Source organism: Dromaius novaehollandiae, chromosome 9, assembly GCF_036370855.1.
Source record: "Dromaius novaehollandiae isolate bDroNov1 chromosome 9, bDroNov1.hap1, whole genome shotgun sequence".
Classification (NCBI taxonomy): Eukaryota; Metazoa; Chordata; class Aves; order Casuariiformes; family Dromaiidae; genus Dromaius; species Dromaius novaehollandiae.
The window spans coordinates 21,294,476-21,861,261 of NC_088106.1; the positions used below are offsets into that span (position 1 = coordinate 21,294,476).

At 42.9% G+C, this 566,786-nt stretch overlaps 9 protein-coding genes across 32 annotated transcripts; 8 read left to right on the plus strand and 1 right to left on the minus strand.

Moving 5' to 3' along the window:
• Window positions 1-600: 600 nt before the first annotated feature.
• Window positions 601-169,516, plus strand: DOCK10 (dedicator of cytokinesis 10). 10 transcript variants are annotated; one of them, XM_026109667.2, is made up of 56 exons: window positions 601-787; window positions 65,606-65,725; window positions 73,314-73,403; window positions 82,895-82,977; window positions 87,230-87,302; window positions 87,656-87,793; window positions 88,061-88,195; window positions 93,168-93,351; window positions 94,995-95,080; window positions 97,186-97,269; window positions 98,383-98,538; window positions 100,105-100,326; window positions 101,049-101,171; window positions 101,849-101,931; window positions 109,122-109,244; window positions 110,483-110,562; window positions 113,107-113,294; window positions 113,939-114,004; window positions 114,865-114,957; window positions 116,840-116,963; window positions 117,115-117,236; window positions 117,866-117,952; window positions 118,548-118,640; window positions 120,579-120,697; window positions 123,216-123,285; window positions 126,531-126,644; window positions 127,896-127,967; window positions 128,487-128,633; window positions 130,574-130,657; window positions 133,897-133,993; window positions 134,800-134,844; window positions 135,350-135,525; window positions 135,645-135,761; window positions 136,594-136,705; window positions 137,428-137,549; window positions 137,630-137,744; window positions 137,896-137,962; window positions 138,795-138,842; window positions 139,486-139,587; window positions 141,896-142,017; window positions 143,017-143,129; window positions 143,870-144,007; window positions 145,629-145,811; window positions 146,404-146,514; window positions 147,914-148,129; window positions 148,867-148,924; window positions 149,255-149,353; window positions 150,547-150,653; window positions 151,132-151,254; window positions 152,293-152,406; window positions 159,061-159,207; window positions 160,262-160,472; window positions 162,750-162,940; window positions 163,539-163,639; window positions 163,969-164,107; window positions 168,863-169,516. In XM_026109667.2, the coding sequence occupies exons 1-56, from the start codon at window positions 677-679 to the stop codon at window positions 168,980-168,982; spliced, it is 6,564 nt and encodes a 2,187-aa protein (XP_025965452.2). In that variant the 5' UTR covers window positions 601-676; the 3' UTR covers window positions 168,983-169,516. The 10 variants fall into 10 exon arrangements, with proteins under 10 accessions (XP_025965452.2, XP_064372977.1, XP_025965445.2 ...); XM_064516907.1 differs by having other exon boundaries at window positions 65,609-65,725; XM_026109660.2 differs by lacking the exon at window positions 601-787 and adding an exon at window positions 30,693-31,053.
• A 20,596-nt stretch (window positions 169,517-190,112) lies between these two features.
• CCDC195 (coiled-coil domain containing 195) lies at window positions 190,113-195,754 on the plus strand. Its single transcript, XM_026109707.2, has 3 exons — window positions 190,113-190,380; window positions 191,966-192,227; window positions 195,622-195,754. Exons 1-3 carry the CDS (start codon window positions 190,113-190,115, stop codon window positions 195,752-195,754), a joined length of 663 nt encoding a protein of 220 aa, XP_025965492.2.
• Window positions 195,755-197,498: 1,744 nt separating this feature from the next.
• Window positions 197,499-216,507, minus strand: LOC112988883 (guanylate cyclase soluble subunit beta-2-like). The gene is made up of 16 exons (XM_064516909.1): window positions 216,452-216,507; window positions 215,859-215,932; window positions 215,007-215,101; window positions 214,660-214,820; window positions 214,168-214,267; window positions 212,687-212,907; window positions 212,499-212,601; window positions 210,678-210,781; window positions 209,664-209,880; window positions 206,359-206,679; window positions 205,443-205,591; window positions 202,978-203,124; window positions 202,537-202,691; window positions 201,755-201,969; window positions 201,544-201,666; window positions 197,499-200,783 (listed from the first exon to the last, which is right to left on the minus strand). The coding sequence occupies exons 1-16, from the start codon at window positions 216,452-216,454 to the stop codon at window positions 200,632-200,634; spliced, it is 2,340 nt and encodes a 779-aa protein (XP_064372979.1). The 5' UTR covers window positions 216,455-216,507; the 3' UTR covers window positions 197,499-200,631.
• A 23,338-nt stretch (window positions 216,508-239,845) lies between these two features.
• Window positions 239,846-302,196, plus strand: CUL3 (cullin 3). The gene is made up of 16 exons (XM_064516910.1): window positions 239,846-240,059; window positions 258,595-258,792; window positions 269,303-269,416; window positions 277,567-277,727; window positions 278,978-279,092; window positions 280,344-280,572; window positions 282,157-282,302; window positions 285,254-285,430; window positions 286,578-286,748; window positions 288,188-288,295; window positions 291,571-291,695; window positions 292,028-292,124; window positions 293,171-293,305; window positions 298,416-298,602; window positions 300,493-300,638; window positions 301,381-302,196. Exons 1-16 carry the CDS (start codon window positions 239,994-239,996, stop codon window positions 301,510-301,512), a joined length of 2,307 nt encoding a protein of 768 aa, XP_064372980.1. The 5' UTR covers window positions 239,846-239,993; the 3' UTR covers window positions 301,513-302,196.
• A 4,971-nt stretch (window positions 302,197-307,167) lies between these two features.
• On the plus strand, window positions 307,168-327,502 carry FAM124B (family with sequence similarity 124 member B). 7 transcript variants are annotated; one of them, XM_064516914.1, is made up of 10 exons: window positions 307,169-307,890; window positions 308,411-308,493; window positions 308,736-308,918; window positions 309,569-309,869; window positions 310,738-310,911; window positions 311,370-311,542; window positions 313,346-313,511; window positions 318,536-318,749; window positions 319,178-319,914; window positions 324,534-327,502. In XM_064516914.1, the coding sequence occupies exons 9-10, from the start codon at window positions 319,189-319,191 to the stop codon at window positions 325,176-325,178; spliced, it is 1,371 nt and encodes a 456-aa protein (XP_064372984.1). In that variant the 5' UTR covers window positions 307,169-307,890; window positions 308,411-308,493; window positions 308,736-308,918; window positions 309,569-309,869; window positions 310,738-310,911; window positions 311,370-311,542; window positions 313,346-313,511; window positions 318,536-318,749; window positions 319,178-319,188; the 3' UTR covers window positions 325,179-327,502. The 7 variants fall into 7 exon arrangements, with proteins under 7 accessions (XP_064372986.1, XP_064372984.1, XP_064372983.1 ...); XM_064516916.1 differs by lacking the exons at window positions 311,370-311,542; window positions 324,534-327,502 and adding an exon at window positions 324,211-324,511 and having other exon boundaries at window positions 307,168-307,890; XM_064516913.1 differs by lacking the exon at window positions 311,370-311,542 and having other exon boundaries at window positions 308,733-308,918.
• A 14,676-nt stretch (window positions 327,503-342,178) lies between these two features.
• On the plus strand, window positions 342,179-432,740 carry SERPINE2 (serpin family E member 2). 7 transcript variants are annotated; one of them, XM_064516918.1, is made up of 11 exons: window positions 342,179-342,207; window positions 361,795-361,868; window positions 421,559-421,834; window positions 423,022-423,141; window positions 424,319-424,546; window positions 425,503-425,700; window positions 429,030-429,228; window positions 429,373-429,473; window positions 430,493-430,579; window positions 431,119-431,202; window positions 432,068-432,740. In XM_064516918.1, exons 1-11 carry the CDS (start codon window positions 342,194-342,196, stop codon window positions 432,103-432,105), a joined length of 1,419 nt encoding a protein of 472 aa, XP_064372988.1. In that variant the 5' UTR covers window positions 342,179-342,193; the 3' UTR covers window positions 432,106-432,740. The 7 variants fall into 7 exon arrangements, with proteins under 7 accessions (XP_064372988.1, XP_064372987.1, XP_025965437.2 ...); XM_064516917.1 differs by lacking the exon at window positions 342,179-342,207 and adding an exon at window positions 347,801-347,862; XM_026109652.2 differs by lacking the exon at window positions 342,179-342,207 and adding an exon at window positions 347,801-347,862 and having other exon boundaries at window positions 423,025-423,141.
• Window positions 432,741-441,608: 8,868 nt separating this feature from the next.
• WDFY1 (WD repeat and FYVE domain containing 1) lies at window positions 441,609-469,798 on the plus strand. Its single transcript, XM_026109590.2, has 12 exons — window positions 441,609-441,941; window positions 449,458-449,525; window positions 451,000-451,073; window positions 452,308-452,362; window positions 453,769-453,919; window positions 457,410-457,522; window positions 460,139-460,265; window positions 461,878-461,983; window positions 464,389-464,490; window positions 465,154-465,284; window positions 466,121-466,229; window positions 466,838-469,798. The coding sequence occupies exons 1-12, from the start codon at window positions 441,805-441,807 to the stop codon at window positions 466,895-466,897; spliced, it is 1,233 nt and encodes a 410-aa protein (XP_025965375.1). The 5' UTR covers window positions 441,609-441,804; the 3' UTR covers window positions 466,898-469,798.
• A 2,462-nt stretch (window positions 469,799-472,260) lies between these two features.
• On the plus strand, window positions 472,261-496,173 carry AP1S3 (adaptor related protein complex 1 subunit sigma 3). Of its 2 annotated transcripts, none has more exons than XM_026109591.2 (5): window positions 472,261-472,379; window positions 492,144-492,322; window positions 493,510-493,618; window positions 494,608-494,745; window positions 495,689-496,173. In XM_026109591.2, exons 1-5 carry the CDS (start codon window positions 472,290-472,292, stop codon window positions 495,722-495,724), a joined length of 552 nt encoding a protein of 183 aa, XP_025965376.2. In that variant the 5' UTR covers window positions 472,261-472,289; the 3' UTR covers window positions 495,725-496,173. The 2 variants fall into 2 exon arrangements, with proteins under 2 accessions (XP_025965376.2, XP_064372992.1); XM_064516922.1 differs by lacking the exon at window positions 472,261-472,379 and adding an exon at window positions 477,574-477,685.
• Window positions 496,174-529,988: 33,815 nt separating this feature from the next.
• Window positions 529,989-543,241, plus strand: SCG2 (secretogranin II). Of its 2 annotated transcripts, XM_026109763.2 has the most exons (3): window positions 529,989-530,122; window positions 532,751-533,017; window positions 540,882-543,241. In XM_026109763.2, the coding sequence occupies exons 2-3, from the start codon at window positions 533,011-533,013 to the stop codon at window positions 542,774-542,776; spliced, it is 1,902 nt and encodes a 633-aa protein (XP_025965548.2). In that variant the 5' UTR covers window positions 529,989-530,122; window positions 532,751-533,010; the 3' UTR covers window positions 542,777-543,241. The 2 variants fall into 2 exon arrangements, with proteins under 2 accessions (XP_025965548.2, XP_025965550.2); XM_026109765.2 differs by lacking the exons at window positions 529,989-530,122; window positions 532,751-533,017 and adding an exon at window positions 537,369-537,410.
• Window positions 543,242-566,786: the final 23,545 nt, after the last annotated feature.

Sequence of the window (566,786 nt, forward strand, 5' to 3'; positions counted from 1 at the left end):
AGGTGGCAACCTGAGTGTTCTCGAGTGAGGAAACTCAGACGCGGTCCTCAGAGCAACCCTCGGTTCTCCACATTGCAGCTTCGTGTCGAGACACAAAGCAGTATTTCCGATAACAGAAGATACAACGACGATGGTGGGGGGAAGAGCCGTGGCTGTTGTGTAACTTCTGCGGGCCCAAACGGCCGGGCTCAATCTTGCGTCAGCACGGCTTCCCACAACGAAGGCGCGACGATGCCAAGCAAGTTGGGGGCAGGACTGGGAACATGTCAAGCCTCAGCGCGGAGGCCATCGCAGCCGTTGCTGCTTGGCAAACGCTTCCCATCAACTCCGGCTCCGGCGACGCTCACCGGGGCACTGATGCCCCACGAAGCCGGGAGGCCGCCTGCCCCTTGGCCCGGCCGTGCGCCCCAGCTCCCGCCCTGGCGGTGCTTCGCCCCAGGGCCAGCTCTTCCCTCTGCCCTCACCCGGGACGGCTTGAGGCGAGGGGCATCGCTCAACGCTCCTGCCCCGCCGGGCCGGGCCGGGGGCGCGGGCGGCTCGTCCGAGCCGCCCGCGCCCCCGGCCCGGCCCGGCGGGGCGCGGCGAGTGCGGGGCGGGAGCGAGGGGAAGCCCCAGTTCCGCTTCCTGACGCGGCTCAGCTCGGCTCGGCTCAGCTCGGCGCGGGCGGCCGGAGCCCATGGCCGGCGAGCGGACGCGGCGCTTCACGCGGAGCCTGCTGCGGCCGGGGCAGGCGGCCGAGCTGCGGCACAGCGCGGCGGCTGCTGCCAGCGGCCGCTTCCAGCTGCGGGTGAGTGGCGGAGCGGAGCGGAGCGGAGCGGAGCCGGGGGGGCTGCGGGGCAGCGCGGCGCCGGCAGAGCCGCGGTTCAAACCTCCCGGCTGCCGCTCGGCCCCGGCGGTCCGGGGTCTGCTCGGGAGCGAGCTGCGCGCCTTTTGCACCCGAATTCGGCTTTTTTTTTTTCTTCCTGAGTGAGCTTTGCGCAGGCAGATTAAGTGAAATGTGAAGACCCAAAATCGGTGCCAAAATAAGCCTGATATGCTGGGGGGGGGGGGGCGGGACCCAAACGCTTGGAGTGAGTCGTTGTCAGTCGTGTGATTTTTAGGTACTTCACAGCCCGGGTGCTTGTATGTAATTATAACTGCTGAAACGTGTGTACATTTGTGGTGATTTCCCCTGGAAACCCCTTGGAAGGGGGCCCGAAGTGCTGCCCAGAGCCCCTAGTCTTTGGGTGGCTTTTTCTTCTAAATCACAACCAATGAGGCCAGAACATCCATCTCTCCCGGCCATCAGAACAGCATAAAAGGGATGTAAACTGTTATCCTACTTTAGTATAATTTTCTGTTCCCTTACATGATTCCTTAGCCGGTAGGCATGGATAACAAATTGTTAGGGTTCACAGAGAAATGCCCATCTACCTTTGAGACTCGTTAGCATCATTTATTAGCCATTTTTATTTTAAGATCCCAGTGGACTTTTTTAAAGCCATGTGTTACGAGGGATAGATGACTGCTTCTTAGAGGATTAAGTATATCATGATTTCTGTGATTCATGTAATTCAAATACATATTTTCCTTTCTAGTTTTTCAGGCAAGATAGTTCATTAAGTAAAGTAAAAGCTGAAAGAAGAAAGTAAGTTGTCAGTGAAATGTCATCGCTGATCAGAGTTTATTCCACGCCAGGGAAGTTACTAAATGCAGTGCTCGCTGGCTCTCTCTCGCTCCTTAAAACAGGAAACAACTTCTGCAACTGTTCCCACAAATTTAGTGGGCATTTTCTTCCTACGAGGGGCCGTGTCCACCGAGAGCGGAGAGCAGCGCTGGAGTGGCCTGCAGCCCGTTCACGCTTCCTGGCCATCTGTGCACCAAACACAGGTGGCTTTCTTCATGTCACCAGATCTGCAGGGCTTCTGAAGTCAACTCTAAAAGTCTTTATAAAACACTTCCAGGTTTCCCACCTGCCAAAGCTTGGTAGAAGCTTGTTTCTCCTGTCTTCCTGGAAAAGGTCTATGTGCCGTTTGCCCTTGACAAAATCCTAAAGTGTCTGCACAACTATATGGCTGGCAGATTTGCCCGGTCCTGCCCTCTGGGCGTGTAGAGATGAGAATTTGGGCCCTTGTCAGATAGGATACGTTAACTTGATACAGTTTTTGTGGAAACAGTCTAGGAGCCATCAAGCTTGGCTAGGGCTCTGCTCAAACACTGTGCTGGGTAGTCTTGCACTAAGGAGTCTATTTAAATCAATATACTGCCTAAACAACTGAGTTTTCTAATTGCATCTTAAAGTATTATAAATGAGATCATATCATAAGCACTTTTTTTTTTTTTTGGCTGTGCTCTGTCTCCACTGCAGTAACACAAGAAAACAAGGGATCAAGACTGATAAAGCAAATCTGAATTTGATGGTCTAGTTCCATTGAGTAAAGTTTTTTTTTTAAGAAGTTGCTAACAGATCTTGCACTGCTAACTTAAGAATATTATATTTAATTACTACTTATGCATTTGAGTTACATTTTATTCAGTCTCTCTTTAAAACATCAAAACTTTCGTTGTGGGGCAAAAAATGTGTATCATTTCTATGAGTCTGACTTCCTGTCGAGTGAAGAAATGTACTGTTGCTGGATTTCATCAGGCCCTTTGATTTGGTTTCTAAAGCAAATGCCGTCAGAGCTGCAAAGATGGTCTTTTAAAGATATGAAAGTTAAGATTTAAAGAAGCCAGGCCCAATTCTGGTTTCAGTTATACTACTCAGTGGGGGCACTTAGGGACTTCCAGATGTTAGGTTTTATTCACCAGCAGGCGTAATGGTTCTGAAGTCTTGGTTGCTTGCTGTGTTGAATATATATGTCTCGGGGAATCTTAATGAAGTCACCATCTTTTCAAGATATTTTTTTGGGTTGCCGGTAATGTTACTTGTGAAGGGCACATTTTAAAATAATTCCTTTTGCTGAGAACCTCATGCCAGGGTACAAAACTGTTATCTTTACGATTAAATCTCTTCTAGCTCCACAAACCATGAGAAACTGGGCTCTAGCATGAAGATAGTGAGAAGCAGTGGGGTACCCCCTGCAAGGTGCAGCATATTTGCCTAAGGAGGAGCACAAGTAACTATGGCACCTTGGCTAACAGGCAGGAGATCCCTGGGCTGCAGTAGCTGGGGCTGTGGGCTGTCCACAGCCGGGCTGAGGGCTGCAGCGTAGGGCCGTGCCGCTGGGACAGCAGGCGCCATCTCCGTGTTGGTAGTGCAGGGTGCCGGCGCCAGAAGGACCTCAATGTTCTGGCTGAACTTGTGCTGTTTTTTTGGTACCAGAAACAAATATTCCCCTGGAAGAGAACAGTGTAGTGTATGCAGTGAGAAATACTGGGAGCTGTTGTGTTCCCCTTCATCATCTGTCTCACCTGCTTTGTAGGGGAAGTGTGTGTTAGGAGGTGGATGTGGTGTACCTCTTTTGAAGAGAGGAGAAGGTATGCTTTTGCACTATATATATGCAAATGCATACATATATATATATATATATATAAAATGGACAATTCATCTCAGCTTCTGATCTTTAATGCAGATTTTTTAAGTCCATGTTTGTCCAAAGATCGTATCGATTCTTTGGGCTTATCATGGGATGCATTGGTTCTCCTTGCACCTTGTCCAGGATGTACCTGCATGTTAGGTTCCAGTTATGCTGAACTTGGCTTGTGTGAGAGCGTCCTGAAAGTTATCACAGCTGCTGTCAAGAGTCTGCAAAAAACTGGCTGCTACCAAGCAGGGAGAGTGTAAAGGTGGGTGAATTAAGCTTTCTGGTGCTGCTTTTGCATGTGTCCTGTGTTAACTTGCCGTTGGGCCTCTGTCAGCAGTTCACGTAACAGCCACTACCGTGGGGTCTTTTGTATCTCAGTGATTTAGTAAGAGCCTTGGGATCGAATGCCTGTTTGACATTAACTGTATTACAGAAAAGTAAAGTATTGAATTATGTTTTAGTTCTTTACTGTCTTCAGGTGTGTTGTTTTCCTTCTGCATACTGTACCTGTTCTTTTCATTTGTTAATACTTAGCCCCTTAATGGGGAAAAGACAGCCGCTAGTATGCAGCACAAAACACTGTTTGTAGGCAGCAAAAAGCATCCGAGTAATCAGAGGATGGCAGCAGTAGGGATGTGTTTCTCACTTGGAGTTGTGCTCTGCAAGAGGGAAACTTCTTTAGTGCCCTAAAAGAGAGAATGTGGGAATGGAGACTGGAGGTGTCGCATGTGCGTTGATCTTGTTTCGTAGGCCTTAGTAGCTGCGGTGCTTCCACAGAAGTAACATATTCTGCATCAGTTGCCCAGCTCTGCAGCAGGCGGGGGCGGGGGGGGGGGGGGGGGGGGGGACACTGCAGGTGGTTTCCATGATTACCTGGCTGTTTCCTGTGAGCAATTCCCTCTCCCCGCTAGTTAGCGAAGGCAATCTGTGAGACCGGCCAGTGAAATGGATAGGTTTGTTTTCTGCATCATCTAGCAGAAGGTAAACAGTTTATTGTATTTTGAGACTTTGTTGCAGAATTGTTTGTATCTTCTAGTAGAAAAGGCTTGTTTGGTGACTGCCCTTTGAACACTGCCTGCAGCTGCCTGCTCAGGCTGAGTGGTTGTGTGTGCAAATGGCAAATTCATGTGTCTGTTCATTTGGTCTGCAACTGCAGTTGTATTTTACTGGGACTTTTTAAAGTAGGAGGGGCTGGTCATTGCTTCTAGAAATCAGGTTGTTAGCGGCTTAGTTAGCACTCAACTTTACGTTATGCCACGATTTTCAGTTCTCGATTAAATTGTCTAGGTACTGCTGGCAGCAGTATGCATCCTTTACGTGAAGTTTCTTTAAAAAATATATAAATGAGTTGTGAGGGGGTCTTGCTCCTCATCTCTCTTGTATAGTTAAACAAGTTAATTGTAGTCTGAAACTGGGCTATTGCTCCACGTCTCTTTTGGCAGAGGTTTCTTTCCCTCGTGCAGCAGCTGAGTGCGGAAGGCTGTGGTGCCCGGTGGCCTCTCCGGGGCCGTGTTTCCGTGGCACGGTGCGGGACTGCACGGCCGTCTCTTGGCAAAAACGGCCTTTCTCTCCTTTGCTGTTTTGCCTTGGGCCTGTATAATTCCTTCTTGAAAGAGCAGATTACACATTTGAAATGTGTATTTGATGTGGTATGTTCCTTATAAGTAATTAAAAAATTGATTTGTGTTATAGTTGCATATTTTGTTTTAGAGCTATTTTTTAATTCTGAAGGTAGATATTGAACATTGGTGGCTTCTTTATGACTACAGTGGCATACCCTCTGCTTTCTTTTCACTATCTTCTAAAAAGTGATACTAAAGCTGTTTGTGTCATAGTTTCTAAAGATGAATAATCTATATTTAGCGTGTGGCATCAAAAAGAAGACCCCTTCCTTTAGTACCTCCGATAATGATAACGGAGCTCGGACAGTGCTTATAGTGTTGGGTCACATTGTGGTCCTTTTTTATTATATGGCTATGTTTGAATTTGACTTCTGTGTACAAAATAAGGCCAATGAATGAAATAGAATTTACCCTAAAAACTTAGTTTGTCTGGAAGGTACAGTGCTAACTGAGCTAGTCCACAGACGGAGGTACTTCTAAAACTGAACTCTGAATGGAACCTTTTTTCTGATGATATTCTGATCTCTACTGTTTGTCCAGGGTGAACCGAAGTAAGGCATTTATACAGACAGTGAATGTACTGTGCTGTTATAGATAAAGTAGACTATATGTGATTGTACATATGTGTACATGTGCAGTCTTTACAGGCCATCTACTAAATTTTTGTCTCTTTCTCTGTAGACTCTTTAATCTATTTGCTCTTTCTTATCTTCTTTTTTTCCTTGGATTGAAGCTGAAGTGACAGCCTAGCAAAACCTTAAAAGCAAGCAAAGATGAAAGCATATGCATAGAGTGAAAGCCTCGTCCTTGTTCTGGCAGTTTTGGGGAGCAGTGAGAGTTTCTTTAGTATTTGGGAATGACAGAGTAATATTTGTAGCCTAGATGCTGCAGAAGAGTTTGCTTTCCTGAGCCTTCGCACTGGAGATCAGTTAGGGTCTGTTCAGGGCAGGTAGCTCGTCAGGTAGATTTAGGAAGTTAGGAACCTTCTGTAAATGCAGTGTAATGTTGTGGCGTTAAACATGTTTGTATTTGTATTTTATCTGTGAACCTTGTTTGTGAGTCTGTGTTCCAAAGTTTCACTAATAACCTGGGTAACATCCCTTGCTTCTTCAAAGAAGAGGTGAGATCTGCATTGTTCTTAACCAGTTTCTTTTCTCAGCAGTTTCCTCAATGTCAGAGGTGTCTGATGAGTAATTTCATAGCTGTTCTTCAGCTGGGGTATCCCAAGGACATTGCTGTGGTGTGGACCTGACGAGGATCTGATGGTTTTCAGCTGGCTGCTGGAGCCCAGATGTAAGAGCAACCCAAGCAGAGGGCACGGACAGGAATGCACGGCTTGCGAATTCCCCAGCTGCGAGGCTGCCTCCTCTGCAGGCGGCAGAAGGGCCACATTCCTCTCGTGAGCGGTTCTAGGAACTCCATCCGAGGCCTGCGCCGGGGAAAACCGATGCGGAGGGCAGGGAAAGGAGATAAGGGAAGAAAGCATCAGAGAGGGTGGGGAGAGAGACAGACAGACAGAAAGGAAGAAAATGGTCTAGAAAGGTTTAAAACATTTGAGGAAAATGGGGAAGAGAAAAGACTTTGCAGGGAAAGAGAGACTGAAGAAGATGACAAAGCGAAGGAAAGAAATGAAGAGAGCTACAAGGAAGATTGGTCAGGTTGGTAAAACTCATTCAAATAAGCCCTTAATATGAAATCCCCAGGCAGCCATTTAGTAGATGGTGAGACCTATTCACTCTGATTTAAATGTAGAGTTTTTAATAATGTAATGAATCTGACGCTTGACTAACACTTTGTTTTAAATTCATGGGAAGCGAGTCAGCTCGAGTAACTCGAAATGATCTCGGTTTATAGAAGCTGCATTAACTTCTTTTCCCTTGCCTACAACGCAAGGTTACATAAGGGGTCTGGCGAGGGAGCGGATGAATAGCAGGAGGAAAGAGCGGGAGAACTGGGGCTGTTGAGCCTTGCGTGAGCTTTGGCAGCTGCAGGCTGGGCAGGGAGAAGGCTTGATACTGTTGTGGTTTTTAACAGGCAGTTCTGCAGCGTGTATGTCACTGCCAGAAGTCAAAACATGTTTGTAACGTTTCTAGTACAAGGTCAAAAGGCTATGAAATAGGGATACAGATGTGATTATTACACAAATAACAGACTTATTTAATGGATGAGTAGTGCTTTCCAATTTGGGGCTGTCTGCGTTGCACAGATCTCAGCAGTAGCTCTCTGAAGTTAGAGGAACGTTTGTCTGGCTCGTGCCAACTGTGTGTTCTTGTACTGGCAAATGCTGGCTTTATCGCTGTTTTGTCAATAAGGACTGCCCAAGATCATGCTGTAAATCTCTAATAAGGCCTTGGAAGTATTATTTTTGAGCTCACTTCCATCACGTGCAATCCTGCCACATGTAGCCAAATAATTTGCCTGTCTGAGACTGCTCCACAGTCTGTCTCACTAATCTTCTTGTTGATATGGGCAGTTTTTCCCCTCTCCTCTACAATCTAAGAAAAAAGACCTGCCTGCCTAACCCACTGTGTGCCTGCTTATTGCAGATGGGTTCTCCCCAAACTGTCCCGTTCTGCGCAGACCGCGACAGGCTCTGCACAGCGCCGGGCTGCAGTAGTCGCACACGGTAACGCGCCTCAGCGAAGCCTCCCAGAGCCTTTCTCTCGCCGGAGAAACTCGGGAAGTTTTTTCTGCTTGAAACCCCAATACTGTGTGTTTTGGAGCACAGTGTAATGCTTTGAGATGCCACAAAGTAGATGTGCCATCAGCTTGTAGAAAGATACACCTGGTGAAGAAGTTTAGGCCGTTTTTGACACGTGCAGTGTAGCCACTGTCACGGGGATCCCAGGCGAATATGGTGAAATGGAGATGGGCGCTTCTCTCCCACTGTCTCTGCCAAACTATTTATTTCTGCAGGCTTGAAACAAGAGGACTCAAAAACTGAAAACAACTATAGCAATTTACCAATTCATTTTAAATTATCACGTAACTAGCTAATAGATTTTCTTCCACTGTTGCTGCTGTGCTGTTGATACGTACGTTGTATAGATAGATAGCCAGCTGTCAACGTCAGTTGTTTTCTTAGTTGTGACCATAGTTCTCTACTTTTTAATTCATGTTGGGTGGATGAAGTACAAGGCAATTCTATTGCTGAGTCTGAAATTGGCTTGTTTGCATTTCATCTTTGAGAGTAATGTTCACTGACTTAAAGCAAATGTGATTCTAGGTTACTGTGACATGTTGACCTAAATTAAATGATGTAGATGTAATGAAATTTAATGAATGCAATGAAGTTAGATACAACAGAGGAAAAAAGCTTCCTTTCAAAGTGTTACTGTTTATCAACAAGAGTAGTACAGAAATGTTTCTCTGAAACTGGGATGACTAAATGTGTTTAGCACAACAAAAAAGAAAATCTTGATCTATTATCTTTGGTTTTGGTTGACATAGTAGATGTTGATTTTTTTTCTTTTTTTTTTTTGAAACTCATTATTTGGATGTGTTGTTTGCTCACATACTTTCTGCTTCATGAACCTGCTTTTGAGTCTGTGACTAAACTGATGCATGTCACCTGATCTTGATGAATGTACTTCAAATTTGTAAGAAAGAATGAAATTTATGGCTCTTGAATGTTTCATAATATGTGCCTATGCTTTTCCTAAGCCTCAGTTAAAGCCATGTGGTGAGCCCAGTGGCTCAGCAGAAATGAGATCTAGAAAAATTTTTCTCTAAAAGCTAGCTGGAGCACTTTAAGTATGGGTTAAATGTGTCTGTATTTAATGCAAGCTCCCCAGTGACCTTTTGTTCTAGTTTGGGGGGGGGGGAGTCTTGTATTTTGGGGGGCTGGGGGAACAGGGGTTGACAGAGACTGGAGAGAATACACTTCTGTAGTGGAGAGAATCCTCTTTGATTTGAGGTTTTGGCAGACTCTGGGACAACTTGGGAAGGTTTGTGAACATCGCTGGATTTCCAGTCCTACCCTCCCCACTGGGGTTCCTCTGACTCCCAGAGAATGATTTGATTAAAATCCAACCCATGGATTTTGTATTTTGCATTAGTTGAAGAAGAATCCTTTAAGGAGCAGGTGGTAGTTACCAGCAGTTGTTCGGCAACACCTGGGTTGATTTCTTCATATTTCTTTCGATATTAGGATTAATTCGCATTACCTTCTTTTTCCTGGTGTGTTTTCTGCATGCAGTCCATGACGAGAATTCATTCAATATAGGACCAGTAGAAAAACTATTGCTTAAATCCTCAGGTGTATGGCCTAACTGGGATTAAGTGGGCCACTGTTCTCATATGCCTGTGCATACTGGGTACAAGTCAGGCCATACTCACGCCTCTCCATTCGTTTGCATGCTCCCTCCCTCTCTGCTCCGTGGCTTTTTTTGCCCCAGAATCTGGTGTGTAGCTGAGTGTGTCTAGCTGCTGTTGGATTTTGTTGTTGGATCTACTGTGTGGATGGTGTGAAACTTTTTTTTTTTTTAAGTAAAAAGTTTCATATCTCTATTTTCAGTGCAGCCTCCCTTGCTCCTCTCAGCCTTGTTATGGGCATGGTGCATAGCTGTTTTGGAGGGAGTGAAGTTGGCATCCATGGAAAATATCTGCCTTCTTTTGTAATTGGCATCTCTGACGGCATTGTCTGGTGTTGAATGTGTTGTTAGAGTGTTTACACCACTTTGATACAGACGGTATAAAGGGGCACCTACTTGAATCAGTCTGGGCCTCATGAGAGACTATTTTGTTCAGTTGCCTGCGTGATGCGTGGTGAGGTCGTGGGCTCTAAAGGGAGCAGAGAGCGATCTCGGAAGAAGAGACTCATTGGCTTGTTGACTATGCACCTTCAGTGTTTTATTGCATATTTATGGTAAGTTAAGTGGATATGACTTAGGATATTTTCACATGCTTGTATGTTCTGAAATGACATAAAAAATGACACTTTCTGGTTTTGATGACAGCCCAGGAAGCATTTTCCAGGAAAACTTCTTGCAAAATGTCTTTAGGTTTTAGGTGGGAGGTGCCTTCCCTGCTTTACCTGGTATTCAGATGTTCCCCTGCCCCTTCTCCCTCTCAGCCACCATCCCTTCAACACTTCTGTCTTGTGCCTGTGTTTGCCTGGAGAAGGGTGGGGAAGGAACCGAGGCCACCGTGCTCCCTGCTGAGGGTCTGAGCGGGCGCAGCGCTGAGCACGTTCACCCCGGCCCTCGCGGGCTCCCGACTCGTCGCCGTTGCACTTAGTGCTGCTGCGTGTGGGAGCTGGGCAGAAGGGGCCCAGCGGTGGTGCCCCCTGCGCGGGGGATGTGTCCCCAGTGTGCGGGATGGCACAAGTGTATTTGGGGGAAGGGGCCCGGGGAGAGGACCACCGTAATGTCCTCTGGCCTCTGCGGCATGTAATGGTGGCTCAGTGGCTTCTAACTCAAAAACTACTTTTTGCTTCTCTATCTTTCGTGAGACCCCTGCTGCTACCTCCTCCTCCTTGTCCTCTCTCCAGCCCTGACTACAGTTTCTGCCCGCTGGCCCTCTTAGCCCTGTGCCAGCCATGGCAGCCTCGGTGGAGAGCCCAAGCCAAAAGCCAACACTACAGAGAAAGGGAAAGAGATTTATACCTGGTGTTGTGCAAAAGGGTGGGTGCAGGTTGTGGGAGGGGAAGGTGGACAGTCCTCCCCTCCACGTTCTCCTTCTGCCCCTCTGGGAGCCAGGGCAGCACTGTTCACCTTGGGCGGGCTGTGAGCAGGCACAGGAGAAAGTACTGGGAGCTTGTTGTGTCTTTCAGGGTAAAAGTGATGGGCTGGAATCAGTCTGGGGGCTACTGGTGGGACTGTGCTGATCTAGCTAATAAACCATCGTTGGAGTCTGTCCTGTGAAGGAGCTTTCTCCATTGCCGTGTGAGCACCATGGCACATGCCGGGCGTGCTGTCTTTGGTTAGGAATGCCTCTGCTGCATTGCACAGGCTATACGTTAGCTTGTGGTATGTATAGCAATCTTTTGAAGATTGAAACTTGCATCCCTTTTCCTGGCTCTCTTTTTAAGCTAGAAGAGCCTTTGTGTACCCTGGTTTGTTGCGTGAAAGTGCCCAGGCCACCTATAAGGCAAAGGGATTGTAGATGCAGAAGCTTTTCAGGTGACTAATTTTAACAGTTGCAGAAGAAATAGTGTGCTTGCTAACAAAGACCATTTTCCTGGCGTGTTGCATTCACTTCCAGGCTTTCTTCTCTCTTTAGAGAACCTTGATTCACAAGAGGAAGTACAGATGGGGTGGCAACTATCCATGGAGCAGCTGAGACAGTGGGCCAAATTGTTGCTGCCTTGTTGCTGCCTCCTCATGTGAGGAGTTTGTGAAAGTGGTGGTTTGAGTCTGTGGGGAGATGTGATGAAATGTCAGTCAGTGTATGTTCATCTGAAAGACAGGGATGCTGAAGGAGGGAGTGCACAAAATGAAGGGCTGAAAATAATGAGCACCAGCAGGTTAGGTGACATGGAGAACAGTAACTGGAGAAGTGACAGCGTAGGCTTCCAGGTGTGTTTGCAGTCAGTGCGTGTGTACATGTATCGTATGGGGTCCTGGGAGGGTTGTATGTGCGCAGGCCCCTGTATCACTCTCAGCTGCATGACAGTCCCGGCACTGAAGCTGCTCTTACATGTCCAGAGTCCCAGAAGTGGTTCGGGGCCACTTGAGTTCAGGGACAGCTCGGCTGCCCTTGCAGTGGAACTGTTTTGTGGCTTTGAACTTACAAACTAGGCTGAACAAACCACAGGGAAGTGCATGGTACAGAACAGCTGTGCGTTGACAAGGGGAAGACTTGTGAAAGCAAGTTCTGGATCATGCCTTGGACTTTGGGATTTGGTGTGCAGGGACAGGGGAGGGATGAGTTAGTGCTAAATGCAGCAGTGAGTAGACTTTGCTACTTAGTCCAGAATATCAGGTGACCTGTATCTTTCGTATCCATGCACTTGCAGTGCATGCTAAAACAGGTGCTGAGCTATCATGTCCTGGTTGTCAGCAGGTAGGCACACTTTGTCTCTTCTGTTTGTGTGTAGCAGGTGGACTTCCACCAGCACGTGTAGAGCAACCGCAGTAAAAATGCAGAAGTAAAACACCATGCAAAGTTATCATTTGGAAGTGCCTGTTCCAAAGCTGACAGCTCACTGTAAGCAGTGGTACTTCTACATGTGCGAGGGTTGTCTTTTCTCTTCGAGCAGTGTAATTGTAGGATGCATCTGTTCTGCTAAAACCATTTAATTAAACAGCTACAATTGCAAACCCTGATTGAAACCAAGTCATGGAACATTAAGCAGGACTGGATAATACAGGTCTCTCCAGTGCTGCCTGAGTGTATCTCATTGCTTTAGTTATCATTAGATCTGGGGGAGCTATGGCTGTCTTTGAGCTTAGGAGACCATGCCAAACTGAAACTCAGCATAAACTTAGTTTATCCTCTTTTCTAGTCAAGTAACCTGTGGCTTAACAACAATGTTGGGAAGTTTCTAATGTACGCAGAAAGCTGCAGTCTAGTTAGGTGATAACTTCAGGCATTTCTCTCAAACTTCCTGCTACTTGTTTTTGCTTGTTTTCCCTTCAGATATGTACCCAAGCATTCAGGTGTTCCTGCAGAGTTTGAGAAAGAATTGGAGGTCATGAAACACAGCAGACTGGAGTGTTTTAAATCTGCTTGTTTTGGAAATGGAAAAAGTTGGGATGATTTTTATGTAGTAACACTCCCTCCAGCCTTCAGTGGATGTTGGCAAAAAAACCCACCCCTTTTTGCCTCATTTGTATAAAAATGAGCCAAAAAGGATAACTGTTTGCAGATCACTTTCAGATGGAAGTTGCATGTTATTGGCAGTGCTACATGCAGGCTAAGCAGTAGTGTAGAAGGATGCAGTAATTGATGTACCATGGTATGAAGTTTATCTGCTTTTTTTTTTTTTTTTTTTTTTTTTTTTTTTTTTAAATGTTGCCCTTAATCAACCACTACACAAGCTACATCTTACTTTCAGTTCTTCATTTTCGTCTCTTCCCACTCGCTGCAGGCTGCCCTCGCCCTGTCCGGTCCCCAGCCCTGACTGCTCTCTGTGTCTGTCTCCCACTCTGCCCTGAGCTTCCCTTAATGCCTCTCTGTATGCAGGGAACAGACGCTGCTTGTCTGTCCGGCAACCTATCTTTGCTTGCCAACCACACCATCTTCAAACCCACTTTTTTCTGGAAATTCTTCTTGCCAGTTCTTCAAACTAGTAATCTCGCTACTCCATCTCTTAACTGAACAGCTATCCTGCGTTACGCTGTTTGGCCACGCTTCCCACTCCCTGCCCAGTATTGTCCATGTGAAGCTCTTGCATTGCGTAGTAAGTCTCTCTCCCAGCTTTAGTATAAAGTTTTCCATTTAAAAAAATGTTGATAAAGGTAATAGATATTAGAATGATTATTTGAATTATATTTTAATTACTATAATAGGTTGTGACGCTTCTTGAAGGAGGAGCTTCCTTGCTGTGTTTGTTTCCCTAAGGAGTTCTTATTTCAGTGACTCCAGGTTAATTACACTATTGTGGGATGTCTTGATACCGATATATCAATAGATCGAGTTTTTTTTTTTTTTTTTTTAATAGACTTAAGTAAACAGTAGCAGCCAGAACTAACATCTGTTTCCTTGGAGTAATGTGGCACACATGGGGTTTTTGTTTTTTAAGCGGAGACGCTTGGCATTTAGCCTGCGCACTGGCAGCCCTTGGGCTGTGCCTCTGGAGCAAGCTGCCGTAGGGCCCCTGCGTCCTGGCCCAGAAGAACCCAATTCCTCATCCCGAAGAATCAGGCAGGGGTTCAGATTTAAAACTGTGAACCCCTTTATTCTGGGAAGCCTGCAGGGAAGGAGGAAGGGGAGCTAGCGGGGGCCGGGGTGGCGCAGGCTGGCGCTTGAGGAGCGGAGCCGAGGCCTGCCCGCCGCAGCAGCGGCCCCTCGCCCTTCAGCACAGTGCCTTCCCCGGCTCCGGGGCCGCAGCGAGTGCGAAGGGGAGAGCTCGGCGCCGGGAGTCCCTTCCCGGGCAGCCCCTGCGGACGAGGGCCCCCGTGACACCCGCGTGGCGGCGGAGGCGGGCACGTGAGGCAGAGACGGCGGACGGGGGCTCGCCGCTGCTGTGCCCCGCTGCAGCTGGGGGATTAGGGAGGCCATGTGCTGCCTGGCCTTGATGGTTAGAGGGGTGAAACGTTTTTTAAAAGTCTGTCTGTATGTTGTTATTAATAGATTAGTCTATAAGAATTATGGGAATTAAAACTGAATAAAAGAAATCCAAACCTTCCTCCTCATGTGCTTCCTTCCCCTTTTCTTCTCCCCCCCCTTCTTAGCTTGCAGTCTTGAAACAGAGGAGCTAGATAGGTTTTTGTGTAATGCTATAGTATGTAGGTAGATACCAGCAAATGGGAATATTTAGGTACAGGAATCCTTGTCTTCTAAGTGTGGCTCTTGGGGGTGAGGCTTCTGATCGCTACCAACTGGAGCTGCCTGAAAATTGCCTATTTTTGTGGTGGTTTTGTTGTTGTTTGGGTACGGGCGTGCGAGGGTGTGTTTGTCGTGTTTGGGAGTGTGCATCTCTTGCTGAGGTGAGGAAAACATCCTTGACGTTGTCAGGGAAACACACAAAAAATCTGTTTTGTTTTGTGTTGTCCTGTTAAATGCTAGCCTTTGATTTAACATTTTGGTGGCCCAACTGTGCCGAATGGGGGACGATGCTGAGATCAGCACTTTTAATACTGAAAGACGAACACCTTAGCACGCTGTTCTCCTCTAGTTTTGTCTATGAAATTTTTTTCCTTTTTTGAAGAAAAAGACCTGGATTCATGATAAGCTTATGGTTTTATTCACTTAATTGTTGTTAGCATGTATACGGCAATAAGGATAAGGCAAAAAGGCGCTGAGGTGATTCTCCTTGCTGTGCGCGCGCTCCAGGTGTTTCCCCATCGCCAGCACGCCCAGCACGTCCTGCCCTCGTTGGCACGCGCTCCTTAGAAGTACCTTTCTCTGTCTCCAGGGTGCAGAAAATAAATAAGAAATGAACCACAGCAAAGGAATAATACTTTCCTGTTGCTACTGTTGTGGGCTTGGCTTAGCAGTGGGTGGGGGGGTTGGTTTTTTTTGTTTGAACTGTAAGATAACGGTGCAAACTAGTGAAGCCTAAGTGCTGACCGTATGGCTGTTTTTAGACAGTTTGACAGGAAACATTTACTATTTCCTGTTCTGTTTTTTTCTGTTGACTTTCTCATAAATCTTAACCCATCTGGGGCATCAACTTTTGTAGCTACACTGGAGTGGACAGTGTCAATAATAGCCAAACTTAAATATTTTTGTTGCTTTAGAGAGATTGAGTGGATTCTGGTTAAACATACAGAATTTCCCATTAATTCTTTCGGATGCACTGGAGCTTCTTCAGATTTATATCTACGTAGTTGGGTTGGAAAGCTGGGGTTAAATTTAGCTCTGAAGTATGGGCTCATACTGGTGTTTAGCTCTTCTGTATCAGGTTGGAGCTTCCAGAACTTGTGTGTCTTAAGAAGATGTTGGGTGTCTCAGCGCTCGGCAGTCCAACAAGGATGGTAGTGCCGTTTGAGGAGGTGCTTCCCAGCTCACCAGATGAATTCACATGTGGAGCAGGATGACAGATCCATCTTCTCCATTACTTCCTTGAGATGGATTCATACGCATCTCTTGAAAGCCTGGGCAAGTGCTATCCACAGGCCGGGGTGGAAGCAATAGCAGGATGGAGCTGAACCTGCAGAAGGTGCTTTTGGGTAGCCTTTACCTTTCACCATATTGGTCCTGGTGGCTCACAGTAGCCCATGCTCGCGTGACCGGTGGCTCTGCAGGATGCCTTCACTTAGGGTAGCACCTTCTGTCAGGGTGTAGCGGTCTTGCGTGGATGGCATTCACGCTTGTGGAGGTTTTCCCCCAAATTGGTTAAGGATGCTGGTGGGCAAGGTTTGAATGCTAGAAGGTGCTGCTTCACGCAGCGAGATCTGGGGGATTGGCTGTGCTGGGTGGGGGCTGCAGCGCGCCTCGGTGTCCCACGTGAAGTGCTGTGGCTTCCTTTTCCTCTGCTTCTGCATGCTGCTGCGACAAAGAGCAGCTCTGCTTAATTTAGCATTACTACATCAGGGGTAAGACCCTGGTGTTAAGAGTAGGGCGTTGCAACTGAGTCTGACCTTAAGCCTGAGAGAGTGTATTTATTTGGGTGCATATTCCCTTTTTCTTTTTTTTGTAGTTAAACTCTTCCTAATTTGCTCAACTTAACAAAAGCATAAATGGCAGCAAGGTGAGAGCTCTTGTGTTGGCTGCAACTCTGTTTTACCATGAAATCCCTGTAAGATTACATGTAAAGTGATAGATGATCGTTAACTTCTGACTTGGATCCCTTCTACTTAGACCGCTAATTACATGTTGGACTTAAATGTCGAACTGAACAGTTGCTATCTCTGCATCTTAATTTCTGTCGAAATATTAAGAGATGAAATCTTTTCCTTAGTCTGAAGGAAAGGGGTCTGCTTAAAGGAAATCTGGCATTGTCATATACACTGGGATACCACATTGTAGTGAAAAATCTTTGGTAGGGTATATCACAAAAAACCCACCGGCCTTTAGGGTGGAAGTTCTGTCATGTAGTCTGTAACATTTAAGTTGTTTGCTTGTGCATTTGCGCTTTTCTTGTTTGAGCTGGAGTTAGTGAGGGACAGAAGGCTGGTGAATGCCCAGCTGTTAGTGGAAGAGCAAGGGGGTGGTCCAGGAGGTTAATCATCTCTTTAAAAATGCAATTGCACGTTCAGCACAGTTAGAGAACAGATTGCTTCCTTAAAATACATCAATACATTTGTAGGCATAAATAATTAAAATTTCTCAAAAAATGCTATCTGGCTGCTTTGTTTTCTATTTCCTACTCGGGTGGAGAAGTCCTGGAAAACTAAATAGAGAAGGGGTCGATGTTTGGGTACTACCTAAAATTATTAGGATCCCTTAGAAGTACATCTGAGATGTGTCATAATAGAGAATGATACTGTTTCTGTCACATACTGGGTCAAATCTTTTCAGTAACTTTCTGAAATATTTCTACAAGGACATGGTTTTTTTGTTTTGTTTTTTTTTTTTTTTGTAAATACCAGTTAATAAGAAATACCAACAGCAGATATGATTTAGACTTTAGTAATAAAAACAAATGACTTGCAACCAGATATTTTTTCAGTGAAAATGAAAACTCTTTGCGCATATGTGTACTTAGCTCACAGTTTCTACTCGTATTTTAATCTCCTCTTGAGTTCAGTATTAATCTTTCAAAACACACATGTTACTAATCAAAATATTATTCTTCTAGTTGGTATTTCAGGCAAAAATCTTTAGAAGATGTATGTTTTTAGAGGCTGTGCTACAGCTTAACAAATATAGACCAAACAACTTATAGTTGGGTTGTTTTTGCTAATGTTTTATTTAGTTGAATAACTAGAGCCCTGTGAATGTTAATTGGTGCCAGCAGTGTAGGTTCATTAGTTTTATTTAAATACAGTTTTATTCTCTTCTGGGGTTTAAGTAAAAGAAAAGAGTGAAACCCTGACAGGAGACATGAAATTAAAAACACATGTTAAACAGAAAAGCGCCACGGTATAGCTCGCTGGCTTCCAGGAGAGCTGCTCCTTGGTCTGCTATTGCAGCATGTTCTTGTGTTTGGGGGGGGGGGAAGCAAAGCAAGACTGTTTCTAAACGGGGTGGTATGGAGTCTTTCATTGTTATGTTTTGCACTTTCCAGTGGTTTTTCCTTTCCATAGTGATAAGGGCAGAACTGTGGCTTTGGGGCGCCCGCTTAGGCAGGGCGAGAGATTTGGCCGCAGAGCTGTGCAGGAGCTGCTCCAGGTGCAGCCTCTGGCGGAGGGACGCGGGATCCTGCTGAGAACTAGTGACCTGAGCCACCTCGCAGTTTGTGCGCTGTTGCTAGATGCAGTCTGCTGCTCCCTTGTGCAGCTTGGGCTCTGGCTGGTGAGAGAGGAGTGGGGACAGGAGCCTCCCCGAGGCTCCAGAGCGGCTGAGCAAGGCCGCGGGGCCACTCAAACCCCACCAAAATCGAGAGGAGGATGCGTGGGTACGTTTCTGTAAAATGAACTGTCTTGTGGAAGCTAATGCTTACGTTAGGAGCATCCTACGTATGGGGATTTCTGTGCAGAAATTCAGGATTTACTCCATGCCCTTTAGTCTTAGAAGTATCATGGCTGGGACATACATGGCATCATGAAAAGAGCAAAGGCTGCTTAATCTGATCCCCCTGGACCCAGATAACAGCAGCTTAACCCACCAAGTCTGTTTGTGTTTTTTTTCTTTTTAAGCAGTGTTTAAATTTTTCTTTTTTTCTCCAAGATCCTTCCGCTAAAGCCTGCCAAAATTCCAAAGTCCTGATTCTGAACCTCTTTACTTGGGGAAAAACTACGATGAGATTCTTGGCACTGGTAAGAAAAAAGGATCAGAAGACACATTATTATACTGATAGTGGAGGTAATCCATATTCTTCTTGTGGGATCTTTCCTGTCAGATAGAAGGACACACCTGCAGCTGCTAAGCTGGGGAAAGTGGAAGGATGGGACATCAGCCCCAGATACAACAATTTTGCTGGCCCCTGTATGTGGAAATACAAAGTAAAATTTCTCTTCTCCCTTTATCCACACTTTGTGCTTCATTTTCCATTTTCCAGCTGGAGAAGCTCATGCTCGGAAATTGAGCGAGACTGTTCCTTTTGGTTCCTTGCTCCTGGCTGAACTCTTTGCATATGGAGCCTGCCTCAAAGTGAAATTGCCTTGAAATAATAAGCAGGGATTAGACAGCTGACTTTGGAGTTGAAAGAAGCCCAATTGGGAGCCTCTTCTGCTCCTTTCTGTGTTAGGTTAGAAACATGGCCTTCTGCAAAGTGAAATCATGTGGTCTAAGTGGTGAGTTTGTAGCCACTTGTTCTTGTTAGCCTTTGGCTTAGGTAGCTCTTCTGCTTCTGCTGTGTTTCCTGCTCTCCCTTACAGGGCACAAAGTTGGGGTCTGTTTTGTTAGGCTGGATAAACTGTGCTCCTACGGTCACAGAATAATTTACGTAGGAAGGAACCTCTGGAGGTTGTCCAGTCCAGCTCCCCACTCAAAGCAAGTCCAACTAAATCGGGTTGTTCGGGCCTTGTCCAGTCAAGTGTTGAATATCTCCAAGGATGGAGATCCCACAGTCTGTGGTGGCCTGTTCTAGTGTTCACCCTCATAGTGGAAAAAAATGTTCATTAAATAGATATAATTGGAATTTCCCTTGTTGCAACTTCTTTCCATTGCATTTCATTGTCTCCCTATGCATCTCCAGGAGTAGTCTACGTCTGTCTTCTCTATACCCTCACATCAGGTAGTTGAAGACAGTGGTAAGATTTCCTGACAGCCTTCTCTTAAGGGTGAACAAACTTATTTTTTCTCTCAGCCTTTCCTCATGTCATGTCTTCCTGCCCCTGCCCATCTTGGTGACACTCCACTGGACTCAATCCAGCATGTCAGTGTCTGGTTTTTATGGGGTGCTTGAAAAGTGGACACTACCAGGTACTCTTCAACACATCGTTCCCTGAGCATGTTAGCTGGTGTTTTCTGCAACTGTTTCCTATTACAAGGTGACCAGAACTGTATATGTATTCTAGATGATGCCTCACCAAGGGTGTTCTTGTCATTAATTTTACATGTAATGGTATTAATACTTCCTTTGCTAGAGATACCTTGCGTTACATGTAGGGCTGTGCTGAACTCTGCGCATGCCTGTGTCAGACTAGTAGTTAACTGCAATTCTGTCACTGGCCACCGTATCCAGCGCTCTGCCCTTTCCTGTCACTTGCAGCCGATGACCTCCTAGCTTGCAGCAGAAATCCTCATCTCCAAGGCGTTTGATGTTTTGAATTAAAAATGTATTAATTTAACCTGGAATGCTTTAGACAGCTTAACCCTTGGCTCCCTGGGACAGTCCAAGAGAGTATGAAAAGGGGTGGGTTTTGGTTGGTTGTTTCTTGGCTTGAAAATCCAAAAGCTGCCTGTGAATGGCCTGTGTAGAAGCCGGTGGGAATTGGTGCTGGTCGCTGCCTTCCTTTCACGTGTGTAGCCTGACTTGGAGGAGGCAGAAGACGCGCTGTCTGCTACTCTGGCTTCTGAAAGAGGGAGAGGGAGGATGTGTGCTGAAACTGGGAGGCAGCAAGTGAACCAGTGCCCCTCTGGCCTGATCTCATGATGAAAACACAGAGAAAATATTGCCTTTCTAATGCAGCTTAAATAAAAAATACTCTTTGCTCCTGAGTGGATATAATAAAGATTGAGATACAAAAGAATGGGAGACTGTGCTGGAAAGCTGTGACCTACATGGAGATGCCATCAAAGTCAACTGTCTCAACATGGGCCACCAGTGATGTGCTAGAGCAAAAGAGGTATTGGTGTTCCTCTCGGAGAATGAGACTGCAGGTCAGCAGAGTTGATGAAACTCAGTGTATGTGGACTTCAGCATCCCAATGAGGGGGAGACAGAGTAGGGCAAAGTCATGTGTCCCCTCCATCTTGTTTATGGCCGTTCTTCAACACGTGCCACCATGCTGCCATTGACTGCCACGCTCCCTTTCCCTAAATGTTTTTGCCATGTGCTCATCTGTATTTCGTAGAGCCCTGCTTTGCTGGTTTACCTAGTTGGCTTGTGTTTGCACCTGGTCTTGTGCAAGCAATTTGGATTTGTGTATAAAGCCTGCCCCCTTGACTTAGTGTCTGATTCCACTCTCTTTTGATGTTAAACTGCTAATGTTTTCCTTTGTTAAACAACATGAAAAAACATGAAAAGTGAGATTTTCTCTCTCACTTAAATCTCCACCCCAAATTTTGAGACATGTACACTTTTACTACTTGAATGAATTGTTTGGGAAGTTAAAGGAGTGTAAGAGTAGATAGGAGCAGGCCAAGGGATGCTTTCCATTGCAAGCTCTCTCATGACTTGAAAAAGAGATCATATTTTCAAATAATTTGAGATCGAATGTGTTTTGAGTGTGGAGCAGGTTTATTTTTTATTAGGCTTTCTTAGCTGGGTCATAGGTGGAAAGATGTCATTGGCTTGGACTGAAATTGGAATAAGAAATGTTTTTTCTAACAAGACATCACTGTGCTAAAATTCTGCTGCTTTACTCCAGATTTGGCTTCTTTTTGAAACTAATTCTAGTCTCTCTGTGTTCTTGCTTTGTTCCTGGCCTATGTTTGAACAGAAATACTAACTTCAGATTGAGAGAAGCTGCGGCTGTTACGTGAAGTATAGAAATAGACATTCGGTTGCACTCCCTGAAAACCAGTTGAGTTGTCAGGAATACTGGTTTTTATGGGCCTTGTTCAAAGCCTGTTGAAGTCAGTGAGAGTTTTCAGACTGTTTTGTTAGGCTGCTGATCGTATTTTCAAGGAGAAAGGGTAGCTTGTTAAACCACCATGCTATTCAACCCATATTCCGGGCCGTATAATGCTGAGAATTTTGCTGTACAAATGGCACCGGCTCCAAACCCATATGCTATACTTAAAACTTCATCAGCTACTGCTGATTTATTTTAGAGCCACATACTACGCCATTAGAAGAATAGCCTGCTACACATTTGTGGCTTGTCTAGCATTGCTAATTTTCCTTCCCAGTAGTTCCCAAAGCAGCAGGTTTAGTTCCAGGGCAGTAAATGGAGGATGTGTGTGTGTTCTTGTGTGGAAGCAGTGGCTTTTAATGTAGCTGTATAGGTTTTATTCTTTGAAATTCATTTGAGACACATCTCCTAGACAAAAATCTTTAAAAGTGTGTCGTACGTCATGGAAATCTCAAACTATAACAAAGGTAAAAGACCAGTTGTGCTCTGTTAGGACTGCAAGATCTGCAGCTAAAACTAACAGAGTGAAAACAGGCTATTGTGGTATTTGTTTTTCTCTATCCTAATTCCCCCCTGCTTTTTTTTAAGCTTTTTTTGCTTTTTTCTTTTTTGCTCCTCCATTTCATTAACCCAATGGAATAGAAATCTTCTAGGAAGCAGGACCAGCTGCTGTTGATACTGGATGAGGGGTTGCATCTAAGTTAAATATGAACCTTACCCTGAAAAGGGGTAAAGATTTCCTGACTTTATTTCTGTATAGTGATTTCCTGTACAGTCTTAGAGCTACCATTTTTTTCAGGGGACCATCAGGATAGTGTCTGTTTTTTCTGCTATGGCTTATTTGAGCAATACTCATTTTGTAAGTGTAAGCCTGGCCTTAATTGTAACTTCTGGTAAATGCTTTTTCCAAAGTTTATCTTAATATGTGTTTTCACTTAACATTGTGCCACAGAAAGGATAAACCTTTGTAGCTCCAAATAATACTCTAGTTTTGTGGGATAATAAAAGTTCTTATTTTTTTGTTGTTGTTGTTTTATAGGTTAAATACTTATTTTTCCTGGTATATACTTAAGGAAACAACAATAATGCTCTTACCCACTCTTTCAAGCATTTAGTGTTAGATCCAGAGGCCACTAAAGTGCCTAGAGTTAAAGAAATGTTAGTCACTTTCTAAGGAATGCATTTTACTTAGTCTAAGAGTAGTGCCCGAGAACAGGCCCGTTGATCTCACCAAGACTATAATTATAGAAAACTGCCTTTCAAAGCAAGAAATGCCTTGAGAATCAGCGGGATGCTTCAAATGAGTTGAAAATAAGAATGTGGCAATTATTCTGTATAGAAGCTATAATTCTTATAGAAAATGTAAGTGCATGTGTATTCTGAGAGCCCCCCTTATAGCCTGGAGCTCTGGCGGTCTGGGTTGCAGCCCAGCTTCTGTCGTTAGCCTGCTGGAAACCACCTACTTCAGTCGGGGGGGGGGGGGTTGTTTGTGTGTGGGGGTTTTTGTTGTTGGTTTTGTTTTTTTTAATCATGCTGTCTCTGTTTTCTTATCTGTCAAATTGTTGCAATGTGTTGATCTCATTAATAAACTGCTGTGGGATCGGCCAGTGGAAAGCCTGTATTAGTGGTCAGTTTGGGCAGTGTGCAGCATGGTAGACACGGAGTACCCGCTGCACCTCTCTGTAATCCCTTTCAGCAAACACCAATACGAAAAAGGTAAGGGAACACTGCTGAGAAGCGGCTTTAACACCTGCAGTCGCGTGCTCCCCGTTTCTGCAGTACGAGCCTTCCCCGCCGCCGCGCGCGATGGCTTCCGCTTTAGCAGGAAAAGCCACCGTGCCATGGGGCCCCTCGTCGCAGCGCTGCGCCATCGCCCTCGCGGAGCAGGCCGCGGGCCGGGCACGGGTGCTCGCGGGAAGGTGCCGAGGCCTCCTGTACCATGTGCAGCCGCGCGCTGTGTAGGCAGCCCTCGGGCCATCACCGCTTCGTTTTTAGCAGCAAGAATGCAGCAATTATTCTGCATGCAAGTTACTCTCTTTGTGCAAAGCATAAAAGACACTTATAGTCCAAGAGCCCCCTTTGTAGGCTGGAGCTCAGGAGCTCTGGGTTCTAGCCCAGCTTCTGTCTTTGGCCTGCTGGAAACCACTTAGAGGTAAATATTTATTATTTATTAAAAGTAGTACAGTCACGGTTTTTTAGATGTAAAGAGAAAGTTTTCTAAAGACAGGCATTTGTTTAACCTACGTCGCCTGTGATCTCCAGCCAGGCGAGCGGCGGTGACGGCTTTGCCGTGCACGTACTACTCCCTAGAGGGTGCCAGACGCTCGCTTTCTGCAGCCCTGCCGGCGCGGCAGCCAGGTGCCGGGGGGGGTTTAGGGCAGGGCTCAGCAGGCACCCTCCCGAATAAGGCACGCCTTGCTTGGTGCCGCAGGATAAGATGATGAGAAATGAGCTGGGTGGATGAATTCAGCCTCTCGGTACTTTTAACTGTAATCTGCTATGTGAGGAGTTTCCACTGACTGTAACTTAGTACAGTTAATTAAGAATTGTTCATGTCAGCCAAGGGTAGTTGCAAGAAAGAAACACAGCTTTAAGAAGAAAAAGTTACATGCCATTCAGAAGCTGTACTGACCACTTCATTAAGCAAATGCCTGCTTTTCCGGCTTGCTAAGGAATAGCCCATGGAGGCTGGAGAAGTGCAAAGCCAGCACACTTGTGCCTCACCTTTGGCAAGTCCCCGGGCCTGCTCTGCCATGCTGGAGACTCCGGTGTTTCTGATGTTTAACTGTTTTGAAGCAGCATTTTGAAACACAGTGGATGAATGATCGTAAGTGGCTCAGTTAAAAGGTGTGCTAGGAGTGGAGGGTACTGAGGCGATTGGTGGCCTTCAGCACCTGTGAGTGTCAGCTTTCGTTGAAATAAGTGTGTGATTGCATTATGCACTTCAAAGCTTTTCCTCAAATGCTGCGATTGCAGTGGTTCAGCCTAGCAGTGCATCATCTCCAGTAGGTCCCTGTGCCGGATGTGAAAGCTTTGGGGCATAATTGTGTTAGAAAAGAGGACAGGGCAGTTCCCAAAGACTCTCATAGCCGCACTGTCCTCTGCTAGTGACCTGGCGGCGGGGGAAGGTGCTGGAAACGCTGCCTTTGTGGCAGTGTGGAATTGCACCATAACATGGTATCCACCATGTCCAGCTTCTTTGCTTTAGATACTCATTAAAAGAAGCTCGCTGAAGGGTTTGAGTTTTTACCATTCCTTCCTCGGGCATAAAGCATACAATGGCACACTAATGACTAGCATCTTTTGTTGAGCAGGCTTCCATAAAGACTGCCTTTTAGAGTATTTCATCTGTCTGACCTCAATCTTAACGCTGGTTGTTCAGAAACTGATTAGGAGTCTGCTATTTATTTTCAAGTAACTGAGCATGAAGAGAGACTCAAACCTGCATAAACTTCCCCCTTTTTTCCTTGGAAATCCTGTCAAGCCTTTAGGAAAAAAAGCTTTGGAGGCAAGGACCTGTGATGTCTCTGAGGGAAATTCCCTTTACCAAGCAGATAACATGTCAGCTCTGGTGGTGTTAGAAGGGTGATGTGGGTGCTAAACTAGAAGGTGCTGAGAGAAGACAAAGTGGTTCACCAGAAGTGGAGTGATCTTCATCTGCATCAGGGTAGAAACTGCAATTTTGCTTTTGTAACGTGCTTCACATGCTTGCCAGCTATGTGTATAGGTTAGAGCTTTACAGGCACTTTGCTGTAGTGTGGCTCTGTGTGGAGCTGTGGGTGCTAGCCCCTGGCCACGTGGCCTGGGCGTTGTGGGGAGCTGCTCACCACGTGTACCAGGGTGGTGTATGTGAAACAGTTACTCATGTAAGCTAGATTTGGAAAAATGCAAGACTGACACTACTCTTCCCAAAAGAATGATTTGTGCTGTAAAATGGTAGGGCTTCGCAGGAGGTGAAATGGTAGGGCTGATTCCAGAAGTGCTCGGAGGTGCTCCGAGCTGAACCGTGCCAGCATATCGCCTTCACTAGAGCCGTCTCAGTATCGCTGGCTGAACTGTTGCGGGTAGACAGCTCACCTGGCAAGTATCTGCCCTTTCTCTGATGAGGGATTTTCTGTGAATGGACTTTGTTTTGCAGATTTATGTAATCACTTTGAATTTTGGGCAGATGATCTCTGTGAATCAGCTTTGGCCTGCCCACGAGTTGCTCTCCGTGACAGGAGCTTTGTGTAAGGCCCTTGCCCCAAGCGTGTGCCGGCCTTGCTTGGCTGGGTACCGCGCCGTCCTTCGATGACTCAGAACCGCAGCGTGAGCATTAGCAGCTGCTGTTCTGTTACTTGTGCTGTTGTGGTGTCTCTAAGTCCTGTGTGTGGATCTCCTCTGAGAAACTACCTTTATGTCTTCCTGCTTAAAGCCCTCGGCTCGGGACTGGGCGGTGGGGTACGGCAGTCCTTCCACCATGGGCTCTGTGGGGCACCAGACCCTAGGCAAGTTGCTTGGACTTCCTTGGGATAAGTTCTTCATTTGCAAAACACACAAAAAAAATACTGCTAACCTCGCAGAGATTTTGTAGAGAGAAATACTGAAGAGGTTACCCCATGATATGGTAATTGGGCAGGGAGGTTTTTAGGTGTTGCAGCATCTGTGGCTGCGTTTGCAGCCTGGATTATGTGCAGCTTCTGCGTCTGTACGAGATGTTCGAGGCCAATGGGGCATCGGCTAACTGCAGAGCTAGATATAATGCTTGGTCCAAATAGTGTCATGCCTATGCCTGATAGTCCTGTTCATAACAGTTATAATTATTGGAATCACACTTATCCTGGAAAAGTGATTAAATGAGTGATGTTTGAGGTGCTTTAAGGAGAAGTTCCATGTAAAAATTATGCATTTATTTTTAGCTGAGAAATGCTTGTGAGTGTCATGGAAAGGAAATCAAGGCATTGTTTTGTTTTTCTTGAATATGCATAGCTAAAAATATTAGGCTTATAGATACATAGCAGTACTGATCTTGGGTGTTTTCTGTTGGTCTCTGCTTCCTCTGTCTGGGAGAGTCCCTGAATACAGTAAGTACCTTTTGACATTTAAAACTTCTTGCTTCTAATTCTCATGGCAACACACTATAAACCATGCTTGATGGTGAAGCACCTTGTGTGATGATACTTTTTTCTTTTTTTTTTTCTCTCCCTCCTCTCTCGTTCTGTTGTGGAAGTTGATACGCACTGATATTCTCAGGTAGGTCGCTCAGTGACGTGCTGTTAGATGTCCTAGCAGGCAATCGCCTCCCCCAGAGAGGAAGCTGAGCTTGGTTTGCAGGTTGCATGAATACCTGCATACGCCAAATACCATTTCCCCCCGGCCTCCCCCAAAGGCTGCACTTACAAATCCACATCCTGTGCCTCTGAGTTGTAAACTGCCTCATACGCAAAGGCTTTTTTGGTCTCACTTTACCTCTATATGTTTCCCTGTGCTGTAAACCTCAGCTCTTTGCCATTTCTATCATAGCGTTTCAACTGTATTGCCTCTCCGTTACCTCCCCATTGAGTCGTGGGGCTTAGGCACTACAGGTGAACCAAAAGCTGTGACTTTTATTCTTCTGAAGCACCTTTTGAGGGCAGTAGTCATTTATAGTTGGAGTGGAGTTATTACAGCACCAAAGTGGTAAATTTTGCTGAGCTGCCACAGTACAGATGCCAGATGCCCTGGCTTTAGATGATACTGTGGTATTTGCACAAAGAAGAAATGAAGGAGAAGAAATAGGTATGAAAGTGTGTCAAAGAGGGCTTGGCAGAACTGCATGATTTTGGTGCAATAGAAAAGGATGAACCCTGAACGTTTGTCCAAAACAGAAGTAAAGCAGTATACTTATAATTTGTATCCTGTTCATTCAGATGACGCAAATTCAGATGACACGAAGAGAAAGAAAAGTAATGAAACAAAGCTTGTAGGAAGGAATCAAACTATTAATGTGATGTGTTAAAGACCTATGACATATGAATTTTGGAAAGTGTTTGGTAGCATCTCAAGAAGTCTTTGGGCCTGCAGAAGCAGAAGTGCATGAATATTACAGAAGAGAAATAACTCAGTACTTGGAAGGGGAGGGGTTTTCCCTTTGCTGCAAAGGCAGTTTACCTCTTCAGGCCCTGGCTGCCTGTTTGTAGAGCTACAGTCTTGCAGGTGGAAGCTGATGGAGGATGATGGATAGTTGCTAGCTCAAAAATCCAGATGCCTTTTAACTCTGCTTTCTTATCCCGGACTTCACAGACATGGCAAGTGTGACCCATTTCTGCGATTGTGCTGCACAGCTTTGCTGCTGCACTGACCTGGCCTGTGGAGGTGCCGTGGACAGGGTCGTGGAGGTCATCTGGGTTAAAGCAACTGTCCTGCATCTCCCCCCAGCCCCCCACTTTTTTAATTGGGATCCGATTCAGTGATCTGGTTCAGAGCTGCCCCTTGTACAATACTCATGCTGGTGTTACACAGCTGCTGTAGCACAGCCAATATGAGCGGTGGTTAAAGAACGGAGTGGGAATTGGTAGCTAACGGCTGTGAGCGCGGGTATTGCTCAGCCCAGTGCTGCTCTCCTTGCTGTGGAGTTAAGGCATCGCTTGCACAAAGGAGAGTTTTGCTTCCCAAGGGCTGCCACTGATTTCAGCTTCTGGAGCAAAGTGCACCAAACAGTGCCTGATGCCTCACTGCAAGAGAGCAGCTAATGATCTTGATAGCTGATGCATGAGCAAAACGTATGCTAATGAGATCCCTACATTTTAAAAAAGAAAATTGGTTTGATATTGTGTGTCCAGGCATTTTTAATGGGCTGCGAGACTTTCTTTCCAAAGATAAGCTGTGCTTCTGTGAGATTCACTTACAACAAAGTTCTCCAGCTCTTCAGAGAGCTTTTTTTTATTTCCAATGCATTAGCTCTGTTTTTCATGAACTTAGTGTTTTTCTTGAATTTTGAGCATGGCCTGGAGGCTAGTTTTATCTGGACTTGGCTTGTTAGGTTACTTGATTTGGAACTAAGTCTCATTCTTCTTTCATAAGAGTAAAGGATAAAATGCCAAGATTATGTCAAGATTATGTCATTCCTACTTGCATCTAATAATATCTTAATCTGCAAATAATTGTAATGAAGTCGCTTGGACCCCTGGCAGAGAACAGTTTGATGCAGAGACCACGGAGATGAAGGGGAGTCTTCACAGAGCAAAGCGTTGGACCGGGCTCCAGGGTGCCGCTCGACGTGCGCACGCACACGCGTGCGTGCCCCTGTCCCCATGCTGGGCTGTGTTATGGAAACCAGATTTCATTAAGAAAAACCCTTGCCAGTTCTCCTGAGCCGACAGCGGTGATGAGCAGCGGAGGCAGCTGGGCGGGCGCGCAGGAGACGCGTGAGCGGCCCCCGAGGCGGCAGAGCCGCTGCCGGGCAGGGGCGTCCGGGCTGCTCCCGAGGCCGCGGCAGCAAGGGCGGGCGCCGAAGTCTGCCGCTGCCGAGTGGGTCCCGCGTGCGGCCGAGGTGCCGGCTGCAGTCCCGGAGGAGGCAGGGGGCTGCCGGCAGGAGCGGCGGTGGCAGCAGGCAGCATTACTGATTTGCTGCGGAAATTACTCAGCTGCACCGCTGCGCTCTTGTAATCGCATTAGGAAAGTCAAACTAATAAGCGTGATCGGAGGCCTCCCCCGCGGGGTATGGGCGGGTGGGCAGCGCGTGCGGCCGGTGCCCGGCGAGCCCCAAGGGGGACGAGCGGGTATGGGCGCTAGCGGGGCCGTGGGCGAGTGTGTGCCATGCCTGCGGGTGCTGCGACCCGTTTTCCTTGCACGCTCAAAGCCGTTTACTCTGAAGAAACAAAGGCAAGAAAATACTGGCAATGAGTGTATTGCTTTTAAAGGGCATGCTTAGCTTTTCTGGCAAATGCTTTAATTAAAATGACGCTGTCTCTGCCAGATTGCTAGGCAATTAAACCCTAATCAAAGCCAGAACAAAATATTTCCGTGGCACACTTTCAGCGCGGTTCCTGGTTCAGAATGCGAGGAGGAGTATTATTTACAGCGACCCCATTAATGGACATTAGAGGGTTGCTTATGCCCCGCGGGGATGGACGACTAAACTCTCATGGCCTTCGTTAGGAAGCAGAGTGTTTTTATGCAAGGTAAATATGTTTTTGGATGTGTGTATAATAAAGTTATACGTATTAGTTTAAGAGCAGCTTCTCTGGAAGCCCTATTGGAAATTCTTAGTTTTCCTGATGTGTAAGAGAGATCCATTTTCTGCAGATATTTTTAGTGTGAACTTCCTCTCGAGTGCTGTTATCCAAGGCTGTGCAGCATTAGCCCTTGCCGTGGTTCCAGGTTCATCACGTGACTCTGAAGCACCTCCGACTGCTTCTTGAATGACCGGTGGGACAGGAGCCAGGACGCGGAGCTGCTGCTGCGACCGCCCGCGGCTTCCTTTGTCCGCCTGGATCCCGGTTGAAGGAGCACTGAAAAGCTTTGCTGTTGCTGTGCTTAGAAGGTCACCAATGTTTTGTTTCAGTGTGAGACCCTGTTAGCAGAGACCCTTCTCATCACAAGCCTCCTATGTAGCTGTAAAAATGCATTACTCTGCAGAAGAAATGCATGTGTGGGAACATGCAACAACTGTGCTATTGAAAGGCATTTCAGAGCTGAACACTGCTGTTTCTCATTGAACCACAGCTATTTTAACATGAGCTGGATGAAGCAGTCCAGATTTTTTTTCTAAACTTGTTACATTTACAACTCAAATGAGATTGCTGTGTTTCAGAAACCTGCAAGAAGTGGAAAAAGTTGCAGCCCAAATGCCCCAGTGAGCTTAACCATCTTTTTCTGTGGCAAAGCACCCTAAGCAAAGCATTTTAAAAACAGCAGTGCTGATAATGAGAGCTAATAACTTTCCAGATGTTTGTTGTTATTTTGCTGCATATGACTTTTTTTTTTAAAAAGGCTCTTAAGCTGATCCTGCCAGTTGCTGCTGCTGCCTGTGTGTGTGTTTAATGAACAGCTGGTTCCCTGGAGCCGGGAACATTAATGCTTTCGCTCCCATGAAACCGGGATCAGGGGAGGAGGCTTATTGTAGCAGATAGGGAGAACATTTTCTCATGTGAATTCAGAAGCAGACAGAGAGGGGGAAAAAAAACCCTTAATACTGTGTGAGTGCGTTTCAGTTTCAGCGGATCAAGTCTTTGCTCTATCTGCATCCCAGCTATTTGGTTGTGATCAGATGATCAGGGCTCGAGGAAGCGATTGGAGAGCGAGCTGGCTGCAGCTGCACTGTAGGCTGTTTTCAGGGACAAGGAGCCACTGTTTTTCAAACATAGCATAAACATAGAAGTTATTTTGTAGGCTTCAGGATGCAGATATGGGCTGTGCTGCCAGCATTGTTCTGCTTCAAGCCTTTCGTTCTGTGGTACAGAGGAACTGTCCACATATTTGTAGACGGCGACGGCGAGAGGAGTTGTCACATGAAATTCTGCCGCTGGATAGCGATGATGAAATGAGCAGACCCCGAACGCTCATCATTATGGTACAGTATCCTTTAATCAGCAGAGAGAGTTGACAGAATTATTATTACAGATGTTGTATGATTTATTTTCTGTAGCTATGTAGTCGGAGAGAAGGAGCGTTTGATAGACTATTTGCAACTGTAGATTAGTCTCCTGGTAGATTTGCTGTCTTTGTTGTCAAACGGAGCTGAAATATTACTTTAATCTATGGCTGAAGCTGTGAGCTACACATAAGCTGTATAAAGTAGATGTTCTGTTGTTTAATTTGCTCATGGGTTTTGTTGCTATTTGTAAGATATGGGGCAAGCATTAGAACTCGTAACGCAGTTATGTTTTATTTCTGACTGGGAATTTGGAACAGCACACAGCTTAGAAATTGTTTACTAAGTCTGTTCGTCTTGGAGGAGAAAAAACAACCCCAAACAAAAAACCCCAAAGCCCTTTTGTTTCACACAGGATGCAGTTGGAATTTGTATCAAGTTGTATGCAAATAATCTTCCCATATATCTTTGCAACAAACTGTTTACAGCACTACAGTGTTTGCTGGGTCACCACTTTCCAGTTTCATGAGTTTCCTCCCCTCTTTAATGAGGGGGGACTCAGAAGACTCTCAGTCTGAGTGTCATTGTCTTTCTGAATTCAGCTGGTTTATTTTTATTTTGTGGTTGAAATAAAATGAGTACTACAGGTTTATTAAGAAAGAGTGACAAGGCTGTTCTTCATTATAAATCACTGCTTCAGAATGAAGAAGATACTTACCGCTTAGTTACTGCCCTTCCTTGCCAAATATATGTATAGTTAGCATTTCCAGAACCTTAAAGCGGTTTCGGTCTGAGTGATGTATTATAACAACCTTTGTACTTTGTAGATGGTAATGCTTTGGTACTGTGTCACTCTTGATAAAATATTATCAAGATGCTACAAACAGTATTTCTGCTGGTTTACATTGGAGCAATCACATACATGATTTGAGTGGTAGAAAGAGCTTTTTTCATTTAAGTTATAATTATGTCCTAAGTGCGTTCCCTGACACCTCACTGTGTCACACAGTGCAGTAACTTGGATATAATCAGGAGTTGGTAATGGTAGGCAATTTAGTAGCTGTCATGAGATCTGGCAGTGGCCTGAGCAGAGCATTGCTGCCCGTAGAGGTGTGCATTGCAGTCATGGCAACTCTGGTAGCTAGGCTCCTGTCCTAGCCGTGCTTTTTGTGATCAGCCGAGGGTCTCATCCAGCGCGTGGGGCATGGCTGCTGGTCACAGGGAGGAAGGGCATGAATTTCATCATTGTGAAGCTGGTGATTAAACCTCTTTTGTTTGTATCCATAAAACTTTTTTTTCATTTAATGGCTAAATAAGCTACCTCAGAGGCATTTAAAAAAATAATAGTCTTCCTGCTGCTGGTACTTTTGAGCATAATGAGGTGAGGAGGGTCTGGAAGAAACTGCAGTGTGTCGGAGTATGGATAGTCTGTGAAACTTGTTATGCTCCTTGGAAGAAAAGTACAGTCCTTACAGTATAATGATGTACCATTGCCCCATACCCAGATGTTACTAGCAGCTTGAGCTGTGGTTTTCATGCAGTAAAACCTATGTGAGGGGTCTTGGAGCTGCAGCAGAGGTCCCTGTGACCTGCAGCATGGGAGGAACCAGGGGAGCTGCCCACGGACGTGGAGAACTGGGGATGCCCAAGGGGATAAGCACCCCCGAGATGGCAGCCTGCTGCCTCCTTCTGGGGCTGGGCTCTCGGGGATTTCCTCCTGGCCGCAAATCAGTCTACCCGTTGTAGTAGGGGTACTAAGAAACAGCAGCTTTATATATTCTCTAAGGCAAATGTTAAAGCCATGGTGTTTATCTTGTCAAAAGGCTTTGCTCTTCCAGGAGATCGGTGGGACCATCTTCCCCCTGCTGTTTCCCTTGGAGAAGAGGAGGATGAACAGTTCAGCCCCATCATGAGGTTGCTTTAGGCACAGGCAGATGCTTCAGAGGAATTAGCTAGGCAAGCTGCTGTGCAGTAGAAGACTCAGGAAAAATGATTTTTTTCCCCCTCTTTTTTGGTTTTTTGCTCTTCCGGATGTGCATCATTACTGTGCTTTTTCATTTATAAGCAGACTCACTTATAAGCAGACTAGACGCAGTTAATTATAACTGTACCTAGAACAAATTGCTATCAAGCTTTGCAGTTAAGCTTAGTAATGATGTGGAGCACTGGCAAGTTCAAAAGAAAGCAGCTCTTCAGAGCACTTCGGTGGCAGAAATAGATGATACTGTTCTTGGTAGACTTCCATATTTTACTTGAAAGAGCAGTGTGATAAGATGGGAGGCTGCTGAACCTTATTAAAACACCTACTATGATCCTAAAAATATACATACATTTTTCTCCTTGGTCTGTTGTAGACCAGGTTTTTGTCTGGATAATACAGTGGAGACAGTTACGTAGATGAGCAAAAGAATTTTTATTTCAAAATGTCACTATTCACACTGCACTGCTTTCAGGAGTTGAACTGATCCCAACTAGACTACTAAGTTTTTGTGCCTGACAGTAGTGGGTGATTGGGGTACCCAAGGAAGAAAGGCAGAGACAGTCCCAAAATGAGGTATATGTGACATACGCTGACAGGCTGGGGTCAGGTTGCCAAGGGCTGTGCTAGCATGCAGATTACTGTCAGATCTGGCATTTTGTCTCTTGATGCTTTCAGGTGAGATGGTTCAGCTCTCTGTAGCTTGTGGGGCATTGGGTGTGTACAGAAAGTAAGTTATACCTTCTTTCCGAATGGCTTTTGTAAATCCTCAGGTGCTGCTGTGTTGTCTCGACTCCGCTTGCTCAGTGACACAGAAGTAAAATCTCAATGTTGCCTTAACTAACATGGAAAGCAATCCTAGCCATAGGGGAGAGCAGCCTGCCCTAGAATACTTCTAGTTAAGTATATAGTACTACTGATACACAGTTCTGTAATTCTAGCTCATGTTTGCCCCCTTTTCTCTCTTAATCCGGCGAGAGGAGCATCCTTGGAGTTCTTCCAGGAATTGTGCCTTTGCCAGTCATGTTCACTGATATCAAAAATTGAGAAAGGTTTTAGAAGAACTCAGTTTGCTCTTTTAACATGACCAAATCTGGTTTGGAGGGGGCCAACATCCCTCTATAGTTTTAATTGCCTATCCCATGCCGCATGAACCACGGCTGTCTTTCGCTATCGAGCATCACGTGCTCATCTTCGACCCTGGTAGCTGTCTGTTTTTGCCTGGCGGTGACAGCAGAAGCAGTAAGCATCTCGTTGCAGCGGGCACACAGCTTATGGTGCACCGCTAGGGCCTGGCTCCAGGTGGTGGCACTCTCAGGCAGGAACGACATGGGAACCCCTTGGGGAAATGCAGGGAGAAAACCCAAGCATAAAGTTTGCAACTGTTGCCTAACAACCACCTAATAATCACCATCATGAAGCTTCAAATCCTGCTTTTTATCCTTGGGCAAGACAGACCGATAATTGTTTTTAGATCTTGAGTGGTTCCATAGGGTAGGGAAGAGATGTAAAAAAGACAAAACTGGAAGTGGGTCGCCTTTTCTTTAGGCTTGGACGGAATCCTGGGAATTGCCGGACATGCGAAATGAGTATCCTCGTGTCCACTGGCCAGGTGTACAAGTTGAATCGTCATCAAATTCAGTGGCTCTGCATCTGCTAGACCATCTTATTCTTTTCTGTACCTCTAGGAGTATGTCTTCAAGAGCTAGTTCTCAAAATATGAGGAGGTCAGATTTAAAAACCAATGTAGAGTGAATGCAAATGACTGTACCTGCTTTTTCTGCAAGAAAAAGGAGATGATGCCTGAGGAAAGAAAGGTGGTACAAACTGTGTAACTTGGGTTTACATAGTTTGGTGTTTGGAGGGGGAGGGCTAACATTTAGGATGGTGCTTTGCATTTGGAACATGTGACTTGAAAAGAAGTTGAGCTTTATCTAGTAGGTCATTGTATGTCTCTTCATGTGTTTAATGATGACCTTTGGCAACAGAGATTTGTGTGCAAGATGAGTGAGGCATGATATTTGTTGAGGATATAATTCTTTTTTTTCTTTGTATCCTACTATGCGACACATGGCAAAATGTTTTAAATGTTGAACAAAATGCCATAACTTGAACCGAAATGTTACTGTCAAACTTGAACGTAGCAACAGCAACATGACAGTCCTACTGTGTGTTGCATTTTCATCTCTGGAAACAGACAGTTTGCAAAGAGATTTTTCTCTATGCTTTCCAGTTACAGAAGGAGAAGTGGAATAACCTCCCCTGTTGCACGGATATAGGACAGATTCCCTGGTATACAGGCAGAGCTGGGACACTGTCAGAGTGCTTCTCCTGACACTTTGTGAATAGGATTTTAGCTTTATAGGAGCAGTAGAAGTGAGAGAAGTATGGACTGAGAATCTTCTCTGGCAAGTGTCTCATCCGTAGTGCTGAGACTGACATCCGGAAGGGCGTTCCTCACAATTTGTTGCCCTATGTGTATTAGTTTTATGTTTCTAGTTTAATTTTCAGTGCACTCATTTCCTCATCTCTATACATTTACCTAATTAAAATTTGCACAATATGCATCCTAAGTGTCACCAACAGGTCGCAATTCTGAAAATCACTTTAAGATCTCCCACTCAGGACTTAATGATAAAAAGAAAATATATATACGTGGCCATTTAGGGAGGACTAATGGTGGCTTTTGGAGATTAGTATTAGATAAACTCTATGAAGAGAAAAGGCCTTCCGTCAGTCTGATGTCTTGGAAGAGGAGAAAGCCAAATTACTAAGGGCTGTAAAGATGAAAAGAAGTATTCAAAATATTATTCTTTTCACTCAAGTCATAAGCTTCAGTCTCAAGTATATTTGAAAACAACAATAAACATGTTTGACTTTACGCTTCACACTTAGGACCTTAATTAACTTTTGCTTTAGCTCTTGACTTCAGTAGGAACAGAAATGAGCCTAGATTCAAATAGATGGGTAACATCAGAGTGTGATGAGACAAAAAGAAGAAAACAAAGCACAAAATACCATTTTGCTTCAGAAAGCAGTTCTCACAATGATTCTCCGGGGTTCCTGTCTTTGACTTTTCTTGTGTGTGAAGTTCAGCAGGGCTGCTGATAGTTTCATGATTCTTGTCAGCCTCGGCCCCTCAGCAGACGTGCTCAGCTGCAGCTCTTTGGGTCTCAGAGCTTTATCAGCACGATGGTATAGGAGGGACAGAGTCCACCTCACCGCTTCAGAGCAGCATTTGTCCTGCTGTACTGAAATATGCTTGGGGTTGGCTTTTACTGGTTTTGGTGGCAGAGATGGCTCTTGTTATTGTTTGATAAAATACAGAGAAGAATGAGCACAAGATGGGGATCGGTTTTCATACTTGTGTTAAAGTATAAGCATGGTCCAAAAGGAGATGTCATAAAACCGGCCTTTTGCTCAGTGGAAAAAAAAAAAAAAAAATCTTCTCCCTGCGACCCTAGTACCGTTCATATCTCTGATCTGAGCAACAACGTTTTCTATTGCTTTCTCTTCTTGCTTATATTGCAGCAACATGTATAGCATGTGTGAAATGTGGAATGAAATAATTATGAATCTGTCAAATGAATTCCTATGAGAGATTATAAAGAGTGTGGACTCAAAACAGTAAAAGGGGATGAAAACATCCTCCTACAGAAGAGGATTGTTTTTTAGAAGAAGCAAGCTATTTATTTGTAAGCAATGCAAACCTGGAGAAGTAGGGTATAGATTAAAGGAACGGGGAAAAGTCTTTGGGAATAGCAGCCGTTGGCAGCACTTCATGAAGACTAATGTGGTTTTCTGTACTTGACAATAATCCTACCTAGGATGCATGTTCAAAGTGCTTCTTCGGAGAGGAGAAAATGGACTTACTCAAGTTACTTTAGCTTTCTATAAGGTCAAGAGGGAAAGGAAAGGAAAAAACCTTCAGGATTTCCAGGCTTTGGCCATCTGCAGCCACACAGCTTTGCATAACAAGCTCACTTATAGACAAATCTACGTGTACACCTGCTCGCTCTGTCGCAGTATTGTCTGCGATGCCCTGTTTTGATGGGCTGTAGCAAAGGCTGGGTTTCCATGTTGCCCTTGATCGTTTTTCTCTTTGCATCTGCCTCCAGGCTTCCCCCCCTCCCACTCCCCTCCCCCCCCCCTCCCCCCCCAAGTATTGCCATCTTACAAAGGAAGGAAGAAGAGCTGAGAACAGAAGCTCAGTGAAGTGTCTTCTCTGGGATTCTGGACTTGGGGGAGCTATGGTTGCAGGACCTTAATCTATTTACATCATGTAGGACCCTTGGATGTGGAATCAGCCGTGAGTGCAAATCATTCACTTATATCTGTCTGCTTTCTTGTGTTTTACAGCTTTACTTGAATGAATGCTAAGGAAAAGATAAACTATGGGTGGTAGTAGCAAAGAGGTAGACATAGATATAATGGTGCAGCTAAGCACAGGATGAACCATCAAAAGTGATCACAAGAATAGCTTTAAATACTGGAGACTCCAGGAAATGCCTTGAAAAGTATTCCACACTCAGAAACGGAGAACTCAGTGGAGGTGTTTTGTTTCGTACTTCAGCAGCCAGCGTGGTGCTGGGCAGAAATATAAAACGCTAAAATAGATATTTATCTGATTCTGAGATTTCCAAAGCAGTATGAAGTGGCCCATAGCCTGTATACCTTGTAAGTAGGCAAAACTAGCTGAAACTTTGCTAGTGAAATGTCTCTGATTCTGTAAAAGTGAACTCTTTGAAGCTCCAGTCTTCTGTCATGGTTCACTTTGGTTTTTTAAGAAGTATTAAATTATTTCACTTCAGCTTTCCTTCTGAAATGACCCTTTATGTGTATTTAAATTATTATATAAAAAAAGTTCAGAAATAGAAACTGATTTTTTTAACTGATGTCAGGCTTTATAAACACATAAGTAAGTATCCTCTTTGGTTTTGAAATAATGCATAGCATAAAAATGGAGTTAACTTCTTGATAGCTTCACATTCCAATTGTTCATATTTTGTGACTGGTACCCCCAGGACTATTTTCAGAGAAGTCCTCTTTTATGTGCAGCTTTGGCTGGCACAAGTAGTTGCCAGCTCCTGACTGGGTTAGAGAGTTGGATGCCGCATCTGCAGGACGAGGTCTCGGCATGCAGACGTGTCTCCTGCGCCGCCCAGGCTGCACGGGGGCTCGGGCGGCCGCGTTACCTGTGCCGACGTGGGCCGGGAGTGCAGGAGCAGTGTCTCCCACGCTGCCCAGCTCTGCCGTGGAAGCGCGACTTGGTTTAGCAGCAGTGCTGGCCGCGGTTTAGGGGAGCCCCATAGGGGTGCCTGGGCGGGGGGTACTCAAGGCACTTGGGAACAGCTTCTTGGCTCTGCCTTCCCAAAGGAGTCGTGAAGTAAAGCTGCGCTTCAGAAAACGGCTTTGATGCCAGTGCCGAGCCCTTGCTCCAGCTGGCGTTAACTCTCTGCTGGCTTTGGCACCCTGAGCCAGCTCCAGAGCTGGTTTTGCTCCGTTGGCGCCTTCAGACTGTGGAGTGGAGGCACTCAGGGTTTGGTGTGGGTGGCCAGGCCTTTGGCCACGAGCACAGGGGTGTTGATTTGGCTAGGACATGGTGATGCCCCGTAAGAGGTACCGGGGTGAGAAGGGGAGCTGTGAAGGGACCTGGGCCCTCCAAGAGCCCCCCACCTGGCCAGCCAGAAGTGCTGCCAGAATAGAGGCTGCTGGGGGAGAGGGAGCTGCCACGGCAAAGACGGTGGGTGAGGAAGGAAGAGTTCAGTGACGAGAAAGAGAGAAGCCAAGTGGAAAATGCAGTTTCTTCTCCTCTCAAAAGGAATTGGCACACCGCTGTTACGCTTTTGTAAGATTTGCGTTTTGAAGGCTGGCCACTGCTGCTCTGTGTTGGCACATCAAGATACTGCCATTGATACTGGTTTTTCCCCTCCTCCTTGCTCTTATCGAGAGCTTTTTATTTTTGTTTTACAGCAAGTATTAGTCCTCCCTCCCCATGTTAATGCCTCCTCCCCTGCCCCCTCATCCCTGCTTCTTGAGGGGGGCCCTGCTGCTCCGGCGTCTGGCTGCCCTCTCCCTGGGGCATGGGCTGGAAATCTGCATGGAGTGCAACAACGTACAGCCTCTCTGCTCACAACCATAATCTAAACAGCCTTTACCTCCGCATTTCCTACTCCACTCTGCTCCAGAGTGATGTGACTGTAACGACGTGGAAGGCCATCGTTGCTGCCCAGCCTTCCCGGCAGCGTTGGGCCAGTGCAGCGGGTGGCAGGGCACGGCGCCACGGGAGTCGTTCGGCTCCCCTGCCCTGATAACGGCTGCCGAGCCCTCTCGCTTCCCCAGACGGGGCGCCCGCCTTGCTGCCAGCAGGCTCGGGGCTGGGGCCGAAAGGGGAACGGAGGAGAAGGTGCCGTGAGCGCGTCCGCCGTGTAGAACGAAGCGTGGGTGCTGCAGGCGCCGTAACGCTCGGCGCGGCTAGCACTGGTGACCATAGCTTTTGCCTTGGATCCCCGGAGAGCTGCCACCTGATTTCTAACAACTCTCAAGAGATTCTGACTTCTAGGTCGTGTTTCCTGTAGTGCATGAACTCGCGCTGGAAGACGTTACCGTTCTGCGGCGGTCCGTGGCCGCTGCCAGCGCAGGCTGGACCGGGGCTGGTCCGGGCCACGGGGCCTCCTGCAGCCGCGGAGTACCGGCGCCAGCACGGGCAAACGCTTCCGATGCGCAAACAGTTAGTGAAGGCAGAACCGAGCATCTCATTTCTAAGGCTAAGCAGCTTATTTGAGCTCGTCAGCTAGCGGTAACTGGCAGCTCTGTTCTTGTGACTACACGAAACGTAGAAGCTGAGAAACGAACTCCCTACCAAGTCTGCAGGTAGCTGAGCGCTGGTTGTTGCGGTACGGCCGTTCCCGGAGTGCGGAAACGGGCGCAGCATTGTCACAGCGTGTGCTGCTGAGGAAGGCCCTGTCTGGGAAAGGCCGGAGCTCCTTCCTGCTGTTCTGGCTTTTGGATCGCTTCCTTGGTTAACGGAGTCTTCCAGCCTCAGTTAGCGGCTGGAGCGAGGAATACTGCGGGGGGGAGAGGGTTACCGTTCAGCATCAAAAAGCACGTCCCTGTTCAATCCCTCAGGGGAGCTGGGGTGACAGGGGTCTGCCATCGTCTCGGGGCGCTATTCCGAGTGCAGGCCAGCCTCAGGTAGCTTGGAGCGCGGACCGTGGTCTCCCGCGCTGGGATGCGGTGGCTGTGCGTACGTACGCGCATCTCCAAGCAGAGAGGAACTCGCTGCGCTGGTTCCCTCGCTGGCCTGGGGCGTCACTCGTTTCAGCTCTGCTGGGACTCTTAGCTTAGACTCGGTAACCTGCATAAGTAAATTATAAATATAAATAAATTATAACAAGTGAACAGTTTGTACATGTACAAAAATACACCTTATTTAGAAGTGGAAAAATGTTCTTTCCCTGTTAACTGTGTGCCTCTTTGGGACAAAATGTGATGTTCTGTCTAAACAGAAAGAATTTGTGTGCAATATGTTACTCTTACAATTGCAGTCTGTTAATAATTATTGCCAATTTGTGGTTAGCTTAGAACATAATAGATTCTGTGTGCATGGTTTTCAGTGGAAAAATAGCTATTGTAATGTTTTTGTCAGACTCTTTTTTTGTGCCTCAGGGATCACTCTGAATACAGTTTATGGAACCAACTGAACCAAATACTTCATGCCTTTAGTGTTTGCTTTTCCTCACTTCTCATCTGTCAACTGCTGTGCTCGTTTTCTTTTCCTTAGTACTGATACTTGCCTGAAGATGAGACAGACAGATTAATACACGTGTAAATTCAGAAGAAGAAATGTTTGACTTAATGCAGTAAAACAGCTCAGAAATATAATTCTGTGCTGCTTACATGTTTCTCTCTTAAAAGAAAAAAGAAAATAAATGAGAGAGAGGAACCCTAAAGTTAGGGAGAGTGGAAAACGTGTGTGGCCTTGCTGAATCAGCCAGTGGTGAGCTATGGAACTAGTATGTTGGGAGTTGAACATAATGTCATCGATCACTCATAATTTTCTTTGGCTTTTCAGTAACAGTTTGGTGTTACCTTGATGTTATCAACAGGTTGTGACTTAAGTGCTAAAATTAGGTCTTTCGGAGGATAAATATAACAGTAAAGTGATTAATTACTGAAATGTAAATTCCTGGAACCAGATGTTCCACTCTCCTTTTGAGATGTCTCTTCCATTAGTAAATTATGTGCAAACATATATTACAGCTTTCTCTGTAGCAGGTCTGATCTTAGTGGGATTGCAGAGGAGGACACTTTCTTGGGAGAAACTGAGCCTGGAATTGGGCCTGTTTGTTCTTGCTATTGGATACTTGAGGCTTGAGAGTAAAGAATAAGCTTGGTGTTCACAGATCCCATCTTCACTTCTTTCCTTTCAGGGTCTTAGCTCTTTCCCTGCCTTTGCCCCAGTCCCGAACGCGCTTAAGGAGCCTTTTCTCATCTCCCTTGAGCTCCCCAGAAAAAGCAGCTGGCCGAGAGCGCCTGCCGCTTGCTCAGTCCATCCACCTGCCGGCAGGCGCTCGAGCCTGGGCTCGCGCTTTGGGCCTGCGACTTGGCTCCTGTGTTCGGCTCCTGCCGTGCTCTTGAGCACCCGTAGCTTGTTGGCTTTGGCGAGGGATTAAGGCACAGTCTGGGAGGTGGAGTTACGTGAAAGACTGTGTATGGCCAGTTTTCTTAGCCTTACAACCTTGCCGTTGGGTTTTCTTTTCTCCTTTAACTGACCTATAACAGAAGAAGTCAAGTCCATCACTAGGTGCCTCCGCTCGTGAGTGTTAGACGTGTGCTTCGTAACACGGTCTCGTGGAGCGCTCATTCCTCAAATGGTTGTGCAAGCGCTGAACAGTGTCCCAGAACATAGGGAAGCATCAAGAAAACCCATGAGTACAGTTTGAACTGAAGAACTCTTTGGAAATAATAAATGATTAATAGCTTTTGCTTAATTCAAATTTTTATATAAAAGATGAATCAGATCTTATATGAGCTTGGTATTGTACCAGTATGTTTTAGCCTTGCCTTTCTGAATCTGAATGAAACTCTTAATATTGCTTAATAAAATGTAATTGTGAAATGTTTTCATTATATAAAAAGGCAGTTCTTGAAGTGCACCAAAAAGCACCCGTCCAAATGAAATGTTTGAGATGAGTTGACATAAGTTTGTACCACCTTACGCAGAGAATTCTCTTTACACAATTTTTTTAAGCTGCCAAAAGCTTTTGCACATACCAAGTGCTTGCCAACTTTCCTTTTTAAAACAAAATCAATACAATTTTGAGTTACATGAGCCTGCAGAAAGCATCCAAAATTGGTGATTGAGCACTTCTTTTTGTAAAGTGCATTCAAAAGGCAACTGGATTTCTTGGAAATATTGTCACAAAGGATTTGCTCCTAGAGTCAGCCCATGTCTGCAGTCTTTCAAGCAGAACAAGGAACTGAGTGGGGAAGAACTGCAGCAGACTCTGCTTTACTTCCCATCCACATCTCTTTCTGGCACTTGTTTATGCCTGGCTGTAGGGTGTATTTGTAGAAAATCAGAAGTTAACTGCTTAGCTACTGATTTTCTGACCAATTCTTTTGTATCCAGCTCAAGTGATGCTAGACAGAAATAAGGGTCAGGATGTTCCAGATATTTTTATAGTGTAAAAGAGTGCATTTTCTGGACCCTCTAAAACTTCCAAAATAAAATCCAGCTAACTTGGGGCGAGCTCAGGTTGTCAACGACCACTTCAGGACCCTGGTGGTAAGGCTTGTAACTGAATGTCCAGGGGCTTGTCTCACTGTGTTGCCTGCAAGGAGCAAGGGGTGGGAGTGGGGAGAGACGTGGGAGAAGGAATACCGGCTCGCCTTCATCCCGTTAGAGAAAATCAGCTTGAGAAAGTGAGGAAGAGGAACTGCTGACTTGGTGTCTTGGGGCCAGGGTGCACAGGGCAGCTATACCCTGTTAAGAATGGTACAGTTCTGCTCCTGTTCTTAGCCCGCTCAGAAGTCGGAAATTTGCTTTTTGCTCTTTCCTTGGGTAGCAGACTTCCATAGCAGCCTCTTGAGAGGGCTTTAATACCATGCACAATTCAAAATGGGCATACTGGATTTGGCAAAATTACAGAGAAGGGTGAGGAGGATGAGCAAAGCGTGGAAGTTACTCTGTGAGTGTGTAGACAAAGATCAGGCCTTTAGCCTGGAGCAACTGCTGTGGGGGATATGGTGGAAGGCAGAGAAATCAAGCATGGTCACAGGCAGAGCTTTGCTTGCCTTCCCTTCTGAGAGGAGAAATAGGGATCATCACATGGAACTAGTGGATGGCAGGTTCAAAAAAAGAACTTTACTTCACAGGATGAATAGTTAAACTGGATTTCCTTGCCACTTTTTTCCCCCCCGCCATCTGTAGTGTCTGCAGAGGTTTAAAGGATGACTTGGATAATTCATGGAAGAAAAATCTTTGAGAGCTATTAAATAAAAAGATACCTTTTTTGGCTGAGAACTTCTGTAATTGTGTTTGGAAATGTATTCAGGAGAAATACTGTGTTTGATGTCTTGTGTACTTGTGTTTCCTTAGGCACCTATAAATTCTTGCAGGTGCAGAAGCCTGGATTAAATGAACTTTCCTCTTACCCAGTATGACCATTCCTATATGAACTGGAATTTAGCCTGTGGTATCTTGGTGAATGTTCAGTACTCTGCTTGCTACTGAAACGATAGCATTGTACTTTGTATCCTCTTGCCTCTTACATATGCAAGTTTGTGAAATTCATTGCCTCTGCTAACATGAATTATTTTGCATTTGTTGCAGTTTATTGTCCATGTGCACGGGTCTCAATATTGAGAGTCAGCTGATGCGTCGTAGCTTGTTTGTGTAGGAGGACCCGCAGCAAGCGGTTGGATATTCCTTGCTGCGAGGCTGGGATAATTGAGGGAATGAGTGTAGAACTTGATATATTTTGCTAAATTTCTTTTTGCCAAGATTGGGGCTATATTTAGGTTTGAATACTGTACACAGGCTCCCACAAAATGTTGGACCCATTCTGGGATCCTAACCACTGCTCATTCTGTTTTTCCCAAACTTTTATCTTCTTATTTTGGTAATACTGAAGATTGCACAGTTGTTACAAGTATCAATTAGGATTAGCAGTTTTTAGTTAACAATTTTTTTCCCCCAGACAAATCTTCAGTTCCCTAGCTAAATCTTAAGAGGCATTTGCTAATCTAGGTGATTACAAATGTATTAAGAATAATGCTGTAATGAGCTGTAGCCCCGAGTGTTTGGGCTTTTAATCAATAGCAGAATGAGATGGTCCTTGCTTTTCTAGTCTTATTTTATGAGCAAAGGGAAATTAGAAACAGAGAGTGGAAATGTGAAACAACTCTTTTGATGTACAGGAAGTTATGTTGGAGTGAGAAATACCATATCAGGTCTTGGCACTATCCATTAGACTGTTCTGCTTTTCTTTCTGTATCCCAAGAGGTCAGGTAAGAGAAAAGGAAGGTCAAAAGGATGCAGGTCGTCTTTTTCTCTTTTCCACATACCAAGCTAGATTAATGTAAATCTGATTAGCAGGATTTTATATTTCATTTCTTCTTTGATAAAATAAGATGATACTCTTTCCCATCTGTTTTTGAAATTCCTAGGCTTTCTCTGTCATCCACAATCCCATTATTTAGCTTTCCATTATAGGATCCAAATGATGAATTACTGTATGCAGTCACTTTCTTAATTGCTTAAGATATTCATGGACACTAGAAGAGAGTTTAAAGGAATTTGTAGCACTGATAATTTGTTACAAGTATGTGACAATAATGGCAATACAATCAGCTGGCATACATACAGAGGGAGTGTATTTTAGTAGTTAAAAAAAAAAAATGAAGAGGTTCCCAGGATATTATGTATATCAATATTATGGCATTGCAGATACTCTTTTTGGCACTGAGTGAGTGAGTTGCCTGACCTCCTTTTGCTTCAGTCATTCCAGCTGGAAAATTAGAGGAAAATGTGGATTCTCTTTGTAAACCAGATGTTGTGTGTAAGCTGAGTTTTTCTTGGTAATAAATGAAAAAGAAAAATCCTTTCTGCAACTTAGCATAGACATCAATAGCACATATTAGAATTACAATCAGAAAAGCATGTAGTAAAAGCCAAAAAACCCAGCAGCAGCAGCATGTCTAGAGATGGTAAATTTAGATGATTAAATTATTTAATGGCCTTTTATGGCCCTTCATCACTATATATGTTTTGTTATCAAGAGCTGACTCCAGTCCAAGTAGATGAAAACAAAAGGGTAATGTTTGTTTGAAATTTCCCAATGGATCAGACTAAAGAAGAAATTGAAGTAATAGCATATTTTGCTTTTGTATGCATCAGCAGGACTACATTGCAAATGGAAAGGTTAGTCTTCCAGCCTGATGTAAGAAGCAACATTTTGTTTGCAGGAGAGGAGCCGTGTAGCCCAATTTCCATCCAACCTGTGCAAAGGTACCCGGAACAAAAGCCCGTGACTGCTGTGCTCAGCTGGGCTGTGTACGAGTCCGCAGCGCTCTCCTTGCGTCCCTGCACGGCTGCTCTCTGCAGAGGGCTGAGCGGGTGGGCAGGGAATGGCGGGAGGCACCAGATCCACGGCACTAGTTTTGTGTTGGTGATGCTGTGCAGGCTCAGCTGGAGCCCTTTAGGGTTTCCATCAACATGTTCTCCCAGGCCTTTCCCCTTTCGGTGGCAAGCAAACACATTATGTTCTTGCTGGGTGCAGGTGAATTTCCAACTGGGAAAGCTACTGAAGTGCTGCAGTAGTTGAGTGTTTATTGAGGGATTGATGGTGTAAATGTACTTGAGGCAAGGACGAAGTGGAAACGTGTATGTACTTAGTAGCATTCCCAGATTTTTGGAGAGGGAGAGACTGCTTTTTTCAGCTGAGCCTGCTTCCCACATGGGAGAATAAGAAGACATTTCTCATGAGTTGTAAAATCAGCAAAGGGGTAGCCAGTGGTTTTTGGAGCGTAGGTGTTACCAGCAAGCTCTTGTGAGTGCTTGTGAGGCCATTTTGAGGTGGTGAAATACGTGCTGTGAGAGCCCTTGAGCACTCTACGCGAGATCAGACTCGAGCTGCCAGATGCCCTCCCCAGGGCCTTTCTCCTGCAGGCCCCTCCGGGGGCATTTCCAACCACAAATGAATTGTTTTCACCGGCAGTGCACAAAGGCCCTGGCAAGTGCAACCTGCTGAAAGCTTGCGACACCACCACTTCAACGAGAGGGTGTATTTTACCCTTTCACACCCAGCAAAGAGAGAGAGAAACCTCTCACGTATTTGTTCCGCGTGAGATGCACTAATATCTGGGGCTCGATGTGAAGGTAAAGGCACGGAGGGGAGAATAGCTGAGATCACTGCGCTGTCAGCAGGAGGAGGAAAATGGATGGACGTAGCTGGAGCCACTGGCATCAGGGGCTGTTGTCTGGAAAGGTCGGTTAGCAGAGCTCTGGCAAGTCTGAGACACCCCTTTTCGTGGGTATTTATGCAGGGACATTGCCCCCTGCCTCGGAGAGCTCACCTTGTGTGCCGAAGTCGTTCGTTACTGTGATGAATTCTCGGCCCTTTGTCTGGGCAGGGCTGGTTTTATGGGTTTGTAGGCAGAATGCAATTATCAGCCGTTTTATGACTTTGCAGAGTCTGTTTATATACTGGAGCTGATGTTTCAGCTTAAGTTGTGTTAGGCCACAAGTGGAGTCGTATTTCTCAAAAAAGTGATGTTACTCGCTTCCAGGTGATTCAATACTAGACTGACTTTGAAAAAGGTTGCTTCGTACGTATTTTTTCCTAACTAAATTGCTTTATTTCTCTTGTTGAATTGTTTTGCTTTTATGTTTTCCCCTTAAAAGGGGACACTTTCAAAGCATGGACCAATGTTGAACACTTCATTCCAAAAGATGGTCTCTCTTTGAATTTTTGAATCACTGGTGACGAAGGAATTGGGTTGAGGTAACTAGAGCTTTCTGTGTTCTCTGGTAGGTGCTAGCAAAAAATCCTGGCTGCTTCTGATCCCACTGTAGTAATCTGCTTTACCTGTCCAACGTGAAGCTTTTAACAAGGGCAGTTTTCATATGCCTTCATAAAGCACTAAAGAGAAAATACTATTTTTGGCTTCTGAAAGATGCAGGTAAGAGTGATATGTGGTGCACAGTCACTGGCACTTCAGTTCTGGTGTCTTGATCCCATTGGTAGGTTTTGGGCATTCATGTCTGATAATATGTGGAGTGTGTTCCCCTGATTACAATCAATTTCCCAGCGAGCGCTCTGACAAGCCACTGAAGGGACGACAAATTACATCTGCTGCTGCTCGCTTTGTCCAGCTGCATCACCTACTTGTAGCAGCGCTGCCCTCCTGCACCACGCAGGGCATGGGAGACAGCGACAGCGTGCTTACGGGGGAATTGAATGTGAAGCCTGGGTGATGGATATGAAAAGCAGTAGCAGTGCGTATTAATTTAACTTACCTGCTGGCACGGCTCTCATGTTGCGGGGTGTAACTGCATTAATCCCCTCGTTATCGTCCTCTGTAGCTGAAATACTGCCGCCAGGCCTCCAGGCTTTGTGACTCCGGCACCCCACATTCGTACGGGATAGAGAAGCTGGAAGGCAACGTGGAGCATGTAGGAAAGGATAAGGACAGGGAGCCCTTTGTGACCCCCTCTGGGGCACTGTGGTTTTTATTTCTTCTCGCTGGTACCCGAACTGACAGTCGCCTGCTGGACCTGTGCTAGCAGCAGGGTCAGTCCGTGCGGGGCTGCTCCTGTTTCCGCTCCGGGGGGTTGAATGTTTGGTGTGACTGTCGCCCTTTGGTTTTTCTTTCACAACGTTGCTGCCATGTTTCTGCCAGCAGCTCTGACGTACCGGCCGTGCTGCAGGCCGTGCAGAGGAGGTGGGCAGGAGTCTCATGCGTGCTTTGAAGGGTGAAGCAGTAGGTTGTCAGCCGGGTTTCTTGGTACTGGTCTGCACTACAGAGGCCACTTGCATGATAGCATCACTGTTGTTGCAGTGGTCTAAGTTTATAAATGAGGCAAGTTTTGTTATGAGAATCGTATCTTTTGCTAATTAACTAATGCATTGGGGGGGGGCCAAGCTTTTGTATGCACAAAATCCTTCCTCATATTTTCAAGATAATAAAGTCTCGTATGTCCAAAACCTAGGTCCACCTCTCAACTTTGGCAGAATAGGCATAATATGCAGCACAGTTGAAATCTTTCATGCAGCTTGCTCCAGCAAAAGGAGTTTTCTTATTTATTGGTTAAACTATCCTTTTCAAATCTGTTAAACAAAAAGCCTTTGGACCTGCTGCTTTAGAAATGTTAGCCGTAGGGAAAATAATGTTCTGGGAAGATGGATGTCTTGTTTTTAACAATAAAAGAATAGAAAATGAGCAAGACAGTCCTTTAGCTTGTAGTAGCAGATTTAAGAGCTGATGTGTTGTTAATTGTTTGAGTAATTATTGCTAACATTTCAATAGACTGTTTTATGTATATATTCCAGTGTTAAGGTTGGCACAGACTTTTCTTTGCTTTTGAAATGGATACCAAAATGCTTATAGTCCTTAGCCATGGAGTGGCTGTGGATAGCTGCTATGGTGGCGACGAGCCTCAGTCTCGATGCATGCTTGTGGGAGCCTGAGCCCGCTCCGGTGCGACTGCTTTGTCGGTAGTACCTACTCTTGTAGTATTTTTCTTCCTTTCTGACTCAGAGCTCCCCTATCTTCTTTCATTTAGGTTGTCCTTTCTCATTTGACTTTTCTGTGTATACCTGTTTCAGAGATGTAATATTGACAAAACTCTGAGCCAGGAATTTGTGAGCAATGTCCATGGATGTGCACTTACTTATATATGCACAGGCATAAATCAAGACTGTCTTTTGACTCGCGCCATGTTCGTATGTGGTGGTGTTTTTCCTGGGCAAAAGTACCAAGCTGAAGAGAAGCATTCATACTCCTGTTACTTGGTATGAGTTTGACTTTGCCTGTGATTTTTCTGCTATAAACTTGAAAAAAATGCCAGCGTGGCTAATTGAAGCTTCATTTTGATCCTTATTGGTGGGGGAGTAGAGCTCCTGATTTTTAGGAGGGCAGTATGGTTAATTCAGTATTTGTTATGTAGCAACTCAAGTATTTAGGCTGTTTTGAAGTATCCTTTACATTAGCTGGAGATACGTACTTTGGAGATCGAATTTTTGTGTTTTTATAGGGCTGCTGGAACAACACTAGTGGAATTCATTTCCCATTGATTGAAAAACTTACCATAGCTGTGTACTAGTTTTGTCCAGCAGTACATTTGTGCATGTCGCTGTGTGTCATAGATTCAAACTAAAGTCAATGAAACATGTCACAATGCATAGATAGTTATGAGAAAGAAACAAATTAAGTTGGACAGAAGCTCTAGAAGAAAAGGGAGGAAGAGAAAAGAATTATTAAAGAATTCCTGACCTCTGTAGAAGAGTGAATGCTAGTGGCTATAAAACAAAGCGAAAATATAGCTACTTCTGGAGGGGGGAAGAAAAGCAGAGATATCAAATATTACTACTACTTCTATCTAGTTATTAATAAATTTCTTCAAAATTCTGTGAAAAAAGAAAATGTTCATCAAAGACAGCAGAGTAGAGAGTAATTTAATTAAATTACATATTTTATCAGTTTAACTGTTTCAACATCCTTATTTCGACCATATGAGCCAGAGGCAGCAGTTCACAAATATCAGCCAGGGCCGGGTGGGTTTCCTGTGGCTGAATACCTCTTCCCCATTGCAAGTGTAGAAGACGCACATTCAAAACAGATGGAAGAAAGTGGAGTCTGTATTTGCAGTTGCTTCAGTGTTAGTTCTGTTTATGTCTGTGTTAATGCTATAGCTTATTTGTTATTTTGTTGCTTCAACCTTTTAATGCCTCAGAGTTCAAAAGATACAATGCTCAGTGCCTTTAGCACTGAATCAGTGAGAAACTGGCTGTCAGAGATATGAATATAAATGAGGTTTTAATAATATTGGAAATGAAAATCCTTTGGAAAAAAGATCTTGGTGGAACAAATTGGATAAGGACCAACTGGAAACTTGAACCTGAGGTCACCTTTTGTATTATTTGGAAGCTCACAAAAGTTCCTCTACATTTCAGGAAGTAGCGGTGGCCCCCCCCTCCATGGCCAGGGTGCCCTGGAAGGACTCGGCAGCGATGCTGGGAGCAGGAAGCGTAGGAGAGCCTTCCTGTGGAAGAGCTGGGGAGGCTGAGGTTTCTCCTGGAGCTGGAACATGCAGCTGGACTTCCAAACTGTTGCCAAAGTCAAACTGAGGAATAGTTTTTGCAGGTTCTCTACAGGATGGAGGAGTTGAGTATGCAAGAAATTCATGCCTTGCAGTTCATATTCCCTTGGGGGGAAGTGTGGCATCATGCCACATTTTTTGGCCTAAGGAACAGCCTTTTCCAGGTTCACCCGCTAGAGTGGTGCCCGTTGTCCAGTGCTCAGGCAATATTGCATGAGGCTGAGAAAAGCTGAGGATTGCTCTGTCCAGTAGAGTTGCAGAAGGGAACTGATACTCCAGGGAGCCTCTCGGCATTGAAAGTTAAGTCAGCAGGACTGATGAATCCAGCATTAAATTTAACTTCTGGCAAGGACCTTTTGTGTTGGCAGCCACATTCGCTATGTTATGAGAGAGGTGCTTGGGACTCGGCAAAGATAGTGTGGTGGTTTGAGAGAAAACGAGGATGATTCCAACTTGGTTAATGTTGTGGTTCTGTATTGGTAGCCACTTGAAATGTCTGCATATCTTGGCAAAGGGTTTCTGTTGTCTTTTCTGTCTTCTAGTGCCAGACACAGATCCTTTCCACTGCGAAGTAGGAGTACAGTGAAAACTGTCTCAAGCAATCACACAGCAGGCTGGTAAAATTCAGTTTAATATGAGTGATGTTCTCAAAGATAAAACTAAATTATGAAGATACCAATGGGCCATTTCTTCTAATTCATGAAGCTGACAACTAAATACTGCCTGCTTTTCAGTTTTGCTCTGTCGTATTTTAACTGTGGAAGACAGAAGCAAACTAATCAGACTGATGCATTATTTTGTAGTGCTCAGGTCACATACACTGTGCTCAGTGTGACTGGTTTCCTGGCATGGAAATCCTGCACATGGAACAATCATGTGGAAATTCTGCAGAGGTTTGTTGCTTTGGATCAAATGTTACTAATGCTGAAAAATGCCTGAAAGTGTGTGTGGAATTCAGAATTACTTGCTGGAAAGAAGGAAGAAGGGGGGAAGAAAAAAGAAAAGGAACTTGGAGTAAAGTTGCAGATCTCATACAGAAGACTTAACTGGAACAAGTTATGAAAAATTGCTTTTATTTCAGCTTGCAAAAAGTTGAGAATCATAAAACAGAAAAGCAATTGATTGTCCTAGTCATGCACAGTGATTTAAAAAATAAAAAAACTAATGCATGCCACACAAAGACCCCACACAGGGCAGCGCAGCTTTGCTGCTATAGCAAGAGGAACCCTCCGCAGCAGCAGAGGCCGACGGCAGGGGCTGCGCGTGGCCCTGGGGGGTCCTGTTCTGCTCTGAAAGACCTTGGTGCCCTGTCAGTCTTCAGACAGCTATGTATTGGAGGAGTTTCCTACCTTAACTTAGAACAGCTTGATTGCCCATTTGACGACTCCTGTTGCCGTTGTGGCTGTAAGGCAGTTGCGTGGAAAGAGCACGAGTGTGGGGCTGCCGTGCCGGCCGGGAGGCGGCAGCGCTGGCCCCTGGGCTGGCACTTGCCCCCGAAGGATCCCCTAGGCAGCTCTGGCGATTTGGAGCTGGTGGTGGAGACTGCCAGCCTGCATCAAGATGGAGGTTGGGGAGCTGACTGTGTAAGCTGGCTGGCAGCTTTGTTCTAACTTGAGCAGAGAGCAGAGCTGAAAAATGTGATTTTTCGAAGTTGGCAGGTTACAGGTGCCTTTTGGCTGATGTTATTTACGGAGGCCGGCAGCGTGCACAATAGGAAAATAGTCTCTTAGCTTTTTTGTTGGTGACGCTGTTGAGCTAGATTGAGAAAATGGATCCAATTCTACCTGGTGAATTCTCCATGCTGTCAGAGTTGCAAGAGCCCTCCCAGTCCTTCTCGAACGTAAGTTGCTCTGGATTTACACTGCTGTGAAAGAGGGGGAACATCTGAACACCCGAAAGCCGGAATGGAGGCTCCGGATGTTGCTGTGAGAAGTGTAGCGAATGTGTGTGTGTGTGTGTGTGTGTGTGTGTGTGTGTGTGTGTGTGTGAGAGAAAATCACTTTCAGAATTCATTACTTTTTTTTTTAACAGTTTATTTAGACGAAGTTGTTTGATACAAAGTCTTGCGGAAAGAAGTTTTATCATATCAGCAGGAAGTACTAAATCAGAGGATGCTTGTAATAGGCTTTTATAGGTCAGAACTGGACTTCGAACAGCAGCCTATATGCTACTATTTTTTTTTTCCTGCCTCCCTTTCCGTGTGTGTCTGCAGACTGAGAGCTTTGCAGGGCGCTTCCCCTTGCCGACGTCCCCTGCCGCGCCGAAAGGGGAACTGCCGCCTGGGTGTCGCAGCAGAGGGGTCTCCGGGCCGCGGCAGCCTGGAGCTCTTGCTGCGCCGTCCGCTGTGACGCGCTGCTCGCCCGGGTGCACGGTGTTCATAGGTGTGTGAACGCCTTTCTTCAGCTTGCAGGCACAGGTGCCCGTGGAATAAGGATACAGCCATTTTGGCTTTCAAATCAAAAAGGGTGCTGAGAAGAAAGGATGTTGTGGGTTTTGAGACAGAGAGAAATGTTCAGTTGTAGGCTTTTTTCTACAACTTCCTATTTTGATTTGCATTCGAGACAAGGGGGCGGGTATATCTGTGGTTTAATGAGACACTGCCACCTTAATAGCAAAATATTATTCACAGGCAGAAATGAGTTATTGCTACTTTTCTTTTCCTTTCTGTTCAGTTAGTGTGGCTGCAGCGTGCAAGCTTAGCCCTACTTCCCCTTGAAGGGTATACGTAGCTTTCATTTCTTTTGCTGAAGCTGCTGAAGCAAAGCAGTTATGGGAGCAGAGTTTTTGAAGTGATTTGTTTGCTGCTTGCATTCCTACTGATACGATGAGCTTTCGAGGGAAGGTTTTCAAAAGGGAGCCCAGTGAGCTGTGGAAGAAGAGAAGAACCATTAGGCGAGTGAATCGAGGAGAAATTCACAGGTTGAGCTGTGTGAGTATGCTCCCCCCCTTCTCCCATCTCTTTGACAAAGTTGTTAGGAAATTACAGGCTGGATACTCTTCAGGCTACATATGTTGGAGAGCAGGATTTATTTCTTCATGTGTATGTATGAATGACTGAAAGCTATCAAGCTGTGTGATGAGTTGTTGCACATCAGGAATGATTAAAAGCAAGCTTAAGGCTAAGCGTGGAGAGTTCAGGAGCTTGCAGAAATCTAGTGCGTTGAGGAAACTTCCACAGTGTCGCACTGTAGATCAGACATGGACCAAGGGCTGTGTTATGTGGTGGTCCTTCTCGTGCCCAGTAACACAGGCCTGCTCCTCCGTGGGAGTCAGTAACGCTGCTTCTGGAGTAGAAAGCTTTTCTGTGTGAATTCAGCTCTTGTGTCTTGCTGTAGCAGTTTGCGCCTTTGGCGGTCGGGAGGAGGAGAGAACCACTCTTCCGCAGTGTGAAAACCAAATGGAGAAAGCGCAGGGCCTTTGGTGGAAAACTGGCCATGTAATTCCCCTCCACTGCTGTACATGGCAGCTTGGCCACTGATGGCGACGGGACAGGGTCGCACCCCTCGAAACTCGGTTGTGTGACACGAGGCAGTTTGCGTAACTACTTTGTGCCTAAGCTTTCTTGACTCTAAGATTGAAACCCTAGAAAATTTTTAGGTAAAGCGCTTAGAGCTTTCTGTTGAGAAGACCTAAGCAAGTACTGATTTTCGATTCTCAGTGTACTCTCTTGAGAGTGACGTTACTCTAGATATCAAACACTTCATGGCTTCCCTGAGAGTGACTTTGAGACAGTGGATCCTCTTCTTCATGAAAAGAGATGTTCGGTTTTCTTCAGTAATTTTGTGTTTGTGGGTGGGGGTTTTTTCCGTTGCTCTGTGCTAGCGTAACAAAGAACCAGTGGCAATACAGTGAATGACTTTATTCTCATTAGCCCTCTTAAATATGAAGAATATCTTTGCAGTTGTAACGTTTGGTCACAGATTTATTAAGGTGATTCATGGTTCCTCTGGTAAAGAATTATGGCTGTGTATTTTATATGGAAATGAATCTTTTTGTCAAGGCTACTTTACAGCGTCGTTCCTGTTGCTGTGAGCAATTGGCAGACAGTTGCCGATGCTGTGGGCTAGAGTGGGTTTGAAGTTAGCTTGGAGGCATTGCTAGATCTTCAGAAGTTCAGCTCCCACTGAGTCCCTGAACAACTGGCAGGATTTTCCAGAGAGCGCAGCATTTCAGGATGCTGAGCTGAACACACTGCACATAGAGCTAGTGAGCACCCCTGAGAATTCGTGTGGTGTTAGGTACTTTAAAAACTGAAGGTATATGAGCCTGCTTTTGTTTAATTGAAGCCGTTTCCAAAATTCAGTTGGCTCGCATTTATGTGCCTGAAAAACATGACAAATTCATGCAAGTTCCAGAAAAAGATAATACCATCTTTTCGTGCATTGAAGAAACCTGAACTTTAGTGAAGTTCCATGACGAAGCAATTAAGAAGCTAGTTTACCAGTTAACCTTTCATAATAGTAATTATTTCATTTCATCCTGACAGCTTGAAGTGAGTCATGAGCTTGGTAGCTTGTCTTAGCCTTTTATAATCTAACTGTGTTTCTAATGTTTTAAGCTTCAGAGTTTTGAGTCCCAAGAGTGAATGTCGTATGCACTGTTGAAAGCACCTAACCCTGGCAGTTCACGAGACTTAGGCGGATGCTACTGCACCACTTCCCCTCTCAAATCCTAGCTAGGAGGGATTTTAGCCATAACTGTACAAATCCTTGCTATATGTGAATAGTGCTTATTACAGCTGATTTTTGCCTTTTAGGGAAGTACGATGAAGAATAAAACAAAGCCTGAGAAATAACAATAAATGAGTAGCCTGCCTGTAAAGGAAAAGTGTGTGTGTTCGTTCCTCTCTGTATCTGCAGATAACACCAGCTCTCCTACTGCATTCAATGGTGCCAAAGAACCCGAAGCTTTAATGTCTCTTAAAAATCTCAGTGATTTAGGTTCATCATAGTCTGACTTAAACCTTAGAGTGCTTACAATTGCTTGTGTATGTTCTTTATTTAGAAGTAGGTCGTGTGCCTTGTGATCCGACGCTGGTGGGTTGTAGGGCGCTTCCTGTGATGTGGCTGGCTGTTGCAGCGCGTGGGGCTGTGCCGAGGGTCCGGGGAAGCCTGCCCGCTCCCGTTTCTGTTCTTTCAGCAGCGGGATAGACTACGATGGGATCACTGTGTCGTGTTATTCTGCAAGTGCATTTCTCAATGGCTTGTTTAGCCCCCGGGAAACATGAGCCCACTTGGCTTTGCTTTTATGGCTTGCATCCTGGCTCTTTCTACCCAACACTTCGTAATTGGAGCATATTAAATTTTTGACCTAAAGGCACTTTTTGCTCTCAGTCAGAAGCTGGGTGTCTCCTTTGTGCCTCAGTTCTCTGTACCTCTACTCTTTCAGGTTTCAAAATAGTTTAGCTTCCACAGAAGGAAGTAGTCTGTAAAGGCCTTAAAAGATGACGATCTTATTCAAAGAGAGCATTTCTTAATATACAGCATCTAGACCTGTATTTTCTGTAGAGCGACTTGTATTATTTGCTAGAAACTTTTTAAATAAAATTAATTATAATCTGATTAACTTGAATTGGTTGTAAATTGTTGATTGAGCTCTGTGTGGTTGACCAGATTTTGCTCTTGCTTACTGTGTGTGTGTGTGTGTGTGTGTGTGTGTGTGTGTGTGTAAATGTCCGATAGATGATCGGGGCCTAGTTGGGGCATGGCTGGTGTCAAGGAAACTATTACAAATTTCATACTGTTTTGAGAGCTGTGCCTATGCTGAGCTTGCATGTCTGATGCTTGCTTTTATGGATAAATCCTTGGTGGAAATACTTACAGACACACAATTATTAATAGTTAGCATGAAAAAATCTAACTAACGAAGAGGTAATTAACCATAGCATAAGTAGAAAAAAGGAGGTGTTCAGTGAGTAAAATGAAACAGAACAGCATATATAAGGTCTGCCATGTGGGGCAGTGACTTATTAGGAAGTGCTCTCTAGAAATCAGGTAGTATTTGTGAAAAGTTTATATAGAGCTAATGCAAATGTGGTGTTGGTTGTTTTTGCTCCAGGGACTTCTAAAGTGATGTAGCCCTCTTTCAAAAACCTGCTTGCTGAATCTGCAGGTCTAGGACTTAATGCCTTAATTTTGGCCTTTAAGCGAAAATGGACAATGTAGTTTTTCTGCTTGTGCACCATGTTGCAATTTTGTCATGAGTTTTATGTCAGTGATCAGAGCCCTTAGTGTCGGGGCATGATCTGATGAACAGAAATTTCAGTTTTCACTTCAGTCTTCTCATTCACTGCAAAATGCCAAAAGCCAAAAAAAAATCCCATCTGAGGTACTCCAAAAACAAAAAGGCAAGTAAAAAGCGCCCTTTATTTTAAATGCAAATCACAAATAATATATTTTTTAATACAGTTCTGTGCTCAACCCTGTGTTGTCACGTATACTCCTGTTTTAGCCAAAGGGTTGTGCTAGATCAGATGGGCAGAGGAGCGGGTGGGCTGGGATCCCCTCGCAGCATCACCGCACGCCTGCTCCTGTATGCCCTTCCCACCGGTACCGGGGTGAGTCGCTCCATTGCCTTTAATCCTGCCGTTTGGACAAAAGCAAGAAACTGTCTGGGTCTGATCTCGCTGCCCTAAACGGGTCTGCTGGGGCTTTATAGATACCGTAGGTGTCAGAGCCAGCTTTCCACGGGTGCTGTGAGGGTTAGCCAAATTGGGCGTTCAAGAATGGCTTTTCCCCTCTGGCTTGTGGGCTGTATCCAAGGAGGGCTGGTGCTTCAGGAGATCCCAGCTTCAGGAGTCAGGCTTCCTTAAGGACTCAGGTGGGAGAAGGTTGCCCAGTCTGAGGGAATCTTAATTCCTGGGGAGACTGAGCACTCCCACCCCATCTATTCATCTGTTATGTCAGGAAAAGGTTGGCGGGAATAAACATTGGATTGAATTGCAAATTGGGGTAAGGAAATTATTCCTTGGCTGGCTAAAAGGAAATTATTCAGACCCAGATTGCTCCCAGTCAGTATCCTTCTCTGTCATTAGCATGTGAACTTATGCTTTTAATGTAGGGTCTGAAACTTTAGGTCGATTCACATGTCTACATGGTAATTTTCTTTGTGTATTCTGCTTAAATGCAAATAACGGGAGTATGTGTTTCAGACGTCTTAAATACTTGCGGCGGTTTTGATTTGGTTAACTGTTAATTCAACAAAAGCTTTGTTTTGAACCAGTTTTTCATAAGCTTTCTGCTGAGATTCTTGATGCCAGATTTTCCATGGACTACAGTGAAAAAAAAATATCTGAAGTAGACTTGCACTCGGTCAGAAGTGTCCTTTACGTTAGCTCAGGCTGGGCAGCTGGTGCGATCGGCTGCCTGCTGGTGCAGGAGGTTGTGAGACGGTTTTGTTTCCTCCTGGGACCGCGCATCTGCCCAGCCGAGACCGTGCGAGGAAAAGCTTCCATGACTTGCAGGCGATGTTACATCGTGCTTTATTGGGACTAATCTGAGCGTCCCCGTCCTGGCGCGCGGGGAAGGATGGTTCCCTTTCCCTTCCGCAGGATGAGCAACCGCGGCCGCCGGGGCGGGCACCGCTCTCCTTGCGCCGGCCCTCGCCTCCCCCGCGCCCCTCGCAGCGCCCCGGCAGCTCAGGTGCTCGGGTGGAGATGAGCGATTGCACCTTTGGCTTTTGCTCACTTTAGGGATAGATTCAGTGCAGTTGCTGTAGAGAAAATCCTTTGCTGGTGTAACTGCCTTCTTTTGCCAGCTAAGGTCAGGTAAGGGGCATAAAGTGCCTGAATGGTGCCAGGTTCAAGGTCTGCATAAATTAAACTAAAAAACCCTTAAGGTATTTTACAAGACTCTCTGTTTTGCCCCCTGAAGTGACCTATGGGCAAATATTTAGTCTAGGCTTCAGAAGTAATTGTTACTTAGAAACTGTCGTTTTGACATTTTAAAAAGCCAATTAGTTTCTTTGGAGGTCATGTTGTCAGTGGCATGATGGTACTAATTCTAGTAATTTTACAATTACATGAGACTTATTAATCTGCTTTCTAAAAAGGGTTTCCAGCTATCCATATATGGGGGGGAGGGCAAGTAACTTATTTTCTTGTTACCTTGAATATTGTGCAGACTAGACTGTGTGGGTAGTTCTATCTAATATCTAAAACGGCAAATGCTAGACACTGCAGATGGTCATGCTGCTATATGGCCTGGATTCAGAAAGCAATGCAGCAGGCACACAATGTCAGGCATGTATTTGTGGTCCAGGGTGAGAATTCAGGAAACACTTAAGTGTAGCATTCAGCATCCCCCCTTACTCCCCAACATGGATGCTTTGCTGAACTGACATTTCTATGTGGGTTTCATGTTTTAACTATGAATAAGAAAGTTTTAGTAGACTAAGTGCTTCCAGAATTCCCAATGAAAACAATGACTAATTATAACTTGTAGAAATTAATGGAGAAATAAGAAGTAATACAAAGAGTAGGCTGCTCGCAGTTACCTGAGAATGGGTCGCCACTGGTTTGAGTAGTGTTAACCCTGGTGGCTTGTTGAAGTGCTTCTCTGCGTGCTGCTGAAGCCTCGGGAAGCTGCAGCTGACAGTGGAAGTTAAATGAAAATGGCCTTAATTTAGCTCTTCAAAATGAAAGGTATTTATCTTTTCCAGATATTTATTGCTCTGAATTCTCGTATGGTAGCTTTTAAAGCTGGAAAGTATGCACAGTAGACCTTTATGGTCCACAAAACAATGGTGATTGATCCACAAAACAATGATGATTTCCAGTGTAAGCAATTAGGATTCATCCTATTCAAAGCTGAATTCATACAGGATAAGTCTCATTTAGTCAAGCAAATCCCTCATTGGCGTCAATCGGAATTTTCTTTGAATAAAGAGGCTCTAATGAAAGGAAATGTCTTCTTACTTGCTTTAGTCCCAGCAGGATCTTCCATAGGTTTGCCTGGCTTTGTGCTAGTTAGGCTGATAGTTACTATAGCATGTTGGAAACTGATTTCTGCATCTCTATAAATTTTTGGGTTGAATCACCAGGAATTTGGGCATTTGAATCTTTGTAATTCTTTGGCATTTTCTCTGCACCAGAATCTTGTGGGAACCAGCAATCCCCTTAATGAAATTTATTGGCATGTTGGCTTCACCATTAGCACTGAAGAGAATATCACTTATGCTGTGCAGCTCTGAAAGACTCGCTGGATTCCTTCCAAGTGCAGTTCCCTGAGATTTAGTGACAGACATTACAAATTAAACGTTTTGGACCTGACAAGTGAACATTTCTAGGAGTGGGGAGAAGGGATGTCACTGACTATTTTCTTTGTACCTCTAATTTTAATAAAGCTGTTGACTGCGGATCAAATATTGAGCCAAATGTAGCTTTGGTAATGTGACCAGAGATGTTTGTTAACTGGAAATAGCTGCATACCAGGCCAAGCAATCATAAAAACGATGAGATCTAAAATAAAAGAAGGGAACATCTGACTTTTCTGTCTGTGCTTCCCCATCCTTTCCCTTAGTGGCTTTGGCAGACACTGAATTTCTTCCCCTGTGCTTGAAATGCGAAAAGTGCTTTTCTTAAAGGCTTAATAAGCCCACAACAAGGAGCGGAGTGTGTTGGGAGTGGAAGGAGGGTGGCAGGAACTCGGGGCGAGGGAGCATTTTGAGCGGATGGGACCCTATCTGTTACTCCCAACCCAATTGCTTGCTGTGGGCGCGTTGGGGAAACGTCGTCCCTGCTGGACAGCGCTGTCCGCTTTCTGCACGCGAGCTGTGCCCTGGGGCCCGTGGCCAGCAGCCCTTTGGCCATCCCACCATGCGCTGCCGGTAGTCACCTGGCTGACGGGGATGAACGTGCACCCCAGGCACCCTTTCCATGGAAATCACCCTGTGGATCGAGCTGCTGTACTGTACAATGGTAACTAGATATGGTCATTACCCCTACAGAGTACAAAAGTTCAGGTGACTCCATAAAAAGTATACGGTCTTCTAGCCTCATGAAGATGGTCAAAATTTGGTCTAGTGCTACGCTTTCTCCAAAAGATGTGGAGTTTCGGCTGTTTTTTAGCTTCAGCTCTGACAGACTTGGCAAAGAAATACTTAATATAAACTGGCCCACCCTGATGGAATAAAACTAACTGCATATATTAACAATATAAAAATGTAAAATCACATACTATGCCAGATGCAGTACTTAACTGGGGCAAGGAAAGTAAAAACAAGAAGCCGAGAAGCACTTTACGTTGATGTCACCCCAGAAAGTAATTTAATTTGCTCTTGCAAGTTTTAGCAGGATTGGGCTTGGTTAATAGTATCATTGGGAGGTCCATAAAAATGAAGAACTTGTAAAGGTGGTACTGTTGGTTCAGTGAGTAGCCCTGTGTCTTGTAAGAGTGTCCAGTTTTGAACTGTGATTTTTAGACAAGCTATAGGTGGAAGAAATACGAAATCAGAGTCCTGCCTGGTCTTGACCAATCTGCCTGTCACCATTCTCTTGTCTTTTTCATGACCATGCAGTGGATCTTCATGTCCTGAAGGGATTTTACTTCAGGTAACCAGAGTCCAGCTGCTTAAATTCTTTACTACTTCTTCGGGTGTGTCATTTAACTTTCTTCTTTCTTACATGAGGGCTTTAAAAGAAGACAGATATCTTAAACATCTTCAATAAACTTAGTAAATTCTTAATACTCAAATTTGGTGCTTCAGAAAATACTGATCTGTCATTAAAGCATTAGAAAATAATAGCAGTTGGTCTAGTTTATTTTTAGAATGGGGAAGTGCTTGTAATGACTGTCCAGAGACTATTGGCCTCAGTTGCATCATTTCCTCCTTTAGCCTCTTTAGTTCACAGAAATATGACTTTAGGTGGATAATATACAAGTAACTTTATCCTGTATTTAAGAAGAGAAGATGGGTACTAGCATCAACCTGTAATGTTTTTGCAGCTGGAGGCAAGCCATGTACCATATCTGGTTCTGGAAAAATCACTAATGTGGATATTTCTGGTCATTACTGCTGGGAAAGTAATGCTTATTTTATCTGGACTAGAAGATTATGGTTTAGGTCTTCTTCAAAGAGGTGGGATTTTTCTCAGTGCTGATCGAACACTGTATCCCTGATGGAGTTCTGGGCTGTTTGACCAATGTGACCTTAAGTAGCAATTATCCCTTGGTGGTATTGGCTTAGGTGCTCGTTAGAGATCTCTGGATTATTCAAAAAGTGTTTGGAAAAGTTGCCCGTATGCTCAACAACACTGTTGGATTATAAAGCAAATGGTACTGTTGTGATTGTTATAACAGGTGTGGAGTTGGAAAGGGCCTTTTTACTGTATGAATTCACAAACCCAGTCAGTACAGCTAAATGTAATTCACTACTCACTTGGGATAGAGACTGTAAAAAGCATTATAAAAGTCCAAGCCAGCATAATTCAATCTTGGCACAGTGATCGCTTGGTTGGTCCATTTCCAAAAAGAACAGACAAGTTAAATTGAGGAGAAGCAGCCCTATGGTTATTAAAGCTTTAAATCAGCCCTACTAATTTACAAATCTCTGCTAGCATTCTCAGGGAGAAATATCCTGATCCCACCATCGCTGCTTCTGCCTGCCTATGGCAGGAAAACTGAACAGTCATTCTCTGTCGTTTGAGATAAACTACTAACTAGAACGGCTGCCAAATAGAAAATTTGTTGGTGCTAAGCTTTGCCAAATCAAAGTACTGGGTCTACAAAGGATAGTCACTGTCCGTATTGCATAGTCTTAAGGTTTGTAAGAACATGCTGAGGTTTTTTTTTAATGTTTTAAGGTGCAATTAAGGGGTAAAGACAGGTTCCCTGTTTATTATATTCTGATTGATGTCACCAGTGAATGGACTTGATTATCTCTGCAGTCGGGATATAGAAGACCACGGATTATTGTTTGAATCTCCGATATGAGGCTTATCATAATACAGTACGGCATTGTTTGCGGGCTTCTCCTGTAATATCATAGAAGAAAGAATGGCATTTGTCGCTGCATCAGTGGAAAAACATCAATGTAGATATCGAAGTGCTTCAGTGTTTCACCGAAAGGTTTTATGGTAATTTTGCTAATGTCACATCTACCTATATTAGGTTACATTTTATATTTGCAAAACTTTTTCAGAAGACTTCTCTGTTAACTTCTGTTAAAGATGTTTCCACAGGATCACACTCTTTGCTTTGCAGCATGGAGGGCCAGAGAGCCAATGTGGTGGGAACAGTGATGTTCTTACGCTCACTGTGTTCCTCCTCTTCAGGGTTTTCTTGAGTTTCATTTTTGTCTCACAGAAATGATCTTGTGACTGTCAGGAGAAGTGTGGCCCAGCCAAGTTTCAGGCATCTCTCAGGAGTGGCTCTTGGTGCTGCCTCTTGCTGAAGGGAAGGAGGCCAATATGACAGAGCCCTCCCTGCCTCCACCTGCACATGAGTCTGCTTGCTGTTCCTGTTGAAGGAGACGTAGCTACGCTCACTCCATCCGTGCAGGGATTTCCAGGGGGAAGCAGAAAAACCTCTTTGTTCTGTCAGCCCCGGCAAATTGGGTAGTGTCTATGTGGAGAGAGAAACTGCAAAAGCCAGAGGTTTTGGGGGGGGAATCCCCCATATTTCAAGGGAAGATTTGTGGGATTCCCCAGCTGCTTTTTTTTTTTTTTTTTCCAGTCTACAAGTTGGATAGGCAGGCCACTACCCCTGTCGCTTGCTTGGGTTATGTTTTGTAAGATTTTTTTGAAAGGTGATGTCTCTATAGTTTCCCAGGAGCATGTGACATAGATTAATACTGTAGTGACACATTTCTGTGTTTGGAGAGTGGCATTTATGGTTACAATAGCATGCTTGACTTATTAAAACTGAAGATTGTTGCAGACTCATTAGTACTGTAGTTATCTGTTCTGGAAAGGGATGGTTTGCATATGTTAATATCATGAACTGTCTGCAGAAAACGTGTGTTTTAGTGAAACTGCTGCTCAGGAAGAATGCCTGAGTGAAACACTTGGGCCTCGTAATTACCAGTGCGTGTACTTCACTTTTACTTGGGGTTTTTGTAAGTGGCTCCTCTAAGGCTGCCTACTCAAGATAACAATAACACTAGTACAGTTTTCCTTTGTGCTAAACTTGGCCTAAGCCCACTCAACTGTTCAGACCTGGTCATCATTCCCTAAATTACTGGTACAGTGGAGATGATGTGGTCAGTGTGCAACTCGAGCTTTTTTTCTTCAAGTCTTAACTTCCTGAAACTTGCACCTATAATGGAATAATTAATAGATTTAATGTTAAATTTAATGAAGGAAAACCTAGAACTTGTGGCTAAAGGGTACTGCAGTGACTCAACGTAACCCAGGAGGAAGTGAGAGAGCTCTCAGTGGCGAAATGGCAGGATGAGCCTACCACGATGAGTTGTTCCTGTGGGGGAAAAACTGTAGGTGAATAGCAGACAAGAAGCTGCAAATGTCAATAGACTGCGCAAAAGCTATATTAGGGCCAAGATTTGGGGCTGGAGTTATCACTACCTGGTATCATCAGAGACCTTCCTATTGACCTCACAAAGAGGTGTTTTTGCGATTATAGAGGAAGGAAGTGAAACATTAGAAAAAAAAATAACTAAGATCACTGAAAAAGAAAATGAAAACCAGTAAAAGTAGAGAGAGAAGCCTTCTGAAAGCTATACAGAGATGTAGCTCTCAAGTTTATAACGTAGCTTGAGAGTTAATGGATCAAACTGTTGAAGGAACAGCTCCAGCTTTTAAATTGGACCTCCATTCTTGGAGATGTTGAAGACGTGACTGAACAAGTCCCTGAGCAGCCTGGTGTAATTTTGCCTGCTTTGAGCAGGGGTTAAACTAGGTGACCCTTCCAACTTGAGGTATTACATGATTCTACTATAAGCTGTTCAGCAATTGAATACCTTCCTAAGAGCATGTGTATCCCTGTGGTTTAATCTATTTTATGTGGCTGTGTTACTGATATTTAATTAAACTTTTCTTGGATGCATTTAATATCAAAGGAAGACTTCAGCTTAACCTAGTAGGGAAAGACTGTAGATAAGGGCTGGGAGAAGCCTGGAGGGAAAAAATGGAACTTGAGAACACAGAAGAGGGAGAGACATATGTTTGGAGCATCAGGCGGACCATTGGAGACATTTGTTCTATGGAGATATGCAACTTTCTTTTCTGATACGCCATGGTTTTTGTACTGGTCTAGGTGAGAGGGAGGGGAAGCTTTCTATTACTCTGGATAGCACAGTGCAAGAACAGTGGGTAACAAACGATCCATTTAATGTCCACCATTGCATTAGACTAAAAAAGTGTTCCAGAAGTGTTTCTGTACTTGTCTTCCTCTAGGATTCTCCTTTTTCTCTCTGCTTACCTGCTTTCCAATCCCTTCTGCCAGTTCTCCTGCCATTTCTCACTTAGTTTCTCTGATACTTGCAAGTCTTTGAATTAGACAGATGTTGTCACTCTAATACGTGAGCTCTTCATTTGTTTAATGTGTTCTAGCATTTGGGGTAGGCTCCTCTTTTTTTATTTTTGGGTTGTATTTTGGGAATTTACTTTTGGCTGTTCTTATGGCGTCGTCTTGTATTACCACCATCTGAGACAGCAATAGTACTGTTGTGATGGGACTAGTCCAGTTTCTGACAAGAGAAGCCTTGGGACTGAATGCCAAATAGTTTATTCCAGGAGAACTGGAATTATTACCAAGGAAAACAACGCACTGGCACTCGCAGGCTACCAACAGTTCAAGAAGTGGAACTGTGCAAGAGAGTGAAGAAATTAGTCAGCTCACAGTAATGGAAACAAGTGGTAGTGAAGTAGGTCATTCATTCTACAACATATTAGCTGAAAATCGTATTGTCTGTATTCAGTTCAGATTGTGTCCGTCTGTCCATTTGTCTGTTTCCATTCAGAGAGAAAGGGAGAGCAAGTTCCTGAGAATGACCGATAAGGTAATGTGGTGGTTTTGGCATCTGCAGCGAGCTGATGGATTGCCCATGAGCTATCGGAGTCAAACTGGCTGCTTACGGCTGGCCCCGCGTCCTCGCTGCCACCATTGCCATCCGAGCCAGCTCAGCTGCAGCAGGCTGGGGAGAGTGGGGGGAAAGGAAGAAGCCTTTCATACCTTGATGTAATAATTGACAAATGCAGCAGATGTTAGTTTATGAATAAAAGGAAGGTTTGAGAATAGAGAGATTACTGATCTTGTATTTTTTTTCCATAGCAGGAAAAACCCAAACTCTTGGAGCCTTTGGATTATGAAGCTGTTATCACAGAGATTGAAAAAAATATTGGGGATAGTCTGTTTAAGGATCTGATACTGTTCCCCGACGATGACTTTTCAGTAAGTACAAGGCAAACGTGTGTTGTTCTTTTTCTTAGGTTTGTCTATCTGTTTCTTTAGCTTATCTTCACTGTTAAAGTTGTCCTGGGCCTCTCTAAGATTTTCTTAATTTCTGTGTAACTCCTTACTCCCTTCCCACCAAATTTGTTCTTTTTTTCTGACATTCATCTTTGAGTGAATTTACTGTTCAGGATTAGATACAGTGCAAAGCCGTGGTTGTTTTCAGATGTTTTTCAGGAACTCGCAAGACATGTTGTTCCATAATACATACTTGTCTGTTTGCTCAGCACAATGGTAGTTTAGCCTGTGCTGGAATCTCTCCTTGCCATTTAATCTAATTTAATTACATGTCTATAATTTACTTGCAGTTTCTCTGATCCTGTTCTATTTAATGTATTTGGCAACTAGAATCTAGCAGCCCATGGTGACTGGCCTTCTGCTCCAAGTCAGGCTTGGACAGCAGCTGTGATGTACTTCCAGGCTGTGCTGTTAGTGACACTAGGTTGCACAAAAAATGGCGAATCTGAATGGATTTGGGTTTGTTTGGTTTGGGGACTTCTTCAAATTCTTCTCCAGTGGGGATGGAGATCCAGGACATTGTCCCTGATGATGCAGGATGCAGAGTCCCCGGGCCCCAAGCAGCGCGCGTGGGGGTGCTGATGTGCTGCGGGTACTGGGAGCACCGGAGCTGGTGCTGCTGGAGAGGCAGGAGCCCGCAGTGGTGGGGCTGCGTGGCTTCCGTCCCCGCTGCTGGGCCCGGTGAGCTGCAGAGATGTTGAGGCCCTGGCGTGCGGGCACCCTCTCGGCAGCCGCTGCCCAGCGAGCACGGGAGGGCAGCAGCCCCGGCGAGGCGGGTGGCCAGGTACATTGTGCTGGAACCCTGCCCGCATCTTAGAGCAGCTTCTTCAAAATCGGCCAATCTCTCTAAAAGACTTAGATTTTGATGCATAGGCGTTCTCTAATGGAAGTACACTGCAATTGGTGACCAGCTGTAACTGCTGCGTGAGGGCCCTTCCCCTCAGCTCGCGGCACAGCCGCTGTCCCGTGGGGCCCGCTTAATCTAATAGACGGCTTTGTTTCACTAAATGGCTCCATCTCCTTGGCGATATTAACCTAGTTAACGTGCTCGTGGGATTGAGGGAGAACTGAACAGAATACATTTCCCCATCATCATTAATTCCTTCATCCGTTTTGCACGTTTGTGAATTTACGAAATTGAAATTTAGCATTACAAAGCTGACCGGACTTGCTCTGTGTTGTCACTAGGCCCTTGAGCTCCTTGATTTAGAGTAACTGAGCTGAGGTTGATGGAGCAAAGCCTCTCAATGAAAGAAGAATCATGCCCTGCTGTTCAAGGCCTCTGACTGCATATCAAATCATATTTTCATATCCTTATTTTAACTTCATTTTTAGCAGTTGCAGCCTGGCTTTTAGGAACTACTTCTATTTTGTTTTCACTGTATTATGTTTTGCAATTTTGCATAATTTATTTAAAAATAAAAAAACACACAAGGGTAGACCAGAGAGGTACTTGGATGGTAGAGGTGGCCCTTACTCGCAAAAGAGCAGACACAGTGGTAGTTAGGGGCCACAGTCTTGCAACAAAACATTTTTTCTTTGATATCTTCCATTGTAATCAGCTGCAGTAACAAGAGCTTATGTTACCAGACAGGACTGCAGAGCTTTCATAGTAGGCAGGTTTTCCAGCTGCAGAGTGTCTATTTATAGCCCTACTCCTTCCTGCTCAAATATCACCTGTGCACAGAAGTCTGGGTCAGCCATTTGAGTAGAAAGAGATCCAGGTTTGACTGAATTAGGAGGTGCTCAGGCTGGCTCTGAGTGTTATTTAATGTGATAATGCCTCAGGAAATGTTGGATGTTACTGTTTAACTGTAATGATTAGAATTGCTCCAGACTTCCTGGCTCAATGTTGATGCAGCCCTGGTTGGGGCCTGTATGCTCGCACATCCTATGGGCTATGGGGTATGAAAATACCTCTATTTTCAGAGTGAAACTCAACCAAAATAATTAACTGAGGTAGTGAATGTCAGAGAAAATTCTGCTTTTAAGAATTTGCTGTTTTTGGATCTGCAGTATTCGCTGTGTGCATCACATACAGGCTGATTGCCATAGCTGCCGTACTATCTGATCCTTTGTTTCATCCCAGGATTGCTTTCTGTCTTTGGACGCAATTCAGAGAGAATTGCAGTTACACTCGCAAGACCTTTGTAGGTCATTTCCAGTGCCTTAGGAGAAGTCTGTGGGACAGCAAGAAATTCTTAGTCTATCAGGTCTGATACCCCGTTCCTCCATTCCCCACGTTCAACAGAAGAACACAAGACGTATGCATTACCAAGATGCAGTCTCTGATTTAACTTCAACTGGGGAAAAGATGCTTCACTTATGCCACTGTGCTTAATAATCCTTTAAAAAAAAAAAAATCATTGAGTTGCATCAGTCCCACTTTTAGTTTTCCTGGCAGTGCTTTGCTTGCTAACTCTCCTGTTTCCTTTGAAGAAAATGTGTCAGATCTGCTTCACTTTTCAGCTGCTCCTGGGTCCCTTGACCAAATTGCCATTCCAGTGCTGTTCTGTGAAGCAATGGCCGGTGGAAATTTTTACTTCAAAAACGTACATGTGCAGCGATGCAGCAGCCGTGCGGAGGAAGGCTCTGCACCACTCCCTGTCACACGAGTATGAGCTCGCACAGTGCTCCTTGGTAGGAGGTGGGAGGTCATGGCCTCCTTGGTGCCCTCATGTAAGTGTGCTTGGTGGTGACATTGGTAGGCTTGCATTTAGCCTCACAACTGGGTTACTGTGCTCCGTTCACCTCCTGTTTTCCCCCAAACTTGGCCACATCCTCCCTCAATAACTGGGACTGCTGCTGTCTGGCATCCCTATATCTCATTTGTCCCTCACGTGTTTATCAGAAGGAGGCCAAGGAAGAAGCCTAACAGCTTCATTGAGATCTGCCTGTCTCGCACCTTTGTGCTTGCACACCTCAGTCTTGCAGGGCTTTGTTATGATACACGTATAGTTGCACCTTCATTTACTCAAGGAAAATGCTTGCTATATCCTTTCCTAGGTACTTTTTCGTCCTTTCTTCATGTCACAGTCCTTACCAAATTCACCTGAATCCCAGCAATCTCTTTCTAAATCTCTCCACTTCAAGTTTTACATAGACTCATTGGGCCCATCCCTTAAAGTGACAACAGGCTCAGCATCCCTCTGCTAATGTTTTTGCTTGTTTGGAGGTTTAATCCTGGATAAATATGTGTTAAGTATCATAAAAGGGTAGCTGGAAGTATTTAATAGGTACTTCAATTTTATATAGTGTCAAAGCGTGTGAAACGCTGGGTCGTGAAAATGTGTTCCTCTTTCTTCCCCACCACCTTTTCGTTTTAAAAATCTCTGTTTAAAAATGCAAATCAGACTTTCTGAAACTAATTGTGTAAGTATGACTGCAGGTTCAAATCAGACAGGCAATAGAAAGAAAAATTCATTTCTGAGATTGAGGACAGGTGTGAGGTGGTGAAACTTCTCTGTGTAAGCTGGGAGTGCAGCTCCCGTTAGAGTTCAGTCGGACTTGTGCTTCTGTCTCTCCTGGGCTTTTGAAAGCCCACGTGGATGCCCTACGCGTGCTGGAGGGGCCTTAGGGGAGTGGCTAAATCATGCGGTGCCGGTATGCTCCTTCAGAGGATGTGTGAACGTCTCCAGACTTTTAGCTCAGAATGGGGAAGAGTTGCAACCTCCCCGTTTTTAGCATTGTGAAACCTCTAGGATCTAAATATGCAGGGACAAGAGTTGTTTCTGTGGATGCAGATGTTCACAACAGAACCAGGTGCATCTTTAAGGTGAGAGTGGGCAGGGACGGCACGTCCCTGCGTAGAAGGGCACGCGTGCCCTCGGGACAGCCCCGAATGAGGGGCTTGCAGCCCGCTTGGCCTAGCCCCGAAACCTGACTGCTATTTCTTAGGTCGGGAATGTTGTAGTGGGGTTGTGAGCTATTCAACAGCAGATTACTCATCTCCCACTTCCACATACAGCAGGCAGCATCTGCCCACCCCTAAAAGAGCGGAGATGAGCCTGTTGTTCTCACGATCAGTATGATATGGACAACCCGCACGTGCCCAGCTGTCGCAGCAGCTGGGGTAGCAGGAGCGTGGACGGCAGGGAGACGTGGAGGAAGCTACTACAACCATCTAAAAAGAGAGCTGCAGCAGCCAGCAAAGCAAACCCTACCTGAGCAATGTGTAGCCTCTCACTAACCGTGCTCCCGGGAGTGATGGGCCATGTATTAGGGCTGTCCTTAAACATGCACTGTGCTTGCTTTCCCCTCGCCTTGCACCCTGCGTCTTGCCTCTCCGGGAGATCGGTACTGGGACAGCTGAAACTGGCAGTGGGGACCCCCATATAGCGGCAGCATTCGTGCTTTGGTATTTGTACAGCAAAGATCCGTAATATCCTTCCTTTTTAATTTAATGGACTAACTCATTACAGTTCTCACTAATGTTAAGTAAATCTGTTTACTTAGATGAAAGTGGGGCTGAGCAGCTTTTCGTTAAGAGAGATTGAATCTAAGCATTAACATATATGACCATTTTTGCCTGTGTGTGGTTAGCTATCTTAGAAGGACGGCCTCTTCAGGAAGTAAATATAATCATTTTTGATGCATCTGTCTGAAGATTTAACCACTGGTAACATGTTTTCAGACTGAAAGCTATTAGGATAGATTCAGAGTGAAAATGTTTGAACTGGCTAACGGAGTTTGGACTCCGTTTTCAAATACTAAACTCACTGTGTCGGCAGGAAGCGTGCACTGTCTGAAAACATTATTCCTAATCAATTGTTAATAAGGAGCAATATCAGCATCTGGCTTTCTCTGTAGAAATACTCTTCAGTGAATGTAGCAAGAGAGGGTGCTTAATTAAGTTGCCCCTTAAAACTGATCAAACACCTGGGGCCAGCTTATGCAAATAAAACAGTCTGGCTGAATGCTAGAAACTGTTAGATATAGGAGATTTATCCAGAATAGATTTTTTTTTCCGGAACTCAGTATGGATTATCACAGTCTTGGCATGTACAAACTAAAGATAGCCTTTTGACTTCTCACTCGAACATACAATTGCTACGATTGCTTGAGCACTAATAAAATTGGACTGCATTTAAAACACATTAACAAATGCTGAATTCTGTAAATAAAATTCTTTATTTTTTTATGACCCTTTTAGCATTTAGTCCATTCTTGATATTTAGTTGTTTTCTAAAGTAAAAATATTTTGGTGAGCAAATGCTATGACTTGTCAGCCTTTAAGAGCATTTAACTTTGGAAATAATCAGCTTTGAACAGGAAGTGTTTTTGTGGCAAGACCTTTTGCAGCTAGTGGTCTGAACATAACTAATTCTCAGAAGGGAAGTACTTTGTAATTTTTAAAACAAGTTTAAATATAACAATACACTTTTTTTTTTTGTCCCAAGTCTATTCTTTCAGTAGATCAAGTTTTTAATAGGGTATTTGGCAGTCTGCAAATCAGACATGCCCACTGTTACCTGATTTTTCTATTTTGTATGGCTATATTTCATTCATTCAAGTACAATCTTTTTAAGAAAAGTGAGGGAGATGACTGCATGTGAAACAGTTGTCTTAGGTTATGTTTCTCCTTCAGCCACAGTTTTGTTTGGAGGCAGGATGACACCATTAAGGAGCAGACTTAGCTGTCAGTGATACCAGTTGCTGAGAAGCGGTGTGTTAGGTAAAAATACAGCTTACTATAGATGTTAACGGGAAGAAATACTAAAACCTATCTTCTGCCTGGTATGTGGGGGAGATGTGTTTTGTTGTGGTCAAGCAGAAGAGGCCGTTGGTCTCTGCAGCTTAGTCACCACCCCGGCAGCTCACCATTAGGTCTGGAGCCCGTCGTAGATCTCTTCCTGTGTGTCCTCCTGCCCTGCATTAGCTCTGGAAATAGCAGCTGAGCTTTAGCAGTGGTGATATCATGGGATGGCGGCGTGCGTGTTTGGTGGCTGCTGGTAGCTGGGCCCCAGCGCTGCGAAGAGCTGCATCTGATGGCCCGTGACGTTGGGGGGTTTCAGCTGTGCCCCAGGACGTAGCCTTCTCGGGACCGCTTACGGAAAAGGGAGGCACCATGGTTATTTGTAGGACCAGAAGTGTTGTAACCGCATTGTATCCTGAGCTATCCAGATGAAACAGAAAAAGTTTGGGGAATCCCGTGATGTTTGCATCTGTCGATGTGATAGGTGCTTTTCTTTCAGAATTACTCATATGGAAAGCGATGGGGGGAACTAGCATGTTGTGTTTAAGCTGTAAGGAAAAACTGGGTCAATAATAGCCAGGTAACTGTCATGCAGAGTCCGTGCGCTTGGATTTATGCAGTGGTATGTACAGAAAAACAATCACTTTCTAGTCGGAGACTGGGTTGTGAAGCAGATCCTCTGTGGGCTTTCAGCAGTGGATACTACAAGCTGCTTGGTGGTATTACTGAGCAGCAGTTCTTCCTCCTGGACCAGCCGTATGCCCTAGGCCTTCCCCAGAAATCACGTGCTAATCCATAACTGGGGAGAAAAGGAGCTGCAAGAGCAGATTCCTTCTGGTTTCATTCCTCCTTCACCTCGAGCAGAGTCGCTCCATCGTAACCAAGAGCAAAATCCCGTCTCCTGGGTTGTGTGTCTGTTTCCCCCTCTCCCAGCCTAGAAAACAAGTGGGCCGTATCTGGATTAACTTCAAGTACCTAAAGCCTCCCCTCATGTGACTTTTTTGCGGGGCAGCTGCCTGTGCTGCTGTCAGCGCAGAGGAGCCCAGCTGGTGGCCTGGTGGGATCCAAGGGGAGTTTGGCCCGTTGTGGAGACCTCTTGGAGATCCAGCTCTGTGGTTTCTCGCCAGGGTCCTGACAAACCAGCTTAGTCGAGAGCTGCTTTTCAAGAGGTTCCTTAGCTTGTGCAGGGCCCGTTGTTGCTGAAAGGGGGTCGTACGTCCATCCCGAGTCCCACGTAGATCCCCCGCTGGTGTGCTGGGCCTGCTGCTGGAAAAGCTGGCCTGGGAAGCTGCTCCCTGCTCCGCTAGCTCCCTTGCTGTCAAGCTGGCCTGCGGCAGTCATTTTGCATCTTATCAGGGCTGACTTTATTCTCTACTTTTCTCTTTCCAAAAACGTCAAAACTTTTAGTTCTGTTCCCACATTCCTTTGCTGAAAAGGGAAGAGGGGCAGAAGGGAAGCATGTAAGGCAGTGGGATTTGGAGTATATCCGTTCGGAGAGGATACTACTAAGAATTAGGATGTTATCCATTAATGACCTTTTTTTTTTTTTTAATCAGAGACTGAAGCAAGTTTGCTTGGCACAAGCTTATTCCCAGAAATCCATTTGACCAGTGCTCTTCCTTGTAATTAATGCTTTAGCTGATAGTATTGGAAAGTCTGTGTGGGAGGGAGTTGGGCTGCAGTTGACGTGCATGTGTATTGGCTGCATGACAACCTGAAAATGCAAGCCATAATAATACTGGTTCTTAACCTCTTTGTGAGACAAAACCATTCTTCTCTCACTCTGGCTAACTTTTTTTTATTATTTGTTGTCAGACAGACACAATTTCGTTGGAAATCAGGACGCTCTATCCTTCTGTACCTGAAGATGCAGAACAAAAAGCAGAAAATTTATTTGTTAAAGAGGTAAATACCTACTCTGTGTGTCCTTTAAATAAAACCAAGGTTTTGGGGGAGGCTTGCTATTTTAATGATGAATATCTTTTTCTTTTAATATTGCTCAGGTGTTTAACAGCATGTTGTGTGCAGATGCTTGTTCTGGGATATTTGTATCTAGAAAAAATTGTAAATATATCTGCCCCTCAGGCTGCTGTCTTCCAGTTGCATTCCCTGTCACTGCTAGTCCGCAGGAATTGGTAACTTTACATGAGTGCTAACTGCTGGTGTCCTGAATGCTTTGCACTTTGAAAATATTGATACTTTTCCAAAAAAAAGATAGCTATTTGACACTATTTTGCAACTGTTAAGAGTTATTACAATGTTGTTTGCCTGTGTATCTTCTCCTGAAATGTATGTTATCGCTATCTGAGGAACAGTTGAAAGGGGTTTATATTCTACTGTCAGTATCTGAAGCCTATTCACCATTGTAATAGAAAGTGCAAGCAAAATTCTTCTATGGCAACTAGAGCCCAACTAGGAGTGATTAACTGCTCTAGCTTTACCAAGAGTTTAGTCTGTCCCACTTCCGTGCCTGATTTTGAGCTGCAGGGGGAGGTTCTGCTTTGCTCTTCCTGCTACCTCAGGGCTACTTCTCATTGTCGGTGGTTTTATCGCCTTGAAGGCCTTTGCATTGGAGATGTTGGCTGCACTGTTCATAGGAATTTACTTTGGACAGCTCTCTGAACCTTCTCTTTTACTGTAAGTGTAAAATATATCCAGTTATTTGCACTAACAAAACAGATATATGGAACCAAATTTTCATCCAGCTTCTACAAGGGATTTAATTGCATGCACTTAATTATCCCATAATGCATGTGTTCTGTCTTTTTTCATAGATTGCACACCTGGCTTTCTGGTTTGAATGAGTATAGCCTATTTCATATGCACTTTAACTGCAAGATAACTTGTTGAGGAAAATGCAGTTGCAGACAAACCTAGAGGTTAGAAAAAATAAAATCCAAGATTAGGCAGAAATGTAGCTGTTGAATTCTATGCAACATGACATTTTACAGGCTCGCTCTATTTCTCTCTCCAGCAGTAAGTCTAGAAAGAGCAGTAACAACTTACTGCCAGCTCAAATCGTCTGAACCTTGCCATCTTTCTTAATCTGACAGTCGGGTTAAAAGATAAGAAAGCTTGGGGAGTTATATATCTTCCCAGAAATCTCCCTGTCCTTTCAACACTTTGGGGTCTGCTTTTTATTTTAAGGTCCCACAGGCTGCAAGGCCAGCATGTCCTCACTGCTTTGCAGGGAAGGTGGTGGATCTAAAACTGGAACACAGTGCGTGGTATCTGGGAACCATTACAGCTGAATACTCCAAGGGGATACTAATGACAACCTGGTAAAATGCATATTGAACAGAACTATTAGCTTTCTCTGCAGTACCACTGAGCCAAGGGGGGGGCAGAAGAGCAAAGCAATGGAAAAAACAGCGCTACAGAACTAGAACTATACATAGAATAATGGTAGGATAAGACTCACTTTTATAGTAGTAATACATATGTTCCACTTTGCCTCATAGCCAAAGCTATATATAAAGGAAATTAAGCTCCAGGAAGAAAGTGGTTTCTAGTCCAAAATGAAGCAAAACAGCCTCGTGTGCTGTGAAGGTCTGTCATTAGTCCACTGCAGCAAATGCACAAACCTATATTAGGTCAGTGTAGATTTGACCCACTAACAGTCTGCTTGTGTTCCAGACTGGTGTTCAGTGGTTGTTAAACAGTTCTGGACAACTGTGCAAGACTTGAGTCTGTGACCTTCACTTCTTTTTTTAGAGCTGTGAAAAAGTCAACATCTTGTTCATGTCTTTCTTCAGGTACACAGTGGTCTCATGATCAGTGAGAGCATCCATCTTGTATGTAGTTAACTAACTGTAGCCAGTTGCAACCCAGAACCAAATGTCTGATTTCTGATCAGGCTGTTACAGAAGCTATACAAAGACAATGTACGGCTTCATCTAACTGATGTTAGATGGTGTTCTCTGTTGGTGTTCTCTGTAGGTGGTGACAGCTATCTCTGACTGTTAATGGATGCTATGCCCTCTTACTAGTTTAGCAAGCTGCCACACAAAGAAAGGGAGCGAGTCAGTTAACTGCAAGTGAAGGGTCTGCTGCTGAAGGTGAAACTAAATATCCTCATCCTGTGTCATATGAAGAAATGGTTTTGAAACTGCTTCAACAGCCCAGATCAGTGATCTCCTTCCATCTCATCCCTCTGGGCATTTGGTGTCGGTCAGGTGGTCTTATCCATAAAGTACCCTTAGGTCATTTAAGAGGGTTGCCTCTGTTTAAGAGGATAGTACTTGATGTTGTCCATCTGTAGTTGAAGGTTTGTGCCTTAACTTGGCCAAATGAGCACTCTAATGCTGCTTTTAGATTTCTCAGTAACCAAAAACTATCACATAATAGGTCACATGAACAATATCTTTGTCATCTATGAGCAGGGTAATTCTGTTCCTTTTTGAGTGATAATGGCATGGTCTCGGTTATCTACCATTGCATCACTTCTTGGATACTCTGCAGCAATTCAGTTTACTTGGGCCTTAGGTGCTTTTTAAATTCCTGTTAGCTCACACCACCACTGGTACATGTTATCAGATGCAGCAGTGAGTATGTTGAACCTATTTCTTGCTTTGTCAGATAGCCTCTCCTAGGGTTTCAGATGAGGGTGGTAGATAACTGGACTTCCTCTGGCACCGTGGAAATCCCACAGATTCCAGGTGACTGCAGGAGAGAGAACTTCCTTGAGAGCTGATCCCAGGCTATGCCTTTCCCTCCTGGAACTGAGCAGACCATAATGCACCATCTGCCATATACAAACGCTGTATTGATGATGTTGCATTGTATCATACACAATTCTTACCAGGCAGAGAAGATTTGTAACAGATTTCAGTCGAAGTCCTGTTGGTTAATGTTCAGATATTATGATAATGACTGTGATAGAAGAATTTACTTTAAACAAGACCTCTAACCTTCTCTTTTCTACTGAAACTGGTATTTCTTATACTCCAAAGATAATACTTTGTGAATCTAGCATTCCTATAGCTGTAATGCTCTTAGGAGATTTTTCCTTTGGATTTTTCCACCTTTTCTTTTCTTAGGCTGGAGGAGTTTGAGTAACTAAATCAGGTTCCAAGAATAGTGAAGATTCCAGATGTTTTTAAAGCCAGAAAAAAAATAAGTTTTCAACATTTATTTTTCCTAAGCGTTCCTAATGGTCTTGAATGCAGTACTGTACCATTCAGTTTTCTCTCAAGTTCTGAATTGTTTTCTCTTCCTTACAGAGTCTGGTATGTGTATTTATAGCAATCAGCATTGTCTTTGTGGTCCATTGTTTTGGCGAATAGAAACATTCACTCCGTAAGAAACAAAATAAGATTCTTCCTTTTAGATCATGAAAATGTTCCTAATGTAGCCTTTCCCAACTCTGTATTCCTGAATATGCAGATCAAATGGCAATCCTAAATTTTTTTTCCCCCACATTTCATTTGGAAGTGTTAGAGGACAGGGTATTTTGCAATTCAAAGTTATACTTTGTTTGAGGAACTTAAGCTAATAATTGCAAGATATTTAATCCCATAATGTTTTGCAGCAAATCAGTGTACATTTGTATTTGTATATACATACACATGTGTGCACACACCGTTTTATATATATAAACTTGTATATCTTATTCTTATGTATATATGAAATTTTAGATATATATGAAAGAAAATCTGTAAGGTAAATATTAGTTTCTCCTTATCCTTTCATAAATCATTTCAAGCTTGATGCTCTCACCAGAGATGATAGGTGCTATCTGGACATGTTTTTAGGAAGAACATTTGTATAGGGGCTGGCCATGTGGATGATGGGGGTATGCTGGGAGTTGTGCAAAAGTAGGAGGAAGACAGTGCAGCTTGCTGAAGAAGCTTCCCTGCTTTGTGTAGTGTAATGGTGGATAGCTTTGAGCAGCTGTCTCCTCCCTCCTGCCTGAGCAGCCTGGGTACCTCCTGACCTACCCTTTTGCTTCACGAGTCAGATGCAGTGGCTGTGGCTGCTTGGGGAAGGGCTCTTTTGGTGATTTGATGTGCTTTGGATCAGCTCATGGTATATAAAAAGCTCTCATCGCTGGTGGTCCCATCCATATTTTAGCAAAGGTGGTGGAGTTCACTTTGCATTCCTAAAATCCTGGTGCTAGAGTCTACTGTGCACTCCTCCACTGTTCGCTGAGGTATGTAGCCTACTGTAGTGCAAAAGGGCTGATTCGGGGCTCATAAATGTCATCAAACAGCTGACTGATGCAAGTTTCAAGTTAGGTCTGTCTCCATCAGAAATCTGCTAGTACTCTTAAGCTGTGTTTGAGCACACTTGCAGCTTTACAAGCTACTGTAGAGCCCACGACTTCCTTCAGACCTTGGACGTCTAGGCAGTTGTCATCTTAGCAACCTGTTAGAAAAGGCCTAGGAGGACAAACTAGTTACTAAAGGCATGTGTGATCTGATAGTGTCTCGTACGGGACACCTGGCTATCTGTTCATGGGACTGAACAAGGGAATTTGAGGTAGATAAACAATGGAGTATAATAATAGCTGTCTGCTTCTCCGCCTGAAACTGTCCTCTTCCTTGCACAGCCTGCAGGGTGACTTATGCCTGTCTAATGACCCTGACGTCATGTTGTGGTGTTTTAACTTATGGAGATGACTTGGATGACAATGAAGAAAGCAGCTTGCTGGGGGAAGCTGTTGGGACTCCAGAGAGCTTTTCTGCATCCCAGTACTGGCATCTCTGCATCTGAGGGTGTAATTGTAATCCTCACACTTCATCTTTAGAGCAATAGGGATCCTGCTGGCTGAAAAGCACTACATCAGGATGGAAAGTGTAACAGCACTGAAATTTCATTTAATGGATGGTGTCCATTTCATTCTGTCTGCTGTAGGCACAGTGTTCGTACGTATTCCTTTTAACTGTCCTGTGCAGACTTTCCAGATGCAGGAGTTGTGGCTGTTAGTTGTAATAAATTTTTAGAGCCCTTGTCGTGCATCTGGAGGATTTCTCCGTTTGATATGTCGCACTTTTTCTTTATGGGACCTATAAATAGTTATTAAGCAAGAGTTTTATTAGTCATAACATTAAAAGAGTCACAGCTTTAAACTTTCTGTATCGTAACTGAAAGTGGTTCTGTGCCAATCCCGTTGATTCCTCGAGCGTTTTTGTCCACAGGCTGATCTTGATTGTTCTCACATAGTTCAAAGTCACGTTAAAGCAGGAGCTCCAGCTGGCGAGCGTCAGAACCGAAGCTTTGCTGCTGTTCATCACAGGGTGGATTTCCCCAACTTTAGAATCTAGGTGTCTTCAATATTTTAAAGAAGTGCTGTAGCAGGACAGTGAAGTATATTATTAAAGGACTGTGGGTTTTTTGATAGTTGAAGGGGTAAATATTTTTAAAATGTCTACTGTTTTAAAATAGCGTATCTTAATACTTCAGCTTGTTGAACTTCGGTCTCACTGTACTTTACTGTGGATGTGAACTGTGCTAATTTGGAGGTAGTTTTTGAGAGCCGTGGCTGAAGGTGCAGGTTGCTTGCAGCTGGTAGCGAGGCCGCCGTGCTGGTCGCAGGCGTGCGGGCGCAGGAGTTAACCTGCGACAGGTGGCTGAATTTTGGGCTGGGTAGTTGCAGCGCGTCCCACCTTCCCGCGTGCCCGCGCAGTGTCCTTCGGCTGCCCCAAGGGAGGGGGGATGCCTGGGGAGGCTGTTGTACCGGTGCCATGCGTGTCCCCAGTCACGAGACCGAGCACTGAGTGTGCTCCGTGCAGCTTGCCCTTCGGTGCTGTGGCCGCATGCAGCGCACCACCATCCTGCCTTATCTTTCCAAACTCTTGCGTTGCCTTGCCCTTCCCTATTTAACGTCTTCTGCTTTCCGCCTCAGCAATAGCCGCTTTTAAGTGGCCAGCAGAGCGGCAGGACTCCTCTGTGCACGCTGTCTTGCTGCAAGAGGCCTGGCTCTTTCAGGAATGACTCTTACATGTGTGCTTATAATCCTCGAGACTGCCCATCTAGGGGGTATCAGAGAGAATATAAGCAAGGAAAAAAGGAGCTCTACTTGCTTTCAAGTATGAGTTAGGCGTTTGCTTCAGTTGTTTCTCTTGCTTCCTATTTTTTCTCTTTTTCTCCAAAAGGTTGATTTGCATTGTAGGGCACAGCTTTATGAAGTGCCCCTTTCCCTGAGGTAGCCATCGCACTGTCATTGCCAGAACAAGAGCTGAGGACTTGCAGGTGGAAAATGTTTGCAGGGTAATCTGTCTCTCTAAGGAAAAATTAGGCCAGCTGGGCAAGGAAAAAGGAAAGAAAAAAAAAAAAAAGACAAAAAAGAGAAGGAAATGAATTGAAATTGATAGGCCCCTTGGGAACGGGCTGCACAGCCGCCTGGCCAGCAGTGGAATAAGAAAGTTCATGCAAATGTGTTCCAGCCCTCCCACGTCCCGCTGCTTCCATTGCTCCATCTATATCTTTCCTCCCCCACACTCCACTCGAGCTAAACAGTGCTCTGGAGTGGTGCCTCCTTATTTGCCAAGAGTAAGGTCTGATTCCGGCCTCTTGATGAAATCTCTGCCTCTAGAAAGGTTTTCTTTGCTCCTGAAATCAGGTTCGCGGGTATTTTCTTCATTACTCAGATCTTCAGCATTTTCCTCATTATCAAATTCAGTAATTTGCAATAAAAAATATTTAAAAGTTAATACAATCAGCAGAAGTATAAGATTTTTAGTTGGGATATTCCGAAGAGAAAATGCTGGGGTTTTTATTATTATTTTAACCATATCTGGTTTACAATAGTCATCGCTTCCAACCACAACAAGCTAGTTGGAGGGCAGCATTAGCTGTTGCACTGAATTGGCTTGCCTCTTGTGGATTCACTGAATGATACTTGAATGTGCTGCTTGTCCTCTTTGATTTTTATTTTGATTGGCTTTTTCTTGGAGGAGCACAATAAACCTTTATAGTTATAAGCTAAAATACTGAGGCTTATTCTATATGTTGTTCACAATAATTTTTTGACCATATCAGTAAAAAGCCTATAGTGTTTGCATAAGTCTGTGTTGAATTATCTGCAAGCATTAATTGTATCTTTTAAATAGGATAGTAATGAAAGTGCCACAGGGAAAAATTGATCCTTTCTATAAAATGTTCAATTGTTCTACATTTGCCAAGCAGAAAGCAAGGGAAGTGTGAATTAGAGGGTCTGTGCTCATCCTCGTACAGAATGAGCTTTTTTACTGGCACATGCAGTGCAGAATACATGGTGCTCCTGTGGAGCATGCTTATAATCCAGGTGAGTATCAAACACTTTTAACTAAGTCTCATCTCACACAAATACAAGAATGATCGAGTCCTTTGAAGATTCATGAAACAAAGTCTTGCTCTATTTGAAGGTCCAAGTGCCCCCTTCCCAATGGGAGTGGTGTAGGAACATGGGTGCCGTGCATAGGCTTTTCACCTGACCCTACGAGGTACAGTCTGGCATTAGTCAGAGTTCAAGCCAGTTGTAGTATGTTCATTTGCAATAATCTGTAATTATTGTGTTCTTTTGTATTGTCTAATGGTCACATTTTATCCTGTATCTGAAAGATGATCAGGCTTTATATCAGACCACAAAGTAGACTCTAGATTCATTCTGAGTATAACTGCTGCAGTTTGGTTGTGTTGAACTATTCAGTTCATCTTAATATGGGAGAGAACTGCTTATATACCTGCATCTCCTTCCTTGCTTTTTTTTTCTTCCATATGCTAAAACAAGTAAAGCTGTCTCAAAAGATTGTGATCACACCCTGGACGACTTTCCTAAATTAATTTGTGGCCGCATGTGCTGCGTGTTTTACGCAAGACTTTAAAAGGAGTTTTGCTAAGCCAGTTCTGCATGGTTAGGAAAATGCCACCTTCAAGTTTTCAGCCCATTTCAGTTTTTGCTCCAGTGGGCTCATAAGTCCCCTCTGAGGCAAAGCCTGCTCTGCAAGCCGTGACTCCCGGGAACATGAGAAGGGGCTGGTGAATCTTCCCAGCCGGAGCACCACTAACTTATGTCCCTTTGTCTGTTGCCTTTTCTGCCATGTTTTCTGCTTAGCTTTTTGTATTTTAATCTTTTTGATCTATCTTTCACTCCACTTTCCTTGTCTGCTGGACTCTCATCCTCGCTGTGCCTTTCTGCAAGATCGTCTTTCCTGTTCCCACTTTGAATTCTCCCTAATGCTGCTGCTGCTTTCTCTACCATAGCTCTCCACCGTTTTCCTTCATGATGTGCCTCCTTTTTCCGTATCATCTTGGGAAGCAGCTTCTGCTCTTAGGTTTTGAGCATCTTTCCCTCTTTTCTCCTGTCCTTGCATGGACTGGTGCAACTGTTGAAGTGGGATGTGGGGAGAAAAAAAAAAATACAATATTGGTGTAAATCCTTCAGCATGCCATACAGTTATTAGTTTGTGTTTTACACTCTGTAGCTAGAATTATTGGAAATTCTGACAATATTTGTGTCTTTTTCTTGTTGTAGATGTGTACTTTACCAATAAATGTGCATGCTTCATGCTCTTATTCACCATTATGTCTGCCGTATTTGTCAAACTGAACAATTTAACAAGTGATGAATTAAGCTAAAATCAATAATGTGATCTTATTGCATCTAAAAATGTAGTACCATGTTTAATTATGTTGCTAAAAGTTCCACATAAAATAAATCACACAGTTATTCTGATCTCCTCAACAGCATAGCAATACCCTTCAGTGTAATCTGCGTTCAGGTCTGGGCTCCTTATTTAAGAGAGATGGGTGTATTAAGGACAATTTCAGAAGAGAGGTGCAAAATGGGCTAAAAGCTCTTGGAAAATAAGAACTACCAGGAGACAGTGAGAGTACAGAGCAAATTCTGTGTGGAGGGGAAAATGAGACTCAGGTGAGAAATGGTAGTCCCGTTAATGTACTTCCGAGTGGTGTTAAGAGGATGAAGGTTGGTCCTTAAGGGCAGAGGGGAAGTAGAGGGCTCGTGCTGCAACAAGGGGGAGTAAGAAGAGTAGGGTGAGTGTATTTACAGTACAACTCTTCGGTAATGAAATGGGTTGCAAAGAGAAAATGTATAATTAATGTGCATGGAGAAAGTCATGCCTGAACTAGGTAGTATCTTTTGAGGCATTAGCAACATGATTTAATGATACTTTCTACGAAGTGGGAGCTGAGAATCAGTAAAGCATGTTATGTTGCTTTCAAACCACCCCCTTCCCTCCTATATGATTCAGTGCATTTGATTTAAAAGGGAAATTGTGTTTCAAAATGTGGGAACGTGTGAAATTCTTTCCTTCAAGAACTATGCACTTGGTTGTAAAAGGGAAGAATTTGTGCTTATCCAGCTGAAAGGCCCCTCCGATGTTTCTCTGCGCTGTAGCCTTTTCCGAGTCCAAACAGTTGTAGTAATTCTGTTGTTGTTCTTTTCTCTGCAGGCTTGTAAATATTATAGTTCCCAGTGGCACATCGTGAACTACAAATATGAACAGTATTCAGGAGATTTTCGACATTTACCACAGTAAGACCTAGCTTAAGTTCTTTTTTTTTTTATTTTTCCTCTTAGGTTTGTGTCATTTTGCTGAGCTGTGTCCATATTTGCACTTTCTTGTGTCTTGTATGCTCTGCTTGTTTTACCGTATTTATAGTGGCTTGCATTTTTAAAAAGGGGAAGAAAAGGTCCTTCAGCAAAAGTTCAAGACTCTGCAGAATTCACTAGTATCAACAAACTCGTTTAGTGCTGATTCAAATTTTAACAGTGTATTTGCGTATTCAAAGCACAGTTGATACAGGAAAGCTGGTTTTCTGTTTTCCTTAATAATGCATAAATGTCACCTTTATCTGGGATTAATTCTCCTTTTAGTTGCCTTGTATAACAGAGGAGTGAGATTTCACTTAAGGATTTATTAGCTGTGCAGTACAGAAGAATCGGGGCCCATGTGTGCAGCATGCACTGGTACAGCACTAGTGATGCAAGGATGCAGCAAGGTGCCGGTGCCTGTGCAGGCATTCGTCCTGTCTGTGCTTGGAGGCCATGTAAAGGCGCTGAGGGGAGAGGACTCTCCTCGACTTGAGCGGGAGGAAATGAGGAATTTGGTGTTCTTTCCTTCATGCAGGGGTTTCTACCCATACTCCCTTTTCTGGGTGGGAACGTGTACTCTGAGGACTGTTTTGCAGAGCAGTTAGTGAAATCACAGGATGCCAAAATGAGCAGTGTTACCACCTCCTTTCTTGGAATTCAAGTCATTAAAATCATGATACTAAATGCAAAAGATTGCTATGTGTCTATAACACCAACTACAGGAATGAGTGCTCCAGACCTAAGTTGGAGTAAGAATGGAAACTGGTACTAAGCCATTGTTGCAGGAATTGATAAACTGATTCTTATGGTCCCTTTAGATGCTGTGTTCAGTGGGTTTTGTCTGTAAGCCTTCTCTCAGATCTGCCGCTCCTCTCATTTGTCAGTGTTTTCATGAACAGTGGATATGGTAATACAAAAAGCCATTAAAAGCAGTTTTGCTAATTGTTTTAGAAAATAATGCATTAGTGCTCAAGAACATTTGCAGCACAGCATTTTTTTCCATTTAACCTAAAGCATCTTCGTTCTTATGAAATATGCATTTGATAGACATGGTTGCATTACTCTGCGCAAAAGTATGTTTCAGACAGCTATGTACATCCTCTTCTGTGAAGGTTATTTTAATATGATGACTTTGCTTTCATGAGTTCATGCTCCACAGATATTATGGTGTCTCGGATGTTCCTTCCCTAGCCCCGCACGTAAGGGATCATAACTGAACATCTTATTTACATTATCAGAGCACAGCACTCAGGGATGTTTTGAATGCAGCATTATTTGCTGCTCCAGAAGTAAACTTACAGCAAGAGTGTCTGTTTTGCTTGCTGAAAGTTGCTATGGCTTTTGCGCTTAACATGCCTTAAACAAAGCTGGTTTAGAGTCTGCCTAACTTCATGAAGTTTTTGGATGAGCATTAAGCATGTAGTTTTGCATCATGAAAAAGGTGCAGCGTTTAAAATGCCCCATCCTACTGCAGCCAAAGTGCTCTTCTTGCCCAATGCTGTGCTGATCTTTCTCGGGGGGGGGCTTCACATGTGGAAATGCGTGAACTGGAGCTCGGCAGCCTTCAGCAGCCTTGAAAGGACTTCATCCTCGCTCATACGTGAGGACAGGCAGTGTTTCACGCTGTCATACACCATGCTGATTAATAGCAATTAATTCAGATGTCTGAATTTGCTTTCTGAATACTGATCCTTTTGATGGGGAAGTGGTTGCAATTTGGCACAAAAACACATGGAGCGGGCGTTGGGAACTGAACCTGTCCACAGTGTAATCCCCCTGAATTCGGGTCCCTAACACCAGGAAGGGCTCAGTGTGCAGCAGCACAGCCAGAATGTTTAGCAGTTGCTTTAGTTTATTTCTAAGTGTGTTCCTCCTCAGAAATTTTTCTTCAGATCTTTCTACCCCTTAAATTCCCCTCTCTGAGCTCTCACTACCTCTTTTTCGCTGTTTTTCGTGCTCTGCTCTGGTGTGCTCTTGCTTTTTGAGCAAGACAAGGAGTGGAGGAAGCACAGCGCTCGCTTAGTGTGTGTGCTGTGGTGGCAGTGTGTGTGGGAACAGAAAGAGTCACTAGCAAAGTTTTTGCTGTCATTTATAGAGTGACAATCTGCAACATTTGGTAAATATTTCAGGGCTGCTCTCTTGGAATTCTCCATTTCTCTGTGGGTCGGCAGAGGCAGCAGGCAGCGAAAAAGAGTACACCAAATAAACGTGATTGATTTTATTGCGTTTTATCTGCCTGCCTGAAAGGATTTCCACCCAAGAGGAGGACAGGAGAAACTTCCTCTAAGGAGAATGGCACGGAGGGTTTGAGTGGGTGAGCGTTTCGCGGGCGGTCAGCGAGGCAGCACTTCTGCAGGGGGTCCGCCTGGCTCCCTGGAGATAGTGCTGGTGGTGCTGCGGACTTGCACCTTGGATCGGCAGGCTTTTTTAAAATGTGCAAATAGGGGTATTTTGCTGGTGGCTGCAGATGTAGAACATGATAACTTACTGGAGCTTTGACGTGAGGCAGCCTGAATTCATTCAGGGGACTGGTTTGTAGAGAGAGAATTCATAATACCTGTAAAATGCTGAAGAAACTCCTTTACAAAACCCGTTTCTCATGACGTAGACTTTTGCTCTCCTGTCCCAAGCTACTCACAGTGCGTCTCCTCCTTAGCTTGCCTGCTCTGCCACCCGCAGTGTCAGTGGCCCAGTCTGTGCCATCTCGGAGCTGCTCCGAGAGGCCAGGAGGATTTCCTGCCTTCTAGGAAACGCAGTGTGCAGGGGGGATTCTTAGGAATTTTGCTTGGTTATATTGGAAAACCTCTAATGGGTTTCCATGACAAAAATTAACTTTTACGGATGCCATATATGTCAGTTGATTGCAAAGGTTCCTCTTAGCCAAACTAACTAGTTGATTATGTTAAATAAACACTGAAAACGGAACAAACTAAAGCAGAATAAAAGATTCTTGTCTTCTCTTGCCTGCACACATTTCGCTCTCCTGGCTTTCCTGGAGTGCTGGCTTCAGTTATGGTAGGGCACCAAAGTCACAATAAAACTGATTTTAAAACAGAGAAGGCAAAGGGGAAGTCGGCACTGCAAAAAAGCAAGAGAGACCATTTTTCATTTTCTATTCATTCATACGCAAGGCATAGATTAGGAAGATTAAAGGAAAAAGTAATTAGAGGCGTTTCATGTCATGTGCTAGTGTGGGCTGAAGTTAGCTAACTTTAGAGAAGAGCCTTGCTTATGGGGTATGGTTTCTAAACTCCTGCTTGCGTCGGCTTCCTTCTACAGGACAGAGTGCTGCTGCGTTCCTTCCTTTGAAGTCTGGCTAAAGGAAAACTAGATTCTCTCAATATCTGTCTTCCTAATAAATAATGCAGTTTAACATAACTTTTGTAGGCTTTCACTTGATAGTTAAAAGTTTTCAAGATGAGATTTATAATCTCCAAGAATCTGAAAACAATTTTAATGCTTTTCAGGCCACAGAAAAAATCTGGGATTTGTCCATTTTAAAATATCTTTTAAATTCTATTTTCTGTATTTGGCTGTTAAAGTTTAATTCTGCAACTTGGTACTTCAGACCTCAGTGCAATTACTTACGTGCTTAAAGTTAGGCAAATGCTTAAGTGCTTTGCTTTTTTGTATTCAGTGCTGGGTAGCAGTCTACAATATGAAGCTGTTATGTGGCACTGCATCAAAAAGACATCTGTGTATTTTTATAATTCACTTTAAGACTTTTTTTGTATATAAAAAAAATCTTGAAATATTGAAGAACTGTAGAAGCCTTTAGCAAAAAGTTCTAATTTTTTTCTTGGTTAGAAGAAGCTTACAGTTTGCCCTCACTCATTTGACAGCCTTAAATGAGATATCTCTTTGGGAACTGTTTGGTTTTGTTGCCTCTCTGTGTCATGGAAGAGTAGAGAAAAGAACAAGCAACGATCTTATCTTGGGTTTAGGACTGTTACAGCTTCATATTATTGGCAAACAAGGTATGTGCGTTTGAGATAAAAGCTGTCTTTGGAAGCTGTAATGATTTTTTTTAAAGGACCTAATAGAATCACAGCAGTAGGGATGGGATATTGAAGATGTCTTGGGAAGTCGGGATGGTTGTATCCCAGGTGCATTAAATGAATAGTCTATTGCCAATTATATAAAAAAACAAAAACCAAACAAACAAAAAAGCATGTTTTTCCTCTCCTGGCAGGAATGAATGTAGACCAGAGAAACTGCCTTCACATTCCTTTGAAGTTGATCATGAAGATGTGGATAAAGATGAGGTGTGTATTCTGTTGGGGGGGGGGTTTGGTTGGTTGTTTTGTTTTGTCATCCTCTCCCCTCCCCTCCCCCCCCCCGAGAAGGGTTATTTATTGCTTTTACATCAAATGAAGAGTAATAATGGAAGCTTGTTATCGCCTCTAAAATATGTCACATTTTAAATAACTGAATTTAATGGAACAGCTTTGTCTCTTATGTCATCACGTGCACAGCAGGAATGTTAATAAAGCCTTATTTCAAAAGGAATGCAAGGATGATTATTTGTTGTCAAGCAGATATTCACATGTTATGGTTTTCTTTCACCTTAGAATTCAAAAAGCAAGTCAATGCAATATTAATCATATCTTTTGTACAGGATACAACATCCCACTCATCTTCAAAAGGTGGCGGCGGTGGTGGTGGAGGAGGAGGATTAGCAGCAGGAGTTTTCAAGTCTGGTTGGCTTTATAAAGGGAACTTTAACAGCACTGTAAACAATAGCATTACTGTTCGGGTAAGGGGATAGCGTTATTCTGTCTTCAATTTAGATTGTGCCCCACCAAGGCATACTTGTTTGCCATTGTCATTTAGCTTTTTAAATCTCAAATTATGCTTGATAATATTACCTTAAATGTTCGTAAAATAATGTTACAATTGTCTGCAAAATAGTGCGGTTGCATTGCACTTTGCAGTGGCTTATTATTTAAACCCTGTCTGTGAATAAAGTGTCTGAAAAAAATTTTCAGTGCAACAATTGTGGTTCGTTCTTTCCTCACTTCAGTCGTTCAAAAAGCGCTACTTCCAGCTGACACAGTTGTCGGATAACTCATACATTATGAATTTTTATAAAGATGAAAAAATATCAAAGGAGCCCAAGGGATGTATTTTCTTGGATTCCTGTACAGGAGTTGTACAGGTAAGTTTCATTTTATTTCATTCTGTTGTTTTGATGTCAGATAAACTTAAATGAGAATTCCTGAAGACACACATAAGAACATGTACGTGGATCAGAGAGTGGTCTTCTCCGTTGCATGAGATGAGAGCACCGTTGCTTTTGCTCTTTAAGTTAGTGAGATCTCAGACTGGCAGGTTACAATACCTCAGCTGAATTATGATAGCAGATCACGTGTACACTCTTTGCCCATGGCAAACATGAGGAAAAAATATCATAGAAAGTTTCTTTTCATTGGAATTATTTTTTTTAGTTTTTACCTTATGCATATTAAGGATTAATAGCGTGATTGCTGTGGGTTAGAGAGATGCAGGTTACAAAGCATCAGCTATTGAGCAGTGGTAAGTCAATGTAGTATTGAAGTCCTGAGTTTAGATCGTTTAGATTATTCAATAGACTCCTTGAAGGCTATCACATCCAGAGGTGATAGTCTTAAAAGCAGCAGGTATGACAGAGCCTTATTGTTTATGCAGTTTAGAAAAATAAATAGCCAGATACATCCAACTTTGCTTCCTAAGGTTGGATTCTTAACTTTTTTTCCCTTCTTGCTGCTTTTCCTCTGTTCTTACTATTTTTTTTTTTAAAGCAATATGTTATCTTAAATAATATGCTGCTTTGGTTGATCTAGCACAATGTTTCAGTTCGCTTTTATTTCCTCCTATATTTTGTTCTTTACTTCTCAGCTAGTTAAGATTGATAACATCCCACAGACTAGCTCAGACTGATTTGGAAGTTGCTTTGAAAGAATCGTTTCAGCTAATGCAAGGCAAGACCCTTGATAAACACTAGCCTTTCTTGATCAGAAAGTCTCCCTTTCCCCTGAAACAAGGCCTTTGAAGCAACAATAATCAGTAAGAGGAATTCACTTTGCAAACAAATGTTTGCTGAAAGCCCCTGCAGAACCTGATTCCCGTGATTGCACCCTGGGAAGTACCCAGCTGTAGGGGATGTCCATTTCCCCTGTGTAGTTTAAAGGATGTTTCTCGTTTCAAACAGATGTGAGAGAAGGTAGAGGCAAATGCAGAGGACAGTGGTGTTTGCCTGTGTCGGTCCGTTGGCTTGAAAGTACCTAACGGCTAGCCTGGGAGTGTGGGAGAAGGCCCAGAGGAGATTCTGGTACAGAAGTCCTCTTTAGGAGTGTCTGAAGTCTGCAGTCAGTCTTGCACAGAGGTTTGGGCTTTGTGTCTGCAATGATTGTCAGTATAGCAGAGGCAGTATGTTCCGGGCAGCTGGAGAGATCCTGGCCCTCCTGCTAAAGGATTGCTATTGCTACTGCTACCTGACTCTGTGCGGTTAGTCCTGCTTGCCGGTAGTGTGTGCTTTCTTTTAAGATAGGCCTTAGCCAAATCCCAGTTAAGCTCTGAATGTCCCTGTAATGTGGTTTTAGATACAGATTGAATAGTAGCCCAGAGGGTGTCTGTTCTTCAGTGATGTTTCTGATGCAAATCTATAGTAGCAAAAACGTCTTAATTTCAAGATTTCTGGGTTTTTTGGCTGTCCTCTGACAAAAATGGCTCAAGAAACCTTTGAAATCATCCTCCTGAACTTTGACAGCTGCCTTCTAAATCTCCAGCATCCCTGCAAACTGTCCAGAACTGTTGGAACTGTAACTTCACCTCTCATCTGCCACCAGATCCTAGTTTTCTTGATTGCCCTTTTGATTGGCATTCAAAAGGTTATAAATGTATTTTATATATACGTATTGTATAAATGTCTTCACTAGCAAGAAATGAGAGTCTTAAAGGGGTAATAGTCCCAGGAGCGTCAGCTATTAGTCTCTATTACTTACAAAATGTGATGAGTTTAGAATCATAGGGCTGAAAGACAAAACACTGCTTAGAGTTGTTGCCATAAATAGGGAGGATTGGAGCCATAAAATCTGCAGAAAGAGTCTGATAAAACTGAAAGCTTGAAGGAAGACTGTGATGTGAAATGTTCTGCTTTCACTAGTTTTGTACTACTATAAACCATTTGACTCTGGATGAATGACTTCTGAGCTCCTGTCTGATAGAGGTTGAGTGTCTAAATTGCGATAAACATCCTGGAGAAAACAACTCCAGATGAAATAAAAAAATACCTCCAAAACAATTCTGTTATTTTGGAAGAATGACCCTGCAGGCATTAGACTTAGCCTGATGTTTCATTTATAGCTTATCCACAGTTGTTTGTTTTGTTTGGTTTTTTTTTTCTGAATCTGGTATTATTTCCTTCTGGAAGAAATCTTAAATTCGAAATTAAGTGTTGAAGATTACAAGAGCCAACCTCAAGGTCCGCATACCATATGGAAAGGGTTATAGAGAAGCAAATTGAGAAAGGGCACATTTTTTTCCTATTAACTGATCAGGAGGAAAATAGTTGGCTTTAGATTTGAAACAAAGACTTTGCTGTAGATCTCGTCTTCTTGCCAAAAGTCTGAAGTGCAGATGGAAAAGTGGATATTGAAGTTTTCCTGCCCTAATGTTCTTAAGATTCAGCACGTGAGATGCATTGCTCTTAGATAATGTCTAATAGTATTACATTACCTGATATAAAGATCTTGGCCATGTCTATAAATGGAAGTACATAATATAGACAAGACATGCATTCATTTTAATGCTCTTTGTACTCTTTCAGAAGAGAAATTGAAAAGGTAGCATTTTTCTTTATAGATTATGCATAAATTGATATATATAACCCATTTATACAAAGAATCTACCTTCAGGAGTTTTGAACAAGCAGTGGCCTAAGGTTCGTAGCATATTTCTCTTCAATATTTAACCCTTGGTCAAGCCATTGTGGTTCACCAGTACAAACAGGTTTCACTGGAATTTTAGTCACTGTTTTACATTAATTTGAATGTATACAGTGATTAGAGGACCTGTAAATTTCGCTGTGATCAAGCATATTTTCAGACACCCAAGAATGAATTGCTGCAAAACCCAGCCATATTCTTACACTAGTCTAGTAACTTATAGTAGCTTGGGTGAACTAAAATTTATGTATGCAATAGAATATTCACTTCAATGAAATACTTTATGGAAATGCAGACTTAAACAACAACAACAACAAAAACAGTCCTAAATCAGTTTGGAAAGTTGAAATTCACTGATTCAGTTGACCAGAATAGCTCCAAAACCAGATGTGTTCAGCACTACTGATTTCTAGGCTGGATCGTGGAAGCGTAATATAAAGACTGGAGCAAGCAACTAATAACAGATTTGGGTAGGAATCTTTTTAAATTATCTGTATTTTTGGGAAAAAATGTACATGGAACTTTATTCTCAGTGTCTTGTTCTGTCTCTTCACTGCTAATCCAACTTGATTTTTACCTCTCTTTCTTGTACACAAAAGATGATACTGCTATGATCTGACTATGTAAATTATTGATATAGGGCTATATTTCTCTGTATTGGGATACAATTATGGTATGTAGATGTAGAGGATACCGTTGCCATATTATTTAAGTCTGCTAATTAAGAAGAATGACTTAGTGAAATGGCCACTTATAGGAGGGGTGAACTCTTGGGTTCATCAGCGTCCCTTCAAGGTTAGATGTGTCAACAATGTCTTAATTTTACTTGATTACAATTTTCTGGAATATTGAAAATAAAATTGTGGCACCAATGTCCGTAATCAATGGTTGTATAATTTCGATTAAGTAAAAGGGGGTAAGACGCATGAGTGTTCTTTGAAATCTAAGCAGGGAGGACAGACAATTGATGTAACTGCTTCTGTAAGACTACCACAGAAAAAACTTTGATAAATTTGAGGAATGAAGCATATGATATTAGAAAATCGCATCACTTCATCTAATTTTATTGAGCCCTTTCCCTAAGGATCTGCTGATTTTCATGACAGAATTTGATGGATTAACGATCTACTGCAGGTAAAACATAGTGTTATAGAACAGAACTGAATCTATTGCCAGTATACTGGGAATTGATTCTAATTCTATACTTTCGAAGGATAGAATTGCAATGACTGAGTAGTAGTATATCTCACCTTTTCTATGCTACAAAGAATTATTGAAATTGCTGTAGTCATTTTTAAATCATTCTAACAATTCAAGGTGACAATACCTATCAGAATTGTCCACTCTAATCCTTTCATGCAGAGGAATTTGTACCCTTCCAGTCTTTTGGAGAGACTTGCTGGTTAACTTCTATTTCAAGTTTAGGCTTAAATTATCTGGAAGCTATTTCAGAAAAGTAAACACATAGTATATGTATGTTCCTCTCTCATTTTCCTGCCTCCATTCTTCAGAATAAAGTTGTATTGACATTTTCACATCCTAATCACAATATTTCTAACTTCGTTAGTTGCTCTGGAATTAAGTTAGCTTCAGGTAGCTTGTTAGTAGCATCTATAAATATCTTGAAATAGAAGACTGTATAAATTGTTCATATTTAGTTCCTTTGACCTATTTGCACCCAAGCTCAGCAGTCAGGAGTGGGACACTCTAACCTCGTGTTGACTTGTTTGCTTGCCTTCTAGATTGAATCTGGTGAAGTTCGTCCTGTTCCAAATGAGCAAATATGCATATTACTTAGCACTGCCTTGTATCTTTTCTTATGTCTGGCACGCTGATTAGACTTGAGCTTTAAGGGTGTTCTCTCCAGACAACCATAAACCATGTAGCAATACTCATTTCATATATAGTACTTTCACCTTCAGAGGTCTTTCATGATTCCACCTGGGAGGTATTCCCTACCATAGTTTCAAGTGTTACTGTCCACAGCCTTAGGTGTTCCGTGGTTAGAAGTTTTCAGATGCACAAAGACTCAGGTTGACATAAATTTGCATTAATATCCCACTATTTGGATTTTCTTTAAAGCCAGTGAATTTTGCTTGAATTTTAGTTTTAAGGATCAACCATATAAAAGCCCATCTTATGGATGCCTTTTTCAGTACGTTCTTATGATAAGTTCTGGTGTTTATTTTTCTTTTGTTACAACAGAATAACAGGCTTAGGAAACATGCCTTTGAGCTGAAAATGAATGACCTCACATACTTTGTGCTGGCAGCTGAAAATGAGCAGGATATGGATGACTGGATTTTCACTCTCAACAAAATCCTGCAAATAAATCCAGAGGGGACCATTCAGGAGAGGAAAAGTGCAGATCTCACTGATCTGAAACTTGGTAAGAGTTAATAACCTTGCATGGCTTTTCAAATCAAATGCAAAAAATTGAACCTTCAGATTTCACTATTGAATCATTTTAACTGCCTGAGTCTCTAATGGATTCTGCGCCTATTGATTTCTGACGAAGCAGCACCAGTCTTTTGGCAGTCCCTTCACAATGTTGGTTAACTCCCCACAGATCATTTTCAAAAGACTGTGGGGGAGGTTAAACTGCTCCCAGTAAAGTTAGTGGGAATGATGTGGCTGTGCTTTGCATATGTAACTCTTTTCCAAATACAATTCTCTCTGTTGGAGATCTTGCTGGTACTTCGTGTATTACTGTCTTGAGAGTCTGAAGGCTTTAAAGAGTTTTCTCCTGGAGAGGTCAGATCAGTTCTTTTTTCCAGCATTTTGTTTTCTTTAAGCATCTGGAGCTAATTAAAAAAAAAAAAAAATAGCAGCTGTGGCATATTGCTCTTTTAGTGGAAGCTTACTGACTTTTCATTTCTTGCTTTTGTCAGTTTGTGTATTAATGTGCTTTTGTTTTGGAAGGAAGATTTGGGTGCTCTGTTGCACTGTATTCTTCATGTGGCAGTAACTCATCCCTTCACAGAATAAATCTGTGTTTAGTTGGGATGAGCCCCAGCTAAAATCCCAGGACTGAATATACTTGAAACTGTAATATGGATTTGAACTGCTTCTACTCTGAACTGAATCGAAGCTTTGCATCCACATACACCTGAACCTTGGGGAAATTTTAGAGGCAATTCGAGGCTTTAGTCTGTTTACTATAAAGTCTGATTTTGAAAGGGTAGGATGCTCTTTCATATAGCCAAAGATGTTTGTATGATTTGGAGGCACAAGAGACTTGTACTTCAGAATCAGAGAAGTACTTTTTAAATTCCCACCCATAAGGGATATTAACAAAGAAGAATGTGCATAAAAGGTCAAAGACACAAGGCTAACAGAAAACAGAAGTCTTTACTGGTGAATACCCTGATAACTAGCAACAGGAACGTGCTATGGAGTTAACATATCAAAAGGCACGATGCTTCCTTGGCAGAAGAGCCCTAAATGGATGTAATTACTTATTTCACATTGGGCTGAACTACCTCGTGGAAACAGAGTGGTCCCTGGTGAGAGAGTGTAAGAGCCAAATAAAGGGGTTGCTCTGTAGTCCTGTTGTCTCGATCCATAGATTTGCAGCCCTCAGAGCTGAGGCTAGATGTCTTCCCTTCCCAAAGACTGGGTAAGCCCCCGTTGGCCTCCTTGACTTTGCTGAAGGGTGAACCCTTTGCTGGGAGTCTGGAGTCTGTGGGTTGGAATAAATTCTCGGTGTTGCCTCAGGAGAGACTGGGAGAGCAAAGAAAGGCGTCTTTGTTGTGGGCATGGATATTTGTCATGAATGTGCCAGGCATTTCACTGAATAGACAGAGACGGGCCCCTTGTTGGGAAAGCTTAAATGGAGACAGAGTAGAGTTATAGTGAGCACCGGTGGGAGATGAGCCTGAGGAGGACAGAGGGTTACATTAGTATTTCTTACATTTTATAGCTTGATGATGATAAAAGAGATTAAAAAAAATAGAATGAGGATTGATATTTAAGACTGTATGGTAACAGCAAGTATAATAAAAACATTTGAGTCGTTGTTTTCTTTTCAAGACCCTGCAGAAGTTTCAGTGAATTATGATGGCCCTCAAGAAGAGACTGATTCTTCAGAGAACGCCTTGCACCCGGACTTCGCAAAAGTAATGGATGTTATGTTTTTTTCTTTACAAGCTTAGTGTGAAGTGCTGCCTACGACTGGATTATTATTAATAGCACAGCCCATGTTAGACATATGACAAATGATAGGAATCATTCTCTTTTTGAACAGCTGATGACTTTGTTTAAAGAAGAAAAGCTTCACCAGAAATAACTCTAAGGTGTAAAGGAAGTAGGTGCTCCCTACAGCAATTTGATTTAGACCAGTGAAGTCAGCAAGTTGAAGCCCTGTAGTTTTCTGTGAAATATTTACTCTTTTTAACTGTACTTAGCAGCCTTTGGCCCTTAGAGAGCCAAGATTTCCTGTGTGGCGTGCAGTATTTCAAGGAAACGAGCTGTGAACTGGTCACCACCCTCTCTAGTTTCATTGAAAGATGCATGTTGTATCAGAGGGAAGTGTGTTGTCTTCTGGATCTCAAACTTCTTCATGTAGATGAGATAATTGTAGAAGATGTTAAGAAACTTTTTGATGAAAAGCTGGGTTGGAAATGTTTCAATGCTCTTTCTTAAATGAATGTATGATCTGCTTGTAATCCTGTCACTGAGCTACTTTCTATATATAGAGCCAGATGTTGTCTGAGGATGTTACTCCCAGTGACTTGAGGCAAATGAGGGCAGAATTTGGTCTGTGTTATATTGGAGATTGTATTCATGTTTATGAAACAGTTATTCAGAATTAAAAAAAAAAAAAAAAAAAACACACCAGGTAAAATGTAACTGAGTTCATGTGTTAAGAACAGCAGTAATATCCGATTATCTCATCTATGGATTGAGTCATTGCTGGAAATGGTTTAGTTAATGAAGATATCTCAAAAGGGTAATTGGCAGATCAGACTAGTAGTAGTCTGACAGTAGTCTGATCTACTGGTGGCCTGAAAGGCTAAAATAGGTGTTCTGCAAATTTTGTTATGCCTGTACAGCGCTTTAATTCTCCTTCTTCCTCTTTGCTGCCTAACCCTGGCTGCAGCAGGGATCTGCGGCCTGTCCCTAACCCGTGACATCCTGTCTGCCTAAACCCTATGCCAGGGACGTGTCAGGACCTGCTTGTGCATGCCGGCCCATGGGTGGGGGTGGTTGGGACGTGAATATAGAGCTCTGGGTCTTGCTGTGCTGCTACTCCTGTTACTTACTGTGTGTCAGCAATGTCATGCCACTGTGAAAAGCCCGAAGCGTGAACGTGACAGGTGAGCAAGAGCCGAGCCTGAACATCTCTGCTGAAGTTTGTGCTCAGTCTGGGATGACCAGGGAAGCTGTGGGCACCTTGAATAGTTCAAACATTGAAAATAGTGAAAGATTAGGAAAAATGACCCGCAAAGGAATTGGAGCCATTTAGATTAGGAACAAGAGTTTTAGAGAGAGCATGAGGGGTTTGTAAAGGGAAAGGAATGTGTAGGGTGTACTTTATGTGGAAAAAAATATATTCAAGTTAGACATAAAAACAAACTTTTAAATGACAGGGTAGGGAAGCACTGGATTGCCTGGGAAAGTTGTTAAGTTGGTTTTATCAGGGGACTTATTATCAACTTAGGCACATGACTGGCAGAAATAAAATTATTGTGGCTGGTCCTCCATTGTGGGAAAGGGATGAATGAGGAGATGACTCCCAGCTTTATGTTTATGTGCAGTTCTGTAACCTGCATGATTCTGCCCATCTCTAAGACTGAGCTACACATTTCTGCCCCCCACTTTTTGCCTTCCCCCAACAAAAGTGTTTTTGGGGGTTGGGGGGGAAGCTTCCCCACTTGTGAATCCCCAAAATATTTTGGGTGCAGTGATCCACCATTTTGACATCTTACGCAGTGGATTCTTTAATAACATATGTGAACTTGAATTAATCAATCACCTTTTTTATTTTATTTATTTATTCATTCTACAGTATAACACAGTAACAGAAAGTATAACACAGGCTGAAAATCCCTGGCTCCCAAGCATATACCCTTCAGAAAATATTCGAAGGCACTATAGGATAACTTGCAGAAACAAGAAGTGTTGTTACAAGTGAAACATTGATCATTCATTTAAAGGTTTAACAACTGTGTCTGCATTTCTTTCCATATGCTGAAAACTAATTTGTTATCTGTCACCACAGTATATCACAGAAACAGAAGAAACAGTGAAAGCCTCTCGAAATGCAGAGCGACTAAATCTGTTCTCCTTGGATCCTGATATAGCTGTAAGTGGAAAATTCTGTTTTCAATTTCTTGGAAGTTTTAAAACACAGGTGGCCCAAGCGCAGTAGGCTAGCTAGAGCCCAGCGTGGTTCGGAGCCCAGCAAGCAGCTGGGTATGCCCAAGACTTCCACTCGATGCCGATTTCACTTGTGCCCACAGGACTGTAATAGTCAAGTGAAAGGTAGACTCTTTCAGCTTGGAAGTGGAAACACGAATCTGTCTCTGATCTGTAGAGGTTTATGTATAGACTTGACCCATAGCTGATCCATAGCTAAACTTTGAGTCCTTAAAACAGACTGAAAATCTCACAGGAACAGTACTGCCCCTTGGTTTGAAAACATTTTTAGAACAGTGTTTTAATTGGATTTAAGAACAGAAATGGGAATGAATGTGAAAACAGTGGGAGGAATAATTTGAAAAGGCTATCTATGTGAAAAAGCTTAGCTGAAAGTTTAGGAATTGCAGGTTGCTTTTTATTTTATCTTCAGCTTGCTTGTCGTGTAGTCGTAGAATTCAGGAGTCGAAGATTGTTACTGCTTGCAGTGAATGTATATTTATCAGTGATCTAATTAGAAAACTGTATTTACTTGAAAAGGAGATTACGAGAAAAGTTGGGATCAGTATATTCAAACTTGAACCTGTGGTCAGATCTGCTGTAGCAGTGCTATCAAAAAACATTAATTAAGCTGAAGTACTGGCACATTGTATAAGTATGTGGGAAGGAGGGCAAAGGTGTGAATTGTATTCCAAAGATGTGATGGTATAGTCCATAAACTTGAGGCTATTGCATCTAGATCAGGAAATTATAGCTAAAATTTCAAATACAGTAAGTAAGGGAAAAAAGTCAAGGTTCTGCACTGAAATTGTAGGAAACCTAACTTGGACTCCTCGTTCTGCCTCTGACACTGTGTGTCCTCAGGCAATCTTTTTGCTTCACTTCCGAATGTGTAAATTAGGAATGACACTCATTTACTCTGGTAATGTGAACGTATCAGTAGTGGTTTTACGAGTTTTTTCAAGGAATGATAGTAAACATCCCTTAAAAGTTTACTTAGTTTTGGATTACCTTGCTTTTTCCATGTACAGCTAGCTAATCACCAACTTATTTGTTTCAGTCTTTGAATCCTCAGAAGAAGGAGTTTCCAGGGACGTGTCCGGTGATCAAGCCATTTGAGGAAAAGGCTGCAAAGAGGATCCTGATAACTTGCAAATCCCTCAGTTTGAATCTCCAGGCCTGTGTTACTGAAAATGAAAATGATCCTCCGACCAATGTAAGCTTTGTCCATTTTCCTGTGTGTTTTTTCTTCCTTTCCCTCTAGAAGGGACTTCTGAGCACATGCTGCTCTCTGTTTGGTAGAGCAAGGTAAAATGAAAGCTGCATCATGCACATGTACTGCGTTGCCTCCTCATCCTCTGCCCAGCCACTTGGAATGAATAATGAAACTGAGGAACCTTTCAACAAACATTTTCAAGCTCATTTAGATTGCAGACTTTTAGCTACAGTTGAATGAGGAATTAAAGATATTAAGATCCTTGAGGATGTAATTGCTGTAAGAAGAACAAGTTTAAACTGCTAAGACTTATGTAGGGACACCACTGAATATCAGCTGCTGGTGCTGCTTTTTATTTTTTTGGTTACTGGAAAGACCAAGGGTCAGGAAGATTAAATTATAGAAGAGAAGGCAAAATAGAAAGGATTGGCTGCTTCCTCTGGTAGGAAAACCCAAATAAAAATAGGACAAGGCAGAAAGTTTTGCTTATTCTTACTTTTAAAAAGGTGGGGGTGGGGGAGCAGGGAAAAGCAAATTGTTCCCCTCTGTGCACAACTTTTAGTTTCCCTCTGAAGCAGGGGAGTTTAGAGTATTTTGACTAAGTTAGTGTCCTGACAATTCAACTTTAATGCATTACATATAAGGCATTGATCTCTCTCTCTCTCTCTCTCTCTTTTTTTTTTTTTTTTTTTTTCTCATTTAAAGATGACCTCTATAGTGACTGCATATTCAGCATGATGCGCTCAATACTTTTTTGGCAGACTGGAATAACTCTTTAATGAAGTCATGATAACTGTACCAAGGGCATACAGCAGTTCATTACAGAGGCTGAAAAAGCATAGACTACTGTACCTGCTTTGCATTGTTCCTTATCTACATAATTTTAGGATTCTGATTTCCAGATAGCTCAGAAGTTGTCATCACTAGTTGGTTATTATTTTGTGACTGATTTGTCTCATCAGAACTGTGGAGGCCATCTGGAGTTTACTTACAGTCATAGGACTTTAATTTGCTGGTAATATGAGATAGGATAAGTGGGTAATGTCAGAGCTGTTCGAATGTCCTTGGTTTCCTGGGACAATGGAACATGCGTTTCCCGCAGAATAATGCACCCACACGCGTTCATTCGTACCAGTAAGCGTTTTTCACCTCCTTACCTTTGTCATCTTTGTCAGATTTCTGATGATCCCTGGAAAGCCCTTCTTCACCATTAAAAAATCTTAAAAATTTTTCTGTGACGTATTTCTCTGTGGCTACATTCAGTTACATTTGTCACAAACAAGCATTAGAGTATCTGCATATTTCTTCTTCGAGTGAGTTAGCTGTCAATTACTGCTCTGGCTCAGTGTTGAACTATTTGTAAAAGCCCCTAAAATCACATGGTTAAAAACTTACTTCAGGGGGTGGGTGAGTTTTGGGGGGGGATTGTTTGTTTTCGGAATCTTAGAATTTGTAAACAATCCTTGTTTGCTCTTTTTTTCTAGTTGCTCAGATGTAATAAAAGCTAGGGTTTAAACCTTTTGCTCTCGGTTATGGCTATGGTTTGTTTCTGGTGTTTTCTTCCAGGTAGAGCCTTTCTTTGTGAGCGTGGCGTTGTATGATGTCAGGGATGGCAGGAAGATCTCTGCTGATTTTCATGTGGATTTGAACCACACGCTTGTTAGACAGATGATTTCAGGTTCCTCGTTTTCATTAGAAAATGGCACTGTTGAAAATACAGACTCAAATGAAACGGAAGAACCACAGGTCAAAGGGTTCCCAGAAGAGTGGTTGAAGTATCCAAAGCAGGTATTCCGTATGTGACTTGTAAGACTTATTTTTGTTCAGTAGTTGTTATATTCAAGAACGTTCTTTCTTTTTAATGTATCAGTGGTACTTGCTTACACATACTTGATTTTGAATTCCCTGGGTGCATTTTAAATTGGTTTGCAGTCACAACTTTTAGAGTTGGTGTCTCTTATTTGGAGAAACCCACTCATGGCTCTTGTGCTCTTTGGGTTCGCTCACCGACAACTCCCAAACCAGCCAAACAAAATTCTAACTTAAAACCTCATGTAGATGCTGCATTAATCTCAAAGCACCTCCACATTCTTGCAGTTATTGTAACCCTTGCCCTTCGTTCTCCTTACGTTACCTTCTCCTCCATGTTATTCCCCCGAGTTGTAGCTGATTTAGGCCAGTGTTTAAGGATTCTTCAAGAGAAAAGGTGTATTAGCTTAGGTGTTGCTAACAGGGTCATACTGCTTCTTGACTTGAGCTAATATTTTTGCAAGGTACTGTGTGTGGACAAGCTTACTTCACTAGTGCAAAGATTGGGGGGGGGGTTGTTTTTTGTTTGGTTTGTTTGTTTTTTCTTCCCCTAGCGCTCTCGAATACGTAGATATGTGCCAAGTGCTCTTCTGAATTTGGTTTGTTAGATTTTTCATCAACAAAGAACATTGGCAGTATTTAATTTCTCCAGTATTCCTATATGCTTTTTAACTGTCTCTTACTTTCTCTCTTATTCACAGGCTCTTTTCTCCATAAGTAATCCCCATTCTGACATTGTATTAGTGGCAAAAATAGAAAAGGTGCTTACAGGAAACATTGCCAGCAGTGCTGAACCTTACATTAAAAATCCTGATTCTTTTAAGGTAAGGTAACAGGAACATCAATTCCTTCTTTTTTATTTTCACCTCACTGGAAGTTGAATGCATGGCAAACTGTGCTCGCACATCTTACCAATTTGTAGTTAACACTGCAAGCTCACCTGACCACCTCTAAGATGACAAATGTTCAAACGCCATTAACTTCAGTAAAATAAAATCCTTGCATGCAGTGATCAACTACAAAATGGTAGTTGATGTTTTCATTCAGTTTGACTGAATGCGATAGCACTTTGATTGCAGTGTATGAATCCATCTGTGGTGCGTCCCTAATGCTAATTATACCTTAGGAAAGTGAAATTCTCTTTCAGCAATCCTTTAGAAGCTACGAGTTCGTGCACTTTGTATAGGAGCAAAGCTGGGGTAGGCACCTACCTGTTCCTGTCTCAAAGCAAGCAGTGTATTTACATTAGGTTACAACAAGCTGGAATAATAATTGTAACTAATGTAGTTCTGACTGGCAGGATGCTGGAGGGGTTTCATTCATCAGCAGGTCTGTGATGCCTTTGCCCATCCCAGAACCTGTTCTGTCAAGGGTAGTACAAGGCTAAATTATTTTAGAGATATTATAGCCTCTTCAGCAGAGGGGTGCTTGGATGTATTCTATGCTGCACTGCAGATATTTTTATGATGTTGATGAAACAACTCATATTCTTTTCTTGTAGTGTGCACAGAAAGTGTTAAAATCCAATAAACAGTTCTGCAGCAAGCTGGGGAAATACCGTATGCCATTTGCTTGGTCAGTGAGGTATGTATTAATTCTTTTTATAATTTGTAGCTGTATCTTATAGCTTATTCCACTCATGAAATTGTATCCTTTTACTCTTTTGCACTTTTTATGCTTGAAGCTAAGCAAAGTTTTCTGTGTGGTCCAGGCCCTAAGCATATTTCTAGCTTATAGATTCACTGCCCTATTTCTTTTACACAAATGAATGTTGGTTACTTTTTTATTGAATATTAGTATGCTGTAATCTTTTTTAAAGTATGTAGTGAAGTTGCCAGGGAGTAGCAAGGGTGACTGACGGCATATCAATTTGTGATGAGCTCCACCAGTGATTTGGTGCTAAAAATTGCCAAAGAGATTTCAAAATCCTAGTTCTCACAAGAATCTCCTGTGAGGATGATGATCTGGAACAGAGTTGTAATGGCCACCTAAAACATAGGTGCACAAGTCTGAAGCTCTGTTCTTGTAACGATGCCTGTCAGATTTTAAGAAAGTCAAATCAAGGATCTGGAGATCGTGCCTGCAAAAACAGTGCCTTGGTGGTGGTATTGAGGAGAATGGAGAGCTTTAGGTCCTCTTGTGCTTTTAGTGGTGGCTAGGTGATAGACAGTTATTTTCATCTTTGGTCAGCTGCGTTTTCTTGCAGATAAATTTAGTAGCAATAATTTATTTTTGTTCTTTCAATTTCTTCTCTCAGTTGGTTTCTTTGTGTTTCCTTTCCCAGAACTTGCTGTGTTCTCTCCTGTGCTGCTCTGTGGTCTCTCCCTCCAAACTTCATCCTGTGCCACTTGATTCCCTACTACCACCTCAACTTCCAAAACCAGATATAGCTTTCTTCTTCCTTTTGTTCCCCTCCCTTCAGCTTTTCATATAACTCCTTTCTCTGTCGTCGTCTTTGATGTTTCTTTCTCAGTTTTCTTTGCTTTCCTTAGCCTGCTGCTGCCCCATGGTGAAAGCCCTCTCCTGACGGAGACCCTCCTGCGTGCCCCTGTGACCACGCTCTGTTCTTTCTCCCGCGCGTGGGGTAGGGAAAAGCTCCCCATAACCGGGAAAGCTGCGCGTTGCCAGGTGAAAGCATTGCTCCTCTCCTATGGCCTCTGCCGCAGCAGGGCTCAGGCCTGGTGACGTGCTAACTGAGGCTCTAGCAGGGAAAGAGGAAAGAGCATGAGATCCACACTCCCGCCATGGCGTTGCCCGTGGCCGTGGAGGGTAGCTGCGTGCTGGCTGGTTGCCTCTGCTCTGGGGGAATGGAGCACCGGACAGGCCTGGTTCGCCACCTCACGTGCAGGTGAAAGCTTATGGTTCTTAAATGGCTAGGGTGCTTGGACAGCAGCGTGGTAAGGGAGAAAACACACGGTAAAGTACAGCCATTTGAAGAGTTCATTTATTTTTTTATTGCCATATGTTTTTGTCAATATCCAATAGGAACAGGAAAAGTAGGCGCGTGTTCAAGCGAAAGGTGGATAATGTGTTCTGTTTTATTGTATCTAGCTCAAGGATGCTCATTAATATTTACTGGCTCTGTGTAGCTGGAGGACTGTTCATCAAAATGATATTGGTGGGTGTCTCTTGGTTTGACAGAGCTACTTTTAGCATATAAATAATGGAGGGTTTGATGGTAATAGATGTGCAGGCGGGGCATCAAACTGAGTTGAGGCTTTTTACAAACTCTGCTGCCTGACTCTTGTCTGTGGCTATCCCGTTAGTGGGACGTGCTGGAACTTGGTCCTTGTTATAGCCCTCTTCAGGTGGCATGGCGACTTTGACCGCCAGGTCAGGGCCAGGTTCTGGGTAGTTACTCATGCATGTGGAGAAGGCTAAAACATTCTTCCACATCTTCAGCAAATCTTATCTCAGTGTTTCTTGCCATAAAAAACACAGAAAGGCATCCTTGCTTTGAAGGAAACGCCCTCCCCTTTCATAGGATTCTCCGTGTGGCAGCAGCGAGTTGCCCTCGGTGGGAGGGAGCAGGCAGAAGCGGAGTTCAAGGTGTGCGATCGCGGGCCCCTACACGTGTGCTGTGTCCCTGCCGTAGCTGTGCTGCTCGAGGGCGTCGTGTAGCAGTGTGCCTCAGCCCAGGGTTGTAGCTGCAGGTCTGCCCTTGCTCTACCAAAGTCACATGTAACAGACGTGAATTAAGTTTTATTTCTACCTCGTAAGGTGGTTGGTGCCTTACAAGCCTGTCAAGTTATACTTAGAAGTATAGTGCTTTTCAGAAGATTCCCCACCTCCTTTCAGTTCTGTTTTATGTTTCTGGTTTTATCTTTAAAATATCAGTTGGCTGCTCCTTGGTCATGCCAGGCATAGTATTACAACTGCATAAATTTATTTTCTAGTAGTGGAGCATGTAGATGTAGGCTAAGGAATAAAATCCTGCTTGGTTAAGGCTGATTAATACGCTCAACTCAACCTGCGTGTGAGTTTTTTGACTTCTGGTGTAACACAGGATATGCAGCTATATAGGCAGCGGCCTGTGTGCCGAAGGTCTATGGAAAGATCGCGCTACTGACTGGTGCCTGTTGACAGGGAACACAGCAGCCGCTGCTGCTGCCGCTGCTCCCGCACACGGCAGGATTTAGTGGGGTGACCGAACGGCCGTTTTCTTCTGGAGCTCCGTGCAGAACGCTTGACTCGAACAGGCTGGAAACTGGCTAAGAAGAGAAGGCAGGAGGAGAGCAGTAGAAACTCGTTTGAGAGGAACTTGCATGTTGCTTATTCAGTATGCGAGGTCCTGGGGTGCCTGAGTCTCAGCCTTCCCCCGTCTGCTTCTTTGAGAGTTTTTATCAGTGAAAAGCCTGGGCTCCAGTCCCATACTCTTCCACTTTCAGAAGCAGCCATGACTTGTTTCACTGGGTATTTTCTCTGAAATTAGACTCCCACCCCACGATGCAGTCCACAATCTTAGAAAATAAGATTGAAAAGTTCTCCAAATTGTATTGTATTTTTGCCTTTCCTAGAATCAAATCCTTTCTAAATGTGTTTGTCTAAACAATATGTCTGGCTGTGATTCTTCCCAATATAAATGGAAATACATGCTTGGGCTGTTAGCAAAGGCACAGCGAGTTCAGCGTTTCACAGGCTTGCTGTGCACGCGTTACACAGGTGGCTGACACGTGGGCAGGGGACATAGCTGGGTTTGTGGATGTCCCTCGGTTCCAAGAGGCAATATTTCCGCACGGACAAAGACCATCTGGGGAAATTGGGGTATTTGGTAGCTTTAGCCTGACCTCTTCCTGAAAACGTCCATAAATCCTAAATCAGTGCTTCACTACCCATACCATTAAAAAGCTTTTCTCCCATCTGTAGAAATACAGAAAATATGCTTGGGTGTATTTATCAGCTCCTCTTAAATTTTCTTCATTATTGATCACATTGTGGTGATGAGATAACATAGTTTAAAAAAATAAAAAAGGGGAAAGAAGAAAAAAGAAACCCACTGTCCAAATATACAACACACACAAATTTGTTGGTATCAGTGAAGTTGTATGAGGAATATGTTTAGTTCATTAGGTCAAATTCTGCAGTCATTTACATCTGTTTAAGTATTAGCGTTATGCAGGACTCTCATTGGTATAAGCCAAGTATACTTTGGCCCTATAAATTCTATTTCTAGTTTCCCAGCTTGAAAATAGGTGTTTCCACAGGAGGCTATCTCACTACAGGGGAAAAAATTGGTTTGGCTGTGATAAATGGTAAAAACCTGGGACTGGAAATGTGTTTTCCAGTTATTTAAATCTGGCAATAGCCACACTCCTGTTCTTCTGTGGAAAATTTCCCCCTTAAAGTAGTTGCAGATGGTCACAGTGTGATTTTTAGGTATACATTTAGTGAGCCAAAATCTGACTGTTGTATGTGTTGTGCCTGAGATTAAAACTTTAATTATCTTACGTGGCATCCAAGTTGTGAGCATCGTTCGGAAGGGCGACTCAGGGTTCCTCCCCAGTTTCTGCTGGAGTCGGTGTGCTTTGGGGCTCTGTGTGCTCTCACGGGTGTAATTGCAGCACGTGGTAGAGCTAGTGTGTCAAATCAATCTTCCGTTCTCATATTCCTGACAGAACTGCCAAGGTTTGCAAATATGTGCCTCATCTACATGTTGTAGACATGGGGAAACTTCACTCATGGAGATGAGCTTTTGCACGCTGCTTTTTCTCCTAACCTTCTCCACCTGCACAGACTTTGTATTTCAGAGCCTGGTATTTAAACCTGTTGACTGCTTACCCAGCTGCTGCTTAGGTTCTCAGCTGGTGTAAGTTGACATGGCTGAAGTTAGTGAAGCTGCACTGACTTTCAGTAGCTACAAATCTTTCACTGTCTCTCTTACCCTGAAGGTGAGCAATTTTTCCACAGGTGGTTAGCCAGCACTTTCAAAAGTGTCTGTTTCAGTGTTAAATTGTGAACGCTGTGTAGGTTTTCTGCACTTAAAGGTTTTGTGTAATTGTGGTACATCAGCTAACAATATCAGCCCGACAGAATCATGGGAACATTTTTTAAATATTGAGAAAATGTCTCATTTTCCTAGGGAAATCTAGGGGGGATCCTGCCCCCCCTCCCCCAAATAATTTCTTTAGAATCTCTTCAGGATTTTCTTGTTCTGGGAGATTTTTCTCATCAAAATCTCTCTGGTAAGTAAGTGGCAGGCAATAAGGAGTCATTACTATATTAGACAAATACTGGACATCTGGATTGTTGAAGGGTTTTATCATCTTTCTTTTTCTTTGACTAGCAGTCATCATTCTAAATGCCGTGAGTATATTTTCTGTAGGAAGGAGCACTGTTAGTTGATCTCTGCCCAGCAGCCTGGAGGGGCATGGTAAACCTTAGCAGTGCAGCTGCTTAACTGCAGATGTCACATGCATAACACTTGCTCCTCTAGCAGTGCTTCAGTTTTTGTGAGGCCTGAGAAGGGAGATACAAGTATGGTGTGACTAATGGAAAGCTATCTAATTCTTCTCTGAATGCGTAAAATATACCTATTTCTAGGAAGGGTAAGGTGGTTTTGAATGGACATCTAAATTGCTGTCATTTAATGGCAAGAGCTTTGTGTAAATGGAGTATGAAAACACTTGCATATTTTGTAGCGAGGATACTTGATTTTGTGCCTTTAATTCAAACTCTTTAGGCTGGGCCACATCGCTCAGCTGACGACCCGCAGTGCTAGGGAAGGGCACGCGGAGGCCAGGGAGCGCTGAGGCTGGGGAAGAGCAGCCGTAGGCGTGGGGAGACCGTAAAGCCCTCCTTGCCTGAAACTGGAGTGGCCTGAGGGGTGGCAGTGGCAAAACCGTGTACCCGAGCAGGGCCAGCAAAGCCCCCGGGGAAGCGCCCGGCCTCGGCTCGGTGCCCGGCACCACTCACCGGGGTGAGCTGCTCCCGGCCCCGGGCAGTCAGTGGGCACTCTCCAGCAGAGCCTGGCGGCCTCGGCAGTCCCTTGCAAAAGCCTGGGGGCACAACGTAAATCCCATACTGAATGTTTTAGTCCTCTCCATTAGTCTGGAGAAGATGGAAGCCATGCTGAGCCCGAGAAGAATCATAATATCACCAGCACTGTAATAATTTTTTTTCTTTTTCTTTGGACAGCTCTTTAATAGGATTTGGAAGTGAGTGGTGGCTGCCAGAAATGAGTCTTTCTCCCCAATAACTCAGGATTTTTGGCATTGTGTATGTTTAGTCCATGGTGTAGACTGTATTCCCTGCAACTTCTGGAGGCAAAAATCTAATAGAAGAGAGTTGGTTACTTTTCTACAGAGAAATGAGACAGTGGTGATTCTCTCAGTTAATTAAGTTAAGACATGGTGCATTTGTACTTATCCTAAGGATCCTCTTCCAAAGGTTTACTCCATTATTTTGCATCTGGCAACAATTTGTGCTGGCATTGATTTTTCTTTTTGCTGGCAGTGGGACAGAGAAGTAAATTAAGGAAGAAAGACTGTCCAAATGATTCACAGAACAGCACTTAGTGTCAAGAACATTTTACTTTTGTTAGGCAATGTTTTTGCATACAACAGTTGCATCCAGGGTTCGTTGATGTGGATAGCTGTTACGTTAGCCAGTCCAGCCAGCATGTGTGATCCTCGGGGCTAGGCAAGGGGCACGGCAATGTCTGAGTTAAACCCTGCAAGTGTCCATGAGCAGGAGCGCAAATGCCTGAGAATGTTTTCCGAGGTGAGCAACAGCCGATATTTATTGTCCTCAGTTACAAACGGATATCCTACCCCGCACCGCCACCCCTTTGGTTTTGTATTTTATAGCTGGTTCACCAAAAATTGAGTTGACGCTCTGCAAATGTGTTTTATGAACAAAAGTTAAGCCTGCGTGAATTTGTGCCATGCTTCTGGTGGACTTGGAACAGATTTAACGCACAGGAAAATTCAGTGAAGGTCTCTGTCAGCCTGGTCCTGCAGAAGCATACACATCTTTTACATGATGAGATCTAGAGGTCGGAAGTTGACATTGTGCTATAATTTCTGTATAATTCTATAACTGCTTAAAATTATTGTGATTTTCATTGGATGATAAGCTGTTGGACCAAACTACCTATTCATGTGGCGAATTCTTCAAAATGCTTCCCCTAAATAAGGAGTTGGTGTCTTTGAAGCGAGAAGTCCTGTGCCTGGCGTACGAGCACGTGGCAACGTCTCACGTGGTGCAGGAGATCCAGCTCTGAAACGGTGGTTCCCGGCCAGGGCAGCAAGCGGACGCGCAGGGCAGGGCACGTGCTCGTGCCGGCTCCGCTGGGAGCTGCGGTGAGGCAGGGAGCAGCCAGGGCAAAGGAGCGAGTGGGAAGCTGCTTCATGCAGCACTGGGCACTTCCAGCTCCTCCGAGGGAAGCTTAGCTACAGAAAAGAGGAGGAAAAATGGGCAGATGCTGAGCTAGCCATTGACGATCTGTGCTAGCATTAAAAATCAGGAACTTCAAACTGCAATGGTTACGCTGTGGCCAGAGTAAGTGGGAACTTTTGTGTAGTGTAAGGGTAAACAGCGTCCTGAGTCTTTGCACGACTGCGACTGCACCTGCAGGTGAATGGAAACTGTCTGTGCTCCTGCGGATGTGCAGCTGAGGAGAGCTTTCTTGCTTGAAAGCTCTGCAGGGAGCTCTTTAATTTTGAGTAAGAATTTGTATTGTATCATATCCTTGTTAAAAGCTCATATGACAATTTAAAAAGTTTAAATACATATGGGTGAGTGTTTATAACCATGTTGTTTTTCTGTCTTTATAGACCAGTGTTTAAAGATAATCAGGGGAATGTTGACAGGGACTCACGATTCTCACCTTTATTCAGGCAAGAAAGTAATAAGATTTCAATGGAAGATTTGATCAAACTAATAGCAGAATACAGAAGGTAAGAAACAGTTTTGAAATTGTTTTGAGAAGGACCTGTGATTATAAAACTGTACAGAATATTTTTCACAGCTTTTCTTTTTTTCTTCATTTAATGCAGCGTGCCAAAGTAACCATATTAAATTAGTGTTTTTCACATTAGCCTATTATCTGCCAAAGACTGCTTCAGGTTGAGCTTTCCAGGAAAACTGAAATGTCATTTGGCACATAAGTAAGTGTTGTTATAGCCTGAAGATAATGATGTATTAAATTAGCTTCCATCAGGGGAGATGCAGGTGAAGTAACCAAAAAGCATAATTTAAAGGGGGGGAAAAAAGGAGGGGAGGGATGAAAATACATTCTTGAATGGTTTCCCCCCTCTGTACTCTTGTTTGTTTGAGTTTCCATGACAAACTGCAGAGTGGACATTGGAAGAAAACAACTTTTCTAAATGTTTTACAGTATGTAAATTAGTGAATAGTTAGTTGGCTGGATAGTCTTTCACACAGGTGTAAATCAGGTTTAGTTCTAAAGCAGAGACATTGTTTATACCACATAAGTGACATGAGAATTAAACCCAGAATTTCTTCCTGTCTCCTCTATAAGCACCTAGTAATGAATTAATCTAATGAGCTTTTCCTATTCCATTTGTATGAGATCAGATCATAAAGATCAAATGTCCACTACAGAGATTGGATCAGGCCCTTAATCTCTTGTCCTGTCTTGCTGTTACGGGAGTCTAAACTTAACTGACGCTCCCCGTGCTCGACGAGGAGTTGCTGATGCTGTGTTTGCTTGTCTGAAGCATCTCCTAGTTTAGCGTCCCTGTGCTGGCACTTCTCAAGTTGCTTGGGCACAAGGAATATATGTCTTGGTGCCTGTTCAGCATGGCCCTTGCAGAAGCCATGATGCTGTAAGCTCTCACAGAATCCCTTGGTAAAGGACGTTTTGTTTCAGGCTGCAAAAAGGAAAAGTAGGTAAGTCCATTCTGTTAAGGTTCATTGTTAGTTCATCCCTTTCTCCCTCTTCTACAAGATACCCTATGACATTGCTTCCAATTCCTGCAGGAATGCAGCCAAAAAACATTTATTTCCTGCCATTGCACGTGATTTGAATCTGACTGCCAATGGGTGTATATTAAATGTTAAATATAGGTTTATTTCTGAAGTCAGGGTCTGTTTTCCATTTTAGATGAATTCATGTGTTGTCTTACCTCCCTTGTTCCAATTTCCGAAAACGCTTTCGTTTCTGTCTTTGCAGAGCAGAGAAGATTAGCAAAATACAGACCATACCTGGCTGTCTGGAGATTGCGGTTGATTGTGTGCCCTTGGAACATCCAAGTATGATTCCACCTTATAATTAGCGAGGACGTTGTCGTAGACTTTTCCACTTGAATTGTTGCCTTGGGACAGTAGTCATTGCATAGTAAACTGTATGCAGTTGTTTGGGAAGTTGTTTGTGTGTCTCCCCCCCACCCCCCCAAACCATTTTTATTAAGCCAGTTTTCATTTATTCGTGTACCTGGCCAAATACACCCACGTGAGTGATGTACCACTCCATACAGACCACACGTGCTGTCTCCATGTGAGATGAAAATCTAGGGACTTTTCTGCTCTGCAAGGGATTAGACCAAAGAGCTAAATGACAGAGCCTCTATAGCTTGCTGTTAAGAGCCCGTCTCTGTAAGTGGGGGCTGTGATGCTCGTGTCCTCTGCGAATTAGCACACAGGAGTCATGACTGCCAGCATGAATGAGTGCAGCAACTGCTAATACGGATCCTTCTAACTGGATCCTTCTCTCTCTCCCTCCCTCCCTCCCCCCCCCCCCCCCCCGCTTTCTTCCTCTTTCAAGGACCACATTTCTGTGTCCCAGTGTTGTAAAAAGCTCAGGACTGTTTGAATTTCTCTGAAGTCTGTTAGAATTCAGAGCACTTGATTATTTGCAGTAGGGGATCCCTGGAGAAATAAAAGATATCCATCAGGGCCTTTGCTTGTTAAGACTGTGTATTGTGTAAGGGGGCAAAAGCTGTTGTGCTTGGGACTTTTCCACAGGAAAAAAAGGAATTAAATTAACAGTTACTTTTATTTTGATGTCGGTACAATCATAGGCACGTTTGTCTGGCTCAAGCACACTTATCTGCTCAAGCAGAGCAGCTGGTCAGTGTCAGGATGGAGTTAGATTCTGTTGGGATGTAGATAAAGTGTATTCCGTGTAGAAATAATGTGTCGTGTATATGTTAAAATGAGTGCTTATCGGTTTTGAGACATTTTTACATAGTATTAGATAAAAATAGTTTCACTAACATTTCAAAAGCCATTTGTATTTTCAGTATTAAAAGAAACTGGTAGCTTATAGAAGGCAAAATGGGCCAAACAGGATTGAGCTCATCTTGTTACCTGGCTTAGTATTCACTGTGATAGTATGAAGGTTTAGTTTTAAATATACATCGTAGCGAGGTGCCCAGTTCCTGTGGAAAGTCAATCAAAGTTCGTTCAGTCTAAATTGTAACAGCTTAAACAGTCCTTTGGTATCAGGAAAATTTGCCTTACTCTAAGGCTGTAAAATCATTACAAAACTGTAACAGAAAACTTACTTGCTATAAAATTCATTGACATCTCTGTGAAAAGTGACTTCAGTCAGCTTCGAGTGAAGCCCTTGTAACAGCAATAATTGTTCTTACAACATCTCCTTCCCACTGGAAATGTTAATCATGCTTAGCTAGTGCTAAAATGCTTTATTGCCAAAAAAAAAAAGCCAATGGAAAGGAAGTTGGCCACGGATCTCGTCAAGAAGTTGCCAGTGCGATTGTGCTCCTGAGAACTGACGCTACTCCACATTAGCATCAATTTGCATTAGACAACAGAAGTAGATCTTTGTTTTAATAAGGCTTTATTTACTGTAGCTACACTAAGAGCTGGAGCCAGCGATCTATCAGGAGATGTTGTCTGAGTGTGTTTAACATGATACAAAACTTCTGCCTTTTCTGCTGCGTAAGCGGAAAAAGCTTTAGCATGGGGAAGGGGAAAACAGCTTTATGAAGCTTCTGCCTGTGCCATGTGGTCCCCGACTGTCCTTTGCACTGAGCAGTTGTGGTCCTGAAGGCAGGGAAGAGGATGGCAGCTACTATTACTGGTGTGTCCCTGCTACTTCAGAACAAAATACGTATTAAAACCCAGACCCGAGACTCGGGTCATGCGGAGCGAGGTCCTGGGGAATAGCTTGTGGCCTCGCAGTCAGGGGCAGCTCGCCTGGGAGCAAGCTGTTCAAATTGCTTTTCCTAGAAAAAGCTCAGGACAGCCCTGAGTCCGTGTCCCAAACCCTCTCAGCTGCCTTTGTGCAGCCAGTCTTGGAGGCTTCCGTGCCGAGATTAAATGCCTCGCTGGTTTAGTGGCGCAGATAAGCGTATTGGTTGTGATCTGTACCAGTGGCTCTGCTGTCTGGGAGACAGTGTGCTTTTTTTCATCACTTGTTCTTGAACTGATTTCAGGTATCCCAGTTGCATCATATACTTAATATAGATCTGAGCTACTTGTTTTTCGTTTCATTTACTGTATTATTAGATAGTAGAGAAACTTAAATGAGGTGCTAGGCTGTAAAGTCAGTCAGAAAGAGTATCACTTCAGCTGCACTGAAAGTGTCAGTGTATCAGTGGTGCTGTTAAACCACATCTCAAATACTGTATGTGTCAAAGGGATCTTGTCAGCACTGTGTTGTTTAACTTAAGTGAAATAAACCATTTGAGGATGATATATTGCAGTTCTGGATTTACATGGATGCAAGTGAAGGCATGGTTTGACCCTTTGCATGTCAGTATTACTTATTCTTAGTAGTATGACTGTAAAAACAAACATAACACGATGATTTTCTTTTCTCTTCTTTTGAAGACTGTGTAACTTCGTCTTTTATTCCAATCAAGCCATTTAATGACACAAAGGAGCATCAACCTACAGTGGAAGTAGAGGAGTTTGTACAGGAATCAACAAAATACTCTCGACCTTACAGAGTATACAAGAACCAAATATACATCTATCCAAAACATCTCAAGTATGATAGCCAAAAATACTTTAATAAGGTACAGTATGTGACCGATTCAGGCTGACATTGAGTAGGTGTTTATTCTATGAGCACTCACTGACATCAATGACTACTCATCAGAAAGGACGGGAAAATGGTGATGTGAGTCCCTGACCTGGCTTTTGATCTTTTTCAATTTTTTGCAATCATAAAACTTAGGTACAACTGTAATGAAATAAACTTAGGGATTAAGAAAGCCTTTAAGTTGTATCAGTGATTCAAAGAGACATAATATGTTAATAGCTTTTTTGCACTTTTCAAAAGGGCTATATTTAATGAAGTAATATATGCAGATTAAATAAATCTAGAGAATATTTGTATTTCTTAAATGAACCTTGAATACTACTTTCATTTTCATGCTGATTGAAAATGAATTAAGGACAAGACACAGGTAAATGCTGGTCACTTTATAATTTGCTTCTACACAGTTTATTTGAGGGCTAGTTTGCATTTTGTGAGTTTACCTTTGAAACATTATTTCTGATAAAAATTTTTGTGACTTGAAGGTATTTTAAGTTTTGATCCACTACCTGTGTGTTCTCCTAGATTTTGAAAAGAATTTATTTCACTCCTTATAGTTTGCCTGTGTTCTTACAGGTATTCAGTGTCTGGTCTAAATTACAACACATTTCTGTTTTTCAGGCACGGAATATAACAGTGTGCATTGAATTTAAAAGCTCTGATGAAGAAGGAGCAAAGCCACTGAAGGTGAGCCATGACTGAAGTCTATTTGGAGAGCAGTGTTTCTAGGGGCATCACATAAAACCCAGCAGCTGAGACTGTACCAACTTGGAAAGTTTAGAGAGTAAATGTCGTCATGCATTCCTCTGAATTTGCACTATGGTTTACTTGCCTTTTGTTCACACATCCCTCCAGCCCTGAATGCCGTTGGGCAGTGCTGGCTTTCCAACTGGTGGAGGGGAAGGAAGGAGAAAGTTAGGAAACAAGATTTTCCAGTGCAACTTGCTTAAGCTAAAATTCACCTTTAGCCAAAAATTCCTATAGAGGTTAGGTTTCTAAGCCTACTACCTGATTAAAAAGGGATGCAAAATTAGAACTTTAGTCTTAATTCTTAACTTTGCTGTTGACCAAGGGCTGTTGCACAGTGTTGTTGTACTGTGGTTTCCCCGTCAATGAATGACGTTAACATTGCTCAGTAATCAAGGACCCCTGGACTGTACTGTGCCAGCAGCAGAATTGTTAATTGTCGTAGCTTTGGTAACGTTGAGAGGTCAGTAAAGGTACTGTGCTGGATAAAAATGAAAGAGTTTTTGTAATGCCTTTTGCAGAAAAGTGTGAAATTGATAACAGCAAGGAAGTAGTCTAAGGACTACTATGTTGCTTAGTAAAATACGAGATAAATTCCATGGAATCAATAGACTTTGCTGGAAATGTGTATAAAAGAGATCTCAGGTGTGAACACTTAAAAATGCTTCTTTTCTTATTTGATCAAAGTATTTATCAGTCTTTCATGATATTGAATTCAGTATACATGTATAGTAGATGTATCAAAACTAGTGTCATCAGCAGAATTTGACAATGTAATTAAAGCATGTTACTTTTATCAGTGTATTTATGGGAAGCCAGGTGGACCATTATTTACAACAGCAGCCTACACAGCTGTGCTACATCATTCCCAGAATCCGGATTTCTATGATGAGGTCAGTCTGTTTTTTCACTGATTAAATGTCTGTTAGTCCCATATGTTTGCCATAACACACAAATATATGTAAAGAAAGTGTGTGTTACAATTGCTTGTGTATCTGGATGGAACTATGTTATGTTGATTTACATACAGTCTCACCTTTTTTCCTTAAATCAACTCGGTGAGTCTTTCCTTTTATACAGTGTTCTGAATACAGGTAAGATGCTATAAAATTAATTAGGAACAGTCTAGCTGTCTAAAATGCATGTCTGGATTAATGCAAGAGTCCAGCTGTATCTCTGAACTTAAGGGAAACAGTAAACATTATGATGAAGGGTGGAGCTGTATGTCAGAACAAATCCCTCTCTGAGATACAAGATCTGCTTTGGGGCATTTTTTTGTTGGTCCAGTGGCCTGAGCAGAACATACAATGGTGTGTAGTGGCTGCTGCTCGTAGCTTAGCTGTTGCTTTGGGGGATGCAGCTCCAGAGTAGGGTTCATACATTGGTCTTTGCCAAGTGTTAGTCGCACTTCATCTCACCAGGCGTTTTTGCACTTCACCAACACAAAGTATGATATCTCAGGCTTTCTGCAGGTGAACTTACTTTCACTTTTCAGTGACTAACATCCCAAACATGCTAATGTGCTGTTGGCTGTGTTCGAGGTTTTCCACCACTGCTTTATGGGTGGTGATAATGCTGGCAAACAATGCTAGTAGTTAGCCAGTGTTTTCCAAACTTTTGGCATGATTTTGGAAGACCTTTCTCTTTCACTTAAAATTTGCTCTGATAAAGTTGCATGAGCAAGACCAACGGATGAAATACAACTACATGCAAAGTATCCATTTAAGATTCATGTTTAAGAATTGAGGTGGAACTTAAAGCATTACATTTTCAGGGGTCTTGAACCCCCTGCTCATTTCAATTAGTGATTTGGACATCACCACATCTGAAAATGTGCATGTGCAGATTACTTCCAACTTGAATGAAGAACTGGATTCAGGTCTCACCAGCTGATCTGGATGGAAGAGGTGTGCACCTGTCCTAAATGTGCACAGTACTAATAAGAAAAACAGCAAGTGCAGTCTTGGAAAGAATGTAATACATCATCAAAAAGGTTTTCTCAATCTTCATGTCTGAATGCCCATTAAATATCTCTGCTTGTAGTGCTAGATTTTCACCCACAAGGTGATTTAACATGGGAATCATTTACCAATGATTTCTAAACCTTACTTTAATTATAGGACTAGCTTGGATAAGTGTTTACATCTCCAAGGGGTTTTTATGGTAACACGTTTTGATTACTTTGTATTTTTATTCTGATAGGTTAACAATACCTCAACTCAACTCTGTAGGGATTAGTGGATGACATGATACACATTTTCCTGGATGGGATTTTTGGGATTTAAGGCTGACCTGGAATCTTAAATAAAAGCTGATTTTCATGTCAGCCTTAATTTCTGTTTCGTTTTTGCCATGAAATGAAAATGAAACATAGCAGAGATTTGGTTTTGGTTTTGAAAGTCTTGAAAATATGAGAATGGTGACAGCTAGTTACAGCTGCTGGTGCTTACTTCAAAGTAGGGTCTTTCACTCTGCAGTTCTGTGCCCTTTCATTTTATGCTCTGTCATCATAAATGCAAATATTCATCTGTAAGACAGAAAGGGGAAAAAAAACCTGTTTGAGTAGAAGTAATAGCTGATCATCCTAAGCAATTTCCTTAAGAGAACATCTGTTACCCAGGTAGCAATCATGCAGACAAGCAATTGCCAGCAAAGGCAGGCTGTAGCTAGATCTCTGTGTGAAAAGAGATGTCACTCATTTAGGCCATCTCTGATGCCTGGTTTAATTGATATTTTTTTTTAAACTAAAGTGAGGTGTAACATTTTACATTTCAGGTGAAAATTGAACTTCCCACTCAACTCCATAAGAAACACCACATTCTGTTTTCATTTTATCATGTCACCTGTGACATAAATGCAAAAGCTAATGCCAAAAAGAAAGAGGCTCTGGAGACACCAGGTACCTGTAGTAGAATTACTTTCAATTCTAAATGTAAATGGATGTACGTTCAAATAAGGATTTTGGAATTTCTGGCTGGATGTTATTGTCTTCCTTTGAGCTTGAGGAGCCTGTTTTTCAAAGCGTCATACTGACTTGTTCTTGTACGCAGTGGGATACGCGTGGCTTCCTTTGCTGAAAGATGCCCAGTTAGCTTCCCAAGAGCATAATGTGCCAGTAGCAAGCAGCCTGCCTCCCAGTTACTTAAGCCTGCAAGAACCTACAAGTGGAAAGGTATTAATTCATACTTCTCTATTATTCAAGTTGCATAGAGCATTTGTTTCCACATGGTTTGTCTGAGGTCGGGTGTGCATTTTCACTTATCTGGAAGTATAAATGATAAATAGGGTGCCTGTTTTAGACTGTGTGCGCATCATTGAGCTAGTGGATGTAATGGTCTGTGAACCATACATGGCTGATTCAGGGGTGTATATGTGAAAAGCGTATTTTACAACTGTGTATTCTTTAATATTATGACCTAATTTCTCCAAAACTTGGAGAAGTGGTCAAAAAGAACTTCCTTCACAAATTCAGGCTGCATTACATTCATTTCCTGGTTGACATGGTCACCAGCCTCTGTGGAGTGAGATTGTATTTTCCCACTGATATTGTCCAGTTTGGGTTATTTCTGCCTCCTTGTGTTTGTTTTACTTTGTCATGAGGACATAGATCTGGGCCCTTGCATGGTAACGTTGATGAGCTTGTGCTGAAACGCTGGTTTGTACTGCACCAGTTCTCTAGGTATATGTGAAAGCGCGATAGCCAGCACAGTTCAGGTGTGCGCATGTGCAAAGCTATGCAATAAAAAGTGGTGCAGACTTGAATAAGGAAGAAGTAAATGGAATTTTTTTGTCTTCTAATAGCAGATCGGCAGTGATGTAAAATGGGTAGATAGTGGGAAACCACTTTTCAAGGTGTCCACATTTGTTGTATCGACAGTAAATACTCAGGTAAGCTGAATTTCCTCTTAGCCCCATTACCTACTTACCAGCCAAAAGTGTCAAGGAATTGCTAAATAATGTTTTATAAATGTAAATAATGTCGCAAATCTTGTATGAGTCTATTTGCCTAACATTTAAAGGTTATTTGAATGTAAGAGGGCAAGAAGACAATGATAGAGAACATCCTTTAAGGAAAAAGATAAATAATTTAAGAGGATAATAACAGAAAAATTGTGGAGTATCAGTTTAAACATCGAGAAAATAAATTGTGAGCACCACAAACAAAGCCTGGGCATTGAAGGCCCCTAGACTGTGAGGAGAAAAAGCTCATTGCTCAGAACACTAGAAAAGGACTGGACAAAGCACCTAGAAATATGTTGTAAGAAGCAAGCTGCTCTGGCTGATTGGTTGGGCTAAATAAGCTGATCTGTCTTTCCACACCGTATTTCTAAGGCTAGAAGTACCAAGTGTGTTCTCTGGTATCACATAGTTGCTGTACCACACAGTTACTTTGGTATCACAAGTTGTTGTAACCAATTTATGGAATTGAATTCTAATCCTTTCTATAATATGCATTCATGTGAATATTTGTTTATCATTTTAGGATCCATACCTAAATAACTTTTTCCATCAGTGCCAAGAAAGGGAAAAGGATTTCTCCCAGCCTCCTACCTCAACCTTTATCAATTCTTGTAAGGTAAAGTAGCCTGCAGTAGAGAACTGTGCTGTAAAATTGTAGTTAGGGCTGTCGTTGCAAGTGATCCATTCTGCACAATTCTAAACAAGGCCCAGATTTACCAGGAGGCAACGAGTTTGTGACAACTCCCTTCAGACTGGCTTGGTGTGACGGATATGTTATTGGTCGCAGAGCTGTCTCCCATACCCTCTCTCACTTAAAGCATGGCTGCATTCTCAACTTTGATAAGCTACCCTATGCCAAATCTCAAATCCCTTTAAAGGATGATGTGATGTTGCTCTGGGAATGTCCAGAAAAGGAACTGTGGCCTGTAGAGCTGCAGTATTCCTGTTGTCCTCTCTTGCCTCAGATATATTGCAGCTTACTTCATACTTGCCTCTTCACGTTTTCACTCTAAAAACCTGGATGTCACTCAAAGGGCTGTTTAGGCTATTCTGCATGTCAAGGATCAAAGGTCCTGGTTGCCTGTCAAGTTCTGAGGTCAGAAATATACCCTTTCTGCAGAGATGAAATGAATGAGCAAGAACTGCATTAAATGCAGCTGTATTCAGCAGAGGTCAGAAGCCAGGAGAAAGGGGCATAGCAGTAGCGAACAGATTAGAAAAGCAGCAAGAAAACACAGTGCCAAGATGCTTGACCTATTCTTGAATGGCTGAATTGAGAGTTAGCGCTTTGCAGTCTGCTTACTGAACTTTAACAGGAAGAGAAGCGAGATGACTGGAGGTAGCTGTGACATTTATTATATCACAGTAGTAGCCCTGACACATAATACACATGATTTGTATTTTTCTTTGTAGCAGTCTGTGAAGTCTAATAACTGCTTTAGGTTTGGATATTACCATCATGTAGGTGTTTTGCCTTTTCCTTTGTTACGTTTTTCTATTTCAGCATACCTCATCTTATAAAGCTGCTTGAAAAAATAATTCTGCCTTCATGTTTCAATAAATCATTACATTTTCTGGGCCTTTTTCTAAAGGTGGTGACTGATTTTATTGATAGATGCAGGTAGACCTGAAAGGGATTGCTTTGTTTTTAAATAATGTCAGTTAGTGCTAGCTGATTTAAAGAAATGATTAATGGATATTTTCAAAAGTCAATGCATCAGGGTTATATTTAGATGTTATAGCTCTATCAAATAAAGTCACTAACTGTGAGTTTTCGGAAAGCGATAGAGCATATGGGACAAAGTTTAGGAATCCATGAAAGCTATATCTAAGCCAGTTATTTAAACTGTTAAAATTTCACTGTTTTTTATTTGCTATTTTTAGTTTACCTTTTTAAAAATTCAGTATTTTTAATAAGACGTAGAGATAATGGTTATGGGACGAGGGATCAGCTGTGCAATATAACCGAAGAATAAGAAGTTTTCACCGAAGTATTTTGGCTTTTATTTATAAAGCACTAATAATCTTTGAAAAAACTCTGGAATGGTTTGGAAATAACTGAAAAATAAAACTGGGAGGGAGGAATTAAAAAGATTATTTTTTAATTAAGATCTTAATGCTCTCCTTGATCAGAGAAGATGGTGTAATGGCAGTCCAGTCAGGTTAGACTGTAATGCTACTTTCTATCAGTGTGCTTTTGGCATAAATATTTTATCCACAACAAGTTCACTTCATCAGCTCTCTGCATAGAAAGAAAGATTTTTTGTTTGTTTGTTTAAATGTTAGGAAATGAATGTCTCTCTTTAATCCCAGGTAGGACAAAATGTTGGAATTCTGAGATCTGGACAATGCAATGCATACAGTCGTGTGGATGGTTGTGTTTAAAACAAGCTCCATGGGGAATTGGTCCTCCAGCATGTTGCCCTGTTTTCCTACTGCTACAGCTGCAGCAGCTACAGTGCATCTTACCTTCTGATGAAGCAGAGAATCAGCTTTTATTGCTTGGTGGTTTGTGTAGGAAATATTTCATTTTTCTTCCCTATGTCCATTACAGAATTTGCTGAGGATCGAGAAGATCCATGTAATCATGAATTTTCTTCCTGTAGTCCTGAATCAGCTCTTCTGGGTTTTGGTGCAAAACAGTGATGATGAAGTTACAACAGCTGTGACCAGGTATCTGAATATTTTCTATATGAGGAACAGAATTCATCTCGAGCACAAATGTGTTAGTCCACCTAGAGCTGCTTTTATTAATGCTGACTATGCATTTAGGTTTTAGTAGAGGAATTCAGCTTCCTAAGAATGCTTGCCTCCTAGCCTAACACAAATCTCTGCAAATAATTCAGATGACGTAGAAGAGCATGATATCACATGGTCGACTGGTATCAACCAGGAAACTATTGACCATGCTGGTAATCACAGCTAAAGAAAAGGACTCCTTCTGCAGGAGCTAAGTGGTTCCTGATGAAGCTGAATATCAATTTTGGTTTTGTTTGGGTTTGAAGATGTGGAGTTCCTCATAAAAAGAGCTCAGCATCTTGCAAGGTCTAGTGCAGAGTTAAACAATCAGGTCATACTCTTCTGGGGCATTTTCTAATTAGAGTATTTGAGCAATAACTGAAAAGCAATGGAAGCGTTATCCAAAGAGGCGGAGTGATTTGGTGAGTCTCACCCCTCACATAATGAAACTGTCTTTATTAATGCTGTTAATCAGGGCAGCAGAAAAAAAGTACTGGAGAGATTATTATTATCCTCTACAGGAGAGCAGAAAGTTGCACTGCATTTTTCCTTGGCCGCAGTGGTTTTGGTTGTACATCTGCCAGTAGCTGAATGTTGGGACTGTAGCTAGAAGGAAAAAATAACAACTCTCAGCTCTCAGCAACCCTATTAGACTCACCTGCTTTCAGTGTTTTCTTGCTTTCCTCAGATCGTTCTTCAGAATTAATTCCCGAAAAAGGATTAATTAGGAAAACTTAAAGGAGCGAGGAGGCTGAATTCCTCATCTTAGCCTTGGGAAGCTAGAGTTTCAGTACTTTATCAAAGGATCTTGGCACCTTGCAGGGCAAAGCCCAGTTTTACCACACCTAGACACTGGGGTTAGAAGAACCTTAGCCCTGTCATCCTGCTTGTGACCAGATGTGTTTCATAGCTGCGTATTGTTTTCGGAGGAGGAGAGGCAATCAGAGCTTTGCTTGGGACCCCGTTATGCCCAGCAAATTAAGTGGCATTACGACCAGGCAGAGAGAATGCAGGACAGTCCCAGGCTAGAATTTAAGTATCAGTTAACTGACTGGAGAAGAGATACTATAGAAAATGCTATTTAAAAAATAAGTTTAATGATTAGATTGAAAAAAGAAAGGATGCCATTTCTTTCATGCTCTAAATTTTGACTGTACACCCATCTGGCAAAAAATGGACTCTTAGTGCTTTCCTTGTCTGTGTGGTAGCTTTTGTGCTAGCTTTGTTGATGTCAACAGCAATACGCGCATCTTCTGTGTGCGCCATTCATTGATGTGTCCTATATATGCACACATTGTATTTTGTTCTGAATAGCTTGAACCAGCTTGTGTTGAATGTATTAAAAGCAACAACAGCAGAATGAGAGCACAGAATTGTTTGTATGCTGGGGGGAAAAAACATTATCTTTTTTTTTAATTCTCTCATGGTTATTTACTTGTCTTAGTGCCCAGTCATGCCATCATCTCTCTCTCTTATCTTTGCCAGAACTTGTATCAATTTCAAATCGGAGCAAAAGCTGAAGGGTCAGAATGGAAATAACTGATTTTGTCAAGGCTTTTGTGTTTTGCTAAAAGTCTTAGTTCTCTTAGCAACAAGAAATGAAATATGTGAAAAATACCGACTTTAAGAATTACAAAGCTTTCGAATCCAACAATAAGAATTAGTAGAAAGCACTCAAATCACCAAGCTAGTAGAAATGACTACCTGTATGCAGACCACACTGGCAGTATTTCTGTTGGTGTATTACATGTTAGTGATCTATTTTAGTTGTGCTATTATTAACAAGTGCCCTTGAATTTGAGGTCTAGCTCAGCAATTTTTGGCACTTAAGAGCCACTGAACTGTGCCAGCCCCACGGGGTCTGTCCTCACTGCCCTGCGCAGCACCGAGGCGGGTGCCTTGCGCACCTTGTGCTCCTGGGCTGTGCGCAAACAGGTCGTGTGGGAGAGAGGCGAGCTTGGGATCGAGCCGAGGCGTGTGTTTATGTTCGATTAACACTGTAGATATCAGAGATTTACAGAATTACCAAGATCTGAGAGAACCTGGCAAGCAGCATTCCCAGAGAACAGAGATCTTGCTTCCTGTTTTATTAACATACTCTAATTTTCCTTCTATTTAATCATTCAGGGTTTATATAAGATTAGTTGACAGATGTATTCTGTTGTAATGACATCAATGTCAGTACAGGTATAATGATTAAACTGGTGTGTTTTGGCAGTTTTAAAGCAGACGAAGGCGTACGTAGCGCCATGACCCATGCAAGTGAAGCGCCCCAGGAGTGACTGTGTTGCCCAGGGGGTTGGTTTCTGCACACGGTATTCATCATTTGGATCATATCCTTCACGGGCTGTTTTAAATCAGATTATGCTAATGCAACAACGTGATGCGTCAGATGGGCTTTCTCTGTTGTATGACACAAAACAGCTCAAACTTTTCTTTTTTTCTCTTCCAGGGTTCTCACTAATATTGTCGCGAAGTGCCATGAAGAACAATTAGACAACTGCATCAATTCTTACGTGACGGTATGATTAGTCAGTTGCTTTTATACTGTTACTGTTTTACGTGTTTTTTGTCTGTTTTCTTAGTTGTATTAGCTTGTAGCTTTCTCTACATTTGCATTGTAGTTTCCTGTGGCTTTTAGGCTGGGTGACTCAGTGGTAAGGAAACGAACAGGAGGCTTGCAAGAGGCTGGGTGAATTTCCCCACTCTGCCACGAGCTTCTTGTGCCACCTCGGGTGGGTTAGGGTGCCTCTTCGGGCTCCAGGCACATGCTATACAGCAGGGACGTCTGTGGCGTGTCCTTCTCCTCCCGTCTCAGCTGCAGCCTGGCTCACATCCTTCCTCCACGTAGGAGAGAGGGCTGCTCGCCTTCTGTCTGCGCGGTGCAGCTTGCTCTCAAACAACACCGAGGTGTGCAAGCGCGGGCGGGAGCTGCAGGGCCCTCCCGCAGGGCCCGGCGCTGCGGTGCCCAGCTCCCTCTAGTCAGGAGACAGCACGGCTTGCCTCTCAGAAGCAGGACTGAGAGCAAATGCACTGCGCAGAGCTGCTCGGAAGGTAGGCTTAGCAGCAGTCTCTGTAAAATGGGGTGAAACTGAGAATTTTCCAACTTGCGGGGCTTTGCGGGAGGATAAATATGTGAGAGAACACAGAACTTCAACAGATACCTGTGAGCGGTGAATTTAATGCAGTTTGACGATTTGCAGCATTCCTCTTGACTGTGATGAGATTTATCACTTTAAAATATCTGGCCAACTGTATTATATAAGTACAGGGTTACCCTTGTAGTTAACACAGGTCTGTAAGTGGTAATTTTTATGAAAGAAGTGCTTCTGGGTGCTCTTCAAGGTTGCAAAATTGCTGCATGTTTTTAGGAAGCTGCATTTTCAACCAAGCTTTCTTTTGGTTTCTGAAGTCATAATTGTAGTTTCAAGTTCCTGTGTCTGCATGTGCACTATAGTGCAAGAGTCGCTTTCTCGTCTGTTGGGTCCAAAATTTTTGTAGCTGTGCCCAGTTTGCTCAGCTTTTTCCACTGCAGTTCTTATTTTTGAAGAGGATATGTGTTTTCAGTAGAATATAGGTGGGTATATTCTGTTTGGAGTTTGGTTGCAGGGAAGTTGTAGTATTAAAAAGCCAAATGAGTGACCTCTCTAAAGGTGATCTCCTTGTTACCTGTATTAACTGAATATCCACTAAATTAGCATGAATAATGCTATCGACCAGCAAGCACCTAATCCATAGTATATTAGGGTAACAGAGAGCTGAGAGTTTTATAAAGAAGCATGTTTTTAGCAGAAGGATAGTTTAACCACCGATACTGTGGTACTGACAGAAGGATTAATCAACAAGTGAACCTTACTTAAGAGTGTTATTTTTCTTGCTTTTTTGGAGGGAGAGGAGGGGAGGAGGTGGTGAGGCTGGCAACTTGGTTCCAGCATTACTAGATGAATCAGCAGTGAGTAAGTTATATCTCTGAGTGTTGTAGTTTATTACCTTACTTGTTTATTTCAAATGGCAGCAGAGAGGAGAACTGCAGGTTGTTGGAAGAGCTAAGGGCAATGCTGCTGTCGCTTTGCCTCTTGGCCTGCTCTGGTTCAGTCGTGGCAGCACTAACATTGGTCACGACAGAAATGTGAGCTTCCCCGTGATTACGGGGAAGCAAGTTTTGAGTGACAAATGTCTGTGTGGACTTCTAATTGTAATGATATGCTGATTCACTGTGAAATAAGTTGCTTTCAGAACATATGTTTCAGTTGTGAATTATCACTAGTGTATGTGATGTAACGGTTTTTTAAGTTAACTTTAAAAACAGAAGTGAAAGCAAATACATTCCTTATGGACTCTGAAACTTCAGCATGTTCATGAGGAGGATAATGAAAATACGATAGGAGTTAGGTTACTAAATGGGAAAACTGTTAATTTCAGTGTTGATGGCCGTTGGTTGATAGTTCCACAATATGGACTTACTTTCGTACTTTCAGAAAGCATATGTTTACAGGTGTTGCATTTCAGCACTGGAGTAATCAAATTCTGGTTTCAAATGTCCTGAATTAAACCCAGAGGAATTCTCCTGAGAAATTCAGGCTGCAAAATAATATCCTATGTAACATTTAAGTGTAGTTAATTCAATGAGTATTAAGTACCTCTTCTACTCAGTAACTTTGGAAATTGCAGTAGACACCTGCTAAATATCTTTGCAATAATAGGCCACTATCAGGCCTGTTGCAGCTAAATATCTTTGCAATAATAGGCCTTTATCAGGCCACACCAAAAATCTGTTTAGCCCATTATTCCATTGCCAGCAGTGGCCAAAAGCAAGTGACCATTAATCTCCTTTATCCATCTGTAAGGAAATGAAGTCAGTAATGCCTGCTTTAGAGATGTTGTTTTGGGAGTAAGTAAATTCAGAATTATCACTCAGATATAGTATTAATATGAAGTTTAGGCTTAGTTAAATGCACCCAGAAGAGCCAAATTGCATAGGGAACGGCTTATGAGATCTGCTTTGGAAACAAGGCTGAATAATAATAAGTATTTTGAAGTGATGTTCCTTTCTTTTGCCTACCTGTTTGTACTGAAAAGGTATTTGCTCATAACTGATGCAGTGGCAGTGCTCTTGTTTGAGGGAAGCAATAATGAATTCCAGCAGCAAATTATTAGCTTAATAAAATGTTGAATAAAACTCGTACTAGATCTATGACTTCAGAGCAATTTGGTAGAGGAGTTCTTTTCTTTAGGGGTTGATTTCTAGAAGAGGATATAGTTTTCCCCTTCTGTCAGTTCTAGTGGGTGCTCTTCGCCTTTCAGGATGAAGAGTTGCTACCAGCTCTGACTAGCTGTTGCCACTGGAAGAAAGGAGCAAGTGAAAAAGTGGCCCTGACTAGGTGGGTGAAAAACCCTCCTTACTTCCTCTGCTTGCTTATTCTTTCTTTCCTCATCGTGAAAGGCAGTTTAGAAGAATCCCAGGATCTTATGCCCTATTGGAAAAAATACTTCATAGCAATGGTTTTAAGCAGAAATTCCTCTTGGTTCACATTAAGTTGAAATCAGTAGGAAGTTCTGCTTGAAATTCAGGTTCTGTAGGGGAGTAGTGTAGCCATTATTGTTAGGTGAATTAAACTTTGTGTGATTTATTTTTCATTCAAGTTATTCTGGCAAGCAAGGATTGTTGGTTGTTTTTAGTGGTGTATAAATAATTTTATCTTCTCCTACTGAGACTGTGTATGTACTTTTGTATACATTTTAATGATTTTTTTTTTTCCCCCTTCAGTATGTGTTCAGGACCAAATCATTTGAAGAACGGACTGTTCATGAAGAGCTGGCCAAGAATATGACTGGTCTTCTGAAGTTAAATGACCAAGTAACAGTGAAACAAGTTTTAAAGGTAAATGACACTTTGAATTAGCACAGTTGTACCATTAACACTAGCTTCTGCCTGAACCTCACTTGTTCTCTCTCTTCCTCCCATGCCCCTTTGCCGTTTGAGCTTTGCACATATCAAATCCCATGACAATTCAACAACTTTGTCAGACTTGCTACAGCTTCTGAATGTAACATTTTTCGAATTACCTTGTTTTGCATAATACCATTCTTCCTTTCTATTAATGCTCAGCTAGTGTGAGAAACCTAATTCTTACATAATATGATGCGAGGAATTACTCTTGGGATACTTCGTTTTAATTTTTATTTTAGAAGTTGTGGTAGGGAGAATATTCATGTGTAAGGGGGAATGTTTATACCTGATTTCAGCTGCTGCCTTTGGCAGTGAGAAAAATGAGAATGACAGAGTCTTTGTGATGCACTTAGTGTGTTGATCAACGTGCATTTCATCACATCAAACCAGCTGGAGGTCATACACATGCAATCCCCATCACTGAGTCTACAGAATACGGCTTAAGAGCTAGGTAGTCCAGCTCAGAAGTTCCCAATAACAAAGACATGCTTAGCTGTTTAGAACCAACCAGTTTTTCTGTGCTGAGCAACCAGAGTGGCAAAAATACTGAAAAAAAGTAGAGAAGCTAGTCTGTAAGAAACCTGGACCATTAGAAAGAACTTGTGGAGGTTATTCTGCTGTGTGTGAGGTTTTTGAGTATATTTTTGTATCACATATCTCCTAAGATATTAATCTGTATGCCACTCATTCAGTAATACAAATAGTATTTGAAGAAATGCCATCTTATTCTGGACCAAATTATCACCCTGTTGAAGCTAATACAGCAATTTGTTCTCCACTTCTCTTCTCTGCATCATGCGTTTCTGCCAGAGTTATCTACAGACACAGAATGAAGATGGACCTCAGTGGGAATGGAAGGATTGTAAGAATAGTATTTGTGGACTCCTTATTCCTTAAAAACCGAAGAGCCACAAGTATAAAGTACCTCATCAGCGTAAAGTGCCCAATCAGTGAAGGCCTCTGATTATTGTAACCCTTGAGTTGGCTTCAGCTCTCTAAAGGACAGGATCCAAAGTTACTCAAATACACAGCACTCAGGCTCTTAATTTATTTGTCATGTAGAGTCTACCCATGTGCATTATTGAGAAATGCAGGCCATCTCTGCGGAATGGAATTTGGGTTGTAAATATCTATCAGGTAACTGTTTTTCCCTAATCTTTTTTTTCTTCTTCTTTTGAACAGCATTCCTGGTTCTTCTTTGCAGTTATTTTAAAATCAATGGCACAGCACTTGGTTGATACAAACAAAACAAAGGTAAGTGTATATATTGCTTTCAATTAAAAAGTGAACAGAACTGATGGGCCTAAAGCTCATTTGCATCAGCTTTGTAATGGATGGGTTAGAGTGGAATGAGAAGTCTCTAGTGTTGGTGGGGTAACCAGCAGATGGGTGTGTCAGATGTTAAATGAGTGATCTAGAGACTCTACTCTCTTTTGGGCAAAACTGACATAGCTGGAGGTCAGTGTTGGTGTGGTTTTTATTTTTATTTATTTATTTCCTATTTTGGCCTCTCTTCTGCCTGGATTTCAAAGCTGCCCTTCCTATACTTGTGCTGCAATCTGAGAATTACATTTCCCAGTTTCCCATGTACAAGAGTTTCTTTTGGGGTTTATACTTGGAATGTGTCCATGGAAATCTAGACACATTTTTATCTTTTGTATTGAAGGATTGTATTGACCTGTGTCGTGTTGTCTTTACTCTTGGCCTGAATGTATTTTCAGGTTTAATGCGCAACATTGTACGCTCTCGAGTGATGATGTGTTCCCTGCCTAGGTTTCACGGACTCAGAGGTTTCCAGAATCATTTCAAACTGAGCTAGATACGCTTGTGATGGTTGTGGCAGACCATGTTGTTTGGAAGTACAAAGATGCTCTTGAAGAAACTAGAAATGCAAACCACAGCAGTGCCAGGTTTCTTAAGGTGAGATGTTCTATCATTACAGCATGTGCACTTATTTGCCTGTACTTAATGCAAAGCTGAGGATATTCCACTCTAGTTGAAGGGAATAAGGACAATTCTGCATGAACCATGACTGAATTTCCAAGTTTATTATTGACCTATAGTTCAGTTTTTCTATGCCCTTGGGACTTGGAGAATGCAAAAGCTATAGATAAATCTGCTTTATATATCTCTCTTCTTTAAAGAAGCCTGAGTTTGCAAATTCTACAAATTCTTACATTACATTCAATTATTATTTAAAAAAAAAAAAAAAGCTTGGTAAGAAATGGAACTGTGGTTGCAATTGAGCTAGTATATTTTCTTTAAACACTGAAGCTCTGAATGACTGCTCATGGGTGGCTTAATGTTTCCTAATAACAACTGGAGTAGGAAGCTTTTACATACCAGTATAAGCAAATTGCAAGTGTTGTGTGAAATACTGTGACCTACCCTTTTTATTCTGTAGTGCCTTTTCATTTACCAAATGTAAGAAAATGCATATGTGCTTTAGAGAAGTCACTAACAACAGTTGCATTTTTTTTTCTTGTCCTAATATTTCTCCATCATGTTGACTTTCCCAACATTGAATTAACTGTGGGGCATGGGAAGGAAAACTGCCATTCAATAGGTAGGATGGCCAGCCACTTATCTAGAAATAAAATTTGGGGGGAGGAAACAATGTACAGAACTGTCAACAAAGTACAGAACATTGTGCATCATATACACTGAAACACAGACTCAAAGGTTTTTGTGACGGGTTGAAGCACAGCGTTAGGCGAGAGCTGTACACCAGCAATAAAATGTTCCTGTGAGGTTATCAGGAGGACACAAGCCAAAGGTGTGTTTTCCTCCTGTCATACATAAGTAAAACGAAAGATAGATCTAGTGTCCACTGTGTTGTGTCCTCTGACAGTTTGATATGGAAGCTGTTGCTAATATATTGGCGTTAAGCTGTATCTCTCTATAGTATTATATCATTTACAAGGTGATGTTGATTTGAGGCAGGAGCATGGGTGGAGGGGCTTAGTCAGCAACTGTGTGGTGTTGCAGCTGTGGTGCTGTTGCAGTTTTGCATGCTATTTTTGTCTTACTCGTGTAAGCAGGGGAGATGGTAATGCTCTGCTACGTGATAGGCAGATGGTTCTGTTTTACTTTCTTTTCAAATCCAGTCTGCCAGAAAGAATTACATAGGTTAGAGATGATCTGACTTTCTCCAGACTGGAGTTTGCAGCAGCCTAATTTGAATGCTGTGTTGCAAAATGCACAGGGGGGTGTTGCTCTCGCAGAGTTCAAGAGCACCAAAGAAGCGTGAGATCCGAGATTACATTCCCTATCTGGTCGGCTAACTCTGCAAAGAAAAAATGTCAGTTACCATAGTACCAAGGCCCTCAAAAACCTTTATACCTTCTAGCTATTTAGCTTCATCAGTCAGCAAGAGCAGTGTTCTCATCATAATGTAATGTAGCAGCTTGAGTATTTGCTCCCAGAGAGATTATGTAGTTTGCAGACAGTGAGTATTTTGGCTGGACTGATTCCTCAAGAATCATTGCTCTGTCACTGAAGGAGATATTCAAGTCAGCTCCCATCACACACCACCTCTGATTATTGAGTGTTACAGTACACGAATGACTTTTTCATTAGATAAGCTTTCTCCTAGTGCACTGTATGCTGTGATAGTTATTTTAGGCTGTAGACACAATGAAAATGAAGAGTTTGATCAATTTATTACTACCTTAAAAAAAAAAAAAGGACAAAGAATTGGGCAGATTCACCAGTTCCCCATTTTCTTTGCCCTGCTGTAAGGCTGGCTTCACCAACCCACGTGATGCAAATGTTAGGTGAGGCACGGCAGACAACCAGGTAAGTCAGACCGTGCACTGTGCTTTTGGCTATGAAATCATAATTCTTTCTTCCTTTCTTAGCGCTGCTTCACGTTTATGGATCGTGGATTTGTATTCAAGATGGTCAACAATTATATAAGTATGTTTGGAACAGGAGATAGCAAGGTATCTTTTTTTTCTTCTTCTTCTTCCCCGCTCCTTCCAAGGCTGAAGCTATTCATGATCTGTTCCATAGCTTCACCATGCTCAGAGCTTGAGTTGGTAGAAAAATTTGTGTGTTATGGTTGAAGCCTTAATGCTGTGAAAGAGTCCCTGCAGATGGACTCTTTGTCCAATGTGAAACTAACTTGTATGACTGTTTCCAGAAGATGCATAGAAATCAGCTTACGTGGGAGCACTGTGGGATTAGAACATTTTCCCCTTACAGCTGAATGAAGCATTAACAAGTGCTGCATGTGTAAACCTTGGCTAGGTGGTAAATATTGTTAGTAATTATCAGTCTGGGCCAAAGCTATCAACCAAAACTACATTTCTAATGTTTTTTTGTTTTCAAGGCATCTATTCCCCTCTCTGTCAGGTAACAGCTGTGTCCAAGCTGCTGTTCGTTCAGTTCTGTAAGAGTAGGCTCTGCAAGGACAGATCAGACCTAAAGCAGGCAAAAGCCTGACCAGTCAGGAGTGCTTTGCATTTAAGCTTTGGTGGGTTTTTTTGTTTTTTTGTTTTTTTTATTTTTTTTGGGGGGGGGGGGGTACGCTAGTGTTATGGTCTATAAAGATCACCAACAGTTGGTAATCATTTTTTGGGGGGGGGCTTAAAGTAAGGGCATATGAGCCCTCACCATGTACCACTGCATAAAATTAAGTGAGAATTTACCATTGATTCGAAGTAACCGAGATGTTATGTTCTTACCTCACTGATGATGCAAGGAGCAAACCTGCTCCAAATCAGCTTGGATTTGCCACAGGGAAAAACTTCCTGCAGGCTGATGTTCTTTACTGAATATAGTTTCTTCTATAGTGGTGCAGTTTGGCCAATATATTTCAAACTGCAGGGGGTTCCCAAATTATTCAGCTTAATTCCTTCACTCTGTGTCCATCAGATGAGTCACAGGCTTTTTCTCCTACATAGCTGAGTTTCCTAACTATTATACAGGAGTGTATAAGATAATAGATAACAGAATATAGTCAAGCTACGCATTTTGGGTGACTCATCTTCCCCAAAAAGCCTTAAAAAACTTTTTCCATTAACTTTTTATAGTTCTTCAGTGCTGATGTGGGTATTTGTAGGTAACAAATGAGATTATCACCTGAGATTATCACTTTTTACTGAAACCATACATCACACTCTGCTCGGATCTTTCCTGTACTCGAACAGATTTAGATTGAAGCCTTTCAGCATTAATGTCATAACCTGAAGTCTGTAATTCTGCAAATAGTATTTGGTGATCTGAAAATCATTCCACGTTTTTCAAACTTCACTAAATGCATGTAGCCACACGGACAGATGCTTAATTTTATAAGTCAATTAATGGCCAGTAGAAAAGTCTGCGATTACTCCGTGTGCAGAGCAGAGTTTAGCACCTGCTTTTTGCAGTGAGTGCATATGCGCTGCCTCCCACATGGCTTCAGCTCGGAGCGATCTGCCAGGACGTTTGAAAGCAGAATCGTTGTGGGGTCGAGACAGATGCGCCAGTGAAAGGGGCTTTACAGCACTTAAAAACAATGTGCATAAAATCACATCTGAAATTTCTGACCTCATGGAAAGGCCAACATCTTGGATTGTTTTCATGTTCAATCAGATACCTAAGCAAGAGTTGGTCATTAAAGTTTGCTGCAGGGTTGTCTTCATTTCTTTGTGTCCTTTGCTTCTTTAAGTGGTTGTTTACGTATCAAAAAGATTTTGCTATAACCTGATCTTCATAAAATTTAAAAGCATTTGTTGCTGCTTGAATAAATAGTTTGTGGGTTTATCAGTGTAATATTGCAGCCTGGATTTATTTTAATTATGAATGAAACATTGTAATTTCTGTTCCACAGAAATTTCATTCATGACATTCCATATTTCAACATTTAAACATCATTCTGAAAGTCAGATTATCAACACAGAGTTTTGAGAAATACCCAGATATTGAAACACTTCATTACAGTTCAGTTCAATGTTAGTTTATGTTCCCTGGAAATGCCACAGTTCCTCTTGGAAAGCATATTCCAGGTGGCTCATACTTTTGCTCATCATCAGACCCTGAATTCCATATCCAACTGTATTTTTATGAGGTACTATGGTGTAATTTCTGGGAAAAATTCTCCATCATCCTCTACTCAATCGATTGTGTTTAAAAAAAAAATAAAAAAAAAAAAAGTGTATGTCACAGGTGTCCTAGCCTGATTGTGGCAGCAGAATGATACAAGTCAGCAAAGATTTACAAAGACTTAAAAACACAGCCAGTTTGAGACCTTTGTGAGTGCTTTCTAATGCTAGGGCAGATGTTTGGCCTGGACTGATATGCTGTTGTACTGGTGATCCTGAATGCCTATTTTATGCCATTAGAGGAATGGAGTGAGAAGATGGAAGTGAAAGCTTATTACTGGGCATCATTCAGTATCTTTATTTTTCAGAGTCTTATTGGTACAGTGGGAATGATTAGTTCTCAAGTGAGTTGCAAGGCTCAACAAAAGATTTTTGGATGGTTTCTTGGGAGGGCGATATTAAGGAAATAATTTGATTAATCACTTTTAACAAAATATGCTAAGAAACATAACAGTGTGGGCATTATCTTTTTTTCTGTTTGCAGCGTTTGTTAAAACGTAAGTACAGCCTAATGAATATATCATCCCAGTACTGATTTTACAGAATGTGACTCCAGTTGGTGACACACAATGCCCAAATCCCTAGAAATTTGGAGCTTACTGACATTAATAGAAGAAGTTTCCACCAATTTCAATAAGCTTTGGATGAGGCCTGTGTGTGGCTGAAACCTTGTATTTGGTTGACAAAAACAAAACAAAAAAAGAGAGAAAGAAAACACACATAATGATGGTGTGAACCAGAGAAGATACTTCCCTAATATTGTGCTGTAGTATACACCATGAAAGGAGTCAGTGTTAGTTTAAATATGCCTTAAATATGTAGCTTAAATCAAACTTAGATTTATTAATACAGTTTCAATGAAAAATCATGTTCAAGGAATTCATAATAAAGCTTGTGTGACTGTGACAAGTTCCTTTGATAACAGAGAAGAAAACCAAATGTTTATTCTAAATTGTAGTGTGGCATAATAAGCTCAAAGGTTTCGCTGTGGGATGTGAGTATGGGTTTTGAGGTAGAGAGAAACATTTCTGCAACTCCGTCTTACCATTTTCACGATTTTAATGTAAACTGAGCCATTGACTGTTGTGATTTTTCAGACTTTACATCAGTTCAAGTTTGACTTTCTCCAAGAAGTTTGTCACCACGAGCACTTTATCCCTCTGTGCCTGCCCATACGGTCTGCAAACATCCCAGGTAACGATCCCCCCTGTAGTGGTTTCTGTAGGGTAGAATTAATTATCAGGTCAAAGAGCAGAGAACAGTTAACTCAGGGAAACATCATCTGCACGTTAGGTATGAAAGCCCCAAATGGCTTTTCAGGTGTGATACTCAAGTGTGTGACAAAAATAATGTAGTTTCAGTATACCTGTAGATATATGCAACCGCTGCCAGTCCGGTGAGGAGGCAGGAAGTAACTCCTTTGGAGTGAATGACTTAAACACGGATGAGATCTGGCACTCCTGCCTGCCATGAACCTCTAGGAAATGTGTGTTCTCCAAGCAGCAGACTTCGGAGAAGTGCAGAGCATTGGTTAACAGTTCATTTTTAGCAGTTAGAGCACTGGCTGGGGACAGTAAGGGAGAGCCATGCTTGCGTGGCATAGCCTGCCCAGGCAGAAGCTGTGCCTCCATCATCTGTTGAGCACCATGAAGCTTCTGATTCTTTGCTGCTGTTTTGAAGAAATTTGTTTCCAGCAGTGTTTGGTGAGGAAAGTGATCTAGTCATTCCATGCTGTTCTCACAGAGTTAAAAACTTGAAGCTTATCGTAGTTATTTCTTGTGCATAATGAATTACAGCTGTTCGCTTATCAGCTATTTTATATGAAACAGTTGTTCAAAATTTTATTTAAAGCACAGAGCAGAAGTGTTTCACTGAAATTTCTGGGTTTTCAGTTAAGTACCAAAAAAAAAAAGATATATTTACACTGAAGTATCAAAGTAAGTTTCATTAAAAATGCATGATTTTTGCTTATTACTGTTTTGTATTTATGACAAATCAAGACCCTGTGACGCCTTCAGAATCAGGACAGGAGTACCGAACATCAGGTATGAACAAAATGACAGCATAAGGAGTAAGTAGAATTGTGCATCAAGAGCTTAAATATGTAATTCCACAATTGCCACTGAATTGTAGCAAATTTGGCACAAATCATCCACTTCTTGTAAAAGCAGAATTTGTCTGGATCTCTGCATTTCAGAAGTCTTCTAGCTAGAATATGGGAATAGCAGTTTGGACCCTGTGCCTCAAAGAAATGAACAGTCTTATTCAATGTGTGTAAACCATTTGAATTTCTCATGTTGTAATGTATACATGCATATAAATTGTCTTTCATTTTTAAATTACAAAAACTGCAAGATTTCTAGAAATACTAATATTAGATCAATTCATTCTCACAAGCTTGAGGGATTTGGATGGGGCAGTCAGGTCAGGAAATCGGCGTTTATCAGTGGTTTAAAGCAACAGAAGTTACTGAAAATTTGGAAAATGGGCGAGGATCTTTGTATGCAACCTGTATATTAACACAGATGTTCCTGCCTGTTCTGTTCAAAGATATTCCAGAGTACACTTTGACCAATGAATTTTGCCGTAAACATTTCTTAATTGGAGTACTGCTGCGGGAGGTTGGTTTTGCCTTGCAAGAAGACCAGGATATTAGGCACTTAGCTTTGGCTGTGCTTAAAAATTTAATGGCAAAACACTCATTTGATGATCGATATGCAGAGCCGGTAAAGAAACTTTTTTTTCTTTTTTCCGTTTTCACGTAGTACTATACGTATATGAAACTTCCTCAGCTATCAGTATATGTGAATTTGTTTCTTCAGATTTGTTTTTCTTTTATTTTTAGGCAAAACAGGCACAAATAGCAAACCTGTACATGCCGCTCTATGGTATGCTTTTGGACAACATGCCAAGGATTTACATGAAGGACATGTTCCTCTTCAATATCAATACTTCCAATCAGGTACTTCAGCATGATTGTTCAGAAGGGTGGAAGGGTCGGGCTGAGGTCTAAGAAATGCGCTCGCGTGGGAATACGTCTGATTCCTGCCGGGCAGAAACACCCTAGCACAGTGCTGTTCTGGAAACTCTGGAAACGTTATTGGCGCCTCTGCTGAGAGTCCTGCGTCGCTGGTGCGACTCCTCTCGCTCTGCTTTGGTTCCAAGTACAATGACTCGTTTTAGTCACCCCTCCTGGTTCATCTGTGTCACATGGCCCTGCAAACAGTTTCACTGGTACCGCACAGGGACGGTGAACTGAAGTGGGAGGTAGAGAGAATAGATACAAGGAGCTGGAGGAGAGAAGGGATGCATCAAAATCTTAAAACAGGTTTTCTACCATAGAAAAAGTCTGTTTAAACTGGGCACTTGGAGGAGTATGCGGGCTTATTCCTTAAAAAGTTAGATATATTGTAATTATAGCCTGACTCTAAAAACTAGGGACAGATTTCTGCAGGGGCACTGTGTCCTTTAGTCCTTCCAGCAAACCAACCTGTTCGTCTGATAATCGCTGGCAGCGTATAATGTTCCTTTCCTAAGCTATGCAAATGTTTCAGGAGCAAACACAGTTAGACTTGATCTGTCATTTTGAACTCCAGTTGTGGGGTGGTTTCACATTGCAGGTGACTCTTCAGTGTGTTATAGTAAGCTTTGATCTCCTAAGACTGTCATGCCCCATCGGCTGAAAGTGGGTTTTCAAGCTCGGTGTCTAAAAAAAGCACATTGGGTGTGCTGTAATTATAAGACTTAGTAGTGATGTCATATTGCTGAGTTCTTCTGTTTACTTCAAAATACAGGGGTCTAGGGACGACTTGAGCACAGCTGGAGGGTTTCAGAGCCAGCCAGCGATGAAACATGCAAACTCGGTGGATACTTCCTTTTCCAAAGATGTTCTGAACTCTATTGCAGGTATAAATGAAAGACTGATCGTGCACACAGGTGGATTTCTGTGTATTTCAATCCATTGTGCTTTCTGCTTAGTATTCATGAAGGACATCATTAACCCATTTTATACCTATGCAGGGAAACATGGCATAAAATGTTTCTCTTCTCTGGGAGTGTTTTTTGGATTGACTTTTTTTCTCTTGTGAAGCGGCTCTTTCTCCACTGCTTCACTTACTCTCCTGCCTTGGAGTGCTGCCAGTATTCAGGCTCTCATACAATCCCATGCGCGAGTTCCTTCTTGCAGTCTCCGCATGATGTAAGAATAGTGCCAAGGTTTCCCCTGAAAACTCCTCACATCTCTTGGAGGCAAGTAATCTTAGTTTTTCTAGGCTTAATGGAAAGGTAGAAACACAGCTTACTTTGTTCACTTCAACCAAAGCCCATTTCAAAATTCAAGGAAGTCTATGGAAATATTTCCACTGATTTTGGGGGCTTTGGATGTTAGGCCTTTATGGAATGCAAATGGCCATTTTAATGCCATGAATAGTGGCAAATTGGATCATTTTACTTCAACTCGTTGCATGTTTTCGGTACCAAACATACCCATCAATGGCTTTGCTATTGAAAGTTCGAAGCACTGGTGTCAATCTAGCATGTGATACATTTTAATTTTTCCATTTTCCCTATTAGTTTTTGTCTCCATAAAAGTTTTGTTTTAGCATGTTTGCTGTGACTTTCATTTACAGCCTTTTCATCAATAGCTATCTCTGCAGCAAACCATGCTGACTCCAGAGCTTCCTTAGCGAGCCTTGACTCTAACCCAAGTACCAATGAAAAAAACAGTGAGAGAACTGACACGTGTGAAAAGGTACATGTGCAAAAGTCGAAAGCGATTGCTAGAACTGGAAACCTGTCACTGTTCTCAACATGGCCCTTTGAATTCAACAGATCACGAGACCGTTGTCTTTGATTGGCTCCACCCTTCGCTTTGACAAGTTGGATCAAGCTGAAACTAGAAGCCTCCTTATGTGTTTCCTTCACATTATGAAAACCATTTCAGAAGGTGAACAAATGTACTTTGCTTTATTTGGGTTGTTGTAAACTGTTGCTGAAGACTGTTAAAATAGACAGAATTATCAATGTATTTTGCAGGCTTTGGGACAAGTTTAATTCTCTGTAATAGATACATAATGTATTTTAATATCTCCTTTCAGATGCACTGATTTCCTACTGGTTGCGGGCGCCATTCTCGGAAATAACAGACTTTTTCAGCATTTTAGAGTAAGTTCATTTTGTGGTTAGTTGTGTGTGTGTGGATTTTTTTTTTTTTGTTTTTTTAATGTTAAATGATGATCTGGAGTTACTGCTGAAAAGAATTTCTCTTTGGACTTGTCAGTGTAATGGTATAGGCTGAGATAGATGTTGTATTTTACATTATTTTGCCGTTATCTTCCCAAGTTTTAATGGGATATTACTGATGAAATCCATGTCTTCCAATATTTTGGCCATTTCCATGAAGGAGGGGGCTTAATGCTTTGGGTTTTCCTTTCAGATGAGATTTTCAGAGTAGCTTCTCCATTCGGGATTGAGATTCTTCCCTCAAGAAAAGAAAAGTATTTAGCGCTCAAACTTTCAAACCCTACGAAAAGACCATGTAGCATTAGCTACTAGCAAATGTAGCATTAGCTACTTTTCCCGTCTCCAAGCTGGTCTGCTCATTTCAGTGTATGCAAGTGTGCAGAACCCATGCAGGTAGCTGTTTTCCGAAATTCTTCACTGTCCTGTAAGTGAAATGTGGATTGGTTATTTAACTCCCACTGATGAAGTCTGCAGCCAAGTCTGTAATTTTGCCCCCTCACCAAGCAGGAATCCTCAACCATGGAGAAAGAACAAGGGTGTGGAAAGTGGTAGCTGCACTGTGTGTGTGTGTGTGTGTGTGTGTGTGTGTGTGTGTGTGTGTGTGTGTGTGTGTGTGTGTGTGTCCCTAGTCTGGGCATTGCTGCATCCTTTTCCATTTGTGTTTACCACAGGTCTCCAAAAGCACTAAGATTCAGCATTTTTTCATAATTAGGAAGCCATTGCTAAACAGAAAACGTGCTATTTTATCTTTCAGGGTTTGTCTGCAGAATTTCAGATATCTAGGAAAACGCAATATTGTAAGGTAATTGTTTTATCTGTAGACTGCATGTTAGAGTGTTTAAATATTAGTGCATGACATTAGGTGTAAATGAAGTTATCGGTGTATCAACTTCCTCCTGGAAGTATCAGTCTAATGTACTGAAGCTGACGTTTTTTCTTTTACAAAAACAATGTTATCGTAATGTTCTGGGTGTCTGAGTGCATACCTGGTGTAAAAGATGAATTGCTTGTGGTGATAATCACTATCACATTTATAACCCATCATACTGGGCCATTCCCAACCATATTTCTGTGCAAATGCCAAATAAAGGAACTGGAATGCTCTGTTTTTCACTCACATAATGGAAAAAAGGGTTTTAATGTGCATAAATAAGTGTTCCGCAGCAATCAAAAAATATACTGTCTCTACCCACCCTCTGAAAAAGCATGAGATTATTTTCCAGCTGCATAATGTGAAATGCGCACTTCGCAGATGATGTTTCATTTTTAATTTCATGCTACGACTGTGAACTTGTCTATATGTCATTGTAAGAAAATGAAAGGTCACCACATGAACCAAGTCATGCTCTGTGGCAGGTTTAGTCAGGCCTGTATTTATTCTTCAGAGGCACGGTGAAATCAGTGTCGCGTTACATGACAGATTAACGGCTATTTTCTCTTAACAGGAAAATTGCTGCTGCATTTAAATTTGTTCAGGCCACTCAGAATAATGGCACTCTTAAAGGCTCGAACTCCTCTGGCCAGGCGTCGGGTCTGCTCTCGCAATGGTAATGCCGCGTTGCGCTGTTGCGCCGGTGTACTCACAGGCTTTATTCGTCTTGCAGCTCTCCCACGTCATCAGTGTTGATTGTAAAGGAGTTGACACAATATGTAACACATTTCAGAGCCCCCAAAACCATAAACCATAAAAGAATTGAGTCCCATTAACTTCACTTATAATCTGAGTTACTGTTTAAAATGATATGTTTACAAGAATTGTTAGTTACTGTCAATAGTTAAATATTGCAGAAATAGTAGCTATTGTTTTCAGGTAAGATCCCCATCTGAAGAATAATCCACAGTTTTCCCCAACCTGAATGAATTCCTGTGTCTGCAACCTTATGCTTTCATGGAATCTTACTATTTTAGGGGTAAATTTGTATGGATGCAGTTACAGCATCAGGGGTTTAGTTTCCTTCCTGATATCCCAGCGTTGGGACAGGGTAGGTATATAGCAATACAAAATCCTATTTAAGAGTAGGTCGTCTTGACCTGCATCTTTTCCCTTCCACACTGCTGTAGTAGCGTAGTCCTGTACTTTTATGTCCGTGCTGCCAGTTAGAGAATCTTTCTTCCACGGTCTTTTCTTCTCCCCTCTTGCTAGTCTAGACGTTGCAACATTTAATCATTCTAACCCAAGGCATGGTAATAAACTGCAGGTGCAAAATGGGTTTAATAGTCTTTCTGACCCTTTTAGGGGAAAGTGTGAAATTTTTCTTGGTTAATAATGTAAAACAATGTAAAAAAATGTAAAACTAGAAAGGAAGTGACCTTTTGACTCTGTGTGGTTGGTGGTTGTACCTGAGCAGGCTGGAGAGGTCCCCATTCCTCATATATTGGATTCTTGACATTTTTCATTTATGTGTAGCTATAATATGTGCACCATTATAAGCATGTATTTTGGGACAGGACGACTAATACAGAGGAGGATGTGTAAAGCAAAAAAGATGCTTTCCTTGCCGTACCTCTTTCTTTCTTCCTCTACTGTGCAGTCTTCAAGCAGCAGCATTGTTTTCATTTTTCCCAGCTGGACTGGCAAGCAGCTTTCAGGAGGCTGTCATTTTGCTGCACGTTTGCAAATGAACCAACATAGTGGCAATCCAGAAAATAAAGTCACACTGCAGCTGTTTCCAGGGCCTTTGCACCTTACGTCATCACAGATCATCATTCGTTGTCCAAATAGCCATTTGTTTGGCGAGTTGTAATACAGAGCATTTTTTAGTGAGTTGAGATGAAATATTGCTTGTGATCATCTCTGACATGTGCTTATATTTATGTATTTGAATTTGCTGAATATCAGAGCAGTGTCATGTTCATATGGAACCAGACTTTCATAAAAATAAAAATCTCAAGATGAAGTTTCCAGATGTCCCAAATCCACTAGTTTGCCTAGATGTCCACCCAAATCCTTCCACTTTGAGCCATTACAAGAGGATTTTTATCGCATGATTAGCAAAAGTCTGGCCACCAATTTTGTACCTGAGCTGGGAACTTTTTTTTAATCTGAAATGTTAATTTTCTAAATTATTTTTGGAAAAATAACCAACAAATAAGAGAGGCTTTGGTTAGGGGCAGGAAACAATTCTGCCTGTAGAACATTTTCAAATTACTCAAATTTATAGAGCTTTTTTTTTTTTCCCAAAAACTTAAATACAAGTGTATTTAAATTAGTGATCTGAATTTCGAGAGATGCTACTAAATCTTGCTGAATTCTATAGTGCTATAGTGGTTACAGATTCCAAATCCTTTCAAAAATTAGGATAAGCATTGGTATTTTAGTTCTAAGCTTCTCATGATAAATGAAATATTTTATACTGTTTGTCAACATCAAAGGAATTTAAAATACATACATGCACGTGCAAACGTGCACGCACACATGCAGGCATATATATTTACTAGCATTGTCAGTCTTGTTATTTTAGACCCTTCATGGCAGCTAGTAGCTGTATTACTCCTTTAATGAGCAGGACAAATTTCTCGTACATTCTGCATTAACAGAAGTAATCTCAGTTTCCTCTTCCCCCAAAGGCTGCTGTCCATATATCAGCCAGCTGTTTAAGCTGATGCCTTTTTTCAGTGTTGAGTGTTTTGTCTCCTGTGATCTCAAAAAATCGCAGCACATTTGTTTGAGTTTCGTCCACCGCACTGACTTCATTCTTCATCTTTGTCACTCTGAAAACTTTTGCTTGAATTTGTTTTATTTAGCCTCTGAGAAGTAGCGCAGAAAATTCTAAGTGACAAGGAAAAATTCTGTAGAGGTATGATAGGTTTTTTTTTTCTTTTTTTCCTGTCCTTAACGATACCTTTCCATTTCAGGATGCATTCTGCTAGTCACGATGGCCACAAACATCACAGATCTCAAACGTTACCAATAATCCGTGGCAAAAATGCACTTTCTAACCCAAAACTCTTGCAGATGATAGACAGCAGCACTGCAAGTAAGTACAAAAAATGTGCTGACTTTGCTCTAGATAGCTGTGGGTTTTAGGATCAGGTTCTGTACAATTAAATGGGTTTCCATGAATATCAGTGAAAGCCTGAAGAGAAGTGCCTAAACCTAGAGCTGCTAATTTTCCTTTTGTTTCAGAAGATCAGGAAAACTGAGCTTTAAAAGTTATTAAAAATTCATTTAAAAACAAAATCAGTTTTAAAGTCTGACATATTTAAATTATTTTAATGATGAGTTATTTCCTCCTGTCGCCCACTGCTGGTGTCTCTTTCATCTGTGGATACATGCCTTGCTGTACAATCGGATATAAACTGGCTGAAATGTTGTAATTATTAGTCCTAGTAATAACATTGGTTTGCAAAGTTAACAGCTGGAAGTTGCAAAAAGATAGAGGCTTTCTTATAAATCTAAGAATGGGTGTGCCAAAGTTTATTCCCCATGTTCTCCAGAGGTGCTCTGCATGCTCTTGTCTTTGCCTTCTGAGGAAGGGTTACACCCAGAAGCTGCTTTTCCCAGAACGCCTTCTACAAACACAACCCGATTCATATACAGCATGGCCCTGACCAGGCCTGGACAATGGGATATATCTCTAGAGGTATCATCCTAAATAAGACACGCAAGCACTGGTATTCTGGCTGGCAGAATGTAACAGGTATCTGTTTGTTGAACATGGAAGTTTTGAAAAGGGCCTGAAATGATGGGATCAAACTCATATACCGACTTTGCAGCTAGGCTGCTCTCCTCCAGTGAGGACAAACAGAAACAAGAACAGAATACACTCAAATCATGGGTGCAACTGAACAAATCTGAGTCAAGTACTCTCCCGCTTTCCTTTCTATGAGCGGTTTTCTTCACACTACCATTGCAGTTAAATGTGCAGGTGGGACCCTATCTCTATCGCACAGAGACTGGATTACCAGATTGCATAATTACATCACCTTTAACTATGCTTAGAAGGTTGCTTGTTTTCTTGGTTCACATGTTGTAGGCAGCTCCAATGAAACGGACATTGTGCAGTATGTAGACACAGAGGCAAATACTGCTACAGAAGTGTCCCTCACAATTCTCGACCTGCTATGTCTGTACACTCTGAACCACCAGGTATGTTTCATTAGTTCAATTTCTGCTTGAAATGGTGCCACGCGGGATATGTGGTGGAGGGAAGGCTAAAAGAGTGGGGCGTGGCACAGAAAACTCAAAATGCCTGAGAGAAATAAGATGTGATGGTCCTTTATGAAGGTATTTTGTGAAAGAATTGGCTTATAGTACCCAAACTGAGTGGAAGGAATGTGGAAGAAGTGTTTGGAACAACGTCCTACATATTCAGGGTTAGATACAGCCCTGCTCTGCATGGTAGAGTCACACACATGCTAATATGTCACTTCATCTGAATCATGCTTGTCCCACTGGATTTCAGAGATTTTAGACAAAAGATTTCAGAACTGCCTCCCATCTGCACCACCTCAAGTTAGCAGGTGGATCTTCTGCATCCTCAAAAAATGTTGTATGAGTTTTGGTCCAGATGACTTACTAAAAGTCTCACAGTTACAAATGAGCAGGCAGTACCAGAAACTGGATTTTAGTGTCTCCCTTCTCCTTCCCTAGATATACCAAGTACCATCCACAGGTAGGAGTACAGGCATGGAAAAGTGTTGTTCTTGAAAAACTGCATGTCCAAAGTCTGCAGCATGCTGGGCCCGCCTCATCTGCAGAGATTTTAGGGAAGACATTGTAAAAAGCGCCTCCCTAGGAACACTATGACAAGATGCAAAATCTAGGAGATCCTTTTTCTGTTTATTCACTTTAACGTGAGTGTCCTGTTTTGTGTCTAAACTTTTCAGAGGCAGCTCCAGCAATCGGATTGCCAGAATGCATTGATGAAAAAAGTCTTTGACACATACATGCTCTTTTTGCAAATCAACCAGTCTGCAGCAGCTCTCAAGCATGTCTTTGCTGCCCTACGGCTTTTTGTAGGCAAGGTAACTATGGTTTTATTCTGCTGGTCTGACCTGTAAATACGTTAAAGCAAACGCAACTTGAGGACAACTGGGTACTTTCAGAGAGTTCCCAGCCTTTCCCTTCACTGTGTTAATGCTTATGACTGACAAAGAGCTTCTGATTTATTGCTGATTGAAAGTGGGAAATTCAGAATTTCTGAAAAATGATTTCTGTTTTGGAAAATGAAAACACTGAAATTTACTATGAAAGGAAAACATGCTTAAAAAAAGAAAAAAAAGGTCCAGCTCTGTGGTGTCTGCCTACGTCACAGTTTTCAGGGCTGACATGTTCTTACCACCTATGGAAGTAAGCCTGAAGCCTTAGAGGTCCACCATCCTTGTGGCAGATAGCTGAGTTGCAGAATCAACAGCATGTGGTTGCAGCTATCCCCAGAGGAGGTGGCAGGAGAGTATTCCATACATTTCACCAAAAGGTCATCCGAACTAGAGCATTTTTGCAAATGTCTTGTTCTTGATGTACAAGAGTTTTGGGACAGAAACATTCCTATCTAGAAAAGTAACTGGCAAGCTCTGCTTGCTGTCTTGCATTGCACATACATAAATGATCATGGGCAATGAGGCACTTTGTGCCAACTACAAATGCTGCACAATTTCCTAGTTGTCCACTGAGTTGAGATCCCCTTAAAAAATAACCAGAATGTCACATACAGATAACAATTGCTGATGGGAAGTGAGGATAAGCATATATGGTCTGATGTCCCAGTAGTTTGTGTGTGACACAACCGTGTAGATAAGTTTAAACCACGTGGCCTCCTTCTCTGATGGTTATTATCTTGGGAGGAAAGAGAAGGAAATCATGTGTCTCCCAGTGCCGTAGCTTGAGGACATAGGGGAAATACAAAGTAAACCAGCTGCAGACAGCTTTAAATAATGTACCAGGCAGTCAGGAATGGAACACGTACATGCAATGGGGAAGGCAATGAATATCCAGGACTGCCCTTTTTGTTTGTCTTGTAGCTTTCACCATTAAATTGTCCCTTCAGAACTCTGTGGGAACAGTGGTCAGTTGTGGCTCATACAGTAGTTGAGGTCTGCGGCCAATATACCCTTCATCCACCTCTCGTCGCTCTCTGCCTTTCCTTGTGCTCGCCCTGTTGAGGAGGAGTGCATACAGTTGGCAGAGCCATCCTTTACTCTCCCTTGTCCCCTCCTGTTCAAACCGTTGACCACTGGAAGTTTGCTGACTTCAAAGTATTTTCTTCTTCCTGAATGGCTTTCGTGATAGCACAGAACCTTCCCTCCCCTTCACTTCTCCTGTTTAGCTGAGCCGCTTTCTTTGCGGATGGGCTGCTCTGCTTTTGCGTGTGCTGTGTACCAGCTGCTGTCTGGCCATCGTGGAGGTCAATTTGACAGATGTATTCAATACTGTGTTTGTATGAAAACCTGCAGTTTTTACTCAATCAGTTTGCATAGGGGATTATGTTTAGCCAGTGGGTAATGTTTTTGCTAAACCTTGATATGAAAGAGTATGCCAGGGAGATTTGTTTTTAGTGAAAGCTGGACCAAAAAAGAATGTATTGATGCAGAATAAATGTGTATGTTTAATACTGCTCTCAGGCCTCATTACATTTTTTTCCAATAGTTCCCATCAGCGTTCTTCCAAGGACAAGCAGATCTCTGCGGTTCACTGTGCTATGAAATCCTGAAGTGCTGTAACCATAGGTCACGTTCAACTCAGACAGAGGCATCTGCTCTTCTTTATTTTTTCATGAGAAAGAACTTTGAATTTAATAAGCAGAAATCAATAGTCAGATCCCATCTACAGGTAAGTGAAGTGTAAGATCATCAGTTTTTAGTTGATATGGATTGATTTTCATCATTATTATTTTAATATGCATTGTAGCAAAACAAATCTTTTGAACTCCTCAGACAGCCAATTGTCTGTGGCAGTTTAATGTTTCTGCCAAGTCTGGAGACATTGGGCTGGATCCTCTACTGTTCTGGGGCTGCTCAGCTGTGTTCCAGGGAGACGCAGCAGCTGTAAATCTAGCCACCTAGCCAAATAAATCAGATATATGGCTGTTCTTGATTCATGTGCGTTGCTCACAGTGTTGAGAACATAGCTGAAGTAGCAGCTAAACAAAATGTTATAATATCGTAACAGAAAGGTAAAGTGCAATATTAATGCCCTTCCTCCTTACATTGCAAAATGTGGTTGCATTTACAAACATTGGAAAGATTATTTACAATCCTTGTGTTTGTATATACTATCTTGTTAAGGTATGTGCAAAGTGTAGTTTGGCCAGCTGGAGTCATCAGCTTACACTAAAATATTGATAAAAACTATATGTAAACTTTATTTCTTCTTTAACTACACCTCATTCTTGCTTTTTATTTTTTCCCCTCTACATGTACAGCTCATCAAAGCAGTGAGCCAGCTGATAGCAGATGCAGGGATTGGCGGGTCCCGCTTTCAACATTCACTTGCAATTATAAATAATTTTGCTAATGGAGACAAGCAGATGAAAGTAAGAAACGTTTTTTTGTCAATCACTACCACTTTCAAAAGGTCAACAATGTCAGAGGAGCAAGTATGTCTGTGAATAAAATTGCTGACGTTATTAGACCATGACATGCATTCATAGTGTGCCTTTCTCAGGCAACCAGAAATTCATGAAAGTGTCTGTGACTCCCAAAAGCTTCATAATTTTACATGAGACGTTTTATATGAAAAATGTGGTGTTTGTTATTCACTGCTTATTTTGCTCTCCAGAAAATGTCTTATTTGCCTGATCACAGAGACGATACCATGCGTTCTGACTAACAAAGCACTATTGCAGTTGACAGACAACACTTAGTCTACAAACTGTCCCTTCAGTCTGTTCAGTAAATGTGTAACAAAAACATATGCAACAGTTGGGTTTCTTAATTTGCTTCCCCTCCTGCCCTCCTCCCCCCAAAGGGCAGTTAGCTCTTAGGTTAGTTATCATTACTGTTATATTAATTGTCCATGCTGTGAAGGCGTTAGAAAAGGATTTTTTTTTTTCATTTTTCTAATCCTTGGCCAAATGTTTGTCAATATGCATTTTGAATTTTATACTTTGGAGCTAGTTCCTTTTGAGGGTGACTCAAGGGTATCTCAACTGAGGCTAATACTAAAATCAGTGCAAGTAAATTGGTAGATAATTAGCATAAGTAATATGGTGTATAATTACATAAGATGTAGTTACAACTGTATTTGTTTCTGAAGTTCAGCTTTGATTTCCCAGCCCGATAGTCACGCTGCTTTTCATCTCTGCCTGACACAGAGGAGGGAGTATTTCACTTTATTTTTTCAGGCTGTTTTTGCTTTTAATCAAAAGGAACAAATGAGAAAAAAAAATCTGAAAATAGAAATAAATGTTGTTGTTGTTGTCCATTTGAAAAAGAGAAACTGCAGAGATGAGTTAAATATGTTGAGAAACGCTGGTCTGGATAATGTGAGGATAGTGTCTTAATCTTGTGCAGTGTGAAAAGGCCAGGAGCCAGACTTAGGCAGCCTTGTTCACTGTGGGGGAAGGTGCTGAGCGCGGTTAGGCAGGCCTGTCTGTGGCACACGAGGCTGCTCGTCCTCTGTAGGTGTGTGAGAATCCAGCTGGAGCCGTTAAGCAACCAAGGATCAAATGCTTCATTTTGCTGCCTTCAGCGGAGCTACTCCATACAACGGCGTAGCTGACTGTCTGGAGTCTCTAACTGGTGCTGTGACACATCAGTAAACAAATGTCAGGGAACTGTGTAAAACATGCAAATACTTTTGAATTGTGACTCAAAGCCTCCTGAATTGGGGAGGGGGAGAAGGTCTTCCATAAGCAGAACGTGAACACATTTGGGGTGCTGCATGTGGTTCTTTGGATGCTTTTAGTGATATATTGCTTATCTTTCCCAAAGAACGTTAATTTCCCAGCAGAGGTAAAGGATCTGACCAAGCGCATCAGAACGGTTTTGATGGCCACAGCTCAGATGAAGGAGCATGAGAAAGACCCTGAGATGCTTGTGGACCTGCAGTACAGCCTAGCAAATTCTTATGCCAGCACACCTGAACTACGTAGGACGTGGCTTGAAAGCATGGCCAAGATTCATGCAAGAAATGGAGATTTATCAGAGGTAATTTATATAAATGAATAGGAAATCCATTTGTCTGTAGGTGAAGACATTCTGCTGAAAAGGGCTGTAGAAGACATGACAACAGTAATGATTTGAGACTCACAGTGTCTCTCATATACCTGAAGCTAGAGAAAGATAGGTCTGAAGAATGGCTGGAGATGTGATGTGCTTGTTATTCCTGTCCGCTTAGTTGTGACTGGCTGATGTGTGGTTGAGCAAGACCTGGATGTGTGTGACTGGGAAGCTGTGGTGTAAGCATCACCTTAGACATCTCAGCTGCTTGGTCGTAACAGGCATAGTAGCTGTAGTGTAGGTGAGGTTACGGGCAGTGCTTTGCTTAGGTAATGGGTTGTCTTCCCTCGTACAGCATAGGAGAGGAGCTTGGTTTGTAGCACACTGTCCTTTTGATGAAAAATCAGAGGGGTGATGTGAACCTCCGGTGCATGGCCCAGCTATGTCTTGTTTATCAAGTAATCTTGCGCTATTCCCTTGAGCACGTTTGACTTCCTCATTTAGGTATTAGTCTGTGCTCTTACCTAAGATGTTCAGTGAAACTAACACTGAATAAGGGTTGCACCATTTAATCCATTATTTTTTCAAATTCTTGTATTAATTTTGTCTTCCCTTTTCTGCACTATAACTCAACAATGATGAAGGTATGCACTCCTTATCACGTGTATGCCATAAGCTATACAGTGTACTTTAACACATACATGTATATTGGTCTCTTGTTACAGGCTGCTATGTGCTATATTCATATAGCTGCTCTCATTGCGGAGTACCTGAAAAGAAAGGGTAAGATCTGCATATTCAAAACCAACCATGTACCTATAAATGATATTGTTGAAAATGACTTTTGTTTGTCCTACTTTCCTTACGTGTATGTAAATTATTCTTAAAGCTGCTTGAATTCTTCACAAATATTTAATTTTTAAAATACATAATAAACTCTAGTCTTAGCACTAGAACAGTAAAAGTGTATGCTTTGTGTAAACAGGGTTAAGGAAATGTTCAGTGAGCTAGCGCTAAAAGAGAATGCCTCACTTGTTAGTGTGTTGTTATTAAATATGCATGTATTAACACATACCAGTAGCAGTATACTAATACCATCTTACGCTATCATAGGTTACTGGAAAATGGAAAAGATTTGTACCTCACGTATGCTCCTGGAAGATGGTCAAGTCTCTGATAGTAATGTGTTACTAACAACTCACAGTGGAGGAAGTGAGTGCTCTAACCGTGCCTGTTTCTCGGTCAAATAACATGATTAGGGAATCCAATTACTGTTCTTCAACTGATATGGAAAAATATCTGCCAAAGGGCAGAGATGTATAGTGCATGTTTATGGCTGTAATAGTAAGCAAGAAATGCTAGAAATGTTCTGTGTTCCTTTCCTGATGCTCTTTGGCTGGTTTGATGAGTTGTATAGAAAGTCTCTGGCTAAGGGCTTCTCCAGCAGTAGAGCAGTCTGCTCCTCACCGTGAATACAAATCCCTCTCAGGTCAATTGGCATTTGGCACGCAAATCCATGTCCGATTCCCTTGACTATCCAATGCTGGGGGGGGATATCTAGTTGTTCATATGTAAATTAAATTAAAAAACCTTTATCTATTCTGTGATGCTTGTTAGAGAAATAAAATGCAGGCTGATATTTCTGCTTCCATGCCAATGGTTATTTAGTTTATGAAATATGTATTTCAAAATAATGAGATATTTTAGCATGAGATACTTTAGGAGTTTTAATAAAGAGCAGTCCCTGTGAAAGAGGGTAAATATCTGGGGAAGAGGAAGCTGCGAGCTTTTGGGAAGACTGAGGTTCTTCGATAGCTCAGAAGTGTCAGTGGGTGAAATTTTTTAAAAAAAAACAAAACAAAAACAAACAAACAAAAAAGCGCACAAGGCCCCAGCTTAGTAACTGTTATGTGTGCACTTGGGTTTGTGCCTTGTGAGCACCCCCTGGCACCTTCTGCCCTGGCCCACGACCCTCGCTCAGGTGGGATGGGTGCCACCCCCAGCGCGTAGCGTGCTGTGCTGTGGGCAGCATCCAGAGCCGCAGCAGTCGCTTCGTGAGGATAAATGCTGTCAGCTCAGCTTGTGACTGCAGTTCATCCTGCAGGCTGGGGCTGCCAGCACTGCACGGCTCAAGAACTGAAATGCCGAAGGGAAAAATAAGGTTGCAGCAGGAAAATGTTATAGTTGCCCTTTGCCTAGACAAGTGGATTCATGTCATAGAGAAAACTCACAACAGTGTCATAAATTCAGTCAGTTCCATTTGTGTTTCTCATTACTTGGGCTGTGAAAAAAAATAACTAATCCAATCAAATGAAATTAGCTTTGCTTTAATGGTATCCAGTAATTTTTTTAACGTGTGTCGTTATTTGGTCATTCAACAACGTTGTTATGGCTTGCACTTCAAGGCTTATTTTCCATGGGATGGCCTGCTTTTCTGAGCATTACCCCCAACATTAAGGAAGAAGGTGCTATGAAGGAGGACTCTGGGATGCAAGATACTCCCTATAATGAGGTCAGCAGCATTAACATTTATATAGTCATTCTGTAAATATAGAGTGCGTTATTTCCAAAGGATGCCTGTGGTGGACCCATAAACTATAGTAAGTGTGTGCTTCACCCAACGTTAAGAGTCGCACATATCTGACTGAGTGAAATATTACTGCCGTTTTTACCAAATGGTAGGGATAGGATTTTGGCAAACCAGAACATTGAGTATCAGAGTTGGAAGTTTGGGGTGTGGACTGCACAAAGTAAACCTCTTCTTCTGAACAGGTTGTCAAGTATTTTCTTGTTACTGTTCGTTTAGTTATTTATCTTAAGAAGGGCTAGGTCACTAATGCCTGACTAAACACTGTGTGGTTGAACTGAACTTTAGTATAGAAGATGGAGAATAAAAATAAAACAGTGGGTATGTACTTTTGCTGTACTGTTATCAATAAAAGTGCCATCAACTGTCAAGTTACTATGGCATTCGTATTTGTGAATTGCAGAATATTCTCGTGGAGCAGCTGGAGCTGTGTGTTGAATACCTGTGGAAGTCGGAACGATATGAGCTTATTGCTGAGGTTAACAAGCCTATCATTGCTGTTTTTGAGAAGCAGAGGGACTTTAAAGTAGGTTGCTTTATTTTTTTTAAAGTTAAAATTTGTCTTATGACAACAGTAAAGATCAGACTTTTTAGGAAAAAAAAAAAGTACTTCCTTCAAAAGAAATGCTTTTTTTTCTTCCTCTCTGTAATTTCTTTTTTTAATGCTTTGCATTATGAGTAAATGGAAGAACTTTGATATCATACCTTCCTCTTTTCACCATCATTGCAGCCATAAATATAGAAAAACATTTCAAAAAACCCCAACCTGTAAAGTTCATCAAAACCACAACAACAGAGTTCTAGCCATGCTTTGCTAAGGGACTTTTAGTTATGTCCCATGTCACATGCCTGTTAGAGAAAGCTAATCTCTGTTAGACCAATGAATATGAATTTTTGTGTGTCTCTTCAGATCAAGAGCATGTTTGCATTGTATTTAAGCTTAGAAACTGCTGATAAATTATGTTATCTTGTAACAATTCTAGGGTCTAAAATTTCTTTATTTCTTATTTACTTTTCAAATTCAATACATAACCTGGTGATAATTTAAGTTTTTATTTTTCTGGTTTTAAATTAGAAAAAAAACAAAAGGAGCAGGTATGAGTTACACTTTGAGGAAGCAGCTCCGTAGGTGAACTTTCAGTTTGCTATCACAAGAAAGTGGTTTTTAGTGGTAGCTGTGGATAGTGTATCTCTGAATCAGCCTGGAGACTGTTGGAGTTGTTGTTGCTGTGTTCTAGGCTGCTTGTGGGACACTTGCATTTTCGGACCCCTTAATAGGTGCCTATCACTGCTGTATTAGTGGGGGTGCAAAGAGGGAGGGCATCTGGTGCTTGTCTTGTCTGCCTGGGTGACCCCTGTGCAAGGCAGCTGCTGCTGTAAAACTGCACGCTCAGAAGAAACCTTGCCATGAGTCTTTAGTGACTGCTGGCAAGGTTAAAGAATTCCCTTAGCATAAAAGCCATCTTTACAAATGTTTAGGAACCCGGTTAAGGCAAGCCCTTCTTGTGTAGAGCCTTGGTGTCGTTTTTTGGAATAAACACTCTCTTGCTCTCACTTCGTGCAGAGACTGTCTGATTTGTACTATGACATCCACCGCTCCTACCTGAAGGTTGCAGAAGTAGTGAATTCTGAGAAACGTCTGTTTGGGCGATACTACCGGGTTGCATTTTATGGGCAGGTAAGTCAACTTACGTTCTTTTGTCTCAACGGATTCTCAGGTTTCAGCCGTGTTCTTCTAATCATAATGTATTTCAAGGAAGCTAAAACAGGGAAACATTTTGCAATGAATGGTTGGACAAAAAGTGCATCATGGGTCAAACTAAGGAGGATTTTACTCAGAAGAGCACTCAGCTGCGTCTGTGTAAACTGCTGCTGTGGATTTACAGTGGTGTAATGGAGGACAGACATGTACGTCAGCTTTAGTTCACAACTTTCTCAAGTGAAGCTGAGACTGAGGCCAGGGCAGTTTTAAGAGTAAAACTTAAATAAAACCGGAGTAACATCTTTGGTATCTGGTCCTCATTTCTAGAAGACCTTAAAGCAGAGCTGTATGCAGTAGATCTTTTGTTGTTCCTTGCTAACTCTCACTTCTGCTTTCAGGCCCCCTCTGATTCTATGCAATATACTATAGAGTAGTTTTATTCCCTCTGCTGTGCTTCAGCATCCTCAAAGCACTTCCTCGGCATTATTTTGTGCTTTCTCCCATTACAACCCAGTGTAGGAGTCCAGCGTTCTTTTAAGACCTGTTTGGCAAATGTACAATTTTCTTTACTCTAAAATAGTCAGGTGTGTAAACAACAGATTGATGTGAATCATTCTGTTTGCTAATTAGATTTTAATGCAGAAATTTGCTCTTTTCTCCTTTTGATCTTATTCAAGGCTGTGGTAAGTCTAGTTCTTTTGCATGCTTTGTTTAATTCTCCTCACACATCCTTCATCCTCCCCTGTACTGTTACTTAACATTAACGTTCCTGTGCTCTTGATTCTTCAGTTTGTGCCAGATGAAATAACGTTGTTTCATTCATTGTTGCATCTTAAAAACTAATTTTTGCTTGTTCGGTTACCTGAATTACAAAGCTGAATCTGTCACCATGTTGCGTGTGCACTGTGGGGCCCAATGCTGTGTCACCTCATCTCAGTGAAAGTTTTTCTCTCAACTTCACTGGGAGCAGGATTGGACCTCTTCTTTCTCTGTTGGAAAATTCAGTGTAGCATTAATGCTGTTTGAATGCAAGACTGCTTTCCTGGCCTGTGCAGCAGCTGCAAAGAGTAAGGCTGGTGTGTCAGACCAAGATCTATTGCCATTGTGCTTGGAGCCCACGGGGCAGAGTGGAAGCGCATGCCTGACGCTGCCTCCTGGGAGCGACCGAATTGGGAGTCAGAGGACAGTGACAAAGTCCTGGCTCTTCACACAGGCTATCAAAACTGAGCTTGCCAAATGCAAGGAGAAAGCAAGCAGCACCTGAGGAAGGGTAGAGCTTTCCTTCTGCCCAATCTTCCTCAAAATGGGAGCAGCGGAGGAGAAACTGGGGTCTCCTACCTACAGCTTTGTGCCAGGGCTCTCACTCCCCACGGCAGCGCAGGTGTGTGCCATCCATCCCAGAAGTCCGAGCCCAGGACTCAAAGCTAGCTGTAAGTGGGTAATCTAGCTGCAGCAGTGCTGTCAAACTGTATTAAAATCTCCATTACAGTGCAATGACTTTTCAGCTGCCAGTGCCATAAGGGCAACTTCATTTAAACAGCTTTAATGCTCTAAAGCCTATGACTCTCTCAGCTGCATATTGCTTGGTTTGTTTACTGGTGCACATGGATACTGAGCTCTAAATGCAAACAAGCACAGCTTATTTCTTTCCTTTTCCAGAGGAGATTTTATGGGGTAGACAGTGGGACTGCTCTGTTTTGCTTCTTGCAGAGGCATAGTAACAAAAGTGTATGGCACAGTGCAAATACTTAAAGGCAGATAATTCCCATCAGTGTTTCTTGTGCCTCATGTATCAAGGAAAATATGACTGAATGCACAGAACTGATTAAGGAATATCCTCAAATGCAGAAGGTTTTCCAATGCACCAAGCACCGTGTCAGGTATAACAATTATAGGTAAGGCTTGACCAGGAAGGAAAGATAGAGAATTGTCCATTCCTATATATTGGTTGTCCCTGCATACTTTTCCCTCTGGAAGGCATCCTTTCTGTAGTTCTGTCAGTCCCTTTTTCCCGTGTGCCACTTGCTTCCATTTTCACTGTGTAGGTGGAAGGAATGTGGCCTTCTGTCCCTTTTATTGCCAAGAGTTCTTGCAGGCCTGCAGCCGGTTTCAGTAGCCAACTCGTTTAACATGCTGTAAGCAATTCCTTTTTTCTGTTTCTGGCAGATTTTGCACACTTCTTCCCAAAAGCTAACAGCTGCAGGTTTTACTCATGTTAGACAATTAAATTGTTGTAAATATGAATTGCTCTGCTCAGGCCACTACAAAGGATCCCACAGCAGGATGCTCAGTATGTAGGTATGGGACGCTCAGTATGTAGGTATGGGACTCCTTTTCAGTGTTGCAGATGCATTACACTGTAAATACCCATGGATAAATACATATGTAAGCACACACATATAAACAGTATACTATTGCACATATGTATTCTTTAAATATTTTAGTCATATATAAAATAAATAAATATGTTCTATTGTATAAAAAAAACATACTGGTTGTACTTAACTGAAATAAAATACCAAGAAAACAAATAGTGGACAAAAAATAGTACAAATGCTGTATTTATTTTGCAGCGTCAGCAGGGAGAATTTTAGGGATTCTTGGTGGAAAAAGAAAATCTGCAGCTGCAAGTGAAAACTGGTTATCTTCATGCAAAGGCCAAGGCGGTATTTGGTCGCTGCAGTGCTGCGGGGACCATCTGAAAGGATGGGTTGAGCAAATAGTGCTGTAGTCCTTAGGGAGGATGTAGTGGGTCCTCTTTACCAGAGCACTTTACGTGCCAGTTCAGAGAGCGTGAGATCATGGCTGCTGCGATGTTTCAGACTGCAAGCTCTGGTAAGGGCCTGTGATGGCATCTCATTGCACCACCGAGTGGCCACACTAGTGATGTTCCGATGACTTAATTCACAGATGAGTGTTTTGAGAGGTCAGGATCCTTCTTGTATAAAAAAAAGTGCAGCTTTTAAATATGCTGAATAGCTGAAAACTCATGTTTTGCTGATATACTTAAGGAGTCTTACTCCTTTTAAAGACTTTTCAGAGCAGTGCTACCTAAGGGTACAGGGGAGGTTTTGTTCTCTCTCCCATCTGTGCAAGAAACTGTAAAAGTTGGAAAGGTTTTCACTGTGGTAAGCGGACAGCAGGGTTTCTTATGTCTGAAGATCAGAGGATGTTTCGCCTCTTTCAAATGTGATTCAGACTTTCTTACATGATAAAATGGCCATAGTAGTTTCCTTACTGGAGAATGCAAGAAGCCCACTTACTATAGGAGGTGATGTGGACACTGGCTCACTGGTATAGATGGGAAGGATCCTTTCAAAAACTTTAATTCCCGGCCCTTATCAGCTATAGTTGTGTGTTCGGTGTAAAGACATCTGTGCAATTCTTGCTTTTCCTGTTAAATTGGCAAAAGCACCTCTTTCATTTCCATAAACACTCACAGAATGGCTACTTCCATGCAGGTGAGTTTTGGTGTTTCAGCAAGGCTTTCAACACAGCCTCTCTAGACCCACAGCAACCATGTATTGAGTAATCTGAAACATTGCTTTCATGCTCTTTAAGATGGGGAAAAATTACAACTTTGAGATCTTACTGTGCAACCGGATTATGTACCCTTGAAGAACAGTACAGGCTAGGTTGTCTGTGGCTCTGAGGAAAATCAGCTGCTGGGATGCCCTTTTCCTCTTCTTTTTCCCCCCTCTCCTCAATCCTAGCGGGATATGTTCCAGTAGGGGTTTGGCCCCGTTGGCCCATTTTAGCCTGGGCGAGGCAGCGCTGCCGTTCCCTGCCAGGATGCACCTGGCTGCGTGAAGAGCAGCTGAACACAAGCAGCAGCTCTGCCTCCCCGCGCCGGCTGCGGGCCAGGGCGGCTCTTCCAGGAGAGCGCTGCCGAGAGGCTTGGCTTCTGGTGAGCCCGGTGGGCCGGGGCGGCGGGTGCACATGAGGGCCGGCCCTCGCAGCGCTCCCGGGCTGCCTTTCCCAGGTCACAGCTTGACTCTCGGCAAATCCAAGTTCAGCAGAAACCAAAAACCTCTTCCCCGGGAGGTCGCTTCCCGTCCATTACGTTCGGCTGATCCATGTAGCAGTTTTCATCTGTGAAGCTGCACTGTTCTTGCAAGGCAATAACCGTCAGGATGAAAACAACCCAGGGGTGTGCGTTGATAACGTGACCTCGGCTGCTTCGTGTTTTAGAATTCTTGAACTGGAGGATATTTGGCTCCTAAAAAGCACTTAATCTCACTTTCAGTGGTCTTTGCCAGACATGTAGCATATGGCAGGCAGGATTATTTATAGCTCCCAATTAACTTATGCTTGTCACTTGTCAGTTGAAATACTCTAGGGAGTATGTACTTAAAAGATATCTCTTGCATTAGAGGCAAGACGAAATCCATTACTCGTTTGGGGGGGCCGGGGGGAGGGAAAGGGCGAGCAAAAGCATTAACGCAGATATCATCTGTGTGCCACGCAGCGTCAGCACGCAGGTTTGGCACTTCTCTGCAAACAGTGTGTGCAGCTACCAGACGCTTGTAGTGCTGTCCAAGGGAGTAAGCTGTAGTCTAGCTTGCTGCGTGATTAATTTGGAAAGCGCATTTTGGGGGTGGGTTTTTTTTTCCCCAATACATTTTAATTGAATGATAACAACATCAGATGGCTTTTGACAGCAGCAGTCCTCAGCAGCCTGTTTGAATAAGATTGCGTGGAACTAATGAAGCTTTGAGCTGTTTTCACCTAAAGCAGTTTTGCTTCAGTGGAAACAAGATCAGAAACCAGGTTATGATCCTGCAGATCCTTTCTCTGGGAAATCAATAGCAAGTCGATTGCCTGCCCAGCTCAGTAAATGTTTATGGGGAGAGTGTTAGCTTCTGAGCTCTAGATTTGTCTTCTAATGACCTGTGAAGTTCTTCACATGCCTGTGGGGTTTAATTGATAATACTGTTAGAAACTGCGCTGCGTTAGAAGGTCATGGTGAAGCCGTGTGAGGATAATGTCCGAGGAGCCGCTGGTGGTGGTGGTGGCCATTTGTTTCTGGTCATGCCCACGGCGCGCTTCGCGCTTGCCCGATTAGCAAAGACAAATTTCCCTGCCCTGACCGAAGGGAAGATGCATGTATACTTTAATCCCTGTTGAAATAAAGCTTAGGGCTTTATTCCTAAACACACATGGACATTTACAGCTAATTTATTTTAGTTCTTCTATGTACTTTTTGTAAATATTTGCCTAGACTACAATTTCAGTAACCAAATCTCTTCTGCCTTTTTTTTCTTTCTTTTTTTTTTTCCCCCCCCCGTGACCAAAGTTGCACTATACTTCAACATGAGAAGGCCGCTTTTTGCCCGAGTACCTTCCACTGAGATTTTGGGGACAGCTCGTGGCCTCGTTTGTTGGTGGTGCTCTGTCCCTGGGCAGAGCTCAGTTGGCCAAGGCGCGCTGCAGCTGGGCGCGCGAGCCGCCTCGCGGTTAGGTTTGAAGGGCCTTGGGTCTGACAGCGTGAACGCCGTCTGCGCTTCCCCTTGGTCCCTGCAGCTGCGGTGCGCTCCCCTGGGCTGCTCCCCGCTCAGGCAAAAGAGGGGGCGTTTGGGCCCCGCTGCGGTGTTTAACCCTGCCGAAGTCCCAGGAGGAAGCAGGCCCTGGCAGGGCACCGGCTCGCGGCAGCCGATGCCACCTGCTCCCGGGGCTGCCGCGGGCGCTGCCTGTGTGCGTCGCGGCGGCGCATGTCTCGCCTGCGCGGAGGCTGCGTTGGGTTGCTTTGCTGAGGTCGGCGTTCCTTCTGCAGCCTGCCGGGCTCCCGCGCAGCTCTTCAGCAGAGCTTTTTGTTAGAGCTCTGCTGGTTGCATCCAGTGGAATAAGTAAATGACCTTAACAAGATTGGCCTTTTTTGCAGAGGAGCACAGTCGCCGTGATTTTTTTTTTTTTTAACATGAATAATTTATTAATCGTCTGTGAAAACACTGCAATTCCCTGTTGCCTCTGAAGGTGCCATCAGAGTTCCTCTTCACCGGCGCCGGCGCAGACTCGGATCAGCTCAGCTGAGCTTCCCGTGCGACAGCCGTGCTTGTCGTCCCGGGATGTGGTTTGGCAGCCCAGGGCCAGGCGCTGCAGCGGCTCGGCTTGTGCGTGTGGCGCCCAGGCAGGACGTGCCGGGAGGTGGCACGCTGCTCAGAGCCCAGGCGCAGCCGCGCATCCCCGGCAGCAAGCGCTAAACCCATGTCCGATAGCCAAAAGGGTTTGCAGAGTGTTGCAGAAGTAGTTTAGCTAGATGATTTTAACCAGATGATAAAATATTTTTTAACGTCCAATTTTGAATTCATTAGGGTTTCTTCATCATTCACACGGTGCAGCATTCTAGAGAAAGCACTGTCACTGTTTAAACCACTAGATATCTTACATTAATAAATGTGTGTGCGTTATTTCCTGGGTAGCTTAGGAGATACTGAACCAGTATAAATGCAGACATCTGGGTATGTGTATGCTAGGAGTGGAGGAAGGTAAGCTTTTAACTTAGGTGCTGGAAATGGCATTGTGGAGGCTCCAGAGGATATATAGATGTGCTTGCATTAGGAATCAAGGCTTTCATTCACATTTTTCCCTGCCTGCTGTGTTCATTGTATCCTTTCATTTCTTTCCATACAGGGTTTTTTTGAAGAGGAGGAAGGAAAAGAGTATATCTATAAAGAACCCAAATTAACTGGCTTGTCTGAGATCTCTCAGAGGCTGCTGAAACTGTACGCAGACAAGTTTGGAATAGAAAATGTGAAGATAATCCAGGATTCCAACAAGGTACGAAAGATGGGATATCTCTGTGCAAGAGGGAGACATGAGAGCATAGCCAGTCCGTAGCGTTTATTCTGGAGGGATCAGTGGGTGTTACAAGAGGGCCACAGTAAAAGAAATAATGACTGCAGGGAGGTGCAAATGGAGCAGAGATCAGACAGGAGCTTGAGCACAAACTGAAGCAAGAGGGAAACAAGACAAGGGACACTTAAACATCTGTTAGCTTTACATCCGGCACACCGTGCTCTGTCTGTCCTCTGCCTTGGTTCAGCTGTAACGGTCGACACACAAGGCTCCCACCTTCTCTGGCCTGCCCATATATGTGAGAATGAGCATACAGGCCCTGCGACAGACTCTGTCCCATGGTTTGTGATTCGTAATGCAGGTAATGCATCTGGGTAGTACTGCAATGCGTCACGCACCCTTACGCTCTGCCACTGAGCAGGGTTTAGCCCTAAGTCAACAGTTGGTGCCTGTGAAATAAGAAGTGGGGTTACCCACTGAAACACGGGATCATGTCATCGTCCTTCGCTCCGCAGCTTAGCATCACTCTTTCTGTCAAACAGCTTCTGAGAGACAAACATTTAACATCACATGATGGTGCATCTACATGTTATCAGGGCTGTCTTTTGAATGAATGTGAACTGAGTGTATATGTGAACTCCTATGGCCTTAGTTTTATAACAGAAAAAATGATCCTGACGTTATAGCTTGGCAGGTGCTGTATGGAAATGACAGTGCTGTAGCAGGGCATCGCTGTCTCCTGTCAGTGGGAAGAGTGCAAATGCAGGTGTTTATCATAGCAGAGACCTGCAGAGCCTGGTTGTCTTCTCTGTCATTTAGCCTTCATCTGCTTTTGCCATTAGCTGTATTCAAAAATCTCACTGTTTTTAGGGGCCTCTTAGTTAATACCTTTGTATTAATTTGTGGTCTGAATGTTGCCTTTGGAGGTCTCGCTCTTTGTCTATAATGCTGCAATAGACAAAAGCATCAGACTTGTAACATACTGCCAAGGCATCTGTTACACTTAACAGTTTCATTGTCTGCCTCTGTTAAACAGGTCAACCCCAAAGACTTGGATCCAAAATATGCCTATATCCAGGTCACGTATGTCACACCTTTCTTTGAAGAGAAAGAAGCTGAAGATCGAAAGACCGACTTCGAAATGCATCACAACATCAACCGCTTTGTGTTTGAAACACCTTTCACGCTCTCAGGAAAAAAGCACGGAGGAGTAGAAGAGCAGTGCAAGAGGCGCACGATCCTCACAAGTACGTTTGCTGTTGCTGTCCCCTGCTCCCAGCTCACCTTTGACGGTCAGCCACAGCAGTGGATAGTGCAGGTTTTTGTGCTGCTTTTTCCGCAGTTAGCAGGCAGAGTATGTTATGCAGAATGATAAGTAATCTTTTCACTGTGTCCTTTTGCAAAGTACGCTTTCTTACAGTCCTGCTGACCATCTTAGGTAAAGTTATTTTCAGTTGTGGAATTACCAGTTCTTATTTTTCCTTATTATAGACATCTTACTGTTTTTATGGTGATGTAATTTGGGAGTGGTTCTGCTGGAGGCAGCCTAGCACTCGGAGCCCTTGCTGTTTTCGTTGCTAACAGGTCAAAGAGCAAGGCAGGGTACCTATTCTTTTAAGAAGAATAAATCTTAGCAGATATGAATATTTGTTCAAAATGGAAATAGGATGCGTTATACAGTGTTTTTAAAAGTGAGAGGTGAGTCTTCAGCTCAGTAGGTGCAGTCACTGCTTTAAGACAGGAACGGATGGAGCACTTTGTTCTTACTGAGTCATGTTAAACAGAAAATAGTTCCTCATCATGACTGAAATTTCTTTTTAAAGAGGCATCCTTGAAACTACTACTGAAACTTGACCTGTCTGAATTTTGGCTGGGAGCATGAGAGCCGTCTGAGATGCAAGCGTCGTTCTTGTGAGCAGCAGTGAGCAGAGAGGCCGATGTTCACAGCAAAAGCTTCTGAATGACAGAAAGTCCAGTTTTCTACTGACTGCAGTGCATATGCTTCCCCCAAAGGGCAAAGTGAGGAAAGCTGCTTACAGTCTAGGCTTAGCCACCTGAAAGTTTTGTTTTGACAAGTCAGAGAAGACACACTCATGTCTGGGGGCATCTTGTTATGTGACACAGCTTTGCTAGTAAGAAGAGAAAAGGAAGAGCAGCTTGTGTGTGGTTTTGCACGTTGGGGCTTTTTTAGTTTAGTTTGGTTCCATTTTGTTTCAGTACTTGAGCAGTGCTAGGTGGTTTTGGAGATCTGTATTGAAGGAGGTAGCCTCACTGACTTGAAAGCGCACCTGTTATGGTATGTGTGGCCAAAATGGAGAAGGTTGTTCTTCCAGCAGAACATTTTCCCTAGATTGTTGCATGTTGTTTTCCTCTCCCAGCGGTCTCAGCCAAGCTCCATCTTCAGTGTTAGGTGGGAATTTAACCTTTCTCTTCTCCAGTGTTTTCCCCCTGGCATTTGCTTCACCTCAATGCTTTTCTGTAAAGGAAACTTCCCCCCCCCCCCCCCCCCTTGGAGGAAATCAAATACGTTCATTTGTTGCCTTTGTAAAAAAGAATGCCCTTAGTTTGAGAAGAAAATGAGGTTGGCCAGTATGCCTGGAGGAGCAGTGGAAGTTTCTTGTGCTTCAGCAGAGGTACAGGTTAGCTGGAGCAGTAACTGCTCAGGGCCCTGCAGCCCACGTTGTGCAGAGAAACCATCTGGCTGCAGTCTGTGGGTTGCTGGTGCTTCACTGTGCCTGGTTGTAGCTTGTGCTTCCAGCACGGGAAGTCCTTGGTCCCCTGCTGCCCAGGGAAGCAGCCGCCCTGTAAACTGGAACTCATTTTGGTCTGAGCTGACTTGCAGCATATGGTCACTGGAGGAGGGAAGACATAAGAGTTTGGGAGACCTTCCAAAGTGTGTAGGGAAATCAGGGAGAGGTTGTTAGACAGCACAGCTTAAGTCAGATGTAATGTGCAATACTGCGTCTCTGCCAGACCCCTTGAGATATGTGAAAATGGCTCAGCTCCCATTAGAGAATACAACAGTATTTAGGTTGAATGAGAAAAGTACCTGCTTGCTTTTTTTAAGACTGATGTTTTAATAATTTGTTTAGGGGTGAATGACTCCAATTCAGCTAAGCCCTGGAGTTGCTGCCTCTAGCTTGAAACATACTTGGTGGGACTTTTGAGGTGTTTGAGGTTCAGCACAGGGTTATGATTTCGACCTTTAATTCAGAGGAAGAAATCTGTAGATTTTAAAATCCGAGTGGTGATAGCTTTCTGCCATGTGGATTTGACAGAGCTCAGTAGCACCGTGGTGAATTCAAAAGGAAGTACTTTCTCAGTTACAGGTGCCTCAAAAATTCAGGTTGGACCTGCTGAGTCACTACTGCATATTTGGTGATTAGAACTGTTAATTTTTATTGATAGAGATCAACAGAGTCAAAAGTTAATACAGTCTAAACCTTTGATTTAATTGTTTTGCTTTTATAATTACTATCTTGTTTTGGGTGAATTTCTCTGATAAATTTCTTGCTTTTGAGTAGCCAGTCACTTGTTCCCCTATGTGAAGAAGCGTATTCAAGTTGTAAGCCAGACAAGCACAGAGCTGAACCCTATCGAAGTAGCAATTGATGAGATGTCCAAAAAGGTCTCTGAACTCAATCAGCTCTGCACGATGGAGGAGGTGGACATGATTAGGCTGCAGCTCAAACTCCAAGGGAGCGTCAGTGTCAAGGTAATGACAATTTGTCTTTGTTTTTATGCATCTGCCTAAATTCCTATTCTGGGATTTCCATCGTTCCAGCCATGTTTTGTCTATTTTATGCTTCTGGACATATCTTGTATTCCGGTGCTGTTGGATTCTGCTCTAAAAACTTAAGATGGTGAAAATCTTTCCATTGGTGTTTAAGCATGTTGAATTTTATGTGCAACTATAATTCTGTCAGATCTTCTCTAAATAAATGTTAAGACCTTTCTAATCAGTCCATCTTGTGCCATTTTAAGATACTGCCTGTCACACAGCCAAGCATGCAGCTATATCAAAGGGAGCTTTGTTCGGATTACTTTGGTCATTTTCTTCAAATATGTAGCTTTCTAGATGTTGCCTGGCTGAGCACCTTCAAAGGCAAGCACAGATCTTCAGTTTATGTAAGCTCCCTTTTTCTTAGTAAACTCTTGGAGTTTCATCCAGGCAACAACAGGACTGATCAGATGTTTTTCACACCCACTCGACTGCCTGAGGCCAGCCAGCCCCACGGCCTTAGGATATATGAGAGTTACAGGCTGTAATCTTGGCTGTCCTCTGCACCCTAATCTATGTGTCTTTTCCCCAGGTCAATGCAGGACCAATGGCCTATGCTCGAGCTTTTCTTGAAGAAACAAATGCTAAAAGATACCCTGATAATCAAGTTAAGCTTCTGAAGGAAATCTTCAGGTAAATGTGAGGTCTAGACTTGCCACCCGCTGCCTAGTATGAATAAATGACCAAGCAGAGTGACATTAAAGCAGAATGAATCACTGAATTGAACCAGACTGATTTACATCTGCGTTTACCCAATCTTACCAATCATTCTCAGGAAAGCATTTACTGAAGTTTTGGTCTATCACATTAGCCTATGCTCCTCTTGATCTGAGAATGAGTTCTGAAATTCTCTTCTAACAAGGTATAATTTGCCAGGGGAGGAAGAGAAGTAGTTGCATGTATATTTCTTTTTCATTACTAGAATATTTATATGGTGGTTCTTTGTGTGTTTGTGCTTGTAGGCAGTTTGCAGAAGCATGTGGGCATGCTCTTGATGTCAACGAACGCCTTATTAAGGAGGACCAGTTTGAATATCAGGGAGAAATGAAGTCTCATTATAAGGATATGCTCAGTGAGCTCTCTGCAGTTATGAATGAACAGGTTAGACCTTCTATTTTGATGCTGGCTGGGGGTGAATGAGGGTGGCTGATTGTTTCTTCTACTGACAAATGAAGTTGTAGAGCAAAATGCTGGCAGTAAAAATTGGCAGTGCAACAGTCATTGAGCAAACTTGCTTCCACTCTTTTTTTTTTTTTAATCCACCTGTATTATATATAATGAATCTGATGAACAAAGATTTGTCATTTTTGCCTGTCTGGCTACATATTGAAAAGTTGAATATGTTTGAGACTAAATGAGGATTGAGGTCTAGAGGCATGAGAAGATAATCAATTAAGCTAGTATTTTATGATTTGCTTGCTTTATCCTGAAGCTGCGATGCAAGTACTTAATTAAAATAGAAAATTGCTTTTAGGACCAAGCTTATAACTGGAGGAGATCTCTTTATAGTTTCTATTTGTATTCAGCTTTCAGAGCAAGAATGATTTTTTTTTTTTTTAATGCAGTGTCAAAATATATGCCATGTTGAAACTCCATTTCAAATGTTAGCAATTTCAGAAAGATTAGCGTGCCTGGCTGTGTTATATAATATGCGTCCCAAAATGCTGAACTGGACTTCAGTTCACACTTTCAACTATTCCATTACTGTGTCTGTGCAGATACTTATTTATGTTTTCTCATTTAATTTAAATCATAGAGTGATTCTGCCCACTAAAGTGGAAATTAAAGCCTGCTTCATTTTTTCTCTGCGTGGTTGTGTGCAGACCACCTGTGATTGCACCTGAGAAATGTTTATTCTCTAATGACTGCACTGCACTTCCAGGTGCCTATAGCACACACAAGCACTGTATACACTTTCTTTGTTTAACTGTTGGTATCCATGACGGTGTCTCACAGAAGTGTGTCTAATTCACCTCTCATTGGACCATACCATGTTATTCATCTTCACATATGAGGAGAATAACAATTTCCATTGATTTTTTTGCTCCATTATTGTTATTACTGTGGTATCAAGCTAAATTTTCATAGGGTATGAACGTGTAATTGCGTTGACGGCCTGGTACGTGCCAGGTAAGAGTGCGGCCCAGTGGCGGTGGCTGCTGTTTTGCAAACTGTGCTTTCTTCCTGGTTAGGAGTGTAAGGCTTTGTGAATCTCACACATTCCATTAATGTTATCATAATTAATATTTATTAGATTGTTTGTTACATTAAACGAGTAAGTGTTAAAAGCATCATGTGTTATTGAGTGTTGATGCTTCTCCTGTGGCAGTTATTTTTGCAGTACTGTCAATGTGCAGAGACAGTACCGTATGACTTACATGAACTACTGTTCCCCACAAAAATGAAAAATGAATAGTTAAATTAATTACAAGCAGCTCATGAGTTTCAGTGTTCACAAAATACATTCAGTGAATGCTATTAAATACTTACACCTCTATTCATTTTTATATCAATGAGCTCTGAGGTTTCTTCATGTAGTTGGAGACTGAATATTACAAAATTATTTGTACATAACTATATTAATATGTCGATATGTAACATTAATACATTACATTTAATAACATCAGAGTTCATCCAGCAAAAGTCAAAATTGTCATCTGTTTAATCAAAATCAACATACTCTGAAAGTCCCTACTGAAAACTAGCCTTCCCCTTGCCTTCCCTGTGGGGCAACTTTTTAAATGAAAGCCCAGCTTGCCGAGCAGGATGGCTTTTTGGCACAGCTCGAGCCTTCTTGCAATGCACGGACTCCCTACTTCTCAGCAGAGCATCGGCCCCAGACAAATGACACGCTGTAGATTGTAGCAGAAATATTTATCTCGCAGTGGGAAAGCTCACGGCTCTGCCCTCGCTGCACTGTTCCTTGCCACGACAGTGAGATTTGCCGTCTTTCCCACTGTCGCGTTCAAGAGGGTTGTGTTTGCTCACCCGCCGGTAGTGACTCTTTCATCACCATATGTTTTTTCTCTTCTCTGTTTTGTTGTGTTTTCTTTTCTGACAGCTCTGTCACGGTCCTTGCTTATACAGCTTCTCTTCTTCCCTGTCTAACATTTCCCTCAATACTATAACCAAAAGTGGTATGTTCATTTTTCTTACATCTACTTTTTCATTTAATGTCATGTACTTTCTCACTTGCTGGTTTTCCTACATGCTATGTTCATTAAGTTCCATGTCTAATGACTCCCTTGCTCAGGGAGTTCAAGCAAAAAAGCCAGGGTGTACGTGAACTCCTCTTCGTGGACGTGTTTGAGGTGTGTTCCTTCAACTCTTAGGATCCTAGTCGTGACCTCGGGGAGGTCGGTGGGGCAGGTCCACAGCAGCCTCCTAATGCCAAAGCACCCGCCAGATGCCACACGGTGCAGCGGGATGGGGGCCAGGAGCCAACAGAGCAGAAAGTGCCCTGGGGACTGAGGTTTGATCGAGTAAGCCAAGCTCGCCCACCACCCTGCGTGTAGGTGCAACTAACATGCAGATTTAGCCGTGCTCTGGGGGCCGTGGAGGCTGCCGGCTTGGTGCCTTTGCGCAAGCCTGGACTTTTGCAGCCCGGAAAGACTGGGTACAGCCCTGCACAGCAGCAGCTGTCCCAAGCTTTATTCTTCTTATGCCCTTGGGAAGAAGTGCTTCAGATCTGAATTACAGGTGGGTTAAGCTGGCAGTGTGGACAGAAAGCGTGCGTGCCACAGAGTCTCCTTGTGCTCAGCTGTGCTCTCCGGCTGTCATTGCAGCTTTTGCTGATTTTGCTGGAAGCTGCCAGGGAGTATCCGAGGCACAAATGACTGCTATTTATCTAGATTTGCACAAACAGATACTACCACCTACTTTTTAAACACGATATAATCAGATTTCAGAAAAGGTGGAAAGGAGAAGAGGCAGTACACAGAACCTCTCAGTTTAAATGTTCTGCTGACATTTTCATGAAGTCAAACTCAGTCTTTATGCTAGTGCCTGAGACACCGGGAGCTAAGAGTGCCTAAGAAGCCAAGCAGAATGAAGAAAGTAAAGTATAAATGGTAAAAAGCTAAATGGGTTTTTAGGGCCAAATTTTAAATTCTCAAAAAGGGGGGAACAGAAATAGGCAAAATTTGAGGCACTTGTACTGTACATACAAAGTTCTCTCGTGCGTGTGCATTGTACGTATGCCCAAGCATGCTCAGTTGCAAAATTCACTGCATTTCAAACAGCCTTTTCCATGCAAGATTTCATTTGTATAATTGTTGCTAGTTAAGAGCCAAGTTCTGCCTTAAAGAGATCTGAGGATTGGGGAGTACCTGCAAAAAGGGCAGTGTGAAACTTTGGGTCTGGCCCAGTTTTTGCAGTGTTCTCCTTTAATGCCTGTATGTGTGATTTGGGGAAAAGCAGTGGAGATGGTGCTTTAAAACCTTTTGTCTTAGTCATCTTCATTCTTAGAGGGCTGAGGATGGTGGGGGAGATTTTTGTTTGTTTTAAGTAAATGGAGATGTTGCACCCAGAATTGCTCTCAACATTTCTAACCAGAAGATGTTTATTGCATGAGTCCTGGGAAAAATGAAAAATGCTTCAGTCATTCCTCTGCCAGAAGATCCCGCTTTTGGGGGCATGTGGTGGCAGCTGATGCATGAATCAAACCCAGAACATCTCCCAGCTCGTGCTGTGATCTGGCTGGCTTAGCGCACGAGCAGCTCTGCGGTTAGCACATTAGGCACAGGCGTTAAATCAAGCAGCAGCACAACTGACAGGCAGCAAAACCTCGTGAGCAAAGGTGGGGGGTGTGGAGACCTGCCGATGGGGTCCTAGGCACCCCTGGCCTGGCAGGTCTGTACTTTAGTTCCCCTGCATGCAAAATGGGGTATTGCTAGTGCCTGCCTTTGCAGAGCGCTGACCATGTTGAGCTGGGGTATCCCGAATAACGGCAAACGCCTGAGCAATGTGGGCAGCGGGAGCCCGGCGTGGAGCCGCACTCCTGGACGTGGGCAGTGCTGCCGTAGGCCTCTGCTCTGGTCCCCCCTGCAGCGCAGGGGCATCGAGAGCTGACGCCGCTGCTGTCCCTGTTGCTGGAGGGGAGGGCGGTGTTGGCCATGTTTCTTCTGTGAGTGCTCCAGCGTAGTGCTCCTGGGACGAAGGCAGGTTGTCAGTCTGCGTTTATTGAAGCAGGAAAAATAGCTATGAGTACGGCTTGATGGAACTTATTTAGAGTAAAAACTTCCTCAAGCAAGACTGCAAATAGGACAGGGCGAAGCAGGTTTTGCTGCTGTTTCTCTCTGAGCATGCAGCTCTGTCTGCAGCTCAGCTTGGCCTGCCTGTTCTCATTCCAATAAATTGGCCCAAATTTGGCTATCAGACATGTTTTTGCAGCTCCCCTATGTTCTAAGCTCAGCAGGATTCCTGCGTGCCCAGAACAACTGCATGGACAGAGCTGGGGCCCGCCTGCACCGCAGGCAGTAGGTGCTGGTGAAGACGACATGCCTGTACCGCAGTCAGTAGGTGTCAAGTGTATAAAATGTAGGTGACTTCGTTGCATTTGCATGAGAGGTGTCAGAGGAACATGCCTAGGCAGCAGCGTGAAGCACCACTGCTTGGCAGGAGCCGGTGGGCCCCCGGGGCCCCTCTGAGCCCTGTGCTCGGGGGACGTCCGCCCTCTCGCTGCAGCCTCTGGGCAGCTCGGGGTCCCCAAGCAGAGATGGTCTCCCTGTCGGGTCATTAGCAGTACCATGTAATAAACCAAATACGAAATCACTGATTAGAGAATAAGCACTGAAGAAACCCAGATACTTGGATCACTCTCACTGTTGCATCTTTTTTTCTTTTCTTTATGGCAAGATTGCGTACAAGGAGGACTCAGCAAAGCCGCAAGGAATGGAGCGCACGTACTCGCGGGTCATCCATAGAGGCAGCTCGGCAGCGCCGGGCGCGACCAGCCCCTCAAACCCGGACGCGTGACGGAGGCCTGGGATGCGCGGGCCTCAGCAGGACCTTCGGTTTTCCTTTTAGATTAGTGATACTGAAAATTAATTTGATCACGGACAATGCCAAGCAAAGGATTTGTGGGTTATAATTTTAATTTATTGGAAGTCTTCACAGTGATATTTTTTAAAACTGCAAGCTTTTTTTTGTCTGCCCCAATATTTGCACATTTCCTATCTTTTTTCAGTTGTTGATTTTTGTTTTTGAGCAGTCTTTGTTAAGCCAGGCTGATCATGAAATTTCCATTGAACAGATAGCTACACAGCAAACCCTAAGTTTGCTATAAATTATAATATATCTAATACTAAGTCCTAGTATACATATATTTTAAAGGTCAGAGTGGATGTTTTATAACATTTAAGTATATTGCAATTGTAAATAGAAGATGTGTAAAATATGTCATTTTTACAAAATTTAAAAAATATCTTTTTAGTTAATTATGACAGTACTAAGAATATGGATAACATTTCAGTTACCATTATATTAAAATATTTGTGTATGTGTATAAAAGCCTCCACAAAACTGTCTCTTCGGAGACCTGCGCGGGGGGTCGTGTCCGTGCCGGCACTTCCCGGAGCGGCGGCCGTGGGGAAGTCTGGCAGCTGCCAGGGCAGTGTGTCGCCGCTGCCGGATCGGGGTGATCCCCGCTCCCTTGTGGTTGGAGCCGCTGGGTTTGTCGCCGGTGGTGCTGGGTCCGTGCATCCCCTCGGCCCCCGCGCCGCTGCGCTCCTCGGGCTGCTCTGCCCGCAGAGGAAGGTGCCTGGTGTCGGGGTCTCTGCCCTTGGCGCGCTGGTGGCCAGGCGGCCTCGAGGGAGGCTGCGGCCCGGCTCTGCGGGGAAGGGCTGAGGGTGGCCTCCAGCTTTGCGCTGCTCGTGGCCCCCTCTTGCCCCCGCAGCAGTGCCTAGCTGCCCAGAAAGGGCTTGTTTCTGGCGCAGTCACTGCGCTGTCGCAGCAGGACTTGGCAGCACGGGGCAGGTAGGTCCCAGACCGCTGAATCGTCTGGCCGCCGTCTCCCTTCTGCAAGGGTGGCTTCGTTTTTCAGGTAAGTTGGTCTCACTGGATTCATCCCAAGGATTCATTTTGCATTTACTGTGATTAATGTTTATGGATGGGTACTTCAAAAGCCATCCAGGTGATTTGGATACAGACCGTTCCTCACGACTATTCACAAGAATTGAGCAACTAAATTTGTTGGAATTTGTTGGATATCTTTGGAAATAGCCTGTATTGCGAAAGCATGGTTTGTGTAGAGGGGATGTTGCAAACTGACGTTAGGCTGATCTTGAGCCAAGTTGCAGCCTGGAAAACGGAGGTAAGGAGATCCCTGGATTGTTTGCTCAATAGCTCACAAACAAAATGGGTTTATTTATAAGTCTAAGGGTTGTAGGGTTTGGGTTTTTTTTAAGCTGCCAGCTTTGCATCCTCCACTGCAGGCTTGAAAATCCAGTGCACGTTCTCGCAGTTACCTTATTGCTGTTATGAAAGATGCTCAGGCTTGAATTTAGCTGGGTCGCTATTCCAGATCGCTTGTTCTCTCCTGCTGTGTTCAAGCACTTTCAACATAGTTGCAGGAAAGCAATTAGAAAACGTCAGCTTTGAACTGGGGTGGCAAGAGGGAGAGAAAGCAAAGTATTAAACAGCGGTTTGTCCCAGCCTTTGAGGATAGTGGTAGAAATGTGTAAGGCAGCTCCTACCTTTTGAATGAAAGATGTGAGGTTGGAAAATTATTAGAGACATGGCTTGGCCCTTTGCTGGCATAAAATTTAACTACCAAAACTGCAGAAGGGAGATGTGTCGGAGCTGAATTCAGCATCCGCTCTGACCCGTGGGCTATAAAAACCTAACACAACTGAAAGGTGTTCAAAGCATTAATGTCTGTTGTGAGTTGCATACAACAGAGTATACGGTGTAAGAAAGGGCTGCTTTCATACAATCACTGCTTTTCAAGCTTTTAGGATTTCATGAGGTCTACACCAATTTTTTTCTGCCAAAAACGTATATAAAGCTGCTTTCTGAAACTCATTTTGTTTAAGGGCAACCACTAGAGCATGTTCGGCCGTTCTCTGGGAGGAGGTTTTATGCAGTGAAAGGTAATAATTTCATAGTATATTCTTACAGCTGGGTTTATTTCTCAGTCACTTCTGAAAGTGATTGTCTGGACTTCTCTTTTTTTTTCAATATTAGGATGGAATTTCCCCCCCAAAAAAGCCAACTTTTTTTGTCATTTTTCTTTCACACTTTAATAATCAGCTGAAGGCAGGTAAAATGCACAGAACAGCAGTTTAGGGAAGGAGTTGGACAAGGCAGAGCGTGTACAACAGGAGATGTGTTTTCCAAGCGCTAAAGCTTGTCGTTTTGCTTTCACTGCAGGATGGAGAGCACTGCAGTGGCATGAGCAGTAATGTCACGGGGCACCAGACAAAGGCGATGGTGAGAAATACTGGAGTCAAAATCTCTTTAATTATGCTGCTTGGAGGGGAGAAAAAAAAAAAAGGAATAACTTAAAGATGGACAGTGAATACAGCTGCCTGTACTACTTTAAGTCCTCATCTACATTCTTGATGATGTGCAGAATTACATAGGTGTTTAACTTTGCAGATGAAACTTTGACAGCAAGACAGCATACATAAGTATGTATTACACAAATGACCGATTTTTAGGCTACAAGCCAGATTATTAACAGGCAAAAAATTATGCACATGTGCTAGTAGCTGATTTAGGACTAGCTGTTGATATCCTTGTTGATACTCAGCGTGTTCAACTCTTTCACATACAAATTACTTGTTGAAGAGTGAAAATTCCCATTTTTCCCTGTTACACCTTCATGGCCATCAATTCTGCATATGAAGAGTTTTAAATGCAGACTGAGAACTTGTCAAACAGAAGAGCCACCATTACAGGAGAGGAATATTGCATCTTCATGTAGCTGCTGGAACGAGTCCCGGTTTGATCCTTTGCATCAGTGACAAGAGGCTGGGAATGATCAGGATGGCTGAGTGTGGTGGGCTCCTCTCCAAGAGAGCTGCAGCCAGGCAGGTTGTCTTGGCCTCTTTGGGTCTGTCATGCTGGCAAGTGATAAATGGCTTCATTTAGGAAAATAAAAAAATATTTCAGGGCACAGTATCTGTTTGCAACAGACTTGTAAAGGGTTGATATCGTAAGATGAGCAATCTAGCCAGGAGCCAAATATCCATTAATTATGACTAGATTTTTTTCACTACGTTCTTTATTCCTTTTGTGCCCTGCGGTATGACTCTGATATTGCTGAAGAGATGAAATATTCTGCTACTTGATTTGCAACAAGGTTATTTTCAAATTCTATTTGTATAAGAAATCATGTCCCTCTTTGTATTTGTGACTAGGAGAATGCTCTCGGTGTCCTGCTGCGTTTCTGTGTTGAGATTTGAGGAAGGTGTGTGGATTTTTAAGGTGATGTGCTATCTTGACACTGTGTGCGAAAGCAGTCTGACAGCATAGACAGGTGGTGGCTTCTCCCAGGGTGCTGTTAAGATTTTCGGGAAATGCTAACATCTACCTTCAGCCATGGCATTTCAGTTAAACACAAGAAAAAAGAACAACTTACTGTGTATTTGGGGTCTATTTGCACTTCTGTAGATACCATTTTAAAATACCATTTTATGTTAAGGTTTGATTCACAGATAAATTTCATGAAGAGTTAATAAATAGCAGATACTTTAATAAGGATTGATAGAGAGGTACAGTAAATAGTAGTTATTAACTGTGTCAAAAGCTCTGCAACACCTTTGATTGAGTGGTGTTACCTGCAAGAGTGGTTTTTAGCTGGTGTCCCTGGGCTCCCATCCCTGTATGTGATCTTCAGAAGAGATCTAAGCAAAACAGGTCTGTTGGCCATAGTTTAATTTACAGGAATCCACGCTGCAAGGTTTTTATGGGTCTGGGAGAGTCTGCAAATCAAAATGGTTTGGAAATCTGTAATTTACAGTGTGTAATACTCGTGCGCAGTTTAAATGATCAACAGGTAACAAGTAGTCATTTTTTTAATAAAAAGAAGCTTTTTAAAAAAAGGAAGTGTAATGGTCTGAGGAGGGGCTGGCCAGCTGAGCTGAGTCGGACAGGTGCCTTGGTTTGCAGCACTTTCCTATTTTTGCCTTAACTTTTATTAAATGGTTTAGTGATGGCCAAGGGGATGTCACAGGAAAGTTTTTGCTGTGGACCTGCTCCAGCCTGGTGTCCAACTGCTGGTGCTTCCAGCACAGTCTGTGCCAACTCTGCGTCCTGCTGAGGGGCAAGGCAAGGGACACTCTTATGCCAGTGCAAGTGAGTCAAAGCAAGAGGCCCCTTTATCAGAGAGGCCAGTCCCCAGGGGACGTAACCCCTTCCCGGCACTCCCGTGGATCAGACGAGCGGCCAGGAGCACAGTCCCAGACAGTCTGACACTGGGATGTGCAAGTTGCTGCAAGTGGCCTCAGAAGATGTGAGACACTTAGTGGTCCCCAAACTTTTTCTTAAGTTTACAGCAATAATTCTGCATATTCAGTGATAAAGACATCTCTCCTTTTATGGTTCCCACTAGCCCAGTGAATTGTCTGAGCTAGCTGAAGAACTGGGTAATTTGAGCACGTTTCTTGTAAATGACAGGATCTCTAAGGTTGGAGATCACTCAGAGCTGAGGCATCAGAGGGGCAGAGAGCACTGAGCTCCTTGGGACAGGGGTTGGCTCTCTGTTTTTTCCTTGCAGTACATCACATGCTGTTTCTTTTCCACAGTACAAATAATCTAGCTCTTATGGTTCGTGAGAAGTTTTGTGTGTCCTTTTTTTAGGATGGATTCATGAACACTTGGTTGTGTCATGCAGTTTAACTCATCTGAGCAGGACTCATCTCTGACTCTTAAGACACCCTCCTTCCCAGGCCAGATGTGCTCTTTACATCTTAAAAGAACATCTCCCTAACAAGTCTTCTTACCAGCTCTGTTGTGATATCTTTGCACCATAGATTGTTGCTTGAGTCATGAATAAATATCACAGTATGGTAATTAGAGGTAGAATGTGTAGCTTAATTCCTAGGCAGACCAAGGGCCTCCCCCAGAGGATCTGGTGGGAGAAAGCTGTGAAGCTTCGCTTTAACGTTTTCAACGCGCTGTTGTGCTCGTTTGTGACGCCTGGCTGGTGTTGCTGACCTGAGGAGGTGCCTTGCTCCTCTGACACTTGCTTTTCTGTTGTGTTTTGTAATAGAAAATTCCCCCTTAGAAACCAGAAGGACAAAACATGGTCTTTCAACACCAGACGCAGCCCCCCGGGTGCAGATAAGGCGTGCAAGTAGCATCCGGGGCTCAGGGACTTTTGCCCCTGCTTCAATTTATTACGTGGGTAACATGAAGCTTTTGGTCGTTGGACATGGCACCTTCCAGAAGGCCTATGCTCAGCCCAAGGAGCACAGTCACTAGAAGAAGCATCTCCTAAAGCCAAGTATGTAAACCACTCTGAGAGAATGAGAACTCGGCCAGCAGCGGCCTCAGTAAGTTTCATCTTCTGACTGTCTCCAGCACGGGCTGCCCGGTGGTGGCCTGGAAACCCAGACCGTCCCCTGCTCAGGCTCGGGGTCTGGACACTTTGGGAAGTGTCTCAGGCTGCTCCAGAGCCTGGTGCTGCAGGTGCTCTGCCTGCACAGCCTGGGCTTGGCCTTGAGGAAAGTGCTGAGCAGTAGATGTATCCTGTAAAGGTCTGGCTGGTTTCCTAGGTGAGTTCTCATTTGTTCCTTTACTGGTGGGATCTGGTGTGGGAATGCGAGGGGCACGAATGGAGGCCTGGCATGGCTGAGCTGGCAGGACAGCACTGGCACCAGGACCCTCCTTATCCTTCCCACACCAACCGTCAGCAGTGAAAATGCAAAAGGAGCATGGGAGAAGGTAGGAGGTGTCAGAGCACCGGGGCTGCAGCGTGCTGGTTTCTTTCCACATCCTCTGTGCGCTGATCTCTAGCCCCTCGGAGTGCCATGAGGGACACGGCATGATAAGGGTATTTTATTTCTTCTATCTTGCTAAATGAGTTCTGAGCCAGACCTGATGGGGCTTGAGGAGTGTAACGTTATTAATGATCTGGCGTCAAGTGCTCCTCTCAGAGGGCTGCATGGGAAGCAGATGCCTTTCACCATGGTGTGCTGCTGGGAAGCTGCCATTGTACCTTTGCAGATTAAATATTTTAACCCCTTACTGACGTCTCTGCCAACACTGTTGCTACGCTGCTGAAATTAGTGAAAGTTTCACTTAAATTAATGGTAGGTTAAGAATATTGATCAATTGTACAGATAGAGAGGGAGATTTAGCTGTTGTCTACAGGATAAAACAGTAATCAAGATGGCAGGGGTGTCACTCTGCTCTCGTTACAGTAATGTCACTCCATGGACTTCAGCAGAGCTCCTTTGACCTCTCCCCCTCCATCATACACAAGTTGCTTCCCATCCTGAATGTCTGTGGATCTGGGAGAGCTGCTAAGGAAGGGAGTTTCTCCCAAAAGTTTGGGAAAATGAAGGTGAAAAGCCAAAAAACCCAACTGGCTCCACCTGCTCCCGGCACTGCCGGGGCAGCTCTGCCCTGTATGGGACCTGATGTGGCCATGACCCCTCCGAGCCAGTGCAGGACAGGAGCTGCCACTGACACCTGCAGTCACTTCTGAGCCCAAAATTTCACCCTCATGCTGTGGCCTCTGAGCTGGGTAGGGGTTGCCCACCGCACTCAGGGAGGGACTTGCTTCTTTGCAACCTGTGTGTGTCTTTTAATCAATTGCTGGTGAGAAAACTGGAATTTCTCCTTGCTCACCTACCTCTGCTTTATAGCAGGGAGCGATTTTAATAGCAGGGAGAAAGCAAGCACAGCAGTGTGTAGGCAGGCGTGCCATCTAATTTAGCTTCCACCGGGGCTCGCTGTTCCTCTCCCCTTGAACGCCTTTGATCAATGCGAGAGACAGATGGGTTCATTTTGATCCCCAAATCAATGATCGTACAAAACTCATCAGTTTTGCTTTCTTCCTTTCATCCTGTAGATGTTTTACACCGAAGGGAGTTATGTGACTCCCAAAAGGAGGGAGAAACTTGCTTCCCTCTGAGCCTTGCTCACGGCCCCTTCTCTGCCCACCTTCGTGCTGGACCCAGTCAAACACCCTCAGCAATGAGTCTTCTGTAACAAGTCCTCTGCAACACTGGCGATGGCTCTAAGGAGGTTCAAAAATCCACCCATTTTGTGTTTCTGGTGAAGGAAAGACAATGCTTCTCCTGCCCCAAAAGTGCTGGCAGAGGTGACTTGAGGAGAAGGTGAGACAGGTGGAGCTTTTGGGGCTGCACAAAGTCTTTCAAAGGGGCAAGAACTGAAAGGCGGAGGGCGAAGTCGGCCCTGCTTCATTTGAAGGGCTCTCCAATTCCTTCCCTGGCTGTGGAAAGGGATTTGGTGAGAGATGTCCTTTCCTCCGAGGAAGGAGATCTTCCTGCACCAGCCTAAAATCGAGAAACTTGAAAGAAACTTTGTAGCGTGCAAGAAATTATTTATGTTTGTTACTTAGTTGAAGCTATCCCAACACTCCTAAAGGAGTTAAGCGTTATATATATTTTATGTTTAATCACATCTTTAGTGACACCCAACCACAACCAAAAGCTTAAATTTCAATTAGAGGGAGATGTGTTAAATGTTTAATAGGAATCATTCCTTACAGGGTAATTATATCTTAACATTCACTAGAGAGATGTTACTTTGGCAACGCAATGTTGATCTGAACAAGGATTTTTTTTTTTCTGGATAATATCCAAATGAGAAACAGGATGAAGATCTGTACCAGTTGTGATTGTCACATGTGCAATTCGTAGCTCTGTTTTCCATTGGATTTTTGGTGTGTTTGTGGCTGTTTTCCTAATTCTCATGCAAAAAGGCCCTGTGCTAGAGTGCATATTCCAAATATGCAGCTGCCCTCTGTGCTGCCTATGCACAGGCTCAGGTTTGAAAGAAGTGAAATTAGATTGGTGTGACTTTGAGGGTGTGTATTTGCAGCTCAGTGTGAGAAATGTTGTCCCACGTGTGCTAACAACTGTCAGGCTTCATGTATGTTTTATTTCAGTTTTGAGCATTTTTGAAATTGGTATCTGCTCACACAAAAGAATATTTCAGCTGTAACTAACATGAGAAGATGAATTCTGGAGACAGATGACCTATCCAGGATGTTTAAAAAGTATTTGCCATGGATTTGACTCCAGTTCCCAATTTTTAACAAGTTTAGTATGCATGCAAAGGACTTTTGTGGTAATATTTATGTTATCACATAAATGCTCAGTTTTTCCCACTCACAACAAGCAAATTAAAGCCATAAAGTGAAGTCTGAACCAAGGGAGTTAAAAGCAAAGAATGTGCATAATATTGAATGAGAACAGAGGCATCTGATTTTGACAGAAGCATCTGAGCAATAGGCAGAATGAACCATTAACTAGAATGTATTTCTCATTCAATAGAATCACACTGTGACAACTCAAATGAATCCAAAAGACGAAGACTAGACAGGCCCATGTGTAATTATTGTTACGACAACAAGAGGGACCTTCAGCTCCACCATCCCTGTATCATCTCTGTTTTAGCGTGAGTTATTCATTCAGGAGAAAACTCAGCACAGATGCGCCTGGCTCCATACACGTTTCCCTGCTCCTCCCATCTTAACCTTAGCTTTCCGGTGGCTCCAGCCCTGAGAAAGTGGAATATCTTCTCCAGCTCCCCTTTTTGCAGTAACAAGTTGCCAAAGTACGTGACAGAGATGCGCGTTGGGCATAAGAGAAGGCAGATTAGCTGGCTCCTCGGGTGGGTTTCGTACAGATGGGAGAATTAACTAGTTACTGGGCTGTTGTTTAATAGATCCCAGTGGCATTCAGGGTGTCATTGTGAAAGCACAAAAGGGCTTCAGGGCCACATACCACTCAGACAGCTGTAGTAACTTGCAGTCTGTTTACTTGTGCTGTCTGTTTTTATACGTTATTTCCTCCAACCCATTTTGACCCAGAAGCTGGAAATGCTGGCAGCAAAACAAAACACTTGTCATTGCAGCAGAAACCAGTGAACAAAGAGGAGGCATGAAGCATCAAGGGCTATCGAAACCCCAGGCTCCTGGGACCGATAACGGAGGCAAAGGGCTGAACGTGATGAGCCTGGAAATGCATCCTTCCAGGTAAACGCACCAGTGCCATTGCATGGATTTGCTGATGAAATGCCAGTGCTACGAGATAGAAAGAAGGTGAATAATAGCAGTGAACGTACCCTGCTGACAACTAAACGTGAACTGAGACAACTGGGCAATCAGAAACCTGATGATTTTAATTATTATTCTCTTGTTTGGGTTATTTGCTTTTGTGGTAGCCCCAGGTATGTGCAACCTGACAAAAAAGGACACAGTGCCCGTGCCAGTGAACGTACACTCTACAGCAACAGAATAAAAATCTGCTTGTAAGTCTTTTATGCTCCCAAATTACGGTGAGTCAGCACTGCTACATAAAACTGCAGACTTTTCTTTTGCTTCCAGGTGAGCTATTTAAGGGGAACAATCAGGTGTGCATGCACAAGACAAAAAACAGCTCTCGAGAGAGATCAAAGTTTGAGTGCAGATTTCAATATGCCCAAAGTTAAGGACTGTTTGGTTTGCTACTTCACAAGATCGAAAGTGCTGGAAAAACCCAGACTCCCAGCTTGGTGTGTGCAGAGGTTGTAGCATTCAGATTGCAAGGTTAAAGGGACATTAGTCCATGCCCCGCTACAAACTGTGTAGTTGTAGAACACAATTGTACCCGTGCAGCCTCCATCGGGCTGCATGAACTTTCAGATATTTCAAATATGTATGTCTCTAGCATGTGCTGAGTTACGTGTGTGATCAGAGCAGGTACCAAATGCAGACTCAAAACTGTTATTGGAGTTATAGAGTCTGCAACTTGCCTACTCTTTGACGGAACAGCTTTACAAAGCGGTTTCCTCCCCGAATACAATGATCAGGAGTCATGGGTAGCTTCGTTAGCTCAGGAGTAACAACTGGCCTGAGACTGTCCAGCAGTAATCAAAATATTTGCTGTCAGAGGAGGGGGTTGCAATGACATTTGTCTCAAAGGACAAATTTGAAAGCTGCTGTAGCCTGCTTGAATACACAGAACAAGATTTTGGAGATGTCCACTTCATCTGGAAAAATATATGGCCAGCACAAACTGCACTTTGGATCACATTGTTAAAGGACGCTGGTGTTCACAGCACGTGCTCCAAAGGGTGGACAGATTTCTCTGTGCTGAACAGCTAGCTACCATCTCCCAGGACTGCTGGCTGCTGTTGGAGGCTCCCATTTCTCACAGGCTTCCTAAAGAAGTCAAAGGGAAGAGCTTCTGACATGTCTTATAGAGGGCACCATTTGGATGGGACCAAATCACAGGAAAGTAAAGATTTATTGAGTTTGATTGTCACATGCGGAGAGTGTGACTTCTAGAGCTGTAGACCCTCCAAATGCTTTATGAATGAGGGAGGTACTTGGGAGTGGGTGACTCTGAGTGTGGGATGTGAGTAGGGTATGAACGAAAATGCAAGAGGAGTCAGGGGAGCAACCTCTTCCCACGGGAGCTCTTCTCTGTTCTCCTCGCCGCAGATGAGGAAACAGGGGTGCGGATGGGGCTGTGCTCCCCGGTGGCCTTCCTGAGTTCGGACTGACTAGGCACAGCATCTGGCAGAGCAATCAGCCCCTGACCTGTGCGACTCGTAGCTCTCCCTCTGAGAGAGTCAGTCAAACACTTTTAACCCAACAGATTTTGGCCCACAAACAATAATTCTAGCCAGCCTACAGGTCTGAAGAGAAGCTTGAAGAGGAAATGAGAACATTATTTTTCTTTTCAGAAGTCCAAGCACAGTTCCTTGGTGGAATATTAGCTAGGGAAAATATCAAGTAACTTTCTTACCTTCCAGGCTCATGTTGGAACAGTTGGAGATGGGGAAAAAACAAACAGCAGCAAAACTAACAGGGTTAGATAAAGATTGTCACGTGGTCTAGACTATCAGACCAAAAAAATTAGTGATTTTCAGTAAGAAAGGTAAAAGGCTCATTTAGGAGCATCCTTATTAGCAGGCTGTGTGTCTCTTCAACATACATAGTGTGAAGACTCAAAACCAGGGCATAGCATTGCCCTAACAGTCCTTGCCCATGGCACTGCAGGAAGCAAGCGTGCGAGCAGCAGGATGCTGTGCAGCCCTGTGCACTGGTGGGTTGTGGTCCTCTCTCCTTCACCTGAGAACGAGGAGCTCAGCAAATCCAGGCAGCTCATCCCCATCCCATCTCAGGCTGAAAGACCCTGGGCTTGGCAGGGAATTAGCCCTGCTGTCACGTGGATGCAATCAACTCTTTTACGCATTGACAAGATGCTTGTCACAGTAGCATATGTTCAAGGCAATGAGCTGTGACTGCTCTGAAAGGCAAAAGTAGCCCCTGGGTTACCCATTTTGACTGTAATAAAACAGTTCCTGTGATTTGCCCAAGGACTTGGTTAGTCATGCAGCATCCACAGCCAATCTTCAGGATCTCCAGCTCCGTTTGGGAAGCAGTGGCCAGACTCAGCACGTGGGGCTGCTGCCATTGTGGGGAAGCAGGTCCAAAGGTGGTGCCCGGGGGGGCTTGGATCCAGCTGTGCGCATGATCACCTATGTCCTGTGCGACCCTGGGGGTCTTTTGGGCCCAGCGAAAGGAGAGTGAGAGTTAACGAGCTTTTTTCAGGACATACGTCTTAGTCTGGGATAGACACATGGTTGGTTGCCTGTAATGCTTCCTTAAGCTGATGTATCTGTATTTTGAAAATTTTTTTCAATAATGCAAACTGTGATCGCAATTACTTATCTTTCTAAGTACTTGTGGTTTTTAACAATGAGAAGCAACACTAGCTAAGTTCTTGGCATGAACATCTTCCCCTGAATTTTACAGAGCTGGTAGTAAAGAGATGCACATTTTTCTTTTGTCCTGTGAATTACCTATCAGATTTATAGAAGATGCAGTTTCTGTTTGTTTCTTGAGTTGTGTTTCCCAACTGTTTTAGTTAACTATAATCATTCTTTCTTAGATGGAGAACAGTTGTGAATACACAGGACCTAATAATGTGTATTACTCACCAGACCAAAGAGAAGTCTGGGGCAGGAACCTGACCCACAGCAATGTGGCAGCTTCTTTTATAAACAGGCTTGCGATGGTCTCTGCTCATAACCTCGCACTCTGCTCGTAGTATTAGCAACTGTTCCTCTTTACTGCAACCCAATGGGATAATTAATAGTACTGCTTGGTACATGTAGTCTGTAAATACGTGTTCATAACCTGCAAATGTCATGTGGTGTTTCCTAAAGTTCTGGAGTCACATGAACTTTTCTAGACATATTTATGCAGATTGTATATGGTATGATATTTTATACCTAGATAGATATAGATATACTTGCATGCATTTTACATGGTATACCTTGTTTGAGAAAATGAGAAAAACGATTTTAAAATGATTATTATTACAAATTTTAGGATGGATTTTCTGCTTTGAGCTGCTCAGTAATTGTGAGACTATCTCCTGTGAGTGATTACTTGTTTTAATTCTGAAGCTATCAAAAACTCTGTGCAGGTAACTGAAGGCCCAGTTCCCTGTTCCTATTTTACAAAAATCTCCTACTGAGTGCATCAATTTTCTTGCATAAGGAACGCAGTTTTGTACTCCATAACATATGTTCTGCTTGCAGGGAGCTGGCATAAAAAAAGATTAATTCTGATTATTCCAGGCTAATTTGAGGACCCACTTAAAGGGAGAGAGACCCAAAATCTTGGAAACGCAGCATGCAGGCGCTGAAGGGCTCCCCGAAAAGCTTGAACTGTCCGTTCTGCACCGCTCAGCTGCCAGCCCAGGCCAAAACTGCTGACCAGGTTTTCAGATGTGGCTCACGTATCTGAGTGTTTCTAGTTCCCGTGTTCAGGTTAAGCCTGGGTTTTAGAAAGCATTGAGCCTCCCCTGCTGGAAATCAGGCCCCTTTCAGAAGCCTTCAGTGTTTGAAGCTGAAGCAACATATGTCGCTAATCTTTCTCTGTGATTCCTGGCCAAATGTAGTGAAAGACTTGAATTTTCAGGTACAAACAGTTCAGAGCTCATCAGCCTCGCACACCGTGCAGCCAACCCAGGCTGCCTGAGCTGTGCTAGAGCAGGATCCAACAGCGGAGGGAGGAGCTCCCTCGGATCCCGGAGCCTGGGCTCGGCTCGGCACTGCACCTGGACGCTGCCAGGTTGCCAATGGAGGGCTGGTTTTAGGGACCAAAATACGTTGTGAGGAGCGATGCTGGCTGTGCCATGCTTTAAAGCACCATGTTTTAATAGTGTGGGTTTGATCAGATGTGGAAGAAATGACTGGATGTGGGAAGGGATCAGCTGGCTGTAAACATAGGCAGCCTAACACTGGCAAGCGGAGTCCAGCAGCACTGCAGAACTTGAGAAAAATATGGAATAACAAGCTTATGGATTGTGATTGAAATATATATGTGTGTGTATATGTATTATATACATATGTCAAGCTAGATTTCCAGCATGCTGCACAGGTCCTTGGCTCCTTGCCTCCACTGACATGAGTGACGTGGGACTAGAGGGTTTCTTTTAACAAGACTTCTGTGGTATTTTCTGTGTATGTGTAGGTAGGTTAAGGCACACATGCAGGCAAGACAGCAATGTTCCTCACGCGAGGAGGAGGATGTTAAACGGACATTAGCAGGTTAGACAATGCCTTGTTAAACACACAAATCAAATAACTCTTTGTGCTGCAGTTATCCAATTAGATTATGAGAAGTGAGAATGTTTTAAATTGATTTTTGCCATTTTGCTGTGTTTTCATTGCGCTTGCCACGCGGCTCGCTCCCCAGCGCTGCCCTGCTGCAGCTCGCTGCTCCGCAGAGAGCAGCGGCCGTGAGCAAGAGCCGCTTCTCAGAACTGGTTAAAAGGAGCGTTTAATTAGTCATGAGTGTAACGCAAGCTTTCATTCAAGCATGAAACGCAGCCAGTTTTATATTCTCTCACGCCTGGCTACACGTGAGGCTGCTGAACTTTTCCCCGTGGTCTGTCCTTGCAGCTCTTTCCGTTTCCCTCCGCCGCTGCCCATCGCGTCGGTCCCTGCTGGCACCTGCTGTCACGAGCAGCCGCCGTCCCCTCTCCTCTCCCTTTTGCTGTCGTGCTCCTTCTCCCTGCCTAAACGCCATCGAGCGAGGGCTGATGCAGACTTTCAATTACGTTCCCAGACTGATCTTGCCAGCTCGCTGGGTAATTTTCATTCTGCTGGGAACTCGCTGCCCAAGTGCACTCAGAAAAATAGCTTTCTGCAAAAGTGACAGATTTTGGTTTCTTTTCACGGTCTAGTGAGACACGGGCTCACTGGGAAATCAGCTCGTAGGCGCGACGGCGTTGCCTGAAGCAGCCCCGGTGCGGTGCCCTGCCCAGGCCGGGGAAGTGAGCGGCAGCCCGAAAGTAGCAGATGTGAGCTGGGGAGTCGGCTCCCGCCCCGGTCCCTGCCTCCAGCCGCGCCGTGGCTGTGCCGCGCGGTCGCCTCGCGTGTACACGCTCATTCGGGCTGCCTCCCTCTCCAGCTAGCTGTGGCCTTGTCTCACGTAGCTTTACCAAATATCGCTCTTCTCGAGGGTGGCCTGGATACGCACACTTGTGCCAAGACACAGCAGCACAGGCCGGGACGGGAGCACCAGCCCCTTCGCTGCCACAGCCACCGTCGTCTTCCTCTTCTTCCAGGACTGGCTGGAGCAGCAGAGCCCGGCTCCCTTGGCACAACGGCCTGGAGAAATGCGGAGTGACTTTTGGGGACAGATGGCAGAAAAGGGCTTTCTTGCAGCTCCAGTGCCTAGTGGTGGCAGCTGATGGCAAATCAGAAAGGACCTGGCCATAAACCCAGGGCAGCTGTCTAGACTCACTGGGACGCTGCCAAGCGCACGAGCTATTCGTACTGGGCTTGTGCCAATGTCCGCTGAAATCAGAGTTTCCCTCCTCTTTGGACCAGGCTCTCATTCATCGAGGCACTACTAAAAGCAAATTTTCCTCGTAGAGCTGGGAACTGGTGCAAGGCCAAGGAAAGGGGCAAAGGGCCCTTCCTCCCTCTTCTCTTGGCAGTAAGATACATCCTGCAAGGCAAATTTCTGTTAGCCCCATCCCAGTTACCTGGGAGGAGACGGCAGTGTGAGAGCAGCTCTGAAGGTGGCGTGCGGTCAGTGGGAGAAGTGTGTCTACATCTGATTCCCCGAGCAGATGGACCACGTGTCCTAACCACACGTGCACAGAGCCAAAACACTATCAGAAAGATTTAAGGGTGATGTAACTTAGCTACCATCTTGTCTTACCTTTGTCTAGTGCTATTTATCTTTACAATTGCTCATGCTTTGCTCCAGTAGAACAGTGCGTGCAAAGACAGTCTTAGTCCTTTTACAGTAATAAAAAAGGGATTTCGTCCACAAGTTCAAGTGGACTCTGAGGAACTCAGGCTTCCAGGTTAACATCCCAAAGAAGGGAGGGCAGTCATTTTGCTCAGGGGGTGATAGGAAAGAGAAAACATCATCTGCTGTACTAATGCGATGGAGCTGTAGGAGAGCAATGCTTACACTATGTCCTCCCCACCCCGAAGGTGCCCCGGTGCTGCAGTGCCTTGCCATGGTCTTCAGAAGGAGCTTGGGGCCCGTAGGTTTTGACTGTACAATACCTTTGAGACAACATTCACATGTTTCAGGATTTGCACTGAAACTTTTCAATATTTGTAGTTGTGGCTGTCTACCAAAATGAGTCTCGGGCTTGCTCTGTTGTGCTCCAGAGCAACGCTGGGCGTAGGAAAGGGAGGTATTTCCATGACTAGACCTGGGAACCCATTCTAAACAAAACAGCCACTCGGTGCTTTTGGCCAGTAAATAAAGTGCAGAATGCCAAGATATAGGCCCGAGGTGTTGTTTAGAAACTCGCACTAGATCCTGCCGCTGCCTTTGCGGGGCCAGGACCAGAGGTGGGGGCGAGGAGCTGTGGGAGCGCCAGGCTGAGACCTGCCCCGTGGGGACACCCTGCCCGGGAGGATGGGGACGACACCAGCATGCTCTCCAGCAAGCACGTGGCAAAAGTCCCTTAAGAAATTGTATTCCAACACAGGTGGGATAAACAAATATTAGAGGCCTGGCTGTTTTGTCCAATTATTAGAACATTTTCAATTTGTGCTGTAAAATCTCGTCTGTCAAATCCTTCCATTACAGGAAAGAGGTGTTTCTCTGCATGGCTGAGCACCTGCAGATGAAATTTCTTCCAAGGCAGATGCAATCTGGAATGGCAGATTAGCACCTGCAGGACGCTGCTGCCAGCCGGGGTTGCGGCTGCTGTCACGCCGGGCTCGGGCACGCAGGACCCTGGTAAGCACCGCGACGCGTTCCACCGCGTTCGAGTCACCAACAAAGTGACTGAAGGAAAATGCATGAGAGTACAGCAGCAATCTCAAGCCTTCTGCTGAGCTACAGGCAGTGGGACTCACTAAGTAAGGAGTGTATATATACGCTTAAATGTCTGTGTGTATAAATATATATGTATATGAATAATTTTACTACTAGTATTTTCAATGTCTAAAGGCCAGGAACTTTGAGAAGAGTGCAAGTGGAGAAATTAAAATGGAATGTAACGAGAAAACATACATGTACGTTTTGATTGAAATGGGATGGCCACAGAGATTTAAATTAGGAGAAGGCTAATAAGGAATCAAATTCTGGCAATATATCTATTCAATCCCTTCAGATGCTCAGGAGCAAGAGGATCAAAAGTGCATGTCAGCAAGAGAAAGCACCAACCTACCAGAAGACACTTTCTTTTTTATGCTTTTAAATCAAATTAAATATTCTTTTACACTTCTTTGTTACACAGACATATTCAGACTAGAATTAGGCTCCTTCACGCAGTAATGAAATATAAAATATAAGTTAAAGGAGGAGCTCAAGCAAGAACTCAGGACATGGCAGTATTCTCGCGTAGTAAAAGACAGCAACAATAGGAAGAACTTGAGCTCACCCTGACTAGGGACCCTGTTATGCTTTTGCTTAGTCGCTTTTTGCAGGATGAATAAATTCTAAGAGCTACTCACAGCTCTGTTTTCTATGTTCGTGGCTGTTAAGGCACCCTTGTCTTAGGAGGGAACCTATGGGGGTTCCTCAACACGAGGCAGCGATCCCAGCTACGCCAGTGCGTTGGGTGTAGACCTTACAGTCCTGCTTTTGGGCACACGTTTGTAGAAGGCTGGAGCCTGATGTTTGTTTTCTGCCAATAGGATTTATTTCAAGAGAGGGGGAGACCTGGTGTTTTTGTCTGGGAATCTGAGTTTCCCCGGGAGGCATGGCAAATGTGTGTCTGCAGTCGGTCACAGAAAACGTCCAGACACTTACTGTTAATGTATTTCAAGGACAAACTGTTGAATTTGCGTAAATATTTGGTTTTAATAGAGTAGTAATGAATCCTCTCTACTTTTTATCTTTATAACCTTCAGGAAAGCAAGAGAGTGCATTTGGCAAGCAGTTTAACAACGCCAGGAGCTGCGCGGCTGCCACTTTCCACTGACAGCAGGTTTCACTGCGTACGCGCTTTACTCGCAGTGTATTTGTCCCCTTCCCCAGCGATCCCACGCAGCAGCTACGTACACACACAAATATCTTGTGTCACTGTGCCACGCATATGCAGGAAGCTCTAGAATTTCAAGTAGGTGCAGAATAAAGGTCCAAGCTCCTCCTGTGGGTTTTTTGTTGTTGTTGTTCTGATGGAGCTGCTTTGCAAGGCTTTTGCATTTTGCTCACATGTTTTCTGTTGCAATGCTACTTGGTATGCAATCCATGCAGCCCGCCGGCACATAGAGAACACACTGGCAGTTAAATCGGGGTATTGTGAGACTGCTCGGTGGTGTCAGCTGCCAAAAATGCCACATTTGTGTTCAGTTATTTTTCCTAGTGAAGTGGCTTGGGTGTGACTGAAGGTGAATAAAACTATGAACTACAACTTGCAAAAGTAGCTCAAATGTGAAACTGTTCTTTGTATCAAATGACTTCAAGTTCAAGTGTTTTACAGAGAAAAAAACACACAACCACAAGCTTTTGTAGTAGGAGCACAGGATACATTGAACATCTGGTCAGTGGAAATCTGCAGCCTAGGAGTGTCTCACCGCGGCGAGGCAGCTTTGCTGACCAGTGGCAAATCCCCCAGGACTGGTGTATCCCTGTCCAAGGCTGGCAGGCTGACAGATCCTGTAGGAGAAGGAGCACGTCTCAAAGCGGTGCCCCACAGACCCCACTGAGGTTTGCGTGCAGGGCGTTGTGTTTAGTTACAGGAGAAGATGCTGGCCAGCCAGCAAATGGTTCCTTGCTAGTTTTTCATGGTACAGAACTCCTGACTCCTACCCTTCTCCTCCATTAATTTCCAGGAGGAAAAGGCACCAGCAACATCAAGCATGTGATTCTAAGAAAAACTCTCTTTTCTCAAAAGTCTTCTGGTACAACAAAAGGTTTCTACCTGCTCCTGGTCTGGTTCCAGCGGACTGGAGAATGTGAGATCAAAAGAGCAGATGTCTTCAGTTGCAGCCTGTGTAAGCTAATTGCTGAGTTGGCAAGCTTCCCCTGCCCATTTGAACCTGCCAATTGCAAGATCAGCAGTGATATTATAATTACATGCAAGTCCTGTCACTTATCCGGTACCTGATCCACTTGCTGGAAAAATAGAAACATAAATTGGAAACTTAACATTGGAAGGTTGCTGCTATGAGACTTGTTTTGAGTCCTTGGATGACTCTAAAGCTGGGTAGATTTTTAATTCCAGTTCCAGCATTTGCTGACCACACTTTGTCCCCAGCATGGGTATGCCTGCACTGTTATTTAAGCTTAGGTCCGGGGCCATTTCTGAGGCCAACTTTGCCCTCTCCCTCCCATACGTATGTTAGCATGCCCTCAGTGATGTGGATCTGTCTGAAATGGAGGAAGCGATGTAGCATAAGCCAATGCTCCTACTGATGCAATCTGGATGGACTGGGGCGAGGACAGATGTAATCCTCTGGTAGGTTTTGCTAAGATTAATGCAGATGCTTCAAACCCAGACTGCAGCCAGACCAACAGCTGGCAGCGAGGACAGGCAATACAGCAGGACTTTCCATGCTCTGCCCTCGCGTTACAGATGTACACCATATGGTTGCTTGTTCATCTCCAGAGATCTGGTTGCCATCGTTTCCGTTTGGGTGAGCAAACTACTGTGATCATGCACCATCATATTCTGCACCGATTGGCTCAGTCATCAGGACAGGAATAACTTTCTTGATCAAGGTTATGGTGAATACACAGCCCATGATTTTGTGAAGGTCATGGACACTGCACACATTGTTTGTAGTCTGAAAACTCTGACTAATTTGTTTGGGTTTGGGTGTGGGTTTTTTTGTTGTTTTGGTGAGGAGGCAGTACTAACCTGAGGTGAGCACTGGAAACTTTCTTGCTGTATCCAGCCAAGATGCCCCAATCGCATGGAGCCCTCTGGAGAGGTTCCCTAGGCAGTGACGGTCCCAGGGTCACCAGGTAGCGGGGCTGAGCATTACTCTCGGGCCTCCCGACTCCCAGCCTGCTTTGTGTTGCTGGAAGAAACAGAATGGTTGCATATTCAGACAGGTCTTATAACAAGTCCTGTCTACCCTAGCTATGTATTGTGTGTTGCTGCTGGACAGAGAGGCAAAGGAATAGAGAGTAAAATATTGGCATTGCTCCTTCCTTACAAAGCGGGTTCTGAGGAGACTGTTCCTGAGAAGACAGCAAAACCTGCACGGGAATATGCTGCTGCTTCAAGGCCCAAGCTCCCTGGCTGCATCTCAGCTCCAGCAGTTTCTACCTAACCTCCAGACAGCTGCTGCATGACTCTGCCTTCCCACAGACCCCATCACTTCCTCGAGCTGAACTTCCTCTGACACCTTACGGAAAAAATAAAAATGAGTCATCTCTTCTCTTCAGAACCTCTCACCAACTTTCCTTTCTGTTTCACAAGTCTCTGGCAGTAAAGTGAAGTGGCTAAGTGATCTTATTTTCTCAAATATTCCTGAGTAATTTTTAAGCTAGTAGAAATGGTTTGAAATTTCTCAAAGTAAAAGTTGTTTTAAATTATTTTCATGCCGGTTTTCTGGCATTCTCAGATTTAAATTTTGAAGTAAATTAGGGGGGAAATGGATGTTCTACAACTTGGTTTATGAGGCTTTTACATTTTATTTCCAGTGGGAAGATAGCTTTAGGCACTAGGTAATGAGAGCAGCACAAAGGGATCGTGTTTCCCTTTCTAATGCAAGATTCATGTCTGATCTGTCTTTCCTTACATTCCCAGGACATTGTTGCACAAGCTTCATTCAAGCAGACTTCCCAAAGCGCGAAGCAAAGGGCAGCCTGGGCGAGGGAGTGGTGTCTGCTGGGTCCTTTCGGGAGAGCTTGAGGTTACCTGCTGTTCCACCGCAACTGCTGGCCCATCTAGTTAATAGCAGCGATCTGGTAATATTTTAGCTTTAATTTGGAAATACATTTTTTCCTTTTAGAAATAGCTAATTCTTTTCCAAATGCGAAGAGCAGAAATAAATAATTCATCCAGTGGTAACAGAGAGATAGGTAAATTGTTGCAAAGCGAAGGCAGCCCCCTCCTTTGCGCCACTGAGACATATGGAGCCCTTAAGTTGAAGAAAATGGGCTCCAGGTGGGTTCTTCCTCCTTGATCTTTTTGGAGAAAACCAAAGCCTTGAGGTAAGTGAAGGGGCAGGGAAGGATTTTTTGATGATGTGACAATATTGGATTGACAGTGATTTGTGTAAATGCGTAAAAGAAAAGCTCTCATCTGAAAAATGAAACCCTGAATGAATAAATCATGGGCCTTCTCTTAATAACTTGACGGCCTAATCCAGCTCTCCTGGTGGTGAAAGATGGCCCAGCTCTGAGCGCAGGGAGGGACTCCTATTGTCTGCATGCTTTCAAGATCAGGGCCAGCCCACCACCAGTTCAGGAGCTTCTCTTTAGGGCAAGTACATTTGATGCAGGAGCCTGGCGACTGCTCACGGTGGGATGATGGAGGGAAATACCCACCTCCTCCAGGTCATCCGCAAGATGCGTCTGGAAATCAATAAACTGGAGAGAGAAAACCGGGCCCTGAGAGGAGAGCTCTACTTCTGTGGGCAGAGAGCTCTGCAGAAGGAGCAAGAAGCAGGAGGAGAAGGTGGAGATGGAGAATTCAGGAGTCTCGCTAATAGTGAGGAAGAGTCTGTTGGCTCGCCAGTGCCCCTCTGCAGAAACATCTTAACTGGTCCCACGCTGGAACCAAAGGAGCAGAAAGGTTTGCAGAAGCTATAGTTATCAATAACAATAATATTTGCTTTTCATTCAGGATCTCCTAGTTCTGTCGTTACGTATTGCAGAGAATGTGAAATGACCCAACAGCTGTCTCTCTAGTTAACTTGACTGAAGTACTTTGCCTCACTTCAATGCCCACATCCAAAAAAATATTGACTATGTGCTTAATGCTAAGATCTCATATGGGAGGTACCCATATACTCCAAGCTGAGCTTACTGGAGTGTTTTGCTGCTCCAAGGTTCAAGCCGAGTTCAACTCAGCTTTCTTTAAGTAGAATTTGGCTTACTCTTTTGAATTTGCATGGGCATGGACTATTTTGATGGGGTTTTTTTGTCAATGACTGACCCCTCAGTTTTCCAGACATAAAAGAACTAACAGTTGTAATCATGTTCTAACCTCTCTCACATTAGTCAAAGGTGAGAGAAAAAAAAACTACAAATTGTAACAAGTGGTGATAGATTGCATATATCACACCAGATGTACAGTTTCTATTTATTTTTGTCAAAATTCTATGAAGACTCTAGACAAGTCTATGAAAATGACCAGGTTAAGGGGTCGAATAGTATTAATGGATTTAAGTGAACCTGGATGAGTGCTGGAATTGAATAAAGTCCACTGCACTCAACGGCCATGTTACTGAGCGAAGTGCCTTTTAAATTGGGGCTTTCAGTGGCTTCGTTATTATCGTGGGAGAAGCTCACTAGCCTTTCAGTGAGCATGAAAGATGTGCAAACCGATTTCTAACTTCATGGCTTTTCCCCTCCAGCTATGTTCTACAGAAAAAAAGGATGGGATTAAAAGGGGATGTTTAGCCTCTTCTGCCTTTCACCCTCCCCACATTCAAAAATTTTTGAGTCAGAAAACCCTAAAATAATTAAAAACACATCAGGGAATATCTGAATTCCAAGTATAAACTGCTCTCAAAGTCCATAAGGCTGCAGAGGTGCCAGAAGAGCTCAGAGCAGATTGAGAACTAACTTGTCCAACTTGCCCTGTGAGTCAGAGAGCAGTCCCTGGCCCCGTTTTATTTAATGATAGTACTGGTGTAGCCAAAGCGTTAGAGCATGGAGCATGCTGAGGGGTGTCTTCCACCTAACGGCGCCAAGCACTGTGGGCACAGCCAGGTGCCAGGGCAGGACGTCAGGGCTGCCCAGAGACCTCTATTTGCACAAGAGGTGAGTGGATGAGTGGTAACTCCAAGACTTCTCCTTCGCAGTGGTGTAGACCTGGCCTATGAGCTGCTGTGTGATGACCAGCTCAGCACTACGAATGAGAATTTCGTAGTTATGTCTGCATAAACATGACTGAATGGACTTTCACTGCCCATTGTCTTCATGTTTGAAATACAAAAGGGAACAAATTTCACAAATGACATCTAAAATCCTCTGGACAGCCCCATATGCCCTACTGCTTGTACATGCAGCCTTTCTCTTGAATATACATTTTTTTAAATTGGATTTAAGATTTCACTTTTTTAAAGATTTAAAGATTGCTAGCTACCTAAATCAGTGTGACTGGTAGATTCACTGAATTTATTCTCAGCTCTACTTTTGTATTTGCTGCTCAGACAACGCCATGACTGTACGGCGCTACTCCGTCGCTTCGTCAGCGCAGGCTGCTTCTGGCGTCAGGCCCCACAGAGGTGACAAAAGACCTCCAAGCGACGGGCTCCTGGAAGTGCGGGGGAGCGCTCAGCCCCCGACCGGTCCTGCTACGGCACAACTAACCAATGAAGAGGAAAAAGGGGTTGAAAAAATTCCAGCCAATTGTTTCTCCAAGAGTAACTCCAGCAAAATGAAGCTGTTCCAAGAGCGTGTTTACAAGTGCAGGTAGGCTGACTTTACCTTCACGGCATAGATTACCTGGGCTGGTATGCTGGTTTCACTCGATAAAACATACGGACGTGCTTTTGGATTTTAGTTCGTTATCAGCAAAGCCTTTGGTTGTTCAAACGTACACGTACCATTAGGCAGAGGGGAGATCTGTTTAGGTTAGGATGGGCTGCTCCTTCCTGCAAGGTGTGTAGAATTGTCAACATTAGTAGTTTAAATTTGCTATGAGGAGAGTATGAGGGAAGAGGGCTGAAATCGCCTCCCTGTTAAAGCCCAGTGGAGTTTTGCAGATTGACGTGTTGTGTGAACAAGCTAAGCGTGAAAGGGATTTTTAAAGTTTGAATGAAGATATTAAGGAACTCTGAACTATGCTTTCGAAAGTGTGATTAATATGATTCATGGATTTAGATTTACTGTATCATTTTTTCCCCTGTAATTGAAGCATTATAAGTTAATGCTTTCAGCCTTGAGAAATCTTCTGAATTAAGTGAAATGGCTCCTGAATAAGTCCTGAGTGTCTCTGCTCATTGATGGAAAGCTCTCCAATATAGGCCAACAATCAAAGGTGGAAGCACTGATAATGAGACCGTGATATATGGCAACGCTGGTCGTCCAGTGTGGGTACACAGACTACTCTGAATCTATTTAGATCACTGTTTTTAGTGCTGGTCATGCCATGCTCGCAGTGGTAAGAACCCAAGCAGCCTCGCAGCGTGTGCATTTGGACGGGAGAAACGCGGGGGGTTGCCCAGCTCTGCAGCCGGGGCAGGACCGGGGCTGCTCCGCGCCCTGCACGGCGGCGCTGGGCCATGCCGCCTGCGTGATGTGCCTGTCTGCAAGGAGGTCGCGCGGGCGCGTAGCCCCCACCACCCTCGCACAGCAGCGCGTCTCCTGAGCAGACCTGGCGCGCGGCCCTCCGCCTCCTCGCTGAAAGGCTGGAGGGAAGAAGGAGGCTGAGCCTTCAGAAGTGCCTGTGCTTGGTTTTAAAGGACATGCGAGGGTCAGATGTTTCACAGCATTTAAGCACCTAAATTTAGTCCCTGGCAGGGAACGACTATCATTTTCAACAGCGCTGTGACCTTGAAACCGCATGGGTTTCAACACACGCTTCCCCGAGCTCCGGGAGACGCCGACCCCGGGGCCCCGCGCGCTTTGCCTGGAGCCGTCTCCCCGGGAGGGCAGGAGCCGAGGAAGGTGCTGCCAACCTGCAGGACGATGAACGGCCAAGGCAAACAACACGGTGCTCGCGCACGGGGAGAGAGTCTTCCGAGTAATTGAAACAGCAGCACACATCTTCTATAACTGACGTTTGGGGACCTATAGAGGAAAAGCACCAGGTGCTTGGCAGTCAAAGGAACGTTACTGATTATTTTATCGCTATCTTTGGAGCTGCCTTGTCAGCTCTGAACAGCGGTGAATTTGGCACAGTGACTCATGTCTGATCATTGTTGGCTGCTTTAGGAGAAGCAAGAAATTATTATAGAAAGAGCTTTTTAACCTAACCCCATCAATAGACTGGCTGGGTTATACCCTGAAGCATGAGGCCACGTTCTCTTATTGGGAAAAAAAGCTTAATGTATTTTCTGATTGTAACAGTGGACATTTCCATTATATGCACAGAAATCTAACACAGACATCTTAGTAAACTTTTAACTAGTAGGATAATTTGTGTCAAAGAGTTCAGAAAGCTAATTAAGCATAACTTTTTATAGTCATGCCGTTTTTGCTTCCCAGCATGCTGTTCTGTGACAGGTTATTCTAGTCTTTGTTTATTGTAGTTTTCTCATGTTTGCTTTAAAACTATCATCATATATGAGGTGCTGGATATTTTTACCTTCAAAAATTGACTCTTTGGAAGTATCATCTCAGATTTATTTAAAGCACAGTTGCATCAAAGTAATAAAATAATAGTGCTACCAGATCGTTACTAATTTGTATGTCAATGACACTTTCTTTGATTTATGTTAAAGCACTGCTTATACCACATTATTCCCACTTTTGGGGAAAATGAAAAAGGGGGAAATATTTTAACATGCTAGGCAGGATAAGAAAGGCTGAGTATTGTTTTCAGGGCCATTAGAGTAAAATTACAAGGTTTGTAATTTGTTTGCCTGTTTGGTACAACTGTCACTAAGTCATACTCTAAGCCCATGACATGCATTGGCCTTTTGGTGGTTTGACAGGGGATGACATGGGAAGGAGAAACAAACTCCCCCCGCGTAGCACTGCTCTGAGTATCCTCCCCGCGTGCGGCTCCACTGCGACAGGCAGGGCAGGCTGGGCGCGCAGGCAGGCGCGGGAGGGAGATGACAGCACTGCCATCCCCGCAGAAGAAGCAAGCAGCAAGTGTCCGAGCGGGCAGCACACCTACCCGGCAAAACTGAGCTGCTGGCGTTTATCTTGACCACGTTATGGCTGTTCCTTTCAGGGATGAGACACAGGAGCAGTTGTGCAGGCTGGAAAATCAGGCCAGCCTACAAGGAAACTGTTTTGTACATACCACAATGGGACTGTGTATATGACCCAGAAGAGACTGAGAGGTCAGCTTCTTCCAGCACCACCCCAGTGCAGAGCTCCACACGAGGTCTTCTGCTGGACCACAGGTCAATTCCAGCCTCGCAGGTGATGCTCTGCCCCCTGTATCAAGCTCACACAGTGCCTATGCATGACTCGTGTCTCATTTTAAAATGAGTGAGATAGGACGGATGTGGTGCACAGATCTGATGGCTTGATATTCTAGTGGGATAGGTCTGATGGGCAGATGAGAAGGTTGGAGGACACTGCGGAGGCCCTCCCTGCTGCAGGGCCCCCTCGCTAGCTGCAAGGAGGCACTTCTGCAGAAAGCTCATAGTGACAGCAGAGGAGGATCAGAACAAAAACAAATGAACAAAAAACCTGCAAAGCCTGATCCATTTATTTGCCGAACAACCAGTTTCAGAACATACAAAAGAGCATGCTTCTACCTCTGCTTTCACAGTGGGGCAAATTTACCATGCACACTTCCCAAACAACTGCTCACACTCGCACATCAGCAGCCACCTATGCATACAAGTATGAACCTACCGGAAGACCCCCCAGGTTAGGAGTACCCAGATGCTGCATAGACTCTAAGGTTACCTGTGCGCTTAAACTTATATCCAACACTTGGGTGCTGACAGAGGACCAGAAGGCCCACTGGAAAAGGTAGCTGCTTCCAGCAGACAGACAGACAGCACCTAGGCTTGGCCCCAAGGACAGACTGTGTGTCTGCCGTCTCGCTGGTGCATGAGAGGCCCCTGTGCAGCATGTGAGCGCTGGAAGCATTTACCTGTTGCTTGCTGGGTTTTTTTGGAGTTTCTTTGCACGTTCTGTATGTTTGTAATCCTCATAATCCTTTCTCATTTTTCTTCAGGAGTAAAATGAAGGCCGTTAGTTTCCTGTTACCAATGGATGTGTCATCATATGCTGAAAATCCAGGTTCTCTCAAATGCCCACAAAATCAGAACACAAAACAGTTAACCACCATCATTGAAAAGGATATGTGAGCTGGTGAATTTTTAAAGGCCCATTGATTCTCGAGATAAATTGGCCTTAAATGATAGCTGTGTGTCAGGTTCCTTTTCTGCAAAACGCTTTGGCAGGATGCCTTCGGAGAGTCACCTAGACTGTGTTTCGGGTCACTGGCCTGTTGTTTAGCACGGAAATGGAAGCCATGACAAAAGCTGTTGAGAGCCTGCACGCCACGATGAAATCACACGATAGCAGAGGCACCGCCACAGAGCAGCTTCTGTGCACAGCATCTCCAGGATCCCTCACCTCGAGGGTGCTTTAAAGCTGTTTTTGCTGTGTTTATGTCACAAAAAGGGGAAACCAAGTCACCTCTTGCACCTGCTAATCCTCTTCTCAGGCACTTGTTGCAAATGATAAAATAAGAGCTGTTGAAGAACCTGTGAGGCTTTTCTGTATGTAAAACCCTAAAATTTCACTATACCAATGCAGTTAAGTTCGTAGGGCATTACAGAGTCGTTTCATATTACTCTGAATATCTAGAAAGTTGACAGTGACTGTTAATGTCCGTTTTGTGTTCCCTGTCTGTGAATGCTGTTGCAAATGCCTTTCAAGGTGATCATGTTCACTCAGAAAAGTGAATCTCTGAGGAAGTGCTGGGGAGAATAAGTTCTAGCTGGTATGCCGCTGGGACTACAAACCTGACTTAGTATGTTCAGCAGGACTGCAGGCCACACAGCAAGTCAAAATAGATAAAATTTTGAATATAAGAATTTTTCATGAATGGCTTTGGAGCGAGGCTATTTCTCTATATACAGGTATTATTGATGAGTGAATATTGCACAGCGAATGCATGAACAGCAGGTGTTTGTATCAATAATTTTCAGGAAGAATTTCATCTCATTGCCTGCTCTTAGACAACATACTTTTCTGGAGCCTTCCAAAGCAAAAACAGAGACCTGCTGGAAAGAAACTTCCTTACTGATTTTCAGTGATCTTGTGCACGCTTATAAAAATGTGCTCTGTTTTTGATTTTGAAATTCAAGATGTTTTGTACATTTAAGTGTATTTTTAATATATTCTCACTAATGAAGTGAAATTTCAATTTCACTACTATTTATTTGCAGATCTTATTTTCAGCTTGGGTTTGCACAGAGTTGCTTTGTAATGTTAGAAGTAGTGGTAACGAATAACTCAAAGAATAAGTCCACAGATACTTGCCCAGCAGAGAGAACTGAATTTCATTTGTTTGCAGTGGATGGCTATTCCAGCAAATAAGGTTACAGCTTGGAAAGTTTACTGAGCAGCTCATTTTAGAAGGTATTTACAGGGAACTTATTTTTAAAATGTTTTAATGAAAGCTTCGTTGTCAAAAACTAGACACTACATATATGTTCAGTTAATTACCTAAATCCAGTTAATTTCCCTTAACACAGTAACACCAAATGTCTTTGAAAAATCTGGCTCCTAGGTCTTTAAGGCATTCAAGCACTTTTCAAAAGTTGCACTTGAAAACCAGCTTTAATGGGATTTGAGTATCCATATGCTCTAGACAGCTTTGAAAAAAAAAATCTCCACTTCTATGTTCTCTAAGCCTCCACTTCCACTGAGCAACAGTGAGAATTATATTCTCCCACCCATGTCAATTCAGTGTAGATAGTACGGTCTCTGAGACGAGGACTGTGTCTTACTAAGCACATGACAATGTTAAGTGCAGTGGGCTCTTGATCCCAATAGCACAAAAATACAAACAACTTTGTGTAAGGCCAAGAAATAAAACTCACTTGACGTTTATTAGAGGTAAAACATTCTTAAGGAATTCCTGAATAGGCATAAGGAAGAAGAACAAAAAATGTGGAAGGGAAAAGACTCAAAGTAGTCATTGAAAATGGGAGTCAGTATATTAATGGAAGGATTTATTTCTGAATGATATTTTTGCATCATTTCTGTCTTTAGCAGTGCCTAGTTTTAAGAACACATGATGATACTCAGGCACATTTATTTTTTAAACAGTTGTGCAGGTGTGACCTAGCTCTGCATCTCCAGGACAGAAGCAGGAAAATGGGACGTAGCAGAGGCCACAGAGAAACCACTGATCACATCAATTTCACCAAAGTACAGCATAAAACAGGTTACCATGGAGCATTTGCTGGCAATTAAAACATTCCAGTACCAAACATTCATAGACTGTTCAGTGCAAAATGGGCAGGTATAAGCAAAGCAAGTGTTAAAATTTGGGAGGAGAGATTCAGGTGGCAATTAAGCCATGGTCCTTTTTTTTCTTCCTCCCAAAGAGATCTACACAGGCTCACAGGGGAGCCCTGGGCTTCCACCTAAAACCACACTGGAATACATACTTGATCCTAAACGCTGATGGCCAGGCGAGGAACCTGTTGGAGCTGCACAGTGTTTCCAACTGGAAATCCTTCCTGTGGGAGAGCTGGTCAGTGATGATCAACCACGCAGGTAAGAGCCTGTGAGAGGAGGTGAGGCAGCGAGAGGCTCCCTCCCGCATTAGCACTGGCCACCGGAGATAGTCCTCTGTCTCACCGCGCGTGGGCACAGGGGGCTGCCTGTCTCCACAGCAAAGGCAGACAAAGAGCGAGTCTATCACTGACATTTGCTAAGACATGTTCTACTAGCATGACTAGTCACGAGTAGTGAAATGAGCCTCTGGGCTGCAGACAAAATTGTCTTGTCAGAGTTAATTCTCAGCTTAAATCAGTAGAATAGCACTGATTTAACTGCTACTTTAGATTTATGCCACTGTGAGTGAGAGAGAAATCGGGCACTCTCTCTCTTTAGGAAAGTTTTTATAAAGCTGCGGCCACAATATGCAAGTGCAGAGCCGTGAGCTCTGGAAGGAGGAGGGAGGACTCCTCTGGGAGGAATTACTAGGGCCGAATGTGAAGTTTAGATGTGCGTCTAAGGGTGGCACACAATCAAACATCTAAAACCTTAACGCTCAGCTTAAAAATAGTTAGGCTTAGACACATCTTTGCCCTACAGCAGATATCAGAGATACGTCTCCAAAATAATGAATATTTCCCAGATAACAATATCCTGAACTTTAAAAAAATAAAATAAAAAATAAAAATCTTGACAGTCATAAAGCTTCACTCTTCCAGAATGGTATTGCTCAGTTGCATTGTGGAAAGTGCTGACATTAAACCATTAAATGGTACGTCTACATTAGCATTTTAGTCAGGATCAGGAGTACACTTCTGAAGTGAATTTCCTAATCGCCCCCACTTACCATGCTTTGGTTCACATTGCGGAGTCATCTCAAAGCACATGAACCAACCTCTTCTGGATGAGACTAAGTCAGAAAATGTACTCCTAATGTGCTACAAAACCTAACAGATACTCAGTGTATGGGACCACTCTAGAAAACACTCCGAAATTCTTGTAGGGTGGAAATCAACACTCTGCATATCCTTCTCCTTTGGTCTGCACTACTTGCTGACATGGACAGCGTCAAAGAGCACCCAGCCAAAGGAGCTACTGTCTCAGAGCTTTAAAAAGGACTTTCAACCAGGTGAAATTTCATCTTGTTCTACTACAGAGAGGATGAGATGCCTTTCATCAGTCTTACCTCTCTGCCTGGTGTTTAAAGACGAGCTTCACTCTTCCTGCAGATACTGAGGTGGAAATGTGATGCTCCAGACTGTAACAGAGGAGTGACAATATCATCTCCAGTGAGTTCTTGCTCCAAGTTCAATTGAGTCTTCTGTTCACATCCTTAGATGATGAATCCATACCCAAAGATCATCAGTGTAGGGTGCACTTAATGTCAAACTCCTCCAGCATACAGTACAATCCATCGACTCCAAGCTGGATTCATAGGAATGAGAGGACAATTTATGATGTGCCACGCTGTCCACAATCTTTATATCCATTGTATTCTTGCTCCTAAATCTTAAATCCCTGCAGCTGAACTCCAGTTTTGCTCTGCCATTACTGATTAATAATATATCAGAATGGAAGTCATTCATTCATCTAAGGAGCCTCTGATACCAGGTAAGTGATGTTGATCTTTAACACTTATTTTAAACGATGTTAACGGCATTAATTTCAGCAGTGACATGCTCCTTCTGTAGTTCTGAAATCTTACTTTTGTTTAGCTGGGGAAGGAATATGAGAAATAAACTGAAACCTACATTGAAGGTCTGAAGTGGTTCATAGGCAGCTTGAACTGGCCTTCAGTACTATGATGAATTTGATGCTAAATATGCATTTCCTTCTAAAATCTTCTAAGTACAGCATGGATAGCTGGCTCAAAGAGTGCACATTGTTTTCTAACAGTTATGTGCTATGAAGTACACAATATTCTCTATTCGTGATGGAAAATAGAGGTTGTATTAGATCTAAATCTAGCCTGCAGTTCTACTACACAATGCCTTTACCCAACAAAAGACTTGTTAAGAGATTCAATGGTCATCATAGTTGTAATGTAGATCAAATTCTGCTGACCTTACTTAGGGAAGCTGTTGGTTGTGATGAAGACAAGATAGATGGTTGCTTCAGGGAAAGTTTCTTTTATTGCAAATGCGCATTTGAGTAGGAATATTTCTAGTTGTATGAGTCACCTCTTTCTCAATTGCTGCATGAGATACTAAGAAGTGATTTTTACATCAGGTGTTTCAAAGACAAGGCAGAGGCTGAAAAATACATCTCCAACCATCTTGTAGTGTTTTCATTCTCCAGTAGGAGCGTTATATGGCACATGTAGCATGATTAAAAAAAGAATTATGCTCCATTGTTTTCTTTTTCTTGAAAACTGTGATGAAATGCATTTTTTCCCTTTTTTTTTTTTTTACAATAGCATGTGCTGCTTGATATACAAAATCAGTCCCACAACAGCAAAATGTAGTAAATCATAATAAAATGGCTCTGTTTAACATAAGTCAGAAACTTAGAGTAAATTGCAAAAATTAGAGCGGACATCTCTAATCTGTGGCTCTTCAGTAGCTGGTTTGACTCGTTCCCGGTTTAGAGGACAAGGATCGTCATCTGAATGCTGGTTGCCATGGAGACTCCCATAGCTTTTGGAATCATAAGTTTTGCCTGAAAGGAAACACTCCTTCAGTGTGAGTTTTTAATGACCATAGAGGTTTCTGTTTGTCAGCACACAGTATAGCAGATTAGCTATGTCTGAGCAGGTAGGAGGGAAGGGAGTAAAATATTTTCTTGTAATCAGTGAGAACATTTTAAATCTGTATAAAATGCTAAAATATGTATGCAAATAGCATTGTAAGGCTTGTTGGAATAGATTAGACTGTTACGGCATCAAATTCGTTATCTTTCAGTATCAGCTAACTCAAAGGAGAGTGAACTTTGATTACAGAGCATGGGCAGGGCAATAAATCGTCCTAATCCTGCAGGAGATCAGCCTGAGGACTGACAGGCTGCATAACCAAGGAGGTCCCTCTCCCTCAGGCTTGAGTCTACAAGGCCTTCCCCACATCTACAAATAATAAGGGCAGATTTTCTAGGAAAAGATGTGAACATGAACAATTGGGCCTGCCCACGTGAAAACTGCCTGTTTATCAGTTCTGTTTGCATTACCAGAACTCTGGAGTTGTACAGCTGTGCCAGCTTGCTTCCTTTTAATGCAAGTGCGAGACCAGGGACTGGTCTGAAGGTGAATGTGTTTGGCTCTAAACAATGCACAGGATGGTTAATTTAACCAATGTGGATACATTGGTGTGAATTGCTGGCTTGAGTAAAACAGTGGTTATTCAGAAGAGGAATATAGTGAAGCTTCAAGATCTTCAAGTTACTTCCTAGTTATGTTATCTTTTCTAGGCGATAACTAAGTAACTACCTGTTAAATCTGCAATTTTTGCTTGATTTCTTCCTTTGCGGCTGTTTTGTGCATCTGTGGGACCATCAGTATACTTCATTGCAATGGCTGTTGGCTGGTTCTTCCCTGGCTGAGCCTGCATAACTGAAAGAACAACAGAAAAGGATATTTAATTGAATTGTATTAACATTCATTTGTTCAAGGAGGAAAAGATATGCCAGGTTGACTCTACCTGACTGATGAGAACTTGGTATTGTTTCAGTCCTGCCCTCTTCAAAGGACTGAACAGATTCATGACCAGAATCTGACTCTTTCACTGGCCTTCCCATAATCTCATTCTCAGTCGCAGTTTTATTCCTAACCAGGAAGTAGGTGTGCATTTTCCCTTTGCCTTTCACTTCTATTTCTCCTCTTTCAGTCATCTCAAAATTCTTGTATTTTAGGCATCTAAAATATCAGAAGCAAAAATGATACTAGTACTTTAGAAGAGCTATTATCTAAGCATTAAAATCAGAAGAGGTAGGGAGAAACGACAGTATTGACCATGAAAAACCAAGAGGATTTGTTCTGATTGTTTATTCAAGCCTGCTTTACTTTTATAAAGTTTTACCCATACAGCCTGATCCAAAACCAGTGGATAAAATACCATCAAATAGTTCAGTATGGTAGAAGCTTCTTATTGACCAGTAAATAAACAATTGAGGCAGGCAATATCAGTTAGACAAAATTACTTCTCATTTCATCTTAGAAGGCAATCAGGTTGTCAGGCATGATTTACCCTTAGTAAACCCATGTTGGCTATTGCTCATCGCCACCTTCTTTGTGTGCCCCAAAACAGCTGATACTGAAATAATCGGAACAAATAAAATTCTTTGCCAGCACAGATTTTCTTTATAAGTAGCTGCACAAATCAGCGACAAAAGACAGCATCATCTATATCTGAAAGCTGCAGCTGTCCAAGGCAGTGTTTTTTAGCACAGCTTTTAACAAGAAGATTTCATCACAGCTACTCACTGATAGGCACTGGAGCTTAGATGAATTTTACTGGGGACACCATGACTCTCCATCCGGGAGGCTATATTCACTGTGTCTCCAAATAAGCAATAACGAGGCATCTTTTCTCCAACAACTCCAGCCAAGACAGGACCTGTATGGATCCCAACTCTAATCTTTACAGAGACATAAAACACCCCCCAAAAACATCACTTGTTATTTAACATCATTCTTAATACTCCCTGGCCACCTAAAAGTTCATCCTAACACAACACTGGGCACCCATAAAATACCAAATACCCACAGAGAGAGGCTCTTTGTGAAAAGTGCACCCATGTGGGCCTTGCCCAAGGTCATAGACGAGTCAAAAGGAGCTCTTTAAAGTCCTACTGCAATGCGTTAACCAGAAGCCCAACCCACAGAGCAAACAATCATACGTACATCTTTGTGTTAACAACTTACTTGAATAGGATTCCCAGAAACTGGGTTCTTTACTCCTTTTGCGGCTATTATCATACCCAAGCCAAAGTTAGCAACCCGCTCTGCATGAGAGGATACGGGCACAGGGACCCCACCGACTACCATATAGGCATCTCCAATCGTCTCCACCTTTAATTGAGAGGGAAACACGTATGAGTATGTCATCTGTATGCCGTTCAGGTTAGTGCTTTGCTGCCTGTGGCTCTCCTTACCTGTAGCTACTCTCTCTTCTTTCTAAAAGATGTTCACAATCACCGAGAAGCTCTGGTGTGTGTGATTTTCCTTGAGGCAGGAGCTGTTCCTCAACTCCACACAAGAAATGTCAATGAGTTCTGTCCCTGCTTACTTGACCCACTTGAGTTATCAGTGTGAGAGGCCCTAAGGAGTCGGGGATGCTGAGCAAGTGTCAAGGTTCTTGCCTGCCACTTAACCAGGGCAGACGTCTGTGCAAAGGACCATCCCCAAGCACAGACTCCTGAGCCAGGAGGTAACTGCAGAGCTCAATGCTATTAATGAGTTCTCTCCAATTCACAGGTGATGTTAAAAGCATATTTCTTTAAAAAAAAAATCCTAATAAATCAAGGGCATCTATTCACTGGTGATGATTATTAAGTGGTTCACATAAAGGTTAAGAATCTCTAAGGTTAGGATGTCAGCGAATGCAAAGTGTGAGCTAAACTATTTATGAACATCCTTCCTTAAAATCAGCTGTTTTCCCACAACATGCTGCAGCATGTTTAAGTCAAATTCTGAAGGGTTAGTGCTCCTTGAGGCAGCCAGGCTCCTTAGGATGAATGGCACGGCACCTGAGAAATGCTTGGGGATTTGGCCCAATAACTAGGGATTATACTGGGAATAGAATAGGCCTGCTTGAAACAGGGAACTCTTGAATGTTTAAAATTCACTGTACAAGACTGTTATATAGCACGGAAATTTTCTAAACTGCTCTTATGAGGCTTCGTTGTTCCATTCACCATCAGTAAATGAGAGATCAGTTTAAACTGGATTTACTGGATTTCTTAAAAAAAATGAACATCAGTAAGAGAGTGGGAACAACGTTCAGTCTTTGAATTGTTCATTAATATAGAGACTTTAAACAGTTCAGCATGTTAGTCTTGCAAAATGTGTTCCTGCACACATCTTCTAGCGAAATAACCTAGTGCATAGTAATGCCAGTAATCTTCCATAACAACTTAAAAATAACTGTAAAAAGGTACTCATGCAAATAGATACTCTAATTATTTTTAGGCTGTGGTGGGAGATATAATTTAATGAGATTTATTCATAACTTCAGACATTTATGAGCTTGGACCAAGTTTCTTTGATCAGTTTCAATATTTCATTTCCTTCTAGAATCCCTGGAAAAGTAATCTTGTCCTCCCGCCCTCGACCCTAATAACCACCTTCATATTAATGGGAGTTATATACGGGCGTCAAAAGGAGATTATTGTAGTGACAGATAATTTACTCATGATGTATGATTTAGATAGAATGGGATGCTAATTTACCCTAAAATCTCGGTGCCAAATCCTGGATCCTTTAATTATTGAATAGTTTCCTTGCCAAGGCAGAAATTCTTCTGATTTCCCAGTACAAATTGTTGCAGCCTGAACTGCAAGTCTTGCCCGAGCAAGGAATGAACGAGATTTGGATTTCAACCTTCACTATTTCTGCCTACCTAAATATTTAATATGTTGGGGACAGATACAAATTTAGGACCTGCTCTTCAGCTGCTCAAATCCGGGTAGCTCTGGAGATGTTAATGACGTCTTTTTTTTTTTTTTTTTTTTTTTTTTTTTTTTTAATGTCAGCCAGGGCTCTGATCCTTCTAGCAAAGGATCACACATCACAGTGTAGATATAATCAATCCTCTCTGGAGCCAGGAGGCAGATCTATGTGATCGTCTAAATCTCCATGAATCAAAACAAAGTTTGTCTGCTAACCAGATGTTTTTTATAAGGCTATTTTCCACCAAAGGAGATACTTAATGATACAGTGACCTATTTTACAACAGGTTGGACTAAAGGAGCAAAGAAAATTAGTCAAACTGGTTCATAAACTAGCATATCTTGTTGTGTTGCGTGGGCTTTGAGAGCAGAGAAAGAGAGATGTATCAAAGAACAGCCATCCTGATATCAGTGTTGTGAAAAGAGACGCTAGCCCATGCTAGAAGTTACATTCCTGCTCCAGTCTTTTAAACATTTAATCACACCTCTGCATGTTTGTTAGTCTCCATAGCAAAACCACATGTCATCCCTTTAACTAAACACAAAATAAAAAGAAAAGCAAGTATGTAGTTTCTCTGTGTGGCTACTACAAACAGCCAACACTTTACAGTTTCTCCAGAAGCTGCGGAAGGGGGATGGAGAGTAAGTGCAGTAAAACAAAACAAAACAAAACACCCTGTTTCCAAACTATTTCTACAGCCTTTATCAATCAGTACATACCTTGTACACGTCATGCACCGTAGTCAGTCTGTCAAATAGTAGGTACATCGAATTCAACATGAGGACTATCTGAATAGGCTCACATTGGGCACAAATGTTGGTGAAGGTCACAACATCGCTGAACAGTATGGTGCACTCTCTGAACTCCCCTGTAAGCAGAATGGGTCAGTAGTAAGTAACTGTAACAGCTGGGCATTCACAACATCTCTTTGAAATTTGTTTCTAAAGACTTCTTTCTTGTCATTCTTTTAGGACACATGACTATTCAGTTGTAATATTCACATAGGGATGTGGATGGAGAGATGTTGGTATAAGAGTGTACTAAATATGAGGATCATAGCACATCTTGAACAATTTAGACATCTGATGCATGCATATGTCTGTCCACACTCAGGACATCCTTAGCTGTTTATCTGCAACTTCATAGGGACTTAGTGAAGGGGGGTAAAGCATATTCTTAGGTGCTGTCCTTAAGGTAGATGTTTTCTGGAATCACAATGCTAGGTTTATAGATAGCAAGAAGAACTTAGAATTTTCTAGGAAAGACCAATTTCTTTAGTTCTTTTATTTTTCAGCCCTCATTTCCCTGTTTACCCAGGTCAAAAACAAAAGCTTGGTTTGCTGTTAAAACACTGAGTTTTGTCCCTGGATGGGCAGCTGCTACCACCTTTAAGCTCCTGGGAATCAATAGTGGCAAAGAGCTTCCAAAGCTTCGATTGACAGAATAGCCTAAGTCTTGTCATCAACAACATGAAGGGACTGCGGTCCTGCTCTCTACTACCTGTGACTGTCATCAAGCAGCAAATCTACTCCAGGGCAGGTGACGATGGCCAGGCTGTACCACTGCCCCCATCTCCCCAACACCACTACACCTGGTGCATGAATCGTGCATCACGAGCGAAACCTGTCCATTCACCTGCCTCAACTCGCTTCCCCTCCTTTAGCTGGTTGGCCACGTGCTGAGGAAGCATGGCATAGAGCAGAGCTTCAGTCTTTTTCTTTTCTTCTTCCAGGTGCTTCGAGAGTATCCGCAGCTCCTCCTTCTTCCTCTCCAGCTGGTTAGAGAGCTCCATCTCCGCCAGTCGCTGCTGATTGAGCAGAATCAAATCCCTGGTCACGTCATGGGGGGCAATGTCTGCAATGTGCATCTGTCGCTCTTCCAGCTCATGCAAAGTGCGAAGCAAAGGGGAGCAGAGGTAGAGCATGCACTGCAGGGGCTCCATCCAGATCATCTGGCCTGTTTAAAACAGTTATTGGTGAGCACGTTCAGCAGCCTGGACTTTCACATGACGCTCAATATTGCTGCTGTTCATATTAACAGATCAGTTCTAAGAACAGTGGCTCTTCCTAGGGTCATGGTTATCAGAGGAATTTTTCCTGTAAGTAAAGGTGGACTTGCTTGGATGAGGTGTACTGGGCAAATAAAAAGATTTCAGAATGATTAAGTGAAACATTTAAAGTTAAATTTTACAGCGGGTGAAATGTGGCCCCAGTGAAGCCAACGGCAAAACCTCCCTTCTGTGGCATCTGGAGCTTCCAATCACTGTGATCATACAAGTAAGCAGGTAAAAAATGCCTGAAAGGCATAGGGAATTTTTGGCATGGGGTTGGGTTTTGTTTGTTCTTTGGGGGTGGTGGTGGTCTTTTTGGATTTCATTTTTCTTTCCTTTATTTGCTTCGTAAGTATCCTTGGTTTCTGAACAGCAGTCTAGGAATTCCTACCTCTTTCTTCCTCCCCCCCCATCTCACTCCTGGGGAAACTGGATGAATAGCTTGAAAATTAACAGGCTTGTGACATAATAGACACCATGGGAATTAAACCTGAGTGAATAAGAGGAGGTAGAATTTTACCTCCGACTGTTTGAAGTTCCTTGTTTTATTAAGATCAATTTTATTCAAAGTCCCCTAAACTCTTAATTTTTTCTGAATCTAGGGAATACCAGATTTGACAATCATCATGTAAAGGAGAGAAGGGGAAAATTAGGTCATATTATATAGTTCAGAGATATAAAATTGAAGTTAAAAAAAACCCTTTTCAGACAAATGTCATTACAGTTAATTACATGAAGCAGAGAATCATTCCATACTCATTCCTCTCAATAAAAATTAAGCAAATAAAATCTCTTTATAGTTGCAATAATTTTAACTGGTAAACTCCTCTGTAGCATTAGAGAGGGAAAAGAAGATGGAAACCAGAATCTGAAAATGTGACTACAAAAAATAAAAAACTGGTTAACTATTGTATTTTCTTACCCACATTTGAAAACCAGCCAGTAGCAAGTTACTCCCCTCAAAGGTGTAAATTAAGGTTTGAATAATGTATTCACATTTTTGAAATCAAAATGCATGGACTCATAGGGGAAGACAATGCTTTTCTCCAGCTGTAGAAATTTCATCAGGAATTTGTGTTTAATACTTCCCCCTTCCCACCCCTTTGCCCAGCGGAACTGGAACTGCCTGCTGGCAGGAGTGATGTGTTCTGTTGTGCATTGCTGGATTGCTCACCCAGTGCTTTAATTATTTTCTTTATGTGCCAAAGATGTTATCCAAGGTCTGCGAACTGGTGTTGCCTGTGCTAGCTGGCTGCTTTTAAAATGTTGCACACGCACAAAGACGTGACTTCTTTATCAAAGATAACCCCTAGCAATGCAGAGAAGTGATTCTGTTTCAGGTGCAGGTGCTGATTTCTAGAGTTACGCGGAGGTAAGACCCAGACAGCTACTTTTACACAGCCCAGGGCACCTCCATGCTTACCCTGGTGGTTCCAAGAGCAAACACTAACTCTGTGGGTAACCTGGTCTTCCTTCACCTTCCACCGATTCCCAGTGAAGGAGAAGGCCTTGGCTGGGTGCGGGGGATCCATCGGACAACTGTCTGTGAGACTCCCACCCAAAATCAGTGGCAATGCAGCAGCCATGCTGTAGAGATTGTCCCAGCCTAGTGGCTTAGGTTATTTCTTTGGTTCTAACCTCTGCAAATACTAATACACAGGGCAGGATGGGAGGGGACACTCTCACGGGTTTTCTGGGAGATCAGCAGGACAGAGTGCCTCCCTGAAGCACCTGCATACAAGTGCGTGCAGCACGGGACACAAGCAGGAGCAGCAGAGTCTGTGTGCAGCTGCAGGACTGTGATCTCTTTTGGATCAGAGAAACATGGTAGGTAACTCACGTGACTGGAGCACCGCAACGGACGGATACAAGCGCTTTAGGAAGGACAGGCTGGGAGGGTGAGGAGGAGATGGAGTTGTCTTTTGTGTGAGACAGCAGCGGGAATGCATGGAGCTCTGCCCAGGGAGAGATGATGAAGCAGCTGAGAGTTGATGAGTTAGGATTAGAGCGCAGGCCAATGTGGGTAATGCTGTGGTGGGTGTCTACTACGGACCACCCGATCAGGAAGAAAAAGTAGATGTGGCCTTTTTAAGAATACTGGAAGAAGCCTCACATTCATGGGGGACTTGAACCAGCCCCATATCTGCTGAAAGGACAACACAGCACAAGCAAGCTGGGATATTTCTGGAGCGCACTGATACACGGATGCAGTTGATTTTCCTGATATAGGTAGGTGATCAAGGAGCTGATGATGGGAGCGCTCTGCTGGACCAGGTATGTACCAACAAGGAAGAACTGGCTGGGGATGTGAAGGCTGGGGGTAGCCTTGGCTGCAGGGACCATGAGATGGTAGAGTTCAGGATCCTGAGAAGGGAACAAGGTAAAATGGATCACAGCCCTGGACTTCAGGAGAGCAAACTTTGGCCTGTTTGAGGATTTGTCTGGAAGATTCCTATAAGATAGGCTCCTAGAAAGAAAAGGAGTCCAGGAGAGCTGGTTAATTATTCTGTGAGTTGCCAAGGCTAGACGTGGCTCAGAAAATGATCTTACCCTCCCTTGGCCTTGCCCCCATTACTCGGGAAACCTGCAAAGATGTGGGTTTTGCAGCATTAGAAAAACACTGTATTTCTAAGCCTTTCAAATGGGAATGTTGTTGTTATTACTGACTGAAAGCCTTCAATATCTGGCAAGTAATATCAGAATTTGTCTATGACCACCTTAAGGTAATGTTTCTATAAACAGAACCATCTAATCTTCTCTTCACTGCATGAAGAAAAGGCCACTTATAGGACTTATGTGAAGCTAGGAGTCCATAGAAATGCATTACTTCAAATCCAGCATCACTCTTGATTTAATATGAACACTTATGTTACTGAAAACAGTGAAGTACCTCTCAGCTCTAGCATTGGCCGTTGCTGCCATGACTTTGGCATCATCTCCCTCCTAGTCTGGAAAACAAATTGGCTGTTGATAAATTTCTGAATGCTAGAGATGGTGAAGGGTACTTCTGGGTGAATGATACTGAAATAGTGATCCAGGCAGATGCCCACGGTCTGAAGGCCAGGAACAATCTTCTGAATGCTCACCCCAGCTTGTTTCACTCTGAGCTTAAAAAGAAAATGTGGACAATGTGTTATAATTCATAGCTTGTTTGGGTTCAGGCCAAGTTATAGCTGACCACTGTTTATACAAGTACTAAAGGCTGAAGCAGCTACCAGCCTTGCTGCGCTACATGGCTTATTTCTGAGCAATGTTTCTGTCTTATATTACCTCAAAGCTCTGAATGAGGGTCCTTCATAGCAAGACACAGCCTGCAGGAAGGAATCTTATTATCTAAATGCTGTTCACTATCAATTGTTAAAAAAAAAACCCAAATCTGCTCCTTATTCTTGGTTATGTTTGTGTAGGTCTAATATAACACTGCTGATCCCAGCACAGTTCAATATAGTACTGAAGGAAGAAGACGCAAGTACGCTGTCTTCTGGCAATACACTGTAGGCTGATAATGCAGGGGGTAATTTTCAACATGCTTGCTAATGGTCTAGCAAAAAATGATTGAGGCTCACCAAGCTTTTTCACTCTTTTCCATCATCTCACTCCTCCCTATGGAGTATCAATGTCACAGCAACTCTGGAGAAAAGTACAGAGAATCTGTATCGTGTTTCAGGGTTGCTGTGCTATCTCCCCTCTTCCTCATTTGGCAACAGTGTCAGATCATGCAGGATTGAGTACGAAAAAATCAGTAGTTTACTATTTATGCTATAACTGCAGATTACCTAGGGGAAAGAAAGTGGAGGAAGGAGACAGCAACACACACAACAGAGAATTGTCGGACAGTCAACACAGAGGAAAATAACTATATGGTTTATGCAAATTAAAAGCCCTTACCATGCGCTTCCCCTACCTCTTTGTCAAAAACCATATGAAAAGGAAGTCCATTGCAAAATGTTTTTGGGTCAATCCAGAGACTCTTGGGATAAACAGGATCAAATCCTCTCAGGAGTTTGCCTGTAGCAAGACAAATGTGTGCTTTTTAATCCGGTTGTGCCTCATAAAACTAATCAGAATCACTGTAGCACTCAGTCTGCCAGGACTCTAGATTACAGTGAGGGAAGACTGTAAGTAATGCAGGGATCCAGAGATCTGTGCTAAATGCTCTGGACTTTAACACACAGCTGATCACACAGCCAGTTTGATTTGGTTGAGAATTTAAAATTTCACCACAAAAAAAATAAAAAGCCTTGAATGTGTGACATTATGTGGAAACAATGAGAATATATGAATGACTGCAGATAGCGCTGTTCTGTGCATTTATAGATATCACAGCAATACAGCACAGCCATACCCCATAAAAATGTACACAGAAGTGGCATTTAATATGCCAGCTATTTAAGAACACTTCTGGAGATAAAGCACAGGGGCACAGGTTAACGTCCTCAGAAGTAGGTGTCCACTCTTATTTTTAAGATCTGGGTTTCAGTCTCCTATACAAAGAATTTCAGTCCATAGCACAAAGGGGAAAGCTTTTATTTTACTTACCCTGAGTTTTTTGAAAAGCAGTCACAATGTCTACAGGGAAATTTATGCTTTCTAGTGAATATATATTTTTGTGATACATATCCAGAATAAAATAGGTAAAACAGTCAAAAGCACCTATCTGACCTAGGTACCTCAATCCTTTGATCTCACGGTATAAACTAGCATTTTCTGGTAATCCACAATGATCACATGGCTGATTATTTCAAGGATCTCTTTCCACAAATCTGCCACTAGAAGGTGGCTATTACAGTCACTCGGGTAAATGCTGTTTGGTAACAGCTGCTCAAGTCACCCAGGAGGCCTGGATGAACAGAGAATGGTGATAAAGATTAAGAATTTAGGCCCCAACTCCCAGAGCCTGGCTCCTATGGCTTCAATGGACATCAGCATGGGTTTATCATCTTTGAAATTCAGGCTCTTCATAACTCCTAGCATTTTCTTAGTCTGTGTAGTGCTGTTAGAAGTTTGAGGGATTTTTAATAACAGTCTTATATTTGAAATCAATTTTTTAGGGTATATTTCTTATTCAGTGTATCTGCTCTTACAATGCATTCAGGTTTACACTGGGTGGTGTCAGGCTCAGTTTTTCACCCCTTCCAGAATGCAGACAGCAGTGTCATGTTGAGCTGGACTCTGATTCCTCCAGAGGAATCAAAAGATCCCAGCAAGAACAGCACTGGTAACCATACTTCCCGTGTTCCCAGGAGGTAGAAGCAGAGACTACGAGATTGGCAGTAGATTTTTCGGTAGCAGAGGGTGTAATTTGGCTTTCAGAATTTTACAACAGTTGGCAACTTCGGAAAAGATTAGCAGTTACCAGGTTAAAAAACACTCTCCTAATTCATCAGCTTAGGCCACCTAACATGACACAGAAGTAGCAAATGTACTGCACATTGGAAACTTTTACAGAAAACAACTTTTCAGAAAAAAACCTCATATTTAAGAGACAAAAGTGACTAGTCATGTTCCATTTAAGTATCTGTAATTAGTAAGCATACTATTACCGGCAGGTTTTACGATTACCATGTCTAACCAAAAGAAACTTCACCAGAAATATTTTGAAAAGATGCAGAGGAAATATGAATGGTGACTTCAAATGGATGGGGGGGGTGTGAGCGGGGCTTATTGACTTTCTTATTGAAAAGACTCATAAACAATGACAAGCTCCCTCTGAACGATCTCTCACCTTTTCCCAGTGTAATTATTCCTCTGATTGTTTTCCAGTGACTTTTCTTGACAGGACAAACAGGGCTTCCTCTGTCTCTAACTGTATTGGCTTTTTCAAGGTCCTGTGGAATAAATCCAAGGGGAAATTCAAGTGCATTTTATTTTAGAGATATTTTAATGATATAATGACAATGACTATTAAAATACCTCTTTATTCAGTTGGTTCTTGATTTGATTTTCAGAGGCAGCAAAATATTGAGGTGAGGAAGAAATTTTCTTTCTTTCTTTGTATGAAAATACAGGGTTTTGAGTGACAAGGAAAACAATATGTTCTTTTTTCCCAGTTCTTTCTTCCTCTTCGGTCTGATTGACTATTTCCATTGAAATATCAATGTTAAAAAAATCCAGGGCTGCTGCACCAATGATTCCTGAAGGACAAACAAAAGACAAAATATTGCCAAGAACAAAACCGTTCCCTTTTCACGTATTTTTCTGATGCTGTGCACCAGTTCAGACAATTCCTAGCGAGCCCTCAATGGAATTCCACTGCTTCAGAACTCAATATTCCAAGCAGCTCGGGAAGAAAAATGCAACATGCTGGTACCTATGCCATTTCTACTACATTCCCATGAAAAGAATACGTGTGTAGAAGATAGGCTTTAAAGTAACTGTCTCTTTTGATTTGTCTGATGCCAAATGCTTATTTTCACTGGGAAAAGCTCAGCAGGATATTTGAAGGATGTGTCCTAATAGTCATACCTAACACTAATATGAATTTCCATTAATCTAAAAAGTGCAGGGGGTCTAAAAGGAAATACTTTCTTCACATTACAGAGTTCTACCATAACAATCTCCTATTTTAGTAGTTGTGGAAAATTTTCTCTTGAGAGAAAGTATTTCGTGAAGATGCATGAACAGTGCTTTCCTTTCTGCTTAGCTATTAGGCACGCTACTGGACAATGACAGTGACACGAAAATCTCTGTCCGAAAATCCAGATAGTTCTGTGTTTCGACAGGAGTATGAAATGAGCTTTGATAGAAGGTAAAGCTTTGATACACTTTTAATTCAGAAGCATCTGTGAAAGAAATGCATATGAGCATCCCTTACAGACTTGTACCTGTTTGACCCTTGCACAAGTACAATTGTAGGGTTTCCCTCAAACTTAGAATAAAGACTTTTACTCCTACAAATATCAGAGTAAAATTCAGTGTTGTGCAGAGTCCAGTAGTGGTTTTGCAACACTGCATGCGCTACAGGAAATGTCCATAATATATTTGTAGTGTACGTCTTCAAATTAAATACAATTTCTACTTCATTGCAATTTAAGGAATATGAGTTCCTGAGAACTAATCAGCTGTTAGACACAATATACACCATGAACTTTAATTTTCCTTCCATTCCTGTATTAGGAATCCTACAGTAGGAACAGCCACTTACAGCCTGGGCTGTCATATTGCAAACCTTAATGAAGTCAGCGGGAGCTACAAGCGGTTGGGCAGTCAGGGGACTACCAAGCTCTGTTGGTCAGATGATTGAAGACTAAACTCAGCCAGGCTTCACTACCACGGCCAATCCTCACCTGAAAAGATTTTGAAACCAGAGCAAAGTATATCTGCAAATACGTGTTTAGCTTCTCTATTTATACTGCGTTACCAGCTGATCTGTATTGTGTATTCCAGCTGATTACCTGGCACAATATGGCACAGACCTCTTCTGTCTGAATAGTAATGTAAATGCATTGATCCATCTTCATTCTTCTCAACTCTAAAAGATGGTGCGTTCATCTCCTGAGGAAAGAACAAACAAAAACAAAACTTAAATATCTTTTCCTGATGAGGAATACTGGTGAATTCCATTTGTACAAAAGCATCCTGTATCTTAACAAAATAACCAACCGTAAGTAATAGGAGTAAGTGGAAATGAAATATGCTCACCTGGGAGGGAAAATCTACTGGGCATTAGAGCCAAAGTACTGAATACTATCTAGTGCTGAGGATTACTCAGAGAAACTATTGTAATAATTGTCCTAATATATAGCAGTAATTAGTCTCAGAACACAGGAGAGCTTGTTACAGCCTCTTTTTCTGTTGTTATTCACGCCCCTGGGAGGCTGTTCCTTGTGTTACAGACTCTGGCAGAGCCCAGCCACAGCTGCTCAGTGCTCACGACTTGAACTTGCCTGGTAAGAAAGGGACAGGTAGCTGTGCAGCGCATCCAGGTTCTCTATGAACTCATAGAGGTTTCCACCCAGCGTTCTCAGCATGTGGTCATAGCCTGAACGTTTACAAAATTCAAAGAAATACTCGCCAAACTGCCTCAGAACCATGTCAGCGGGAACACCTGCCAAAAAAAAAAGGTATCTTAATGAACATGAAACGCTTGGGAGTGCTTGCAATGCATTAATAATGAACGCGGAAAATTTGCAGCACCGGGAGGACCTGACAAGGAACGCAAGAGGCTAAAATCTGGGGTGCAGCCTCAGGCTTGAGTGAGGATGGTTCCTTTTTGTGGAGTGGGGACACATACCTAGTATTTTGCAGGCTTTATCAATGAGTTGCATGGTAATCTCATCTTTGTACACTTCAAAAGTCAGAAAAGTATCCTGAACTCCAGCCTGGAGTCTGCAACAGAAAATACAGCATTCTTGTCTCAGAGATGCTGTTCATACAACATGCTTGGGTGACCCAACTGGCATTCACTATGTGTTTTTTGCTATTAATCTATGCCTTAAATTCCTTCAAGCATGATATGGGAACTCACTACTTCCACTAATGGTTTAAGAGTGTTACTTTAATATACTATGGCATTATGGTAAATTTTATCAAGGATTAGGGCATCATAATGTGGGGTGCTAGAGGAATTAGAGCATTAGTCAGTGTTCTAGTCTACTGGCTTATTGTGCAATGTGGCTCTTGGGTCTCTATAGTCTTGACCAAAAATTTGCTGAATTTTTACACTGGCTTCAATGTCTGTTATATTTATGTGCCTTGGTCTCATTGTGTATTTCATTTGTATGTCTCTGTCTCCTGGAAAATTCCACAGGCCTCATAAAGGAAAGGTGAAAACTGAGAAGATGATATATTTAGCTGCTTTTCTGAAGGTGCTGGAATGAATTGCCTTCAAATCAAGGGTGACATCTATTCACTGTAATTACTTTCCAATATTGTCACAGCGAGCCAGTGAGTCTGTTGTACAATTGTCCACAAGACAAAAATGTCATCCTTAATTAGCCGGCAAAGCTTTTGCCCCCCTAGCTGCTTTTAGTAACTTCTTGAGATACACATCAGCAGCCATTCACCAGTGAGGAACTGTAATTCCCTGCTTCTAAATTCCTGCATATTTTCTTTCAATATTCTACATTCATTGGGAACACATTACCTTAATTTTTCCCATGTTTCTTCACCATACTTTTCAACCACCAGTGACTTCAGGCACGTATTTATAAATCCATACTGCAAAAGCAAATACGTGAGCATGGAGAAGAGGTACTGATCTTTCAGATGCAATCCCGCCTACCATTTTATTGCACTTAAGATTCCACCGCTCATTTTACACCGCGAAAGACAAAGTACCAGCGGCTGACAATCATTACATCTTTCAGCAAAAAGCGCAACCTTTTGCTCGGCGTTTTAGCCGCGCTGAGGAGCCAACGTTTCCCACCCGCTCTTGCAGGTAAAGGCTGAGCAAGCAGAGGCGAGGCACCCGCTGCCGGCCAGCCCCACCGCGGCGCCCCGCTGCAGGGCCGGGCGGCGAGCAGGGCTCTGCCCGCGGCTCCCGCTCTCCGCCCCGCGACTGGCGCAGCCTCCCCCGGGAGTCACCGCCGCCAGCCGCCCGGGCAGCGCTCCCGCCGCACCGGCAGCCCGGGCGCAGCGGGCCCAGCCGCGGGCGGTGCGGGGCGGTGCGGGGCGGTGCCGCCGGCTCCCCCGGCCCGGCCCCCGCCGCCCGCAGCGCCCCCCGGCCGCGGCACTCACCATCCCGCCGCCGGCTCCGCGCTGCCGCGGCCCCGCCGCGCCCGGGGACGAGCCGCGCTCCCCGCCGCGGCGCTGCGCTGCGCTGCGCGGGGCCGGGCGGCGCGGCCCCCCCCCGCCCTGTCGCCGCCTCGCCCGCCCAGGCCGGGTTTCAGTAACGCGTGTTTTGAGAGCGCCTTTCCCCGGCCCTGCTGCTCGGTTTGTTTTTTAACGGAGGGTTTTTTTTTTTTTTTTTCTGTGGTTGCTGGTGCTGCGGATGTTAGAGGTGATGCCAGCAAGCGTTCCTGGAGATCACAGCAGCTTCCTCATCGCGTTTCCCAGCTGCCGGACACCGCATGGCGCAGTGCGGCTCGACATTTAATAGTGCGCCCAGACTGGACGCCACGCGGTGCGGCCAGGGTGCACATTGCACGGTCCATCCAGACTGGACACCACGCGGTGCGGCCAGGCTCCACATTGCACGGTCCATCCAGACTGGACACCACGCGCTGGGGCCAGGCTGCACATTGCACGGTCCATCCAGACTGGACACCACGCGGTGCGGCCAGGGTGCATATTGCACGGTCCATCCAGACTGGACACCACGCGCTGGGGCCAGGCTGCACATTGCACGGTCCATCCAGACTGGACACCACGCGGTGCGGCCAGGCTGGGCTCCACATGGTGCAGCCGGGCTTGCGCCATCCCAGCCACTAGCCTTGCTAGGGACATGGCTGGGGACAGCAGCTGGGAGAATGACCAGAGGAGAGGGCCTCTTTCTCCAGGACTTTCTCAGAATGGCTCTTAGCGGACCAGGAACAGTAATGGGGTGGTCAACAACCGTGACTGCCTAACGAGGTGTGATTTGTGGGTAAAAGCAGTATCTTCTATTAGGCTGATTGATCCTGCTGAAAGACACTTTGCTGTGCTAGGCCTGCTGAGAGCAGGCGACCCAAGGCGCTCAGGCACAGCTGGTGTGGGATCAGTCTGTGGCCACGGCTGTCCAGCCCATCTAAGAGGAAAGAACAGCGGTGGCGATGTTAGCAGCAATGTGGTAATCGGTTTAGGTGCAATGAATCTATGAATTTTATTAACCAGCACAATTACATTAGCTCCCAGGTTTATTTTTCATAGAATATTTTGCAGTTCACGTTTGAGGACGAACCCTGAGAAGTTAAGGAGAACCTGGCTTGTGAAGAGCGCTCTCCCGCTGACGAAGGCGAGTTTCTGCTCGTCGTCAGGCAGAGGTGCACCCCGCTCCCCCCATGCAGCGCCTCTCACGCGGCGCGCGGGCTGGCGTGCGTTGTGGGGAGCAGGCACTGAACCCAGGCGTTCTGAGGGCTCTAGCTCAGGAGGCTGCAGCCGGTGTCCCAGGGTGCCATCGGCCTCCCCGTTGCGCTCCCGCGCCCTTCGCCCTTCCACGCGCCTTCGTGACTCGCGCGCGAGCTCCCTGGTGGAGAGACCAGCTCCTTGCTCAGAAACAGCCTCTTTGGTCAAACGCTGTTCAGGGTCTGGCTTAGGAAAAGGGAAGTAGGTGAAGCGCATACACCGAGCGTAAACCGCGTAGAAAGGTTTGGTTTAGCATTCACGTGGTGGAAACACACACGTAAAATCCTCTGTATTTCCTGGACCAAATCAAATATTTATTTCACTGTAATCCTGTAGCGGCTAACGTGACCCAGTGCAGCAGATGAAGTTGCTATTAATTTGCTGTCCGCAGTGCCATCATCGCAGCCACCGTGACCCGTGTCCGTGGCTCTGGCACCGCCGCAGCCCCACGGGATGCCCCGGGCAGCTTTGGGCTCGCGTGACAACCGCCGTGCCTCCCCGGCCAGGCGCCGCAGCTCCTCGGCATGTAAAACAGCCGCTGTCTCCCCACGGGCGCTGGGAGCTTTGGAAGGGACCAGCTGAGTTTCTGGTACCGTCGCTGAAGGGTGTCGAGCTGACAAACGCGGTGTAGCCCTTCTCCCATCTTCTTCTTTGCTCCACGCATCAGCTCAGCTTTGCGATGGAGCCCAGGCGGTTTCCGAGGCAGGATCAGCGCAGTGCCAGCTGCGGGGCCCAGGCAGCACGGCTCGCGGCACGGGCTGCCCCAGCTTCCCGGGCCTGCCTTAGGAGAGCTGCTGTCGGTACCGTGCGCACGGACCCCTCCAAAGGGTGACGATGGTGCTGTTTTAGTTACCTTAAAAATGAGCATATAAATTACACAGCCAGACAGAGCATTTAGTAACACCTACGAAGTAACTGAAAGTAATGGGATTTTGAGTTCACGACTGTCATAGCCATCAATACAAATGTCACTTACTATGCGGTGCCACTCTGATTTTTGTGCAGATTTTGCCCATGTAAGCCTGCTGTTGATATGAATGCAAATAATTTGGCATTAGAAATGATGAATTAGGAAGCTAAAATTAAAGCAAATGGAATAAGGAATAAATATGACATCATCTAAAAATTGTATATTTTTGCTTTCCACTATGTATATATATAAATACTGATTTTAGGTGTAGAAATCATGAATTACCGGATAGATTCGCAAATAAAGTGCTTTAGTATCTTTTATTTTTCTTATTGATTACATGACACAAATAATCTAATGATTTTTAGTAGCAAAGATAAGCAACTGTCAAAAAAGTTTGGAGATGCAATTCAGATAAGCTATCCAAAATTCAAATTAATATCTGCAGACTAAAAACCGTGGTCCACAAGGACATTTAGACTGGAGTTTAATTTATCATTATCAGTCTAGGCCTTCGTTTGGTTAGTGAATTGATTCTACTGTTTTTCAGGGCTATTTGTCATGATTAGATTAGATTAGATAAAGAATTTTCAAATCAGGATAGTTTGCAAGCAGGTTATTGGACTGCTTGCCCTTCGCAATCCGTTGTCCACGATGTGTCCTCGGTGACCTTCGTCATCGCTAGCTGGATAACGGAAGCCTTCTAAGAAAGAGTGCAGAAAGCAAGACAGAAAATTTAGAATATGCTTATATCATGCTTCTGGTGTGATTCTTTTTCTTTCCTTTGGCATAATGTGTTCGTAAAATTTTGGAGAGCAGCAGTTATTTCCATGCGTAACCATCAGTTTAATAACAGGCAGAACACCCTCCATGTTTCTGTATCTCAGGGCGCTATGTGTAAAATGAAGATAACGCTACTCCCCTTCTCAGTCTGCCTGCCTGCTTCGGTGCCCGTGATTCTAGTCTCTCCTGGCACAGCGCAGCCAGTTCTCTCCACGCTGAGCACCCGCTGGCCCACCCAAGCAAGAGGCCACCTTCCATGGGGGCTGCAGAGCTGGTCTAGTTTTGGTATGTGAATGTGGTTGGAGCAAGGTTTCTTTGGTTTCAGAGAGCTTTTTTGTGTTGCAGAAGGATAGAGTGAATGGGGAGAGATAAGTTCGGACAGAATTGGACTGCTGTTTTCCTGGTCTCTAGCCTGTGAGACTGGGCCTTGTTGTGAAAGCAGGAGATACCTTCAGCTGAAGCATGTTTGGAAAGTCCTCATGGTCCTCACCTGCGAATAGCTTTTCCTTCTTCCCAAAACCAGCTCAGTGCCCAGGCCTGATGCTGGGCTGAGGACTGGGTCAGCTACTGATCGTGTGTATCTGTCCTGCAGGAACTGCTAAAAGTGATGCCCCTGAGAGCAGACTAGCAGCCAAGTATTGTACTGCTCATCCTGAAAGTGTCTACAACCTTCCCAGAAATTTGTGAGCAAATTATCTCTCTCTCTCTGTATCTCATATTTCTTCTGCCTTTGTGTTGAAGGATCCATTAATTTGGAAAGGGGGTGTTGTGGCCTTGCCAAAAAGGTATTCATTCATATCCGTCAAAAACAACTGTGTTGAGCCAATTTCCCCTGGCCTTTTGTTGTACTTGTACCTTGCTGGTAGTAAACAGCATCCTTGAGCTCTAGGTGGTTCAGCAAAATAGATGGGCTATCTGCAAGAATTTATTCACATGTTTTCAATTAGAGGAGAGGTGAAAATAGGCAATACAACAACTCATAACTTCTGGTTACAGCCTTGGAGAATGCAGTTGTAGATTTGCAGTCTGTGCATGTAAGGACATACTCCTTTTTACATCTTTTTCTTTCTGTTGTGTGATTATTAGCAGCAATGAAAAGCCATATGTTAGTTGCCATGGCGTAGGGACTGCTCCCCATAACACTTAGCTGTCTGAGCAGATCACATTCTGAACATTTCAGTCTGCAGCCCAAAATACCATAGCAGTAACAGAATACTTTCTCCAAGTGGTTGCCAGCAATCTCTCCTACCAAAGCCCCCTAGTATACAGTCCTTTTTAGTACACTTGCTTTAACCGTAGCCTCACATCCCTTGTTCAGATATCATGTGTTCACATTTGTCTTGAATTAGCATGCACTGTGACTTTTTAGTGACTTGAAGAGAAAAAAAAAAATCTGTCCCTCTACTGAAGGAAACCAAAAAGGAAGTTTTATATATGTGTGTTGGTAGGCTTCCAGGCCTTCATGCTACCAAACCATGAAGACAGCTGATGGAGAGCCTAGATTATGAATAAAAATAAACACAGAAGATGCACTGCCGTACATAGTTTGGATGGCTAAAATTTTTGAAATATATATTTAAAAACCCCAACAGTTACATTTGAATTCTTATTAAAGACCCTGGGCAAAATTTAGCTGTCATGAATGTAGACTTACTCAACTTCAACAAAATTGTACTAGTTCAGGCTTTATACTCAAGAAGGCTCTCAAAAACTGAACTTCCTCTGGTTAACTGTTAGACTGCGGAAGAGCATCAATAGTATTTAAATCAGCTTTGCAAAACTGTCAGGCAAAGTTACGGGCTCAGGTCCAAAAATCTATTCACAAGTGCCCTTTACCACACTGAAGGGGAGAGAATTTAAGAAGTGAATGATTTTTTTCACAGAGCCGGATAGCCTTTGGCATCGTTCCCTTTCCCTCGTCTTTCCATGTACGCTGCCCGTGTAGCTAATCTCTTCCTGTGCATGATTGCTCTGGGCTCCCTTGGCATTTCCCTTCCTCGGCATTATTCCCTTCCGAGCTGGGGAAATGAGAACTGCATCAGCGACAGTATGTGTAATGCAAAGGAGACACAAACCTTGCGTGCATGTTTGCTGCATGAAACATCCAATTCGAAGCCCTCATGCTTGTTCCTCTGGAGATTTTCTTTAGAGCTTGTCTCTTGTATCACTACTTGCAATCAAACAGGTAATACCCGAAATCCGTATTTTCTAGCTAAGAAATAACTCATTGCTTGTATTTTGGTGTCTGATTGCTGGTTAATGAAATTTATTCCAGCTTCAGCATCACTGCAACAAGCTACAAAGACTCATTTGTCTTGACCGCCTGAGCCAGATTCATTTCTGGTGTAATCACAGACAGCACAGTTATCCAGGAGCCTGGAAGAATGAGCTAAAGAATAACACAAAAATGTGTAAAAAAATCTAAGCCTCATCAAACTATCTTTGGTGCTGTGGCATTGTATTTGTGTTGTTCTCAAAGCCATGTAGTTTGAACACATTAGCACATGAAGATGTTTAATTGCTTTCCGAGTTGTTCTTCTGGAACAGTAACTATGACCTTTAAGGAACTTGTGTGAACCGATGAAATATTTAATATGAGCCCACGCAGGCTGTGCTGATAAAAAAGCTTGTATTGGAGGGACCTGCACTATATTTCTCTTCTGTCCCGCTAGCTAACCTTCCGTGGGTTTTGAAAAGAGGGCCTTGATGTCACCCCTAACCTGGTATGTAATTCAAGAAATCTCAAGGTCACAGTTCAAGACCGCAGAGTAATTTTACAGCACATCCCCAATAATGTTAAAGCAACAATAACTAGTAAATACTGATACTAGCTTTATTTGGCCTCAATATTGTTAGAAATTGCTGCTTTGCTTCTGGAAATAGTAATCCAGCTATCCTCCTTTGTGGCATATTTGTTTGTACAAGATGGACTCAAGTTTCCTTTGGCTTGGGTCTTAATTACACCTGTAACAGCTAAATTGCAAATCTTTAATGAGTCACATTCATATAATAAGTTGATGTTTTTACTTTCCTCTCGGCCGAGTTCTCCCGTGTGCTGTGTTGCACCCAGCCATGTTTCAAATCAGGTGCCTCCTTCTCCCAGCGAGCACTCGCCTTGGCTGCCTTTCCCCTCTGCACCCGCTTTCACCACCCTCCCTGGGCACCATCAACCCAACATGCAGCTTCCTCGCTGTTTTGTCTCCTTCAGTAATATTTGGCAGTAATATTAATTATACAATGTAGCTAGGTTTCTTGTACCACTACCAAAGATATATGTTTACTCTGACTTTCCGTGTTTGAATTGAATCTGTAAGCTATATCTTGTGCAGTATATTTGACTGAAAAAATACTTGCATCCATTCTGATGGGTCCAAGGTGAAGTCGGACATCCCTTTCTGTAGACTGGAACGAGCTGTTTTACAGCTTTAGGAGGGGGACAAGTGCAGCACAGTTTGTCTTCAGAGGACTACAGCTCCCATGATCCCCAAGAAGGACTGGACCTAACTGTGGCAGTGATGCACTTTGGGAAAAGGGGAGGTATATGAAGGGTTTGCATTGCTTAAGTAAGGGAGAGTTTAAAGTAAGTAGGGAGTGGTAAACTCTCCTGGAAAATCTGGGTGGAAATCTGTGATGATAATATGAGAGAGGCTGCAGAGCGTAAAGGCTGAGGAGCCGTAAGGAAACTATGTAGATTTGTAAAGCCTTGAAGTAGAAAAGCTATCAAGTTTTTAAATGTTGAAGCAAGGATGGCTAAAGAGTTAGAAGGCGGCTCTGGAGAGGAAAATTAGATACTACTGAAGTGAAAGGAAATGGAAGATAGAAAAAAAATGAAGTGTGTGCCTCCTTGTCCAGTGCATGCCAGTGGGTCTTCAGATGCATGATGGGTTGGAGACTCCAGTTCCTCCTGTAAAGGAAAAAATGCCATGACCAAGAGTGAGGGAGGCGAGGGGTGCTGGTCCGTTGTTAGAGCAGATCTGGTTGTTGTACTAGGCTGTGCGAGGGTAGAGGCTTACCTGGAAAATTAAAGTGCCTTTCCTGTCTCTGATGGGGTGAGGTGGTGGGATCAGAAACTCAGCACAGCCCAGCCTGACAGCAAGGGGTATGAGGCACTGTAACTTAGTCTCGTGTTGCCTGTGTCTCCGCCTGCAACTGTAATCTCCTTTCTGATCTCTCCCTTTCGAAACTGGAGGTGGTGGCGATGATCTAACCAGCACCTGACTCGCCACCCGCTTGTCCGTGCTGGGCAGGGAAGGCGGCAGCTCTCCTGGGTAACGTGAGAGTGGTGTTGCCTTGGTTGGTCCAGGTGGAGGATAACCCAAAAACCTGTGTAGTTTTCCTTTCACCCCTAAAACAGATCTGTATACAGTCGATGAACAGATACGAAAAGTGCAGCCTGGATGATATGTGGAGAAGAGGAGCTAAACTCTACACTACCAGGAAAACAAGGGGAACGTAATTCCTCTGATTCACCTTCTGTAGTTTATTGTTTTCCTTGTGTATCTTTATACAATGAACTTGTATTGCAATGCAGGAAGGTCCTTCCTCTGACAAATCAGAACAGTGCAGCCAAAATAGCTATCATTAGATGCTTAAAAAGATTCACCTAGAAGTTCAGATGTTGATATGACTTCTGCTGTGGCTGATTATAGTAATCCTCAGGAACAGAAGGCACCTTTTCATAAGGGAAAAAATGTTAGTAGTCTAGGCTGCCTACTGAAAATGCTCTGCTGCGTTTTGTTCTGTTTAGGATGTATTGCATCTGTCCAATAACCCTTGCAAGGTAATTCAGTGACCAGAACAGTCTTTGTTCTGGTTTAGAATTTGTGCATGGTTTTGCATTATTTGGATGGTAGATGTAATCTATAACAACTGAGACTGAGGTTTTTAATAGTGAAGGTAGAACCAGCAGTACTATATATTTTTAAGATTTCCAGCAATTCCCCTTGAGACTGATTTTTCCTCAGATGATTAGTTTTGCCAAATCCAGTATCTTCCGTACATGACTTGGACCATCCTGATGTGAGCAAAAATGGCTCTATAAAGTCTCTCTTTGAACAAAGCTAGGGAATGAACAACTTTCTTTTATTTTAAGATGAATTATTTTAAGCTGAATAATTAATTATTAATTAAGAAGAATTATAAATTATTTCATTTAATTGAAAGGCTCGAGTTCCCCCAGTTTGGAATAAGAACTTGAATCTGTGCCCCTTTCTACTATGCCTGAGCTAGTTCCACCCCAGCTGGATGTAGCAGCTTAGTTGTAGCAACCAAGAACTTGACAAAGACTGTAAAACTTGTCCAAGAAGCAGGATAAATGTGTTGTGCTGAGCTCTAGGCTGCTCGTAGGATCAGAACTAAGCTGTTAAGAGTGTCCCATGCTTTGGTGTAGATTTGTCATACACTCGGAAACTGGTGTTGTCCTAACATTGGACATACTAGAAATTTGCCCAAATCTGGGAGGTCATCAGCCTTTACAAAATTTGTTTGCAATTACAGCTAACCTTACTGCTGTGTGCATGCCAGCTTTGCTTCTCGTTCCTGACCACAAGTGCGCAGGCGCCTTTTGTGTCGAAAGTGAGGAAAATATAAGTCCTGTTTTTTCAGGAAGGAAGGGAAAGGAGCTAGCATGAGACGTGGCCATGGAATTAGTGAGGTGGGATGAGGTGGAGAGGAGAATGTGTAGAACAGGAAATATACTGTAATACAAATTGCACTTCAGAGGTACAACGCTGACTTTGGCTGTTTGGAATAACACAGAGACAGCAAACTCCCTGTAGTTTGTTTGTGTGCATGTAACTGTTTCAGAGTGCGCAGGCTCTTGCTTCTGCTTGAGTAATTTGTCCCTTTTGCTGCAGCCAAAGCAGTGCCTGTAGCCCCCCAAGGAGGCCATGGTGCCACAGCTGCGCTCCCTCGCTTGTTCTTTGTTTGCCTGGTTTTCTCTTTTCTTCTCTCCCTTCTTTTTTCTGCTCTGCAAGAATAGCCTTCTGGGAAAGGGGATGCCTAGTATCTATGAAGCGCAGCAATGCAAACAAACCGCCTCCAAAGGAACCTTGACTGGGAAAATCTGTGCGACATAGCATGGCACGTCACGGTGTGCGTTATGTGCAAACCGTGGGAAAACACTGCCAGGCCTGGTGAGGAGACCGAAGGACCAGGCATCCTTGCAGTGCTTTACCAGTAGCAGCGTTCGTGAGAAATACATTAAAACTAACTTGTTAATTAGCTTTAAAGTCCTCATTTATTTCTACCTGATGGGTATGTTGTATAGACAACAGTTATTACAGTATACTGTACCACCTCTTCAAAGCATTGTACAAATGATATTTGTAATGCAGGTGAGTGATGTTATTCACATTTTCCAAAAGGAAAATGGAAATGCAATGGGATATAGGGAAGATGATCCAGCATATGACTCCAGAGTTCCTAGTCATCAGACCTATATTCTGGACTTCGTTTTTTAGCTGAAATAAACAAATACAGGTTTAAAACTGGAGAGATGGGAGTTTATAACTGGGAAACAGAGCCATTAAGCAGCTAACTGAAAGGAGACTAGCTCCAACTTGTGCAGCTGTTCTGTCCCAACAGCTTGTCTGATGGTGTAATGCCTTAAAAACAATAGTAATCTTGCTGTCCGGTAACATGTATAGACTAGCTATTGTAATCTTAACTACAGCTGAAAACAAAAAGGCAGTAAGGAGTAGCACAGGTAGTGCCAACTCCAATCTATAGCAACAACTCTTTCAAAGTTGCGCTTTTAAAGGGTCGCCTGTTCAGATGACAAATTCTGAAGTTATATTGGCTTCCACTGGATACAGACTTTCTTTTGCTGCCCCCAAGCCAGCAGGTTCTTTGCTGGTTTTGGCCATGTGGCAGCATGCGTTCACCAACAGTTATAATGCCCTTTCAGGCAAGGAGCATGGTGGGGCTCCTGGGCTTCTCACCTTCTCTAACCTCACCTTCAAGTATAGCCTCTTCATTTAAGAAAAGATGTCAATGTCCGCTTCCAAAGCTTAAGGTGAGAGAATTGTTAACCAAATAATAAATCTTAGGCTACTTTTTGAGACCATTTTTTCTTTTAATATAGGCTTATATGGGCTGATATCCTCAGTTCCATAGCTCAGGTCCTGCACTTTGGCGATAAGAGGTGGGAACAGCGATGGAATATTCTGATGCCAGAACATCTCCTGTTCCTGCATAGCCAGATGGCTCCTGGAATTGTGCAGGGTGCCCTAGTGTTGTGCTGTTCTGACAAGGACTTTTTTTTAATAGGTAACTATCTGGAGAAATAGTCCCACATGCAGAGGGTTGTTGATAGGACCACTCCATCTTGTTGTGCATTGCACTTATTTCCTTGCACAATGCTTTAACAAAGGGAAAATGATGTAGAGCTGTTTGAGCAGCTATTCAGCAGCAGCAAACTTTGCTGTCAAAGTAATAGTGAAGAATCTTTCAAAGCCGTATGTGTCACCAAAATATAATTAAGGTGCAGGATTACCCAACGGAGTTCTTGATTCATAGAACTAGTACTGATGAGCACCAGAAAAATAATAGATTTTATTGGGTAATCTGTGTCTGTGAATGCACAATCCCTCAAGCCAAGGCATTCTTGTAGGCCTGAAAAATCCTTGAATAACAATTTCTGCCCTTGCCACAAGTCTTCATTAAAACACAGAGCAAAATCCTCTGCATTTCACCCATAACGTAATACCAAGGAGAAATGACTGTGAGTAAAATCCTGCCCTAATGGTCAAATTCCTATCAACTTAAACTAAACACCCTTTTTCCTTCTGCCTGCAGGAATGAGACCATGGATGAAGCTCCTGTCAGCAATGACTATAATCGAGCAATATATACATCTGCCGGCTCAGCACAGGCTCTCCACCTGCAGCACCTGGGCTCCAGTGGATTTTGTCTAAGACCTGAAAGGCATATTAAGTTTTAATTGCATGTTTAAGTTTCAAGTTTATAAGGCCTAGATGTGTGTCCTTAATATGCTGAATGTGTGTCCTTAATATGTATGCCATTATGAATGATGAGGTAGGACTTAAGCTGCGTGTTGTTGTTAAGCAAAGTAAAACCCTCTACTGATACATATATATTATATATACATATATATTTAAGAAAAATATCTGTCGCAAATGATGACCTTACTGCAGTGAGAGCATGCCGCCTTGCTTAGGCAGTATTTAGTACTTTGACAGTTTCAAAGAATTTGATCTTTGGGACGGCTGCATGCAGGAGGAGCAAATAACAGAAGTTGGTGAGAAGAGTTTTGAATATCCTAAAAATCACTCTGTAAGCTAATGCTGACACGTGTAAAGAGTTTGGTAGTTATGTAAAGGTCTGATTAGTATGGTGTGGATTTCTATGCAGGGGAGTTTGGCTTGGATTTTTTTTTTTTTTTTTTTTTGGTGATGACTATCTAGGAAAGAAAGGAAAAGTAGAATGAGAGATGAAGAGAGAGAGAGAGAGTTTTGATGGTTCAGGCTCTAGTGAGTTATGACTAGAAAATCTTGGATGCTGTGACGGTAAATAACATGTCTTTATTGTCTTCATTAGCTTTTCTAAGACAGGAGCTGAAAATTCTGTCTGAGGAGAATCTTACCAACTAAGTTTGATTTATGTGTCTTAAAAATGGGTTGGGTAGACTCTGCCGGTGGTCAGAGTTTTTCATAATGTTCTGAAGAAGCTGTTGGAAAGGGCTCAGAAGATGGTGTTTATGGTTTGTTGAGATCTTGTTCTCCCTGTTGTTGAGATCTTGTTCTGTTGTTGACATATGAAAGATATCTATCTCGTTTTGCATGTAGCCACCCACAGTAATAAAAGTATTGACAACAGCCCTTGTACCAGGAGAAAGGAGGCAAGTTTCCTCTCCACCACCTTCCTTACACTGACTTTGTCATAGGAATCAAGCAACTACAGGAGCAGATTGATTGCAAGGTCTGAGCAGCCCCTCGCCATTGGCAGCGGGCACAGGGCATAAACAGTGTGTCAGACGCGTACAGCACGCTCCTTCGCCCAGTGTAACAGGACTGAATGCTGAAGCGTAAAAATGCGCGAGGATGACGATTTAGAGAGCCAGTGAATCAGCATGTCCTGCCAAATTTGGAAACAAATCGTTTTCTAGTATAAGCTTATGAACCATCCTGTAATGTTTAACAGGAGAATCACAGAATCATAGGACGTGGTTCATTTTCCAAATGGGAAGAATAGCATCCATTTCACTATATGGGTTTTCAGCTATTCAGCCCTTTTCAAAACATACTGGCTTCCTAGTGAGTTTTCTAGGAGTTTGGCAGAAGGTATGCAGAGCCTGATGTTGACATTCATCTCTCTGGATGCTTTCCTACCAATACTAAAAAGTGACTTTGAAATATTATAGCATTTCTTCTCATAGGCAGCTACATGTTTTCTTGTGTGTAGCTACCACATGTCAGTCTTCATGTAGCCCAGTATTGTATTTTACTGGGGCCCTAGTGTACATGTTAAGTAACAGTACGCTTCCTGTACTTGATGTATCAGCTGTATGTTATACAAAGCTTCAATAAATGTCTTGCTTTTAATCATTTCTCTCCCATTCAGAAGTGGGTTGGTTTATTTTGTTTATATATTTGTCCACAGTGAATAACTGCTTGTTATATGTTATTAAGGGCAATAAAAATATTTGAATAAGGGCGTTTTCTGATGTCAGACTGTACAAATCCAAAGATTAAAAAAAAAGAAAAAAAATCCAAGCCACTCTCCCTGCATAAAAATCTACAGTAAAATAATCAGCCTTTTAACTGAGTGTGAAATTCTTTATCCAAGGCAACTAGGCCAGCATTAGCCTGATTGATGGAGCTTGTGAAGTGGTCTTTAGGACTTTCCACTCTGATCAAAAATCTTCCCAACTTGTAATATTCCAGCTGGCCCAGAGATGGAGAGAGGGGTGTCTTCATAGTCTTTGGGAAGTGTTCAAAAATGCAGTCTTTCTTGTAGTAATATAAGTGTATATAAATCCTTGGTACCTTTCCAGCCACTCACTTAAACTTGACTATACATTGAGCACTAGGTGTGAAAGAAATATACATCTCTCTTTAAAGCCAACTAGAAAAGGATTTTTGTTTGTTTAATTTAGAAGTTGGCACTCTGCCCCATACTTTTCTAGTTGTTAATAGCAGGCAATTTCAAACTGTCAGGTCCTGAGAACTGCTACAGGCAATGAATACACAAGAGGGAAGGATTTACACCTTTCTATTCAGCTGACACGGCCCAATTTGGCAGAAGAAGTTGCTGGCATTTCTGGCTTTCAGAAATTTGCAAAGCAAGCGAGGTTTGCTGGGCTATTGTCTGGTGGCCAGGAGTAGCTACACTTTGATAGCATTTCAACAGCAAAATGGCTTAAACAGAGCAAGAATTGCTCCTATTATTTCTAAAAAACCTTGGGACCAACTTAGAATTTATTTGCTTTTATTTTCCTGAGCAGCCTGGTACTAGAGACAGCGTTTCCGCCTAACATTTAACCTACATGCTTTTCATTAATGCAAATTTATTAAGTTCTTGTTCTGCTAAGATGCCCGTTTGATTTAAAATAAAATTGGAAATTCTGAGGAGGAGACTTCTTGAATGTCTTTAGCTAAGGTGAATTCAAACTCTGGTAAGTTAATTAAGAGTCTTCTTAATGGCAGTTGGCTTGAAGGCAAGTTCACGAAAGGACGCTGATCTTTTTTTCAGGGAACTCTTGGCACCTTGGCCAAAAATGATGTCCTAAAAGACATCATTTGTGTGCTCCTGGGAGGTGCTGAGCCACTCGCTCTGCTTCTGGACGTGCTCAGGAATACATCGGCTGGAGACCTGGCGAAGAGCCGCATACGCGAGCCCGGTCTGGGTGGCGCAGGCTAGAGACCAGCCATGGGGCTCGCCGGTTCTGAGATGCTCTGGCAGGACTTGGCCTCTCCTCGGGGGCAGCCGCTGCTGTTTTGTGCTGAAATGTGGCTCTGCAGAAGAGCACGCAGCCCTTCCTGCCCATCGCGTGCCAACCTGTGCACTGGGAAGCGGCGACCTTGCTCGGGCGAAGGGAGCTCAGCGCCGGGGTGCCCTCGCCGGCGGGCGCGGGCGGCACCAGGGCTGCTCTCCCGCGCTCCCTCCTGCTGACGGGCTGGGCGCCACGTGGGGTTGAGTCTCGCCCAGGTATTAGATATCCTGGGTGCAAATGAAAAATGCAAAAAATGAAATTGTTAACATTTTTAAAATGCCAAAATATTATGATTGTTTTGTAATTTTTTACTACTTCTTTGTTTTTTATACTAAGGCCCTGAAACCAGCAGAAAGCAATGAAGTAATCTATATAACTGATTCTGCATTGTTGGTCAAAAATGGTTTCTGGAGATAGTATGTGCCTCTCTGTAACTGTTGTAATGTCTGAATTAGACAAACCAGAGAAGCAGGAAAAGGAGATTATAAGTAAGTAAATTGCAGGACTGTTTATTCCTCAGCTCCCAGCTAGACATGGCAGGTTCATATTGAACTGAAAAGAAGAAAATCATATTCCAGAAATAATTATTTTTGTCTGTATTAAATTACTACTAGTATTCTCTCTCCATACTAAAATAGTAGTACAGATTCACATTTTCTTTATACTAATGTCAAATATGTTGCTTGTTCACTAAGGAATATCATGGACACACACAATAAAAATAAATTTGGAGAGTGCTAAGGGCAATATAACTCATTTGGGGATGTTTTTTGGCTTATGTGATATAGGTAGAATCTGCAGACTCTCTGAAAACATTTCAAATTGAAGCAGTGATTTTAATAATCACATGAATAAAACATCCCCTAGACAGGTAACTGGAGCCAAATAAGCCTTGAGATCTGGCCACTACAGATTTTAATCCCTAGAAAGAATTTGGGTCAGAAAGAAACACTAAGAAATGTGATTGTATCACCTGGAAAAGCTGTTGTTATTTGTTCAAATACTTTCTTTCATCAGCACAGTTGGCATGTATAAATTATACTACTAACAGTGAACTTTAGTTAATATACACCGCATCTGTATTAGGAAGATTTAGCCCTACAACTGATACTCCCATGAGGGTAAAATGGTCTAGTGTAGATACAGATTTTTGTTCTAGTGTATGTAACTCTTCATCCTTTTATGATCTTGTTTTTTCTGCCCTTTGCCTTTTAATGTCTTGAGAAACCTTAGCAATTTCAGCCTTTAAATAGCTGTCAACTCATAAGGTTGAGTCCAATGCAAAAAGTGATTTTTAACAGATTTTGTACTATGATAACAAATTTATATGAGATTCTGTTTTAAAACAAAGGGCCGAAGGATAGCTGTGATTTTCGTGGACCTTTTTCACATCTGTATGCAGAACTAAAAAAAAAAAAAAGGGACAGTTGTACTATGCAATACCCTTAAATACTTAGTGGTCATGCACAATTATCCACTTTGCAAACACCTCAGACTGTTGAAAATCTTGCTCCCTCTATCTCCAGTTTTGCATTTTCACCATGGCCAAGAGTCGCCTCCTGCACAACTCTGCCAAAGAAAGTGTATCAGGAGAATAGACGCACACTATTCAGCTTCAGGCACACTCAGCTGGGATAGTTCAGCTAGCTCACAAAGGTGAGCTTGCGCTAACCAGCACACTTTGTCCGTGGTAGCACCATCCCGACCCTTGGAGCTGCAGGAAGAGTCATGAGCGTCTGGGAATAGCCATGCCGGATGCCTGGCATCCTTCGCCTGCAGGGCCAGAGCTGGAAGAGGACGTCTACTGCCAGCCTCTGAAACAGTGAGTATATTCTGAGCTACGGTCACGTGGGCATTGTAGAGATGGCTTTGTGGCATTTGAAAATGTCCATGCCCATGCGCAAACTGGAAACTACCCGCTTCCTCGTACAGCTCCGACGTCAGGGTAAATCATCTGGGCGCTCCTCATCTGCTCCAGTGCTCGGGCAGCAGGGGTAGTAAGCAGAAGTTATCTGAGTTTACCCAGCTAACTTTGCACTGCAAAGAATGAGGAATGTTTTTATACAGTCTTGTCTATTATGCAACAGGGCTGACTGTACAGCCACTGGGGAGTGATGTCAAACATCTGGATGTCAGTCACCTCTTAAACTGGCACAGCTGTTTCTCCAGTAAATACCTGACCCCTGCCTAAAGATTAGCCACTTTGCTGCTCAAGGCTTTTGTTGTATTTATCTTTCTTTCTATGGCAGTAAAAAGGATCTGGAAAGTATGCAAACTACATCTGACTAGAGGCTTCTCCTGTGTAGAAGTAACTTTGTAAACAATGCATATATTTTAGGAGGAGGCAGTTCCCATGAGGAAAAGCTAGACCCTTTGCCTGAATGTGAAATGGCCACAAACGTGCAGGCATTTGAGTATGCGTGCCGACTAATTCTCTGTCACTTAACTAATGTGAAATGTCAAAATAGCTGGGGCATGAAAGCCAAAAACAGCCATAAATGAAGTAACTTCTGATGAGTGTAACTGTGAAAACTGTGAAGCATGTTTTTTCTCTCAACTTTCAAAGCAAATTCCCTCAGGTCCAAAGAAACTGAATCGGCACTGAGAAATTAGCTCTTGTAAGACCAAAAATGTACTGACCATCCCAGGGCACATATTCCCGGCCTGTATCACGTGTAGCACAGCAAAGTGGTAGGTGAATGCTACCTAACAGGCATGTTTCCTCCATCTGTCCGTGGTGCCAAGAGCTCCTGTTGGCATTTCTGCTGCTGAGTAGCTCAGTAGATGGGGGGCTTCCATTTCGGAAGAAAGTGGCATTAGCTACTCCTGACAAAACTCAGCCTCTTTGGACTGTGACTTGCTGTTTAGAAAGCTATTAGGCTTCGCCTGACAGGATAAATAATGAAGGATCTGTCACCTCTTTAGGTAGTTTTAAATAATCACCTCGTGTTACTTGTTTCTAATTTTGCTTCACCTTCCAAACTTTTTGTCTAGCTGTGTCTTTTTCTACTTAAGTTGTTAATTTTTTTTTGAACTTACACTGCTTTCCAATGTAGGTACTTTATACACCAAGATTAAGTCACCCCTGACCTTTTGATGTGTTTCCATAGTATGATTTTAAAAACTGATTGAGTTTTTTGAGTCTTTAAAACTTAAAAATGATGTATGTAGTACTGCTGCAAACTTCTGACTTTCACTTGGGTTTGTGCAAAGTGTTTTCTTCCTCAGTTTGTAATAGAAACTTTTTTTTCTGAAAATTTCCCGTGTTTTGAAGCATCTGCCCCTTTCAGGCTATCTTGTGACACACTGCATACACAGTTGTTCACCTCTAAGAGCAGATTTTCATTTTGTGGTAGGAAAAATTTCTGAACCTGAACCATTCGTCATACCGCACCGTTGCAGCTTTTGTTGTTGTTTGCAACTGATGTAACGTGGCTTTTTTTTTTTTTTCCTGTAATGTGAATCTTTCACAGACTTGCTCTGAGCAACCTTGCAGTACACTACTGAAAGCCTGTAGAAACTCTCTGCTTGACACTGAGGCATTGGTATCAGCTAGAAAATGGGGCTGTAACATAAGAGTCTGTCGTTTCTCAGTGTGATAGCTTCCTCTGTTACGGTGGTAGTAGCGTAGTGAGGACACAGGCATTTATACAGTTACATGATACTATTGTGGTCCTTCTTTGACAGAGATGAAGGTACGGTATAAAAGCAAGTGCCTGTATAGTAATTACTGCAATTGCTACCATAAAGGAAGCTGCAGTGCTGGTGAATTACAATCCACCAATTTGCTTGTGTATTTTGCAGGCATATTGTGCAAAATGACAGTCACAGCCAGGCACTGCAGACATGAGTTTGCACTTGGAGGGAGACTAGACTTAATCTGTTAAGGGCTTCATATATTATTCCAGCAATCTTGAAGTGGGTCAGGTACTGAAAGGGAAGCCAGTGCTGGTTGGACAGCATTAATTTTTGTTATTATGTGCATTGGCTGGTTAGACCTGTTTTTAAAATGTGCCACTACATGATGTGCTCATTACAGCAACCTCATGATCTCTGCTGCCAGTCCTAGGTGCACTGAGCGTAAACAGTCCACTTGGAGTCAGCCAGAGCTGGCGGCAGATCTTGTTTCACAAGGTGGTGGTGAAGTCTGGTGCGGGGTTGGCTGATGGGTCTGGAAGCAATACATAATTTGCTAAGGTTCTGGGTTAAGCTACACACATCAGCACAGGCTTTGCCTGTGAAGTTAGGTCACTGATAGATAAAATAGAGTTGAGATAAAACCTGAACATCTCTTTTTCTTCCTCCTTGCAAGAGTACTTGAAAGTATTTTTGTCTGTTTTAATTTTCAAACTGTTAAACTGTTTAGACTGTCATATTTTAGCATTTACACTATTTGTGGTGACATTTAAATGTGAAAGAATTTAAATTTAGACACAGCCCAACCAAATGTTCTAAGTAAAGAGTTGCTGTGAGGGAACAAGCAAATAACTTTATCCTGCCTGCTTTCCTTCTGTGCACCTCAGGCTCAGTGCTCTGCAAGTAAAAACCGTGCCTGGCCCTAAACCGGGGACTAGACGGGCTCTGCGGGTGGTACTGCTGGCAGCGTGGGCACCAGGAGCAGCCTGCCTTGCCCCTCCGCACGCCCGCAGCCCGGCGCATGCAGCCTTCCCCAGCACCCCCAGGCCTCTCAGCCACCCCATGGGATAAAAAAAAAAAAAACAACCCAACCACATTGCTTTTCTACAACAAATAATATTTACATTATTTCTGTTCATGGAGGAAAAGAAAGCAAGTTAAATGAAAAAATTACACAGCTACCTGATATGCTGGTGGCTTTATTGTGCCTAATTATGCCCCTCCCTAAAGTCCTCTGAAGCAGTGATGAAGGGAGATTAAAAAAAAATCCTTTCTTCATTCGCAACATGCAGAAAAGAAAAGAAAAAGGCTCAAAGTGGATAGAAACTATGTGAAAGGGTGCACCTTGATACTATCCTGCTTCTTTGAAGAGAAATATAGTAGCGTGCTAATAAATCATGCTTCTGAATATTTCTTATATTTTTACAAGACCCCATCCATCTTGTACCTATTATAATCTATGCACCTTATACATGGAATCAGTCAATGAGATATCGTTTTGATTTCTCGGGGAGGGACAAAGACAAGGCACTAAATGTATATTTACCTGGTTGTGCTGAGCTTTGTTGTTCTTTCAGTAGTTTGGAATAAAATTCCGCTTTTGGCAGAACTACTTTTGTCAGAATCCTCAGCGCAATGTATTCAAAATCAACCTGTGTTTCTTTACGGGATATTTATTTTGCTGGTGCATAGCTCTGTGTTGTTACAAAAAATACACATTTTTCCCTAGGTTGTAGAAGTTGTGATGGAAAGAATGATTTGTTTATTGTATCTCCCAAAATAGTAACATAGGAAAGTGAAGGGACTATCTTACAGATATGGTTACTCTGTCACATATAATTCATGCAAATTTGAAAGCAACCATCACATGCAGCGTGATGCAGGCATACAGCTAAAAAAAAAATGCCTGCTCCTTTATTCTGCACTTCAAAAGGGAGAGAACTTGCTCTTCTTCCCATCGCTGTATGCAAACGCTATTTTGTTTCTTTTTCTGTAGTAGGACCTTATGGAGTGAGGTCAAGCCCTGAAATGCTTATCTAGTGTTTACATTCAAGCGTTTATGTATTCCTGGGATCAGGATTGGGTCATTCTGTTTCCTGCTGTGAAAGAATCCTTTTTGTCTTTTTATACCTGTATTTTTCAGTAGTCATATATCACTGAAGGTGGTGGGGGTGAGGGAATATGTAAGGAAGACCTGAAAATATATGTGTATGTGATTCCTTAGAAGCGATGCTTATCTTCAAAATATTATTGGTTCCTGGCTTCAGTGGAGCATGATCAAGCCTTAACAAGGAAAAAGTCACTACGTAAGATAAGTTTATAAGAACATTTTTCTATAAGTTAAACAATAACCATGGTCAGCTTTTAAAAGTCTGATTATAAAAAAGCTAATTAAGATTGATTCTAATGTAGCATATTCTTCACATTTGTCTAATGTGTCTGCTGCACTTCACATGACTAAGGTAAGTACTAACTCAGATTGCAAAGACAGTGTTTAAACAACTAAAGTTTGTTGCCACCTTCAAGATAAACATATCAAGGAAAAGGGTCATCCTTCTCGTGCGGACAGAAAGGTGATGATATGTCTTTCAGGAGAAAAGGTTCTGTATGGATTACCAGGCACCTGAGCATCTTTGGTATTGCATTTAGTGATACGTTCAGTAAAAAAGGCCTGATGACCTCAGGAGAAAAAAAAAAAACCACATGAATGGCCACTTTGGATATGCTGCATGTGTTGAGTTTTTCTCTACACAGTATAAATTGCTCTGGGGGCCTTCGTACCTCAGATCTACATGTTGTTGTGACTGGTGGAAAACATGACTCAGGTTGTTGCAACACGCACGATCCTGAACGTGCAAGAAGGGTGACCATGCTTTTTCATAAGAACCGTTACCTCATTGCAGGACTAACCGAAGATAGCAAGATACGCATGTAAAATAGCTGCCACAACCCAGTTAAGCAGTAGGGTGGCTAACTCTTCCTATGTTAATCTGTCCTCCTCTGCTCATCTTTCTGGTTTTGACCAGTCTATAATTAACACTGTAAGAACCTAAAGAACCTCTAAAATAGTTCTTTGTGTGAGCTCAAACCTGATTTTGAGCAAAACTTCATTTTGTGGATTATATATGGAAAGAAAAAACTTGCACTGAAAAAATTGTAGTTGTCTCCACATAGGGCTGTCACAGAACAGACCCCAGGAATGCAAGGAGGTGCTCATGGTGCATTTCTACCCAGCACATATCCCCACCAGAGCACACATCTGCATAAGGACATGCCTCAGACAGCAATTTCAGCTTATAGTAATAATAATATAAAAACTATCAATATGCTCATCCTTGTGTGTTAGGTCTACAGGCTCACAGAGTAAAATTAAGCTAGCTGGCATGAGTATTGAGGGAACTTGGTGTGAGAGTAATTTTATTTTTAATTCAGCGTGCCATGCTGGGCTGAGCAGCGACTAAGGGTGACTCAGCACTTTCCAGACCCTTAGATAAAAATGTGTGTTAGTAGCAACCGGGCTGAGCAGAAGGCAAGAGAACAATCTTCCAGGGCTGCCATACGCATAAGGCCAGTATGAGAGGAAGCACAAAAGCAGTAATTAGAAAACTTTATCTAGAGCAATCTGCAGTCATGGATACAGTGAAACAGGATTGTTTTCAGCAATTTTCCCCCTTCTTTTCTCAATGAAGAAATGCCAGTTCCTCAAAAACAAACTGTTTCTGGGAAAGTTTTGCTTTTTCAAAACAATATTGAATTTGTTGCAAAGCACGCTTGCAACATTCTCACAGTGAAAACTCTGTTAGGACATTTATTTTTTATCTTAGTTTTGCGATCTGTTTTCACAAGAGTCAAAAGTAAAACTTTTCAAATGACTTTATCTTCACTGTTACAGAAAAAATATTTGGAATTTAATTTCATTGAAATAAAATATTGTCCTCATTTGGCAAAGGAAATAATTAGGAGGAGAAATAATATGCAAATTATATTGAAACAATATGGAAGCCATGTTCTTCATATTAATAAATTGCAATCTTTTTGTTCTCATCACATCCTTTGTTTCACTTACATTCACTATACTTTTATTTTATGCAGGGCTTATTGGTATTGCAAAGTCATGTTGCAACCATTGTTTATTGTGCTGCTGTTATATAACATCATCTCTAGGCGTATACTTAGTTCTGATCAGGAGATTAAGAAGAAATCCTGTATACAAACATGCATAGTCTCAAGGGGAAGTGGTTGTAACGAACTGAGAGACAAAAATTAAGTTACTTTTACAGAAGGTAGATCAGCTATGAGAGGCAGGTTATCTCTGAGGGCACGTGCTGCAAAGTGTAGATGCACCTGCAGGAAAACAGCGGTAGAGAAGCAAGTGGGGCTGGATGAAGAATGGACATCGCAAGATGCCCAAGATTCAGAGACCAGTTTAAGAGTCACCTGAAAGAAATTCTCTTCCTGGTTATGCTACATAGCTCCTCTGGGGGAACTTGAGCAAGTCATGTTTTGTCCCAGATTTCAATTTCATCCGCTAACTTTTCAGTTAGTCCCCTGGTGAGTGGGACCTAGATTTTCTTTTGGTTGACCAACCTAACTTCCAGAGGTACTAAGCTGCCGCTGAGTTACCAAATCTGACATTTTCAAAACACTCTTCCCTTTTGCAGCAACTGCCCTTTCTTGAATGACCTATATTTAGCACAGTGCTCATGCAAGCGTTGCCTCAGGTGGCAGTCTCATTTCTCAGGCATGTATTGTGATGAAAAAAACAAAACATAAATAAATAGGAGAGAAAACAAATGTCTTGCATCACTGTATGAGTTTCCACGGAGGGATACGCCTATGGCTGGCATGATTCAGAGGGGCAGAATGGACATCTGGGAAACCTCAAAAGTGCTAAGAAGCAGGAAATGGCATATAATATCTTCTTTTTCTAGCAGCGCCAAGTGAGGCTAATAGCAAGCAGCCCAAACAGGAGCCAGGCACTGGCTGGTGCAGGCCGCAGGCAGGAGGATGGCCCGGGCAGGCCCCCGTGCCCCGTTTTCTGGGACTGGCATTAGGGCGGCCTGACACCGCGTCCCCACTCGAGCTCCTTGGGGAGGGCTGCTAAAACCTGTATGCTACCCCGAAAACAAAAACGCCTCACATCCGTTGACCCCAAGAGGTGGGATATTAACGGAGGAGGGAGGTATGTGAAAAAATGGCAGGTTGTGCGAGGCACCGAGCGGCGCATGAGGCGGCCGAGGCCCCGCCGCGCTGAGGGCACCCGCGGCGCGACCGGCGCGCGCTGCCGCCCGCGTGGAGCCTCGCCCCTCCCCCGCCGCGCCGCTCTCCGCCAATCAGCGGCCGCCCCTCGCTCCCGCGCGCCTTCCCCTCTCTCCCTCCCTCCCCGCCGCCGCCGCCGCCGCCTCTGACAGTGACAGCTCGCAGCGGCTCTGCCCCGCCCGCGGCCGAGAGCCCCGCCGGAAGTCTCGCGAGATCGGCGAGGCAGCCCCTCCCCTCCCCCCCCTCCCCTCCCCTCCCCCGGCGGCGCCCCGCCCCGCCCGCGGCCTCCCGCCGCCCCCGCCCCCGCCCCGCCGCCGCGGCCGGATCTGTCTCCTCGCCGCCTCGCTGGGTGGTGGTGGCGGTGGGAAGGGAAGCGGAGGAGGGGAGGGGAGGGGGGGCGCCCGGCCCTGCGCACTGAGCGATGTTTGTCCGCCATCGCGGCGGAGGAGGAGGCTGAAGGAAGCGCCGCCGCCGGAGCCCGGGGCCTGCGCCGCCGCCCCCCCCCCGCCGCCGCCGCCGCCCCCCCCCCTCCCGGGCCGGCCCCGCCGCCCGGCGCGGCGCCCCGCGGCCGCGGCCCGCAGTGAAGGTCGGCAGCGGCCTGCCCCGGCGCCGCTCCCGGGGCCCGCCGCCCCGCTCCGCCTGCCCCCGGCGCCGCCGCCGCCTCGCGGGAGGCGCCGCTGCGGCCGGGCCCGAAGATGTCGAACCTGAGCAAGGGGACGGGCAGCCGGAAGGACACCAAGATGCGGATCCGCGCGTTCCCCGTGAGTACCGGCCGCCCGGGCCTGGCCCGCCGCGCCAGGCCCCGCTGCAGGCCGCGCCGCGCTGCCGGCACCGCCGGGCGCCCGGCCCGGCCCAGCGCGGGCGGCGGCGGGCGCGGGCGAGCTGTCAGCGGGCCGGGCGGCCCCGGCCCCGGCCTCGGCCGCGGCGGGAGCGGGAGCGGGCGGGAGCGGGGGAGCGGGGCCGGCGGCCGCGCGGCGAGCGGAGGCGGGGAGCCGCTCGCCAGCCGAGCGAATCAATTATGAAAATGCGGCTGGGCTGGCGGGGGGGCGGCCTCTTTGTTTTGGACGGAAGGGCCTCGGAGAGGCAGCCGGAGGTGGCATACCTGCGCCGGGGCAGGCGCCAGCCCGGGAAGCGGCGGGTGCGGGTGTGTGTGCTTGTTTACATCTTGGGGAGAGTTTTCTCTCGGTGAATTATTTCCCTCTCCACGCTGTAGAAGCGCCTATAAGTCGTATGATTATAGGATTTAGGTGGCAAAATGCCAGGTGTGTGGAGCGTGTTACTATAAACATCTGGGCATAGGTAACTTTCACGCATGTTCGGCAGAGCCACCAGCATGCCATCTCTTTGAGCTACTGAGGGGAATGAGCCAGTTTATTAATTTATACTGCCATAAACCTTGCTGTGTTTTGACAGTTGGTTCAATTAAAGCTTACAACAGAATAACAGCTACAGTACTATTAATGGTGTTGAAGGAATGAGAGAAGTAGGAAGGCTTCAGCCTGCCTAAGGATTGCCAGGGAGCATGTGCGTGTTCATCTATCTGTGTGTTAAAAAGAAGATTCTTAGTTGAGTTATTGGCTTTTAAGGTTTAGCGTAACTTTTTGATGTTACGTCTTATCCTAGTAGGCAGTGGTATAGAACTAATGTGCCTTGCCTCTGTAAAGAAACTGGACATACCTGTTTATATTGCTTGCCAGGGAAATAAGATATCAATATGTTTGCTTCATCGAAACTTTTGCTAATGAAATTAAAGAATCCTTTATGTTCTCCATAGCCGGTTCAGTCGCAGTAGTCTGAATTGTACTGCTTTCCTCTTACTCCTTCCCCTACTTTTAAAAGTAATCATTGACTGTTACATTTATTGATAAAAGTCAAAAGAAAGAAGTGGCCTAAGAAATGTATGCGTTTTAGCTGATGAAAGGTTTTTGATCTCCAAATTATATTTTTAAACAGTCTTTTTCAAGAATGTTATTGCTGTTAGATATTTTGGCTTATGGGAATGCAGGAAAAGGCTTTCTGCAATGTGGCCAGGGCTTTACAAATAAATAATAGGAAACCTTGTGCAAAAATTAACCATGAGAAAAGTTATGTCCATGTTTTATAACAAACTACACCAAAAAAATAGCAATTTTTAGATTATCAGATCCATGTATTACAACTCTGTACATATGTAGATATGGGTCAGTCAACAAAGGCAGGCTTAACAAGGGGATGAACTTTGGTTTGCATTTTATTTTTTGACCGTTCTTGTAAACGAGTGTATGAAATTAGGTGGGTGGGTGAAGAATGCTTATAGAGAGGCCTGTTCTTACAGAAAGTCAAGCATTGTCATCATTTTTTTTTCTTCTCAAACTGTTTGTGTTAACATTGTTTCTTTTTCCTTTTCAGTTGTTTAAAGAATATCTAGGTTAAAAATTTTCAAAAAAAAAAAAAAATCTTCTCCCCCAAATAATGCAATAAGCATATATAGGCATCAAGGCCTACGGATCTTAAGTGTTTGCTGATGTCTGTTCACAGCAATTTTTCAGGTGTTCCCTTCAAAAGATTTTTCTTTCCTGAGACGTTTTGTTGACAATCCTGTTGATAAAGCACTTACAGAAAAGGAGCATGTACTAGGGTGAAAGACTTGGGGGTTTTATCTTTTATAATTGCAGAATTCTATAGGAATAGTTCATGTAAAGTTCTAACACCAATTTTTTAGTGATCTAAGTGCTTGTATAGCTTTGGTCCTGTGAATAGGGCTGGTGACTGCAGTGGGATTATTCATGTCAATGAGGTTACATTTGTTTGCAGGATAGAATCTATATTTAGAATGCGAACTATTCATACTTCAGTTACTGATCCTCACTCTTTTATCTCAAATTTGGTGGTTCTGCTTTTCAGTTTTGAATTGAGAGTACTACCAGAGACTCTTCATATGTTACTGCAATTTGTCATCTTATTGATCATCTCTCTACCTGTTTTTGTTTAGTTAGCTTCTTGCATGGCAGCAGCTTTTGATTAGTATGTTACATTAGAGGTAGCCAAATTGGACAGGTAAGGCTCGTGGAACATAGCAATTTTATGTTACTTACTTCTGCATAGGTTCTTAGGTCTTCATAGGTCTCACACTTTCTGTTTTTATAATCTTTTTGATTTTTTTTGATATTGTTCTATTTTTACGGTAGCAAAAGGAAGGGAGAAATAATATTTTCCAAAATATTACTACTTTAAAGTTTTTTTTTTTGCATTATTAGAAATCGGGTAAGTAGAAATTGACCAAAACTTTTGACCACAGATGTTGTATCTAGAGATTTTTATGCTTTAGAATTAGTTTTGTTCTAGATTCAGTGTTACATAATTTCTTGTCATTGGTGGCAGAATATCCCTCATCGGAAGTGTCCTTTAGCATTTATTAGCTCCCAGTATGTGCTCCGAGAAGTTGCTTTTTCTTTCCTCAAAGCGCAGCAACTTTGAGTTCTAGGGATTCTATGTTGAAGTGGATTGTAGAGTAATCAAAAGTAACTGAGGGAAATGATTTTCTATAACCTTAACCAGTTTTTCTCTTCACAACAGAAAAATATATTTCTTTGCCTAATTTAAAATCCTAGTTTGTTAGAAAGAACTGTTTTGTATTCTGTTGTTCAGCTTGAATTAAAGGCAGTTATACTCTTTGCTCCAGAAATAGTCCAGATGAAAGTGCATTCTTTTGAGACCTTGGGCATTTTTAAAATCTAGAAATAATGATGGGAATAAAGCTTACTAAGCTTGTGAAAGTTTAGTGTATATCTAGTAAAGCAAACTGATCATGTTAAGATTACACAGTTTAATAATGTTATCTACCACTGTAGAAGACTCACGTTGCGCTACTTTCAATAACTGCTTGTAGTACTCTTAGCACCTTCGTAATATATAGTTATTCTATATTTGTATGTAGTCTACCATGTATCATTCAGCGTAGCAATGGATGGAACTTAGCATAGGAGGGCTTTCAAGTGAGTACAGTTCTCTTGTCTTAAGCAGTCTTTAAACTTTCTTGTCTCAAATTCATAAATATTGGAAAAAATAAAAATACACTGTGTTTGGACACTAAAAATATTGACATGATTTGTGTCATGTAGAGTAATTGTCAATGATATATGTTGGGCATAGTTTGTCGGTATTGTTTATCATTTGAAGGAGTGCAGTGGTACTATGCAAAAATGCAGGTTTGATACTCCTACAAAACATGGATTAATGGCACATGTTTTGAAGAAGTGTTTGGGGTTGTTGTCTTCCCACCCCCAGTTTAGTTTAAAGTACTCTAAGTCTTGAATTGGCTTTTGCCGTTTAGTTCTCAGTGAGCCATTCTTGCTGGTCAAAAGAATACTTTAAAAGCTCTCAATCAATCATACAGCACATCTGACTTTAATGTGATTTAGTTCACCAGTGAAAAGTGGTGCCAAAGCATGCTAGTTTTGCACTTAAAAACTATTGGAGAGATGTCTGCACCAGCAAGCAAGTGTATTTGAGCTATTTCATTGTGATTGCTTAGCTAGTGAAAATAGTAGCCTTAGATGTTTTTTGAATGAAAAGTTGTACAAGGTTTAAAAAAGGGGGGGGGGGGATTTCTCACAGAAATAAACAGTATATGAGAATTCAGTAAGCATTTGGGAATTGATTTTCAACATTTATACAAGTAGCTTTGAACTATGTTGAGTGAACACTTTTGCAAGAATTAATCTCTCTTAATACGGTATGTCCATTGTCACCACACAAAATTGGTTGGATAGATGTTTCTGAAAACCAGCATGACCTGAAATAGGTTATTGGGTTTGAACGTGTTATAATTGTATTTTTTTTTCCACTGCTTTTAATCATTTTCATTTCCTGCAGAGCTATCTTTCCTCTTGAATAACACTGTGAAATAGTTCTGAGAGCTGGCAAAATACTATCTGTTCTGGTGGATCACTTTTATATAGTTGGAATAGGAATTTTGGAAAGCATTTAGAGAGATCCTACGCATGCATTTGAGATAGAATGAGTCTTTTAAGTAGCTATAAACTTCACTGTTTAATTTTATCTGAAATACTTGTGACCAAGAAAGTTCTCGCTTCACCCAGTCTTGTGAAAAAGGCAGCCAGCCTTTTGTTCCTTCTAGACCCATTTATCAATTGATGTTCTAAGTTTTCAGAACTTTCTTTGAGGAAGAAATAAATGGATTTAACTCTCATATGAGAAAGTGCCAAGGTTCATATTTTCATTGACACTGTTCCTTTCTCTTTAAGTCTAACAATCATTTGTTTTAGGCTTTGTATAGGCAGAAGGAGTATTCTTTTTCTTCCCTTTTCTCCTTTTATCTTTTTTCATAGATTTCTTCTGTGATTTGTTTTGAACCTTAGGGAATTTATGATGCAAGTTGAGATGAGGTATGTTAAGTTTATGCTACTATTTATATTATGTAGGTCTATCAACTCAAGAAGTTGATGTGAATTTTGTATCTTCCTTGAGCATCTTTGTAGCAGATGGACCCTAGAAAGTACGCTGAACTGCAATTAAATTTTTAAGCATTTAGATCACATAAGAAATATATGCATTGCTGCTTTGGCTTATGATCTTTACAAATACATGCTGTGTTTGTTGAATATATTAGGCATGTAGAGGGACATGGGGGACAGGAAGATAATAGAATTGGAGGATGGTTTACTGCAGGCTTGTTCAGCTCTAATTAAAATAATGTAAACACACTGAGTGCTGCAATTCACTGCCGACCAGCTAGTTGACTTAATGTTCTCACATGGGTGGCATAGTGAATCTTAATTTTTTTATGTTCACAAGCATGTTTTTAAAGAGCATCTTAGCTACTGACCCACATAGCATACACAGTATTAATGAGTTAATGTTCACAACTAAAATTACAGTAAGTTTAAAACAGTGAAATGAAGAAGACCAAAAAACCTAAAACACTATCTATCATATTCAAAGTAAAAAGGTATTGTTGTGGTATAAACTACCACTACAGAATTAAGGAAATACTTGCTGTTGACTGGACAGTTAACTTTATGAACAGCTTCCCATTTTCACTGACCTTTGGGGGGGGGATAAATGAGCAGATTGAATGCCTTAATATTACATTTTAGTTTTTTTTTTTTTTAAGAGCTGTTAATACTAATTTCAGCATAGACTTTGAGTACTTAAAAAAAAAATGAAAATACTTCCTTTTAGTTGTGGTTTTACCTAATCTCACAAGTAGGCCAGAACTGCATAGTCATCAGTTCTGTATATCTGTTAGAATTTCAGAGTTCTGTAGGCGTTTGGGGTTCAGCTGTGAGTTTGTTTTCCTTGTTAGTTTGTTCTTAAATACTGAGCAACTGTCATTCTAATTGGTCTGATTTTGAATAAATACCCTTGCATGGTGTTGGAGAGAATATTGCTGTCTGTGGATCTTGTCAGTATTTGGTGAAATTTGCTTTTTTTTTTTTTTTCTTTTTTTGTGAGAGTATAAATAAACCCCATTAGCATTCTGTGAAGATTTTTAATTAGATGGTTCTACCTAAGTCTTTCAAGTGGATAGGTAGGATTTTTTCCCCCTCTGTTGTTGTGTTATGTAGCAATGTGTTATTAAACAGGAATTAACATTTTTTCCTGCTAGACAGTGGTGGATAAAGGAGATATGAGAGAGACGCTTCAGAACTGATTAATAGTTTTGGTATTCCACATAAAAAATTGTTATTCTAGTATATAACTTAGAAGCTTTTTCTAGAAAATTTCTTAGTATTAGAATTTTTCAAAAAGTTGCTTTCTTTTAATCTGTTCTGGGCAGGTGTACTTCGCGTAGCATGGCAATGTTTCTCAGAACTTCAGATAGGTGTTCTGAAGGCTCTGCCTTTGATCTGTAGGACAGGTAGTCTCAATGCACAAACTTCTAAATTTTCATGACCACGAATGATCTGCGGTGTCTGGCATGTCTCTGTATGTGGTAAAAACATTTTATGATAGATTGGGATGGATACTCTTAAGATAGATAGATTGAGTCCATTCACAAAACATAATAATTCTGTTACAGTTCAGCATAAGTTCCTGACCCATGGATTACACATACGATCACTGGATATGAAATTTGATTACTAGTAGCTATATGTGTAGAAAACCAACTCTTGGAGGAGTGAGCTCCTGTTCTTGTTCTGAGTCAGTTTTTGAGGAAACGAGGAATAAAATTAGGCATTATAGAAGCAAATTAGCAAGACCAAGCATATTTCTTATTGTATGACTTTTATTTTTCTGAAGTACAATTAAAACCAGTAGGAGTTGTTGGTTTTTTTTTTGTAAAGGTGCAAATATTAGAGTACCAACAGCAGTAAATACTGTTAGATGATTTAACAGAGGAACTCCTGTGTAGACATCTTATACAGCTTAGGGAAGGGAAAAAAATCTGCATTTAATATCTGAATGTAGTAACGAGGAGAAAACTATTTACGTATTTACATTTGGACAATGCTTGCTCTGGAGTTGACTAGATTTTTTTAATTAGTTACTCATAAAACTAGTGTTTGAAGAGCTGAAACTGTCTTGCTTTTAGGTTAGCGTAGAATAGTATGTAACCTGTGCATGGAAAACTTGCTTTATTTTTTTATAGTTATGGATGAGATGTATTCTTCTGTGGAAATGCCATTTTTTGTTTAATACTAATAAAAATAAACTCATAAATGCAGACTACAATAACTGAAGTTATGCATGTGAAAGATATAAAACCAAAAACTGGAACTTACATCATCAAAAATTCATGGAGTTCACTTCTTGTACTACATGTAGTCTGAATACAGGACATGCACGCATTTCTTACATTTTGTACCTGAATAATCTTTATTGAAATTAATAGTTTGTCTTCTTCCTTTCTTGTTATTCCCTTTGCTTTTAACATGTTGGTAGAATCTGGATGGACCAAATTTTTAGTAGTATCATATACATGGATGTAATGTCTGTGTGTAACTCTGGCTTTTTATTTTATTTTTTTGTTGCACTTGTTTCAGTGTTAGTTTTGCTTTTCCCCACACTGCTGCTATGTGTATCTGCTGATGGTATATACATTCTGTGGTGCAAAAAAGAAAGGTTATTGTCAGAATGCAACAATATTGATTATCTGTAAATCTCTAAATGATCTATTAAGTGCATCTTCTTCTTCCTATCCCTCCACTGGTAAACTGAAAAAATTTACCTTCCTGTTGGTCTCTTTATCTACCATAAAATTTTATCTTTTATCTACCATAAAAGTTCTTGAATTATTATGCCGTTATTACTATGGAAAAGAAGTTATCATCAACCCCAGAAAACCTCTGACGGTCCTTATTTTCCCCCTTTCTTTCCCATTCATCTCCCAAAATAGTTTTTTTGTGTTTCTTGTTTTGAAATGTCTTAAGGAAATGTGTCTGTTATCTGAATGTGGTCTGTATGTGTGTCTGTATCTGGTATGTATTTCATAGGTTTCCTCTTTGAACAATTGAACATTGATATTGAACAACTCTATAATGCTGAACCACTTGTAGGTTAATTAAAAACACCCACACGCACCTCTCTAATTCTTGTGGGATTTACACTGAAGGTGAATGGGCCAGGAATGGGCCATTCAGGGAAGCTTTTTTGAATCCAGGTCATCGAGGCTGGAAAGTTAATGAACTAATGGATTTTTTTCAGTTGAAGATGATACCCCTGAGACTTGGTGTCTTCCACGGAAGTTATGGGTGTGTAGAATAGCACTATTCTTTCCCCGACAGTGTTTCTCAGTCCCAGTTAAGAACTATCTCCATTATGCTTTAAAGTTGTTATAATTTTAGTATTATGCAAGTAACTAATATGAAAGATTTACTGAAAAAATACATTGCCCAAATTTGCCACTTATTGAATAAAAGTTATTATTTCCACTTTTTAGTGTTGGGATGTTGATCTTAAACTAACAGAAGTATGATCATACTAAACCAAATTTTAATACATTTTGACTTGAGTAAAAAAAAAAAATCTGTATTTGTATACAGTTATGAATGATATGAGAAGAAGGCTGATGTGTAACAGAGTTGCTTCTTTGGACAGTGACCCTTCATCTGTTATGGCAATTACCAAACAACCTATTTTAGATGCTATCTGGAACATTGCAGTCCTCCACCTGGATTTTTAAAAGGAGATGAGGGGAGTTAGGGACCTGAATTCCTTTGAAATTTAAGAATTTCAGCAATTTGTTATTTCTGCTCATCAACTTTGTTAGGTTATAGACAAACAAACACCTTTGCTTTCTGCTCTTAAGTCTTTGATAATTAGGAAGTAATGTCAGTGGAAGAAGACTGAGCCACCTTCCCTCCACTGCAGCATAAGAGCCTGCATGTGGCCACCTAATCCAAGCAAGCTGCTTTGTGAGAATTTGAGACAGAACTAACTTTGTGGCAGTTTGCTCATATTTACATAGTCCTCAGACTCTGAAAAGTGTGCCCTTAGCTGTTCTACCAGTTCTATTGCTGAGTGAAATACTACGACGTGGATGAAGTTATTGGAGTCTGGCCCTTATTTGGAAATGGTGAAAGGAATGCCTGGTAACTGATAAAATTTTGTGCTGCTCTTTCACTGTTTGTCATTTCCTACTTGATGAGCTTTTGTTTGACACCTAGGGGCACGCACCTGAACTCTTGACATGCAAAACTGCCTGCCTCTCTCCGTGTGCTCTAGACCTCCAGAGTCCAGCTGGAAAGAGACGAGGGATGTTTTGCTTCTGAAAATTCAGCTCTTGTTCATTCCGGTTTTGGTGTTCTGAATAGATTCAAAATATTTCCTTTTGACGCCACCTTTGTTTAGGATGGAAAATTTAAAGCTCTTTTATTTCTTTCAGGATTATATTTTCTGCTGTTATGCAAACCTTTCAGGGTTTTTTTTCCCCCTATAACTTGAATTTGAGGAAACTAGTTTTAGGATCGCTACTTTTCAAGTCAGTCAGGAGGACTCTGACCTTCTCTTTGTTCTGCAAAATACTGATATTCTTTTGGGCAGGAGAGAGGAAGTAGGCAGATTTTTGGTGTCAGATATAGTATTTATATTTATTCCTCCGATTCATTCAGAATGGAATTTTTTTTTTTTTTTGAGTCATATAATCCTGACCTGCTGGTAAGCTGTACTCTTTTTTCCACAGGTGTTATTTGCACCTTAAGTAATCTATACAAAATCACAGTCAGAAATAGGACTATTGAAATAAGCCAAAAACATATTTCATATCTGACAATTCTTCTGTTATCCTGCAAAGTTAAACGTGAAAGAAAAGATTTATTTGAAATGTAAACCTAAATCTAAACTTCAGCTCTAACAGAGTTTCCAAAGTAGTGAGAGAAGTCCCAGAAGTAGAGACAGTTCTTCCTTACCGTTCTTAGGTTGAAGTGTTCTTGGAAATTAAGAAGTTTCATTATAGGTGTCTTGTAATCATTCTCCATTTTCGGGCATTGTAATAGTAATGAGCATTGTAGAAATGTCATGGAGTGTTTCTTTTTAAAGAACCTCAATTAATAATATAGACAGTGTTGCTATTTTGGCTGTGTAAGAGCTTCCGTTCCATAGCAATGTCAACTGTCTTTTGAACTATAATTTTTCTATATCTAGTCTCTTATCAATTCAGTTGATAGAAGCTTGAGCAAAAACAATTAATTTATATTTAAAAATAAAACATTATTATTATTTTTAACCAAGTTTCATATCTTAGTGGGAGGTGGGTAGAGGCTTGCAGCTTGGCAGGGGAAGATTACCTCATTTACAGATATGCCTTCTGGTATTTGAAAAAACACTTATTTATCTGCAGATGCTGAAAAAAGTAGTAAGTTGAGAACTCTAGATATTTGTATTTTGAATTTAATAACATTCTGCTATCTTCTTTGGGTAAAACATAATACTAGGGTAGAGTTCCTAATGTAATTAGTATTATTTTTAAAAGTTTACATGGGAGAGACAAGTTAATTTTGGTCTGTTTTCTTTCTTTCTTTTTTTTTCCTTCCCCCCCCCCCCCCCCCCCTTTCACTAAGCAGTATCCAACCTCTGCTGGGAGACCAACATCCTTCTCACTAAAGCCAAACTGACTAAAGTATTTGTGTATTTCAAGGGGTTCAACTTGTGTGGAAAATAAATAGTAGGATAGAAGAGTGTAGAAGAGGCAGAGTTACGCTTTGTTACCTTACCTGCTGACATAGGTCTGTACTGAGTGTTGGAGGCTGCTCTGTGTCAGTCACAGGTGTCAATAAGTGAATAAAAAGAGACTAGTGAATTGTCTTTCACTTTTTCATTGACCCACTCAGACAAGGAATACTCTGCTTTAATCTGTATCAAAGAGCATGAATATTTGAAGGTGTGTCATGTAAGTTTAGCATTATAAATTGCTAATCAAACTCGTCAGTTACTTTTAAGATAGTGTAATGTAGTTTGTAGACTACCTCTAGTGAATCTGTAGGAGAGAAAGAAAGATAGGTAGATCTTGTCCATGGACTTAAATTTGCTGTGAAAGAGTCTGTGTCTCTAATGGAAAAATGGAAAGGACTGGCAAATCAAAGAGTTTGAAACAGTGTTAAAGAGTAGTAACTACACAATATGGCGCTAAAATTCTGAATGAAATAGATGCTATTATGTGCTGTGCTTCTGCTATTTACAGCTGTCATAAGGTAATGATTTAATCTCTAGTAATATTTACAGACTAAATATGTGCACTAAACTGTGAAATAGTTCTATGAAAGGCTGCTGACCATGGTTTTTCTGTATGTGAAGGTTTCTTATAGTTTATTAGTAGCCACAAATTGTTAACATGAGTTTAGTTTTGGGAAAGGGAGGTAAGTTCTGTAAATGGAAAGATGTTTCTATTTACAGAATCAGGACTCTCAAATTTTGCATTTACTTTATACTTAAGGCTGTCAGCATTTCCAGATTGTCTTCATTGTTTCTGGGTGGTGTGTGCTTATTTTATTTTATTTTTTTAGAAATAAAAGGCTTTGGATTATCTTTTGACCCGTGTTTATTCAAGTAACTGATAGCTATTTAAAATTACATACATAGTTACACTTCAGAATAAAATAGATATGTGGCAGGAGTCATTTTAATTTTTTTCCTCTTTTCCAGGATATGTTGTTCCACAGGTCTGTAAGATTAAAATTGGGGAGGGGCATTTAGGGAAAATGAAGAAGTTGCATTAGACAGAAATTGAAATCTAGAATAACTACAGTATGTTATGAGTTCAGGATTAATCTCATTTTTCTAAATCATTTCCTAAAATAGGAAAGCAAAATTAGTATGTGAACTTTGTTTAAATTTCGCCAGTCTTCTAAACCTGTCAAAACCATTGCTTCAGTATGACAGTTTGTTTGTTAAGGACTTGTCTTAAACTTTTCATATAGAGTGGTGAACGGCTATCGTGCGGTTTGCCTATAAAGCAGACAAATGTTACCATTTGCTGGGAGGAGCAAATCTCCCCCACCCTTTACTTTTATTAGAAAAGGAAGTTCTTAGAGAATATTATAATTTGCTGTAGAACTTATTTTGAAAAAACAACAGATCCCTTCCTCCTGAGGCCCCAACTCCAAAACAGCACTTGTTTTGTAATGAGACCAGCAGTGCCCTGAGACAGTGCCTTGGAGGTAGACCAAATCTATCAATCACTAGGAAGGAGGTGTGACTTCATCTTTTAAGAAATCGATTTTTATTCTATTTACCTCTTCATCTGCATGCTGGCAGAATAACATTTTATTGCTGCTGAAGGCACTTAAAAAAATGAAGTGGAAAAGAGTTTTGCCTAAAATCCTGCAGTTTTGGGATTCTGTTTTAATTGACAAAAAGATGTCTCCTTCCCTTTTTTTTGGAGGGGTGGTGGTCTTAATTGGGAATTCTGCTTACTTACAGTTCTGCTTTTGCTGAGCAAAGCCTGATAGAGCTGGGAAGGAGAGATGGATATTGTGATTCCTGCATTTCTGCTACTGAGTTCTTTCATGGAGTCCTGCCTGTTTTGCAGAGGCTAGAGCCCTTTTGGCTCTTTTTGGTTGATTTTTCTCCCAGCCTTTATAGGGAGATTCTTAACACTGGTTACTCTGCTTATTTTTTGAGCCTAGAATGGCAACCCAGTGCAGGCCATTAATACTCCTTGCCGCTGGAAACTGGAGAAGCCTAGTGGAAGGGTAGCCCACCAAAACAGGAGCAAGACTTGAACATCAAGGAATGAGTGAAGAACAAACCACAGATGGTAAAAGTGGTGCCAGTATTGAGTATCATAAAGGATAACTGCCAGATGCCATAAACTATCTATAGGTATAGATTTTTCCCCACACCCTCTGAGGGTGTATAATAGTGTAGTAGGCATTTCCTGACACTCCTACAAGATGTGGAAAATACTGTATCACCATCTCCAATTGTTGTTACAGGTCACCTAAGAGCAAAAATCTGGTTATTAAGACCAGTTTTGGTGACACAGTGCTATGGCTTTCTTACAACTCCTGCAGCAAATGGCTAAAATGGAGTAGCCCAGATGCAGAAGAACAGTGGGAAGGTCAAGGTGCTCCTTACTTCCTTTCTTTATCCCTTCTCTTAGCTTCTATTCATGTTTTTCAGTGCATAACAGCCAAAACCTATTCAGATAACCCTGTGAAGGAGTATTATGCCTGATGTATCTGGTTATCAGAGATTAGTTGTTTTTATTTGCGAGTGTGTTATGGAATTGTTGACTTCTTGACTAAAAATATTTCTTGGGCAATGAAGTGCAGCCTGTGCATCCTCTTGGTGATATGCTGATGAAGATATTCAAATATTGATGACGATTTCAAACTTCAGAGGAGTGTGAATATTGAGCTTTCCATGTCATTAATAGGAATGCATTGTGTCTGCTCTATAGTTGAAGAATTTCTATTTCCATATCCTAATATGCCTTTTTTTTTTTTTTTTTTTTTTTTTTTTTTTTTTTTTTTTTTTTTTTTTTTTTTTTTAGATTTTCATGGATCAAACACTGGAAGGTATCTCTCTGTCATTGTAAATTCTTGTCTTCTAAGTTAATGACAATATTGGAAGGGTTTGTAAAAATTCAAATAGTGTTAAGGTTCTGAAACAGGAAAGGTGTCACTCCTGCTTTTTCTCTGGATTACCTCAGCCAAGCTCCTTCTAGGATGAAGGATCGAGGCAAACAATCTGTTACAAAATAGTTAGCATCCTTTAATACCATCCTGATGAATTCCCTGTCTTGGAATGGAAATGAAGGTTTTGTGTCTTCTGGGCTGTAGGTCTGGACTCCTGTGACAGTACAGATCTAGGTGGCAACAGTCAGCTGCTGCCCTGTTTGTCCCCTGACCTGTAGGGAAGGGGGAGACAGAGTAGTCTGCAATTACTAGTTGCAAATGTTTACTCAGAGCTGCTAACTAACTTTAATTGTTGGTATCCACTTGCTTCCTTCAAGGTAGAGAGAGCATAAACACTTGCAGTCTGTAATTACAGGCAGTTGTCACTCCAGTGCTCTGGAGTATTAGACCTAAAGGATGTCATGGAAAAAAAACGAGCCAGGTGTTGGTTGTGTTTTGCAAAATTTTGAGGAAAAATTGCTCTGCAGTAATCATTCCTAAATTAATCCATTTTGCTTGGTGGTGTGTAGAGTGGTGGTAAACACCGTGCAGCTAGTCTGTAGAAACATGTTGAGTAGTAATATTTATAACTCCTTACTTTAAGTAAAAACTCTGAGAGTGTTTTTACAGTCTATTAAAACTTCTGAGAATTAACAGTGGCCTGTTTGGTCTGAGATGTTTGAGAGAACTTTACAGAATTTGTCTAGAAACTTTTGTTACAGGAAGGATAAGAGGCTGTGACACTAGTTTTATGAGTACCTGTCCATACGCCTCCTGTTTCTGCTGGTCGGTAGACCTCTGTGGATACTCCTGCAGAGATTCTGTAGGTCACTTACTACCTCTTCCTCCCTTCTGTCTTGCCTATCTCTTCTTTAAGAAGGCTGAGTAGCTACTCCTGATAAGAATAAGCTGACAAGAGCGCAGTAGTTCCTAACAGCTTGCTCCTTAACTGCCTTTCCCTCCAACTCGCAGCACTTCAAACGTTGTACTCGAAGAAAGAACAAGTTTTACAGTGTAAAGGCAAAATGACCAAAGGACAACTTACATTGAGAAGAATATGAAATGAACTTGATTTCAAGGGAAACATTGTTGGAAAAGTTGAATAGAATGGAAATTAAACCCCAAAGTATTTATTCCTATACAAAGGTGTCTGGATTTCCAGTAGTAGGTGTATTTCATGTTCTGTCTGAATCTGGGAGTTTCAGTGTTGTTTTTTGACTGCAGGTGTAAAAGCTAGGGAAAAAAGCGCCTTGTTGCAGCAATGGCCACAAGTTCATAGTCTTGTTCCCCAGTGCATTTCAGTTGGAAGACCAGTACTGGCAGTTTTAATAGCTCACCCTTACTCAGGAAGCCCTGATCTTGCTTTCTTGGTGTACAGCTGTAACCTGTGCGACTAGAAGGGAGCTAATACTTTTCTATATGAATGGATATATGTTAATATCCAGACTGTTGGAATCCAGCTGTTTGCCCCTTTAGATTTAAGGAGTGCTAATGAAGTTACTCAAAAGAGATAATATCAATAGTGTTAGCTTGTAGGAAGGAGTTGCTAAGAAGCATATTTAGGACTCTTCCTAGCTTTATCTATTGGTGTCTCGCTCTTTAGATAATTGCAATAGATTGACAGTGTTGGTTGGTTCTGTCTCAGTTTTTAAAAGGATAGACAAACATCTTCTAAGACAGGGCTTAGATACAGCTGATCCTGTATTGAGGCAACACTGTGGAATAGAGGACCTTTTCAATTCTTTGCAGACTTTGTTTTTCTATGAAACTCTAGTACTTCACGTACAATGATGTTGTAGTGTAATTTCCTCACTTGGCTACATTTTGTGTTCAGACCTTTCTGTTTGAGTTACATTTTTGCATCATTAGCATTAGGGCAGTGGTGTTTGGAAGTTTTCCAACTAGTGGTTTCTTACAAAGCTGAACAGCCTGCCTCCTGCTAGTACCACACTTGACCTTTTTTGCATTTCCAAAGAAAGGTAATCTTCAGGTAAACTGAAGTAAATGAACACTTTTCTTATATTTAGACATTGGCTTCTTCAGGTCTATGTGAATCTGGGTTCACAAGCATGGCAGCTGTATTACAACTGTGCAATTCAGTTTTACAATGTAACCATAAAGAGTTTACAATAAATCTGGGAGTGGGCATGGAATAGCATGTAGGCTCTGATCTTGTAATCAGATTTGTGGAAGTGGGCAACTTAGATTCCTTGTTTGTAGGGATCTAGAGTTGCATAAATCTTCACTGTTGGATCAACTGCAGGATTAGGTTCATAGTTTTTTAACAGCGGTGTTAGAGAAGCTGTTCTCCAGAGTTCTGAAGATGTAAAAAATGTTGTAGTAGCATCACAAACTAGTTTTATTTCTACATTATTCTTTTGGAAATGTCCGTGCAAGTCTGATATAGGAAGGGGAACAGAAAGACATGAACTTGCAAGTTAAATAATCCAGGAGTAGAATTAGTCATTGACTTTTTTCTATAGGTTTAAAGATGATAACATAGGAGCAGCTTTTCTGCTCCAAAGCTGGACAACTTTTCAAAGTGAATAGAAAATGATAACATATTTTTGCTAAAGCTTTACTTACTGTTTGATACAGTGCAGTTATTTAAAATGTTAGGAATCTTTGATTTGCTAGAAGACACTGTTGAAAAAACAAGCCAGCTAAGTTTGATGCTTTTTAGAAGACAGAACTCTTCTAACTTGATGTCCTAGTACTTTAGCAAACCTGTTTCTCAGAAAACCACACAGATAAAGCAAGTCAGTAAGTGGCAGAAAGTTCTGTGTTCGTATTTAGTGAGTTTGGAGAAATAGTCTTGCGATCTTTTTTGTTTTGTTAATAATATTTGAATTAAAAGTAGCAGTAATGAACAGTTTGCTTTTAACTTTTTCCTGAACAGATTGGAATTATTAGGTGTACTGCTCACATGCAACAGATAAAAATGTTTACTGACTGACTACAGAAGAAACAGCAATGCTGTAATACCTCCTCAAACTAGTAGTCTGTGATTTGCCTGATTTGTATTGATCATGTTCTTGTTTTTTTTAAGTGTGGTGAGGCAATTAAATTGCAATTCAGATCAAAAGGTTGTCATGTTGGCGGAGAGATTTTTGTGATTAGCTAGGGGAGAAATGATACAGGTAAATGTTGCTCGGAGTCTGTGCTTTCTGTGAAAAATCAAACTTTTTTTAAAATAAAAAACTAAGAAGCTTTCACTTTAATTGCTCTCTGCAATATTAAATGGTTGCCTTCATTATCAGTACTTGTAAAATCGCTTGTTCAGGAAGGCTTTAGAAAATCATTTCCCTGAAGAGGCACTAATGTACCAAATGCAAATTAAAAAGAAAAATCTTTAAATATTATAGATAGCAGGGGGAAAAAAAAACTTGACGATTCAACCATTTTTCTTTGCTATTTTGGAGTATTGATTTTTGGGAGAATGGAGGCTAAGAATTTCTAAGTGTGTTTGCAGGTTGCTTGTTTTTAGATACGCATTGACATAACTCTTAGGTTTCAGAGACATACAGATTAGTAGGTTAATAGCTCTGGTATCAGGAGAGTGGAAAAAGTAGTAAATTGTAGGGTTTTTTTTTTTTTTAATCATGAAAACCTTTATTCTTAACTGAAACTCCCAAAGACTAGAAGAATGGAGGAGTGTGTCTCTTGTTTTGATTTTCATCACCACATTCTCCCTCCAAGGGAGTAAATGACCTCACCTTATTATGAGCTTTAATTTTATTTTTAATGCCCGGAAAACTTGATATTCTGAAATTGAATCTAAAAGTGTCTTTTTAATTGAAGTTCTATTTATTGTTGCATTTGATTACAAATGAAGGCAAATCTAGTCTTCCTTATCCTTGCTTCCACTCTTCCCTTAGTGTTTTTCAGGTGGAAGGAGAGGGAGAAGAGAGGTAGAATAGTGTTGGTCGTGCTTTTCCTTTATAATGTCATACCGTTATTCTTTACTCTGTTATTACTTTCTGTTTTCATATTCAAGGCTGCTTTGAAAATATGGGTTGACTCAAGGGTATTTTCTTTCTCTACAGCGATGCTGGGAATAGTAGCTTTTTTTGTTCTTCAGCCATTTTCTTCAGATACAAAATGTTAGATGGATTCATTTTTGTATAAACTAAACCAAACTTAACTTTAAACATTGCATTTTAAATTGTTTCAGCTAAAATGTGTTTTTCTCAGTTGAGTGATGACACTTGAGTATATTGTAAACTGTATGTAGTGGCAACAACACACATCTTGTTGCTACCCTTATTGAGCCTGTGCAATCCCAGGTACAGCTTTATCCGTAAAGCATCGTATTTTGAAGCATCTTGTTTTGACAAATAATTTGGATTGATAAAACACAATTGTAAAGTGATTTACTCTATTTGGTACATAGTTGAAGACAGAAAAAATTGGGTTGCTATTATATTGAGACTTTTTAAAGAGCTTCTCTTGTTCACTGAACTTCTCTTTATTTGGTGTATTTACTAAAGTATATATTTTGTGAATAACAGATCAAGCTGGTGCACATTCTGCTTACAGTTTGCTGTCTATCTTTTAGGAAGTCATTTAATCTTTGTGCAATAGAAGTATGTTATATACAGCTGGTAATTTTAGAGATCTTTTTTTTCAGGAACACCTCTAAGTGTTTAAATACACTGAAATATCTCTGTAGTAGGCACATAATACTTTGGCCATTAACACATTACTGTAAATAAAGAAAAACATAGTTAGCTGAAGCAGATGGCTAAATAAGGTTGCTGACTGTGTCAGACATTATTGTCTTTTATTGCACAAGTTAATTTGGAGCCCAATTAAGCAGATCAGTGTTGCAGTATGGTTTATAAGGTGCCAAGTAGCACGCTAGCATGGGAGGAAAATGAACTGACCATCAGCTGTTGCATTGTGGAGGCAAAGTAGGGAAGAGGCTAATGATGTCCATGGTCACCCACCTCTCCCTGCTGCCCGTGCTCTGCTGTTGTGTTCTGTGGACTCACAGATCTAAAGGAGAAAACATTCGGATGATGCTTTTCATAACTATTTCTTGAAACTCTTGCTGGTTTTGTCAACACCGGTTTTCTTTTGCTAATGTTTGAGAAACCTGGTGATGTTGAAATTCACAAAACGTGGCAGAAGCCATTACTGCTGGCAGCAGGAAACTGTCACAACTTCAGCAGAAAACTTCCCACAGGGGTCTGTCTTGATTCTAAGCAATAATGTAATTTTTTTAATGTTACAGATGACCATGGACGAGAAATATGTGAACAGCATTTGGGATCTCCTGAAAAATGCAATCCAAGAGATCCAGCGTAAGAACAATAGTGGCCTCAGTTTTGAGGAGCTGTATAGGAACGCATATACTATGGTGTTACATAAACACGGAGAAAAACTCTACACTGGACTAAGAGAAGTGGTCACTGAGCATCTCATAAACAAGGTATGTAATTTTAGGAATTAAAATTGAAGACTTTTGTACAGAATAATTCTGTATAGTTTTTTATTTGACAAAAAATCTAACTTTGTTATATTACGTTGTGTTGAAATCATATTGCTATGCTCAAAAATGCTTAGTTTAGAGCTAACTTCCAGCTTAAATGATTTCATATTCCAGATATTGTTTGCTGTAAATTGCTAATGGAGAGTGGACCATAGAAAGTATTTGAAAGTAAAATAGGAAACCACTTTAGCTGAAGCATCACTGCTGAGATCTGGGATTTTTCAAAAAGACTTGTGGCCTTCTGGTGGCATTTTGTGACTTTCTCAGATAAAGTTTTGATTTGCTTTCCAGTCAGTTTTTTCATCTATGGAACAAAATAAATACCAACGTAAAAACTTGTTTGTTATGGGCTAATGAACTAATTCACAATTTAATGAAAGAGTTGTGCTGGGATTACACTATTTAAAGAGGCTCTAGGCAGTGTGCAAAAGCATCAGCTCAGCAACAACAAAAGTCCTGAGTAGTCTGCATTCTATCATTTCAGCCTTTTCGAAACTGTAATTCAGTCCAAATTACATGCAGAAACATCTTGTTCCTGAAGATGTGTCGTCTGAGAAAAGGGCTCTGCATACATCATGTTAAATGATGGACCCGCACCTCTTTTGTCTTTGTGAGGAAAGTTTAGAGTTGATTAATAGCTATATTGCTGAAATGAATTTAAACCTCACTTTTTCTGAGTCCACATAATATTTAGAGATAACAGGATTGTAGATCTAGGGAAAATGCCTGTACTTACTCCTTGCAATAAAACCCATACTTACTGTCTTTGAGAAAAGAGGCATGTCTGCTTTGACCCCATACACCGGCTGTGGGTCCAGATAGACTATCACATTTTTGTCCTGTTATTGCAAGGTTTGATTAGGAAAGTCATACACCACTATGTATCTTGAATGGTTACTTCTGGCTGGATTACAAAGGATGGATGGGAGGTGTGTGCAGAAATAATACATGATGCTTGGGGAGTTTTTTGCTCCTACTAAATGGAGTTAATGCTGTCACTATGCAGAGAAAAGCATGTTATTGCTGTGGCACAGATGGAAAGATTTTATTTTCTAAAATCCTAGTTTTAAGAGGTGCGGTCCAGGCAAGTGTACTCCAAAAAACTGCTTTGAATATGAGGCTTTTTGCTGTTTGTATGAGAGGAAATATCATGTATGGAGTGGCTAAATAATTTATGGCTCGGTCGTGTAATTGTAGCACATCTGCGCCTCTCAAACACTTGTTTTCATAATACGTGCATTCATAATCCATACTGTTCATATAAAATGTAGCAAATGGCTGAGGCTTTTTGTGCCTTGTATATGCTTGTGTTTACAGTCTATACTTGATAACAATTAGGACACTAAACTTTTAGATTTGAGTTCAAATTCTGGTTTAATTTGAGGAAAGTTTCCTGTTGTTGTTGCTAGCTATTCTGCTTATTTAAATTATCCATATGGAAAATTCATTGTTCTGGAGCACTGATTGTGTCAAATGGACAAAGAGCTGAAGATCCTGTGAGTTTGGGCTATCACTACAGTGGCTGAGAGGCTTTTACAGGTATTGATGTAGAGAAAAATCTTTCTGTAACTTAATGCTGTTTTATCTGATGCCTTAAACTGTTCTCTGATGCTCCAGTACTCTGATCTTTAACCTGATTAATCAAAAGGTATCTGTGCGCAAGGAAAACATAAAAAGGTGACTGAAAGCTTAGAGAAAATGCATAGGGTTGAAGTAGTTTTTTTTTTAAATCAAAAGGCTAAATACTGAGTTTTTGTAGTTAAATGCCATTAATTTAAAATGGCTAAATTGCTCAGATGTCTGGTGATGCCCACCTATAAGATAAATCTTTCCAGGAGGGAGAAAAGAGTGACTTCGTTCAAAAAGTCCTGAAAACTAGAACAAAAGAACCCCAGTTTGTGTAGAATATTCTTAGATTCAAAGCTACTTTTTCTTTGTTGGAGTTTGCTTAAGGATGTTGTGTTTGAGTAGTTATAGCCAAAAGTATGGAAAAAAGTTTATTGTTTATTAAGAATAAGATTAGTTCTGAAATAACACTTCATGATTGTCTGAAGTACTAATTGTAAGATAGGTAAAAACAATGTTAATCTGTTTAACCTCACATATTGTATAACAAAGTTAGAGTAGTCTTGTATTTTCAGTTGTTCTTTCCAAGAGTAGCTCCCCTGTTAAATATTAAGTAGCTTTTTCACAATAAATATTCTAGCTACCAGTCTTTGTAAAGTTATATTCAAAGAACAAAGGGTGGATGCTAGAGTTTGAGAGGAGAGAATTTTTGCCAACTAAAATGTTGTTCACTGAAATCCATTAACTTTTGTCAAAATGAAAGTGGCAGAAATGATTAAGTTTTGGTAAAAGACAGATAGGCAGTGCTTCAGAGGAGCCAAACCCAAATTTTGTATAGCTGGAATCCTTGGAACAGAATTGCCTTTTGCTGCCAACATCTACTGGTTACCCTTCTGCAAGCAAGTTACATTCCTGCAGTAATCCAGTCATGCTGGTTAATTAATAATAGATGGAGAGACTAGGTAGGGGCAGTGTTTTTATTCAGATGTTTTTACAAACAGTTGTCAAGTTTGGAATGCACGAGTTTATTTTTGGTGTTAATTTTGCCGTTTTGGTGGCATAGTCAAGATCTGTATATTTGCCTTTTTAATTGCTAGATGAAAGTTGTTCTCATCTAGCATTTTTATTAGAAAGAAACTAAACACTTTAAAGTAGAAAATTATTTAACTTCTAAACAAGAAAACAATACCACATGTTGTCTTTACAGCCTGTTTATTTGTAAATAAAGTGATAGGTGCAAACATGGCTAGTATGTGTGTACGGGATATAAGCACACAAGCAAAGTACTGTGAAGTATGTGTGGTTTTGAACTTGCAGCCCCTCACCAGCTTGGACTTACAGTTGCCGTGTTCCGGCTGCTTGATGAGGGAAGTAGTAAGCCAGGTAGCTTACTCTGCATCATTGATGGGAATCAGCTGTCTTGAGCTATCTTGCATTTAGCACAGGATAAGGACATGCTACACTTGTCTTTGTCTATTGGGATGATTATTAAAGCATAGTACATGTAAAATTAAATTTAAAAGTGGCATTGAGTAAAAAGTACTAAAGCCTTTTTGCCTTAATTCAAGTATAAAATGGCATGGCTTTAATTCTTTTGCATCTGATACTTCTTTGATTTCTCCTCTTCTTCCCATTTGACAGTCTTGCAGCTTCGTGTGGACACACTTCCTTCACACATCTTGATCCTAATCTGTTCCTCCATCACACGAGACAAATTGGTGAAGCTTAGTTTACAGCTTTCTAAACCACTTGGCAGGCAACAAAGCCTGTATTGGGGAAAAAAAAAGAATTAAAAATCTGGAAGGTAAAAATTTTGCAGGATGATATCTTAAGTTCCCGTTATGAGATTTCACTAGACTTAATAGACTTAAATCTAAACCCATGACACAGGCAGCATCTCATAAATATTCTGTAAATTGTATGTGTGAGAGAGAAATTGGTTGGTCAAGCCCAATACAGTATTTTTTGTGCTGACATTATTGGTTCAAACATTTCAGAAACTGCTATATTAAAAGCATTACTGAAAAGGAAGAGATGCATGGGATCCCAGAAATCTTACAAATGCTTACTTCTGTTGTTATCTGTGTCTGGCGTGCCAGGGTGCCTCCCGCCATAGTAGTTGTCTTTGCCGATCTGACTGATAAAGCTCAATAGAGACAGTGGATGCTATCTCGGAAGAAGAATTGTGAAAGGCATGTGGGAGAGCCTGCGGTGAGGGGGACGCAGTCGCCGGTCACTGCGGGATGTTCTCAGGTGCCGGAGGGCTGTATGGGCCACTGGTGCAGAAGGCATGGGGTTGAAGGAAGTGTCTGCTCTGCTCTGGGCTTGTAAAGGGGTGCCTGGGATCCCTGGTAAGCTGGAAAGTTTGGTATCATGGTGTCGCAGGGAGGATGGGAGAGAGCAGACAGGAACTCCTTACAGGGAGGTCAAGAGAGTTTTCATAGGATCTGTGAATCAGGGAGGTAGGAGTGTGATGTGTGAGTTGCTGCTGGGGACAGAGGCATTCAGTGACCATCAGGCTGTACTGTAAGCCTGGCTGACAACATATGAAGTGGCATCCGTCCTTATCTTCAGCTCCCCTTAATGACTTTTTAAAATAATTTGAGACTTTCACAAGATTATGTGGAGAGTGAAAGGGTATAGGAAACTGCCAGAAAGTAAGTGCAATTCAGAATCGACAATATTTTTGTGGATTTGGCTGGTTTTTGTTTTTTTTCTTCTTTCAGCGAAAGGATGGCAGCTGTGGGAGGTAAAAAATATTTCTGGTGAAGTCTTAATAAATCTGTTATAACAGATTTACTAAGCTTTAAAATTAAGCTTGTGGAGTATTATCTTTTAGACTATTTAAAACTTTTTTTTTTTCTGGCAGAAGATGAGGAAACTCCATAGTAAAAGATTTTGGATCTTTAGGCCTTCGTTCAGAAAGTGCCTGTCTCTTGCCTCTCCCCTCAGAAAGCTTGGGCTGTTTAAGCCAGTTGTTAGTGTTGAGAATTATGTGATTGAATGGTTCCTGCTGCTGCATCAGTGCAGATGCTGTAAGGGAGAAAATGCTGTGCCATAAGTCTGCATTGTATATACTTAATAGAGAATTATTTAAAGGAATTAAACTGTACCAACATACTATTCTTAGAGATAGGGGAGAGGGTTGCTATGTTTCCTTAAAGTCATATTCAGTGTAAAATAAAGTAGAGGGAAAAGTCGTATGCAAGACTTCATCCTTGCAAATATAAGACGACCTTAAGTAAATTATGAATCTACTAGTTTATTTTGTAGACTGTATATGGACAGTCCTAGTTAAGTGGATACGCCTGCAAAAACCCACTGCATAACTTCAAAGACAGTGTTGTAAAGATCACTACAAGCTCAGCTAATATAAAGTAACATTTTGCTGATAAAATTTTCCAGACTGAAATTTTCTTAAGGCTTTGGAAGAGCAGAAGCTGTTTCTGAAAGGCTTCCTTGCCTGTAGAAGAGGTCAAATACTGTTTCCCTGCACCACTGCAAGTCATTATTTCCAACAAAGAGGTTTTAGTCATGCCTTTTTCACGGCTACAGTGTTTTGTGCATTATAGGATTTTTTTTCTGTAATATTTGGTGTGTGATTATGGAGAGTCTTTGTGTTCTACATTTGGAAATTAAGCATTATGTATCTCAAAGGGTACTTAATTTTGCATAAGCAGCACTATTTTCAATCTTCTGGCAGATTTTAATAGATGAAATAGGTCTTGGTGCTGTGATGCTGACGACTGGCCTCATGGCCCATGCAATGGCTATTTAACACGTTGTAACTGGATAGTTATAAGCAGTAATTTGGATGGCTTTTGTAGCACCCAAAAACAGTTTTCCAAACCTATCTGCGGCTTAAAATAAACTGATGAGAATGTTGTTGAGAAGCTGCACAGAGACTTGTCTTGGAGCGGCTTTGCATAGCGCAGCACCCCTGCTGGGTTCGGGACACGCTCGCGGAGGGCTGCCTGGCCTCTCCAGGCAGGGTGGCAGCTCCGAGGCTTCCCCGGCCTGCCCGGGAGCAGCTGACATTGCTGCCGCCAGCCAGCCGCCCCGTGCTGCTACCCCTGCGTGAGCGGTTCAGCCCTGCCTCATCGAGTAGGATGGTAGTGTGTAGTTACAGAGGGACAGTGGCTCGCTGTTGCAAAGCTTTTTCATCCTTGAAGAGTTCTGTGATGGCCTTGCACACTTGGGTAAAATTGATGAATTCCCACCCAGGTGATTCATGCTTGTAAACTAGTCATGTTTTTTAGTTTTGTCTTGGTAAGTCTTACTAGTATGGTTGATCTAGAAAATATTACTGTTCCTGAGTTTTCTTCATATTGATTAAAATACTGAAAGCAACCGTGTCATGTTTCTTTTTCTTGTTCTGGGAGATTCTGCTTACTCTTTACAAGTTTGTTAGATGAAGTTTTTTATGGATGTTTATATTTTAGCTAAAAACTACATAAATTGGATGACAACAGTGCACGCTCTTGGGAGACTGAAGGAGAAATGATGGTCGCTATCAGAAAGTCTGAGGCAGCTGAGTGGTGCTATCTGTGAATTACAGCTGCCAGATGTGATTTCCAAAAGCAGGGAGATTGCTCAGGTCTGGGAAATAGGAGTTTTGAAGATTTTGGAAAGCTTTGAGCAACCCACAAGTACACCTAGATTCAGTCAGTATTAGCAGGGGGGGATACTATGGGGATAAGTTTCTGCACCTTTCTGGAGAACGGCTGTAGCATTTGGATGATATGCCATGCTGTGTTTTTTGCTTTGTGCATATAAATTTATGGAGTGTACATATTGGCTGCTGCACTGTGAAAATTATTTATTTTTATGTTGTTTTTGTCTAATAATCTAATAATACTTAAATAACAGAATGATGTCGGCTGTTTGCAGTTGACGTTGGTGCAGGTTGTTGCTGCTTGTTGCAAGTGTTTTGTTTGCCTGCTTGAATTTTCAATACTGTAATTTACACTAGTATACAACTGATTTTCCGTGCCCAAGTTTACTTTGGGATAACAATGTATGAATACAGGGTTTTTTCTTCCCCTTCTTCCCCCTCGCACCCCCCCACCCCCCAAAGGATAAGGTTTTACTGTATAGGTTTACTGTGAGTGGGGAAAACCCTTCAAAACAGGCAGAATTGTGCTAGCACAAGCTATGAGTTAGAGACATAGTATCATGTCACTCACTGACTATACCGAACTATCTTCCTGACCACCCCCAAGAATTTTGGGGATGTGGGCAGTGTGACACTGATCCCATTTATTGCACTGGAATAGTGGAAAGTAGTAGGTTGGCTTTATTAGAAGGAGAGAGAAAAGAACGAGAGGTGAGGGAGCATGCCAGGAAATGCTATTGACCTGGTTCCTACAAAATGGGTAAGAAGTTGCATTTTCCTCAATTGCATTTTCATTTGACCCTTCAAAGTAAGGAAGAAAAGAACTTGCGAAGGTGACTAGCTCGCATATATCCAGGGTGCTGGCATCTAGTGTTGAGAATAAAATATAGCTCCACATGAATTCCAGATGCTGTATTTCTCCAGGTATACAGAATGATTTTTGTGCAGCAAGATGGTTGTTTGTGGTCAGAGGTTGCCTGGCACCGAAGAATAGAGTCTGTGTATTGGGAGTGTGTCCAGTTTGGTATCTCATTCATTGTATATTGAAGCATGTCTCTTTGTCAAGTAAAGTTTTTGTAGAAGGAGTTGTCTGCTTTGGTTGTCATGTTGAAAACAGTTGACAGCATAGGAAGTTTAGGCTGTGTTTTCTGTCAAAATCCTACTCAGTTCTTCATAATATTGACAGGTGGCTAAGTAACACTAGAAGCTTTATTTTTATTTTTGAAGTTGTCTTGTGAATTCATATTTTGGATTTTTGTACTAGGCTTCATCAAAATTATGGCATCACGTAAGGTAAGCTTGCTCATGTATGGGACGTAAGGAGGCAGGATGTCTGTGTCAGCAGTTAAACAGGAAAGCGACGTCGTCGCAGTGACCTGAGCGTTAGGTATCACAAATTAATGAGGCATGGCAGCTAGTTTATCAAAATACTTTGGATCTCAGATGTGGTGAGGTTACATGGTCACAATGTTTGTGTGATCACAAGAATAAATTACTGCTGATTCTAGTTGACATCTTTGAAACAATTGGCTGATTGCATCAGTGTAATCAGTGTCATGTAGAAAGGGATTTCTATATCAAGCAGTGCAATTGGAGCTGGTATAGGATGTTTAACTGTGGACTTTGTGGATTGTGAAAAGTCTGCAATTAAATACCATGTATCATTCTGCATAAAACGTAGCTCGTGTGGTGCGAAATACTAGCCCAGCTACATATTGACTGTTAATTCTAAAATATGGTTGGTTTAATCTGCACCTTAAGATGATAGTAGTATTTGTATCAAAAAATTGCCAGGAGTTCGAAGCGTGTCTCTTGAAATTTCCAAGTCTGTGTGTGTGTATTCTTACATTTGTTTTAAAATGATGGACTCTAACTTCTCATCACCTTCAGATATGTCTTTGGATGACTTTGATGTAACATGTAAATTAATTCATATTGGTGAATTAATCATATGAATTGATTGTGAATTGTTCTTTATCTATTGATCACAGTAAAAAGATGAAACTCCCTGGAGCTTCAAGTGCTATGTGGTAACTTTCCTTGTAGCTGTTCAGAAAATTGTGTGTGTAAGGACTGCTTTTGGGATGTGGGTTGGTGGACCAGGAACCAGGTGGAGCATTCTTGGACTCTTAACTATGAACTTGGATCAAGACCATTGCTTCTTAGCCTCTGAGCATGCCTCTCCGGTAAGGCATACAGATATCTAAATGTGGTATGAAGCACAGCCGTGGTGGTTGTTCTTCGTATTGCGATGTGGTATGGAAGAAGATCCCCCTTGCAACTACCTTAAGCTACTGGTTGTGTCTTGTCTTCAGTGCTGGCTGTAGCACAGGTGGTAGTGGCTGGGGAGCTCTGTGGACAGCAGCTCCTTCCCATGGCAGCCCTGCCCCTACAGGCAAGGGGGACTAAGGACTACGCAGATGCACCAGCAGGTTTTCCCCTACTGTGGACACAAAGGGAGATGAGGTGTATTTGCAATGGTGTCCCTCCGGTGTGCAGGAAATACTAAAGTAGCAGCATTTGGTTTAGCTTTCTAGCAAGTTACCTGTATTGTGATGTAAGAGAAACAAAGGAAACTTTACTAAAGAATAAAAATGTGTTCCCAATTTTGTTAGTTTAGAAAAAAATCTAACTTTACAGTTACTGATCTTCAAACTGTTTGTCCGTAAGGTAGCAGCCCCCAGTCTTTATAGGAAATTATGTAAAAATCTTTACCTATTGAACCATTTACCTATGTAGTTGCAGATTTTAAGCCATAGAATTCACTCCCCTTCTTACTGTCAGATCACTTTGTGTATAGCTACAAAACCCAGCTGTGTAAGTAGAGTATCGTGGAGCTGTAACAACTTGAAGCTATACCCCACCTAGACGTACCAGCCTTGGGTGTTACTAACAGGGATGTCTGTCAGCACCTTCTCAAACATGCCTAAAGCTGTGGATGCTACTTCTAATATTATCTCCCACTTTGCAGGCCATTGACTTATCTTCATTTGAAAGAGGGACAGAAAGTGTTTCTTCAAACTTGCATTGCAAATATTTATATTTATTATTATTGGAAGAAATACTAGGGTGGTTTTATCATGTATGGAGAATTTGTAATAGATTATGTGTGTGCTTGAAGCCAGCTTTGAGTAAGCAGCTACATTTCTGTTCTTTAACAGGTATCTGTTTTTTCATACTAGGTATCAGATGTTTCATGATGAGTTCATCATTAAAGAGCAAAAAAAGAGCTTTTGCAGTTTGGAGTAGAATATAGACTCTAGGTCCTGAAGGTTTGTTAGCCGATTGATTAGATGCCTAGCCTGTATCTGTATTTTAGTAGCCACGAAAGCCACTTTATTCTAAAGAGGATGATGAATTCAGGTGGCTTTTGGGTTAAGGCAGAGGGCAGAGTGTATACTGTATCTTTTCTCAGGTCAATTCACACGTTTTTTAATCTGGAATAAGTGTGTGTGTTTGTGTGTGTTCTTGTTTGGTTGGTTTTGTTTGTTTAAACTTTCCTTGAGTTTTTCTTCAAAATGAGTTGAAAGCTTGAGTGCTGCAGTACATGACTACTGCATGAAAATGAAAACATGAGACTGGATGTTCTTTTTCATCAAGAAAAAGCAGTAATGTTAAAAAGAAATTGATGGGACAACTGAATCAACTAGCAAATGTGTCCATAAAAACAGTGAAGATTTTCTTTTGTTCTCTGGAGTCTTAGTGATTATGGGCTATTAGTTTAGTAAGAGTGTCTGGTCTTTACTAAGTGAATGTGTCTTTCCAGAACTGTTGTTTGCTGCAACTTTATACTATCTTGGTATGTTTTACTAAATGTCATCGTGACTGATTTTGTACCTGTACGTGTTCCTGTTTGTAGTATTTACTAGTACTACTCAATATTCTGAAATGATTTGTGTTAGTAAAGTTAACATTTATTTGAAACATTACAGCATAGGAAATTAAATCTTTAAGAAGTTGTATAAAAGTATTTGTAACATTTGAGACTTCAGGTATTACTTTGAAGTTTAATATGCTTGGTTATTTTGTTCTTTTAGCCTCTTTTTTATTGGTGTAAAGCTGCACTTCTTTTCTGCCAAAGCCAAATGCAAAGTAGGGTTGGTCAGCACCTAGGAAAAGTGAGAATTTGTGATATTCCGGGTAACAGAGGAGCAATGTCTCGGTTTTGTTTGTTTTTTATTTGTTTGTTTTAAGCAAAGCTTATGAGTATTTAAATAATGTGGAAGAAACTGGTTTGGCTTCATGACAGTATATTCTTTTTTGTGACAGGTGCGAGAAGATGTGCTAAACTCCTTGAATAACAACTTTCTACAAACACTAAACCAAGCATGGAATGATCATCAAACAGCAATGGTGATGATTAGAGACATTCTGATGTATATGGTGGGTATTCTGGGGTTCTGCTTTTTCACATGTTTAAGGTGATGCAGTTGTCTTTTGACATGTGAATAAATGAGGTGGGGGAACGAAAAGCAAGCTGTACGTAACAGTCTGCATTTTGTGAGAAATGGTTGATCTCAGACGTAGACTACTAAAAAGCCTATATGAATGATATGGTGCTAGAGCCAAGTTAATTAAAAAAAAAAAAAAAAAAAAGGGCTTTTCTGCTGTCATTTCTGAGCTTTAGGAATGGAATAGGCTTTCAGCAGCCAAACAGAAATAAACAAATAGTTGCTTCAGCATATGCAGCATATTTTTCTGTGACTGGGTGATCAACCTGAATTATTTCTTTGTGTGCCAAGGAGATCTTCAACTTCCCTTGAGCTATGACTTGTTACGCTGAGATAGTGTCCTAAACTCACTCATTATGTTTACAACCTTCCATTTAAGTTGCTGTTTATCCCTTGTTATGCACTTTGTTACATATACTCTGTCTGTGCACATAAGACCAATTATTACAGGTATGTGACAAATCACATTGTTATTTTAACTTACGTCTTTATTGTCTCTGTTTTTACCTTTAACCTGGAAAGTGCATCTGAAATAAAAATGGATTAATTTTGCAATTCTTGAAAGATAAGCTTGTCAGATTCATTCTGGTGCGTTACTTTCTGGTGGGTTGTATGCCTCAGTTCACCTACTGGAGATGTTTTCTTGCTGTAGAAAGCATGATGGTATAAAGCCTCCCCAAACTTCCTAGTGTAGTCATTTTTCTTTCAATTCCTGTGTTTGAAGAAGCTCACTCTGCTTAAATACAGTTTGTGTCCCTGGATAAATGTTAAATCTGAACTGAATCTTTCGCTGTTCATGAAGATGCTGACAGGATTATTCAGTGTACATAGATGAGCATATGATCTTTGGTTGGATGGTTGTAATTTTAAAAGAAAAAAAATCCTTCCTTACTTGGTAACTAGCAGAAATAGCCTTTTTTGAGGAGAGAAGGCCTTACAGCTTTGCACCTGAATTGTGTTGTGCTTTAAATTAGTAGGTTTATGTTTAAACTTCCAGAACCATGTGTGGAAGAGTGCATTCTTGTATACTTTGTAACCAAAGTCTCAATTCTAGGAACAAAATGTTTTGACTGCAAACAGATGGAAAAGTAATTTAAAAAAAAATGTAATCGCCTATGATGATGATTTGCAGAACTGAGTTGCATCTAGTCTCACCTATCAGTTAACTAGTTAATTTGATTAATTAGAATGTGACTTAGGAGAAGGGACACTAGTTAAAAAACGAACAGCACTCAAAAGCTCTTGTTCTTAATTTTAACAGTCTTATTGGAGAAAATTGGCTGAACGTCTAAAAGTTCTTTTAATACAATTTTATTTTCTGTTAAACCATCTCTAGGAATAATTAAAATGTCAGAATAAAATCCTTGGAGACAACAGGTAATGCCTAATGGCCTTAAAAAAAAAAGTATATTTGACCTAGAAAGGGGGTGAGAATATATTAGACAATACATGCACAGTGAGTGCTTTTTTTGTGTACTAATCTTCTGATTACTTTCTGAGCTAAAACTCATTAGCTTCTGTTTGCATCCAGCCAGAGCTGAAGATTAGTCCATTTCTGGTAACTACCGGTCCTGGTTAGAGACCCCTGTATCTTGAAGAAAAGAAACACGTGTTGAAAGTCTATGGTGTGTGTTTTTATACAAGAATCTTTTATTCCAAAATACCATGTTAAAGATAGTACTTTATGCAGTGTTGGTCAGTGAAGGATAAGATAATGGTAGTGCTTTGCTTTTTTTGGTCAGAAAAGATAAGCTGAGAGTACAATCTACTTAGGAACCAGAATTAACATCTTGCAGTGATTGAAGACCTCATTTCATGCTATAAAATCAAACCTATTTGAATTAGCTTTAAAGAAATCCTACTTGACTAATAAGCTACTAAAAGTTAAAGAATTCTGAGTAATTATTGTAGCTATGTAACTTAAACTTTTTTAAATGGACTTACTGCCTTTCCTTTTTCTTTTTTATTTGGGAATAAACCACATATCTAAAGATAGAGAGCTGAATAAAATGCCTTCAGTGATACTTAAGGATCTGAGTTCCTTATCTTGTCAGGAGATTCTCTAATCTGTTTGTGGAGAACAAATACAAATCAGTTGCTTATAGCTGCATCTGGACAAATTAAATGGGAAAATGAGACAGGAATAGTATCTGCAAGAATGGTTAATCGTTAGAATAATTGAACAAAGCCAGTGGTGAATTTTCAGAGACATCAGAAGATGGAATCCAGAGCTTTCTAGGGGAGTAGCTGTACATTTTAGCCAAATACTATTTAATGTTTCAGTGCAGGAGGTGGTGGATGCTCCAAGATACAGAGATGGTCAGACTGAACAATGCAATATTGTCTGCTGCCTCTTAAACTCAGTAAATGGTTGATCCCTCAGAGAAAGTTGGCTTATAGCCTGTTTCTGATTTAGTGTGTTGAGGACCAAGTAGCAGTCCTATGCTGGATTGGAGGGGTGGCAGGCGACTTGCTATTAAACAAATCATAGTGGTGTTGGTGTAGTACCTTGTCTAGTCCCTCGTTGAGAAAGGGATATGTGCTTCAGTTATCATTTTTGGGGGGAAATAGAACCTGTTAAATATCTATTGTGCTAAGGGTAGTGATGCCTTGACTTTTGAGGCTCATGACAGACTGCCTTCTCTTCTCCACTAAAACTTCAGAAGATGAAGAGCTGCATCATTCTTGCAGGTGCAAATTGGATTTCATTGGGTAATATATTAAACAAAATGAGAAAGGAAAAATAAATAAACTTGAATATCTCTGCTGGAGTATGTAGCTAGCATAGAAGTACCAATGTAGGTTATTTTGGAGAAGTCTTTCATGTGCTAGTTGACAATTTGTAATTATTTTGAGTGGCTGTTCAATTGAGACTTCCACATGACTAATTATTTGTCCCTCCTCCCCCACAGGCTTTTTTCCTTGTACCAAAATGAGACCCAAATAAACACCACACACATCTAGAATAAGATTTTTTAAATAGTACAAGAGTAAATATCACCTAATGAAAGTTATTCTTTCAAAATATTTATATAAACTTGTCAGACTTTAGGAGCACTGATGTGTGTTTATCAAACATTTGTAATTGAAGATTGTTTTCCCATTATGAATTATTTAATCTTTACTAGATAGTTCTGTCTAATGCAGGGAGCTGACACAATGGTCAAGCTCTCTCTTTTTCTTTGAATTTGAAGGGCATAGGGCAGATCGTCAGTAGCAAATTCATGTTTTGGTATGAATTAAAGTGTAAGCTGTGGTTTAAGATTTGACTAGTCTCAAAGCTTTGCAGTTTCATCTTGGTCACTGGAATGTCCTGTTGAGTCGATGTAATTTCGTTGACTGGAACAAGACTAAAGAACAGGAAACTTTTAGTTTTGACTGTACGTTAGTTGAAAAAGCTGCTAGTACCACCAAATTATAAAATGGAGGAACATCTGCCAAAGATGTGGAGACCTTACCGCTCTGCTCTTAAACTATTTAAAGGGCTTCATAAAGTAAAGAATTATTATTTGCTCTTACTTCATGAGATTGAATCTGAATGAAATGTAGTTTTATAGTGATATGCTTATGTCAGGAGTTGTATATATGTTCCTATTCAAACACAACTAATATTATTTAAATTAAAATATTTATCTTAAATAATCTGCATGAACTCAGTCACCAGACACTGTTATGGACATGCTTAGCTCCATCAGGAAGTAAGGGGTAACCCCATCCTTCTTGCCTTATCTAGTAGGCAGTAGCTCCTTACCCATTAGTTTGAGGAAATCTACCTCCTGGTACCAAAGGAGTCATAGTTTGATATCAGTGAATGCATCCTCTTGAATTCTAACATTACTCTCTTGAATTCTTGCCTAAGCCAAGCGATGTACATCCTAAACTAAGCTATACCCATTCTAATGCCCTGTTTGTGTTCCAGCTTGATTTCAGCCATTAGCTCCATTATGATCTGATTCAAGACAAACACTGTCCTTCAAATCCACCTTAATCTTTCTCCTCTGTTTAATTTTGCCACTTCTAAAATAAAATTTAACTCATCAGCATCTTTTCTGAAAAGTACACATGTACAATGTGGCTAATGCATTATTATGATACTTATTTGATGATGAAGATATTTTCTGTTTGAGGTTCATGGTAGGATTTCATTTACATCCTTTGATATTTGGAACTACCTCCATAAAACACTCCTTAAGGTTTGTGTTATAATTGCATTAAACAAAAAAGTATATTTATTACCTTGCCTCTTGTGTTATGTTGCTGTCTAGTTTCTGCTTAATTTCAAGTCTGGTGTATAGTGTAGTTCTAGTGTAAAGTTTTGTGGCTTGTAATTGCCCAGTAAAGCCAGCTCTAACCAGCTTGAGGTATTTCGGTTTCCACAATTGAATTTGAGATGTGTGGCCCCACCCACTGTATTTTGTCATCCATTTGAGCTAGCTCGCCTCCTTTTAGTTTACACATTTAGGCTGCAATCATCAGTATCAGAATACATGTAATACTCTATAAATTCATGGAACTGTCTGCAGCCCTATATTAAGCAGTGAAGTCATTTACTACATTTGGCGGTATCTGAAATCCAGTCTCAGCTATGTTTGCAGCGTGATAGACATACCTATAATAGTTTTTATTCACTACTGTATGCAGTAATAGCAGAGGAGGTGCAGCTTTTTGGTCTTCCGTATAGTTTCTGTGAGTGTGTGTATTCTTTGAATGTCTTCTTTGAATGTCTTACGGAAAGTAGATTATACAGAATTCTGTGGTGTCCTGAGTTCATTGTGTGCATTACTTATATTAGCTAAATTTGAAGCAATTTCTGGTATGCAGGTGCAGTGATTACACTCCTGACCGCATTATAGGTGCAAGCTTAGTGCCAGAAAACACTGTTAGAAATTCACAGTTACTCTTGTGAATGCAGTTGTGCATTTTGAAGAGGGTAGAGCATTCCCTTCTCATTGGGGGGGTGCACAGAGCCGGTGTCTTGATTTAGGCCGGCACTACGTGATTGGCCCTGTGAGTTTAGACCTCATGGCATAGGACTTCTGTTGTTCATGTGCACACACATAGTCATAGGGAGAAGTTGTTTTATTTTTCAGAGCTGGAGTCAAAGCACTTGCTGTATGTAAGAGTGTCCAAAGGCTGGACGTCATCAAAGTAGTGCCTCCACGAAGAGATGGGGCAAAACATGGCTGTTGATGATGTGCAGTAGGTAACTTGCTTTACTTGATCAAGATTATTCTGCAGCGTAAGCAGCATTTTGTAGTTCATGAATAATTGCTGTCTGAAACTCCACCCTTGTCTCCTGTGAGTTACTCTTACCTTTTGAACGCCTGCTGCTTCTCCCCATGGGAAAAGATTGCTGTTCACTAGCACGTAGCCCCGTCTGCCAAACCTGTTCCCAGATGGGGATTCCTCTTGCCAAGATGTTTGGTTGGGAGAGCTTCCAATCAATAATGAAAAGTAGTCCCTTACCAAGGGTAAGTAAATCAGTAATATCAGAAATGTTAATACTGCTGCCTTAATTTGGGTGTCGTAGAGTGGTCTGGCTTATTAAAAAGGCATTGCTGTTACACCAAGAAGAGTTTCTGGTGTAGCTACTATTTCATGTCCTAATGGCAGTGGTTAGCACTGCCACAACAGAAACCACACATGTGACTCATCACCATGGGTTTTAATCTATTTTGATACCCTGCTGCCTCTGTCTCGGAGGCTTAAATATTCTTTAAAGGTGATTTACATAAATTTTTCTCCTTGAGTATTTTAGTATATGAAATACTTCTTTTTTTTTTTTTTAACTTCTTTGATTGCTTTAAAAGTGTATTTTAGTTTATTTTATTTCAGAATCACAGTTACTTCAGTTCTTGATGCAAGTGTGCAAATAAGGGAGTGAAATAAATAACGTTGTTTCTAAATACCAGAAAAAGTGAAAAAGAATAACATATTCCAAAGATTCACTCCATCGTGTGTCATTAAATTGACTTCATGAGACCAACTGGTAAACTTTTTGGTGCGAGTTAGAACTCTTAGCTTGCTCTGTGAGCCATGGGCAAGGTGCATCTCACCTGTTCCCGTCCCGCTGTTTCATTGATGTTAAGTGCTGCCTTCCCAGAGGGAGTGGGTGCAAAATTATTCCTGAATTGTGGAACCCAGTGTTTCATTTTCCTTTGTCCATCAAGAGGCAAATTGGCATGTAATGACTTGTATGAATAAATTTTCCATGGAAAGTATATAATCGTATAATTTTGTGATCTTTTTTTCCATTGTCTGAAGCTTTTTATTTTTTTAATGGTTTAGTTTTCTAGATGCCTGAGGAAAAACTTTACGCTTTAATTCTGGGTATGATAAAGCACATAGAAAGATATTGATGGAATGAGTGGAGAAGTTAATCTTTATATTCTTGTTCAAAGATCTACCCTCATCCTACACAGAATGTGATTTTTTTTTTTTTGCTTTTTATAACTATGTAAATTCTCAGAAAATTTTATTGCAATCAAATTCGAGTAGGAACAGAACATTTTTAACTTTCGCTAATAACAACATCCTGAGGTATAAGTGCTAGTAAAGCAGTATTTTTAATAATTACCTAAACTGTTTCCTTTGAGAAAGGGGTTATGCCCTTAAATGAAGAAGAAGAAAAAGGAAAAAAAACCCCACCAAAGCTCATCTCAGAAATACTTTGTTTAAAAACTCACAATTTTTCTGTTCTTAATGCTGTTTTACATCGTCTTACCTGGTATGGTACAGCACTGCTAGATATTGAGTGACGATACACATTCTGCATCTGGTAGTAACTTTATTGATAGTCTTGCTTTTTTAGACAGTTAATGAGTTGGAGAAATGAATAGAAAAGGGATCAATAATCGAAACTAAACAGGTTAGAAAATTTTTTGCATGCAGCACTACCTGTATGAGGAAAATGGATGGGATACAATTAGGCTGTCTGGACTTTGCGAAGAGTAAACTTGTTCCAACTACTGTATGCTGAGAAGTTAGCTTTGAAAGGAACAAGCGTTTCTCTGAATAGCAGTAGGAAAGAAAGTCTGGGTGTCTGCTCAGTAACGTCTCCATCAAGCTGCATGATAATGGTTGCTCTACGTGGACTTGGAGGAACACTATTCTGCGGATCAGGCTGGTTTTGTAAATGAGTGTAGTACATTGCTCATGGATGGCTGAGGTGCTTGGCCCTTACTGTAAACTGAGGCTACACAGGGAGATGGGGTTTGAACCTGCAGTGAAACAGAAGAATAAATCTTTCTCTTCTCCCCCTTAATTTCTTTTTTTGTGTGTGGGGGGGGATTTAATGCAACTATAACAAGGTTTCAAGATCCTTGTTCAAATTGAATGGAAATACATTTTATAGGTGTTCAACTGAAGTCCTTATTTACAGTTTTGCAGTACCACCCCCCCCCTTTTTTTTTTTTAATGGTTGTAATGATTCTCATTTTGGCTTTGCTTTTATTCTGTTCATCTAATGATGCTATTTCAGGAAATTTCAATAAATTTTGAAGAGGAACTTTCTGCACAACAGGAGTGGTAGGCAGATGTATGGAGTATGGGGGGGAAGGATTTCCCCCCACACTTTAAGGACCGAAGCGGGGTGAATGGAAGGGGACTGGGTAGATAAGAAATACTTCTTTCAGATTATGCAGTGAGTTTTCTCAGTATTTTGGGGTTCCTTCACCACCTGACTAAAAAGCATGAAGGGTGTGGATTTATTCTGGCATAGTTCTAGTCATAAATCCTGTGCTAACATTTACTAATCAATCTAGACTTCCTATGTAAATGAAGGGTTTTTTGGGGGGAGGGGGGGAAGAATTTAATGAAACTATAGCAGTTTCAAGATCCTTGTTCATTTTGAATGGAAATGAATTTTTAAAGGAGTTCAACTGAAGTTCTTATGTACAGTGAAGTTTTGGGAAGTTGGGACTGACCTTGAGAGCATTAATAATGTCTGTTTATGAAGGAAGAGAAGATTAATTTGATTATTTCTATACCTTATAAATATGACCGATCTCCTGCAATTTTGAATTACAGAGGTGCACTGAACTTAAAATTTTATTGCTATCTGTGTGTGTGTCTTCATTGTAGGACCGTGTATATGTGCAACAAAATAATGTGGAGAATGTCTACAATTTGGGTTTGATTATTTTTCGAGATCAAGTTGTGCGCTATGGCTGTATTAGGGATCACCTGCGACAAACTCTGTTGGATATGATTGCAAGAGAAAGGAAAGGAGAAGTTGTAGACAGGTAAGATGTTTGTAAGTGGTTGCCTTTTGTTGTAAGTGATACTTACTGATTTTTAAGAGTGAATCAAGAACATGCACAAACAAATCATCACTTAAGTCTGTTTCTGATCACAAGTAAAGCTTTTCCATGATCTGGGAAAAGTTTTGTGTATGTTTAACTGATTAACAATGATAGAGAAGCTCTCTTTTTTTAAAAAAAATACTTATCTTGTGGTCTTTAAACCTTTTGTTAAATATTTCCATCATTGCCTTGCGTCAGGGCATTTCATTATAAAGCAGAGGTTTTGACAAGTCTGTGCCCTTGTTACCCTTTATTTCCTCTATGCTGTGAGGTTGTTTAATTTTCTTGTACCCCATTTGTTACATTTTGAAGTCTTTCTTTTTTCTACTCTCTTTCCTAGTGGTTTAATCCATCTGTTTATTGGTAGTTCATTTGTATCTCTGAGCCTTGAAATCCTCATATTCTCTTGCCATATTAGTAGATGGAGACTTGTGCCATGCACTTCAGATGCTGCAGCTGAAGTAACTTGAAATTTGCAGGCTTTTTTGTGCTTCTCCAGTTTCAGAGCAGCTGCTGGGTGTGGAGATATGTAAACTTCATGCTACTTTGGCTGCAGTTCTGTGATTGAGATTGCCCAACATGCAGTTTATGAAGAGGAAAAATACTTCCTGGCAACAGCTGCATGTTGTCCCCTACTGCCAGAAAGTGGAATTTTTTCCTGGACATAGTTCTTTTGTTTTTTACATTTTATTGATGTATTTGTATGCCTAACCATATGTCTAATTTGCAGATACATTTTCATTTCTTGTTGGTTTCAAAGAAAAGTACTCTGCACTGCAACTTCATCTGTGCAATTTTTTTTTGGAATTGTTCATTTCCAGCCTACATATGCAGTTTGCAGTTTGCTTTGAGAAACTTTTTCTTTTTTTCCCCTGTTTTTGGTTGTTTTCTTGTATGGTGAAATATATTCATGTTAATCAGTTTCAGAGTTAGTAGAACTTGTGGGACCTTCTTTGCTATTTATTTAATAAACATTGTCAGCTCCTTACTTTAGAACAGAAACAAAAAAAATCTTTTTAATGTAATCCTCTGAAACCCCTGTAATATATCAAACAGATTTAAGATGGAGTTTTTATTACAATACTCTGTTTAAGTTGATACTCTGTTCCAAGTTTTGTTGTTCTGTTTTGTACTCTCTATCTTACAAGCATGTAGATTTCTCAAGTTGTTAACAACTTACTTTTTGGCAGAGGCGCAATAAGAAATGCTTGCCAGATGTTAATGATTCTAGGTCTTGAAGGAAGATCAGTCTATGAAGAAGACTTTGAGGCTCCATTTTTGGAGATGTCTGCAGAATTTTTTCAGGTACAGCAGCGTGATATCAGTATATGGAATGCTTTTATAATTGCTTGGAAAATATGAGAATTGGTGGCATTTTAAGTAACTGCTCCTTATTTGTTGTGTATGTCTGTGTGTATGTACTTAAATGAAATAACAAAAGATTTGACTAACCTTGAGAAAGAGTAACACTAATTTTACAGAATTACTATAGCCTAATAGTTTTGCAATATAAATGCTGATAACGTATAAAGTGATCATCGTGCTAACCTTGTGCCTGCTTTGGGCTATTTCATGCAACTCAGGGGAAGCTTTATTTACTTTGTAGTTTCTGCAATTGTAGGTAATACAGCCTATGTTATAGGCTTTATAAAATGAACCAAGTCAAGGAATTAAGCCTATCCAAGTGCCTATCCAAATGTTGAATGAACACTGAATAATGCTTTCAAAAGTTTCCTGAACTTTTTGGTAAGATAGTTTCAGGGAAAATGCTAGATAAATAGTTTTTGAGCTTAATCTTGCTCTTCTGTTTTTGGACATTTTCTATTAGAAATTGATAGAAATTCTAAAAGCATGTTAAAAACATGTTGCTTAATTTGTCAATCTCCCAGTTATAATACAGGATCAACTATGTTTGTCATGCCTCTGGTCTCTAAATTTGCTTGAAAATCAGAAGCATATGTTGCAGAACTTTTAAAAGTCACTTCATTCTGCTTTTCATTTGGTCCTACACAAAATTAAGAAAAAGAATTACCTTCGTTGGAGCTTCATTTCTTAATTCTGTCTTAAAAAGGGCAAAAAAACAAAAAAGAACTTACCTCTAAAAGATTACACTGACCAGTATGGATAAAAAGTTTGACATGAAATAATATATTCAGCATTGTCACTAGCCAGGATAATAAGAACCATTGATCCTCACAACTCATAAATATGCTATAAACTGCTATTCAGAAGAAATTTTTGCCTCTTCCTTCTCCCAATCCTTCTGTTTTCTTTGGATCCTGTGGCTAAAGCTCCTATTGCTAACTGGAAACTAGGTTGTTAAGTTGTTTCGGTATGAAAAATCCCATGCTCCTGCTGCATGTATCTTCTTACACACGTAACTTAGCAGTTGCATTAAGTGTAATAGAACTGTATTTTGTATTTAAGCTTATATGTAAATCTTTGAAGTATAGTGACATGAATTGTTGGACATACTGGATTTGGTTTGGATTTATAAATGTATTTCCTTTTCCCCTCTTTCAATAAGTCTAAAGTATTAATTTGTGTTAATCATAGATGGAAAGTCAGAAATTTTTAGCTGAAAACAGTGCTTCTGTATATATAAAGAAAGTAGAAGCTAGAATTAATGAAGAAATAGAACGGGTGATGCATTGTCTGGATAAATCAACAGAAGAACCAATTGTGAAAGTTGTTGAGCGGGAGCTTATTTCCAAGCATATGAAAACTATAGTGGAAATGGAGAACTCTGGACTAGTTCATATGCTGAAAAATGGGAAGACAGAAGGTAAGAGGGCATTATATGGGAGACAAAAATGCTTATGATACTGTTTGTTCCTTTTGAATATGGAATAAGTTGAACTTAACATTTATGTTCCTGTGTAATTCTAAAACCACTCTAGTGGCTCTGTTTTGCAATCATCTGAGAATGTTACCTGCGAGACATTTAGAGAGATCTTAAGACAGAGCCCATTTGTGTAATGTGTTTGGGGTTAGTACCATACAGGTACTTTTGGCAAGTCAAGTATCTTTAAGAAAAGTGCTCATCTGTTGTACTCTGTGTTTCCTGTTTCCATGAGCTGTTATATTGCTTTCATTCCTCCAATGTATAGCTGTCAAAATGCATCAGTAAGCTTTGTGGCCCACAGGCTACTATTTGAAAATCGCTACAGTAAATGACTCGCTTAATAGTAGTATCACAGGACCAATTCTTGTAGGGGGGAGGCTTTGTAGCAGCAAAAAATGGGCTGTTCAATTTCTAAAGACAGACATATTCTGAGTGGTTGAAAAAGAGGAGTTTGGCTTGGTTTGATTTTTCCTGATAGCTGGAGATTAGTGCGAGACAGAGGATGACAGAACAAAAGATATTACAGATAATGAAGAGAGTGGTTGTAGTATCTATATTTAGAAAACAGTGTTCATACTAAAGCAGCGAGAATGGGAACACACTTGCTGTTTAAATTGATGGGTTTTTTATTTCTTAAAGCAGCTTCACAATTACTAGGCGCTAGTCAGAGTGACAAAGCGAGCCAATTTTTAGCTGTGAGGAAAGAGAATTTCTGTATTGAAAGGGAAAGTGATGTTACTATACTTAAACTTTTTTCTTTAATACCCAGTTAAGACAGGCTTCAGACTGAAATGACAAAGGTATGACATGGTATTTGTAGAAGATGCAAGAGTTAGTCTAAGTTCCATGGGCATGGCTTTGGTTTAGGTAGAGAGTGATTGTAAAGATAGGATTTTATAGAGGAGAAATGTGCAAGGATAGAGCACTGTTTTGGAAAGCCATACTTAAGCTAAGCCACCCCTCAAGATTTTAGATGGATGACACACAGTAGTGTAAAATTATATGACTGACTCTGTTCCTTCAAAACGATTATGGATTAAACTCAGATTGTACCAAGTTTTGCTTTTAAAACAAGCAAGTATCTTATTAGCATTTTTGTGCTTTTTGTCTTAACTTAGATTTTTCTCATAACTTTCAATAAAGTATTTGATTTTGGAATGGTGCCTTTGAAAACGACACTATTAAATACCACTGAAAACATAGTCTTGCTGACCGTATAAATGCGCCATCCTTCAGGGCAAATGTCAACTTTTGTTGGCCTTTGGACGAGGAGAAGGACAACCACAACTAGAAGAATTGAATACAACCTTGGTTTTTACTTTCCTGTGGTTGCTGCAGTCACCATGTTGTCAGGAATGAAGGAAAGGAAACATCATCGGAAGATGCCAGGGCCAAAGCTGTTAGGGCTGCTTCTGGGGGCCTGAGTGTCTGAACTTACCTTCTGTTGTCTTCTGCTACGAAATTAGAGTTGAAGTACAGCATGCAGATGGTGTCCTGCATATTTCACTCTTTTTTTGTTTGCAGACCTTGCTTGCATGTACAAGTTGTTTAGCCGTGTGCCAAATGGTCTGAAGACAATGTGCGAGTGCATGAGCTCATACCTAAGAGAGCAAGGCAAAGCTCTAGTATCTGAAGAGGGAGAAGGAAAGAATCCAGTTGACTACATACAGGTAGTTAAATATTTTAACTTTCTTTTCTTCCATCTTTCCCATATTCTCCAGAATAGTGGTTACCTACTTGATTGATTGAAGGTGAACCTTAAAATTGATGCAGAAGGGATTATTATTAGTAAGCTACACTTTTAATTTATAGTTTTGCTAAATTCTACATTTCTTGAATTTTCAGAGATGTTTAGAATTATTTATATACAGAAGATGCTTGGAAAGTGCTTGCTTATTTTTGTGCCTTTGGTAGCTGCTGTTATTCAACAAAATATTCAGGGTAACTGTATAAATGCTTGGGAAATTTTTGGTTTATTCTAAATGATATTTGCCTCCAGACTGAGTTGTGTGTCTGCTGGCAAGTACCTTTACAGCATCTGTTTGGTTTAATTTTATGTTATATTAGCTATCAATAACTGAGACAAAAATTGTGTGCCAGTGTTTCATAGCAAGATTAGCTATGAGTGATAGGTAAATGTGTTGTAAATCATGACAAATTTCTCTCTTCATTCTCACTCTCCCCGAGAAACAGAACACTTTGCATGTTAAAAGATGCAAGTGTTCTTTCTTGCTCTTCATCTCTCTCTAAGAAGTGATGTGTAGCATTAATTTATGAAGATCACAAACTATGCTTCAGGAGTCTGTCATCTTTTCTCTCCTCCCATCATCTTTGAGAAGACGGTTTTAAATTTGCACTTAAAATCTTTAGAGCTCATTAAATTTTAAGGAATTTTTTTTATAGCTCGGAAAAATATGGGTTTTGTGTAATGTAAAAATGTTTATGTATTCATTAAGTAACAAGTTTTTTTAATGCATAGATGCAATGCGTATGTCTGGTCTTTATGAGAGTACTTAATGCATTATTACTACTGTCATCACTGTTTGATTTGAAATCAATAATTTTGCTAGAACTGGTTACTATTACAAGAAGCCTTTTGAGTATAAAAATGCTTTTGATTGGATTATTAGTTATCTGGCAATGCTGAAGCAAACTTCTTACCAAGCTTAGACAAGAATCACCTCTCCAAGGATTGTTAAAAAGAAGAAAGAATGCCCGTTGAATTTTTTTGGAGGTTTAATGATTAAGGGCTCTTTACGCTTTTTATGGTATAATTAAAAAAAAAAAAAGAAAAGTCACATGCTGTGGAAAATAAGTGTTTGGATTACTTTGAAGTAATTTTCCTTCCTTTTAAATCCTGCTGAACCTAAAGGGATGTCTTAATCAGCTCAATTGAGAAAGAATTAAAAGCTTAATTATAAAGATACTATTGATGTTTCCTGCCACAAAGACAAAAAGATTAGAGCAATGAAACTGAAGAAGACTTAAAACCAAATTGCATATGCTTTGGCACAGAGATCATCTTCAGCTAATCAGTATGCACCAAGCCATCTCAGGAAGATGCCCTAGAGAAGGGATTGATATTTGGTTACCACTAAACCCTCAGACAGGTTTACCCTCCACTTCCATTGACACGATGGAAGAAGAGAAAAATACCTGTGAATTGAGAAGCCACTTCACTCATCTCAGCCATGTTCATCTGAATTTTTCAAGGACTTAAATAGCAGTAAGAAGACAGACAAGGAAGCTACATTATACCATGAAGAAAAAGCATCCCCATAGTCCAGCACTGCTTCTGCAACATGACATCACCAAACCCTCAGCATCATTGGTGAGATGATTGCAAAAGCATTGCCAGGGGATTAGATTTAAAACTTATAATTATTTGAAGGGATGTTAAAATGCTGTTGTAATTTAAGGTACTAACAGTTCCTCCTGTTTAACACCAGGTTGTTCAGATCGTGTACTCCTGGAGAGGAGACATAAGCTAACCTTGGTAAACAGAGAGAGAGAGTGGCATTTACTTTGACTTTAAAATTTCTAATACACATTATTTAGCCTGTCTAAAGACCATTCCTTTAAGTGAGATGGTGAGTTCTTAAGAAACATTATTACTTCCTTGAGTAACTCTTGAATGGCTTCTTTAAGTAACCACATTTAAATATTTCCTTCAGAAACCTAGGACTTTAAGACTATCGAAGCTAAACAGTTTGTGTGGGCAGTAGCTATGCATGATAAAATAAACAAGCTTAACTCTCAAGTGAAGTTCTTTTGCCCCCTCTAAAATACTGTCTTAGCTATGTCTAAACCCTATGTGTATCTCATACTGGGAAAGGTGCTCAGGTGATTTTAAGATGTTTCCCCCTTCTATACCCGGTCGTTTTAACCTCTGGGTGAAGATGGTGCAAACCCTAAAAATGAATATGATTGTTTCTAATCTGATGATTTGATTCGAAGGATGTGGTTTGGTCCAAGCCTGTGGACTTCGCACTGTGATAAGTGGAGGACTATTGTGTGTGTCTAGCTTCATATGTTCACCGTGGCCCTTAAAGATCAGCAAGAAACATGTGACTATGTAACGCAAAACATGTCCCTGGATTGAAACTACAGGGAGGAAAAGCTAGTAAGATTTGGCCTGTCGTTGTGGTGTGTTTTCCCTTCAAGTTTTCTTAGTAACTCTAGGGATACAGCTAGTGGGTGCCTGGCCTCATCTTTTTTCCTATCCTGTATTTAAGATGGTGACTTTCTTGAAAAAGGAAAGGCATAAATAAGTGCAACAAATTAAAATACATTAAAGCAGCCTGTTTAACAAAGGTGTGATTAAAAAAAATTCTTAATCTTTATTGAGTAGCCTATTACAGTAAATTGCACTAGTGTTTGACACCAATATTTTAGCCAGTTTACGTGAGTTCGTGAGAAATATTTATGGCAACTACAGACATTTAAAAATGGAAATGAAATTTCTGATGCTTTGTAACAGTGTGGAATGTAGAGATTATTGCAGAAACTCTGACTGTAGATGTGGTCTTCTCTACAAAGACTTCGTCTTTTGTTACTGTTTTACATTTGTCAATCTTAAATCAGTGAAAATGTTTATACTTTTTTTTTTTTTTTTTTAAAGGGTTTACTGGATTTGAAGAGTAGGTTTGACCGCTTTCTTCAAGAATCTTTCAATAACGACCGGCTCTTCAAACAGACTATTGCGGGTGACTTTGAGTATTTCCTCAACCTCAACTCTAGGTCTCCAGAGTACCTCTCATTATTTATTGATGATAAGCTGAAAAAAGGAGTCAAGGGAGTAAGTATAAATTACACTAAGAGATTGTACTCTTTTCTATGTAAACTTGGGTCAGATTAAGCCAAACTGCTTTTCCAAGAATGATTTATAATAAGGTAAAGGCAACACTGCCTTTTAAGAAAAAAAAAAAGTTGTAGAACATAGCTGGGCACATGACATTTTAGATGTAAACTTACAGAAATATGAGGCACAAAAAGATCTCAGGATGTCATGTAGCCTGGCCCCAATCTCTGAAGCAGCATACCTGGATTACGTCTGACAGATAATTGTCTACCCTCTTGAAAAAAAAAAGTGATTGAAGAAGGTTCTGCAGCCACCTTCCTTGGAAACCTATTCTGCTGCTTTAATATCTGTATAGTTTGGCAGTTATTCTGAATAGCTAATCATTTCTTCTGCAAATTAAATAATTAGATAGGGAAAACAGTTTGTTCCTCTTTACTACTTTTACATATTGGAGAACTATTAATCATGTCCCTCTCTTCTAGCTTAAATAATGCTGTTTCCTTCAGTCTTTCCTTATAGCTTCTATAAAATTTTTGATGTATAGAACCCTGACCTAGACACAATATTCAGCTAAGGCTTCAGTGGACCTGAATAAAGCTGAATATTATTGCATGCATCTTATGCTTAGGAAATCAAATAGTAAATTCGACTTTTATATAAAAGAATTATTCCCCTAAATGTTTACATTAAAAGTTGGATGTAGCATGTCAATAATCATTTTATTAGTTGTGGTGCTGAACAGGCTTTGCAAAATGATCTTTGAAATGTAGAAGCTTTCATTTTAAACTAACTTTTCATACACTTAATAACTGGTTTCAGCTGTGCTTTTTTCTTCTTTTTGATACATCAAAATGCATGCTTATCCAGGAACTTCTGTTGCCATTTTTATCCAGGCATTCTATCCATCCATTGTTTCCCATTTGCCCTCCACATTGCTTTTATTCCTCAATTTTAAATCTGTTGTTTTCTCCCCTGTATTGAATTTGTGTGCTTAGGCTTATTTTTTCGCATGTTGGACCAGTTTTGTCAGGATCTCCGTAGGATACTGTTAGACCATATGCTCGCTGTCAATTACTTGAAGTATCTAGGTTGTATAGAACACTTGGGCTGAAAGATTAAAAACAGCAAATTATTTCTTTTACAGCTTACAGAGCAAGAAGTAGAAACTATATTGGATAAGGCAATGGTTTTATTTAGGTTTATGCAAGAGAAAGATGTTTTTGAACGCTATTATAAGCAGCACTTGGCAAGAAGGCTTCTTACAAACAAGAGTGTTTCGGATGACTCTGAGAAAAATATGATATCTAAATTAAAGGTAAGACTATTTGCGTACTTTTAACCTCTTTTTTCGTAAGTATGGCTTCTTCTCTTTTTACTGTAGTGATATATAGATTACATACATCTTGACTGATGCCAAATACAGATTTGATTTTAAAGCCCCAGCAGAAACAGGAAAATATGAATAGCTTTTCCAGAAAAAATTATGTGATGGAAGAGCATTCTGAAAAACAGAACTTACTTTTCAAAATGTGTTAAGAATTTAGCAGTAAGAGGACAACTCCTGCTATCTAGAGACTTGATGTGAGGATAAGACGTGGTCCAGATTTTCTGTTATTCACTGTGGAACTCTTTAGTGCATGCAGGGTTTTTTGTTTTTGTTTTTTGCTTGCCTCCATCTGCAGGCTAATGGTAATGCTTAATTCTTTTTTGGTGATTGTTTTGAGATAGATTGAAAAAAAGATCATGTTGATGTTTAGAAATACTTTTTTCTTAATTTTATTGGTTTGATTTACTGTGGATGAAATTGGAAGAGTGGCCAAAAGATGGAGAAGGTGGTAAAGCTTAAAGGTGTTTTACATGAACAATCCTTGAAGCAAGTTCTAGTGCATCTTCTTCCTATGTGGCATGAGAAGTGGCTAGAGCGCTTTGAAACCTGACTGATTTGGTCCTAAAATCAAACTTTTCTGCTCCTTGATTTTGACCTTCTAATTCTATCTGTGAATGAAGTCTGTTTGCATCAGATTTCTCCAAATCGTCAATGTTCATTCCTTCTCAATTACCTCTCCACCTTTTCCAGTCTGGTACAGGGCATTAACTTGCAAGATGAATCAGTGGACCAGGACTGCCCTCTTTCCTCATGGTTTTGCGCAGTGGTTAGGATGCTGAAGCGAATGTGCCTGCCTTTACCATATATGTCAAAGTATGTTTTGGAAATATATATGCACAAACTCACGTATTTGCAACTTAAATGTGTGTATGTGTGTGCATGTATCTATATGTGTATGTACCTGATTCTCAAAGTTGTGGTAATCTCTAGTAACCCCTGAAAATCATATGTTCTTAGGAAACATTTTTTTCTGGTACAAGTAAAATTTCTATTTTCCCTTTCTGGTATCATGGTAGAATGCTGGTGAAAGTATATGCTTAGGTCTGATAAGCTTTAGCTGATTTTCAGATGAGATAAGAATGCTGAAAACAAAACAAAAAGTTACAGTGATGGGAGAAAACAGAAAGAAACAAAGTTTTAATTCATGTTATGTTAGATCTTTATATGAAAAGTGAAACTTTTCTTTTAAGGTTTAAAAGTCATGCAGATAAGAATCCCAATAATCAAGTGTACACAAATATTGCTTTTTCTGAGACTGATAAACTAACTTGAGTCTTGCAATTCACATATTGGCAAATTTGTTTTCATAACGCTGGCACAACACCTTTGTTTGTTTGTTTAGTTGGGGTTTTTTTTTGATATTTTAGACCGAGTGCGGGTGTCAGTTCACGTCCAAACTGGAAGGAATGTTCAGGGACATGAGCATCTCCAACACGACGATGGATGAGTTCAGGCAGCATCTTCAGGCCACCGGGGTAAGAGTGCGGGGCCCCGTTACTGCAGTGCAAAACTTAAACCGTTACGGGGGCTTTGGGCATTCTCTTTGCTACTTACATACCCCTGCTGGAGGAAGGGCTGGGTTAGCATCCACAGTTTATGTTCCTCTTCCGGTGCTGTCTCGCACCTTGCAGACTTTGCTAGTATTTTGTGAAATAGGGAGTTTGGGTGGGAAGTGCCGTACGGCTCCGTTCCCCTGCCCACGGCGCTGTCCCCGGCAGGGGGCGCGCGCCGGCCGCCTGGCCTCGCCTCACCTCGGCGCACCCGCTGCTGTGATTCTTGCTCCTCATTTGTTTTTGCTACCTCAAAGGAAAAAACTGCATGCTGCAAACGCTTTACAAACGTGCCCTCCCCTACTTAACTTTCCTGACATGGCTACGGCTTGTATTAAAAACATGACTGCCGTTTTATTCGTATTGCCCAATTTTGAGTTAATCGTTCAGTCCGCAAATGTTATCGCTGTCAGCCGAAGCCCCTCGCGCAGGCCTGGTAGCTTGGCGCTTGTGGTGGAAGGGGACCTCTGGAATATGGCGCTCTTCAGTAGGTAGTAGAAAGTTTCAAGGTTCGTACTTTATTTCTATTTTGAGATACCCATTTGCTTGCTTTAAATGCTTTATTCTTTTGCTGATACTCCATAATACTTAATAACACACAATAAACAGCCAAATAGGGACTGTCCACAAATAAGTCAGTCTGCACATCAAGCACAGGTGAATCAGACGTGACAGTGTGGCTGCAAGGCGCACGCTCGTGCAGCGCGGGCGTGCCCGCCATGCCCCCGCGTGTGCGACGCGGCCCGCTGCCTCTGCCGCGCTGGGGCAGTCAGCTGCGGCCTCCTTCAGCTGCGCGCGGCACGTCGGGAGCCGAGGAGGGGGGCGTTACTGAGGGTGGTTTCAGAAAAGGTTGCAGAGGCACGTATGGGTAGGTATAAAATGTAGACATTAGTCTCAGCTGCTTTTTGTATTTTCAGAGGCTAATCAAATTTTCCTGACAGAATTCCTGAACTGTTAGTTTTGAGAAAAAGCTGCTGGAGCATTCCCATTTTTATAGGTAGCATTTGAGACTTGTACATGGGATTTTTTTTTTTTGTATTAAAGATGCATGTATTTTACATGACAATTTTACATTCAGTGAGTTAATAAGCTGTCTGTAGTTTCTTCTCAGCTATGTTACTGCTAACAAGGTGAACTTAAAATGTTAACAGGTTATCCTAAGCCTTGTTTGAAACTGGCTTCTTATTCTCCGCAAGGGACCAATAGTTAGGCTGATGGTTGCCTTTTGGTCAGCCTCACCATGGCCTTTGAAATATCACCATGAAATATATGTAATACTTATATACGATGAGAGTGTGTATATTTCTGTTGGTGTCAGTAATATTTGGGAGGAAATTATTGAGACGTGTTTTTTCCCTGTTAACTTGCCGGTGATATTATGTTCTAAATGAACTAGTCTATTCTACTCCTTTTCAACCATTTTATGTACATTGTATGTGTGTGGTGTGTCCTGGTTGAGACAGGAATCTGTTTTTCTCTAAGTAATCCTACCTTCAAAGTCTCCTACTGGGTCTTGAGATAGTAGGTAGTGCCAAGGACTGCATAGATATGACTGGTTTTGTACCAGCAAGTGGCAAGCTTAGCCCTAGGGAAAAAAGTCCAAGCTGAAAGAATGTGAGTATCTTCTTGAACTGCGATCCTGAAACTTTAAATTTTTGGAATTTGTAAAGATTAGTGCACTATAAGGCAATTTCAAATTGTTCATGCCATTCTTGCGCTGAAGAGATGTCTTGGAAAATAAAGTGCTTCCAAACCTTTCAAGGCAAGTGTCTGCTCGGTGTTCTGTGTAATTAACATTATATGTGATATTCTAAGTTGAGACTGTGTTCTGGTCTGCGAAGACCAAAAAAAAAAAAAAAGAAAAAAGAAAAAAAAGAAAAAAAAAAACCCAAGAAACTCTTGCTGCTTCAAATGAGATGTCCCAGTTCTGCATAAAGATACTTTCTGTATCTTTCTGTCTGTGCTGGTGGGCTTTTCCTAAATTCTGGCTGCACTGAAGAAGCTGTTTGAAGTTTCTTTTTATGTGACTCTCAGATTAACCAGCTTTCTGAGTCTGAATGCTGTTTGAATTCCTGTTGTGAGCCTCAGGACGCTGGTGATACGAAGTTAGAAGCACGACAGCTATGTTGGCTGTAGAACAACCTTTATGTGGCTCATTACGTACTTTTACAAACTGTTCCTCCTAGACCTCAAATCTAAATTCTGTTCAAGGGGATTTCTGTATCAGTAGCTCATCATTGATCCAGATTTTTCAGAATTTTCCTAGGCACAAGCTTGGGTGCACGTGTCAAAGGCAGTTAGTGCATATGATACTAAAACACTTCAATAATGCATTGAGATACTACTGCACTATTTATATGAGAAGATTCTGAATTCGTGTGACATTTTGTGACCCTCTAAAATATAATGTGCCCTATTTTTGTGTTATAATTTGGGTGGGGTTTATAAGAAGTTGGATATATTATGCTTTTGTTTTTCTTGTCCGTAATATATGTTCTTTGAATGTATTAGTTAGACCTGCTGGAGCTGAAAATAATCTTGTAAGTTGATTATTACTAAGTTTAAATGAAGTAGCTAGTGAGGATTAATGCTTCTGTGGTAGCTAGATGTTCATCACCTGCTAATGGCACTACTGTATAGATCAAAACTCCAGCTGTGGAACGTTCACTAACCTGTGCTGAGCACTTACAGTAATGGGAGAGAAAGTGTCTAGGTTGTGTGTATAAAAGTGGATGACTGTTTACTTTAAAGTCCAGGGGAAATTGCAGGAATAGCTGCCTATTGTTTAACACTGAGTTTCTAATGTTTCTTATCTGCTGCTGGAGAGTAAATTTATAAACAGTTATTTTGGAACTCTTATATTTAGCTACCCAGCTTTACTATACGTAGTCAAAGAGTAGAAAATTCCATTATGAATTTTGTTTATGATCACAGATATTTCACTCTTGGCTAGCACTAAATTTTATACACTCTTAAATATCATTGGAAAATGATGTGGAGGATTTTTGCTATATCATCTAATTTTTGGCATCTGCTCTGATAGTGATGACTTCATTTTTTGTCCAGCTTTGGAAAAATAACATTTATAGATTTTTTTTTTTTAGTTTGTGGAAACTCTAAATATTCTATATTAATATAGAAGGGCAGTGAAACATGAACCTGTTCTAAATTTGTGGATGTTTTTTTCCAATTCTCTGTAGGTCTCATTAGGTGGTGTTGATCTCACAGTGCGGGTTCTCACAACAGGTTACTGGCCTACTCAGTCAGCCACACCAAAGTGCAACATCCCTCCAGCTCCTAGACATGCTTTTGAAATATTTAGAAGGTATGTATTAAATAAGGCTTTTAACTAAAGTTTTTTAAGAGAAAACTTTCAAACTTTAAGTGACAGATATGTGTTGCCAAGAGTTAGACATGCTGGAATACTGCTTTATGTTAGTTCTTGTGAAAATGAGAGAATGCGATATTCACATTGTGAGGCTTGGGTTTGGGGAGTTTTTAATTAGAATTCTAATGAGATTTAATTTTTTCTTAAAAGCAACTGTTAGTTTCTTACAGTGTCTTTAAGCTACAAAAAGTCTATGTAGTTATCTAAAGCGCTTTCTTATTAGATACCAAATGTAAAAAATGTATTGAACTGTTTTAATTATATTACAGATTTTACTTAGCCAAACACAGTGGGCGACAACTGACACTCCAGCATCATATGGGTTCTGCAGATCTCAATGCCACTTTCTATGGGCCTGTTAAAAAGGTAAAGTGTCAACATTATGAAAATACTGTACCTTAACCTTTTTTAAAAAGGTAAGCAACTGCCCATTTGTACTAACTTCAGAATTTTGTAAAATATAAACTTAAATTTGTTCCTTGATTATACAGGAAGAAGAAAAAAGTACCTTTCGTCACCTTTATAATCTGATTCTTCCTTTGTATCAGTTTAGTTTTCACACATGTTCTCTAAATCTGATTTGAATACATCACTCAACATCTTCTGAGTTTCTTGCATCATAGAAAAGTAGTAATTTTTATTTCATAAGTAACTTCAGAATCAGTCAAAAGTGAAATGAAATTTGTTTCTCTTCAGAGCTATTTTGGTTTAGTTAAAATGAAAAAATATTCTTAGTCCAAATCTATTCTGCTTTTCATATGCAGAGTGCTAGCAAAGTATACGACATTTTTCCAAACATGAGAATCTTAGTACAGTTTATAAAAATATGACAGTATTAACATATACAAGAAAATGAGTTGCTGGTGATTTAGACCAATTCCAAAATGTTAAGCTAGAGGTAGTAACAGCAGGAGGCTTGGAAACAAAGAAGGCAAGGCAAATGCAAATGCAAAATTAAAACAAAATTATTGTAGCACAAGTATTAATAAGGCGAGTTTGTGAGGGTGTTAAAATTATATTGCTGTAGGACAAATACTTTGTAATTTTAAAGAAGGTAAAGAGTAGAGAAACTTGAGGGTGGTCAAATACTGGAACAGGGTCAAGAGAGGCAGTGGAATCTCCATCCTTGGAGATACTCAAAACTCAGCTGGATGTGGCCCTTCGCAACCTGTTCTAGGTGGCCTGGCTCTGAGCAGTGGTTAGACTGTGACCTTCAGAGGTGTCTCCAACTAAAGTCATTCTGTGATTCTAATAAACCTGTTAGAGATGTTAGCTATGCCACCAGGCATGTGTTATTTTGTCACTTGTGTGGACTGAGATAATATTTCATTATGTAACTTTCCTCTTACTGAGGTAAAATATTAATTTGGGTGTGGAGAATAATCTAACAGTAGTTTATGATTTTAAAATAGGAAGATGGCTCAGAGGTTGGTGTAGGAGGTGCCCAAGTAACTGGCTCAAATACACGGAAGCACATATTGCAAGTCTCCACTTTCCAGATGACAATATTAATGCTCTTTAACAACAGAGAAAAATATACGTTCGAGGTAAGAATTGTGTTTTTCTCACATGATTTTTACATAACTGGTTATTTCATTCTTGCAAATAAGTGTTGACATTGTTTTAGGCTTTCTTTCCCATTTGAATAGCCGTTTGAGGAACACGTGCCTCCAATTCAATTGGATTGTGAACCAGGCCAATAAATAGAGGAAGCAGATCAGCAGTAATGCATCTGGGGGACAATCCCAGAGAAGGCAATTAATTGGGAACAGAAGCTTTTTGGAAAGTTGAAGATTGCAAGTGTGGTTATTCTTAGGCCACGGGGCTATACAAAAGCTGAAGTTAGAATGTAGCAGGTGGGTCCATTTGCTCACTTTATCTTTGAGAAACTGGCCCAGGGATGGAAAAAGGTTTGTATCATGGCCTCTTACAGACTGAAGTACTTCAATTAGCAGGCTAGAGTGAGCGGTAGAAGTGAGCAACCAAAGAACTTTCATTGCTTTTCTAAGCTAGTGAGCCAGAAAGAACAATGAAGACAAGGTTCAGATAGATTCCTGATGGGAAGAGCATAGTAGCCTTTCTGGGAAAGGTTGAAGTTGCCAGCTGATAAAAGATGCTTGAAGAAGGCTTTGGGAGTGGAAGAGGATCCTGTGCTGATGTATTGTATTTGAGATGCTGAAAAGCTTTTTCTGCCGTGTAAGGCTGTTGGTTACACAGATGGTATCAATTAGTAGTTTCGTTTGTGTTCTGTTGGAGAGAATGTTGGAGACCTTGAAAAACTGTATAGGTGCAGCTTGAAAATGAAGAGGATATCCATTTTTTCTTCTATCTACTATTGACTGTGCAGTGCATTATAACCACTTTTTTTGTTTGGATTTTACTCTTCAGATTATTCAGCTTGTTTCTAGCTTGTTAATACAAGAATGTTTCTTTAAATCCATCCTTGTTGGCATTAAGGAAATCAGGGTTTGAAGGGAGCCTCTTCATAAACTACTCATAGCCCCCCAAAAAATAATTTGGGGGAACAAATAGCCCTCTTTGCTGTGAACTCCATTTTAGGAGCAGTACAACTTAAAGTACTTCCTCTGTGAACACTTTAAAAAAAAAAAAAAGAAGGGGGGGGTTGTGGGGAGGAGGGAGGGGGCAGAAAGATAGGGTGGTTTCTTTGGCTTGTAACCAAAGGTTTCTCTTGTTGAAGTTGGTGTTGAAATTGGTCTGGTGGCTACTTTCTTTCACAAAAGTTACAGGCTTTATGAGCAGAACTCATTAGGCATCACCAGATATGAATGAAAAAGTATGATTTTAAAATGTACTCTAAATCAGAGTTTATTTCATTAAGACTGGATGATAGAGAAGGGTGTCCACATTCTTCTGGTTGTATGGGTTTTTTTTTTTGTTTGTTTAGGTGTTTTTGAGCTCTTCATGTCCCACTGTAACTGAAAGTCATACTTAAGAAGGCATACTTGTTTTGTTTAACTTCCTTGAGGGAAAGGGGTGGAAGATGTCTTTAACTGCAACCAGGAGATCTTATGATACATTAGGGCAGAAGTAATTTTATCTTTGTTCATTGATTATTGAATACCATGATTAATTACTGAGTGCTGGACAAATGTTAATGCTCTCCCTATTAAATTAGTGCTTTTACTGCAACATAGCATGAGAGATGGATGGTGGCATGCTTACAGAAGTATAAAAGCATTTCTGATATGTAAGTGCTTCTACAGATTCACAGCTGGATAGACTAATTTGCAGTTGCCTTTGCAGTTGGATAAGAATCATTAAATACGAAAATTCCTTCCCCCAAATTTATTGGAATTATTGGATGTCTGCTTGTCAAGGGTTTTGTTTATATATACAAAAAAACTAGTGGCAATATGGGTCTAGTTTAATGCTACTGACATCTAAGAGGAAAGTTCTTCATGCAGGCCTTCAAAGCGTGCCAATTTTCAAAGAATCCAATTTCTTCTAAGTGAACTTCTAATACTTGGAACATTTTTTTTCTGTTTACTTTAAAATTTGCAGTACATCTCAGTATTTTAAAAGGTGAAATGCACATTTTTAATGGTGAAGTCAATAAGGGGAAATACGGTTAGTTCTTGCTTTATCCCTAGTTATAGCAAGCAGGAAATACAGATGTGACTGCAGGGGAAGTAAAGCTGTTGTATAATTCAACATAGAGGAGACAATAGAACTTAAAACTGGCTTACCCTTTTTCTCTTTTGCTGATCTCTGCTTTGGAAGAATTATAAGTTGAAGTCTATATAAAGAAAAGTCCATTTAGTTTGAAAATGTTTTGTTTTTTCGACAGAACAATATGGCACTACACTACTTTTTTCTTTCTAATAAACTTTTTTTTTCCTTGTATAGAGCTTGACAAAGGCTGTTCCATGCCTAGAAACATCTCCTTTGTAGCCTCCAGATATAGCTCATTTGGAAATGTTTTTAGAACTGAAATTGTGTAATAGGTACTGCTCTTATGCATGATTACAGTATCCTCTTTAAAATAAGGCATTTCTGTATAGAAATATGTTTATAAAAATATGCTGCAGATTGAAGGAAAAAGTGCAGGAGCATCTGTTATCGCCTTTCCATTCATAATCACAGCGCGCGCGCTCTCTTCTCTCTTCTCTCTCTCTCTCTCTCTCTCTCTCTCTTTTTTTTTTTTTTTTTTTTTTTTTTTTTTTTTTTTTAAACCTGACTTGAAGACATATCTGCTTTCTTCTGAGCCACAGTACAATTCTTTTGGTAGTTATTATTTTAAAACTAGCTTATAAATTCTGAAACCCAAATTTTTCACATATATTAATGGCTGAATTGGAAAGCTATGCTGTGAAGTAAAATAAACAGAAATACCTTGTGGTTAGGATAAGGATCTTTAGCAGCAGAGACCTCAAATTTCATTTTAGCTCTTCATTTTGTTTTCACCAGCAGCTGAGTGAATATATTTACTGACAGAAAACAGCAGAGTGAATAAATTTATTTATAGAAATCAAGATAATTTTGAATGGATTAATCTTTTGGCATTAGAAATCAAGGTTTGGGAATCTGCTTCTCACAGGCAGTATGCTAACTGTTAGCTAGATTTGGTTTGTAGCCTCAAGGCTTTACATTTAAATAAGTTCTAAAATGTAAGTGCCACCTTCCTCTAGTTTGTTAAAATTATGCTGATCATGCCATTTCAGTAAAGTTCTTTTTAATGTGACCATCTAAAGGATTATGACTTTATTTATTTATTTTTCCTTAATACTACTTTATGCTGGATCCAGAAAAAATATGTGAAGGAATCAAGGTGGCAATTGTGCAAAACACAGTTAATAAAAGTAATAGCTTTCTATGAGCTGCTTGTGAGTAGACATTTTGATATTAGCAAATAATTAAGATATTTGGATACACATAGCTTATTTCAAAGACTGTGAAAATTTCTGAATGCAGTATTCTAAAAGTACCCATGGCATCAACTGTTGAAATAATATTTCCCAGTCATCCATAAGCAATAGGTATCAACAATTCTGAAACTGTGTAATTCAGACTTACTGAATTTTTATCTCCTGCATTGAAATGAATTTGTAGTAGTGTGTCACAAGCACAACTTATGCACATAATTTCCCATAAAGTGAACATTGCATGCTTAATGTTAGGTGCACAGTTGAAAAGTAAGGCATACTTTCTGTCCGAGCCTTGGCATTGCAGTGATCCAGTACAGAGTTGTTGAGTGTGGGCTGTGTTGTAGTTAATGAGAGAGTCCTGGTAGGGGCTAGTACATCCAAATCAATTTGTGATCTCTGTCTGGAGTAGATGACCACAAAAGAGCAGAATTCCCTTCTTGATTGATATTACAAAAATTCCGTGTGTGAGGTAAATAGTATCATTTAATAAAACCTATTGTGCTATGAAGTTTGACTTTCCAGTCACTGTTTAAAGAGCTTAAGTAATTTCCAAATCTTAGCCTTTTGAACACTGGAAGTTGCTACTGCTTTTAGCCTGAAGGTCATCAGTTTGACTTGCATGACATGAGAACTGGAAATTGTTGGGGGCAACGGGAGGGCTTGACACTGTACTTAGAGCGTAAGATGGGGAAGCCAGTAGTGTGACAGCTCTCGTAGTTGGGTTGATACCTGTGACGTTTGTTTCTCTCTTCAGTAGTTTAAGCTCCAGCTGCTAGAGGTGCCTCAAGAGTATGAATGGGAATGTGGAGTCAGAGATGTTTTCTCCCCTTTCACAGTTGGAATAAACCACAAACACAGATACTGCTGTAATGAACTCCTAATGAATAGGAGCTAAAGAAATTAGTTATGTTTGTGGAAGCAGTAATAGGTGGCCTACTCCTAAAACATTGTAAGTCATCATTCTGCATCCAGGATAATGTGGTGGCTTACCTAACATGGCTCTCAGCTAAACTCTTAAGGATACTGAGAGGTGAAACCAGTTATGTAAGAGGGTTTTTTTTTAATTATTTTTTTTACAGACCTGTATAGGACATCCTTCTATAGATTCTTATATTTGTTGCACTGTAATAGTTTACGTTCTGAATTCCACTTGTAGATGTCCAAACCAAGGGGCAAGGTAGGGTAAGGCTGTAAATAAATCATTTCAGGATATTTGAAGAGGAGGTGTAACTTGATCTAGAGTATTTGTATGTTGTGGTGAAACCAGACCTTGCTTGCTTTCATCTGTAAAGATCTTGTTTTCATTAGTGCTGCTGAATGCAAAAACACTTATCTAAGTCTTCATCAGGAATGCACATGAACATCATGTATGCTTTCCATCACTGACCCAGCTACTTAAAAGCTGTGGTTTCTTTCTCTTCAGCAACTGTTGGAGATAGCGAGCAAATCTTTTCAGCTTTCCCAAAAGCTACAGTGAAATGTAACAGTTAATAATTTGTTTTTTTATTTTCAGCTCATGGTAACTATTTACTTGACAGAATTCACTGTCTATGTGTTGAACCATGTTGATCATAAGTAATTTTGTGTAGTACCTGTTGGGACTTTTTTACTGAATGAATTCTAACCTGTTAAGCTATAGAACAGTAGTAGTATTATTAATCTATTTTGCAAGCTTGAAGACTCACTTTTTTAATCAATCAGTGCTGTTGTTTGCAGAGCATGGTATTTATTTTTGCAATAGCCATAAACTGATGAAGATATGTTTCTTTAGGAAATTCAACAAGAAACTGATATCCCTGAAAGAGAACTGGTTAGAGCCCTACAGTCCCTTGCATGTGGCAAACCAACACAACGTGTTCTCACAAAAGAGCCTAAATCAAAAGAAATAGAAAATGGTCATATATTTACAGTGAATGATCAGTTCACGTCTAAACTACACAGAGTCAAGATTCAGACGGGTGAGTGAGGTTTTTATGTTCTACTGTCTTGCAGCCCCCAAACTGTCTCAGAATGTTAAATTATCTTTTGCAGGATTGATATTTATACAAGTAAAAATAAGAGTAATATTATTTTTTTATGACTGGTTGCATCAATACATTTGCCTCAGTATTTAAATTTTCATAGAAGTCAAGTCAGTTAAGCCTTTTGCTTTTTGAAATCTGTAGTTGTCTCTTAAAAAGGGATGCTAAAAGAGAATAAAGTTCAAATTAAATAGTAAAATTTAAAAAATGTCAAGCTACTGTCTGATTCAGAAAAAGCCAGCCTCATAAATGTGTAAGCTATTGTACTTCTGTAAAATTATGAAGTGATGTTTTTATCACATGACAGCGGTGCTCATTTCCAAGTGTCAGGTAGCTGTAATGTCTGTGGGCGATGATTTGAGTGGAGTTTAACAAATGAGAAAAGCTAATAAGCATGATACCACTTAACTATTTCACAGAAGTGCTGACTGGTGTAATACCTAAGTAGTGTTGATATCCTTTGTCTACAAAGCACTCTGGATGGTTAATTTCTGAATTGTAGCATTGCTGTCGTTACATTTTACAGACAGTGTTCTGGACGATTAGTTCTTAATGCATTTAAAAATATTTTCTCATTCACAAATCTTGGTACATGAAATACAAAGCATTATTAGCAAAAGTTCAGATATGTTTTAAGTGCAGTAGCGATAATTCACATATTTGTTGCATGTAATATAATTTGTTAGACGGCTTCTATGCAGCAGATCTGGGTGGGTCCAGGGGTGGAAGCACGTGAAACAGTAGTATATGCTGGTAATTTCTTACACGTATCCTCCTGCATAAGCAATAGCTAGACTGTCTTCGTATGGCACGTGGAACCCTATGGTGTCCATACATATGCTATGTCTGGAGAATTGTGTGGTGAGCAGGAGCACAGCAGCCCAACGAGGGTACTTGGGACCCTCTGATCAGGGCCCAAGGCATTTCACTGGCATAATTAAACTAAATTGTGGCAACTGTTAAAGTTTTTGAAATTTTGCTTTTCTGCTACACAAATGTATATGAATTATCATTTGAGGTTCAAAATAGTTTTAGAGCAAGAGTGATACTCAGTTTTGCCTGCCTTTCTGCCACAGAAGACATATATATCTCTTTAAAACCTGTAAATACACAGCCTGGGGGAGAGTGGTGGCAGTGTGAGAGAAGGGATTGGTTATAATGATGCTGGGGAGAAAGGGTAAGAAAGGCTAGATACGAGGGCAGAAATAAAGCAGTAATAATAGAGACCAGTACAAAGGAGAATACAATTGAGTTGGAGAAGATAGGAAAAAGTAGACAGTTTCTTCTGGCTAATGAACTTCTGAACTGTTTAACTAATTTGTAAAGTTTAACTTTGAAGTACTGTTTACTGCATTTTGCCCAGTCATGATTGTATTATCTACTGAAAATAGAATCTGAGTACTAGATTTCACTGCAGTGTTAGCAGGAGTTAGGGATTTTTTCCCCCTTATTTTTATGAATTATCCGTAACATTTTTGGGGGGGGAAATGAGTTAACAGATTATTCACTGTATTAAAGAGAAAAATATTTAATGGCAACAGGGGAGATGCTGGGTCGGGGCTGTAAGCAGACTTGAGTACTGTTCAGATTTTAACATAGTAATGTTTAAATAACAGATTGTTACTTTGTCAGTTGCTATCAAAATATGACAGAAAGTGCTAATATGTTCTTGTGGCTGCTTTTCATTAAAAAAACAAGTTTTAAAATGTCAAAACTCAGAAAAAATACAACTTAACTTCTGGATGAAATTAAATAATGAAGCTAACACATGCACAGAAATTGGTTTTAATTTTGCTAAGGTACTTTACTTTCTCTTTTTCTTTTAAGTTGCTGCCAAACAAGGAGAATCTGATCCAGAAAGGAAAGAAACAAGGCAGAAAGTAGACGATGACAGAAAACATGAGATAGAAGCTGCTATAGTTCGGATAATGAAATCTAGAAAGAAGATGCAACACAATGTGCTAGTAGCAGAGGTATACTTGCACACACTTTTGATATGGGCTTGGGAATTCTTTTTGTTCTTCCTATTTTAATTTACATCATTCTGAAAGGCTTTGGGGAGATGTTGTATTTGATCCATTGTTTTTCTCCCCCAGATATCTAAAAATATCTAAATCAGTTAGGATAAATCAGTTGAGGACACGCTCATGGGTATACTTGCTTTCCCTTATTCCCTTTAGTGCCTATTCTGATGTCATCAATTTTCTTAAAATATCATCCCACAATGAAAAACATTACACTTAATATTAATTGTTTTCTGCTTTGAAGTTGTTACTGACTGTTGGATCCCAGTTTGAAAAGTTGAGCTATGAGAGAGGGGGGAGAGAGGGAGAAAGAGATGGAAGGAAAGGGGGGGGGGAGAGGAAGGGACGGAGGGGGAGAGAGAAAGAATCCTACTGCTCTTAACTCTTAAGTTTTGCAGCTTCACAAACAGTAGCCATTTTCCAATCCTGAACTTCCTTACAATTGTGAATTTGAGAGGATTATCAGGTTGTGGCTATGAATCTCTAGAGGCCTGTACTTTGAATCAGACCCAAAAATGAGCAAGCAACTGATGTAAGAAGCTGGCAAGAATGATGCAGACTGCTTTTTATACTTCACGATTGTAGCTAGCCCCAAAATAGGTTTTTTTCTGATTATTTTGGTCAATTATGATACCTTGTGATCTTACTTGACCTGCAGTTTTATATGATTGTTTTTGATCTTATGTTTTAGGTAACTCAGCAGCTGAAGGCCCGATTCTTACCAAGTCCAGTTGTTATTAAAAAACGTATTGAAGGACTTATTGAGAGAGAATATTTGGCACGAACACCTGAGGATCGCAAAGTATACACTTACGTAGCATAAAATGCGTTCAGAAAATTTGATTTATTCTTGGACTATACTCTTCGCATGAACTGGGAAGTTCTTTTAAATCATTAATATTAAGACGACCATCTCTTCTATTAAATTACAATACATGTTCTAGACCATTCAGATCAAGCCTTTTACTCCTTTTGAGAGTTTTCAACATCAATTGATTGAGCTTCAGGCTTTTCAACGTTATCCCTGTAGAGATCATCCTTACAATTCTTCGGGAAAATGTGAATGTGCCGCGTTTGTTTTCAATACTGTATGAAAACAGAAAAATAAAAACAAATTTAGAAAATACAGCTCATTAAAAAATAAAATTGTTGGAATTTCATTTCCCCAGATCTTCAGTGTTGATGTAAATGTGTTTCTGTAGTGTTGCTTAGCACTTCGCGCATTGTATAAGTTGGGTTTAAAAGAAACCACAACTGGTAAGACAAAATTCCCAGTTATATTGCTCTGCTTCAGATGTTTCTTTAACTAGCCATGTTTAATTTAAATACTTGGTAATCTTACAAAGACCCAAGAATACAACTTCAGCATGTTTCACTCTTCCAGCTGCACTCACTGTTGTTCCAACAATATGAATCAGGAACTTTTGGGGGCTCAGAAAAGACCGTAATAATTTTGGCTTTCCCTTCTGTAATTTGAGTTCTTCTAAATTAAACTCTATATTGATTAGGTTTGTTCTGGTTTCTTTATAGGAAAAAGGAAAAGATTTTAGTGTGTATAAACTGTATAATAATTTTTGCTGTTGTACTCACTGCTGATAGTGGATTGTACAGGGCGATGTTTTTATTTCACTAAATGTAGACAAAATAAATTTAAAATAAATGGATTTAGTGTACACAAACAACTAATTCAAGTGTGTTAGAGTACAGGGATGACAGTCTCTGGAACGAAATACCATCCCCTGGGGAAACATCCTGGGATTATATTTTGTCAGTAAACATCATAAATGGGTTTATGGCTAGTGGGTTTCCCATCATAAGTACATGCTTCAGGAGATTAAAGTGAAGCCAGTGTGCACTATTTGTTTTTAAAATGCAATCTAAATATGCAATAAAAATTGTTGCTATAATGAAATTTTCAATTCTTACACCAGAAATTTTTTCCCTCTTGTCAGTATGATACAAAAATAGATGAAAAATTGCAGTTCAATGACATCATTATTCTGATGGTTAGAATTTCAGTTTGATGTGTGCATTGTACTGCAGAGTTTCTATTCAGCTATATTTTGGACATTGCAAGATGCACAGTATACAGTTTTTCTCCTGTAGCTATTTTTCTGTTTTAATTCAATACAGTGTTTTTTTTTTTCTTGGTTTGCACTGTTTTCATCCATAGATACTGGAAAAACATATTTGGGATGAGCTTCCCAAAACGTAGAGGTGGAGTTGAAACAAAAGTTGGTTGTAGAGCATTAAGGTACTGCCAGAGCATTTCTTAATTAACTGTATTAAGTGAATATGTTGTTCTTGTGGTGCACTATAGCATTTGATTTCAGTAAGAGTATTTTTGATAATGTGTCCCCATTTTCCCCTTCCTGCCTGCCTGTTAGGATACAAAGACTAATATTATTGTTCAGTAGTAGCATATTTGTACAAAAAGCAGTGACTTGAATGGCAGTAATATTTTTGCTCAGGTATTCTGAATGTTGTTAATTATCCCTGAATCAAAAAGACATTTTTTTCTTTACAGTTTACTAAATAAAATAAAATAAAAGGAATCCCTTCCCCATCCTCCCTGCTTCCCCTAACACACACAAAGATTGAGTTTTTAAGTAATCGGGGGGGGGGGGGGGGACTTAGCTTCCAAACAGTGTTGGTCAAGAATTTAGTCCAAACGGAAGACAGCTATCCATCAGCTATGCTAAAAATATATTTGCTGACAGTTACTAAAATGCCTGCATGTCTGTTCATGCACATTATATGCAAAACGTCCGTTAATAATGCTCTTCACCATTTTCCAGTAATATTAGAAATGTTGCAATTGTTTAGCCATAGTACAAATACTAAATATAGGATTGTAGCAGAGTCTAGTTTTGGCTTGTGTCTTCAATTATCAGAAAAATCTTCCACCAAATGTCAGTCACTCTTCTGTGTATCAGTTTGAAGGTTTTCTTTTTAGCCTATCTCATTTTTTTAATAGCATTAATGTTATGATAATTGCATGGTAATGCTTTCCAGTGTGCTTTTCAGGTAGGAATGGGTTGATATCCTTTTCTTTTTTTTTTGGTGAAGTTTATAGAGATCTTGCCATTGCCGTCCATGCTGGGAGGATTTTGCCCTGAGCACTGTAATTGTACTTTCGGAGTGCGTCAGCTGAGGCATGGTAAAGCACTCTGGTTGCTTTTAGCAAGCATGGGGTTTGAAGTACTGAGCCTGAACGTTAAAGGAACGGCAGTGTAATTACGTGATCAATGATTTTTTTGCAAGCTATGTGGGCAGAGTGTTGCTAAAAGGATAACAGGTGGTGACAGCTATTTTCAGTAACAAATACCGGCGTATAGTTTCCATTTTGAATTCAGTAGAATTTCGGAGACGCTAATTATTCAGGGAGGGACTTTTGCTGAGTGGCCTTTTGGAAACGTGTCCTTTACCGTTGAACTAACAGATCATGATACTAAGGATTTCAAGATGAAAATGTGAAAACTCCGGTCAGGGAGAACAAGACATCGCTATGACTCTGTTCAAGGTGAGTTTGATGCTTATGCCTTCACATTGTTTGTCTAGAGTAGTGAGATTTCTTTCACTGTCTATAGTAGAGGTCTGCTATTCCTTACCTAATTTCAGTTCTGTTCTTCCCTTCTAAATTTGCCCTTAAAACTTTTAAAATAATTTTGTTAAAATTTCCTCAATAGCATTACCCAGTTGCATGCATTTGTGTAATTGTTAGTTCGGTTTCTTTGCATGAATGTATGGTTAAATGTAGTAACAAGAAATAACAAACATGGAGCTTAATTGTTTAAAAGTTTTAAAATAAAGAGTAGTTTTTGAGTGTCACAGCTATCTGAAGATTTGTAGGCACATACTTTTCTTGTAGACAAGTTTATTTTTAAGGGTCAAGGCCATCATAACAAATAAGAGTATCCTGGTTATCTCTCATTTAATGCTTGCTCTTTTCAGTGTTAGCTACCTTTATAGCTTTGATTCTCATTTGTTCCTTTGTCTCCTAGAATTAATCTGTACAATTCCCCCATTTGCTACAGAATGAATTGATTTTAAGCATAATGTCTGCAAGGCAGATTGAGTCTTGGATGCTAAGAAACTCATGACTGAAATGTTTCTCCTCACCCCTTTTCATGGTGACAAACTTTGCTCTGACAATGCTGAAGGTTGCAGTGCAGATTACTGTCTGTGCTCGTTACCTTTGGTCACAGAGAGGTTGGCATCTTCCATAAAATCACTTTTCTGGACCTATGTTAGCGTATTCTGGTTGACTGAAATATTTTTAATCAAGTATGTTGTAGTCAGTACAATATCTGATAGGTGGCATATACATGAAATAGAGCCTGTCATGATAAATCTTTTGGGGATAAGCTTGTACCGAGAGAAGATCCCATTTTGTCAAAAGCTGCAAAAGCCGGGATAGTTTGTGATCTCTGGTCTGGTATGTCCAAAACTGACCAGACCCCTTATAGCTTGGTCTAAAACTGCTGAACACTGTTTTGTTCCATGGCGGTGGCTGGAGGGCAGGTGGGCCCTGAGGATTAGGTTGCAGTTCTCTGCAGACCTTATGGATTTGGGTGAGGATTTGGCAGTCCAGAACTGGACTCAGAATAGTGTGGGTAGAGCTGGTAAGAGGCATCGTTGTGTTCAAAGTGCTTAATTTCTGTCGGCATTATTCATTTTGGTATTTTGGACAGTAAAATAACCAGTGTGCTTAGTCTGAAGCATGTGTTTAAGAGTGCCTCTATTTTCTGGAATGTGTCATGGGAAAAGTTTGTAAAATGCAGAGCTTTGTACATGAATATTATTTACGCAGAACTTCATATATATATCCAATGTGAAGGCTGGATACAAAAATTGGAGAAAAATTTATCTAAATTTAAGTTCTTTGGTATGATGGGAAGTATTTGTAAATTTTCCCATAAACTGGCCTGAATATTCTGAATCTCTTTAAAATGTTTTTTTGTGTGTTTTAACCTGGTATCTGGCATGGCAAAAGTGCAAGCTAATGTGAAAGCAGAAGGATACTGTTTTAAATGGAAAGCAACAGCATCTGCACCATTGCAACCTATCCTCTTATATTTTGTGGGTTCAGTGATCTCCTTCAGAGTAGCGGCTCTGCCCAGACTAGCTGTACTGTGTGCAGCTCATTGATATGTTTTGGTGTAACCTTGCTGACGTGACTGGACTTCTTTCTGCAGTAAGATGCTGCTGTGTTGGCATTAATACGTGCTGAGTTTATGGAACAGCTTCACTCCTGTCCAGGTCTTGCACTTTTCTTCACTTCTGTAGAAGCTGAACTTTGTTAGTGAGTGCCTGGGAGATGATACATTGAACATTGAGATGAATATGAAGTTTTTGTGTAGGAAAAGAAGCAATACCTGGACTCGTGGAGAGGTGTTTTACTGCTTACGCCTCCTCACCCGTGCTCAGTTCATCCCCAGAGCTCTGCTTTCGTTCCAAGCACAGCAAGCGCTGAGGATCCCTCTGCTCTTAGTAACTTCACTACTGTTTTTGCCCTCTTTGAAACATAAGCTGCTGTAGTTCGCTTAATTTGTATGCGGTATCCTTTCAAAGGTGCCAAAGTATTTGATCTCTGAGCTGTCAGAAGCTGAAGCTGAAATGAAGGTGTGCAGTGTGTTGTGTGTTCTCGGGAAAGGAAGGTTTGAGTAGCGCAGTTCAGCGAGTTTGCGATGAAATGCTTTTCCACTGTCACCGCAGGATGCGTCCTGCCAGGAGCAGCAAGGACGGCACGTCTCCAGAGGGCGAGGGAGGCGTGCGATGCCAGACCTGGTCGGAGACTCGGTGGAGGACAGGCGTTGGTCAGCGCTGCCCAAACCTTGTGCATAATGTGCGTTAATAAATTATATTCATCACATATGAGGATAGTAAACTGTGCTGGTTGTTTTGTGGCATCCTTGATGACTTCCAAGCAGAAATGAGTACTAGAGGTGCTTTTTTTTTTTTTTTTTTTTTTTTTTTTTTTTTTTTTTTTTTTTTTTTTTTTTTTTTTTTTTTTTTTTTTAACCAAGAAGTCGGTTTGGAGCCTGGCAGGACTAAAATTACAAATGTGCCTTGTACATTGAATGTTGTGATACTGATGGAAACCAATGCCAACAGCGTGCTCGACAGCTTAGGTCCTTAGCCCGCTGACACCTGTAGCGGAATGAGTGAGGTCTGCAATGTGCCCTGAAGACGCTGGTGCGAAACCGCGCGGCGGTGAAAGGTTGCCGTGTGCGGGAGGGCAGCGTTAGTGCCAGGTCAGCGTGGAGGTGTGCTTTGGGGTGACGGAGGGCTTGGAAACGATTTCAGAGTGAAATTGTAAGACAGGGTTTTTGGCTTGCGCTGTCAGTGTCTAAACGCCCCCCCGAACAGGCCACTACAGTACATGGCTCAAGCCCGAGTGGCCATCGCGGGAGCGGGGAGGGGGCCGGGCCTGCCTGTGCCTCGCCGGGCCGCGCCGCCGCGAGGCGCCCTGAGCCAGGGGGCGCGGCGGCCGCCGCAGGCCGGGCTGCCCGCCATGGCGGCGGCGCGGGGCGGTGTTTCCCGGGCGGTGGCGGCGGCCGTGCCGGCCTGTCACGTGCGGGCCGGGCCGGTTCGGTCCGGTCGGGTCCCGGGCGCTGCGGGGCGGCTGCCGGGCGCGCCGGAAGCGTGGCGCTGTGTGGCGGAGGCGGTGTTAACTGCTGCTGCGCCGGGTGTCCGCCTGGGCCGGCGGTCTTGCAAAAGCTCGGGGGAGGGTGTCTTTTTCTTTCTCTTCCTCCTCCCTTTTTCTTTCTTTCTCTTCCTCCTCCCTTTTTCTTTCTTTTTCTTTCTCCTCCCTTTTTCTTTCTTTCTCTTCCTCCTCCCTTTTTCTTTCTTTCTCTTTCTCCTCCCTTTTTCTTTCTTTTTCTTTCTCCTCCCTTTTTCTTTCTTTCTCTTTCTCCTCCTCAACTAAAGCTCTTTGAAGTGTCCAATAACATCTTCAGTGCGCTGCTTTTACGGTTTCTGGCTCCAGGCCTTTAAGCACGCACTTCAGAGGCGCGCAGGTGGGCCGGGCGGGCGAGCTCCCCTCCCGCGGGACACGCTGGGCGCGTTTGGGGACGGGCGCGCGGGACCCAGAGCCCTGCGTGAGGTGAGGCTGGAGACCGCACGGCAGCAGGTCTGGGAGCTGGGTCTGGAAGCCTTGATTTTCAGCCTAACCATGGCACACGTTGTCCTTTACGAGGTATGACGCCTGGTTTTATTTCCTGAATGTTTCTTGAAAGTGGAAAAAGTTTCAGTAGATTTCCAAAGGCCACAGAAAGTGTTTGGATTATTTGGCAGCTTATTTCCCCCCATCTCGTGCTTAATGAGCCTGGCATGGGTTTTAAGGGAAGGACGAGTGAGACGCTAAGGGCGCCTGTGTGGGCTGGGCTGTCCCTGCGGTGCCCGTCCCTGCGGTGCCCGTCCCTGCGGTGCCCGTCCCTGCGGTGCCCGTCCCTGCGGTGCCCGTCCCAGCGCCGGCGTGCGCGGCAGCGCCCGGGAGCAGCTTCCTGGGGGAGCGTTGGCTGCAGAAGTCAGCAGGGGGGTTGCCCTCCCAAAAGGAGTATTTCCCTCGCCCTCGGAAATGTGCAGTATCTCATGTGCGTGTTTTACATAGAGTGGTTTGTTCCAGTAATGAACCGTAATTCTGTAGTTTGTGGAGTTGCTTGATGTCAAGCGTAGTACTGGGCAAAGCATGCTGATCTGCCGTTTCTGCTTCGCAGGCCCTGTTGCAGTGCAGCGGCACCAGACAGCAGAAAGTGACCGTTCAGCACCGTTTTGACGTTCTTTAAGTGAAGTCTGAAAGGTACGGGCAGCACTACGAAAACCTAAGCTAGTACTAAACACCAAGGTGCTGAGAACAAAAGTACCCTTTGGTTTCTTTAGCACTCATTTTTGGAAGAACTGTGATATATTCACTAAGGGTTATTTTTTTTTGCCTACTGGCACTATGCAATACCAAGGTTTTAGTATAAACAATACTATAAAAATAGCAAGTTGACCAAAACCATTGCTGTGCATCGATTTATGGGTCATATCCTCAAGCAGGAAAGATGCCTGTTGAAGTCCGCAGGAATTCAGCACAAGTCGAGGCCGCACAATTTGGCTTTAACACTTGGGAAAGAGGTACGTTAGTTCCCTATTCCCTTGAAGGAACTGCTCGTCATTATTCTGCTTGCAGGAAGCTGGTGATTACACTCCTTGGGGAAGCAAGCCAGGTTTCACAAAGAAGTGAGTATAAACCCTAGTCTTAGGAAGTCTTGATGCAGATTAGGCCTACTATTAATCATTTCTTAGCTGAAACCCAGGTGAAGTAATAATGTCTGGGAGCCCATTGCTCTGCACTTCCCCTTCAGTTAGGTCAATGTGTTGTGGTTATAGGATAATACCAAGGTGGAATAGTATTTTATGCTCAGTCTGCTCTGGTAATAATGCCTGAGAAAATGAAAAGCAAAAGAAAAGTGAGGTTTTAGTTAGGAGCTGGCAAATAATATAAAGAGAAGACTAAAACCACTGTTCTTAAAGGTGCACTGTATGCTCTGGGTTGTCAAATCACTGTGCTTTCTGCACTTTAAGTGTTTCCTTTAGGTGGTAGTTGCAATGCGAATTGTGCTCTGAAAGTCCAGTGTAAATTTGATCTTATTAACTAGAAACAATTATGTTTTCTCTGCAGGTGGGCTGTTAGTATTATCTGTATTGGTGTTTTTTATCCGCTTGTTTTTATTCTTAGTTATTTATTATTCTCATTATGTTAGTACTCAGAGACCCCAGCTGTGATCATACTGTATTTATCCTTTACATGGAGAGAGACAGGACTGGTTCTTGCTTGGAGGAGCTTATTGTTGCGTTTGCATCTAACATGAATTTCTTTATTTTTGCAGCTGTTGAAATTAAGCCAAGATTTTAAGGATCAGCAAGCTATTAAGGCTTCAAGGAGAAAGGGACAGAGGGAATAGTTAGGCGACAGCTGTATTACAGATTTATCTGTTGGAAAAGCTTCTAACCCCTGCGTTCTGCTGTGACAAATAGCACGCTTAGTTATGTGTGGTTGCATGCTCAGAGCAGAGCAGTGGCCAAGGCAAGTGACTTACAAGAGAAGCTGATACCCGAACAACACAGACCAGTCTACTAAACACACAAGATGTGACTGGAGGATGTGGAGAAGTGGAGGCCTTTTCCCAGGTGAGGTTTTTGCAATCCTAGAGGAGAGGAATCCCTGCTGGCCACTGGGTACCAACTTACAGTCCCACCTTTCCCACTGTGGAGCACCTAGCGGTACATTTGATTGGGAAAGAGACTTATGATGGGAACCAGCTCATATTTGAGATGTTTCTGGTTGGAAATATTAACTCCCTGGATGGTGGCATAGTTTAGAATAGGCCAGTGACTGTCCTAAAATAGGTGTAAACCCACTTACAATTGTTATCTTCCTAAGGAAAAGATACCCTGGGTACTTGAGGGAAATACATTCACAAACTGTGATTCTGCAGCATAGTACTTCTGTCTCATTACGCATTCAGGCAGGGAGACTACAGGCAGTACTTCTGGTTCTTCAGTCTTCTAATGCCAGTCAAAATCTCACCTTTTTCACCTGCAAAGAAAATCTTGCAAATGCGATGTGAATGTAACTGACACAATAATATCTGCCTGGGTCTGTAGACCCTGAAAAATAGTCTGCCTTCTCTCAGCAGCTGTTATCCTAAAGTGTGAAAACTCACTGCTGTTTAGGAGAGAGAGGCCTGTTTCACCTCCTCTAGTCCCAGAACTGCTAAACTGTGTTAGCCGTGGACAAGATTTGAGGGAATTCCCTGCAGAGATCATAGTCTAGGTACACGTGGTTGTGTTTGCCCTAACAGAAATTGGGAGAGAATCTGCCAGTGGGTATAATTTTCATTTGTTGTTTATGAATGGCCTTCAGTACTCCTTTTCTTCCAATGAACAAGATCATAATGAGAAGGAAAGCCCTAATATGATCAGAGCAAAGCAGTATTAGAACCTAACTTTGCCTTAATATGGCCTTTGATTTTTACATGCTTCTTTTTCTTTCCAGAGTTTCCTAGGGCATATACCAAATCTCCATAACATCTGTGTTTCTCAGACCTTGCAAGCCACTTCTGCAAATATTCATAGTTGTTTGATGCTTGGATATTGCTTCTTACAAAATTCCATTAAAGATGAAGCTAATCATCTCCTGCAACTTGTCTGTCACAGCACTTGTTATCAGGTTAGTTAATTATGCAAATCTGCAATTCACACATAATGTGGGATCTAGGCCAAGACTGGGGTTTTTAAATTAGAATTTGGGTGTATTATTCTGTATCTCAGGACTGTTGTCCTCAGGAAAAGGTGTAGTTAGAAGCCTTCACACCACGAAGGTCTGATTTGTGCCATAAGCTGAGGGCTGGATTCACTGGTGGGCTCACCATCTCCTGGTGACTTGCTGTTATTAACACTCAGTAGGGTGCTGTTTCTCTCAACACCTGCTACTGGCCTTCCAAGTATTTTTCTGAGAGTTGTCTTCATCAGTGCTGAGTGTAAGCTGATTAAATGAATAGTTCACTAGAACTGCCAGTCTGCATTTGATTTAGATGTGCCTGTTTTATTTTTCTGGAAGGTTTTTAATCGAACTGTAAGTCATATAAAGTTTTCTGGTTTAAATATTTCAAAAATTAATCCATAAAGCTAGGCGCTTAGATTCAAACTTAAGCAAGCTGACTCCCAGACGTGGCGCTCCTCCCTCGCTCCACACCAACCTCGTGGGAGTGGAGGTGAAGAGAGCTTGTGAAGATCAATGCATGTATCTACGCTGCTGGTGGTGATACAGATGCTAATACACAACCCAGCTCTGCAAGCGGGTGAGTCTGTTCAGACTATTAGTTATGTGACTTACCACTGCAGTCAGTAGTTCTTCATCCTAATGCCAACATTTGTATGTGGTCGTGCAGTCACACAGCTGGCGATAAGACTTTGTCAGGAGCTCATCTCCCACTTACACGTTTAATAGCAGCTACCAGACTCGCACCCTGCTCTGCAGGCAGATGGGAGCCCCAGCTGGGGGTGTAGGCAGATGGCTCCCACAGATACTGTCTTCGGTCAGTGCTAGCTGCCGAGTCTTGACTTGACTGAATTTCCTAATGTTAATTACTGATATAACCTCATATTGGATTATTATTTTTATTGTGTCTTGGTTTGTGCGTATGGAGTGGTTTGAATTTTCTAAAGTATTTTAACCAAAATGAAAATTGAGGGAGAAAGACGTAAAGACCACTTCTATTGAACTGGAAGCGCCACATAATTTTCTGGTGACACGTAGTCCAGACTTATTTGGAGTTGTATATAAAAGCTGCGTTGATCAGACTGCATAAATCGAAAGCTTTGTAACAAGTTTTGCGCTCACGGCTGCAATGCGAGGTCAGTAGTCAGGCGAGCACTTGCTGCTTTTTATGAGATATTTGTTACTAATAGGAAGCTATAACGGGCAAAACATATTTCACAACTTTTGGAGGCATACAGTGTGTGAATGCTCATTGTTGAGAGCCGAGCCCTAAAAGCCATGGCACAAAGCCATTAGCTGTCAATATGGAAAGCTGACTGCTGGCACTGAGGCCTGAGCTGTGTAGGAGTTTCTGCAAAGAAACTTGTGCATCTTTGGTTACATCCATTTATTTGGAAGGCTTTCTACATTTTCCTGTGTTCAAACTGCTTGGAAAGTGCAGCTCAGGAAAGCAGTTCATTTGAATGACTAGAGACAGCCTTCTGCTCTTAATGCTTTTTTGAAGATTTCCTTTGCACATGGTTATGGTTGCCATCAGCTATGTAACTGGAGAGAGGCCAGCTTATGTCCAAGGCATCTGTATAACCACATGTGTCTCATCCATCTTAGGGCATCGGGAGTGGGAAGGCTGATCCAGTCTTTAGTTACACAAACGTTCATTGTTCCTCTCTCCACTCCTTGTTTTGCTAGTGCCTCTCGTACACTTCATAAAGCATAGAAGGGGGGCTTGGAGGAGAATGGTATTGCAGCAAATTTGCAGGGTCCTGTAATGTCAGTAGGTTAGCTTTCACCATATTGTTATGGACTGCAGCCACATCCTCTTTCTTGATTGCCCTTCCCTTTGTCTAGGCAGAATAGGATCTTGTTTGGGGTTAGCAGTTGTGATAGCAGCCTTGTTTATATCACTGGAACAACTCCAATTTAACAAGGTTTCCAATATCGTGTTTAAGTCAGTGTGTACTCAGTCCTCATTCCAGGCTCTCCCTTCCTTTTCCTGATGGGAAAAGCTACCAAAGGTAAGTTGAAGTCTGTGGAAGTTCAAACACCCACTTAAGCAGGTTCATGATTTGGCCTATTGCTGGGGACCTCAGTTGTCTCCATGTCACCAGTTTCAGTGGTGCTCAGTGGTGTGCTTTCACCAACGTCTGTGTTGTTTGTAAGGAAAAGTTTTATTTATATTAATTTCTTAAGCACAATTATTAAGCTGTCAGGTAAAATCTGTTTTGATGCTAGTTGTCCCTCTGTTTGGCTGTGCACAACACTGCCAAGAGGATGCCTGTTCCCCTGACTGCTGCTGCTAATGTCAGGGAGAAACTCTGTCATTTTAGTTTGCATTTTATCTCCTGTGAGTCTTGAAACCCTATCCTGTCTGTGTATCTCCTAGAATAGTGTTTCTTAAGGAAGGAGTCTCAAGTCCCTGTGTCCCGTCTATGGGAGGAGCTGAAGCCAGCTTTGCCATAGTTACTTTCGGACTCCAGTCCTGCCGAGAGGTTGTACTTGTGACTCGAAGCCAGCAGCCTGAGGATCAGCACTGTTATTAACTCTGTAAGGTAAGGTAATCAGGCTGCAGGAAGCTTCCCCTTCCTTCTCTCCTTTATGGCTGTATTTCTTTTGGGGATTCCTCAGGTATGGTAGAGCTGTCTGTATTTTCTGTACCTCTTTGCTGACAGACCCTCGCTGGATTCCTACTGTTTGTTAGCTGGCTAAAAAAGAAATGAGTACCGTTTGGAAGAGAAAACTGCTTTAATAAATGCAGTAGGTTAGATTATTTTTTCCTCCTTTGATCACTGGGATTTTATTTTCCTCAGAAGTGATGATGAATCAGAGTCACGAGGTTTGCACCAAGAGACAACTCTTTAAAAAACTTACTGTTTTCAAGTAAAACCTTAATTCTGATTTTTGTCTCAGTGCTGTGTATTCTGTACATAATTGTCATCTAGCAAGTATCCTCATTACAGGAAGAGCTTGAAATTGGTGTAAAAGGTGTAAAGTAAATTGTTAATTTTCTTTTAAAAGCTAGCAATCCCACAACACTGCATGGATTTAATGAGGTCTAGCCCTGAAGTGCTTACGTAATTCACACTCTCCCTGAAGTTACTTATCTGCTAGTATATAAAGCTTGAATCGTTATAAGGGTTACTGAAGTTGCTGTGAGCTTGTGATGATGCTCAACATGCCACAGGATTTAATCAGTCTTGTTAGTGTCTGAGTGAAGGGCTCTGAACACCTCAGAGAACTTGGGCACATCTTGAGAATTCATTGTGAAAAGGAATTACTAGATATTTTGTTGTGCCTTTCAACCTTAAGATTTTGAAGCATATAGCAGGTAGTACTCTTTGAGGCCTCATGCAATAAAGTATTTGTTAATTGTTTAGGTTTAGAGTTTTTTTTATTTGGGGCTAACTAGTGTGACTTGCTGTGGATATAAATACTGGTATTTCATCTGCTCTTGTACAAAGCTACACCGCCCCAGCTGTGTGCTGTATGCTGTGCCAGGTTGTCAGACAATCACTATCATGTGCAAACAGTGCTCCAATATATTTTGTGTGCATACTGTATCAACATCCTCCCCTTTCTCCTGCAGGAGACTGATTTTTCACATAAGATTGAACTGCTATTTTTCTAATCTCTTAAAGAAATCCTTCTTGGCATGTTCAGTAGGTCACTATGAATAATGTGCTTTTCCGTTTGGCAGCCAGACTGGAAAACTGGGGGAAGGGGAAGGAGAGAGAAAGGCAAGAACTAATTACATTCAGGGATCAGAGTGAAACTAACACTTTCATTTCTAACCAAATCCAAAAAAAACCCCTAGCACGTTGTTTTGATGACAGTCATCCCTTTTAACCCTCAGAACTTCTCCCTGCATGCTCACAAGAAAAGCAAGGGGTGTGGAGGGCTAGATGAGCAAGACTGAAATGGTAGTAATGGCATCCTGACTTTAGCCCAAGGTTTAGGGTGAAAAATATGTTGGAGGCAAAGTAGGGGCATGACAATACCCTTGTCTGGGCTTGGAGGGCCTGTGTTCAAGTCCTTCCTGGTGGACGTTTAGGTGGCAGAAGAGGAACACAACGCTTCTGTCCTGAATATGGCATAGCCCGGACAGTGGGGCTGCCCTCCAAAGGGCACTCTGTTAATTTTGTGTTTCTCATGGCTACATTTGACCTTGAGCTCCTGGAGAGCTGCTGAACCCAGGAACCAGACCTAGAAATCGTTGAAATCGTTTTCTGAATGCCTCTACTCAGAATGAGCTCACAGGTAACACTGCTTCCCCATCCTGCCCAAGCGTACCCGATCCGCAGCAAGTGTACTGCTCGCTGATAAATGTGGCGCAGCTGTAGGGTTCGGTGCAAAGTCCTTCCTGTGCTTGGGTTCAGGTTCTTAGCTGTTGTAAAATGCTGTGACATTTTAAGTGGATGGCAGCTGCTTCAGATCCCAGCTGTGCAAAGAGGAGAGAAGTTGGTAACCTTCAGCAGCCCCTCTGGGAAGCACCTGCCCATCTGGAAACCAGTCTGGTTCCCACTGGCTACACTGGGAGTTGGAGGGAGACTTGATGTCCATGTTGTTTCCTAACTCTCGCACTCATCCCAACTTGCTAGCCCTTATTCTGTACAGCTGCCTTGTAAGAGTCTGTGTTACCAGTGCTTTATCTTCTCCCTAGTATGCTTCCACACCCATGGGATCTTTTAACAGCCAGGCCGATGGTTTGACCTGAGCGGCAGTGGGAATAGGGAGGGGGCCAGGAGCTGTGCTTGATGTGAGAGCTGGCGGTTGATGCGAGCCTCCAGGGAAAGCAGGGCAAGCCAGCACGCCCTCTTCACACCAGTGGAAACGAACAGTTCGCCAACCAACTGGTGAATCCACTCCTCTGCTCCCACGTGTGCAGGCTGTATGGGAGAAGAGGAGGCAGATGGCAGTCACTGGTACTGCATTGTCCTCACTTGTGTTTGCAGTTGAGGAACTTGCTGGGAAGTAGGAAGGGAATAAGATTCCCCCGCCCCGTCCCCAGCAGCCTGGTCAGAAGAATAGACTGTAGTGACTTCTGCAGTCCTCTGTGGGACTCGAAGGTGTTTCTGTTTGAAACAGGTGAATCTGTTTGCTTCTCTTTGGTTACTTCTGTGGCACTGGTGGGGAAGCAGTACGTGTGAGAGCAGCACGACAGGGGGTCACGTGAGGAGGGAACAAGTGCGTAGGGGGGAGCGCGGGGTGCGGAGGTGCAGTAAGTGATGCTTGTGGAGGGGAGGGCAGTGGCACGCCGGAGTGAGCGCTGCACAGGCGAAGGGCTGGCTGCTTCCCGAGGCGCCTAGGTGGTCTGAAAGAGTGGGTTCATGTTCTTGAACATGTCTTTCTGCACAGTGACCTGCAGGCTGCGTTTCTGAGTTATAAGAGCGTGTGAATGGTTTCACTGGCTCTGGCCAGGGCTCCCTCTAGCACCGTGTCCTGTTTCAGGCAGGGATTAGAAGCAAAGGCCTGTGCAGATTGTACTAGAGTAGGACGGAGGTATTTCAGTGCTTCCCCAAATTAGGCTTCCAGCCCTTACCAGTTTGATAAATTCTACTTCCATGAGTGTGTCCAAGCACTCTGAGTGTCTAAAAACTTCTGCTGTCATGTCATCTTGTGGCAAGCTTAATTGCCGATGACGTGGAGAAGTATTTCCTCACTGGTTCAGAAACAGGCGTTTGCTAGTTGCAATTGCTGTTGCCCGGTGCTCTTGCTGGGAGATACTACACGCTTGTGCGTTCCTCTTTACCTTCCTGGCACTGTTCACAAACCTGCACCATATCCTACCACCACGCTCTTCTCCAGGCTGAAGGTCCTGGTCTGCTTGTTCCTCTTGCAGGAGCCATTTCTTTCCTTTGGTGTTTCTTGTATTCCTCCTTCTGTGTATTTTTTCTAAATCTCCACATCCATTTTAATGTAAGGAAACTGGAACTGTGCATTGTATTCAAGATTCAGGTGCACTGTGGATTTATACATTGTATATACATATACTTTCTGTTTTGTTCACTGTTTCTTTCCTGGTAATACCTTTGTTTTTGGCAGCTTCCAGGCACAAAACTGGCATTTTCACAGAACTGTCTAACAAGCCCCAAATCGTGTTCATCAGGTGTATATCACCCATCATGTGTGCAGAGTTAGGATTGGTTTCCCCCCACCACGTTTGTTTCTTCATGTTTATCCGCTTTGGCTTTCTCTGCTGCCTGCTGCTTTGCCCGGTAGCACCCGCAGCGGTGGCGGTTTGGGCTTGGGCACGCTGCTGCCATGGCTGCGCTGACTCGCTGCCGTGCCCAGCAGCGTTGTCTCCCGGCAGAATGGGTATCGCTTGCACCGAAACTGAGCTCGTATTACCTGCTGCAGGCCAACTCCTGATGAACTTTTAGTTTCAGCGTGTTCCTGTTCAGGCAAAATTCCCATTTTTTCCTGTACATAGGAAGGCAGATGATTCCTCACCCCTTTGTACCCATCCTTGTAGCAAAGAGCTGCTGAATCATTTCCTTTTTTGTGTTTCAGTAAAATTGTGTTGTTCAGAGTTCATTTATAGTGTTTTAACGTTTTGAACTGTTCTCTTCATTCTTTTCCTGCAGTTGTCAAAAGATTGGATTTTTTTTTCTGTCCCAACAGTTGCTATTACTTCATCTGAAGCGTTGCAGTAGCTTTGTCTCTATCAGTGCAATTTTTTTTTCTTTCGTTTGCTAGTCAGTCTTTTGGTCTCTGTGGTTTTTTAACATGACTCTGTATTTCTGTCAGGAAAAATGATCTTTTAAAACAGACACCAAAGGCAAAGCTGCTTGTACCTTTAGACCTTGGAAGGTTTTGTTCAGCTGAGTATAAAGTTGGAGTGGTATTAAAAATTTTGGTTCTAGTTCAGAGTTCTGAATAACAAACTCGTATTAATCCTGGGACTTCTGCACAGTGAACTGCTGCTTTGTGTGCTTAGTTGTTTGAGAAGGAAATTGGTATGTCAGGAGAGAGAAAGAAATGTGTTGCTCTTGATTAGATGGGGCTGGATGCATCCTCAGAAGCCCCAGTTTTCATTTAAATATTAGCTGCAGTGGGAGTAGTTCTGTTTAGAAAGTGGAGGTTGACCTGACTTGTATATGTTGCTTCTGGATTATCCAAAAAAAAAAAAAAAGTCTAGGCATGAGAAGAGGGCTGGGAAGAGATGCATTTTCACTACTCATGTTGTAGTTCACACAATAAGCTAAAAAATGCTGGCATGTAAACCGAAAGAGCAAAGAAAAAAAACCCTGGAGGTTTGCCTATGGGTGCTAATCACATGGGTATGTAACAACTTTTCAAACAAAACAAAACAAAACAAAAAAGCAGGGGGAAAAAAAGGAAAACAGGGCACTGAAAGGGGCACAGATGCCAGTGGGCTGTTTATAATAAACCAGGACAGGTTTCCAGCAGAGCAGTGTTTGCCTGTAGTGTGGAGTGGCATAACTAGGAGTCCAGGCGTTTTCCCAAAGCTGCTTTCTTTCCTGAGATTGATTCATATCTGCCCTTACTGCTATCTATTGTGTTCACATTGGTCTTTTTTCTTTTGTTAATCTGTTTTCCTTCCTTGTTTTTAAAGAATAGCTTATCTGTGTGCCCCAGAAGGGTGTGACTCATGAAGATCACAAGTTTTTAGAACAAGCAAAAGCCCAGCCTGCTGATTAAAAGAAAATATGCTGAGATTTTCCGACAGGAGAGCCACATTGCGTTTGCAAAGGGCAGCAGCTGCGTTCTGAGATGCACACGGTCGGGATTTTGCCGGCTTCCAGAGCTTGCATTTCCACCATTGACTGGCAAGTACATTTACAAAATCATCTCACCTTGGAGAATAATTACTTTTGTATTTCAGTATTCTGTCTCTGCTGTCCTATTCTGTGAAGGGCAAAAACAATCACAAAGGTATTTTTGGACGCATCAGATGTGTGTCATCAGTGACTAGAGCTCGAGTCTCGGAGTCAAAAATGAGTCTTCATCTGAGCTCTACCATGATCTGTGTGACCTTGGTCAACCCACAAGGCCTTTTCCCTCTTCCCTATCTCACTTGCATGAAATGTGCATACATGCTTATTTCATGGGATTATTGGAAAGCTTGTAAAAGAGGGTATTCTTTCTGCTTGTGAGTCTTCGAGTACAACGCTCAGATTACTGAGATAGGAACAGTAGTTAAAGGAGATGGAAAGCACCAGTTTGTCTTTATTTATTCATGTATTTATTTTGCAAGGCAACTTTACGATGGATGACAGAGCGGACTCTTTGCTGATGACCGTTCATCTTCTTGCCAACTCGGGATATTCATCGCTTCTGCAGCAAACTCTGGATCGGCTTTTGGAATGGATTTGCCCGGACATTCGACTTTTCCTTGTGTCTGAGCGTGTTACTCCATTGAAATACTATGAGAGTTATCGTAAGAAAAGCTGTGGATTTCCTGGAATGTCTGTCCTCCTTTTTCTACATGAGGACTTCGGAGAAGAACGGATTTTTCAGGTCCATGATTTCTTCCAGCATCCGCCGTGGCGCTACCAGTGCGCACAAATTGGGCAAAGCCATCCCTATGCACCAGCTAGCCAGGACTTCTATGGCCTAGATGACCAGATGCCTGTGTGGGGCATCAGGCAGGTGCACTGCGGCTCTGAAATTTTGCGTGTGACCCTGTACTGTAGTTTCGATAACTACGATGACGCAGTGAGACTGTATGAGATGATCCTACAGAAAGAAGCAACTATGCAGAAAAGTAACTTCTGTGTCTTTGTGCTGTACGCAACTAAAAACATTGCTGTTCAGCTCTGCTTGAAGCAGCTGCCCATTGGGGTGTCTGTTGAGCCGAAAGAATCATCAGTCCTGCAGTTCAAGGTGCAAGAAATCGGGCAGCTGGTGCCTCTCCTGCCTAATCCTTGTATTCCTATCAGCAGCACCAGATGGCAGACGCAGGATTATGAAGGAAACAAAATTCTGCTTCAGGTATGTGTGTGTGGTGCTTTGTGAGAGGTGAGTCTCCTCTCCCCCCCCCCCCCCCCCAGCAGACACCAGGAGTGGTTCAGAATGGCAATTAAGATTTTTGCTTGTTTGCATTTTCTTTTGAATTTATGACTGAAGCAATCTGGATCCGCTTGTGCTGTGGTGCCATTGATAAATATAAGCAGAAACAGTTGGAATATTTAATGTTGTTAATTTAACACCATGACTGCTTGCCTGAAATTGAAAGTATTGATCCTTTTTTTGAGCAGGCTAGTTTAATGTCTTGCCTTCCCTGCCTGCATCAAACAATCATGGCAGCCTATTCTTTTTTGTGGTAAGTTGTTACCTTAGAAATGGTTTTGAAAGCATATTTTTGCGCACAAAACCAGTTGTCTCGTAGCTACAATGTTAATGCAGGGTTGCCTACATTTGATTTTGCGAGCTCCTGAGTGAATTGCAGTTGGGCAAAAGCACTGAGTAAATGCATCGTAGCAGACCTCTCCCTTTTGGATCAAGTGTGCAGTTCAGAGGTTGTCTGAATACAGATCAAGAAGAACAGACAGAAAACTTGTGCTGAGATGATGCATACTGTGAATTACACGTATGTGCAAGGATAGGGGGAGTTCAGCTCAGTGTGGTGTCTTTCACAGACAGCCCATAACAGTCCATTCCACCTCTTGGCATCTTTTTCTTCCCCTCAGTTTGCTTCGCCTGCCCCAAAAGCACACTCCCGTCTCTGATTTGGTAGGCGTTATCTCTTTGTGTCACTGAGGGCTTATTTTCAAGTCCTTTTCAAAGACATGTGGCTTATTTGAGGTGGGGGCTATACATTTTGAAGTTAGTACTCTTTCAAATGTGCACTTTTCTTTTGAATGACATCTGTAATTTATTTGACTCCCTCACCCTGGACTCACTTAGGTGGCACGCTTTCTATTAGCAAGAAAAAGAGCATAAATTGATGTCACCTGTAAGAGTTGAGTGTGAAGTCTGGGGTTGGTTGGGTCTACCCTGTGCTGACTGAATTTTTATTTGAAATATCAGCTTAAACAAAATTAAATGATAACCACTCAGAGCTATTTAAATGACTTCTGAATGGTATTTTGAAACTTAGAATCCCAGTTAGTATTTTTCTTTTCCTCATACACCTTTTTTGTTGTAATTTGGATATTTAATAATTTTCCCATTCTGTGGTGTGGTTTGGGGGGGGACTTTTTTTTCTCTCCTCTCTTTCCCAGAGTCACTCTATAAACTAGTTTGCCACCTGCTTGGGCTGGACAAGGCCCTGAGCCCCTTCACAGAGCTTTGAGGTTGGCCCTGCTTTGAACAGGGAACTGGACCAGGTGACCTCCAGAGGTCCCCTCCTAAATCACCCTGTGGTTCTCCCAGTTACAGAGGCCACGTCTTTGAGTGACAGATGTACGTGAATTCCCTGGCAGGAAATTCAGAAGCTTTTTTGGGTGTGTGACTGTGCTACATTGCGCTCCCGCCGGGGAAGCTGGAGCTCATTTGAGCTCGAGGATGTCTATGTGGTGGTCGTGCTTCAAGCCGCATGGCAATTCACTGACAGCCTGGCACGCGGGGCTTCACGCTGCGAGTATTCGGTTCATACTGAGTACCAGCCAAAAGATTCGTTTCCCTCAGTTCTGTAAGCTTTCTGACCTAGTCCGAGCTAAATCCAAGGGTCTGTTTGTGGGCTTCCACCCACATGAATTGTCATTTTCCTCAACTTATAAGTTTTTTTTTGTTGTTGTTTTTGTTGTTTTTTTTTTTTTTTACTGGGGGACAGATAACTTGCAAGTCACTCGGTTTGATAGAGAAGTAAATAAGCCATATCCTCTCCTTTTTGCCTAAGTTACTAAGTACTGTTCTAGTTTCTGTCCTTTCACTGAGTGTTTATAGGAGATCCCTGTTGCTTCAGTTTTACAAATTTAATCTGGAGAGTCATGTTAACAACTGACTTACTAGGTACTGGGGATTTCATAGTCATCTGGTTTATTCATTCTCATTGACTTCCCTTTGCCTGTGTGTTAAAACAGGCAAGGATTGTTGTTAATTCTGTGTTACTTGGCAACTTCTTTAAAATGAAGGTCTTAACTAGAAAAAAATGTGATCTGAATGCCAGCATGATGGATCCTTTTGATCTGTTCTATTTTGGAACTTCTGTCTGATTTGCTGTATTGACATTTTTCCTGGAAGAGCAGCAAACTGAAATGCATGAACTGCAGTTACTTGTACAATAAAACTATGGAGGAGGAAACATCAGTGTTGGGATCACCAGGCCATGGGAGCTTTAGGGCTACCTTCCCAATACCGTATTTAAACTGCTTGAAGGGATATCTCAGTGTTGTGACTAATGTCTTTCGCTCTGGGTCTGTTTACTTGTCTACACCGAAGCTTTGTAGGGTGTTTATTTTGTGTTTGAGAGCCCGTTTCCCCTGAGTGTTGAACTCTTTGGAGTAAGACTATCTCCATGTGCTGTTGCATAAACAACAACGCCTGGCTCCAGGGTTGGTGTCCCTTTGGAGCTGGGAAGATCCCCTGGCAGCATAAAGTATCTGCCTACTACTGTGCCGAGCTGGGAGGCTTCAGCAGGTCCGAGTCCTGTTGGACTTGCTGGCCTGATGGGGCCGTCCACCCTGGGTAGCCGCTTGTTCTCAGCCTTCACAAGAATTGTACTTGAGCTGGAGTTTCCTGGACAAGTCTTTTTGCAAAAATAGCAGGTCAGGATTTGCAGACGTGAATGAGCTCTGATAGAGCAGATGCCTCCCATAAGATTTCAGCACAGGATAACTACAGTTGAAGCCACTATTTGTATGTTAGTTGTGTGCAGCACCTCTGTCCTGGGTCATACTTACAGTGTGTGCACTAGTCCTGACAGCACTTGGAAAGCTGCATGCGAGCTCCGCAATGTATGTGTGTCTCTGTCTGGAAACTCCCAGACAGAGGTTTAGGGGCATGATACTATGTGGTGATTCAGATCTTTTGTTTGGATCAGGTTTCAACCACAGCTTTTTTTTTCCATAAAGCTCCCTCCATGCTGTCCTGATAACATTTGGTGTGGAGGAGGGCTGGGGAGGGGGAGCAGGACCAGGAGGACTTTCCACAATTTACCTAGCCTGTTCCTGCTTGAAGGCAGGACCAGTTCTCAAACTACTGCCAAGCTTGACAGATGTTTCTTTAGCTAGTTTTTGCATAGCCTTATTTTTAAATGTGAGGCTCTTGAAGAACAGATGTGATGCAGAAATGTGTGGCTCTGCCTGTGCTGGCAGTAGTCGTATCATTAAATCAGAGTGTGCAAGATCAGCCTCTGGCATAGCATGATCTGTTGTTCTCTAATCTCTGGGAATTCAGAGCGCGCAGAAGGATCACAGCTTGCAGCACGACTCACAAGTCCCCTTTTTGGGCGAAAGACTGATTAGGAAAGCCTACAGGATTCTTGTTTTATGGCAGGGTAGGGAAAAACTTGATTCGAGTGTAACTTTTTTTTTCTTTCTCAGAATACTTAGGCTTATGACCTACGATTTCAGTTTTGTAATTTATTAATTAAAATGGATGAACCTACTGGATTGTTTCACTCAAACACTCTGTAGCTACTTAGCCAGGCACTGTAGTTGACTGCAAAAAAATTGTAAGACTATCTGCACTAGGTCAGACCAAAGTTTCATCTAGCTCAGCTTTTTGTCTCCAATACTTGGCCACCACTGAATGCCTTGGGAAGAATAATAGGACAAATGCATATATTACACCACACTAATATTCTCTTGAACTGCCCATTTTAAGCTCAGAGGATTTCTGAAGCCTGCTGTGGCTTGTTTGTGTAGTAACGTGCAATGAATCTCTCTTCCTAGCATTTATCTAGTCTTCCCTTGAATCCATGTGAGCTGTGTCCACAGCATGCTTCAGCAAGGACTTCCTCAGGTCTACTGCCACCTTTGCTTATTTGAAATCCCCCCACCGTTTCATTTGTTGGCCCCCATTTGCATTGGAAGAGGCAGTGAACAGACAAGACCTATCTGTTTCTCTATGTGGTTCATTTTATAGCCTTTTATCCTCTCCCTCCCAAACAGTTTTCCGGGCTGGAGTCCCAGCATACATGGTTGTTCCTTTATCCTTAGCCTTGCAGTTATTCTTGCTGTTTTTTCTTGAACCTTTCCAGTTCTAAGATGTCCTATCCTGAGCTGAGCGGATGGGAACACATACTGTATTGCAGCTGTGGGGGAACTGTAGAGAATTATGGAGAACATCATTATGCACTGTATTTCTTTTGGAATAACTCTTAAGATTTCATTTGCTTTCCAGACTGCTATCGAGCACTGAACTGATATTACCATGAGGCTGTCTATCAGAGGAGTGAGGCCCTGGGGTTACGGCCTACTCGCAACCTATCATTTCATACATGAAGCCAGAATTATTTTTCTCCATGTGTATAACTTTAAATTTATCTGCATTAAATTTCATCGGTCATCACTCAGTCTTGTTAGACTCCTTATGTTGTCTTCTTCTAGGACTTCTCATGTTACATTGCAAGTGATTTCAACACAATAAAGCTAGGTGAGGATATTGTCACTTGACTAAAGCTAAACCAACATTTTAATGGGATCTTTTCAAAATTTCCTCCTTAGGTTCAAGGCAACTCCAAGCACAGTGAGAAAGATGGTGGGTTTTCCAGTCAGCATAATAATGCAGGCAACGAAAAACTCCTCTGTAACTCTGTCCCCGTCCCTTTCCCCACAAAGCGGGTTAGCCCAGAACAGAGGAGCCAGACAGTCAGAACTGTGAAGGGGAGAACGAAATCTGGACAGAGTGAAGCTCTCGCTCCCGAGCCAACAAGCAGCGTTCTTCACGGTCCCTTCTGCACTTCTCAGAACAGTGCAGCAGCCCCATCCCAGTGGGACGCCGCTCCTTTCCATGTGCACTTGAGCAGTAAGCTGAAAACATCTCACCAGGAAAGCCAGCCTCCTAGACAGGAGGCTGAGACCAACGTTGACACCGGGTTCACTGTGGTAAATGCTGACTGTGGCCGCTGCCCTCTGACCTGCTTTTCCAGGGATTTGCGGACCAGCCTTCTCCAGCCACGAGCACCCAGCTATTCCATGGCCGCGGCTGGCTGCAGCGTCAGCTTGCCCTCCGAGGACAGAACCCATCTGTCCTCTTTTGCAGCCAAAAGGAATAAAGGAGCTGGACAAAGAGCTTCAGGCTTTCACTTGCAAATATCGAGAGCCAGCCCTGGAAACGGAACTGAGGAGGAGGAAGAATTCTTTATATGACTGAAAACAAATGTGCCAGATGGACTGATCACTTCCAAATGATGGCTAAGTGCTTTAATCTGGAAACACACAGAATGCAATCTGCATATCATGCTACTTTGTGCTGTGACCACTGATGCATACCTTACCTTTGTAACTGTGAAAAAACTTCAGTAGAAGGTTTACTGAGGTAGAGGGACACTTACTTTCCATGAAGTGATACTAAGGAGGCTGAAGGCAAAGCAGGAAAAATAACACTATTTACAGAAAGGTTTATTTTTTAATGCAGTGCAGATTGGAGGATTATTGTGCAATGAATAGGAATAAGCCATACAAATCCTACTGCTGTTGTAAAATGTTAAGAAATAACCAGTAATATGTTCAGATAGTGTTAGGGCTTATAGCTCCTTTGAGTTGCAGCCAAAAGACAGCACAGTGACCACCTGCAGGGGCCGGTCCTCAGCTGGCGTGGGAGCACTGGCCCAGGGTAGCGGTGTGGTTGAGACACTTGCACCCATCTGTGTTCCTCCTTACTTCCCCTATGGTTGGTATTTAAAAACTATCAAAGTTGTCAATTTTATGCATGAATCAAAACATAGGAACATTTTCTTGGAATTATTTTTGAAGAAAATATTTCTCCATTGGCCTTTTCCCAAATTAGCATTGTACACACAAAAAGGAAACACTTGCAAAGAATTGTTTGAGCTATGTTTATGCTTCAGTAAGACCTTTCCGTTGCCTGGCCTTATGATAGTTAACAAAATAAAACCATGAACAGGGCTAGCCTTTGTTAGACCAGCGTGCAATTATCAGCAGGATGATGGAAATCCTAATTGGATTTTGTAGAACAGAAGACAAGAGAAGTCAGAGTCTGGGGGAGAACTGCCAGAATACTGAAGGGTAAAAAGGACAGGAGAAATGAAGTAATTGAAAAGCAACGGATGCCTGAATAACTCCAGTCTTGATCAACAGTTTTGTTTTCTCAAGTAGGATTAACTAAATCTTAAAGGGAAAGAGATGGGAAGGGCATGACTGAGGAATGAAATTATGAAAAGAAAAGCAAAATCTGATCATCGTATTTGCCTTCCAAAAAATCAGAAATAAAAAGGTATTTTCTCCTTAAATATATGTGAATTCTGCTCTACATGAAGATGTGAATTTCTTTGGAAAGTGCCTACTCGCTGCCTCTTGTTAGCTCGTAACTCAGGCTTGCTTTGTGATGGTTTCTGCCCGTCCGAGGGCAGGAAGGAGGTGACAAACACCAGCGATGTGTAACCGCAGAGCACTCCTGCAGCACAGTTCTGGATAATTTTAGTAGTGTTCAGCGCCGGCATCTGTGTCAGCTGAACACAACCCATGTTGCACTGGGGGAACTTAATTACCTGGAAAAGTGCACACTGAAATTCTTTACTACTCGTGGACTGTGTGGTCCGGTAGGACTGGAGAGTGGTGCGACTGCTGCGCGTTGCTCTGGGAGGGTCCAGCTTTCCAGGGAGCGTTTAAAGGCACAGCTGAGGATATCTGAAGAGGTGCAGCTAGGGAACAGGGCAGCCCCCACTCCGTGCCTACACGCTCTTGTAGCTGTTTTTGCCCTGGCGGTGGTGCCCATGTACGCTTCAGTCCAGGGATCTAAATCTGCAGAAAACGAAACAATTCAAAAAAAAAATAGCAGAAAGGCGGGGGGGATAGTTTTCTGCTGGGGGAGGCAAGGAGAGGAGATGAGATTGTATCTTGCTGCAGCATTGAGGTGTTGGATTGGTTTTGCTGCACCATCAAAGCTGTGTCACCGCCTAACTTTTGTTCTGTTGCTTTGCTTCAAATAAACCTATCTGGAGCGTGGGGCTGCCCTGGGAGGCAGCTGCGTGGTTGCTCCCAAATCTCTCTGTGAGCGTGCTGTCTCCCCGCTCAGCGACCACATGGGTGCCAGCTCGCACCCGGCCTCCTGGGCTCGAAAGGGAAGCAGGCGCCGTCCATGCCGGCAGGTCTCGGCACTCCCGTTGCCACAGCGCGGGTGGGAGAGCGGGGTGGAAGCTGCCTGGAGAAGGGCGTGCGCAGGAGATGTGGTGTCCGCAGTGCTGAGTGACAAGTGCTCCCGGTGATGGTCCCAAGGCCGGGAACCTTCATGCTGTGCCATGCTCTTCAGAAAGCATCGTACAATGTGCTGGAGTCCTAAAGAGAGGAAGATGCACTATTTCGGTTTTAGCTATCACGGATTTAGCTTTGCAGGGCTGTTGTCAGAGACAGATGACCATTTTCTACTTATTTCATCAGACACTTGACAAAAAGACCTATCTTTTCCTGTGTTCTGTAAAGTTTTGAGTTTTTTAATAAAGCATAGAGCGCTATGTTACCGCTTTGACTGTGATTAATCTTACCTAACACACTAGAAATTTCTCCAGTGCTTTTCAGAGCCAGAGCAAAATGTTGGGTCGGTTTTGGAAAGCAGCAAAGACGAGACCGTGCAGAGAAGGGCCGGCTGTCTGGGTGCACTGCGGCGCGCGTGAGAGCAGCTGGCAGCCCGGGAGGCACAAGGAGAGGGAAAGAGGGATTAGGGAAGGGCAGGAGTTTCTAAATGTGGTGTTACAATCCTGGCAGTGTAAATGGATGTGATAATCTTGAACCTAGGAGCCAAGTCAGAGATGGGATTCCTGGGACAAAAGGCTTTAAAGAGAGAGTTCAGGGTCTCTTTCTCCACTCTCTCATGCCATTTGCTTGAATTTGACTCTATTTACCATATTCCCTTTTATCTAAGAGAAAGAGGGCATTTCACAGGTACCAGATCAGTATCTAGCATGGGGAAAACACTGAATAGAGATGGGAAGAAAAAAAAAAGAAAATGTGAGGTTTACCTGCCCATAAAATATCCTAGAAGACCAAAGAATTAAAGCTAAAGCAAAACTGCATCAAAACTACGCTTGTAACAATGAATATATAATCCATTCATTTTAAGTATGGGATGCACCTAGTAAAAACGCAGTGCTACGCATGCATCTGTAGGGGTGAAAGGGCCCCATTTCTCCCCTTCCACAGGATGGATTCAGTAACAGAAGACAATGTTTCATATTTTTTCTAGACTATCCGCATCTCTGCAACCTTTACTTGACATTTCTTTAATCAGTGTGCAATATCCTTTCGGGTTTTTAAAAGGACTAGTATGAGACAAGCCAGTCTTATATTCATATTTAATGGTATTACACTGAATAATTGAAGCCCCTCTTGTACAAGCTGACAGCTTGCTGCGTTTCGCCATGCTTCAGGCGCCGTTGTGCTTCCCACGAGCGGCTTTGTGCACCTCCCGACGTCGGCAGAGCCTCGTGTTCCCGTTGCAGTTCCCGTGTTCACACCGGAGCCGACCGGAGATGCCAGCCGACAGCTCGGCGCTGCTTGAGCGCAGATGGGAGGCAGCGCTCGCTCCGAGCAGCAGCCGCAGCAGGTACGTTACGGTGCAAGGCCAGCGACCGAAGGTCCGCTCTGGAGAGGGCTTTTGGTACGTCGCACGTGAGTTGCAGATGCCGGCTGGCAGCCAGGCAGCGAGATGGAAGCAAGAGGGTGGTGCAAGGGAGAGCGCTGGGTGCACGGATGGGTGCGAGAGGACCTGCTGCCCTCCTCCCCTCCTCTCCCCGTGCTGGTGCTGGGTACGGCCCCGGTGCGCGCAGGGCCCACGCTGGCTGGTGGCAGGTGGGGATTGGAAGCCGCGGCAGCCCCAGGTGACGTGCTGTGCCTCAACGCTGCGCGAGGAGGAGGGTGAGAGGGGAGGTAACCATGGCAGGCGCGGTGGTCTCCTGGGCGGGACTGGCAAACCCCATGATGGGGGTGAGTGAGGGGGGTAACACTGGTGCAAGGGGCTGGGTGGGGGAAGGCGTCGCTTTCTGAACTAATGCCGCAAAGCAAAGCAAAGCGAGCAGCCGTCGGTAGGAAACCAAAGAGGGGAGTTTTGAAAAGCTGCGCTCAGAGGGACCGTGGCGTTGCAACCTCACTGGACTCGGTAACTAATTTATAATCTGACTGCAGCTGTTAGTTTGGGAGCAGCAGTGCTGCGGACCTTGAGCTGCTACTGCGCCTTTGTGCAAGGGAGCTACCTCGGTGCCTGGCGGCGTGGTGGTGGTCGCGGTTTGGCGTCCCAGCGCGCCCACAAACACCCGTGTGGGCCCTGGCCGGGGGGGTCTGAAGCTCGCTGCGGTCAGCCAAGGAAACCTTCACTGGCGTTTGAGTTTTGGGGTTTTTTGGTCCAAGGTGATGACATGGCCGAGGCGAGGCAGAACAGCCTGATACAAATACGCGGCAGGGAATCAGCAGTGCCCGAGTGAACGGGGACAATTAACAAAACAGTGTGGGTAAAATGGCAGACTGACATTTCCAATATAAACATAGTGAATATTTATTTTTCTCTGTTTAAAAGTAAAAAAAAGATGAAGGCCAAAACCACTACAGAACCAAGGACAGTAGCAGCATTGTCAGTGAGGGGGATATAGCAGGATATATAGCATTCTGTTATATGTATTTTATAAATACGTAATTATTTATAGATTTTTTTAATATATTGTGTATTTCATATATAATACATATTATATACATTATGTATAATCTATCTCCAAGTTTTATATCTATTTATATATATACACTGTATTATATATATAAAAAAGGAATACAGCGTTCCATTATATTCTGCATTATCTGCTCTCCTCCAGGCTACCTACTGAGCAAATTGTCCACCGAACTTTCCAAAATGCTCTTTTAGTTGCGCTGCCTGCTGTAATTTCTGACTCTGTAGCACAGCCCCTGCCGCCCCTCCCTGGAGCTCGCTCGGAGGAGTGCCTTCAGCGGGACCCGCGGGATCAACCGGACCGCTCCCCTGGACAGAAACGAGTGAAGGAGGGAGGCGGTCGTGGCCGTGGCCGTGGCCGTGGCCGGCAGGAGGTTGTGGTGGGCAGTCGCAGCCCGAAGGGAAGGCTGCTCTCAGGGGGGCCAGGCAGTGTGGGGAGCAGGGGGCCGTAGCCTGGCCCGGAGGTGAAAAGCGCGGCAGGATGGAGGAGTGCGCGGCAGGCGGGGGCTGCTGAGCGTGGGAGTCGGGAGAAGCGGGAGAGCTCTCCCTGGGGTCGCCGTAACCCAAGTTACAGGCGCTGCTGCTGTTGCTTCCGCTCCTTTCGCCCCGGTTCTGGCGCTGGCACCTTCTGCCCGGTCGGCCGGCGGGCGGAGGAGGGCAGCGGAGCGCTTTGGGCAGGGGGGGACGCGATGCTGAGGCATGGGCACAGCCTGCTGCCGGCCGGCCCGCGGGGCGCTGGCGGAGGTCACCACCTCCGGCAAGGTCGTCCTTGGCGTATGTCTACTGCAGCCAACAGCAGCACCGTAAATCTGGCCTCGCGCGCTAAAGAGACCTTGGCAAGCTCCGTTCTTCGGGGGAAGCAAACGCTGAATGTATTTTTCTCTTCCCTGAACTTTGGGCCGATTTAGCTTTCTTGAGTAGGTCGGTAAATCTCGAGGCAGTAGGGTGACTGCAGCCAAGCTCTTCCAGCCTCACGGCGGTGCATCTGACATGGGGGTATATTTTCTCTAGCTCAGACAGGATATTTTTCGTGGGTGTTAATGCTGCACCTCTGTGCTGAAGCCCAGGAGACGGACAGCTTCCCTGGCGGTTTGGTGAGGAAGAAACGTTCCCCGTGCAGCAAATCCCAGCACGCGGTGAGCTTCTGACAGGGAGACGGGACAAACCTCGTCCTGCTCGCCCCGCAGGTACGTGGCAGCTCTGCCCTAAAATTCATCCGCAGGTTGCCATCGCGTGTACTCGCTGGCGTACAGGCATACGGCGCGTACCCACGTCGGTGCCTCAGCCGGTCCGTCCTCACCGAGGAGCTCCACCGGGCACGCCGAATCCTGCGGGAAGGGGGCCGCCTTGGGGGGCCGGGACCCCCGCGCCTCCGGCAGGGACCCCGCCGCGCTCGCCGGCAATGCACCAGCTCCGCCTTGTGCCCAGAAACGGCATCTTTCTTCAGGCGTTTCCAGGGCCTTTGGGGACCAGGTTTGCTGGGCACAAGCGGGGCCTTGGTGGCCCTGGCTGCCTCGTGCCGGCGGAGCGCCTGCCCCTCTCCGCCGGGATTCGCCTCCCTCGCGGCGGCTCGGCGAGCTGGGGGAGCTCCGTGCGCGCCTCCTTCGCTCCCTGCCCCCTTCCAGTGACTGAGGCTTTTAATCCCCACTTTCAGTAATGTTACATTAACCTGATGTATAAGAAAACAATGGAGACATTAATAACAAAAGAAAGTCAATTTATTTCTAATCCATTCATTTTCTGTGCCAGCAAACTATCTAGTTAATTAAGGAGATCTGTCATGTAGGTGTCAGGGAAAAATACAGGCTTCTCTCAATATGTTTTATCATTTTGATGGTAGTCTCAGACACCAAGGCGGTGCAGCTTAATGTGCTGTTTTTACAGTTTATCTGCTGAGTGTACAGAATATATAAGATACATAACTGAAATGTTTGGAACAAAGAAGTTTTGCTAAAAAAGCTACAGCAGATCAACTTTCTGCTTTGAGGGGTAGAAAAACGTAAATCATTCTGTTTGACTGGGAGAAATTTCACAGGCTAAAAAATATATAGACTTCTCCCTTTTCATCAACAGCCAAGCACCAAAGAATCTGTCTCGGGTCGTTATGAATCGCTTTCTTTCCCATTTGTGTAAAGGAGGGTTTATGGTTCAAATCCAACGGGTGGGAAATGGGACCTTTGCTTCGCCTGGATAAAGTGAGAGGGAGAAATCGGTGGTGATCTGGCCCGCGGCGGCGGCGGCGTGACTTCAGCTGTTGTGTCCCCACAGCTCACTTGCTGAGTGAATTATGGAGCACAAAGGCCCTTAGGCTTCATTTTTCTCTCCCTGCTCTGTAATAACGAAGAACAGGAAACTTCTGCTGAAACGAGGCTGAAGGCAAGAAAGTCTGGACTGAGAGAGAGGGGCAAAAGGCTCAGCTGGTCTCTGCCACTCTCCTGCTCAAAGGTGGCACCGTGTCCTCCTCCTCTCCACCCCTGCCCCTCCGCTGTGCCCGTCAGGGGCTCACCCCCTTCGGCATCAGCAGAAATTAGAAGGTGTTTTGGGGTCATGAGTTCTTCGCTTGGCCCGTTTTGTCCCACGTGCTGTGGATACCCGATGCCCTTCCCTCTTGCAAATGCTACGTAGCACCAAAGCCTCATGCCTCAGCTGCTGGCGTGCAGTGACACCCGGCATGTCGTATCTGGTATCCTGTGTACCCTGCGTGTGCCGAACGGGACAGCCCGGGAGGCCTTGGGTGGTGCTCCAGGGTGGGCAGGGGATCCCTGGCCCGGTCAGGGTTCAAATCATGGCCCAGCAGGTGAGGTGAGCGGTTCGAGGCCCCCCACCTCCTGGGCAGGCTGTCAGAGACTCCATCCAGCGCCGCCTGCTACTCCTGCTCCTTCCCTCCTGCGAACGACGTGACCTAGCCTGGGAGCCACGAGCGCGCACGAGCTCGTTTGATTACCCAGGTTACTGGCTGTGAGGTGGACACGTGCTTAGTTGTGTCTTCCAGCGCGGACAACAGGCACCGGTGCACTTGCTTGGGCCCCCTTCGCTGTTCAGTCATGCAGGTGATTCACGGCTCCCCTGTGCTCCCCCTTTCCACAGGGGGGACCCACCTGCCTGGGGAGTCAGGAGCCCTGTGCTGCTCCTCTCTGAGGGGGGCTTTCCCTGGGCAGGCTACCTCAGGGTTTTGCTGTGTCTGTGGAAATTTAACAGAGTCCTAAACAACAGGCCACCCTGCCCAGAGCTGCTGCGCCCGTCCAGTTCGGAAGAAAAAAAATCTATGGAAGATGGAAGAGGAGCATAATGGGTTTTTTTTGCATGCCTGGTGCATGCAGTTTAAAAATGATCCTGCAAACATTTTGCATACCTTTTTCCAGTGTCTGTGGATGAAAGTTTCCAATATGCTGAGCTTCTTCATCTCCTATCTTGACCTAATTCCTCTTGATAGATGTTTGTCTAGTCTGTTCCTACTGATCTTCTTGACAGTGATTTCCACAGCTTCCCCAGGCAATCTGTTCCGGTCCCGCATTATCCTGTTTAAAGACAGATAGGTGAGTAGCTCCGCAACTCTTTCATTGTAGCCTTCAGTGCAGCTTAGACCTGCTTTTCTGTGTCCCAGGCGGGGACAGAGCTGTGTGCACCAAGTAGCTCCGCTGGGGCGGGATGGGGAGGCCCACTGCCTGCTACGGTGGCACCCTGCACTCCCCAGCAGAGGGAGGGGGGTCTTGAAGAGTCAGGCACCGCGAGCTCCGCAGGGCTTAGGCCAGCCTGCACAGACACGCCGAGCGAGCAGAGGCAGTCGCCAGGCAGGCATTGCCTTGGAGAGCAGCTAACGTGCAGCACCCGCAGCGGGCTGGGCACTTCTCAGCAGTGCAGCTCCGCACGGTGAGTCTGAGGGCTGAGCAACACCCCTTCCTCCAAACAGTCAAGGCTCAATCCGGCGCCTGCTTACACGACGATGATTATTGCCCTGTTTTCCCATTTTGGGCCTGTCTAACCCTCTGGGTTCTCGTTGGCGCTCTCCGAGCGCGTCCAGGCCAGCTGCGACAGCCCGTGGCGCTGGATCGATGTGGGGGGGCCGCTCGCTCCATGCAAGCTTTTGCAGGTTTGTGTTCATCTCTTCTCCTCCCCCCAGCAACCCGGTCGGCAGGGCTGCAAACGCCACCGGCTGCCCTCTGGCTGATGCCCGGGCGGTCGAACCAGGAATCTTCTGTGCCGCAAGCAGAAGCTGCGGCAGCTCCAGCTGGCGCGTGGCAGCCCTCGCCGGGGGGTCGCGGTGGCTCGCCGCCTCAGCGGGTCCCGATTCACAGCGCGTGGTTTGCCCAAAGGCGCGGGCCAGGGCTGAGCCTCGCGCGGTGCCTTTGCGGCCTGGCGGCGGCTCTCCCGCCTCCGTGCTCGCAGACCGCCGGGGCCCGCGAGGCTTGTCCCGGCGCGGGGAGCTCGGCTGCTCTCCGCCCGTGTCTGCTGCTGGGGCCGGGGACCTCTCTGACGCTGCGGAAGCAAAAACCCAAGCCAGCCGCGGAGCAGGCGGGAGCCGCCTTGCCAGATCCTGCCCTGAACCCCGCGCAGATGGCTCTGCGCGTCGCTTTCCCGGCCCACGAGTGCGGTGACAGGGCCACGGCGTGCGGGACGCCGACGCGAGGGGGCAGCAAGCCCGCGGCGACACGGCCGACGGAGACGGGCTGCACGAAGCGGAGCATCTGCGGCGTGGCCTTTCCAAGGACGCCGTGGGACACACCGACATCACCTGCGTGCCGCAGCCGCCGCTGCGGTGAGAAGGCTGGTGGGAGGAGGAGGAGGAGGAGGAGGAGGAGGAGGATGCGCTCTCGTTCAGCTGAGCGCTGCATTTTCAGTGGATTTTCTCACAGTGCAGTTTGTTTAACCCTGTCTCGGCTCGCTGTTGCCTATCCGGTCTGTTGTTCTAAAGCCCCCTTCAGCCAAATACGACCTTTATTTTTAGGAAGAGCTGCTCATTTTCAGTGCTATATCTGAAGCTGTTCCCAAATCTTTAGTACCTCATTGAAAATAGGTGTCAGAGGCGTCACCCTTCCCCTGAAGTGTAACAGTATTTATATATAACAATAATATATAACAAGTGTAACACTAAGTGGTTTCTTTCCTGTCCCCGTGTAGTGGGTTTCATTAAATGTAGAAGATGCACCTGATCAACCCAGAATTAAAAATTCAGTTATGAGGTATTTTACGTAGTACACAGGAAGCACATCCAGGTGCGGGAGGGTGTCTGGAAGAAAAAGCAGCGAGTCAGGTCGGGTCAGCGCACGGGTCTTCTGGTCGTGGTCACCAACCAGGAGGCAGCGACACCGCTGTTGAATTTCTCAGCCTCTTTCAACAGACTCCTCTGAATGCTGTTCTGTTCCTCTGAACACCAAATCATTACGCTGCTCTTCTAATGTTTAATTCTCGTTATTTGAAAGAGGTTTTGAGAGGTTTCCACCTCCCATGGAGCACTTGCATTAATATTCCCATTCAGGACCTCAGTTTTGCTGTTGATTGCAGGCAAGGACAGATCTGATTTCTGTTACTGTGAATTAATATTCCTTGAGAGAGCTGAACACTTTCTGCTCCCGTATCACCCTCCTTCAGGCACTGGCAGCCTGGCTGTGCTGGGAGGCGATTAGGCTTGTAAATTTGTTCCTGCAGACACTCTGTGACACCATTAGTTTTCTCATCTCGCCTGTGCAGCTGAAATTATGACAACCTCACTTTAATTGGGATCATCTCGAGCTGCATCTCAGCATCAGACAAAGCCTCGGGAGGAGGCGGCGCGGGGAGGCACTGCGTAGGCAGCAGTGGGCAGCGTTTTCAGCTGTCACACTTGATAAAAAATTGATTCCCAGCTTCCCAAACTCGTGCATTGGATTTGAAGTGCTCTGACAACTGACTGGTGGCAGGAAAAGTCCCTTGCTCTAAACGAAGCTCCTGTTTGTACAGCTGGTAGTCAGCACGTCGATATAGGCAAAAAAGAGAAATTCACTCCTTGCGTTGGCTCGGGTTTGGTCCTCGTGGTGTCCTGCCGCCCGGCTGGGAGCGCATCTCATGCAGCCCGGCCCCCTCCTCTGCCCCCAGCCCCTTTTCCAGAGGATTTGGTTAAAATTGAGTGAAATGCGCTGCTTCCAGGCTGCTGAAAGCCTTGCTGCGAATTGCTCGCTTTTACCTTGCTGGCCTGCTCCATCAAGCCCCGGGTTTATTGTTTTTTCCGCCCTCCCCTGCTGTGACCCCCCAGGTGTTGCAGCAGGGCTGCGGCAGCCGCCTGGCCGGGGGCCGCCATGCCGCCTCCTCCCTTCTTCTGCCTTCTGAGGGTGGCAGCTCGCGTCGCGGCGGCAGCGCCCGCGTGGCCCAGGCGACCAAAGGTGTCTGCGCGGCGCCACGCTGGCCAGGGCGGCCCTTGGCCCCGCGTGGGGCAGCCTCCGCCCTCCGCCGCCGGAGTCTCCGAGCCGCAGAGAGCAGGGTTTCCCTGCCCCGCTTACTGCTGCCGACCCCGGAGCCCGGGGAGCATGTGTCACGGCCGACGTGGCCGGGACGCGGTGCCTGCGACTGCCGGTGGGGCGCCGGCAGCGATCGCTGCACCGTGCCGTCCCGGGCACGTGGGGCTCGTGACACTTCCTTCTGCAGCTGGGTGACCCGGGGGCACAAACGCCTCCAGCTCTGCCTCGTTCGGCTGGTTGTTTCCTTCGGCTGTGCGCTGAGATTGGGACTGCAGAAGCAGCTAAGCTGCTGCTGCTCCTGGAGGGCTGCCTGCCGGCCCCACCGCGGTGGCTCCTGCTAGTCTCCTGGCTTTGCAAGCGGAATTGCAGCATGTTGGCTGTTCACTGCCTGGTAACTGCCACGATGTCTCAGCTGTGTTATTCCCACGTTTCTCTCTGAATCTGAAAATTTGTTGGTATGTTGTTGGGGCAGAAGCGTTTCTTGTATTTTTGTTTTTGCTGTACCAGAATTGGCTTGAAATTGCCCAGGGATTCTGAGTTAAAACAAACAAAAGATTATATCCAAGGCAGCTCCCAGGACAACACATAAAATGCAATTGCAGCAGTGAAGTTAGTACAAACAGAACATGATTTGGCCATCCTAGCAGCTGGAAATTTTGTTTTTGGCCTGGCAGTGGATCTAAACAAGCAGATTTTGGTTGTGTTCGTCTCCTGCCCTCATTTGTGGGTCACGTTAGATTGAAACATCTTCAGAGGGTGACCACACGTATTAGGAGCAGCACAAATAGCAACGACCGCTGGGCTGGGGTGAGGGATGAGGTAAATGACAAGTATGAAACGCTGTCCCGCATACCTAACACAGTGTTTCGCAATGCTGATATCAGATGTCCCGGGGACTTCCGTGAGCTTTGGGTGAGATGGTTCTTATGGGGGTTCGTGTACCTTCTTGCCAGACAAACCTGCGTTTAACAACATAGATGAACTTTCTAGAAGTAAGTTAAGCACTCGGGAGATCAGTATCAAGTCATTTCTGGCACTGCCAAAATTGTCTCAGTGGATCAGGCATCTAACGTGCTCTGCTCCTGGCCCCACAGCACGGCCCACGGGAGCCCCCACGCCCAGCTCCCATGGCCACGGGGGTCCTGGTGGATTTGCCACCAGGCTGAGAGATGAGGGGTTCTGCCAAGACACGATGGGATGTGATCAGAGGCTTGCTGTAAATTTTACTGCGTTTTTTCATCTTGATTTAGTTCAGAGCTACTTGATTTCGTGGAGGGAGTATCTGATTTTAGAAATGCCTTGTGCTGATGTTCACCAGATACTCTTTTTAGATGGGAAAATCATCCTGTGTCACGAGAAATTTTGCAAATGTTAGTTTTGCTGCAACTCTGCATGACACTAGATTTCAAGAGGTGGAAACTGTTTTGGCTGCCTTTAATTCTAATTCTTTAACAGCCTGCTTGAATTACTGCATTACCCAGTTCTATAGTACATGGCATAACAATATAAGCAAGGGTTGTGCTACGTGAAGCCTAGGGTTTTACATTAGAGAAAGACAGAACTTTCACTTCTTGTAGCTGTTCTGATTGAGCAATTGTTTTAGACGATCCCTCGTTTAAAAGTTTGGTAGTCTGGTAATGACTGCTGTTGTGTTTGCAAGCTCCAAGTGATGACAGCCCAGATGCCTCCCCAACGTTTCATTTCTTCCTGTGTCAGTGTTGGCTTTGCCTGCATTAATCAACACTGAGCGCTTTCTCTCTCCTGCTCTGCTTGACATGCAACCAAGCTGCGGACAAGTCCTGTCTTGCATAGCGCTGGCATTGATATGCAATCGCTGTGTTTCACAAAAACCATAAATGTCTCAGGGTGCCTCTAACTCAAAGAGATTACGTTCACTCTGCAGTTTGCTAACAGCAGTGAGATGTGTGCTTGATGCAGGGTTCCTTAATGGCCTGACTGTTTCTTTTGTGCCTTGTATCATGTTTTTTGGGAGGGGGAAGCGTTTGACCAGAGCGAATGGGCCTGCTCTGTGCTCAGCCCTCCTGCTAGTCCATCACTTGTGTTACAGATTTAAAGTGCCTTAAGACAGGTACTTGTGCTAAAATTTTGGCCGTGACACCCAGAATCACGATTCCGGCGTTCCTGATTTTAGTTTGCAATAATTAACGTGCTGTCACAGGCTCGGTGTGGGCTGGAGGCACAGGGGCATGTGAAACGCGGTAGCCTGGCAGATAGGCTGGGGCTACTGCTGAGCAGATACTAGGAGATGGCTCCTGAGAGCAAAGATGACCGGAGGACAGGAAAGGTGCTTCTGTGCGAAAGGACCAGAAACCATCTCCGTGCGCCTAGGTACAGATCGCTGCGATTCGTACCAATACAGGCGCTCGCTCCTTTTCTTTGTCCGGACGCGCTGCTAGCACAGCCTGTCTCCGCCGAATCCGGCTGGGGGAGTAAAGCATAAACAGATCCAGTAAAAGTGAACTCGACCCAAGAGGCAGTCGCATATGGTAGCTGTGAACAATTAGCTCCTCGGAGTCAGATTTCTGGGTGGGAGCTGCTTAGTCAGAGGTGACGTCAGCCCGCTCGGATGCAGCGCTGAAGGCTTCCAGACGGCGAGTGTCACGGCACGGCCTCCGCTTCCCAGTGGGCTGCGCGGGGTCGCTTGCACAAGCAGGGTTACTTGAGCTCACAAGCGATGCAGGAAGCAATGTCCCAAAGAAAATCTTATGTGCATTTAGCCAAAGAGAAGAAAAAGAAGGGGGGTGGAGGGGAAGGGAAGAAAGGAAGGGCAGGAGACCTGTAAAATATTTCTCTCTAACGTCTTGCAGATTCATAGCACTTGCACCAGTTATTATTTATTTTAGCTCTTTGATTGCAGAGAAAGTGTCTTGAAGTATTTGAAAGTGTGTGGATGATTTCCATTCCCTTCCACTGACTCGTACGGCCTGTGGTTAGCCAGGTAACGTTTTTGACATCTCATTCCCAAGCTAGGGAAGCAAGGAAGATTTTGAGTGTGGAGGCTGCGGTGCTGTCCTGGCGCCATCCTACTGCAGGTCTGGGCAGGAGTACGCCTCTAAAGCTTGCTGTAGTTGGATATTGTAGAATTTAGCAAAAATGGAAAAAGTGGTCTTTTTCCAGGCTTAATTCAAGCTTTTCTCAATTCTGGTGTAACTCTGAGGTTTGACTGATTGTTCTGTTTTCCAGTTTCTTCTGTGGCTTTAAAAGCAAGAGCACTCACAAGTATCAGACTGTCATCAAAACCTGGTTTTGAGTTTGTTTGTGAAGGGAGCTGTACTGACAATGAAAGTGCTGGTGAAGGCAAAGCCAAGGGTGCAGATTCTGCATCACTTCTCTTCCTTCTACAGCAACCACAGAGATCTCGGACCTTCGAGTGGCAGGTGAAGATGGAAGCTGGGGGCAGGCGTCAGCAGCAGCTTACCCATGACAGCTGTGGTACATGGACGCTGATGGTCCTCCTGGATACTTGTTTATGGCTCTCTCGCTATTTTGAGCAGAATTTGACTGTGAGTAAATCTATCATGGTTTTGATTTAATATGCAGTTCCTGCTTGGAGAGTGATTATTTTGAGAGCATTTTTTCTGTATGTTTTTCCTTTGTTTTTTATCTTCCTTGATCTACACGCAAAAATGCATGTTGGCAGCTTTAGCCTAGCAATCTATTATCATTAATATTCTGGCATGTGTTTTTACTTTATGCAGGATTGCATGGTGTTGCTGATGCTAATGGGAAAGGAGATGTTCTGGGTATATAGCAGTGGCTTTTAACATCTACAGCATCTTGGCCAATTTTTAAAAGTCAAAGCAGTCACACATTGTATGTTCTAAAAGCCACTTGTCTATAATCTTAAATAGGAATAATAATGATAATAATAAATCTGCTAATGCAGGGGATGTGTGGGAGAAACAGGCCTCCTTTAAAAATTCCTCTGAGGCTTTGCATGCCAAGCCTGAAGTGAATTTTTATAATGGAAAGCCATTTCTCACAGTGGTGGGTAGCAGGCCCAGCTGCAACATGTCAGAGCCAAGTACAGACTCATGCTCAAGATGCAGAGCGACTCCATGCTACATCCCTTTGCAAAGCATGTAGGAGGAAGCACAATAATTTAATAAATGGAGCACTAGATGCAATGCCCTCTAGATGCAATCTTCCTCTTTGAGCACATACCGAGCCTACAATCCCACCACAGCTTTAGTGGAGACAGCTGGGTCCCTTTCACTCAAGCTGAAGGACCTTCAAGACCTCAGTCTGGCCCCTGCTGCAAACAACCCCGTCAGAGGCCATGTCGCACCAGCCTCTATCCGTTTACATTTGGCCAGGCTGAAGGATTGTCCTTACAGCCACATCTGAGTTGTATGTGCTGAGTCAAAACTCCTTCTGAAAACCAAGAGAGACTTTAAAATATAGTGCAGACAGAGCATCTTATTCCATGGGAACGCACTGTCTTTAGTCCAGCACTGCCGCTAGAAGCGTAGCAACTGAAAATCTCATTTTGCTGTAAAAGAATGTGACGCGCTAGCTTACTTCAAAGGGACAACAGATTAAAACTTGGTTACCTGTGGGACACGAGGTCTCATTTGTGTAAAAGTAATTAAATACCTTGAAACCATACCTTGCATGCATGGGCTTGTAGTTCAGAGAGGGAGCATCTGAACGGGCGGTGTTGCACAGCCTGCTCCGGGATCACAGTAACTCCTGGGACACTGTGTAGGCTACACAAAATTGATTAGGTTGTCACAGTTGCAGCCGTGTGGTTATGGTTGAGAAGGTGCTCTCATTCCAAGTCTAGCTCTCGGGAGCTTCCAACTTTTCAAGGAAATTACTCTGTAGAGTGTAATTTCTCATGCTTAATCTTAGCCTAATGGTGTGTAGTAGGTTTGGGTTTTGGAAGTTGGATGAAAGTCAATTCATTTGAGTTGAAAAACTCAGTCAATCAGATGAGGCTGGTTGGGCTGTTTTTTCTGTTTCCTCATGCTTTATAGACATTCTGACGGTGGAGATTGCTAGCACTAGGGCTGATGTGAACTAAACCTCTCTGCCAAGTAGAAAAACGGTATTATTCCCATTCTACTCAGAGGGAAATGAAAATGAAGAGATTTCATGCAGCCTGTCCAACATCACAGGGAGAATCTCTTTAACAAAAAAAAAGACCTCTCATCTCTTAATCTTATGCATTAACTATAATAACATCCTTCTTCCCTAATCCTCCATTCATACACCTAATAACTTTGCACTAATAGTTTATGTGTTTATTGGGTGTGGCCTCGATCAATGAGTTCTTTGAACAGTAGCCAATTCACTGGCTGTTGTTCAGTAGTTATGAGCTGGTTTAACATAAAATCGAGAGTATGATGTGATTTTACACCTGAATAGGCATCTGAAGGTCTGAACCCTGTGTCTAACACGTGAAAAAACATCCCTTGTTGTTGTTCTGAAGGAAGCATGGGAACGAGTACGAAGAGGATGAATGCAGATGTATGACACGCAAACTGCAGTGGTCTAAGGTACTCAGTACTGTTTCTCTGTTTTCTTACACCATTAGGGTCACTCCCTGTTTTAGACTTCAAAGTTCCTCTCTTTCTGAGGGATGTTGAGACCATGATGTTGCCTTTAATTAGTAATTTTAATTAGTGGGGGGGGACTGAGCATGAGTAGGTAGTAACTAGAGTTTGGTTAGTAGTGGAGCAGGAAGGAAGGAAGTTTTGGTGTCCGTAGGAAGAGAAGGGGCTTTTGGATTGGAGTGAAGAAGTCTATTTCTCCTTGCTTGGAGGAATGATGAGCTGTTCAGTGCATCTTTCTTCCATCTAAAGTAGGGATTGGAAGCCTGTTAGATTACAGTGAAAGCACCTCTTGGTGATTTTGAGCATTCCCAGACAGCAGTGCATCTGAGAGGGATGTGAGTGGTGGGTCAGAAACAACCCATGAATATTTTTATCTCCATGGTCCTTATGTGTTTATATGCATTAGTGCAACTGTTTCTGTCTTTTTTTCCTTCCCTTGTAGGTGGTGATTATTGCAGGCTGATGGAAGGTTCTCTGGAGTGGATGGTCCTACGTTGGTAGGAGTGTTGATCGTGCTTGAAAATTTAGTCCTAACCACACTCTATATGTGTTTTAGACAAGAGGTGCTTGTTATGGTTGTGCACAGGCCACTGATTTCGATACTAGGGAGGTATACCCTAAAACATCTTCACTATGCTTGTCTTCTGCAGTGTAGGTCAGTAGATAATGTATTGCTGGTTTTAGGTGCTGCCTTTCAGAACTCGTATGGCTGCACTAGACTGTCCTCTTCCTTCGAGCACCTAGTGCTAAGGAAACCCCATGTCTGTCAGCGGGTGCTCTCCTCAGTGTGCAGGCTGGGAGGGCTGATACTCAGGTTCATACTTGCGAGTGGGAAAAAACAAGATGCTGATCTAGCAACACTGAGTATTGTGAATATTGGGGCTGCTCCCAACCACGCGTTGCCCTGGTAGAATTGCATCGCACTGCCGGTTCTGAAAGGTGTTATGCTGAGTGGTTTTACTTGTTGTTTGCAATAATTTTCTCTTGGCGGTTAGATTTCTGCACTTGCTATATTATAGTCATTTTGCTCTGGGCTGCATTCTGAGAAAAACTAGGACATACTTGATGCCTTTGGTAGATGTTATGCCTGGAAGGTGGCCCAGTGCTGTAAGAAATGCTCCTGACTGAGTAATGGAAGCCAGGAATAAAATTTTATGATAGAGTTCCAGTTAAAAATATGGGAGTACCTCATTCAGTTTCAAAGTGGCATAGTCTGTGCCATCATAAAACCAAAAGAAAGGTGGATCTAGAGTACCGCTGCTCTCAGGAGACTGCTGGTTGTATAAATAATCACTTGAATTAGGAGTTTCCAGTGATGGCCTAAAAAGACACCCTTTGTCTTGCCTATTTAGAAAGTAAGCTCTGCAGAGGAGGGGGACTGCCTGACTGCCAGCTAGTATAGCAGAGGACAGCACTGCCGGCTCAGTATTTGTCAAGAGACAAGGTGTTGGAGGACTCTTTCTAATAACTGTAGTTTTAGATCAGATGTTTTGTTCTTGTTTCTTTGTCTATATTTGCCTAAATCTCTTCCATGTGTGTTTCTCAGTGTGATAAGATCGCAATGGCACAACCTCAGCAACAACAATTGAATTTAGCACATCATCTTTAAAAAGCCTCCCCTGTCAGCAGCAGCCAGCAGTTCTTCCTTGCGGGGTTGGAAAGCTCCCTGGGAGATCTGCCCGCAGCACTCTGCTCCACGGGGATCGCTCTCCAGCAGCAAAGCTGTAACGATGCCATCCACGAGAGCAAACAATTGAGAATGTGCAATGGAAAAGTTAAGTGGGATATGGTTGCACCTTTTAAACCCTCGTCTGGGTCATCTAGAAAGTGAAATGTTTGTACAAAGTGAACAAATACCATACCTCTTAGCCTCCATTCTCAGGATGTGATGGTTGTTATCCCCAAAATCACAGTCTGACAGTTATGAAATGCATAGCAACTTACTCCTAAGCTCTTGGTTTGACCTACAAGAGGAACAATTTCCATCCACTTGCATTCCTAATTTGGGAATAGTATGTAGAGGCAGCTTCTGTTGCTGCTCTCAGGCACAAGGATTTTGCAGAGAAGGTGAACTGATGGACAGAGTAGAGCCCTGTGATCACAGATATTTCTGTATAGGATTTCCTATGTGCACAGTTTGAGATGTAATGTTGTGAAGTATGGGTAAACTCAAAGAAGGGTAAATATCCACCAGGAGTTACAGGGATCTAGTTGGGTAAAGGCAATGGCTAGATAACATTTGGAAATTCTTTACAGACTTAGTTTTCTTTCTTTCTTTCTTTCTTTCTTTTTTTTTAATGACTCTGTAGAACCGATACCTAGCTTTTAAAGTTGGACTGTGGAGATGTCAAATTAAATTGGAATTTGCTATAGGGACGTTTAATGCCCAAATCAGCTAGGCCCCAGTGTGGTTTTGTCGGTTTGAATTCTCTGTGGCAAGAACTGCTTCTTCTGTCATAAATTTGTGAGGTCCTTTCTTCAGTAAGGCTCTGACTTGCTGGTGCTATTGCTGTGTGAAGGGTGAATATCACAATTTTACTGTCTGGTTCTGAACAGGTGTAAACTTGCTGTTTTATCACCGCTACCGAAATATTCTTACAATGTCATTAAGTAAAAGACTGGTCTGTCTGCACAATTTTATTTTTATTGTATTTGTTCATTGAGTCTAACCTACAGACAATGGTGAACTTCAAACTATGTTGTGGAAATGATGCTTTTTGTCTTGTGCTTTTTTTAAACTGAGCAATCTGAAGTGGGTATCTAGAGGCATAAGACCCCCTATAAATTGATGTGACTCCCAACTTTATAAGACTTGCAAATTAACTACCTTATTTTCTGTATGAACAAAGGATCTTAGGAACCCACAAACACAATCAGAATCCTCTCGATCCAATTTGCTACACGGTTTTGCTTGACTGCAAAGATGTTCTCTGTGCGTTTGGCAAAAGAGGGTGCAAATCTCTATCTGGGCCCATTATTTCTGGAAAAAACCCCCCGATGTTTTTAATCCTTTTTGACCATGAATATTCTAAGAGCTTGTTTTGATTTGTTAACCTTGAGGGCGTCTGGGGAAGAGCAGCCAGCCTGGGCCAGCGTGGTGTGGGGCACTGTGCTCCGGAGCAGCGCTGCATGGGGGCACGACAGCTGGGGGCTCGACAGGCGCCTGCCTTACAGGTATGGCCATGTCATTGGTGGTGTTGCTGACTGAGCTGGCGTTCAGGGGATGTGACCCCATGTGACTTCATTAAATTATCCTCTCTCTCGTCTCCCAAGAAGTCCTGGAGATCTCCTTTTCCAATGCGCGCTGGGCATGTGTGGTGACTTAGCATCAGTTTAATTACCAGTCACCATTTGTCCCGTGGAGGTGTTCAGGCTGGGCAGACTGAACAGAAAGAGAGACTTTGCCCCCCAAAACCTTACACCGAGAGTATTTCCTCAGAGAACAGCAAGATTTCAGGATGAATAATGCTGTTAACATTTTCTACTGAGAGTCACAGTCTGTGTGGCGAGGCTGTAGTCTGGGTCATTATACCTCCCTTCCTATTACTCACAGAGTTACTGACTAATTCACACATTTTTGGCCAACATTTTTCAAACTTGGCTGCCTAAAAGAAGGCATCTTTAATGAGCATGGCTGGGTTTCAGAAGTTGCTGGGGAATGGCTGTTGCCAAGCAAAGTCAAATTCACAATTGTCAGCCTAAATTTTCTTCACAAATGCAAACTCTATAAGCATTATAATTGTAATCAGGATTTAAAAAGTACTCAATTGCAGTGGAGTTTATCTGAACGTGTTTCAAATAGTATGGATTGACAGTATGAGTTGGAGGGTAGTAAGGCTGTGTGACATGACTGTTTCCTAGCGTGTTATTGAGCTGTTTCGACAGTGCGGACTGTAGAGTTTCATATACCTCTGGCGACTGCTGTTGTCAGTGTAAGGTACGCAGTAAATGTCTGAGAACGCATCTGCTGTATGTTATTAGTGGTTCTTTTGCTAGCTGGGTGTTGGAAAGGGAAACTCATGGAAACAATAAATGAAGCCAATAAACAGCCTTGTATACAACAAACTTTTAAATGCTCCGTTTCATAAGAAATAACAATGGTGCAGGGCCAACGCCATAAACGCCCATCTCGGAGCACTTCTCTTGACGCTGACAATGACCAGATGTTTAGTCAAATCCTATTAACCTCAGTTTCACAAGTTCAGGCTTTTCCTGCATCCTGTGTCCAAACTGAAATGCACTGGAGCGAAGGAGGGCCTCCTTGGGACTTACGGGGCTTTGGATCAGGGCTTTAGACGTTTTCGAACCTCTGAGACTGTTCATACAAATATTTCAAAACAATTCTCCTTCAGCAGTTCTCACTGTGTTTTGAGTACTGTTTACTTCTGGGCTTTGAAAATGCATCAAATTTAGTCACTTGTAAAAATCAGATGTTCAGATTGACACTGAAGAGAAAGCTAGAATTGAAAAAAATTGTGAAAAACTTAGCTCATGAAATTTATTTTGTCTTGAATACATTTTTCTCTCGTCTCAAAAGTAATCTTAATGGGCATCACAAAGGCGGGTTTATTTCAGACATTAGCCAATGATTTTATCTGCTGACTTGAAGAATATTCATTTTGGCTCTTCATGCTCTTTCCCTAAGCACATATTATAACTAAGCTTTTGATTTAGTGATGATTTGCTGTGGCTTTTAATTATCAGTCTTTACACCTCCATTCAGCTGGATGATCCTAGATTTTCGATGGCATCAGAGATATGTGGGAAGGCAGTATGATGTAGAAGGATAGGAGCCTGGATATTTCAAAGCACACTGTTTTTCTTTTTGCATATGTTGCAGTAGCAGCTGTTAAGAAAACCAGCATGCTAGTGGAAGAATCAGCTCCTGGTACAGGGGATAGATTTTTGCTGTTTTACTCCATTATCCTTATGTGACTCTGTTACCTTAAGAAATCCAATTTTATCATGAAAGCTGTCTTCAAGCTGAGCTCTGTGGGACTGCTAGTGAAGTTCAGAGATATAGTAAGTCTCGTGGTCTGTTCTTGTTTCTAGCGGAAAATCATGGAGCCAGCGGGAGGGAGTGCTGCAGAGCAGGTTCAGAGGCGATCGATCTTGGGCTCCGGTGACAACCGGTTTGGAATACAGAGAAGTTTTTCTGAAAATCCCTTTTCACTCCAGCAATTCTTTAGCTGTGGGTGTATAATCTGATGGAAATGGCTCTGAAGGAAGGAGGATCTTTACTGAAACTTGGATTTATTTCTGTTAGGGTCTGATCTGTCTAATGGCAAAGACTGAGAAATCCTCACTTGGATCAAGACCAAAGAGGTCTAGATCTGATACTGGTGCTGAATTTTGTGCCTCGGTTACCTCCTGGTCAGCATGTAGCAGCACAGTACAATTGGCTTGGGGCTCAGAGCCCACCAGGGAAATTTTTCATTTAATCCATAAATGTAGGCCATCTGTCAAATTTATTCTGTTTTCACCTATCCAAAGGTGCATACTGTGTCCCCTTTAAAGTGATAGTATAGTTTTGTGTCTCTTTGACAATTTCCAATATGTAGGTGCCTCCTAGACATGCGCAGTGAAAACCCCGGATATTTTAGTGCAAAACATCAATGCATGAATTTCTCCAGTGATAACTTGCCTAATTTAGGTATTCTTCCATAAAATCTTCAAGTACTTACATGTTATATTCCCCTGTCTCCTACCCACCACACTTGCATCTTCTGCTCCTTATCACAACAATGCTCAGAAAAGTCAGTGGAAGGCTTTTCTCTAGTGTCTGCAAACCTACCTGAATTATCCTGCAATCTTCTTTCCATTTAAGGAGTCCAGCTTTATGAAAATAACTTGACCCCTAAGATATCACATATACACACCAAACAGCACCTTAAATTACTTCCTCTGCCATAAAGCTCTGACAATTTTGGGGTCATGAAGCATGTGCTTTCTTGAACCAGCATGTGTTCTCCAGAATTGGAATCTTTGTGGCTTGAAGTTTGCTTTTGAAGCTGGAGAACAGTATCCAGAAGCTTGAACTGTGAGGTGAATGACTGAGCCCTTGACTGTCCCACGTGTTTCTTTATAGAGAGGAAGATGAGCACAATGAAGCTGGCTGATGTCACGAGAGAGGCTAAGAAAAGGCTGAGCAGGTGAATAAATAGTTGTCTGTTAGAGAAATTTGGGGTGGAGATCTTTGTGGTGGAGAATGAATCATGGATTTGTAGACTACCCCGTGTTCTTGTCTAAGAAAATAAACAGTTTGTTGCCAAGCTGGACAAATGATTACTTTCTGAGCTGGACTTTTTCCAAGCCAATGATGACAACATGTCTCATCCCAGGCCGTTATGAAAAAATCCTACATTCTCCTAGTAGACTGTCTGCTCATCTTCTAAGAAAGAAGTGATAGTAAAAGCTTTGTACCTTTTTTTTTCCCCCAATATTTGACGTAACAGTACCAGCCCTCATGATTTGCACCAGCACATCCTAAATGCAGACTCTAGGAGGAACGCGATGTTGTTGACTGTGATGCTAGCAGGATTTAAAAGGCCTGTTGTTTCGCTGGCAAGCTTTTTCAGGTCCTTTGGACTGAACTGTACCACCGCTGACCCTGGCCCCGAGAGGCCAGATGGTGCCCTTAGACACGCACCATTGTGATGGACTGCGCTGACCTGAGGGGACCGGGCTCCGCATGACTGCGGGGTGGCGCATGGGCGACCTTCCTCCACGTCGCCTCGCCAGTCGCTCCCCGCATGCCTGCTGCTCACGGACCAGCAGGGCGAAGCGGGGCAAAGCCAACCGCAGGTGCAGCTGCACTCTTATTCTCAGGCAGTGATCTGAAGCAGACCGAAACACCCATATTGCACGCTGCTGATGCTTGCAGACAATGCAAACTGCAAAATGCCCACAGTGTACTTGATCTGTTGATCGACCAACACTCATAGGGGCTGGAGAAAGCTGCCCTGTAGGTCTGGCCTGGCCTCTCGGCCATTCCTAGCAGAGGGGGATAGAGCCATCAATATCTCTTTAATCTCCAAGGCCTTTGTAAATTTGCGTTTGGACTTTTGAATTTGCGTGTATCCTGTGGAGAAGGAGCCTTTGCGCACCTCTTACATAGGCCACGTTAGGATGAGACATTAGTTTTGCTCCTGTCTCCTTTCTGGCAATGTTTGTGTGTGAGAGCAGAAGGAAAGTGGGTTTTGGGAGTACTTTCCCTTCTCCAGCCTGGATGCACACGTGCTCCCCCACCTCCATTGTAGGTTGATGTATGAGCTGGTGTCATACCTAGGTCCCCATTTCTGTCAGTGTTTCTTACCTAATACGAAGGATCTCTGTCTTGGCGCTGACTGTAAAATTACGAAACATAGGTGTTTTATAGCTTGGTGTTGTATGGAAGCTCAGGCTTGGCCACTGTGCCATGAGAGGACAGCCCGTCCTTCCTTTCTCTGTTTAAAATCAGTTGATTTGAACAGTGTAACAGATTAAAGCACTGTGGGTGTTTAAAATTTCAGAATGATTGATCACCTCTGGGAGAGAGGCAGATGGTACTGCTACGACTTCCAGATCATTTCAGTCCTGCGTCTCCAGGGAAAACTTTACGGACCAAGCTGAGGGGAGGATGCTCTTCATTTAATTTTTTTCTAAACAATATAAGATTTCAAATTAAACCCTTTTGGCTCATAAACAGTAACTCTATAAATTGACTCAGTTTAAAATAAACTGACTGAGCCTCCTTAGGAAGTGGGCCAGACCGAAGAGCCCTGGTTCAGAGACCCTGGAGGCTTTGGGGAGGCTTGGAGCGGGACCAGGCTGCGCGGTGCGGTTCACCCGCCTGTCCCTCCGCTGGCCCCAGTATGGAGCTGACGTCTCCTCCCAACCATGGCCCCTTGGAGGGAACAGCAAGGCGATGTCAGGGCTGGCCTGCCATTTCGTAGCACAGCTCCTGCCTGGGCTCCACCTGCGTGATCCCACCTGAGGTCTCTCCCGGCTTAGACACGCACGGTGCCCTGCTGCCCAAAGTCACCAAGCGTTTGAGGGGATGCTCAGGGAGCCCTGTCGCTCCATCGAGATGCCTCGCCACCAGGGTAGCATCAGGATTGATGTCCCTGTGGGGATCTACCTGCTTTCGGGCTTTCGAGCCCTAAGATAGGAGCTGGACCATGTCTCCTGACTCACTCCAAATATACCAGCAGTTGTAGTGGACCCCATTAGCCCCGTAACTCTGTAACTGCAGTGCTCATCAGCTTTGCTAACGTGTTCAACTTCTCCATTAGCGTCTGTTGTCTCAGAGGTGTGAGAATTGATTAGAAAAAGTCATTTCCATCTTGTTGCTTTTTGGCGCAATTTTTAATTATTTTCAGCATGTCTGCAGTGCTCAAGTCAACCCTGCCTTAATTTCAGATATGTTCCCATGTGAGTATCAGTTGTGTCGCAGGGCAGTTAGATGCATGTGTTTTCGAAGTCTTATAAAGTTGGGAGTTGCATCAATTTCTAGAGAGTTTTTTGGTGTCTGGTGCAGGGTGTGAAACGGGAAAAGGCTGCAGTTTCACGATCCACGATTCACGTTCTGCTGTTCAGAGGGAAGGCTAGGAAATATCTCCCCCTTTATACTTTGGCTTTAATTCCTGAACTGCTAACTGTATGTACACTGAAGGAGCTTGTTAGCTTTTCAAATGCAGTTTCTAGGCTTTACAGTGATGTAAAGATTTTCCTTAAGCCAGTTGGCATCAATGTCTCTCAGTGAAAGCCCATGCTGTGTCACTCTTCCTTGAAGTGTACTCCCAGCCTGTCAAAACATCAAACAGAAAGCTTTGTGCCTTTTTGTGCTGTCTGGCTTGGCTTCTGCAATTAGTTAAAGGTTATTGTAGGTTTAAAATGTTGCTTGCTTTGGCAGTATCTGCAGTCCCTTAAGGCGAAGATGCCTGTTTATTGTTATAACACCATCTAAGCACAACACAAAAACGTCCCTGTAGAAAAGAGCATTTCAGGGAAGCAGATTTTTTTTTTAAGAAAGTGTTGGCTGTTCCCTAAAACTTTAAATGCTATTGGAAGCTAAGAAGCAAGGTTATTTTTTTTCTTCCTGAATCCTGTTTTAGGATTTTTGTTATTCTGCTCTCATCCATTTGTATCTTGCTAGTGCTGATAAAAAGCTCTTAGATTTTGTCTTCTGGTTCTCTGGAGAGGCAAGCTGAACTCGCAGAAACCAATGGGAAATTTCTCACTGTGTAAGTGAGCCTGTAATCTGACCCTGGAAATTTAGTTAGGAGGGTGGTGGCGTTGGGAATAGGAAGATGAATGCAGTCAGCTCGTGTCTCTGCAGCTACCCAGTTTTGGTGCCATTACTTTTAGTTATTCCTCTTTGGCAACCTATGACTGTCCACTGGGCAATATTGACTGGGGAACAAGGGAGGATGCATGGCTCTGGAGGCAACATCTGTGTGGGTGTATGTGGTTTTGGGTACGGTGCTTTCGCACCCCCTCCTCCTGGCTGGAATCAACCATTTCCCGCGCTGCAGGAGCAGAGCTCGGCCTCGCCGACGTCGAGCGCGGCACTGTGTGCAGGCTAATTAGCCCTCTCGGTGCCGTCCTTCTGCAAGGAGCCAAGTTACGGTCTCCGCATGGCGCTACGTGGCTGTATCTACCCCTCCGTTGCTAGTTTGGGGATATCTGGCAGAGCACAACGATTGCCTGTGAGATTCACTCCAGGCCAGAAAGGAAACCGGTGTCACCGCTAGAAACAGCCCCGCTCCCCTGGGCCGGGGCGCAGGTGCCCGCACGGCCCTGGCTGCTGGCGCTCAGGGAGCAGCCAGCCTGGGCCTCCCTTCACCGCTGCCGCCTCCTGCGTGCCGAGCTTTGGGAAGCTCCCGGTGACCGTGCATTCAGCTCGTATCCCTCCCGAATTCGCTACTCCGTGCAGGAGATGGAGTCACTGCGCAAGCCCACAGCCCTTGCTCTGCTCTCAGCCGGCGCCTCACAGCGGGTCGCTGGCCGTGCACCGGCTCGCAGCACCGGCTTTCGGTTTTCTTTGGAAAGAACAGGTCTGGCTGACAAACCAAAATCCCGCAGCCCCCCATACAGGCGGCTTTTGGGGGTGCAAAACAGCAGCTGCTGCACCCAGTGCATGCCATCTGGGGAGGAAGGAAACTTCCCAAGCATGTTGCATGCTACCTGACCCCGCTGGGGTAGTTTATCGCTACCGATGGCTTGAACTTTGCAAGCGCTTTTGTTCTGACGGAGAGCAGTCGCGGCACTTGGCTGTGCAGGCCTGTTTGCAAATGAACTTTGCCAGTGGCATAATGGGCTTGGAAAAATACTACATAGTTCTGCTTCGTGTTCGTTCAGCTCCGTCTGAGGTAATCTTGGTAGATCCTGTCTTTTGTGTGATGGTGATAGGTGAAGTTAGAGTTGTTTTTTTTCTCGCATCTAAAAAGAGAACTTCAAAGAAGTGAAGAAACCAGAATAATCCATTCACCAAGGTCTCTCTGTCTCTGCTTCTGGAAGCCTCTGTGTCCCGTCCCGTCCCCCCCATCCCAGCCTGACCGTCTGCTAAACATGTACATAAGCTTTGCCTTTATCTCTCGCTCGCTCCCATTTTAATCTGCTAGACAGAAATGAAGTTTCAACAGCAAACGATAGCTCTGGAATGATGGTGACACTGCTCTCCCCAGACCTCGTCCTCTGATCCTGGTAGCACAGCGTTTTTCTTCCCTTTCCATGGGACGTTCCTCAGCACAGTTACTCCCTTACCGCTGCTTTCAGTGTGAGTAGCAAAAAATCAGCTGCCTTGGGGTTCTGGCTGCTTTTTCCAGCACTGAATCCTCTGCTGTATCTTTGCATGTAGGAAGGCAGGGCGCTGTGTAATATTCATTAGCCTTTCCAATTTTTTTTTTTGGTGCAGTTATGCAAGGATGGCACACCTGGCTCCAACTGCTTTCACACCATCTGCCTTCTGTATAGGCAAGTCCTCTCCAGGTGTAGTGCATGCTCTCTCTTGTCATCTCCAGCAAGGATGCGGTCTTTCAGTGACTCAGACCAGGCATGATGAGCAGCCAAAAGGTGCAAAGACATACCCTTTCTTTCTCTGCCTTTAATTTAATCTCTAGGACCGTAGACTCATCATTGCTTGAGCTAGCTTCCTGGCTCCTTTGCTTACCTCACCAGTTTCCAACAGTCTCACGCTGTTTGGACACACGTCCTCCATCCTCACCGTGCCTAGGAGTCTCCTGCCCTTCCAAGAGAGCTTGGGCACTCAAGGTCCCATGCCAGCAGCGGTCCTCTTTCCCCGGTGCCATTTGCTTCTTTGTTTTACCTTATGCTTCACCCGACAGCTTTCGAGGCTTCCTGCCTCCCCTGCCCGCGCCTTGCCTGGCGGAGAGGTGGTGACTAGCCCTACCCTCGGCGAGCTCCCACACCTCCGTAACGGGCGAGTCAGAGGGAGGACGTGGAGGCTGCAGGATGCCACACGTGCACACGCACCAATACTGTGCTCATGACGATTTTTTTTCCCCCATCGCACTAGCAAAACAGGTTGTCTCATTGGGAATAGCTTATCTGCCCTTTTTTCTATTCCCTGTTGTTAGGGATACTTGCAAAACAGGCCTTCGGCAGGTCTGTTTCATGGCTTATATCTCATTTAAGACTTGTCTGTAGTATTTCTGTCACCCGCTATTTCCCGAGCAATCAACTGTGCGACCTGCATGAGCTCCAGGAGAGGAATGAGGTGAGGACTGTGGTATTTGTGATGGCATTACTGATTGCTCCACAAGGGCTGCTGGCAGGAACGGCACGATGGGGCGCTGAGCGGGAGGGAAGCAATAGGGAGAGATGTTTCAGGCATTTGAACGTGGGCTTCCTGGCAGGAACGAACGGAGGCAGAGGTTGAAGGCGCTGGCAAGTAAGAAAATTACTTTCCGTTAGATACTAGCAGGCCTCACTGTGATCAGTTGTGTTTTGTGCTTTATGCAAGGATCAATACAGTTAAAGCAGTCTGCGCGTGCATTCTCATTTCTCCGTGCTGGAAAATGGGGAAAGAAATCTCTCTCTGTCTCTCTAGTGCTGGCTTTGCTTCTCTTTAGCAGCTTTGTGGGGTGGCCAGAAGTGCACGGGACTTGGATAGCTGGTAACATAGCTGGGCTTCTGAAAGGCCGTGAATTACATTACGTGCTAAGTTGCTTATGGCTACGTTAAAAATGCCGGAGAAAGGGTGACACCGTTATTACCTGTGACCTGGGAACTGACCTGCTAGCAAGGCTGTTTGGGGCATGAGGGGTGTAAAATGTCACTGCTGCGCGGCTGTGGACGTCTCCGTGGTGTCTTCTCAGAGCCACCACATCACAAATATTCAGGAATATTTCCGATGAAGCTTAGTCCTTTTAACACTAAATATCCCTCCATCACATAAGCAAACTCCAAAAGCAGGAAATCCCATTCTGGGATGGGCTGCATGTAAATTAAAGTAACCATTGCCATGAAATCTATTTTGGGCTTATCTTCAGGGAAACTGGAGTTTCCAGTTCAGCATGAAAATCCATGTGTCCCTCAGAGTTTAAAGCTAGGAAATGGAAAAGGAGATTCTGTCTGATGGACTGTTTTAAGGGTTGAATGCTTATGCATTTTTGGATTTCAGAGCAAACCCAAGATGTCTGTTTAGAGCAGAGTTATCCGGGAGCAGAACCATCAACCTCCTGGGGACCGTAACCCACGTGCACTGAGCAAGGTCCCCTTCCCAAGCTGACAAACCTTTCTAACACTGTCTCAGCCAAATGGAGGGGTTGCCGGTGAGGGCTGTAGTCTGCCTTTTCTGCCCACTTCCCCACCCGTTTGCAGGGGTAGTGGCAGCAAGCTACAGGAAAACAGTTCTGCAACATCCCTCTCTGAAGTTTTCATCACACTTTATTTAGGCCATGCAGAGAAGAGGACAGCCTGGCATTACAGTGTGTCTTCATTGCACATATATTGACATGAAGATAGTTAAACTACAGGACAGTCCAGTCCTCCCTCTCGTACGTGCTGTATGGGACCTGGTGGCAGTCGTGCTCTTAGAAAGGAAGAATTACGCCTTACCGTGACGCTAAACATTTGCTAGTTTCTTATTTTTCTAGTCCAGGTAGTTCTTGATCATTGGGATAATGTGTAGTAGCAGCTGAAGTCTTTCTACTTCTCCAGGTTACGTCAGAGGACACCCTGGCGTATCGTTCTGAGCCTTCCCCACTGTTGACCAGTCGGGCAAATGCAACTACAAACTGGAGCATCTTCCTTGCGGTACCGCACAGCCCAGGCGCTGTAAAAGTGCGCGCTGGCTGCATGAGGTAGCTGTTGAAGATTCTCCAGTGATCTGGCACATGATAAATGTAATGTTTTCTGATTTTGCTCCTGATCCCCCTCATCACGCATGCATAATTTAGCGAGAATAATGAACGAGACCATCATGTACACTGCCACATACCAGCTGATAAACTGGCAGCTAATAGCGAATCCTGTTGTGAGCAGTGGCTTGAATGTCTTGGGCTGATATAGAAAATGGCTTTTATTGAGAGCACTGAAACTTGTGAATGGATATTTTCTGTTTTCTCCTTGCATTTGATGTGAACTTTATACTAATGTATTTCAAATCTCTTGATGTTTTTGTCAATATTCCAGCTTTTACATCTTTGTGAGTGAGGAGCAAATCAATTAGATTCCTAAAACCTCACAGAAGTGGTGGTTTCAAAGCTTGTAAACACATTACTCAAGGAAAACTATTAGCAGAATATTTGTGATCTAGGTTTACCTTCCAAAAGCAAAAAACTCCGATTAAATATTTCTGATTATATATTTTTCTGACATGCTTTCACTTTTTAGGATCTGTTAAGTTCTGTGTGAGATTCTAATATCATATCAGATTAGTCTTTCTGAAAAGATATACATGAAATATCTGCCTGAATTCTGAATCATACTGTATTTTTCCGCTTTGTTAAATAGCAATTGTGATAACAATCCTTTATGTAGATGATATTTTAATGGCAGTGTATATTATATCAATCATTTCCTAAAAGCATGAAGTAGAATTTACATATAAATAATCATTTGATTAAAAGTGGGGCTATGTGAACTCACTCAAAGGATCTTTCAGAAGTCACTGAGGATAATTTTTATCTCAGTGCTCTGAGAGTAAGCTGGGAGTAACTCTTCTGCAATAAGTAGGGTCACAATGTTATTGTAAAACTCACATCACTTTAAGAACTTGGGATAAAATTTATTGAAAATACAGTACTGATACATTCCTGTAAAGTTATAGTACATCCATCATTCTTCCTCCGGGTGGACTATACAAGTCCTTTCAAACCTCTTTTTGGTAAAAGCAAGTCTTATTGGTTATTGTGATTTCAAGACTCCATCTGTAAGAACATGCGCATAGCCTTCAAATAGCAACAAGTAGCTGAGCTCCACTGCTGTTTGCAACGCGAGAACGTGGTGGCACATGCAAAGTCGGGGTGGTGAATGCTGTCCTCTGGGAGGTGTCACCAGCCGTGCTGGGCCAGGGGAGAGTCTGGAGTGCAAAGGTGGGTCACGAGCGGGGAGGAGGTGGGTTGCAGGTGGGGGGAAGGCAGGTCACAGATGAAGAGCGATGGAGACGCTGAGAAAGTCCCTGCTTGTGATGCTAACAAGACTGATCTTTGGGGCCGTCTTGATGGATGTTGTCTTGGTGGTGCCGCCTCCAGAAAGGTGCTCTTCCTGCACGCCCTACAGGCTGCCAGTTCATGGGCGAGCCTCAGAGGTGCAGAAATAAAACGGGGCACTCCTCTGTACTCCAAGGCTGGATGAGCATAGGGGCAGTCTGCTAACACTGATACAGACTATTCTGGAAAAGTTTCACTCTGTAATTTTTGAGTTCATTTGTCCATTTTCCCTATTAAAAGGAGAGTGGTTTTCTGCAGCAGAAAACAACTGTGCTATCCTCGTGTCCTTGGCAACTGCAGCTTCGCTGCTGCTGCTGCTGAGGACTTTCACTGACTTTCTGGGTTTCAGGAAGACACGGTTGAACACCCACGCGTGCTGCTGTGCCGGGATGCCAGAGCATCGGAAGCCTTTGGGAGCGAGCCGGGAGCTGCGGGGAGGCAGGGGCAGTCCCGGAGGATGGGCTGTGCTGCAGAAAGGCGCCCGGCAGTGCCGGACCTGGTGCGATGTGGGTCACCGTGCTGTGGAGGTACCTCCGCCACTGGGGTGAGCGTGACCGCGGGAGGTGTGTTTGCAGGTCTCCAGACCGCCTGTGGATGTTTTGCCGGCACCGCTCTGAGTTAGCAGGTGACCCGAGTCCCACTCTCTTCCCTGTGTGCGAGGTCTGAATTTCGCAGAGGCCTGCTTGGAAAACAAAAAATAAAGCTTTGTCCACATAAACAGCTGCCTGTTCTCTAGCAGGCCTCTGCCCATCTACCATGGGCATGAACTGCCCCATGTGCCTGCTTCCAGCGTCGCTGCTCTTTTTCTCTCTGTGAGTTACAAACCTTTCCACCAGCCCTCGAGCTGAGGGGAGGGAGAGCATGTGCTCCTCTGCAGCCCTTCTGCTCTCCAACACCCCTCCACTGCACCGCTTCCTCAGTGCCTTTTTGGGAGCCACACACATCTTTTTGCCCTGTTGGGCATTCAGGATACCAGTGCTGTGCTGCAGCCCTGAGCCCCGGGACAGGTTGCTGCTGATCCGGTAAAGCCAGTAGTACAACAAACAGCTATTACTCCCTGTTTGGTCTCTATGGTTTCCAAGATAAAGTTGGTTTTCTCCCGGCTGTGTTTGGATGCTATCTCCAGAGCGTCTTTCCAGCCTGAAAAGACCCTGGAGGTAAGTGCTGGGCTGGCATTTCCCTGTTCTCGCTGATACACGGATGCCTTGGGTGCCCCAGCTTAGCCGAGCAGAGCTTCCCTGGTTGGTACTGGGGACCTGTGCGATCCTTTGCTGTTGTGCTTCACTTGACGTGGGAGTTCGCACGGGGAGCACCATCTGCTGCGGGGCATGTTAGTGAGCGTGGCCACAGCAGGGGCCGGGCCAGTCGCGGCTCGGCTGCCAGGACGGGCCAGAGGGGACATTTACCCTTCTGGCATCAGACCTGGACACAGCAGCTGTGTCCCTGCTCCGTGTTGCCCTGTAGGAGCGAGTCTTTGTGGAGGAAAAGGGTAACGGTTCCTGACGACACTCCTGCCTTTAGCTGGAGCGGTGTCTCCAGAAATCCTGGGCAGCTGGAAGGACATAGCCACGCTGCAAACAAGCTTAACGGAGCACAGCTCTATTCAGTTGTAGTCCTGCAAGGGCGTTTTCCACATCCGAAACTCCACTTGGTATCTCTGCTCAGCACGCTATCAATCTACCACGCCGTCAGCACCAGTAAGCATCTCACAGGCAGTCTGGGGGGCTGAGCACTCGCCGTGGCTTGTTGTTTGTCATCCAGAGCTCGCTCGTGTCCGGGCAACGCTGGTATGTTGCTCCTTGCAAACACTGGAAAGGGTTTGACAGATTGTGTCCTTTGAGAATTACGGTTCTGCTATGGGCTTTGCGGGAAATTAAATTAACTTTGATACAAATGCGGTTTTATTAAGTTTGATGGGAGAACTAAACAAGGTCTTATTTCTGGGTAGTTATATTATTCCTAGGTATATATTACTGCTTTCCCATATTAATATCCAATGAAAAAAACCCCAAACCTAACATCTCCTTTGTTTAGGACCATACAAGGACTGTTGCTCAATATCCTCGATTGCTGTAGATGAGCTAATTTTAAATGATTTTCTTGAATTTGTCACGGCTGGAGCATGAACAGCCAGCGCCTGGATGCAAGCAGAAAACAGCTGGAGGGGGAAAGAGCTCAAGAGGTCCAGCTCTCGGGGCTGGTCCACAGGGCTGATCCTGTGTACATCTAAGCTCAAAAACAGAAGAATTGGGCTGCTGCCAGCATTTACACAGACAAGAGCCCTCTAGTCGTCATGATTCCCGAGCAGCAGCAGTCAGTAAAGGGCTGGAGGGCAGGATGGTCACCACAAGTGTATCTGCTGGAGACTTAACACTGATGTGAACCTCCTTGTTCCGAAAGTACTGGGCCAAGGATTCCAGGTTTACGCTGGGGTACCTCCAGAATTAAATCATGTGCATGGAGCTGCTTTTGCATCCAGGCAGCAAGCTGTGCTCAGAGTAATGCTGTCCGTGTAGTGCTCCTGAAGTCCTTTATTCAAATGATTTCCACACTCAGCATTAAAAAAGCACTGAAGTCATGCAAGAGTGCCCAGCCACCAGAGGTAGCCCTGGGCTCGGGTACAGACTTTGACCTCAGCTGGCACCAGACCAGCTGCTGGTCTCCTTCCCTCAGAGTTTCTAGCTCATTCCTAGTGCTTCAGGCACATGCCAGAGTAGCTTAGGGGCACGGACAAAGCATAGCAGAATGCCAAAACAAGCTGCGGTCATTCATGTGGCCAAGCCCTAGATGGGCAGCAGGGCCTTGCCGTGCTCCTGGGACAGCACGGCTGCTTTCCTCTCCTTTCTCACTGCCGGGCTGCTTGCCTGCAGATTTTGAACGTCCTTCTAGTAAAAACTGAACAAAGCTGCAACTCTCGGTTTCTCTGTCAGTGGCAGGCGGCTGCTAACAGGAACCGGCGACCATGAGCAGCCACGGCTCGCACAGCACGGCAGGAGCAAAGCACGACATGGGAGTCAGCACGTGCTCCTCACCTCGCCTCACCTCCCGGCTCCGAGCCGGAGGCTGATGCTGCCCGGGCAGGGCGGGAGCCAGGGCAGGCAGCGGGTCGGGGACCGCTGAGCCAAATTTCCACAGGAGATGTCCAGCAGGCTCGTCTCCAGCTGCTGGCACCGAGATGCTCACCAGCTCTCGGTTCCCTTCCCGGGATGTTGCTTGTGCACTATCTCAGCCTGACAGCCCAAAATGCAGTCTGATATTTTGCTTCCCCCACCACCCATCAGTGCGGTTGTACTGTACTGCAGCAGCAGCAGGCTCCTCGTGCTTGCTCTGAGGTGGTCAAGAGGGACAGGGATGCACACTTCTCCCTGAGATCTCATGGGTATTTGCGAGACAGCCCATTTCAGAAAGCAGAGCTCAGTCTTTGGAGAGATTTCAGTGGCTACAGCTCCTTCTGACCCCACTCACCCCAGCTGATACCCCTGCCCTGTGCTGCTTTCCTTCCTCACCCCTGCAAATCATCCTCTAGCTGCTGCCCATTATCTACTTTTTTCTAATTTCTCCTAATTGCCTCTCTCTCCACATTTCCCCCTCCCCGCAGCCAGGGCAGGGCCAGCATCGGGAGCACGGGCCATCTCCCTGCCCGGGTCTGTCCCTGTGGCTGAGGGGGACGTGGCAGCAGAGCCCTGAGCTTGGACCTTGGACCCTGCCTGTGTCCCAGGGCCAGATGCCCCCGCGACAGCCCGCCCTGCCGGCCTCACCCCCAAAGCTCCCGTCGTCTTCGCTGGTGTCACCTGGGATTTTTTTTTTTTTCCCCCAGGGATATATAACTTGGACTGATTAAAGCAGGTATTCACAGAAACAGTGAAGGCCGCTGAGGCCACCTCCTTCCAAAACGTCAAACCACTGGTCTGTATCTGGATAAACAGCTGTAAGGTTTTAATAGAATCAAAATGAGGATTTTCTTTGTCCTTTTCACTCCTGACAAAAGTTTCCACTAAAACTTTCTTGTAAGTGCAGCCGCAGGCAAACACCTGGCCTGGAAAAATCTCGGCTTGATTGATTTAAGCTGTGCACTATTATAAGCACCTGAAAACAAGGTCTCCAAACAGAAGGAGTTAGGCTGTTTGTAAGTGCAAATACGGCAGTGCTTAGCAGGTATTTAAGCAGCAAGAAGGGAGTGGCCCAAGGTGGGAGCCCTCCCTTGTGCAGCTGCTTCCCAGGTAAAAGGGTTTTGTACCACCTGAGTGACTGAGTCTGGCTCACTGCTGGTGGAGCTTGGCTCTGACTTTAAAAGGAATTAGATTAAAATAAAATGACATCACTGTTTCCCTATCTAAATCTTGCTTTTGGGGGGGGGGGGGGTGTAAATAAGCATTTAGCATACGGAGCATTTTGTACTTTTTGAAAGATTTCTTTAATACCAAGCTTGGCTGGGAGTAGGTCAACTGAAAAATGAGTAAATTACACTTGCAGGAATGCATCGGGAGCTGCGGTGTGCATAAATCCAACTGCCATTTAGAAGAGGACCTAATAAATTAGAAATTAAAGTTTTAGATAGCAAAGCTTTCTGCGCTGTGGTCTGTGAAAGAGCCTCCCTGCTCCTTGCCTGCTCGGTCGCTGCTCTGCGTGTGACTGGGAGGGCTGCAGGAGCAGCGGGCGGTGGAGCTGCACGTCCTGCTCCCCAAATGGCTCTAAGTTGCCTCTCCGGTGTCTTTTTTTTTTTCCTTCCCTCTTTTAAAATTGGATCATTTTAAACGGGCTTGTCTGTGCCATCTTTTGCTAATGAACTCTTGGAAAAAAGCGTTAACAACGCTAGAATTGGCAAAGCCCCGTTGAGGGGCACCAAGTGCTGGCACCCTTCTGATGATGAGGACCTGCAACTTATGTTGATATGGTATTTGTAAAAGTCATCACCATGGTTTTAAAGCTAGAAGCCTATGAAATCCTCCCAACTCTGGTCACTAAAAAGCCAAACTCTCAAACTTGCAACTCTTGCCCTTTTTCTCTTTCTTAATAATGGGGGGAAAAAAAGGTCTCTGGGGAAATACAGTTTCAGTAATGAAAATTAAATTTTTTTTTCTTTTTAAAGTAAATAGAAAATACCCTGAAAAGCCAACATCTGAGAAATATAGTCCGAGTATGGCCAGCCTGAAATGTTAGCAAATCTCAGCTTCTCAAAGGAAGTTCTTTCGTCTCCGATAAACACGTTAAATACCATGACTCCATGAAGAGGCAAAGCAAAATATATTGGGTGAATTGTGATGACAAGTACTTTGAAAAAAATCATTAAAAAAGAAAAACCCTGTGTTTTCCTGTTCTTAGTCATGCAGCTTCTGGGCCAACCACCTTCAAACTGCAGATAATCAAGAATTTTCCTCCTCTCCTTCTCCCCACACCTAATCTGAATGTTCTTCTCCTTTTTCCCAGTGTCGTTCTTGTCTGCTGCCTGCCAGAAATACCTCCTCTTCCAAACGTGTACGAAATCCGGGATGTATGTAAAGGTAAGTATTTGTTATGCTCTAGCACCCATGCTCACTGAGTTCTGAATTCACTGAATAGCAATAAGTACTTGAAAATTGTTTTTAAAAGGTGACCAAAGTGTTTTATAGTGAATAAAATGGCTTTGTAAAAAGTGCTTCCCTTTAAATAGCTTTCCGGATGCTTATTTTACTGACCGTGTACTCTCTGATACCCAGGCAGGGAAGGTACTTCAGCGTGTGCCACTGAAACCACTTTGATAAGCATGTTTAAAGCACAGCGTGTGTTTTTCAGCATCACAGACATACTGCTAAGCAGTATCACTGTGGACCCATGATTACAGCTAAGTGGAGTTGGGAAGGAAGTTTTTAATTGTTATTTAAGCTCGTGCTCTGTTATCTTCACAAGTGGTAGTGGTATGCAAGCTAGAAAAAAAATCTCTGTTTAATTCTTCATTGCAGCTGGAGTTTCTTTATACTTGCACAGTAAGAAAATTCAACCCAGCCTCACGGAGACAAATGTGAAAATCTCATGCTGCCACGTTCGAGTCCTTTTCTAAAGTAGAACCATGCTTTAAAGTGTGCAGAGGCTTCTTATTTATTGGACTTCATTCCATCCTCCCTTTCCCCAGCTGCCCTGCGGCGGGTTTCCCATCCTCCTCCTCACTGCCTCTTTCTGCCACAGGCTGCGTGGTGAGGCCGGCGCTAAGCCCTCCCTGCCCTTTCCGATCGGGGGAGAAGCGTTTAGCTAAATTTAGCTCATAACATCTTAACAGAGGAGAAGAAAAAATAAAAATCCTACTGTTTAAAAATGCGTTTCTAAGAACGCCCCTAAGACCCTGAGAGCAGGATCTGCTCGCTCCTGTTGCTGAGGCCGGCGTAGCACCCTGCGCGCGGCGAGGCTCGGGGACGGGGTGCTAGGCGTCCCGCAGCCACCACCGGCGCGAGGAGACTCCGTTACAGCTGCAGGGACGAATGTGCCGTCAAATCATAGGATTGCTCTCCTCTGTAGCTGTGACCACACGAGGCAACGCAGGCCTTGTAATGAAGTTCAGCTGGTTATCAACACCCGGCTGCGTTACACGCTTTTATTATGCTAGCTGTATTTCTTGACAGTGATTTTTGCGTCTCCTTTCTTGGGACCTGGAGCTGAACTTTTAAAATACTTGCTTGAGCATGAACTTAGTGTTTGTATTTATCTTTACTGTATAGCTTTTAAGGAGAACATCCTGGTTTTGAGAGGGAGGGAAGGGTCGGGCTGTACTGACTGGCAGTTGTTACCAAGCACGTGTCCTTAATTCTGTGCAGCACCACTGGAAAGAAAGCTGTAAGGGCTGTACTGCAGGGGAAACGCTGCGTTAAGTGTAGGGAGGGAATTACACTTATAGGCAGCTAGCATTTTCACGGCTCTTGAAGCACACTTCTCTCACTTTTAAAACTTTTATTAAATAGTCTGTAGATATTTCAGAGTCTGTTCTTGTTTTCATGCTAAAACCTGTGTTTTGGGGGCGTTATTGTATATACTTCTGAGTTAAAGAGGTAAGAGCAGCGGTGTCATGATGTAGAATGACTTTTGCATCCCCAAAAGCACAAGGAGAAGCTGAGGCCTGAAAGAGGCAAAATATACAGAATATTTGTTATTGTGTTCTTTCAGTTAGCCATTTTGAAGGATGCATTTCAATAGTGCAATTAATCCAGCTTGGTTACTTGATAAAACAGTATTAGAAAATGAAGTGATGATTGCTAATTGATGGGTAAATTAACTTCCAGGCTGATGAATCCCACGCTTTTTTGTTACCTGTTAAAATATGAAGCAATATTCAACTGATACCTAAGTGGGTAATGGTGAACTGGCCATTCAGACCCAGGTAACACTGCTGCATCCATCACTGAAGAGGCTGAGTTCTGCTTAAAATCTAACTTACTCCAAAGGTTGCTTCCAAGTGATCCAAAGAGAAGTGCTTTCAGAGGCCTGAGTGGAGGAGAACAGCAAGAGGGAGGGCATTAAATAAGCCCACTTCATGAAGGAGTCCTGTTGCACTGCCAAAACCCCAAAATGCTGAGTTGCCAGAACCAGTTTCTCACCCTCTAAATCAGTTCAGGACGCGGTGCAGAAAAGCAGCCTGAGGAGCCGTGTCCTTGGAGGAGCTTGTATGCCTCGCTTATTTTAACTGAAAATAACGAGCCAGATGTTGAGCCCGTGCGGGGGAAACTCAAAGTGTGTACGTCCTGCTGGGGACCCAGGCACGCGGGTCTCCCTCCCTCCTTCCCTTCCTCCCTCCGCACCGTCCATCCCGCCGCCCTCCTGCCACTCTCCTGCTTCCCCACGCGCAGGGGTGACCTTGACGCACTCGGATGCGCTTTACAGTTGCATTTTATTTTCTGACTCCAGAAAAGCGTAAGGGGGAAAAATAGCTGCTGCAACAAGCGACCTGACTTGTCCTTTCCGCAGCAGCTTGGCTGCCGGCGGAGCTCGTGGCAGCCGCGCTCGCACCCCGGGGGCCTCGTGCGCTGGCACCGGTGGCTTTCGGCTGGAGCGAGAGCCAGCCACTTCGTGCAAGCAGTGGGTGTTGGGGGGACGTGCTTGCATGTGCTAATGTGCTCAATAGCTCTCTTAGCCCAAGGACTGAAAAATGCAAAACACCCTGGAAAAACTACTGGCCTTCAATACTTAACTCTTTGGTGATCGTTTAACAAGCTGCTAATAACTGTAACTTGGTTTTGTTTAAAAATATGTTTAAGTTTCTTTCCTCTTTTACTTCTGACCTGAGAGATGTGAAATCTGACTTCATGGTCCTGTTCAGAAAATCTTTGTAGACTCTTCTCTTGTCTGCATAAGCTATATTGCTATTTACCTCACTATTTCTGCTCTCTTTTAGATTTAATATCTCAGAATTTATTGGCTTACTATTTGAGTCATTAGAAGATTACTGATTTTCAGGTAGGCCGTGGTCTTGGCAAGAGGTAGTGTACCAGACAGTCTTACTTCCGTTGAGGCTTGAGGAATTAACTTGCTGGATCACGTGTGCGTGTATGAGCATCATTCACAGCAAGATTTAGTTCGGGTGGTGGCATGTGCGTTACGCACTCTGGTGTCGTCAGTGGATGGCTGAAGATGGGGAAGCACCTAGAGTCACCAAGGAGGGGTGACTAAAAAGCTTGGTGGACCTAGTGTCACTACACTGAGGTCTGGCAACAAGCTAGACCATGCCTGGGGCACTGGCGATGTGGATGGGGGGGGGGGGGGAAGAGGGCTGCCCAGACCTGTGGCAGCTTTCCCACCACGCGCCTTGTCGGGGAAGCGGAGTATGGAGGTATGTCCTGTGCCCCTACCTCCTTTCTACGTCAGCTCAAAGATACTTGTGAGCATTTCAAGGCCCAAGCTGCAACATGAATTGTAGTACAGAATTTTAGTGTGTGTATAATAATTTATATGATAAGAATAGTTTATAAATGTTGGTGTTCATACAGTGTGTATGTGCTGCTAAAAGTCTCCCCCGGTCTGCCGGGTGAGAACGCGCAAGCCCCTTGGTGAACTTTACTAGATCTTTGGTCATTCTTCTAGAAATCAAGTGTATTGTTTAATTTTTTTGGACAGTACCCACAGCACTGATAGGCACTTTATACATAAAGCTTAATCCATCCTGGCAGACTTCATCTCTAATTTTACAGTGTGGTTTTCTGTGTCAGACTACAGCGTTTTTTCCTAACTATTTTAACAAAAGCATCCAGTGTGATTCAGGTTTATTCTCTTCATGGCTGGTCAAGTTGTGCATTCAAAATGACCAATTCTTTGTCTTTTGGAGGATTATATGATGCTCTTGAAGCAGTAGGTGAGATGCTTTGCTCCACGAACCCCATCCCAAAGCCAGCGTAATCAGTCCTTCTGACCTCCTGAGATCTATATGTGTTTTTTCCTTTGTGACTGGGGGTCACACACTGACTGCAATTTTTCTGAATTGCTTTGGAGGGGGAAAAAAAAAGAAAGGTTTATCTATAATGTTCCCCCCGCCCCAGCATCTGTTTCTCTCTCTGTGTGACTGATCAGCAAGTACCTGCTCAGCTTCACGCGCGGGCCCCGAGGGCAGGCACACCTCAGGGGCTGCCGTGCTCTTCGTGTGGGATCGCAGCGTGCCATCTGGAGTGCGGAAGAGCTGTTGAAACCAAGTTGCTGAAGAGATACTAGAGTTTTGGTCATTTTTTTTCATTGGCATAGATCCAAAGGGTAGGGTGGCATGACCTGCAGGCCTGAACTAGACCTACGGAAATCAGTGGAAAAGGCACTTCACTGAGTCCACAGGTTTTGGGTCTGTCCTTTACGGGGTTATAAAGACATGCGTTGTCTTAGCTGTGTCTTACTACCCTCGGTGGACATGCTTTCCTTTTGCAAGCTCTGAAAGCAAAAACTTTCAAAGGCAGCTGGAGCTCCTGGCTAAGAAGAAAGCTGTATCAGCATTTGATCTGGAAGGGAATAACAGAGAGCTGTTGCTGGGAGTATGGTCCTAAGGTACTTCATGTTTAGCTTGTCTGTTTACCTTTTATATTTTAGTCAGGATGTTGCTTTGCTTTTTTTGAAAGTGGAAAATCTGGGGGTGGTTCTTTCTTTCCTCCTTGTAATCTCTGGGTTTAGTTAAGCTCACAAAAATGCTGAGAGAAATTGCTTAATCCCACTGAAGTCTGTCATCATCATCTAGCTCAATATAATTTTTTTTTTTTTTTGAGGAAGCTGTCGTTTGACAGAAGATGGATATCTGTAACATGTTACGGGAGACTTTTTATTAAATACAACAAACTTACTGGAAAACCAGTGTTCTGGATGCTCAGTTTTTGAGGGCAGGGCAGGGTAAGCTTCCTAGAGCGCTTGGGCTGAAGAGGCTCAGGGTGCCACACAGGTGAGATCTCACTCTTGCTACAGAGCTGAGCTGCCAGACTCCATGGCACTGCTGCAGCCCCTTCCAAAGAGATGCTTATTATGGTCTCCCTTTTTCCTTTGTCTGAAATCACATTTCATTGAAAATACATGTTGTGTTCTTGGTGGTTATAGGTTTACCTGTCTATGCACGTGGCAGGACAGGGTTTGTACTGGAGCAAAACAGATTATGGATGTCTATAGGCCCTGGCTTCCCAGAGAAGATACCAATAAGAATCTTTTTTGGCCAAAATATCTGTGACTATTCCCCCAGCATCCGTTTCAAGTTGCTGGAAGTCTTCATCATACAGTTCAAACATTGCTGAAGCTTTTTCCAGCTCACAAGTTTCCTAAAACTGCTGATTTAAGCAGTCTTTTAAATGGATCTTTCTTATAGGTATGTTAATGTTATTAAAAGGGCCATCTGTACTATCTGAATAAGCATTGTCTTTCCTTCCCTTTGTCTTGAGTGTTTAAATTGCCACCCAATTCAGAAAAATGAGATCTTCCTTGCACATGCAACCATGTGCATGTCCAGCCATGTCCCTATGGTTATATTTCAGGCTCATGACTGCATTTTCTCTTGCATTCTCCATTTAGCAGCCTGAAAACATCCAGTACCTTATGACTGAACTAAGTTGCAAAACCTGTTATTTTCTTGTTAACAAATTTCAGCATAAATTCTTGGAATCTTCTGTATCTTTCATTTTCTGCATGTGGATATAAAGCTTCCTTGGTTATGGCGAAGCACCCATGTGCTTGTATAACATGTTTCCCAGGCTTTTTTTCCCTTGGTTGAAGCTCTAGTGGTAACAAGGCAAGATGGCCGAGCAAGTTGGGCCGGGAAGATACCTCTTGAATGAGAAGCCTGTGTCTGTTGGTGGCAGATCTGTACAAAAAGTTGCTTAAGTTGAGTTGGTTGGGAGGTTGCCATCAGTATTTTCTGAGAGAAAAATGTGATCTCTGTTTAAAAAAAAAAAAGTGTTTCTTTTTAAGTTTCTCCTACCCTATGTCATCGCCCCCTCCCCCGGATTTGGGGGAGAAGATCAATTTGATTCTCTGAAGGAAATCAGAATGAGACATTTCCTCTGGATGAGGTTGACATGAGGCTGACGTTGGCTTTTACAAGGGTGGCTCTGTGCCAGGGTTGTGGCTAAGCCCGGGTGGCTTAACGCTACCCTGTGATTATAACTCCCTGTGGGAAAGGGGCTATTTAGGAGTTTGCCACACAGGGGCAATAAAGGCATGAGGCCTCCGAACTCAGCATTTCACATCAGCTCATCTGAGCAGGTTAATGCCATTGACCCCCAGGAGAAGTATTTGAGCCCCAAGTGTTCTGAGCTCTCATAGGCCAAGGAAGGCTGCAGTAACTCGACCTCTTGTGTTCCAGTTCAGGGCAAAGCCAAATGGAGCTTCAAGTGAGATAAAACAGTGATTCCTGAACTGCCACCTGTGGCCCACTGTAAAGTCTGGTATCTCCGACTTCATAGCTAAGATGCAAAGTGGCCCATGGACATATTGAAGGTTGACTCAAAATATTTTGGAAGGAATATGATAGGAAGGGCCAAGACAGATTGTTCTTGGTCTATTATCAGCTCTACCTTAAAGAGCGCGCTGTCATTTTAAATGAAACCTGAACAAATGCATTTGAAAGATGCAGCAGTTCAATGTGTTGGCTAAGGAGAACAACAGTAGTTTCAGTTTCGCCTCGTGCAGAGTGTTTCCAGCTTGCAGAGTATTATGTCAATAAGCTGTGTTTAATCAGCGTCTGTGTTTGCCCCTGGAGAAAATGGTCTTGACCGAGACTCCCAGTTGGCTGCGCTCCCCAGCCGAGGCTGAAAGCACGTCGCCTGCATCTGGGGGGGGGGGGGTTGTTCGGGCAAAAGGGGCCCGTGGGAGGCAAGAGGGCTGGTGACGATAAGCTTTGGGCTGGAAAGGCATCGGAAACACAGTATCACTGACTTGCTTGGAAAGGCGTGGGTGGGATAAGGTGCTGGCATCGCACCTTGTTCCCTCCCAAAGGAGGGCTGCCACTGCGTGGTAGGTGGAGTCTGAGCTTTTCTGTCCAGTGCTGTAAGCATGAAATGATTCTTCATAACTTCCTTTTAGTTCTTCCCGGCTGTTTTTCTGTTGGCCGTGGGTGATGTGAGGATTCACTCAATGCTTTGCAGCACTGAGGTATTCCAAAATGACTGTGGAAAGATGTTCCCTGCGGCTCAGAGGATCTGTATAATGGGATAAAGTTGGATTATTTTGACCTAGCAGGAATCATACACCTGGGCCATAACAGATAAAACAGCTTTGATCCCCTGGGTAAGCCGAAGCCCCGAGGCACCGTCCCACTCAAGCCTCACTTTGAGTTTTGAACAGAAGTGAAGTGCTGAAGTCAAATACTCTTTCGCAAGGCAGATGGAATAAGTTTCCATACAGGGGATTAACCCAACGCTGAAGCCCTACTTGCTTCTTCTGAAAATGCCTTTGGAAGACTAGCTGCAGCCAGCTCTTAAAACTCACTTCACTTAGTGCACCTTATAAAATTATGTGCTAGATGAGGAACATATGTTCCTTTTGCCTGTTTTGTGTGGCCTTGCTTCAGCTCGTTCTTTTGCAAAGCCTGTCTTTTGCAGTGTGTCCTCACTTGATGTAAGGGCCGCTCCTCAAATCTATATTGTTTATTTCCACCTTAGCTAAATGTGGAGGAAATATTGCTCAAAGCAGCCTAAAAAAAAATGAATGTAAGAGAACACTTACATGAATCATTTTTAACCATTTGAGTTTTTTGTCTTTTTTAATTAACAGTTGAAGTATTCCCAGCTAGTACGAACTGTGCTGAGAAAATGCAGCTGGCACTAAATGTGCTCGTTGGGAAACACCCGTTGCAAGGCTGACCAGGTGATGAGAGAGGCCTGACGGAGGCCCGCATCAGCTTACTATTGCTGTTCACAACGGGAGGGCAGAAGGCCCCGCCAAGCCCGGGCCCGTTACGGGAGGTACCGTTACAAACGGGGCGTAACGGCAGTCCGGGCTTCAGAGTTCACAGTCCGCAAGGACAGACGGGGAGCTGAGGAGGGGACGCATGTGGCACGGGGAAGAGTGCAAGAGCAGAAATGCTAGGTGAAGTCTGGGATTCATTTCCAGGCTGGAGAAAAGGAGATAAGCTAACGGGAAAGAAAGGGGAGAAGTCTGTGAGTAAGAATTAACTCCTCGCTCTTTCCTAGCTTCGTTTGTCTCGCCTCAACTGGGAATCAAGGATGTTTTGCAGCAAAAGCTAAGGAGAAGGATACTTTGGGAGACTGTGGTGTCCACGGCCAAGAACAAAAAACTCTTACGACATGACTCCGCTGAGCCCCATGCTGGGAACCGGCTGCATCTTCTCAGGCTTCGGGAAACAGTTACAGCTGCTGATTCCCAGCACAGTCTCTCAAAGCAGTTCGTTTGCCCTAATGGGATGTATTTGCTGTAAATTTAAGCAGGAGGTAAATTACTCCTATCTCTAACCAGGGGGTGCAGGCAAGGCCAGGGAGATGGCTTGGGCTGGCCGTGGGTGCCCAGCATGGCCCCAGGGCTGCTGGTGGCACGTGGCCAGGACCTCGGGGACGTTGGTGCTGGCACTGCCGGGCTGTCCTCACACCGAAGCGGTCGGCTTGCAGCTTGTGGGCAGATCCTACAGCCTGGCCAGACCATGTGTACATTGGTCCCCTTGACATCTGTCCTGCTTCCTGGCAAAGGCCTCATCCTCAGCAAACTGGGAATTACTATGTTTCTGATAGCCGACCTGCTACTTGTGCGCAGGGACTGAATCCAGTCCAGTGTTCATTTTGGAAATAGTAAAATACTTAATGTAAGTGCCGTATTTACCGAATGTGAAGAAATGAGCAGTCCTACCACGTGCACTGGCCCTTGTTCTAACAACTGGGTAAATAACTGAAATGTGAAACGGCCAGGCTAAGTTTCAGTGGGCTTCAACTGAATTTGGCTAAACCTGTGCGGGTGAGTGTCCGGCCTTCCAGGCGCGAGGGGCTGACTTCAAACCGAGTTCATCCGAAGCTATGTTCCTGCAAAGAGAACGCTAATAATCTTTAAGACTTTGTGCACCATGGAGATATTCAGCAGGAAGGAGTTGAAGGGAAAAATAACTCCCATTTTTTTCTTTTTTAGAGCAGATGAAAAATCCTACTGTGCTCCAAGAGTGAGGTTAGCTCTACCCACTCACTGAATAGGAGGAAGGAGGAGTCATTTCCTCAGGCTTCCCTTTGTGCCTGGTGAATAACTAGTGTCTTTCTAGATCCGCATGACTAGTTTAAGCTTGAGCCACCTGGAAAGCTCTAGGTTTCACATAGGCCAAAGAAAACATACTTTTGCTATTAAAATAACTCTCGTTTTATCTTATCAGTCTATGTATTTCTTGTAGACCATGCTAACACTTGCAAAAGTAAATTTGGGCTCTCTTCTCTGTTCTTCTCATATGCAACTATTTAGTCGGCCAAAGGTTATGGAAAGCCTTTGGACAACCCTAGACCTCATTAGAGAGAAATGTCCCATTCTGGGGATGGAAGGAAGGTAAAAATTCTTGTTTCGCTTACTGCAGCTTGCATCATCCTCTGGAATGGAAACACCCTTGGGATAGCACCTACACGTGACTCTGGCTGCCTGCAGATTGCACCACCACATTGCATGCCGGGACTGTTAGGAGCTGGTGTTAGGAATCACTAGCGAAGCCTCTGAGCTGACAGTAAAATAGATAGACCCAACGGTGGAGAGAGAACCACTCTTATGAAGTGACTGGAATGAAATCTCAAGCATTTGGCTACTGCCAATAACACAAACGCAGAAATGTACTTTTCCTTGATGAACTAAGGGTGGGACCAAGAATGAGTCTTTTGTGGCTTTTTCCAGAATTACTTCATAGAGCACTTCTTTTAAAAGATGTCCTCTTCAGCAGAGTTTGTTTTTGCTTAACTTGAGGAATTGGTAATTTCTTTGTACAAGACCTCATTGAAAGACGCCTGTGACCCAAAATGCCACTGGCTAATATAAATGCCCTCTCTGTGTTGGTCTCTGTAAACCCATTCTTCCAAGGCACCACGAAATAACCCACATGAAGATTATGGTGCAGAACATGTCTGGCAGTGTGTTCAAATGACTTGTTCTTTATTCATGTCAAGACATGTTTCACCCCTTTAAGCAAAGATTTTGGGGTGTACTTCAGAGCCTTATTCTCAAACAGCTAGAATGACTCCTGCCTCTCTTCCAAGGACAATCCAGCTGCTGCTGAACTGCCACGAATTACCCCCTGGTATATTAAGACAAATCCCAACCAGCCTTGGTTTGCTTCAACATCTTAGGCTCCAAAGCGAGAGCTGAGCTGATGCTCCCCTGCTGAGGGAGGAGCGGAGGAGGCTGCTGAAGGTGGGCAGGAGGGACCGACGGATGGATGCTGGTGGGCGAAGGAGGTTGGACAGCCCGGTGCGGGGGAGATGCCCCCAACATGCTGGAGCAATGGACCCCATGTGGATGCATTATGGGCACTGGTGCTCGCCTCCCTGGTGTTTTCTTCTCTGAGTTTGAGGGGGACAGAGGCAGGGGGAGGAAAAGTGGAGTTTTAAAAGCATAAAGAAAAGATGTTCCCAGCTCCAATTTCACCTGGAATCAATTCTCTAACTGTCCCTTGTCCCCTGTAAAACCCCCTTCTCTCTTCCTCTGCCTGCCTTAGAAGCTGTACTGCTGAAATGAGTGGCTTGGAGTAATTCTAGCACTCTTCGTTCATGGAGATGTTGATAGTATGTTTAAGACTATATTGACGCAGTCCATACCCCAGCCAACTTGTTATTACTATAGGCAGGATGAGGCATTATCTTTGCTTTTGGGATTGTTTCTCTCTCTTTTTTTTTCTTCTAGTTTAAGCATTAATGTGCCATTTAATGAACTGTTGAATTAGCTCTAGAATAAGGGAATAGTAAGTGATAAATTAACCCTTTCCAACTTGGCTGAGACTGGAGAGATCCAGCCTTTGAAAGGCATGTGGTGTGCCCAGGCCCCTTACTCCTGGGCCTGTGACAGGAACCTATTTGCTAGGTTTTTCACGTGGTGGGCTGCGAGGTTTGGTGGGAGCCCTTGTCACCGCAGCGTCACGCTGGCGAGTTGCTCGTGTCCCTCGGAGCCTGCAGCGCCGGCGTGGGGGCTCTCGGTGCCGGCCGGGCTGAGCAGCGGCTCTCTGCTCTTCGTTGTCCTTGCAGCGTCTCAGCTGCGAGCAGACCCGACCTGGTGTCCTGCACAGAGGCTCTGCGGTTTCCCTGCCCGGCTGATGACAAGCAAAACCTGTCCGGCATCGCTGGAGGGGCGGGTGGGGAGCCGCGGCTGTAACCAGGGCCCAGGGGCTCCAGGGGAGGGAAGCCCAGGCAGGAAAACCGAGCTAATTGCAGGAAAGGGCAAGGCACGGGCAGGAGGGGTGCTGGGCCGCCGACCCGACCCGCGGGGTGCCCCGGCTTGCTGGCGCGGGCAAGGCTTGCCGGCGAGCGGCCGAGCGGTGCCCTCCGGTTCGACCCCCGCCTCCGAAGCCACAGCTCCCAAAAACCGGCCGGGAGAGCTGAGCGGATGCGGATCAAGCAGATTTCCTGCGCTGCTCCGCCGGGACCGCCAGCGTATCGTGCGTCTCCCAAACCGCCGTAACGTGGAGTTATTACAGTGCTCGGGAGCGCTCGCGCGGCTCGCGTCCCCTGGGGCGCTCGCTGCTGTCAAGGAGGAACGAAAGGGATGGTTCCTGCCCCAAAACAGTGAACTTTCATAATCGTAGGCTTTTTTCTTTTTAACGTGATTAATGGAGCTGTTCCTGTTTATTGCCCCAGGGTCAAACCATTTGTTTCCATGGGGTATGCTAATAGAGTCTGTTTTTTTCCTTCTTTCTCAGCGAGCTTCTTTTCAAACAATTTCTCAGCGGTTTGTTTGGGAAAGTGTTGCAAACACGCTTCTATGTGATATATTTATGCATACTCTGACTGATTTGAATTCAGCCCTGCACTATACTAATAACTGAGAGGTTGTAATATTTACAAATGTTGCTTTGAGGTTTAAATTTAAGAGACAAGCCTAGGAAATAGATCTTATTACAACCCACTATAACCAAATAGGATCCCAACAAAGAGAAATAAAGAAAACAAATTTTATATCTGGGCATTAACATTCTCCCAGATGTCGCAGACCATATGCCAGGATTTTTTTAGCTCTAAAGTAAGCTGCGTTTATAACACCTATAAAGCCGCTGATTTTCCTCTCCTCTGCCTCCCCTCCCCTCTCTTTCCAAAGACTGGGATATATGCAATGGTGTCTGAGTGAAAAATTTCTGTTGGTGTCAATGGAGAACAGAGCAGTGCATTTAGGACCGTGGGGAACTCAGGTCATTAAGGAGCATTGATGTATGCACTGCGAGGACTCAGAAGTCATAGCCTTCATATCAGTGATGGGGATAACATCAACCCATGCTTTTCATCACCTGTCCCTTGGACAGGTGAAGTATCAGTGGGAAGAAGAAAGATCTGAAGCCAGAGGGGAAGGTGCATCTCCCACCGCCCCCTTGGCATCCCCGCCTCGGGTCACTCCTGCACGTCAGTGCTCCTGGTGAGGGGGGTTTTAGCTGAGAAGGTGTTTCTCTTCTGGACTGTTCGTATTTGGGATGCTGCTAGCTCATTCTGGCAACGAGGTTGCTAACTTTCACTATTTGGAAGATATCTGCATACATATTGCAGGTATTTATGTACAGTTCACATGCACTACTTACTGGTTATCAGTTCCCATCTTATTGCTGTATGATTGTCACATCAACAGTATATTTAGCTTCTCTAGAACTCAGGATCTTATTGAAAAGAAAATGAAATTATTTACTGAAATATTGAAATGTCTTATCTAGTTTTGTTCTAACTCTGAATGCCAGTGATTCCGTGCAGAGATGAGATTTATTAGAGACTTGCATGCTTAGTTTTCTGTATTACTCCCACTGGATTAAGGGCAGATTGAAAACCGGGGAACTGGACATTCAGATGGTCCAGGAAATGAAGGGTAGAACTAGCACTGGGTTAATTTTTTCCCCTCTGAGTTATGCTGACAGCAACCATAACACTAAGGCTGCAAAGTTTATTTACTATATAAAGGCCATATTTTCCCTTCTTATCCCAGCTTTTTTTGGCTTGCGTTGCTTGGCAGTATCTCCCTAACCACTAACACCCAGAGGCGTGGTATTAAACTGGGATGAAAAATGAGCATGCAGAAGAATATTGGGGATTTAAGTGGGTATGGTTCTAGGAAAACCAGTGGAAAATACGTTTACTCCAAGCATCTGTAGCACCTAATTGAAGCAGTGATATTTTCTTTAAGGACAGAGAAAATGCTTTTCTGCTTTCTCTTTGGCTTTGAATTTTACTTTGAATCAATATGACATAATCCACAGAATGATTTTCTTACAGCTGCAAAGGAAACTTTCTGCTGATAGACAAGGATGTGTTAAACGGGGTGAAAAAGATTACGTTCCTGCAAGCTTTGTTGGTTTCCCGAGCCTTGGTTAGGCACTGTTGCTTGTTCCTAATTTTTTGAAATCTAGTACTCAGTAAACACTATTATTTTTGAACTATTAATGTTGCTATAAATTTGAATGGCTAGAAAAAGGTGGCAGTTGTGATTAAAAGGGAGCTGATATATGCCTATGTGCGGAAATCATTGCCTATACTAAATGTGTCAAAGAATGAAACATGTATTTATGTGCTCATAAAGGATGATTTAGTGGTACTAGGCCTACAGTATTGGCATCGCCAAATGAATTTCTGTGAATCTAATTTAGAGGAACATAAAAGTTCCCGCATCACCTCGAGGGCATCTGCAAATGCGGCCGGTTGGTAGGTTGCTGTTCGTTCGTGTTACTTCTCTCGGGCGTCTCACGACGTGCAGGCCAAGCTCTGTGCCGGGCTCGCCCCGGGCTGCGGCGAGGGGCTCCCGCGTGGGAGCTGCCGCTCTCGCGGCCAGTGCAGCCCCGCCGGCAGCGCCGCCGACCTCCGCTCCGTGCCCGCCGGGCTGCAAGCCAAAGCCCGTGCGAGGGCGAAGGCTCGAAGGCTGGCCTCAGCGGCGGGGCGGACTCGCCGGGGGGCACAGGAGGGCTCGGCCCTCGCCGTCACCTCCGTGAGATCCTCGTGCCCGAGCACCCGGGAGCAGAAAAGTGATGGGGAGAAACGCAGCCAGTGGGAAACGGCTCACTGGCAGCTGCTACAGGAAGAAGCGAGGTTGGTGGCTGCCAAAAACGAAGCTCAAGAGAGCTCGAGAGATAACAGAGAAAGCATGGGAGAGTTTTCTCTAGTTTCAGGGCTCTGCTGCCGGGTTATTTGTCTTTATTAAAAGAGCAGCCTGCCAATGCTTGGCTGGCCGCGCGGCTTTCCCACACCCACCAGCCCAGCCGGCCGCGCAGGGACCGGCGGAGCAGCGGTGACCGCAGGCACGGACACTCGCTTCTGCGGCACGAGTGTCCCCCCAGCACGGTGGTACCGCCGGGCCGGGCCGGGGAGGTGGCAGTGGGCTGCCACGCACCGGCAGCGGCTGTGAGCGGGGGGAGCTCACCCACGGGGACGTTCCCACATTAAAGAAGCGGGTGCGGGGCGAGGAAACTGCATGGGAAGGCTTTCCAAGTGTTGGGAACAACTCCTGGAGCTGCGCTTTCGTTGGTGTGATGCATATACTGTAATTTTAATTATACGAAGCTAAGCCCCAGTCAGCAGTTTTAGCCAATTATGGCCCATTATTGGTCTCACGGTTCTTCGGTGCCGTTCCAAAATAAATAAGTAAAGTGCATTGTGTGTATTTCCGATGGGAACGCACCAGCAGGGAACAGCCTTTTATTTCCTGCTTCCCCGTCCCCCCCCTTTTGAAGGGAATAGTGTCCTGCAATGGCTGCCTGCTCTGAAATACACTGATTTAAGTTCCAAATACATACATTTTTAACTGTATTCGTCTGTATTTATACAGTTCGGTTATCTTGACAGGGACACATTATACAATGAAGAAATGTAGAAAACACGCGAGCAAGCAGCGTGCTCGCATCACCCGGCACAGCCTGGCGATCTGAGCGGGGCGGGAAGCTCCTCCAGCCTCCCTGCGGTGGTAGCGCGGCCGTCCGGTCCCACCCCGCCGCTTGGGCACCGCGTCTCACGAGCCCTTCATTCCTCTCTCTCGCTGCCTGAAGAAGCAGCAAAACTCCAAGTCACAGCCCAAATCAGGGCGTTTTGATGTCCGCGCTCGGGGCACCGCTGCAGCTCCGGCAGCTCGTGCTGGGAGGCTCCGAGCGGCTGCTGCCGGCCGCCTGCCGCCGCAGCCTCCCTTCGGCTCGGGCTCCTTCGCTGGGGCCGGCGCGCGCCGCGTGCCGTAATGCGTGGCCACGTCTGTCACGGCAGTGCGGCAGTGCCCCCACGGCGACTGGGAAAAAGCTAGATATTATCACTTAATGAACGGTATTATTTTACAGTTGTATTTTTGGAGCTTAGCACTGAGCAGAAGAGGCTTCTGATGCAAGGGCTTGGGAGATGGGGACCTCCTCCGGCAGCGCGGCCGTGTCTCACAGCCCGACGGAAAGCAGCGGGCCTGGGCTCGGGCTGCACGAGCAGCGCCAGCAGCTGGGTCTGGTTAGAGGCAGTTTCATGACTGTATCTGTGGGGAAAACGGTCAAAGGGGAAACAGCCCCAAACCGCTGGAACCAATATTACAGGCACTGCTGTGCCAAACAGTGCCTGGCTTTCAAAAGCCGTCGCAAAACAGGAGCCGTTTAATACCCATCTCAGTATGGGGACCAGTTCCCAAACTTTGCTCCGAGAACGGTTGAACGGAAAGCTAACGTCCTTTCCTGGGCAAAGCTTTGCGATCCTTTTTTTTGGACAAGGGGAGCTACTAGCTTGCATGCTGCACGTTGTCTCGGGTACGGCGCGCTGTGCCCACAGGGAGGTGGCTTCAGACCACACTTACAGCTTTTAGTGCTGGGAGCACTTGAGGGATTTGCTGAGTCTGCTATAGCCACAGGTTGTCGCTGAAAGGGGCAGCCTGGCTCTCCTCTTGCTCCGCATCCCCTCCGGGGTCATCCCGAAGCGTTTCCTCGGGGATTAGCTTTCTGCCAGATTGGAGCGGGGTCTGACTTGCCAAATGGCCACCCAGCTGCCCGATCCAAGGCACGGGAGCGCTTGGGAAGCGGCAGCCAGGGGCAGGGACGAGAGCGGGACCTCCCCGTGCGACCTGCCGCTGCATGCCGAGGTCTGAATGTTATTTTTCTCACCTCCCAGCACCCAGAGCAGGGCTTCATTTTAGGACTGGCTCCTTGGGCACAGACGTGACTCCGTAAGGCACAGGGTACGGGACAGGCAGAACTGGCCTTTGCAGGGTCTCCGTTGCTTGTGTGCACAGAAGAGCAAACAAGGCAGGTGGTGTCACTTGGCTTTTCTCACTGGTATGTAAAACAAAGCAAAAGCAGAGCTGAAAAGGAAGCTCTTGATTAAAAGAAGGGTGTTCAGAGGTAATCTCTAGCTTTCCATGCACTCGGGGATGAGCTGTGCTCCCTTCCCAGCCCTGAGAGGCACTTCAGCCCCTGCCCCGTGCTCAGGGCATAAATAGCCCAGGTTCTGCGTCTCTTCCTCGTCTCAGCCCTGCTCTTTTCGGAAGGATTAGTCAGAGTGCAAACTGACGGGTGCAGGAGAGCAGAGCTCTTCGCAGGCTCCCATCTAGGCCTGCAGTTAAGAGACCTGTGCCTTTAATCTCCGTAGTCGCGGGGCCTGCTGCTGGGAAGTATCAGTGCGGTGACAGCTCTTCCAGGGGCAGCTGCACTTTCACAGCTCTGTAGATATCCAAATGCTGACAGGTATTTCTAAAAATGGTTCTGAAAATGTACTTTTACCATTGCATGTACCTTTAGCCTTCACTGGAGCCTCTGTGCAGCGCTGCAAAGGATGTCCAAAATGTTATGCGCTAAAATGCAAAATATTTATGTAAAGAAGTAAAACACTGTAATTCCTTCTCTTTTCCTGTAAATGTGAATTAATGGCAGTTAGGAGCTCTGGTGAAATAAGTGGGGTGAGATTGTGGGAGAGCTATTTTTAGGCAAAAATATGCGACACTTCAGTTGTCACCAAATTATTGGCCTTTTTTAATGTGAGGAAGGCTTCAGCAGGCTTTGAAGTGCTGGCCTGCTGTCCGCAAGCTCCCCGCACTGCAGGGCCTCAGCTGGGGCCCTCCAGTTGTGTCCGCAAGCAGGTCCGAAACCACTGCAAGAACAGTGCCCCAGCAGCCAAATGCCACCTGCTGCGTCTGTGGCTGTGTCCTGGAACGAGGGCTCCCCTCTTTCCAACAGTGGTACGCTAGCAGAGAGACCTGGGAACCCCCTGCTCTGCTGGCTTCCCACGAGATATTAATGTCTTAGCAGCTTCTGTGGCAAGCATTTGCAGAGAAACATGAATCACGTGCTGCAATGGAAGGTGGTCAAACTTGGTTTTTTTTCTTTTCTTCACCAAATCCATTATTGTTTTTGGAAGCGGAAGGAGGGCTGTTTTGCATCTGAGGGTTTTTCAGAAATCCTCTGCAGTGGCTTAATCCTGCTGCCATTGATCTCAGCTGGAAAAGCATCTGACTGTCCCTGAGGTCTTCTGCAAGTCCCACCATTACTACTCCTGGGACATCTGGCCCATGTCCTGTGCAGAGTATCATTTGGATATTTGGCTCTAACACGGATTGCAGCAACAGCGTAATACGGCGCTTGGCTAGGTCTAATTAGCTCACCGAGAGCTAGCTCTGGCTCTTCCATATCGATTGCTATCGGTGTGCAGATTTACCCCATATTTTTGCAGTTTGCTATAAGGAAAATGCAGTAATATTCTTCTCCTTCACATTTGTATCCAGAGTTTAAGCACCATCTTTAACCACGTGTAGTGACTTGCATCCTGGAGCTTTAATTGCACCTGGGACCTTTGCACAATCTAATGCAGAAAAATAACCTGACACTAACCGGCTCTGTGTGTTCGTTCAGGATCAGACCTGCTGTACTCCTTCCAAATGAAATTACTGCTGATTTGTTAGTGCTGTTTTTCCAAGTGTATGCTGAGGCTTGTTATCAGTTTGAGTAAGTCTTAATTTTGATAGACATTTTCTTCTGAAATATCCAACAAAGCCAGAGAAAGACAAAACCAGGACAGTAAAGCAGAGATGAATGCACTCAAACTGAAAAAAGGACCCAGGATTCTCTTTAATTTGCAATTTATCTGCAATTAAAAAGAGTAAACACAGCCACCCTGAAGATGCATAAACACAGCTTGGAGAGCCATTGAAATCTAGGTCAGGGTTTTAGCTCTGTCTGGGGACCTCGTTACCTGAACCAGGGAGGATCTGTGCTGCTCTGAGAGCCAGGTGGAAAATATTTCGGTAGCAGAATAATGAAGCCAGGTAGGGTTCGCCACAATCAGCAACGGCTCCTCTACGGGCTGATAACCTGCTCACATAAGCCACAGCCACACTGAAATTGCTAACTAATTACCAAATCATACTGTTCAGGAAGGAAATCTCATTTTTATTGTCTAGCAGCTTAGCTCCACTATTGTGTTCCAGGCAGGACGTAACAACATTTGCCAGCAATAACTAGCTTGCCTTTCAGGCATTTGTGTGAAAGTACTGGACTGTCAATCTGACAGCCATTAACAAAACACACACTTTTTTTTTTTTTTTTTTAAAGACTAGCATTGATCCATGTTCATTTGATTTGGAATCTGAGTATATGACTTTTGCAGAGCATGAATCTATTCTGTATTTGAGACCCAGGCTGTGTTTGTATTTTAAAGCTAGTCTTCCAAGCTAAACATGTGAAAAGAGAACATTTAAACAGGAAGGGTTTGGTATTTTTTTTCCATCATAAATTTCTGTAGGTCTTGTTGTTGCTAATTACTGGAGATCTCGGCACAAGAGCTTTTCTTTCTAGCAAACCAGCTTCTCATGTTTCCTGCCCTTCCGTTAATCAGTTATAATCTCCTGCTCCGTTTGTTTATTTAACTTTTAAACAGTTAATTGAGTGTTTGTGACATGAGCTGGCCTGAGACGACAAAACCCCAGCTTGCGGCGTACCCGCAGACCAGGTCGAGGGTGGGCTTTGGCAATGCAGGCTTTCTGCTGCAGCCCGTACATGCTTCTCTTGACGTCGAGCGACCACCTAGCTGCACTAAGGGCGTATTTAGCCCAGCTTGCTGGCCTCCTGCGTATTTACGTGCTCTGTCCCCCGAGCCTGCCAATGCGCGTTCCAGCACCAGTGTTTTCTTTGCGCCGCGGTGAGGCGAGGTGAGGTGAGGTGGGCTGCGGGGCGGCGGGTCCGCGGTGCCTTGGCCGCCAGCCCGGCACTCGCCCAGGTAGGCTGCCGAGCAGCTGGCAGCGGGTAATTACTTGCAGCCTTGCCCAGCTGAAGCAGAAGGCGAACTGGCAAGGGTGGATGAAGATTAAGTAGGGCATGGGTATGCACATGTGAGCTACTGCAGACCTGAGCCTCTAATTCTTCTGAGAGGTCTAGCAAAGCAGATTAGGAAATCCCCCTGTATCAAAAATTGAAGAGTTTTATTGCAACCTCAGTTGTGTCTTGTCTCTGTTAATGAAGGAAGACATTTATGGCAAGAGTGTGGGGCCCGTGTCCTCACTTACCCCACTCCCCCCACCCTACAGGCAATCTCTTTGGAAAGGCAGAGCATCTCTTCCTTGCTGTAGAGTGGATTCATTGAGCAAAATTAGGAGTGGGCTTCTGTCAGAATTTGTACTTAATTGATTATGAGGGTTTTTTTTTTTTTTTTTTTTTTACTTGCACTTTCTGAGACACTGTTTTTCCTCTCACCATAAAATATATGCTGGATGCATGGGGTTAATACCTCCCCCACCATCTCAGCCAGGCAGCGTTCATTCTGATTTTGTCTGCCATTCTCTCTGATGCCTCTGCTTTCTCTTCCTCCCTGCTTGCCACAGCAGCAGGCTGCATTGCAACATCTGGGTTTTGGTCCTAAGGCAGCGCGGGCTTTTGCCTTGACTGTGCAAGAAGAACTAAGCCACACTGATTTTTCCTTCTTTCTCTTTTCTCCCTGTAAAATGGGTTCCTAGATCACACAAGACTTTGGCCTTTTATAACACTCTGTGGTGTCAGAAGGCTACAAGCTCAAAGGATGTGGCCAGTGGAAGAATCCCACTGCCTGTGGGAATCTTCTGAAAGGATGGGTCTGCTGTAAGGTCAGTCATGCTCCTGCATGTGTGGTGTTGCTACAGAAGAGATTTCTTGGCAACACCAGGCTCCTGGGGTTGTACTTCAGCATGTGTGGAATAGGCTATAATGCAAGACTTTTCAGAACGATCCCATCTGAGTTCCTGGAACGTCAAAACTACCATTTAACTTCAAGCCATCGAGTATGAGCCACGCTCTGTTTCTAAACTGATTTGAGACATCATGAACACTTCTACAGAGATGCAAAATAGGACTGCTATATTAACTCCCTTAGTTCAGGAGGTCTGGAAGAATTTGTCCATCACTCATTACTGAAAAAGTTATTCAAAGTGGTGACTGTGTCTTATCATCCTTCCTTTGCAGTCAGCTCTTTATTTTTGTGCTTATAATACTATGGTTTATTTTTGTGGAAACAACTGTAATGTGATAATTCAAATTCATAATACGGTAAAAGGAAAAACTGTGAAGATCATTTTGAAAAAGCTTGGGTCCAGATCTTTAAAGATATTTAGACAGACACTAAACTGCTTTGAAATCAGTGAATTGAAACGAAAGCCCTCAGCTGAAATAGCAAGCCATAAAAAATTTAAAATGTAAGTGGATTTCTTCAGAAAATAGTGAGCTGAGTGCATGATCTTTTCTCCCCCCATTGCAGAATAGATACCACAGAAAAGTTACTTGCCATACCGGGGGCAAGCCTGTGTAAGCAGGCTTGAGAGAGTTGAGACTGTGAAGGAGGGAGAACACAAGCATTCTTGCTTGTATTTTATTTTAAGCTTTGCCACTGTTCTCTGTTTTCCCTTCCTTGAGGACTCCACTTACTCTTGTACTGTTTTCCTTCACTCCACTAAATGATGCACAATTGTTTTTACATTGTATGCGTTTCTGATGTCTCTGTCCTCTGTCTACATGTGCATGATGAAGATGCTCCCCTGAACGGCAGGAAATGAGTAGCTGTCTGATTTCAGTCTGAGCCGAAAGTGAGGAACTGCATTCAGGTCTGTGGAATCACTATGGCCGCTGGCCCTCAACCAGGATTTGTACCAACATATCCTGTTATTCAGTATTTTGGCCGTGTCCTGTCCTTCATCTGTCCCAATGCTGTCCTTCACTGAGATATTTCGGACATACCACAGGCTCCACCAGGATGAATGTTGAGTGGATTCATCGAGAAACTAAGGGAAAAAAATGTCTTCCCTTGGTTCAGATTCCAAAATAGCCATAGGATGGGGTTTCCTAGTTCTGCCTGCAGCTAAGGCTTTTATTTTCATGTGTACACACATGAAAACACCTGTGTTAAACAAATGAGAAACCTGCTTGTACAATGAGGCTAGCCTACACAGGATGTGTAGGACACCACACTTGCCTGGTCTTCAACGGCGTGGCTTCGTTTGAGTGATGCTTTGGTTTGATGGGTAGATCAAATCTATTTTAACTGAATTCTTAGCGGATATCAGGCTACTACTAATATAAAATGAGCTAAGGAAAATACAGTCTATACTCCTTCCTGAAAAAAATCTATTTTTCCTCTATAAGTAGAGGTAAGAAAGAAAGCATTGAGAGAAAGCAGCAGGTTACCAGAGAGGTCTGCTTGGCTGCTGCAGAAATTGTTCTTCAGATCATATGATCTGTCATTAATTACTGACTGCATGAACAGGTTGAGAAGTTAGATTTCTTTGAGAAAGGTAACAGTCATGCGAGCCAAATGATCCTACATGTGGTCATGAGCACTTCATCCTAGCTTGAAGCAGCTGGGTGAGATAATATCACTTTTCTTTTTTGTGTGTGATGTGGACTTAGAGCTAGAATTATGAAACAAACCTCCCTGCTTGTTACTTTGCCTTGTTACATTTCCATAGGCCAAATTCTGTCAAGCACCAGACCAAAAAACCCTACATCCAACAATGCAAGTATAGGCTTGCTTTGGCCCTGTCTTCTCCTGCCAAAGCCTGGTGAGAGGTGTCTTCTCAGGCCCCACGGTGTAGGGCGCTCCTTGGACATGACCTACAGCTTGGTAGGGCTAGGTCTACCTGCTTGTAGCGTGCACTCCTCTTGTAGGTGGTGCCAACTGCCACTGGCATGTAGATTTGGCAAGTAAAGTTTGTGGTTGTATACAGCCGTTCTGCAATCCGCTGATTAATGCATGGTCTTAATTAGAATGCTGCTATGAAGAATTCGTTCTGGTGTTATTTATGGCAAAGTCAAATAGGTGGAATTCATTTTTTTGCTTTCTTTTAAATTTTCTGCTGGTCCTCTTTTGTGATGCTGCAGTGTTTTAACAGCTATTGGACTCACCACGTGACCTGTACTCCTTGTTGCTGTGTGTGTTTATGTTTTGCTTCACATTCACTGTATTATCAACATTGATTCTCAAGATAGTTCTTGTGCCTTTTCTAGACAGACAAGCAAATCAAGGCACTTTCCATGTAATATTGAGCAAAATTCCCTGGAACATTATCATCTGCATGGCAATCAGTAGTCCATCTGCGACTAATATCAATATTACAAAGTGGAAGAGCCTGCTTTTTACATTATAAATACAGATTGTGAAAATGCTTTTCAGATGTGAACGGGGGCATGGTGGGAAAAGCCGTTCTTCCTCCATTGCTGACAGCAGGTCACATTATATTTCATCTGTGAACAATGGACAGCAGTGATTCACTCTGTAGTTAGTCTCATAAAAGTCCACTCCTTATTCCCTAAGATGAACAGGAGTGATATTTTTATAGTCAAGTGTTGTCTTTATTAAGTCTTTTCTAGGTCAGCTTAAAACAATATATGTAACCCCTACTGGCTTACTCCCAACTTTACGTTAACTGACAGATCCACCAGTCAGTTGGAACATAGGCGCTGGAGTGGTGCTTCAGAGGTGACACGCTGGAAAAGCCAGGTCTTCAGAGTTGGGAACTGGGTACAAAACTGCACATAAGCCAAATATAGACCCTCATGAATGCTGAGCTCTACATTTTAGGGGGAAAGAGGTGTTTTCAAGGGAAGAAAAAGCCTTCTTGTCTAAGTGATAAACAGAAAGAAAGAGGATCTTCACATCTTCTGCTGGTCTTCTACCTAAGAGTAAAATCAGTACAGGTTCCCTGTTTGGTGTTATGCTTTCCCTCAAGTTAATGGTGTTTCTCTACTTACAAGAAATCCACGCAGTATTCATTTGGCTGTCTCTCTTTTTTTTTTTTTTCTTTTTTTTCTTTTTTTTTGGTCTTTTTACATAAATGGCAGCTTCATCTGCTTTTTATGCTTTAATGCAATATTTTTCCATTAGGCAGTCCCATGCAGTAAAACAAAAATAAACAGTCTTATAACAACATGAATAGGATTAAACTATTAAACTTGCTCAAAGTATACAGTTCATAAATTAAAAAGTGCTTATGCTCATACTTTAGTATTGATTGCTGAGTTTGTAAAAATAGAAGAACTCAACCTTAAAAAAAGAAAAAGATTCTTTAAGCTTTTCTTTGTAAGGAAGCCAAAAAAGACAACATTACATGGAAACGTCGCCATTTGTTCATGTCAAATGTAGTTTATTCAATTAGATATTTTATAACTCTACTAAGTTATACGAAGAAGGTTAATATTTTTTATTGTTTTTCTTCATGCTGTGCCTCTAATACACATAAAGATAACTTATCCCAGCAAAATATACAGTGTAATTTGGTAATGTGTTTATTGGATTCCACTAAAAGACTTTGAGAAATTATTCAAGATTTTTGCTACTTCAACCAGAATTACCTTTTTATATATATGTGTGTGTGTGTGTGTGTGTATAAAATCTTGCAAGCTCTTTGTTTTCTGGAAATGCTTTAAAAAAGAAATTGCTAGAAGGAGAGTGACATATTTCTTGCAAGAGTCAGAAAAGAAAGGCTTTCAGGAGACAAAGGTCTTTAGTTACTCATGTTTTCTAAAATTTAATTGTGTCCATGGTTCTGAAACATATTTGACATCTTGTAGAATGATAAATATAAGAGGAGTCTAAGTTTACAGTAACTTGCTTTTTAAAATTGTCTTATATGGGCTTGAGATCAATTATGTTTCTAAGGGTGTGGTTTTATAGTGGTTTAAACCAGCAAAAATTTACTCATTTTTCTTGTGGAGCTGGTTTTCTGCCAGACTGGAGTCTGGAGCTGATTTAGCGATGGGTCAGATAAGTGCCACCGTCGGGCGGGGGAGAGCAGGGGGAACCCGCCGCCAGGGCAGGGGGAGGAGGGGACCACAGCGGCACAGGCGTCGGGTTCGCGGGAGCGGTGATGGGTTGCAGCCCAGCTCACCCAGGGATCGGGATCTGCATTAAGCTAAGGACACACTTAGGAGTGTCGCTAACGTGGGGCGACAGTACTATGCCCTGTGCAACGGCATTGTCACAAAATTACAGAAAAAGGAGAGGCAAGGCCATCGGCTGGCTTTGGTCTGAGAGGCACTCAAGGCTAGTGAGTGGGCTGTGGTCCCTGTGGGATTCGTAGGTTTATTCATACAAGTTCCCGTAAGCACTTCAGGAATCTCTGTGTGCATCTACACGAGGTGACATTTCTCAACGGGGCCCACACCTTCCCTCAAAAACCGCAGAAGTCACACCGGCGTAAGCTGAAAACTCCCAGTCCCTTTCCTCCCAGGTTATTTGGCTGGCTGATTCCTATAACGTAGCAGAAATCGCTGTCCTCAGAGTGTTGTTCCTTGGCCTTTTTCTGAAGTCTTGTGTTATATTAGAAACTGCTATCAAGTTTGAACTCACTTGATGACATGAGACCCACGCTAATTTGGCAAGCCAGGTAGCTGGAGCTAATTTTTGTTAATTTACCTGCCTATGGTTCTTTGTGCTGCCCAGGATTTAATCACAGTTCGCTGATGAGGTGTTACACACGTTTGCCCGAAACTATGCTGGCTGCTAAACTATGGGCAGCGGTGTGTCATCCAGTCTGGTTACTCAGCTCTGTAGTCAGCCACAGCTGCCACGCCGTAACACAGGCAGACCGCGAGCCTGGCTACTTCTGAACTCCCCCGTCCCTGAGGACATGAAGGGAGCCTTAGAAGGGTCTTCCGTGGTGGGCACACATTGTGCTGGCGGGGAGCTGGCGGGGCTCACTCGCAGAAACTCCTCCATCCAGGTCACAGCTGTGCTGCGATAGCAGAAGTGCTGAAGACCACAGCACGCAGCGGTGCACAGCTTGTGCAGTGGCCTCTGGGAGGGACACCGCAAGCTAAGCTAAGAGTGTCCTGGAGGCCAAATCCAGGGTAAGTAAGGGTCCAGTTTCTTGAAATACTTAATCCAGCTTAAATGTGAGCTGCTTCCAAAAGAGGTGGCCTCTCCATATCCTATGTCCAAAATGTATGTTCCTGCCTTCTTTCTCCTGTCGACTCTGGGTGTTGTTGAGTTGGATCACATTGTTGATCCAGTGGAAAGCAGTCTGTTTTTTGCCTGTTGTAAGTTAGTTTTGCATCCTATCATAACTGCTGCCTATGACAATCTGACCTAAGAGGGCCTGTCTGCTAGGAGAGAGGGAGATGTACTACTCCTTTTCTTCATAGCCTTCACTTAGATTGGATTGAGTAAAAGGAAATTGGACTATAGGCAAAGCAAGGCTTTGAATAATGCTAGGGGCTGACCTGACTGCAGCAACTCAGAAGACTGAAAAAACAAAAAAAAAGTGAATTCCTATTAGCTACCTCGCATAGAAACCACACAGAACCTTGAGTCTTGCACTAAACTCTGGTCAGCAGGACTCGATGGAGGGGTTGGAAATGTTACTTGGAATAAATTAGCCAGCCAAAAGTAGCTTGGTGGAGATATCTGATACATTTATAAAGCAATTTAGAGCCCAGGAAGGTTCTCTGGTTTCTAGAGCAATGGTCTCTCTCGCCCTGTCTTTCTCATTCACTTTTATTATTGGTCACAATTGCTGGTTGCTGCTTGTTTCGAGACAGGGACTGTGGTAGGGTTGGAGCAGTGCTGAGCCCAACATGGCCGTAGTGCACAGTGCTAGCACACGCACTGCAAGGGAGTGCAGCCACGACGTCTTCCTTCCCTCCCACCGGCACGCAAAATACAGGTCCTTACATCTCTGCACTTTTCATGCTTTGATTTTAAACACAGCTTGATGTAAATACTTCCCAGAATCATCACCTCTGCAACGGGACATTTGTTTCAGGGAACAAGGTGAACAGCAGCAAAAGGGCTGCTTTTCTGGTTCTGCATGAAGCAATGCAGCAAAGACCACGTGGGCTTATGCAGAGGGTTAGTCTCATCAGCAGGTGCCTGGTGAAGACAGTGAGAAGAGGGCACATGTCCTGATACCCCGCAGCACAACTCCCTGAGCACAAGGTTGCATCTCTGTGTTTAGGAGTCTGTGGTGATTTCTTCTTCCAGTCTTGTCAAGTGTCTGTAGCTGCAGAGATCTAACAAGAAGTGTTACGTGATTGCTGAGAGATGCAGTGGCTCGGGCAGGTTTTTGGAAGGCCTCCGTGGGAGTTAGAAGTGAGGGGTAAGGAGGGAAGTGAAAAGGATACTGCCTGGGAGTGTGAAGAGTATTTGGCAGCTGTGGGAAGCACAGAGCAGACGCCTAGGTTTCATTTGTAATGCAAAAAAAAAAAAAAAAAAAAAAAAAAAAAAAAAGCCTTATGGAAATCAGGGCATAAAAAGTGGCAATAAGAGCAGGAGAAAAATACGGGAGCTCTCCTTCCAGCATCGACTTCTTTAGCCAGTTCTTTCTTTTCACTGACCCCGGCCGCAGTGCATCACTGCTTTATATCCCCAGAGGCAGCAGCGTTGTGAGCCCTGCCGTCCTCATGCCGCTAGGGCGGTGGGGAGGAAGGGCAGAGGATGAAGAGAGGGTTGGGGGCTCATCTGCCAGGCGGACAACGCGCCTTCCCACCCGAGCCTGCGGGCTCCCTGGCCGCTGCTCTGCGCAGCTCCCCCGGGCAGAAGCTGCGGCCCTTGCTGCCAGCATCCGCGCAGGGCAGCGCGAGGGGCCAGCGAAGGGCACCCGGCGCGAGACCAGATAGATCTGAACAGGGGGCTGCACAGCCGCTGACACCTCTAACTGGCGTCCAACCTCACAAACTTTATAGTCAAAGCTATAATCACGTAAACTAAGCACGTAAAAATAAATCATTTTAGCTGCTCTGCTTTATATAATAACATTCTGTGTGTAGCTTTGCTGAAGTCTCTAATAAGTTCCTTCCACTTTAAACTCCAATCCTTTTTATTATTATTTTTAATTCAGCACAGTTCTAGAAATGTCATCCTATTTCCCATTGTCATAAAAAGTACCTGAGGCCATGACTGAAAATCTCATAAAAAAGACATATTTTATTTCTGATCTGATGTGCTTCTGTCTTTTGAGCTTCTGCTAGTCTCTTTTTGCCTGCATGCTCTTTCTATTTTGATCTAACCTCTCCCTCCCTCCACCACCCCCGTTGTAACACATCTCTGTCTGCAGTGCCATTTTCTACTTCACAAGCAGTTAATGCTAAAAAACTACGCTGCCCCGTAGCTGGCTAGGTCAGCTTCAAGCACTCCTAAATCACAGCTTCAGCTGATGTTTATGGTGGCTAACAATGAAAAGGTTTTTTTACATTGAGGATAATGGTGTATTTTGTGCTGTAAGATAAACCTTAGATGTAAAATCATTATTTATTTAATAGCAACATCAAAGAATACCACTAGAGAAGGGAACTTCAAAGTTTCCCAGAATAATCAAGTTTGTGGTATATGAGAGGTTTTTTTCTCCTGACTTGATTAGAACCAGTAATAAAACTGTAGTTATCAGAAATCATTGAAAGTGTTACTAGATTGAGCTAAAAAAAGGAATTAAGTATTTCCTTAGATGCTAAAAATCTAATAAGCAACAAGACTGCAGGACTAAAGGGAGAGGTCTGACTTGGAGCTGACTGCAGCGCTATGCCAGCCCGCCTCTGAAACCCGCTCCCGACCTCAGCAAGGATTTTATTTGGGGGAGAAGGAGAGGGGCCACTGGGAAAGCTCTTTGCTCAATTTCCTACAGGACTTGCCTTAATTAAACGTGTATTTAAATAAGTCGGAGCTCAGTACGAGAGCATCCTACGGCATTATTGTGTGTTGTATTACAGTGCTGTGGATGCAGCAGGGACGGCAGCCCCTGCCCCTTGGTGTCACATATCCTGGGGGGAGAGTGCCACCGAAAACACATCCTTTGTGGCTCTCCCCTTACAGATCTGCCTGAGCTGCTTTCCAAAGCCTCTGATGACTGGCCGTGAAACAAGGCCCCAGTTGATTGAGGAAGCAAGCGGCTTGGCAAAAGAACGGAGTGCTTCAGTTTAAATTCAGGCTAGTTTCCGTTTCCTTCATCCTTTCCATGGCTCGCTGAGAAATCCCTCATGGTTTTTAACCCGTTGCTCTGCCTGGCTGAGCCCCGGGAAGATGTGGGCTGTGCAGATAACGGCAGGGTTTCTCCGCCAGCTGGTGCCTGGCTGCTGCATGGACTCGTTGGCTCTCTGCCGCCCCAGAGCCGAGCGTCTCACGCTGCGTGTGTGACACTGGGCGAGTAGGCATTTCTGTCTGACATTAATATTCTCAGCCATTGCTCCAGCCCAGGTGCAGTTGTGGCCATAGCATTGCCATGGCTTGGACAACAGCTGTTAAAGCTTTTTCTTCCTGAAGGAGTAGGGTTAATTTCCTACTAATACAATGGGTGCATTGTTTGCATGGATACACACTGGGGAGGAAGGACAGAGGTTCCAAGTGGACAGAGCAATGATCAAGGTCTCGTTGGACCTGGATTCTTGTCCTGGAGCTGTTGCTGATCTTCTCAATGGCTTCCAGTAAATCCTTTCACCTCCTCATGGCTCAATTTCACTAGTGGGAAATAGAAATAAAGGAGCTGACCCTCGGTAAAGTTCATGTAGTGACTTCCATTAGCAGAGGGTATGAGAGGTTATAAAAGTATTATTGTTATAGCATGCATAAATAGAACAATAGCAGTATTCTGGAAAAACGGTTAGGTGAGAGCATGTCGGGTTGATTGAGAGCAACCAATGCTGTCTCCATATATTAGGAGACATGAGTGACCTTTTCATGTCCTTGGCCAATATTCTCCCCTGGGCACATTTCTTGACAGCAATGTCCATTTTGCCAAGCTCTTCCCAGCCTTGCTCGTGTTGCTCGGGGCTCTGAGGCATGCTCCCTGGTCCCCGCAGGCAGCACAGCGAGCCCAGGGCTCAGCGTGGTGCCTATGCAGGAACGCAGCCTCTGCCTGGCTCACAGCACAAGCCAGCGCACCCGGGCAGGCCTGCAAAGCACTTAGCTCCTGTAGGCGCCTTCTTTAATCAGGAGGGCAGGTGATGCCTCCAGAAGAGAGTTTCAGCTGAGCAAGGTTAGGCGTCTAGGAGACCCGGCCAGAGCGTCACCATACCAGGGATGACCGGTGTCACTCACCAAGCCACCCGGGAGCCTCCCTGCAGCATGGGAACGCTGTGGGGTGAGCTGTGCCTAGAGATATTGCACTGGTTTGGGCTGTTCAGGATAGTTGTGCCCCATCTGACATGACAAGAGGGACAGAATTTATCCCTGTCTTTAGCTAACCCAGAATTGTCCCCTCTGATGCCACTGATGAACTTGTCACTTTTTGCTGGCAGGACTGAACATTGAATTGCTTTCTTGGCTTGATCAAAATACACTTTTTAATTTTTTTTACAAAAGCAAAACCAGAAATAAATCAGTTGAAATAAAACTTTTCACTTAGCCACTTAGAAGGGAAAAAGGCAATCAAAGCACAGGGGGGCTGTTGCAGTTGCTGCCATCCCCACCAGTGCAGAGGCTGGAGCGTTTGCCTGGGACGTGGGAGACGTGGCCCTGATCCCCTCCTGCACCGCACGCGCTTCCCTGGAAGCGCCGTCACCACCACGGCTCTGCTCCAGGGTCCTCTTGCGCTCGCTCTTGAGCTGCTCCGCTTCAACCTGAACTGAAGCAGAGACGAGCACCCCGGGATACAGCACGAGGCAGAAGGCTAGTGTTTCACGCCACAGCTCCAAGGCCGGTTCAGGATTTCACCCAGGTGATGCCAGGCCGTGAGGGCGGAGTGAGGAAGGCTCTGTAGGGGCAAGCTGAAACTGAAAGACAGTGATGAGCTGAGGCAGGGATTTTAGCTGAGTGGCATTAAGAACTAGGGAAATACTCAGAGGAGAGCTGGATGAGATTATTTCTCATAGGACAAAGAATTTCAAAGCATACAAAACACTTCAGCATTTATGAGCATACCTGGGAGAGAAGGCGAGGGATTGCTCACACGTTTTTGTAATATATGGTGAATTAAGAAAGAAGGTTGCCTAAACTCGTCAAACCAAGGCGATACTCAGTAAGCTGCATATGATTGATCTGAAAATAGTTCTGAAGTCATGTAATTTTTGAGAAGTTGCATAAGCTACTTTCGCAAGGCAAAAGAATATAACAATATAACTGAACTAGAATAATATAGGTGTCCTGAGGTCTTGAATGTTGTCTGTGTTCTTGCAAATTACATGAAAAGCTTAGTGGATAAGAAAGAAAATATGCCTCTTTTCCTAGTAATAAACAAAATAAACCCTTTTTTGCCTATATAAAATCCAACTCCAGAAATACATGCACTAGTAGTAGTACTACTACTAATAGTAATAGTAGTGCTCTAAAGTAATATCAGATACGAAGGTATATTTTCCTTCTTCCTAAATACTATATTTTTAAGAAATAGTCTGTGATCCAATTAGTGAAAAAAATTGTCAGAAGTATATAACCAAAAGCTATTTCGATGAAACTATCTGTAGGAGTGCTCCATTTTTGAACAGTGATGGAATTGTCAAAGAGATTCCTTCCTGCAAGGAAAGGAGCTGCTTCTTGTGGGATGTGCAAAATAGCAGGAAGGCAAAGCTTCAAAATATATTAATCTATGTATAAGTGACAAAGATGCTGTCAGTCTAATTTTAAAATCATACAGGCAATTGTTGTAACTCCTAATTGCATGAAGCGAGACTCTCATGTACTTTGGCATTAGGGCTTGTAATGCAGTTGGGACAGAGCACACAAGTGGGAGATTAATATGGCTTTAATCATACCAAAGGATAGGAGAGAAGGGTCAGTTTCGCAGTGCAGATCTTCATCGGTAGGATTTTTACTGGTTCAGCAGGAATAAAAAAGAGCCTTGTCCTGTGAGATATTTGGGGGAGAATAATGCTGACAATGATAGTACATAGAGATGTCATTTTAAGGACAGAGTTTGTGGCCCAACCATTGGGAAGAGGGGTATGAAATGTCCAGCAATAACATTGGTGATAAATATAATACCTTCTTGCACCTCGAAAGCAAAATGAAAAGTATGCTGTATGATATTTGTGGTATTTTTGTGGAGAACTGACTAACAAGCACATGATGTGCAGCTTGGAAGAGCAGTGGGAAAGTGCTGGGACAGAAACCTGAGCTTTCATAGAAATTAATCTTGTTGACATTAAAAGAACCCCAGTTCAGATTTGCAGGAGAAGGACTCAAATGCCAGATTTATAATGAAAAACTAGCCCTGATTGAGCCATGAATAGCAAAACAGCATGGCAAAGGTTTAAAAAATGGCAACATATTGAGGAAAATCTATATGGAATATGCTGGCTCCAACTGCAATATTGAGACAGCTGTTGAATTGCAGCCTGAAAAAGCGTAAAATACTGAGAGCTGGTAGCGCAAGCTCTCGTTCTGAAATACTCGTGTGACAAGCAGAAGAGAAACTCATTAGGCGGCTGAAAATGCCACAGAACTAATTGCTTCATTTTGTTGGCTCCCTTCTGTTACACACACATCAAAAAAATACTCAGAAAGATGGGGAATATTCAAATATTAAGGAGCAATAATAGGCTCTGTGGTACCTGAGCACCTCCACACTATAAACTTGTGTTGTTTGACACTGCAGTAAAGAAATGCCACTGTTCCCATTTTACAGACAAGGAGGTAGAGCCAAGCAAATGAAGTGATTTCCTAAATGTTGCATTGAGAGCTTGTTGGCAGGTCAGGGACTGATCCTGAGTCCCTTAAGAACCAACCAAATCTTTGGCCACTGGCATGTTTTTCGTTGAATTATGAAACAGGTCTGTGTTAATAACCCAGAAGAATTATTCTTTTCTTCTTTGACAGATTTAAGGACTTTAATGTACCACCTCCTTATTCTGTCATGTGTCTATGTGGAACATGTTAGCTCCAACTGCGCCGCATACTTGGTTGAAAGCCAAGCGTGCCTCAGTTCCTCATCTGCTCTTTTTAACTTCTCTTCCACCCCATCTCTGCCTTGTCTTTTGTAAGAGTATCTCTAATCTCACACAGCATTTAGCACGCTGCCATCTCAGTGTTGCAAGGGTGACTGCAGTAGTAGTACTTCTAGTGGTTTACACTAGTGCCTCTATGGAAAACTTGCACAGCCCTAGGAACAGATCACTAGGTGTTTGAGATTATTCTCAAGAACCTTCACTAAGTATTCTCCAAGAATAGGGAGAGAGCTGTTAACACTCCAGAAATACCAAGTGAAGGTTTGAATGCCAATCCAGAAAAGGAGCTGAAAATATAGTAGATGATTTATCAAGGGCATATTGGAGAAGTGTGAATAGAGATGTTGCTGTCACAGTATATCTTATGGTGTCCAATATTGGGATGACTGCTTACAAATTTCCAGTTAGAAACAGGAAAATTTGCTATAATTGACAATGTTGAGGGAGTCTATATTAAATGGTTAACAAAAAGAAAAATATGATGAGCCTAAGGGCAGTGGAATTTGGGTTTTTTGGAAAAGTACTGACGGAGATTATTATAAAGAGAGAGATAAGAGGAAAATGGCATTTTATCATCATTCCATTTATCATTGGGGAAGTTATCCTGCTCCTTAGCTCCAGAAATCAAGGGATACAGAGAAGACAGATGTCCGGCACAGGCGTGCCGAGTGGTCCATTGCTTGGCTGGTGGGGACTGAAGGAAGAGCATCTATGGCCTTGGTTTCCCCCACTTTGACATTGTTGTCTGCAGAGGCAACTGGGAGGTGGCCAGGCATGCAAAGGAAGCTACTTTTTCCAAGAATAGGTTTTGGTAATAATATATAAAAAGTTACTTGGGAAGATGGTTGCATAAATGAAGAAATGTTTTAACCTCATGTAAGATACAACTTACTGAATGCAGTGTGTTTAAGAAAGATGAATGCAAAACCCCGAAGAACTGCTGGTGCTGCATGAAGCTCTATGTGAGCTCAGTTCTAAGTTACTTGGAAATGACTTTTAGCTTGTGCTGCTCTATTATCTGCACTGTTTTGACAATAACTTACTTAATATAAGTAGGAGGCAACTGTTCTGAGGGATCTGTGTGTGCAAATTGGGTGCTCAGTCCAAGTCCAGTCTGTTGTCTAGCTGGCCATGTGTGTGCACAGATGTCAGTTTTGTGAACACAGTCGCTGTGTTAGTGCCAACAGACATGGCGTGCACAATTTGTGCAGGCACATATGCAAACAGATAACTAGAAAAGCTGGTCCTGAAAGTATGATGATTGTTACTAGAGATGTAATTCACCTTGGATCTGTTTAATACTAGCATTTCAAGATGAGTCAATCCTAATGATCAAAAAAAGACATGCAATAGTTTGTTCTCACGTGTTCTGTTCGTTTTGAATGCAGCAAATGGATAGTAAGCTCTTATTCTCTGCCTTTGATCCTTGGGTAATCGTTTATACCTAGGCAAACTGGATTCCAAATGCTGCGAAATTTAAATTCAGTCCCTCCTGCATTGCTCTGCTGGTGTGAATAAATCATTTCTGAAATGTGAAGATCTGTTGTTGATTTAGGGCTGCCTGACACTAACTTTACACATGCTAAAAGGCTGGGGTCGGACTTCCAGTATTTGACTGAAACACTCAGGTTTGGTAGAAATGTCTTTGTTTCGACTCTGAAAGAAAGCATACGCAGCAGACAACTCTAGGGCTTGATAACAGTAAGCACTCACTATAAATGATGCAATGTTAGATTGCTCAAGACATGACATGAAGAAAGGTTATAGAAATTAGATATGTGAAGATTCGTTGAGAGAAACTGTGGCAAGCTAGCAGGAATTCTGTTTGTAGGAGAAATAACCACCCTCAGAAAGCGGAGCCCAGAGCACCACTGAGCAGTGTGCTGGCCAGAGTGACACTGAAAAACGGGATTGCTGGAACTAAAGGGAATTTAAAGTGCTCTCAGAAGAAATGGATGCATAGGAGAGGCTGGCACTTTGAGCTGTCTCAGAGTTATTTTGAGCCTAATTTCTGGCCTTTCTCTTATAGGTTATCAAAAACAATGTTTTGATATATGTCATTTCTTCAATGCGAGTGATTGTTCAATCTGAACAAATGCCAACCACAGCGAGTAGTCATAAAGGCACTGGGCAGTATCACTACCTTTGAACTGGTGTATGAACGAGTTGGGGAGCTCCTAAGAAAAGCTGAGGTTGCTTTATGCAGCTTACTGCCATCTGGATTACCATCCTGGACCCGCTTGATAACAGGCGCGTTGCCAAAAATAGCTTGCTCTGATACTGCAGGACAGGAGCACTGATAACATAACGATAGTCTTAATACGCGCGCCTCGGGTTGCTTCGCACGCTGCTTGCCCCTTCTATCAAGGGTGCATAATTAGACGAATCCTCAAGGGGGGAACTGAATTGCAGTCATTTTTAAGCTGAGTGGACATTTTAAATGGTGCTCTGTGACTTCTGAGCTGCACAGTACACCACCTGAATTTCAGATATCTGGCTGTTTCAAGGCGCTGTGACTAGTGGGAGATACATTTACATTTTACTACAGAAATGCAGCTCTCGGTGCCAACTGTCCACAAAACCAGAGTGAGCCTGTTGCCTGCATTTCAGCAAAGTTTAACAGAAACCTTAATCCATGTATTTAGATCTTTGAGCAGCGAATTCAGCAGATAAGCGGAAACAAGCCAGCATTTCTGCAGCGACTCCTCCTCAAGCACTGACAGCTTTCCTAAGTGCTGTCGTGCCAAAGGAAAGCACAGGGGCTGCAGCATCAAACACTTTTGAAGTGTTGTCAAGCCCAATCAGGCTGAAGAAGCCCGAGCCAGGGCACACTGCTGCCAGTGCACTAGATTTCTAACTTAAAGCCTTATCCATTGGACCCAGCCTGCATAACTGGAAAGCAAAGCAACAAACCCCAGCTGACAAAAGTAGATTGAGGAAAGCCCAAACCAGAACGAACTAAAAGCTGTAAGTAAAATATATATTCTTTCAGCCCTGTTAAAAAAGAGGACTCTTATGTGGCCAAGGGAAGCCTATGCAGTCCTGGGCACAGGTTAAGCTTGGAAATTGGTTTATGACCCCTCCTGTACAGGGTGTTTGTGACAGACTGACACATGTGATGGAGGGCAGAGCTGTCTGCCCAGCACAAGAAAAAAAAAGGCATGTTATTCTTTTTCCTTCTAGCTGAGGTGACATGATACAAGCTCTGGTTTCTCATGTCCTGTCTTGGTTAAGGGGTAGCTTTGTTTTCCAATCAGCTGGGCTATGTGTTTGAGTTAAAAAGGTGCTGACCCACGGGAAAGGTCTAAGGGAGAGACTTTGGTGCAGTCCTGAGGTTTTCTTAGGCTAGCCCATGAGCCCACCAGCTTACATGTGGTTGGAAAATGCAGACAGTGGACACAGCCTGAAGATGGAAATGTGTCCCAAAAGCACTATTACGACGGCTGTGGGCATGGCGTCACTGTCTGCGCAACCACAGCAATACGGATAGCCACAGTAATGTCCTCTGTTCGGGAAGGGGCACGGATGGTCTTCAGGCACCAGAGAGGGGCCCAGGCTGAGGACTGGCTCCCCGTATAGTCAGCAAAGTGCTCCTCCAGAAAGCTGTTCAGATCCGTAACCTGACTTCAGTGTGCTTGATTGCTCCTGAAGGGAGCCATTGGCTGGTCTAAATATCTGGCCTCCTCACTGCAGGCACCTGCAAAGGCTCCTGGCCTCAGACAGTCTGGACACCTCCCTTAGCTCTCCTCGTGATGCTGGGGCAGGACATGGGCCGTGAAGGCTCTCTTCGCAGGGAAATCACAGGAATGTGAAATGGCTCTGCCTGCATGAGAAGGTGGTGTTTCCTCCTGTTCCTTCGGCAGGACAGCCAAGGACAGGTCCGTCCTACAAATGTTCTTTCTACGCTTCCATGGGGTAAGAGCAAATAATTCAGAGTCCGACATTACACAAGAAAAATGTTCGATGGCATAATTTAGTAAGGAAGCCAAAGGAATCATGTATCCATCTGTCAAAGCCTTGGAAAGAGCGAGGTTGCGCTGGTGCATCAGGGCCGGGGGGCAAACGGACGGCAGCTCCGCCGGCTCCTCCAGCGAGCTCTGCGGATGTGGGCTGCTGCCTGGCCGCACCGCCCGCACGCGGCAGGGCAGCCGTGGCCATCCGGCCGGGGCTCGCCTGGTGGTGCTCCTGAAAGGGCCAGAAATAACCCAAGCGGGTTGTGGCAGAGGGTAACCACAGGGCAAGAGCATGGGCTGCATCTGCCAGCACCACCCACGTCCTGCAGGATTGACACTGCAGACCCCTGCAAAGCTGCTCGGTGTCCTGTTTTCCCCTTTCCCTGTGCATTGACCCCTCCGAGAGCAGTCCTGGGCTGACGTCCTCCAAAGGCAGTTGCAGATTTTTCCTAACCGATATAGAGCACTTAAGCTTCAGTTTGGTCTTATTTAAGTTTGGCTACAATAATCTCCAAAATGCTGCCTCAGGTTTTTGACCTTTCTTTTCACCCATCTCATTAATTTACAAACTTGTATTTTTATTTACTAGTAGCAGCGCAAAGCCAATGGGTCCTGGAGACTTGAAGGCAGAGCCACTATGCGGGGTAATATATACCATGCTTCCCAGAGGAAAAGCTCCAGTGTCTTGCCTCCAGGCTTGCTGTTATCGATGCACAGACCAAGGTTTCAGCCAAAACACCCACTTAAGCAGCAGATGCCAGTTGCGTAAGAACGGATTGGGGACAAACACACTTTTGCTCCTTGGCAGCTGTTGTCTTCTTGCTTGTCACCTTTAGAGCAACATGCCAACCAGTCACGCGATTCTGGGCTTATTTAACCCCAGGCCATCCAGTGTCTATCACCTCGTCACAGACCATTAGGTTCCTCCTGTTGTTGCTGTTTGTTTGCACTGATGAGATTTCTATAGTCTTTTAGATGCCTATAAGTGAATAAGCATGGAGTTGTTTCTGTCCAAAAGAGCTTACACCACCTACTTACGCATACTAAAATGCAATTCTATCCTCTTTCATGATTAAAGGTGTTTATTCTGTTATTGATAGTTGTAAAAATTGTCTCCTGAACCTCACTGTTTCTTCTTTTTCATTTTGAAAGAGCTGCTATCTCCCATAGTGCTATTGATTGTTGCCCTTTAATTGGGAAAAAATAACTTTTTAATTCCAATATACTTTTATACATATACACTGTATATTGAAAAAGTAGGAAAAATATAGACTTATGGTTGGTAGTTGACATTTTAGTCCTAATGCACAGTAGTAACTAAATCTAAAAGAATCAGATTTGTTCTCCTCTTCGGTTGTTACATACCGTCAGTCAGTCCTCCAAAGCAGACTGGCTGTACCTCGGAAAATTAAGACAATAATTTGCAAATTTACCTAAAGTTATTAAAAACAAATCCCACCCCTTTCTGAAAGAATAGATTTGGCATTGTAAATATTCAGTCTGCTTTTGCCTTGTATGACTTCAGAAACTGCAGCCTAAATCCCAACTTTGAGAGGGGGATAGGGGAAAAGACCTTGCCCATCATCTCTCAGACTGTAGTGATATGCCTTGATTATCACTTAATCCTTAAAGCGTGGAACCAGTTACTCCTGTCATTACAGTTGTTGCAGCACAAACCGATACAAGGGGATGCCTGAACTAAACCAGAGGCAAGAGCAGTCACACCAGACTCTCCAGCCACGCAGGGAGAACATCCCAGGCCTGAAAGAAACTCTGCCCTGGAAGACAGAAGAGGATGTAAACCCCTGACACACTGAGGCATCAAATACAGATGGGAAGGGTGGAAAAATAAGTCAGGAAAATAGAAAAAGCTGCTAAACTGTAGAGACCTAGAGAGGTCTTGAAAAGCGTGACAGAAAGCAGAAGTTGAAGGTCATCAGAGTTTAAGTGCAGACAGGAAAATAAAATGACTGTAAGGAAAATATAAAATATCTTGGAAAGAAGTGGCAGAAGCCTGAAACGCTATGCCTTTAAAAATCTATTCTTTTTTATAATGAGTAAATAAGAAAAGAAATAATAGTGTTTTCAAAGTAAGACCTGATTTTTTTTGATTAGTTGAAAAGCAGGAAAACTTTACTTCAAACCACAAATGATCTGATTTGCCATTTTCTATGTCATTTTGGCAAAATAATGGGAAAAAATGGTCTGTTTGATATCATTTAGAAGGCACAAATCCAGCAAAGAAAGATCTCCTACTGATGTTACTCCAGCATGTCAGACTCAGAAGTCAGTCTTTGCCTTGGAAAAGGGCTAGGCCAGGTTTACCTAACTTGCGAAGAGGGAAGTATGTTCTTGTATAAAGCTGTAAGCCTATCTTCTGGGGCTGACTGGTGTGGTTATCCTGATGTACAAAGGAGAAGCTAGGTTAGGTGAAGGGAGGCAGAAGCGTAGTAGACATCATTATACCTTGGCTGCCTGCTGCTGCAATTCCTGCCTGCCTGAATGGCCAGTGATTACAGGCTGCAGCTGCCAGCTACTTCAGGCAGCGGCTCGAGCCTTTGGGGAATCAAAGCCGTCACATTTCTCTTCTGGACTCTTAACATCGTACTTTAAAGATATTTGCTATTTGCTGAGTAGGCCGTGCTATCATGGCAATTGTTAGCAGTAGTCTGATTCATCCAAGTGGGTTGAAATCAAACCCTGAGCCGTGGTGATCTCTGCAGGCCTCTGAAAGAGAACAGTCATTTTAATTAATTTGAAATTCTTGGGCTGAATATAAATTTCTCTTTGGACCTCATCCTCAGAGGATACAAGTTCTTGTATCGACAAGGCCCAAAAGTCACTCGGATGGGAAAACAAAATGTGACAAAAATCTGGAGTCTTAATCCACAAATCTCTGGGAAGAATATTAGCTTTTTATTGTTTCCTTATCAGTAAAACACAGGAACTAGTCCAAACTGCCCCACCTCTACAACTTCCCATTATTTGTCACAAGAAATGTCGCTCTTTGATTTACTCCTGCAAATAGATTATACAAATATATCCCAGAATTCAGTGTACGGAATATATCAAAACTGTTCAACCACCTGCAAGGCAGCTTCGTGTGCAGCTAACTGTGACTAGCCATTCTAGAAGAAAACAATGCAAAGTATCTTATTAAGAGCTAAGCGTATGAAAACATCCACGTAGCCTCAGAAAAATGGCTAATCAGAAAGCAGTCATGACGGCTGGCAGGCAAGTGCATTTTGCAAATACTTGTTTTACAAATATTTATTTTAAAAATTGAAAGTTGTGAATTTTCAGATAAAAGAAACCCTAAAACAGTGAATAGAAACTTAAAATTTGAAATACTTGTGCTTTTTTCCCCTATTATTTCCTACAGCTCCTTTTTTCTTTTTCAATTCAAAAGAAACAAAGAAACTAAAATCTAGAAAACTGGCTTAGGCAGAATGAAAAGCCAACGCCAGGTTACCAGCAGAACGTGTCAGTAAGTAAGAAACCTACAGCTAGTAACCAATATGCCTGGAGCTGTTATCAAGTTATCTTGAGTAAACTATGTATTGTGTATTTGCTGAAGACCAGAACCAGAAGTTCATTGAGACCACAGATCTCTCAGTAGATTATGGCTAAAAGCCCAGCTAATGTTTTATGCCTCTTTTTGGTTCATATTCAAAGGCTTTTGTTTGTTTTTATTCGTTCATTACTCATGCAAAAAACACAGTGAATTTAATAGGTTTTGCATTTATTAGAGAGCACTTCCTCCAAACTGTAGAGAAATCACTTCCCAGCATAGACTAATCTGTACTGATGTGGCTCAGATTTAATATTTAGTAATATTATTTAGTAATATTTTTTCCTCTCTTGGACAATTCTGAATTTCTTCAGGGCAGTGAGTCATGTTGGTGGGGGCACCAAACATGGCTTATTTACGTTATATGGCAAAACAGCAATAACAACAAAACCCTTCTCAAATTTGAAAATATCACTGAAAAGAATAAAAGCGCAGTTGTCTTCAGCCATTATGGATGCCCTAATTTGAATCACATGTGAAAATGCTTTGTTAATGCCTTTGTTCTTTTACTCTCCATTGGCAATAAAACAAAACAAAACAAAAAACCCTTTCTTTGTTCTTTTTCCTTTATTTGTTGTTTTTACATCTGGTTTTGGAAGAAACTGGCCTTGTGGGTTAGCAATTACGCTGAAATACTAGACATTTGGGGTCACTTCCACTGACTTACTGAATAACCATGGACTGACCACCTTGCCTCTACTGCTCTTCTGTAAAATGGGAATAATGCTACTTTTCCTCAGAAGGCGGTTGCTAGAAAACCTGTCTATTGCTGCAAGGCATCCGGCTCCCAATAGAATATGCAAGGCATGTGTATTTTATATTTCTCATTACAAGTATTTACTGTGTAGGGTTTAGGCTAATAAGCCCTGATGATGATTCTTGATGAGATGATGATTCCTAACAGGAGCAAATTTGAATAGATTTAAGTATGTAAATGTAAAAGAAATATGTGTGGCCTCCCAGCACTCTTTGAAATATAAATGTGAGAATTCCTTAGTTATAACCCTGGAAGTCGTCACATCAGATTGTACTGACAGGTGCCAAAGAGAAGGAGCAAACCAAGAAGGATGGGTTTATCTGGTTTTCTGTCGGTCAGCCGCAACGGCTGCAGCCCCGCACTGCGGCGCCAGCGCAGATTTCGGGGTGGCTGGTGAAATGCCTTTCGTTAAAGTGCCCCTCCTCTGTTTTTAAGTCCAAGAAGAAAGCACATCCCTGAATGATTTGTACATGTGGTCTTTTTTGTCTGCTTTTCACACCACCTTTTCTGAGTCCAGTGTTCTTTTTTCACCCATCTTATTCCCCTTCTCAGAGCGTTATTCACAACTGAATAGAAAATGTTATGGGCTGAGGAGACAGGACACTACATATAGCAGAACAGGGCACTTCCCCACTCCAATCGCCTGCTCCTGCTTTTACGTAGATGGTAAATGATGGGCCACATGAACTTCAGTTCCCCTCCGCGACATGCATGCCGAAGCCCCGCGCCCTGCCCACATGGAGGGAGTGATTTTGGCTTGCTGCGGCAGCGCCGAGTCTTCATAGAGCTCCAACGAATTTCAGATGAGATTGTTCGTCCTTCGGCTGGATGCCAAGGGAGCCCGTGTTTTGGAATAGGGTATTTACAATAGCAAATTTTAACATTCCCAGCTTTGAGTAACAGCCGTCTTTCAGCCAAAAAAAGAGCGGTGTTCGTTCACGTCGTCCCCCTGCGCTGACCTCGTCGGTGAGCTCGGCCTCTCCCCACCTGGGCAATGAGGCCGTTCCCTGGCTCGCGGCCCGTCTCCGTCTCCGTCTCCGCCTGGCCGGGGCCGCGGCCAGCCTCTGGGCTGCTGCTGCTTTGTTTGTGCTCGGGGCTGGTCCCACCACGCCGCTCCCCAGCGCCCGCGGGCTTGCCCGTGCTCTTCTCCCTCTGCCAAGTCCACTTTGCTGCCTGCTTTCGGGTCTGGAGCCGCTCGGCCACCTGCTCTTTTTACAGTGGCCCAAGCGAGCAGGAATGGTTGAACCAACAGTGGGACTTCGCCAGCTCTGGTCACTTGTGTCCTACCACCTAAACACAGCGTGCACAAGTGTAACCGGCAGCTTTGCTGGTGGGGCTCGGCCCTTTCGGCCACACAAACTGAAGGTAACGTGGAAGCAGCTCATTGCCCTTTCTTAACGTTACGACAGCGTCAGAAAGAGACAGGGCTGAAGGAGGTGGGAGCTGTGTGCATGCCTGGTCACAGCAAGTTTGTGACGGTTTTGCAATCTGCGTATTTAAAATGCTAAGAAAGTTCAGTGTAGTGGTTCTGCTTTAACCCGTGCAGAGTTAAGGGACACAGGCTAGGGCCCAGATCCAAGAAGTCACCAAGATACTGCAATGCAAAAGAGCAGAGGAGATGCAGAGGGCGAAGCCATCCCCTGCCCAGCCTAAGGATTGTTCCTGCATTTTATCCAGCAGCTGATTAATGTAAAATACAAAAGCAGCCTGCTCTTCCAAGCAGGCAGTACAACTGCAGTCTCCACCCTCCCAAATGAATGACTTGAATATGAAGCTACAGCTTCATGTTCTTCTTTCTGTCTGATCAAATGCATTTTTAATTCTTTAATGCAAAATAGGAAAGCATCAACACGAGAGTTTAAGAGCTCTCCCTTGCTCCAGGAAAAGCCTCAGACATGGTGGCTAGAGAACTCCCTCAGGAACACGAGCAGCTCTCCTGCATTGGGGAAATTAAAATCACATCCCCTATGTTCTGAGTGAAAATCTGACCACTGAGTTACTGGACAAAAAGAGCGTTACTTCCTCCTCGGGCTGTGTTTTGGGTCACAGTGTCAGACACCGCTGCGTTTTGTACCCAAGGCAGTCCTAGCAGCGGCCCGGAGGATGCTTACCCGGCGAGTGGACACTGTGGTACTCTAAGTAAGGGACTTGCGGGCAAGGGCAAAAGCCCAGCTTTAGTCACCCAAGGGATATGAAGGTCTAGTAGTCCACGACATACTGTAGCAAGCCACTGTTTGGTAAGAATTGTCTTATACCTCCTGAACATCTGAAACGTAAAGGAGTCTACTGACCTTCCAAAAATAAAATAAAAATTGGATGTGCTGTTTACTCCAGCCATCTATCGAATATGTGCAGAACATTTCAGAGTCACTCCCACTGGGGTGCTAAGATGACCAGCTTTGGTGTTTTCATTGCAAGCCTGATATGACCCAGGTCACTGATACTGTCTAGTTAAATTGCTTTAGATAAATCCATTGAAAGCCAATAAATAAATAGGAACATTGCTCATCAGAAATGTCATCTTATTCCTGCCACTGAGTAAAAGCAGCCAGCGATCTACAGTGTTTTCAGGGTGATACTGAGCACAAGCTTTTTAATTCTCAATCCAGAGCTCACCTAAAAGATTTAGGGCCAAATATTCCTTTTACTTACATGACTGTAAATTTAGGGAAATTTCATCCAGGTTAACGTACAGCGGGTGGCGTATTTTGCCTCGGATCTTGTTATTTCTTGGGCTTTCATTTATATTCAGCCACTGTGTGCATGCACATATACAAAACAATAATTTTTGCCAGCAATGAGAAGAGAGTGGAGTTTGCTATATAAATCAGTATTTCTCAGTCTTCACGTTGCAACCCCTGAAGGGGTTATAAAAACCATCTGGGGGCTTGTGAAGCACTGAAAATTTTATAACAATCTAAAGCAAAGAAAATGTCATTTCTTCCACTCTCCATATAGCAGCACCGTTCTTTTGGCAACCTGTCAAAACGATACATGAAACAATAAATTCTATGGGCTTATCACGTTTACCATAATGTTTTACTCTTAGCTTTATAAAACAGGTATGGCAACTGTGAAGTTTCTTTCACTTTTAATATAGGATTCCCACCCTGAACTGCTTGAGAAATGGTGCTGTAAAATTTTTAGCCTCAAAAGACGGTAGTTTTCATTAAGGGCCTCTGCCTTAGTCTTCTCCTAAGCTGCTTGTTAAAACTACAGGCTATTTCCTCAAGCTTAGGCTTGTTTGTGTTTGAGTGAGTTTTTCTATTTTACCATTTCTGCCTGTCGACTTCCTCTCTAAGTCTAAACCATACAGGAAAACATCAACCTTTCCCTCTGCGACAAGAGATATTTTGCTTCAAGTGGAAAAAGCGGAGGAGATTTCCTGTATCCTCATTAGCAGCAGCTTGTCGTCTGGTTTGAAACCTGCCCTTTCTAAGGTGAGATCCCATCTGAAGAACCTGCGTGCTTCTAAAAAAAGCCTCGCAGCGCATGCAACTTACCAGGGATTGTTTTTCTTTTATGTATGCATCTTTAATTAATGCACATCTCTGTGCATAGGTACTTACGCACAAAGCGAACTCTAATAGCAACCAAGCGCATCCCACGTACCCACACAAACAACTCCAAGCCAAATCCCGTAACGCCTCCTGTGGCTAGGTTTCTGAGGCAATCTGAGCCAGGCTCGCCCCTGGCCGCCGTGGGCCTGTCCCCTTGGTACCTCCACTGGCTCCAGCACTCAGTAAGCCCCTCAGAAGGCTACTTCAGAGAACAAATTTAGGCTTCTTTCTTTTTCCCTGCCAGATTGAGATGGATCACAAAAGGGTCTGGCAAGCAACAGAGCTGGCAACCCAGGTGAGGCTCAGAGACTCCCAGGAAGCAGGGAAAAAGGGAGAGAACAGCCTTGCTCTCCTTCTGACAACAGCGAGATGCAGTGCATGGGCCGGAACTCTTGAATTCAATTGTTTTTCCCTGCTGCTTGAATTTCCACAAACAAATCCTTTGCTGATGCAAAAAAATAGGTGTGATACCTCAATCTTTCCAAAAAGACTGACTAGTAAACTGTTTAATGGGTACCAATTTGGTCACTTCAGACGATTTGTTAATTGGAAGAAACAGTGATTTCTCACCTGGTGGAGAAGCGGCTGCCCACCGCGACTTCGCGACTTCGGTGTGCAGCCGTGGGATGCTATGGCAACAAGGAAGGGAAGGGATGGTGCTGCCTTCTGGCAGCACTTGCTCAGCTCTGCCACAGCAGGCTTGGCACCATGCTGCCCCGGTCGGCTGCAGACAAAACTGAGCATCTTCTCAGAGTAATTTGTTTGGAAGGCAGCTTCCTTTATCAGGGCCTTTTTTCTCCTGAAGACAGCCTACAAAGTGTGCATCTGCAAAGTCTGATGCAGATCAAGCCGGAGGTTGCTGGGGGCTTGCGTCTTGGCTCAGGTCTTCGGCCTTCGGCTAGGCTTCTGCCCTCAAAATCTGTGGAGAGCTGGCTAGCCGTGGCTTGGCCCTTCTGCCTTCTTTCTAGCAGCCCAGTTGTACCAAAAGGTTACTAAAACCACTCGGTTTCATTTTTTCCATGTAGTTTTCATGATGCTAAGCTGTCGGGCAAGATATCCGACAGGTCTACACAGCCACCCACGCTCGTTCATGAGAGAAAACTGACACTCAGAAGGTGTCCCCACTAAGAAAGAGTGTGATAACCATTACGCAAAAGGCTTTTTTCTTAAAAAAAAGGGAAATGGACCCCTCTTTGCAGAAGTGATGGCATGAAGCACATTGGAAAGGGGGAAACAGGACATTTTTACATGAAACGAACAGAACTGAGCCAGGTCAGCGTTTCAAGCCAGGAGCGGTGGGTCGCTGCGGTGGATGCAGACTCTGGGATGCTCCAGCCTAGCGCCTGGCAGACCCCAGGATGCTCCAGCGTGGCAGATCCCAGGACGCTCCGGCTTGGCAGACCCTGAGATGCTCCAGCCTGGCACCTGGCAGATCCCGGGATGCTCCACCCTGGCAGATCCCGGGATGCTCCAGCCTGGTGCCCGGCCGCAGACCGGCCTTCAGAGGGCTGCCACCTCCGCTGCGCTGCTGCTTGCAGGGAGATGGTTTTTATCCAAAAGAGTCCAAAATCCTGAGGGAAAAAATGTGGTTTATTACATATTTGTCCTGCTTCAAAGCCAGACCGTGCTGTGCATGTGCAATTTGGGGGGAAAACAGATGCAGAAATGATGAGTTAACAAGTGAGTGTCGTGTTCCAGCAGACCAGCGGATCATCCGCCTGTTCGTCTGGTGCTGTCAGGAGCCCAGTTTTTGCCATGAATAGAGGAAAACCCCTCTTATGCCTCGTCCCCGGGGCTGCCGGTCGGCGTTAACCCCCGGATCGTGCTGCGCGGGGTGAGCAGCGGGGGTGGCCGGGGGGCGCCACGTGCCCCGCGGGCCGGGCCGGGCCGGGCCGGGCAGGGCAGCTCTGCCCCGGGGCGGCGCGGCTGCGGAGCGCGGCGGGTCTGCGCGGGGCGGGCGGCGGCGCGGGGCGGGGCGGGGCGGGGCGGGCCGCGGGCCCTATAAACGCCGGGCGCCGCCGCGCCGCGCGGCTAAGTCGCCTTGTGCAGGGCCGCGCCGGAGGCCGCGCTGCGCCGCGCCGCTGAGGGGAGAGGGGTGAGGTGAGCGCGCGCCGGGGGAGGGGGAGCGGCGCGTGAGGCGCGGCGGCCGTTACAGCCCCCGCGTGAGGGCGCGGGGCAGCCGCCTTCCCTCGCTGAGGTGCGGGGGGCGCCCGGCAGCCGCCGGCAGCGGCGCCCGGGTCCGCGAGGGCAGAGGAAACTCCGCGGGCGGCCGGCGAACGCCGCTCGGGCTGGGCGGGAGCTGCCGCGGCGCCCGGCCGAGAGCTCGCACGGTGCCTCCGCCTGCGCGGCTCCGCGGGCAGCCCCGGGTCGGAAGGAGGCCGTTAAAACGGAATTTGGATGGTGCTGGTGGTACCAGGGGTGTGTTGAGGCAGAGAAGAGCTTAACTAAAGCCTTACCGAGCTCTGTGTTTCTTTTTTTAACGATGTGGGAGCGTGCCTCCTGCCCTCGCCCCGGGAGGGTTTGAAGGTGCTAAGCACGCTTCAGCAGGGGGTTTTTGCTGCTTGTTTTAAAATGGTTTCTGATGTCCTGACTCGATGTTGTGCAGTGCGGGGGGAATCCTCACGTTCGAGTAAAACCTTAGGAGATGCCACTGTGCTGGCAAATAGCAATTAAACTGGAAGGTCAGATTTCCCTTAAAACTCAGACTACCTGCTTGTGGGTAGAGGCCTCGAAGTATGAGCTTCCCTTTCTCATACCTTCCTGTCAGTCTGTTACATAGTTGAGTTTCTGTGGCTTTGATTGCATTCTTGAGCAACTTCCTGAAACAGAAACCTGATTGACTGATTCTTTTGACTGCATTGAGAAATGACTTCCTCCTCTCGCCTGACTTTCTCTCGTGTGAGCGTTCAGAAACGCCTTACCCCTGGTCTCCGCCGGAGCTCATTAGAAACCTGTTTTTGTAGTGACTCTTCACAAAATGTACGTAGGTGTAAACAGCTGTACTGCTGGGTCGCTTGGAAAATGGGAGAATCTGCAGAAATGTAGTAGCAATCCAGAAAAGCAGCTGTGTGCTTGCTGAGTGATTAAATGAGCCTTTAAAATGTGTGAGGTGAAGACCAGCACAAGTAAAAAGGCAGGATGATTGCATACATGAATTCAAATGCATACAAGATGTATTAACTTGCAATTTTAGCGTTTTGTAGCACTTGATAAACCTGTGAGAAGAGCAGCTGTCTGGTGCAGAAATTAACTTTGTGTAACGGATGCTAGTTTGCTATTAAAAATTGTGGATGAGTTAGGCGTCAAATATCTGTCAGCTAACTTTGACAGTGCTCTTAAGATGCTGAAAAGCTGCTTATCTAGACTTTACTCTTGCATCTGCTCCCTAGGTATCTGGATGTTATGAAGAAAAAATCTGCTCTTTGCTTAGGTTGGTGATGATATGACCATCACTACAGAGAACTGCCTATATATAGATCAATGTACCTCATGTGGGAGATGAAATAAACTCATGTCAGTACAAAAGGAAAACAGCAGAAATCTGCAGTGAATTTCATCTAAAGGTGTATACAGAAATGTTGAGGCTCCTACTTGGTGTTGTCATTGACAACAGGAGAATAGCATGTCTTAGTGACATGGAGGGACTTTCAGTACAGGTCTATAAATTGCACAGCATAAGTGAATTCCAGTCCTAAAGCTTCCTAACAAGCATGCTGTTAGGCAGAAAAATGTCAAACAGTGAAGGTATTAAGTTGCACTGGGCAATTTTTAGACCAGATTTAAGTGTGTATGTGTGCATGTATAAAAACCACCTCACCCTATTGCTAGGAGTTAGGAGGGAGATGTGTATGAATTGCATCCCTCGACAGTAAGGGAGGAGTTTAGAGGGAGCTGTGGCTAGGTTTGTGTTATGTTGGAGGTGGCAGGGTTGGTATTTGTCTGGCTCAGGCAGCCAGTAGTTTCTGATTCTTGGTAAGAAACTGCAGTTTGTGATTGAAAAAGCTGAGACTTGGTGGAAGATTTTTCTTGGAATCTTAAGTTAGGATTGTCTAGACAGCTTGGATTGCTTAATCACAAGCATGCATGAGAGGCATGCTTTTATAATATTCGTTAGAGGGAAAATCCAGCCTAATCATCAAAACACTTCCAGTTAGTTGGTCTGCTAACTGGATTCTACTGTTCTTTAGGGTCAAAGGTTTTACATACAGGAAGACGGAGAAAAGATGATTAATCATCACTAATCCATAAAGTGTTACTGGATGCTGTCATCTTTGTATGCCTCTGGGCATCTTTCCAATCACCTGTAAAACATGATTTGTCAGTGACTGCTGTGGCATGACTTTTGAAATATCAGCCTGTAAGTAGCATGTAATTCAATGTGCCTGTATTGACCATAAACCAGTTTGAATAAGCAGTTTGAGTCATATACATATGAACTTCAAGATTAACATTACAAATGAGAAAATTATTTTTTAAAAAAAAGCTTTTCTAAAACAACTCAGTCTTCCACCTGTGAAAGTATGAGGGAGCTTAACATGTTCAACCATGTACATGTTCAGGTGTGTCTTCTCTGCTGGGGGTTAAAATGATGGGATGGGAAGAGACTAGAAAGACAGAAGCAAGGGTGACCATGTTCCACAGCTGTAACTGCACAGATACTTAGGCTGGTGTGATGCTGAGAAGCTGTCTTGTGCTCTGCTTTTTCCTGCCTCTTTAGTCCTGATCTAGTTCACTGCTCAACTACACAAATATTTCTGCCAGTGCAAGGAGAAGGTCATTGCTGAAGTAGGAGCCAGTGACCATGGACAGGAGGAGGATGGGACAATTTTAGTGGCAGCGCTAGTTTGGGCCCTAGTTTGTCAAGTTGCTTATGATGGACCTGGAATACACTAAATGCTAACTGAAATGCTTTATTTGGTCTTTAGCACCTCTTCTTAAGGGCAGTGTCTTTGAAACACAATTCCTGGCAATTATTGTATCTTAATTGTCCATGGCTCAATGTCCAGCTTTAATAGCCAGAAAGATGTTTTGCTTGTATTTGCAGCTGAAATCTTGAGGTAACATATGCTTGTGTCTGTTAAATATGCCACCAAGCCATTTTAAAGTATGAAGGTATACTCATCTTGTGAATTGATCTCCCTAAAGTAGAAATCTCAGTCTTGTTGATCATGGTCAGCAATGTGATGCTGCAGGTAGCCTCCTGCTCTCTTCTTCCTGGGCTGCAGGAGCAGCAGCCTGAGGCTTTATTTCTTAATTTCTTGTGATCATAAGAGCAACTACATCACAAGACAGATGGCCTTCAAGTCCTGAACTGAAGACCCCTGCTCAAGGCAGTGTGTATGTAGTGGCCTCAGAGTGCAGGTAAAAGCTGTTGTATTTGTTAGTGAGAAATGTCCATCATCAACACTGTTCATAAGCTAAAGCTGTAGATTATGCTAGCGTCTGTGGAACAATACTGAGAAATGTTTGGCTTATCTTAATCTCTCTTCTGTTACTTCAGTTGATGTGCAGATGATAGAATTGCTCTTCAGCTAGGTAGCTTTGACCAAGGTTTGCTTTCTTCTTAAGTGCTTTTCTTATTACTGAATAATTTGAGCACCTATTGCTGCAGAAGAGCCTGTGGCAGTATTTACTGATGGTCCTCTGCTTCTGTGACAGCTGTGTTGCCTGGTCTGAATTGCAAGTTCCAGTTGGCCCAAGGTTTTGTGTGTATTTTTTTTTTTTTGGGGGGGGGGGAAGGAGGAGGAATAGTTTGGGGTGTTTTTGTGTAGTTTTTTATTTTGTTGTTTTTCCCAACAGGAGAAGGGCAAACTCTTGCATTGACACTGACAAGTTACAGGCAGAAAAATGAGAGGAGAACTGGATGTACCTGTAGTCTGTCGTCTTCCCTTCTGTTTGCCTAAGAATGTGAAGTAAGAAGATAATTGAGAAGTCTTATGTAGAAGTTGGTGGATTTGCCTTTTAGCTATGTGTCTTCATCTTGCTGTATGTCCCAATCTTGCAGAAGGAGTAGTTCATGTTGCTTTCTCAGCAGTGAAGCAGGCTTGAGGTCTCCAGCTGCTCTGGCAGCTCAGCTTAAGAGGCTGCTTGGCCCAGCTAATTGCCTACTTCCTCTGAGGTTCGTCATCTGCATTACAGAAATAGCAATGGACTGTGTGGAGGCTTCTCAGCCAGTGCAGTTCACAGCCCAGCCCACAGTCTCTCAATTTGAACTGAATCAGATGGTTTACTACTCCAGGTGGTCATCTGTTCTCCCAGGACTTTTGTGCATTGCTCATGTTCAGTTCTCCTTGATGTTGCCTCCCCCCCCACCCATGGGAAATTCAGGTCTTGCTTTTCCAGAAACCTGTGGTAAAGCTAGTGGGATTAATTGGCTACAGAACTGAGGTCAGATTAATGAAGAGTATGTTGTCTTAAATACAGTCGTTCTTCTTAATAGCTGTTAATGTCCTTTAACTGGTTAGTGAGAATGCTCTTGCAGATGACTGACGTGTCTATTTGAATATAAGTTAGGGTCCCAGAACAGTACCTCATTCCTGCATCCTCACTGGTCAGCATGTGTGGTTTCTGATGCCTTTGTGGCTGGCTGGTGCTGTTTCTAAAGCTGGGGGAGGGGATAAGGATGAATATAATGAAATGTCTGTATGCTGCAAAGAAAAAAGTAAATATCCATATCCTCTTTGTGGGTAACCTTTAACTCTGGTACCTTTAACTTCTGCTATGTTTGAGAAATGCTTGCTGCATCTAGCTTAGTGTCTGAGGTTTCTGTGAACTCAGGTCAGTGTCAGTGAAGCATCGTGTATTCAGGAAATTGGTCTGTTTTCATCTTGAATTTTAAACATTTTCATCCTTCATTAAGTTAGTCTTGATTTAGAATTTTAGATTGGGACAGGAGGCTCTAAAAATTCACTTGTAAATAGGAAGTTCTTCATGGTAAAAGTACAGTATGACTTAAAAATACAAAGGGAAGTTGCCTATCACTCTGGCAGATCTCCAGCCACAAAGTAGATGGTCAGAATAGCATTCCTGATATCTCTCAATTCTTGCTGTCAGAAGGAAGTCTCATGGTAACATTCCCTAGTTAAAATGTTAAGTTTCAGGCCTTAGATATCAATGAGTTTGTACTTCTGTTAGTCATAAAAACTTTTGTTTTTATACTAGAGTTGTTCCAATTTACTTTTATGGTGAAATAAAAATATAATAGAATACAATACAGTACAGCTGGGTAGCTATATAAAACTACTGACATTGTTATAACCATAGCCTTATGTTTTGTAGGAAAAAGTAGGTAAATGGGTAAAAACTTTTTAACATACTAGCTGAGATGCCCTTACATCTCTTAGTTTCTCAGGAATGTAGAAGTATTATTGTTACATAGAAAACCCAGTCTTCAGTTTATGCTGTAAACCCAGGCTGAACCCTAGGATGTGGAATAATAGGAACTGTTTAATAGCAAAGAAAAGCACTTCTTTTAAAGGGTAAACTGATCCTAAAAGTTGTAGAACCTGAAGACTAACAACTGCCTATTTTCTATGTGACAGCTTGCATGCCTTCTCAAAGCTTCACTGAAACTTTCATCCTCAGTTTGAGGATTTGATTCTGTGCCCTTAACTCTCACTGTTTTTAATAAAGAATTTTTTTCTTTGCCTGACAGTTCTCTGGGTCAAGTATTAATATTTTAAACCTCCTGATGTGGGAAGGGAGAGGAAAAAGGATGTGTACTAGGAAGTGTGCTTAATATTCAGTCATCTCCAAGCATAGATATTCACACAGACCCAAGCTGCTACTTCGTGTGGAGCCGTTCTCCACAAGGGTATTTCTGCTCTCTCAGCCTGGTATGTGTAGGAAATGGGGCACATGTGCTTGGCCACTATATTAAAACTTATCTGGGGACAGAAGGAGCTAATTTGAAGTTTCTATCAGGGATGTAGAAGTCAGAGTCCTGATGTCACAAAAGTTCTGTAACAAGAGAAAATGAAAAAGGCTACTGGGTTCCTACTGTTTTCTTCCAGGAAGAAAGGAAGGTAAATTCCGTAGCAAAGTAGGGGGTAAGGAGAAGGTGGTGGTGAAGTTGGTAAGTAAACAGCCCTCGTTAGTGCTGCAGCTTGCGGAGTGACTTTATAAATCTGTGTTCATGTAGCCCATTAGCAAAGAGTTGAATGCCCTGTACCTTACTAATGGGAGCGTACAATCCTGTAGACTTGCCTTTGGTTCTTAATGAACTTGTACTTGCATAGGGAGCATTATTAATGTATAGTAAATGTGGGAACTCTGGTTCCATTAGGCTTTCTTCCACTAAATGTTATGCAGGAAGCTGGGTTATGAACCTGCTGGTAGGTCTTAGCAAATGCTTTAATCTTTGAACAGTCTTTTATTGTACTGGGGTAAGTCCAGAATACTAGAGTATAGCCTCACTCCCATGTTGTGAAACACTGCTGTGCTGCATCTTTTTTGGAAAACTGGTTCTGCAGCATTAATCATGATGGGCTGACTGTTCCATGCTGTTTCTTCATTATGGTAAAATAACCATGTTGCATAAAGAACTTGGGAACAGCAAAGCCATGCTATTAAAGGGACATCAGTAAATTAAAATCATAATTCTCTTTAATCTACCTGATACTATAAGATTTGACAATAGACCTTAAAGTTTGTGGAAAATTTACTTTAAATATAGAAGTAAATAATGCATAGAAACTTTCTCAATAGTTGCTGAGCCTCCCAAATGAGAGAATATGGATACAATTTGAAAATGGTGATAGAACTGTAAATTCCCAGAATAAGCTTCAGAACCTGCTGCTTTGTATTATCAGCAAACTGTATATTTACTTCATGAAGCAGAACTCAAGTTGGCTGTTTTTAATTAGGAATTTATGTATCATTTGTTTTACTTAGTCCTTCATTTATGTATATCCAATACATTCTTTAAATTCTTAATAGTGCTTATGTAGCTGTAATATGGCTACAGCTCAATTGGTGATATTGAAAGTTGTCTCTATTAATATTATGGAGACCACATTTCATGTAGTGCAGTTAACCACTACAATGTAAACATTGTAAAAGAAATACTTTTGGGGAAAAGTAGTCTGGCTTATAAACTGGAGATACTATGAGGCTATAGAAAGTCTGAAGTGGAGCTTGTGTGTCTGTCCTTCATGCTAAACTGAAACTCCCAAGAAGTGGTCAGGGCTCTTCATAAAGAACTATTAAACTCTAACTTTCTGTTCACGTGGGAATTCTGCTTGGACAAAGAGATGGTTACTATCTGGGGCCAGCCAGTTTTACAAGTCAGAGCTCTACTGGGAAATTCCCCCTTGGCAGGGGAAGTTGGTTGGACAAAGCTGAAAGGGAGGCTTTCCAGATGGAGACAATCCATCTTGAAACAAACACAAATGGAATAATGAACTGAGAGAATTAGAAATAGCAGACAAAGGATTAAGGTGGCTAGAGAAGAGCCTCAGAACCAAGACTGTGCTCTTTGCACTTGTGTGCAAAGTTGACTGTAATGCCTGAAGCTGGACTAATATCTTTAATATACCAAGTGCTTTAAAAGTCTTCCAGCTTAACTCCATGTATAAGACACATTTATCTTGTGTCACTGGCAGTTATTCCTCTTCAATAAGCAATATGAATACTGAACTGTTTAAAAATGTCTGAGAGCGAGCAATCATCCTGTCTTTGTTACATTAAGATGCAAGTACAGATGTACTAAACATTCCAGGTTTAATAAAAAGAATCTCTCGTGTTAGATTTTTGTGACCTGACATGTTCATGTAGCATGTGTATTTTCGTTTGTGCCTGTATGTGGTGGATCTGTTTCCTTTGCTTCTTTAAGGCGACACTGAAAGGAGGAGTTAGACAAAAAGAGCCAACACTGAGGATGTACCAGAAAACCTGGAGGAAGGCTAAACATTTTACCGTTCTGGTTTGTCTTGTCTGGTGCTCACTGGAAGAAGCCCCTTCTGAACACACTTGTACTCAGAACATAGGTCCTGGTGCTTCAAGTTCGAAAGCATTTTTAGAAGTAGCAGAGGCCAAGAAGCATCATAGGAGGGGAGGCTGAGGTCGAAGGCATTGGAATAGAAGAGACTTAGAGTTGTGAACACCTGTGAGGAGAGGAAAAGCTTACTGACAGACTTGAGTTTCTTAATATGCTGTCAAGTGTGCATCATCTGAAAAACAGGACCCAGCATGTGACCTTCCCATTGCAACCAGAGTGGTCTTATTCATTGCTTTGAAGAAACAATTGCTGTGTGCTCAGCCAGCTTCTTAAACAACTGTTAACAAGTCTGGTTGAATATTTATTCAGTCCTGCTGGAAAGAGTTAGTTAAATGCCTGAAGTGAAACAACTTCCTTTGAGCTCACATGTCAGTTGATGTAAGACTTCAGCATTACTAGCACAGATGGCACTGACAAGAAAACAGTATCTCAGACTCTGAGAAGTCCCTGATAATTTGACCCAGGCTGAGTTTCTCTGGACACCCAGGCTGACCAGTGCATGCTAGCTAGGCTCATGAGCTCTAAGCTTTTTGGTGCTCAATACAGCTGAGACTTGCAATGTTGTAAGGTTGCTTTTTGGTTTTACTTGATACTTAGATGTGTTTGCTATTTTGGTTACAACTGTTCAGAGAAATGAAGTCCAGTGTTTAAGCCCACTTATGCCTGATCTGTCTTCAAAGAACTGGCAGAATTTTTCAGTTGCAAGACAGAATGAGCCTTGTGGCTTATGGCTTATTTTGAAGCATCACCTCAACAACAACATTTGGAGACTTCTCATGGGATTCTAAAATACTTTTCTACTTACTGCAGTAGATACGAAGACCTAGAAATGTGTGTACAATTCATGGTTTCTTCTCCATCTACTTTAAAAATGTTCTTTAGTCTGAATTGACTATCCAAGATAGGTTGGTCTTCCGGCTCATGGCCTGTGTTTTAAATGTGGTTGTTTTTTCCAGCTCAGTCTTTTGCCTCTGACCTTGAACCAAACTAATTTCCTTTCTTCCTCTCCTTGTGAAAGAGTGGAACAGCTCTCTGAAGACAGTCCTTCATAAGCTAATTCTTTCCTGTGGGAGAATCTCCATTTTCAAATAGCTTTTCGTGCCTGGGGCTGAAGACACAACTTCTACCAGCTCCACCAAATGTCTTTCTATACCCAGATCAAACAGTCAGTATTAATGTGCCTTTGCTTCTGTACCGAAGTTAGTAAATGCATGCTGAAAGCCTTGTATCCTTTTTGTTGACTTAAATACTTAGGAACTTCAGTCAAAATCAAAAATATGCAATATGTGAGAGATCTAAGTAGTTGAGCCTAGGGAGAGTTGAGTGCTCTGTGTAGTATACATGAGGGTTAGTTGATGGCAATGCCAGCAGAGGCTGGGATCATCTAGAGATTAGTAGCTTGAAGACATTTCATCTCATGAAAGAATACAAAACCTATAGGCTGGTACAGGTATGACACATTGCAATGTTCCTCTCCTTCCTTCCTAAGAAAGCTGTGTACCTGGCTGGACTAATTGCCTAAAAATGCACAACATCTTAAGCTAGGCCTTGGAGTTAGATATGGGCTGTAACTACTAATTTAGAATGGTGTATAGGACTCAGTATGGTGCTGTTCAGTAAGACAGATGGAGTAATGGTGTTCTTGGTACACTTCCTGTGGACGAGGTGCAGCTTGATGCATGACGCTTGCTTATCTTGTTTGGAAACTTTAGCATCAAGGTTAAGGATTGGATTTGCATGAGGAATGAATTTCTCCTTTTTGTAAGTAGACAATGGAAATGCTAATACTGACCCAAAGAAATGTGTGTATACACAGGTCTGAGTTGTGTAGTGTTGTCCTTCTTGTAAGTTCTCAATCTAAAAAGTGGGTCAAATACCTTGTAGAGAAAATTCTTATAGTCCAACATCTTGCAAAAACCTACATCCATGTAGATGGGTGTGTCTGTACACCTTACACCTACTCATTAATATTGTAAAAATACAAGGGTCGTAGACAAAAATACCTAGCTTATATTTTTCTTTTTAGAGCATTAGATTAAAAGTTAACTATCACTGAGGTTTTTAGCTTCAGAGTTATGAAAGCTTGTTGAAAGCTTGTTGGTATTCTGTATAGCAGGTCAACTGTGTTTTCCATCCTACATGTCCTACATCCTTTTAGATTTTTTTCCTTGCACTGTACTTAGGCTGTTTCTTTCTTTCAGAATATGCAAATGCATTTCTTGTTACTGAACTGCGTGAAAGTTGAATATACTGAAATCCATGCCAGAAACATTAATAACATATAACAATAACACATGAATGCCACTTCTGCTCAAAGATAAAATTAGCTCCTCAGTTAGCTGGTTATGCTGCACAATGGGTGTAACAGGGCCAACATTAAAAAAGATTAACTCTTTCCCATGCTCAGAACACTGCAGAATTTTGTTTTACTTATTTAGGAGGTATCTGCTAGAGATTGTGCTCTGAAATAGAGAACAGCGCTTTCTAATGGCATGGCAGGAGTGAGAGGGTAGGCAAGCATGCAGTCTCCTGGGGAAACCAGGTACAGGAGGTCATAGACTTCACTGAAACAAAAGTGCAAAAAAAAGTCCTGTAGCATTGGCTGTGGGAGCAGAGTCAGTGACTGCATTCTGACAAGGTTTCAGTCATCTCACTGGGAAAATGCAAGGCTGTTCATAGCTGGCATCTCTTCGGAGTCTGGAAGGAGCCTGTCACCGCTGAAGTAGGAGACTTGACTTGCAATATATGGTGGTAGTGTAAAGACAAAGAAGAGAAATGTCTGAGTTTGATTAGCGCACCAAGGGTAGATGCACTCAAAATGTCTGAATCCCTTCTGGCTTGCAGGCTGGGTCAGGCAGAACTTCCACAATCAAAAGCAGAATGGTCAAACAGCATCTTGAATGGTGTGGTCTCTGCAGTGGCATGGTCTGGGACTGTTGCTCATCTCATTGGCTATGTGCGATAGGCTGTATGGCACCACTATTAACCATTCACTTGCTTAAGTAGGCTTACCTAGGAGTCTTCAGTTCTTTGCTAACATACTAGGTAATGGTTAAAGTCTTATTACCACTGACATTATTAGTTTTCTTTCCTCTCAGTAGAAAGAAGAGAGGGTCACTGCACTAATACCTTCTTAAAAATGTGTGTGCATACACGCACCCTTGATGCAAACCTAGCTTATCTTTGAGTGGCAAGCCATGTTTGTGTTCTACAAGGAAGCACAGTTGTCTGTGTACAGCTGCTGTTTGGGAGAAGGAGGAAGTCTTCCCTCTTGAGTGCAAACTTGAGATTTCAGGTGGCTTGTGTATACTAGTCTCGGGGTTTTGATAGTATTCCTTACTGAAAAACCACAGGGAATACGAGTTCACTTTCCTAGTGAAGCTGCTGGTCCTTCCTATGCCTGCTTCCTGCTCTAGCCAGTAGTGTGAGATCAAGGACAAATCATAAGACTTTCTAGGAAGTGTGACTCATGTAACCTACTTTAGTGTGGTCAGATTAAACTTGTGTTTTTCCCCTTCACTTCTATCAGCTACAGCTGGTCAGATTCAGCTTGCTTTTCTGAGTAGGCTTGGAGCTGGTGCCTGGGATGGGGCTGCTTTGGAAGGAATTGTACTTGAGTGGTTCTGAAAGGGCTTGGGGGGATAGAAGGAGATTAGTGGGATGATTAATTAATGGAAGAGCTGTAAACCCTCTTTATAGGGTGGCCCTTTTAGCTTTATGGGGGAGCTTTTTGGCTTTTCTTACATAGCTTGAATCAGTCCCACAAGTTCCTCTGGTTGCAGCTATACTAGCACAACTGAGTTGGAGGGAGAATGGCATCTCACATCTTCTTAATTTCTTTATGTTCAGCATTTGGTTTCTTCTGTGCTACAACAGCAAATGGTGTCTCCTGAAGTGTTAGAGCCTCAGAGAAAAATGGAAATACTGAATTTGTTCCTTTCAAGTCTTTTAGCACAGTTAAAGTACATGCTATTAAAAGATGATTAAATGAATTTATAAAAACACCAGCTGGTTTTCTGGTAATCAAGCACTCCAGAATGGTTTGACTTGCAGCGTAGGTAGGCTATGCAATGGCAGAGCTTCTTGGTACATTATACCCTTACTTATGAGTGGGAGGCAGGCTGTTGAAATAAAGCGTAAATTGAAATATTCTCTCTGGTTGAATAATGAGTCTCTACTGGCCTGAGCTCTGGTGTAGTTTGTGAGCCAGAGTGTGAGTCTGCAATTATGATCAGAAGGTTCAAGGGGGGAGGAGGGACCTATTCTTAGTTTGCACATGTAGTATACAAATGGCACTTTAATTAGTTGTATACTTTCTGCAGCCTGTTCAGCCTTCAGTGAACTGGGTAGCCAGTTGACTCATCAGCATATTTGTGAGACTAGGGCTTAAGTGCTCTCTTGGAGTACCTCAGTCGGGGAACAGGTTTGCTTGCAGGCCTGAAGAGAGAAGTCAGTACTCCTGAAATGTACAACTGAAATGTCTCGAAATAAAATGTGATTTAACTTCTCAATAGGATGAGCAAGGAGAGCTTTGGAAATGATACGCTGCAAAGAGAATGTCTGTCTTGCCTAACTTCATGGGATAGATTATTGCATGACTATTCCTTTAAGTATTTGTGCAAGCAGAAAAGGGGATAAATACACTTTCATGGGGAGAATATAGTCTAGCAGATAAATGCTACCTGCTGTTTAGGATTCATGCTCAATTCTCTACTTGATTGCAGAGAGGTCCTGAAAAAATTACCTCTGCTGCTTGTGCTTCAGTTCCTACATATGGAAGGAATAATGATACTGAGTTGTGTTAGGTGTGAAGTTTTGCAGATGAAGACTGGCCATATTTGAATATGAACTTCCTTCTGTATGTTACTTACTAACCAGTGAATTTTCTTGTATGAAAGAGTGCAGGCTGAAATCCAAATTTAACCTCTAAAAATCTTGCTCCTTTATTTTCTGTTGTGAAAAATGCCAGTTACGCAGCTAACTTTTTATTATTCTACGTAAGTGTCAAGTTTCAACAACAGAAGCTCTGTTTGCGTTTGTATACATGCTCCTGTTCATTGCAGAAAATGCCTGTGATACATACCAGTGCGTCACCTCTTCTTAGAGAACCATACCACAACACTTATGTTAGCACTACCTTATCCTAAAGAGTAGCTTAAATAGAAATCTGAGGTCCCATTTCTCTGAAACAAAGCTATCTGAACTTGGTTTAAAAAAAGTCTGCCAACTTTGTGGCTTTTGTCCTTTTATACTTGCCTGTATTTAGCTATTTTGTTGTTGCTTCTGGAAAACCCTCAACCTGAAATACTAGTAAAATGCAGGTATGAATCCTATTATTAGAACTATGTGAATGGTGGCTAGAATGTGTGCTGAGATATGTCTGTTCTTTAGCTAAATAAGAAGTTGAAAAATGCCATACTTGTGAAAGCTGGCTTAACTTTTTCCCTCTTGTTCTCCTACAGGTGACTTTCAACCAGGAATCATGAACTGGCACTTCCCACTTCTCTTTATTCTTGGGACTTTAACATCTGTATGTTCCCAGTTCAGTTTTTATCCTCTGGAGGAACTGAGCTCTGATGTTGGAATCCAGGTCTTCAATCAGATAGTGAAAACTAAACCTCAGGACAATGTTGTGGTTTCCCCACATGGGATTGCATCGGTATTGGGGGTGTTACAGCTGGGTGCTGATGGCAAGACAAAGAAGCAGCTGACAACTATGATGAGATACAGTGTAAATGGTCAGTGATTTCTAGGATTTTTGGGGGATGTGTGGCTTTTTTGTCAGACTTGTCATGTACTTTGAGATGGTTTTCAAGGTGTGGTAGATTGCATCATAAACCAGTTAGCTTTGTTTACCAACGCAAGAAAAGGTCATGTTTCTGGAAGTTAATTGGCAGTTTGCATATGGACATCTAAATATAATTGAATTAGCTTATAAGCAGCTTTCGTTACTGACTTGAGGGCCCTAACTAGAACTGCCCTCTCATCCTTGCAAATTGATTTCCCAGAACAGAGTGGATGGAGGTCCAGTGCCAGCACTATGTAGGAAGGTTGTATCCCATTTCAGGCTTTACTAAACCACCTTATGATTCCTCTGATAACAGGACAATAGACTATTTCTCATTGTCACTTAAAAATAATGCAGACTAACCATATAATTGATGCTTTCACTTTGCTCTTCAGCTTTGTTCGCTTGTCTCTGCTGTCAGGATCCATGAATCTCTAGTTCTTCTAGTGCTCTCTTCTTGAAACAGACCTTTCTGCTTGTCTCTGTTCGTGACACTGCATGCATCTGGGTTTATATTCCTCTGCCGATGTCTGCCCCTATAGAGGGTGTAGGCTGAAGGTTCTTGCTGCTTTACTTTGCATGCAGAGTATTTTTGTCAGTGTTTGCCAGCAAGACTTAACATCTTAGTGTCAGCATTCCACCTTCCTTCCTGGAATAGGAAACCCTCCAAGAGGTAAGTACGCTTCTAATTCTTGAGTAGTGTCATCATATAACATGTTTTCCTGTCTTCATTTGCTTTGCTGTTTTGGTTCTGGATTTAAAGCACAGCTAAGTGACCTGTCAGCTTAATTAAAACCTAAATGCTGTGAACTGAAATCTCTTCATTGGATAAGCAACTCCAAGAGCATTTGAGTGCTCAAAGTATAAGTACTTGCAGAAATTCTGAAGTGTTATATCAGCTGGTTTTATTTGGCTTGAACATTTTCTGATCTCAGCTGTGAGACAGAGGTTCTCAAACTCTCCAGCAGCCAATACCTTGCCATAGAGATTGTCATGGGATGCTACCTCTCTGTTTGCACAGATCTCCTCTACTCTTAATTGCCTTAGTCCTTTGGCAGCTACAGCAACTGCTTCTTTGGAAAGGTAATAGTTGGAAAGTATTTAATCTATCTTTAGCTGTCTTTTAATGCAATTTAGCAGCTGGAAGCAAAGAGGAGAGCCAGCATCATGAGACCAGCCAGCTCTCCCCGGACCACCAGCAAGTGCTCCGTGGACCACCAGTGGTCCACAGAATACAGTTTGAGAACCTCTGTTATGGTATGTTCACCAAAAGAATTTGCCCATAATATTGGAGAGTGAACATGTAGAACGGTACTACTAAAGCATTCATGATGATATAAACAGCAAAGCCATCTGAGGCTTTCCCTTATATGCAGCTAAGATGATAACTTTCTCAGCTTCTTTATTCTCTTCATATAGCTCTTATCTCTTAAGTTTGTCTACATGGGGAAATAGTCTGGAATTATTTCTGTCTAAATTGCAGTGTTGAGAAACAGGGAGCCCACTGACAACTGCTGTAAAAATGGTGACCCAAGGATTTGCTATAGAAACAGTCACCCAAGGATTTTGTCCAGTATAATGGTTGAACATTGAATTGCTTGACTGGCAATAGCTTCCCTGGGTAGACAAACCCTTATTCATAAGCTGTAACAAATGGGGGAACTAGGTGGTATGAACATAGCAGTTCTTCTGTGCTATCGTATGTCTTCCTTCATATGCAGTTAAAGGGCTAGTAAGTAGTTAATACAAGGCTGCTTTCAGATCTTGAAGACCTTGACTGTGAGCATTAGAACCCATTGCTTTTCTATTTTTTCTTTTTTTTTAAGACAACTTCATGTGTTGAGGGCCTGACTCCTGCTTTGTAGCCAATTTAGTTTCCTTAATGACTATGTCCTGGCCTTAAGACTTCAAGTTGTTCTAGAAATCCTGACAGCTTCCTTAGCATTTACTAGAGAATAAAGGAAGGATGGTGAGAAAACAATCTTTGCTTTACACTGAGGGTCAAGACCACTTGTATAATTCTTCAGGCCTGTTGACCATGGATGAGAAGGCTGAGGCCTTGACTTATCTTGTCAGTCAGATAACTGACAAATTACCTGGGCTTATACAGCTTGAAATACACTTTGGAAGACTGTGCTTTGTAATACTGCATCAAGACTTGGACTTATCTCCAATGTTGTCCGTAGCAGTCTGTGCAGACAGCTAGGCAGGGAGTAAACATCACAGTGAAGGTAACACTTTTGCTGGGAACAATAGTGTCCTTCAGACGAGAGATCAGAAATGGATGTTCTGTAAGATCTCAGAATGCCTGCTTTGACCTTTTAATTCTCTCCCAGCACTTTAATGACATGAAAGGTCAGACATTTAATAGCTGAATAAAAACTGTTCATTTGTCATCTTATTCTAAATTAAACTTGCTGTTCTTTCCAACTAGGAGTTGGTAAAGCGTTAAAGAAGATAAACAGGCTCATAGTCTCAAAAAAGAATAAAGACATTGTTACAATTGCTAATGCAGTATTTGCAAAGAGTGGCTTTAAAATGGAAGTGCCTTTTGTTACAAGGAACAAAGAGGTGTTTCAGTGCAGTGTCAAGAGTGTGGACTTTGAGGACCCAAATACAGCATGTGATTCCATTAACCAGTGGGTGAAAAATGAAACGAGGGGTGAGTATTAGCAAATGTCTTCTGTGCATGGCTGCTAAGTGATATCTCTGAGACCTTTCAGATCCTACTGGAAAATGTGGGAGAAAAGATGGGAAGGGAGGAAAAAACTCTGCCCTGCAGCTGGAAAGTGTTCTTAAGCTGGCTTGTGTGGGTGTGGTGTGTTAGAGCCAGTGGGCCAGGAACGCTGCAGTCCCACTGCCATGGCAAATATGCTTGCCTGGCTGCCTTGAGGGATGTGTGGTGGTTTGTTTGGTGGGTTTTGGAGATCTTTTTGGTTTGTTTTTTTTTCATTCTCTCCATGGGAGCAGGGGAGCTTCTAGCATTCTTTGCCTTCTTCCAACCTACAATATATCCAAACAGCATTCTCTTGGAGCTATGCCTTCTAAAACACAAGATGCGTGAAAACTCCTGACTCAATAAATTTGATTTCTAATAAGCTGTAGAGCAGTTCAGCCTTGTTCTTATTACCCTAAAATCGTGCAAGCTGTGGCAGTTTTCTTAGGGGGTCATATTTAGTGGAAGAATTTTAATCAACGCTGCCTTGACAGAACTCTTCATGGTTCAAGCCTTTTGGCATCTAATTGTCAGGCTTACATATGCTAAAGCCAGAGATTTTTTTTTTTTTTTACAACGTATTCATAGCTTAGATAAACTCGATGTTTGGTATCTCTTGGATGTGAGGAGAATGCTGCTAATGGTGTTGGATGTGGTATATGCAAAATAAGGGTGTCAAACTTTCTCTACCATGTCACCAGCTTTGTGTAACGATGTTACAAGCAGTATGTGAATGGCAAAACTGCTTCAGCTGAAACTGTTACCCCAAATGCATTCTCCCACAAGGAGCTAGTACATTCAAAGATCAAAAAGCCTGAAGTAACATGTGCTTTAATAGTCTCTGTGATCAGATGGCTGGTGTTATGACAGCACATACTCAGTCTGTCCTTACTGCTTTTTAGGTATGATTGATCAAGTTGTAGCTCCAGATGATACTGATGGTAGCTTGACCAGACTGGTTCTGGTAAATGCTGTGTATTTCAAGGGCTTATGGAAATCACGATTTCGACCTGAAAATACAAAGAAACGTCCGTTTTATGGAGCTGATGGGAAGATCTACCAAGTTCCTATGCTGTCCCAGTTATCTATCTTCCGCTGTGGTAAGCACAAGAATTTTTTTCCACTTTAAAATACACAAAATGGCTTGCAAAATGTCTTTCTCCTTCAAACTGAAGCAAAGGAGTTCAGTATGTATGTGCTGTTTAATGATATTTTTTGTGGCTGATGTTAGAAGCTTTGTAGTCTTACATAAATATCTCAAACTTCTAAGGTATGGATGAGGTTGCTGTGCAAATTATTTAATAGTTGCTTAAGTTCAAACACTCTGACAGAGTACTTTATCCTAGTATCTTAAAGTCTGAAGTACCAACACTGGGAATTTTGCTGTCACCTAAGCCTTATAGTAGGAGGAAAAAAAAAATCAACATTTTTAAGAGAATAAAGGAAAACTGCAAACAGAAGCTGAACCTTGAGTTTATCTGATGAACTGTATTTAAGAGATTGGATTGATTGTCCTTCTTTAATAAGGATATTAATTGAATAAATTTATATAAGACTGTAATAAGGAAATGGAACTTCAACAATCAATAATAGAGAGAAAACTAGAGTAACACAGGCTGAGGATGCTGGTTGTATCTCTCCAGATGTAGCTCAATTTGAATTTGAAGAGCAGCTTCACAAGTGAGGTTTGCAGGTTCAGCCTGACTTTCATTTGAGAATTGCAAAGCAACTTGATGTGATTGACACTGCTTCAGGGCTTTGCTACTGTAGCTCTATGGGGATTTTATTGGTCAAAGTAAAATTAAAGCTTTGATCTATGAATGTCTTCTGTTGTGTCCCTCTAAGACTAGAACAGTGCTGTTTGTAACTTGCTTCCGTATGTACTAAACTTATTCCAAGGAGTACGCCTAGAAATGTAACTTTCTGTAAATCCAGTAAAAGCAGTTAAAGACCCACTGGCTTGCTTATAAACGCCTAATTTTACCTCAGTGCTCAGTAAATTTTTGGCAGATTTTTGTAAAGTGCTGTAACTTTTCTGACCCAAAACTGCATATGGACTAGAGCAAATATAACTTAACACTTTAAGTGGTCATCTTTGTGTGGGGACCCCTACTTCAGTATATTTTTCTACTCATCTATGGTCTTTCAGTAAAGTTTGTAACTTAAGACAATCTTTAGCAAGACTTTTACCTTTAAGCCTATTGTGGGTTTTGAGGTTTTGGGGGTTGTTTTTGGTTGGGTTTTTTGATTCTGATGCTGTTTTTTTAAAAAAAAAATTCATTATTTTGGTATAAATTACAGCTAGAAATACTATGAGGCTAGAAAGGAGCAAGGGAAATCATGCTGAGCTAGGACTTGTTTTAGGTAGGATATCCTTAGATATCCTAACACAAGGCTTCTTTTATCCTTTCTATAATCCTTAAAAAGGAATCCTTATGTTTAAAATCTTTTAATCATCTTTAGCATATTTAAAATCCTATCAGTTGATTGTGAAGATGAGCCCATTTGTAGTATCTCAACAGTAATGACAATAGTGTGTGGCAGAATTGGATTAGGACAGCGACATTTCACTGTCAGTTTGTCTTTTGTCACATTCCTATAGCTAACGTATGCAATCGGTATTTTTATCTGTAGGCCAAAAATCTGAGAACCACTCTTACAATAAAAGGAAATAATCAAACTGGAAAACTTGACACATTCGCTCATAAGTGCAAATTTTACCAGTTGTCTGTCAATCTGAACTCAGTCAAGGAAAGTTGCATGGCCCTGGCAACAAGATTAAATTTCTCAGGAAGACATCACTCTTCAGTTTGGGCTGACAAGCGCAGACTAAGATGGGGAAAGGGAAAGCATAGTAAGATGTTATTGCTATCCAAAGACTTTTCTAGAAACCCTATCTGCCATTTGACGAGTAAGTTTTCACTTGAAGCTCCTATAAAAAAGCATTTGCTGCTTAGTAGCATGCCAGAAATCCCACAAAAGGAACATGGAGGAGTGGGTTTGCTCAAAGACACTTCACCATTTCCTCTAACTCATGGAGGGGTCACTATCTCATTCCTAATCTGATAAGGCTCCCAAAATGCATAGGCAGGCTGCTTTCCACTGCAGCTGAAAGACTAAAACTACTTCCTAATGTGATCCTCATTAAGCAATGTGCTATAGCTCCATTTCTCTTTGGAAAAGAGGAATAACTGCCTTATGTCTCCCTACCTCAAACAGAAGAGAAGGTAAAAGATGAACTACCTTTAGTTTGAAGTGGTATGGAAGCTAATTATAATTGTAGCCTGCTCAGGTACAGCAGCTGTAGCTTGGTGCTCATTGCTGCATGCAATGAATAGTGTGTCACCAGAAGTGTTTATATAATACACAGTGCTTTGTGGTTGCAAACTTGTGATTGGGAACTTCTGATTTGTTTAGCCAAAATAACATGGAGCTGGTTACCAAGTTATGTGACAAGGCCCAATTTAAAAAGCTCTCAGATTCTACCCCTTCCTTCCTGCCCCCAAACTCTCCCACAGCCAAATCAGCAACACAAAGCCCCAAGGCTGACAGCTATCTCACAGGTTTAGATCTGTATTTGTAAGAGTCTTGAAAAAGAAGTCAAGGTGTTTCAGCACTCTGCTGTATGTACCTGACCAGACTTCAAAATAAACACAGAATCTCTTGCTGTATCTCAGGCAAATCCCAGTTCCATTTTGTACTTGATCCTTACCTAGGTTATTTCTGAGCCCAAGAATAATGCTTCTGATTAAGCTTGAATCAACAGCCTGATATTTCTTCACCCAACATGTGGCTCTTAAACTTTCCCAGGGCAGGATCTATGTGCTACAGTCTCTTGCTTGTCTACCCTGTAAATTCTGAGAGCTGTCTTGGTGAAATGTGAGCTTGGTGAAATGTGAGGAAAAAAGAGTTCAGAAACTGCAAGATGCAGAAGAGTCTTAAATGTAATGACTATTTGAAACAGAAGCTTTTCCAATGACTGAGGAAAAGCACTTGCGTATAAGGTCTTCTCAATTTGAGCACTGAGAAACAAAGCAAAAAAGCAGGACTGTCTTTCTGATTAGTTCTGCAGCAGCTGGGATCTCTACTTTAGATCTCAGCTGATTCACAGACCTCATGATTTCTAATGTAGCTGGCTTACCATTGTGGGTTGATGAGGTTTATCTGGGAAATAATATTCATATCAAATTCAAATTAGTATATGCTTCCCACTTCCCATTCCTGCTTTTTGTCAAAGTAACATATGTACAGACCCCATGCTACTTTTGAAGGGTTGTCTGGCTGGAAGGCAATAGTCTGTCTTGGTCTTTTTTACAGTCAGTTTCAAAATGCGGGCAAAGGTTTTGTGACAGACTTTGTAGCAGTAGGTATCTGAAGATAAAATGGAGAATAAATGATGTAGTAATTATGGCTTGTTATCTTTTTTTAGGCACTACAAGTACCCCAAATGAGCTGTGGTATAACATAATTGAATTGCCATACCATGGTGAAATGATAAGCATGTTGATTGCTCTGCCTACAGAAAGCACAACACCACTCTCTGCTATCATTCCCCACATCAGCACAAAAACAATAGGAAGCTGGATGACAACCATGGTAGCAAAAAGAGTGCAGGTTATTTTACCCAAGTAAGTACCGATAATATCCATTCTCCTTCAAGGCATGTTTCTGGGAGTGGGTGAATGTATACCTCCTTGAATATAGGAGAACAAGAGAGCTTAAAGCAACTTTCCTACATAATTCTATTTTTTTTTTGTTTTTTTACCAACTAGATTTACAACAGTAGCAGAAACAGATTTAAAGGAGCCACTGAAAGCACTTGGTATTACAGACATGTTTGACCAGTCAAAGGCAAACTTTGCAAAAATAACAAGTAAGCTATTTAGGGCTGTTCTACCAATGCAGTTGTCTGTTTTTGTCTTATGTAACTATTACCATGACATACCACATCTGAGCGAAATTCTACTTTGTATCTGAATAACCTAGCCAAATGTGGCTTCTTACTGCTTCCATTGAAATAGTGTGCACTGTAGTATCTTTTTCCCTTGTATTGCATTACAGGAGTAAATCATGTTCATCAGCTGCTTAATTTGTGATTAGATGTTACTATCTGAGGGTCTCAAACATTGTCTAAAATCTATGGCAGGGCTTCTAACAATACTGAGGTTTTTACTTGGACCATAACAGAAGAAGCACCTGCAGTATTTAATTTTTTTCCACAGAAGTATGTGTTCAACTGTTTAAATTGTCTTGAGCTGCAGGAAAGAAACAGCCAGACTAAATACCCAGTTTAACGGACTGCACTGGAAGAGCTGTAAATACTAGCCTCTGAAAATGGGGGGGGTGACTTTTGTGAGCTCTTGGCTCTGAAATGAAGTTTTCTTACTTCTGTTCTGTTTCCATCAAACTCCTGATCAGCTTCTACAGAAATGCAAAGAAAAACCCCACCTCATACTGGCTGACCTGTAACTGCGAATAAATTCTTGTATGTTAATTGGAAGCAAGATGTTTTGCTAAGTGTGGTCCCCATCCCCCTTCTTCCAGTAGTGAGATAAATGGGAGTGTAACTTAAATTCAGATAGTTATAGAAGTTACTGAAAAAATATTCTAAAAGCAAATGTAACTGGATACCCGAAACTTCAACCATTAAGGAAAAACTAGTAAATGAGGAGAGGGAGTAAAATAGCTTGTTTTCCCCCCTTTTTTGTCATTATAAACTTAATGACTGTATTCTAAGAGCACTGCTAATACAGTTCTTCACTGCAACTTTAGGATTTTAGCAGAACTGTAGCACTCTATTATTCTCAGGTGTAGTTCTGCTAGCTACAAGGTGCTTTAACTATTTGTTTGCCTGAAAGTGCTGTTCTGTTCTGTTTTGTTTTTTTTCTCCAGGAACAGAAGGTCTTCATGTATCTCATGTTCTGCAAAAGACAAAAATTGAAGTTAGCGAAGATGGAACCAAAGCTTCTGCAGCAACAAGTAAGCAACTATATTGCCAGTTGCTGATCTCAGGATCACCGTATTAGGTTATATCACTAAGCAAAAATAGCCTACTTGGAGACCATTGCAGGATCTCATTTCAGCTCAGATCAGTTGGGTTTTTAATGGCAAGTTTTGATTTTCTTGAGAAATCACAATAATGATCAATCTATTTGTATCCTCTAGGAAGTATAAACATGCTTACTTCTCTAGAGAAGAGTGTCTTCTAGCAGCTAGCACTGTGGCTACCAATAAAGATTTCCTCCTCCCCACAGTGGCCTGGAAAAAGGAATAAGCTGCCACATCCCTTCAGTGTGACAACTTAAGACTTGCTTCCAGCTTTTTGTGGTTCTTGCTTTTCCTTATGGTCCCTATGGGAATAAAGCATGACCTATATTGTTTTAAGTGTGTCCAAACTGGTACATCTTAAGTGTTTATCTGTACAAACTTCTAATATATACTGGGAAACTTCACTTTGATACAGTATGTAATGTATTAGGGCACTTCCTTTGTCTAACTTCAACTTTTTTTTTTTTAAGCTGCAATTTTAATAGCCAGGTCATCCCCTCCTTGGTTCATAGCAGACAGGCCATTTGCATTTGTCATCCGGCACAATCCTACAGGTAAGCAGTATTTCTATTTTTTGTGTGGAAGTTGAGTATGAACTATGAGTCAAAAGAATTCCCAAATGAGAAGCCTGAAGCCACTGAATAACTATTGCTTAAAAAAGTATATTTTTATGCCTTAGAACCAGATTTTCTTTTGGATACAACTCAGAACAGGGAAAAATAAAAGTATTGGCTACCAAATTAGAGATTACATAAACTAGCATGGCAAGTTCATGGGTACAGAAGAACACAATTTTTAATACTCCTAGTGCCCCTGAGCAGTGAAGAAATGGGGATTATCATCATGCTGTTGATGGTGAATTGGTGAATAGAAGCTGTCTTTCTGAAAGACAATCAAACAGTGTTAGGGCAATTGGGGTTTCAGAGTTCCAGGGTGTTGCCCCAGCCTGCCATGAGCACATGTATGTGTTCAAACGTGGTTATGGTTCCTCTGCAGTGTGGGCTGAGTCTTAGAGTAGAGCTGACCCAGTTACATTGAATAGCTCGTCTACTTCTTGCATTGACATCTGGATAATAGATATGCTAGTCACTGGGGAATAAGCTGCAGCTGCCAGTGCTAGGAGAAGAGTAGGCTCCTGGCAGCAGTCCCCATACTGAGACTCTACAGAGCATCAAAAGCACTCTGTCTCTGGCTGGAAATACCATGAGCTGGCTGCCTCCCTGAACGCATGCTTCTCTGCTCCTAGTCTCTTGTACGCTGCTGCTCTGCTGCCTGGTCAGCACTAACAAACTCCAGGAAGGCTGGACAGGACTGACACGGTGGCTTGGACTGTGTTCTCTAAACCTTATACTTTCATGAAGAAGCTTAACTGTATTTATAGACTGTGTGGTAATCCTTTTTTTCATTTTTATCCTGCAGGTACCATCTTGTTTATGGGACAAATAAACAAACCTTGAATGTGGAATAGACTTTCTTCAAGAAGTAAACACTCATGTGACACATCCCTGTTCTGTTAAATATTTTGTACACTACTTTGACTTCACTCAAGAACTAGTTTTTAACCACTGGCTAGGTTTTGAAAAAGGAGTCGACATAGTTCTGGCTTTGTGGCAGAAATACAGATTGAAAACTAAAATATCTTTTTGAAATGTCTAAAAGTCTTTAAACTACTGAATGGTTACCTATGCTAACAAACTTTTTGAGCTTTTTCTATATCTACTAAGAATTTTACGTATGGCTTTTGTGAGAGGATTTTAACAAAGAATGATAAATGTTCCTATTAATGTTGGTGGTTTCTTGTGTGTGGAAAAGGATTAATTTTGTAGATACTGCCTATCAAGATTACTTTTGGTTCTTGAGTATCTTGGTACCTGGCTATTCTTGGTAGAAATAGATTAAAAGTTCTAGCAATTTTTATTTTATATAGTGCATGCATCACAGAGTTTTAACTAATGTGGTGTTAGATACACATCGCATTGTCTTGTCTTATTGTAATGTAAACTTGTCATTGCTAGTATACACTTTCTATTGGATTTAAATTTTATATTTGTTTTTGTACAAAGGAAAAAATAAAACTGCATTATGAATGGTCCATGTTGTGGATGATAGTGATGTGCTGAAAGGTGTTTGGGACAGAGCCCTGTAAAGTACTTGTTTGAAACTTTCTTCTAAATTGAAAGAAAGGCTGTCTTTTTTTTTTGTCCTGCTGGTGATTACCCTTTTTACCGAAATTATTCCTGCTCTGGATGAATTATCCATAGATCAAGTGTCTGAAGACCAAATTCTTTGTATCTGCTGTGTCCAAGTTTACTAAAAATGCCAAGTAAGAACACTTAAGTGTTCCTTCAGGACTTTTCCTCAAACTTCCTGTGATGTAGGTTACATGTTCATTTGCATGTCTTCAGCTTTGTGCAGGACTTCCATGAATGCAAACTCTTCAAAGGAGAAGCACTAAATCAGTTTGGCTCATCACAGATGGTGCTTTGTTTGAAAGCATGTTGTGCTGTTCTTGTGGCAACCTAGGGATTTGGATGAAAAAGCAGATCTCTTCTATTATCTCTGTCCCTTAAGGCCAGGTTCATGGAGATGGGCAACCAGCTGATTAGTGTTCTATGGGCAGAAATTCCTACAGCTTTTCAGAGTTAGCACTGGTTTAAGTAGATGACTGTGGCATGTATCCACAAGCTGGAGGATGAATGAGAGTTGGGCCTCTTTGTCAGGTAAGAACACAGGTTTTTTAAGTGAAAAAGCTTCTAGAAGAAGGCACCCAAATGTGTTATGGGTGACTAGTGCTAACCCAGTTAAAAACAAAGATGATATCTCAGAATAAGCAGTTGCAGGTAATGTATCACAAGTGATAACTTTAAAAAAAAATCACCTACACATTCTTAAAAAAAAGACACCACCATGAACAGTGCTAGAGCAAGAGTGTCTGGTTGAAGCTGCTGGCTTTTCATTTTCTTGTTTTGTATGGGTGGTTTTGTTCTGTTTTTTTGGTTTTGTTTTGAGGAAGCTGCTTCCTCAAAGTTTGTAAGATGTCTTGGGCTCCTTGACTCTGTTACTCCAAACATCAAGAACAATAGGTCTGGCTAGCTGTCTTCTCATGGGCCATGTCAGCTGACTACCCCCAAATTCTCACAAACAGACCTAGCTCTGCATGCCCAGAGCTAGGTCTCCTGCACTGTTAACTCCAAGGAGGTGAATGGAAAAACTCTTCTGATCTCATTCTTACGTCCTGCTGAGGTAGTGATGCAGGCAGCAAAATTAGGCTCCAAGTCTGTGACTGACCTTCCTAAAGATTCTGGTGCTGAATCGCGAAATTCTCCAGGGTTGGCTTCAGCTTGTTACATCTTGTGAAGATAAGGAGTAATAACAGAAGACTTGAGCATTGCATAACTATAGCAACACTTGCATTGGTTTATCTTGCATCTAGCTTGGGTGCAGTTTTTACTGCTAAAATAACTGAGAAATGCTGCTTCATAGAAACTATAGCTAGGACTAGAGCTGGACTGCAGAAAGTACTTTCCTAATGTGTCATGATATATACAGCTCTCTCCAGAGTGAGAAGTAACTGCTGGGGTGCTGGATGCTTCCTTCTTGGGACTCTGAGGCAGAGTGGAATTGCAAGGCATTTCAGAATAGCAGTATTGCTATTTTGATATCAGTGACATCCATATACAAGAATTTTCTAGTTGCTTCTACTGAATTCTCACTAGGAATATCAACAATGAAGGTGTTGGCACTCGAACTGAGCTCCCATAGCATTTGTGCACAGAAGCAATGTGTTCTGTGCCACAAGCAGGCTTGGAATTGGATTGGGGGGGGGGGGGGGGGAAATGCAGCAGTTTGAGTTTTCAGTGTACCTTAACACTAGTTCTCTGTAAACAACTGACTCTCCTTTCTGTTCGTCCAGAAACAGCTTGACAAAATGAGATGACTGCCTGAAACACTGAAGTTACTCTGTGGTTGGTAGTTTGGTTTATTTTTCTTCCCCCAACCAGGCTGAAGCTGGGCAATGCAAAGCAGGCTGTTGCCAATGTGAGTGGGCTTATTCCCCCTGAGAGGGGCCAGGACTACCTGTCAGAGCTGAGCCCTGAACAAACTGGTGGCAAATGTCACACATACCAGCTACTTGTGTGCTTCAGGACTCAGTAGTACATGGGTGAAATATGTCACAGCTCAGGAGAATGTTTTTCAGCTCTACCATTCCTGACACTCTCAAACAGCATCTCTTCAGCGCTGGGGAAAGAAAGGTTTAACAAAAGTGAGTTTGAATTAGGATGCTGATAGCATTTGCCTGTAAACTGAGTGAAGGAGATCTCACTGAGGGAAATAAGATGCTGGGGAGGGGGAGGTTAGGCTTGCTGCTGAAAAGTTGGTGGTTTTTTACAGCATGACACTGCCCCCCCCATCTGTGCTCATCCAGAAAGCTTCAGTTCTGGGAGTGAATTCATATCAGATTTCCAGTCCTACTTGACAGAGTAACTAGAGTTCAGCTTGATGTGTTAGTGTTAGGCTTGTGCTTACTGTACTCTTATTAACCCTTACTGCAACAGTTTATTAGCTGGTCTTCAAAGGTGTGGGGGACTGCCTGCAATCTTCAGAGGCTGTCTATTAATATTTTTTGTCTCTAGGAATATCAGGTTTAAGATGAACACTGCTTGGGTCCCCTTTTATTTATTCATCTTACTTCTAGCTGCTTTATGATTGGACCTTATCTTTACTCCACTAAAAGCTAGGTATTTTTAGGCCCCAGAGCCCTATGCAGTATGTAGCCCAGCTCCCTACCTGAGGACAAGCACTGTCAGAGAAGTATGGGCATGGTGGTGAAATCACCACTGCTCTGCAGGCACGTGTGCCCTGATGGAGCCTGCCTGGGGCTGTACGCTGGGGGAGGGAGGAACAATTCTCCTGCAAGAACAGAAACCATGAGACTGAATGTGTAAAGGCTTTGGAGAAAGCTTGTAACTCAATGATGTGTTTGTAACTTCAGGCAGGAGCGAAGCCTCATGGAAGGAGTGCAAACTGCAGCTTAGATCCTGTTTCTGCTCTCTGTTACTGGCCTCCTGTAATCAGCTGCTTTCCTTAGGCATGCCTCGGTTTCTCCACTGTTGGAAATGGAGATAATGCATTCTCTGTATAAACTCCCTTGAGATGTGAAGCTCAGACTGTTATATTTGACTCCTAAGCAATATCAGAATGAAGCCTTGGGCAGGAAATGATCATTTAAAATGCTTGTGGCTACAGTTTTAGCCTAGAGACTAAGAAGGAAGGAAGGGTTTGTTAGAACTCCCTGAGAATTTCCTAAAGCGGATTTGTAATGAAGAAAGCTATTTATAAAATAATTATGGGGGAAAACTAGCTGGCCAGTTGTCTGCTAAATTGTCTTGGCTGTTTTTCATAGCTTCAGAGAGCTCTAAAAAGGCTGCCTTTCTTTCACAGCTTCCAGATTTCATTAACATGTAACTTTCAGATCTGGTGTGTGCTGCATGTGCTGGCAGCAGACATACTATGCCCATGGGCAAAGTTCGGAGTGGAGAGGATGGTGGGGGGGCAGATTATTTAGCCCTTGCACAGGGGTAATTGCTGTTGGTCCTTAGATGTAGCACTGCTGAATTCCCTGCTGGCAGCCCACTTCTGACAGCAGCCTCTCTTTCATAAACCTTGCTGCGCTGCCTCCCAGCAGCAGAGCAGGTTACTAAAGAACATTAAATTCAAATACCTTTTGTAAGCAAAGCCCTATAAAGTGTCCCTGTACTTCAAGCAAAAGGAAAGTCCTGTAGCCTTAAATGTTGCCCTGTTTAAACCATGTATTAGTAATGCTCAAAAAAAAATCTATAATGGTTTAAGCCTGTTTGGGAATAATAATTTACATTATTGCTGGCCTAGATAGCCCTGATAGTCTTGTACTGGATGTGGAGGAGACAAGCCTCTACCCAGGTAAGGGTGACCTATAGGTAAAAGCAGATGCAGATGTGATCCCCATGCCCCTCCTGGTGCTAAGCCAATGGCAGCATACAGACCTCCTTGCTCTGTTTCCTGGGCTACTGTTATGACCAAATGGGTGCCTTTCACTTACTAGGTTATGATTTTCTGTGGGTTTTTGACTAATGATGTTTTTTGTGCTGTGGGAACATGGGGTCATGTTGGGTGAATATCATTAGCTCACAGTAACACAGCTATCTCAGTGCTGTGCTTCTTTCCAGCCTGTGTCTCCAGATCACACTGAAGCTCCCATTGATGCTATTTTTATTTACAAGGCCAAGGTAGGGATAACTTTGCCCCAGACTAGAAGACTGGACCCTGTCTGGCCCTGTATGTAATGTGTGTGCATGTTAACATGCTGGCATTTCCTTTCCAATGTACCTTCAGAGTACAGTTAGCCCTGAGCAGGGGGCTACCTTCCCAGAGCTTTCCCCAGCTGCTGTGCCCATGGCATCTCTTGGCAGCATCTGACGTGGGCTCCTCACACACCAAGCCCCTTGTGGTTAAGCGCGGCAGCTCCTGGAAGATGATTGTGCAACAGGCGAGTGAGTCAGAGGGCTCTCCCTCGTGGCCTGAGCACCTGGAGCCTGTATCTGCTCCTTGCAATAGCTGTGAGCCACGTTGCCCAGACCAAAGGGCAGGCCACGGAAGGACTGCGTGTGCACCCTTGCTCCACGGGGAACGTTGGTTTTGCTTCCAGGCTACCTAGCACTGGCTGGTTACAGATCTGAACAGATCGGAGAGGGGGCGGGAAGGTGGTGCTGCCCTTGAAGCTGGGGAGGAGTAGGAGGAGGGTGCCTGTGGGGACAGGCTATGCTAGCTGTAGGACATGGGGGATGAGCTGTGACATGGCCTGGGTCCTGCCCTGGCTCCCAAACACACTGGCTGGTGGGTGCCTGCTGCCAGGGTCCGGGCAGGCGCTCCTGGCCCTGCATGTGTTGCCTCTGGCCCTCGGCTGGCTGCAGCTCCTGTCCCCAGCAGCAGCAGCACGCTGCTCTGGCTGCCCTGGGGCAGCGCAGGCCCTTTCAGGGGGCACTTCCACCCTCAGTGTGGTTCATGGTACATTTTTTCTTTTTCTTTTTCAAGAGGGTAAATGATGGAATTTGAGTAGTTTTGCCCTGTGCTCTCAGTTTCTTTTATCAGGAGCTCTTAAAAACATCCTCAAAGAACCAAGGTCAAAGAAGACAGGCCAAAGCGGCGAATGCCCCGCTCTGTCGGCGCCTCCCGCCTGGCGGTACCTCTCCCGGAGCGCCCGCCGTCCCCGCCCCTCCGCCCCGCGCGCCACCCGACGTGGCCTCAGCACCCTCTTGCGGCCCAAGTGCGAGCACGGAGCCGTGTGCGAAATCTCTCGTAAAGGGCTTTGTACTTAAAATGGGGTTGTTATCGATTGCTGTGGGGTCGGAGCCTGCCCGTGGGCAGGAACCCGCTGCTCTAGCAGTTATTGTCCCGGCTCCTGCTTTCACGGAACCCGCTGCTCTAGCAGTTATTGTCCCGGCTCCTGCTTTCACGGGAGCTGGGTTGTAGGAAAAGGAGACTGTTTCACAGCTGTGCTGGGGAGGCCTCCCCTCCTGGTGAGCCCGAGCTCTCCTGTGATCCTGAGCTCTCCCAGCCCCAGCCGGGGCCGCGGGCCTGCGGCAGGCCAGAAGCCTGGCAGCGGACACCACCAGTGCAGGGAATGTGTGCTCGTGACAAAAAACTGCATTTGCCGGATTTTGGCTGCGGGAAAAGCGCTGGCGCATGAGTTAAGAAGCCAGCCTCCACAATGCCTTTGGAAATGTCATGAACAGAGAGATGGAAAGGGCGCTGCTTCAGTGCCAGGTGTTGTGTGGCTGTGGTGGTATTTACCTGGGACAGTACTCCTTAAAGCTGCACTTACCGCTGCAGCTGAGGGATCTGTGGAGCGGAGGTGGGATGGAGAAGGCAGGGAGGCAAGAAATGACAGTACTTTGTTTTGGGACCGTAGCAGAGGCACGAGGAGGGGGAATGGTTTGGCAAGCAGGATGCTGTAGGCTGTAAATCTGGAGGTGGAAACCGTGGGGTGTTTCCATACTCCCTGCCTCCAGAAGGAGAAGGATGTACCGTAAGCCAAGCAGCACCTGCACGGAGGCCAGTAATGGCGGGTGGAGGCACAGTGCCTCTTGCCGTCGTCCTGCTCGGGCAGCGAGCGCAGCTGCAGGAGGGCTGCTGCCGCGCTGGATCTGGGGGCCCGAGGAGGCTGGGGAGACCCAACCGGAGTCAGACCGTGGCCGAGAGCGCGGGAGGCGCAAGCAGCAGCCTTGGGGTGGGAAGGCTTTCTGCTTGTGGAGCGCTTATAACCGCTAGTTACCAAATGAAGTCTTAGGATAGCTGTTTTTGAAAACACTTCCGCCTGGGCGTGCCACACGATAGCCGAAAGCTCCTGCAGGGGTCCCGGCTGTGGAGGTCTCTGTGCGGTGGGAGCACTTCCTTCTCGGCTCTTCTTCGGCGAAAGAGCCGGAGTTTGATTTTTCTGGCAAATGCTGTGAGCTAAGCAGGTCAGATTTAAAGAGAAAAGAGGAGTAGGCATGCGATCTGCATGAGCCTGGGCAAAGAAGAGATAGCGCTGAGCAACAAGGAGCCTTTTGTTGGCTGCTTGGATAATGAGGGATTTCTGATTGTGTGTATGTCCACTGGGCCAAGCACTGTACCGCGGTTTGCAAGTGTAGGGAAACCTTGCACAGAAAACATGATTAAGGCCTGAAATTTTGTGATTTTTAGAGCTGGCTCTGCCATGTATTTTACTTAGTAGGCGTTGCCTGGTGTCTGTAATGGGCCAATTTGTCAGACTGGATCTAACAAATCTTTCTGGAGTACCTGGATCTATCTGGAGTAATTTTCCTTCCTTCGGTGACCAAGCCAGACTGCTGCACACCAAGTCTGCTCTTACAAAAGGGAGTCAGGCCAGACTCTCACAGCATTACAGGCCAGCGTGTTACCCAAGAAACTATTTAGCTTTTCAGTGGAGCTTCTGGTAAAGCTAATCCTGATGCCAGGAACTGGCAAGTGATTCCAGCTGCTCTTGCACAAAAGCATTTATACGCAGCCAGCGCTCCTGAGCTGCAGTGTGTTGAGTTCGTGCCTCTGCCTCTTACTGAATCGCAGCTTCTGAAACAGGTATTGAGTGGTAAAGCACCGGGAGAAAGCCCCAAGCTCCCTGAAAGGTGCAGCAAGGATAAAGTCTCTCGACAGGGAGGCTGCGCTCCAGCAGAGGAAGTAGATGTTTTAACTCCCCTAGATTCAAACAGGATTCAGCACCTGCATCCCTTTGAGGCACTGGGTAGCTTTGCTCCAAGGGTCACTCCTTTTGGAAAAACCTGCCTCCTCCCTGCATCCTTGTATGACCTCTCCTTTGGTCATAGCCTCGTCCCCAGGCCTGGGAATAGAGTTATGCAAACCCTGGAGGAAGTGAACATAGTCACTCTCTTGTTAAAGGACCTTCGCTCACCATTTCATCTTACAGCTGAGCTTCTGCAGGACCTTGTCATAGGAGATGCAAGGTAGCGTAGGGTTAACTTGCTTAGTTTCATTGGAGAACAGTGAGAGAGAGATGTGTGAACAGGGAGATGTAAAAATAGATTTTAATTTAAAAATAAGAAATGGAGAGGGGAAAAACAAACATGCTGTAAGGTTAGGAGCTGTCTGGAAGACGAGGGGAGAAAGATAAACACAGTGACACAGGAAAGAGTCGAATGAAGGAGCTGGCAGAATTCAATAGGAAAGAAGGGTGGGGGAGAGATGGAGTCCAGAAAAAGGGAGGAAAGATTAGGAAACAGGGAAAAGCTGAAGACAAAGCAGACCATATTTAACCACAAATCTTTTAAAAACTTCCAGCTGAACCCATTCTTCCTGAGTCTTCATTTCTTTTGCTGGCCAGCACATAGCTGGGAAATCCAGTAAGGCAGATAAAATTCCTCTCAAGTAAGTTTAACATCTGTGTTGGTCATATTGAGGCACAGCACTGTTCAAATATTGTTTATTATTGTTTTATTAATTATTCTGTGCAGATGGAACAGCTTTTGCAGGAATATCTGAGAACTTCACCCGCCTCCTTCCCCCTAACCTCTGGCTAAGAATATGTAAGTGGAAGATGCTGGTAAAGTCTTGCTGGGCAGGGGCAGAAATAAAGTCTACTTCTCCCACATGCTTTAACCTCCAAGCAGTTAGATACAAACTGCATACCTCCTTTTCCTCCTCTGCATACATTTTGTGAGAAACAGCTAATGCAGACATACAACTTCAGTAATCTCTCCTACAGCCCCTGGCCAATCCCAACAAGGAGGGGGTTTGGGTCAGGACTGGGCTCAAAGGCGTGAGCACCACCAGCACAATTGTCACCAGCAATTTCTGGAAAACAGCTCGGAGATGAAGAGAGCAATTCTGTTGTTGATCAGCTGAATTTGTGGGGAATGTCATCATGCCTAATGCATGTGAAAAATAACCATGGCAATCCAGATGCTTAAGAACTTAAAGGATAAAGGCTTACAGCTGGTTGTAGTTTAAAAGATATAAAAAGCCTAGCTATTGCATTTCCAGTGACTACACATCCTTCCTCAGTCCATGTTCCTCCACTAATTATTCCAGCAGGAATATCCTTTTCTTTGCTGCCTTATGATGGCACTAGTCCAGCTGGGACATGGACAATGAGTGGGGCTCATGAGGACTGCAGAATAATAGCAATAACTATATTTAACAGTAACGCTCTTCCTGGGCTGAACTCTGTTGTTACAGTCAACGTGAGGACGTAGTCGCCTAGCCGAAGCCGAGGAAACGTGCGTTTCCCTGTTGCGCGGTACCACCCTGCACCAAGGCCCCGGTGGCGGGCACGGGGGCTGATCCTGCCCGGAGATGCCCCAGGGCCGTGCTGCACGCCGACCCTGCCCCAGGCTAGATCAGTGTTTCCTGCTCTTCTATGAAATACGGCCGTCGGGCGGGGCCGCCGTTCTACTCCAGAAAATACGTCAGTGCGGCCCCGCCGCTGCACACGGAACACCACGGCTCGCCAGGCTGCGGGGGCGCTTTACTCCTGGCACTACGGGCCGCGCGGGGCGGTTCGGGCGGCGCCGCTACACGTAGCGTTACGGGCGGGCGCCCGGCTCTCCCCCCGCGGCGGCGACCCGTCAGCTGATGGGCGCCGGGCCGGGCCGCGCGGCAAGATGGCGGCCGAGATCCACTCGCGGCCGCAGAGCAGTCGGCCCGTGCTGCTCAGCAAGGTCGAGGGGCACCAGGACGTCGTGAGCGCCGCTCTCCTCATCCCCAAGGAGGACGGCGTCATCACCGCCAGCGAGGACAGGTAGGCGGCGGCCGGCCGCCACCGAGCGCCCGCGGCGCGGCCCGATGGGGCAGGGCGGCCCGCTGGGGCAGGGAGCCCGCGCTGCCCGGGGCCGCGGGGAAGCGGCGTCGCCTGCGGCCCTGCCGAGGCCGCGCAGTCCGGCGGGCGCCGGCGGCTCCCCGCTTCCGGGCGCGAGGCAGGCGGGGCGGCGGGCCGCTGCCGTTGGCCGGGCAGCGCTGTGGCGCCGCGCGAGCGGGCGCGTTTCCTCGGCCGTCGGGGGGGCCGGCCGCGCCCCCTCCCCACCCCCGGCCAGGGGGCCCTGGGGCCGTCAACATCGGCCCGTTGTGGCGGCCCGGCCCAGGCCTGCGGCCGGCACGCCCGGGGGAGAGGTGGCGGGGCGGCCGGCTGGCAGGGAAGGCACCCCCGGAGCCTGGTCCTGCCCCCGGCGCTGGATCGCCTGTTTTGCACGGCGGCTGCTCCGCGTGCCGGTAACGTCACCGGGGAGTTGTTCAGAGTCGGCGAAACCGGGAAGGAGGAAGCGGGTGTCGCTGAGGCTGGCTGGCCGGGAGGGAGGCCGGGGGCCCGCCGTGCGGTGGGGACGTCTGGACTCTCCAGCAAGCCGCGCGAAAAGTGGGTTTTGAGCGGGGAAAGTGGTGGGACACCCCTCCTGCGAGCTCCTGTTTAGAAACCCCAGCAGCCTGTGGAAATACGTTCGTTGAGAGGTGGTTTGGTAAAGAGAGTTTTGCCGTTATAAGACAAAACTTTCAACTGCAGCTGCTCTTAGTTTTGCACAAATCCTCGTTTAAAAGGCCTGACTTGATGAGAAACGAAGTATAACAAGTGTTGGGATTCATCAGAGCCACAGTGTTGCCTGAACTGGTGAACAAGGTTTTATGGCACTGAGTATTGGATCATAAAGAGCAAACACCAGCTACTAACAGCACATGCTAAACTCTGTAAGCTTAGCATTAGCGCAGGCTCTTGAGATCTTATTTTTTTTCTTAAACGCAAAGGGTGCAGGCTTGTCTAGCTTTGAATGAAGTTTGTCAGAGACTATTGCTCTTTCAGTAGCTGGTACTAAAGAAAAAAAAACTTGTATAGAACATATCCTCATGCTGCTATATGGATCAGGTAAGCACACAGTTGTATTTGTAACACTTAGTGACCTAGCAACATAAATTTTATATTTAAAAAGAAAAAAAAGTGAAGCCATAGCCTCACTTATTGAAGCTGATTACCAGCGCTGCTGAGAAATCAGTGTTCACCTAACTCTGCTTCCTGTGGAGTGATAAGAATGCGTTTTTCCTTGGCATGCAAAAGATTACTTGTTTTCAAGTGCTAGTTGAATTTACTATAAAATAAGCAGTAGAAGTAGTTGAATTTGGCAGGAGGGAGACTTAATAAGTAGTTTCTGCTTGTAGTTTGTGTGAAAATACAGACTAAACACAGCTATCTTGAGTGGCTAATTGAATGCACTCCCCCTCCCTTGTTTTTCCTGAAGACTAACATGCTAAATCATATGTGAGCTATCAGTTATTGGGAGTGGGAATAAAAGCTGATCACTTTATTCTAAAAGCTTGAATAAGGTAAAGACCTCCCTTATATTGTTTGAATGTAACTGAACTTGAAAAAAATTTTTTGAAGCACTTGGATTTGGGCTCCTAAACTCCAGCTTCTGTTCCTCAAAAATATTTTTTTTCAGCCATGGCCATGGCTATGAGGTTGCGTGGCTCTTATAATGGTCCTTCAAAGACATACTCTTAAGTGGTGACTCTTGGACTTAAGAAAACATAAGCATTAGGATTATACCATCAGCTTCTTAGTCTTATCCTACAGAACAGTTATGTCTGTATTTTTTCCCAAACTTCCAACTTGCTGAGGTCTCAAATGCCAAATATCTTCAGCTTAATGTCAGTAGGGGCTGAGGGTAAAAGGCAAGCATGCTTGTCAAATTATGCAATTGGATATCAGGCTATTAAATATAATTAAACTATATAGCATCACACTGTGCAATATGTGCACTGAAAGATGGATATTAAGGGAAACATTACAGTCTGAATTTTGTGACTCCACAGAGCATAGGCAGCAGCACCTGACTCTTTAGAGCTTGAATCTGCAGCTGAGTATGGTTTCTTAGTGTTTAAAATGCAATTTCCTGCCTTGTAAATAGGTAAATGGTTTCCTCCAGCTGTAGCTGTCCCTGTGTAAAATCAGCAGGATTTAAATCTTGATGCTTTTGAAGCAGCAGCACACACTGTTCGTTATTGAGCCATGGGAGTAGTTGCACCTAGCTGGCAGCAGGCAGTGACACTGGATGTGTTAGGGGTGGTGTTTGGCTTTGACCGAAAGGTGTTCCTGGTCCGTCTCTTCCCTTGCTGTGGAAGTGACTTTCTGTAGTGCATGGATAATGAGTTTTGGATGAGGCTGAGCCGCTTCCCCATCTTTCCCTTGTGTGTGGTTGTTCTGGTATCTTACTATGGTGCAGGATGAAGCTTCATTTTTGGTGGTAGTGTGGGCTGTATCTTAGCATGTTTGTGTTCCGTTTATTCTGACATGCTTCCCAAGGCAGAGAAGAGGAAGTAGGAATTCTTAAGAGTAGGTATCCCAGTTAAATCTGAACAGAATTTCATGGTAGAAATGTCTTTTTTCTTTTTTTGCCCTTTGCAAAGGCCCATAGCAGACAATGGCAATGTTGAAACTTAAAAAGGTCTGTTAGCCTAATGCTAAAGGCTAGTGGCCTGCATACTTAGATTGCTTTGACAAGAGCTGAGGATACAACTACCTCTTTTTCTGGGCAGATGTTGGTGTCAGATACAGAACTGCCTAAGGAGAGCAGAGGCAATTCTCCACCTTTGACGTGTGTAAGTTTCAAACAAAAACTCCTGGCTGAATCTTGAGGCTGAGCTCTTGTTCCCTGTCTTAGTATGAGAGGTACACAGATCTTTCAATGTTCAGAAACTGTTGCATTGTACTACTTCTAATTTTGGGTACCTCCTACAGTACATCAAAGCCTGCTCACTCATGTATCCTTCCCCCACAGTTTAACATGTTATCAAACTTCTTGGCCTCCTGTTTGCCCCTAAAAATGGGGTGTGGGTGTTAATACTGCATAACTGATTATGCTGGTAGCAGCAGGCAAGGTGTAGGGCTTGGGAAGTGAAAGAGCTGCTATGTACAATACCTTTGAGTAGTATACCAACAGAGCAGGGCTTTTGATTAAAAGTTAATATAAGTAATGCTAGCAAGTATTTCATAATAACCAGCCAGAGGAATATGTTTACAAGTTAAGCAGTGAGGATAATGTTACTGATGCAGAAACATCCTCCAGGAATGTTGTGGAGTACCTTCTTGTTGAGGTAATTACAGTTCTTTCTACTGGAAATAAGGTTTCCTAGAATGAGAAGTGGTTGATCTATTCTTTTGATGGTACAAAATATGTCATAGTAGATCTCCAAATACCAACCGAATCTTAGCTTTCTGAAGATCTGAAGTCAAAAGGGAGGCAAGAATGCCTGCAAGAGTGAGTAGTTCATCTTCCCAATCTAATTTTTCAGCACACAACTCTCTTGCTATCTATAAAGCTTTCTCAGAACTTATCTAGCTAGGATGGTTAACTGTGGCCTTACAGGCATCCTATGTGACCGTGGAGCCAAGAAAATGTTTGGAATTGCTTGCAGTGTGTTCCTCTTACCTGAGCTAGCTAGCTGCCTAGATTATCAGCTGTGAGTTACATCTGGCTGTTTGAGAATTAATGGCCTTTTCTCAAATCTGAGGTAGTCCAGTGTGGGCTTCACAGATCTATGCTACAGTCAGATCTCTGGACTTAGCATTAATACCCTTGTTTTCTGCAGACAAGTGACTAAGGTAAGGTGAGTGTTTTCCAGCTGTAGTTGGGGGTGCTGAGGGATAATAAACTGGTGTAAAAGATCCTGAGTGTGAGATAATGGAATAATATTTACCACGGGCTAAGGTGATCTCTGGAGTCCCTAGCATATTGAATACTAATAATGCTCTGTGACTTCTGGGAGCTCCTATCACATTGAAGCTGCTTCTTAAGCTACAGTATTGTTTTTTTCAGTTATGGAGCTTAAATATTAGTCAAAATGAATGCTGTAGTGAGTAGAAATTCAACAAAAAGCATCAATTGCAGGCTGTGTCCTTGAGTTGCCTCGCACTGTGGTTAAACCAGATTCCTAATGCTGTTTTGGGAACACAGTCAATGTCAGCCTAAATACTTCTGATTTATTTTGACTGCCAGGAAAATGTAGTCCTGTGTTCCTGTTAGGAAAACATTTGTTAATCACTGATTCCAGATAGGAAAGCAATTGTTAGTTGTTTGAAGGCGTTAGGAAAATGCACTTCTCAAAACAGTAGCTGGTGTATGTCCGCATAGTACTTGCATATCTGTTTGTACTGTAATAACAAGTTTGGGTTTGCATACTGTCTTTATCACTTCTTTCTCCCTGACCTGTGCATTTGGCTTTTAGAGGCAGATGTGACAAGCTACAAATACTGGTGGGATGCTGAAAGGCTGCCTGCCCCTATTCTCCCAGATTTTCTTTTTTCCTCCAGCAGACTGTGTTGTGCTTACTTGCTCTGTAAATGAAATGCCAATTGAGAAACAATGAAAATCCTTAGGAATTCATAAAGCCACAGTCCATATTGTTTAAAGATGTCTAATTTTACTTTAAAAAAAAAAAAACCTTTAAATAACTCTTCTATGAACGTACCTGCTTTCTAAGCAAAATTAACTTCTGTTTCTATAATCAATGTTGGGGAAGCTTGGAGTTTTTTTCCTTTTATCTTGTTTTAACTTCCTCCTGTCGCTTTCATTTGAGTCATCTTTAAATTAAAAATTTTGTCTATTTGAGTGGTCATTAATGGGTTTTGGCATTTTACGTCCTTACTGAGACTGTCAATCAAACCTGTGTCTTTCTAGGTCCTTAACAGGAATGCTTAAGGAAGGGTGAGTGGTAGCCAGCCCTCTCAGGTACTGAGTGCAGGCCTATTCATTAAATAAAGAAACTAGAGTAGGATTTGAGAAGAGCACTAAAGACTCTAGCATTACTATGGTAGTTCTCATAATAAAAGAGTTTCATGATAGAAGAAGGTTACAGAAATGGTATTATTTGGAGGACTTCTCTAGTCCTTCCAGTTAGAATTGGTATCTAATAAATTTGTCCTAACAAAAGGAAATGCAGCACAAGAGATCTGTAGGAGAGAGGTTCAGGGAGAAGTGCAGTCTTGGCACATGCTATTAGCTGATGACTGCTAAGCAATCTTATCAAGTTTTGCGGAGTCACAGCTTTATAGAATTAGATACAAAGCTCTCCAGCAGCTTGTCACTGCAAGCATGACACTAGTTAAATCTAAATCTTTCTTAAACCAAAATAAGCTTTCGGGAGCTAATTTTGTTGACCCTTGCAGCTATTTGCTTAGGCCCTCAACTTTAGTGAGAGACTGGATTTAATGATCTCTGTATGAACTATACCCCCAGGAAATCATTTGCTTAGAACAGCAGTGTTATGCTTCCCTGGTATCAATTCCTAGTTTAGAAAAATCCACCAGAATACTGAGTGGAATGTTCTCAAATTGCTATGGTAACTGCTTTTAGTCTGTTTAGAGCAAAAATAATTGCATTTTGGTTAGAAGTCAGAGGGTTGAATTAGTGTGGCTGGAAGCTGCCGTCTCAAACACTTGAACAGTGTGAGTGCAATGAAGCCGCTTGAAAAAAATGAGTAAAAAGCTTTAAAATCTACAGGCGCTAACCTATGCTACTACTGGTGTTTACCAGGTTGACTTGGAAACATAGTTATGTTTCCTTGTCTCATGTTACTAAGAAATGACAACTGCTCTCTGAAGCATTGGGCTTTTTGACCATGAGGCAGGGAGTGGATTATGATAAGGGGAGAGAGAACTGGCTCTCTTTTAAGAAATGGTCTTAATACAAAGTAGTTAACTAATGGGCTAGAGTAATGTGCACTTGCTACTAGACCCATGTGGCTCAGTTCAAAAGCTGAAAATCTAACTGTTTTGAGGCAGTGTGTACTCAGCTCCACTGATAGTTAGCTGTTGGAAAAAGTAGTATGTTAAGGGCAGATATTGTCTGATTTGTTATTTTTGAGTGATCTTCTAAAGAAAGACCCTTAAACGAATCACAAAGGTAGCGTTCTGGTTTTATGTCTTATTCTTTAACCTGTCCTGAAAGCTCTAGTCCTGGTGTAAGATATTTTTGTCTCCTGTGCTCTTTGTTAAACTCTTATTAGCTATCCTATATGGTGTTTAGCAAATCCACCTCCTATAGATTACTTTTTTCTAAATTTTTCTAAATTCCAGGCTTTTTTTTTTTTTTTAGTCTAAATAGAACAACTCATCTCAATGAAAACTCTTAAGCATCTGTTGATACAGGCGTTTACAGATCATTTAGGCTTCCACTTGGGAATGAGGAAGTTGGACTTCTGAACTTTAAACTGGAACAAGGAACACAAACAATGGTTTGGAGAGGAAGTTTAAAATAGACTTGAAATAACCTTAATCCTGTCCACATGAGTGCTCTCACCTTCTTGATGTAGGTTCCTTTTGAATGTGTTTGTTGTCAGAATGTTTTTAGTAGATGATACTCTGCTTCCTTACTGACTCTTTCCTATCCCTTCTCCCAAAGTCTAACCGTCATGAGAGCGATGTAATATGAAATGTTCTCAAGATAGTTTTTCCCCTTCCTTCAGAGGCCAGATTCTGGAATATTACTAACTAAAAACGGTGTTACAAAGAAGTTTAGCAAGCTGTGTATGTTGTCTTGTCAAGTTCTCTTAATTCCCATTTGACCAGATAATCAGTCCTGTTTGTACTTTGCACTCTTCCCCAGGCCTAAATAACAGTGCTGCTAACATTGCTTGCCCTTTGGATTTCTACATGAGATAGCAGAGAGATGGCTTAGAGGAAATAATATCAAACTATATTTGATGCTCTCTGTGGATCCTTGCATCCATCTCTTGAGATGGAGGTGTCAAGTCAAGTGCTGGAGTAATGTGCTGATCTAGAGGGTGAAGTGCTACTGTTGTTAATATTTGGTATCTGGCTTGCTGAAATAAGAGTTGGTAAGAGAAGCTGTAAAAATTTAGAGTTTCAAGCTTGCATATTAGAATGGCTTGAGATGCCTTTTTTAAAATATCATATTTTAAAAATCATATCATATTTTAAAAAATATGTATAGATGTATAATATAAAACAAGCTACAGTTTGCTCTGTCAAAGCTAAGTTCCTGCAACTTGAATTTGACTTAAGTCAGCTGGAGCTAAGGAGAGGATTCAAGAGATGCAACATGTAGCAGTTCCTGAGGTGAACTGACATAGTATTTCCATGTCATATTTAGTGAAACTTGGTGCATGAATAGTTCTGGAGGAAGCTCTTTGGCATCCAAGAGTGACTGTTCTTAGTATTATTTCTCCCTGTTGGAGTAGGAGAAAAGCTAGGAAGATTGGCGCTGATACGTACACACATTTATAACTGTTTTCTCCCTAATCTTCCCACAACACAGAACAATACGAGTATGGCTGAAGAGAGACAGTGGGCAATACTGGCCCAGCATCTATCACACTATGTCATGTAAGTAAAATGATAGTGATGGTAAGTCATCACTAAGCATAGCTACATAAGTTTTTTATTGTGATTATGTGTTCTGTGTATGAGAATGCCTCTTTCCTCAAGCACTGGATTCACTTGGTGATTTTGAATTTGGGAACTTTGTAATGTCTCTAGATCAAACTTTACTTTGAAACTAGTCTGACAGTTAGATTATTAAGAAAGCACTTCTGAGTAGCAGCTCCAGTGCTGAGGGATTTTTTTGTCTTTGAAACATCACTTCTTAGCCTAGGCCTTTTGCTGTAATCTCTTTAGTGTACAGTTGTTGCCTAGAAACGTACCATAAACAAAAAGATGGAATGTAATGATGAAACATCAGCCAAACAAAGGGTGAAGTCTCCAAAATGACAATTTCTGAAGAAACTTGTATGCAAAGGTTAAATGAAGACCAAAGAATTGGACTAGATGTTCTGTTTCTTCAGCGGCAGACAGGATAGGCTAGATCTAGATTGGAAATGTTAGCCATAATTGTTTTCACCCTTCCCCCACCCCCTAATAGTTAGTCTAAATAACAACAGTTGTACCATTTATCAAGTCTTTAAATAGACTATTCAGATTGTGCTCTAAGAACCTTTTATAAAATAAGCTTGCCTTTAGTATTTGCAAGGGACTTATTTGTCCTTGTGCAGTATGACCATTGTACTAATCCAGATTGTCCTATCTGATTTAAATCTCTGAAAACACTTTTAAGGCCACATGTTTCTGAGGGCATTGGCGAAGATGGTGTTAGATCAGAATACCATATCCCTGAAACTCAGCTTGCAAACTGAAACTTGCAAGTTTAAGGAGGACATTCTTTAGTGAAAGATTTGGTTGTGAAATCCTTATTAGGACACTTTCTTGTAATTCCCCTCTCATTGCATCTCACACCTATTTTAGCTCTCCATTTCAAAAATGGAAGTAGGTCTTTAGAGATTTTTCTGTGAAATAGATTGTTTATAATCACATGAGTCTTCTTAAAGATGTAGATGTTGAGATCCAATCCTGTATGAAGCTGGAAAGCGATTACATATGTCTGTCTAGTGCACTATCTCTAACGTTACAGTCCTCAAGTGCAAAGAAGGGAATATTGTTCCTGTATACAACTCAGGACTCTGAGATAATTTTAGAAAGCTCAAGTTCTTAAATGTAAGCACATGCTGTTGTTGCAAGCTAAATTTCCAGCAGTTATAAAATTCCTCCTATTGAGTTATGGCAGGAAATCAAGTCTGTGTGAGGTTTCTAGTGGTGTATCTGCTTTACTGTAGTACTGTATCTTTGATTAGCCGAGCAGATGGAATTCAATTGACTTAACAAGGGACAGTATTTATGCAGATTAACTTTCATCAAACTTCCTAACCTTAAACAGCTTTGGTTCTGAGTAAAAGAAACTGATTTTGATAACTGTCATGTATATGCTCGTACTTCAATAATTTTAATGTGCTGGCTTTTTTGACAGCTCCATGTTCAGCCATGGCTTACCATCACGACAGCAGACGAATATTCGTAGGTCAGGATAATGGAGCTATCATGGTAAGTTGCTGTGACTTTTCTTAAGAATGCAGATTAGAATTGCTTAGATCATCCATGAGCATCAAATGTTGCTGACTAGCTGATGATTTGTTTTTTTCCCTTCTCTTTGCAATGGAGCTACTAGTAAATGGCTGAATTCTTTGGCAGTACGCTTAGGATCTTTATCACAATGCAAAGACACAAAAGTTCTTCTGGTGGATGACAGCCAGCTAGCCTCAGGAAAGCATTGAGACGCCAGTGTAACAGTGGGTCCAAATTATACTTTGTTAGGGAAATGTTTTGAGGAATAAATTAAGCTGGGCAGAGTGCCATGGCAGTGTAATGATAGGGATTATGAACTGGAGCTAGCTTGCATCTGGCCAGAAGTATGGATCTGCCTGCATTTAGCAATGCAGATGTCTCTGGATTTCCTTGTTGTAGACCTCTTCTTCTAATGTGGAAATTTCAGCCCTCTAGCTCTAAAATTACAAGAGTCAGGGTTGGTTTCCAGACACTCCCCCTTTGCCTTGCATGGATAAGAGGAAATGTATGCACTTCTTTCCTTTCTGGGAAGTCTTCCTTCTGTCCTATTGTCCTCTTGCTCTAATTTCGCTCCTCCTATTGGAGGGAGGATGCATATGGTAGAATAGAAAGTAGGCCTGTGTTCTTCCCCCTCTTTTCTTGGGAAAGGAGGGGAATCCTATGACTCTCAGATGTTTTAGTGGTTTCCTTTCTCTATGAAAATAGTAATAACTATTTTCCAAAGTAATAACTGTCCTAGAAAGAGCAAGAGTACTAAATTAATGTCAGTAGTAGCGATACTTTACTACTTGAAATTGTAAGCTGAAACCTTTAAAATTTCTGTAATCCTAATGGGTCAATACAGAACACTCTCATCTAAAGCTGTCCTGTTTTTTATGAAGTCTCAGATCCTTAAATCCAAAATACTGCAAGATAGTTTTGTTTGTTCTTACTGAGGACAAATGGCATCTCATCTCTTTCTGTATTCTCCCTTCAGTGAACTTGGTTCTGAGAGCGTGCCGCTTCTTGAAAACAGCAGTTCAGTACAAATCTGAACATTAACTTGCAGTTGACTTGTCAGTTTGCTATGCTTCAGCCTGAGAAACTGCTAGGTTTTAATAAGATGCATTGTTGCTGTGCAAGTTCTGGTTTGTGAGATCGCTACTCTTTTTATGAATCTCTTGCCTATTTGATTGTGATATCTCTTCTAACTGTCCCACTTCTTTGGCTTTAGGAGTTTCACGTTTCAGAGGACTTTAATAAGATGAACTTTGTGAAGACCTATCCAGGTAAACTGTTACCAGTGTCTACACTAACATTTGTGTCAAGGGGAGGCTTCTAAAATGCTCAGAAAATTGGGTACCATCACGGATGAGGCCAAATATGCTTTAATTTGACTGTTCTTCCAACTGCCAGTTAGTTAGGGATAACTTCAATAAAATAAATGTTTTGTTATTGAGTAATCTTCAGTCAGCTGAGTCTCAGAATTGCAGTCGTCATCGCTTAAACACATCATGAGCCTGCAAGTGTGATGAGCCAAAACTAGTGGGAGTTCAGATCTTGCTCTTCAAGTGGAGTAGCTGCATTACATGAAAGTTAGGGTAAGAGGTTTCTAAAGGTGTGTTTTGATATTTGCAAATTCTATCCTTATTTTCTATAAACACTGGGAATAGGCTATTTCTAGCTAAATATAAGAGCCTTTGTCTCCTTTATCATCTAGAAGAGCAATACGGATGAAAAAATTGGTTTTCAGGTATTTGGGAATAGGGGTTGATCTAATATTTATGGAGAAGTTATTTTCAGCATTTGTCTGTGCATCCTTTAAGAGAAATACAAAATCCAATTATGGGTTACAATTGTAACCCATAATGTGAATGGCCTGTGGGAGATTTTCTGTTAAAAGACTACAGATACATAGCAAAACAAGGTGTAGTTGTCTTGCAACTCCCTGATACGGATAGAAGCAAATGTTCTTGCTTACAAGGAAAAGACTGTGTTCTTAAACAACAAGACCCCCTTTATCCTAAGGTGGATGACCTGACAGCTCTAAGAGAAGTACTTGCATCTTGGGGGAATGTGTTGCTGGGGCAGGGAAGGCCTTTATAACGTTTCTGTAACTCTTGCTTAGTGGCAGCATTCTAAACAAAGCTGAGGTCTTGCTGAGATCCGTTTGCTGTCGCAGGGAGCAAACTGAATGACCTGGACTAAATCACTTTCAGGTACTTAGAGGAATGAATCTGACCATAACTCCCATGAGGGGAAAGAGGCACTTAGAGAAAGCAATTAAGATTTTAGATGTGTTACACTGCTCCCCAGAAGTCCTGGCCTAACTAAAGGAAGCTGAGGGCTTACCTGCTTTTTAACCAGAGCACTTCAGGTACCTGGGATGAACTCAGCCTCTGTCTGTTTTGGGGTGTGTGTGTGTGTGTGTGTGTGTGTGTGTGTGTGTGTGTGTGTGTGAAAAGCTCAAATCAGCTGACTGACTGTGTTTGATTCGTTAAACTATTTAAACTATTCTGTTCATTTAAACAGAACAATGTTAACCTTTCAATGCAGCCTTGGAACAAGTATAACATGATGGTGAAAACTTCCTGAAGCTTTCTTTGATATCACTTTCACTCTATGTCTCTGAATCATTGTTCATAAGGACACTTCAATTTTAGGAAAAACTAGCAAGAATCTCTTCTTTTCACAGCTCATCAGAATCGAGTGTCTGCTATTATTTTCTGCTTGACGTCAGAGTGGGTTATCAGTACAGGTCATGACAAGTGTATCAGCTGGATGTGCACCAGAAGTGGGAGTATGCTGGGGAGACATTACTTCACTTCTTGGGCTTCATGTCTACAGTATCCTTTGGGAATGATTGCTGCACAGTACTTTGTTCCCCTGATCTCACTTCAGCTTTTTACATGAAAGGATGGGACAGATTAAATTACCTGTCCTGCAAGTCTGCAAACCCTTATTCTGATCAGACATCTAATAGTTCTGCTTCTATTTGCTCTTGTTAGATAGTAAAAGGATGTTGTGAATTTGTGAGTTACAGAAGTCTAAATGTGTGCTAGTTCCTAATTTTGAGATGTTAGTCTGTAGCATGTTGTGAGAGACTCTAGTAACTGTATCTTTATAGGCTGGCCTGTATAATTTCTAGGCCAGTCACTTTCTGTTTAACAGATGGCAGTATGCATTTGTGTCCTTCTAGAGGAGAAACTGGAACATGCCATACTTCAATAAATCCTGTGCTCCCTGTGATATAACTTGTGATGCCATATCATTGCTTTACACAACTTTGTGTTTGCAGGAATAATCTCAAAGATTACACATCCTTTGTGTCCAAATACACAGGCTTTTGAGCACCTAATTTATAACTAGGCTCCTTCTAAATCAGCCTGACTAGAAGGTAATTTGGATGCTCTTGAATTTTATTGAGGAAAAGCCCACTACAGTTGGCTTTCCATGGCTATATGGATAGCCAGTGCTGGGAATGTTCTTAAAAGGCATTAAAAGCATTTTCTGCTTTAAACCAGTGAATTTATTGGGCTTATCATGTGGCTCTGCAAGTAGATGGAGGCAGGATGATTGAGCTGTGCAAAGTCTCCCTTTTTTGCCTGGCTTTGCTTCCAAGTGCAAAAAGTTAAAACTAAGCTATCAACTTATGTTTCCATTAGATCTTATTTGCTGTATGATGAAGCACAATATGAGGACCCTTCCTTGGTTTAGAACTGAGCGTTCAGAGTGTATAAAGCATTACTATGTAAAAATGGCCTGTATCTTGAGAGCAGTTTAGCTCCATTGAATTTGATGACACCTCCTGATAGCTGCACTTCACTTCAGCTCAGGACTGGTAGTGTTCTGGAAGCAAAAGCGGTTTCATTGCTTAGGCCACCATATGTATTTTGGATGTTAACTTTACACAACTCGCTGCTTGGGATGGTCATACGTGCCAGTAGTGATTAAACTCTGCTAATCTGAATGTTACAAAAGTCCTTCAGATTCCTTTATTCTTCTCTTGTTGCTCATGTTAATATTTTCTATTTTTAAGCTACAAAGTATGTTGAAACTTTATGCATTACTGGTTTAAATTTGTCTACGTGCAGTTTGCTTTCCTGCAAATTGCTATTAACTGCCACATTCGAAGTTTAGAAACTGCAGTTGGCTATTCAATTAAAGTACTTCAGGGCATTATTTATACTATCTAAAAGACTTACAAACTCAGTAGCTAAAGCTGTAGTTTGTGCATCAGGACTTCTGAGCATTAGTAAGTCCTTTCAGAGGAGAAGAAAACTATTTTTATCGCTTGTTAATTGTGGCAGTTTGGGCTTGTGATACTGCAGGCTTGGAGGTACTGACTGGTATATGAGGGTTAATGGCAGTAACATTGTAGAAGTAGCATGATTCAAAAGCTGAAAGAGGTAAACTACGTCTCTCTCAAAATAAATACCTCTTTAGCAGTACTATATACCTGTTAAATGCTAAGAAACTGTCAGGAAAGCAACTACTTCATTGCCAGTAGCATGCTCAGCATTCTGAGGTCTCCCATCTGTGCAGAGCTGACAAGGCTGTGCTGCTGTCCTGTTACTCATTTGCTGCTGTCTTTGTTCTAGAACTTGGTTTCCTTGTGTCCTGCTGAATGTTTCACACCTACTATGCTGATGCTACTATGCTACCTACCTACTGATGGTAGCATAGAACTGGGTTAATACTAGTGTATGTTATGAGACCAGTTCACTGCACAGTCTGGCACCTCTGAGCTTCAGTGCTTGAATGTCATGGGTTCTCTAGCTAACATTCATTATTGCAAATACTGTGGAAGAGATTATTATGAAAATTGACAAGAGAATATGACCTTTTCTATCAAGATAAAAATAATTTCCACTGAAGACCGTGACATTTGAAAATGTGCTCTAATTGATCATTCCTTTGACTTGTATCTGGAAGAACTGACCTTCTGGTATGTGCACTGGGTGCTTGGTCTCCCTATCGGGAGGTTCTTTAGAACTTATTAGTTAATGAACCTGTGTGTAAGCATCTGTAAAACATGGTAGAGTACCTGTTCTTTTTTGGATTAGCAGGATAATGGTAGCATGAACTTCTAGGATGAAGAAAAGATCACGTGTTCAGGAACTTGATGGGTTTAAGTATATTGTTTATCTCAAGATTCTGGAGGCTTAAGAGACTTCAGAATGTCATCAGATCACAAAACCTCTTCACTTACAGTGGTAAGCTTTTTGGTATGCAAACTTCTTAAAGTTGGTTTCTTTCTCTTGCATAGAAGAGAGAATTTTGCTAGCTGCTACTTGCATTTATTTGGCTCCAGGAGGACAGGTGAGTTAATGCCCGACTCCTGGATTATGTACTGTCAGCTCTGTGTGCGTATGTGGGTTTTTTTCTCCTCTGTAGCTCTCACTTATATTCTAAATAGCAAAAGCCTTCTAAAGATGTCAAATGAACTGGTTCCATCCATCCTGCTGTCCTTTAGTTTCTCGAGACAGTCAGGTCGTAACAAGAACAGAATATCAGCAAACTTATGTATAATGCTTTTTCCAACCATGCCACCATGTAAATAGATTCCATGTTAGGATGCAGTGTGGCTTTTATGTCAGTGTTACATGGCAGAACCCTTTCTGAAATACTGTTCGGTCATGGATAGTACTCCTAAGGACCAGCAAACTTGAAAGCGTGGGGAGGAGCAACAAGAATGAGATGGTCTTGCCTCTTCAGTAGCTAGAACAGTGGGAGTATGTTTTTGCTGCAAGGTAAACTAGTTGTGGAGGAACATCATCATTGAATCTTAGTTATCCTATCCTGGGGACATCGGCTGGTGTACTTCTATAAACTTGGTCTCCTAGCATGTTAGGAGCAGATACTAAGTAAGACTGAATGGCACCTCATGTCCAGTGTAGTTCTCCTAACGGTAGCTCTGCACTGTAACAAGTAGCCTGAGGAGTTTTGGTATCTCTTGTAGAAAATCATGAGTGTGTTCTGTAACTGTGTGCTACAAATGATTTAAATATACTTGCTTGCCTCAAACTAATGTATTAGAAAGCCACGGGAGAAGCCATAAGAGTCTCCATCCTCTAGTTTATCTCACTTGTTCTCCATATTGTCTTGCTTGCACATACAGGGAAAGGTGGGGAGAGGTGGGGAGAAAAGAGGAATGAAAAGGATTCTACTACTATGGTGTCCAAACACTTCAGAAATAGTTACATAAATATTTATCTGGCAGACTGAATTTTATTTCTAATTTGTTTTGGTTGTGTAGGTGGCAGCTGTGCTGTCTGTTTCAGTCCTTAAAATACTCTTAAGAGCAAATGAGGCTTTTCCTTGACTTCTGTTCAGATATGATTATGAAACTCGGCATGCATTTGTTGGTGACTGTTCTGGACAGATCACGCTTCTGAAGCTTGAGCAGAACACATGCTCGGTTATCACGACACTCAAAGGGCATGAAGGTAAAGTAACTCTTCCTCTTAATTCCATGTAACCTAGATTCTAGTAGCTTTCTGTGATTTGGGATGGTATGTTCAATTAAATATCCACCTGTTAAGGACAAGTAGTAGATGAACTGGCGCAGGGCAGTAGCTGGCAAAAGCCGTTTAAACTTGTATGCATTGGCTATCCCTTAAAGAGGAGAAGCGTTCTTGCCATAGGGTCCCTCCTTTTAGTCCTCTGCACACTTACAAGTCCCATTTTTGTAGATAAGAAATAAAGGTAAAAATGTTTGTTCAATTAAACTTGAATTATCCACTAGATGGCCACCTTTTAAAGACTTTAGACTCCGCTCCTTAACATGGAAAAGAGAGGACAAGAATGTGTTACTTTTTTTTTCTTCCCTGAAGGCCTTGTAGCACTAGAATACTACCTAAAGCAGCTGGAGCAAGCCTCAGTCTAGATCTAAAAAGCTGCTTAATTCCTGCCGGTGAGGAGGATTCTTCTACTCTGATCGGTTTATTATGAAACTAACTCAGTTTCCTTTGTTTAGCTGAAACTGAGTATGTGTAAGAAGTAAAGAGCCTTTTAGAATGAAAGCTGTCAAGTCAAAGACAAATGTGTCTCATTCTGTGTGGTATAGCTGAAGCCCTTGTATCAGCTGAAGAACCAGATAGCCTGTACCCTCATACAGAGCTGCAGTCTGCAATGAGTAAGGCAAGAATGTGAACTGCGGAAGAATATGTAACTTAAAAATACACTGAGGGAAATAACTAAGATGTAATGCATTTTCCCATGTGGGAACTTTCAAATCAGCTGACCAGCTTGCTGTTGAGTTGGGCTAAATTACTGAGTCATGAGTCTGGCCCACTGGAAAAGGCTTCTTTGTGTAGTCCCCGCCAGTACAGAGGAGGCTTTGTTATGGCGGGGTAGATTCCTGCTTTACAGATGATTGTAAAATGACAAAGCTGGCTTTGAGTGGGAAAGGCAAGTTGAGATCTTCAAATGGTAAATGCCTTTTCCTTTTTCAAGCAGAAGCTCAGGTTGTGTCAGTTGAGTGCAAAATAATTCTCTTGGCTCTAGAGACTCCTTTACCTGTGTAGGCTTTCACGGCAGTCTGTATTCAAATGCAATTCCTTGATAGATACCACTATTAGTCTGAAGTTAGTGTGTCTGGATGTGGCACTGCCTCATATGTATTCTATTTATTGAATTGAGGTGGGCTTCCAAGCACTGGCTTCAACAGTGCTATTTGTATAGCGGACAACTTTGGCTTCTTGTTCCTGAAGGGGATCGTGATCTTCAAAACCAGGACTGATCTAGTATAACAGCTGGTTAAAGTAGGGAGGCAGAACCAAGCTTTTCTTCAGTTGGCGTAATAGTAGCTCTATCATTGTTTTTAAAGAAAAACAGATCCTTTTTTTTCCCCTCCACAGTACTTGCATAATATCCTCAAGGCCTAATAATGTTAAATTTAAATGGCAGCTTGTTCTTCAAGCGTGGCTGTATTCCAGACTTGAAATGTCTGACTATCTTATTTCCACTCTGGCTCTTGCTTCACTGTGACTTCACAAGCAATCAGTATTTGCTTTATAGTTTAGATAACTTCAGAGCTTGTCCTTCAAGAGGTGGCTTCCAGCATTCTCAGTGTTTAACAGTCTACTCTGTATAACATTATGAGATAATATTCATGTTGCCTCTTATAGCCTGGAGGGGTCATTGTTCTCTGTCAGTGAAACACCTGTTCCCAAATGTGTCTGTCTGAAAACAGCCCTAAAGGAGGCAAGACAAAATCTCTTGCTCCAAGGACCTGGAAAGGACTGATTTGGGCTGTAATTACCGTTTATCTTGCTTTCAGATTAACAAGGCACTGGACAACTGAACAGTAGAAGGATGCTTTAAAACGCAACGTAGTCTGGAAGTGAATAAATGTTCCTGTAACTTCAAAAGTAAAGGCTACCTGAGTGACTAAATTGATTCTTCAGTCTCCTGACTTGCATTACTATGCATCTTGGGGTTTAGCATTAGGCTGCCACCGTGTCAGATGACTAGATTCTTTCTACGTCTGAATGATGAGGTGTCCATCGCCAGGCTGGGCCTTCTGAATTCTGTAGCTTTATAAGTTAGTATGTACTGGCCAGATTTGCTGGAAGACTTCCACAGTGGTGAAGCTGTCACAGACTGAAGTTACTTATTCCAAATATTTTAAGTTTCTAAGTAGTCGTGTAAGGGACTCATTTACCTGCAAATACTTCATATTTTCCTACAGCTACTAGCCAAGAGCCTTATTGTGTTGTAGATACTAGTCTCTATTCAGTAATTTCATAACATTTCACCTTCCCAAGATCTCGTAACAGCCTACCAACTGTACAAATACAATGGAGAGAAAATGGGTAACTCGGACTAAGTTTCTGGATTGTGCCTTGCTTTTAACTTTCTTCTTAGTGATGTTTTGTTCTGTTGTCGTACTCTTCACCTCTCTAGCAGGACATCTTGTTCCCTGCAGTCCATTGCCTTAAGGCTTTCAATATCTGGTACTGTAGTGAGTAAGTACCTCAGTTTTCACTTTAATGTCTCTGAAGGGCATGATTGCGTTAGAGTGACTCTCTTAGATCTAACTGCAGAATGTTCTTTCCTAGGAAGTATTACTTCCCTGTGGTGGGATCCTGTTCAACGACTGCTCTTCTCGGGTGCCTCTGATCACAGCATTATCATGTGGGATATTGGTGGAAGGAAGGGGCGAACGCTGCTGCTCCAGGGCCATCAGTATGTATAGTGTCTTATTTTTCCTATGTGTTTTCTAATGAACACATGGAGTCCCAGGAAGACTAAATAGCATGACAAGATATTTGAATCTTTGAATAATTAAATGAATAGTACTTCTTGCAGAGCTCTGAAGACTCCCCCTTTTGTAGGGGGAGAGAGATAATCAATATTAGAAAAGCCTTGCTGATAAGACTTTTTAGTCATGCTGGGTACTTCTAAAACGTGGCTAGCGAGACCGTAAGATAAAAATAGCGTTCAGAAAAAGGTGGGTAAAAATCCTGAATCATCCTGCTAGGACTTTGTTATGTAGAAGTTGAGTGCTTTTAGACTGTAAATCCTTCACTGACACTTGTGAGGGTGGAGCTAGAAACTTAATGTATAAGCACATTTGTGTACATATGTAGCATAAGCTTCAATATGTTCCTGTCTTCTGTGTCCTTCTATCTGTGAGATGATAAACTAATTGGCTAAATTACAGGGACTGGTCTCTAGACTTCAGAAAAGCATGTCACATCTCCACTGTTCTGTAGATTGCTGTGTAGCTAGCTGTCTGCATTTAGTCAACACTTTATTTTTACAGACACACAGCACTACCTAGTTGTCATCTTTAAATCTAGGGCCTTAATTCAATCTGACAAGTAGTTCACAACTGAAACTATAATCTACCTGGAAATGCAGTGTTAGTACAGATCTTATGTATTTAAAGATGTATTTGTATAGTGCATTCTCCTCTTGTCTAATTTCCTAGATGCCTCCATCCACTTTTGATCAAGACTGATAACCTTAGCGCTAGAACTCTTGTTAAAGCTTGAGAATTTAGTTTTATGGCTAAAGAACTAATATTAGTATTGATTACAATAAAGTAACTGAAGTCAGTGACTGGAGGACTTTATTCTGCTGTTACTGCTGCATCATGTGTCCCGGTGAAGACTTAACACTGTTAGTTTCTCTTCAAACATCACGCTTAGCCTCAAACTTCATGCTGAATGGGAAAGTAAGTTGATCTCAGAAGCGGAATGGCTCTTTTAATTGAACTTGGAGGTTGCAAAGCAGTTTAATAGTGTGGAGATCTTTTGTTTAGTTTCTTAGGATAGACTTTGTTTGCCATGGCTCTTTAGTAAACTGTCTCTTTCTTATTGGTGAATACCCGCTTTGCTTGTCAGCAACAGACTTGGTTATTGTGATTTGTTGGCAAAAGTGGAAGCTCCATCTGCTTCCTAGCTGAATTCTTAAACGTCCAATTGTCTTTGTTTTGGTAACTGATTCTTCTTGTTAACACACATATTTGCAGTCACGCTCCGAGTCAGTTGATGCTCAAATCACTGTCAATTGTTTACTGCCAGCAAATGTTAACATGAAGCTGTATCTCTGGTATTCTGGTCAAGCCTGTAAGAATACTGCTCTAGTCAACATCCTGGTGCTAGAGTAATGCCAGCATCTGCTCACTGATCTTCATTGCTCTACTTGGTAGATGTGGTAACATTTGGTAGCTGAGCTATTTGGGAGTCAGCTTTGGCTTCCCAGGTAGCTTTACAAGGATACAACAGAGTTTATTGGGAACCTAAATTTTGTTTAAATGCCTAAGGGTAAAGAGTGTCTGCTCTGTTTGCAGTGACAAGGTGCAGGCTATCTGTTATATCCAGCTGACACGGCAGCTGGTATCTTGTTCAGCTGATGGGGGAATTGCTGTTTGGAACATGGATATCAGCCGAGAAGAGGTAAGATCATGTCTTAGGCCAAAGGTTTTTTTCCCTCTTTGGAAGCTGACATAGCTTTGCGTCATGCTTGGTCTGTTCTGCAGGCTCTCTTCCTCATGTTTTCTGAGCGTTTAAGGCCGAATGATGTTATCAAAACATGCTCTATTCTACTGGCTGTCCATGGCATGTTGTAACCCTTACAGTAGATTGATTTCCAGATCTGGTCTCATTCAGATGAGGGACAGACTTAGGGCTACTTAGCTTCTTAGCTCAATGAGACAATGTGTTCAGTCTGGAATGGCTACAGCTCTTGCTGCTGGAACAGTGTAAAGTAAGCAAGCCTTTGCAATAAAGAAACCAGCTGGCTGTGCTTCAGCAGTCTTGAAGTAAGTTCTTGACTCATGTCAAAGCACACAAAGAAGTGAGATGCTGTTTTGGAGGTGGAATTCATAACGTAGAGATCTAGTTCTCAAGCAGCTGTTTTTATGACTTTGGTATACTTGAACTGAGCCTACCTTGCATGTTCCCTCTGTATCAGTTCATAAGCGTCATAGGAGCTGAAAAGATACAGTACCACAGTCTTTGGGTTACCGCTGTCCTTGGGTAAACCGTAGTTACAGGGATTAGTGTTAGTTGCCCCATAAGGCAGTATCATGGCTCAGCCCTCCATACCTGCTTGTTTTTTCTTAAATACAGTTGTCATGGTTAAGGACTATTTTGATTTGCATTCAGCTGCCACCTTCAACAAATACACTGAATGTTATGTGATGCTCAAGGTTTTTAGCGCAAAGAACTCAAAATTCTACGATATTCCTGGCCCTGTGAATCTTTATTGTTGCAAACGATTGGCTCATAATACAATTGGGACAACCAGATGTGGCCATTTTTATCTTTTGGATCTGCACACAATAACTAAGGGATCGCCTAAAATAATAAGCAGTTTTAATAGGATTAAAATGTGATGTCTCAGCACCTATTGGAAGAACATAATTTCTTTGCCTTTGGACTGGGCTCGATTAAGTGTTTGTAGAGTGCTGAACATATTGCCTCTGAAGTTTTAGCTACTGAGTCATGTTATGGGAGTATCCATGCACTTGTTCAAAAAAGTCTGTCGTCTAGTCCTATGCGAATAAAAAGTGTTAACTCCACTGAAAGCTGTACTGATCTCGGGCTGTTCCAACCATATGTTGGTAGTCTTGTGGTAGGTTTTTCATCTTATTTTCAGGCATTAAAAGGGAAGTAAAGAATAAGAAAAGATCCCTCTGTCTTCCATTAGAGGGAGTCAGCATAGCCACAAAGTGGAACTGGTGACTTTTTAAAAATGCTATTAAGTGAAAAGTGCTATTCTAAGTAACTAGGCGAAATGGAATATCAGTTGGAGAGGCAGCCGACTTCTCTCCTCCTTCCTTCCCACTCCCTGAACTGGACTTGTTACTGCTCATTACAATATTTTTCACTCGCATGGGAGAAGGAAGAAGATGCAATCAAGGTTCAAAGAGTAAAAACAGGGCATCTGGCTATTAATGAATTTAATGGTGAGATGGTGATATGATTCACCATTCCATTGTTTTGTTGCTATTGACAATGGATAGAAGTGCATTGAGGGGGAAATCTTCTCTTGGTGTTTTAGCATCCCTCCTGTCAAGTTTCAGGGAGACTCCTCCATCAGATGCTTGAAGTTGTGTATAATATACATATTCTAACTCAAATCTATGTACTAAACATTTCTTGCCTCTTGTTCTATCTCCTAAAAGGCTGCTCAGTTAAATTGTCTGAGGATGTTGAAATATGTGAAATCTCTGTTATTTTCATTTAGCATACTCCATTTACCAACAGGAAGAATAAGCAGGTGGGAGAGGGGATGCTAAATGAAGATGTGGGCTGCATGGAAAATACAGATGAATTCTTTATTTCAAATTGCATCTGCAGTCCTGGGGAAACAGAGAGATTTACTTCTGGAAATGATCTCTTGGTGAAAACAAGAGCTTAGAGGGGGTGACTGCCTCATAACTTCTTTATCTTGGATTACTCTAGCCCTTAGAAATCAGCTAGGCAATCAGAGCAGTAGTCTTGAAACACGTCTGGCAAGTTTAATAACTCTGGCATTTGAATTAGTTTTCTTGTTAAGGCAGTAGCATCACATACTGCTCTGGGGCTTTAGAAAAAAACAAGTGTAGGAGATGCGTAGGTCTTAGTAACAAATACTTATAGTTATGAGGTGGCATGTACCTCCTCACTCACGTTTTGATTTCTTTGTACCAAACTTACCATGTACTATATACTGGGCAATCTGACTATTGTTGCAGTTTCCAGAGCTTAGGCAGGGCACCTGTCAGGGTAAAGCTTCACTGTGGGTTCTTAAACTTCCTTAGTTAACTTATGAGGAAAAATAATTCTGATTACTTGCATCTGCTGCTCTTTCCTAGGCACCTCAGTGGCTAGAAAGTGATTCATGTCAGAAGTGTGAACAACCTTTCTTCTGGAATATAAAGCAAATGTGGGACACAAAGACTTTAGGTTTGAGACAGGTGAGATTGTTTGTCTGAGTGCATAACTGTTCTTCAGTACATAGGCAAAAAGCAAGCAGAAAACAACTAAAGCTGTTCATCTTTCAAATTATTGATATTTTTGCTGTTTTGAAGTAAGGCTTTTTTGAGAGGTCACAGCTTCTCGGCACTGCTAAGAAACTTCCAAATGCTATGGAAAGTGTTACATCAAAATTCTATCATGTGGCAAAGCAGGCTGTGCTCAGAACACTGTCAGATTTCTCTGAATATTTCTGTGCATTGGAGCTGTGGACAGCTAATTTTTGTGTTGTATAAAGTAGAAGACAATGCCCCATAATTAAACAAGCAAATTGCCAAACTAATGTGCTGTAGAGAAAATGAAGTTCACTGCAGCGGTGATGGTCCTGCTTTTATGTGCTACAATATGGAAGCTTTCCAAACGTCTTTCTCCTTGGAAGGACTGGGCAGGCACAAATGCTCGTCCTCTGTTTCCGGCTTTTCTGGACTCTTATTTCCTTAGCTGTTTGCCCAACCATTCTTTCTCCTGCTCCCCAAAGAAACTAGTACAAGGAGGAGGGGATGGGCAGGGAAAGAATACTGCTTAACAGGCTGCTATTGTTTAACGAGCATCCGGTAAGACAAATGGCACAGTGTAGTGATTTCTCTCTCTCTCTCTCTGTGAAGCATCACTGCAGAAAATGTGGGCAAGCAGTGTGTGGCAAGTGCAGTACCAAACGGTCGAGCTACCCTATCATGGGATTTGAGTTTCAAGTCCGTGTCTGTGATTCCTGCTTTGAGTCGATCAAGGATGAAGAGTGAGTACTAAGAAGGATCTCAGTCTTATAAAACAATGCTGATGAGGTACAGAAACACTTGTGTTGGCTCTGCATCTGTGCACAACACTACATAAACATGCCAAGCTGACTCTGTACAAACAGGCCACACTTGCCCTGGCTGCCCAGTACACTGTGGTGCAGAGATCCCTAAACTGGCTCTGCAAGCCCATTTAGATCAGATGTGGTGTTACTGTTTTTAATCCAATCCAGTTTGTCTTTCCCATAACTTCAGATCTAGAGTTTGAAAAAAAATCAACTCAAGATTTTTTTTTTTTTTTTTTTTTTGTACATGCTATTGATCACACTTAAAATTGCAAAATGGGTGGCTCACAGTGCATCACAGCTGCCAGGCTATATATGCATTAATTCATGTATGCTTACTGAAGACAACTACTTTAGGTGTACTCACACAGACCAACTGAAGTCATCAAATGACCATTTTTTATTTAAAACAAAGGGAGAGGGAGGTGCTGTGCCCTTGTTTATCCCTTTTGGAAAAGGAAAAATGTAGCTGAGCTTGACTTTGTAACCAAGAGTACAGTTCTTTACTCAAGCAGTGTTCCACTTCTGCTCTAGATTCATTGTCAAGTTGGGGAAGGCCAGGCAATGTCTCACCTGTATAACTGCACAAGCGATGACTTAGCATGACTTGCTAACTTATTTCTGTCCCCTTTTACATGGCAGTGCTGTTCTTGGAACTGATTTATTAGTACTTACAAAAACAATTAAGTTGCTTAAGTTCATTTTGCACTGTTATAATGATACCGTGCAGCTTCATCTAATAGCTGGCTTCCATTTGAACTGTTTTCTTATAGCCGTACTTCCTTGGCAACCTTTCATGAAGGAAAACACAACATTTCACACATGTCCATGGACATCTCCAGAGGGTTAATGGTCACCTGTGGGAGCGACCGGATTGTGAAGGTGCTTTCCTATGTTTATTGGAGATATTTGATAGGAAACTAAGAGTAATGTTTGTATATGCTTTTTTCCTTTTTGACAGCTCTAGTTACCAAGCTAACTGTTGTGAGCAGAAAGAATCATATTTGTTGCCTACTGTTCTTGCAGCTGACCACAGAAATGACCTATAACTCTACTACATGGCTTAGTCTAGCTGTCAGAGCTGGTTATTTTTGGCGTCCTTTGGACAAATGAAGCAGGCATCAGCAGTGGCAGTATCTAAATAACCACAGGTGATGATATGTGCAGGCTCCTTTTAATCTGAACTCCCTGGCTTCTTGGAGCATTGCCACTAAAAGTCCTGGTTATGGGGCAGTAATATGGAAATTGGAATGATTTTTTTTCTTGAACAGATGTGCAGAGCACTGCTACAAGACTCTCTTGAGCCTGAAGTTTGGCTGTTGGTTTGCAAGACTGATGCAGCTGTTTACCTCTTTTTCTGTGAAGCTAATTTAAATAGGATTTGTTAGCTTGTGTCCAGGGAGGTCATTGCTTATTTCTATCCCTGTTACAGAAATATTCTGAAACCTAAGTGGTATTTCTGTATAATTCTCCACAATATTTTCTTCCAGATTTGGGACATGACACCAGTAGTTGGTTGCAGCCTTGCAACTGGCTTCTCTTCACGCTGATCTCCCACCAGAGAGGTTTATGCACCTTATGTACAGCAATATGCACCAAATGAATGAAAAAGAAATCCTTCTTAAGAATACTACTGCAGACACTGGTTGCTTGATTCTTCTCCTGTTGCTGTCCCAGGATGGACAGTCACCTTTGTAGAGGACAGCTTTTCTGTTGGGCTCACCAGGAATCTCCTTGGTGCGGAAATGCAGATTCACAGCCTCTTGGACTAACGTAAAATGGCTTACCTGCAACATGACACCTTGAAGAAAGGACCTGTTACTTGGTTTACATGTAGTGTTGACAATGTGCTCTCTCTGTTGATACATCTTGTATAGATACCTTGTAGCTAAAGCATTATCAGAGTAAAACAAGTTAGTAAATTCAATTTGTGCAAATAGTAAAATAACTTATTCCCTCTTCCAAAAAGCAGTTCTGTAGAAATACTTTTGAGCAGTCACTGTCTAAACTGTCTCCAAAAGGTATATTGGTTATTCCTATGGAAGGAGGAAATACTTTAAGTGGCAGGTAGCTTCTTTCAGATGAAATGGTAGAGAACCTTTGATCATGCAAGATTTCCTTTATTGGCTTTCTTGTGTTTGTCTTCAAGTTCAATTATTAGTGAAATCACTTTTGTGGGACACCTGTTCTGTTTAGGTAGCTGGCAAATCTTCAGACGATTCTAAGCTCTTAAGTAGAATTTTAGTGTAGGTAGCAAACTTGTGTAGGTCTTATTAAAATGTACAGCTCAGCTACTCTAGTTTAAAGACAGGCTATAGGTATGAACCGTATGCTTTGACAGCTCTATAATGCTGTTAGAATGGGAAGCTAAGCAAATCTGCCTTGTTAAGTATAATGGCTAAGAAAAAATGGCCAGCTAAAGTTTAGAGACTTTTTCCTGTGGAAAGGCTGACGATTCTTTAATGGTAAGGAACCTGTCTCTGCTTAAGTGCAGCATAATTCTAAATACTGCCTTGGTGTTGCTTAAAACTGATAAATACTAAGGCTTTCTAAAGCAATAATTACTGAGGTACAGAAAAGCTGCTTCCCACCCCACCCTGCACTTAGGTCTGTTAATCCTGAGATGTCTACATTGATCCATTCCCATTTCAAAGCTGAGAAGAATGGTGAAGAGCTAGGAGGCCTTTATGACCACGCAATTGGCACTTACAGGGAATAGCTAGTGAGGTATTGCCAATAAGTTGGTCTGCCAGTTGTATGAATCTTACATTTGAACACTGTAAGGAGAACTTCTTTTGAAACTTTTGGAAAGCCAAGGCAGTATGGCACAGAGTTTAACTTGGGAGAGTTGGGAGCTTTCTAGACTTTTCAGAAAGCAGGTGCTTACTGTGAAGACAGAAAAACTTTGAGCGGGTCACCTGGCCCAGAGTAAGTGGTGGTGCATAACTGTCAAAGGTAACAGGCTCTCTTTGGCAGAGAACTAAAGGGTTAGACTGTTGTTACTACAGCAGCAATGAAGTGGTGCTATGACTGTTAGTGAACTCGAGTCCTAGTTCTGTAACTTGACATTAATAATATTCTCTGGACCATGCTGTAGCTAATATGAAGATCACAGTATAGTTAATACATCGTGATCCACTTCAATTTTAAGCCAAAAAGCTGATAGTCTCCAACAAGGGCATTAGAATCCAGAATACATTAGTTACTGTTATTTTAGCTCTGGCTTTGTCTGCGTTACTGTGGGCCTTTTCATGAAGTATTGCTAAGAGTCTGTTAATTTGCTAGGTTTGTTGGGCCAGTGGAAAAAATAAACAAATCCCTCTTTTGTGGGAATAACAAAACTTGTATTGCCCTCAATTTGGGATTTAGCACTTTTCACACTGATTTGATTCATCTTGCTACTTGCTGCATAATTTAGGCTTTTTTGTGAAGGCTTATTTCTAAGCTATTGAGAGAAAAATCAGCCTGTGTTTGGAAAAAAGTTAGATTACTGCTCTGAAAGCCTTCACCCTTGTAAATTGGGAAGGAAATGGTGTTTGAAGGGGTAAGTAAGTGCTGATAATGCTCCACATTTGCTTTCAAACCTCTTCCTATCTAGCTTTGGAAGAGAATGGAAGCCTTCTCTTCCTTGCAGTACATGAGGCAGAACATGGTTATGTAGCTAGAGCTGTTCAAGATACTGTGCTATGGTGAGGAGCTAAGGTCATGTGTTAAGCTGGGAGATTGATGTAGATGTGGAATGAATAGCATATTTTTCAAACCAGGTGATTTGAAACTCTTCTTACACCAATGATACTGAGGTGTAACTCTTTAGCAGCTAACAGTCCTGAACTTCAGCTTTTTTAGTTCTGACTAGTCAACATGCTCCCTGCTCAGCATGTAACTCCCTGCCCCCTTCCCTGTGAATATTTCCTCTGCTTCTTGACAGCCACTTATCTTACATTAAGGTTTGCCACTTGATAATATATTCTCTACTACATATTGGTAAGCCTAATGAATCTATTTTCTATAATTGATATACTTAAAGATAGTGTTGGTTTGGATATAACAAGATAATTATGGCTGCCAAGTCATTAGTCACTTAAGTATACTCTTGGTGTTGAATGAGTAATGCTTACAAACCACTAAAGAGATGCTGTGTTGTTTAAAACAATTGTTTTGAAGGTGCATACTGTCATGAAACTGAACATACTTCAGCTATGTCAGGTCAAGTGTGCAGTTACTGAGGAAGCTTGATTTGAAGCATTACTAATCTCGCTTGTATAACCTCTTTAATTGGGGCAGGGAAGGGGAGCAAAGGGTACTGATGTGTGCAAATTCTTACTAGTTGTATTTCTGTACCCTGCATAGTTAAGAGATGCTAGATAAATCTGTCCCTTGCTCCCTCTTGTCTGAGGTTTTGGTTTTTTTAATTTTGATTACATGTACAATAAAATATTTCTTGATATCCACTTAGTCTATTTGGATGACCCATCTTTTCTTTGTTACTGAACAACCTCCATTCTATGCTCTGGCTCCTTATTTAGACAGTCCATGTCCAAATTCTAGGTTGCAGAGAGGGCTTGTCAGACCTGCTGCCTGGAGCTGAATGAGCCACAGCACTAGGGTTAAAGGCGCACGATGAACCAGTGAGTTGAGACAAACAACTGCTGTGTGGTCCTGATCTTACTTACTGAGCTGTAAATACCTGCAGATGGGGACATGCAGCTGTGTTCCCTTTCCTTTCTGTCCTGCTTGCCAGCTCATTTAGACCCCTTCTGGTTGTCTGGTTACTCTTCTGAGTGCTGTGAAGGTTCTCACAATATAGAGTATCAGAAGATAAACTTGCTACCCTGAGATTGCATGGACCATTCTGACGTATTAGAGAAATACCTAATGGCATTGGATGAGAGGGGCAGAATCGACTGTATGATGTACACAGAGGACGCAAACTGCAGCTGCAGGAGGTGGTTACGCTTATCTCGTAGCGCACTTTCACATAGTGGAAAGGATGAGGATGAGCAGGGAAGTATCCATATCCCTCACAATTGCTCACAGCATTCACACTCAAAGACAGTATAATACTGTAATGGATTTTTATCAAAATGCCCCGTTCTCTAGTTCCAACAAAAAATTGACTCTGAAATCAAGCTCTCACTGATTTATAGCCAGAAAAGCTTGTTTAGAGGTCTGTGTAGACCATCTTGTGGCATATTTTAAATCTAATCTACACTTCCTATCTGAGAATGCATAGCTGACCAATGTCAGGGTCCTTCCTTATGTTGCAAAACTTCATCTAAGTTTCAGATAAGCTGTGTGGCAGGCTTTAACAATGAATCTTTTAGTGTGGTATTGAACTTAGTCAATGGACTGATTAGGAATAAGTTGGATTCAAAAAAGGGGCTATTTTTTTTTTTTATGTGGCTCAAACTTTATATTACATATTTCAAAGGTAAAACTCTCCAAGGCTTTTTTATGAGTAGACTCAGAAGTCTCAGTTGTACATGACTTGGCTATCAGTGAAATGTTACGAACGAAAATCTGTAGAAAAAGATGAATTTCTGCTTGCTTAGCATGGCTTTTTTTTTTTTTTTTTTTTAATCATTAACTAAACATATTTCACTAAGGTAAAATTTAACCTTTAGAAGCTTTATCTGCTTCACTCTGTTTGTCTCATGAGTATAAAGGGAATGGCAGTTGCATGGATGTATCCAGAGCAGCAAGCCGCCTTATCAAATCCTAAGTAACTGTGGCCAGATGACTCACAAATGTGTTTGTTCCTTTGGAGGAAGTAAGGGCATGGTCTGTAGGTAGCACTGTATAATCTACTAAATATAAATATGCAAAAGAAACTAATAGTTGGAAGAGATTCAAATGTAGTATTGCTTTGATCACCTGTGCAATGAAAGAAAGTAGTTTTAAAATATCAGTAATCTACAGTTTTTCATTTTTCATAAAATTAAATGTAAAAATATTCTATAAACTAATAAACCAAAATATATGAGATCATTAGAAACTTTGCTTTTTGCTTGCATATCATGAGCCTTCCACCAGCCACCTCAACATACATTGGTGGGCAATTAGTTTGGCAGCTCTAAGCTACCTGTATTTGTGTACCCTAGATCTCTTGCCAGTTTTGCTATGTGATCTGCCCTTGCGCAGAGAATTTGAGCCAGATTCATTGATTTAGACTCTATCTAATTACCGTAAGGTAGGTGGGATTGGCTTATATATGGAATACTGGGTCCATTCTTTCCTGATTGCTCTATCATACAGTTAGCAAGGGTTGCCTTACATGTAGCTGTTTTATAACTGAATTACTAAGTGCTCTTAATTTTTGTTTCAAAGGCCCTGGTATGATGTGAATCATGCTTTCTGTGAGAGCTAGAGGCTTAGGTATTCCTTAGCATTTATCCATCCCAAACCAAGATAAACTCATGTAGAAATGCAGGTTGACTGTAGGATTTCCCTTCTATGTTTTTATGTTTGGATTTTCCATTCTTCCTCTGAAATATACTAACACCTTCTTCAGTAAACACTGATTTGCAGTAACAAATGCTAAGGAGGTACACCCTCTTCTTGCCTTTACCTTGTTTGTAGGGAAAGACGCAGAATAGAGTTAAACTTGCTCCTAACTTTATTATTTTTATCTTTCAAATAAAAAAGATTCCATGGCCCATGTGCATCTATATTGATTTTCCTTTCCACTGCTTGTTTTCCTTAGATTTTCAGTTTAAAATGCATGCATCTCTCAAAGCTCTTAAGAGCGTTCATGACCTGAAGTTCACCCTCCATGTTGCTGATCAGGAGTGGGCACTGCTTGCCAATGTTCCTTGCTGCTGCTAAGCTATAGCCATTTTTCTCTTCTAGGCGCTGTCCTTTGTCGTACCTCTGTTCTCATTATATTTCTTCTTCTTTCTTTCTTAGTTTGTGGCTCCTTCTCCAAGTTTCCTCTGCAGCAGCATGTCTGTGTTGGAGTTTGACTCTTTGAGATGGGTGATAGGAGCTCTTGAAGCACACCTCAACTGCTGCCTGAGCTTACTGATGTGTCAGGTGAGCGGGTCTTGCATGGCTGAGCTAAGGATGCCCGAGGCAGCAGACAGGGAAGGTGAGTGTGTCTGTGGAAACACCCTGCTGTCTCACCCTCAGGTACAAGACTCCATCCCATTAAGCACCCATAGCAATGTGGCCATACTTGCTCTTCTGCTCGCTTTAGCCCTTGCAGGTTGGAAAAGAATATAGTATCAAGCTGCTATTCTCCATCTCTGACTTTGTGCTGTGTCCCAACTACGGGGTGGCCACCAGTCTTTTTAATCTTCTTGTTTTCTGTGAGGGTAAAGAAAGGTTGTGAATGTCTAAATGTTATCTGTGGAACATTCCATTTAAAACTTGATCTCTTAGGCATAATTTAAAAGAGGCAAGTAAGGTTGTTTATTATGTTCAGTCCAACCCTTTTTGGGAGGAGAAATGCAAAGCGTGTAAGTATGTTTTATAGGAAACAAGGGATGTTTTAGTCCTTTTATTTCAAAATGGTAGTTTTCTTGTTTTAGTGTGTGAATATATCAACTGCATGTTCTACTGTTTGAAAGCATGGTCTGAGTATGGTTAGGTTTAATAACCAGGATGAAAGAGAGAAGAGTGAAACTGAGGGAAGGTGGAGAGCACAGTGAAAGGAATGGTGGTGTGGTTAAAGCATGCAGAAGCACTGGGGGGCTTGATTTGAGGGGCTATAAGGAAGGGGACCTGATCCAATAGCTGTTAATCCAAATGAACACAAGAGGGCTACAATAACACATTTTTTTCTTGATAGAAGTAGAATTCTGGATGGAGCTTTATTAATGTTTACTTACCTTTTGGCCTGATCGTAGTTTTCTACAGCTAGGAAATGGAATAAAATGCTACTTGACACCCTTTAAGTGATTGTGTACCCCTGTCAATTCAGTACAGGCTGTAATGGTTTGAGAATGCAATTTTTACGCTTCTTTAGTGCTTTAAACTGCTGAAATGTGGTGCTGCTTACTGAATACGCTATTGCTGCTGATAAGTACAAAAATCTGTGACACTGAAATACAATTCTATATGTTCCTTAGGGATATGAATGTTCTGTCTTGCACTTAAGTTCTGGAGGATTCAGATCTTGTGAGGAAATGACAAAAAGGAGCAAATGAAATGCAGGGAAAAATTGTCTGGAAAAGTACAAACCCCTGCCTAGTAATCAAGAGCAAGTGTTAGATTGCCTTTATTGATCCAAAGAGCAATTAAAAGCTACCTCCTGCAGTTGAATATAGATTGGGCTTTTACATTTTTTCTTTCCCCTATGGACTTAGTATTGAGTGGAAAAAAACCTGTGCAGCAGGTCTCCTGTAAAATCACCAAGTGCTCATGAACCTGAACTCCTTGGTTCACAAAGGTCTGCTCATCTGAAATAGTCTGTGGCTCTGTGTGCATGACAAAAGCTCAGTGTAGGTGCTGAAAAATGAGACCAAGGAGAGTGTTGGCTAGAATCGGTGTAAATGGTGAGTGCTCTGCTTCACTGTTTTGGTACTCGGTGTGAGTAAGGAGACTTCTTTCTGTAATAGGAGGGCATTTTTTCAGAAGGAAATGTTGCAGCTTTTCAGAAGGAAGCAGGAATGCTATATTTTGTTCTCTTCCTGTTGTTCTTTAGACAATGGTTTCTGTCTCTTGATGTGACCTGTTGGGTTTCATTTGTTTCCCTGAAAACGTACGTGGAATATAATTTTGCAATTAATTGTAGATCATTAGTGAACATGTAGCTTTACTTACATGGTCCGCAGTTAGCTTCTGCAGCCCTTAAAATGTGAAGACGTTAGGAGGGCCTTATGTAAAACTTGTGGCAAGTTTAGGACTTCATCAGTCCATGGCATATGACCTTTTAACAATGACATCTGTTCAAATAAATAATGTCCAGATTCACCAAAACTAATTCCTAGAAGCTAGGAAAGCTCTTACCAGCATCTCTATGCACATGAAACTCACTGAAGCCGCTGCAACTCTCAATGTGAGCATTTCTTATTTCTGAATGTGATAGCTGCTAGAAGAGTGGAATGCAGACTAAGAGGATGCAATATCCAGTGGGGAAAAAAGCTGCCTTCCTTAAAAGCCTTTTCAAAGGACCCTTAAGGAAGGGATATGAGTGTTTTCTACCAGGCAGAGATAAAATCCAAAAGAGAAGGGCCTCAGTCTTTTTGCAGCCTGTTTTGAGTTAGCGGAAAAACTTTGTGTTACTTTACAAACTTTGTGTTCAGATTAATTAATGTGGCCTAAGGGAAAGACCTGAAGGAGTCCACGGCATGGAATTTTCCTGGCTTGCTGTGATCTCCCATCAGTTTACCTGGCACAGCCATTCTCCTGCATCCCCCATTCCCCTTGTTGTACAATGCTGATAACCATCGGTTGGTTTCTACTAGGAAAGTTTGAGCTATCATCTTTATCACAAAACTATGCAGGTACACTGTGCAAGTGGTGGGGGGAGCAGGAGAATTACAACTATCTACGGCTTCTAGTTAGTCACTCATTAAGTACAGTCTGGCTTTCTGTGCTGAAAAACATCTAACTTGGGCATGGTCTTATATTTGCAGTCTTTCCTCTGTAGGGCAGCAAATTTCTTAACTCTGCTAACTTTCAAGATTGGCTATAATGTGTTAATGTTTGCTACTGTTGTTAATGTGCATTACATGCATGATGCGTTTGCTGCTGCTTCTTTCTTTCTGATGTACTTGCAAAAAACACAAAAGCAGGTAGCTAGTTCTCTTGAGTTCATGGGCCAAATTAAATTAGATCTTTGCATAGAAAAATAAGATTATTGCAGTAAGATTGTTAAGCAGAAAATATTATTGTCCATCACTGGAGTAAACGGGAGCACACAGCTAGGTGGGATGTAGGCTGCTGAAAAGAGTTGTTTTCCTGTAACTTTTTTTTTTTTTTGTCGGGAATGCTCAGCCCTTAATTTCTAATTCATTTTTGAGATGAAAAGATTGATACCCTGCATCTCCAATACAGCTACGCTGGGGTGTCTGCATGCTTGCAGCGCAGGCCTATCCAGTTCCAAGTAGGCATACCTAGCGTACCAGCTGCCTTTCAGAGATCTGGCTTTCCAAATTCTGCTGGTGATCACAGTGGACATTCATTGCTTCCCAACACTGAGGAACATCTGGGTTTTAACTGCAGAGCCAGCTCTCTGCTGTTCTGCACAGGCCACAGCAGGTAGGGCCAGGGACTGCGTGGGACAGGAGCGTGATTCTGCTGTTCTGGGGAAAGCAGATGTTTACGCCTTGGGGGAGGCAGTGTTCCTGCCTTTAAGCATGATTAGCACGGCAGCTTTCGTGGCGTGTTTACTCACCTGAGCTACCTTTCAGAGAACCTAGCAAAAGGTTTCGTTCTACTTTATCAGATGCTGTTTGCAATAAGTATATATTTGGCAAGCTCACTGAGGGCAAGATAGAGCCCCAGCAAAGTCAGTGGGGCCAGTGCAGTCTGTTCTTGTGGCATACTGTGTGCTGCACCACAGCTGAATGGTAAAAGGCGAATTTTCATGTGGTCTATAGCTACCGCTGCTTTGCAGACCCAGGATGTGCAGTCAGAAAGTAGAGGCAAGCAAGCAAATGAAGTGTTGTGAGATCTGTAGGGAGCTGGAGCTCACATTTCTTGTGTTGCACTCCAGAAGTAAAGCAGAGCACTAGTCAGTTAGCAGCAACACACTGAGCAGCGTGCCTCTTGCTGCCTGGCAGAACTGGGTTGAAACATGGAGAAATTAGAACTGAGCAAGTAGCAGCAAAGGAGTCTAGGAAAAGTGTGTCTATACAGACCAAGTTGTAGCTTAGGGAGAGGAAGGGCTGTGCATGCGCAAGGAAATGCGGGAATTACCTCCACACTGCTAAATGAGAGAATAAGGATCATGCTTCTGCATATACATTCATACCGACCTGTGTTCTTTATGGCTAAGAGGGTGTAGCTGGAAGGGTGATTTAGGCATAGGTTGAAGTATAGCTATATGCCTAGAAACATGCCTCTCTTAAAGGATAAAATCTGCTTACCAGTGGTAATGTTTTCTCACTGTAAAATCAGATATTTTTTTCTTGATGTTTTTGAACACCCTATTTCTGTTAGTTATAAAGCTAGTTCTTCCCTCTTTTCTCTAAAAACATGATATCATTCCTCCTTCCCTTCTCACTGTGCTCTTGCAAATGAGCATTTCCAGCTGTGAATGGATTTCAGCCCAGCCTGCCCTCCCAGCTGTGCGCACGCAATTGCTTTTGTCAGAGGGCCTTGCCCTGATGCCAACGCAGAGGGGCTAGAAGGGGTTCGAGCAGTGTTGTCCGTTGTTGACACCATGCTGTTCCCTGGCGTCCCTGAGCTCCTTCAGGTTTCTCTTTCTCCCTGATGACTCAGATGCATCTGGAGTCACGTGCAAGAGCGGGGCGCCGCAGTCAGCAGCTCTCGCTGTAGCAGGTGGGAACCATACCCCAAATCCAGACACCCCAAAGGTGGGGTTGGGCACTGGGGAACATCTCTCCCTTCAGCGGTAAACAATTAAACTTCCTCCTCCTCACTATATGCTTCTATGGCACAGTTTGTATCCAGTTTGGCCCATGGTTAAGAGCTCGAGATGCTGTAGGCTGGATTTAGAGCCTCTGATTCACATGCTGGGCCCGTGGATGTTGCATGTGCTTTTGGCACCAGTTACCTGTGAGCAAATCCCTGCCAGAGGTTACAAGGATTTGCTGATCAGCTGGCAGAGCTGCTCGTGCAAGTGCTTTCCGATTTGGCTCTCTTAAAAAGAACATGTTGGCAAAGTCCAGCCATTTGAGGTATCCAAACTAACCCAGTTTTATTTTGGCCGAGGTGGGCCACGGGATAATCGTGCCCGTAGCTCCATCCGCAGATCTGAAGGGTGTGAACGTCGGAAGGATGGTAAGAAGTAGCTCGAGCCATGGAAGGAGAAGTGCATTTTCCCTAAAGCCTGGTTTCACTGGGAGGAGAACGGCTGCCCTTGAGTAACTCTAACGCACGTATGCGGTAACACCTGGCGTTAGGCAGGGTGGTGACAGCGCCTGCCGGCCCTCCCTGCCGCTGGCGCCTTCCCGCGCCTCGCGGGCAACGGCCGCGCGTAACGGCCGGCGGGCAGCGGCCGGCGCCCCTGTCAGGGCGGCGCGCGGCGGCGGCAGGTGCGCGGCGCCGGGGGCGGGGAGCGCCCGGGGACTTTGCGTCCAGGGCATTGTGGGAAGGCGGGATGCGCGGCCGCGGCCTCACCTGGCGCGGAGGGAGGCGGGCAGGGAGGGAGGCGGCGGCCGCCAGCAGCCGGGCCGCGCCGGGCCCCAGCCCGCCGCCGCGACACCATGGTAAGTGCCCCGCGCCGGGCCGGGCTGGGCCAGCCCCCGCAGCGGCGCCCTGCCGCCCCCCGGGTGGCGCGGGGGGAGCCCCGGCCCGGCCTCCCCCGCCCCGCCGCGCCGGGCTCCCCCCGACGGGCGCCTCCTCCCGGCTCCCGGAGCGGTCTCGCCTCTCAGCCGGTTCGGGGTAGCTGGCACCTGTAGCTGAGCGGCCGCCCTTACCCCGCCGCGAGCCAGGCGTGCCCCGCTTTTAGTTTTAACCCCCTTAGGTTTGCTCGGCGCTGGACGGACGGACGTGTGTGCAGGCCTCGCCTCGGCTCTTTGGAGATGGTGCGCTGCCTCGGCATCGCCGGGGCACACGTTAGGTTTCACCGTGGACGTTCTTTTCCGGAGACCCGAAAACAAACAGAAATGTTTGTACGCTGCTTGAAAAACCAAAGTCCTGGTGGAGACGGGTTTTTAAACGTTTAGTCGTTCTGCAATAGTCCTTGCAATCTGAATGTTGCTGTCCTGGCACTCATTAGGGTAGAGGGCAGATACTGAAATCAAGTGTAAACATGTTGTTTGTATTCTCAGCCCTGGGAAAAAGTAACTTTGATTCTTGAAAAATGCGTTCGCTGTAATGATCTGAGATGCCTTTCAACAGATGTAAAAGATGTTCTTTAAAAAGTGCATTCTGTCTTGCTTGTTAGGGCTGTCTCAGTTGTTCTGAGAAACTGAAATACTATTTCCAAGTGAATTTTAAGAAGGTTTGCACTTGTTTTAAGGAAACGAATGTTTTCTTCTTCTTCTTTCCTACCTTCTGAGCCTTTGTGGAGGACCTCAGGTCACGCTGACAACTTTCCATAGGCAACCAGGAAAACAAGTCTGTAATATATAGAGATTTCATAAAGTCTTCCTGTAACTTGAGGAGCTGAGGTTCTGGTTAGTTCTAGTGCCTGGAGAAGTATCGAGTTCAGTTTTGTGTAGATCTGTGTGTTTTGGCTGATAAATGGTGCAGTTTCGGGCTGTGGGTTTTCTTGTGATAGGGGCATTTGGAAGAGCGCTTTTCCAGATATGTTCTCTGGTGTCTCATAAACTGGGAGTCTGCACATCAGTCTTGCCTCTATCTCAGCTACCTATTCCCTTGGCAGTAGCAGGAACTCTAGTCTTTAAGACCTCTACCTGTGTCAAGTTTGGCTGAAGCTGTTTAGTCAGGTTCAGAAATGAAATGATCAGAGCATGTACGCACTGTGTGTGATTAGATGAGCCTTATTTTGTTGGGAACCACAGCTGAAAATGCTGCCATTCACGTATGATGGAATTCATGACAAAATGATGAGCTGGCAATAAAAGCCATGTACCTGTGTGACAAGGACGGTCGCTAGAGTTAGTGGATCTGGTTCTCTTCCATGTGCGTTGTGTATTGGCAAACAGTCCACGTGTGCACCCAGGATCTACATCTGGGCAACAGTGGCAGCAACCTCTTATTTCAGCTTGGATCAGCATGGGGTGGGGGCAGCAGCTGTCCAGTTTAAGGGGTTACAGCGCAGGATCCTGCAAGGGAAGCCTTTAGCAGTGGCTGTTCAGTGTTGTCCTTGTTGCACTTGGTGGTTTGCTGGGATCAAAAAAGGTTGCTGTGGTTATTCTTTTGTTAAATACGACAACTGACATCCTCAGAATAATGGCTAGATTTCCACTAAGTAGAGCTGTGGATTCTCAAGCAGTAAGATGGTCAGTGGTGCCTCTTAACTGAGAAACCATCTCGTTGCTTGGTAATTCAGAGCTCGGGCAGGTTCTGTGAGCCTGCCCTGGGCTTCTGCCTTGCACAGTTTGCCCATTGTGTGCATCTGTAATGTGAGTTACCAGTAGTGCAGCTGAACAGAAGCCTCCCAATTCTCTTTCATTGGAGACCAAATTTTGATTTTTGGCTCTATGATCAAAGCTGGAACTATGTTGTTTTTTTTTTTCACTGGTTCAGCCAAATTGCACGTCCTCATACACGTATGTCTAATTTAGTGTATTTAGAAAGGTGTACCTGTCATTACCTTTGTATATAGAATATGCACAATAGTGAATTTACAAATGGCAGAGCTGTCTTCATGCCTTAGGTCTGCATATATAACCTTTCTGGTCACACCCTGAGACAGCCCTGCTCATTCATTTCCCTGCGGTAAAGCTTATGTAAACAAGTGGAACTCCTATTTTGCCCTTGACCGTCAGTATGTATGGGAGCTGATTTCAGGGAAGCTGATCTCAGAAGTCTCCCTGATGCATGCACTTCACAAATGCCGGTTTTCAAAGCACTCACAATGGTCCCAAAGGAGCTTTGCTCACAGTAGTGCTGTTTACTGACAATTCGGAGACTGTCTGCTGTATTGATTATTATCATTTTATAAGGTGAGTGTGCATTATTGCATGTTTTTTTCTGTGGTCACAGTACAAACACTTGCTGGCGTAATCATGTTAACTAGTGGTCTGCCTTACCCCATTCTGCTATTGTAGAAGCTCGTGTCGACGGGAGGTTGCTTTTGCCAGGGTACTGTTTCACTTAAGATTCCTCTGTCATCCAGTCTCCATGGAGGGGTTGTTACACTGAGTTCCAAATCGAGAAATAAGGGTCTTATCCAGGCTCACAACCTGCGAACTTTCAGTAAGTCATTTAAGCCCGCTCTCAGTTGATTAGTTCCTCCTGTTTGGAGTGGCATAGTTGTGCTTGCCACCTTTATCATGTGTTTTGAGATCTGAGTGGAAGGTACTTGTGCAAATGGTACCATGTCTTGGCAAGAAAATTGTTCCAGTGGAAAAGCTCTGTTGCAAATTTTCAGGGAGTTTCAAGAAGGAGTCTGTTTGGCAAAGCTTGTTTCACATCCTGCTGAGAAAGACTGCGTTTCTGCCGAGCTACTGCTTCGTGCCATGTAAAAAAAAAAAAAAGCTTTTCAGAAAAAAGACCAAATTCTTCTCCCAGCCATGAAAAGGCAAGTGTTATGGCTGCAGCTCACACTGTATGGGTGCAGCAGAGAAACATGCCCTGAAGGATTGCCCTGTGAAAGACAGGGAAGGCAAAGGGCAGGGAAAGAACAGAGGAGAAAATGATTTGTTTCCCCACGGACATGCGCTGTTGTAGTCTTCCATGCCTGTAAGTATTGCAACACCTTGATCCTACTGCCACCTCAGTGTTATCGGTATTTGTCTGATAATAGCACATGGTTCTGCTTGCATAGCTTTAAGTGCAGAATTAGTGCCTACATTGTAAACGGCCTGCTTCCCTCCTACCTGTGATTTTCATCAGTACAGTGTGAAAAATCAGTACTTGTGGACATAATCTGAAACCCAGAGAAAGGTCAGAAGAATCCCACTGAGGAACAGGATAAGTCTAAAAATTTATTTGGCCTGAATAGAAAGGAATTGGTAAGCAACCTTTCCACTTAACAAGAAATTTGATACTAGTCACTGATCTTGAAGCTTGAGTAGACACATTTGTTGAAGTGACTGCAGTTTCTCACACCTGTCTGGTGTTTGGAAATGAGCTTTCAGCTTTTCTGAATATTGACTTTGCTGACAATCTCAATGCCCCTTAATTGTTAAAATAAACATAGATCTATAAAAGATGTTTTCATTGTTGCACAGAATTTACTGTCGAAGATTCAAACAGGAATATGTGCTCTAGATCTTGCCTGCTTTTTTCCACTGTATAACACAGCTGTGTATCTATTGGCCTAGCAAAGACGGCAAACTGCCTCCAGGAATATGAAGGGCAGCAGATTGGAATAGACGAGGGAGGGAGAGAAAATTACAAATAAATGAATCCTATTGTTTGATGCAGTGTTCTACACAAAATCAGTTCATGTAGTATTTCATTATTTGTTTATCTTGGAGTGAACTATTAGTGTGGGAATAGATAATGGTATTCTTCTCATTCATTTGAGAAGATCCTGAATAGATGGAGACTTTTCAGTTTGGAAAGAGATGACTATAGGGGAAATGATAGAAATGTACAAAATTGTGAACGGTATAAAGAATGGTTTCTAACAAAAAGAGTCAGACAGCATCCTATGAAATTTTTAGGCATTAAATTTAAAGAAAACAAAAGGAAATATTTTTTTCACTCAGTCTAGATTGAGGTTTTTTCAGTCCTTTGCCAAAGGGTGCAGTGCTGTCCTAGGAGTTGGGCAGTTCACAGAGGATGGGCCCACTGGTGGATTGTCTGGATTCAGTTTCTGGCTCTGAATCCTTAGCCCTGTGATTGCTGGAGACTCAGGAGTGCCAGACCTATGACTTCAGACATGCCCTGTTCTTATGGACTTCCCTCTGGGAACTGTTCAGATCAGAATACTGCGTGGGAGAATCCATAATCTGGTATTAAATTGTGCCATACTATTTCATTCAGTTGAACTGAATACTGTTTTGTGGGGTTTGCTAGGAAAAGTAGGTTTTAGGTTTCTTCTCAGAAGTTTGAATCCCTGGCTGGTGACATGGTCCTCTTCCAACTTGGGTGTCTCTTCAGTACTCCCGATTGTTGCAGAGTCCCATTGTTCTACTAGAGACCGCTCTAGGCTTGTTGGCTATGCAGGAATCGCAATTTACACTTCACTGTCTCTGGGCAGGAAGCTCATTTTTGGAGAACAAAAGAAGAAATGTCACAAGAGATCATCAGCTGATCCTGTGCTTAAGTCCATTTTTTTATACTTTCACTCACAAATCAGGAAATTGTAGGCATGTCTCAGGAATTACTAGGATGTGGAGTTACTTTTGGGGTGGGCAGATGCAGGGGGAAGGTTGGAGGGGTGATGGGAAGCCTTTGCCTCTGGGATATCTGGCTGCATGGGAACACAGCTGGGTGATGAGGAGGCAAGAAAATGCTGCCAAGCATGTGGATTGTGTAAGATGTTTGTCCCTTGGCTGCTCTTGCTTTTAGTGCATGCCTTCAGAAGGTCTATGGGATGGCTTATAAAGATTAGGATTTTGAAGTAATTAGAATAAGATACAGAAAAGTAGCAAAGTACCAAAATGATGTAGGCATTGAGGAGACTGTCCAGTTGGGGGGGCAAATAGAGCTGCTTCTCTCTGCAGTATTTACAAAATTCATGCTTTGTCCTCGTCAGGCATTTATGAGAGACAGTTGTAGTCTTTCCTCTGATGCCTGATTAAAACCATGCTGCTCTTGTGAAAACAATTCTTCCTGTACTACACATGCACAACTACTAATTACTGTCTATGCCCTCAATTTTCCTGCTGCCCTGTTCCTGCAGGCTGTCCTCTGCCTTGCCTTGGTTGCTTTGTGTGTATGCATTGCTGAGTGTCCAGGCCTGGCCTTTGCAGTTTTGCAGGTGTTGCAGAAGTTTAGGGAGGCTTAGGACACCCAGTCATGCACAAATGGTATTTATTTGTGAGTAGGAATACAGCATGTAGAGCCAGTGGGATAGGCTGGAAATATCAAAATTTACATTTGTGTGTTTGAAGACAAGCATGGCAGGTCTTTCTGGGCAGACATGTCTTTCTGGCCTAATGTTCCCTCAATTTATGTTTCTCAATACCTCAGATTTAACCCCAGGTACTGGGTCCACTGGTATTTTTTCTTCTCTGATTTGTTGAATTCATGTAAGGTGCTCATCTGCTATCCTCTGTTCAGACGTAAGCAGAGGAGAGAGGGCGTTAAAAGTCTTCTTGGCCAGCCAGTAAACGTCTGTTATTGCCATATTGGTTGCCACTGGAACTTGAAGGTGGGTTCTGTCAGGAGTTCATTAACTAGTGTCGCAATTCCTGAGTGATCATCACCCTTTGCTTGGTCCCCTGAGGTGCGTAACGGACACAAAGCACAAAGGAATGAGACATGGAATTGCCTTTATGTTTGATGAAAATGCAGATATTTACCATGTTCTGCCTTTGTACACTAAATGCTGCAAGGTGACTGTGTGAAGTATGCAGTGGGTGTCTAGTTGTCTAGTCCAAGCTCTGGAAAAAACACGAGAGTGGCTAAACAACCTACTACAAAACGAAACTCAAAACTCCTGACCACCAGGCTGTGGAGTGTAACAGACTTCAACCTCTTCCCAGAATAAGGCATATTCTACTTGGTATCTCTTTCTGGTTTTGGTCTCTCCCAAGAACTATACAGCTTACCAGATATCAGGTCCTACCAAACCAGGAAAGAATATAAAGGCCAGTATCGCAAATGACCTGAACTGAGAAAGCCTAGTCCAGTAGCTGGGGTAGTAGTCAAATCCAATTCCTTGCTTTACTGCAAACTTCCATTGAGTGTTGCTCCTCCCTGCTTCTGCCCCCCATTAATAAAACACAGAGGAGAGCATATTACAGATAGATGGTAAACTAGAGGGTGTGACTACTGAAAAGCAGCCAGTTAGTTTTGAATTTTAACTCACTTTTAATCTGTATCTGTGCTTATTTAAGCTATGAAATAAGGCTTTTGCAGACCTGTCTCTTCAGAGATGTGTACACAGTGACCCTGTGTAGAGCAGCAAATAGCTGGGGTGGAGGCCAGGACCTCAAACACATCCTTTCCTCTAAGTCTCATGACAAGACCTGCCATATAGCAGAATAATTAGAATAGCAAAATTAATTTTTGGCCCAAAAACTTGCACTCAAACAACTTTAATTCTGGAGGCAAAATTCTGGGCGAAAATAAAGCAGTCGTGAGATTCTGTACTCAACCTCTCCCTTCCCTAAACAATGGTTGCTTCTTTCACATTTAGGTTATTAAATCCATGTTTATTTTTTCCTTAGTAAAAAAGTGTCACTTCAAGTGGAAAACTGAGATTTTTCTCTGTTGGAAAATGGAATGAAATGCTAAACGAAATGCTTCAATGTTTCCAAGAAATGACTCTCATTCTCTTTCAAAGTCATTCACAAATATGATCCAAACATACATGTACCTTTGGTCCTACTGGAGCTCAGATTTTCACTGTGCCCCTCTGCTGAGATGATGCATGAGAGCTGAAGGAACTTGTGTGAGGCTGCTGCAAGACCAAGAATGTCCCGGTGCCACCAGCGCTGCTGCCTTCAGTGGGAGTGTGTTACCAGCTGGCTGAGGAGCTCCCTCCATTGTGGCCCCCTGCACCAGTGCAAAGCTTGAAAGCTTTGCTCCTGAAGGTCAGAGGCAGAGGAAGCGCACTACGGGGCTTTGCAAGTAACTGATGGAAGTAAACGGGAAATGAGAACAAAAGAGGCTGCAACTACTGCCAGAGCCCATTGGGCTAGAGTTTAGCTCTGTTTCTTCAGAGGTGTTTGAAGAAGAGCTGGGAGAATCTCTTCTTGTGATGATAAAATACGCTGGGGCTAGCGTGACTCACAAGCTCTTCAACTTCATTTAATCCTCTGCTGTGAAAATGTGTTTACAGAACCCCACAAACCTATAACAGCCTTGACACGTCCCCTGCTTTCTGCTGAGTCATTTCTTTTGGGACACCTCTCGGTGATTTGTTCAGCCTCTTACCTGATCCTCTTCCTCATAGCAGCCTAACAATTTTTTTGCTGTAACAATGCGCAAACAAATAAAGACAGCTCAGAGAGCCCCACCTGGGAGGCAGAAGGGATGTGATTACATAGATCATAATTGTTCTGAACGTCTTCAAGTCATACTGCTTTCTGTGAGGTGGCCAGCTAGCATCGCTGCAGCTATCAGGCCCTGGTGCTGAGGCTGAAGATTTGCCGTTTTTCCAATTCACGTTACTGTAGTGCTGTCACTGGGCTATTCTCAAGTTGCAGAAGTCAGGGTTTATGCAAACTCCCTGCCTGGATTTGCTCTTGCTTATTGCCTATAAACTGGAGTAATTAATGAATGAATTACATGAATGAAAAAAGTACTGATTAAAAAAACTGAGGATAATTATGCTCTGTAATACCTGGACATCATTGCATACATTTTCATCCTGGAGATTTTAGGAGCTCTCTTGGAGGTTTTAGGAGCCCTCTTGAAAACCTGCCCTGGCTCCTCTCTTCTACGAGATGCTAGGGAAACCTGATTTCCTCGTTGGAGGGAGGCCAGGAGCCCGCCGGGAGGAGCGCACGGGCTGGCCTTTATTGCAGGGAGGGTGTTATTGAAGGAGCGCTACCAGTTTATGAGGAGCAAGCCGGGATGAGGAGGATTAGACCTGCTGAAGCTGCGGCGATAAGCAGGAGTGGAAGGACAAGGGACACGCCGCATCTCTGTGTTTGGTGCCAGTGTCACTGTGTCCACCCACCAGCCTGTCATGGTGCCGAGGACCTGCCTGGACACAGCTGCAGGGACTGAAAAGCTCCTCGCTGCTGTTGTTTTCTGGCCCTGAGGTAGGGATTGAGAGTTAGAGGCTTCAAGAGGCTTTTGGCTCAGAACTTGAGCTTAGCTACACTGCTTCAAAATTATTAGTAGTAGTTAACTCAAGTGAGGCTGTCAAGAAGCAGGATCAGTATGACATGGTGCAAATATCCTTTAATCTGTCCTATGCTGGTCAATTTAAGATTTTATTTCACTAATAAAATACAGGTGATTTCTGCATCAAATGAAGAATAAAATCAATGTGTAACTATGGTCACACGTGACTATAATGATCTGGCACAGGTTGTATTACATGAACTTTGGATGTATTGTTCAGTAGAAACCATTCAGGAATTTTCCTAATGGAGATGAAGCCGGAAAGAATCGCATGCCAGTTGCGCAACCATACTTTATTTTGGTATTCTTGTGTTGCTGTTTTTCACTTTTTTTTCTTTTTTCTGCTTTGCTTACATCATACAGATTAAAAATGTGTTTTACATTTTAAAGCTAAGATGCTAGTGTTTAACACACACGTGTATTGGCTTCTGTGATACTGCAAATAAAAGCTTTAGTAACAGAGTAAATATGTAAGGAAACATTTTTATTAAAGTAGCCTGTTACTTGGATTTTACAAAATTGCTTAAAAAGCATGTATGTAGTCACTAAGCAGAAGGGGGCTTTGTGCAGTAGAAGAATACCAAAATACATGTAATTCAGTGTTTTAGTATTCTATCTATCCTTGGCTTGTCTTGATTGTTAGTATGTTGGGTGGATAGTTGTCCATTCAGTACATCTTTTTCCTTCCACCCTAAAAGCCTGGCTTTCCTAAGCATGCGTTTGTTCACAGTAGCTCTTCATTTCTCTTGGAAATATTTTCAATATTTACTCTTCTCTCTCCAAAAAAAACACTAAACAAAATATCATTCTTTAAATGTTTTGGATTGGAAAAGAAAGCCATCTAATGACCAAAATAATTTGGATGTCCATTATTTTTTAAAGAAACATTTTAGTGAAAGCATGTTTGTTCATTTTCAGATATCTATGTGTTGTAAAAAAATTTTTGTCAGCTGTCTGTGTTGGAAAAGATATTTTGTGTAGTAAGAAAGAATAACAAATAGTAAAAGGCAGATTATGAACTCAATTAGACTAAAACAATACAAAAAGAAAAGGCAGACTTGGAGGGAATCAGCATGAAAGATCTCGTTATGTTAAAAAGAGAATGTTATGATATAAAGTTGCTTTGTCTCAAGCAGGTGGGGCCAGTCAGGCTGGTTTCCTCTGGGCAGCGGCTGTGGTGTCAGCTGCTGAAGGTGTGGCTTTTTTCTTCCATTTCCTATTTGGGGTCCATGAGTTTCTCTTTATTGGCACCTTGTATATTGCCTTGCCTCTTGCCCCACTGTCACCTGCAGCCTACAGATTAGAACTCCGGGTTTTAAATCCTACCAAGGTGTCCATTTTAGGGTAGGAGTCCCTTGTTTGCAACTATTAGTTACTTGTGATTTCAATTTCTGTTTTTCAGAGGTGACTTTGGTCAGGGAGAGGTTAAGGCTTTTTGAACTGAATTTGGAAAAGTTACAGCTGAAGCACAGAGTTAAAGAACAGTGCTGCCTGAGTGGTAGAGCTGCCTAGCTGAGCAAATCCTTGCAAAAACTCAGTAAAAAAGTGAAGTCTGCTCCTTTCTGTGTCCTCCAGCTGCCAGTCTCCTCTTCTGCCCTCTCTACCCTCCCGTTGTGGGAGGAGGAGAAGCATTTCCAGCACACATTGTTTTTGCAGTGGGGTGGATTAGATTCTCGCTGCACTGACCCTTTGAGTTTACCTTGCAGGAATAAATGTGGCATCTTTTAAATGTTTAAATCATTAGGCAGTAAACTCAAAGAATGGGAGTGAGGAAAACCTGCTTTGTCTTCCCGTGTTGTCTTTTGTATTTGATATCCTTACTGATGAGTTGTTCTGTATGTAGTCGAATACAGTCTGGAATGGTCACTAAATGCTTTAGACAGTCTTACTAAAAATTACAGTACAGTTTTGATTAAGACCTCTGTAAAAGGTATGGATGATCCAAGTTTGAAACCGGTCAGCCACATGTAAAGCTTCTGGTTGGTTTAGAGTGTGAAATGGCCAAATACTCTGAAAGGCTGCACTGAAGAGAACCTTGAGTCTCAGGAGAGAAGTTTGGTAGAGGAGCTTGGGTGGGCTGCATGTCGAACCATGACAGGAGGACCCATCAGCAAAGGGAGGGAGCTGGAATGGTCACCTAAAGAAGGGGGAAAAATCACTGCGTTCATTGGTTTTACATATGTGACTTATGTTTGCTGTTTAGGAACATGTAGACCTTCTGTATTTTGCACTTTTGAGGTCTAATCTATTTACCTTGAAATTATTTTGTGTCAAATCAAAAATTTGATTTTTCAGTAGCCCTAAAACTCAGGATGACATTTGTCCTCCTTGGCTAGTTTTGTAGATCTCAATGAAACATAAGGCCCTGCAACTTTCTGCAAATAATCATGTTATATAACTTAGCTAGCTACAATTAATTCAGAGATACATGAGAAGGGGATAGAGTTCAGCTTTAGAAATCTATTTTGAATGCTTGATTTTCAGCAGATCTATTTTTTCAACTAGACTAGATGATATGGCCTACAAATATAAAATGTAGCCTTTTAGACTAGTTACTGACACTTATGGAGATCATGTGGAACTGTGCTGGAACTGTGTAGGAGGTTGAGTCTGATTCAGTAAAACAAGCCGATAAAATTACAGTTAGCTCCCAGACCAAAGCTTGTCTCCTACAGACTCCACATGTGAAGACAGCTGATGCTCTTACAGGAACTGCACTTCACATCCTGACCCACTCTAGTTCAGACCTAAAAATTCTCTCTGGCATCACTCTTGGGTTGGGTGATTATTAATCATATCTAGCACACCCTAAAAATCTACTGAAAGAAAACTAAGCCCTCTTCTTCAAAGTTAGTTTGTTTGAAGCAAATCATTTGCCTTTGCTTTCCTCTGGAATTAAAACTTAAAAAAAAAAAAAATAATAAAATATTGCAGGATTATCTACCCTTATTTGTAGATTGGCTGCTGAACATCAAGCAAAAATCCCTTAATCAACATCTGTCTTGTGATTAGCACAATGGGAAAACGTGAATGTTTCCACAGTCAAGGACAAGGAATGGATGAGCTGTTAGATTTGCATTTATGCAGTACTGCATCATTTCCAGGTTTACTAATGCATCAAAATCTTTCCAGTGAGCTGTAATGAATGGAGCTACGCGAATGAGAAATGTATTATATCCTGTCAACATGGCTGGGCAGAGCAAAGCTGACCTGAATGAAGAAGTGTCTATAAAAATTTGATGTTAAGACTTACAGGAATTAAGCCATTTAATCTCCTGAGAATGTAATATTATTTGCCTCCCAGCACATTCTCCAGGTTGAGTGGAGTTTAGAAATTAGAAAAAGGAAGAAGAATGAGAAGAGGAGAGAAAAAAACCAGTATTTTTTTACTCTAGGTATCTGCAACTTTCTACTGTTGCTTTGTTACAGGAGGTCTCAGCCAGTAATACGCACTTTGGCTTGAGGGTAGTGTGTACTGTTTTGCTGCATGTAAAATTAGCATGGGGATGGACTACAATAGTGGTTCTTATCTATTTTCTAGCTGTAAATGTTTCAATAATTGTAAAATTGATTATGGGATACGCAGTTATATGTTGCATGTGAAACAGAGCATGGTACAGAAGGCCCAAAAGACAAGATATTTGAAGCTTATGTATCAATCTCAATGCATTAAAGAGTATCAATCGATATTTCCTGATTGCTTTAGGAAGATGTTGCCTTTTACATACGTAAATGTACTAATCCTGGTGAAAAATCAACAGCATCTTTAGAAGAATCTTATTGGAGTTTCCAAAGCAGTTTTAAATGGAGAGCAGCTCAGTTTCCTGTGGGTGAAGCATAACATATTGAAGTCAATCATCAGAAAATGGAAATAATGCTCATATTTAACCTTTTGGAGGTATATGGTTGCTGTCCTAGAGATATATGTATTACTTGCAGGCATTCAGATTTAAGGTCCTGTGGGTCCAAAATTGAACCTAAACCAGAATACAGTGGCATGATCTTCCTCTGTTGAAGCACTGCAAGCAAATATATTTCTTTTCTGAGAATGCAAGAAACTTTCTCAATGTGAATCATGTTTTGCTGAACATGCTCACAGCTTTTACCAGGGATTTACTAACTCTCTGCAATTTCAGTTGAATCTGATCATCCTGTCCTATATATTTCAACATAATTTAGACGTATGTTTAACAAATAGCTGCTACCTGTGCCTTGTTACTCTAAAATGAACACCTCCTGACCTGCATCTTCAGAGCTGATGCTCTGCTTTTCAAAATACACTCATCTTTGCAAAGGCTTTGAAGGTAATGTGCTGTGCAGCAAGCAAAATAGTCTTTCATTCATCCAGCTCTTGTCAGTGGACAAGTGTACAGACAATAAGTCCCTTCATTTACTGGGAAGGAGTATAGATAGTTGGAATATTACCAGGTCAAAAACCGGTTGATAGTATGAACAGAGAAAGGCAAGAATATGGTGCTTTGATCTTCACTGTAATCAGGCCATGCGTAATGCCAGGAGCATAATTATTTTCATTTAGCAAACTTACCTGGAGATTATTATAGTACTCAGCACAAGGCAGATACAAAATCCTTGTAATTTTATCAAGTGCATTAGTCTAATGATAGCAAGAGCCATATTTGCAGCTGTAGCAATCCTGCTACAGATAAATGGGAATAAAACAATCCACCTGTCCCTAAAATGATCCCACATTTGAAGTCTTTTCCAAGATTTTCAGAACTCTTATCTCCAGATTACTCAACAACTATGTGACTTATTAGCTAGAGAATAGTTCTGAATTATGAATAAATATTTTGTTTAAAATCCAGCTGCTCTTTTTTTCTTTTATTTTTAAGCAGGAGCTTCGATGGTGCACTTTTCTGTTTTGACTTTACCAAAGTGCAGAATGACTTTTTCTTTTTCTTTTTTTTTTTTTTTTTAACAGAAATCTGCATTGTAATCTTCATAGTAATTATGGACCTTAGCTTTAATCCTTACTGGGGAGATAAAGTGGTGGGGTAGTGTAGGCACAGAGATAAGCTGGGGTGGAAAACAAAGAGGGATAAGGAACTACGGTGTAGACTGAGAAGCTAAAGGGGAAGCGCAGGGCTAGGCTGATGGGAATGGGGACATGACAAAGGGCCTGCCAGGCCCAAGCTCTCTTCTGTAGTGAGTCTGCTACCCCGTCTCTTTGCATGGGCGACTGGGACTGTGCCCGCCATGCACGTGGCTGTGACTGCAGTTAGATGTCCTTCCTGTGAGTCCATGGCCCTCTAACCATTGGTACTGGTGAGAAAAGTGATGGAGGTCGAGGTGCCTGTCAAAAAGAACAGAGCAGTTAACATTTTCTTGAGCCGTTGAAAACCTCTCTATCCCCATCAAGTTTTTCTCATTTAGCAGAGCACATCCCATTGAGATGGATGGTCATCTTCAAGTAGATTTCCTGCATTCTCAAGGCCTTTTTTGTGCTGAGAGTAGATGACTTGCTAGGCTGCTTATAGATGTAGCACGGTCAGTTACTTTAATCGGCTAATAAAAGTATTTGTATAATTGTTAGTTGACAACTTTCTCCTAAAAGCTCATTGGCTTTTAGAAGCCAGCAGTTCTGTATTTCAGTAATACTGCTAATGCTAGGCATGAAAAAATTATGGGTCAAATCATGCAAAATTATGACTGGCTTTAAAATTGAAATTTTAGTAGAACGATACACATGCAGTGCTTTTTCAGTATTGTAATGTCCCAAGCCCTGAGGTTTGTCTTTTCTCATCATAATAAACTGTGTTTCATAATCTGGTGATTTCTTTTGTAATACTTGTCAAGCTCCCTTTCCAAAGTAGTTGTTTTTTTCTGCTCCTCGTAGCCTCTTCTAGGATCATGGTGTTTTATTTGTGACTTGAAATGGTCAAGTCAAATTCCACACCTGAATGGTGTGATCTCCGCTCCCATGCTCAGCCGCCCAGACCTCACTGACCCCATGTCCAAAACTCTAGTCGGTATTAGAGATGGCTTCACTAAGATCTCACAGGTTTCCTGAGTCACACACGGGCATGTTCTGCCTGCCACCATGTGGACGGGAGGCTGGCTATGGCCCTGGCATTAACCATGTTGCTTTCTTTACTCTAGATACACTTTATACTGCTGTTCAGTCGACAGGGGAAATTAAGGCTTCAGAAGTGGTATACGACGTTACCTGAGAAAGAGAAGAAAAAGATCACTCGAGAAATTGTTCAGATTATTTTGGCTCGCAATCAAAAAACAAGCAGTTTTGTTGACTGGAAAGACCTCAAGCTTGTTTACAAAAGGTGTGAGTAATTTTATGAGAACATACAATTACTTTTCACGTAAATACCACGCATGCTAGAAGAGGAAAAGTAAATGCTCACATTTGTTTTTAAAAGTGCCAAGTGCCAGAGCATGATAGTAGACATCTTTTGTCTTGAGTCTAACCCCCCGCACAGTGCCCTGGGATAAATCAGCAAGGTAAATTGTTAGATGAAAAATACTTGTTCAGTTTGTTGAAAGAGAAAAATGGGGATAATATAATAAGTATTAATGGTTGAAATTCTGTTTGAAGACTTTAGGCTTTACTCCCCCTTCCAAATCTTCAAGATACTCGACTGAGAAGTGTGCTAGGCTTTGTCAGACTCTTAAAAGGTTGCAAGAAGTGTTCTGAGGGGCTTTGAACATTTTGTCAAATTTTGTCTTTGAAATATTTGTTGCTCTGGAAATTGTTAATTCCTGTTTACTATTCTAAACAAATTGTTGGTCCCCAGTTACATGATGCTTTGCAGTAACTGCCTTTTAATCCTTGTAAAGTTGTAGTAAACAAAATCAGGCTTAAATATAGCACACTATACAAACTAAGCAGCATCTCCTATTTAGCAAAAATTGAGTGCCTTCCGGTGAAATGATGGATGTAAACATCTGATCAGATGCTGTGACAAGTTGGGGCTCTAGCCACTGTACCACAAAGAAAATTGGGTAGATTATTACTCCCATCTGAGGCTGATTAAAATGTGAAGTTTTGTTATGCTTGTTAGTCATTTGATAGCCTGCAAGCTTGCCAAGCTGCAACTTCTTCCACCTTTTTTACCTCTCTCTCTCTATATATATATATTTAATAAAGAGCAAATAACTCATTCTACGGTTAATTCACTCCACTTGCTTATAAAAGCTACTGCAGCAGATCAGGTAGACCTCTGAAGTGCTCCTTGTTGTTCATTTTGCTAAGAACTAGTGTTGGGGTTCTAACATTCCCCAGGTTTCCCACTTTGCCAAGGGTGGCCTTTTTTTTTTAATCTTTTACTAAATTAATAATTTGTGTAACTTACTTTCTCTTTTTAAATGCTCCATGGGGCACTGTGAGAGAGAAAAAACCCAGCTATTTTAGAGACCAGATGGACATTATCCCTTGATTTATTGCTTTGCAAAGAGCAGAGCACTGAGAATCCAGTGTTTTGCTCTCATGTTTTTGCCTTTATTTTCCTAGGTATGCTAGTTTGTACTTCTGTTGTGCAATAGAAGACCAGGATAATGAGCTCCTGACACTAGAGGTCGTTCATCGATATGTAGAGCTACTGGACAGATACTTTGGAAATGTAGGTTTCACTTTCTACTGCGAGCTGTTTGTTTATCAGGCAGCCAGGAATGCAATTATCTGTAGCTGCTCTGCTTCATGTTTCCATCTGCACTGCTTGCCCTGATAGACTCTGCCTGTCAATCTGGAGTGGGACTCATTAGTAGAATATGTAATAAAATAATACTGAAACTATCATAAAAAGATGTTTTCCATCCTTTCTCCCAAAACAAAATCAGTCTTCGTGTTTTACATCTTATTCTGGAAATAGAATTTGAGTGAAGAGCTAGAGGGAAATTATTTAAAAAATACCTGGGTGTCAGTGTTCTAATTCTCCCTCCTGACATCTTCAGGTATGCTGGGGTTTTTTTTGTTTCATAATACTGTGCAAGTACAAGAGGAGAAATATAAAGGGGTTTTGTTTTTGGTTTTGGTTTTCTTAGAAAAAAAATGGCCTGAAGAAGGTTCAAATAAGTCTTTAAAGATTACAAGAGACCCGTTGCTTCCATTAATATTTTTGAAATTGTTCCCACTGCCTCAGTTCATGCCTTATCTAAATCACTGTGGCATGCCTCAGATTTGTACAGTCTCAAAACAAAGAAGCAGTTGCTCACTGTCAGGTCACTAGGACAGGGAGTTTGTCTTGCACTCCGAAGCTCTATGTGAATGTATGTAATCCATATTACATGTGGTATATAAGACCTAATATAAGGTTAGTAGGCTAGGATGGGAAGTCAACTTTGTTCTCTGAAACTCGATACAACTATAATGTGTTATACAAAATATAATGAATAGAATATCTTTATATCTAGCCTATCTTTGTGTAGAGAATAATGATTTATGTGTGCAGAAGCTGTGATATTGTAATATGCAGTATCTTTCTTCACTCTGCTACGTGCCAAAAGAATGCATATGTTGAATACACTTGATAATTTAACAGCATTTGGCCCAGTAATATTTATAATGGCATAAAATTGATTTAAATGTGGGTGGGGTTTTTTGTTCTGCCAGGTGTGTGAGCTGGATATAATCTTTAATTTTGAAAAAGCTTATTTTATTCTTGATGAATTTATAATGGGTGGAGAAGTACAAGAAACTTCAAAGAAGTCTGCAGTGAAAGCTATGGAAGATTCTGACATGTTGCAAGAGGTAAGACACAAAAGGCAAACACCTCATCTCTCTGTAGCTTCTTTGTTTGACAGGAGCTTAAAATACAACTAAACACTCCTGGTATTTGATTATCCAAATGTGTCTTAAGTTCAATTTCACAAGGTACAACAGTTAAGGTAGCAGTTACATAACATTTGAATTCAACTCTCTTGCATCTTAGGAAATCAGCTGGAAGTTTCTTGCGTTCTGCCACTGCTTTCTTTGGGTTAACTGATACAGTTTCTTGCTCACTGTATTAAGAAGTAGGTTAAGATATATCTAAGATATTTATATAGTATGTATATATAATCTAAGATTATATTTTATTGTATACTTAGAATGTGTAAATATAAAGAAACTATACTGTTTCACTAATAAATTGGAAACAAATGACCTACCTGTAACATTTAAAATCAGAATAAGGGTGTGCTGGAAACCTCAATTTTTGTCCATAAATACCTGTGTAGTTTTTCTACAAGGCACAGGTATGTAACCTTTATTCAAAACCCTGCAGGAATTTGCTTGTGTAACTTACATTGTTAAGCCAGGAGTGGCAAGAGAAGCTGGATGTGATGGATTTACTTCATGTTTCTGGATGATCTAATATTAAAGGAAATAACATGTTGGTAGGGAAACACTATGTGAGCGGAGCCTTTTTCAAAGTGGTGTGGAATTTGCACATGCTAGTAGGCCAGCTACATACTAAGACCAGCTAGATATGATGAGTTTAGCAATAACTGAGGTATGTTGTGATTTGAAGAACAGATTCTAAAAGGCTATTCAGATTCGTGAAGTAGCATTACTGCTAAATTTTAATCTGATCTAATTCCATGCAGAACTATAACTGCCTTCAAAGAGAAAAAGAGGGTTTGTTTCAAAGACTTTATGTTATTGTACTTCACAGCTCCATAATGCCTCAATCGTTTCTTTCTTTTTTCTCCAGACAGTGGAAGAGTACATGAACAAGCCTGCATTTTAATGTTAAAGTTACCTGGAGAGAGAACTGCTGTATACACCTATAAAATACACATACCAAAATCGCTACCCAAAGTGCCTGGTCCTCAGAGAAATACCAAAAAGCAATAACTAAAGGGATTTGTTTGTATAATGGTCAAGATGAAGGTCAGCTAATGTAGCAGCAGGTTTAACAATTGCATACCTGCATTATACTGTGTATGAGTTTCTCAGAACTGTAATTACGCTTGATCTACTCTCTCTTCCTTGCTGGACTGAACACTTGTTTTATATGATATGTTTTAGCTACAGGATTTGTCAAACTAAGATGATATTCTGACAATTCTTGGAAGAGATATTTATACTAGTTTTGGTCTGCTGCTGACCATATGACTCTACTTTTGTACAAATGTCCATTATTTTGAATGTAATGATTATTCTGGTCTAATAACAATTCCTTTTTCTAAAAATCAAGTTGTTGTGGGCCCTGATTTCAGAAGCTTGTTCTGGACAGATTTACCCATCTAGTATAAGAAGAAACATGCTTCTTTTCGGAACAGCCACTTTCTATTAGCAGTGCTGTCTTTCATCTGTTTCCTGCTCTAGTCTCCTAATAAGACAATTCTCCAACTACTATTAAACCACAGTCCATACCTCCATGTAATCTAGAAGACTTTTCTGATTCTAAGCAGGCCTCTCCCAGGTTTTAGTAGTCCTTTCCCTCCTGCATGCAGATGTCTTTCCCTTTGTTTTCTTATCCTCTTCTTATTTCCTCTGGACCTAGAGAAAGGCTGCAGCGCACCTTGAGAGCAGGAGATATCCTCAAGAGAAGAAATTAGTCTGTTGGGATTTTAGGGTGAAGCAGATCTCCTGTACCTATTGACTCAGTATTCACCACAGAGTCACAGATTAGTTGGGATTGGAAGGGACCTCTGGATATCATCTGGTCCAAACCCCTGGCTCAAGGAGGGGCAGCCGAAGCAGGTTTCTGAGAACCATGTCCAGTCAGGTTTTGAGTGTCTCCAAGGATGGAGGCTTCACAACCTCTCTGGGCAACCTATTCCAGTGTTCAGCCACCCTGACAGTGAAGTGTTTTCTTGCCTTCAGATGGAATTTCCTGTGTTTCAGTTTGTGCCTGTTGCTTCTCGTCTTGTCACTGGGCTCTACTGGGAAGAGTCTGGCTCTGTCTTCTTTACATCCTCCCATCAGATATTTGTACACATTGATAATATTCCCCTCTGAGCCTCCTCTTCTCCTGTCCAGTTGTCCAGCACTGGACCCAGCACTCCAGACGTGGCCTCACCGGTGCTGAGCAGAGGGGAAGGTTCACCTCCTTGACCTGCTGATAATGCTCTGCCTAATGCAGCCCAGGAGGCTGTTGGCCTTCTTTGGCACAAGGGTACCTTGCTGGCCTGTGTTCAACTTGTCCACTAGGATCCCCAGGTCTTTCTCTGCAAGGCTGATTTCCGTATAGTTACTCCCCAGCATGTATTGGTGTGTGGGATTATTCCTCCCCAGGAGCAGGACTCCGTGCTTCCCCTCGTTCAACTTTGTGAGGTTCCCCTCTGCCCATTTCTCCAGCCTGTCAAGGTCCCTCTGAATAGCAGCACAACTAACTGGTGCATCCACCACTCCTCCTAATTTTGTATCCTCTGAAAACTTGCTGAGGGTGCATTTGGTCCCATCAAACCAGTCATTAATGAAGAGGTTAAACAGTATTGGCCCCCGTATCAACACCTGGGGGACGTCACTAGTGACTGGCCTCCAGCGGGCTTTCTGCTGCTGATCACAATCCTCTGCGCTGGGCAGTTAAGCCAGTTTTCAATCTACCTCACTGTCCATTTATCTAGCTTGTACTTTATCACCTTGTCTATGAGGATGTTATGGGAGATATGACTATCCAATGACTATATTTCCCAGTGCAGTTTTACAGCCTCCAATTCATGCACACACTGGGAAAAAGTTTTCTTGAAGTTGAACATGGCCTAATTTTGTGAAGGCTGAGCAGTTTAATCAACCTCACGTAACTTTGCAAACTACACAAATGGGAAAAGGGTAAAATGGAAGAAAGAAGAATCAGTTGGGTTGTATGTCTTGTGTGTTATAAAACACTGTCATTTTGCGTGGGGCAGCAGATGTGTTACCTTGCTCATCTCTCCATGAGTGCATGGGTTTTTTTGGCAGGGGTGCAGGGGATGAGAGAGTTGGATCTTGAGCAGTTTGGCCTCTCTATAGATGGATTGAACTGGCTTCCTTGAGGAGATTATTCCATTCTTTAATACACTTCAAAGCTGAGAGAATTTCCCTTTTATCTCTCTTACCCGTTAATCATAGCTAGATTCTTTTGTCTGTTTGTCAAATCATGAAATTATCCTATACAGAATTTAGGTAAGTTATCAGACAAATATGCCAGGATGATCCAAGCATTGGTTTGCATTTCTCTTCAACATTTACTCTCTTTGATTTCTGGGATGCACAGTGAGTATTTTCCTTCAGGGATTTTTGTAATCTTTAAATGTCCTGCGTGATTATTCTAAGTTTTTCATTGCTCCTTCCTTCTGTTTGCGTCTTCCTTGGAGGTTTTTTCCTTGGAACGCTCTGAGATAACATGATAACTTTGCTAATTATCAACCCACTTATTTTATGCCTGTGTTATCTAGCCTGTTAGTAAAACTGTGAGAAGTTGGTTCATAGCGTCATGCTGCTCATTTTATACTTACTTTATCCATCTGCTTTCTCTGTATTGATGTCAAAGGGATACTTTCAGCACTGAAAAAATAGTGAAATTTCTGAAGGGCTTTTAATAGGTCTGAAGACATCCAGTTTAATAGTAAGTTAATGAAATTGTATGAGTTGTATATTATTTTCTCATGGTTTGAAATGGAGTTATTTAAAGTGGAGTATTTAATTGATTAAGAAGCCACTTCAGAATGTGTAAAGAGGCTCTTTACAGGTCTAGCTCTTTGCTTTTATAAGTGACTTCTATTCAATGAAATCACTGGCAGTTTCATTTGCTTTTACTCTTTTTCTGAGCCATACTGTGACTCTCTCTCTTTTATAACTGTCACGTTCCTTGAGTTTTGGAATATATCAAAATAGGATTTGCAAAAAGACAATGATTTAATATGAATAAGGATATCAGAAGCCTGTCTTTCTAGTCATTTTAAGAAGAACTATAAGACTTCTCCCTCTTTCATTTTACATGAAGAATTCCTTATTAAAAAAATAGTAGTTAGTGTTATTTATGAGAGTGATACCAATATTGCATCTGAACTAAATAGTGTTGCCAAACTGATTTACCCAGTGTCAACTTGAGAACTGCAAAGGAATTAGTCCGGTTTCCTCATCATAGCAAAAATAATCATTGGGATATGTTGTGCTTGTTATGCTCATTGCCTTTGTGCTACCAAGTTGGATGGAAAGTACATGATAAGCACTTTAAAGAGCTGTTAAATTATGTTCTTACTCCAAAAACCATGTACAGGGTCCCTTTCTGTAGCCCATCTATAGGCGAAAGAAAGTAGGCAGATGAGCCTCACTAACTGTGACTTTTGCAAATGCCTCGTAAGTCCTGTCCTTATAGTGTACTTAAGCACAAATTGGTGTAGAAATGTAAAACTTGTTTTCATGCTTTTTATAACCTTCAGTTAGAAACAGATCACCCACCTAAGTGGTGGTGTAACGGCATTCGGTCCGACTCTGAAGAGCAAGAGCCCAAATGAAACCCAGTTATTATCAGGTTACCTTTAGGTCACTCTGCCGAAACTTGTGTGCCATCATCTTTGTTGAATGCCATTAGCATCAACAGCTCATCATAAGATTTATGTCTCTCGATATCTTAGTTCTTTATTAATTCTTAAATAGATTGTACATGCTCACAGATCTGTTAGAAGCATTCATCATTTCAGTTGTGCTGGCTATTTACAGTTCTCTTTCCAGTTTGTCTGGCTATTCTAGGTAATGCTCAATACAAAGCTTTCTGAGCTTGCTTTCTGAGCCTGTTGTCAAAAAGGTATTAAAACAGGACATTGTTCCCTAACAGTTTCCCCTAATCTCACTAACATCCTTTGCAGTTATCTAACTCTCACCTTGCTGACAAACTCCAAGCACATGTGTCCTACTTAACAAAACTGCAGTTACCAAAATAACCATTAATCATGGTCATGTTGTTAGCCTAGATTCCCTTCCTTGCTTTTGCCAGTTGCATCTGACAAAAAGCTCTTTGAATTTATTAGCGTTCTCTGCCTGCAGGATTCTTACTGTGATCTTACTGCCTACCAGTTGTGACAGGACTGGTTCTCCTTCATGCAACTAATTGTGGCTCGTGAATTGTGACATCTTTGAACATATCAGGACAATTAGGGGGAAAGTGAGAGATTAAACTTGGATAAAAATAAGTGTAGTAATGTCAAAAGGAATATTAAGAAGTACAACAAATCAGGCAGGAACTCATGGGTTTCATTAATTCTTATCATTTTGATTTCTTTTCTCATTATGTGTTTGTTTGCTGTGGCTCATTGAAATGTGTCAACTCTTACAAAGAACTGGAGGGGAACTGGCATTTAGGTTATCTCATATCAACCTTTGTTTAACAAAAAGCCTTTCAAAATGAATCTTCAATCCCCCTCCCCCAGCTCCTTCCACAAAGAAATACTTTCAGAAACCCAGGTGGGAAATTTTTGTAAAGTTTGGGTTCAGTTCTCTCTGAATTTCTTTTTCAGACAGAGTAATGCAAAGCTATAAAAGCTTTATTACTGAATTATTGTTTTTTTCCCATTTATTTTACAGTCCTTCCAAGAGATAACACATGATTTTTATCCTCTGCTTAGCACTGTGCTGCATTGCAGTAATACAGCACACAGTAATGGTACATTAGGGGTCAGGAGGGATTGATCTATAAGGAAAGATTAGAAGAGTTTAACAGTGTGAGTGAGGCTTTCAAAGAATTTAACAATGTAAGCGAGATTTTGAAAGATACCTAGAGACATTAAATCAGCAGTCCCCTCTCAAAATAACAAGACTCAAAACAGTTCCTGAAGAGAGAAAGCTCCTGTCTGTGCTTATTAATGACATTCTACTCCACTAAAAGCGTGTCTGAAGATATTTTTCTTAGCACAGCTTCAGTATGAGGGGGATGTTTCCCTCATCCTACATAAAATAATGTCTTTAATCAAAGTTCTGAATTCTGCAGTTAATTCCTATGGTAGGATTTTCATTAACTTCAGATAACTTCATGGACATGGAGTCAACTTGTTCGGCATTATCGCTTTACATAGTGATATTTTTGTTTTAAATTGCTGCCAAGAACTTGTGAGCTCAGAGCAGGTAAAAGCATCCTTCTGGAGAATTTGGCAACATTTATTGAATTCTGCAGAGTGTATGTTCTTTAGCAAGATCATAGTACAAATAAAATGTAGTTCTTGGTTTAAATGACTATTAGGTTTGGTCAAGAAATTTTTTTCATGAGGATAGCAGGTCTAGGTTGAAATATAGTAGCGAAAGCTTAGCATTTAGAGCAGATAAAAAGGACTGTGCTGTAAGAGACTTAATGTTTGCTGTCATGGAAACCTGTTGCCTCAGAACATGACTAATGAGACCCAGGCTTAGGGAAAGAAGAAGCTATTCTTGAAATTATTGTTCAGCAAACCCTAAAGAAGACCAGCAATATACATTATAATAAATTATAATTATTTCAGGATCATTAGCTAGTCCACTTAACCTTGTCTTTTTTATTTATTTATTTTTACAGCTCTTGTGACCAGATGTTTTAATATAAAGAATGTTTTAATACAAAGAATTCTCAGCCAACCAGAAATAAACAGAATCTTTCTTGCATTCCTTTTCCCCAATACGCTTCAGTATTTGCCCAGCTTTGGTGGAAGGGACACACTGGAGACAAATTTCTGTTGGTCTGGAGTGTTCCAGTTAAGCTAGTGAGTTGTTGACAGTTTAGACCAGCTGAGGATTTTTGCCTTTGATCATGGTTTTTCATTTTAAAGGAGAGCCTAGGTACATGAGGTAAGGAACACTTCTGCACACATACCCATATGGAACGATCTGGTTACACCTGTATATCAGTGCAGTAAGATTGCCTTGGCCTAATGCTGAAAGGAAACTTAGAGGAAAAAAAAAAAAAGAAAAAAGAAAACACATAAAAGGTATCTTAAAGTTTACTCTGTCCTTCTGACATCTCCTTTAAAATTTCTGTTTAGGATGGCTTCTTGCTCCAAAAACAAGATGTATCATTGCACACCAGATTCTGTAATGGAGAACAGAAAACTTGCTAAGATCTTTCAAGTGCTGAAGTCTTTCTTCCTGCAAAGGGGAATGTTGTGTGTCTGATTGTGAGGTCTAGTCTTAAAAAAAAACACCCAGAATTTAGAATCCCATAATTACACTTATAGTTGCAAATTCATTGCAGCTTGCTGTGGATTGCTGCTGCTCTCCAGACCAGAATCTTGAGTGAATAAATTGTCAGCAGATGTGCAAGTCTCACTGCATTGTGGAGACCATGGTTCAGCATCCTTCTGGAAGCTAATAGTGAGAAGACAGCCTTAGCTGAGCAGAGCAGATAATGACAAATGGCAGATGAACGTCTTCAAAGTCGTCTCAGGTGAAAGAATATGTTATTTGATATTTCTGTAGAGGGCTAGGGACATGATCCTACGTGAGCATTATGCTGGAGAACAGCACTGAAAGAACAACCTGGCATAGTGCCAGGAAAGGAGTATTCTGGGGAAAAGAACAAAGAAGATATCGGATGGGCTGTTAAGCTGACAGTTGAATTTGGGGTGAAGGAGGATTGTTTCTAGTGTGCATTTTCAGTGACGAAGTGATACTTGCTTTCAGAGAAAAAAATGGCATGGGTAATCTGCTCGTGTGTGGCAAGGATTGACAAAAAATGTTATGTTGGGGATGACAATACTGTTCTGCTGGCAGAAAAGATGCTGCAGAGGGCAATGAAATATTATAATTTGTCTTAAAATATAACTAGTAATGAAACTGATTCATTCTGGCTTCCTGATTGGATTAATATGGGGAAAAACATAACATTTAGTATGAGAGCTTTCTCTGAATGATAATGAAAATAATTAGCATGTCAAAAAAGTTATGTAGTAACATATACTCTAACATTTATGTTTAAACCTGGCATAAAATTGTAAAAACTAGGACCTCAAGAAATCATCTTGTTGATTCTTCAACCCCAGGCAGGATCAGCTGCACTTAAACTGTATTTGAGTGATAATTTTGTAACTTCTTCAGATCAGCCTGTGGTGGATAGAGACATTCCTGGATGATCTGTCCTGAAATTAAACTCACACTTGAAATGCTCTTCCTAACGCTCGCTTCAGCCTGCTCTACTGCGACAGAAGCCCATTACTACTTGTGATTTTGAGCACAAGTATAGAAATACCTTTATTAAGTTTCTCTTTGCAGCAGCCTTCTAACGGGTTCTCTGTTTCGCTCTCTGTAACTTTCAGGTGATTCTTAGGGAGCAATGAAGTACATGGATAGCTGTGCATTCAGCATGGAGGTATCAGGCATTTCTATCCTTGATTCTGATGTGTCAGCCATATTCAGCTGTGGCTCGTTGATGATAGTGTGTCAGAAAATTTAAACAGAGAATAAGTTGATGAAAACCAGAAATACAGTTCCTTTCCCTTCCTCCTATTTTTTTTACACTCTGTAATTGCTCATAAGAATTGCGCAATAGGCCTAGATTCAGCAAAGTACTTCATGTCCTCTATTACAAACATGCAAGAAAGATCATACTGGTTTAATGCAGCTACCTGCATTTTTGAAGTTTAAATGAATCCATTTGTGTTGCTAGCTCAGCACTGTTGAAGCACGGTTATTTCTTTAGAGGTGTATAGAAAGAGGAGCTCTCTTCATTCTCACAACTCTGGAGTTGTGCTTTGAATAAAATAAATGAAAAATAAAGCTTATTTAAAATCTAGCAGGTGAGATGCCAATTGCAGGAGATGGTTGCAGATGGGAAGTTTGTGCATGTCATTTTCCAAAGTGAAGGCAGCAGAACAACTCGCCTCTTATAGACAGGATTCTTCTGTGGTGGTGGAAAGTTCAAATATGAAACTGGATGTGTTTTGAAACTGAGACAAACAGCGAAGTGAGACATGGTGAACAAAGGATGAACAATTTTCCCTGGTCTTTTACTGAAATGAGTATTATGTAAGTGAATGAAGGACCTGAGTGTTTTTAAAGCTAAGATGTATTGTGTTACTGCTGAAGTTAGGTCTGTGTAAAGCTCAGGCTGTAAAACGGAGGCTTTGTGGAGCTGCATGTTTAGACCCACTCAGCTGACTACCAGTACCTACGTATTGCCCCGTACATTACAAAAAAGGACGATCTGCTGCTTTGCCCAGCTCCGCTGCTGGGGGTGCCCAGGATCAAAGGTTTGGGGCCCAGGTGGTGGTGAGTTGGTGATGTGCTCCAACGGGGCTGAACCGCTCACAACTGGGGCTCTCTATGGTCACTGCCGGGTTTTTGATGGCAGTGCATGGACAGGTCCCTGAAATGCACTACAGGTTGGTTTGCAGCCCAGTGCACCTGGGCAGAAGTTCCTGTGCTTGTCCTTTGGCCTAGTGCTTACTGTGCTGCAAGACCCTGAGGGGACAGCATCAGGGGGCAGAACTAGCTAAAAAGTGCAAAAGGCTGAAGCCTAGCCTTCTCCTGGGCTGGACAGGTAGAAGAGGAAGCAGCTCTGCAGGGTGGGAGGTGGACACGGCAGGAGCTTGGGGGCATTGTATGTCCGTGCCCTGCTTGTGCTCTTCCCTTGGTTGCCCCACACAGAGCTAAGTTGGAGCATCAGGTTATCCCCTAAAGAATGGGAAAGAATATGAGACCTCATATATTTGCAGAGTACTTGGATGAAAGGCAAAACAGTAACAGGAAAGCAAAGGAGTGCTTAGAGAGGGATGAGAGCCTCAGTTTTCCTTTTTTTTTTTTTTTTTTTTTCTGTTTAATGAAGAATAGCCTAGAACAGGAAGGTATCAGGAGTCTTTTAGACTTAGTAGATAGATTTCATCCTCTCTGAGTTGTAAATCCCATGAAACAAGGAAACAATGAGGAAATATTTGAATAAGGACTTGTGGGACAGGTCTGGAAGAGGGTTTCCAGAAGACGCTTACTATATCTTCCCTCTGCTTTGTGAGTTAACTCCATTCCTTGAAAAAAGGAAGCTAGTGGTGTTCCTTAACAAAAATACAAGGATTGTGTTTGCTGAAAAGAAAGTACAGATGGCAACTGTGTCGTGTCTTTTCATTTTTTTCAGTAATGACTATTTATGGCTGCAGGCAGTAGTAGATATGGAAACAGGAGGGAAAGTGCTTAAAACTCCCTCTCTGTTCCAAGGTGATCCTGGCTCCTAGGATGAGGGAGGTCCTTTCATGGCTCTAGTATATGGTTTTCTTTGCCTTTGCATTGCTTGGGGAAGGCAGAAGGAGATCTCTTAGTAATGGACGGCTGCCAAAAACATCAGCTAATTCCTTGGTGCTGGCTGACTGAGCTGGTGATGGCAGCCTCTCCTGCTTTCAACATCACCGCTGGAGCAGGGAACAAGGCAAATGGAGGGTGTTCCACCCTAGAGGCAGGAGACATTTTTTGCAAGGGTGAAGAGTAAGAAAAGAGGTCCTTCAAAATGCAGTTTCCACACCCTTTGGAGATGAACAGTTTCAGTAGCATTAGCGACAGCTTTCAATCTTTTATGCTCTTCTGTTTCTGCATAGGTTGCTCCCCTCCCACTCATGACCACTTTTTCACAACCCTTCTCTGTTTGCTCCAACCTCTTTTTCCTTCCTTTCCTTTTCCTGCTGTCTGCTCTTTCACACACTCCCTTTCACCTCCAGTCTCTTTGTATCTCCTACTCATTTTTAAGTCAACTTACTTGCAAAGAGGAAATAGAAGGGTCTCCTCTAGGAAGGCAGAGAGCTGGGATCCACAAGCCATGTTCTGCCCATCCCTTTGCTCATTCTGCCTGTACTTCTTAGACCTTTCCTCTCTTCTGCCTTCTGTGTTTGTTTCTATTAAGAATGCAGATTTTGTTAGAAAGGAGCTTTGTTGGAGGGATTTCCACATTTCTGGTACTGTATTCTTCATTTCTGGTACTTAAGTATTTAGAGCAGTCAGTCAAGCTTGGATGAATTTTGCAATAAAACAACACTTTCTATAGTATATTACTCCCAATAGATAGGATGGTGATCAGGTGTTTTCTTCAATTGAAATGTTATCTGGGGCCTAAACATAAGATTATGAGGCATGTGCAAAATTCAAGTTCATTAGCACTTCCCTGCCAGTCATTTCTAGAAAGATAAACTATATAGATCACTCCAATTTTAGAATGCTGTGTTGCCCAGAGTTAACTTGGACACCCAGAGGCTATTTTTGCTGTGAACTTTCTCTCTCTCTCATATATATCTATGTGAGAAAATGGTTTTTGAGAAAAACTGCAGATAGAGTTCCCCTAGAAAATAAGCAGTCAGACCAGCTCAGGATGGTACTAAGAGCAGAGCCAAAAGCTCAGATAGTAGAAGCATTTCTGCAAAATGACATAAATATAATGTTTGGGGGTTTTTTTGAATTAAAAATAGTGCTGGATAGAGCCTTGTATAATAGCAACTCTTGGTCTGTGTGTAACACTATTCTTTTTCTGCACTCATTGAATATTTTGCATTTCTCCATTTAAATATGTTTGGTCAGTCACTTCAATCCTTCTTGGACTTTATGCTCAATTCCTGAGCTGAACAAGTAACCTGGGAAGAAGCTCAGACAGGAGTGCAAGATACTCGAGCTGCCTTTCCAGGTCTGGCACAAAATGAACCTTGTGTGTGTGGGTTGAGCTCACATTGCCATACTTTCTTTTCAAATCTGTTTTACTTCCTAATTGACTACCTTTTGTGAAGAGATTGAGCTAACACCAGTGTTTCTGCTTCTAACATAATGTTGGGGGAACTCATGAATCGTTAGCCATAAGTGATGCTGCCCTCCAGGCAGCCAGGAACAGAGCTAAATATATCTTTGTCTCCCTGCCACTTCCATTTTCATTTCAGCTGGAGAAAGAATGGTTTCTGTCTGGGATGCACTGCCTAAGGAGCTTGGGCTCAAATGAAGCTGAGGCTTGGCTTTGGAGGCTAAAGCTAGCAGAGAAAGTAAAGTATCACAGATGTTAGTAATTAATCCCCATGTAAGAGTTTAATCTCAAATTACCATACTTGTTCCCTTTTCCACTGCTTTGCAGACTTTCTGAGTAAAATGCCATTGTTCTTCTGGCAGAAGCACTTGCTGCCTGGAGCAAGAATCTGAATTTTAACTACAGAGAAACATCTCCTTTCTAGATTACTTATTTTTCATCTAACTTTCATGGCATTGGGCTCAAGTTTCTTAACAAAGATAAAGAATAGTGGCAGTATTCAGGTATAATTCTTTTTCGTGTCCGCACATTTTTGTGCAACCTTAACAAGGCATGAATGCAAGGAGTTTACTTATTTATATTTTTGCAGCACTCTACTTGTTGATGCTTCACAGCATGTCTGTTTGGGCACCTTTATCAGTTATTACTGGAAAGTGCTATTCGGGCAATTTCAAGAACTGCTTAACAGGTACTTTGTATTATGTAAACAGCTTATGAAGGTACTCTGAACTCTACATGAACATGGAGACACCTTACAATACTTACCTCCCAAACATTCTTGCAAAATGCATGATGAGGTTTTACCAAAAGGGCTAATGCTTTGGGGGTTTTCTGTTTGCTTTTTTGGCTCAGTATCTAATAAATCAGTTTGCATGAGGAAGTATGTTTTATGAGCAGGCTGTATTTAATAGATCTTTTGAAGTTGTCTCTATGTATGCATAGTGTAAGTCTTCAAGCAGTAGGTTCTTTTTATAAAGGCAGCAGAGATGACCCCTGACCAAACAGTGTGTGTTTGGGAGGAAGTTCAGGCTGTTATGTTGATACCTTTTTTTATCTTTTTAATGAAACCTCCTTCCTGCCATTTCAGAGGAGTGGAGGGTTTGACGTCATGAGCTGATGAGTCACTGCTTTTAACAGGCCAGCAAGCAGGGATTGAGAGTGCTGTCTGGAGCAGCTGCTCTGTTAATCATTCACAAAAAGCCCAGAGAAAGCTCAGGGGAATGCTTGTGAATAATTAAATTTCTGTTTTCATTATGAAAACTCAGTTGATTTACCTGGTTCTGCTAGAATCCAGGTATTGGGAGATAAAAGAGGAGGACAATGATCTCACCGATTTATTGATACCACTGTAAATAGCTTTTGGATTGTCATCAGTGTCAGTCAAACATATACATGATTAACAATTTCATGCAAAGTTTATGTAATATAACTCTCATTGTCAGCTACATCTCACTGGCTGCAAACTCTTCAACCATATCCATGTTTTCTAGAAGAGAGTAGGTTGCCCAAATTCTTTGAGAAGCTAATGCACTTGAAAGGGCAAGACTTGTATTTTACTGAAAGGCTGAAGACCTGGCATATCTCGTAGCCTAAAGCCATCCACCTTGTATTCTCAAAGGAAGCGTAGTTGTCCAGGTTTGTTCACTGAAGATTCTCTTGCCCATAAACACCTTTCTTCTGGGGCTGATTCAAGAGGTGACACTCCATCATTTTGAGTTAATGCTGAGTCAGTATCTTGGCAAGATACGTTGCATTCATTCATCTTGCAGTGAGCTTTAAACTTAAGTTTCCAATGTGCAATGATCAGAGACTTCATCAGATTCTGCTCTGGAATAGTAGGCCTATTATTTCAGTGAAGTTCCAAACTAGATAAATTCCTACATGCTGAATTATTTGCTGTTCAACATTTCCTTTGTTATGGTGTTCTGGGGTCTTAGACAAAAGCTGCTGCCCTTTACCCAGCGATAGAATTAGATGGGCAGTTTTATTCCTAAAGCGATCCCACCACCGAAGTAGTCAGTCAGAGCTGTCTTAGAACCAAAAACGTGGCACTTGGCTTTGACAGAAAGGTTAGATTTAGCTTCAGCTACACAGTGGGACTGCAGGGATTGTTACTGGAATTTTTTTGTTTGTTTGTTTGTTCCACAGAGGTTTATTCTAATCACCTGTAGGATGAAGAAGAAATTTGTTATTCTGGATGACGTGAGAATAATGTGAAAAAAAATGCTAGGAAACCATTTCAATCTGAAGAACCTTTCTGCCTTTGAGCATTGTTTTCATGGATTTATGGTATCCATTGATGGATCCACTGGAACCACTGATGTGTAGGTAGAAGCTAATTAGCTACAGCCATTGAAAGAGCCAACTTTTACGTAATTTGTTGAAAAGGGAGTATGTTTTTCTTCTTTCAACCCCGTGGCCAATTACTATTGATGTACTTGCTTTAATTGATGAGTAGAAACTAGAATCTATTTCTCCATACCTACATCAGCCCCAAATTCTAAAGCTTCTTACCGTAGTAAAATGTGCTTTCCAATGGGCTGCATTGTTATTGATTGATGAAGATAGAGGAAACCAGATAGTATCACTGCAGAAGACAGAAATGTCTTAGAAATGCCATAGCCTGTGATGTGCCATCTCTGTAACAAGATGATTTCCAGAGCATACTTTTCTCAGCCTACTGATATGATGGCCAATCTGGAACCTTTCAGAGCAGCTGGTCTTGCTCCCTGAGCAGAGCATGTGCCTCCTGGTGGGTAGGAGAGTGGAGCGGCTTCTGGGACAGATACCTAGAGGGGGAAAACTGGCCGGCAGAGATGTGATGTGAAATCTTATGGTCAGAGCTGGGGGAGGCTGAAGTGTGGGACACCAGGAGCAGGCTGACTGTCCTGAGCTGGAAAACCAGAGTCAGAAGACTGGAGAGAATGGCAGATGAAATAAGCACCTGAGAGCTTTAATTGTTGACTTTCCCTTTCTGAACGACACCAGAAGTAGAGGTAAATGAAGGCCTTAAGAGTGGTGGAAAGGCTTGCCTGCAGTCCTGCCCTGACTGAGAATAAACAGCCCAGGGAAACTGTGGTGCCCTGGTATGGGAGGGAAGTGGGAGATAGTAGGAAGTTCCTGCTGAGGAGTTTGGAGGGGGACTGGGTTTGCCATTTGCCAAAAGGACCAGAGAAGCACCAGGTTCTGGGACCAGGGTGGCTGCCATGTCAATGTGGTGAGTTTGGGCCTGTTAAGGTTTGTGTGCTGTGTGTAACTGAGTCAGTGATGGTGGGTGTATCTGGATCAGTGCGCAACATAAGGAACTAGCTGTAGGGGAGACAGCCAGAACTGGGGAGCAGAGCACTGAAGGGAGAGAACAGGATGGGAAAACGGGTGATGCTGTGCCCTCTTCACAAGAATAACCTGGTATCTACCAGGTGACACTGAAGGGAGGACTTGGCACTTCAGGCAGTAAAGCAGAAGCACTGGTGAAATTGTAAGAAATGAACAGACTGTATCTAGCTTTTTGGATCATTGCTGTGCTGTTTTATGTCTTTTTAAGCCTGCTAGTGAGGTCTATGCAAACCCATAGAAGGTGTAATTGGGAGGAAATGGGTTTTGCATTGATTTTTGGCAAAGGCAAAGCTTGATTTACAGATGTCAACAGTAAGAGAGGTTCTGTATACCCTGTCCCAAGGAACTGGAGACCATGAACCCAGTATCTTTTTCCCTTAAAATCGTAGCCTCAAACAAAAGCTGCTTGAGGATCGTTCATTTTTAATTTTGGCCCTGTAGCACATCCCTCCTGGAGTTCTTTTTATTTGATTTCTGCCTTCTGAGCTTTTAAGATTCATATTTTCAAATTCCCATTTATTTTAAGGCCTGGAAGAACTTAAATATTGAAGGCTGTTGTTCTATTAAATTAATGATATTGTAAATGTATCTAGCTTATTAATAACTCCAGATACTGTGAGACTGATTTCTTTATAGTCATGAGCCAGTCAGTATGGGACAAGAGGGATAGAAACCAGGTTGAAAATCACAGGTTAGGGTGAGTTATGTCTACTAGCAGAGGAAAAGGTATCAGCAAATCAAATCTTGCTGCTTGCAAATGGAGCATATTTTATATGGCATACAATAACAATGAAAGTCATCTTTCAGAGTAAAATTGCTATTGAAATATTGAGGAATATTGAAAATAGAAGAAATCAAAGAGGAACTTATGAAGTATGAGAATAAAAACAAAATCAAAAGGGGGAAAACAGTTAAAATCTAAAAAGAACACTATGGTTCCGAGGCATCATGTCAAATGTTGTGAGACAGTTGACTGTACAAAAGATCCTTTTTTTGAGTTGTTTAGTAGAAAAAGTCCTGCTGAGGAGTCATTGCTCCCTGAGAAATCAAAGGCATCGTATAGTCAAATATCATATTAAAAAATACAAAAGGTCTCTGAAAAGATATGAATACAAGACAGCAATAAAGTCTGAAGAGGTTATTAAAAGCTGCCTAGAGAAATTGGCCATGTGAGGCCTATTACAAAACTGAGCAGCAGTCAGCAGCCAGAAATCTGGGATGCCAAAGCCTAAGTCTGCCCATAATCTTGAGCACCTGGGAGTCTGGGACAGGCCTTGAGGAGAGGGAGATCAGTGTAAAGACAACTGAAGGCCTTTGCTCTGACATTGCTAAGGCTGGAGGCATTATTGGAGGGGGAGATGGGGGGCAGGCTTAAACACAAGTTTGAAAATTTTTCCTGTTTTCCAGCCACAACTTATTCCACAATTACAAAGCCAGTTGTTTATTTTTAAAATAACTGATTCATCTAGCTATTGAATCTCTTGTGCTCTGTACCCTGCAAAAAAAGTTTGTTTTAAATTTGTTTTTAAAAATAATAATTGGAGAAAGATTAACATGAGGCTCCAAAAACATCTGCAATTAAATTGTGAGCTATGGATCCTTTCACCAGTCTAGGTCAACAGTCAACAGAAACTGTCCAGTAAGTTTTGGCATAAATTGTGGTTTCAGGCTAGTGCCCAGGGAATAAGTTTCAGTCCTGATGAAGTATCAGTCCCAGTGGCACCTGACAACCTGCTGCTTAAGCAAACATGAGTGACCGATTGTAGCTTTCAGTCTCCGTGTAATGCAAAAGGGGAGGATGGAGCATGGCATTTGTGTGCTTGCAGTCCTGACGTTAAAGCTGAGGGTGGATATTTATTCCTTTCAGAAGGATATGGAGCTCATACTCTATCATCAGGTTGCAAACCTGTCTGCTTGCCCACCTTGGTTCTCCTTACCAATCAAAGGATTATGTAGTATGAGAAAGCACAACTGGTTTCTGGTCAAATAATCAGTTTTTTTTCCTTGCTTTTGCCCTCTTGGTTTTTGCTCAGGAGACCTTGTCTAGACTCCTCGAATCTGCTGGCTCTCTAAGGCAGCAGTCAATTTCTTACTCACATGGCAAACCCCTAGGGAGTTCTTGTAATGCCATGGTCTATTCTGTTGGATTCGTCATTATTAATTATTGACAGACCACTGAAAGATTGGATCATGACATTTCTATTCTTTGTTTCTTTTATAGGAATAAGAGTAGCTTCTAAAGTTAAATTAGATAAGTTTAAAACTTTAAAAAGATGTTCTGCCATGCCTGAGAATAGATTTGTTTTCTTTTAAGGTTAGGAATAAGTTTCTCTTCCAGCTTCCGTCCTTGCGGTAATACCACATGATTTACAAATAGCTATGCCCCTTGTAAACCAATACATCAGACAACTCTAATGCATCAGCTATAAGCTATTGCTGCAGGTAGAGTACCAAATGCAAAAGATGAGTTCTGATTTTGGTGCAGTTATTAACAAATATTTGCTTCTCAAAAAATGGCTAGTAACTCTGTAACAGCTCGAGTCATATCTCTGTGCTGCTAAAGATGGAAATATACTCTGTGGCAGAGCATGAGCTGGGACTGGCAAATCACATTGACACCACAGCGCTGGCGGAGGGTGGGGGAGTCAGAGGTAGGTGGCTGGTGTTGGCAAGGAGGAGAGATTTTGCCAGGTGACAACCAAGTGGCTCAGAGTCCTGCTCCAAAGCCTCTACTCGTAGCCTCTTGCTCATGAATGTGCGCCTTGAGAATTTAGTTTAACAAGGCTAAAGTTAGCTTTTTTGAGCACCTTCTGCTCTGTCAGCCTGGTCTTTGTACGTTACAAGCACAATCTCTCCCTGCTTAAGGAAGACAAGAAGTCTGAGTATACCTATGGAGCTGTTCCAAATTTCGTGAGTGTGGAACTTTCTCTCCTAAGAGAGACAAAGACGTGTCTGTCTTTGAGATTCAAGCCTATATGAAAACAAGGTGAGGACTGCTGCTAGAACAGATGGCTTCCTTCCGTGTAGTAGCATTTCCCTGACTAAATAGAATCTGGCTATACATAAATGTCAAATGCAGCTATATGTGAATTTATGAGTGTAGTAGCAAATTACAGGGATAGAAGAATTTAGAGCTACAGGAAAATGACTAATTTTTTTCATAAAATCCATTCAGTACTTTAAACTATCAGTTTTCCATATCTTTAATAGTCATCTTTTAAAGTAAGCTAATCTGGGAGATGACAGCTTATCCCATTCCCTCTTGGGGAAGGTTTTCAGTGGAAGATGACTGGAAGCAACTGCACAAGAAGAGCTTGATATATTCCGAGACATCTTCCCCAACATAGGTAGGTTTGGTTGGATTCTATGGAAATATGAGCTAAAACAGGCCTAGTCTGGATACTAAAATAAGAGATTGACTGTGAAGCACACGTAATGAGGCTAGAAAGAATGCAGGCAGATTAATTGAACACAGAAAGGTTAACTTGCTATTCCTGAGTTATTGCATGCTGTTGTCAGCTTTACTTGATCTTTTTCAGAATATATACTCTTGGCTTATGATGTGCTTAATGGCTTTGATAGGGAATGATTGTACCCCAAATTCTTGTCTCACTATGTTAAAACGTTATTGGAGAGGGGAAAAAAAAGGTTAATAAACAAATACCTCATGCAGGAAAAGGTTATTTGAGATTTCCTGTTCTCCAGGGTGTCTGCATGCTTTTCCTGATCCCCCAAAATGTTCTAGGTTATAATAATTAACTATTTGAAATGATATTTGTACAGAAGGAAGGAGGCCATTCAACCTTCAGAGGCCCATTCCAGCTCCATTTTCTGTAGCTTTAAGAAAGCAGGTAGCACAGTTGGAAATATCACTGATGCAGAGAATTTACCCCTATGTGTAAAAGAGAGAAACAGTAGCCCTGGGACGTCACAAAGGGCCCTGCCTTTCCAAGACTGGAATTTGGAGCTCTCAGCTCCAGCTTTATTTCATTAGCTCTTTTCAGAAAACACAGCAGAAATGTAATCTAATCACTTCGGCGTTCAGAGGAACTGGCTCAGAGTAGGACACTCAAACTCAGTAATGAGAGATGCTGTTTCATGACTCATTTCCTGTAGTCCATCACTGAGTCACTGTCCATATTTGTTCCTGAAAACTATGTGAGAAAGTCTGAATGGACTCCTGGGTACTTCATGTTTTATCTAACTGGAGATGCGGGAGGAGGCGTTTGAAGAGATGGGTGTTTGTTGTCACTCTCCTCCCTGTCCCCAAACACCAACTGTGTTGAAATAGGTAAGAGATTTGGTAACTGTTTGAAAGCCTGGCTTTAAAATGTGCATATTTTCTTTGGCCTGTAGGTCATGGATAGAAAAGGTCTAAACCACAAACTCAGGGACTCCAGAGGGGTTTAAATATGAGCTAGATTTGAAATTCTGTTTTGTAACTTGAACTTTTTTTCCAGAGCAGACCAGAACTCAAATCTGGATTTCAAATACCAACAACCTTGTAAATCAGGTATCAAGTTCAAGTGTATAATCAAGGAAGGATCTTGACCTAGATTTCCAGGCTGTGCCTAGCTGTAGTTTGCATGTCTTTGTGTTCATGAATCTGTCCATCTGTGAAGAAAGGGAAAGCCACCCAGAGCTCTTCCATCTTGCTTGTTTGAAAGCACGTCAGGTATCCTTTGCCCACATTTCTTTCTGACTATATCTTTTTTTTCTTCTTCCTCTTTTTAATTGCTGGGAAGCGGACTTCCCCGAATGCTGCCAGTTCCTAAGAGTTTGTCCTCTCTGTCTGGTTTTGTAGTGATCACGTTGACCTGATCCCCCAGGTCTTTCCCATCTCTTTCATAAATCAAGCTCACCTGCCCTGGAACCAAAGCCTGGCAGCCCCTCTGTAGAGCACAACTGGAAACACTAATGCAGATTGTTCTGCAGATGGCTTGAGAGGAAGGCAAACTTATTATACCATGGCCTATTTTATGTAGATGTTCTCTCTGCTACCAAATAAAAATGATGCTAGTCATGAGGGTTGTTGATCCAGGCACACTCGGTATACTTGGCGGCTTTCATCAAGCCAACTGCTAGTCCTAAGCAGTTTCTATCAAACACCCAAAATGATCAGATATCACTGATCCAGGTTGGTGTGGTGAATTCACCTAGCCACATGAACAGATTAAAAAGGAAAGATAGGAAACTGAGAGGACATGCAATAGAAGGCTGATTCTAGAGCCCACTAGTCTCACAGTTTTGCACAGCAAATTCGGTCAGTACTCCAGTTGGGGTCAATTTGGCCCACTGTTCTTGGACTAAATCTTGGGCAATTTACAATCTAGTTCTACATTGTAGTGTTTGGTGTCATGGCAGAAAGCAGGAAGATTACCTTTCCCTAGACTATACTACTTAATAGAGAAAAGGCCCTGTTGTAGCACTGCTGGCTTCATAGTCCTTTACTTTTGGTGCTTGTGTTTAAGCTACTATATAGCTGTGGCTAATAGAAACAGCAAACAGGAGCTTGGGCTGAGATCTCTTGCCCTAGTGAGTTGATATATCCCCCTTGTGATGCACACAGACCAGAATATTTAATACTATAAATAGCTCCATTATGTGAGACAGCTAAGAAATTAGGGGAAAACAAAGCAAAACCTGTCTCCATAAAATCTGATTAGTAGTTTTTGCTAGAATAAGGCTGGCAACACAAAGATTTTGGTTTTTTTATTGTTTCATAGAGATTGCCTGAGACTAAGTAACTGAAACTGAGCAAAGGTTTATGTATATGCTTGATTTGCATGTGCTCTTTCAGAAACTACCTTGGTGTTAGTGTGTAAATTTAAATGGTTCCAAAATCTCTGCAGAGTCAAGTCCCTGAAAATTAACTTGCAAAGAAGCTGCTTGGAAAATAATTTCCTCGAAGCTCATGGATATTCAGATCCCTGTTGTTTGGATTTGCTTGTTATGGGATGAATTCTGCATTCATGTTTATGAAATACATTTGGTCTGGTAAGCACAAATAACAGAGAGATTGATTTGTGAGTTTCCTGACCCTCAGCTAATCCCAGGTGACGCAGTCTCAGTCTGGTGCAGGTCGTCTCTCTGATGCAGTTGCTCGGAGCTGTCTGTACCCTCCCTCAGGTTCCACTTCCCCGTCCGAGATGGAGAAAGGAGCAGCTATGCAGTCCGAACCTGCCTTCCAGTATCCTGCGCTGTTCTGACTCTGCTGCTGTTGTTTGTATTTGGGGCACTTAACTAAAGTGACTTAGTAGTGGGACATTGAATGTCACTGAATATTGGGGTTTCTTGATTTGGCTTCAGTTGTCTAGCTAATGTTTTAGTTAGTCTTCCTTATCGTCATTTAAGTCATATTAAAAGATGATGGTACAATGTATGCTTTGGAACAGACAATTAAATGTGCAAAAGCAATTTGAAAAATAATGGCTTTTAGGAGCTAAATGTAACTCTATGAGCAACATAGGAGTTTATTATTGTTTCAGACAAGTTTTCAGCAAAGTCTCTGGGTAAGATGCAGAAAGGTTGCATCATTGCAAGGTGCTCTCACTGGCAAAACATGCCCTAAGAGCAGAGCCATGTTGCTTAGCAACTAGTGGGAGCTGTTTAACCCTTTCCCAGTGCTGCACAAGATTTATACAGAAGCTCTCTTGAGGCGTCTTTGTGGATAATAATTGAATATGAAGAAACTGTTTTAATAACTTCAGCTACTAGATGTATTGATTTGTTCATCATGAATGTTAAATGGAGGATGGACTTAATCTTACCATTAGTTACTGAAGTAGATCAACTAACAGAAATCCGTTCTTCCGTAGTATGACATGCAATTATTGCAAAGGAAGGATCATATAATTACAGTAAAGCTGCAGTAAAAAGTGGTTAAAAGTAATTTGGAAGTGATGGTGTTAAATGTTACTGCCAATATGTCTTTGTATGAACTCAAGTATTTCTAAAACTTCTGCTTGGTTTAAAGACAGATGCTGTGTATTAAAATTGTTCTTGCACAATATGCCTTAAAGCACTGTTTGGTAGCAACAGTAGTTAAGGAAGTTCCTCACATCTCATTTCTTTACAGTACAATAGGGAAATTCTAAAGGCCACTTCAGTCTGAAAACTATCCTTTTAATTAAAAATTGAACTAATCTCTGGGGTTGATGGGCTGCAGAGTTTCAAATTTCTTCTCTGAAAGGTGCCTGGAATTCAGCAAGAGTTGATAAGCGGGAATGCATGGGTGTGTGGCTGTATTTGGTTTTACCTGATGCCACACTTTTACACATACTACAGTGCAGACTTTTTCTACCTGAAGTTACTAATATGTATTATTTTAACTCAACTGCTATAACATTTTTCGGATGTGGTCACTTTGCGTGGTATTCGTCTTGCCCAGTTTGAGCTGTCTTAAAAGTTGGATGTGCCGTCTAGACATTTGCAGTCAGAGTGAGAGGAGCAATTCTCATGGGTGATTCTTTATAGCTCTTTTAAGTGCATCTTTGGGTGGGCCAAACTGTCCTGGTACTGGCTTCTTTTAAAAGCAGTCTAGAAAGACCAGCTTGAATTACAGCCTACACTGAGTGCTGGGTGAGATGAACCCGACCCTCTGATTTTAGTGTTGTCTTGTGCAGCACTGTTTCCCCAACCATGGATTTCCATTGTTCAGTAGTAGTGCTCAGTAGCAATGAAAGAGCAGCATGTTTTTCAATTGCAGCTGTGGAAAAACACACACAGGAACAGAGGTTAAGGCATAGATAAAGAATTTGAAATTGCAGTGGCCTCTCTTCATGAAATTAGCTAGTGATAAAACTGAGAATTTCCCTGAAACAAGAGATGCTCCTGAGCTTCACCTCTCCTCCTAGCAGTTTTCCAGCAGCAGCAATTGATTTCTGTAACTATTGGCCCCCAATTCTAGTAGCTCTGTAGTATGTTGGGGGTGTTGACTGCAGAGAAGACCTGCTGCATACATATTAATTTTTATGCATTATAATCCAAAGAATCTTTGTGAGTTTGCTGCCATTAATAGAGAAAAACATCTTAGCTAGAAATAGTTTTTATTAGGTAGTGTTAAGATTATGTTCTCCTCTTGCTAGCTGGTGCATTAACTTTGTGACCTTAATAAAGACTTATAGGTCTCCCGAATCAGTCCAATTTACACATTGTTGTGAATACAGCCTTGCCTATAACATATCTGAATGCAATCTCTGTGGTTCTTAATCTGTCCTCGTTAGTCTTACTATGCATGGTCATATCAAGCAAATACAGAAACTGCTGCAAATCTTGTTTCACAGCTGCTTTATTGTGATTCATTTAAGTCTTTCAACTCTGGAAGTATTGGAGAGCAACTAGTGCAATAAAGAAGCTGACAGCAGGCCGCGTGGTGTTTTGCACTACTGCTTTTCTTCTGAATCTCCAGGACATTGAAAGATCTCATGGGACATTAAAATTGTAACTGAGGCACAGACTAATGCAGATAGTTCTGAATTGTTAGATAGATACTGCTGTTTCGAACATGCTTCCTAGACTCACCAACAGCAAAAAGAAACTTGTGCCACTGACGTCTGAACTGTTTTCTTTTGGCCTCTGTTATTAAGGAAATGTAGCCTGCGAGCTGGAACGTTTTGGCATTTCACTAGAATGGATGAATTCAGCTCATTTGAAATATGAATCGTCTTGGAGCCTGTCAAGAAGAAAAAGCCATTTATCTTGCTTTAGTGCTAGCTAGTGTGCCACACACTGAGGACACCACATATTAGTAGCCCAGCTTTGCACCATTTCTTGCATGAGTAAATCATGCAAGTTGTGGTGGTTTGTTTTCGAGCAAATAATGTTGTGTTTGTGCATGCAGTTTTGTTTCTAGGCAGAGAATAGCCTGGAAAAATGTAAACTGAGTGCCCATGTACAAAAGAAATCCAGCAGTCTACTGTGTGCTCCAGAGGAGGAACAAGAAGTAAAATACCAGTCCTGGGGATTAGGAAGAAAAGGACTGAAGCACCAATGCCCCAAGCAATCTGCAGAGCTGTAGTGAGGAAGAGAACAACATCTGCCTCTCTCCTTTCTCCTTGCCTACTCGCTGAGGTTAGGAGTTGGCTCACTGTGGTCCCTCTACACTGATATGCTCAATAACCGGTAGCAAGTATTAAAACCAGGTGCTCTTCCTTGGCTGGAGTCTAAACTTCTGTGTTCTCTTACATACATTTTTAGAGGGGATCTTCAGAAAAGCATGATACCCTAGAATTTAATGGTACACTTTTAGGAGAAACAAATTTAAGCCAGGGTTTTTGTGTTCTGCAGGGCAATAGCAAAGCAGTATGTCTGGATGAATCTGATTGCACTGGGGGAATGCTTGGGATTTTTTGCTACCTTTATGATTCAGATTTTTTAAGTAACTGAAGACCTCATGATTTAGAAGAGCTGTGTAGTTTTGTCTCTGCAGGACAACCTCCTTCAGAAACACTGCACCTTACTTTAGCACTAAAGCACAACAACCAAAGGTGTATTCTGGGTGGATTTCAAGGTGAAGGGTGATCTAATGGCTAAAATGCTTCCGTGGGCTATGGGAGACTAGGGACCAGCTCTTGGTCTCCCGTGGCCATCCCACATGACCTCTGGAGGTATTTTGGGCTCAGATGCTATGTGCTAATTGTGAAGTACCATTGCCTCCCCTCCCTCCCTTCCCTGCTGCAGCAGGGAAAGGGCACTGCAGAGGGGAAAAAGCACTTGGGTACTTTGGTGCTGGGTGATGGCAACATGAGCACCTACGAGTACACCGGCACCTGCCCACACTCCTCACGTCTGCACTGTCCGAGTTGGGTGGGTGTGAGCCAGCTCGGCTCTAGCATCCGTGGGGTTGTGTCAGCACAACACTGAATCCGTTTCTCAGCAAATGCACAACTCTTCCTGTACCACAGGAATTACAATTCTCTAATTACCATGAATAATTTAGGGGAAAAAATCTGGAAGGACAGCTATTCGTTAGATCTAGGGGTGCTTCAGACATCCAAACTGTGAATAAAAAAGGGCACATGAAATTCTAGTTACCAGAGCTGGTGTCAAGGGGAAATTAAAGGAAACTGATCCAGGAATTCTTCATTTATTTATTTTTAACTTGTTCTTGGTTAATATTTAGCTTTCCCTAGCTGTGCTTGAACACAAAATTGTTGCAAACACAAAATGTGAGACGGGCAATGAAGAGTGGCATTTTAAAGTCCTTTAATTAGTGCATAAAGTGGCCTGCCGACCAAATCTGACGAGGACGGGCTGCACGCTGAAGCGTTCACTGAGACGAATTAATGTGTGATTCCAGGTGAAGCTGTTTCTTTCGGTGCTGTCAACAGTGAGCCCTGGGGAGTTTGCTCTTTCAAACCAGATGACAGATAGTGACAGATTTCTTAATATTTGTTACAGTGTTGATGCCTTTAACTATATGGCACATCAGTATAAAAAGATTCACTGTTCTGAAAGGCTGAACCTGGCCTTTTTGTTTGCACCATCTTAGTTTAATGGCAGAGCTTTAAAATGTAAAACCTGCAATGCGAGATTATCAGAAGCTCTTTAATTAGAATGTAAGATGCCATATTTTAAATTCATCACGCTTGAGAGCTACAATGAATCTTAACGTCATAATGCTATAGAACATAGCAATTTTCCCAGATAACTTGTGTACGAAACCATAGAAAATTAATCATTTTCAGGCACATAGAGGAGGCTATTCTGCCATATTTCCCAATTTTTTTTTGGTTTATTTTGAGCAGCTTTCTATCCTGTGAGTTGTGTCCTCACCCATTTCCCTGAAAACCTAGTAAAAATTATGTCACACTTTCATACTTAAGAGGCCTCCCAGTCTTGACTGTTGGACACTGTGATGGGCAAGGAAACTTGTTGCTGTTTTGCAGAGCAAGAAACCAAGCACAGAGAGGGTTAGTGACCTGCTGAAGTTGCTGCAGCAAATCCATGGCCGATTAGGCAGGTTTTATGTTCAAGTTTGGCCAGCTAGCCCCATTGCCAGGCTTGCTCTCAGACTTGTTATCTGGACTTCCATGTTAAGCATCTATTTTGTGCTGAAAGCATGACTCTTTGTTCCTAGGAATGGGTCCTCAAGCAAAATATTTTAGATGCAGCAATTTATTGGGTTGGCTAAACTTTGGGCTTTGTTGGTAGGTATTGCTGTATTTTCTGTTGTAAAGGAGAACCTGATTTCTGTCTAGGTTCTTCCTCTTGTAGGCTGGCAAGTGTTAGCAGAGACCAAGCACAGGCAGCTCTTGGCAATGTTTCTTTCAGCTGGGATGGAGATAGCTGTGGAAGGATGGTCCTGGGCTTTCAAGACTGTTTGTTGAACCTTGCACTCACAGGTGCTATGTACAGGCTGAAAGGTGGCAATATGCTGCTTAATTTCTTGAAAGACTGTGTCCCATCCAATTCTCTTGGCCAGGAGAGAGATGATTGTAGATGGAGAACAACTCTGTGTGCTTTGCCTTAAAACATTAGAGAGCAAGTGCTATTTATTCTTTTAAGTATTTCAAGGTTTTCCAGCCAAATAAACATGGATGGTATTGCAATGCAATGGCTGAAGATAGTGATTTGCAAACATTACTCAAATGGAGAATTATATAACTTTTTACGATACTGAAACCAGCTCCATTAAAAAGTTTTCACCATTTGATTCAAAGAGGATCCTGGTGATGCTGGTAGAGGTAATAGCTGAATGTTTTGATTCTGTCTAAAAACTAGTTTCCATAGTATCAAGAGGGAGAAAATACTATGGCATCACATAGTTCCAGGAAAGTACAAATATAATAAATGCTAAGCAGTGGGAAGGGGACTCTATCTGCTGATAAAAGATAGAAAAGGAAGATTGCCATTGATGAAAGATTGGAGGAGGCCCAAGAAATATGCAACTGAAACTGAATTTGAAAGTAGGCAGTGATGGTCGTTGAAACCTAAAGTGTCTCATACACTAACATTCAGTGTGCTCCTTGTGACTTGGACTGGGCTAGCTCAGTTTGATAAGCATTGCTTCTGTTTTTGGAGTGCTTTTTCCTTCCATCCCATGTCAGCATTTTGATTTTCCTGGCTCATTTATGGCAGAGTCTAATAGTGAGGAGTGAAGTATGTATCTCAGGATGCCATACAGGGGTTTGTGTCCTGGGATCCTGGAGCAGCGACACCATCCGATAAGGAGACAGTGCCACATCAGATACAGCTGGATGAGTTATTTGTAGCAAACAACTGATTTAGTTTCTTTCCCTCAGTCCCTGAATGATCTGCCTTGAGGTTTTGACTGCCAGAGGTCTGCGTGTGTGAAATTACAATGACTGTTTTATGCAAATACTTTTCATGCTCTGGATTGCCTATCAGCTATTCAGAGGAATTATTTCTCATTATTTGCTATTTCAGCTGAATGACAGACCTTGCAAGTCACAGGGCATCGAGTCTGATCCCAGAATGAATAGCTTCCAAACTCACATGTAGCTTTCAAGATGATCTTTCAGAGGGCTGTATGTGCGCTGCCAGCATAATCCCTCATGAAAATATGTTTGCCATGCTTGCCCATTCTGTAATGTGTTCTCGTCAATGTTTGTTTATTGCCAACGTGAAACTGGAGTGTTGCCTAGTCTGTAGGGCAATCAACTGTTTGTCTTCAAACAAAACTTTGTGAATACTTTTGGCAGCATTTGCTTGACTGTCAGTACGGGGTTCATTGGTACATTGAGCCAGGGTTGAACTTAGATGTTGTATGTTTAGTGGTTAATGAATTACTTAATATTTTTTTGCTGATCAAATTCAAAGGCAGCTTGAGCCATAACTCTTGTATCAGACTGAACTAAGGTTGCTGCCCTGGTTATGAAAAAAGTAGCTGGCATTATTTGGCTGAATTGTATAAAATTCAGTGGTTTATCTGTAGCTGGGAAGTAATCAAAATTTGTTGTGCTCTTTACGCACTTTTGCAGCAAGAGGTTGTACATGAGAGGGCTACATCATTTGTGACAGTTGTAGCTCTAAACGGGAAATGATTAATATTTCATGATTATTTTTCTGCAAGGCATGATCCATTGGAGAATGCATCAGTCTGACGTGCTGGAGAGAATGCCTTGCTTAGCTTCAAACTGAAATGTAGTCAGGCATGGCATGCTAATATACCTATATTAGATGCGAATTCTCTTGTTGTCTAACTAATGCTCTGCTGCCGATACGTCATTATAGAAGTGAGCACTTAAATTTTGGAAACTTCCATTTCATTCTTCAGACTTGCATTTTAGCTGTCTTTCTCCACTTGTCTTGTGCACCTTTAGTCTAGGTTTTACAAAAGCAATAGTGCATGACTGTTATATGAGGCCATGGTTATTAACTGATTGCATCAACTGCAACATCTGCGATCCTGACAGAAATCCTTCCTTTTTTCTTATTTATCTATTTTTCTCTTTCTGGAATCATGGGGAAAGCTCCTTAAAATATTTTAGGATTACACTGGAGAACACCAAACAGTGGGTCACGGCCATGTTTCTTTACTTGAAATATGTCTTTTACATGAAGGTAGTTATCCAAAATGAACTCTTGTTCTCATAATTTTCAGAGGGTAGTGCTACAATTAATGCTAGATGGCACCTAGGCCACCTAGACTTTGACTTCTGCCCTGGACTGCTCCCAAGAAAGTCTCCAAGAAGGTCATGAAAGGATAGTAAGAAAAGTACAATGGAAGCTGCTCTCCTTTCTTCTACACAAGTAGTTCAGTAGGAAGTTGCATGTCAAATTGTAGTAGGATGCTGTTAAATGCCATGCATCAGGATGAAAGACACAATGGGACAGATTCCTATTGAGGCATATTGGTTCTTTTCAGCGATCTGAACTAAGTCAGATCAGAAGAAAATGAGACTAAAAGATCTCTCAGACTATTACAGTGGCTTAATCCTTATGCAAACAGCAATACTGAAATATAAGTAATTCCCAGTAGATTCTCCTGATCCCAATCAGGGATTCATTCTGATAGAGACAGTAGAGAATACAATAAAAACATGATAAAGTAAGATTGTAGAGAAAATAGATGTTAGGAAATGTCAGCAGTAAGGTAGTTTGTGATGTGTTAATTTACCTCCACTCCATGCAGGTACTGGACTTGTCCCTGACTGTGTTTGTGTCTACCAGCTCCATCTATACAATGGTGTGGATATAGTTACTATTACCAAGCAAAGCAAGGACTCCTGGTTCTTTCTAGGAAGCTATTCTAGAGTTGGATTTGTTTTTGTCACAGTTATGCCAGATTTTTAAGGGCCATTGGTAACCTCCAAGTAGGGCAGAAAGGAGTGTTTAGGAATGGCAGTAATTTTGCAAGGCAGCTCTACCTTTGTAAGGCACTTGGAAAGAAGTTTTGCGGAGGAATCATTTATAACGCTTAGAATTCTTTGAGATCTCATTGAGGCACATGGTCATCTAGGACATTTTTGTCTTTAGCATCCAAGGATTCAGGGATTTAGAAAATTGCATAACTGAATTGCTTTTCTTTTCTATCTAAAAAGCCTGGTAAAACAACCCCTTTGGGATGTGTGTGGGTTTTTTTGTAGGTGTGTGCATATACTATGTTATTTGATGATCCATCTTTTTTTAGGCTGATGTGGCTGATGTGTCTGGCAAGACTAGGTCAGCATTATTAAAATCAATATGGCTTTATGAATTGAAGATTTGCATCAGCACAATGCAAAGCATGAATTCAGCAGTTATTCTGTGGGTCACAGTAGTCTTCAGCTATTAAGCAGTATAGCCATGGGATGACACCACATTTATCACTGGATTGCAGGCACCCTCATAGTTGTTGCTTTCGGTGATCTATGTGGCAATCAAATTTGCAGCTTTGTTTTACCATTTGTTTGCCTGAAAATCATTGTGTGTTTGTTGGGATCTTTTCTCTTAAAGTGTCATTCTTGGTAAGAGGAGTGATTGGACCTGATTGTAATGATTATAAAAGAGAGGTGGTTTTGTTTTGTTTTGTTTTGTCTGATGCCACCGGCACAGAAAAGCCTCTGCGGTTCCTTCTCGTCTCCTAGTTAACCCTGTCTCTGTGCTGCTGACTGCCAGTGCGCGGTCCCTGAGCCCTGGCTGCCAGAGCAGCTGTGAAAAGTAGCAGCAACAACTTAGAATGGAGAATTGTCAATAGTAATTAAAAATCATGGTTAAGGGCCCTCACTCAGGACACAGTGACTGCTGCTCAGAGCACTTATGTATGTTTTTAATTTTATGCCTGTTCCAAATGTGTTTGGTCTTAATGCAGCTGAAGCACATACTTCTAATTCTCTCTCTCTTTTTTTTTTTCCCCACTACTTTTTAAAGCAAATATGCAGCTGTAATTTAGCTATGTGCTGGGTGGGTAAAATTCGGGGAACATAACAGTAGTTGTGTACAGATTTCCTCTTAGGAGCAGGTTCTGTATTTCTGCTTCCCTACAGTTTAATTTTGCTGGAATTTGCTCTGTTTTGCTTCTTACTTCAATTTATTTTTCCTAAGCTTTCTGTTATGCTGTGAGCCCCATTTTGTATTCTGAATATCCCTGTTCAGCCTAGGTCAGCCTAGTTACCTTTTGGTGCCACCCCTTTGGCACAGGACCCAAAAGAAAGACTTGGTATTGCTGTCTTAGTCCTGAACCATCTGCTCTTTCCCATTCGGAGGCTCGGGATGTGGCCTCTGGAGGAGCATATGTAGTCTCAGCCATGTGGCTCGTGTGCTGCAGCTGCATCATGGGGAACTGGATCATCCCTGTCTCTTCCCAGTTTCTACCTTGTCTCCTCACGTTACAGTTCTTCCTTCCCATTTCTTCCTGTCCTCTACAGAATACATCCATTCTACAAAAATAAATAAATACTAGGAGATGCCACCTTTCACAATGCCTAACAATGAGAAAGGAAATCTCTCCACATGAGCTCGGGAAGAATTGCTTGTGTGCGGGACTGAGCGTGTACCTGCCAGCTGCCACCACGTCCTGGCAGGAGAGAGGTGGGTGAAGGAGAAAAGGACCTTTGTGCACCCGCGTGATCACCACACAGGGAGGCTCGTAGGAACGGTGAGCTGGGATGGCTTCTGCAGCCTTAGTTTGAGGGAGAAGCCCTGCAGTAGTATCATACTGTTTGGAGTGTGATGTACAGCAGCTGTAACATGCAACAACGCATTGGGGAGAGGCTGAGGAAATATCACTTCCAACAAACATACATGATCATGACTCCGTGACTAAAAGCAAGCAGCTCCAGCCCTGTGCATTTTTTGATTTTCATATAATGATATCCTGAAGCAGTTATATAAAATTGAGAACCTCATCAGTATTGCATCTGCAACAGATGGCGAAAACCTCCCTGCATGGACGAGTAATCCATTTAGTTCTTCAGACAAGACCTCCAGTGCCAGATGTAGTATCTGGCCTTTCGCTTCAGCTTTGAGATTCACTAGTGGAAAACCACAGACAGCCAAACAAATCCCTGCCGGCTGCATGTCTACGCAGAAGCATACGCAAGCCACGCTCTAGGTAAGGCTGACAGTAATTCACGGCGGTGCTCTGCCACCTGTTTTTAAACAGCTGTAATAAATTGCTTTTCACTTGAATTACAAACTATTTCTTTTGAATAAACTGGGCCACTTCTGTAGGATTCAGCATCACACCAAGTGGAAGGGGCAGAGATGAGAGAATACCTGTCCCTTTCGGAGGGTGGCCGCTGAACCCTGGGGGCTCTGCGCGCATTGGTCTCAGCCTGACCTCGTGCGAATGGAAGCCAGTATAGCAGTCCCATCCTCCTGGAAAAGTGCGTCTCCTCCAGCCAAAACTCTGTCAGCAGATTCTGGCTGGCAGAATAGGGGTAAACAGCATTTATGGAGCTTATACGTGTTTTTTTAAATGTATCCTGGAGAAAATTACCAGAATAAGGATGTTGCAGATTTGGGGTGAGATACAATAACGTGTCTATTTACTTTCAGATTTGAATCCTATTGAATCTGAATTATTAGACCAGCACTCAAGCAGCTATTTTCATGACAAGCCTTCTGTCGCCTGCAGGGATCCCTGGATACAAACGGTTTGTTTTGAGTACATTTCATTCAATTGGAAAAATAGCATATGTTTAATATTTCATTAAAAAAGGCTGTATATTTTGTTTTTGCTAGTACAAAATCTATGCTTTTCGCCTACCCTTCTATATGTGTCCATTTTTTTATGCAATTCTTTCATTCTGAGACAATAATATATTATCTTACACCACACGGTCCTGTCTTGTGCTTAAGCTGGGAGTGCTCAGCAAAATGCCTATAGTCATAAGCTGTTTGGACTAATATTCAGACAAGCTAGTGAATGGGCTATTTTCTCACTGGGTAGTTATCCCTTCTTGGAATTATTTGTTATGTTACCCTTTTCCCACCTGAACTGTAACATATGTTGAGACAAATAGATGCCAAAGTCAAGGGAGCATGGCAGTTCCTTTGCTCCGCTGCCTTCTTAAGGTCTTGCAGGGAAAAAACACTTCAGACTCGTGCCCTTCCTGGGAGATCTCTGTGTCCCCGACAAACTTAGATGCCTAAGCAGGGATCACCTTACTGGGGACAGAGGGACCTTTCCTGGCCGAGCAGTGGAGGTGGAGTGGGACGGAAGGAGTGATGGAGCGCTGTGCTGCTGCCGGGGGATGCAGGACATCCTCTCGCCTTCAGCCTTTGTCCCTTACGGGAAATCACGCGGGCAGGTCAGTGGATTGATATGTCTGTCTTTAACCTTGGCTTATCTTGGCTTTGAGCATGTATCAATCAAGTCAGACTTGCGAGTGACTTCATGGATTGGCCCAGAGTGTGGAGGACCAGCAAAGCAGAAGCCAAGGCTGGGAAGGGCGCTCCGCTGTTCTCTGGCACCGACCAGAGCTGTGTTTCAGGCAGAAAGTGTTCGCTTAGGGGAAAATCGCAGCTTTCTCTCCTAATTATATGGATTTTACTTGCCAGTCAAGACTCTGATAACTGAGATGGATGCAAGACTGAGAGGAGTGCTATCTAAAGCAGCTCGGAGGTCCTAGACAAGTGTTCTTCCCAGTTTGCAGAGGTGTTATTAGTTGTCACTTAGTTTGCAGCTTGTCTGGGGAGACGATAATGCTGCTTACATTCTGACTTTTGACAGAGAAGGGAGCAGCCTGCCTATCACATTTTTTCCTAGCCCAAATGAGCTTTTCAGGATTGAGTGAGCAGAGTCTAGACAAAGTTCTTAAATTGGGGTGGGGAGGAGTCACAGAAAAATATTTTTGCTTAACTGCCATGGATGAGTGCTGTATTTTCTTGATTTTAATGTTTGGTTTTTTTGTTTTTTTGTTTTTTTTTTTAAAGTAGTCATCCATTTTCTTCACATGGCAGTAAAACATTACGGTGATAAATAAAAATGGTGCATAGCTGAGGGGTGGAGCCATTGTCAGTTCTGTTACAGTCTCAAAAAACTGTCTTTGTGGTTTTTAAGTTTAAATGAAGTAATAGATTCTGTATTCCTCTAAGAAAAGTGGGAAGCACTGGACTGACTGAAATTATCTAATGAATGGGGAAACCAAACCTCCTGGTCCTCCAAGGTATAAACCAAAATTTTCCTGTACTCCAAAGCTGCTTCCCATCCAGCTGTTTCAACGCAGGACGTGTTGTACCAGGTCCCCACCCTGGCACCCATCCCGTCCTGCATCAGTGGAGGTGTGGTAGCTTGCCAAGGAGGCTAGTTAGGCATGAGGAGGCTATTGCCAAGTTTACGGGAGCAAACTATTAACCCTGTAAGTCTTCTGCTTTTTGCACTGACTTGCCTTCAGCCCATAATCACTAAGGCAGCAAAGCTCCCATTGAAGCCAGACAACTCTCACTGTATATCCCGAAATTCAAAATAGCAAAGTCAGTAAGGTTCAACCATAAAAATACAATCTGGCTGCTGATGCAGCAAATGTTAATAGGTATAACTACATGGGACAATTTGAATTTGTGCTCTCATTTTGATGCTGTCACTCAGGTTTATTTTGTATCAACATTTAAGAATATATCTAATATACCTAAAATTAATTATTGAAATGCAAAATGTTTCTGCCTTGTCTACGTGAGCTATTTTGATGGTTTCAAACCAAAACATTTACCTTCTCCTTAGCACAAGTTTTCTTTGGGGAAAAATTTTATAATGTTGGCTCTGTACTGTGTTTTGCAGTGATTCTCTTTTCTTCTGTTTTTGTCACGTTTGTGACCAAATGCTAAATTTGGGTTTGACCCAGATCTATATAAAAAACTGTAGAAATAGGGTTGGAATCGATGTAGGCACACACTTACTAAGCAAAGAAGGTCAAGCATATGATCACAAAAAATGCTATTATGGCACTATTGAAACTAATGACATTAGCAAAAACAGTGTAAGAGAAAAATTGTTATAGGCCATGCTCTCTTTTTGTCGTAAAAAGTTATTGCCCTCATAGCTTTAGTGGATAGGTTCTCTCTTGCAGTTCCTGTTCCAGTGATCTGGGGGTGGAAGAACACTTGCTGCCTATTAAATAATGCAAGCCTGCTATTTCATGCTTTGAGAATGGTTGGATTCTCAAAAAATGAGTAAGAAAAGAGTATTAATAAGTGGCAACTTTGCTGCCTCAGGCCCTGTCTCATATTGTCAGACAGGTCAGCAGATAACAAAGGGGAGGTTTTCTACTAGAGAGAGGCAGATCCAAAATCACTGAACGTTTTCAGGTTTGTGAGTGATTAATGTGAAAATTAATGAGGCTTTAATGTAATTAAGGGATAGAAATGGCTTAGCCCCAAAATCATGAAGTTTCTGCAGAGCAGAATTGCTGAAGTGATTTAGCAAAGGACTAAATTATGTAGAAAATCCTTATGCACAGCTGTAAAATCACTTCTTTCCATTTATTTAAAATGAGAAGTCATACAAATGTACACATATATCACTGTGTAGTAACTTTGTTCACTCTCTCATAAAATCTTTGTGTTCAGTTGTGAAAACATCACTGAAAGTCAATTCTGGATGGCACATACTGTGAAAACATTGCATTCACATTGAGAAGGCACCGTGCCATAAACTCAAGTTCATGTGTTCACCAGGCCCTGGGATGCCTCTGGAGGCTACACAACCTGTGGGGCGTCGTGCTGCTGTCGCAGTGCCAGCTTGGGCCCTCCTGTACCTTGGCTGTGGACCAGGTTGGCCTTTTTCTTCATCTCCCATCTTAAATATGCCGACTCTTGCCTGCTTTCTGCTCCCATACTTTGTTTTCCAGGCTAGCCTTGCCCCAACTACAAAGCTATGAGTTAAAAACACCATTTGTTTACACATTAAGAGGACTGATCTCTCTCTCCTGTCTCTTCTACATCCCTGTTGATGATGATGATGTTGAAGCAAGCACATCTCCTTCCTTGCATTTACCCTTCTGTCCGAGGACAGGTTTTCCCCTTTGGTGCCTCCCGAGAAGGGACAAGAGGAGGGAGCTCCCGGGCTACCACAGGGCTGTGCCGCTGCCCACTTGCACTGGAGCCAGGGCCAGGGCTGGCCACGCACGTCCCTGCGGTTGTCGGGATCCACTCAGAGATGGCGGAGACCGAGCGGAAGAGCCTGGCGGGGTGGCCTGGTGGTGCCCCGGGGGTTTTCCCGCAGCGCTGGGGAAGGGAGCCAGCCCCCCTCAGCATTTTCTTCATTGCCTTCCTGCACTGGAGTTTTAACCAAGATGGGTCTTTCGCTTGGCGCTGTGGGGGCTTCCCACAGCCATGTGGGCTGGCCAGGCTCCCCGTGTCCCACGAGCTGGGAGGGGGTATAAAATGGGGGGGATGATGACGGGTGGGAAGGGTAAAAAGAAAGCAGTATGGAGCACAGCAAATAAGGAATGAAAGATAAAGCAGTAAAGAAATAAATACCTTCTTCTCTCTTACAGTTTCTTTAGAAATCTGCATGCCATAGTAACACTTTTTTGAGTGCAAACAGCTTCTAACAGTTCAGAGGTTCAATCAACCCTTTGGAGGGGTGGAGAACATGAAAGCATCATCAGTGTGTCTTCTTGGAAGCTCTATGGCAGTTGTTGTTCATCTTTGCTCACCGAAGACATCAAATAGCTATTGATTAACTGAATAATAATAATAATAATAATAATAATAAAGACCTAAAAGAAACAACCTCAGAAGAAGCTGCCAAGAGGCTCCTGAAAACTTGCAGCAGGAACCTGGTTATGTGGGTAACTTTGGGATTGTTTGTCTGTGCTGAAGACAAGCCATTCCCTAGCACCATCCCGCAGATGCCAGCCCAACTCCGCTGCGTTTGCCCTGGCCAGGGCAGCGTCATACGCCAGCAGGACACTGTTGTTTCTCCCTTAGGGCTGCTGAAATCTGTCCTGAGAGGCTGTGTGCTTTCTGCAGGTGTATTTCTGTAGGGTTTACCCAGGCTCCCTGTGTCCAAGGGGAAGGAGGGACTTGCACATCCATACCTGGGTTTGCTGCTGCTCATCTTTGAGACCTTTTTTATGTGCCCTGGTCCCAGCAGGGCAGGTGGAGGGAGCCTCGGAAGCGGGAGAACATCACAGAGATGGTCTCTAACAGTATACTCTGAACAGGTGACAGAGGGAAGGATGCTAACGCGTCACGTCTAAATCTCACTGGAAACGATAGATTTACATGACCAAGTTGCACCTACCCAAAAAGCAGAGGCAAATGATTTTGGTAGCTGCTGTTGCCAGTTGTCACTGCTGCTGCAGCAAAGAGTTCAGAGGTTAGGTTGAGTAAACTCTAATGATTTTGGATAAATCTGTGAAGTCTGTCCAACTGCTGAGTCCTGTTTGCATTGTGTTCTTCCCCAGTGACTCAGCAGTGGGGCATGGTTTATTTTCTTAAAATGATTTGATCTGATTATAAGCAATTATAATTTTTTTACAGAACTTTGGCAAAGAGAAGCTGGCTGGGGCCGGAGCGCAGGTTTTGTGTTCTGTGTCCAACTGGTGCTAAAAGCTGCTGGGAAGATGGGCTGTGCAAAGGCTCGTGGTAACAAAGTACCATTAAGAGCAGCTAGTGAATAGCAAAACTTCTCTGGATACGAGTCACACTGATCTCACTTCTGCAAATGTCAAAGAGAGGAGAGCCTGGCCCACAGTAATTAAAACTCTTTTCTCAACTCTCCTTGGCAAGGTGCAAAGAAATCCTCTTTTCATGCTCAATGACTAAAAATAAATCCTATTTTGAGTTTTAGAAGCAGCCGCATGACTAAAATGAGCCATTCGGTTTCATTCATGTTTGCTGTCTATTAATCTGTTCTCTTCACCCTCAGCAGGGTATGACTCAGACTTTCTCATTGTCTTCCTCCTTAAACTATGTGTGTTTTGACTTTAAAATCTGCTGTCTGACGCAAAGCAGTGCTGAAATCATGACAGTTTGATCCAGCAAGCTCCCAAGAGACTCTTGATCTTTACTGACTGGTAAATGTAACACTCATAACAGCTATGTAAAGCAGATATTGATATTTTTACACCAAATGTTGGTAAGCAGATGTCACAGGCTTACGAAGATCATTGAAACTCCATGGGAGGAAATATGTGTATATGTATGAGGGGGAGGCCTGGAGATAAAAATACTTCAGTGGTTATAAGAGAAGACATGTATTCCTTAATCTGTTGGTGTTTTGCTATTCTCGATCATGTTAATCAAACTGGAGGCTGCACTGGAAAAAGAGTAATAGTTGGTTTCTTTCCCTGTTGATTCATCTGCTTCTTTCACATTTTCCTTCCAGCAGTGGCTTGTTTTCACCTCTCCCTTTGGAAGTGGTTGGTGATCCTAATTTCTCCTTCCTTGCAGGCTCTTTTTGAAGGCCTCAGACCAGATCTGGCAAGAAATCAGAGACTGCTTCCAGGCTGCAGGATCCTTCCGGTTGCCCAGAAACAGGGGAAGACCTACACCCGCCCTGAATGAGATCCTGGCGAGTACCGTACTGGAAATGAAACCATGTTGGCTATGGCGAAGCCCTGAGTCTGTGCCCTGCATGACTGCCTTGGAAATGGGTTTCATAGCACCGAGCTGTGCCTTCAGAGCAAGCGTATTGGCCCAGTGCTGCTTCCATGCTAGGTGAGCTCGGGTGGAAGCGGGTGGATCCACCAGGGTCTACGAGGCTGGGTCCTCCCCAGCCCTGGCGCAGCCTTCGGGGGAGCTGCCTGCTGGCCCCTTGCTGTTGGGATGCTGGAAAGCCGCGCTCCCACCAACTGCCTGACTTTTAGGTGGCTCAAGTTAGGTAAAGTAGACCGCTTGCCCCCTCAGCATCTGCAGGCACAAAAAGTTTGCACTGAAATGATGACCCTTGAAGCTTGATGTGTACGTAAAGGTGGTCGTATGCCCACATATCTGAGGTAGCAATCAAGTCTTCCCCTGAGGCTTCTCTTTCCTCTTTTATTTTTTTAGATGCAGACAGCATGAAATCATGAACATGGAAATGTTGGATGAAAGTCAGGATTTTTATTTTTTTGTTCCTAGCAAAATCTGTTCTTGAAACGTCCCTGTGGAGTGAGTGCTAACCCTTCAGGGAGGCATGTAGGTCAGGCTTGCTTTGAACCTACTTCATCTTATGGCAGCATGGAGTGAAGCCCAGTGATCTGCGGCCGCCACAGACTCTTGCCCCTATCATGAGTTTGACATCTATGCTTTTAGAGAATTGTGTTTACAGTCTTCAAGGCCCCTATTTCTCCTTACAGTGTTATTTTTTTTCCTTCCCCTTACAGCTCTGATAATGAAATTTGAGCCATTTATTATGTACTAAATTTAGGGAGGCCAGAAATATTTGCATACAAATATGTTTGATCTTCCAAGCATGCAAAATGAGCACCAAATAAGAAGTCTAATGTTGGACCCAAGTGGAGGTCAGGTATTTTAAAATTGAAATCATTTAAAAGAATCTGTATCGATGATGACAAGTGAACTTTTTCTGATGACAGAAAACCTACCCCTTCTCATTACATTCACAATAAATGCAGATATTCAAGTCGGATAGGGAACTAATTTTAATGTAACAATGGCACTTATTCTGGAAGAAATACCATGTCCATAATGAATTGTAAATTATTTTCAGTTGCCACTGGAAACAGAGGAAGGGGAAAAAATCATCAATATTGACACAACCCTGCTCTATTTTTAACCAGTACTGATCTTTTGGTGACACCAATTAGATGAGGAGAAAGCTAGAGCTGAAGTTAACTTTTTTTTTTCCCCAAACTGCAAGCTATTTTGGCTTCAGAAAACAGTCCCAACAGCAAAATAAATATATTCTGCTGCTGCTTATGTTAATATTATGGTAATAACCATGAAGATTGTAGCTTCATGGTCAGAGACGGATGTACCCAAGAGGACCCAGTCCATAAACAATAGGGATGCGGTGCGAGATCAGGTGGCCTTCGCACCATAAGCCGTGCTGGCTGCTGCGCGGGGTCAAGCACCAGTGCTCTAGCCTCAGCCCCTCCTTTTTAGCCCTTGCTGCCTCAGGGAAAGGTTCCTGGAGCAGCTCTTTCTAGTTGCTGGAATTTGCTTTCTCCATTAACTTTTGTGATGATCAGCTACTAGGTGGGACATAACACAGTGGGATGAAGTCTTCTTGCTTGCAATTACCATGGTGAAGTCTGCCCCTTCCCCCCCCCCCCCACCCCTTGTTTCTTGCATAAAGTGAAATAAAATCTCTCTAAAACTTATTCTTAAGTTAACATGTAAGATTGAGGTTTGATTAGCTTTTAGCTTCTTGGGATGCATAAACTTGCAAGGTAGAGCATACAATAGAGCAAGCCATTCAAAGAAACATTGGATTTATTACTATTCTGTTTCCAGTATCATCAAAAGGGTGCAATATGGTCAAGAGTCTGTTGTTAAACAATTGAACTCAAGCTAGTATAATGTGATTACCTAAATTTCAGAAATGTGATGTTTTTAGCATCTTGCTCTTGTATAAAATGACATAGCACTTTTAATAGCACAGATCACATTTTCTCTTTCATGAATCATTCTGAAGAAGAGGAAATGCAAGAAAAAAAAGGAATATACAGTCATTAAGGGCCTCTTTATAAAAAGATGTGGTTAAAGCACTAGTGCAAAGTCCATGCAACACTTAAGATTGTAGTGTGGAGTAAAACTGATGTGTGTGTAAGTTGTGGATAGCCTCCTGTAAATTTGATCCCCTGAAACCAAAAGAGCCAAGACAGAGAACTAAGCCAAGTCTGACTGACTTCACACGCTGTAAATCTCAAGTGAGTGGTTAAGGAACGGAAGAAGGAATCATGCTCATGTGCCAATTAATCTGTGTTGTCTGAAATACATGCTGATGCTGAAGACCAGTGATAAATGGAAGGGGGTCAGCAGGAAGATTTAATGTGAAAGAATTAGCTAGATAGGCATCTGGCGGCAGAACTGGAAGCACACACAGATTTACAAGAAAATTCCCGAAAATCTGAATTGAGCATTTTTCTTTTCTTTTCTTTTCTTTTTTTTTTTTTTTTTTTTTGACCATGATGACCATTTTCTCAATGGGCTAAGGCATATTAGCTATAACTATGTCTGTAGCTCTATGTTTTGTGAGCGTTAGAGCCCTGCCAAATGTAATGAGATATGTAGTGTTCAGTAGACAGTTCACAGCTGCTCAGTGTAGACCAGGGCTTAACCATCCCTTGCTTTATGGTCACCACAGCAGATTCCTTTCTGGTTTCTACCATCAGGGATGCTAGCCTAAAGTCTGTTTTCCTCTTTTCTTCATTGTCCCCGTGAGGAATTTTGGATTGTATTTGGGCCCTGAGTAAAGATGCTGATGAAGAGTTTCTGCGAAGGCAGAAACTGGTCCTGTTTTTACAAATAACTTTATGTGAGTGGAATGAGAGCCTTCCAGATGTCCATTTCAGCTACGACAAATGCAGCAAAGAGAGCTCTTTGTCTGTGATCACAGCTGTAATTATTTCTACCTTGCTGTTCTTATGACAATTTAATTTTGTAACATCTATTGGTTTGGAAGGTTCATTCATCGTAGTTTTTTGCATTTTGTGCTGTAAAAGGTCAAAATTGTCAGGAAAGATTTATTTTTGGGGAAAAGGAGGCTGTATTTAAAAGCCAGCGCAAAGCAACCCTTCTGGAATAGCAAGGAAGCAGAAGGAACTGGCTAAAACAGACCAGCAGCTGAAGCAATGTGCTAGATTTCATGCTTTCTGCTTTATGGCAAAGTGGTATTTATTCGCCCTCGTGATCTATGCATACAGGCGTTGGCCTTTTGCACACAGTGCTGAGAATATAGTTGGAACGGAGCTGGCATGCCTCTTACTGGAAATGATGTGATACTTGGGTCTTCCCTCTCCTTATCGTGCTCTGCAGCCCGGTGAAAGCCGGGGGTGGGAGGCAGCGAGGGCCTCGGCCCAGGGCCCTAGCTGGGTCCCACGTCTCGGTGCCCGGTGGCGGCACCATGCTGGGGCAGGCGTGTGCTTCGGCACTGCTGCGCGTGGGCCCTGGGCCGCGAGCCCCACGGCGGTGTGCTCGTGCCTCCGCTGCTGCTGCACGCTCCCGCCTGCCGGCGTGAGGCCTCAGCCGTGGCATGGTCAGCCGCCCCGCACCTTGTCCCCAGGCCACGGCCGTTAGTACAGAGCAGTCTGGGCCCGGTGAGGAGGAGCAGGGTTTGTTCCCAAGCTGTCAAAAAGCCAGAACTGGGCTGTGGTGGCTCAGTCGAGCTTTTTTTTTTTTTTTTTTTTTTTTTTTAAATAGACTCATAATGTAGCTGTTAGACGGCCAGTGCTGGAGAGGCGTGTGTGCGCTGTTACCTTAGCGAGCGGGCCTGTGCGCCTGCGTGATTGCTGCTGCTCCCCAGGTAACGCACGCACACACACGTGCACACGCACACACACAGACATATGTGTGTGCACACACACACACACACACGCACATGCACCCCCGTACCCCTAACCGTGCGCCGTGCTGCCATTGCACACAGGCGTTCCTAGCTGGGTGCACACGCACGCTCCTCCAGCCCCCCGACGCCTCTGGTGCAGCTGGGGCGGGGGCGGGGGCCTCAGGCCACCTCACCCAGGACCCCGCCAGGGGACCCCTCAGGGAGGTGGAGGTTGTTGTTTGCTTGCTGGCTTCTCCTCGCCCTGGGGTTTTGGCTGGCCTTTCCAGAGGGCTTTGCGGGAGCCTGTACGCCCGGCCCGGGCTATTTTTTTATTTTATTCTTTCTTTCTTTCCTCCTCCCCCCGCTTTTATTTTACGTTTAAGCCCCCACCCCGGTGTGTGTGTGTGTGTGCGTGTGCGTGTGTGTGTGTGTGTGTGCGCGCGTGTGTGTGTGTGTGTCGGGGCGCTGCCCGCGGAGGGCGCGGGGCGGGCGGGGGGCGGGCGGGAGCAGCCCGGCGCCGGGCGGGGAGCGCGGCTGACGTCGGCGGCGAGGGCGGTATAAGCGGGCGCTGTCCGGGTGCTGAAGCGGCGGCGGCGGCGGCGGCGGGCGCGGCGCAGGCAGGTAGGGGCGGCGCGGGGCTGCCGGCGGGGCCGGGATGGGGCCGAGCGGCGCTCTGGGGAGGCACCGGGGACCGAGACAAAAAGGTGAAGTTAAAGAATGAAGGAAGGCAGAGCGCTGGTGGGGTTGCGCCTGATGTCTGCAGTGACTGATAAATGCATCTATCTTACGCGTGTGAAAACCTGGATAGACCTAGATGTTTACACATTTTTAGTATCAATCATCAGCTTTGTTCGCTCGCTAATGCTAGGAAGGAAGTATAACATAATGTTTCAGCTTGTAAGTTCATTTACTCTTCTTGCCACACAACTTTCGGCTTTTCAAAATACAGGGTGAGAGGTTTCCTTGGATAGAAACACGATTTGATCAATCCTGCATGTATACAAACAGTCATTATAGTCACTCCTCGTTTTCTTTGTTTTGTTTTGTTTTCCTACCCCCGCCGCCCCCCATGCTCCTATTTTGTTCATGTTTTGAGTCCCTTTCACGGGATAGAGATTAAGATGGGCTCTAAAATAGCAAGTTAATGGCAGTCGCTTTGTTTATTACAAAAGTAAATGGTAGGAAGAATATATTATATGTTTCCATATTTTTCTTATGGAAAACTGCTGTTGGACTCTCTCTCTGCCTCTCAGGGCAAGAACTCACCTATAGAAAAGCTTATGAGTTTTCATAGAAAAATGTCACTGGAAACATTATCTTCACATCAACGAAGACTACTGGGAAAGACTGAGAGAGAAAATTACTGTTGCCATGGAAACATCCCAGAAAGGAGATTTATTTCATTGTTTTGTCTCTGTTCTAGAGAACTTCTGTCAGTCCGTATTGCCTTTGTACGCATTAAATTGAGAACTCAATCCCCTCATTTTGTAAACAGCACCATCTTAATTTGTTGGCCACAGAAAGATTTTCCTGTTTGCTAGGTGCTAATAGAAGAGGTCGCTTGCACAATACAGATGAGCAAAGATCTACTCCTCTTCTTCTTGGCTAGCTTCGTAATTACACAGCTGTAGAGAATACAGCCATTTTAGCATATTGTGCTTTGAGAAGCATGACAGAAGCCTTACTATAGATCCTGAAGATAGTCTAAAATGTCCTCTGTTGTCTCAAAATCGGAAATTAAAGTCTGAAAGACTGGGGAGGAGTCCTCTTACCCTAAATAATGCAGTATATTTAATGACAAGATTTATGACCTGAAGTCAAAGCTTTTAAAAGAAATCATTCTAAAATCCACTTGATGAAGATTTCAGGTGTCATCTGTCAATAAATTAGAAGTGAAAATTGATCTGGAGACAAATGTACCCAAAATATCCAGAGAGAAACTGATGACCTGTTATTCCTGCAAAGGAAATATTCGGCTGAGTAAAATGCTTGTAGAACACTGGACTTAACTTTGCCTGACTACGAGTATTTTGATTTTAATTGGATGGTGATGAATTTTACAGAGGACATAACAGTACATAACTGTATGCAGTAAAGGAGGTTGAGCTCCTCATCTCTGTCAGGGGGAGGTGCCTGGCAGATAATTATGGAACAACGCTCCCCTCCTCCACCCTGCAAAAAAGACAGTTTCTTATATACTAACCAGACTAACTCTACTAATAATCAGTCTGTCTGCTGGAAAATAAAATCTTTGTTTTGTTTATTTGCCACTATAGGGTCTGCTCAACACAAAATAATTAATTATGCAGGTTTTCTTTTTTTCCCTGAAGATATATATAGGACTAGAGCATTTTCTGTGATATTAGATAGGAGATATGTTGGTTTTAGGGCAAACCGAGATCTAGAGGCAGGGACCTTCTAATCAACTGTCTGAATTAACCCCTTGTGAAATCAGTTCTCAAAAGTATCCACGCTGGGATTCATAAATGTTTCGGGAAATTATTTGATATTCTGGATGTTAGCTTGCTCAGGCATACCGAGGGGGCGGGGGGAGAAAAAACAGCTCTCTGAACTGAAACTGCTTTAATTATTTAGTTAAGTTGCATTATGTTAAGAGCAAAAACTGAGTGGAAAAATCTACAAGTGAACTGAAATGAGCACATTCACTCTCACTTTCCACTTACAGCAATGGGTAAATACTAGTATACATAGCTTCTTCAGTCCATCGTGAATCACCAGCACCACAACAGGATGTTGGGTTTTTTTTCCAAACCAAAAGCAAAGGAACAAAAATAGATCAGTACGGAAAAGTGGTTTCTATCTTTGCTATTTATTTACTGTACTTTATTCATTAATGTAACTAGATCAGAAAAGAACCTAGTCTGTCCCAAAGGCCCCTCACACAAGCTGCTGAGCATCTCCTCGGAAATAAGTGACGGGAATTTTTCACTTCACTGCGAGTGGATGGTGCTCAGCTGCCTGCAGGACTGGGCTTGTACAGGTGTGTCCTCCTCCGCAGCAGTGCTGTAATCCCATTAATTCAGTCTGCTGCACATTTTTCCCACTTCTGTTCTTTTAAAGCAAGTTTATTTGTGCTTGGCATAGACTGGACACAAAGATAGAGAAGGACTTCTATTGATATAGTCTAACTGCGAATTTAGCTCAGGTATGTCAAGTTTCTGCCTGTCCTAGGACCTGATTTGATTTCCACTGAAGTGAATGAAGGAAATAATACTATTTGAAAAAAAAATCACTAGTCAGAACTTACCTCCTTTCAAAATTGGTTTAGAAAAATGCAAAAAAAATAATATTGTGCTTTTAGGATAAATTATAGATTGCCTTTCACACAGAGGCTCCCTTTGGCTATGGGGAAATGTTTCATTCATAGATTCTGTTAACTTAAATTCACCTATTGTGTAAATAATATATTTTTTAAATAAAATAGCAAAGAAGGAAGTAATAACACTAACAGTAACGACAGAAATAAACCTGTAAGTCATTTTATATGCCATGTTCTCCACTTCATTACAAGGATTTTATTGCAGTCTAGCACCATTCAGTGGTGTTACCCTGGCATGAAATTAGATACCCAGTGAAAGAGTCACACAAAATAATTCTGTATGCAGTTTTAATATTAATATTTTTGAGCAGCATTTAAATATATGGTTATGCTGAGATTTCTGTTTGAAGCTGTCATTTTAAAATGACGCCTAGATTTCTCTATGGGCATTTCATGAGCTATATAGGACTTCCATTTTTTTTACTTTGGTACTGCCATTGGAAAACTGATGCTCATAAAGTAAATTGAACATAGAGAAAACATTTCTAGCATTGCAAAATGATGTTTTGCAATAAACAAAGGAATCATTGGAAAGGTTCAGAAAGTAAATTCTCAAAACAAATTTCCATCAAAACATGTGGCTTCCATGCATGAGTTCTATTAGGTTTTCATGACTAATAAAAACACATACAGCAGTGGTATTCTTCATGATAAGTTCCAGTGTAAAACAGCAAGTTCTGTTTTGCTTTGAAGTTTACTAAGTATGTCTCCATATGTTAACTGTCCCTTTTTTTCTTCTTCTTTATTTTAAGGAAATATTTTAAACATGGCAGAAACTAAAACCTTCCAGCTTGGAGCAGCGTGCGCTCTCCCCTTTTTCTTTGTCCTAATCTGTTGTGTTGATGCAGCTTCCTTCCAGCAGTATCAGCTGCTTCAGAAAGACCCAGACTATGTAATGAAAAACTTACAAAGGTTCCCAAACCCCGATATGATCAAAGCATTGGAATACATAGAAGATCTTCGCAAGCAAACTAACAAGGCAGAAAGCAGCCCTGATTACAACTCTTTTCAAAGTGTTCCGTATCTCCTGCAGCAGAAGGAAAGCCAAGACCAGGTTCGCCTTCCAGACAATATGCGGGATTCATTGACTGAAGATGAGTCTCAGTGGGTTAAAGTGATGTTGGAGGCCTTGAGGCAAGCCGAGAAAGAGTCAAAAGCTGGCCCAAAGGAGAATAAACCTTATGGTCTGAGTTCAGATAACAACTTTCCAGCTGGAGTAACTGATGATTATGAGGCTTACAAGTGGCCTGAGAGGTGGCAAAAATATCTCAAAATGCCACTTGGGCACTATGAAGACAGTTCAAGAGACAGTCCTTTCAAGCGTACTAATGAAATAGTGGAAGAACAATACACACCCCAGAGTCTTGCCACATTGGAGTCTGTGTTTCAGGAGCTGGGGAAGATGGCAGGGCCAAGTAACCACAAGAAAGAGAGGCTGGATGAGGACCAGAAATTGTATGCAGATGACGAAGATGATGTATATAAAGTGAATAACATTGCCTATGAAGATGTGGTTGGAGGAGAAGACTGGAATCCAATAGAGGAAAAAGTGGAAAGTCAAACCCAGGAAGAGATAAAAGATAGCAAAGAGGAAATTGATAAACATGAAGAGGAGATTGATGATGAAATGAAAAGGTCAGGGAAACTCAGCTTCCTTGAGGATGAAATGAGAAGAGAGAATAAAGATCAAATGTCAGAGGATGTTTCAAAGCTAATGAATTACTACCTGAAGAAGCTGATGGGCAGTGCTGGAAACAGGAAATTAAGGACTGGAGAACTTGAGGAAAAAAGAGCAGCTACCTTTTTGGATAAGCAACTTGATCCTCAGTCTATAGCTCAGTTAATAGAAATCTCAAGGAATTTACAAATTCCTCCTGAGGATTTAATAGACATGTTGAAAGCTGGAGAAAAAAAACAGCTTCAGAGTGAAAGGCTGGAAGCTGAGCAGGAAGTAGGATTCCCAGAAGACCTTGATGAGATCTCTGATACTAATCTAGGACAGAGCGATATATTTAAAAATAATGTAAATTCTAAAAATGGATACATGAAGCAGCCTCTTAATGTTATTCCAGAAAATCTACCTGAAGACCTCAATATTGAAGATATTGTCAGTCTTCTGGGAACTGACAACTTAGCTAATCAGAACCCCTCCTACTTACTAAATCATCTTAATCAAGAAAATGATTTGCCAAGACTGCCTTACCTTCCCAGAAGATTGAAAGGACACCAGTTTCCTAAAGCTGCATGGATTAACGATTTGGAAAGGCGACAAATGGAATATGAAAAACTGAATGAGAAAGATGAAGAGCTGGCCGATTACTTGGCAAAGATGTTGGCAAAATATCCTGAAGTTATCAATACAAACCAGATGAAACGAGTTCCAGTTCCAGCTTCTGAAAATGACCTGCAGGAAGATGAGCGACTGGAACAAGCCATCAGAGAGCACTTGAGTCAGCTGGGACCGCAGGAGTCTGCGAAGCTGGCGGCGCTCAGCAAGCGGCTTTCGATGACTGGAGAAACTGATGACACGCAGAACAGGCAGTATCTGGATGAGGATATGCTAGCAAAGGTGCTAGAGTATCTAAAACAGGAGAAATCAGAGATTGAAAGAGATCACATTACTAAACGGGCAATGGAAAATATGTAATTGTTCCCCAAATATTATTTCTCTTCAATGTGTTGACTTCTGTCCCAATTCAGTTGTGATTTATTCCCCTCTCTCCCACTAAACAACTTATGGTAGACTACTTACCATTGAACAGTCTGCATATCTTTCTCAGAGCTGTTATATTGTTTATGGATATACTTATGTATGTTATAAATTATGGGGCAAATAAATTGCTTCAAGTGTTTTAAGAAACAATTTAATGAAATCAAGTAAAACTATAAAATGTACACAAACAACCTTTGCATTGTTAATAAAACATGATAAATGAAGAGTGATAACTATCATTTGAAATTTTTAAAATTAATTGGATTATTTTGTTACTGTCTGTAGTGTTTTTTGTGGAGTACCGAATAAAAAAATAAAGCATTATATATATAGTTTTATTTATAAGGCTTTTTCTATTCAGTGTTTTATTGTTGATGAATAAATTATTTATGGACAATAGACTGTGTTTCTTTGTGGCAGTTGATGAAGTCATAGTAATTTTAAACAGAAATATTATTTTTACTTTTATAGACAATTTTTCTGAAGTGTAAATTATTTTTATTGTAGAACAACTTGATAGCATACACATCTGGTTTTCTGGGCTGTGTAACAACATGGGCTGGCATTATCTCTAAGGGTAGTGAGTAACTGAAGAGCTTGCTGAAGTCAACCAGGGTGATAGCTGCATTACATCTTTCAAAGTTAGGCCCCAAGTAACTAATGCTTATGTATCTCTTGGCAGTGGAGGCAGGACAGATGAGCTGTCCAGCTAAGACAGACTCTATGGTAAAGCTCTAAACAAATAAATACAAAATTAAAGCTTTTCATCCAAGTAGAAGATGGGAAGCTCTGCAGATAGGTTCCCCCCTCTCTCTCTCTCTCATACACACACACACACACACACACACACACACACACACACACACAACTGATAACGTGCAGAAAGAAACTCATGGCTCCAAGGCAAGGCTAGCAGGGAACTAACACTGTAGGTAAGCTCACTTTGTTGTGTAAAAAAATACTGTTTTCCATTTCATGAAATTTACACAGAACCTTTATATTTCACTTATTCACTCTATTGCCTGATTTCCTGGACACTCGAAATCTGTCTTTAGCTCCTGTTAAGTCTTGTAGTGGATGTTCTGAAAAAGCTACATCTCTTTTCCAGAACTAAATGTGCTCCTGCAACTCTGTGAGTCATCCACGTTTTTCCACTGGGACAGCTCAAGCATAAGCATTTTCAGGAGTCTCATTTAAAAGTGGTTTTCCCTATGGTATTCTTCAGCATCTCATCTCTGCTAAGTGGGGTGGGGATGATTCTTTGCGAGATGATGACTAATGGAGCAAAGTACCAAGCCTGCAGAGATAAGACTTCATTTTGGGTGTCACCGTCATCCTGAGCAATTGCTGATGATGAGCCCAGTCAGAGTTCCCACTTAGGGGGCTAGATTAAAATTCTTAGTTTCCTGTTTCTTGGATGAGTCAAAACATTAAACATCATAGAATTGAAAAATACCTGCGTTAAATTCACTTCTGGACTAAAGAGGGACAACACAGTTGCTATCGATTGAGAAGCACTTGCTTAGGACACTGGTAACTTTGAACAACTGTATTTTATTTAAAGCAAAATTGTGCTTAAAAAAAAAAAAACCCAAATTCTAATCACTTTAATTCTAATACCTTTATTCTCCTTGATCCTGATACCACCCCCACAGTCCTCACAGTTAGACTTCAGAAAATTTTCTTTCAGTCAAGGCAATAATATGACTTAAAACAGGGGAAGTGCAATAAAAACAACAGCATTGAGAATTAAATGAATGTCTGCTGTATTCAGGGAGCAACTGTTATAACTTTAGATTGTCCCCCAAGGTCTTATTTTAATAAAATAGTCTATTTATCACCCTTCCCTCCTTCCTCTCCAAACACAGCATAGCTCTACAGAATGACGAATGCCTGGGATGTATCCAGTTACTCTCGGGCTGGAAGTCTACCTAAAGTCCATCTAAAGGCCATTGCTTCAGTAGACAACTCACTAGAATCCGTGTTTGTCCAGAGCTGTAATTAAATGCCTTTTTTTTTCTCTCTCTCTCTTTCTCTCTCATGGCAGAAGAAAAAAAGTCAACTCACACAAATGTTTTCAGAAAAGAAGAATAATCAGTAGCTATAGAAGAACAAGGCGGTGCTGAAGGCCTGAGGTTTCCTCATGAAATATCAGGCATGCCAAGGATTATGGCTAATATGAAGGAAAACAGCAGCACAAGTGTCACCGTGTTGGACATACGTGAGTTCTGGCTGGGCGGTTTTGCCACCAATGCAGCCTCTACTCACGCACCAGATGAGGACCCTTGTATCGATCACTGCAACACATGGCTATCCCCAGAAAAATAGGTTTGGGGCTTTTCTTTTCTTTTTTTTTTTTTTAATTTTTAAAGGTTGGCTGATTACCACAGCAGTAACATTTCTGTTGCCTCAGGGGCGCCATATGACCTCATCTGGCCACACATATTTAGAAGAAGCTGTTTCTATGCGGGTTAGCCATTGTGTTGGGCATGGCGAAAAGGCAGGATCTGCAAGGTAGGCTGCAAATGCCTTTAAAAACATGCCTCCCTGCTCTCTCTTAACCCTGGGTTAATGTAGCATTTGGGCCAGCTGGGCCACAGGAGAACCAGAAAGTCCAAGTCCAAGGAAAGATCAGAAATAGTGACAACCTGCCACAGGCTCAGAGATGACTGAAATTTGGGTTGTGGTTGGGATACTGGTAGGTCTGGAGAAGTGGCGGGGGGGGGGGTGATATGGTGGAGGCACCACCTACCTTAGTGAGGTATTCGAGCACATACATGTGCAGAAGCTGCAGCTGTGTTGGCTTCAAGTCACTCCTGACAGCCCTTTTTTCCAGGCAATGCCCCGGGGCCTGGGGGCGCTGGGGATGTGGTTTGGGAAGGGAAACCAGCCCCCTAGTCAGTGCACGTCACAAACATGACCATGCTACCAGACTAAATAATTAAAAATCTTTAGCAAGGCTTGATCAAAGCTCACTAAAGACAACAGGTGTCTCACCACTGGCTCGTGCACAGGCCCTGACACCCAGCATTTCTCTTGCTTTACAAGATGTGTGGAGGACCAAGGCCTACACAAGATGCCACACAAAAGAAATGTAATCAAGGACAATTAATGGTGCGTTCCAAACAACAGAAATAAATAGTTTTAAGTTCATTAGTTCCATTTCCCTCCTACCTTGGCCCGTAGCACTGCCTCCTGGCTCTTACTCAAGGAGAGCTCGGTTAATATTTTGGATGTGAGAATGATTTTGGATCTGAGGAACTGGAACTTCTTTAAGCCTTATACAAGGATTTGTAAAAGAGGACAGAGGCTTTTGTTGACGTAACAAGCTGAGGAAAAGCCAGACCTCAGCATGAGTAACTATACCTCTTTTTATAAGAACATTGTGCTTACAGGGTGTACAAGCCTTTAGGGACTTTGCTGTTTGCGGTTCTACATTTTCATAAACAAGAAAAGAGACATTTAGCCTGAAATAATAAAGTTGCATGTTATATAATAGAATTACATAGAAGTTTCAAGCTTATTGCAAGTTAAAAAAAAGTCTCATTAATGTCCTTTCCTCTTCTAGACACAGACAAAAAAAAAATCTAATCTCCTTTTCATGTACTTTAACAAACAAATCTGCAACTCCTTTTTGAAATGAAATGAAATAAATTAAATGAAATGAGAAAATATTTAACAGGTAGCGCCTCTTGGTAGCTACACCTATCTCTTGATATGTAATGAAAGTTCCTGCAAAGGAGCAGTTAGTTATACCTGAATTTGCAAAACAGAATTAGCAAATGTACCTCATAATGTCAGCTGTGCTCAGTTGAGCCACACCACAGTGGCTCCCCTGCAGAGACACTGTGTAGTGCTTAATTGTTCTTAATATCCACTGTTGCCTGTGCTTTGATTTTTTAGTTTTATGTTTTCTTTATGAGCGTAATGGGAAAGAAGTCATGCTGTTAATAATGCACATAGAATATATAATGCATAATAGATGCACTATCAGGCTTATTATTATAATTATATACAAAATAAAGTGTCAACCTGAAAGCTTTACTCAGGCAAAGTAGGGTGTAGATTTTTAATTCCTCTTTTGGGTTATGATGTGATAGCAACCTGGATGGAGCTGGCTGGCACATTCTGCTTACGAGCGGCTCTAGTCTGGCAAAGGGACGTGCTCCTGCTCACACGGTGCTCTTACAGGCTGCGGTGAGCTTCACAGTGCCCTCATATGTGAAGTGCTCCCCAATGATCGGATTGAGCAGGAGTTCTGTATTTAGTCTGAGTGTAACTGGCTGCTTGACACATTTCTCGAGACCTGAGGGTGCTGCTCTTTGTACAACTACCAGAACTCATTGTATTAGCATCTATAAGAGTTAACACCTTTTAGTTTTTTCACTAATTCACATGCTACTGCACCTGTTTTGTTCACATTTGCAGCTCAATGGCTCCATTATTTTGTCAGCTGGAGCTGTTAAATGGGAACATTTGTTGAGCCAAAATATTAACGTGACCACATTACCTCATTGGAAGAAATTAGATGGCTGCAATTTCTTTTTTTTCTAGAAAGATACTTCTATGCTGCAGTGAAAAGGATTTCACTCTCATACAATACTTTTCACTAGTGTTTCTGAAAGCACGTAGATGCCTTGTTTTGTAGGGAAAGGACCAGGAGGTACCAGTGATTTTCTTAATGTGCCAGTGGGTGAGCCGAGGCTGGAACCCCGCACCCCGAGCCCCTGCGTGGGGCTTTGCCTCACTGCTTTACTCTGCTGTTTTTGCCTGCTTCTCCAGGCAAACCTTACCCAAGCCAGTCTTCCACAACTTCTGTGCAAACACCGCAGGACGCTTGTGGACAGCAGTCGTTTGTAGAGAGGGGCGCCGTACGGGAACTGTGTTCCCGGGAGCATCCCTAACGAACGGCACCCCAAGACGTAGAGCACCGATCAGCCACTGCTCACCGAGTGATGTATAAAGCTATACGGACGCAGCTGGCTGCTAGCTGCCCTTTGCATTTGCTTGGCTATCCAAGCGCCTGCAGAGGGGTGGGTGCAGCCGCGGGGCAGGACGAGGAACAGCAGACCGCGGCAGCAGGCAGGTGCAGCGTCCCCAGTGCATAGGGTGGAAAGGATGAGCTCTGAATCAGAGCTGATTATCCAAAGAAACAGCCACATTATTCCTGAATTTTGGATGATTCTAAAACATTTGAGATCATTAATAATTTACTTGCAGATGTTGCAGAGCTCTAAATGTGACTGATTAAATGCATTTGACATCTCTCTTGAGAGAGCCTGTTATTCCAGGAAATCACTCGGTATCTGCAAATGTCTTAGAATTACCGTACTCAGGATTACTCATTCACTTACTGTGTGTTCCTCTGCACAGAAAGAAAAGTGACCTGTGATTTCAAGTGTGAATAGTACATCGCTATACTATGTTACAATTACTTTAAATCCACTACAGCCATTCAGCAGATTTACTGTGTAAGGTCCAATGCAGAGAGCTCTGCCTTCCTCTTCTAGTGGAAAAACTGCAGAAAATGAGCTATGCAAGTCTTATCGGTTTGGGGGAGGAGAGTTAGAAAATTGTTGTTTGGCAGCTCCCCAGCTCCTACAAGTGCAGCTCCGTGATGTGCTTCCCAAAAATCTTCCTGGTGTCTGTCTAAAAATAGAGTGCCTTGCTTTTTTTCTGGCTGAAAAGCCAGCCTCTCGCAGGTGTGACTTCAGCGGGAGTCCCACATTGCAGCCAAATCGTACGGGTCAGAGGAGCAGGCTCCAGGACAAGATCTAAAAGAAATAATGAGCTAAAACTGGCTTTATGCCACATCTGTGCCTCCCTGATTATATCACCCGTATCAAGTTCACCAGATCTGTCTGCCCCTCTGCTTAAGTCACAATAAATCCCATTTGGTGGAGCTATGGGGTGCATTTTTTTTACCACTTCATTTAAATGTCTAAATGAGAACTGGGCATGTATGCAAATTTGACTATGTATTTTTAAAGAGGGTGACCCACATCAGGGTGGTTCTCCTGCTATTCTGTTTACTGCAGTCATCATCTCATCTGCTGGAGACAGTGGGATCCATCCCCACCAGGACTTTCCTCAGCATCACCTTGGTAAAGTCTTTTGGAGTTATTTTCCTCTTGCCCTAAGCAGACGCCAGCACCAAGCCAGGCACTGCAACGCACAGAAAAGGAAGAGCACGGTGCCTGCGTGTTGAGATCTCCAGGTGAAACACATTAGAGCTACCATTGACCATGGTTGTTCCTTATTGCCTATTAAAAATTTTCCCCAAACCATGTTTCCTTTTAATGGATCTTTTTCCAGCTCAAATTTTATATTCCATTTAGAGTCACATTTTAAATTTGTTGCCCCTGAATTCAAAAAGAAACATATCATGCATACTTTTCCTCTCTCTCCTCTTTGACTTAAGAGAAAGTATTGGACTGTTTGGATGAGGTGCAACATGTCATTGCTGCAAAGAACATGTTTTCTCTCATGGCTATGTGTTTTGCCACCTGCTAGCAAATGCTATAGCAGAGAAACAAACCACTTAACATACTCCTAGTACTTATACTCCCATATTAGGTATGTAAGAGCCAGGCGAGGAACACTACGTACAGACATAAAAAAGATTAAAAAAAAAAAAAAAGAAGAAGAAGAAGAAGATGTATCATGAAAGGGGATAAAAACCAATGTTCCTTGCTTGTCATTCATGTAGCATAACAGGGGGAGATGTGTTGAATCAATCCCTGTGCATAAGTTTTGGGATGCCAACATAATCTGACAGGAAAACTGTTTTCCACAAGGTTAAATTTACTCAGATCAAAATTATAGTCAGTTGATTTTCTTCTTACAGACACTAGGCAAACACGGTAGAGGTTTCACGCTAGTGACAAGCCACTGTACACTGAAGGTGAATAAGAAAAAAAAAAAAGAAAGAAAAGACAAACTGATAATCCTATTCTGTACTTAAATCTGTGAAACCCACTACATTTCACCAGTTAATTTAGATAACAGAAATGCTGGTACTGTGCAAACTCTCAAGTCCTTTAGTCCTATTTGTGGCCCTGGACTTTGTTTTTCTAGAAGCAATGGTCAGGTTAACTTTGTTAACACATATATTTGACTTTCTAATTTCTATTAAAAAAGCCTCAAAAGCCCTGGCCTTCTCACTGGAGGGCACAGTCTGCAAATGGTTGCCAGCCCACATATGGGGAAAATCAAGCACACCAACATAGATACTTCGAGATACAGAGTTAAACATACAGTTAAAACATGTTGTTTAATATACAGTCAAAGAATCATTTCCTGTTGGCAGCTACAGAGCAAGTGCTGGTTTTCTTTAGCACTGCTTTGGCCATGAAGTTCCTTCAAGGTTAGTTGAATATGCCCTCTGTGGCGCTGATCTCTGTTTTACGCATAGATAGCCTCATCAGAGCTTCAAATCTCTCAGTGCCAAACTGCGATGCTATGAATAGATAACCCCTTTTAGCCCTCCTTTTCTTCCTTCCAAACAGACTGAAGGATGAGCTCCAAAAATATAACTGTTCAAGCACAGAAACATATCCAATAGCAAGACCAGATGCTATTCAGCTTTTTGTCATGTCATCTTCAAGACTAGATCAGAAGGGACGTGAAGTAGTTTGGACATTAAAAATACTCTAGGATAAATTGTTCATGGGCTGCCTCGGGGCCCTAAGTGGGTGAGCGGTAGGCGGCTCGAGTCCATGAGGAGCAGTATCTCGACAACAGCCTTCCAAGAAAATTCTGAAGTACAATTATTATAGCCAACAATATGCTCAAACACCTTTTTCCATCCATCCATCTACAAGTAGACTGCTAGAAAATCAGATTAGCCTTATTTTATTAACCCAGCTGCAGGCAACATTTTTAACTTAATGCTGCGGGATCGCTGAAACGTTGTCCAAACACAGGTGATGAATGAGGCTGAGGAAGCCTCCCATCCCCATCATTCAGCTTCCACCATCTGTCAAAGGGGAAAGTAAGTGGTGTTTGGCAGCCTGGCCATGCTGCTGATTTATGGAGCTGTTTGGGGGAGACGTGACTGGAGACTTCCTGGAGTTAAGCAAGAGCAAAGCGTCCAGTCGAGCAGCAAATCCTGCCGGCAGCAGCCAGTCCTGCCACGTGCTGGCTGTCCTTTTTCTCACCTGCAATACCAGGCATCAGGAAGCCTCATATCTTTGGGCTGACACCTCAGCGGTTACTTTCTTGGCTAGCTCCTTCGCTGATCAGGCTGTGCAATTTCCTTCTCTTCCCTTAACCTTCCTCCCAGATCAGCTCAGGGCATGACTCAGTAAGCTGAGCTTAATCAACCCCATCATAAATTTTGAGTCTGTTTCATGGCTGAAAAGGTTCTTGCTGACCAGCTGCTGCACCTAAAATATCCACAACACACAAAAAATGGGTCTTTACCTTTAGATTGTGGGTATTTTTTTAGATTATCTCCCATGCGACAGCACCTTTCCAAAGCAGCAGCCAATAGCAGCAGTGAACTGTTTTATAAATACATAAAGGATGCGGCTGTTTAAAAATATGTACTTTCCATATCAGACTGTGGAGACAGAGCAGAATTGAGATAACATATACGAAGACTGTTGGAACATTTGACTTTTTCCTAAGGAAATGGCATTAGCTTGTAGCTCACTTTTTACAACACACACTTTTCTGCCTGTGCAATTCATTATTCAGTAGCCAATCTGCTAAATAGTCTAATGCTGATGTCCCTCTGAAATGAATTTTTTAATATCCTCCTTGATGAACATGTGTTTTGCGGCATCTGAAAATAGATGTACCATTTTCCAGGCCGGTTGCATATCCTACCTATTGAGCTAAACATTTCAGTGGCTGAGACTTCCTATGTAAGATGGAAAAACAATTTAAACAGTCATTTGCCTGACAAGTTTTGATTATTTGTCCTCCTACATATACTATGAATACCAAGTTGGAACTACAGCTTGCTATTTTACTTTACATCTTTCAAAAGCCATGGAACTGGGAATGCATTGCTTTATCCATTCTTGGTAGGTGAGCACAGGAACTGAAAGTGTTCAAAACCACAACATCACTCGCCGTTATATACAGTTCTAATTATTGCAGTATACTTCACAAAAAGGCTATTAAGATACACAAAACCATAGGCCCTATAGTTAAACTGTTGCTACAGACAGAAAAAAAGGGATGGTGAGGGAGCAAGCGAGCGTCTGTCTGTGACAGCGAAGTGAAGGCCAAGGGGTGCTATTGCTCTAAAAACATTACGGCCTTTGGTATTATTAAAAAATTTGGCTGCCTAAAACTGGGCATCTCCATTAAAATAGCTCCTCTTTCAAAGTTGCTATGCCCTGTCTAATTGAAGAAAATATTGGAAACATCAGGCTTTATACCATCTTTTCTTTATAAATAGACAAATTATGGAGTACTGGAGTTATTCACTGCAGTTCTACTGAGCGCAGAGGGTTTTGGCCATCTTGATAGTGATGAAATATTTACATAGAGGCAAATTATAACATCCCATAGGTCTACTCATGGTTGAGTGCGCAGCAAACGCACGTGACAGATGCGTTATTTTGCAGTGGAAGGTACACATCAGTCCCTGCAAGAACAGGTTAAAACTTTTCTAAGGCTCCACTGAATAGCAGGTGAGAGATCAGATGGGCACGGTGTGGAAACATCACCATGACAGAACTACACTTTTTTTGAAGAAATAAGAAGGGAGGTGAAGGGGCAAATGTCTGAGGTCTTTTTGAAAAGAACAAACAAAACAGTGTTTCACAGGAGACACCCTAGGAACATGCTATTGTGCCTCCTCGAAATGCATTTATATCTTTCATTAAATATTTCTATAGCTTCTGTAAATAGGTAGAGCCTAACTTGCTGGTAAACACCGGCCCCGTGCAAGTCTCACTGAAGCCCCGGGGAGCTGTGCTATCTCAGAGACCACAGGTTCAAAACTTGCCCCCTTGGGTGCCGTGCGGTGGGGATGGGGGATGTCCCCATAGGCAAGCTCCCGCGGCAGCTGGGTGGGCAGGGCTCCTGCAAGGGTTCCCACAGCCCTTCCTGGCCACCGGTGACTGGCTTTGGGTTGGCGCTTGTTTCTTTTCTCAATTCTGTCTGGGGAAAACAAGAGGGTGGCAGCTGGGAGCACACAGGGACAGATTTGCTTAGAGTCGACCCAAATTACATTTTTTCACAAGTCAAAACCTGAAAGAATTCTTTGCAATTGAGTAGAATTCTTCATTCTGCTCAAGACAATTTTTTCATATAGGGTTTGAAGCTGTTTTGCAAGGTCTTTTATAAAAATTAAAGTATAAGCTCAAAATAAATACCACCTCAAGATGAAATAAAGTATGGTAGCTTTTAAAACTCTCTTTCTGTTTACCTTCTGAAGGGTTTTTTGGTTTTTTTTTTTTCATTTCAGGAATTCACAAGCTATTTTGCTCAAAAAGGGGCTTCATTTTTCAGGAAAAACAGTATTCTGTTTCAAGCCAAAAAAAGATGCACTTTTAACCTAAGAAGCAGAAAATAGAATCTTCTTTCTAGGTGTTTCTGTGGCCGAATTAGTGTCTGTAACAGGATTTCTGGATTCTTTCTTGTAAGAGAGTTATTGAAAAATGACATATAATACAAATGTGCTGAGACAGCACTACAGCTTAATGCAAAAAATTCTACTTCAAAAAACAAGCATCCTCATCACTGCAAAAGCATTATGATTCCAGAAAAGTCTGATGGGGATCCTTAATGTGTTATAGCATATAATAGCCTGAGTTCTGTTCCCTAGGACAACCTGGGTTGCATCCTTTACCTATGCTTTGAGATTTGATATAATTTTCAATTTTGTAATGCTGGAAGATTAGCTCAGTTGACTTTTAAAGTTCATTTCAAGAATGCAGTTCAATTTAGCAAGTAATTTGCCGAGCGCGTTGCTTTGCTTGCGGCATGGCTTTTCTGTCCGTTGCAGAAAGTACACGGAGAACAGCAAGGCAGATAACGGCGTTAGCAACCCCACGTAATATATTCAAAACCTGAAATGGGATTGTAAGTGGATATATTAAAGTGTGGAGACAGCAATTAGCTCCTTTGCTTTAAAAACTATTCTTTTCAGTTGTAGGATGGCTCTTGCCTAGACCTGAAATTGCTTTAGCTCTGATGCTAGCACCGAGTCATGAGACAAATGAATCACAGCACTGGATTCCTGCTTCAGTGAAAACTTTATGCTCTTGGGTCTGACTCGATGTTACAGCACTTGCAGGAGAGAGATTCAGGCACACACGTGTCTGTCAGATGACACAACACCCGAGGGATTTTTTTGGTTAGACGTTTCTTGTGGGCTTGCGGGGGTGGAGGACACTGGGCATGAGTAAGGCTGGACCCGTGGAGCAGCGGCCCACGTGAGGCTGAGCATTACGCAGGGCACCTCGAGCGGCAAACTGAGACTTTTGGGCCAAGAAAGCCGTGCTGAACAGGAGCAAGTAATAAAGGGGGAATTGACAGCAGCTCCAGCAAAGGAAAAAACAAACAAAACCCCAAGAGTGGAGGGATGCGTCTCACTCCAGCCTTGTGAGTGACCGCGATTCCCCTCCCATTCAGCTCCTGGCAAACTCTCGAGCCCCTGGTACCACCAGTCGCTGTGGAGCTGCACCCAGCCTGGAGCTGAGCCCGGCACGCCGAGGCCGCATGGGATCCGGCGGGACAACACTGACTGCAGCAGCCTCACCGGAGCGACTCCGAGCTGCCGAGGTGGCCAGGGCGTTTATCCCGCTCTATCGCGCTGCTCTAGCTGCTGCTCTATATTGCTGGCCCGTCTCTGGAAAGCTAAACCCGTACTGGGCAAACAACCTCTCTATCGCGCCAGGCTCAGCCTGGTGCCGTGCGTCCTCCCCCAGACATCCCCTCGTCCGTGTGAGCTCCTCCGCAACCCCCCGCGCTGCCGGAATCTTCCCGCACATGGTTCCCGCGCATCCCACCAGCCCCAGCCCCAGCACAAGCCCCAGCCCCAGCCCCAGCCCCTTCCAGCCTCAGCTCCTCCATCAGAAAATGGCATTACTCTAGAGCTGCACTCTGGGAATCTATGCGTGAAGGATCCACAGAAATCAAGGGGGGAAATAAGTCAACCAGCTTAAAATGACTATACTGCAGCCCACACCTACCTCAGATACTTGTTAAGAGACCGCAGACTGAGAAAGGGATGAAAATATGTGCATATACGCAGGCAGAAACAGGCTGACTGACTATGAGCTGAGGCTACTAATGAGAATAATGTTGTATAACAGAATAAATTAAAAAATGTGATTGTATCTGCATCAAACTTGGTTTTTCATTTCTTTTTCTGGAGTGGAAATATTAAAAGTACTCCAGCCAATTAGTTACAAAATGCTTGTGTGGTATCTAAAGCAACTTCAGAAGTCAGTAAGATAACTCACAAGTTCTTTTCTGGGTGGGGTTCAGTGTATATGGTGTTACAGGGAAAATATTTTGATTTTGTTACTTTGCTTTGTGGTTTCACCCTACACAGCGCTGCAGCAGGGTCCATTATCACTTGTCTAACAACGTTCTGCTCATAAACCTCCAGAGAGAAATTCATGGTGCAAATCTGATTGCGCTGAGTTCAGTGGGAGTTTCACCACTGACTTCAGTGTCTCACAGACTCTGTCCTGGTGTTAAAATCCAGCTTGACTGGGCAATGAGTTCCTTATTCTTTCCACAGTATCTAGAGGAGATTTCATTATGTTCCTACAGTTAAAATAGAAAAATAGCTCAAGAGTTTGGTAAAAAACCCCATGTAGTTGTAACAGGATGCTTATAGCTACAAAGTGGGAGTTTATGTGATCATACAGACACTTATTTCCACAGGCTGCTTCACGGGAAGCTCTTCATACATAGGTAGGTAGAAATGTCTAAAGGAGGATTATTAGTAAGCAGCAGAACTAAAAAACTAAGCATATGTGGAGAGCTGAAGTTGCCTCGTGCGGCCCTTTCAATGCGATGATGTTTTCCAGCACGTGCAAAGACACAGGCTGGTGACCAACCAGCCCTGATAAGATACTGGCTCCTGTTGCAGCAGCAGCTGCCTTTGCTCCATTACTCATCCACACACACACAAAATTATTGGGGAACTTATGAGAACCAGCAGTGTAAACTGTTATTCAATTTCCATTTTTGTTATTAGCATCCATCTGTTTTGCTTGCTTGTCTCATGTATCCCAGGCCTGATCCTGAGAGAGATTTTTCAGCCAGGATGATTTCTTTCAGCAAGACTACCTGCCTTTCCCAGGTTGATTGTGCAAGCAGAAATGAAATTCTGTTGAAATGGATTCATTACAAGATTAGTTAGATTAGCTGAGCTATAACTGTGTTGTGCCTTCCTTATACCCCCAAACATCAAGAATTGCACTACTAATTGCAGACTAAAGGGTTAGCACAACGTTGCTCAGTCTCTGATGACCCTAGCATACAGCTATTTACCAGTAATTAGATGAGATAGTAACAGAGACTTGCAGAAGCTATATTTTCAGAGATATGTTTACCCCTTAGGAGAAAGGGGTTTTGTAGCAAGTAGGAAACTTCAAGTATGTACAAAGCAGCACTGAGTTGCTTAGATCCATGCAGTGTTTTGCAATGAAGCACCTTCATTATTGGGAAAATAAAAGAGTAAGGGAGTGCTTCATTTAAAAATGTATCAAAGCTGTGCACTTTCAATGCTCTTTACAAACATCTGGCCAAATGGTCATTTCAGCTATTGTGAAAGCATCCAGCATGAGCATCCGCTTGCCCAGCAGACCTACCCATTCACTGGAGCAAGGGAAGTGAAATCTCAGCTCTTGGCTGGGCTCAGATAGTATCTGGGTTATCTGAACTACTTCTGGCAATTGTTTTTGGGTGCAGGTTTACTGCGTGCTTTTCATTCCTCGAGCTTTCCTGAACAACTCCTAGTTTCTAAGACTGCCTCGGCCAGTCACAGCCATTTACTCACGGCATCCGGCCGAGCTCTGCTGCAGCTGCACCGTGGGCAGGCTCCACTGCCATGGCTGTTTCTTGCTTTTCCCGTGTCCCCAGGAGGAGGAAAGGCATCCGCTCCCCAGGCACCCTGACAGGAGAAGCGAATGGATGGTGGTTTTGTGCTCATGGACTGTGAAAGGCCAGGCCTGCTCAAGGTGGATCTCAGGGAAACAAATCCTCCCAACTGACTTCTCTGCACCTTGTCTGTACTGGACACCACCACGGTGTGCTGGATGCTTTTAGCTCTCTTTAGAAACAATGGTTACCTTCTCCACTTGCATTTTCTGCTTCATGCTTTTGTCTCTGGCTCAAAAAAATGACAAACTAAACAACTGCAGAAAAAAAAAAAGAAAAAACAACCAAAGTGTAGCAAGTCAAGGCAGACCAGGAGTTTCTGTTCTTCCTGTCTCAGAGCACAGGAGCAATCAATGACATTCAAAAGCAGCAGATACAAAGCCAACTCAAGGAAGTGCTGTTTCAAGGAACACATAATTAGACCACGATACTTGATGTTACAGACTGGAGTCAAGGTTGAGAACAGGGAGAAATTTAAACAGTTATTTGTCTAACAAGAGTAATAAGAGTTCTAATAATGATTCTCTGTGTGTGGAAATGATGTAACATGTCACGTCCCTCAGTTTAAGTCAGTCTCCTGATCATGAGCATCAGGAGAAACCGTTTCTGAAACACAGACTGGCCCGTAACCATTAAATGAAAGACTCCTTCGGCCTCTCTGCGAGGCCTCTGAGTTCTCCTGCTCGCTGAAGACCCACTTGACCAGACAGACCGCAGGCCGGCTTTGCCGTAGCCACGTGCTGCCCTGCTCCCCGTCACACCCACACGGCATCGAGAGGTGTGCACAACAGCAGCCGTGGACACATCACGCCTTGGGGCTGGCCTACTGCCGTGGCACACCACCGCCTCGCAGGGCGACAACCCACAGGGCTTGGAGGAAAGCGATCAGGCATTCGGGCATGAGAATGAACTGGAGATGTTAAAACACCTAGAAGAGTATTTAGAAAATATACTTCATCAGAGTATATGCAAACTCTATTTGCAGCCCAAGCACACAAGACTGTTTATGAGAGGAATTTACTGCTGGAGATAATGAGCCCGTTTTCACTAAAGTGTAAATCTGCTGGCTGCTTGTCAAGGCTCGTGGACAGTCAGAGCGCAGATCGCTGCTACTGGGAGTGCTCTGCTAATAATGTAAACAGTGATGACATTTAGAGCATTGTTTAACTGAGGAAGGAGATTTAAGTCACTTTTGCAATACTATCTAACAGGGAGTAAGCCTCTGCAGATCATACATCACAACTCTGGCTGCAATCTGTAATGTCATTAAGCTGCATCTTTAAATTATAAATAATGCCTATTAAAAAGTCATAACTCATATTTGTGGTAAGCATCTCTGAGAGAAGACATTGTCAAAATAATTAAAGCCTCGATCATGAATGCAGTATCTGTCCTTATCCCATGGAACAGTTTGTAGGATCAGCGCGCCTATTATAATAGTTTATTATACCTCTTAAAACCAACAGGCTGAAAATTGCTTCCCACCAATGATCTTTCCACATAGGAAGCTAGATAAATCCCTTCCAAGTCTATAGCTGAGCACTGGAGTGCATAAGAAATGAGTAGGACGTGCATTTTAAGAAAGTCATTTGTAACTTTAAAAAACCTATTTCATCTAGGGAAAAATTTGCTTCTCTCGACTCAGGTAACTTACTTTCAGGCAACATAAGATGAGTGTGACATCTCCTTTCTGTTCCCGCAGTCAAGAGGAAGCCCTCAGTCCGGTTTGCCTGAAGCTACACACATGGATGCATGGTTATTTCTGCAGCAGTGCAAGAGGTGTATGAAAGAAAGCCTCTTAGAAGTACTAGTTTATGTTAAAATTTACTAAAAGTCAAGTGGCTTAGCTATCAAACTAAAGTGCAAACAACTCTCACATTGCTGAAGTCCACCCCTAACTTTCAGTCAGAGCAATGAATGGTGCATCCCTTTGCCCAAGTTGACATTGGCCCAGTACATCTTCCCCTTTGCCAGGCCCCAGAAATGCTAAGTTTCCCTAAAACAACACTCAGAGGCACAGCTTCCTTCTAGCTCTTACCCAGAGAGTTTGTGCAAAAAAAACCTAAAAACAAAAAGAAACCACAAACAGAAGAGAAGAGCTGAAGGCTAGTTAGACAGTCACCCAGGACTGACTAGCTAAGGACTATTGTTGGAGAGTAGCTAAGGGCTGAGCTGGATCCACCATACGATGTGACCATTTGGGGCGGGACGCAGGAGGAATTTAGGCTTCTAAATCCAAATGTGCGATCCAGAAACCCACTCTCCAGAGACGTGAAAGTCTAGACATGGGCTTCAGCTTGTTTCACAGGCACAGGTCAATAATCTTTGAACTAAATACCAGTCATTGCCCCTGTGAGGAAAACCTCCAAGCTGGTGAGCCTGCTGAGCACAGCACACCCAGCCCGCTACGCCAGCCCCTCTGCCCTCCTAGTGCAGACCTGAGGACTCGACCGTGGTGATATTTCTTCTCACAGAGAGCGTGTGTAACGAGACAGGCCCGATTACTGAGCAGGAAAAGCATTGTGGTTCTGCCTGCTCCTCTCTTTCTCCATCCCCTGCCCACTGGGGAGACTGAAGGGCAGAAACAGCAGCAGTTCCAGTATTTCTTTGAGCACACAAACTGAAAATAGCAGCCAGCCTTAACGCAGGCTTTTTCTCTAACTACTTTCTTCTGATCAGCTGCATAAAGGCCAGCCACAATCTGTGCACCACAGAGCAGGGTAGAAAAACTGAACAGAACTGCCAAGTCACAACCAGTCACTTATTTAACCTCAAGACTTTCATTTTCCGATTTTCCCTCAGTGAGCAAAGAATGGAGCAGACCCCAGGACAGGTTAATGCATTAAGTGAATTAGCAGCACCATCCCTAGGCTTACAAAAGAAAAGGAAAATTATCAGAACAGCACGAAATGTGGAGGGGAAACTTCAGGCCCTACACACCCAAGCAGCTGTAACACAAGCCTTTTAAAAGAGCAGGCTGGTTGCAGGCAAGCAAAACAGCCACAGAAAATGACTGTTAACATTTTCTAATGCATTTTTTTCCCTAGCAAATTTAAAGCTTGTTAAAGGTGGCAGTTCGTCAGCACTGAAAAATACAGGAGTAAAGTGCAGACAGGACTGGTAAAAATAATAGTCCAATTTATACAGGTTTAGCTCTTGTCTGCAAGGGCTGTCTGATTGTATGAAAGCCTGTTTCTAAAGCTATGCAGAGATCTGCACATTTTCCGTATATAGCAGAGTGCCTGATAAATAATGAAATGACTGAGAGACCCTACCAACTGGGTTCAACTCACTGACTCGGATGAAGCCCACTGCACTTTCTGTGGCCTGAGATCTTACCAGATGTAGGCTACAGGTCTGGAAGAGTCCTCCTGCATTGACATCAGTCCCTGGCTCTCTCAGGCAGCCGTTTCATATAATCCCACTCATCAAATGATCAACAACCAGGTACTTGCAGTGAATTATGAGTACAGGAGGCAGGCCTCAGATAGATCACAGCGCTTCTCCAGAGCAGGACCAAACCTCAGAGTGCTAAGCTGCTGCTTCAGGTGAATGTTTTGCTCACCACATCCAAGTATCCTTTTGCTCTCTGTCCATCTGGTCCCAGGGACCTTCCATTCCTGATGCACATGGGCCCACGTGCAGGAGCTCTATCCCTCCCAGAATATTTTAATATGAAAAAAGGCTAAAACATTTTCTTGAGAAGAGTTACCAGGTGTTCAACCCTGTGAAGGTGCAGAAGAGCCAGAACTGAGGCTACCTGCCTCCTGAGGAGTGCTTCAGATGCTAGACTGGCATGCCTAAAGACACCACTAGTACCTCAGAGCACTGGGGAGGAAAGGTTTGTCCACTGGATTTCTGCAGCACTCACACAGAAAATAGACTAGGGCCCCAGTGGGGCCACTCCAGGCTGCCGAGGCAAGTGCTTCACAGGTTCTGGTATCGGTGGACCTTGGGGAGTGCAAGGATTTTTGGATTCCTCTCTAGGGTACAGATATTATAAGTGCAACTGGAATCCCAGTTTGGCCAGTGTGTTTGTGCTCAGGGGATTAAAACCATGTTTTCCTCCCTCGTTTGCTTCTCTAGCTCATGGCAGATGCCTACAGGGCAATGAGAGCTTTCAGGGGGAGGCAGAGTCCCCACCTGTATCACTGAAGTTTGTGGCTCAGCACCTTGTGAGAACACCCCTATAACAAGGCTATATCTCCCTCAACATTTGTTCTAATAGGTTACATTTACCACAGACCACCAATATTAAAACAAGACAGACTAGCAAACCTCTCAGCGTGCAGCACATCTGAAGTGGCCAGGCTTCCTTGCTTGCAGCCTATTTTCCCCTGAAGAAGCCAGTTGCTGACAACGTCAAGCTCATCTGTTTTGAACATTGACTCTCTCTAATCCTCACTTTCTTGGTGGGCCTTTGCCATAGAAACCTTCCTTAGCAACAGGGAGCAAAGCAGCAGTGAAACCAGCCAGAAGAATTAATGAGGCAGCCTCAGCCCCTCTGCGTGGCACATCTGCTAGTGCCCCATCTCCCCCCGCTTAGCTTTTATAGTAGGGCGTAACTGAGAGATGAGCATCAGTAGGAGAACTGGGGTGTGGGGCAGGGAGGAAACAGCTATGTTGGAAAACTGCTGGGCACCACTGCAAAATCACCCTCCCATTAAGTGCATGCGGCCTGGTTTATTATGCCGCTCACCAGAGGGGAATCCTTGCAGCTACACAGAGCTTGCAAACCATGGACCATTTCTGGCATTTGTTGCCATGGGCACACCAGGGAGCAACAGCAGGAGTCAAGAAGAATGTGCAAGGGGATGCAATCTGGAGCATTTCAACAAGGGGCTCCAGAGCCATTTTGCCTAAGCAAAAAAGAAACAAGCAGAGTGGTTCAGGATGCTACAAATACTGCTGTGAGCTTCATGAGGAAAGAATATTGTGATTACGTCCCAATGCTGCTGACTTTCCACTTTCTAGCAACATCATAAATTATATTAATTGGTCAGGGTCCAACTTTGGTGCATCTAAGCCCACGTTGGTACTGAGATGTAGGTACTGCTGTCAGTGTGCTGTGCAGATGCTCTAGCTCTATTCCTACCACAGATTTCTGCTGTAACTCCACTTACCTGCCACTTCTTTGACTGCTTAGAAAAGCAGTATTTGCCCTTCTGATGGGAGGCGGGTTGTAAGGAGAAAATTGGTAATGTTTGTGATGTGTTGCATAAGTAAAGGGGCAATCTCAAAATATTACCGTTGTCTCTGTACCACCACTGGTAGCTGGTACACAGAAATGCATGCAAGAAACACGAATACTTCAAATTCCTGACAAAGTTGGGTCCTGTCCGTAAAAAAAGTGGTGAGGGATCAGGGACAGCATTCTTATTGCTTCGGTATCATTCTTGCTGCCGGACACAACCTCTCTGTTCCTGTCAGCTTAACAGATACTCAAAGCAAGATGTGCGTTGCTCTTTGAACTTTCCACGTCTTTCAAGGAAACATGTTACTACTGGTCTGCAGGCAGATGCAGGTTGGTTCTGCCTGTGCTCCAAAGCAGATCTGAAGTGGAAACCTCTCACCAAGGTTCATCAGCCCGGAGCCGTGCTAATGCACTGCTTCCATTTCAAAGTCAGCTAGCCTGGAGTTCAAGTCTCCTAACAAAAAACCACACTGTTGCATCCTCTCTGAAGAGGTAGCACAACTGCATGTCCATTAAAGTATCAAGATTGGGCCTAAATACCACTGCCAGCTTGAAGAACCTGTAACTTTATCTTTCCATTCTCTGACTCATCCTGTCATAAACACACCACGCCAGGAACGCACTGCTACCGGCACTGCACGATGACTCACTTGTAAACCTGCATTCCTCTCCCTCTAAACCCTCCCTGCCAGGTTTTTCATTATCTGCTCTGCTCTCTGTGGGATAATCATCTACAGGAAGAGCCCAGGTAACCTGCTTCTCCAAACATCCCTCCTCTGCTCAGCGTCAGGCCATAATTGACTGCTAGTTTTCAACCTGAATTTGCAAACGTGGCTCGTAGGGAATAGGACTAACTCACACTGACTGTCGTATTCAGTGGGAGCACGTATTTTTATCATTGTGAGTTGCACAATCTCAGAATTTTTATTATATATAATAAATACAATTAGGCAAGAAACCATTTTTGGTTTTTGTTTGCTATGTTGGTTTTGCATTTTAATATTTGCTATTTTGGCTTTGCATGTTAATGTTTTGTAACTTTTGTGCAGGGACAAACTTTTCCTGCTCTAAGATGAACAAGCATTTCTTTATACCTCTGACTGAACTCTGGCCCTGAGGGGGTTTAGATTAAAGCACATTCATTCAGCACCCAATCGAAGAACCACAGGCTTGACCAAATGATTTATTGGCTATGTTTGATCTTGAAGACATTTTGAAACTTGATTATATCAAAGGCTAGAATTTACGAAGTCTGTTTTCTCCTAATATAAAGACATGAATATAAATTTTTCAGAGAATACTTCCTGAATTAAATAAAGGAATCTGAAAGCACTTCTTACACACATAAGTATACTCTCACAGACCTATGAGCAATTACACATAAAAGGCTCATGGAAAAATCCGACATGCTAAATGTCAACTATAACGTATCTTTTACGCTCAAACAGATGAAACTTCAAAACTCAGAGTATTTTTGACGTAAAGCCAAAAGAGAATAATTTTTCCTAAGAAACAGGTCAGAAACTAAGGAGTGAGGATAAAATGCACAAGACCGTGCAGTGCCTCATTCCCAGGCATCTGCTACTAGCGTGTGCTCAGGTAGCTCCATTCAGGGGCGAGTAATTCAAGAAAGTGGAGCTGCCTTCAAATCTGGTTTATCCCCGTGGGTGCCCACGTGCACCCTCGGTAACCCTACCGGAGCTTTGCTGCCGTGGGAGGCGAGGAGCGCTGCCGAGTCGCGCTACAGCACGGCCAGCTCTCCCTCCAACAGGCTGCAAGACAAAGCAGCACAAGGCAGAGACAGCCAAGTGCCTCGTTTTCTTAAGGCAGGGAAACCGGAAAGATCTGCTTTATGCACAGAATGAAAAAACTGTAAATGCGATCTAACATGATATTTACTCTTAGTGCTTTATTCTGATTGCATTCTGCTGAGAACTTTCTTTTTTTCCCCAATGAAGTATTCACTAAAAATGTGTCTCTCTTTCCATTAGTATGTTTGGAAATATCTTCTACCATTTTAATTAAGATAAAGGAAAAACACGCTACTAATCTGCTCCTTATATTTTTGGGTCAAGGAAGGATTAATTCCTGGTTTCAACATAAATCTGCCAGACAAAATCATCTCTCCCTCTATGAATTCCATCTTTTCCTTTTATCTTCTATTTTTTTTTCTTTCTCTATCACTAGTATCTAAGTTTTCTGAGTTCTCAGATTACAACCACCTAAGGTATCAGAGATGGGATTTTCTCTATCAGTATGTTGGCTGGAGAGTGCGGAGCTTAGTGGGGGAATGGGAACATTTTTCCCAATTCCCTTTCATCTTGCAGATGTCCTTTTGGAGCACTGCAGAAGACAAGCTCTCCTGGGCACACGGCTGAAAGTCTCCAAAGTGAGCAAGCATCTTCAGCTCTCACACTCGTCTTTATCGCAATGTACTATGACCTTGACCCTCTTGACCTATTATTTGTTGCCACCAAATGAGGTTTCACAACTGGATCCAAGCACTAAGTTCTGATGGAGGATTGGGAAAACTCCCAGCACCTTACAGCTTCCATGCAACTGGCTCACACGTTCTCCACAGGCTGAGTACCAAATAAACAATAAAAATAACTTCTAGTGGAAACCTGAGTAGTGAAAAGCAGGTAGAAAGGAAATCGGTTTTATGGATGCAAATGTTTATCCCCATTTATCTTTTAATTCTGACACTTTGGAAGAGATATGGAAATCACATCTAGATTCATTGCAGCACTGATGGAGCTACACCACGACTGGAGCACATATCACACTGGATGGTGCTTATGGACTGCTTACAGTAAATGGGAAATATCACCCCATAGAGATCTTGATAACTAGACAGTCACACTATGTGTTTCCATGTACTAAAAAATTTTTTTGCGGGTGTCTGCCTGGCTTCTTACCATCCTAATGATTTCCATCATTCTCTTTCTCAATTATTCAAAGACAGCTTCAGTTGTCATTGTATCTTCACGAAGCAGAGCGGCAAAGTGGCCATGGCGCATATCCCATGGCAATAACATCAACAGAAGAGCCTTGAATGAAGTTTCCCCTCTCAGCAAGAGTTGTTTGCGCCAGAACAGCTCAAATCTGCTGACATTCAGGGCATTCTACGAAGTCCCTCAGCTTTTGCAACATGCTAGAAGGACACAGAGGTGTGGTAGACGTAGCCACGAGTCTCCTTATTTCAAATAACAGTTAACCAGGCAGTTAAATGGTGCAGGCTGCTTTGGAAACTTCAAAAAACAAACAAAACCCAAAAGAAAAGAGGTGGATCTAATCAGTGTATTGAGGAGAACCTATTTTTTCTCTCGATTTTTTCAGAAGCTGAAATAAACACTGGAAAAAATTCAGCCACTATGTTACTCTGAACTGCTCCGGAGCCCTTCTAAACAGCTCCGATGCCAGCTCGGCCACTTGTGCAGTTTTCCTGGAGCACTGAGCACACAGAAATGCCCTCACCACCGCCCGCAGCTCTTTAACCAGGCTGCCGACAGCCCTGAGATAGAAAGTCTTCCTTGCTGGCCAGGAGGGCTTGCTAGAAGGTGAAAGAAAAAACCCAAAGAGCACTTCAGTGTTGAGTCGGACTTCAAAGAGCTCTGCTGGGGGACCTTCACCTGTGCCTTTTAATGTTTTTGTTTGACTGCTTATCGTGAAACCATTCATTCAGCCAGTTCCACACAATGAGCCCTTTAATGTATCTTAAAATACCGTATTTTCAGAGGTATTTAAACATTCAACCCTTCTTCCCTCCTGTAAGCTTTTCAAGAGCTAATAAATCTATGAGCTTCTACTGACCAAACGCAGCTGGCATATACGTCAGAGCATCTTGCTGAACTCTAGGGTGTGAAAACTGGCTTTCAGGATCTACTCCTGTAAGGCCATGCCCCAGAGTTACACAGGAGATCTGCTCCAGCATCCTCTAAGTCTCGCAGGCTTACACCAAAGAAGTCCCTGCAAAATTTTAACTGTCCTGACTCTCAATGAATCAGTGAAAATGCTGATTTATACCACCCAAGGTCTCGGCACAATGTCGCTAGATTTCCGAAACTAAAATGAAGTAAGTGAAGTAAAAAGCTTTCTTGGGAATCTGCCCATCTTCATTATATAGCCTCCATTACCATAGTATTAGAGTGTTTCATATTTTTTAACATATTTATGCTCACAGTTTCCAGCTGGGATAGAGAAATGCTGGTTTCTTCCTTTTGCAGGTTGGAAACTGAGGCTCAGACAGACTAAGGAGTCTGGTCCATCAGAGAACACTGGGGCCCAAGATGACCTGTAAGCACCAAGTTCCAAAAATGAGACCCTCAAATTCACAACTTTAAGTGCTCCCACTTAGCCAAAGGTTTAACTGTCTCAAAATGCTTGGCACTGTCATCATGCTTTTTGGGGTATCAGAATGCTGGAAACTCACCCATCAGAAGATCCACACTCAGGATAATAGCATATAAGTCACTCTGCGGGTGAAGCTTTTTGTGACTTAGCCAAGATTACACAGGAAATTTGTGGAGAGCTAAGGCTCTGTAATTCCCAGTGGACCCGCCTTCCTCACAGACTGGTTTGAAGGCATCAGAGCCTGGTAATTCAAATAAGAAATCAGATGCTCAGAAATTATGAAAGCAAGCCTAATCAAACCATCCCATCTAAGGCAAT

Excerpts from the sequence above, each read along its gene's own strand:
- DOCK10 (XM_026109660.2), top strand. The coding sequence starts at position 30,889 with ATGGGCTGTGCTGCCAGCATTGTTCTGCTTCAAGCCTTTCGTTCTGTG. Across the intron at positions 135,526-135,644 it reads ATGATCGATATGCAGAGCCG|GCAAAACAGGCACAAATAGC; the intron begins GTAAAGAAACTT and ends TTTTATTTTTAG. Across the intron at positions 137,963-138,794 it reads GACTTTTTCAGCATTTTAGA|GGTTTGTCTGCAGAATTTCA; the intron begins GTAAGTTCATTT and ends TTTATCTTTCAG.
- CCDC195 (XM_026109707.2), top strand. The coding sequence starts at position 190,113 with ATGATGGAGGGAAATACCCACCTCCTCCAGGTCATCCGCAAGATGCGT. Across the intron at positions 190,381-191,965 it reads GGAACCAAAGGAGCAGAAAG|ACAACGCCATGACTGTACGG; the intron begins GTTTGCAGAAGC and ends TTTGCTGCTCAG. Across the intron at positions 192,228-195,621 it reads GAGCGTGTTTACAAGTGCAG|GAGTAAAATGAAGGCCGTTA; the intron begins GTAGGCTGACTT and ends ATTTTTCTTCAG.
- LOC112988883 (XM_064516909.1), bottom strand. Across the intron at positions 203,125-205,442 it reads CGGTGCATGACGTGTACAAG|GTGGAGACGATTGGAGATGC; the intron begins GTATGTACTGAT and ends TCTCAATTAAAG. Across the intron at positions 201,667-201,754 it reads ACCAAGTTCTCATCAGTCAG|TTATGCAGGCTCAGCCAGGG; the intron begins GTAGAGTCAACC and ends TTGTTCTTTCAG.
- CUL3 (XM_064516910.1), top strand. The coding sequence starts at position 239,994 with ATGTCGAACCTGAGCAAGGGGACGGGCAGCCGGAAGGACACCAAGATG. Across the intron at positions 280,573-282,156 it reads GAAAAATGGGAAGACAGAAG|ACCTTGCTTGCATGTACAAG; the intron begins GTAAGAGGGCAT and ends TTTTGTTTGCAG. Across the intron at positions 292,125-293,170 it reads TCTATGGGCCTGTTAAAAAG|GAAGATGGCTCAGAGGTTGG; the intron begins GTAAAGTGTCAA and ends ATTTTAAAATAG.
- FAM124B (XM_064516913.1), top strand. The coding sequence starts at position 319,189 with ATGGATGACAGAGCGGACTCTTTGCTGATGACCGTTCATCTTCTTGCC. Across the intron at positions 319,915-324,533 it reads GAAACAAAATTCTGCTTCAG|GTTCAAGGCAACTCCAAGCA; the intron begins GTATGTGTGTGT and ends TTTCCTCCTTAG.
- SERPINE2 (XM_064516917.1), top strand. The coding sequence starts at position 347,807 with ATGAGCACAATGAAGCTGGCTGATGTCACGAGAGAGGCTAAGAAAAGG. Across the intron at positions 421,835-423,021 it reads GATGAGATACAGTGTAAATG|CAGCTGGAAGCAAAGAGGAG; the intron begins GTCAGTGATTTC and ends AATGCAATTTAG. Across the intron at positions 423,142-424,318 it reads GTTTGAGAACCTCTGTTATG|GAGTTGGTAAAGCGTTAAAG; the intron begins GTATGTTCACCA and ends CTTTCCAACTAG.
- WDFY1 (XM_026109590.2), top strand. The coding sequence starts at position 441,805 with ATGGCGGCCGAGATCCACTCGCGGCCGCAGAGCAGTCGGCCCGTGCTG. Across the intron at positions 452,363-453,768 it reads CTTTGTGAAGACCTATCCAG|CTCATCAGAATCGAGTGTCT; the intron begins GTAAACTGTTAC and ends TTCTTTTCACAG. Across the intron at positions 460,266-461,877 it reads CTGCTGCTCCAGGGCCATCA|TGACAAGGTGCAGGCTATCT; the intron begins GTATGTATAGTG and ends CTCTGTTTGCAG.
- AP1S3 (XM_026109591.2), top strand. The coding sequence starts at position 472,290 with ATGTCTGTGTTGGAGTTTGACTCTTTGAGATGGGTGATAGGAGCTCTT. Across the intron at positions 492,323-493,509 it reads CTCAAGCTTGTTTACAAAAG|GTATGCTAGTTTGTACTTCT; the intron begins GTGTGAGTAATT and ends TTATTTTCCTAG. Across the intron at positions 494,746-495,688 it reads ATTCTGACATGTTGCAAGAG|ACAGTGGAAGAGTACATGAA; the intron begins GTAAGACACAAA and ends TTTTTTCTCCAG.